Source organism: Mastigoproctus giganteus, chromosome 7 (assembly GCF_048544385.1).
Source record: "Mastigoproctus giganteus isolate SK-2022 chromosome 7, ASM4854438v1, whole genome shotgun sequence".
NCBI lineage: Eukaryota > Metazoa > Arthropoda > Arachnida > Uropygi > Thelyphonidae > Mastigoproctus > Mastigoproctus giganteus.
Genome location: NC_143581.1, coordinates 88,033,303 through 88,610,018, shown reverse-complemented (window position 1 = coordinate 88,610,018; position 576,716 = coordinate 88,033,303). Strand labels below are relative to the sequence as shown.

The 576,716-nt window shown below is 37.8% G+C and overlaps 3 protein-coding genes across 3 annotated transcripts; 1 reads left to right on the top strand and 2 right to left on the bottom strand.

The window, feature by feature from the left end:
- The first annotated feature begins 2,409 nt into the window (after positions 1 to 2,409).
- On the top strand, positions 2,410 to 263,735 carry LOC150083053 (uncharacterized). Its single transcript, XM_090378376.1, has 19 exons — positions 2,410 to 2,527; positions 15,467 to 15,630; positions 25,124 to 25,263; positions 44,358 to 44,426; positions 76,713 to 76,873; positions 101,174 to 101,278; positions 109,572 to 109,754; positions 123,768 to 123,869; positions 132,251 to 132,391; positions 137,956 to 138,052; positions 146,069 to 146,135; positions 150,689 to 150,772; positions 171,651 to 171,769; positions 193,045 to 193,249; positions 219,421 to 219,496; positions 228,692 to 228,839; positions 242,855 to 242,934; positions 263,504 to 263,625; positions 263,697 to 263,735. The coding sequence occupies exons 1-18, from the start codon at positions 2,427 to 2,429 to the stop codon at positions 263,622 to 263,624; spliced, it is 2,163 nt and encodes a 720-aa protein (XP_090234502.1). The 5' UTR covers positions 2,410 to 2,426; the 3' UTR covers position 263,625; positions 263,697 to 263,735.
- A 14,011-nt stretch (positions 263,736 to 277,746) lies between these two features.
- On the bottom strand, positions 277,747 to 278,286 carry LOC150083052 (uncharacterized). Its single transcript, XM_090378375.1, has one exon. The coding sequence runs from the start codon at positions 278,284 to 278,286 to the stop codon at positions 277,747 to 277,749; it is 540 nt and encodes a 179-aa protein (XP_090234501.1).
- A 15,362-nt stretch (positions 278,287 to 293,648) lies between these two features.
- Adsl (adenylosuccinate lyase) lies at positions 293,649 to 531,015 on the bottom strand. Its single transcript, XM_090376996.1, has 11 exons — positions 530,740 to 531,015; positions 519,001 to 519,204; positions 482,210 to 482,254; positions 451,121 to 451,200; positions 433,817 to 433,988; positions 417,475 to 417,521; positions 374,903 to 374,993; positions 360,983 to 361,200; positions 336,766 to 336,946; positions 320,701 to 320,877; positions 293,649 to 293,824 (listed from the first exon to the last, which is right to left on the bottom strand). Exons 1-11 carry the CDS (start codon positions 530,899 to 530,901, stop codon positions 293,738 to 293,740), a joined length of 1,464 nt encoding a protein of 487 aa, XP_090233122.1. The 5' UTR covers positions 530,902 to 531,015; the 3' UTR covers positions 293,649 to 293,737.
- Between the last annotated feature and the right edge of the window lie 45,701 nt (positions 531,016 to 576,716).

Genomic DNA, 576,716 nt, shown 5'->3' with positions numbered 1-576,716 from the left:
ACTCTTGCAGCCCGTCTGCACTGCTCAGAGAACTTCATATCTGCCTGCACAACCACCCCCAAGTCCCTTTCATTCTCTACCACTGTCAGTGTAGTACCACAGAGTTGATACGTTGCTCTGGGGTTGCTGTTTCCCATGTGTAGTACTTTACATTTGTCAATCTTAAACTTCATTTGCCACCTCTCAGCCCATCTGCTCAACCTTTCCAGATCCTGTTGCAGCAGCATAGTGTCAGTAGTGTCCTTGACAACCCTGCCAACCTTTGTATCGTCTGCAAACTTGGACATTAAGCCCGATATACCATCATCAATATCATTTATAAATACAGAAAACAATAATGGACCCAACACTGAGCCCTGAGGGACTCCACTAATAACATCAGTCCACGATGAGCAGTGTCCATTGATTACCACTCTCTGTCTTCTCCTCCTCAACCACCCCTTTATCCATAGCAGCAATTTGCCTCCAATGTCACACTGCTCCAATTTGTGTAGCAGTCTTCCATGTGCAACAGTATCAAAAGCCTTTCTAAGATCCAAGTATATAATATCAAAGTTATTCCCTGCATCCAGTTCTTTTGTGACTGCATCATAGTATCCAATCAAGTTGGTCAGGCAAGACTTCCCCTTAACAAAACCATGCTGTGTCTGAGCTATAACTGAAGTCTTGTCTAAATGATCCTGCAGTGCTTCTTTAACCAGTGCCTCCATTAATTTTCCTGGAACAGAAGTTAAGCTCACAGGTCTATAATTACTTGTGTCAGCCTTTGATCCTCCTTTGTGAATTGGGGTCACATTTGCACATTTCCAGTCTATGGGTACCTCCCCTGAGTCCAAGGAAGCTGTCATAATTATGGCTAAGGGTTTGCTTACTTCCTTTGCTGCCTCCTTTAATATAACTGGATAGATCCCATCCACCCCGGGTGCCTTTCTTGTGTTTATCTTCAACAGTTTCTCCTCCACTTTACTCCCAGTTATTTCAAGATTCTGTAGCTTACTGCCAGAGTTGAATACACCTCTGGCATTCCCCTCGCTGAATAACTGCTAATGTGTGAATGTCGATGCAAAATATTCATTTAGTTTGTTAGCTACCTGAGCAGGATCATCAACAGTTGACCCATCAATGTCAAGTGGGCCAATCTGATTCATCCCCTTCCTTCTAGAGTTTACGTAAGTAAAGAACTCTTTGCTGTTTTTCTTTGCATCCCTTGCCAAGGATTTCTCGTAATCTGCCTTCGCCTGCCTAACCTCCTTTGTAACTTGGTTGCATATGGTGCAAGGAAGCTTATGCTGCACCAGGCAAAAAAAAAAATTCTGAATTACCCAGCGAGAGAGAGAGAGAGGTAGAAGGGAATCACCAAAAAAGGGAAGAATGATGTTTGAGTGGACCGAGGTTCAAGCCCGTGCATGATAAATACGATTAATGATATATATATTTTTTATAATTAGAATTCGTTTAGTTTCTTAACCTGCTAATCACTTAACTCTTATATAAATTCTCTTCCTGTGACTTTCATGAGTTCCCATTCAGCAATGGCGTCTTGAGAACACTATAGTGTCTCATGAGGTGCAACTTATTTGTTTACTCTAGTGAAGTATGATTGTTTCAGCTATGGGCCAGGCCACTACATGATTTTACTCAAGAGATTTAAACCTTCTTAACATTTTGGTGGGAAGACTTTGATCTCATTCCAACAGCATTCTCCAGGTATCAACTTAATAAGAACATCAATGGTGATAGTTTTTTATTAGCTAGTTATTTAGTGAGTGAAATATAATAAAGGTTGAATAAAAAGAATCTGTCATAGTTACCTGAGAACAACCTCATCCACCTATGTCCATAAATTGCTTGTGTTTGATGTTTTGCTGGACGAAGAACCCTGGTTGCCAGAAGAAAAACCTTGCTGCCCTTGTCTACCCCAAATTAACTCTGCCATGGATATACAGAAAAGCCCATAAAAGTTCCTCACGTCGCGTTTTTCACCAGGTGTGTGTATGTGTAGGACTGCGATTATAACCCTGTGCTACCGCGAAGATGACCTCATCTGTATTGAAGGAACAATGTTATGACACTGAAAAAAAAACAAAAAAAAAAAAACACTGCAGTTAAAGTGTTGTCCCGAAGAATGCCAGCTGCTATAATTAATATATATATATATATATATATATATATTTATTTTTTTTTTTTTAATTGTCTTCGTTAATTTAAAAATTCCACTGAACACCGCCAAGATCTGAACCTAGTTTTTTTTTTAATTTACCTGGCAAAATCAGTGGCGTTAAAATCGCAATCATTATTCCTCTTTCGTCGGTTTAATTTTGATCACTGGTAGTAAAATACTACGGACAGAGTAATAAGATATTTTACTACTGTACTCATCTTGATATTCAGATTGTTGTTGACTTCTTTATAAAAGTTACTTTGTCATGTCTGTTTATTTGCTCTTCTTAGGCAATCGCAGACTCTTTTATCAGAGTTTAATTTCATTTAGAAATTTTGTTTTTCGAAGGAACAAGTACTTTGTTGTGTAGGTACAAAAACTAGAGACAGCTGTGATTTTTATGTTAATTTATTGACGGTGTGTTTATGACGCATTTTCTTAATCTGTTACGAATTTCTGTTCTTTTATTATGATTATCATCTGACGCCTTCGTCAGGTTATGAGATATCTGAAGAAGTATATAAAATTAGAAAGTCTTGTTCAATTGAGTTTGTTTGATCAAACACATGTATTAGACCGTCGCGTGATCTGTGTATACTGGTTGTGGAAGATATATTGCTATAGCCTTGATATAAATATTGAACTCGTTTTGTTCCAGTCAGAAAAAAGTTAGTGTTAGAAAAATTTGAATTGTAAGAGCATTTTGTCAGATGCCATTGTCTCTGGGGGTGTGAACAGATGACATTTTGACTAGTTCCATACTGTGAACATTCCCATAAAGCAGCCTTGCCAGACTCGGTGTGAGGCGTTTTAGTGAAAATATATATGCGAAATATAAATACAGCAAACTCCAGCACATTTTACAACAAAAATAAAAAATAAAAATAATAATTTTAAAATCCAGAAATATTAAGAATACAATCCAGCACTTGTGTTATAAATGTGATTGTTAACACATCGCGTTAATGTGCCGAAAAAATGTTTTAAACTTTAGTTTACAGTACCCCTTGACCAATGGCCGTTTTTATTTCTGGATCCCTCCTGAAGTCATGTAAAAACCTAACCTTTTCTCACTATACAAAAATGAAAGTGGATTAAAAACATGATCTCCTTTATAAGTGTTTTTTTACCTTCTAAATACAACTATTTTTTTCAGTTCACGTTCTATACACAACCGTCTGTTTGTCACATAGTTCGTCACCAAATTTCAGCCAAAAAATGTTCTCTTTATAAGATGCATGTAGGACTATTTTGCCCTGTAAATTGATTTCATAGCCAGTAAGATTTAAATTGCATAGATGATGGTCTTAATTGTCACAATAGAACAAACTTGCTTTTGTAATGAGTTGCTTTGGTATTGCCCTGCTTTCAAACAGAAACCCTCAGCAAATACAATATAGCCAAAATGTTAATTGGCCATTTTTTTAAAAGATAAGACTGACATGACAGCTGATTTTGAAACCATATGCCCCCTCAATTAGACAATAGGTGATCTGTAACAGTAACACACAAAAAAAAAACAGTTGCAAAGAAGTGCAAAGTGACTTGCCATGTGGTATATGAAATTGGAGATTTTACAGTTGTAATGCAGCCAAAGATCTCTTTTTCATCTGAGTGTTATCATGAAAGACCACTTGCACCGTGATGAAGGATTGGTTAATCTTAAAATAGACACAACAACTGGCACAGCAGCGTCATCTTATAAAGAAATGGCCAAATGTTTTGGTGTGGTCATCTGTTTAATTGTATTGTACTACCAGGGGAGCTCGTTAGAGGCAAGTTAGCATTAATAGAGGTATATGATGTAAAAAAGCAAGCTTATATAGCATCAGCCAAAAAAAAAAAAAGCCTACCTGTTTTACCCATCCATTCACTCCAAAAGTTTGTCTACTTCAGCCTTGAATTTATTTAATCTCTCAACTTCCACAATGACAGATGTTACAGCAATCAAATGCCCATTGGCTAAAGGCAAATTTCTGACCATCAATTCTACAACTGTCCTTAATTTGAATTTATGCCCCCTCTGGTGAGTAATCTGAGCAAGAGGAAGAATCCCATCAGCATTCAGCTTGCTCAAACCATTCAAGGCCTCAATCGGATAACCTTGCAGGTGCCTAGTTTGCAATTTGCAGAACGTATGCTTATCTTGGTAAGTAACAGCAACCCTTCCACTCACTAATCTCGTTGCCATTCTCTGTACTCCCAGCAGCTCTACACCTTCCTAAAATGAGGTCTCCAGACCAATATGCAGTACTCAAGATGTGGCCTGACCATTGCCTTTTACAGAAGGGATCAGCTTATTTCTGCTAGCAAAATTCCTATATATCATTGACAAGACACCATGAGCTACTCTTGCAGCATGTTTGAACTACACACAGAAAACTTCATATCTGACTGCACTGCTCAGAAAACTTCATATCTGACTGCACAATTACCCCACACCCCCCAGCTCTTTTTCAATTTGCACAATGCTGAGTGTAGTACATCACAGTTGATATGTTACTCTGGGGTAACTGTTACCCATATGAAGTACTTTGCATTTATCAAGCCCATCAGCCTCTCAGCCCATCTGCTCAACTTTTCTAGATCCTGTTGCAGTAGTTTACCATCCTTACTGTCATTAACAACCCTACCAACCTTTGTATCGTCTGCAAACTTGGACCTTAAGAGTGATATACCTTCATTGATAAATACAGAAAATCATAATGGGCCAACACGGCCTTCTGGGGGACACCACTAATAATGTTAGTCCATGAAGAGAAGTGTCCATTGATTACAACTCTCTGTTTTCCACTCAACCATCCTTTTATCCATTGTATCAATTTTCCCTTAATGCCATACTACTCCAATTTGTATGGCAGTCTTCCATGTGCAAGAGCATCAAAAGGTTTCCTAAAATCCAAGTATATGATATCAAAATTATTTTTTGCATCCAGTTCCTTTGTGACCACATCATAGTATCCAATCATATTGGTGAGACAAGACTTCCCCTTAGGAAACTCATGCTGTGTCAGAACTATAACTGCAGTCTTGTCTAGATGACCTTCAATGCTTCTTTAACTAGTGACTCCAATAATTTCCCCAGAACAGAAGTTAAACTAAGAGGTCTGTAATTACTCGTGTCACCTTTCAATCTCCCTATGTGAATTGGAGGATACATTTGCACATTTTAGGGTTGAATTTGAAAGTCTGCAATTCTGCCCAGACATGATAGGAGGGAGTATATGATGAGAGCTCTGTCGATCAATTCGGCCCTGGAAAGATTGTGCAAGGCTCAAGGGGTAGAATTTTTTTCAGCCCGGTCTGTACTTGTTAACAGGAGAGACTGCTTCTACAGGGATGGGATACACTTAAATAGAAAGGGTGCAAGAATGTTTGCTGATGCTATCGAGGCAGTGTTAGGTGGCTCAGAAAACTGCTAGATTGGGGGGATACAAGGACTAATAGATTAACAGTAGCCACTGGCAGAGTGATTCTTGCACTGCTTCTATTGGAATGAGCCGCAGCCTAGAAAATAAGATGCAGGATATTTCAGAGACTGTTGGGAATCATTGGGGTACAAGTAAACACATGGTTAAGGTAGCGAAGAAAAAGAACAGATACATGTATACTTGCATGTACACCAATGCTAGGAGTTTGGTAAATAAATTTGATGAATTTGAGGTATTGCTCAAAACATCAAAGGCAGATATTGTGGGGATTTCAGAGACGTGGTGTCACACATATATAAGGAATGTAGAACTGGAATTTGGGGAGTACAATGTCTACAGAAAGGATAGGAAGGGAGGAGGGGTTATGCTATTAGTTAAGAAATACATAAAATCCAAGGAAGTGAAGCCAGTCGACATTGCTGGACAGTGCAGTGTCAAGTCAGTTTGGTGTGACATTGGGAGATCAAACTTGAGAGTAGGAGTGTGCTATCGGCCTAATGACTCTGATGAGTATAATAAGAAACTGTACAGGGAAATAGTGGGCCAGTAAATCAGAGAGTCTTATAATGGGGGATTTTAATTTCCCAGATATTGACTGGAATTTGGGGGCTGGTCACTCACACACTAGCAAGGCTTTTGTGGATTTATTGGATGATTGTTTTCTACATCAGCATGTTCGGGAGGCAACTAGAGGGAGTAATACTCTTGATTTGATTATCAGTAGTGATTCTTCATGCATTAAGAATCTCCAGGTAAATGAACCACTAGGTGGCAGTGATCACAGTGTGCTGAAGTGGGATTTACTGAAAGAGGTAACTACCATTAGGGGTAAAGGGAAGGGTTATTGCTTTCGTAAAAGCGACTACGATGGACTGAGACAGTATTTAAATTCTATACATTGGGACCAACTGATGATGTTACCAACAGCAAATTCAAAATGGGAAGCATTCAAAGAACTTATCTTGGAAGCTACTAGGCTTTACATACCAACTAAGAAATATTGTTCAAGGTTTAGGCCTAAGTGGATGTCAGATGAACTAATGAGACATATGGCAGAGAAGAAAAATGCATGGGATAGATACAAGTTGATCTGTAACCAAGTTGCAAAGGAGGTTAGGCAGGCGAAGGCAGATTACGAGAAATCTTTGACAAGGGATGCAAAGAAAAACAGCAAAGAGTTCTTTACTTATGTAAACTCTAGAAGGAAGGGGATAAATCAGATTGGTCCACTTGATATCAATGGGTCAACTGTTGATGATCCTGCTCAGGTAGCTAACAAACTAAATGAATATTTTGCATTGACATTCACACATGAGGAGTTATTCAGCGAGGGGAATGCCAGAGGTGTATTCAACTCTGGCAGTAAGCTAGAGAATCTTGTAATAACTGAGAGTAAAGTGGAGGAGAAATTGTTGAAGATAAATACAAGAAAGACACCTGGGGTGGATGGGATCTATCCAGTTATATTAAACGAGGCAGCAAAGGAAGTAAGCAAATCCTTAGCTATAATTATGAGAGCTTCCTTGGACTCAGGGGAAGTACCAATGGATTGGAGATGTGAAAATGTGACCTCAATTCACAGAGGAGGATCAAAGGGCGACACAAGTAATTATAGACCTGTTAGTTTAACTTCTGTTCCAGGAAAATTAATGGAGGCACTGGTTAAAGAAGCACTGCAGGATCATCTAGACAAGACTTCAGTTATAGCTCAGACACAGCATGGTTTTGTTAAGGGGAAGTCTTGCCTGACCAATTTGATTGGATACTATGATGCAGTCACAAAAGAACTGGATGCAGGGAATAACTTTAATATTATATACTTGGATCTTAGAAAGGCTTTTGATACTGTTGCACATGGAAGACTGCTGCACAAATTGGAGCAGTGTGGCATTGGAGGCAAATTGCTGCTATAGATAAAGGGGTGGTTGAGAGGGAGAAGACAGAGAGTGGTAATCAATGGACACTGCTCATCGTGGACTAATGTTATTAGTGGAGTCCCTCAGGGTTCAGTATTGGGTCCATTATTGTTTTCTGTATTTATAAATGATATTGATGATGGTATATCAAGCTTAATGTCCAAGTTTGCAGACGACACGAAGGTTGGCAGGGTTGTCAAGGACACTACTGACACTATGCTACTGCAACAGGATCTGGAAAGGTTGAGCAGATGGGCTGAGAGGTGGCAAATGAAGTTTAATATTGACAAATGTAAAGTACTACATATGGGAAACAGCAAAACCAGAGCAATGTATCAACTCTGTGGTACTACACTGGCAGTGGTAGAGAATGAAAGGGACCTGGGGGTGGTTGTGCTGGCAGATATGAAGTTTTCTGTGCAGTGCAGACGGGCTGCAAGAGTAGCTCATGGTGTATTGTCGATGATATATAGGAATTTTTCTAGCAGGGATAAGGAGGTGATTATTCCATTGTATAAAGGAATGGTCAGGCCACACCTAGAATACTGTATACAGGTCTGGAGGCCTCATTTCAAGAAGGATGTAGAGATGTTGGAACGAGTACAGAGAAGGGCAACAAGATTAGTGAATGGGAACAAAGGGGTGCTCTTACGAAGAAAGGCTTAAGTTTCTAGCAGGGATAAGGAGGTGATTATTCCATTGTATAAAGGAATGGTCAGGCCACACCTAGAATACTGTATACAGGTCTGGAGGCCTCATTTCAAGAAGGATGTAGAGATGTTGGAACGAGTACAGAGAAGGGCAACAAGATTAGTGAATGGGAACAAAGGGGTGCTCTTACGAAGAAAGGCTTAAGTTTTGCAAATTACAGTGTCTGGAGACAAGGCACCAGCGAGGTGATCTGATAGAGGTGAATAAAGCCTTGAATGGTTTGAGCATGCTTAATGCTGATGGGATTCTTCCTCTTGCTCAGAATAATCACCTGAGAGGGCATAAATTCAAATTGAGGAAAGACAGATGTAGAATAGATGTGAGGAAATTTGCCTTTAGCCAGCAGGTGGTTGGTTGGTGGAACCGACTTCCATCCCTTGTTGTGGAAGTTGATAGCCTAAATAAGTTTAAGGCTCAGTTGGCCACGTATTTCGAACGAACAGAGTAGTGAAGTGGAAGTGGGTATTTTTTATTTATTTATTTTTTTTTTTTTTTGGCTGATGCTGCATAAGCTTGCTCTCTTGCATCAAATGCCTCTATTAATGCTAATGCTAAACTCCAGTCCGTGGGGACTTTCCCTAAGGGCTTCCTTATTTCATTTGCTGCCTCCTTTAATATAACTGGATAGATCCCATCCACCCCAGGTGCCTTCCTTATGTTTAACTTCAGTAATTTCTCCTGCACTGTGCTCTGAGTTATTACAAAATCATTTAACTCCCTATTAGAGTTTGATAAGCTTCTGGCCTCCACTATCCTATAGAATGCCTTGTATGAATTTGGATGAAAACACTCATTCAGTTTGTCAGCTATTTGAGCAGAATCATCAACATTCAATCCATGAATATCAAGTGGACCAATCTGATTCATCCTCTTCCTTTTAGAGCTTACATAAGTAAAGAAGTCTTTAATGTTTTTCTTTGCATCCTTTGCTAAAGATTTCTTGTATTTTCCATTGTGACTTGATTACAGACATATTTATATATGTACTGCAGGCATCTGTGTTTCCTGATAATTTATCATGCATCCCCTGCATTTTTCTTCTCTGCCATGAGTCTCATTAGTTCATCTGACCTAAACCTTGAACAGTATTTCCTAGTTGATATGACAAGTCTAGTAGCTTCCAAGATTCCTTGAATGCTTCCCATTTAGAATTTGGTGTTGTAACATCATTAGTTTGTTCCACTGTATATAAATTAAAAAATCTCTGAGATCACTTAGTCACTTTTAAGAAAGCAAAAACCCTTCCCTTTAGCCCCGATGGTAGTTACATCTTTGAGTAAATTCCACAGCAGTGGACTGTGATCAATGCCACTTAGTAGTTTTTTTATCTACAGATTCTTAATGCCGAATAATCACTGCTGATAATCAGATCAAGAGTATTATTCTTCTGGTCATTAGCATTAGTAAAGGCATATGAGGCAAGAAAACAAGCTTATGCAGCATCAGCCAAAAAAAAAAAAAAAAACCACTTCCATTTCGCCCCTCCATTCGTTCGAAATGCCTGTCCAGCTGAGCCTTAAATTTATTTAGGCTATCAACTTCCACAACAAGGGATGGAAGTCTGTTCTACCAACCAACACTACCCGCTGGCTAAAGGCATATTTCCGCCTTTATGCCCTCTCAGGTGATTATTCTGAGCAAGAGGAAGAATCCCATCGGCATTGAGCACGCTCAAACCATTCAAGGCTTTATACACCTCTATCAGATCACCTCACCGGTGCCTAGTCTCCAGACACTGTAATTTGCAAAACTTAAGCCTTTCTTTGTAAGAGCAACCCTTTGTTCCATTCACTAATCTTGTTGCCCTTCTCTGTACTCGTTCCAGCAGCTCTACATCCTTTTGGAAATGAGGCCTCCAGACCTGTATATAGTACTCAAGGTGTGGCCTGACCATTGCCTTATACAAGGGGATACTCACCTCCTTTTCTCTGCTAGAAAAATTCCTGTGTATCATTGACAAGACACCATGAGCTACTCTTGCAGACTGTCTGCACTGCTCAGAAAACTTCATATCTGCCTGCACAATTACCCCTAGGTCCTTTTCATTCTCTACCACCGTCAGTGTAGTACCACAGAGTTGATACAATCCTCTGAGGTTACTGCTTCCCATATGTAGCACTTTACATTTGTCAATGTTAAACTTCATTTGTCACCTCTCAGCCCATCTGCTCAACCTTTCCAGATCCTGTTGCAGCAGCATAGTGTCAGTAGTGTCCTTGACAACCCTGCCAACCTTCGTATCATCTGCAAACTTGGACATTAAGCTTGATATACCATCATCAATATCATTTATAAATACAGAAAACAATAATGGACCCAATACTGAACCCTGAGGGACTCCATTAATAACATTAGTCCACGATGAGCAGTGTCCATTGATTACCACTCTATCTTCTCCCCCTCAACCACCCCTTTATCCATAGCAGCAATTTGCCTCCAATGCCACACTGCTCCAATTTGTGCAACAGTCTTCCATGTGCAACAGTATCAAAAGCCTTTCTAAGATCCAAGTATATAATATTAAAGTTATTCCCTGCATCCAGTTCTTTTGTGACTGCATCATAGTATCCAATCAAATTGGTCAGGTAAGACTTCCCCTTAACAAAACCATGCTGTGTCCGAGCTATAACTGAAGTCTTGTCTAGATGATCCTGCAGTGCTTCTTTAACCAATGCCTCGATTAATTTTCCTGGAACAGAAGTTAAACTCACAGGTCTATAATTGTTTGTGTCAGCCTTTGATCCTCCTTTGTGAATTGGGGTCACATTTGCAGATCTCCAGTCCCTGGGTACCTCCCCCGAGTCCAAGGAAGCTCTCATAATTATGGCTAAGGATTTGCTTACTTCCTTTGCTGCCTCCATTAATATAACTGGATAGATCCCATCCACCCCAGGTGCCTTTCTTGTGTTTATCTTCAACAATACCTCCTCCACTTTACTCTCAGTTATTACAAGATTTTCTAACTTATTGCCAGAGTTGAATACACCTCTGGCATTCCCCTCGCTGAATAACTTCTCATGTGTGAATGTCGATGCAAAATATTCATTTAGTTTGTTAGCTACCTGAGCAGGATCATCAACAGTTGACCCATCGATATCAAGTGGACCAATCTGATTCATCCCCTTCCTTCTGGAGTTTACATAAGTAAAGAACTCTTTGCTGTTTTTCTTTGCATCCCTTGTCAAAGAGTTCTCGTAATCTGCCTTCGCCTGCCTAACCTCCTTTGTAACTTGGTTGCAGATCAACTTGTATCTATCATAGGCTTCTGTGTCACATGTTAATTTGTATGTATCCTATGCATTTTTCTTCTCTGCCATATGTCTCTTTAGTTCATCTGACATCCATTTAGGCCTAAACCTTGAACAATATTTCTTAGTTGGTATGTAAAGTCTAGTAGCTTCCAAGATAAGTTCTTTGAATGCTTCCCATTTTGAATTTGCTGTTGGTAACACATCAGTTGGTCCCACTGTTTAGAATTTAAATACTGTCTCAGTCCATTGTAGTTGCCTTTACGAAAGCAATAACCCTTCCCTTTAACCCTAATGGTAGTTACCTCTTTGAGTAAATCCCACTTCAGCACACTGTGATCACTGCCACCTAGTGGTTCATTTATCTGCAGATTCTTAATACATGAAGAATCACTACTGATAATCAAATCAAGAGTATTACTCCCTCTAGATGCCTCCGAAACATGCTGATGTAGAAAACAATCATCGAATAAATCTACAAAAGCCTTGCTAGTGTGTGAGTGACCAGCCCCCAAATTCCAGTCAATATCTGGGGAATTAAAATCCCCCATTATTAGAGTCTCTGATTTACTGGCCCACTCTATTTCCCTGTACTGTTTCTTATTATACTCATCAGAGTCATTAGGCCGATAGCATACTCCTACTCTCAATTTTGATCTCCCAATGCTTATGTCACACCAAACTGACTTGACACTGCACTGTCCAGCAATGTCGACTGGCTTCACTTCCTTGGATTTTATGTATTTCTTAATTAATAGCATAACCCCTCCTCCCTTCCTATCCTGTCTATCCTTTTTGTAGACATTGTACTCCCCAAATTCCAGTTCTGCATTCCTTATATCTGTGGGACACCATGTCTCTGAAATCCCAACAATATCTGCCTTTGATGTTTTGAGCAATACCTCCAATTCATCAAATTTATTTACTAAACTCCTAGCATTGGTGTACACGCAAGTATACATGCACCTGTTCTTTTTCTTAGCCACCCTAACACAACCCATGTGTTTACTCGTACTCCAATGATTCCCAGCAGTCTCTGAAATATCCTACATCTTATTTTCCAGGCTGCTGCTCATTCCAATAGAAGCAGTGCAAGAATCACTTTCACCTCTGCCAGTGTCTACTGTTAATCTATTAGTCCTTGTATCCCCCCAATCTAGCAGTTTCCTGACCCACCTAACACTGCCTCAATAACATCAGGAAACATTCTTGCACCCTTTCTATTTAAGTGTATCCCATCCCTGTAGAAGCAGTCTCTCCTGTTAACAAGTACAGACCAGGCTTAAAAAAATTCTACCCCTTGAGCCTTGCACAATCTTTTCAGGGCCGAATTGATCGACAGGGCTCTCATCATATACTCCCTCCTATCGTGTCTGGGCAGAATTGAAGACACTTTCAAATTCAAATTTCAAATAATATGTTGGGTATCTATGCCTTGTCTTTCCAGTGCCTGAAACATTGCCTTATGCTGTATGGAGTCAAATGCTTTTTCATAATCCACAAATGCCAGGCATAATGGTGTTTTATATTCATTTGCTTTCTCCATTAGCTGTGATATTACGTGAAGGTGATCCATAGTTGAGAATCCTCTCCTAATGCCAGCTTGCTGTTTCGGTTGATTCTCATCAAGTATTCTTTCTAATCTGTTAGTAATGAACCTTGTGAACAACTTGTAGATGTGGGATAAGCTAATTGGTCTCTAATTTCCAATTTCTGATTTATCTCCTTTCTTATGCAGCAAAACTATGATTGCATTATTACACTGCTTAGGCATCACACCTTTTCTAATGCACTTTGTGAAGAGCCTTGCCAGTTTTTGTGTTATGTCTCTTCCTCCCAGTTTTAACAACTCTACCGTAACTTCATCTTCCCCCGCGGCTTTCTGATTCTTCATTTTCTTCAGTGCATGTTCTATCTCATCAGGAAGAATAGCGGGTATGTCGTATGTGTTGCTAATTTGCAATCCATCTTCCCCACTGCTGGGGAAGCAATTTTTTCCTTGTCAGTGTTTACCTTGCTCTTCATTTTTCGCCTTCGGTTCATCGTAACAAGTGTTTCTTGACTAATTTTTTCTTCTTTGGATTTCTTTTTCCCTATAGGTTTCTTGGGCTTTATCAATTTCAGAAAGTTGTAATATTCCTCGTCGATATCTTGGTCCTGAGCAGTCTGCAGAAGCTCAAACTTGTTCTTAAGTTCCAGTACATACTGCTTTTTCTCCTCTTCTGTTATCTCAAAGACCTTCGTATTATTTACTCTAGTCAGTTTTTTCCTTTCATATATCTATATCAAGTGTACATCTTACCATTCTGTGATCACTTCCAACATTTACCTTATTCAGGACGGTAACATCATTCACAATATATCTGGTACCATTCACAATATATCTGGCATGGTGGTACGAAGGGTTTATTATACATATTTACCTCCACATCCATACAGGCATAAGAGATTCTCACATAAGAAATGCATACATATTACATAACATTGAAACTTAAGGTGCTCTCCATGTTATCCAGCCAGAATAGTTCTAGAACTGCTAACAGCAATTATATCACCAGCTGTGGCAAAAGTACACTGCTGCTCAGAGAGAGAGAGAACCTCTAGCAGGGTGCTTACAGAAGAAAGTTGACCAGGCCTATTGTCCGAATGTGGAATATGCCTTGATCTGCCCACTGGCTATGGATGCATAGAAACTAGTTTGACAAGCTCGACTTTTCGGTATATGGGACAGGTAGTTGGATGGGTTTTAACGGGTACGACTATGTTGCATATGGTAATCTCTTTAGCTCTTAATTCGCTTTTAGAAACAGCATTGTTGCCTAAATTGCTTGAAGACTAGAGGTATGAATAATGCGTACCCATTTGTCTCTTATAATCTATTCGTTATATGGAAAATTTTCTTTGTTCTACGGAAACTATTTTAAATGTAATTACCAAGAGAAATTAAAAAAAATTTGCTATAAAGAAGTTCGTTAAACATAGTGGCATAGTGTTTTGTGGAAGGCGCCACAAAACACTATGCCACTTGGTGCCACCTGGGGGGTTCCCACATCTGTGCCATGGTACTTTGTGAAGATGTATAGAATCTCTGTAAAAGCCAGAAAAGTTTAATGTCTGGTTTGTGTTAGAGTACTGTTATGTTCTATTGTTTTGTCTCTGGCTGCTTGCCTGCAGAGCCCCTAGTGGGACCCCACGTTGCCCACTGCCGCCACCACCACTGGGAGGTGAGCCAGACTGCCCATCATACTCTGTTCGTTAAACAGAGGTCCGACTGTACTTATTATTATTTATTATGATTTTACCAATTATCCAAAAAAAGAAAAGGCGTGCAGCCACAAATTTGCCAAGGGTGCCAAAACCCTAGCTACGCCTTTGGGCACATGGAATAAGTAACGACCATCCTGATCACCATGTCAGCACATGGTGATCAGGATGGTCATGGCATGGTGCCAAAGGTCCTATAGCAATATAGGATCTTTGGATATCTAGCAATAGGCCATGCCAGAGAACACTTACAAGGAGCTATAGAAAGTCACAATCCTGAATAGGATAGTTAGATTCCTCGACCAATAGTAATAATAGCCAGACATAACAACTGCACTGTGCACGTGGTATTAGTATTTATTATGGAGTGAGAACCCATCCATCAGGGAGAAATAATAATAACGATACTCTGCTAAGGAATGAATGGAGGGGTGAAATGGGAGCAGGTTTTTTTTTTTGGCTGATGCTACATAAGCTTGCTTCCTTGCATCGGATGCCTCTACTAATGCTAATGTATAAAAATACACCTGAACTAATTTGACATTATACATTATGTGGTAACTATCAAAATTGTATTGCTATCATGTTGCTTAGAATAATATTTCTTATTATCTATATAATATCAGTGTAAATACACCATAGTTTCTTATTATATAATTATATAATTGTTTTTTCATATTTCTTATTTCTTATTATATAATTGTTCCTTTTAATATGTTGTTATTTTTTAAATAGGATTCCGGAATTACCAGAAGAGTCTCCTGAACATAATCCATTGCTTAGATTGACTCAGTTCCCTCAGTTTTCAGAACTGAACAATAAAAAATGCATAAATGCCATTGGAAAACTTGTGATTGATTATGAGGTTGGAATTTCAGAACAGGAAGAAGCCCTAAAATGTAATTCAATACTTCTCTCTCCCCCCACCAGTATTTTACTTAGAATAATTTTACATTTTCAACTTTTTTCAGGTATCAAACAGTTGCAATTTTAAGTTTATAGTAGGGACTGATAAAAACTCATTTATTATGATTCCTAGTCAAATTGAGATGGAGTTGCCCAAAAAGCACTTGACATTACAATCAAAATTTATAATCTTTCCTTGCAGCACAGATATTATATTATCTTTCTATACATTAAAATAATTTTCCTCCTAGTGATATTTATTCAGCCAATGGGAGAAAAGAGATGTGGGTTACATGGTAATACATAACAAATACTAAAATATGTAACAAAAGCTTGTTTTACTGTGGTAAAACAAGCTTCTGTTTAAGCATGGTCATGCGCTACATTTATCTAAAATGACCAGACCACATGGTGCCATACTTGATTTCCATATGTAACATACTTATGTATTCATAGTAGAGGAAAAGACACACACAGTGTGCAAGCTTCTGTATTTTTTTTTTACTTCATCAAAAGAAGCGAGTGCAGTGAGCAGGGGGCGAAGACCCCTAGTAAATATTATTATAACTTGGTAATTAATATGTTAAACTTTTCTGACTAAGAAGATCTTATGTAGTGGTGTGAAATTACTGTAAGAAGCACTTTACCTTATAAACTATTTTTTGCATTTAATATTCAACTTGGAATATTACATACTGAATATAATATATCACTTAATCATCTTACTGCTTGGAATAATACAGGATATATATGCAGCAAGACAAAAGCAAGATATTGCAACCAAAATGACAGCTAAAAGGGGTTGTTGTGCTGTGTTTATTGGATATAGAAGTGGTTGATGGCGTTTGGCTTTGTGGAATTCATCTGTATGTGTGAAGTGGGTGGTGCCGGCCCACAGGTATATGGTGTCCCTAGGCCACTTGACTGATGGCACTCCCCATCACACTGATTCGAAGATTTTCATTTTTTAGAATGATTATTTTACCAATTTGCTCCAAGGTTTAGGACACGTTGGATCCCCCTAAACTTTGGTGCTCCTAGGACAGTGCCTACTCAGCCTTACCCTAAAACCGGCCTTGGAAATGGGTGATGTTACCTGTGGGTTCAGGTGTACCAAAAGGTTAGTTCCTGAAAATTTTACATAAAATACACTTTATTTACATTATTATTTAACTAACTAAAAATTAATTTGTTGAATGTTATTTAATGAAAATAAAATTATTTTAAGGACTCTGTGATTACATTTAGAATATAGATTTATAATTTCCAGTTTAGGACCTTATCAATGCCATATTTTAAAACAGAGTTCAGGAAATAACCAATCACAGTGCTTAGAAATAAAAATATAATAAATCTCATTTTTAAAGTAGCCTATGTAGTGGGAAAGGCTGCTGGTGCTTTAGCATTAGCATTAGTAGAGGCATACGATGCAAGAAGGCAAGCTTATGCAGCATCAGCCGAAAAAAAAAAACCCCTACCATTTCACTCCTCCATTCATTCCACAACAAAAGATAAAGATGGAAGTCTGTTTCAGCAACCAACTACCTGCTGGTTAAAGGCAAACTTCTGCACATCTGTCCTACAACTATCTTTCCTCAATTTGAATTTATGCCCTCTCAGGTGATTATTCTGAGCAAGAGGAAGAATCCCATCAGCATTGAGTATGCTCAAACCATTCAAGGCTTTATACACCTCAATCAGATCACCATGCAGGTGCCTAGTCTCCAGACACTGTAATATGCAAAACTTAAGCCTTTCTTCGTAAGAGCAACCCTTCGTTCCATTCACTAATCTTGTTTCCCTTCTCTGTACTCGTTCCAACAGCTCTACATCCTTCTTAAAATGAGGCCTGCAGACCTGTATACAGTACTCAAGGTGTGGCCTGATCATTGCCTTATACAAGGGGATAATCACCTCCTTATCCCTGCTAGAAAAATTCATGTATATCATTGACAAGACACCATGAGCTGCTCTTACAGACCATCTGCACTGCTCAGAAAACTTCATATCTGCCTGCACAATTACCCCCAGGTCCTTTTCATTCTCTACCATTGTAAGTGTAGTACCACAGAGTTGATATATTACTCTGGGGTTACTGCTTCCCATACGTAGTACTTTACATATGTCAATGTTAAACTTCATTTACCACCTCCCAGCCCATCTGTTCAACTTTTCTAGATCCTGTTGCAGCAGCGTACTGTGATTAGTGTCCTTAACAACCCTGCCAACCTTCGTATCATCTGCAAACTTGGACATTAAGCCTGATATACCATCATCAGTATCATTTATAAATACAGAAAACAGCAATGGACCCAACACTGAACACTGAGGGACTCCACTAATAACATTAGTCCATGAAGAGCAGCATCCATTGACTACCACTCTCTGTCTTCTCCCAATCAACCATCCCTTTATCCATAGCAGCAATTTGCCTCCAATGCCACACTGCTCCAATATGTGCAGCAGTTTTCCATGTGCAACAGTATCAAAGCCTTTCTAAGATCCAAATATATGATATCAAAGTTATTCCCTGCATCCAGTTCCTTTGTGACCACATCATAGTATCCAATCCAGTTGATCAGACAAGACTTCCCCTTGACAAACCCATGCTGTGTCTGAATTATTACTGCTGTCTTGTCTAAATTATCCTGCAGTGCTTCTTTAACCAGTGACTCCATTATTTTCCCTGGAACAGAAATCAAACTAACAGGTCTGTAATTATTTGTGTCATCTTTTGAACCCGCTTTGTGAATTAGAGATACATTTGCTCATCTCCAGTCCGTGGGGACTTCCCCAGTATGTTTTCATAATTATGGCTAAGGGCTTACTTACTTCCTTTGCTACGTCCTTTAATATAACTGGATAGATCCCATCCACCCTAGGTGCCTTTCTTATGTTTAATTTCAACAATTTCTCCTCCACTTTGCTCTCAGTTATTACAAAATCATTTAACTCCCTGTTAGAGTTTGATAAACATCTGGCCCCTCTCCTCCTTGAATTACTCCTCACGTGTGAACGTAGTTGCAAAATACTCATTTAGTTCGGCAGCTATCTGAGATTGATCATCTACAGTCAAACCATTGATATTAAGTGGACCGATCTGATTCATCCCCTTCCATTTAGAGTTTATATAAGTAAAGACGTCTTTACTGTTTTTCTTTGCATGCTTTGCCAAAAATTTTTCATAATCTGCCTTTGCTTGCCTAACCTCCCTTGTGACTTGATTACCAACTAGCTTGTATCCACCATAGGCTTCTGTGTCGTGTGAAAATTTACGTGCATCATTAGCATTAGCAGAGGCATATGATGCAAGAAAGCAAGCTTATTCAGCATCAGCCAAAAAAAAAAAAAAAAAAAAACCCACTCCCATTTCACCCCTCCGTTCGTTCGAAATACCTGTCCAGTTGAGCTTTAAATTTGTTTAGGCTATCAACTTCAACAACAAGTGATGGAAGTCGGTTCCACCAACCAACCACCCGCTGGCCAAAGGCAAATTTCCGCACATCTATCCGACATCCGTCCTTCCTCAATTTGAATTTATGCCCTCTGAGGTGATTATTCTGAGAAAGATGAAGAATCCCATTGGCATTGAGCATGCTCAAACCATTCAAAGCCTTATACACCTCTATCAGATCACCTCGCCGGTGCCTAGTCTCCAAACTCTGTAATTTGCAAAACTTAAGCCTTTCTTCGTAAGAGCAACCCTTTGTTCCATTTACTAATATTGTTGCCCTTCTCTGTACCCGTTCCAGCAGCTCTACATCCTTCTTGAAATGAGGCCTCCAGACCTGTATACAGTACTCAAGATGTGGCCTTACCATTGCCTTATACAAGGGAATAATCACCTCCTTATCCCTGCTAGAAAAATTCCTGTATATCATTGACAAGACACCATGAGCTACTCTTGCAGCTCGTCTGCACTGCTCAGAGAACTTCATATCTGCCTGCACAATTACCCCCAGGTCCTTTTCATTCTCCACCACTGTCAGTGTAGTACCGCAGAGTTGATACGTTGCTCTGGGGTTACTGTTTCCCATATGCAGCACTTTACATTTGTCGATGTTAAACCTCATTTGCCACCTCTCAGCCCATCTGTTCAACCTTTCCAGATCCTGTTGCAGCAGCATAGCGTCAGTATTGTCCTTAACGACCCTGCCAACCTTTGTATCATCTGCAAACTTGGACATTAAACTTGATATCCCATCATCAATATCATTCATAAACACCGAAAACAACAACGGACCCAACACTGAACCTTGAGGAACTCCACTAATAACATTAGTCCACGTTGAGCAGTGTCCATTGATTACCACTCTCTGTCTTCTGCCACTCAACCATCCCCTTATCCATAGCAGCAATTTGCCTCCAATGCCACACTGCTCCAATTTGTGCAGCAGTCTTCCATGTGCAACAGTATCAAAAGCCTTTCTAAGATCCAAATATATAATATCAAAGTTATTCCCTGCATCCAGTTCTTTTGTGACTACATATAGTATCCAATCAAATTGGTCAGGCAAGACCTGCCCTTAACAAAACCATGCTGCGTCTGAGCTATAACTGAATTCTTGTCTAGATGATCCTGCAGTGCTTCTTTAACCAGTGCCTCCATTAATTTACCTGGAACAGAAGTTAAACTAACAGGTCTATAATTACTTGTGTCAGCCTTTGATCCTCATTTGTGAATTGGGGTTACATTTGCACATCTCCAGTCTATGGGTACCTCCCCTGAGTCCAAAGAAGCTCTCATAATTATGGCTAGGGGTTTGCATACTTCCTTTGCTGCCTCCTTTAATATAACTGGATAGATCCCATCCACCCCAGGTGCCTTTTTTATGATTATCCTCAACAATCTCTCCTCCACTTTCCTCTCAGTTATTACAAAATCATCCAGCTCACTGCCAATGTTTACTTTACCTACATCATTCTCCTTCCTGAATAACTCCTCATGCGTGAATGTAGATGCAAAATACTCATTTAGATTGTTAGCCACCTGAGCAGGATCCTCAACTGTTGAACCATTAATATCCAGTGGACCAATCTGATTCATCCCTTTCCTTTTCGAGTTCAAGTATGTAAAGAACTCTTTTCTGTTTTTCTTTGCATCCTTTGCCAAGGATTTTTCATAGTCTGCCTTTGCCTGCCTAATCTCCTTTGTGACTTGGTTACAGACCAACTTATATCTATCATAGGCTTCCATGTCACCCATTAATTTGTATGTATCCCATGCATTTTTCTTCTTTGCCACATGCATTTTTCTTTTCCCATCCCATGCATTTTTCTTTTCTGTTATGTGTCTCATTAGTTCATCTGACATCCATTTGGGCCTAAACCTAGAGTATCTTTTAGTTGGAACAAAAAGCCTAGTAGCTTTCAAAATTACTTTCTTGAATGCTTCCCACTTAGAATTTCCTGTTGGTAACATCATCAGTTTGTCCCACTGTATAGAACTTAAAAAACTCTGAGACCACTGTAGTCATCATTACGAAAACAAAAACCCTTTCCTGTACCCCTGATGGTAGTTACATCTTTAAGTAAATCTCACATCAGTACCCTGTGATCACTGCCTCCTAGTGGTTGCTTTATCTGTAAATTCTTAATGCATGCATAGTCACTGCTGATAATCAGAGCATGTCATAGTATGCTTAAACTCAAAGACTTCTGATCAAGCCTGGAGAGAACTGTAATGACAATACAGTTGAAATGATTCAACATATTCTTATATCTTGTGTATAAGAATATGCTGGACCATTGTATAACAATAGATGCCAAAAACACTTCACAGATTTATTTTATGTATTTCAAATTTATCAAAAATCCCATTCTGGAAACTAAAAAAAAAAAAAAAAAAAAAAAAAGGTTTAGTAAGTTTAGAAATAAAAACATTTAAAAAAAAAACCACTTTTCTTTAAAATATAAGAGACCACCTAATTTTTTGTTAAAATCCATCACCTTTTCATACAACAAACTTATAGATATAGGTTCTCCTAAACTTCGTCTCTGTGTGAACCACAAATAAACGGCATCTTTGAGGGATGGGTCATTGGCTGTTCTTGCAGTTTTCTTTTTTTGCACCATCTGAATCAAGTTTCGATGCAAACTTTAAAATTTTTTCCTTTTTTGTTTTTAATATAAGTTATGGTTTACTTTCCAGTGTCATAAAATTTTGCTAATGAAGATCCGCTTTCTCCATTTGAAAATCTGTTTAAAATCTCAATCTTCGATTCAATTCTTAAAAATTTCTGCTTCCTTTTAAAAGATGAAGAAAACTACAGTACGGTAAAAGCTTTGTTCAGAATCTTTTTACTCTGTATCTCACTTGCTCGTATCACGTTAGTTGCAATTTCTGCATGCCATGTTCCTTGTTATCGATTGACGCTTATCTTTATAAACTGTTATAGATTTTACAACCAAAAAAAAAAAAAAAATGCCAGTGAACAGAAATATCAGATTACAAAGTGTGTTAAATAACATATTACAAAGCAAATGTATATATTTTAATGAAGCTATGTACGTAAGCGTAAATTTATTTTTATTTCACTAACTTGTGGATAATATTCTTTCAATTTTCACGTATCATTTAATTTTGTTAATTGGTAATAAAAAAAAAGGTAAATTTTTCTTTATATCTTCATTTTTATAGCTTGTGGATAACATTCCTGTGATTTTCGCTTATTAGAACTGCCATTTAATAGAATAAAAATTCAATTCGCAAATATTAACACAATGATCAGCTTTTAATGTAATTATTTTATGGCCAGCATAAAAAAAAATGCTGACTTACTTCTGATTATCTTTTCGATAATCCGAACAAGTTTCGAATTATCGATGTCTGAATTTTCGACACTCTGCTATATATATATATATATGAAATACAAAATAAAATAATAGGTTAAAACATGAAGTAGTAGTGGAAAAATAAATAATATATGACAAATGCACCTGAGCATGCAAAGAAAGCACAAGTTTATATATGGAAAGTTGAATTAATAATCAGTTAGCATAGCATTAGTAGAGGCATATGATGCAAGAAATCAATCTTATGTAACATAACCCCCCCCCCCCCCCCAAAAAAAAAAACTTATAGACCTCAATCAGATCACCTCGCAGGTGCCTAGTCTCCAGACACTGCAATTTGCAGAACTTAAGCCTTTCTTGGTAAGACCACCCCTTCGTTTTCCTCACCAATCTTGTCGCCCTTCTCTGTACTTGCTCAAGTAACTCTACATTCTTCCTAAAATGAGGCTTCCAGACCAGTAGGCAGTACTCAAAGCATCCTGACCATTGCCTTATACAAAGGGATAATCACCTCCTTTTCCCTACTAGCAAAATTCCTGTATATCATTGACAATTATTCCCTGGTCTTATCATGGAGTACCTATCACGGAGTGGAACCCCCCAATCAGGGAGAAATAATATGAGCAACAATAATAATAATGGTTTTGATGATGCATAAATTGACACGGCTGACTTAATTTTGTTTGAATATGTCATAATACCTTTTACACATCTGGTTTTAGGGTGAATTCCTGTATGATTGATAAATGAATGAATGAATATTTAATAAATGAATTTGAAATACTGTACAATATATAACTAAATAAATGAATTTGAAATATTTCTGTTTCTCTCTTAGGATTCACTACATTTTCATGGATGTACTGTGGTACGTGTGTATGTAAATATGTCACACACACACACACTGATATGATATATTTGGATTTCAGGAAAGCTTTTGTCACTGTTGTGCATGGAAGACTATTGTACAAATTGGAGCAGAATGGTATTAAGGGTAAGTTGCTACAATGGATAAAAGGATGGTTAAGTGGGAGAAGACAGAGGGCGGTAATCAGTGGGTACTGCTCTTTATGGACTAATGTTATTAGTGGAGTCCCACAGGGTTCGGTGTTGGGTCCACTGTTGTTTGTATATTTATCAATGATATTGATGAAGGTATATCAGGTTTAATGTCGAAATTTGCAGATGATACAAAGGTTGGCAGGGTTGTTAATGACAGCAATGACAGTGTGCTACTGCAACAGGATCTAGATAATTTGGACAGATGGGCTAAGAAGTGGCAACTGAAGTTTAACCTTGACAAATGCAAAGTACTGCATATGGGTAGAAGTAACCCCAGAGAAACGTACCAACTGTGTGGTACTACATTTAAGGTGGTAGAAAATGAAAAAGACCTGGGAGTAATTGTGCAGTCAGATATGAAGTTTTCTGAGCAATACAAACAGGCTGCCAGGGCAGGTCATGGGGTTTTGTCAATGATATATAGGAATTTTGCTAGCAGGGAAAAGGAGGTGATTGTCCCTCTGTATAAGGCAGTGGTCAGGCCATGCCTTGAGTACTGCATACAGGTCTGGAGGCCTCATTTTAGGAGGGATGTAGATTTGCTTGAGCAAGTACAGAGAAGGGTAACAAGATTGGTGAGGGGAATGAAGGGATCCTCTTACCAAGAGAGGTTTAAGTTCTGCAAATTGCAGTGGCTGGAGACTAGGCACCTGCGCGGTGATCTAATTGAGGTGTATAAGGCCTTGAATGGGTTGAGCACGCTGAATTCTGATGGGATCCTTCCACTTGTTCAGATTACGAACCTAAGGAGGCATAAATTCAAATTAAGAAAGGACAGATGCAGAATAGATGTGCGGGAATTTGCCTTTAGCCAGTGGGTGGTTAATTGCTGGAACAAACTTCCATCTGTCATTGTGGAAGTTGATAGGTTGAATAAATTTAAGGAGGAACTGGACAGGCATTTGGAGGGAATGGTGTGATTTTTTATTTTTTTTTTGGCTGATGATACATAAGCTCATACACTTGCTTTCTTGCATCACATGCCACTACTACTACTACACACACACACAGTATATTTAAAAAGCCAGGTGGCAAGGAGCAGCAGTGCAGAGCAGCACACGCTTCTTGATTAGACCGGGGTTCGAGCCCGACACTACCAAATATGGAGGATGCGGAAAGGTCAGGGAATGACCACCGCATATTCCTGGAGCAATATGGCTTTAGTTGCTAATGCTCCTAAAAACCAAAATAAGAAAAGTATATTTAAAAAACATGCCTTTCACACTTATTTAAAAATGTATCATTATAACATTTGAGCTTGAAACACTGTCCTAACCTCTGAGGGAATGCTGCATTAATTTTCTCTCTCTCTGGTGCAAAAATTGCAACTATTAAATTCTTGTAATACTGATATGCAGGTGGTGCTTCCAAAATTACCCATTATTGTTTCAGTAGCCTTATATATTATGTGTGTGAAACGAAGAGGAAATTTTCTCATTTCTCAGCTATATTTTCTTTGCTTCTCAGAAGAAAAAGAATAAGCAAATTTAGCCAGATGATGGATTGAGAAAAGTGTAACAGCGCTTTTTAAAAAAATGTTAAAAAACTAATTTGAATGTTTCATAACAGCAATATTTGATATACATAAAAAATTTTAATTATTTAAACAGTTTTATGTTTTATTTTTAGGTAAGAACCATGAAAAATCTTTTTCTTCAGTTGTTGATCCCTTGGAAAAGCTTTCAGTGCAACTTGATTGTGCTTGGAGTACATTAAGAAATCTTTTTGTTGTTAAGCATTCTAAAAGCATTGCTCATATTTATGAAACAGTAAGAGAAAATTTTTATATGGCAAAAACTAGATTTTTATTATGATGGTTAGGTACTTGCAATTTTCAAAATTTACATGTCTGATATCTGAATTTCAGGCACATTTAGGACTACATACACATATTAGCCAAAACATTAGAAACCTCTGTCACAGTATATATTGCACTAACATATTGTTGATGTCTTTCACAAAACTTTATTCTCTTGCAGTTGCAGACCTGTGAGTTGTTGGGCATGAAGTTTTATAATGGAAGGAAAATAAATGAATTTCAGAGAAATTTAATTGTGTCTGCATAGCTGTTCAGTACATCTGACACTTTTGACAAAATCCACCTCAAGCATTTCTGATGTCTGCCTCAAGATATCCCTTGTTCATCATTTCAGCAGTATAGACTTGTATGGAATATTCTCACAGGTTGGGCTTGCTATTCATTTTGCCTGAGAGATATATAAAGTGCCAATGAAAACTTCAGAATTATGGTTGGCAGATGTTAGAACATGAAGATGAAGCATCTTAGAGAGAATTTGTTGGATTTGTTTGAACATGATAGTCTTTTACAGATTTTTTACCTTTAAATACATCAGAATCAACAGCTGCTTAGCATTCTATATAACATTCATCCTAACACTTTTAAAACTGGCAGACATTACTGCAGTATATGCAGGTTTTCTTAGTATAGGGGTTGTCCAGTTGTGTACTGGAGTTTGGTTTCTAATAATGGTGGTACGTGTATGGCTGCTTTTTATTTGATTATGTAAATACTGGAGGTATTGATATTATTTCAATAATTTTGTTATATTTTAGAAATTTTTATAATTATAAAATATTGTTGCCTATGTTTTTGTATTCTAGAAGATTTACAATTTTTGGGTATCTTTTGTGGATTTACCTTGAGTTTTCTTTCCTACTGGATTTTAGGCACATTTTTGTTATTTTTATTTTGCATTTTTTGAATGCATGGATGCATATGTTTTGTTTATCAAAACTGGTTCTGCTCGTGGAGAGTATAACAGTTTTCTCTTTTCTCAATGGTAGTATACAGTTCTCTGAACTGTACCTGCTACTGTCATAAAAAAGAGAAAGTAAAAAAAAAAAAAAAAAAAAAAAGCTATGTGGTTTTGCTTAAGTTTGTCTTCTGTTATATCCTTCTCCAGTTTTCAGTTTTTCATCTGGCAGCTTTTACATCCCACCCCCTCCCAAATTTCCTGTTTATGAAAGTTAAAAAAAAACAAAACAAATGTAGATGTGGGGGAGGATGAATTATGGTTGCCCTATGAGTGGTGTATGCTTGCCATCTAAATCCAAAAAGGATATACAGTAAACCCTTGCTATTCACGGGGATTACGTTCCTGAGAAATGCCGCGAATATTGAGTTATGGCTCCCATAGTAATAAAGGGGTTCCGTTCCAAAGTATGACATATATAAGAAAAACTAGTCTAAAATTTTGTCCCTGTATGTATTATATGTACTTTCATAATATGACTATGTACATAGACAGTACATAGTGAAATGCAAGCATATGGCATCGAAATGAAAATAAGAAACAATTTAATATTAAATGTAATATTTATTAGAAATTTCAAACAAATCTTTCAAACCAGTGTTTTTGCTAGCTAAAAAACTTATCCCGCCAAGGCTATCACCAGTTTCGCTAAAGTGTTGATAAAGGAGTTTTGCCTTTTCACGAATGAAGAGTGAACTTAAGGGAATTTTATTTTGAATTCGGTCTTCTATCCACAGATTTAAAGCCTTTTCCATTTTTTCTAATTTAACTTCACGAGTTACAGAGCAAATTTTTGAAGCAATTAGCGCGTTTTCACGGACACTACGGCGGATTTTTTCTTCCGATTTTTTGATTGATCTTACCGTTGACTCATTGATTTTATAATGTTTTGCCACTGAGGAGACACTTTCACTATTAGAAATTTTGTCTAATAACTCAATTTTATTCACTAATGTCATCACCTTCTTTGATCTTTTCACATTTCCCTTGTTATATTATCCCCGGGGGCTCACATCTGGTGAGTATGGGCTTGGCACACCCTGGGTCCTGAGCTGGATATCATCATTCTTCTCTTTCTTGGTGATTCCCTTCTATTTTTGACTCTCTCTCTCTCTCTCTCTCTCTCTCACAGGGTTACTCGGGAACTTTTTTTTTTTTTTCCTGGTGCAGCATAAGCCTCAGGCTTCCTTGCATCATGTGGATATTAATAATAATAATAATAATAATAATATTCGTAGCCATATTTTTGTACGGGTTAGGAAGAACTTGCCCACAATAAAGTCACTTTCTTCCGTTAACACACTCGAAAAAAGTCTATTTTACCCTGCAAAACGGTAGATTTATCACTTTTGTAAGCATATCAATTTATAAATTGATAAATTCATTCAATTTATAAGCATATAAATTAAAAGCAAACGATGAAACCTTCCATGACAAGCGCATAACACATACTGAACAAGGATTAGCGAGAAACATCCACGATCGCAATTTTGTCACCCCTCTCCCCCCACCGACTGAGCACTGTTTTGACCGGGAAAGATAATTTTAGCCACGCCCATGTTTTTTTTTATGGCGGAAAATGTTCACGGTGCTTTAAAATTCACATTTTTTTAGGTTTCATTTTATATTAAATCAGCGACTGCGAATAGCGGGGGTTTACTGTATTTATCTGTGTGGTGTCTGTTAGGTGACAAATATTGTAAACTGAGCAAATCAAAATGAAAGTAGAAAATACTGCATCATTTTTAGAGAAAATTTCTCTGCCATCATCTTTATAGAATGGTCAAAGAGAAAACTGGATCTCCATTTGCAAAAAATGGTCAGCAGCCTTAAGATGGAGCTTATTTAGAAGACCTTTATGCCAAATATGACTAAAAGCCTTAAAAATGCCAAGAGCAACTGCTAGAGTATCACCAAACTTTTCCATTGAATTTGTCCACAGTTGAATAACATAAGCCAAAATATCACCAGTGGATTGACATTGATGAAATCCATATTGGCAATCATTGATCAGATGGAAAGTTTTGAGATTGTTTAGGAGTCGGAAGTTAATGGCTTTCTCTGTTACTTTGGAAATAGCAGAGGTACAGTGGGATGATAATTGGAATGGAATACAGTAAACCCCCGCTATTCGCGGTATCTGTATTCGCGGTTTCGCGTATTCGCGATCGCCGATTTACTATAAAATGAAACCTAAAAAATGTGAATTTTAAAGCGCCGTGAATATTTTCCGCCATAAAAAAAACATGGGCGTGGCTAAAATTATCTTTCCCGGTCAAAACAGCGCTCAGTGGGTGAGGGGAGAGGGGTGACAAAATCGCGAGCGTGAATGTTTCTCGCTAATCCTTGTTCAATATGTGTTATGCGCTTGTTATGGAAGGTTTCGTCGTTTGCTTTTAATTTATATGCTTATAAATTGAATAAATTTATCAATTTATAAATTGATATGCTTACAAAAATGATAAATCTACCGTTTTGCAGTGTAAAACAGACTTTTTCGAGTGTGTTAACGGAAGAAAGTGACTTTATTGTGGACAAGTTCTTTCTAACCCGTACAAAAATATGGCTACGAATAACAAGAGAAATGTGAAAATATCAAATAAGGTGATGACATTAGCGAATAAAATTGAGTTATTAGATAAAATTTCTAATGGTGAAAGTGTCTCCTCAGTGGCAAAACATTATAAAATCAATGAGTCAACGGTACGATCAATCAAGAAATCGGAAGAAAAAATCCGCCGTAGTGTCCGTGAAAACGCGCTAATTGCTTCAAAAATTTGCTCTGTAACTCGTGATGTTAAATTAGAAAAAATGGAAAAAGCTTTAAATCTGTGGATAGAAGACCGAACTCAAAATAAAATTCCGTTAAATTCGCTCATCATTCGTGAAAACGCAAAACTCCTTATCAACGCTTTAGCGAAACTGGTGATAGCACTGGCGGGATAGGTTTTTTAGCTAGCAAAGACGCTGGTTTGAAAGATTTGTTTGAAATTTCTAATAAATATTATATTTAATGTTAAATTGTTTCTTATTTTCATTTCGATGCCATATGCTTGCATTTCACTATGTACTGTCTATGTATATAGTCATATAATACATAGACAAAATTTTAGACTAGTTTTTCTTATATATTTCATACTTTGGAACGGAACCCCTTTATTACTATGGGAGCCATAACTCAGTATTCGCGTTTTCGGTATTCGCGGCATTTCTCAGGAACGTAACCCCCGCGAATAGCGGGGGTTTACTGTATTTTGTTACTGTTCATAGGAACTGGCTGGGTATGAGAAAATGTCTAAGCAGAAGGAAAAACACTAGTGGCATAAGAAAGTGTAAAAAGATGATACAGAACAGGGGCACACTCAGGCACACAAGTTTTCAGAACAAGTGGGGAAAGTTATCAGGACCTGGGGCTTTCTTGGCATCAAGATTGTTCAAATTTCTTTTGATATTCTTTTGATGGAAGACCACTGGAAGCATTGTGTGGAGTGCACTAGAAATTGTAAATGGTGGTTTACCAAGATTGCCAATACTAGAGTTAAAAGAAAAGTAGGATACTAGTAAGTCAGCTTTATCTTTAGCTGAAGAGGCCATAGAACCATAGGCTTCTGATTCACCCAATATTGATGAAGGTATATCAGGCTTAATGTCGATGTTTGCAGATGATACAAAGGTTGGCAGGGTTGTTAATGACAGTAATGGCAGTGTGCTACAGGGGCTCACATCTGGTGAGTATGGGCTTGGCACACCCAAGGTTCTGAGCTGGATATCATCCTTCTTCTTTTTCTTGGTGATTCCCTTCTTTCTACTCTCTCTCTCTCTCTCTCTCTCACGGGGTAATTCAGAAAATTTTTTTTTTTTTCGTTGGTGTAGCATAAGCCTCAGACTTCCTTGCACCATATGGCTAATGATACTAATAATAATAATAACAGGATCTAGATAATTTGGGCAGATGGGCTAAGAAGTGGCAACTGAAGTTTAACCTTGACAAATGCAAAGTACTGCATATGGGTAGAAGTAACCCCAGAGAAATGTACCAAATGTGTGGTATTACACTTAAGGTGATAGAAAATGAAAAAGATATGATATGAGGTTTTCTGAGCAATGCAGATAGGCTGCCAGGGCAGGTCATGGGGTTTTCTCAATGATATATAGGAATTTTGCTAGCAGGGAAAAGGAGGTGATTGTCTCTCTGTATAGGGCAATGGTTAGGCCACGCCTTTAGTACTGCGTACAGGTCTGGAGGCCTCATTTTAGGATGGATGTAGATTTGCTTGAGCATGGACAGAGAAGGGCAACAAGATTGGTGAGGGGAATGAAGGGATCCTCTTACCAAGAGAGGCTTAAATTCTGCAAATTGCAGGGGCTGGAAACTGCTAGGTGGGAAGGAGCAGCAGTGCGTAGCACACGCTTCTTGATTAGACCGGGGTTCGAGCCCGTCACCACCAAATACGGAAGATGCGGAAAGGTCAGGGAATGACCACCACATATCCCAGAGCAATATGGCCTTAGTTGCTAATGCTCCTAAAATCCAAATAACAAACAGCTGAAGACTAGGCACCTGTGCGGTGATCTGATTGAGGTGTATAAGGCCTTGAATGGGTTGAGCACGCTGAATTCTGATGGGATCTTTCCACTTGTTCAGATTACGAACCTAAGGGGGCATAAATTCAAATTAAGAAAAGACAGATGTAGAATAGATGTGCGGAAATTTGCGTTTAGCCAGCGGGTGGTTAATTGCTGGTACAAACGTCCATCTGTCGTTGTAGAAGTTGATAAGTTAAATAAATTTAAGGAGTTACTGGACAGGCATTTGGAGGGAATGATGTGATTTTTTTTTTTTTTTTTTTTTGTTGGCTGATGCCTCATAAGCTCATACACTTGCTTTCTTGTATCACATGTCACTACTACTACTACTATTTAATATTCTTGCAATGCATTTTTCTTCTGGCAATCCAGAATGTTCAATTATCATTCTCACAAGAAGCTGAACAGTAGCCTGTTCAAAATTCAGTTTGCATTGATTAATAACTGTTGTTCAATTGTTGTGAGTTTTAGTGTAGACAGAAAACGAACCTGTAGATTTAGATGTAAGCTGATTGCAATGTGTACATTCTTATCTTGAACAGCCTTAGTACATTTAATGGAAAAACCAAGGTTAGATAAAGGAGGAGATTTTATGGTGCAATGTGGAGTAAAGTATTTTGTGATTCCTTTCTACTTCTTTCTCTCTCAGGGTAACTTGGGAATTTTTTTTTTTTTTTTTGGCTGGTGCAGCATAGGCCTCGCGCTTCCTTGCACCATATGGCTAATAATAATAATAATAATAATAAAAAAAGAATAATTTCACTGACATGATCTGAGCTGATATTGACATCAAAAGCTTTAAAACAGTAATTCAGCAATTAATTACTGTTTTAAAGCTTAAAAGAAAAGTAAAAAAAAAAAGCTTAAAAGAAGAATAGAAATCTCATAGAGCATCCTGTAATTGCATTGTTATAATGCCAAACAAACATGGGGCTGAGAATGGCCACCGAGAAAGGTTCCACTAAAGAAGAGACCATTACCAGGTTTTGATCTGAGGTGCTTAGAGGATTACTCACCTTGACTATACGTTGAAAGGCTGTTTGTGTGAAAAAATCAAGAGTGTTGGGGGGGGGGGGTGTGTGTGTGTGTGTGTGTGTGTGTGTGTTTAGGATTGTCTGATATTCTGATAGGTAAATGAACAATCTGTTTGGTGCAGTTGCCTCAGCATCTCTCCCAGCTAAGTCCATGTGTAGCCAGCTGGGGTTGTGAATGTTAAAATCGCCCAGGAAAATTACCTCTGTTAGGAAAGTTGGACTGGAGAAAGTTGATTTTCAGAGATAGGAAGTGAGAATTCTAAATGATTATTGGAGTTCCAAGAACGATAGAGACATCAGATGAATTTGACAGAATGGTGTTGAGAGATTTTAAGCCAGAGAAGATTACAAATTACTAAATCTTTGATAGGGACTATCAGAGTGTACATAGCACAAGTACCACCTTTGAAGTGAATGGAACTGTACAGTGAATAATTAGGACAACTGAAATGAGCAGTGGTTGAGGCAACCAATAATTGGATTCTGTTAGGAAAAGTAAGTGGGGATTGGCAGACTGTGAGTGGAGATGGACATTATTGAGATTGGAACAGAGCTGAGACCATGGCTATTTGTGAAATGAATGAGGAAGAATTTGTGTGTAAGTGAGGGAAGAAGAAAGTTTGTAAGGAAAGTAATGGGAGGATGTGATTTTATTTAAAAAAATTTAAAAAAAAAGTGGAGTCTTGTCAAATATTATGTGGTGGATGAAAGTAGTTTCCCCCTCTCTACTAGGTTGGGAGGGGACCCTTCCTCCAAAAAAACTTAGGTCAATATTTTTGTCATTTTGGGACCAGCCTGACAAGACAACTTGAAAAGTTCTATAGTAACTTCAATACCCACTTTAAGTTTTCCATAGAGAAAAAAAACAATAACATCCTCCTATACTTTAGAATTGACATTGGTGACAACATAATTCTCTGTCTGTTCTAAACTGCCATTGCAGATGAACTCAACAGTTATTTTGCATCGATATCTACAAATGAAAAGCCTTTTATGGCAATGGGAAATTGTGGGAGCGAAGTTAAAAAATATGTAATTAATGATATTGAAATTTCGCAAGATTATTTAATGAAAAAACTTTCGAGCCTACAGACCAGTAAGGCTCCTGGAGTTGATGGAATATACCCTATAATCTTAAGAGAGGTGGCAGGCGAGTGCATTGAACCATTGAGGCTAATTATGCAAGCATCACTAGACTCTGGGGAGATTCCCTTGGATTGGAAAAGTTTAAATGTATCTCCCATACATAAGGGTGGCTCTAAAAGTGAAGTTGGAAATTATCGACCTGTCAGTCTGACTTCAGTAGTAGGGAAAATCATGGAGGCAATGATCAAGAGTGGAATTCAGGATCATTTGGATCAAATTGAAATTCTCAAGGATACTCAGCATGGTTTTGTAAAGGGAAAATCATGTTTAACAAATCTGGTTCGTTATTTCGAAAGGGTCACTCACGAGCTGGATTTAGGGAATAATTTCGACATTGTTTATTTAGATTTCAGCAAAGCTTTTGACTCAGTCCCACATGAGCGGTTGCTTTATAAGCTGGAACAGGTTGGAATCACTGGGAAAATCCTTAGATGGATAGAAGGATGGCTTCAGGGCAGGAGGCAGAGGGTTGTGATAAATGGCTATTCCTCAGATTGGGTTGATGTAAGAAGTGGGGTTCCCCAAGGATCAGTATTAGGACCACTGTTGTTTTTAATTTTCATAAACGACATTGATGAAGGGATAGAGGGCGTGATGTCTAAATTTGCAGATGATGTTAAAATTGGTAGAGTAGTTAATGATCACTGTCAAGCTGAGCTTCTTCAGAGAGACCTAGATAGACTTCAGGAATGGTCAGAAAAATGGCAACTGCGGAAGTCAGGTTTGTCAGTCGCAGTGGTGAACACAATAATAAAGTAGAAAGACAGAATATGAGAAGTAGTGAAGCGATCGGCACCAAAGAAGTTAACTATAATAACCAAGGCTACGTTAATTTTCATAAACGACATTGATGAAGGGATAGAGGGCGTGATGTCTAAATTTGCAGATGATGTTAAAATTGGTAGAGTAGTTAATGATCACTGTCAAGCTGAGCTTCTTCAGAGAGACATAGGTAGACTTCAGGAATGGTCAGAAAAATGGCAGCTATGCTTTAATCCAACAAAGTGTAAGGTATTACACCTGGGAAACAGTAATCCCAAAATAACTTATTCACTTGGTGGAGTTCAACTAAACCCAGTACTGGAGGAAAGGGACTTGGGTGTTACGATACGGTCAGACATGAAATTCTCTGAGCATTGTAATCAGGTTGCAAGGAAGGCCCATGGTGTCCTATCGATGATCTATCGAACTTTTGCAAGTAGAGATAGGGACGTGATAATCCCATTATATAAGGCTCATGTTAGACCACACTTGGAATACTGTGTTCAAGTATGGAGACCGCACCTAAAGAAAGACATCGAGCTTCTTGAAAGGGTGCAAAGAAGGGTAACTCGCCTGGTGAGATAGGCAAAAGGGCGTCCTTATGAAGAAAGACTTCGAATATGTGGGTTGCAGAGTTTGGAAACTAGACACCTTAGAGGAGATTTGATTGAGGTGTTTAAGACTCTGTGAGGCATCAGTAAAATGAATGAGGACAAAATTTTCAAGATTATAAATGATGCTGGAACTAGGGGACATAAATTCAAGTTACGGGGGGAAATGTTTAGATTGGACTGCAGGAAGTTTTATTTTAGTCAGCGAGTTATAAATTACTGGAATAAGTTGCCTTCATGGGTGGTAGAGGCCGACAGTTTGGGGAAATTCAAAGGTCATCTGGATAGTACTTTCGGGTAAGGGAAGCGCATAGGATGATAGATTTAATTTCCTTTTTTTTTTTTTTTTATTAATTATTATTATTTAGTTATTTATTTTATTTTATTTTTTTGCTTTTATCATTGTTTTCTGTTTTTTTTTTTTTTTTTTTTGGCTGGTGCAGCATAAGCCATAGGCTTTCTTACACCATGCGGCCGTTACTAATACTAAACTCTCACAGAAATCAATATGTCCATATCAAAAGCACATGGCATAAAACTCTTAGAACACTTAGAGTTGGTACCCCTGAAAACCTTAACATGAATTTGATTTTGATAATCAGAATCAACCCAGAAAGCAACAAATACCCCGAGAGGTTAATTAAGAGGATTAAATTTTCAGAATCTTCCCCAACACACACACACAATGCAGATCAGCTCCAATTTGTTTCTCATTCCATCTTTGTATAGCACAAACAGCTAACAGTAGCTAGAAAACAAATGTGAAAATATGATTCACTAGTAACAAAAACCTGAAGCAACTACTGTGCTCCTCTATTTCCCCCTCCCCAAATGAGAAATGTTGTCTACAAACTAGGTTATCAGTGCACAAAGTACTATGTAGGGCAAATGCTCTGAAACCTCCAAACAAGAATAAATGAACACCTTGCAACACCAGGAGAGGCAGCATCCTCTAAAGCAATATTGCTCATTACTCTATAATAGAGGATCACAGAGTATATACTGAAGTACTAAGAATAACCCACCATTCCATTTATAATGGAAAGAGACTTATTAGAAGCCTACTACATACAGAAAACTGCCAAAAAACATTCAGCTGAAAAATAGACAGAATTGCCTTCCTCCCTGCATGGATTGTCCTCTTCCACAACAACTCATGAACCTACAGGAATCCATCACTTCGACAAATAACATAGGAAGAAACCACTAAATGCAACTACAAGCATTCATGGCTTTATTTCTGGTGTAATATAAATAGAGAAAACTAGCTAATCTCATACTCTGAATTCAGTGGTGTAAGCAAACAGGTATTGAAGATACACGTGTTTAGTCATCCAGTTTTACCATTTATCCTATATACTACATCCAATTTACTGCTTACCCTGAGGTGCCTCCGTAGCCAGGTGGGAAGGAGCAGCAGCATGTAGCACACGCTTCTTGATTAGACCGGGGTTCGAGCCCATCACCACCAAATACAGAGGATGCGGAAAGGTCAAGGAATGACCACCGCATATCCCGGAGCAATATGGCCTTAGTTGCTAATGCTCCTAAAAACCAAATAACAAATAAATAACAGCTTACTCTGAATGCTACATTCAGTTTACTGCTTATCCTAAATGCTACATACAGTTTACTGTTTACGCTAAATACAATAAGTGACTTCTCCAGGGTACTATGCTTATTTAATTAAATTTCAGTTTATTATACTCTCTCAGTGCAGTATAGTGTGTGTCTTTTCCTAAGAATAGCTCTTCCTTCATTTTGCTTCATGTTCTTCGAATCTTTTATATTGAATTTTATCATGGTGTTAAGGAAGGTGCTAGGTGAAGATTACAGATCTGATTGTCAGGTGCCTCCATAGCCAGGTGGGCAGGAGCAGCAGTGCGTAGCACACACTTCTTAATTAGACTGGGGTTCAAGCCCGTGACCACCAAATACAGAGGGTGCGGAAAGGTCAGGGAATGACACCGCATATCCCCGGAGCAATATGGCCTTAGTTGCTAATGCTTCTAAAAACCAAATAACAAACAAACAACCTGATCATCACCATGAACCAGATAACATCACAGGGCTGATGGTGTAGGAACCCAGTGTTGGATTACGAAGAGAAAAAGAGCAAAGCTATTAAAAGTGAATGCAAGGGTTTTATATTCAAGGAAGGAGACTATTAAAGTTTAATACCCCACTTAGCCTCTGTCAGTTTGCCAGTTAAAGGAGGAAGAGAGTCATGTGGAATACTTTAAAAATGGCCACGGAAGCTACAAATTCATATACAGGCACTCCCTGGCTTATGTAGTACTCGACTTACGAAATTCGACTTTACATAGGTTTTTGCCAGTGGGTGCAAACTTAAAAAAATCATGGAAACGTATTTTACATCCTGTAGGAATAAATGGAGATATTGTGAAAATATTGTAATGTGAACCCAATAGCACATTTTTTTTTTGTTAATTCGTTCCAAGACCTTGGAAGTTGAAATTTTTGCTATATAACTAAGCTATTTATCTCTCTAAAAGGTCATTTTTATAATGGAAATTGCACTACACTTTCATTGTTATCATATGTTCCATTATAAGAATCAATTTTGAACGCCTTTGTGATTTAAGATCAACAGCGATCACAAAACATTTCTGGAGGTCACTACTATAAAACAATAAAAACAATTTGCCTTTCTGGTTTATTGGGCTTTTCTGTTAGTTCAATCTGTTATAAACAGATAGTAAACTCGATCTTATTGCATTTGCTATAATACCGATAACTGTGGGTTTTTACATTACGGTATTATGGTGAAATGAGTTCCCCTTGATTGAAATCTTCAGTCATATAAGAAACATAAATACATTTTCAGAATCTTCTCTTCGTTCCTATTTACTTATTACAATGGTGAAGGGAAAGGGACCAACAGAAAGTGCAAGTGCTGGCCATGCTAGGAAACGAAACAAAATCGATTTAGAAATGAAGATGAAGAAGAAGCCAGAACAAAGTTCGTCATCTATTGCATGGAATTAGGTTAGTTAGTTAGTTATTTGGTTTTTAGGAGCATTAGCAACTAAGGCCATATTGCTCCGGAATATGCGGTGGTCATTCCCTGACCTTTCCGCATCCTCCGTATTTGGTGGTGACAGGCTCGAACCCCGGTCTAATCTGGAATTAGGTCTTGCTGCTTCAACAGTGAATACTATTTTAAGGGACAATGCACGTATAAAAGAACATGTTAAAGGATCAATGCATTTAAGTTCAACAGTGATCACAAAACAGCGTTCAGGTGCTATATTGAAAATGGAGAGCTATTAATAATATGGATGGAAAATCATTTCCAGAAGCAAGTGCCCTGAGTCCAATGGCCATTCAAGCAAAAGCAACAAGTATTTATAAAATTATGGATAAGTACGGCGAACCTAAAGCCAAATTCATGGCAAGCAATGGTGGTTTAATAGGTTCAAGCATCGCACTGGTTTCCAAAACATTAAAATATGTGGTAAAGTTGCCAGTGCCGATTCTGCAGCTACAGAGAAATTTTATGATGTGTTGGAAAAAATGTCTTCTAAATCTTCACAGCCCTCAATTTCCACAGCGGTGTGCTTATCAGCTGGAGAGTTAATTCTGGCAATGATGCTCAAAAGGTAAAACTTGCTGTCCCCTCTCTTTTTGTAATTTTATAATTTTTAAATTTTTATAATTTTGTACACTTTTGTAATTTTCCCTGTGCATGAGATGAAAAAAATGAATAAATAATTCTATTTATATGTTCAAACATTTCTTTTTTGTTTCAATCAAATTCAGTGCGCATAGTTGCGAGTGCAGCATAAGCCTCAGACTTCCTTGCACCATATGGCTAATACAATACAATACAATTTTATTTATCAAGAGAATTCGTTTACAATAAATGAACTTGTTAAGAAAAGTAAATTTCTTGACAACAAGTTGTAATTCTTCCTTTACAACAGTTTTGTACAAATTTGTTATCTTACAGAAAAGACTACGAAGTCACTACACATGTATATTCCACACTGTAAACAGAGGTAGTTGTTTATCTGCATATCAATTCTAATCTACGGTGTCATTGAGTATCAAGAATTTTCTTATTAGGAATTTTAATTTGGAGACGGAGTCACTTCTCCTGAGCCTGAGAATCTCATGCACCTGAGATTCCCACATGTATCCAGGAGGATCACGGGAACCTAGTCTTCTTAAATACACACATTTACTCTCATTCTACCACTGCCAACTGAAGACGTGTAAAACGAAAGCCACTTGTTATGGTTATTGGCCTTTTGTTTCCAACCGTATAACTAAAATCGTTTCAAATTTCAACATTAACAACCAAGGACGAAGATGTGCACTTCTACTTCCTTGCGCACATTTTAATTCTGTTTTTAAATCCTAAATTATTCATGCTAACTTAAATTTAAAATTATCATCCAATTTATTCCAACATCAATGCAGATTATAAAAAGGTGAGTATCATAATAAATTAAATTAAGCTACGCTATTATATTGTGCCTCTTCTATTATGCATTGAAGAATGGAAGCAATGGAAACAACTGAAGGTTGTTTCTTTGTTAATTTTGACTTTGTACTTTATAGTTTTATTAAATAAAAAGGGTACAAGGAGCTTTTATTTTACAGTTTTATATAATTTTTATTTTGTTGTATGGAATAATAGCTGGATAAAATATAAAATAAATAGCATTACAGTGGTACCTTGGATTGCGAGTAACTTGGTCTATGAGTGTTTTGCAAGATGAGCAAAAATTTTTAATAAATTTTAACTTGATAAACGAGCGAGGTCTTGCAATACGAGTACAGTCAGTCCTCGTATAACATGTGTTTACACTACACGAATTCGATCATACACGATTTATAAATACGCGAACGATAGCTTATATAACACGAACCGAATTCGCTTATGCACGATTCGCCTTTGTGTTTACAAGAAATGGCAGTCGAACGCAGAATCACCCCAACACGATAGGAATGAAGAGGAGATTCTGAAAATGTATTTATGTTTTTTTTTTTTTTTTGTATCAGTGAAGGGGAAAAACATTTCGCCATAATAACGTAAAAACTCACACAATTCCAGCTATCGGTATAATCACAAATGCAATTAGATCGAGTTTACTACCAGTTTATAACAGATTCCACTAGCAGGAACGTAACTGGAAATTGTTTTTATTGTTTTATGGGTAACCCCTAGAAATGTGCTTTAGTAAAATGTGAGGTGTTAATAGTGTATCTCTGCCTTTACGGTGTTGTTTATTCAATTGCTACACGCGCGCAGATTTGTTTATGTGTATCAAGTGTGCCCCCTCATTTTGTAATAGTGCGAGCGATGAATCTGTTTAACAACAATACAATGTCATATTTCCGTGAAATCCTCAAGAGGAGGAAAGTGTCATTGGAGAGGTTCCTTATTAAAGTCGCACAAAAAGAAAGAGTCAACAGATAGCAGTGATTCCGTTAGTGACAGTGAAAGTCGTCCTACCATAAATCCGATTGCTTTATGTATATTAAATTTAAATATTAAAAATATGAAAAGGTATGTATTTTGTATTAATCATTTTTGCAGTATATGAATATTTTTGAGTTTTGGAACAAATCATCTGGGTTTCCATGATTTCTTACGGGAAAATTCGCTTTGATATACGAGTGCTTTGGATTACGAGCACGTTTCCGGAACGAATTATGCTCGCAAACCAAGGTACCACTGTATAGTCATACAAAAATTTTTGGATTAATTGAAGACATTATAAGAATTTTTAGATAAATATCCAGTAATCTGAAACTGCCATGATTTTGTGTTTTACGAATATTCTTAAAGAATGGTCATAATAATCTTCAGATTATCAGACTTTTATATATACTTATATAAAAGTCTTATACTTATACTTATATATAGACCCATATATAAATGAAAGCTTTTTTTTTTTTTGGATGCTACTTTCCAAGTAGCATCCAAAAAAAAAAAGAAAAAAAAAAAAGAGAAGGATATTTGGGCACTACTTGGAAAGTAAAGCCAGATTCAGTAACTTTTCAGTATATATTTTGTTGAAAATGTCCTTTCTTTTCGGGGTGCCAACTCAGATTCTGATCATTTTCTAGTGGGAGCCAGACAAGTATAAAATAGCCCTAGTAGCAAGAGGAAAGGCTGAGAAAAGTAAATGGTGGAATGTAGAGAAATTGAAAGATAGACTTGTTAAAATGAAGTACCAGGCAGAGTTGGCCCAAAGACTGCAGGAATAGGAAAACAGTGACAAGATTGAAGATGAATGGATTTGCATATAGGAAGCAATTCTGGATGCAGCATGCGTAACCTTGAGTGAGACCCTGAAGCTGAGAAATGAAGAATGGTATGATGACGAGTGCTGAGTAGCAGTAGAATTAAACAGATAAGCCAGGATGAAATGTTTGCAGCAGAATAGCAGAGCGAATAGTGACCATAACAAGGAAAAACGGATTGCCGCAGCTAGGATATGTAGAAAGAAAATGAGAGAAGCTTTGAGGAAGAAGGTCGACAAAATGGTGGAACATTACAACAAGAAGGAAAGTAGAAAGTTTCATAAGAAGATTAAAGAAAGTACACAGGAATTCGGATTAAAAGTTACTGTATGTAGAGATAGTGAAGGAAACTTGCTGACTGAGAGAAAGGGGGTTCTGTAATGGTGGAAAGAGTATTTTGAGAGCACCTTGACAGGAGGTAAGACTGAAACAAAACAGCTGTTGTACTATACGGTAGAGCCATGCATTGAAGACCCTAGCTTCGAAGAGATTTGAAAAGTTATTAAGTACTTAAAGAACTTTAAAGCACCAGGAGCTGATGGAATAATTGCAGAGTTGCTCAAGAATGGTGGAGTGACACTCCACCATTCTTAAGGCACACAATATGGAGAAGAATACATAATCTGATGCTGTTAATATGGTCTGAGGAAAAAATCCCAGATGAATGGACACTTGGAATTATACAGCCGATTCACAAGAAGGGTGATAAACTGCTTTGCTCTAACTATAGAAGTATTACATTGTTGAGCGTTACTTACAAGGTTTTGTCAGGAGTTATAACAGATGGCAGCATATTCAGAGAACATCATTGGAGAATATCAGTTTCGTTTCAGACCCAATCACTCAACAACCGACCAGATTTTCATCTTGAGGCAGATACAGGAAAAAGTCTTTGAGTACAATATACACTTATTTAACATGCTTGAATGTAGATTTCAAACATACTTTTGGTTTCCTCAAGAGAAAGGAATGATAAATGATCTCCTTCTCTTGGACATACCTGCAAAGATTGTTAGGCTCATAAAAGCAACTCTGGCTGGCTCTAAGGCAGTGGTAAGAATTGAAAAAGAGTCGATGACTCCAACATTTGACATTAACGCTGGTGTTAGACAAGGCGATGCACTCTCTACGTGTTATTTAACTTAGTTTTAGAGGCGGCTGTCAGAAAATTAGAAGTGACTGGATACATAGGCACAAACACAGTGCAAGTCTGTGCATATGCTGATGATGCCACTATTATCAGTAGGACTAAAGGAGCACTGGAGGAAACAGTGGCTAGGCTGGATAGTGAAGCACAAAGAAGACTAGGACTTAGGATAAATAAAGCAAAGACAAAATATGTGAAAGTCCGGAGAATAGCAGATAACATGGAAAATTTAAGAACCAGCAACTTCTTGTTTGAACATGTTCAAAATTTCGCCTATGTAGGCTCGCAGATAAACCAGTTGAATGTTATTACTAATGAAATTAAGTCCTGTAACCTGAGTGGAAAGCGTGGTTGGCACATTATGTAGCCTTGGTTGCTGTTGCGCCAGTAAACCCAAAATCAAATCGAATCAACCTGAGTGGAAACAGATGTTTCTATGCACATGAAAAACTAATGAAGTCCAGAATGTTGAATAGATGTTTAAAATTAAGAATATGCATAAGTCTCATTAGACCAGTTGTGACATATGGTTGTGAAGCTCTGACTTTAATGAGAAAAGATGAGCAGTTGTTGAGAGTGTTCGAGCATAGAGTTTGATGAACAGTTTTTGGGCCCATACAAAACGTTGATGGATCCTGGATGATCAGAATGAACTATTCTGAACTGAATGAACTTGACCAACTTATTCAGGGTGTGGACATCATCAGATTTGTGAAGAGCCAGAGACTTGCCTGGTTGGAACATGTTATTAGCATTAGCATTAGTAGAGGCATATGATGCAAGAAAGCAAGCTTATGCAGCATCAGCCAGAAAAAAAAAAAAAAAAACTTCCACTTCACCCCTCTGTTCTTTCAAAATACCTATCCAGCTGAGCCTTAAATTTATTTAGGCTATCAACTTCCACAACAAGGGATGGAAGTCTGTTCCACCAACCAACACCCGCTGGCTAAAGACTAATTTCCGCACATCTATCCTACATCTGTCTTTCCTCAATTTGAATGTATGCCCTCTCATGTGATTATTCTGAGCAAGAGGCAGAATCCCATCAGCATTGAGCATGCTCAAACCATTCAAGGCTTTATACACCTCTATCAGATCACCTCGCCGGTGCCTAGTCTCCAGACACTGTAATTTCCAAAACTTAAGCCTTTCTTCGGAAGAGCAACCCTGTGTTCCATTCACTAATCTTGTTGCCCTTCTCTGTACTCGTTCCAGCAGCTCTATATATCCTTCTTGAAATGAGGCCTCCAGACCTGTATACAGTACTCAAGGTGTGGCCTGACCATTGCCTTGTACAAGGGGATAATCACCTCCTTATCCCTGCTACAAAAATTCCTGTATATCATTGATAAGACACCATGAGCTACTCTTGCAGCCCATCTGCACTGCTCAGAGAACTTCATATCTGCCTGCACAATTACTCCTAGGTCCTTTTCATTCTCTACCACTGTCAGTGTAGTACCACAGAGTTGATACGCTGCTCTGGGGTTGCTGTTTCCCATATGTACTACTTTACATTTGTCAATGTTAAACTTCCTTTGCCACCTCTCAGCCCATCTGCTCAACCTTTCCAGATCTTGTTGTAGCAGCAGACTGCAGTAGTGTCCTTAACAACTCTGCCAACCTTTGTATCATCTGCAAACTTGGACATTAAGCTTGATATACTATCATCAATATTATTTATAAATACAGAAAACAATAATCGACCCAACACTGAACCCTGAGGGACTTCACTAATAACATTAGTCCACGATGAGCAGTGTCCATTGATTACCACTCTCTGCATCCATTATGAGAATGGATGACAGCAGAACAACTAAAAGTATATGAAATGGAAACCTACCTGTAGGAGGGCAAGAGGAAGACCACAGAAAAGATGGATGGATAATATAGAAGAGGACTTAAGGATCATGAGAATAAGAAGTTGGAGAAGTTTGACTTCTGGGAGGGCTTACTGGTGGAACATTGTTGAGAAGGCTAAGGCCCACCCTGGGTTATAATGGCAGAAGAAGAAGATTTTGTCGGAATCTTGGAAGGTTTTAAGAGCCGAATTCTGATTTTGTTGCATTCTCTTGAGTTCCCCCCCCCCCTACAAAAACATAAATATGGAACAGCCAACTGCAACATATTTAGATTATTCTTCTGAACCTTTGTACTGAATATGATGTCAATGGTTAACCCATTCCCCTTCTGCACCCTTTTCTTCCTTAAGAAATACTATTACACAAATTCCACTTCATGTTTACCATTCTCTTGAACATCATATATTGAAATTTTGGCAAACATTTTTTGAGTATGATAGAGAAGTTTTAAACGTGAGATACATTATTGCATAATCAAATGATTCTTGAAATATGCAGTGCATACATATCTGATTTGTGTTTTATTTACTTATCTGAGTTGAAAAATTTTTTCCTTGAAAACTGTACATATATTATTGTTTTGAAATACTATTTGATATGTGTGAATCATATTTTGTTAGAAAATGAGTGAGGCAGACATGAGGTTTCTTATTTTTTACAGCTTTATCCTCGTATGTTACAGGCAAGAGTCAAAAGATTTCAGAGTTCACCTATTTATCATGCATTTAAAGTGAGTATGTTGTACTCTTTTCTGCTACTAGAGTTTAAATTACGTGGTGTCCCAAATTTAAATAATCAGTTTATTTGCTAATATAATACAAAATAGCCCTTCTGGAAGAATGATGAATCCAAAATAGAGCCATCTGGGAGGAATGACCATAAATTCAAATTAAAGTTAACCACCAAGATACCCAAATGATTGAGAATTTAAATAGCATTTTCAAATTAAAACATTAATTTTTTTTGGTTATTAACCTTTTTTCGTGAGCAAGTAGATTTTTTTTCAAGGAATTTTGAAAATTCTTAAAAATGAAAACTTTGCCAATAAATATTAATTTGTTCTTATTTTGACTTGGTTGCCCATTATTAGAGTGAAATTATTTCAAAAATCAAATCAGGATTTAAAAAAATATTATCACAAAAATGGGAAAAAAATTTAAAAAATATTATCACAAAAAATGGGAAAAATTTTAAAAAATTACAAAAAATGGATAAGAATTTAAAAAATCATAAAAAATTCATTGTTTGCTCAAGTGATTAAAGATGGGTTGAAACCTGTCTGTAGTCACTAGAGCAAAGCTCCAGTAATCTGTCATGCAGTATGACTGATGTCTTTTGAGGTTATGATGGACATTGTGGCAAGATCCAACGTTCCTTACATTTCAAGGATGTAGGTGTAAAACTGTGTTCACAGGCCTACCACTAAATAGTCCCCCAGACTGAATATATTGGCAACTGTCTGTGGGGGAAAGCATCTGGATCAGTTATTGTATAATATAGCTACTTCTACTCTGCCAGCTGACTAGAGGGAACCCTGGTAATGTCTATGTGGGTGATGTTGAGGCCACAATACATTAAAGAGGTGGGTGCATATGCATCCACCTCCTTAATGTATTATGGCCTCATTCTTTCTGTGCATATGCCATATACAAAAATTTAATTAATTCATACCACATGTCCCCCTCCCCTACTTTTACTCTATATAATGGAAGCAATTACTTCCTGTAATATCTGCCATACTGGGCAGACAACTCTGCCATCCATCTGGGATCTGGTTGGAGTCTGATCAAGTAGATTGGAGCAGAATCACATAACTTACACAGAATTTGATTTCATTAATTCAGCGGGAATTAATTGATGATGCAGTGATATATGTCACAGAGTGTATTATCCATGCAGCCACAAATGCAATCCAAAAAACATCTTCCAGATTCCGCACACTCTCCATTGCTCTGATGGAATCAAGAATGTAAAGAATAAGGAAAAAAAATATATATATACAAAACCAGGCTCGGAATTTTTTCCACTGAACATCTTATAGCATTTAAACAAGCCCATTCCAAAGCATGATTTATATACCATCATGGTAAAAAAAAAAAATTAAAAAAAAAAAAAATCATGCTGGATCCTGTTAACTTTCTCCATTAACTAAGTGACCAGTGCCAAAATCATCTGGGATAAAATTTTGAAAATAAAGGGTAAATATATGTCAGTTACCTCATCAGTATTAGAGTATAATGAGTGTATAGTTGCAGGCCAAACTCACATTGCCAGTACTTTAGGAGAAGCATTTGCCAACATCTCTGCTGTAATATTGTATTCTCCAGAGTTCCTGATTCTCAAGAAGCAAGATGAGAAACAGACACTCAATTTTTCTTTACACAGTGCCTTTATACATTACCCCTTGAAGCCAATGGCTATTTTAACAAGACAGAGCGATTTTCAAAGAAATCAGGTCCACTTTGGACCATTTAACCTAAAATTATCTTTGGACCTAAAATTATCTGTGGATAATTTTAGTAGAGCAAGCACTATTTACTGAAAAGCACTTTTTACAAAAATGCTAAAATTATCTGTGGATAATTTTAGCATTTTTTTGTCATTCTTGAAACATGAGAGTTGTAGAATGACAGTTGTAACAAGTTATTGACAACCTTAGTTCCTGGTAATTGGATTCATGTTTTCCAAGGCTATTTTGCATTTTTGTCATAAATGGAATCTTAACCCTGACCTTGAACAAAATCCTATTCCAGTCATAGGAGGAACAAATTTCTGGAACTCATTTTTGATCAAAAGCTGACTTTTCTTCAAATTATTCTTCAGCTCAGGGAAAAATGTACAAGATGGCTAAACATGCTCAATGATATCTTCTTCAATTTGGCAGAGCAGATTTAAGCACATTATTACACCTGTACCAAGTACTTGTTCTAAACTTGATGTGGCTCCCAAATGCATATCTTTTTAGAAATTCTGTTCTTTGATGGTTTGATCCAATCCACCTTATAGATTGCCACTGGATTATATTACTTTTCCCCATCCAGTCTTTATGTGGAAGCCAGTGAACCACCACCACTGCCACTGATGCTTCAATGCCAGCAGTTGTCATTGAAATATGACATAAAAATAAAATCCTTGCCAGACCAACCCACATAGACATCTGTTTTTGTGCCGTGATGGGAAAATCTGTATAACATATGTAAAACTGCCATTGGTCCTTTGGTATCAGGATTCAAGAATTAACTCAAGGTATATGCTTTATGTGGGTTAATGTGTCGACATGAGATAGGCAGATCCTTGCCTTCTGAAATATGTAACTTCCATCTTGTGACTTCACTCTTAGGAATTTGCTGAAAGTTAAGACATCCCCATTTATCTATCAGCAACTCTCTGAAGCACATGGAGGTGCATATTCTGACTTCTTGCCAGCCAGTACGTACAGATGGCTCAAAGTCTAATGTATTTGTGGGATTTGCTTGTGTTTTCCTGTTGAAAGCTCACTGCAATAAGATTTCCCAAGAATGTAGTATATATGAGTAAACTGCATAGCTGGATGCAATAGAACTGGCTTCTGATCACATAAAATCTCATCAATACTAAAGGTGTGTGTTATATACCAAATCTCTAAGCATATTAAGGCTTTATCAGAGATGAGACACAACCCTAATCCAGTGTTGAATAGGGTATAGCAAATGCTACGTGCTCTTTCAGAGTCAGGCTTTGATATTCACTTTTGCTGGATCTCTAGCGATATTGAAATTACAGCCAATGACTTAGCTGATGCAGCAGCCAAATTAGTAATGCCACAGAATGATATCTGCTTCTTAGTCCCCTATACAAACTATAAGCATTTAATTCACAACAAATTGCTTTCACGATTTCAGGGACTTCGCATGGGCACAGCACAAATAAGCTATACAAAATCAAGCCTATAATTATACTTTGGCAGTCTAGTCAGTGCAGGGGTTGGCAGGAGGTAGGTGTTCTTGCCTGGATATTCTTAGGACATTGTTGTTTTCATACCTTCCCTGCTGAGGGCTGATGATCATTCTATGTGTAGATACTGTGACACCTTTTCAACAATAATATACGTTGTAATGAAATGTGCGTAATTGAGCTTTTGATAATTGACCTTTATACCCTCATTCAGATTTTATTGGGTGATGACATGTCAGATATTAAAGTTTTTATAAGTTATTATTTTATATATAAATCTATTTTTTTTATGTGAAAACCCCAAACACAAGAGGTATTAGAACCTATGGTACTTAGTACCGTGCTTGAGTTGGAGGTTGAGATGATGAAAGAAGATATTTGTTGACATTAGACTTGAACTTCTGTTGACTGTAATTTTCAGGAAATACGTATGAAGGAAGGTTGTTTCAGAAAACAGCAGTTGAATGAATAAACGAGGAAGATGAAAAGTTGGTTCTGTGAGTTTGAAGTTGGACAGTAAATGGATGTTGGCTGGTGACAGCACGTGGTCGGACAGTTTTGAAAGAGAGAGAGCGGGAATTATAGAAGCTAATTCAGAAGAACAGAGGCCATGGCAGTATCTGTAGAAAAAGCATGCAGCAGAAACAGTACGTCTATGAGACAGCGAGTGGAGAGACTCTGTTAGAGAGGAGTCATTAATTAACCTAACTGCCCTCTTCTGAATGGTATCTAGAAGCCCAACAGAGGTTTTGGGGGGGTACCGCCCCAGATGTCGGAACAATATTCCATGGTAGGGCAGATTTAGATGCAGAGGAAGCAATATTTTTAATGTGCTTGTGCCAAGAGAGATTAGATGTCAGGGTAATCCCCAAAAGAGATATATCAACTTGCCTAGAAATTGGAATGTCACCAAAGATAAGTGTAGGAGCAGAAGAACCCTTTTTGTGAGATATAAGACAAGACTGAGTTTTAGAAGGATTGAAATAAACTAAGTTGTCTTTGCCCCACTGGAGATCGGCATTTAAGGAATTGGTAACGGATATTCGAGAAGTTGAAACTGATTGAGCAGGGCAAGGTTTCTCAAAATGGAAAGTGGAGTGCAATGTGCTTTCATTGGCAAAACTATGGATAGGATTTCCAGTCAGTGGAAGAAGGTCATTAATATACAAGAGGAAAAGAGTCAGGGAAAGAACCTTGGGGGACACCAGCATTAGTGGAGAAGTTAGAAGACAGAGAGCCATCTACCATCATCCTCAGTGAGCGATCAGAGAGAAAACTGGATTTGCCAGTTTTCTCTCTGATCGCCAATCTGTTTGCCAATTACAAAAAGCAGTTGGCAAACCATAAGATGGAAGCTTGTTTAGAAGACCTCTATGCCAAATACGGTCAAAAGCCTTTGAGATGTCAAGAGCAACTGCTTGTGTTTCACTGAACTTTTTCACTGAATTTGTCCATAAATGGGCAACATAAGCCAGAATATCACCAGTGGATCGAAACTGGCAATGGTTGATCAGACGGAAGGTTTTTAGGTAGTTTAAAAAGAGTTGGTGGTTAATTGATTTCTCCATTACTTTAGAAAGAGTAGAAGTAATTGCAATGGGATGATAATTGGATGGGAGGGATTTGTCACCGTTTTCAGGAACTGACTGGATATGAGCAAATTTCAAGAAAAAGGAAAAACACCTTTGGAATAAGAAAGTGAAAAAAGGCAGCAAAAGAACAGGAGTAAGTTCAGGAGCACAGGTTTTGAGAACAATTGGAGAAATACCATCAGGACCTGGAGCTTTCTTAGCATAAAGATTTGTCAAAATCCTTCTGACATCCTTTTGACGGAAGGCTACAGGAGTCATTGAATGGAGTGTGTTGGAAATGGTAGGAGGTGTTTTACCAAGATCATTAATACATGAGTTGGAAGGAAAATGGGATGCTAGCAGGTCAGCTTTATCCTTGGCTGAAGTGACAACAGAATCATCTGGTTTTATTATTCGCTGTATGATTCCTTTCACTTTTGAGGTGAAAGGAATCATACAGCGAATAATTTGGGAAACTAAGATGAGCAGTAGTTGAATCAACTGATAACTGAAATTCTGTGAGAAAAAGTACATGGGGTTTGGCAGACTAAAAATGGAAATGGACATCGTTGAGATTAGAATTGAGACCACGTATATTTGTGAAATGAACTAGGAAGTGTTTGGGAGGTTTAGATCTTTTCGCAGATAAGCTTACTCTATTAGTTTGATATGGCGTACACATGGTAAGAATATACCCAGATCCTTGACATAACATGGCTTCGACAATGCCCCCCCATACACACTACTCGGACTCCCTCCAGTCACTATCATTATACATGATTCATCTCTAACAGTCTTTCCACTCACTATCATTATACATGATTCATCTCTAACAGTCTTTCCACTCACTGTCTCATAGACGTACTGTTTCTGCTGCATGCCTCTTCTACAGATATTTCCATGGGCACTGTTCTTCTGAATTAGCTTCTATAATTCACGCTTTCTCTTTCAAAACTGTCTGAACATGTGCTGCCACAAGCCAACATCCATTTACTGTCCAACTTCAAACTCACAGAACCAACTTTTCATCTTTCTCGTTTATTCATTCAACTGCCATTTTCTGGAACAACTTTCCTTCATACGTATTTCCTGAAAATTACAGTCTGCAGAAGTCCAGTGTCAACAAATATCTTCTTTCGTCTCCTCAAACCCAAGCACGGTACTAAGTACTATAGGTTCTAATATCTCTCGTGTAAAACCCCAAACATAAAAAAAAAAAAAAAAAAAAGATTATACACTACCGACTTGGAAGCCTGCTAAAGAGTGACCAATAGGTTTGGTCCAGTGTACTAACTAGCGGCCGGCTTGTGAACACCGTTTTTGAGCTGTACCCTCCAAATGTAAGGAAAATTTCATCTCACCATGATGTTCATCATAACCTCAAAAGTCATCAGTCATACTGCATGTGATTGGAAGAGATGGGGAAGAGTTGACCAGAACTTAGCTCTGGAGACTAAACATATGTTCCGCCACTTCAAGCCCTCAATAAGCAAAGTGGTGGTATTGCACCGGTTGATGAGAGTCATTTGTAATTTAATTTCTTATAACTGCTTTATATTATTATAGTAATATTATTCTATATTAATTAACTGTATTTTTTACATTATATTTTTTATTATACCATTTGACTTGGAGTATTGTGGCCTTTAGCTGCAAATGCTCTGTTAAAACACTAAACATCTAAAAAAATCACAAACTTTTTTCAGAAATTTGGTAATAATTCAGAAATTACAGCTGTGTAACTCTATATAGTCAACATTTTACTCAGTGATCTTATCCAGCTTCTTGAAGATTTCTAACAGATTAAAGGCAGTGCCCCAGAACTCCTCTAGTCATTAGCATTAGCAGAGGCATATGAAGCAAGAAAGCAAGCTTATGCAGCATCAGCCAAAAAAAAACAAAAAAAACTTCCACTTCACTCCTCCATTCGTTCAAAATACCTGTCAAGCTGAGCCTTAAATTTATTTAGACTATCAACTTCCACAACAAGGGATGGAAGTCTGTTCCGCCAACTAACTACCTGTTGGTTAAAGGCAAATTTCCGCACATCTGTCCTACCTCTGTCTTTCCTCAATTTGAATTTATGCCCTCTCAGGTGATTATTCTGAGCAAGAGGCAGAATCCCATCAGCATTGAGCATGCTCAAACCATTCAAGGCTTTATACACCTCTATCAGATCACCTCGCCGGTGCCTAGTCTCCAGACACTGTAATTTGCAAAACTTAAGCCTTTCTTCTTAAGAGGAACCCATTGTTCCATTCACTAATCTTGTTGCCCTTCTCTGTACTCGTTCCAGCATCTCTACATCCTTGTTGAAATGAGGCCTCCAGACCTGTATACAGTACTCAAGGTGTGGCCTGACCATTGCCTTATACAAGGAAATAATCACCTCCTTATCCCTACTAGAAAACGTCCTGTATATCATTGATAAGACACCATGAGCTACTCTTGCAACCCATCTGCACTGCTCAGAGAACTTCATATCTGCCTGCCCAATTACCCCCAGGTCCTTTTCATTCTCTACCACTGTCAGTGTAGTACCACAGAGTTGATACGTTGCTCTGGGGGTTTCTGTTTCCCATATGTAGTACTTTACATTAGTCAATGTTAAACTTCATTTGCCATCTGCTCAACCTTTCCAGATCCTGTTGCAGCAGTATAGTGTCAGTAGTGTCCTTAACAACCCTGCCAACCTTTGTATTGTCTGCAAACTTGAATATTAAGCTTGATATACCATCATCAATATTATTTATAAATACAGAAAACAATAATGGACCCAACACTGAACTCTGAGGGACTCCACTAATAACATTAGTCCACGATGAGCAGTGTCCATTGATTACCACTCTCTGTCTTCTCTCCCTCAACCACCCCTCTATCTATAGCAGCAATTTGCCTCCAATGCCACACTGCTCCAATTTGTGCAGCAGTCTTCCATGTGCAACAGTATCAAAAGCCTTTCTAAGATCCAGGCCCCGGGTGCCAAGCGTTATAGTGATCAAGCGATTCCCTGAGTGATTTCTAGAGCGTTTTTGTCAAAGCTACAGTTATATTCATTTGTAAAAGTTTTCTTACATTCCCATTATTATTTGTTAACTTAGTATTACGAATTGTAACTAAGTTACAGGAAGGAAATTCACCTTTCTTTTTTTCTCTTTAAACTAACGCATTAACCCTTATACCGCTTGGTCACTCTAGCGGCACTGCTCCTGCCTCCCCGTGGCGGGGCCGGTAACCTGGGAGAAGAAATCCACTCTCCCGGGGCTGAAAGGAGCAAAGATGGAAAACAGTTCTTTTCCACCTTTAGAGCCATCGAGCTCAAGACTAGAAAATGATACCGAAAATGACTACTCTCAACCAAAGAGGTTGAAAACAACCCCACAAGAGGAAATACCAGCATTCCTCATACTACACTCTCTATCAGAGTTGCCTCTGAGTAAACTGTCCCCATTCCTTGTCCAAAAATGCATCGAGTCTGCTGCAGGTTCACCAAAAACAGTAAAGCGGCTCCAGTCAGGGGATCTTCTTGTAGAGACCATGAAATCCCAGCATTCCGAAAAATTATTAAACATGACTACTTTTGGCGGACAACCAATAAAAGTTACTCCCCATACCACATTAAACTCCTCGAAGGGAGTAATTGCAGAATGGGACTTGTTAGCTGTATCAGAGGAGGAGATAGTTCAAGAGCTAAGTAAACAAAAAGTCATACAAGCAAGGAGAATTATGACTCGGAAAGATGGTGTTCTTGTTCCCACTAGGAGCATAATTCTTACTTTCAGCTCTCCCATCCTACCATCATCTGTTAAAGCAGGCTATCTCCATTGCCGTGTCTGTCCTTACATCCCAAACCCACTCAGGTGTTACAAGTGCCAAAGATATGGACACTCCCAAACAGCATGTTGAGGTGAGTCAGTATGTCCAATTTGTGGATCGAAGGAGCACAATCAAACTGAATGCACTGCTACGACTTCTGTTTGCCCAAACTGTAAGGGTGATCACCCAGCTTTTTCCAAAAGTTGCGAACTTTGGAAGCAAGGAAAAATAATCCAGAAATATAAAATTGAGAATAAAGTGACATATCCAGAGGTGAGAAGGCAAATACTAAAAACAGATACAAAACGTACATATGCAACGGCTGCTAAACAATTTCAGTCAACAGGAACACAAACAGATGTTGCCGTTCCCCCAAATATGTCTATCGCTAATTGGGCACGCTCCATGCTCTCTGCACCCAAACAGTGTCCTTCGCAACAAAAAATTGAACAAGCCAGTAATACCCCAATTACCATTCCAGCTAATGTAAACCCAACAGCAAAACAAAAAGTGACAGAAACCATGGTACTGAAACCACCAAATTTAACCAGAATGGATATTGACCAGCACAATGACCCAGAAGATGCCATATTAGAACTTCATGCGACTGATGAGATGGACGTAACACGTCCCTACTTTCCAGAGAAAGACAAAGGAAAATCGGATCGATGCAAACAAGTCACAACTAAAAAGCAGTCAGAAACAAAAACAACCAACAAAACCGCCTAATGGAAAGAATTCTTCAATGGAATTGTAGATGGTTTCATAGTACAAAAGATGATATATGTGATCTCATCCACCGTTATGATCCAGCAGGCGTATCCCTACAGGAAACTTATTTAAATTCACAAGTGTGTCCTACTATAAAAAATTACTCCATCTTTAGAAGAGATAGAAATATCGACTCTCCAGCCCGTGGAGGAGTGGCGGTTCTTATAAGAAACAACGTACCCTCCAAACATATTGCTCTTCAGACTCCTTTTGAAGTAGTGGCAGTGCGCATTGAAATTGGCATCACTCTTACAATAGCATCTATATACAGGCATACCTCGGTTAACGTTACCTCTGATAACGAAGCCTCGATATAACGAAGTCCGCAATTTCAAGCCCCATTTAACATAAAAAAATATTCCATTTTTGTTTAATCACCTGAAATCTAAACAAACTGAAGAAATTACGGAAACCTTTGGGGCTTCTCGTGGTTGGTTCGAGAAATTTAAAAAACGGGCCAGGATTCATAGTGTAAAATTAACAGGAGAAGCTGCAAGTGCAGATGTTGAAGCTGCAAATAAGTTTCCAGAAAAACTAAAGGAAATAATTAAACGTGAAAATTTTCCACCAAATTTGGTGTTCAATGTTGACGAAAGCGGTTTGTTCTGGAAACGGCTACCAACAAAAAGCTTCATTTCTATTGAAGAAAAATCAGCTGCTTGGTTCAAAACAGCCAAAGACAGTTTAACGTTACTCTTTGGATCAAATGCCTCTGGCGATTATAAATTAAAATTGTTATTAGTTTACCATTCAGAAAATCCCAGGGCATTAAAAGGTAACATAAAAATGAATTTACCTGTAATATGGAAAGCAAATAGAAAAGCGTGGGTTACCAAGGAGTTAACCCCTGGCATGGTGCCGTGAAGGGTATCGTATGGTCGTGGTACCTGCGTGTACCGGTGAACTGGTCGTGGTACCTGCGTGTACCGGTGAACTGTACAATAAAGATCTTATTTAATAAAGATCTTATTTATTTACTGATTGGTTTGTTAACCACTTTTGTCCTGGAGTAAAACAGTATTGTCAAAAAAACAAATTTGAAGAAAAAGCTCTTTTGTTGTTAAACAATGCTCCGGGACATCCTACTGATCTTAACACGTTGGACACATGCATTCCTGTCAAAGTTGTGTTTCTTCCAGCAAACACAACTTCCCTGATTCAACCATTGGATCAGGGAGTAATAGCATCATTTAAAGCTTATTATCTGCGTCGAACTTTAAGCAATTTAACTGAACTAGAGGATAAAGAGGAAATGACAGTTAAAACTTTTTGGAAAAACTACACCATTAAAAACGCAATAGAAAGCATTGATAGTTCTTGGAAAGAAGTCACTAAGAAATGCTTAAATGGAGTTTGGCGCAAAATATGGCCAGAAGTTGTACTAGAAGAAGAAAATAACATCCAAGAATTAGAAATGAAGTTATCCAGATGGCTCAATCAAATAGGTTTCGAAAATGTCGATGAAGAGGATGTTAGAAATTTATTGAATGCAGAAGATGATGGTTTTTCAGTGGAAGATTTAGAAAGCCTTGTTAGCAACGAAGACAAAGATAGTGAAGGCAAAGTTAAAGAAGTACCTGCCGAAAAAGTGTTAACAACCAAAGATTTAAAAAGGTGCTTAAATGATATTGAAAACGTTTTAAATTTTTTTAGTGAAAATGATCCTGACTTAGGAAGAAGTGTTATAGTTAAGCGATCAGTGTTAAATGCAATAACTCCGTATAGGCAATTGTTAAATGAAAGGGGAAAAAAGCATAAACAATCAACTTTAACCTCATATTTTAAAATGTGATTTCACTTTGTATGTAAGTTGACTGTTTATTTAATAAAACTTTTCTTTGTTCGAAAAAAAGCTTTTCATTTTCTTTAAGTAGGAACGTATCCCTATTCTGACCATGGTATTTTTACCTCTGAAAACGAAGTTTCGCTTAACGAAGTAATTTCTTGGAACGCATCCTATTCGTTAATCGAGGTATGCCTGTATATTCCTCCTAATTTCTCATTTTCTTCAGATGACCTAGAAAAACTAATAGAACAGCTACCGTCTCCTTTCTGCTTACTTGGAGACTTTAATGCTCATCATCCGATGTGGGGATCTCCAACAATTGACAAGAGAGGCAAGTTAATAGAATCCCTTCTGGACTCTTATCAACTTACCATTCTGAACACTGGTGAACCTATCTATATTCATTTTTCGACAGGATCCATGAGTGCAATAGACCTGTCAATCTGTTCTCCTTCCTTATATACTATTATGGAGTGGTCGGTTCTTGAAAATCCACTAAACAGTGATCACCTTCCGATTCTCTGCAAGCTGCAAACACGGGCAAACTCTCCTTCACTACGTCGCTCCACTTGGAAATTTCGTAGGGCACGCTGGTATGAATATGCAACCCACGTGCAGTTAGACAATAAAATAATTCAATCTCAACCCGTAGACAATGTCACAGAACATGTAACTAAACAAATATTACAAGCTGCTACCTCCGCAATACCAAAATCTTTCCCGGGGAAACGGAAACATAGTAATTACTGGTGGAATCAAGATTGCACACACACCAAACAGAACAAAAATAGAGCTTGGAACTTATTTCGTTAATTTCCCACAACTACCAATCTAATTAGCTTCAAAAGACTCAAAGCTCAGTTCCGCCAAATAAGACGAAAAGCAAAGAAAGATGCCTGGATTAACTTTTCCTCGAGCATAAACAAGGATACAGACAGTAGAATTATCTGGAGAAAAATACAAACACTAAATGGCAAATACATTCAGTCCCCAGCCACAATACTAAACTGGGAAGGGAAAGAGTTGTCATCCCCGGGAGAAATAGCAAATGCCTTAGCGGAATCATTCGCCAGTATATCAGCAATAGCCTCCTACAAACCAACCTTTCAGCGAATTAAAAAAACTGCAGAGCAGCATAAGATTAATTTTTCGACGAGAATTTCACATCCATATAACCAGCCATTCACATTAACAGAACTTTTTGGAGCGCTCAATAAAACATCAAATAGCGCTGCTGGTCCAGATGGGATCTACTATATAATGTTAAAACAACTGAACGACAGAGCAAAAAGATCATTGTTAAATTATTACAACCGAATATTCTTAGAAAATGCTTACCCAGTTTCCTGGTGTCACTCAATAGTTCTAGCCTTCCCAAAGCCCGGAAAGGATCGTACCTTTCCACATAACTATAGGCCAATTTCACTGACCAATTGTTTAGGCAAAGTCCTGGAAAAAATGGTTCACAGGCGGTTAATCTGGTTCCTGGAAACTAACAACTTGCTAAATAATAATCAGGACGGGTTTCGGAAAAACCGTTCCACCTTAGACGTAATGGTAAAAGCAGAGACAAATATACGTAATGCCTTCGTAAGGGGACAGCATCTGGTGATGATTAATCTAGATATTCAGAAAGCCTTTGATACCACCTGGCGGTATGGTGTTCTTAAAGATCTACACTCTTTTGGCTTGAGAGGTCATCTACCCCAATTTATACAAAGCTTCCTACGCCATAGAACTTTTCAGGTCAGATACATGAATAATTTATCCAAAACATTTGAACAAGAGGAAGGTGTACCACAGGGTTCCATTCTGAGTCCAACATTATTTGCAATAAGAATCACCAACATGACAAGGGATGTACCAAATACAGTACAATCGTACATGTTTGCCGATGACCTCATTATCTCTACTCAATCCCAGACTATGAACACCATCGAAAGGCAACTTCAAATTGCTATAGCTAGAATAGAATCATGGGCATTGCGGAATGGTTATTCCCTAGCAGAAAAGAAGTCCACTGCTATTCATTTCTGTAAAAAACGGAAACTACATCCGGATCCAGAAATATTTTTAAACAACAGCCTGATTCCAGTCACTAACAATTTCCGTCTGTTGGGGTTAAATCTAGATAATAAACTTAATTTTGCTTCCCATATGGTGTACCTCTGGAATACTTGTCTTAAAAAACTGAATATCCTAAGAGCTGTCTCCGCTATGTCCTGGGGTGCTGACAGAAGCTCTCTCCTACATCTTTATAGAGCTTTAATAAGATCGCGCTTGGATTATGGAGCACCTGTCTACGACGTAATAGAGAACTTTTCCTATACCAGGAAAAGTTCTCTATTACGTCTGAACACCATCCAGCATAGTGCCCTTAGAATAGCTGTTGGAGCCTTCAGAACATCTCCGGTTCACAGCCTGTATATTGAGGCAAACGAATCCCCTCTGCATCTCAGGAGAAAAATGTTATTGTTAAATTATGCAGCAAAGATTGGAAGTACTCCAGCCCACCCCAGCTGGCAGTATCTGTTTAATCCTCAACACACCCTGCTATATCACAATAAACCTAATGAAAACCGCCCTGCAGGAATTCGACTGCAAGAACTCATGATCAATTGGAAAATTAACTTTAAGAATATATTCCAAGACCTTGCTACTCCTGAACCTCCCTGGACTGAATTCATACCTCTCTGTGACAATTTCTTTTCAAGATGGGGAAAATCCTCCCTGGCAAATACCAACTTTCAACAGCTACATAAACTGCATTCTTTGGAAAACTCAGAGAAATTTCATATCTACACCGATGGCTCCAAAACAGATACGGCTGTTGGTGCAGCAGCAGTTTCCGCCACTATCTTAACAGCTGCCTCTCTTCCCACTGAATGCAGTATCTATACTGCAGAATTATTTGCAATAAAACTGGCTCTAGATAACATAAACAAATATCATATTAAACAATCTCTGATATATATACAGACTCTTTAAGTGCAATCAGTGCCTTTCAATCTACCTTTCCTCCCTCTCATCCTGTTCTTAAAGAGATCCGGTCTAAATTATTTTACCATCAAACAGCCAACTACAAGGTTATCTTCTGCTGGATTCCTGGTCATGTCGGCATCCAAGGTAATGATCGTGCGGATGAGGCTGCTAAACATCCCGACTCTGGATCTTACAGTCAACTGAAAGTTCCATACACAGACTACAAATCCATTATTAAAAAAACATGTTGGAAACAATGGTCTCACCTCTGGCAATCTCAAACCAATAATAAACTGTTCCAGATAAAAAAAGAGCCTCAACTGTGGACATCTAGTTTTAGAAGAAACAGGCGACAAGAAGTAATCCTGGCAAGGCTTCGCATCGGTCATTCACATCCAACTCATCTGCATTTGCTTTTGGGAGAGACTCCTCCTCAGTGCTTTTTTTGCCATTCACACCTAACAATAAAACATATTCTCATTGAATGTCCCCACCTTTCATCTGTCCGAAATTCCAGCTTCAGCTCTCCCTCCAACTTGCAGGAACCCTTAACCTTATCACATATTCTTGGTAAGGAAGCAAATTTCGAGGATCTGTTTAAGTATTTAAAACGCATAAACTTATATAACAGCATCTAATCATAAAATCAGTGATACCCAAACCATGAACAGGCGCAATATGGCCCAAGAGGCCCTTGTGCCAAAAAACCTCAAATACAACAACAAATCTAAGATCCAAGTATATGATATCAAAGTTATTCCCTGCATCCAGTTCTTTTGTGACTGCATCATAGTATCCAGTCAAATTGGTCAGGCAAGACTTCCCCTTAACAAAACCATGCTGTGTCTGAGCTATAACTGAGTCTTGTCTAGATGATCCTGCAGTGCTTCTTTAAGCAGTGCCTCCATTAATTTTCCTGGAACAGAAGTTAAACTCACAGGTCTATAATTACTTGTGTCTGCCTTTGATCCACCTTTGTGAATTGGGGTCATATTTGCACATCTCCAGTCTATGGGTACCTTCCCTGAGTCCAAGGAAGCTCTCATAATTATGGCTAAGGGTTTGCTTACTTCCTTTGCTGCCTCCTTTAATATAACTGGATAGATCCCATCCACGCCAGGTGCCTTTCTTGTGTTTATCTTCAACAGTTTCTCCTCCACTTTACTCTCAGTTATTACAAGATTATCTAGCTTACTGCCAGAGTTGAATACACCTCTGGCATTCCCCTTGCTGAATAACTCCTTATGTGTGAATGTCGATGCAAAATATTCATTTAGTTTGTTAGCTACCTGAGCAGGATCATCAACAGTTGAACCATCGATATCAAGTGGACCAATCTGATTTATCCCCTTCCTTCTATAGTTTACATAAGTAAAGAACTCTTTGCTGTTTTTGTTTGCATCCCTTGCCAAAGATTTGTCGTAATCTGCCTTCACCTGCCTAACTTCCTTTGTAACTTGGTTACAGATCAACTTGTATCTATCATAGGCTTCTGTGTCACGTGTTAATTTATATGTATCCCATGCATTTTTCTTCTCTGCAATGTGTCTCATTAGTTCATCTGACATCCATTTAGGCCTAAACCTTGAACAATATTTCTTAGTTGGTATGTAAAGTCTAGAGCTTCCAAGGTAAGTTCTTTGAATGCTTCCCATTTTGAATTTGCTGTTGGTAACATCATCAGTTGGTCCCACTGTATAGAATTTAAATACTGTCTCAGACCATCGTAGTCGTCTTTACGAAAGCAATTACCCTTCCCTTTAACCCTGATGGTAGTTACCTCTTTTAGGAAATCCCACTTCAGCACACTTCAGTTCTTCTATCTGCAGATTCTTAATGCATGAAGAATCACTACTGAACATTCTTGACCTCCAGAATTGTATACCTTTCTGTTAGGTTGCAGTCTTTCTTTTAAATTGCCATTGCTTGAGTCCCTCAGAGAGGAGGTTCTCTCTGAGATTCAATTCGCTATACTGCTCCTCCTGTTTACAGACCTTTATGGAGAGCAATGCTTATGCTATGCTAGTTACATCAAATTTCTAATTTCTGTCAATCCTGCAAGTGGTCATCCACTTTGTAACCAACAGAATAAATAGAAAGCTCAGAAACTGGCACGATACTTGCTAACCATTGACATTGCTAAATCAGTAAACAATTTCTCCTTCAAGAACAGCCTGTATAAACAAAGCCATTTCTCAATAACATTGACATTTCTGACATCACTATACACACAAGTCTGGGAATATTTGATCCCAAACTAAATTTTATGCTCAATTACAGGCCATTCATTGAAGAATCTACTTCATATGAGACCTAACATATTGCTAAAACATATTTAACAGGATTGTCCACTTATCCATTCAAAATCTACACTTCTATTTTTTATTTTTTTTATTTATTTTTTTTTTTTTTTTGCAAATGAGTACAAGTTTCTGAAATGTTTGAACTTCAAGTATTACTACCCCCTTTCCCCAAATTAGAACCAGTGTTAGCACATAGCCTCCAACCCAAGGTTTTACACCAAAATCAACATGAAAAGACTGTCACCCCTTTAAAAGTGATGATGGAGTCATATTAGTTTCCATAAACCTGACCTAACATCTGGGAATTATATCTCTGGAGGATCTTCCCCAACCACAACCTTAAAGCCTCATCATCTCTTAGGCCAAACCTAAATTGCTTCCATATTGTAGACAGATTGCTGCTTGATCAATGTATCAAAGTAGATCAAGGTCTAAAGCCTAAATATGGACCTAAAATGCTTTACTTGGAGCATTATCATGAAAAAATTTAAAAAAAGTTCATGTGCTCTCCCATTAACTTTAGCCATCTTGCCATTATGGTTTAAATCCATGTTAAATCTGAGCAAGATAGTGAATTAATTTATGCTTCTTTCACAAGTCTGTAGTCAACTCGTTGACTACAGACTTGTGAAAGGGTATTAACTCGATGACTACTCTGTAGTTAACGAGTTAATACTCTTAGTTGTCAAGCTGAGTGTCACACCCTTATTTTAGGAACATCACATTCCCCCCCCCCACTATATTGATGACAAGGAACTTGTTTGGATTGGCTTAACCATCAACACGCCATTAGTTTGTCTCTCTTTGTTTGCTTTAGTGTTTACTGTGCTGTCCTGCTTTTAATGCTCTTTTCTTTGAGTCCATGGTCAATCCTGTGAAATGTTATGAATTTTTTAATATCTGTAGCCTTTTGTTAAAATTCTCTCCCAGTTTATGTTTCCTTTCTTAAGATCTCGAGATGGAATAAACCAAAATATTACTAAACGTCTAGATTTTTCGTTTTGGGAAAGGGATGATAGTGAATAAACTCTAATAATCATTTATGGTGCAGTTTATTTCAGAATTAATTAAATAACCCAGCAGGGGTAGAACTGATCTGTGAGGTGCCTCTCTAAAATAGCTGTTGGTTAAAGATTAAATCTGAAATTTTTTAAACCTTCCAAAATATACACTTTTACTTCAGTAGTTTTTGAAATTAATTTTTACACTTTTCACAAGTCATTGTGCACAAAGATTTCTCATGTGCTGCACCACTTTTTTTTTTTTTTTTTTGCAGCTATTTTTCCTGAGCAGTGATGTTGAACCTGCAGGTGCTAATGCTATAAATGCCAGTGCTAGTCCTATAAATATCTACAGTTGTAAAATGATTGTTTTTAAAGAATTTGATATTATTTTTGTATAACAAACTCAAGAACACAAAATTCAATATTTATTCATGATAGGTAGCAACATGCATAATTTTAAAATTTTGCATGTTTTATGGCTCACCAGATTTGAAATAAATTTAAAAATGTGAGTGACTGATTGTAGATAACATATCGTCAATCCCATGCCAAAACCACGAATCTGCAAAAAGATAGTTTTGAGAAAACGCATTTAAAGATTCTTTGACTTTAGAAAAATCAATTTTTTAAGTTATTTAACTAAATGTTGTTTTATAAGTACCTTCCAAAGATGCTGTTTTTAATCCATATTGGTAATTTAAGATTGCCATTATGTAGGAGCTTAAAAAGCACTTTCTCAGTTTTGGCATTGTGAAGTTTGAAAGTTTGTCAGATTCATAAAGAATTGAAAAGGTGAACAAAAAAATTTTGAACACATTTTTGTTGGTCAGAAATGAATAATTTATTAATAAAACTAGGTTAGAATAACATATACAGGCAACCCCTGTATAACACGGTACTTCTACAACATGGTTTCGCTCTAACATGATTGATAAATTGCGGCAATCCTCACACAACACGATACTTATATAATACAATTTCGCTATAACACAGTTTGAGAATTTCAGGAAATTTTGCATAACACGGTATTATTGAGCTTTTGTGCTGGGAAAACCCTGCTATTATGTTAGATGTAATTTTCAATGTTCCATTCCTTTTTTGTGAATCCCTGCTGTTGATTCGCTAGTTGGTATCACCTTCATGGTATTTTTCTAAAGCACATTTCTGGAGGTCACTACTATAAAACAATTCACATTTTCCAGGTTATTGGTCTTTTCTGTTAGTGTAATAAATTAAAAACGGGTAGTAAACTCGATCTTCTTGCATTTGCGAGTACTGATAGCTGGAATTCTGTGGGTTTCACATTATTATGGTGAAATGTGTTTCGCCTTCCATGAAATAGTCAGTCATATAAAAAACATAAATAAATGTTCAGAAACTCATTACTCCGTATCTCACTTGTGCATATCGTATTTGTTACAACTTGTGCATGTCATGTTCTTTGTTATTAATTGCTTATCATTTTTACCATTTTAAATTTTACAGCTAAAAAAAAAAAAAGTTGGTGAACAGAAATATCAATTAGTATGTACATATTACAGTGCTTATTAATTAAGCTATGTATGTAAGCGTAAATTTATTTTTATATTGCTAAATGGAAAATATTTTTCCAATTTTCACGTATCATTTAAAGCGGGTCCACTGTATTTTGTTGGGAGAGCCCTGGGTTATTCTGCGCTATTCAACTTTTGCTTATTTGAGACCATAAAAAATTGTGACTTCGAAGCATGCAGTTCATGACTTTTAAAGAGACCAGAAGATACACGAAATCTAGATGCTGCAGAAGAGATGAAGTGGATGAAGCGATGAAAAGTAAGAAAATTAAATGAACATACATTATCTGACATATAAGTATCACAGTTTGTAAGGTAAGATGTTTATTCAGTTATTACTATTTAAGTTACTACTATTATAAAAATAAAGTTAAAATAAATTATGAATTTAATTGAATTATGAATATTGAATTTAATTGAATTATGAATATTGAATTAATATGAATTATGACTACTATAAAAATTAAGTTTCCGATAGTTATAAAAAAATGGCGTATTTTTGTTCGCTTTTGGAATGTAACTCTCCTTTTTGTACTGGTTCATAGTCCCTTATAACAAGATTTTGTGGGAACCAAACTACCGTGTTATACGAGGGTTACCTGTACATATAAATAAATGAAAAATATGTTAATAACATACAATTTGGTATAAATTAATTTTCAATATCTTCTTCATATTCAGATTCTTCATTTAAATCTGGTGCTTGTAATATCCCTTATTTCTATTGATGCTTTTAATTTTAAATAGAATTTGTGATGCTCCTTCAGTATTGTCAAATCTTGGCACATTTTCATTAAATCTTTAGGCTTTGCTTGAGATATACAGAGTTCCTCATTATAGACTTTGGAAGGGCGCCTCCGTAGCCAGGTGGGAAGGAGCAGCAGTGCGTAGCACACGCTTCTTGATTAGACCGGGGTTCGAGCCCGTCACCACCAAATACAGAGGATGTGGAAAGGTCAGGAATAACCACCGCATATTCCCGGAGCAATATGGCCTTAGTTGCTAATGCTCCTAAAAACCAAAAAAAACAAACAACATAGACTTTGGGAAGGTTAGGTTGCTCACTGCTGGATTTTCCTTTAGGTCTTTTTAGATTTATTGTTATAAATTCCTTTGTAGTTTGTTTTGTAAATTATTGTGACATGCTTGTACTGTCCTTTTTTTTGGAATTCAAGGCAGCAGAATTTTCTCCAAGGAATAGCACTTTTACGTTGTTTGGCAAAAAAAGTAAAATCACAAAAGTCATCGCATTGCATGATATTTACACAGAATGGTGTAGGTATCTTGCACCTCTAATTATTTTTGGCCCATCCCTCAGGGACATTCTCCAGTGGGGCAAAGACAACTTAGTTGATTTCAATCCTTCTAAAACTCAGTCTTGTCTTATATCTCGCGAAAAGGATTCTTCTTCTAATATATGCTTATCTTTGGTGACACTCCGATTTCTAGGCGAGTTGATATATCTTTTTTGGGGATTACCCTGACTTCTAATCTCTCTCTCTCTCTTGGCACAAGTACATTACAAATATTTCTTCCTCTGCATCTAAAAAACTTGGTTTTCTCTTTTGCTCTCAGTGTTACTTTTTTTCCAAACAGCTGTTCACTCAGTACACTCAGTACAAATCGCAAATCTTCTATACCATGGAATATTGTTCCCACATCTGGGGTGGTGCCCCTAAAACCTCTCTTAGGCTTCTAGATTCCATTCAGAAGAAGGCAGTTAGGTTAATTAATGACTCATCTCTAACAGAGTCTCTCTCCACTCACTGTCTCACAGACGTACTGTTTCTGCTGCATACCTTTTCTACAGATACATCCGTGGCCACTGTTCTTCTGAATTGGCTTCTATAATTCCCACTCTCTCTCTTTCAAAACAGTCCAAACACATGCCGCCACCAGCCAACATACATTTACTGTCCAACTCCCAAATCACAGAACCAACTTTTCATCTTCCTTGTTTTCTGGAACGACCTTCCTTCATATGTATTTCTTGAAAATTACGGTCTACAGAAGTTCAAGTCTAATGTCAACAAATATCTTCTCTCATCTTCTCAACCTCCAACCCAAGCATGGTATTAAGTACTATAGGTTCTAATACCTCTCATATGATGCCTCCTTAGCCAGGTGGGAAGGAGCAGCAGTGCATAGCACACGCTTCTTGATTAGATCGGGGTTCAAGCCCGTCACAACCAAATACGGAGGATGCGGAAATCAGGGAATGATCACCCCATATCCCGGAGCAATATAGCCTTAGTTGCTAATGCTCCTAAAAACCAAATAACTAACTAACTAACCTCTCATGTTTGGGGGTTTCATTAAAAAAAAAAAACATACATGGATACATACTTGCCCTTTCTCTTATTAGAGTCATACTTTTACTGCAGTAGCTCCTGAATTTTTTTTTTTTTTTTTTTTTTGACAGTTTTCACAGAGTAGAACACTTGCTGCTGGTCTCAAAACAATCCTCACTGGTTTACTCCTTCGAGGGAACAAGGTACTATTCACGTAATGGTATGGTGTGGCTTGTAGAAAGACCATGTCACAACCCCAGTCTTTATTCAAGGAAATGTAGTAGTAGTAGTAGTAGTAGTGGCATGTGATGCAAGAAAGCATGTCTATGAGCTTATGCAGCATCAGCCAAAAAAAAAAAAAATCACACCATTCCCTCCAAATGCCTGTCCAGTTCCTCCTTAAATTTATTCAACCTATCAACTTCCACAACGACAGATGGAAGTTTGTTCCAGCAATTAACCATCCACTGGTTAAGGCAAATTTCTGCACATCTATTCTACATCTGGCTTTTCTTAATTTGAATTTATGCCCCCTTAGGTTCGTAATCTGAACAAGTGGAAGGATCCCATCAGAATTCAGCGTTCTGAGCCCATTCAAGGCCTTATACACCTCAATCAGATCACCGCGCAGGTGCCTAGTTTCCAGCGACTGCAATTTGCAGAACTTAAGCCTCTCTTTTGTAAGAGGATCCCTTCATTCCCCTCACCAATCTTGTTGCCCTTCTCTGTACATGCTCAAGTAAATCTACATCCTTCCTAAAATGAGGCCTCCATGGTCTGACCATTGCTTTATACAGAAGGATAATCACCTCCTTTTCCCTGCTAGCAAAATTCCTATATATCATTGACAAAACGCCATGACCTTCCCTGGCAGCCTGTCTGCATTGCTCAGAAAACTTCATATCTTCCTGCACAATCACTCCCAGGTCTTTTTCATTTTCTACCACCATAAGTGTAGTACCATACAGTTGGTACGTTTCTCTGGGGTTACTTCTACCCATATGCAGTACTTTGCATTTGTCAAGGTTAAACTTCAGTTGCCACTTCTTAGCCCATCTGCCCAAATTATCTAGATCATGTTGCAGTAGCACACTACCATTACTGTCATTAACAACCCTGCCAACCTTTGTATCATCTGCAAACTTCAACATTAAGCCCGATATACCTTCATCAATATCATTGATAAATATACAAAACAAGAGTGGACCCAACACCGAACCCTGTGGGACCCCACTAATAACATTAGTCCATGAAGAGCAGCACCCATTGATTACCACCCTCTGTCTTCTCCTACTTAACCATCCTTTTATCCATTGTAACAACTTACCTTTAATACCATTCTGCTCCAATTTGTACAAGTCTTTCATGTGCAACAGTGTCAAAAGCTTTCCTGAAATCCAAATATATGATATCAAAATTATTTTTTGCATCCAGTTCCTTTGTAACCACATCATAATATCCTATCAAATTTGTCAGACTTTCCCTTAACAAACCCATGCTGTGTCTGAATTATTGCTGCAGTCTTGTCTAGATGATCCTGCAATGCATCTTTAACCAGTGACTTCATTATTTTACCTGGAACAGAAGTTAAACTAACTGGTCTGTAATTGCTCGTGTCACCCTTCAATCCCCCTTTGTGAATTTGGGATACATTTGCACATCTACAGTTCGTGGGAACCTCCCCCAAGTCCAAGGATGCTCTCATAATTATGGCTAAGGGTTTGCTTAGTTGCTTTGCTGCTTCCTTTAATATAACTGGATAGATCCCATCCACTCCAGGTGCTTTTCTTATGTTTAACTTCAACAATTTCTCCTCCACTTTGTTCTCAATTAGTACAAAATCATTAAGTATCCTGCTACAATTTGATAACCTTCTGCCATTTTCAAACCTTAATAATTCCTCATGTGTGAATGTAGATGCAAAATACTCATTCAGTTTGTTTGCTATCTGAGCAGGATTATCAACAGTCGAACCATCGATGTCAAGTGGACCAATCAGATTCATCCCCTTCCTTTCAGAGTTTATATAAGTAAAGAAATCCTTGCTGTTTTTCTTAGCATCTTTTGCCAAGGTTTTCTCGTAATCTGCCTTTGCCTGCCTAACCCTTCTTTGTGACCTGATTACAGACTAGCTTATATTTGCCATAGGCTTCTGAGTCACTTGATAATTTATATGCATCCCATGCATTTTCTTCTCTGTTACGAGTCTCATTAGTTCATTTGATAACCATTTAGGCCTAAACCTTGAACAATATTTCTTAATAGGTATGAAACGTTTAGTAGCTTCCACGAATAATTCCTTGAATGCTTCCCACTTAGAATTTACTGTTGGTAACATCGTCAGTTTATCCCACTGTACAGAATTTAAAAACTTTCTGAGACCACTGTACTCACTGTTACGGAAGCAAAAACCCTTTCCTTTACCCCTGATGGTAATTATATCTTTAAGTATATCCCACATCAGTACACTGTGATCACTGCCACCTAGTGGTTCCTTTATCTGCAAATTCTTAATACATGAATGATCACTTCTGATAACCAGATCAAGAGTATTACTCTCTCTGGTTGCCTCTTGAACATGCTGCTGCAGAAAACAATCATCCAATAAATCCACAAAAGTCTGACTAGTGTGTGAGTTGACCAACCGCAAGTTCCAGTCAATATCTGGGAAGTTAAAATCCCCCATAATAAGACATTCTGATTTACTGGCCCACTCTGTTTCTCTGTATAATTGTTCATTGTACTCCTTTGAGTCATTAGGCCTATAACACGCTCCTACTCTTATTTTTGCTTTCGCAGTGCGTATGTCACCAAACTGACTGTTCATCTATATCAGCTGGGTGCACTTCTTTTTATTTTATGTTTTTCTTAATTAACAGCACAACATCTCCTCCCTTTCTATCCTGTCTATCCTTTCTGTACACATTGTACTCCCCAAATTCCAGTTCTGCATTCCTTATATCTGTGTGACGCCACGTCTCTGCTATCCCAACAATATCCACCTTTGATGTCTTGACAAACACTTGAAATTCATCAAATTTATTTACTATACTTCTAGCATTGGTATACATGCTCCTATTCCCCCTAACACATCCCATATACCCACCTATTTCAGGATGACTGCCATCTGCCCCTAAAACCCCAACACCCCTCGCTCCAGGTCGCTACTTATTCTAATAGAAGTTGTGCAAGAATCACCTTCACCTCTGCCTATGGCTACTGTTAAACTATTAGTCCTTGTATCCCCCCCCCCCAAGCTATCAGTTTTCAGACCCACCTAACACTGCCTCGATAGCATCAGCAAATATTCTTGCACCCTTTCTATTTAAGTAATCCCATCCCTGTAGAAGCAGTCTCTCCTGTGAACAAGTACAGACCAGGCTGAAAAATATTCTATCCCTTGAGCCTTGCACAGTCTTTCCAGGGCCGATTTGATCGACAAGGCTGCATTGTCACTACAAGTGCCTATTTACATATGCTCAATGAGGCAGCTTTCCCCCAGCGTCTTGAACATGGATGGAAATTTCTGACATAGTTCTAGCAAGGTGGTGCTATTGCATATTACAGCTTTCATGTAAGAGAGAATTTCTGCACCAACAATTTCCATGTAAGAGAGAGTTTCTGCACCAACAGTTTCCTGGTAATTGAATAGGATGTTGAGGGCTGTAAAATAGCCAGCAAGAGGTCTGGATCTCACATCACTGGTTTTTTTTTTTCTTCTTCTTCTCCGTGGTACTTGAACTTATCTATGTAGAGAAAATTCAGTGTTAAACATTTGAATTACTCCAGACCTCATTCACCATGTGTTTGCTAATTGGGAATCTTATCTGGATTTGTGTCAGAAACAAGACACACTGAGCATGTTCTGTGAATAAAAGCATTTGTATTGCTATTTTTTATTTTTCCTTATGATTCCAGACTTATGGGACACCCTATATAAGATGGAAGCTTGTTTAGAAGAACATTATGCCAAACATGATCAAAAGCCTTAGAAATGTCAGGAGCAATTGCTTTGAGTTTCACAAAACATTTCCATTATATTTGTCCATAGATGGATAACCTAAGCCATTATATCACTAATGGATTGACATTGACATATTAGTGATCATCGATCAAATGGAAAGTTTTGAGATAGTTTAAGAGTTGGAAATTAATGGATCTTTCCATTACTTTGGAAAGAGTATAGGTAAGTTCAGTGGAATGATAATCGGAATGAATATTTCACCCTTAATTGTCACCCTTTTTAAGAAATGGCTGTATATGAAAAAATTTCCAAGAAGAAAGAAAAACATGAAATGAGAAAGTGTGAAAAGATGATACAGAACAGGAGTAATCTCTGGAGTACAGGTTTTGAAAACAAAAGGAGTAATGCCATCAGGAGCCAGAGCCTTCTTGGTATCAAGATTGTTCAAAATTCTAATGCCATCCTTTTGATGGAAGACCACTGGAGGGATTGAGTGGAATACACTGGGTATAGTAGAAGGTAGTTTACCAAGGTCAACACAAGAGTTAAAAGAAAAGTAGGATTTTAATAAGTTAGCTTTAGCTGAGAATGTAATAGAACTATCAGATTTTAAGAGAGTTCATAGTGTAAATGGACAAAAATTGTAGCTAGTAGTTCTGGCAAGAGACCAGAATGATCAACTACCATCCGGATAAGATGCAAGTTTTCTATGCTTAGCCTGTTCAAAATCTAGTTTGGATTGATTAATAACTGCTTTACAATTTTTGTGAGCTTTAGTGTAGGCCAGAGGTGAATCTGGAGATTTGGATACAACCCAATAAAGATATGCAGTAGTCTTATCTTGAGCAGCCATCCTCACATTTATTGGAAAACCAAGATTTAGATTAAGAATGAGATTTTGAATGTAAAGTGTGGAATAAACGATTTCATCCCTACAAGAATAATTTCACTGACACAATCTGAGCAAACATTATCATCAGAAGATTTAAAACAGTAATCCAATCAAGGAAGGGAAGTATAGAAATCAATAAAAATATGAAGTTCATCCCATTTTGCATTCTTGTAATGCCAAACAATGTAATGCTGAGAATAGCCACTAGAGAAGGGCTGTAATGGTAAAAAGACCATCATCAAGTCCTGATCTGAGATGCCTAGAGGACCACTCACCTCAGCTATATACTTTGAAGGGTTGTTTGTGAGAAAATGTTCAAGAGTGTTGGATGTGTGGTTAGGATTGTCTGATATTTTGGTAGGTAAACAAACAATCTCTGAGGTCAGTAGTAATTACAAAAGTGTCAGTATATTGACCAACTAGGCCTGTGCGACTAGACAAACTGAAGGCAAGCTGGAGTTGTGAAAACTAAAAAACCAAGGAAAATTACCTCACTGTTAGAAAAGTTAGGCTGGAGAGAGTCAAGTTTCAAATAAAGGAAGCAAAAGAATTCCAAGTGATTATTGGAGTTCAGAGAATGATAGAGGCAACAGGTGAATTTCACAGAATGTGGTATAGAGATCTTAAGCCAGAGATGATTGAAAACAGAAGATTATAAATTAGTGATTCTTTCCGGGGACATATGCACAGTCACCTTTGAAGTGAAAGGAATCATAAAGCAAATAATTAGGATAACTGAAATGAGCAGTAGTTGAGGCAAACTGATGATTGGGATTCTGTCAGAAAAAGTAAATGGGGCTTGACAGGTTGTAAGTAGTAAAGGATATCATTGAGATTGGAACTGAGACTGTATATTTGTGAAATGAATGAGGGTGCCTCCATAGCTGGGTGGGCAGGAGCAGCAGTGCATACATAGCACACGCTTCTTGATTAGACCGGGGTTCGAGCCCTTGACTACCAAATATGGAGGATGCAGAAAGGTCAGGGAATGACCACCACCGCATATCCCGGAGCAATATGGCCTTAGTTGCTAATGCTCCTAAAAACCAAATAACAACAAAACAAAATGAATTAGGAACTTTTTAGGAGGTTTAGATCTTTTCACAGATAAGTTTGTACTGTTAGTTTGACTGTTCATAATGGATTCTGTAAATAAAGTATGGAACTTTATATGAAATAATGAAATTTTTGATTATGGCATACACACAACAAGAATATGCCCAGCTCCTTGACATAATGTGGCCTTGACAATGTCCCCCCACCCCCCCCATACACACTACTTGCATTTCCACCAGTTACTAACTGGCATAGCAAAGGCAGCGAGATTATACACTAGCTGAACCAGATGCCTTCTAGATTGTTAGCAATGGGTTCAGTATGGCAGACTACCTAGCAGCCAGCAAAAACCGTTTTAGAGATGTATCCACAAAATGTGAGATGATTGGATCTTGGCATGATGCTCATCATAACATCAATAAACATTACTCATACTGAATGATGGAAGAGATGGAACAGGCAATTGCTGGAGCTTTGTTCTGGAGACTAAAATGCAGATTTAACCACTTCTAACCTCCAATATAGGCACAGTGGTGGAATTGTGCTGGTTGATGGGAGTCATTTACTACCTAGTATTGACTGGTGACACAGAAGGGTGGTATAGAGATCTTAAGCCAGAGAAGATCGAAATTTGTATGCACTCCTCTGTGTGGTGTGATTGTCACACCTCAGCCTCTGCTTCATTGGTTCACACCTGGAAAGCTGTCTCCAGTACACTAGTTGCAGTCTTTTGTGACTTTCACACAACAGATTTATCCAGAGTTACTGCCCTGGCACCATAAAGGTGCAACCATAGGATTTGGTTGTTACAGAACAATCAGACTTCACTGAAATTTGGTCCACTTGACTCACATTTTTTTTTTTTTTCTCACCTGAATATCAGTTCCATCAGGTCATTAGACTTTCATGTGGACTAAAACTTAAAGCAGGCCTTAGCTTGTCATTCTAGAAAGAATGTCCGTAATAAGTGTTGGGGACCAAGGATTTTGAGACATGATCAAATATCTTTACTCTTACTTCTAACCTTTCTGTGCATTAGCACAAAAAAAATATTATTTTTACTTTATTGAAAAAACTTGTTTTTTTTCCCTTTTACTGTGTTGCTTTTTTTCTTAATAGTTATTGAATTTTTACAAATCATAAATCTACTGTGCAGTGTGATATTCCTACATCTGGGAGTGATTTCCTCAGAACTTCCTAATTTCCTAGACTGTCCAAAATAGGTGTTAATTAATATATTTCAATTATAAACTGACTCCCCTGATATCATACAGACAGTCAGTTTCTGTTAGTTATCTTTCTTTTCTATAAATATTTCTACAAGCACTGTTCTGAATTAATATCTGTAATTCCACTTTTCTTTTTTTCAAACTAGTCCAAACTTGTGCCTCAGCTAATCAATATCAATCCATAGTCCAAACTTTTTTTTTTGTCCAAAGAACTTTACTCCTATTCTTTGGGAAAACCTTCTTTTTTATGCATTTCTGAAATTACAATCTACAGAAGTTCAAACCCATTGTCTACAAGAATTGTCTTTTCTCAATCATAAATTCATATACATGGTTGCTCAGGTACTGCAGGTTTTAAAACTGGGATCTGTCATGCTTATTTTTAGACAATTTTTCATCTGGCCTTATTTGTCATATTTGGGCTGAAATTTTTGAATTTAATATTATATTAAAATTTTACTAAGGATAGATTTTGATTTCTGAATTGAAGTTTTGCCTAATCATCTGCTTTTTTTTTTTTCAAAATGAGAAACTTATCTCGCATATTTTGTTTAGTCTAAAAACATCATCTGAATTGAGTAAAAACCATTTTATTCAAAGAAGAAAATAATAAAATAAAAATGATGTGAAATTATGTGAAAATGTGACACAAACTGCCAAACATCATATACCACTGTGTATTTTTTTATTTTATTTTTTTCTATTAGACACATTGATTTGCATTTAAAGTAAATCAGTGACTATTAATGAATCTATTCATCCCTTATGGATGAATAGATTCATTAATCAATTCCAGCAAGTCCTCATAGATTCATTAATCAATTCCAGCAAGTCCTCATAGATTCATTAATCAATTCCAATGAATCCTCATGGAATAACTCCGTTATTCCATGAGGACTCTTCAACACACACAAATATCCACACAGATAAAACTTGTGTATACTGTCTGTTATCCCAGTATCAATTTTACTATTGCATTTCAAACTGATTAATTATTTTAGAAATATTATATAATATATTAAAGAATAATAAAGGCTGATTACATGCCTTATTATTACTTTTAATTGCAGCAAACTGGGGTTTGAATGTTCAGTTAAAAAATGAATACAACTTACTATAATTTCACTTACTCAGCAACCAAACCTCATTGAACAATTTTGAACTTTGAGTGCTTTGCTTAATACCTTTTAGCACATAATGGAGTCATGAAACATAAATTTAAAATAGGTGGTAATAGAATGATAATAAAAATAGTGCAAGTACTAACCTCACAAAAAAGAAAACTAAAAGGAATATTATCAATTAAACATGTACTATATGTACATATAATGTACATAATATCTAATTGCTGCACATTGGTAGTAATGTTGACATTTTGCTGACTAAACTAAATTCTAGCTAATACTATACCAGAATTATTATATAAATCCTTGCGCATTAGCATTAGTAAAGACACATGATGCAAGAAAGCAAGCTTATATAGCATCAGCCATCCACTCGCTCCAAATATTTGTCTAGTACTGCCTTGAATCTATTTAAGCTATCAACTTCTACAATGACAGATAGAAGTTTGTTCCAGCAGTCAACCACCCGCCGGCTAAATGCAAACTTCCACACATCTATCCTACAACTGTCTTTGCTCAATTTGAATTTATCTCCTCTCAGGTGATTATTCTGAGCAAGAGGAAGAATTCCATCAGCATTGAGTATGCTCAAACCATTCAAGGCTCGCAGGTGCCTAGTCTTCAGACACTGTAATTTGCAAAACTTAAGCCTTTCTTTGAGCAACACTTTGTTCCATTCACTAATCTTGTTGCCCTTCTCTGTACTCATTCCAGCAGCTCTACATCCTTTTAAAATGAGGCCTTCAGACCTGTATACAGTACTCAAGGTGTGGCCTAACCATTGCCTTATACAAGGGGATAATGACATCCTTATCCCTGCTAGAAAGTATATACAAGATCATGATTATGTTGGCTAAATGAATTTTGCTAGTTTAAGCATATTCTCTGATGTTTATACCTTTCATTGTATACACACAAAAGTATGTACAGGGTGTCTCAAAAATATTGGTACAAACGTTTAGGGGAGGTAGGTAACATCTAAAGGAATGTGAATCGCATAGGAACCCATAACCAGAAACGTCACCGTAAGTCGGTACACAGCGCTGTTCGCCGACCGGGCTAGCTGGGTGGGTAAAGTGCTTGCCTGGCAACCCAAAGGTCGCGGGCTCGAATCCCGCCTCGGGCTTGGATCAAAGTACTGCAAAAATCTTGGGAGGTGCATTATGGCCACAGAAGCCGATGCGCCAACAACTACAAAAAAAAAACGGCGCTGTTCATCAGTTCGCGAGAGGGAAAATTTCTGGTTTACCCATTCAAGCAGTAGTCACCGCATGAAGAGCATGTATCGATATACAAACTGTGAGCTGACAGACATGCACCTAGTGTATGGATTAGCAGAGGGCAGTGGACGAGCTGCTTTATGGAGAACGCTTCCCAGACAGACATGTACCGGACCATCGTTTGTTTGCGCGTGGTCCAGAATAATCCTACTACCAGCACACATGCCGTTGTCTCTGCCTTAGGAGTGCCTCATTGCATTGTACAGAGTGTCTGGCACGACGATTCCTTACATTCTTTCATCTCCAAAGGGTTCAGTTACTGCTCCCCCAAGATCATCCTGCATGTGTGGCTTTTGTGCAGTTCTTTCTCCAAGAAAGTGTTCAAGACTTGAATTTTCCAGCCTATGTTTTGGTCACGGATGAGGCTTATTTCACTTGGGAAGGCTTATTCAATCAGCACAATGCTCATGTGTGGGCTCACGACAACCCACATGGTGTGCACCCCCATGCGGCACAACATCGCTTCTCAATAAATGTGTGGGCGGGTATGGTCGGTGACTGCTTAGTCGGCCCATACCTGTTACCATCCCGCATGAACACCGCTAAATATCGGATCTTCCTTGAACAAGTTCTACCAGGGTTACTTGACGATGTTCTAGCAAATGTGAGACACAACATTTGGTTTCAACATGATGGGGCGTCTGCCCATTATGGAAGGTGTGTTCAAGACCATTTGAACAGGCGTTTTGGGCATTGATGGATTGGCCATGGTGGACCCGTTGCCTGGCCCCCATGCTCACCTGATTTATCGAGCCTTGATTTATTTCTGTGGGGGGCCCTCAAATTTATCTTGTATGAATCGCCTGTGGAGACGGAAATGGATCTCGTGGTGAGAGTCGTCTGCACTGCTGTACTGTCAAAGAAACTCCAGGTGTGTTCGACCGTGTCCACCAATCCATGCTGCATTGGTGTCACGCATGCATCGCGTCTCATGGTGGAACCTTTGAGCATCTGTTGTAACATCATGAAATGCATCCATCTCATATTCCATTGTTAATATTATGTCAAATAAATGTTTGCCACTAATTACTGTCTTGTGTCATTTCTGCTTCTTATGCCTCTGCTACTACTTTCCAGTGATGTTTCCGGTTATGGGTTCCTATGCAATTCACATTCCTTTAGATGTTACCTACCTCCCCTAAACGTTTGTACCAATATTTTTGAGACACCCTGTATATGTATTGTTATTGAATTTGTTTAGTGTGTTATAAATTTTAATCAATAATTTATAAAGGAATAGATTGGGAGGTGATCTTGAATAATGTTAATATAGAATTATCTATGAATTAAAAGGACCAAAGTAGTAAAATGTGATTGTATTTAGTGAAAGTTAGTTTCTATCATTTCAGGTTAAAAAAAATGGCTTAATTTGAAATAATAGTGCTATATGAAACTGATTATTAATTAAATTATTAATCACTGAGTGTTTCTCTTAATACTTTATTTTGTGTTATACTTTAGGAGCTTAAAGCAAAAAAGGCAACATATTCAGAAGCAATGCAGCGTTTAATAGATAAACAGTTACTAGAAGCCAAGTTAAATGGAATTGAACTGACTGGCTATAAATTGGATCATCTGCATACAACATGGAGAAATATCACACAACATAAAAAATTATATAAGTATATATAAAATTCTTTATATTTCTTATAGTTGAATTATGTTTAATAAACATTTTATTGGGACTTTAGCCCTGTAGTTAGTAATGATTCTGCAGTGATGCTGTGAAACTCCATACCTGCCAACTTTTTATGAAGTATTCATAAAATTTACAAATAATGTCATTATGTGAGAAAGAATTAATAATACCACAGTAATATGTCATATGACAGATTTTTTTAAAATTGAAATACCAACACTTAAACAATTTGCTGATGTTTTGAAAATATACTTTCCAAAATAGAATAATAGCTCAAGATAGAAATTAATTACTTTAAATAATAGCTGAGTTACAATATCCAGTTAACTGAAGTTAGTAGCAGGTGCAATTAATAATGGCTGAATTACAATATGTAATGGCTGATTGTAGACCTGACAACAGGAAAAAAACATATTCCTGAAATGTTGCCAAATTGTCTGTGTTGGTATTGAGGTGTTTTCAATTTAATTGCAACTTTTGTTCAGCAGTCTTTTTTCGTGGATCAGTATCGAAAGTTTTTCTGAAATCTGAATGTATGATGTCAAAATTATTTTTTGCAACTGGTTCCTTTGTTACTCTGTCATAGTATCCATTAAAATTGGTCAGATAAAATTCATGCTCTGTGCTGTAACTGCAGTATAACACAAACTGTCTAGATGGTACTACATAACTTCTTTAACCACTAACTATTATTTTCTCTGGAAAAAGTCAAGCTTACATGTTGTAATTACTCACTTCATCCTCTGATCCTCTTTGTAAATTGGGGATACATTCTCACACCTCCGGTCCATGGTGACTTCCCTTGAATCCCTTGTTAACAGGAGAGACTGCTTCTACAGGGATGGGATACACTTAAATAGAAAGGGTGCAAGAATATTTGCTGATGCTATCAAGGCAATGTTAGGTGGGTCGGAAAACTGATAGCTTGGGGGGATACAAGGACTAATAGTTTAACAGTAACCGTAGGCAGAGGTGAAGGTGATTCTTGCACAACTTCTATTAGAATAAGTAGCAACCTGGAGCGTGAGGTGTTGGGGGTTTCAGGGACGGATGGCAGTCATCGTGGAACGGGTGGGTATATGGGATGTGTTAGGGTAACAAAGAATAGGAGTAGGAGCATGTATGCTTGCATGTATACCAATGCTAGAAGTATAGTAAATAAATTTGATGAATTTGAAGTGTTGGTCAAGACATAAAAGGCGGATATTGTTGGGATATCACAGACATGGTGTCACACTGATATAAGGAATGCCGAACTGGAATTTGGGGAATACAATATGTACAGAAAGGATAGACAGGATAGGAAGGGAGGAGGTGTTATGCTGTTAATTAAGAAAAACATAAAATCAAAAGAAGTGCATCCAGTTGATATAGATGAACAGTGCACTGTTGAGTCAGTTTGGTGTGACATAAGCACTGCGAAAGCAAAAAGAAGAGTAGGAGTGTGTTATAGGCCTAATGACTCGAATGAGTACAATGAACAATTGTACAGAGAAGTAGAGTGGGCTAGTAAATCGGAAAGTCTTATAATGGGGGATTTCAACTTCCCAGATATTGACTGGAACTTATGGGTTGGGCACTCACACACTAGTCAGACATTTGTGGATTTATTGGATGATTGTTTTCTACAGCAGCATGTTCGAGAGGCAACCAGAGAAAGTAATACTCTTGATCTGGTTATCAGCAGTGATCATTCATGTATTACGAATTTGCAGATAAAAGAACCACTAGGTGGCAGTGATCACAGTGTACTGACGTGGGATTTACTTAAAGATTTAATTACCATCATGGGGTAAAGGAAAGGGTTTTTGCTTCCGTAAAAGCGGGTACAGTGGTCTCCGACAGTTTTTAAATTCTGTACAGTGGAATCAACTGATGATGTTACCAACAGTAAATTCTAAGTGGGAAGCATTCAAGGAATTAATCGTGGATGCTACTAAACGTTTCATACCTATTAAGAAATATTGTTCAAGATTTAGGCCTAAATGGTTGTCAAATGAACTAATGAGACTCGTAACAGAGAAGAAAAATGCATGTGATGCATACAAATTAACAGGTGACACAGAAGCCTATGATAGCTACAAGTTGATCTGTAACCAAGTTACAAAGGAGGTTAGGCAGGTGAAAGCTGATTACAAGAAATCCTTGGCAAAAGATGCTAAGAAAAACAGCAAGGATTTCTTTACTTATATAAACTCTAAAAGGAAGGGGATGAATCTGATTGGTCCACTTGACATCGATGGTTCGACTATTGATGATCCTGCTCAGATAGCAAACAAACTGAATGAGTATTTTGCATCTACATTCACACGTGAGGAATTATTAAAGTTTGAAAATGGCAGAAGGTTATCAAATTGTAGCAGGATACTTAATGATTTTGTAATAACTGAGAGCAAAGTGGAAGAGAAATTGTTGAAGTTAAACATAAGAAAAGCACCTGGGGTGGATGGGATCTATCCAGTTATATTAAAGGAGGCGGCAAAGCAACTAAGCAAACCATTAGAGCATCCTTGGACTCAGGGGAGATTCCCACGGACTGGAGATGTGCAAATGTATCCCCAATTCACAAAGGGGGATCGAAGGGTGACACGGGTAATAATTACAGACCAGTTAGTTTAACTTCTGTTCCGGGTAAAATAATGGAGTCGCTGGTTAAAGATGCATTGCAGGATCATCTAGACAAGACTGCAGCAATAATTCAGACACAGCATGGGTTTGTTAAGGGAAAGTCTTGTCTGACATAATTTGATAGGATATTATGATGTGGTTACAAAGGAACTGGATGCAAAAAATAATTTTTATATCATATATTTGGATTTCAGGAAAGCTTTTGACACTGTTGCGCATGGAAGACTATTGTACAAATTGGAGCAGAATGGTATTAAGGGTAAGTTGCAACAATGGATAAAAGGATGGTTTAAGTGGGAGAAGACAGAGGGTAGTAATCAATGGGTGCTGCTCTTCTTGGACTAATGTTATTAGTGGAGTCCCACAGGGTTCGGTGTTGGGTCCACTGTTGTTTTGTATATTTATCAATGATATTGATGAAGGTATATCTGGCTTAATGTTGAAGTTTGCAGATGATACAAAGGTTGGCAGGGTTGTTAACGACAGTAATGGCAGTGTGCTACTGCAACAGGATCTAGATAATTTGGGCAAATGGGCTAAGAAGTGGCAACTGAAGTTTAACCTTGACAAATGCAAAGTACTGCGTATGGGTAGAAGTAACCCCAGAGAAACGTACCAACTGTGTGGTACTACACTTAAGGTGGTAGAAAATTAAAAAGACCTGGGAGTAATTGTGCAGGCAGATATGAAGTTTTCTGAGCAATGCAGACAGGCTGCCAGGGCAGGTCATGGGGTTTTGTCAATGATATATAGGAATTTTGCTAGCAGGGAAAAGGAGGTGATTATCCCTCTGTATAAGACAATGGTCAGGCCACGCCTTGAGTACTGCGTACAGGTCTGGAGGCCTCATTTTAGGAAGGATGTAGATTTACTTGAGCGTGTACAGAGAAGGGCAACAAGATTAGTGAGGGGAATGAAAGGATCCTCTTATCAAGAGAGGCTTAAGTTCTGCGAATTGCAGTGGCTGGAGACTAGGCACCTGCGCGGTGATCTGATTGAGGTGTATAAGGCCTTGAATGGATTCAGCATGCTGAATTCTGATGGGATCCTTCCACTTGTTCAGATTACGAACCTAAGGGGGCATAAATTCAAATTAAGAAAAGACAGATGTAGATTGGATGTGCGGAAATTTGCCTTTAGCCAGTGGGTGGTTAATTGCTGGAACAAACTTCCATCTGTCGTTGTGGAAGTTGATAGGTTGAATAAATTTAAGGAGGAACTGGACAGGCATTTGGAGGGAACGGTGTGATTTTTTTTGGCTGATGCTGCATAAGCTCATGCATTTGCTTTCTTGCATCACATGCCACTACTACTACTATCCCAGGATGCCCTCATAATAATGGCTAAAGATTTTCTTATCTCTTTTGCTGCCTCTCTTAATATAAGTGGATAGATCCAATCCACCCAAGGCATCTTATTCACATTTAGCACTAGCAACCTTTCTTCCATCCTTAAAACATTGCTTATGTGTGAATGTAGATGCAATTTACTATTCAGGTTGTTAGCAACCTGAGAAGAATCATCAGTTATGCCATTCATATCCAGAAAACCAACTTGATTCATCCCTTCCTAATTTGGAACACAACTCTTTCCTCCTCCCTTTTCCTCCCTGTCCTTTGTATTTGTGTTGTACTCCCTATATTTAAATTCTGCATCATCATTTATGTCTGAGTGGTACCCAGTGTCTGATAACTCCAATGCCTTCATTTGATGATTTAACCAGTACTTCACGTTCATCAAATTTGTTTACTCAACTCCTAGGATTGATGTACACACAATGCACCTGTCACAGCTCATGCACCTGTTTTTATCTTAATCCTTACTCTTGATACAACTCATGTATTTGCTTGTTTCATGAGGAGTCCCTCCCCAGAAGGCCTTATAATTCATGATATCTTGTTTTCTGTGCTGCTGCATGTCAAAATAGAAGCAATGCAAGAATCACTTAAACTTCTGCTATTAGTCTGTGTATCTCCCCAAGCTTGCAATTTTTTGACCTGTCTAGCCTACACTGTCTCAATAGCATCAACAAATATTCTTGCATCTTTTTTGTTTTACTTATCTGCTCTTGTAAAAAGAGGATTTCCTCTTAACAAGCACTGACTATGAAAATTTTTACTGCGTAAGTCTTGCACTGTCTCTCCAGGGCTGAATTTATGTCTGGCAGAACTGCGAATTGCAGACACTTTCAGATTTAATCCTAAATCGCAACTTTTTCTCAATATGGGCCAGTAAATCATTGTTCAGTAAATCCCCAGATTTGTCCTTCTCTTAGTATCATTAACCATCACCTGTTGTGCTTTTAAAAGATGAAAGCTGCTCTACAAAGTCATCAACTTCTGTCCCTGGCAGACATAGCCTGGTACTATTTCACCTATCCTTTTTACAAAATATAGTATTAGTAGTGGTAAATGATGCAAGAAAGAAAGAAAGCTTATACTCAACTACAAAAAAAAAAAAAAAAAAAAAAAGCAGCCAATGCTTTATATTTCACCTATCCATCCCTTCTAACACTGTTTAGCATTAGTAGAGGCATTTGATGCAAGAAAGCAAGCTTATGCAGCATCAGCCAAAAAAAAACAAAAAAAAAAAACAATTAAATAAAAAATAACCACTTCCACTTCACCCCTCTGTTCGTTCGAAATACCTGTCCAGCTGAGCCTTAAACTTATTTAGACTGTCAACTTCCACGACAAGGGTTCTCCCTTGTCGTGGAAGTCTAGTTCTCCCTTGAATTTATTCAAACTACCCATGTCTACTACACCAGATGGGAATTTGTTCTGACAATCGACCACTTTCTGGCTGAAAAAAAATTTCCTCACATTTACCTTGAAACCATCTTTCCACAGTTAGAATTTATGCACCCTTCTGTGGGTAGTTTGAAAAAGAGGAAAGATTCGTTCAGCATTCAGCTTGCTCAATCCACTCAAAAACTTAAATACTTCAGTTAGATCACCTCACAGAGCTATTCTTCAGATGCTCAACTTGCAGACCTGAACCCTTTTCTGGAATGAGTAACCTTTTGTTCCTCTCACTAATCTCATTTCTCTGCACCCATTCCAACAGATCCATGCCCTTTCTAAAATAGGCATCTGGACCTGTATGCTACTCAAGATGTGCCTGAATTGAAGCAAAAAAGAGAAACGAATGATTGTCTTATACAATGGAATAATCACTTCCTTATCCCTGCTGGCAAAATTCCTGTATATATATATATCATTGACAAAACCCCACAAACTGTCCTGACAGCCTAGCTGCACTGTTCAGAGAACTTCACACCTGACTGTACAGTTAATCCCCCCCTAGTTCTTTTTCATTCTACACTATCCTGAGAGTGGTGCCACACAATTAGTACATTAATCTAGGGTTACAGCTGCCCATATGGAGTACTCTGCATTTGTCCATATTAAACTGCAATTGCAGTCTCAGCCTAATTTTTCTAGATCTTGTTGCAGTAGTGTACCCTGATTACTGTGATTAACCATCCTGAAAACCTTTATAGCATCTACAGACTTTGACATTATGCTTGATATGCCTTCATCAATATCATTAATACATATAGAAAACAACAATGAGCCTAGTATTGAACCCTGGAGGATACTGCGAATAACATTAGTCAAGAAGAGCCCATTGATAACCACAACCTGTATCTGGTTCAACCATTCCTTTATCATAGCAGTAACTTGCCCATAATGCCCCACTGTTCTAATTTGTTTAGTAGTCTTTTATGTACAACAATATCAAAAGCTTTTCAGAAATCCAAGTATGTGATATTAAAATTATTTTTGCATCCGGTTTCTCTGTTACTATAGTTGATTCCGGTTATTTGGGACACATTGGGACTAGTGCATTTTGGCCCGATTAAGCGGCTGCCCCAATTATCCGAAGTTTCACGTAAATAGTTAAAAGTACAATGGACTCCCACTTTTCAATTGCTTCACTGTACAGTCAATAATGTTATGATGGACTCGCCACAGTCAAGTACCATTCACTATACGATGTGTAGCAAGTGTCGGTCATTGTGATCATGTTTGTGAATTGAATTTTAATTCTATTAAACATTGATTCTAATTAGCGAAAATAGGAGGAATATTATCCACAGGCTATAAAAGTAAAGATATATTAAGCACAAATTTACCCTTTATTACCTTACCAATTAAAAAATTAAATGATACACGAAATCGGAAGAATATATGGGATAATCGGAATAATTAATACGTACTGTAATATGTACATACTAACTAGTTGACATTTCTGTTCACTGACATTTGTAGGTGGGGGTTAAAATTTCAAACAGTAAAAAGATAAGCAATCAATAACAAAGAAGCAAGCTAAGGTAGATTAGTACACACAAATTGCAAGTAACATGATACGTGCAAGTGAGAATGGAGTAACAAGTTACAAAGCTTTAAAAATAGGAATGAAGAGAAGATTCTGAAAATTAATTTTTTTATATGATTTAAGATTCCATGGAAGTGTAAATACGTTTCACCAAAATAACCCACAGAATTCCAACTGTCGGTATTATCACAAATTCAATAAGATAGAGTTTACTATCCATTTATGATAGATTGCACTAACAGAAAAGCCCAATAAACAGGTGACTGCTAATTGTTTTTATTGTTTTATGGTTGTGACCTCCAGAAATCTGACCAAACCAACGTAGTACAATCGGAGACAATCGTAGGGTAATCTCCAGTGCTGCGGTCTCCTGCCCCAATTAAATGGCATGTTGTTCCAATTAAGCGAAATAAACCCTGTTTTTTAAGATTTGCCCCAAATAAACGGCTGCGCCGATTAACCGGAGGCCCAAATAACTGGTGACCTTGTCTAACTAATCTGATCAGATTAGTTAGACGAGGTCACCCATTCACAGGTCCATACTGTGACTGCAGTATAACTCCATTTGTGTATAGACAGTCCAGCATTATTTCTTTAACCAATGACTCCATTATTTTCCCTAAAACAGAAGTTAAGTTAACAGGTTTGTAATTACTCATATCACCTTTTGATCCCCCTTTGTGAATCGAGGTACATATTCATATCTCCAGTCCCCAGGGTCTGCCTCTGAATCTAAAGATGCTCTCATAATCATGGCTAAAGTTTTGGTTACTCTTTTGCCAACCCCTTTAATATAACTAGAATATTTCCCATCCACTTTAGGTTCCCTTTTTGCATTTAGCTTTAACAATTTCTCTTCCACTGACCTCTCAGTCATCACAAAATCTTTCAGCTCCATGTTAGAATTTGAGACACTTCCGGCATTCCTATCCCTAATAAATTCGTGATGTGTTAATGTAGATGCAAAATGCCTATTTGGTTTGTCAGCCACATGAGCAGGAGGTGCCACCGTAGCCAGGTGGGCAGGAGCAGCAGTGCGTAGCACACGCTTCTTGATTAGACCAAGGTTCGAGCCCGTGACCACCAAATACGGAGGATGCGGAAAGGTTAGGGAATGACCACCGCATATCCTCGGAGCAATATGGCCTTAGTTGCTAATGCTCCTAAAAATCAAATAACAATAACAACATGAGCAGGGTTAACAACAGTTAAATCATTCAAATCTATTGGACCAATGTGATTTATCCCCTTTCTTCTACCATTTACATAAGTAAAGAAGTATTGGCTGGTTTTTTTGCACTCTTTTCCCAAGACTTCTCTTAATTTACCTTAGCTTAACCTCCTTTATGACCTTATTGAGGCTAGTTTATCTCTTCTGTAGGTATCTGCATAATATGATAATTTATGTGTTGCATTCATTTTTCTTCTCTGCCACAAATCTCCTTAGACCTAAATGAATGTCCCCTCATGTGACATTCATTTAGGTCTAAGCCTTGAATTGTATCATAGTATCTTAGTTAGTTAATAAGGCTAATAGCTTTTACAATTACATCCCCGAATGCTTCCCATTTATATTATGCTGTTGGTAACTTCATCAGTTGGTCTGCATCGAATTTAAGAACTGGCTGAGACCATTGTAGCACCTTTACAAAGAAAAACCCCTTCCCTTGGCCTTGACAGTAATTACATCTTTAAGTAAATCCCACTGATGTGGGATTTACTTAAAGCACACTGATCACTGCCACTTAGTGGGCATATTATCTGCAGATTCTTAATGCATGAAGGGTCACTCATGATAATGAGATCAAGAGTATTTCCAGCATGCTGATGTAGGAAACTGTCATCCAAAAAATCCGCAAGCCTTGTGTCCGTATGTGTAACTAATCCATAAGGTTCAATCATTATCTGAAAAGTGAAAGTCGCTCATTATAAGGCATTCTGATCCCACTCTGTTTGTCTGTATAGTTGTTCATACACCTCTACCCTCATTTTTGTTTTTCCCAGACTGATGATTTTGTCACAGTAAACTGACTCAATATTGCACTGCCTCCATGTCCACTAGATGGACTGCCTTAGATTTTTGTGCTTCTTAACCATAAGAATACCCCACAACAAACTCACATAATGGCATCCCCAATGTATCATGTTCCTATATAGATAACTCTGCAAAAATAGTCAAAAAGTAGCACAAAGAATGTAACTGTAATTTGCAAGAGAGACACCAAAGGCTATCACTTTGGCTCAGGAGAGAAATCTCTTGAGAATTCCTCAGCTTTGAGCTTTTTGCTTTACTGCTTTGATTGAGGCATTATTATAGGCTAGATTTAATTTAATGTTACCATGCAATCTAAGAAATGAGTATAATTAGCAGATTTTGCTACTGACTTCCTAAATTCCTAGCTTAATACAAAAATGTTTCAACCTGTGTGATTAGTAGAGGCATACAATGCAAGACCGCAAGCCAAAAAGCATCAGCCAAAAAAAAAAAAAACAAAAAAACCCTTCCCATTTCACCCCTCCATTCGTTCCAAATTCCTGTCCAATCTCAGTCTTAAATTTATTTAGGCTATTAGCTTCCACAACAAACGATGGAAGCCTGTTCCACCAATCAATTATCCACTAGCTAAAGGCAAATTTCCGAACATCTATTCTACAACTATCTTTCTTCAATTTGAAACTGTGCCCCTTCAGGTTCTTAGTCTGAGCAAGAGGAAGAATCCCATCAGCATTCGTCTTGCGCAACCCATTCAAGGCCTTATACACCTCAATCACATCACCTCACAGGCGCCTACTCTCCAGGTGCTGCAATTTGCAGAACTTGTCTTTCTTGGTAAGAGCACCCCTTTGTTCCCTCACCAATATTGTTGCCCTTCTTTGTACTCGTTCTAGCAACTCTACATCCTTCCTAAAATGAGGCCTCCAGACCTGTACACATTGTACTCTAGGTGTGGCCTGACCATTGCCTTGTATAACAGGATAACCACCTCCCTGTCCCTGCTAGCAAAATTCCTATATATCATTGACAAGACTCCGTGAGCTGCTCTGGCAGCCTGTCTGCACTACTCAGTGAACTTCATATTTGACTGCACAATTACCCCCAGGTCTTTTTCGCTTTCTACTTCCTTGAGTGTAGTACCACACAGTTGGTACAATTTCTCTTCGATTATTGCTACCCATATGCAGTACTTTGCATTTCTCAGTGTTAAACTTCATTTGCCACTTCTCAGCCCATTTTCCCAACTTATCTAGATCCAGTTGGAGTAGCATACTGCCTTTACTGTCGTTAACAACCCTTAGTTGCTAATGCGCCAATAAAATCCAAACCAAACCAAATCGTTAACAACCCTGCCAACCTTTGTATCATCTGCAAACTTGGACATTAAACCTGATATACATTCATCAATATCATTGATAAATATACAAAACAACAATGGGCACACCACCGAACCCTGGGGAACTCCACTAATAACATTTGTCCACAAAGAGCAGCATCCATTGATTACCACTCACTGTCGTCTCCCACTCAACCATCCCTTTATCCATTGTAGCAACTTACCCTTAATGCCATACCTCTCTAATTTGTACAGCAGTCTTCCATGTGCCTCCTTTGTGAATTGGGGTCACATTTGCACATCTCCAGTCCATGGAGACCTTTCCTGAGTCCAAGGAAGCTCTCATAATTATGGATAAATGTTTGCATACTTCCTTTGCTGCCTCCTTTAATATAATTGGATAGATCCCGTCCACTGAGGTGCCTTCCTTGTGTTTAACTTCAACAATTTCTCCTCCACTTTGCTCTCAGTTATTACAAAATCCCTTAGCTCCCCATTAGCATTTGATAAACTTCTGACACTCCCCTCATTGAATAACTCCTCGTGTGAATGTAGATGCAAAATACTTATTCAGTTTATCAACTACATGAGCATGATCATCAATAGTCAACCCATCTATGTTAAATCCAATCTGATTCATCCCTTTCCTGCTAGAGTTTACATAAGTAAAGAACTATTTGCTGCTTTTCTTTGCATCCTTTTCCAAAGATTTCTCATAATCTGCCTTCACCTGCCTAACATGTGGAGGAAAAATTGTTGAAGTTAAACATAAGAAAAGCACCTGGGGTGGATGGGATCTATCCAGTTATATTAAAGGAGGCGGCAAAGCAACTAAGCAAACCATTATCCATAATTATGAGAGCATCCTTGGACTCAGGGGAGGTTCCCACAGACTGGAGATGTGCAAATGTATCCCCAATTCACAAAGGGGGATCGAAGGGTGAAACGACAAATTACAGACCAGTTAGTTTAACTTCTGTTCCAGGTAAAATAATGGAGTCACTGGTTAAAGATGCATTGCAGGATCATCTAGACAAGACTGCAGCAATAATTCAGACACAGCATGGGTTTGTTAAGGGAAAGTCTTGTCTGACAAATTTGATAGGACATTATGATGTGGTTACAAAGGAACTGGATGCAAAAAATTATTTTTATATCATATATTTGGATTTCAGGAAAGCTTCTGACACTGTTGCGCATGGAAGACTATTGTACAAATTGGAGCAGAATGGTATTAAGGGTAAGTTGCTACAATGGATAAAAGGATGGTTAAGTGGGAGAAGACAGAGGGTGATAATCAATGGGTGCTGCTCTTCGTGGACTAATGTTATTAGTGGAGTCCCACAGGGTTTGGTGTTAGGTCCACTGTTGTTTTGTATATTTATCAATGATATTGATGAAGGTATATCAGGCTTAATGTCGAAGTTTGCAGATGATACAAAGGTTGGCAGCGTTGTTAATGACTGTAATGGCAGTGTGCTACTGCAACAGGATCTAATTTGGGCAGATGGGCTAAGAAGTGACAACTGAAGTTTAACCTTGACAAATGCAAAGTACTCATATGGGTAGAAGTAACCCCAGAGAAATGTACCAACTGTGTGGTACACTTAAGGTGGTAGAAAATGAAAAAGACCTGGGAGTAATTGTGCAGTCAGATATGAAGTTTTCTGAGCAATGCAGACAGGCTGCCAGGGCAGGTCATGGGGTTTTGTCAATGATATATAGGAATTTTGCTAGCAGGGAGAAGGAGGAGGTGATTGTCCCTCTGTATAAGGCAATGGTCAGGCTACACCTTGAGTACTGCGTACAGGTCTGCAGGCCTCATTTTAGGAAGGATGTAGATTTACTTGAGCGTGTACAGAGAAGGGCAACAAGATTGGTGAGGGGAATGAAGGGATCCTCTTACCAAAAGAGGCTTAAGTTCTGCAAATTGCAGTGGCTGGAGACTAGGCACCTGCGTTGTGATCTGATTGAGGTGTATAAGGCCTTGAATGGATTCTGTACGCTGAATTCTGATGGGATCCTTCCACTTGTTCAGATTACGAACCTAAGGGGGCATAAATTCAAATTAAGAAAAGACAGATGTAGAATAGATGTGTGGAAATTTGCCTTGAGCCAGCGGGTGGTTAATTGCCTGAACAAACTTCCATCTGTCGTTGTGGAAGTTGATAGGTTGAATAAATTTAAGGAGGAACTGGACAGGTATTTGGAGGGAATGGTGTGATTTTTTTTTTTTTTTGGCTGATGCTGCTTAAGCTCATACACTTGCTTTCTTGCATCACATGCCACTACTACTACTACTACTACCTTTGTGACTTAATTACAGACTAGTTTATACCTGCCATAGGGTTCTGTGTCACCTGATACTTTATATGTATCCCATACATTTTTATTCTGTGCCACAGGCCTCATTAATTCATCTGATCTCCATTTAGGACTAAACCGTGAACAGTATTTCTTAGTTGGAATGAAAAGCCTAGTAGCCTCCAAAATTAAGTCCCTGAAGGCTTCCCATTTAGAATTCAACTTTGGTAACATCATCAGTTGATCCCACTGTACAGAATTTAAAAACTGTCTGAGACCTCTGTAGTCACCTTTACGAAAGCAAAAGCCCTTCCCTTTAACCTTGATGGTAGTTACATCTTTAAGTAAATCCCATGTCATCACACTGTGATTACTGTCACCTAGTGGTTCCTTTATCTGCAAATTCTTAATGCATGAATAATCTAATGAATGAATAAACTGCTGATAATCAGAACAAGTGTATTACTCCCTCTGGTTGCCTCTCGAACATGTTGCTTTAGAAAACAGTCATCCAATAAAGCCACGAGTGTTGCTAGTTTGCAAGTGACCAACCACAAGTTCCAGTCAATATCTGGAAAGTTAAAATTCCCCATTATAAGACATTCTGATTTACTGGCCCACTCTATTTCTCTGATTCATCTGGCCCACTGATTTACTGGCCCACTCTATTTCTCATCAGATTCATTAGGCCTAAAACACACACCTACTCTCATTTTTCCTTTCCCAGTGCTTATTTCACACCAAACAGACTCAACACTGCATTGTCCACCAATATCAATCAGATGCACTTCCTTAGATTTTGTGTTTCTTAAATAACAGCATTACCCTCCTCCCTTCTTGTCCTGTCTGTCCTTCCTGTACACATTGTACTCCCCAAATTCCAATTCTGCACTGCTTATATCTCTGTGACACCACGTCTCTGATATCCCAGCAGTATCTGCCGTTGATGTCTTGACTAGCACTTCAAGCTTATCAAATTTATTAACTATACTCCTAGCATTGGTGTACATGCAAGTATACATACACCTGTTCCTTCTCTTGGTTACCCTAACACAGCCCATGTATTTTTTTTTTTTTTTTTTTTTTTTATGAGAACCCCAAACACGAAAGGTATCAAAACCTATAGTACTTAGTACCGTGCATGGGTTGAAGGAGAAGTACGGGGAGAGGGGGGGATGCCGGAAACTTTGCTCTAGAGACTAAACATGGGTTTCACCACTTCAAGCCTCCAATAAGCAAAGTGGTGGTATTTCATCGGTTGATGAAAGTCATCTACCACCTGAAATTTTACTTGTTCCACTATGGACTGAGCCTTATACACTCAGTCAGATTTTATCCGACAATGACAACGTGTCTGCTATTTTTAGCTTTTTGAAAGCAATAAAGGTTTTTAATCGTATTTAAAATTTATATGTTATTGTTATTTATTTATGTTTTTTGTTTTTAGATCTGGACATGGTGGCCTAATTAATTAGGTCACTGAGATGTTAAATTTTTAGAAATTACCTGATCTTGGCACATTATAGCCTTAGTTGCTAATGCGCCAATAAAATCCAAACCAAACAAACAAAACAAAAGTTCCACTATGACTCCCAACGGTTCTGGAAATCTCCGTTACCTTGCTTTCCAGGCTGCTGCTCATTCTAATAGAAGAGTACAAGAATCAATTTTGCCTCTGCCTGCGGCCTCTGCTAACCTTTTAGTCTGTGTATCCCTTTCTTGGTGCAGTATAACCGTAGTCGTTTTTGCCCCAATAAAATCAAAATCAATCAATCAATCTGTATATCCCCCCAAGCTAGTAGTTTTCCGACCCACCTAACACTGCCTTGAATCAGCAAATCAAACAGAAAATAAAGAGTATAAAGAAAAAGATCGCAATGAAACTACAGAGAACAAAACAGAAGAGGAAATAAAGTTTGAAACTATTAACCAGATGCAAGACCTAATCAAACAAATTAAAGAATTAAAACTTTACCTAGAAGACTTTCTTCACAAGCAAACAAATAGAATAACATCTGCAACAAGACTACAGATAGTCAACTGCTGGACAGTCTTGGAGCAGAGAGTCATAGAGTTGAAAACAGAGTTTTAAAAACCAAAGTGGAAACTGTGACAGAAGAAAAAAATAATTATAAAGAGATCAACACATTAAGTTATGCCCAAGTAGCAAAGGAAAATAAAACAATGGCTACACAGCCGAAGGAGGTTAACAAGACAAAGCAAACATCCAGAAATAAAGAAACAAACATTGTCATACTAAAAGCAGTGTCTGACTCAGCCCACAAATCCAGGGAGGCTGTCAAAGAAACCGTGATGACACAACTAAAACCCTACTTAAAGGACTTAAAAATTAACAGTATGAGAAAAGTGAAACAAAATGGGATGCTACTGGAAGTAGCAAATAAAGAGGATTTAAAAAAGGTGTAGGTAATACCTGATAAAACAGAAAAGCCACAGGAAAAAAATATTCACATTTTGATGTACCAGAGGCAACATTAGAAAAAGACGTAATGATGGATATATACTATAAAAACTTCAGTAGCTTAATGACAATAGATGAATTTGCTGCTGAATTCCTTCTAAAAAGAGGAACCAAAAGCAAAAGAAATGGATTATTTAACATAATAGCAGAAATTACACCTAAAATATGGAAGGCACTGCAGGAACAACAGAGAATCTATGCTGGCTGGACCAGCCAGAGATTCATTGAACATTTCCCCATACAAAAGTGTTTTAAATGTCATAAGTATGGTCATACCGCCAGGGACTGCAGTCAAAAAGAATCTATCTGTGGTCACTGTGCAGTCACTGACTATGATTACAAAAGCTGCAAAAATAAGTCTCAGCAGTCAAAATGTGCTACTTGCAAGGCAGCAACGGCTGGCTGACTATGCACACAGCATCAGGGATGACAAATGCCCCTGCTATAAAAAAAATGGTAAAACTTATACAATCCAGGACCAATTATAGGCCAGATTGAAAACATAAACGTGACTAGGGTTCTAAATCTCGTCCAATTGAATGCTCAAAGAGAAAGAGCTGTTGTAGATCAGATCAAGCTCAAATTAGAAGAAAATGACATAGACATCTTAGTACTCCAAGAACCATACACACATATGAATATGGTTCAAGGATACCCAAGAAACTACAAAATCATAGAATGCACCTCGGGTGTCCCTTCTACACCAATAGTAGTTAAAAATACTGACCTTACAGTCACAAAGGTAGATCACCTCTGCTCCCCAACAGCAGTGTGTGCTCATATCACTAGTGCTGTGGGACAGTTCTATGTTATCTCACTTTATTCCAGACCTGGCAAAGATATAAATCCTACAATAGAATATTTACAGGCAGTCACAGACCTGCTACTTACAGCAAATATCATAGTGTGTGCTGATGTTAACTGCCTGTCAGCCTTATGGCCTAGCTGTACAGAAGACAGAGCAAGCACACACACAATGGTCAGGCATTGTCAGATTTTATAGCCACCTCACCCTTTCAAGTGATAAATCAACCTAATAACTTACCAACTTTTAGCAGTACCATATGGGAGAGTGACATTGATGTCACTCTTGCCACCAATTCAATAGCCTATAAAATTACAGACTAGTGTGTCCAGCCAGCGTGGACCACATCAGATCATAGAGCCATCACCTTCAAACTAAACAGGCAATTACAAATAACCCAACACTCTTTGTTGGATATCAAATGGTATAACCTCAAAAAGGCAAACTGGCAGATTTTCGCAGAACATACAGCAGCTGAGCTGCAAAAACAGGAAAATGAGTGGTCTAGATCAGGCAACTGTAGTCCGGACAAGCAAGCACTAACTGTGACAAACATTTTAACAAAACAGCAAACCTGTCTATTCCACGGAAAAAACCGAGAAAGCAGGCAGTCCCCTGGTCGTGCCCTGAACTGACTATATTCAGGAAAAGGGTGCACCAGGCGAGGAGAAATTTTCAAAGAGCCAGAACATCTTGGCCACAAAATGAGGTTGATACACTGAGAGATTCTTATAGAACTTTCAGTAATCAGTATACAGCCCTCATAACAGACAAGAAAAAGGAATGCTAGAGGCACTTGGTCCGAACTACTGGAAACAATAACCCTTGGGGAGTTGTTTACAGAATAGTGACCAACAAGCTGCCAAGAGGAGATGTCTTGGAAACTACTATCAAATCAGATGGAACCCCAACCCTGTGTTGGGCAGATTCTGTAAATAACATCCTAGACAGTATTATTCTGACCGAAAATGGGGAACTTTCCCCCACCCAGCTAGACATTATAAAAGAAAACACTGAATATGACAAAGCCAATATTGAACCTCTGTTTACTATACAAGACTAAGAAATAGCATTATCTTAAACCAAAAACAATAAATGCCCAGGATTTGACCTTTTAGAGGTTGAGATAATCAAAAAATTAGCAGAAATAGCACAAAATATGGAAAAAAGCTGTGTTAAGATTAATTCTCAAAAACCCTGAGAAACCACCTACTGATCCCAAATTATATAGACCAATAGCCCCACTCCCTGTACTAGGGAAAATATATGAAAGACTAATATATAGTAGATTAGCTCAGTACTACACGGAAGCAGGTTTACATTGCAACAATCAGTATGGTTTTAAGCAGGGCAACTCTACGGAGCATGCCATGCACCACCTACTGACAACAGTTAAAAACTCAGAGGAGAAATATATGCTGGCAATCTCCATTGACTTTGCTGGTGCATTTGACTCACTCTGGTGTCCTAGTGTGCTTATGAGACTCTGCCAGGCAAATGCTCCACAAAACCTCTATAAGGCAATAAAGAGCTAGCTTACAGACAGAAGTGTCCCAGTACGCACACGATTCCAGGAATTGACATGCCCTGTGAATAAAGGCTGCCTACAGGGTTTAATCCTTGGCCCTTTCTTCTGGAACATTGTTCTGGGCGAATTTCTGGCCTTGAATTTGGGCCCCTAGAAAGCCTGGCCTTTGCAGATGACATGATTTTTCTTGTAGCCCTCTAAATGCCGCCCTCTCTTGCAGCTGCAGGAGTGGGCACAAATGCACATGCTCAAAATATTGCCTGAAAGAACCAAACGAATACTTCTAAAAGGCAATTTGGACATAAGAAGATGTCCACAAATCAAAATTAACACAACTACTATAAAAATGGTAACAGAACTAAAATATCTTGAAGTGGTCTTTGATTCAAAATTAACTTTTTACCCCCATTTATTATTATTATTAGCCATATGGTACAAGGAAGCCTGAGGCTTATGCTGCACCAGCCAAAAAAAAAAAAAAAAAAAATCCCGAGTTACCCCGAGAGAGAGAGAGAGAGAGAGAGAGAGAGAAAGTACAAAGGAATCACCAAGAAAGAGAAGAATGATGATATCCAGCTCAGGACCCTAGGTGTGCCAAGCCCATACTCACCAGATGTGATCTACTTGGCGAAGAAAGTGAGAAAGTATGCAAGTATGATTACCAGGATCAGTCAAGCAGACAGGGGAGCTCAAAAGAAAGACCCTTGCAATCATATACCTTGCAATGTTCCTACCTGTTATCACCTATGGAGCTGCTGCATGGTTCACTCACTCGGCCGGCGCCTCCGTAGCCAGGTGGGAAGGAGCAGCAGTGCATAGCACACGCTTCTTGATTAGACCGGGGTTCGAGCCCGTCACCACCAAATACGGAGGATGCGGAAAGGTCCTTCAGGGAATGACCACCGCATATCCCGGAGCAATATGGCCTTAGTTGCTAATGCTCCTAAAAACCAAATAACAACAACTCACTCGGCCATAGTAAGAAATAGGAATAAATTAGAATTGATACAAAGGACAATACTACTCACTGTTACCAGAGCATGTCACATAGTAAGCACACCAGCACTGCAGCTGCTGACCAGAGCTCTCCCACTTTACCTGGAAGTAGCCAAAAGAGGCTTATATTATAGATTTTAAAAGGGCATACCTACAGAATTTCTATGGATAGCCCTTGATACAACCAACACCTTCAATGCTGAAAGAAAAAGAATAGCCACAATGATTCAAGAGCTGTGGCAAACAAAGTGGGAGCAGGAAACCAGAGGTCTGGTTACCAAAAGGTTTCTGCCATGGGCGGTAATTATTAGCCCAAAGCCACTTAAGTGGTATGCCCCTGGACTTTTTACAACATTTATATTGACAGGTCACAGCTCCCTAAAGATGAAACTAACCTTCTTAGGGCTGACTGATGACCAAACTGCACCTGTGGTGAGAGTGAAGACTGGGCACACATTCTATATGAATGTAAAATTTATTACATCCCCAGAACAGAGCTAATAGCACAGATTGGCCGTCCTTCCAGGGGAGGTAAGCATCTGTTCATCATAGAAGAGGAAAATTATAAAGTCTTTACATCTTTCACACAGAAAGTATTTGTGCAGAAATGTGCAGAACTATCCAAAGAATGGCAATTCAGCCCCCAGCAATTAAACAGTAATCAGTAATTAAAATTGCCCAAGTTTCTCACCATGCCCAGACGATGACTTAAAAACTGTCAGGATAGCAGTATTCTGCACCCCTACATGACAAAACTCCCCAGGACTACCCTGTGTAGGAACCTGGGGCCCCCACACAAAATAAGTAACTGTGTAGGGGAGGGAGATGTATAGGCAGAGAGGGAAGCAGATTAGCTGAAAAATATCAGTAAGCTAGTAGCAAGGGGATGCAATGTAGAATGAAAGAAGAAGAATGAATGAATGAGAATGAAAGACAGAATGAATAGGCTGGGCACTGAGTGAACTAGGAATTATGATAAAAGGGAATAAATGGCAGTTTTGGTGAAAGAAAGATGACTTAGCATGAGGGAAAGAGAGGGTGAATAGGAATGAATGGAAGAGCAATTGTAATTGGCCGAAAGAATACAAAGTTAAAAATAACTTACATTACTTTATATATACTAACAAACATTTACTAACAACACAAACACTATCACTGTATTCTCCCCTGGCCTGCAAAAAACTTGCAGCTTGGGCTGCACCACAACTGAAGAATAACAGTAAGTTTGAGGTGCCCAGAGAGGGCAGTGCAGAAATCAAGAGTTGAATAAATGAAATGAAAGCCAGAAGAAGGAATGAGAGTGTAAGTGTGTGAGAAAAAGAACACAAACCATAAATGCTACAGTCAAGTACACACTAACCCTAGTTTTAATTAGTATTTAAATTTACACTATACATCATTGCATCCCCCCCTGGTGTGTGAAAAAAGATGAATGAGTAAGAGTAAAAAAAAAAAATATATATATGAAACTTGGAAGAAAAAATAAATAAATAATATATATATATATATATATATATATATAAAAGAAAAAAGTATAAAAAAAAAAGAATGCAAGTAGAGTGAGAATGCAGATTATGAATGAAGTAAATGTGTCTCTCCCCCCCCCCCAGAGCAATATGGGCAGCTTGACTTTCCTGCCAGATTCTACACTACTTGGACATGATAACCATTGCTGCCAATATGCCATTGGTGATCTGAACTGAGTACTCTAACCCGGTTCCCTTTAAAACCCCATCCCCAGGCAGGGGAGGAAGGAGACAGGTCTCTGTCTCCTCTCCTCCCTGCCTTCCCCCCCCAACTTGAATTTTAACCTTTTCATGGCGCACCAATATAACCTAGCTGTTTTTGCACCAAAAAATCAAAATCAAATCAAATCAAACCTCCCCCCATACTTCGCCTGGTAAGGTTCGTCTCCACTGACCTCTTTGGGGATGCCTACTCTATCGTCCTTATTCTTCTGTTTTCCATCAGTCTTCAGTTTCCTCCCTCTTTCACTAAACTGACCGAGTACACCCCTTAACAATGCTGCCAAATTCTAATCAATGTTTAAATTCTGTCGCTTTCTTGTAAATCTCTTTTAGCCAAATTCTAGTGTACACCCCCCTCTTTGTTTTTTTTTTAGACCTTGCCACTGAAATCCTTGGAAATTAGGTGGTGGAGCCTGCCAGAGTACTTAAATAATCTACTGGGTGCCTGACCACCTCCTTGTGGTAAAGTGTGGGCAACGGTGGGTCCCAATAGGGTCCCAACGGCTAAATGGTCAGAGAAACAACAGAACAACGCGAAACAACAGACCACTCCCCACACACTTTTTAAATCTCTGGCCTCCACAGAGTTCTGTGTTACTCTCAAAGAATACAACGCAGAGATGGGGATTTGTAAGGCTATAAATGTGTCAAGTGTTGCGGTATTATCCTTACAAGATGCATATGCTACAGCAGCTAAAGCACAGTGATGCAGGTATTCTTTCATATACGCACTTCAGTTTCTGGCATGAATGACAGTGGATATCACTTGGCCATGGAATATCCTTTGGAGTGACGAAGCCCACTTCTGCTTAAGTGGACAAGGGAATATACACAACTGTCGCATTTGGGCAACAGAAAACGCTCCAGTTATCCAAGAGGTCCCGTTGCGTTCCTCAAAAGTGACAGTGTGGTGTGCATTTACGGCCACATTCATGATTAGGCCGTATTTTTGTGAACAGGTAACACCAACTGGACCCCGTACCTGTTCTGTCACTGGACAGCGATATTATGAAATGTTGGCAAATTTTGCAATACCAAAGCTGCAACGATGTGGGTGCCTTCAGGATACCATATTCATGCAAGATGGTGTGCCACCCCACATCCAGCGCCTCCGTAGCCAATTGGGAAGGAGCAGCAGTGCGTAGCACACGCTTCTTGATTAAACCGGGGTTCGAGCCCGTCACCACCAAATATGGAGGATGCGGAAAGGTCAGGGAATGACCACCGCATATCCTGGAGCAATATGGCCTTAGTTGTTAATGCTCCTAAAAACCAAACAACAAACACAACCCTACATCCACCGTTGTGTCCAAAGATTGCTAAGGCAGCACTTTGCAGATGAATGGGTCATCAGCCGTTGTTTCCAGACACCTTGATAGCACCTTCGTAGCCAGGTGGGCAGGAGCAGCAGTGCGTAGCACAGGCTTCTTGATTAGACAGGGGTTCGAGCCTGTGACCACCAAATATGGAGATGTGGAAAGATCACCGCATATCCCTGGAGCAATATAGCCTTAGTTGCTAATGCTCCTAAAAACCAAATAACAAACAAAACAAACCAGACACCTTGGCTACCCCAATCACCGGACCTCACCCCATGCAACTTCTGGTTGTGGGGTATTTTGAAGAACCAGGTGTATCAGGAAGGATGTCAAACTCTGGCAGATCTGAAGGACAGCATTAGACGTCATGTGCTGACTATTCCAGTTGAATTGTTACATTCTGCTGTAGAAAATGCTGTTCTTCGATTGGAACCTGTTGACCAAAATGGAGGACACACTGGACAATTGTAGTCCTGTTCAAGTGATTTGTATTGCCACACACCATATAGAGATAAATTTTGTAACTAATTTTTTTTTCCAATAAATGCTGAGTGCATCCTTTATTGTGTCTGTTGTTCAAATTTCTCTTCAGTACAAGCCATAGAACTCACTCCAGAACCCTCTACATAGGGATACTTGAATTTTAAAAACCCTGTTTTAAAAACTGGAGCAAATTTGAATTTCTGGTAAGATCCCTTGTTGGATCAGAAGTTGGCTAAAAGACCAGGGGCTCACATCTGGTATGGGCTTGGCACACCCAGGGTCCTGAGCTGGATATCATCATTCTTCTCTTTTTTTGATGATTCCATTCTACTTCTGACTCTTGTTTTCTCTCTCTCAGGGTAATTCAGATTTTTTTATTTTTTTTTATTTTTAGGCTGGTGCAGCATAAGCCTCAGGCTTCCTTGCACCCTATAGCTAATAATAATAATAATAACAAAAAAAGAGAGGAGATGGGAGGTAGTCATAAATGGAAGTTCTTCAGAATGGACCAACGTCCGAAGTGGAGTCACTGCTCATAGTTCAGTGCTCGAGTCCCCTCCTGCTTCTAATTTTCCTTACTGATGTTGATAAGGGAGTAGAAGGGAAAGCTGTCAAAGCTTGCTGATGACTTGAAATTAGGAGTAGTGGTTAGCAGCCACCATGAAAAAATGCAATTAAAGATCCAAGTCAAAACTATTTGGACCATTAATTTTTTGAATCTGCCATTTTTAAGACCACATTAAAAATATAGTCTTAAAAGTGACAAAGTTTAATGCTTCTAAATGGGAATTTTTGCACCTGGAGAGTAGAAATCCAGGAATTACTTATAAACTAGAATAACAGGAGTTAAAAATAGTTTAGGATGAAAGAGGCGTACAGATTATGATACAAATTATGTGAAGAGGTGGCTGGAAATCACAAGGTGTCCTGACTATGATTTATAGAATCTTTGCAAATAGGGAGTCACTGTTATAAGGTAGTGGCAAGACCATCATTAAGAATATTGCATTCAGGTCTGTAGGCCACATCTGTAAAAAGACAGATTTTAGAGAGGGTTCTAACAACAGACCAGATTGATGCGGGGGTACTAATCAGTGTCCATATGAAGAATGGCTTAGAAGGTGTAGTCTACAAATCTTGGTAACAATACATCTTGGGAGGGAATTTAACTGAGGTGTATAAGTTCTGAAGGGGGTCTATAAAATGGAGGAGAGAGTACATTCTCACTGGTTGTTTTTTTTTTTTTTTTAGGAGCATTAGCAACTAAGGCCATATTTCTCCAGGGATATGCGGTGGTCATTCCCTGACCTTTCCGCATCATACGTATTTGGTGGTCACGGGCTCGAACCCCGATCTACTCAAGAAGCGTGTGCTACGCACTGCTGCTGCTGCTGCTCCTGCCCACCTGGCTACGGAGGCGCCTTCTCACTGGTAGCAAAGATAAGAACCAGGAAGCACATATGTTGTAAAATCTTGGAATGCTTCAGAAGACTGGACCTCATGAAGTTTATCTTTGGATGGTGTATTATAGATTGTTGGAATAAATTACTTGCCAAGGTGACCGAGGTGAAGCATTTGGTAAAAATAAAAGCAGAGTTGAATGATAAATTTTTTAGCAACAAAGAATTAGTTTTTAAGTTTTATTTATTTTTTTATGGCAGATGCAGAAAAAGTCAGTTTCCTGGATTTGTTCAGCCATTCTATACTAATGCAGTGAAGTGGACTCACTCATTCTGATTAACTACAATTTAGTGATCACAGAAGTTGCATGCTTAAATATAAATTCAGTGGTAATTAAAAAGGAAAATAAAATCACAAAAACATTAAAAAAAAAACAAGAAAGTTTAACTTAAATCTGCTAAGCTAGCTTGAAAAGATTTGTTTATTTAGAAAACTAACATCTTTTTATATTAGGTTTCAAAAAAAATAACACACAGAGAAGATTTTTCAGTTTTTCTTTCAGGAAAAACTGAAAAAACCTAGCCAATTACTTTTTTGTTACAGGCCTTATGTACTGATTTAATATACTTATATGAAGAGGGGTTTGGAGAGTAGATGGTATTTTATTTAGCTTTGAACTTTAGTTTGGAAATGTAGCAGATGTTAATAAAAAGTTATAAAATTCAATTTTTAAATAAATTTATATTTAGTGATACATTTCTTATATTTGGTTTTCAATGGTTATAATTTTACATAGTTATAACTTCTATATTTCATTAATTTATTATGTAATTAAGGTTACATATCTTATATATGTTGTGTAATTTATAAATTATTATATATATATATATATATATATATATATTCTTTTTAATAGGTCAAAAATGGAGCACTCAGTAGGAGCATTTTATCATCAGATTATGAATCCTGAAGTTATAAGAAAATTTCCTGATGAAATAATTAGACTGATGGCTAAAGATCCGTGAGTGGAATTTTACCACTTTGATATCTTGCATCTTTAGACTAATTTAGTTTGCAGTGAAAGATGGGTTTTCTTTTACTTTTTAATCATAAGAAACTGTGCTATTTCTAATGTGGCTGTAAACTAATAAAAAGAATGAACAATATGTTTATTATTCAGTAACAAGCATTTGGGATATGTCAAAACAGTCCTGTGGACCAGGAGTAATAATAGTTATAGTAAGGCCCCGAGTGCCAAGCGAGTGATCATAGCGATATTTCCAAAGTGATTTGAAAGCATATTTTCTCTAAATGACAGATTGTAGAGATTGTTAAAACCCTCTTTATTTAAAGTTATTTAATTTTTGCCTTTTCTAAATAAAGAACTAAGCTTCGTATAAAGGAAGGAAAGACACCTTTCTCTTTTTTATATATATATATATATATATATATATATATATATATATATAACAAATTTCTCTAACAAACTAACCACTAATCTTGTATCGCTTGGTCACTGGTGGCACCGCTCCTGCCTCCACGTGGTGGGGCTGGTAGTCTGAGTATAAATCCAATACTCAGGGCGAAAAGGAGCAATTATGGATCCATTAATATCACCGACTGTAGAGCCTACATGCTCACATGAACTTGAGTCATCTCAAGCAAAAAGAATCAAAAAAAAATGATTCTTCACACGACCTACCTGCTTTTCTAATTTTACACTCTTTATCAACAAAACCTCTTAGTAGCTTATCGCCATTTCTTGTGCAGAAAAGCATAGAGGCTGTAGCAGGTACTCCCATAATTGTCAAACGCCTTCGCTCAGGAGACCTTCTTATAGAGACTTCCAATCCCAGTCATTCTAGACAACTCCTGAAGCAAACGACCTTCGGAGGCCTTCCCATTTCGGTTACCCCGCACAGAACGTTAAACACCTCAAAAGGAGTCATCTCGGAATGGGACCTCCTTAATGTTTCTGAGGAAGAAATTGCCGAAGAACTTAAAGCACAACGTGTTGTCGGTGCTAAGAGAATTATGACCAAACAAGATGGTGTCCTTACACCCACAAGAAATGTTATCCTTACCTTCAGCAGTCCGAATCTCCCAGAATCAGTAAAAGCTGGCGATCTTTCCTGTAAGATACGACCTTATATACCAAATCCACTTAGATGCTTTAAATGCCAGAAGTATGGTCATTCTCAAACAGCATGCCAAGGTAACACAATCTGTCTCCTGTGTGGCTCATCAGACCATTCCCAAACTGAATGTACAGCAGCAACACCAAAGTGTCCCAATTGCCAGGGTACTCACCCCGCATATTCTAGAACTTGCGAATTATGGAAAATGGGAAAGAAAATAATGAAGTACAAGGTAGAGAAAAATGTATCTTACCAAGAGGCACGTAAACAGATATTAAATGTGATGCCTGTCAAAACATATTCCAATGCAGTCAAAAACACTAAAGAATTTTCTACACAGACTTATATTACTATTCCTCCTAAATTATCTCTTACTCAATGGGCTAGATCCATCCTTGCGGATGGTGAGACACTGACAGCAACAAAGACAGAGTCCACCAAATGTTACTAATACAAAGCCATCCAAGCCACAACAAGACGTTCCCAACTCAGGCACATTATCAAAGGAGAAAGATGCTCATCGTGCACAAAATAAACCAACTGAACGAACTATGGAAATCGATGAGAAGTTAAATAATGAAGATCCTGTTCTCATGCTTCATGCTGATGATGAGATGGATATGACTCGCCCAGTCTTTTCAAAACGAGAGAAATATAAACAGGATCGAGGGAAAAACAAATGATCAGATCAATCCACCTAACCTAAGCCCAAGTAATGCAGAAAATTATTCAATGGAATTGTAGAGGACTAAGAAGCAATCTTGACGAATTAAAATACTTAATGTACCAGCATGATCCTGCATGTATTTGTCTACAGGAAACTTATTTATCATCAAATATACCCCATACTTCTCATGGTATACGCTATATAGATGTGACAGATGTTCTGAGTCTCCAGCAAGAGGAGGAGTAGCAATATTAGTTCGTAGTAATGTACCATCGAAACTCGTTCAGCTCTCCACTAATCTAGAAGCAGTAGCCATTCGTATTGTTCTTGGAATTAATCTCACTCTTATCTCCATTTATATTCCACCAAACATTTCATGTTCCATTGCAGAACTTGACAACTTACTTAATCAACTGCCCCAACCTGTATGCTTTCTAGGTGATCTAAATGCTCATCATCCTTTGTGGGGTTCCCCGAACATAGATCGTAGAGGGAGGATGATCGAAACTGTACTTGATAACCATCACTTAACACTACTGAATACCGGTGTGCATACTTATATCCACTTGCCTACATGTTCTATCTCTGCTCTGGATCTGTCCATATGTTCCTCATCAATTTATCTTAGTTTTGATTGGACAATATTAACTGACCTTCACAACAGTGATCACTTTCCTATAATTTGCAAAATACAGACGGATACAAACTATACATCTAACCAAAGAATTACGTGGAATTTTCACCGAGCTAACCGGGAGAAATTTTCGAAAACAGTGCAATTTGATAACCATTTGATTCTTACTGCACCTATTAATAATGCCACTAGACATGTAGAAGAACTACTTGGAGCTGCTGTCACCGCAATACCAAAAGTTAACCTTACGAAACAAAGGTATAATAGTTGGTGGACAAGGGATTGCTATCTTGCCAAAAGGAAACAAAACAAAGCTTGGAACATTTTTCGCCGAAATGCTACAATGGAGAACCTTATAAACTATAAACGGCTGAAAGCTGAAGCAAGCCGAATTCGTAGAAAAGCTAAACAGGATGCGTGGATTCGATTCAGTTCTACCATCTGCAGAAACACTGATCCCAGAATAATTTGGAGAAAGATCCGCATTCTCAGTGGAAAGTGTCAACAAACCAAAGTCCCAATCCTGTCCTGGAAAGGAATAGATATTTCTTCTCCAAGTGATATTTCAGAGGCTTTAGCAGAAACATTTGCAGTCACTTTAGGCTTTAGCAGAAACATTTGCAGTCACTTCATCATCTCAATCTTATGAAGACTCATTTAGACGCAAAAAAATGCCCGTGGAAAAATATAAAATTAACTTTGTTACAAAACAATCTTATTCTTGTAACGTTCCGTTCACTATGAATGAACTCAACCAAGCCCTCCAGAATTCTAGAAATTTCTGCTGGACCAGATGGCATTTTCTACATAATGCTTCGCCACCTAAACTCAAAATCTATACTACTGAAATTTTACAATAGTATCTTTGAGGAGAATGTTTACCCTGATACATGGCATCAGTCAGTTGTGGTAGCCATAGCGAAACCCGGTAAAGATGCTTCCTCCCCGAATAGTTATCATCCTATATCTTTGACCAGTAGGCCTCTGTAGCCGAGTGGGCAGGAGTGGGAGTGCAGTAGCACACGCTCTTTGAGTAGACTGGGGCTCAAGTCCCTGACTGCTGAATATGGTCAATCTGCCAACCCGCACTGGACCAGCGTGGTAGATTATGGTCCATTTCCCTCAGCATGAATTGTTGAGGAGGCTTCCATCCTGCAGTGGGTTGATAATAGCTGCACTCTACTCTAATCTCTCTCATCTTTGACCAGCTGTTTAGGAAAGATAATAGAAAAGATGGTTCACAAGAGCCTACTGTGGATTGTTGAAGATCAAGATGCTATATCATGCCATCAATTTGGTTTCCGCCGTAACAGGAGTACAACTGATGTCCACATCAAGGTTGAAGCTCACATTCGAAATGCTTTTCTTAAAAAACATCACATGGTAATGATAACTTTCGATATTACCAAAGCATTCGATACAACCTGGAGATATGGAATCCTCCAAGACGTATACAAACTTGGACTGAGAGGTAACCTGCCTAGAGTCATTCAGAATTTTCTTCCCCTCAGGACCTTTCAAGTAAGATTCCAGAATGAGCTGTCCAAAATTCACACACAAGAAGAAGGAGTACCTCAGGGATCGATTTTAAGTGCCACACTCTTTGCATTACATACCAGTAGCATTATAAGGGACATCCCAGCCACAGTAGAAGTTTATATGTATGCAGACGATCTTGCTGTTTCCTGTCAATCATCGAACATGGCTACCATTGATAGACAACTACAGATAGCAATAAACAAAATTGAAACTTGGACAGAAAGCAACGGCTATCAATTAACTGAGGGGAAAACAGCAGCAATACACTTCTGTAAATTACGATCGCTTCATTCGGAACCTGTATTAAAACTGAAAGGCAGAGAAATACCGATGACAGATTCCATAAGATTATTTGTTCTGAACTTAGACACCAAATTAAATTTCCGTAAACATGTAACCTATCTACGAACTACGTGCCTCCAGAAACTAAACATCCTTCGTGCAGTATCCTCAACATCTTGGGGTGCTGACAGACAGTCATTGCTGAATTTATATCGTTCTCTAATCCGGTCACGATTAGACTATGGAGCTATAGTATATGCATCAGCTAAAAACAGCATCTTACGGTCTGTGAACACCATTCAACACAGTGCCCTTCGATCAGCACTAGGCGTCTACAGAACCTAGCCAGTACAAAGCTTGTATACAGAAGCACACGATCCTCCCCTTTATCTTAGAAGACAACGCCTACTCTGGCAATATGCTGCCAAAATAAGAAGCTTTCCAACTCACCCCTGTTGGGTATACCTCAACCAACCTTTATGGCCAACACTTTATGAATCCAAGCCCAATGAATCCAGAACTGCTGGGATTCGTCTTCTAGAAGTAATAAAAAAAAGTGGAACCTCGATCTCAACAAAATTGCGGAAAGTGCAAATATGCCTTTACCTCCATGGAATAGACATCATATAAACATTGATCTTTACTTCGCTCAATGGCCAAAAAATACCATTCCACTATGTAATATCCGACAGTTGCATGCCAACTATACTTCACAACACACTGGGAAACTCGTAATCTATACGGATGGATCTAAGACCCAGTCACATGTAGGTGCAGCAGCCGTGTTCCGTTCGCATGTAATTTCAAAATCTCTTCCAGTTGAGTGCAGCATTCTATCTGCAGAACTGTATGCTATACAGCTTGCATTAAGTGAAATATGTCAACAGTCGATCCCTCTCTGTCTTAATATACTCGGATATTTCAGCCATACAGGGTAAACGACATTCTCGTCATCCTCTTCTACAAGAAATTGACTTTCTATTCAGCTGCTGTCAAAAGAAACACTCTGAAATAACTCTTTGCTGGATCCCAGGACACTGCAGAATAGAAGGAAATGAAAAAGCAGACATTGCAGCTAAGTCAGCATCAGAACTGCCAAACAGAACAAGGATAGTTCCACACACTGATTTTAGTCCAATCATTATTAGAGAAAGTGAAAATGAATGGGCCCAAATATGGAAAAATGAAGTCAACAATAAACTACAGGAAATAAAACCTAATCCAGAAATATGGAACTCCAGCATCAGAGAGAGTTGCAGAGAAGAAGTAATACTTGCCAGACTGAGAATTGGCCATACTCATCTTACTCATTTTCATCTATTGACAAACAAAAATCCCCCACTCTGTGTTCAATGTCAAGTCCAGCTTTCAGTAAAACACATTCTTTTGGTATGCCCTTGATTCAGAAATTCCAGATTCCTTTGTTTTCAGAGTTCATACAATAACCAGAATCCAGTTACCCTTCAACAGATCTTAGACAATAATGCGAATATACATGAATTGTTTAATTTTATTCGGCAAATCAGATTTGATAAACAAATCTGAAAAAAATGTTTGATTTACATTAAAAACTTGGAAAGACACATCTTGGCCATTGATGCCCTTGTGTCTTAAAACCATTAATCAACAACAACAACTGTTATAGTAATTTAAATAAATTATTTTTTTTATTGCATGCAGCTAAATACAATGAGAAATAACCACAGTGTATAGGGCTATGACTCTAACAAGTTTAGAGTAAACCTACATACAATAAGTGGTATTTTAATAAGTAAGATTTAATAAGTACTTTATAATAACAATGATAGCAATTATGATAATGGAAAGTTAGAGGAGGTATAAAATGATGTTTGTGCACGCTGTAATGATAAACAATGATGAAAAGTGTTCATCATTATATATCATTTCAGTGCACAGAATTCAGTATTCATTAAATGAACAATAAACAAATTGGAATGCTCAGCAGAGCCAACCAGATTGTATATCTAAGATTTTTCTACTCTATTTGTGGACTAAATCTGGTGTTGCACCAAATGTGCAGTCCTTACCCGTTGCCAAGCGATTTTCATAGAGCAACTTATAACTATGTAGACAATAGGCAGAATCAGTTCATTATTTGATCTAGGGAATCCTGGGGGAAGGTCTGTTTAACGTCATCACTAGAAATGGAAGTTAACACACATCTCTTCAAGTGTATTGCATTCACTCTTTCAGTTATTTATATTGGATATGGCAATGACTTGCCGTATCGACACTGTGATTCAGTGTCTATAGGTGTATTTGGGTTGCATATACATCCATCACTTTATTCCAGTACAGTAAACCCTTGATTTAGCTGATGTCAGAAATAATGGACAGCATCCATACAGGAACTTAGTGACATAATTGCCACAGTCGAATGGTATTTACCATCAGTAAATACCACCAGACTGTGGCATTTTCAAAATAAAGCAGAGTGTAAGGGAGCCATGATTTTCTTGACCATCACCTTCCCTGAGCATGTTAGAAATCAGTAGGAAATCATTCGAACCTTAAGCAAGAATTTGGCAGCTCTTTAGACTGAATGAGCTTTAGTCACAGTCTTAACTACCACTATACATGCAATGCACCTCCGTAGCCAGGTGGGAAGGAGCAGCAGTGCGTAGCACACGCTTCTTGATTAGACCGGGGTTCGAGCCGGTCACCACCAAATACGGAAGATGCGGAAAGGTCAGGGAATGACCACCACATATCCCGGAGAAATATGGCCTTAGTTGCTAATGCTCCTAAAAACCAAATAACAAACAACAAGCAATGCAGCAAAATTTTAAGTCATTCTCTCCAATAAGTGTAGTAAAATGCGGTATTACATTTAATGTTTTTTTATTTTGCAGTACTTTTTTCATAATATTCTTGTAACTTCAGTGACTATATATTTCTTTCACACTTAATGGACAGAACTTATCCCCATATAACTTGCTAAATTGAAGTTTTACTATTATTTGAATGGCTGGGAGTGATTATGCATTTGTGAACCTGTCAATGTTTAAGCCTATGTCATTTTTGGCAACAGTGCCAATTCCAAGGATTGTGATCACACACACACACCAGAAGTTTTGGAATGAAATGATACTAATTAACAGTTTGATGGGGCTTAAGCCTTCTACTGTTTATTTTGAGGGATAGCCTAGTTAGATCTATGTGTTCTGTAATCTGAGTTGTCTGTATTTGTGAAAGAATGTGATCAACTTCCAAAAAATATGTGTTTATATCCTGTGTGTGTGTGTTTTCTCTGGCTGGTTTACCAGTTGCTGGATGGAATATCTGTTCTGGGAGAAAAGGCAGATCATGAGATCTGCTACTGAGGCCAACTAATTTGGCCACAGACTGAAAAAAGCCCATAAACGCTCCTCGCTTTATCATTCATATCATTCTTTAATTAATGATATCAGAATGACTGGTAACAACCAAGTTGTTTTACTGAGGTGTAGTTGTTCCCTGGTTCCTTCCCACACACTTATATTTAGGGTCTCTAAAAATATGTGCATCAGGGGTTCCCAGGCTATCCTAAATCCTGCATTGGCAATTTAACTATAAGATTATAGATTGTCCTAATAATAATAATAATAAAATGTAATATAGCATATATTAGTATTTTTAAATTTAAAAACTTATTTGCTAGTATCTTTCATTATAACATTAAATTCCAGAACGTCAAAAAGCATTGGGATATTGAGGGTTTAGTGTCAAACAACGTTAACTACAAAATCATTTTGTAGTCAACATTTTTGTAATTAGCCAAGAAAAAGTCATTTGACATTTTCTTAGTTTAGCAGAAATGCTAAACTAACTTGTAAAGTATTTGAGAGACACAGCTGTGTGACATGATATGCATTGTTATTTGTATGTTATTTGTAAATGTTATTTGTAAAACTAAAGTTATCTCAAAAAAAAATGAAATTTTGTAGTTAATGTTGTTTGGCACTAAACCCTTGATATGGTAAAATATTTTGGGATTAGATAGCACCATGCTTTCAATAACAGTTTTCAGAGAGAATTATTTTTATTTTTATAGTACTAATCCTTCTGCTGGGCCATGGACTGTTACTTTGAATCCTTATATTTATTACCCATTTTTGGAATACTGTGATGACAGTTTATTACGATGGAATATTTGGTTTGCTTCTGTTACCAGAGCATCTGCACTTGATGGAGACGTCAATAACAGCATTGAAATTGAAGAACTACGATTCAACAGGTATAAAAAAAAAAAACACCCAAAATGTAATTGTTTGGTTGTATCATGCTCTGTCACATCACTTAGTAGCAGTTTTCTGTTTATATTTTTATGCACATAACTACCAACTCTCTTTTTTGACTCTTCTGATTACCATTTATATCATAATTTTTTCCTCATCTTTTTGCAAAAAAAAAAAAAACATAAAATTATGGATTTGCCATTAAATTCAAATTTTTTTAAATTTCAGCTTAATTAACCATAAAGTATATAGTTAATGAATTGGCCAAGAGGTCTGCAAGGCTATGTTGCATAAAATATGTGAAATATGCAAAACAATATTGTCTACAGGTTTAGCTTTTACTCTGTATGTTAGATATGTTGCGACATTAAACTTTTTTTTTTTTTTTTTTTTTTTTTTTTGGCAAAATTTGATTTCACACTCCAAAGAAATATGATATGGTGTTCAGAAGGCTTATTCTCAAGATTTTCCCTGTATAAAATTTGAAAAGATAACATGTTATCAGACATGGGCAAACAAATAAACATAAAAGCAATGTCCAATACATAGAAACAAATGCAAAAATAGATATTACATTTCAAAATGAAAATGATAGTGCTGTTTTTATAAAAAAAAGAAATAGGTTTTTATTAAAAAATAAATATTTGTCTCTATTTATCTTATTCTTACATTGACCCATTGGGCTCTTAATAGTTCATGTAATTGCACTAAGGGGGAAAAAATTTTTGTGATAAAATATTTATTCACAGTGGAATTATAGTTTTCTAAGAGTAAATAATGTTTACTTATTGCAGTTCTGTGATAAGTAAATGTATCCACTTATGTATGTATTGTATTAGCAGCACCTGAAATATTAGTTCATCTCTGCCTCATTTCACTGTGCAGATTCAGAGCTTTGTCAAAGGCCAGGCAAAAAGGGCAAACCAAGGACCAGAGCAAAGCCAGCCGCAAGGCGAAAACCAACTAGCTAGGAGGAAAAAAAAAAAAAAAAAACCATAGAATATACATAGTAACTAAGCAAGAATATTTGACTAATTAGTGTAAATAAATTTATCAGCAACAAACTATTTTGTCTAGACATAAATAATGAGCACAAAAGGTAATAATACATAATGGTAGAGCCCCAAGATTCAAGGACCATATAAATTTACAGTTCACATACCCAAATCATGTGTACATACACCAATGCAATATGTAGACAGCAAAAGGGCCAATTATCATAAATGTTAACAAGATTCAGTATCATCCAGAAGGGCATTATAAGATTAATTGGCCTCAGTTTTGTTTATACACTAAACTCTTAATATACAGCTGCATAAATATTGATCTTGTACCCGTTGTTGTTATTTGGTTTTTAGGAGCATTAGCAACTAAGGCCATATTGCTCTGGGGTCCGGGGTTCGAGAAGCATGTGCTACGCACTGCTGCTCCTGCCCACCTGGCTACGGAGGCGCCCTTGACCCATGGAACAAAACATGTTCCACATGCTTACATGGGGCTTGCATCTGGCAAGTATGGGCTTGGCACACCCAGGGTCCTGAGCTGGATATCATCATTCTTCTCTTCCTTGGTGATTCCCTTCTATTCTCTCTCTCTCTCTTTTAGGGTAACAGAATTTTTTTTTTTTTTTTTTGGCTGGTGCAGCAAAAGCCTCAGGCTTCCTTGCACCATATGGCTAATAATAATAATAATAATAATAATAATCCCATAAAAGTCCTCGGAATTTTGGAAGATGAACTATGAAAACCATTATTGAACAAAACACACACACGTATATTACATATAATACATATACAAGACTAAGTATATACACAGTCGTACGTGTAAATATATACAAGAGAGGGGGGAACATCTTGTGAGTAGGGGGCCACAGGATAGTTTGTGCACTATACTCTAAATAGATTACTGGGTCTATATAGATACATAATTTTTTTCCGTAGCAATGGAGCCAAGCTGCATATTTTACTGCATATTTTACTGCATATTTTATGGCAGGAAATTGTCCCTCCTCAGAAGATAGGGAGGGTGGTACAGAAGAACTCATACCAAGTGTAGTTGTTGTTGTTGTTGTTGCAGCCTGAGTTTACACAGTTTCAGGTGATGTACTGATTTCTGATGATGAAGTAGATGTAGCAGTGGTCGATGAAGCCATAGTTGTTGTAGGTACAGTTAAAGCTGTAGTTGTTGTTGAAGTGTCCATGGGAACCGAAGTTGCACTATTTAAGTCAGAAGTTAGAGATAGTCTTCTGGCAAAGACATCATGGGCAAACAATTGGAGGGCATGAAAAGCGTTAACGTTTTGAACTGAAAGAAACTCTTGACTGGGAGAGAAATTTTCAACTGACAGATAAACCATCTCTTATGTCGTTCTACAGTTGACACTTATAGAGGATGTGTTTCCAATTTTTAATTCTGCCACAAGCACAGAGATCAGTCTGGGATAACTAAATTTGTATAATTTCTCATTTAGTGGTCCATGTCCTGTTAATAAATAAGAAGTGCGCAGATTCATAGAGAACCAGGTTTTAATTTTCTTGCTTGACATGAAGGTAACTTCAGGAAAAAATTCTTTAGTGACAGTATCCAGAGATGTGGTGTCTTTGCCATATATTTAAAAGTTCATTCCAACACCTAGCTCTTTCATGCTTAACGTCTGTTTGAAGATCAGTGGTGATATTCGAAAATTCAATTGGAATTTCTGTCTCTTAATGTGAAGGCAGAGGCCTCTGTATATTAGGTATACATCCAAGGGCAATGTGCCAGTGAGTTACAGGCTCTGAAAAAAACTATAAGTGTTTGCTTTTTATTTACATAATTATTATTTTATATTGTACTTAATACGTAGTCTTATAGTTTTAATTACACTGGTTTTTTTTATTTATATAAACAGTTTTTGTAGATATACGTAATACTTTATAAAACCATTATTTCGTTCGAATATTGCAGGCATTGTTTTTGTATATAGTGATAGGGAGTTCAAATTTTTAATTGAGGTAGCTAGGTAGATCTAACGTAAAATTATAGAAACAGTAATACGCTTCACTGTTTCTATTAGATAGCGTAGTATTGACATTTAATTAATTTAATTTATTGATTTTATTAATTTAAAGTATCAATGGGCACAAAGTGGCAGGAGTGCTGTGACTCGGGGAAGAACTGAGGGGGGGGGGGCGATTCTCCAACGCATCACAGCCTAAAAAAATGTGCAGCTTGTGAAATGTTTGCCGAACTATCTGGAATGGAACATGATATTGCCATGGGGAATGTCTTTGTGTGTGCGTGATGTAAGGAGTGTAAGGAAATCAGGCGACAATTCAGCGTTGTTATGGGCCTATATGAGAGTTTGAAGGACAGGGTGGATGCCCTCGAAAGATCTAAATTGAGGGGCCCATCAGGCTCGCAGCTGCCCACATCAACGCCAGAGCTTGCACTTGGTCATCACGCAACACAGCGGCAACCCCCAAGGCAGAATGCGCTGGTCCCTCAGGAACTAGTAGTTGTTGGTGACTCTATTGTCAGGGAAACGGGAAACATCCTTTGTAAAAAGGATAGGTGGAACAGGACCAGGGTATGCCTGCCAGGGGCAAAGGTTGATGACGTTGTGCAGATATCATCTTTTAAGGGCACAAAAGGTGATATAGTTGTACACGTTGGCACTAATGATATCAAGAGTAGGAGACCGGCAGAATTACTTAACAAGTACAGGTCACTGATGAAAAACAAGCCATGAATTAGGGTTGAATTTGAAAGTGTCTGCAATTCTGCCCAGACAAGATAGGAGGGAGTATATGATGAGAGCCTTGTCGATCGATTCGACCCTGGAAAGACTGTGCAAGGCTCAAGGGATAGAATTTTTTTCAGCCTGGACTGTACTTGTTAACAGGAGAGACTGCTTCTACAAGGATGGGATACACTTAAATAGAAAGGGTGCAAGAATATTTGCTGTGCTATCGAGGCAGTGTTGGGTGGGTCGGAAAACTGATAGCTTGGGGGGATACAAGGACTAATAGTTTAACAGTAGCCGTAGGCAGAAGTGAAGGTGATTCTTGCACAACTTCTATTAGAATAAGTAGCGACTTGGAGCGTGGGGTGTTGGGGGTTTCAGGGACGGGTGGCGGTCATCGTGGAACGGGTGGGTATATGGGATGTGTTAGGGTAACAAAGAATAGGAGTAGGAGCATGTATGCTTGCATGTATACCAATGCTAGAAGTATAGTAAATAAATTTGATGAATTTGAAGTGTTGGTCAAGACATCAAAGGCGGATATTGTTGGGATATCAGAGACATGGTGTCACACTGATATAGGGAACGCCGAACTGGAATTTGGGGAGTACAGTGTGTACAGAAAGGATAGACAGCATAGGAAGGGAGGAGGTGTTATGCTGTTAATTAAAAAAAACATCAAATCAAAAAAAGTGCATCCAGTTGATATAGATGAACCAGTTGATATATAGTTGATATAGTGCACTGTTTAGTCAGTTTGGTGTGATATAAGCACTGCGAAAGCAAAAATAAGAGTAGGAGTGTGTTATAGGCCTCGAATGAGTACAATGAACAATTGTACAGAGAAATAGAGTGGGCTAGTAAATCGGAATGTCTTATAATGGGGGATTTCAACTTCCCAGATATTGACTGGAACTTGTGGGTTGGGCACTCACACACTAGTCAGACATTTGTGGATTTATTGGATGATTGTTTTCTGCAGCAGCATGTTCGAGAGGCAACCAGAGAAAGTAATACTCTTGATCTGGTTATCAGCAGTGATCATTCATGTATTACGAATTTGCAGATGAAAGAACCACTAGGTGGCAGTGATCACAGTGTACTGACGTGGGATTTACTTAAAGATTTAATTACCATCATGAGGTAAAGGAAAGGGTTTTTGCTTCTGTAAAGGCGAGTACAGTGGTCTCCGACAGTTTATAAATTCTGTACAGTGGAATCAACTGATGATGTTACCAACAGTAAATTCTAAGTGGGAAGCATTCAAGGAATTAATCGTGGATGATACTAAAAGTTTCATACCTATTAAGAAATATTGTTCAATGTTTAGGCCTAAATGGTTGTCAAATGAACTAATAAGACTCGTAACAGAGAAGAAAAATGCATGGGATGCATACAAATTAATACATGACACAGAAGCCTAAGATAGCTACAAGTTGATCTGTAACCAAGTTACAAAGGAGGTTAGGCAGGCGAAGGCAGATTACGAGAAATCCTTGGCAAAAGATGCTAAGAAAAACAGCAAGGATTTCTTTACTTATATAAACTCTAAAAGGAAGGGGATGAATCTGATTGGTCCACTTGACATCGATGGTTTGACTGTTGATGATCCTGCTCAGATAGCAAACAAACTGAATGAGTATTTTGCATCTACATTCACACGTGAGGAATTATTAAGGTTTGAAAATGGCAGAAGGTTATCAAATTGTAGCAGGATACTTAATGATTTTGTAATAACTGAGAGCAAAGTGGAAGAGAAACTGTTTAAGTTAAACGTAAGAAAAGCACCTGGGGTGGATGGGATCTATCCAGTTATATTAAAGGAGGCGGCAAAGCAACTAAGCAAACCATTAGCCATAATTATGAGAGCATCCTTGGACTCAGGGGAGGTTCCCACGGACTGGAGATGTGCAAATCTATCCCAAATTCACAAAGGGGGATCGAAGGGTGACACGGGTAATTACAGACCAGTCAGTTTAACTTCTGTTCCGGGTAAAATAATGGAGTCACTGGTTAAAGATGCATTGCAGGATCATCTAGACAAGACTGCAGCAATAATTCAGACACAGCATGGGTTTGTTAAGGGAAAGTCTTGTCTGACAAATTTGATAGGATATTATGATGTGGTTACAAAGGAACTGGATGCAAAAAATAATTTTGATATCATATATTTGGATTTCAGGAAAGCTTTTGACACTGTTCCGCATTTAAGACTATTGTACAAATTGGAGCAGAATGGTATTAAGGGTAAGTTGCTACAATGGATAAAAGGATGGTTAAGCGGGAGAAGACAGAGGGTGGTAATCAATGGGTGCTGCTCTTCTTGGACTAATGTTATTAGTGGAGTCCCACAGGGTTCTGTGTTGGGTCCCCTGTTGTTTTGTATATTTATCAATGATATTGATGAAGGTATATCAGGCTTAGTGTCGAAGTTTGCAGATGATACAAAGGTTGGCAGGGTTGTTAATGACAGTAATGGCAGTGTGCTACTGCAACAGGATCTAGATAATTTGGGCAGATGGGCTAAGAAGTGGCAACTGAAGTTTAACCTTGACAAATGCAAAGTACTGCTTATGGGTAGAAGTAACCCAGAGAAACGTACCAACTGTGTGGTACTACACTTAAGGTGGGAGATAATGAAAAAGACCTGGGAGTAATTGTGCAGACAGATATGAAGTTTTCTGAGCAATGCAGACAGGCTGCCAGGACAGGTCATGGGGTTTTGTCAATGATATATAGGAATTTTGCTAGCAGGGAAAAGGAGGTGATTATCCCTCTGTATAAGGCAATGGTCAGGCCACACCTTGAGTACTGCGTACAGGTCTGGAGGCCTCATTTTAGGAAGGATGTAGATTTACTTGAGTGTGTACAGAGAAGGGCAACAAGATTGGTGAGGGGAATGAAGGGATCCTCTTATCAAGAGAGGCTTAAGTTCTGCAAATTGCAGTGGCTGGAGACTAGGCACCTGCGCGGTGATCTGATTGAGGTGTATAAGGCCTTGAATGGGTTCAGCACGCTGAATTCTTATGGGATCCTTCCACTTGTTCAGATTACGAACTTAAGGGGGCATAAATTTAAATTAAGAAAAGACAGACGTAGATTGGATGTGTGGAAATTTGCCTTTAGCCAGCAGGTGGTTAATTGCTGGAACAAACTTCCATCTGTCGTTGTGGAAGTTGATAGGTTGAATAAATTTAAGGAGGAACTGGACAGGCATTTGGAGGGAACGGTGTGATTTTTTTTTGGCTGAGGCTGCATAAGCTCATACATTTGCTTTCTTGCATCACATGCTACTACCACTACTAAAGCCAGTGTAGATATGGTTCTGCATACTTTTAGCATACTAAAGAGCATTGTTCTCTAAACTAGCTAGTTTTGCTTGAATTTAACTATTTTTGCCCTGTGGAACTATGTGCCAGCGCCATATGTTGTCTGCATGATCTTACGTTGTCTGCATGGTCTGAAGTGAGAGACCCCGGTCAGTTCTAGAGACCTTCACGATGGGACCAGTAAAGTTTCTAATTTTAGCAGTTACATGATTAAGGTGTTAGTAAAATTTAATCGACAGTCCACAATCACATCCAAATATTTGGTTTCCGTGACAATTGGGAGTCGAACATTGTTAATTTTTACTTGTGCTGGGTGTTGAATATTTAATTTGGAGCCAAAAATTATCATTTTAGTCTTCGAAGCACTGATGGATAGTTTGTTGTCTAGAGTCCAACCGATCTGCAAGAACAGTGTTTGCAGAGACTTCGATATCTGCATGAGAGTGACCACTGATCAAAATAGTTATGTCATCGGCATAGGCAATTATTTTGGTGTTGTCAAAAGATCTGGAAATCCACCCCTGAAGGACAGTGTTCCAGATGAGGAGCTCCCAAGATAGACCCCTGGGGACACCCTCGATACACCTGCCTGGAGGCCTGACAGAATTTTGATTTCACAAGCAAATGCCGGTTGTTGAAGTAACTTCTGAAGAGAAGATAAAGTTGTTGAGGGCAGTAGCTGGTGCGGAAACGTTCAAGGGCACTTTCCCCATCAGAGGGAATCAAAAGCACCCTCAAAGTCGACACACTTTTTAAAAAGTCAACAAAAATAGTAAGAGTGTATTTAGATGTAAAATTTTCGATATGAGAGGTATATTCAACCAGGGCATCTTCACACAACCTGCCTGCTGTAAAACCATATTGATTGGATGACAGTAAATTCTGTGACTCTGGGATATTCATAAGGCACAAAGCCATGAGCTGTTCTAAGAGTTTCCCTAGATTTTCCAGAAGGGCGATAGGTCTGTAGAACTTTGGTTCCCAAACTGGTTTGTCAGGAGTTTTAATAAGTTTTAGTAATGCTGTTTTCCATATGTCTGGGAAGAGACCTCTTGACAGCATTTATTATAAAGATTAATCAGTTCTACTGGTCTTATTTTAATAATCCTTAAAACAAATAACTTTTCTACTAGGTCCAGACCTAGACATTTTTTAATATTGATTTTATTTGCGACAGTTTCAAGTTCCACAGAAGTAAATGGAGGTGTAGCTTCAGTAGATTAGCATTAGCATTAGTAGAGGCATATGATGCAAGAAAGCAAGCTTATACAGCATCAGCCAAAAAAAAAAAAAAAACAAAAAAAAACTTCCACTTCACCCCTCCGTTCGTGCGAAATATCTGTCCAGCTGAGCCTTAAATTTATTTAGGCTATCAACTTCCACAATAAGGGATGGAAGTCTGTTCCACCAACCAACTACCTGCTGGCTAAAGGCAAATATCCGCACATCTATCCTACATCTGTGTTTTCCTCAATTTGAATTTATGTCCTCTCAGGTGATTATTCTGAGCAACAGGCAAAATCCCATCAGCATTGAGCATGCTCAAACCATTCAAGGCTTTATACACCTCTATCATATCACCTTGCCGGTGCCTAGTCTCCAGACACTGTAATTTGCAAAACTTAAGCCTTTCTTCGTAAGAGCACCCCTTTGTTCCATTCACCAATCTTGTTGCCCTTCTCTGTACTCGTTCCAGCATCTGTACATCCTTCTTGAAATGAGGCCTCCAGACCTGTATACAGTACTCTAGGTGTGGCCTGACCATTGCCTTATACAAGAGAATAATCACCTCCTTATCTCTTCTAGAAAAATTCCTGTGTATCATTGACAAGACACCATGAGCTACTCTTGCAGACTGTCTGCACTGCTCAGAAAACTTCATATCTGCCTGCACAATTACTCCTAGGTCCTTTTCATTCTCTACCAATGTCAATGTAGTACCACAGAGTTGGTACACTGCTCTGGGGTTGCTGTTTCCCCATATGTAGTACTTTACATTTATCAATGTTAAACTTCATTTGCCACCTCTTAGCCCATCTGCTCAACCTTTCCAGATCCTGTTGCAGCAACATAGTGTCAGTAGTGTCCTTGACAACCCTGCCAACCTTCATATCGTCTGCAAACTTGGACATTAAGCTTGATATACCATCATCAATATCATTTATAAATACAGAAAACAATAATGGACCGAATACTGAATCCTGAGGGACTCCACTAATAACATTAGTCCACAATGAGCAGCATCCATTGATTACCACTCTGTCTTCTCACCCTCAACCATCCCTTTATCCATAGCAGCAATTTGACTCCAATGCCACACTGCTCCAATTTGTGCAGCAGTCTTCCATGTGCAACAGTATCAAAAGCCTTTCTAAGATCCAAATATATGATATCAAAGTTATTCCCTGCATCCAATTCTTTTGTGACTGCATCATAGTATCCAATCAAATTGGTCAGGCAAGAATTCCTCTTACAAAACCATTCTGTGTCCGAGCTATAACTGAAGTCTTGTCTAGATGATCCTGCAGTGCCTTCATTAATTTTCCTGGAACAGAAGTTAAACTCACAGGTCTATAATTACTTGTGTCAGCCTTTGATCCTCCTTTGTGAATTGGGGTCACATTTGCACATCTCCAGTCTATGGGTACCTCCCCTGAATCCAAGGAAGCTCTCATAATTATGGCTAAGGGTTTGCTTACTTCCTTTGCTGCCTCCTTTAATATAACTGGATAGAGCACATCCACCCCAGCTGCCTTTCTTGTGTTTATCTTCAACAATTTCTCCTCCACTTTACTCTCAGTTATTACAAGATTATCTAGCTTACTGCCAGAGTTGAATACACCTCTGGCATTCCCCTGGCTGAATAACTCCTCATGTGTGAATGTCGATGCAAAATATTCATTTAGTTTGTTAGCTACCTGAGCAGGATCATCAACAGTTGAACCATCAGTATCAAGTGGACCAATCTGATTCATCCCTTTCCTTCTAGAGTTTACATAAGTAAAGAACTCTTTGCTGTTTTTCTTTGCATCCTTTGCCAAAGATTTCTCTTAATCTGCCTTCACCTGCCTAACCTCCTTTGCAACTTGGTTACAGATCAACTTATATCTATCATAGGCTTCTGTGTCACATGTTAATTTATATGTATCCCATGCATTTTTCTTCTCTCCCATATGTCTCATTAGTTCATCTGACATCCATTTAGGCCTAAACCTTGCACAATATTTCTTAGTTGGTATGTAAAGTCTAGTAGCTTCCAAGATAAGTTCTTTGAATGCTTCCCATTTTGAATTTGCTGTTGGTAACATCATCAGTTGGTCTCACTGTATAGAATTTACATACTGTCTCAGACCATCATAGTCGCCTTTACGAAAGCAATAACCCCACTTCAGCACTGTGATCACTGCCACCTAGTGGTTCCTCTATCTGCAGATTCGTAATGCATGAAGAATCACTACTGATAATCAAATCAAGAGTATTACTCCCTCTAGTTGCCTCCCGAACATGCTGATGTAGAAAACAATCATCCAATAAATCCACAAAAGCCTTGCTAGTGTGTGAGTGACCAACCCACAAATTCCAGTCAGTATCTGGGAAATTAAAATCCCCCATTATAAGACTCTCTGATATACTGGCCCACTCTATTTCCCTGTACAGTTTCTTATTATACTCATCAGAGTCATCAGGCCTATAGCACACTGCTACTCTCAATTTTGATCTCCCAATGCTTATGTCACACCAAACCGACTCGACACTGCACTGTCCAGCAATGTCAACTGGCTTCACTTCCTTGGATTTTATGTATTTCTTAACTAATAGCATAACCCCTCCTCCCTTCCTATCCTGTCTATCCTTTCTGTAGACGTTGTACTCCCCAAATTCCAGTTCTGCATTCCTTATATCTGTGACACCACATCTCTGATATCCCAACAATATCCTCCTTTGATGCTTTGAGCAATACCTCAAATTCATCAAATATATTTTCCAAACTCCTAGCATTGGTGTACACGCAAGTATACATGCACCTGTTCTTTTTCTTAGCTACCCTAACACAACCCATGTGTTTACTTGAACCGCAGTCTCTGAAATATCCTGCATCTTGTTTTCCAGGCTTCTGCCCATTCCAATAGAAGCAGTGCAAGAATCACTTTCATCTCTGCCAGTGGCTACTGTTAATCTATTAGTCCTTGTATCCCCCCAAGCTAGCAGTTTTCCGACCCTCCTAACACTGCCGCGATAGCATCAGCAAATATTCTTGCACCTTTTCTCTTTAAGTGTATCCCATCCCTGTAGAAAAGCAGTCCCTTCTGTTAACAAGTACAGACCAGGCTGAAAAAAATTCTACCCCTTGAGCCTTGCACAATCTTTCCAGGGCCAAATTGATCGACAAGGCTCTCATCATATACTCCCTCCTATCGTGTCTGGGCAGAATTGCTGACACTTTAAAATTCAACCCTAATTCACGGCTTTTTTTCAACAGTGACCTGTACTTGTTAAGTAATTCTGCCGGTCTCCTACTCTTAATATCATTAGTGTACAACTATATCACCTTTTGTGCCCTTAAAAAATTATATCCGCTCTACGTCATCAACCTTTGCCCTTGGCAGACATACCCTGGTCCTGTTCCACCTATCGACCTAGATTAATATTCAGAATTTGCAGAACAAGCATTTGAGTGAGCCTGTGTGTCAGTTGAGGAGTCATCAATTGGGAATTATCTGTCCAAAATAGTGTTAACAGAGTCTGACCAGTCAGATGTCTCAACAGAATTGTTGACCACAGTACCAAAAATTTCTAAAGAAGATGTCTTGTTTCTTGAGATTTTGTAGAGAAGGCCCACGGGTTTGCATTACCAGAGCTGCGGATGAAATTCATTCAGGTCTCTCATTTTCAAGAAGCTATAGCTTTTATTTATCTTTTCTTAAGAGATGTATATAGCAAGTGAAAATGCTCCCCATCAGCAGAAGGCCAATGCCAATGCAATTGGTATCTTCATCGGGCCTGATGGACAGATTTCCTAAGCATTGTGAGTTCTTGGGACCACCACGAACAAGTTTTGAAATTGATCTTTTTTTTCCTTGAAGACTTGTATGAGGCTTTAATTATTACACATTGGATTGCAGTAGCACAGTTTCATTAGCAGAAAAGTCCTGAAAAATGTCTATCTTTCTCAGGAAAATTCGTGCAGATCGAAGTATCAAAGGATTGCTGTAATATTTTTTATTGAAAACCTAGTAACGTCTGGTTGAGGAGTATAATTTTCACTGGAAGTACTGGAGTGAGTTATGTAGAAAGAGATAACTCGGTGATTGCTTGTTGTTCAATTTGGGAAAAATTGTCCAGTCAGATATATTAGCACTGAAATTATAAGTAGTCAGTGTCACATCAATTTTTTGGTGACTCAGTGTCCTTTTATTTTCCATAATGATGATACTGTATGATGGGCAGTTATTGTGTAGTATCAGTGACATGTTTTTCATCTTAAAAAATAATAATGTACAAGATATTACAAAAATTGGGTTATGTGCATATAAATGTTTATAATTTAATATAATCATGCATCATTTTATTTTTAAATAATGAAATGTGGTAGGCCAGGAACTTTTCAAATACCGCTTCTATTTCCTCTTTTCTCTATTCACTAATAGAAAAATATAGAACTTGCAGTCTGATTTAACAATATTTGAAAAGAATCTTTGGTAGTTGTAATTCTAGATTCTAGTATTAATTCAGTAGAATTAATGCTAGAATTAGAATTACAACCATCAAAGTCTTTACAGTAAAATTTTGTAGAATTTTTATTTATTTATCTACAATCGAACTTGGTTATAACAAGCATCAAGGGACTGACAAAATTTCCCCATTACTCACTATATCAGTGGTGAGTTAAATCTATATCCTATTTTTTTTAATTCTCAATAACTTGATGAAAAGATAGATTCAAAAAACAAAAGAAATATTAGAGAGAAAAAAATAATATAAGTATATACCTACATATTATTTGTATTCATATGCTTGTATAAATTATAATGCACTTAATATTAAATAATTTGTCTGTAATTTTAAAACCATGCACTCAATACTAAACACAATTTATTTCTCCATAATTAATATCAATACTAATTAATAATAAACACAAAACATGTTTATTCTTCCGCAATGTTGATACTGTTGAAGAGGACAAAAAACTTTTTACACACTTCAATATTTTTTGCATCACATTCTAACCCGTGAATAATTTCGAATTTTTCGTGAATTAAGAGAGACTTTCTTTTGTTAGTAGACATGTTTCCGAAAGAAGGGTTTGTTTCTAACTGATTTTACTTTAAAATGATAGTAAAGTGATCTGCATACAAACAATTATTGTTTCCAAAATTCTTAGAAGTCCCAAAATAAATTTATGGTTCAGTGAATACAAGACAATCTGTAAATAGGGTAATGCGACCATAGAAGTTTCAAGCGAGATGCCAATGCACTGGTGTAAGCCCCAATCCCTGAAAGGACAAGGTTAGGACATAAACCAGCCTCTAATACAATGCGGGTGGTCATAAAAGCTAAGTCTTCTATTCCAAGAATTGGGTTTTTTGACTACCCGAGCAATTAAGAATGTTTGCATAGTTACCAAAATTTGTACTGTTATTTGTTGTTATTGTTGTTGTTGATATGGGGGTATGATGGCGCATAAGCTACTTTGGCTATAATGCACCTATAATGTTATTTGTACTGTTAATTTTGGTAACTTATAACAACCATGTAGTACGCTTGTTATAACAGTGAGAGATTGTATGTTAATACACGTAAATTAAAATCATTATGGCTTTTTGTTCATTACAGCCGTGATCTCATTATTTTTATGCCCATTATAACCAATTTGACTGTACTTATTATTATATTTTTTTGCTTATTATTCGATTTTGTGTTTGTAAATTTTCGTACTTCTCTTCACTTGTTCCTTTCAGGCATGACCAGGCCAAACTTCTAGGATATGAAAATTTTGCAGAAATGTCAATGGAAACAAAAATGGCTGGGAATTTAGGAAATGTACACGCAATGATAGCAACGTAAGTGTATTAGTTTGGTAGGTATATCTTCCTGCTCCCAACATAAGTAGATCATTTTATTCTCTATTTTACCTGGGATTGAATCTATACTGTGTGGCTGTCGAATTTAGAAGCTGTTCACGATAGGTTAGTTTTCAGAATAATTTTGAGTTTTGTTTTACTTAATTAAAATTAACATACTAAATATTGATTAATAAATAGTTTTATCATACATGTTAATCATGTAAGCTAGCATATTTTTGTATTTTGTTAAGTATTTATTAAGTTACAACTTAATATTTGTAGAGTGTTTGTTATTGGTAATTTTGGCTGAAACAGTAAGTTGTAGTAGTTAATTTTAGTGTTTTAAATTTAGTAGATAAATAGCTTTGAGAGGGCTAATCACATAGGTGACCTTATTTTTGTATTTAACAAAGATTTACAAACATTTATATCACCTAACATTTATAGAACATTTGTTACTAATTATTTTTGCAGGAAATAGGTTTTGTAATTAACAATATTCTTCTAGAACTTTACTTAGTATAACACACACACACACACACACACACACACACACACACACACACACACACACACACACACACACACACACACACACACACACACACATATAAAAAAGAGATAAATTAAAGAAAAAATCAGAAGAGCAAAGAAACAGATAAATAACATGGACAGAAGAGGAAAATGAAGATTGATGATGTACATTTCTTTATGCAGCCACTTATGCTTGTGATATTCTTCTTTCTTGTGTTTTTTTTTTTTTTTTTTTTTTTCATTTCCCTGCATGTAGTGTGCTAGTTGTTAGTTGCTTTGCTTTACACTACTCAAACTGCCCGTTATATATTTGGTTTTGTATTTCTGGTTATCCACTCTTGGTTTATATTTCTTAACCAGAAATATAAACCAAATTTTTGTGGTGAGTGCCTACTTTAATCAACTTAGTTTAATCTAATACTTTAATCTAATATACTCATATACTTAGTATATTAGATTTCAACAAGTTTTTCAAAGCACTAAAATTAAATTAGTTTTCTCACCATATTGCAAATTAAGCACTAATTTTAATAGGCTTAAAAATTATAATTATGCTATAAAAAATCTGATTTTTTTATTTTATTTTTTTTTATTGTGTGTAAATTGCAGTGCCAACATGTTAGTTCTGTTTCTTCTTATTATGCTATTATCCCACTTCTGGTATGAGTATACCAACATGATTGTAGGTTTGATAGTAATTCTGCCAAATTTAATTCATATATATGTGTTTCTAATTAACCCCGGGGGCTCACATCTGGTGAGTATGGGCTTGGCAAACCCAGGGTCCTGAGCTGGATATCATCATTCTTCTCTTTCTTGGTGATACCTTTTTCTCACTCTCTCTCTCTCTCTCTCTCTCTCTCTCTCTCTCTCTCTCTCTCTCTCTCTCTCTCTCTCTCTCTCTCTCTCTCACACACACACACACACACACACACAGGGGGCTAACTCGGGAATTTTTTTTTTGGCTAGTGCAGCATAAGCCTCAGGCTTCCTTGTACCATATGGCTAATAATAATAATAATAATAATCACCAACAGCCAAAATTGATAATTCCATAATAATACTCTACACACTCTGATTTTAAATTACAGAAATTGGATGCCTTTGAAGTAGCCCAGCATCCAATTTCTGTAATTTAAAATCAGTGAGTGTGTAGAGTATTATTATGGAATTATCAATTTTGGCACCTAATGGCATCTCCCTTCTCTCTGAAGTATATTATCTATCAAATGTGTTTAAAATAGCCATTTATTCACACTTGGTGATCTTATGTTCTTTCATATGCAATTTCTCCTTTCAGCTCAGCTCCACATTGGGCTTCACTATCTCTTTTTAACTTAGTAATGTCATATCATATGCTTTTAATTTTGACAGTTCAAAATAAAAGTATGCACCTTTCTCTATGGTGATTTTTTATTTTTTTTATATATTTTTTTCATTCTGTCTTTCATATTATAATTTTCTAACTTCTGTAGAAAGAATTGCAATAAAAGGAAGCAGTTTCATTCACATATTATTCGTAAAATAATAAGAGGAATTTACCTCAATATAGTATGTAGAACACTTCCGTGTGATACTCTCCAGAAATTAAAACGAAAAAATCGAAAACTTACATTGGAGTAAAAAATAAATAATTAAAAACCAATTTAACACAATTCAAATCAATTTAACACAATTACAAATCAATTTAACACAATTACAAATCAATTTAACGGAATTAAAAAGAATCTAACGAAAATATTCAAAACGATTTTCCTTCCTTGACAACGCTTTTCGACCGTATGTCATGTTCACAGGAATGAAAATTACCGAATAGGGTTGAACCTGAAACTTAAATAGTGATTATTTGTCTTTGCACATGCACGTAAAGGTCCATGCATCGGAGATCAAATATGGCCGCCGAACATTAACAGAATTCTCGTGTAATTTAATTTCTACAGTTTCTGCAATTAATAGTTGCATATAATTACGTTGAACGTTAAGTATTTTGGCCTCGTTAAATAAAAAAGTATGTTTTTCATTAATGGCATGAAAGGCTAATTCTGACGCTGCTGAACGAGAAGCACGAACTGAAGCTTCATGTTGATTTACATGAATATTCAAAGAAAATCGCGTCGAACCTTGATAAGATGAGTCGCAATCACTGCAAGAAATGTTGTATACCAGATCATTAATTTGTGTTGCGAACGCAGAAAGAACCGAGTGATTGTTCAGTATAGTGTGTAATTTCCGTATTGGCCTGGCTACAATTTTAAATTCGGTATCTTTAAAGAATCTGTTAAGCTGTTTGTGCCACTGTTCAACATCATCATCATCATCAGCCATTTTCAATCCACTGCAGGATGAAGGCCTCTCCAGCAACTTTCCAGTTCCTTCTGTTTTGATCACTGGCCATCCATTTACTACCCAAAAACTCATGAATTTCATCTATCCATCTCCGCCTTTATCTTCCAGGATTTTTTCTAGATCCTCTTGGGTACCATTCTGTTATTTTCTTAGTCCATCTGTCATTATGTCTTCGAGCTATGTGTCCTACCCAAGACCATTTTAGTTCTTTAGTTTTGATAAGAATGCCCTTTACTTGAGTTTGCTGCCTAATCCATGTGTTTCTCTTCTTATCTAACAGTCTGATTCCCAATATAATTCGTTCCATTCTTCGCTGTGTAGTTCTCAGCTTCTCTTCCATTCTTTTGGTGAGTGCCCAAGTTTCACTTCCATAAGTCATGGTGGGGAGTATACATTGATTCATTATTTTACGTTTCAGACAAACTGGGATATTGCTCTTCAGTATGTGACTATATTTCCTGAATGCTATCCATCCAAAATTTATTCTTCTCTTGACTTCCAGCCATTTATCATTATTACAGCTAATAACTTGTCCCAGATAAGTATATGACTCCACCTTTTCAATTACTGCTCCTTCAATCATTATTTCCCTTTCCGTGGCATACTTGTTCATCATTACTTTTGTTTTAGCCATATTCATCTTTAGTCCAAAATCCTTACTAACTGTGCATAACTGGTTAAGATTTTCCTCTAATTCTTTGGGATAGTGGCTTATAACCACAATGTCATCTGCAAATCGTGAATGGTTTAGGTACTCTCCGTTCACATTGTCTCCTTTCTGCGACCAGTCTAATCTTCTAAAAGCTTCCTCAAGGGCAGCAGTAAACAGCTTCGGAGATATTGTGTCTCCTTGTCGAACGCCTTTCTCGATTTTAAATTTGCTACTGTCTTTGTCTAGTCTAATAAAGGAGGTAGCACTCTCATATATTTTCTTCAAAATCATAATATATGGGGTATCTATGCCTTGTCTTTCCAGTATCTGAAACATTGCCTTATGCTGTATGGAGTCAAATGCCTTTTCATAATCCACAAATGCCAGGCATAATTGTGTTTTATATTCATTTGCTTTCTCCATTAGCTGTGATATTATGTGAAGGTGATCCATAGTTGAGAATCCTGTCCTAAAGCTAGCTTGCTCTTTCTGTTGATTCTCATCAAGTATTCTTTCTAATCTGTTAGTAATGACCCTTGTGAACAACTTGTAGATGTGGGATAACAAGCTAATTGGTCTATAATTTCCAATTTCTGATTTATCTCCTTTCTTATGCAGCAAAACTATGATTGCATTATTCCACAGCTTAGGCGTCACACCTTTTCTAATGCACTTTGTGAAGAGCCTTGCCAGTTTTTGTGTTATCTCTCTTCCTCCCAATTTTAACAACTCTACAGTAACTTCATCTTCCCCCGGGGCTTTCCAATTCTTCATTTTCTTCAATGCATGTTCTACCTCATCAGGAAGAATATCGGGTATGTCATATGTGTTGCTACTTTGCAATCCATCTTCCCCACTTCTGGCATCATTTCCTTGCTCCTTGTATAATTCTCTATAGTAGTCTTCTGCTATTTGAATTATGCCTTCTCTGCTGTTTATAAGTACACCATCGCTATTCTTCAGTTTCAGTATCATTTGTCTTTCTGTATTACTGCTCATGGCTGTTGATTTAAATCCTTTGTTTTCCCTTAATGCTTGTTCTACTTTTCTTGTGTTAAATCTTCTTATGTCCTCTCTGAGTCTCTTTCTAATGGCTTTGCATAACTCAGTGTACTCAATTTTCTCCCTGTCAGTGTTTTTCTTGCTCTTCATTTGTCATCTTCGGTTCATCATGACAAGTGTTTCTTGACTAATTTTTTCTTCTTTGGATTTCTGTTTCCCTATAGGTTTCTTGGGCTTTATCACTTTCAGAAAGTTGTAATATTCCTCATCGATATATTGGTCCTGAGCAGTCTGCAGAAGCTCAAACTTGTTCTTAAGTTCCAGTACGTACTGCTTTTTCTCCTCTTCTGTTATCTCAAAGACCTTTGTATTATTTACTCGAGTCAGTTTTTTCCTTTCCTTTCCTACATCTATATCAAGTGCACATCTTACCATTCTGTAATCACTTCCAACATTTACCTTATTCAGGATGGTAACATCATTCACAATATATCTTCTGTTAGTGAGGATGAAGTCAATTTCATTAGTTGTTAATCCATTTGGACTCTTCCATGTCCACTTGCTGTTCACCCTTTTCTTGAAAAAAGTGTTCATTACTGACAGTCCTTGAGATTCTGCAAATTCCACAAGTCTTTCACCTCTTTTATTTCTTTCACCAATTCCAAAATTTCCTATAGTTCCTCTTTCTGCGCTGTTTTGCCTTTTTCCGACCTTAGCATTGAAGTTCCCCATAATAATAGTGTAGTGGGTTTTCTGCTCATCTAGAAGACTCTCAATTTCGGTGGACATTTCTTCAACCTCTTCATCATCATGGCTCGATGTTGGTGCATAAATCATTATAATCTTTATCTTGTACCTCTTAGAAATCTTGAGTATTAGTCTTGACACCCTTGGTGATGTACTGTTCAACATATGGGACAGAAATAAAGTATTTTTTGATATTACTGTTGTTGATTGGTGTAGTATTTTGTATCCTATCCTTAGCCTGTACCCTAATTCAGTTTATTGTGGCAAGGGGATAACCCCTGTTTAAGAACCTGCTAGTTAATATTTGTATTTCTGAGCCCAAAGCAGATTCCGTCATTGAATATTTATAGGCATTTAGAAATTGATTAAAGATAATCAATCTTTTGTAGGTGAACGGATGATAGCTATTATAATGTAGAAGCATACCGGTGTTTGTAGGTTTTCGATAGATGCTAAATTGGATTTTATTCGAGTCCCGAGTAAGCGTGAAATTTAGAATGTTTAATGACTTTGTATCCATATCCTCCCTTTCCAATGTAAATTTGAGTCTAGAATGAATATTATTAAACGATTGTAAAATGTCTTGGATAGTACTACTATCAGTAATAACTAGAACATCGTCTAAATACCTCCCATAGTATATGATACAGGGTCGAAAAGGTGTCAAATGTATATGCTCAATCGTTGAGAGATAGATCTCTGACATTAAGCTGCTCAGGCTCAAACCCATTGGTAATCCAAAAATTTGTTTGTACACTTTGTCTCGAAAGGTGATATAGTTGGTCTGTTGGCCTCAACTAACAGTTTAATTAAGTGAAAAATTTCCTTAATAGGTAGCTTCGTATAGTTAATCGGTATTGAGTTTTTATTTAACATATCCCAAATAATATCCAATGTGTATTCAATGTTTACATTCATATATAATGAGGTAACATCTAGTGAGAATAAATTGTCATTGTCACCAAGTCTACAGTCTTTAAGATTATTAAATGTATCGTAGTTCTTAATCCCAAATTGTATTACCTTTCTAAAGGGTTTTATAGTGCTATATACATGTGTGGCTAAGGATGAAAATGCTGAGTTCCTGTAGGAAACAATAGGTCGAATAGGAAATCCAGTCTTGTGTAATTTTACCTGACCAAAAAGTGCAGGAATATTGTATGTTCTGGCCTTCAATTCCTGTAACTGGGCCATAGTAATGTAGTCTTTTTTCGATAAGTGGTTAACGTTTTATTGTATTGATTAACCATATTGGTAAACAGCACCGGGTCTACTTCAAGATAAGTGGAGGTATCTGAAACAACTGAATCTAACTTATTAATACAATCAGGTTTATCTAGTATTACCACTGTATCTCCTTTATCTGCCCTCTGAATAATAATGTCCTTATTTCCCCGAAGTTCTCATAATGCTGAACTGTCACGTGTATTCAATTTCGGAAGTCACGTTTCTTTTATGTTATTCACTACTTGGTTAACTTTTTGAATAAATAAATCTTTTTGTTGAACATTATGAAGTCCAAATTCAATATCAATTACGCATTGTTTTTTAGGTAGTTTTCAAGGTGGTAAATTATAATTTAGTCCTTTGGATAAAAGTGAAATCTGGTCCTGCAATAGCATACCCGAGGAAAGATTTGTAACCTGTTGATGTCGGTTCATTGAATACTGGGTGAGGGGGTGTTCGTGAACTAGCTGACGTATTTTGTGATACTACGTTGTGTGTCTGTCTGGGGGGGGGGGAGTTGTCACCCAACTCGTATGTACTTGGTCGCAAGCCTGCGACAATGTGTTAGAATTCGCATGAACATGTCTTGACCTGTCCGATAATGTTTGCAGTTTATTAACATGTCTGTTTTTTATTTATGAGGCCTGTGCTTCCCGTCGCAAATCTATGGAGGTCTTCAATACAGAGCAATCGTTCGGATGTAGATAAATTTTTAATTTATCACGAAGCTTCCTAACCTGGGAAAGATATTTTTGTTTATTAGAATATCGAGATTTTAAGGCAAGCTTAACAATATTGTACGATGTGGCCAGTGTTAGTTGTTTTATGGCTGAAATTTTTTGATTTAAATTAACCCTGGCAAACTTTGGAACGATGTTGATTTGAAGGCAATATTTTAGAAAAGAAATATCGTAACTTTGGGCCGAGTATCTTAGTGTTGATTTAATGTAATTTTGCATCAAGTCATTCAAAAAAATCCAGCATAATTGTGTGTATCGATAGGTTACACCTGGAGAGACAGGAAGTGAATGAAATAGTCAATAAGAGTTTAAAAAATGAATTAGATAGTATGAATCAGAGCTGTAATACTCAATATGTTCTACGTTGATATTAATATTTGTAAAATAATAAGAGGAGTTTACCTCAATATAGTACGTAGAACACTTCCGTGTGATACTCCAGAAATTAAAACAAAAAAATTGAAAACTTACATTAGAGTAAAAAATAAATAATTAAAAACCAATTTAACACAATTCAAATCAATTTAACACAATTACAAATCAATTTAATGCAATTAAAAAGAATCTAACGAAAATATTCAAAATGATTTTCCTTCCATAAAAAGAATCTAACGAAAATATTCAAAGCGATTTTCCTTCCTAAAGGAAGGAAAATCATTTTGAATATTTTTGTTAGATTCTTTTTAATTGCATTAAATTGATTTGTAATTGCATTAAATTGATTTGAATTGTGTTAAATTGGTTTTTAATTATTTATTTTTTACTCTAATGTAAGTTTTCGGTTTTTTCGTTTTAATTTCTGGAGAGTATCACACAGAAGTGTTCTACGTACTATAGGTTCTACATACTATACTATAAGTGTTCTACATACTTGAGGTGAACTCCTCTTATTATTTTACAAATATTAATATCAACGTGGAACGTATTGAGTATTACTGCTCTGATTCATACTATCTAATTTACATATTATGAAGCTTTATTCTGTTTATTAATTACTTTTATTTAATAAAAGTAAAAGATATTGCTCTAAAAGATTATATTTGCTAATGTTAATAATAAAGTTAATGTTATCTAGGAAAGTCAATCTTCTATTTTATATTAAGGAGATTATTTGTTGTAAATGTATTTAGACTGTCAATTGCTAGTAAACAAGCAGCAAAAAAGGAATTATCCATTCTTCAGGAATTTGCAAATCAATTTGGATTTAGTTCAAATTTGGAATTATGGGATATACCATATTGGGCACAAAGACAAAGAAACTGTTTATACAGGTAAGCTCTCACTCCACTATTTATCTTTGTGACTTGTTTTGGAATCATATTTTGAAATATTTACTTTGAAGTGAAACATCTGCAGTCGAAGCTCTATATAATGACTCTTCCAGGGGAATGAGAAAATGGTCGTTATATTGGAAGGGTGTTATATGAATTGTTCATAAAACAGCATTAGGTTAATAAGAAATTGGCTGGACCAACCACATTGGTCATTATAACGTGTGAGATGCTAAAAAAGATGGTCGCTATAAAGAGCTTTGACTGTACAACTAAATTGATGGACAGTCTGGTAATAAATGTTTTCTGAGTTTTGCCTGAAATTTTATTGTGAAAAGACTGCTACAGCTGTCACACAGATGTGACCATTTTGTAACTCTACTTTTATAGTTGTCAAAACCTGCATTTTGTAGCTAACAATAATAGCTTTATTGTTATAAGTAAGGGTGCCTCCATAGCCAGGTGGGCAGGAGCAGCAGTGTGTAGCACATGCTTCTTGATTAGACCGGGGTTCGAGCTCTTGACCACCAAATACGGAGGATGCGGAAAGGTCAGGGAATGACCACCGCATATTCCGGAGCAATATGGCCTTAGTTGCTAATGCTCCTAAAAAAAAAAAACCAAATAACAAATAAATAAGTTATACATAAGATAATTTTTAAAATTGCTGAACCCATATATTTGCAAATATCTCTGCTTATACTTTCAGAAACAACATATAATTCAGTTAGCATGTGGCAACACACATTTTTTTCATGTGAAGTCACTCACACAGTAAAACATCTCTGTTGCAGGGTTAAATAATGTCCACAATAAAGCATCTCTGTTAACGTTAAAAGTCTTTAACCCTGCAAGAGAGAGATGCTTTGTTGTGGAGTGATATTTCTAACAAAGCATAGTTCCACCTAAGGGGATATGCCAACAACCAAAACACACTAAAATTTGGGGAACAGAAAACCCACATGCAATATGAAGGGCTATTGCATTTCATGAAAGTCGATGTATATTGCACCATATTGCATTGCTGAATCGTTGACCATATTTTATTTAATAATGAACACCCAGTGATATCTGGAAATGTTTGGAAGGTTCGTAGACCAACCAAACTACATGGAATGTTGGAATGGGTATTTCCAACAAGATGGTGCAATAGCATACACATATGCAGACTGCAATCTGTGTTTGAAGATTGCATACATTGGACTCCCTCTTTACAATATTAATCCCTTCCACATACACCAACTTATCATGAAAATATTAGAAAATATTGTAATGTGAACCTAACAACACATTGATTTTTGGTAATTCATTCCAATATTCCCTATATGAAATGAAATTTCCCTATATAACTAAGCTATTTATCTCTCTAAAAGGTGATTTTTATAATGGAAATGGTACATATTGCTTAAAAAAATTATTAAAACTAATATATTGATTAAAGCACAACACAAAAAATCATTTCAACTAAAGAATGAAAATCACAGGGCCAACACATTTACAAACACTGCTATTGGCTGAGAGCAAGACCATGTGTCCTGTCAGAGATGGTCGTACACCCATCATAAAGTGAAACGTAAAGTTTCACTGGTTAGAAGAATTAGCTGCTTTATAGGATCATATTTCAGAAAACTATGCTACATTTCATTGTTATCATATGTTTAGTTATAAGAATCAATTTTGAATGCCTTTGTGATGTTTTTCTGAAGCACATTTCTGGAGGTCACAACATTAAAACAATAAAAACAATTTGCAGTTTCCGGTTTATTGGATTTTTCTGTTAGTGCAGTCTACTATAAATGATAATAAATTCTATCTTATTGCATTTGCAATAATACTGATAGCTGGAATTCTGTGGTTTTTACATTATTCTGGTGAGATGTGTTTTCCTTTCCATGAAATCTAGAAGAGAATGTTGTCATATCATAATCCTGAAAGTCAGGAAAAGAATGTTGCATATTATAATTGGCTTGTTTACAATTCTTCAGTTTCATTTTCTGCCTACGCTAAAGCCCACAACAATTGTAAAGCAGTTATTAATCAGTCCAAACTCGATTTTGAACAGGCTAAGAGTAGAAAACTTGCTTCTTGCCCTAATGGTAGCCGAGCATTCTGGTCTCTTGCCAAGCTATTGTCTGCAACTTTTGCGCATCTCTGCTTCCACCTCTGTCAAAACCAGATGGTTCTGTTGTCACTTCGGCCAAGGATAAAACTGACCTGCTAGCATCCCATTTTTCTTCCAATTCGTGTATTAATGATCTTGGTAAACCACCTCCCACCATTCCTAGCACGCTCCATTCAATGCCTCCTGCGGTCTCCTAAGGATCTAGTTCTTACGCTATACCGTGAGAACTAGCTCCTTAGCTAAATGCAAAAGATGTATGCCCAGGAAGTGGTTAAAACCTTCAAACTACTTATGTATCATGATTAAAACCCTACTATTCTTCTGCACAGCACATTACAATCATGATATTCGCCCAAAACCAATACAATAGCAGTACAAGCAGTGAGTCATAACTTGCAAAAATCACTAGTTAAATTTAAAAATAAGCTAATGAATGCTACTTAGCCTATTTAATATCTTTGTAAAACACAATTCATTAATTAATCAAGAATACTGTAAAAATATCAAAAATACTTCTGTTTGCAAGAGTTAGAAGGTTCACCTCTGCACCCACTGCACCACCCCATTAATAAATATAGAAAGCAAAATGGGATAATCATTGAACCCTGGGGAACTGCACTAATAACATTTGTCCACAAAGAGCAATACCCATTGATAACCACTATCTGTCGTGTTCCACTTAACCATCCCTTTATCTATAGCAGTAACTTGCCCTTAATTCCACATTGCTCCAGTTTGTACAGCAGTCTTTTATGTGCAACAGCATCAAAAGCCTTCCTGAAATCCAAGTATATGATATCAAAATTATTCTTTGCATCCAGTTCCTTGGTCACTGCATCATAGTAACCTATCAGATTGGTTAGACAAGACCATCCCTTGATAAATCCATGCTATGACTCCAGTATAATTGCATTCTGTCTGGATAGTCCTACTTTACTTCTTTAACCAGTGACTCTTATTTTTCTTCAAACAGATGTTAAGCTAACAGGTCTGTAATTACTTGTGTCACCTTTGATCCCCCCTTTTATGAATTAGAAATACATTCACACATATCTAGTCCATAAGAACATCTTTGAATCCAAGAATGTTCTCATAGTTATTGCTAAGAGTTTGTTTACCTCCTTTGCTGCCTCCCTTAATATGATTGAATGGATCCCATCCACCCCAGGTGCCATTTTTATGTTTTCAGCCTCAACAATTTCTTTTCCACTTTCCTCTCAGTTATCACAACGTCATTAGCTCCCTGTTAGAGTTTAATGAACTCCTGGCATCTCCTCCCCTAAAGAATTCCTCATGTGTAAATGTAGATTCAAAATACCTATTCAATTTGTCAGCAACCTGATCAGGGTCATCAACAGTTAACCTGTTGACATCAAGTGGCCCAATGTGATTCAACCCTTTCCTTCTACTGTTACTATAAGCATAGAAGTCTTTTATGATTTTCTTTTCATTCTTTGCTAGAGACTTCTCATAATCTGCCTTAGCTTGCCTGACTTCCTTTGTGATTTGATTACAGACTAATTTATATATACCATAGGCTTTTGTATCACCTGATAATTTACATGCATCCAACCTATTTTTCTTCTCTGCTACGGGTCTGAATAGTTCATCTGACATCCATTTAGGTCTAAGCCTTGAACAGTATTTCTTTGTTAGTATGAAAAGCCTAGTAGCTCCTATGATTACTTCTCTGAATGCTTCCATTTAGAATTTACTTTAGAAACATCATCAGTTGGTCTCACTGCATAGGATTTTAAAACTGTGTGAGACTGTTGTAATCACCCTTATGAAAGCAAAAGCCTTTTCCTTTACCCTTGACACTAGTTATGTCTTTAACTAAATTCCATATCAGTACACAGTGATTGCTGCCACCCAGTGGGTCTTTTACCTGCAGATTCTTATTCTTACATGGCTAAAATTTCTAATTAATTCTTGTACTTAGGGGCTAATTAACTCCCAAACTTATCTGTAATAGTATAGATGTCTTTGCAATTTCTACAATAAAACCCACCTTCTTCCTGGCTGGAAATCCTACAGGATATCCACAGGAGATATCCTACCAAAAGACTTCAGTCCTGATTCTATTTTCTCCCCTTTAACTTAATCCTTTAAGCAAAATTCCCTTTCAAACCACTTTCCAGACAAATTTTTGCTTTTGGATCAATATGCAGTAGTATCTCAGCACATTCAGTTGAAAAGTATCTCTTCAATTCATTTCCAAATTTATGAAACCACATGGCAGAAAAGAAAAAACTTCACTGCTTCTTCCTTGATATCCATACTGTTTTTGATTCAGTTGTTGTTGGTCCTCTGATGTAATCTGCTCCATCTTAGTATCCCTGCTGTTATTCAACACTTACTTTATGATTGCACTCTCGTCTTCTCTATCAAATATTTAATGTGCCTTTGAAACATAAGCTTAAGCCTGGTCCAAGGGAAAACCCTCTCAGCTTTGTTGCTCCTGACCATACTCTTTCTTTGAAGTCATTCCAACTTCACTTCTTATGCTAATGACATTTTTTTTACCAGCACCTTTCAGTAATGTCAGCCTTCTCAATCTATCATGTCTGACTTAACTGATTGATGATTTCTTTTGTTATATTTAATGCTTTGGTTTATTTATCAGTTCCTCATTTAGGCATTTGCATCAGTTCAAGTTTACTTCCTTTCTTGGTTCATTGTATAAAGCTTTGATCTAACATCCAAACAGTTTTTTTTGTTTAAAAAGTGGTTCTTTTTCTCATTCATAATCGAAACATCATATGGAAATACTTTTCCATCTATGTTCTGCCTCACGTCCTTTATGCCTCACTAATCTTTCATCTTGAAATCTGTCCTTCAGTCTGTCATGCTAAATCTGCTCTTCAGTTAAATATTTTGTAATCAGGTGGTTAAATGCTAAGTTTAAACTTCCTATTTTATCTCTGCATTAACTTCACAAACAAATTGAACTCATGCCTCTTACTGTTTGCTAGTAGTACCAACAGCCAAAATATCCTTTCCTCAATACCTTGGGACCTTCTTCAGGGGCAAATTCAACCCTAGACTAGCATTGCTGCTCTGACTCGCTAGTCTAAACTTTTCAGCATAAACAGATTTGATTTCTTGTTTGAGCATCTCTCTCATTTTGATCTTGACTCTGTCTGGCTTTATGAGTATACAGAAAAAGAATTAGACTCATATTAAAATTACAAAGTCTGCTAACTTTAGCAGACTGGTTGTGCATAGTTTTATCAAGCTGTTTTACATTTTTATTCTATTTTATTCTTTTATTAAAATCGCAGCACATATTTTATATGTTATTATTAGGTTTTTAGTTGATGAAAACCACCCTTTAATTTCTCTGTGCTGAGTTATTGCTCATACTTTGTTTGGTTGTCAGTAATTAATTTATATATATTTGCCTTATTAATGAGTTATTTTCTTTATTTTTATTTTTTAGTGTAGATGAATATGTATGTAGGCAGTATTTTCCTCTTCCAACAGTGTTAGAAGGACTTTTTAATTTGTGCAATAAACTCTTTGGCATATCATTCAAGGTAAGAGCTCAGTATTTTACTTTTTTTTTTTTTTTTTTTTACTTCCACCCTCGAAAGACTTTTTTTTACACCATGTAACAAATTTTCAAAAAGGTTCTTTCTTTTTGTTTATGAAAGTTATGCTGATTCCAAATATGACCATAGTTTTTGCATAGCATCAGTGTTTTGCTAGAAATTAAAGAAAATGAAATATGTGATATTACTATATTGATTTATTAATGATATTTAGCATCTGTTACACAGCAGATTGTTGTTTACAAGTAAACAACAATCTAAAAAAAATCACAAATTAAAAAGTGGAAATGCTACTCAGGTAAATAAATGAAAAAAAAAAAAAAAATCCTTAAAAATGTACATTTGAACAATTTTATCTTTTGTGGTTATTGTGATCATCCTGAACGAAGAACCAGATATAGTCAGCCATTACCGTTTCATTACACCTTGTTGGTACCCCCTTCCTACTAATGTATGGCTGGTGTAATCTGTCACTGTGCTTTTTTGAATAACGTTGCCCAGATTTGGTCTGAAAAAAATCCAAGTGAGAGTGCAAGTAATGTAACTTGACTTCCATTCTGCATCTCATATTTCTGTAATTTTTGGTAAACTTCTTAACTAGTTCTTTGTAATTTTCACTCTGTTACAAAGAAAGCATTCACTACAAGTGAATGGCTTTCTTGCCTGGCAACACTGTCAGCAATGTTGCCAAGCATTTCACTCAGCATCAGTTATTTTGTCTTCCATTCTTGTGAGGCCAACACATGCTTAACTTCTGGCCTAATAAATACACCACTTTTCACTTTTGCATCACAAATCAATTTTCAAAAAAACAGATTGCATATGCTTGAAGGTGTCACCTTGAAGTTCCACCTTAACAAATTGTTTGACCAGTCCTAGCTTTATGTGGAGTGTGGAAGCAATTCTTGGAACAGGGGGATTGTTTACATTACTTTGTGTTTGCCATGCTGTAACTTAATACTTGCAGACCATTCTGTTCTTCTGCTGACTACTGCACTTCTTCAATTGCTAATATTGGTGCTGATCACAAAAGTGGAGTCTTCATAGACAGTTATTAGCAATTTTTTCATAAACACTAATCAAATGAAAACAATAGCACAGAGATTTTGCAATAGTGTAAAAATGTTCATAGGTGAAAATTTAAAAACACAGGTATCTTGTGCTTGGAACCAGGCTGCTGTTCTTCATCAATTTAAGCTGATACTACAGGATGTCAAAAAAGTCAAAAACATTTAGTATATAGCTATTATGTTTTAAAGCTGATATTGTTAATGATCTGCAGAAAATTAAGAATGTCATAAAATAAAAGTGTGAAATATATAAATGAAAATAGACCAGAAAATAGTCTGTGATGTAAATCGAGAACTCTATTACCAAATTTAACACTGGAGCTTAATAGGAAAATTAGGAAAGTGCTTATATACAAGGGAAGATTTATATTGAACTTATGAGATTAAAGATATTAGCATTAGTAGAGGCATATGATACAAGAAAGCAAGCTTACACAGCATTACCCAAAAAAAAAAAAAAAAACCCATTCCATCCCATCCATTTGTTCCAAAAGGTTGTCCAATTCTTCCTTGAATTTATTTAAACTATTAACTTCCACAATGACAGATGAAAGTTTATTTCAGCAATCAATCAATCAATCAATCGCCTGCTGGCTAAAGGCAAATTTCTGCACATCTGTTCTACAACTGTCTTTCCTCAGTTTGAATTTATGTCCCCTCTGGCCTCCATAGCCAAGTGGTTGGGAGCGGGAGTGCAGTAGCACATGCTGTTTGAGTAGACCGGGGTTCAAACCCCTGACTGCTGAATACGGTCGATCTGCCAACCCGCACTGGACTAACGTGGCAGATTATGATCCATTTCCCTTAGCATGAATTGTTGAGGAGGCTTCCATCCTGCAGTGGATTGATAATGGCTGCAGTTTACAGGTGCATAATCTGAGCAAGAGGAAGAATTCCATCATTATTCAGCTTGCTCAAACCATTCAAGGCCTTATACACCTCAATCAGATCACCTCACAGTTGCCTATATTCCAGATGCTGCAATTTGAAGGACTGAAACCTTTCTTCGTAAGAATAACCCTTTGTTCCCCTCACCAATCTCATTGCCCTTCTCTGTACTCATTCCAGCAGCTGCTACATCCTTCCTAAAATGAGGCCTTCAGACCTGTATGCAGTACTCAAGGCCACTGCCTTTTACAAGGAGATAATCACCACCTTATCCCTGCTAGCAAAATTCCTGTATATCATTGACAAGACCCAATGACCTGCTCTGGCAGCCTGTCTGCCTGTCTGCACTGCTTAAAAACTTCATATCTCTCTTTCATTCTTCACTGTGTAGCTTTTCTAAATCCTGTTGAAGTAGCATACTGTCATTAACAACCCATCTGCTAATCTACCCATCTATCCTTCATATCGTCTGCAAACTTTGACATTAAGCCTGATATACCTTCATCAATATCATTAATAAATATAGAAAACAACAATGGGCCCAACACTGAACCCTGGGGGATTCCACTGATAACATTATTCCATGAAGAGTAGTGTCCATTGATTACCACTCTGTCTTCTCCCACTCAACCATCCTTTTATCCCTAACAGCAACTTGCCCCTAATGCCATACTGCTTCAATTTGTACAGTAGTGCAACAGTACCAAAAGCTTTCCTGAAATCCAAGTATATGATATCAAAATTATTTTTTGCATCTAGTTCCTTTGTGACCGCATCATAGTCTCCAGTCAAATTGGTTAGACAAGACCTCCTTAAGAAATTCATGCTTTGTCTGAACTATAATTGCAGTCTTCTCTAGATGATCCTGCAATACTTCTTTAACCAGTGGCTCCATTATTTTTTCCAGAATAGAAGTTAAACCTATCTGTAATTACTTTTGTCACCCTTAGATCCCTCTTTGTGAATTGGGGATACATTTGTACATCTCCAGTCTGTGGGGTACTCCCCTGAGTTCAAGGATGCTCTTATAATTATGGCTACGGGTTTGCTTACTTCCTTTGCTATCTCCTTTAATTTAACTGGGTAGCTGCAGTGGTGAGCTGTAGTGAGCTCGCGAGAGCCCATTGTTGAGATGATCATTTATTTTAAATGAAATCCTGAATGCAGTTATTGAGTATCCAGAGCTGAAACTATGGTGGGGTGAGCGGGCCCCTATTCTTAGCATTTTAATGATGCAATCGATTGGTTATGTATTTTAAAATTGCTTCACTTTTGATTTAATTACAGTTGGACCTTTGTTTAATGAACTTCTTCATAGAGAATTTTTTTGAATTCCCTTTGGTAATTACATTTAAAATAGTTTCCGTTGAACGAATAAATTTCCATGTAACGAACAGATTAGGAGAGAACTTTGTATGCATTGTTCTCACCTCTGGCCTTTAGGTAATTAGAAAGTGTGAATTAAGGGTGAAAGGAATTACTGTTTCACAATGTTAGTGGTGTCCGTAAAACCTATGCAATCACATACCAAGAAGTTGCGCTAGTCAGTATGCTTTCCATAGCTAGTCAGAGGATTAAGAATATTTCCAACACTGATTATAGCCTCTGGTCAAGCTATGTTGTGGTTCCCCTTTACTCCAAAAAACAGGCATATGTTTTTCAGAGAAGTGAGTGATCCATGCCTTCTAGTAAATTTCTCCTGTCTATGTTTACATGGTCACAGTAGCTGAATATCTGTGTGATTCTGACATTTTGTACTGTATTCAAAGAACTAGTGAGAGTAGCAACGTAGAGGGGGGGCCTGTTTGAGGCAACTAAGATATTATATAAACTTTATGAAGATGAAATGTTGGCAGATTTTGAAAATTTGTCATGTCTTTCACTGTGCAGAAAATGTTCTAAAATATAAAAAAAAAAAAAAAAATTATCACCAATCTACAAAAAAACCAGTGCGATTTAAGGATGGTTGCTAAATAACTTGATGCGGAAACTATAAAGATCAGTTGTGTGTTTGGGCCACGATGAGCAGCTTGTATCTTGTGGACAGCAATTGTAGGTTGGTGCCGACCGGGCTAGCTGGGTGGGTAAAATGCCTGCCTGGCAACCTAAAGGTCGCGGGTTCGAATCCCGCCTCGGGCTTGGATCAAAGTACTGGAAAAACCTTGAGAGGTGCATTATAGCCACAGAAGCTGATACGCCAACAACTACCAAAAAAAAAAAAAAAATTGTAGGTTGGAGGAATTATCCCGCTTTGTGCAAACATTTTGAATCAGAAGTTAAATATTCCGGATTATTAAATCGACTTTTAAATTTGAAATTTCTTAACCATTTAGCACTAATGATCAACATCCTGCAGGAGCTCTCTTACTTTTCAGAAGCTTTACAGAATGACAATGGTAAAAGCATATAAATTAATTATTCGAACTATCAATGCTATTGCTAATTTGAAAAATTTTGAAGGAAATTATGGAGCTAAAATTGAGAGCATGTCGAAGTGGAAAGAATTTGAAGGAATCAAAATCGAAAGTAAAAAAAAATTACCTCATGACAAGTTATTAAATAAATTTTTTTTTATCCTTAAAGGATAAGTTATTAATGCAACAGGGTGATTTTAAATGTAATAAAGAAAATAACAATACAATTGAAAGAAATTTTAAACATATACTACCCGAAATTGTGGAATGTGAAAGAACTTTCTTCTCAGTGGCAAGATGGTGAAAACCGAATAAGAAATTTAAGTTTTCTGATAAAATATGAAATAAAAATTAATGAAATTTTAGATTTTGTCGAAGACAGTTTATCTTTAAAATCGAATGAAATTCCCTTTTCAATTAAGAAAGCCAGAAAATATCTTTGAAACCATTGCGATTAGCAGTTTTGAAGCTGAGTGAGCTTTCAGTGTAATGAATAATATTATGACAATTAAACACGTTGCAAATTATGATGACCATACATCTAAATGGAAAACCATAGCTTCAATTTGATCCAGATCATTACGTCAAATCCTTCCTCTGTAATCATCACTCAGCTATTGAGCAAGGATTGACAGCAAATATTAATAAAGAAGTAAACTGTATATATCTTCAAAAAGGCCTCTAAGGTTGGGAGAATGATTCACATCACAAATTTAAACAAGTACACCAACCATTTAACTGAAATAGTTTAATACTGAAAAATAAACGATACGGTACTGTAAAATAATATTTACAAAAGTTGACTTATGAAATAAAATATGATACAGGTTAAAAGCAATAAAACAATGATTGAAAATAATATTTACAAAGACTGACTTATAAAATATTTTAAAATGCAATAAAATTAATACAGATTAATACAGATAATTAAAAGCAATAAAACAATGATTGTAGCTTTCGGGGGCATCCACCTCCTTTCTCAACAACAATGATGTTTAGGCAACACATCCTTAAGTAACAGGTTCACGGCACTACATGGCTGACCAGGCGCATGCTCAATATTTCTTTCATGTGAACCAGAACCGGAAGTGGCTCGGGAGCGTGGAAACACAAAGCGCTTGTCTCTTGCAAGGACCACAGCCTCCATAAGGGGTTGGAGCCAAACACCCCTGTCCCTATTCATACTACTATTTTCAGACGAGCCAATCCACAAACTCTCCAGCCACTTGCGGTCCCAGAACCTATGCACCTGGTCAAGGATGACAGCATTCACTGGGGAGACCTGGTGTTGTTTTTCCAAATAATGTTCAGCAATGGCGGACTTATTAAACTCTGCGGTCTGTATGGCTCGCATGTGTTCCCCCAGACGGTCTTATAGCCGTCTTGTCATCCGCACATCCTTGAATGGTGCTTTAATCCTGAATCCATGCGGAATAAGTCCAAGTTCCCTGCAACAATATCCGAATCTTAAGTGCTGCTGCCGCTTAATCTCTCCTATGCTGTGCTTTTGAAACTGCCAGATGTGTTGCAAAACTGCATGGCCATAAACACTGACAATATCATCGCCATAAACACAGATATTCTGCATGGATTCAGGATTAAAGCACCATTCAAGGATGTGTGAATGACGAGGATTATTGCGTGGTACCAGAAGAAGGTTTTGAACACTTGGATACAAAAATTATACGACAACTTGAGATGCAATAGGAGATTGATTGGTGTATCTTTAGGTAACATTAGTAGTAGATTATCCCTTTGCATTTAGTATGTGTTAGGAGGTTAGTTCAAGATAAGATTGGTAGGATTGCACATTTATATAAGCTGAGGCATATTAGCAAATTCAATACATTATTAGAAGAACAGGCAACTATGCATAGGGTTAATAATTCTAATTTTATTCAGAATTTAAGTGGCAAACCACTAACTAAAGAGCAAGAGGGGGTATTGGCTTTAGGACCTAAGTTCGCCTCGCTACCCCTAAACCTCCAATCACTGAGACAACTATGGGTATCGAGAGCACAATTAATAAATTGCCAGAGCCTATTGCTAATCGTATCCAGGTAAAGGCCGCTACCATAATGTATTAACTCATGTATTAATGATCTTGGTAAAACACCTCCCGCCATTCCTAACTCACTCACTCCATTTAATGCCTCCTGTGGTCTTCCGCCAAAAGGATGTCAGAAGGATTTTGATGAATCTTGATGCTAAGAAAGCTCCAGGTCCCGATGGTATTTCTCCACTTGTTCTCTATCCAGTTATATTAAAGGAGGCAGTAAAGGAAGTAAGCAAACCCTTAGCCATAATTTTGAGAGCTTCGTTGGACTCAGGGGAGGTAGTTGAATGTTGGAACAAGCTTCCATCTGTTTTAGTGGAGGTCAACAACTTAAATAAGTTCAAGGCTGAACTAGACAAACTTTTGGAGTGAATGGATTGGTGAAACGGGAAAGCTTTTTTTTTTTTTTTTTTCCTTTGGCTTTTGCTATATAAGCACTTGCTTTCTTGCATCATATTCCTCTTCTAATGCTAATGCTAAATAAATCAAGGAAGGACTGGATGTGTGAAGTGGGATTCTTTTTTTTTTTTTTGGCTGATGCTATATAAGCTTGCTTTCTTGCATCGCCATTGCTAATACTAACACCAATGCAATACCAGGCACCTCCGTAGCCAGGTGGGTAGGAGCAGTAGTGCGTAGCACACGCTTCTTGATTAGACCGGGGTTTGAGCCCGTGACCACCAAATATGGAGGATGTGGAAAGGGCTAGGAATGACCACCGCATATCCCTGGAGCAATATGGCCTTAGTTGCTAATGCTCCTAAAAACCAAATAACAAAACAAAAAAATACAATACCACATTCTGAAATTTGAGAATTAATCCAGTCTGATTACTTATTTCTGATATTTTCATTACTATAGCATGTACATATTTGCATTGACTTATTACTTCTTAAACGCAAATTGGAGGCCATTCCTTCATACCAAAACATCTGAATTGGATAGTGTTTTTATTTTCTAGTTCACCAGTAATCTTTATAAACATGATGACAAACAATTAGTATACTGAAAAAGTTCTTAATTTCCTAGTTGCACTATATTCAAATTATTTTATCACTTCAAAACCCTTTTGGAGCCAGAAGGGTTTAAAATCAAGAGGATTCTACCTTGTGACCCTCCATTATGCTTTGGTATTTGATAGAGATGATCAGAAGATCTAAATATATCAAGCCAGATGATCATTTCGAGGATTTCTACTTTTTCTCAGTGGTAATTCAGTGCCTACTGAGTAATGTTCTAAATTATATAAGTTCACTCTATACAACTTTTCTAAGTAATTCACTTATAGATAGTTTCCTTGCTTAAAGATTTTTCTTTTCAGATCTTAAATGTATTCTCATTTTGGGAGGTAAATTGTTACTGGGTTGGTAGGTGCTGCAGTGATGGTTTCCTATCAGAAGGCAAAAATCCTTGAGTAAAATTAGGAAATTATAACAATAGTCTTAATATTTGAAAGAACAGGCCAATTAATTTTCAGTGTGACCAATTTTTTTAACCCAATAGGTCCAAACATAAAAATTTGTAAGTATTTATTATCTTAATGAGATAATAAATTAACTTATTGGTATTATAGGACGCAACTGGTGAAACAGATGTCTGGGATGAAGATGTTAAATTTTATAAGATTTATGATGAAAAAGGTAAGATTTTAGACCTCTAATTCTTACTAGCATGGATGTAAACTTTTTAATTTTGTCAGCAATGTAATACACACATTGTCATTATCAAGTTAATGTATGATCATAGATGAAGCCTAGTTATATATATAATGACAATCATGAGTTTTCATGGTTGTTTTGGTTTGTCATTTAATTATAGGTGATGCTCAGTGATGATTTATTAACATTATTTTAGTTTTTGTGTCCGAGACAGTAAATTTGCACAGAGGATACCAATTTGAAAGCTGATTCATTTCTTTAAACTCACAGCAAACGTTTGTCACAAGGTGGTTGTTGTTGTTGTTATTTGGTTTTTAGGAGCATTAGTAACTAAGGCCATATTGCTCCAGGGATATGAGGTGGTCATTCCCTGACCTTTCCGCATCCTCTGTATTTGGTGGTCATGGGCTCAAACCCCGGTCTAAACAAAAAGCGTGTGCTATGCACTGCTGCTCCTGCCTACCTGGCTACGGAAGCGCCTTGTCACGAGGGCACATTAAGTTATCTGCATATATAACCATGGATTATTATCAGTATCCCTGTTACAACTAACCATTCAGGGACATATTCCATAATAATGACACTGGAAAAGCTTCCTGTAGATACCTTCTGGTAGCTAGCTTTCCTCCCCAGTCTGTGGTGTATGGTGGTCTTAATTTACACCGTTGTAGTGTTTAAAAATTTGTAGTCTTCAATGCAGTTAAGTTTCCTGAGGCTAATAAGAATACTCTTCCACCACAGTAGATCAAATGTTTCTGTTCCTTGGGCAGTCAGGACAGGAAGGATGCTTTTGTTTAAGATGCACAGAATCTAAAACAGTATGCCCAATTGACTTGGATTGCCAGTGTAATGTTCAGTCAGTATGATGTTATATAAACATCTCGAAAACAAAAATAAGAGTAGGCATATGTTATATGATAGAGATGAGTATAATGAACAAATTTACAAAGTGAGTGTGCTAATAAATCAGAATGTCCTATCATAGGCTATTTAACTTTCTCGGTATCAGTTGGAACGTGTGGATTGCTGACTCACTCAATAGACAAAATTTCTGAATTGACTGCTTTGTATACCACTTTACCATATTAGAAAGGGAACAAGAGAAAACAGAAAGAGTCATCAGATGAGAGCAACAATGCTTTCTTCTGGTAACTACTTAAATTAAGAATTTCAGGCTGAGAAGCCAGTTTTTGGGATCATAATGCATTGTATTTAAAGATATAACTATGATCAAGGGTAAAAGAAAGGAATTTTGCTTTTACAAAGTGGGTATAACAGGCTTAGACTTTTAAACCCTTTTCAGTAGGACCCACTGCTGCTAACAGATGTAAATGCCAAATGGGAAGTGTTCAGGGAAGTTATCATAAAAGCCACTAAATTTTTAATATTCATGGGATGATTATAAATTATCAGAGTGCGCAGAAGCCAGCTTCCAGTAATAAACTAGTCTACAAACAAGTTAATAAAAGGGAGGGGGTTATTTATGACTTTATTTAATGTTTGTAACTCCAATTGGTAACTCCTTTCTTCAATACAGCCATTCCCCGACTTACATAAGGGTTGCATTCTGCGGAACTCGATGTAAGTCTGAATTTTACATAAGTCAGAATTTCCCTAAATGCTTATGCAGCACTTGCAAATTTGATTGAAGCAAAAAAGAAATGTTCGACAAACATGTAAATAGAATTATTTATTCAATTTTTTTTATCTCGTGCAAAAATTACAAAAGTGTAACAAGATTACAAAAATTTCAAAAAGAGAGAGGAGACAGGCATAACGTCAGCAAGTTTTACCTTTCCAGCATCATTGCCAGAATTAACTCTCCAGCTGATAAGCACGCGGCTGTGGAAGTTGAGGGCTGCGGAGATTTAGAAAGGGTTTTTTTCCAATACATCACAAAATTTCTCTGCAACTGCAGAATTGGCACTGGCGACTTAACTGCATACTTTAATGTTTTGGAAACCAGAGCGATGCTTGAATCTATTAAACCACCTGTTGTTTTCCACGAACTTGGCTTGGAGATCGCCATACTTATCTTTAATATCTTTATAAATACTTCTTGCCTTTTTTGAATGGCCATTGGACTCAGGGACACTTGCTTCTGAATCTGATTTTCCATCCATATTATTAATAGCTTTTCCATCTTCAATATAACATCTGAACACTATTTTGTAATCACTGTTGATCTTAAATGCGTTAATCCTTAAACATGTTATTTTATACACACACTGTACCTTAAAATAGTATTACTGTTGAAGCAGCGAGACCTAATTCAGTGCAATTAGATGACAAACTGTCCTGCTTCATAATTCTTAATTAATCATCTTCATTTCTAAATCAATTTTGTTTCGTTTCCTAGCACTACCAGCACTTGCACTTTCCTTTGGTCCCTTTCTCTTCACCATCTTAATAAGTAAATAGGAATGAAGAGAAGATTCTGAAAATTTATTTAGTATTCCTGAAAGGGAATACTATTTCAAATAGTATGAAAGAGAATTCATTTCACAAAGAGAATAGTATGAAAGAGAATTCATTTCAAAATAGAATGAAAGGGAATTCATTTCACCATAACGTAAAAACCCACAGAATTCCAGTTATTGGTATTATTGCAAATGCAATAAGATCAAGTTTACTACCCGTTTATAATAGATTGCACTAACAGAAAAGCCCAACTGGAAAGTGCAAATTGTTTTGTGGTAGTGACCGCCAGATATGTGTCTATGTCTCCAATAGAAAAAATCACAAAGGTGTTCAAAATTGATTCTTATAATGGAACATATGATAACGATGAAAGTGTAGTGCAATTTCCATTATAAAAATGACTTTTTAGAGAGATAAATAGCTTAGTTATATAGCGAAAATTTCAACTTCCAAGGTCTTGGAATGAATTACCAAAAAAAAACCTATGTTATTGGGGTTCACATTACAATAGTTTCATGATACCTCCATTTATTCCTACGGAATGCAAAATACGTTTCCACAATTTTTTTAAGTTTGCACCAGCCAGCAAAAACTTACATAAAGTCGAATTTCCGTAAGTTGAGTATTACGTAAGCTGGGAGAAGTGGCTGTATTAAGAAAGTTAGGTTTAGGAGTGTTTAGTTTAAAAGGAATAAAGTCATAAAGGTCAAAATTATTTTATTGAAGAAATTTTTTTACCTGATTTGTTTATTATAAAACTGTCTTGTGTGTTTCATTTTAAAGTGACTTTATTAACTGTCAAACATTTATATGTATTAATATGAAATGTTTTTATTTTTTGAACTGATAATTTTGGTTTCGCTTTATATTGTTCATTATCCCACCCAAACGGTGTACAATAAAAGAGGAAAAAAGAAGGGGAGTTGACCATGGGGTCAAGGCTCATAAAAATCTGTTCCTCTGGTCTCTGAAATCAAGATATGACTGAAAAATATCACCAGCAAATTTTTTCTGTGTCGAATTAAAATCAACTTGTAATGCCGTATTTTAAATTAGCAATACTGTTTTCGTTAAGTAATCTCCTGTTTTATAAACCCTGTGGTCCTCAAAGTTGTAAATCCGAACCATTTTCCTATCTATAAAGTGATATAATGGGAGGATGGATCTCAAATTTTTTTTTTTCAGTACAGTGTAATACAATGATTATTTAATGCATACATTGTGCTTTATGTAAACCATAGAATATGCATATTGCAGTAAAAACAAAGTGCATCGTATTATGCAGTGATAGACAAAGTGATACAATTGTTGATAAACTTAAATTTCAAAATATTGCATTGATCTGGCTCAGAAAGTTTGTACCATATCTTGAAGTTTGTACCATATTTATTTATTTATTCATTTATTATTTGTTTATTTTAAAAATATTTTGGAAAATTTTCTGGTGGTAATAATAGTGTAATGTATCTTTTCAATAGATATCAGGAAAAGAATTTTTTTAAGCATATTACATTAATAATAAGATAAAAGAAAATATCATCATAGTAATTACCTAATGTAAATAAAAAATATTGTATTCTTATGTGTATGTTGTATGTTTTTTGTGAAACCCCAAACACGAATGGATTAGAACCTATAGTACTCCTACCATCTATGAGTTAACAGTGCGTGAGTATTTATTTTAAATGCTCATGCACTGAAAAAAACTATATATATATATATATATACACTTTAAATTCACAATATTATTCTTGTAGGTTACATGCAATTTTTGAAACAAAAGAGCTTGTGGTTCGCTTTGAATTTTTCAATTCAAATTTGGGGTTTCAAAAATCCTTGTTCATAAGATTGAAAGTTTGTAAAACAATTACTGTAGTATGATTTAGCCACAAAATGAGAACACTAGATTTTTCAAACTTAATTTGAGACAAAATTTAAATACTACACAGTATTATAGAACTAAATTGAAAATGTGCTTAGTTTAGTAAAAGTCCCATACAGGTTAATTCCACAATAGCATACAAAAAATGAAATTTAGTTTTAAGATATAAAATTCACCACCAAGTTTTAAGTAAATAAATAGTTTGTATTATTTAAACATTTGCCTTCCTTAGATAACTGTGTGGCATATTTTTATCTTGATCCCTACTGTAAACCTGATGAGAAACTGTATGGTGCATGGATGAATTCCTGTAGAAGTAAGTCCATTTATAATAGTTAAAAATATCATGTGTATATATTTTTTTAAAAAAATCATTCAAAAGGATGTATTTAAAATTTTTTTTACTTAAATTCAACAAAGGAAAGCTGAAGTTTTAATGCACACGCACACTGTATATATATAATTAGTCTATCAAAAATAATAAATCTGTTACCCTGTGTAACCAAAAAAAAAAAAAAAGTTTTTATTTAATTTTATGTTTTCGTATTTTGTGTGCCAAACCTGATGGTGTCATTGGATTTTCTCTAGTGTTAATATTTTGGTAGCAGTTCATTTTTCAATGTAACTTCTCTGAACTTCAATACACTTGTTCCATTTTGTTGGCAATGAGGAAATACCAGACAAATAAAATTCTTTGTCCTATCCATCAAGAAACGCAGAAACAGCAGACTTCAGTTCATTATCACCGAAACACAAAACAGTCATTGGAGTCCAGATCTGGTCTGTAAGGTGGATTAGTAAGTTCTGTAAATCAGTCTCTCAAAGCAGCAACAACAATGTGTGTGTGACCACTAGTGTGTTTTCCTGTTTTTCCATGGGATTTTTCCTTTACGACATCCCTTAGGTTGTACAACAGGGATGCGTGTGACTCCCCAGTGACTGTCTGCTTGTGTTCCAAGTAGTGAATGTATAAAATTCCCTCAGCATCCCAAAAAATGGTGGCCATAATCTTGCCAGCTGAAGGTTGTGTCTGAAATTTTTTTGGTGGTGTGTGAACCCCGGTGCTTCCATTGCATTCATTCTTGTTTGTCTCAGGATCCCAGTGATGAACCCAAGTTTCATCTCCCATAACAATTCTCGGCATGAAAATTTCAGGATCCTTTTCATAAAGTTCAAATTCTACTTACAACACCTTACTCTGAATTAGCATTAGTAGAGGCATGTAATACAAGAAAGCAAGCTTATGCAGCATCAGCCAAAAAAAAAAAAAAAAAACACTTCCCATTTCACCCATCCATTTTCTCCAAAAGTTTGTCCATTTCTTCCTTGAATTTATTTAAGCCATCAACTTCTACAACTGTCTTTCCTCAATTTAAATTTATCCCTCTTCAGGTGGCCCCGAGTGCCAAGCGAGTGATCATAGCGATATTTCCAAAGTGATTTGAAAGCGTTTTTTTCTCTAAGCGACAGATTGTAGAGATTGTTAAAACCCTCTTTATTTATAAAATTATTTAATTTTGGCTTTTTCTAAATAAAGAACTAAGCTTCATATCAAGGAAGGAAAGACCCTTTCTTTTATATTTATATATATATATAACCAATTTCTCTAACAGACTAACCACTAATCTCTTATCGCTTGGTCACTGGTGGCACCGCTCCTGCCTCCACGTGGCGGGGCTGGTAGTCTGAGTATTAATCCAATACTCAGGGCGAAAAGGAGCAAACATGGATCCATTAATATCACCGACTGTAGAGCCTACGTGCTCGCATGAACTTGAGTCATCTCAAGCAAAAAGAATCAAAAAAGATGATTCTTCACATGACCTACCTGCTTTTTTAATTGTACACTCGTTATCAACGAAACCTCTTAGTAGCTTATCGCCATTTCTTGTGCAGAAAAGCATAGAGGCTGTAGCAGGTACTCCCATAATTGTCAAACGCCTTCGCTCAGGAGACCTTCTTATAGAGACTTCCAATCCCAGTCATTCTAGACAACTCCTGAAGCAAACGACCTTCGGAGGCCTTCCCATTTCAGTTACCCCGCACAGAACTTTAAACACTTCAAAGGGAGTCATCTCGGAATGGGACCTCCTTAATGTTTCTGAGGAAGAAATTGCCGAAGAACTTAAAGCACAACGTGTTGTCGGTGCTAAGAGAATTATGACCAAACAAGATGGTGTCCTTACACCCACAAGAAATGTTATCCTTACCTTCAGCAGTCCGAATCTCCCAGAATCAGTAAAAGCTGGCGATCTTTCCTGTAAGATACGACCTTATATACCAAATCCACTTAGATGCTTTAAATGCCAGAAGTATGGTCATTCTCAAACAGCATGCCAAGGTAACACAATCTGTCTCCTGTGTGGCTCATCAGACCATTCCCAAACTGAATGTACAGCAGCAACACCAAAGTGTCCCAATTGCCAGGGTACTCACCCCGCATATTCTAGAACTTGCGAATTATGGAAAATGGGAAAGAAAATAATGAAGTACAAGGTAGAGAAAAATGTATCTTACCAAGAGGCACGTAAACAGATATTAAATGTGATGCCTGCCAAAACATATTCCAATGCAGTCAAAAACACTAAAGAATTTTCTACACAGACTTATATTATTATTCCTCCTAAATTATCTCTTATTCAATGGGCTAGATCCATCCTTGCAGATGATGAGACACTGACAGCAACAAAGACAAAGAGTCCATCAAATGTTACTAATACAAAGCCATCCAAGCCACAACAAGACGTTCCCAACTCAGGCACATTATTGAAGGAGAAAAATTCTCATCGTGCACAAAATAAACCAACTGAACGAACTATGGAAATCGATGAGAAGTTAAATAATGAAGATCCTGTTCTCATGCTTCATGCTGATGATGAGATGGATATTACTCAACCAGTCTTTTCAAAACGAGAGAAATATAAACAGGATCGAGGGAAAAACAAACGATCAGACCAATCCACCTAACCTAAACCCAAGTAATGCAGAAAATTATTCAATGGAATTGTAGAGGACTAAGAAGCAATCTTGACGAATTAAAATACTTAATGCACCAGCATGATCCTGCATGTATTTGTCTACAGGAAACTTATTTATCACCAAATTATACCCCATACTTCTCACGGTATACGCTATATAGACGTGACAGATGTTCTGAGTCTCCAGCAAGGGGAGGAGTAGCAATATTAGTTCGTAGTAACGTACCATCGAAACCCGTTCAGCTTTTCACTAATCTAGAAGCAATAGCCGTTCGTATTGTTCTTGGAATTAATCTCACTCTTATCTCCATTTATATTCCACAAAACGTTTCATGTTCCATTGCAGAACTTGACAACTTAATTAATCAACTGCCCCAACCTGTGTGCTTTCTAGGTGATCTAAATGCTCATCATCCTTTGTGGGGTTCTCCGATCATAGATCGTAGAGGGAGGATGATCGAAACTGTACGTGATAACCATCACTTAACACTACTGAATACCGGTGTGCATACTTATATCCACTTGCCTACGGGTTCTAGCTCTGCTTGATCTTTCCATATGTTCCTCGTCCATTTATCCTAGCTTTGATTGGACAGTATTGACTGACCTTCACAACAGTGATCACTTTCCTATAATTTGCAAAATACAGACGGATACAAACTATACATCTAACCAAAGAATTACGTGGAATTTTCACCGAGCTAACTGGGAGAAGTTTTTGAAAACAGTGCAATTTGATAACCATCTGATTCTTACTGCACCTATTAATAATGCCACTAGACATATAGTAGAAGAACTACTTGGAGCTGCTGTCAGCGCAATACCAAAAGTTAACCTTACAAAACAAAGGTATAATAGTTGGTGGACAAGGGATTGCTATCTTGCCAAAAGGAAACAAAACAAAGCTTGGAACAATTTTCGCCGAGATGCTACAATGGAGAACCTCATAAACTATAAACGGCTAAAAGCTGAAGCACGCCGCATTTGTAGAAAAGCTAAACAGGATGCGTGGATTCGATTCAGTTCTAGCATCTGCAGAAACACAGACCCCAGAATAATTTGGAGAAAGATCCGCATTCTCAGTGGAAAGTGTCAATAAACCAAAGCCCCAATCCTGTCCTGGAAAGGAATAGATATTTCTTCTCCAAGTGATATTTCAGAGGCTTTAGCAGAAACATTTGCAGTCACTTCATCATCTCAATCTTATGAAGACTCATTTAGACTCAAAAAAATGTCCGTGGAAAAATATAAAATTAACTTTGTAACAAAACAATCTTATTCTTATAACCTTCCATTCACTATGAATGAACTCAACCAAGCCCTCCAGAATTCTAGAAATTTCTGCTGGACCAGATGGCATTTTCTGCATAATGCTTCGCCACCTAAACTCAAACTCAAAATCTATACTACTGAAATTTTACAATAGAATCTTTGAGGAGAATGTTTACCCTGATACATGGCATCAGTCAGTTGTGGTAGCCATATCGAAACCCGGTAAAGATGCTTCCTCCCCCAATAGTTATCGTCCTATATCTTTGACCAGCTGTTTAGGAAAGATAATAGAAAAGATGGTTCACAAGAGACTTGTCTGGATTGTTGAAGATCAAGATGCTATATCATGCCATCAATTTGGTTTCCGCCATAACGAAGTACAACCGATGTCCACATCAAGGTTGAAGCTCACATTCGAAATGCTTTTCTTAAAAAACAGCACATGGTAATGATAATGATAACTTTCGATATTACCAAAGCATTTGATACAACCTGGAGATATGGAATCCTCCAAGACTTATACAAACTTGGACTGTGAGGTAACCTGCCAAGATTCATTGAGAATTTTCTTCACCTCAGGACCTTTCAAGTAAGATTCCAGAATGAGCTGTCCAAAATTCACACACAAGAAGAAGGAGTACCTCAGGGATCGATTTTAAGTGCCACACTCTTTGCATTACGTACCCGTAGCATTATAAGAGACATCCCAGCCATAGTAGAAGTTTATATGTATGCAGACGATCTTGCTATTTCCTGTCAATCATCCAACATGGCTACCATTGAAAGACAATTACAGATAGCAATAAAGAAAATTGAAACTTGGACAGAAAGCAACGGCTATCAATTAACCGAGGGGAAAACAGCAGCAATACACTTCTGTAAATTACGATCGCTTCAACCGGAACCTGTATTAAAACTGAAAGGCAGAGAAATACCAATGACAGATTCCATAAGATTATTGGGTCTGAACTTAGACACCAAATTAAATTTTCGTAAACATGTAACCTATCTACGAACTACGTGCCTCCAGAAACTAAACATCCTTCGTGCAGTATCCTCAACATCTTGGGGTGCTGACAGACAGTCATTGCTGAATTTATATTGTTCTCTAATCCGGTCACGATTAGACTATGGAGCTTTAGTATATGCATCAGCATATACATACCCTGGTCCTGTTCCACCTATCCCATTTTGGGATAGGTGGAACAGGACCAGGGTATGTCTGCCAGGGGCAAAGGTTGATGACGTTGTAGAGCAAATATCATCTTTTAAGGGCACAAAAAGTGATATAGTTGTACACGTTGGCACTAATAATATTAAGAGTAGGAGACCGGCAGAATTACTTAACAAGTACAGGTCACTGTTGAACAAAAGCCAAGAATTAGGGTTGAATTTGAAAGTGTCTGCAATTCTGCCCAGACACGATAGGAAGGAGTATATGATGAGAGCCTTGTCGATGAATTCGGCCCTGGAAAGATTGTGCAAGGCTCAAGGGGTAGAATTTTTTTCAGCCTGGACTGTACTTGTTAACAGGAGAGATTGCTTCTACAGGGATGGAATACACTTAAATAGAAAGGGTGCAAGAATATTTGCTGATGCTATCGAGGCAGTGTTAGGTGGGTCGGAAAACTGCTAGCTTGGGGGGAGACAAAGACCAATAGATTGACAGTAGCCACTGGCAGAGGTGAAAGAGATTCTTGCACTGCTTCTATTAGAATGAGCAGAAGCCTGAAAAACAAGATGCATGATATTTCAGAGACTGCTGGGAGCCATTGCGGTACAAGTAAACACATGGGTTGTGTTAGGGTAGCTAAGAATAGAAACAGGTGCAGGTATACTTGCGTGTACACCGATGCTAGGAGTTTAGTAAATAAATTTGATGAATATGAGGTATTGCTCAAAACATCGAAGGCAGATATTCTTGGGATATCAGAGACGTGGTGTCACACAGATATAAGGGATGCAGAACTGCAATTTGGGGAGTACAACGTCTACAGAAAGGATAGACAGGATAGGAAGGGAGGAGGGGTTATGATATTAGTTAAGAAACACATATAAACCAAGGAAGTGAAGCCAGTCGACATCGCTGGACAGTGCAGTGTTGAGTCACTTTGGTGTGACATAAACATTGGGAGTTCAAAATTGAGAGTAGGAGTGTGCTATAGGCCTAATGACTCTGATGAGTATAATAAGGAACTGTACAGGGAAATAGAGTGGGCCAGTAAATCAGAGTGTCTTATAATGTGAGATTTTAATTTCCCAGATATTGACTGGAATTTGGGGGCTGGTTACTCACATACTAGCAGGGCTTTTGTGGATTTATTGGATGATTGTTTTCTACATCAGCATGTTCGGGAGGCAACTAGAGGGAGTAATACTCTTGATTTGATTATCAGCAGTGATTCTTCATGCATTAAGAATCTGCAGATAAATGAACCACTAGGTGGCAGTGATCACAGTGTGCTGAAGTGGGATTTACTCAAAGAGGTAACTACCATTAGGGGTAAAGGGAAGGGTTATTGCTTCCGTAAAGGCGACTACGATGGACTGAGACAGTATTTAAATTCTATACAGTGGGACCAACTGATGATGTTACCAACAGCAAATTCAAAATCGGAAGCATTCAAAGAACTTATCTTGGAAGCTACTAGGCTTTACATACCAACTAAGAAATATCGTTCAAGGTTTAGGCCAAAATGGATGTCAGATGAACTAATGAGGCATATGGCAGAGAAGAAAAATGCATGGGATACATACAAATTAACACATGACACAGAAGCCTATGATAGATACAAGTTGATATGCAACCAAGTTACAAAGGAGGTTAGGCAGGCGAAGGCAGATTACGAGAAATCCTTGGCAAGGGATGCAAAGAAAAACAGCAAAGAGTTCTTTACTTATGTAAACTCTAGAAGGAAGGGGATGAATCAGATTGGTCCACTTGATATTGATGGGTCAAGTGTTGATGATCCTGCTCAGGTAGCTAACAAACTAAATGAATATTTTGCATCGACATTCACACATGAGGAGTTATTCAGCGAGGGGAATGCCAGAGGTGTATTCAACTCTAGCAGTAAGCTACAGAATCTTGAAATAACTGGGAGTAAAGTGGAGGAGAAACTGTTGAAGATAAACACAAGAAAGGCACCTGGGGTGGATGGGATCTATCCAGTTATATTAACGGAGGCAGCAAAGGAAGTAAGCAAACCCTTAGCCATAATTATGAGAGCTTCCTTGGACTCAGGGGAGGTACCCATAGACTGGAAATGTGCAAATGTGACCCCAATTCACAAAGGAGGATCAAAGGCTGACACAAGTAATTATAGACCTGTGAGCTTAACTTCTGTTCCAGGAAAATTAATGGAGGCACTGGTTAAAGAAGCACTGCAGGATCATTTAGACAAGACTTCAGTTATAGCTAAGACACAGCATGGTTTTGTTAAGGGGAAGTCTTGCCTGACCAACTTGATTGGATACTGTGATGCAGTCACAAAAGAACTGGATGCAGGGAATAACTTTGAATTATAGACCTGTGAGCTTAACTTCTGTTCCAGGAAAATTAATGGAGGCACTGGTTAAAGAAGCACTGCAGGATCATTTAGACAAGACTTCAGTTATAGCTAAGACACAGCATGGTTTTGTTAAGGGGAAGTCTTGCCTGACCAACTTGATTGGATACTGTGATGCAGTCACAAAAGAACTGGATGCAGGGAATAACTTTGATATTATATACTTGGATCTTAGAAAGGCTTTTGATACTGTTGCACATGGAAGACTGCTACACAAATTGGAGCAGTGTGACATTGGAGGCAAATTGCTGCTATGGATAAAGGGGTGGTTGAGGGGGAGAAGACAGAGAGTGGTAATCAATGGACACTGCTCATCTTGGACTGATGTTATTAGTGGAGTCCCTCAGGGCTCAGTGTTGGGTCCATTATTGTTTTCTGTATTTATAAATGATATTGATGATGGTATATCGGGCTTAATGTCCAAGTTTGCAGACGATACAAAGGTTGGCAGGGTTGCCAAGGACACTACTGACACTATGCTGCTGCAACAGGATCTGGAAAGGTTGAGCAGATGGGCTGAGAGGTGGAAAATGAAGTTTAACATTGACAAATGTAAAGTACTACACATGGGAAACAGCAACCCCAGAGCAACGTATCAACTCTGTGGTACTACACTGACAGTGGTAGAGAATGAAAGGGACTTGGGGGTGGTTGTGCAGGCAGATATGAAGTTCTCTGAGCAGTGCAGACGGGCTGCAAGTGTAGCTCATGGAGTATTGTCAATGATATACAGGAATTTTTCCAGCAGGGATAAGGAGGTGATTATTCCATTGTATAAGGCGATGGTCAGGCCACACCTAGAGTACTGTATACAGGTCTGGAGGCCTCATTTCAAGAAGGATGTAGAGCTGCTGGAACGAGTACAGAGAAGGGCAACAAGATTAGTGAATGGAACAAAGGGGTGCTCTTACGAAGAAAGGCTTAAGTTTTGCAAATTACAGTGTCTGGAGACTAGGCACCAGCGAGGTGATTTGATAGAGGTGTATAAAGCCTTGAATGGTTTAAGCATGCTCAATGCTGATGGGATTCTTCCTCTAGCTCAGAAAAATCACCTGAGAGGGCATAAATTCAAATTGAGGAAAGACAGATGTAGGATAGACGTGCAGAAATTTGCCTTTAGCCAGCGGGTGGTTGGTTGGTGGAACAGACTTCCATCCCTTGTGGTGGAGGTTGATAGCCTAAATAAGTTTAAGGCTCAGTTGGACAGGTATTTTGAACGAACAGAGGGGTGAAGTGGAAGTGGGTTTTTTTTTTTTTTTTTTTTTGGCTGATGCTGCATAAGCTTGCTTTCTTGCATCAAATGCCTCTACTAATGCTAATGCTAATGTATGCAGACGATCTTGCTATTTCCTGTCAATCATCCAACATGGCTACCATTGAAAGACAATTACAGATAGCAATAAAGAAAATTGAAACTTGGACAGAAAGCAACGGCTATCAATTAACCGAGGGGAAAACAGCAGCAATACACTTCTGTAAATTACGATCGCTTCATCCGGAACCTGTATTAAAACTGAAAGGCAGAGAAATACCGATGACAGATTCCATAAGATTATTGGGTCTGAACTTAGACACCAAATTAAATTTCCGTAAACACGTAACCTATCTACGAACTACGTGCCTCCAGAAACTAAACATCCTTCGTGCAGTATCCTCAACATCTTGGGGTGCTGACAGACAGTCATTGCTGAATTTATATCGTTCTCTAATCCGGTCACGATTAGACTATGGAGCTTTAGTATATGCATCAGCTAAAATCAGCATCTTACGGTCTCTGAACACCATTCAACACAGTGCCCTTCGATCAGCACTAGGCGCCTACAGATCCTCGCCAGTACAAAGTTTGTATATAGACACGATCCTCCCCTTTATCTTAGAAGACAACGATTACTCTGCCAATACGCTGCCAAAATAAGAAGCTTTCCAACTCACCCCTGTTGGGTATACCTCAACCAACCTTTATGGCCAACACTTTATGAATCCAAGCCTAATGAATCCAGACCTGCTGGGATTCGTCTTCAAGAAGTAATAAAAAAGTGGAAACTCGATCTCAACAAAATTGCGGAAAGTGCAAATATGCCTTTACCCCCACGGAATAGACATCATATAAACATTGATCTTTACTTCGCTCAGTGGCCAAAAAATACAATTCCACTATGTAATATCCGACAGTTGCATGCCAACTATACTTCACAACACACTGGGAAACTCGTAATCTATACGGATGGATCTAAGACCCAGTCACATGTAGGTGCAGCAGCTGTGTTCCCTTCTCACGTAATTTCAAAATCTCTTCCAGTTGAGTGCAGCATTCTATCTGCAGAATTGTATGCTATACAGCTTGCATTAAGTGAAATATGTCAACAGTCGTCCCTCTCTGTCTTAATATACTTGGACTCACTCAATGCTATTTCAGCTATACAGGGTAAACGACATTCTCGTCATCCTCTTCTACAAGAAATCGACTTTCTAATCAACCGCTGTCAAAAGAAACACTCTGAAATAACTCTTTGCTGGATCCCAGGACACTGCGGAATAGAAGGCAATGAAAAAGCAGACATTGCAGCTAAGTCAGCATCAGAGCTACCAAACAGAAGAAGGATAGTTCCACACACTGATTTTAGTCCAATCATTATTAGAGAAAGTGAAAATGAATGGGCCCAAATAGGGAAAAATCAAGTCAACAATAAATTACAGGAAATAAAACCTAATCCAAAAATATGGAACTCCAGCATCAGAAAGAATCGCAGAGAAGAAGTAATACTTGCCAGACTGAGAATTGGCCATACTCATCATACTCATTTTCATCTATTGACAAACAAAAATCCCCCACTCTGTTTTCAATGCCAAGTTCAACTTTCAGTAAAACACATTCTTTTGGTATGCCCTAGATTCAGGAATTCCAGATTCCTTTGTTTTCAGAGTTTATGCAATAACCAGAATCAAGTTACCCTTCAACAGATCTTAGACAACTCTGCGAATATAGAAGAATTATTTAATTTTATTCGGCAAATCAGATTTGATAAACAAATCTGAAAAGAATGTTTGATTTACATTAAAAACTTGGAAAGACACATCTTGGCCATTGATGCCCTTGTGTCTTAAAACCCTTAAACAACAACAACAACCCTCTTCAGGATCATAATCTGAGCAAGAGGAAGAACCCCATCAGCATTGAGCTTGCTCAACCATTCAGGGCCTTATACAGCTCACAGGTGCGTAGTCTCCAGATGCTGCAATTTGAAGAACTTAAGCCTTTTTTGTTAAGAGCATCCCTTTGTTCCCCTTACCAATCTTGTTCCCCTAATCTGTACTCATTCTAGCAACTATACGTTCTTCCTAAAATGAGGCCTCCAGACCTGTATGCAGTACCAAACATGTGGTCTGGCCATTGCCTTATACAAAGGGATAATCATCTCCTTATCCCTTCTAGCAAAATTCCTGTATATCATTGACATGACCAGCTGTGGCAGCTTGCCTGCACTGCTCAGAAAACTTCACAACTACTGCACTACCCTGAATGCAGTATTACACAGTTCTTACGATTCTCTGGGGTTGCTGCTACCCATATGTGGTACATTGCATTTGTCAATGTTAAACTTCAGTTGCCACTTCTCAGCCCATCTGCCCCCACTTTTCTAGATCCTGTTGCATTAGCATATTGTAACAGGATCTAGAAACAACCATCTGCAAATTTGGACATTAAGCTTAATATATCTTCATCACTATCATTGATAAATATAGAAAACAACAACAAAATATCATTAGCCCATGAAGAGCAGTGTTGATTACCACTGTCTGTCTTCTCCCACCCAACCATCCCTCTGTCCATTGTAGCAACTTGCGTTAATGCCACACTGTTCCAATTTGTACAGTAGTCTTCCATGTGCAGCAGTATCAAAAGATTTCCTTAAATCCAAATGTATGACATCAAAATTATTTTTTTCATCCAGTTCCTTTGTGACCACATCATAGTATCCAGTCAAATTGGTCAGACAAGACTTCCCCTTAACAAACCCATGCTGTATTTGAATTATTCGTGATCCTGCAATGCTTCCTTAACCAGTGTCACCATTGTTTTCCCCAGAACAGAAGTTAAACTAACAAGTCTGTAATTATTTGTGTCACCCTTTGATCCCTCCTTTGTGAATTGGGGCTACATTTGCACTTCACCAGTTCAGAGGGAATTCTCCTGAGTCCAAGGATGCTCTTATAATTATGACTAAGAGTTTGCTTACTTCCCTTGATGCCTACTTTAATATAACTAGATAGATCCCATCCACCTGAGGTACCTTTCGTATGTTTAACTTCAAAAATTTTTCCTCCACTTTGCTCTCCCTTATTACAAAATCATTTAGCTCCCTGTTAAAGTTTAATATGCTTTTGTCCTCCACTTCCCTACAGAACTCCTCATGTGTGAATGTAGATGCAAAATACTCATTCAGTTTATCAGCTGTCTGAGCAAGATCATCAACAATTGAACCATCGATATCAAGCAGACCAATCTGATTCATCCCCTTCTTTCTAGAGTTTATATAAGTAAAGAAGTCTCTGCTGTTTTTCTTTGCATCCTTTGCTAAAGATTTCTAGTAATCTGCCTTTGCTTGCCTAATCTCCTTTGTGACACGATTACAGACTAGCTTATATCTACCCCAGGTTTCTGTTGTTCCTGATAAATTATATGCATCCCATGCATTTTTCTTCTCTGCCATGAGTTTCATTAGTTCATCTCATATGCATAGTTGCCAGAAATCTGGGGACCCACCTTTCACTGACCTTAGTCATTCCCAAATGTTCATGGAGGATGGTTATAACTGTTACCTCAGATATGCCACATTCCTAGAGATTTGGGACACCTTTAAACATCTGTCATTCAGCACAAGGATTTCCACAGCTTGGCACATTTGTGGAGTGGTCACTATCACAGGCCTTCATGGACATGGATCTCTATCCCAATTGAATTGTTTTGACCAGAATTTCACCTGCACCTTCACGACGGTGGGACTGTTAGTAATCCTGGGTATAACCTCCATGCACAAGTACATGGTGGGTGACCACCCAGGTGTGAACCAACGTAAGAAGGGGTCGAGGTGTGGCGCCCACACCACATGGAGGAACGCCAACCCTCTATGTTACCAGGCAGTACTAGGTGGTAGATGACTCTCATCAACCGGTGAAATACCACCACTTTGCTTATTGGAGGCTTGAAGTGGTGGAACCCATGTTTAGTCTCTAGAGCTAAGTTCCGGTCAACCCTTCCCTATCTCTTCCATCATGCAGTATGATTGATGACTTTTGAGGTTATGATGAATGTCGTGGCAAGATCCAATATTCCTTACATTTCAAGGGTACAGCTTTAAAACGGTGTTCGCAGGCCGGCCGCTAGTTAGTACACCGGACGAACCTATTGGTAACTCTCTAGGAGGCTTCTGGATCAGCTGGTGTATAATCTTGCTACCTCTACTCTGCCAGATAGTGACTGGAGGGAGTCCGAGTAGTGTGTATGCAGGGAGCATTGTTGAGGCCACGTTATGTCAAGGATCTGGGTATATTCTTACCACATGTACGCCATATCCAAAAATTTCATTACTTCATACAGCATGTCCCATCCACTTTTTCTTACCATTGAATACACCATGAATTGTCAAACTAATAGAACAAGCTTATCTGCGAAAAGATCTAAACCTCCCAAGCACTTCCTAATTCATTTCACAAATATACGTGGTCTCAATTCTAATCTCAACGATGTCCATTTCCACTTTCAGTCTGCCAAATCACATGTACTTTTTCTGACAGAATCTCAGTTATCGGTTGATTCAACTACTGCTCATCTCATATGCCCAAATTATTCGCTGTATGATTCCTTTCGCCTCAAAGGTGGTACTTGTGCATACGTCCGTTCTGATATTCCCTGTCAGAGACTTGGCAATTTGGAATCTCCTCTCTTTGATCTTCTTTGGCTTAAAATCGCTCTACCTCATTGTGTCAAATTCATCTGTTGTCTCAACCGTTCTCCCAGCTCCACTAATCACGTGGAGCTCTTTGACTTCCTCTCTTTGCAACTTGACTTTCTTCAGTCCAACTTTCCTAACTGTGAGGTAATTTTCCTTGGTGATTTTAATGTTCACAACTCCAGCTGGCTTCCATTTTCTAGTCACACTGACCCACCGGGTCGAGATGCTGAGACTTTTGCAATTACTAATGACCTACAAGAATACCGGACAATCCTAATCATACAGCCAATACGCTTGATCTTTTTCTCACAAACAACCCTTATAAGTACACGGTCGAAGTGAGAGCTCCTTTAGGCACATCAGATCACAACTTGATGATTGTCTCTTCTCCAATGGAGCCTTTATCTCATGGCTATTCCCAACTTCGTGTTGTTTGGCATTACAAGAATGCAAAATGGGATGACCTGCGAGACTTCTTTTCTTCTTTTCCTTGGTCGGATTACTGTTTCAAAACTTCTGATGTCAACGTTTGCTCAGATCGTGTCAGTGAAATTATTCTTGCAGGAATGGAATCCTTTATCCCACACTCCACTTTAAAATCTCGTCCATTATCTAATCCTTGGTTTTCCAATAAATGTGCCAAGGCTGTTCAAGAGATGAATGTTGCATATTGTAATTGGCTTGTTTCTAATTCTTCAGTTTCATTTTCTGCCTACACCAAAGCTCGCAACAATTGTAAAGCAGTTATTAATCAGTCCAAACTAGAGTTTTAACAGGCTAAGAGTAGAAAACTTGCTTCTTGCCCTAATGGTAGCCGAGCATTCTGGTCTCTTGCCAAAGCTATTGGCTGCATCTTTTGCCCATCTCTGCTCCCACATCTGTCCAAACCAGATGGTTCTGTTGTCACTTCAGCCAAGGATAAAGCTGACCTGCTAGCATCCCATTTTTCTTCCAGCTCATATATTAATGATCTTGTAAAGTAAAACACCTCCCACCATTCCCAACACACTCCATTCAATGCCTCCTGTGGTCTTCAGTCAAAAGGATATCAGAAGGATTTTGATGAATCTTGATGCTAAGAAAGGTCCAGGTCCTGATGGTATTTCTCCACTTGTTCTCAAAACCTGTGCTCCTGAACTTACTCCTATTCTTTGCCGCCTTTTTTCACTTTCTTATTCCAAAGGTGTGTTTCCTTCTGCTTGGAAATTTGCTAATATCCAGCCAGTACCTAAAAAGGATGACAAATCCCTCCCATCCAATTATCGTCCCATTGCAATTACTTCTACTCTTTCTAAAGTAATGGAGAAATCAATTAACCGCCAACTCTTAAAGTACCTAGAAATCTTCCGTCTGATCAACGAACGCCAGTATGGATTCCGTCAGTGTCGATCCACTGGTGATATTCTGGCTTATGTTATCCATTTATGGACTAATTCGATGGAAAAGTTCGGTGAAACTCAAGTAGTTGCTCTTGACATCTCAAAGGCTTTTGATCGTGTTTGGCATAAAGGTCTTCTAAACAAGCTTCCAGCTTATAACTTCTCCACTAATGCCGGTGTCCCCCAAGGTTCAGTTCTTTCCCCCACTTTTTTCCTCTTGTATGTTAATGACCTTCTTCCATTGACTGGAAATCCTATCCATAATTTTGTCGATGATAGCACATTGCATCCCACTTTCCATTTTGAGAAACCTTGTCCTGCTCAATCAGCTTAAACTTCTCGAAAATCTGCTACCAATTCCTTAAATGCCTATCTTCAGGTAATTCTCCAGTGGGGCAAAGACAGCTTAGTTGATTTCAATCCTTCTAAAACTCAGTCTTGTCTTATATCTCGCAAAAAGGATTCTTCTGCTCCTATGCTTATCTTTAGTGACACTCTGATTTCTAGGCAAAATGATATATCTCTTTTGGGGATTACTCTGACTTCTAATCTCTCTTGGCACAAGCACATTACAAATATTGCTTCCTCTGCATATAAAAAACTTGGTTTTCTCTTTCGCTCTCGGCGTTACTTTTCTTCCAAACAGTTGCTCACTCTGTATAAATCGCAAATCCGCCCTCCATGGAATGTTGTTCCCACATCTGTGGTGGTGCCCCCAAAACCTCTCTCAGGCTTCTTGATTTCGTTCAGAAGAGGGCTGTTAGGTTAATTAATGATTCATCTCTATCAGAGTCTCTCCACTCGCTATCTCTACTGTTTCTGCTGCATGCCTCTTCTACAGATATTTCCATGGGTGCTGTTCTTCTGAATTGGCTTCTATAATTCCCGCTCTCTCTTTCAAAACAGTCCGAACACGTGCCGCCACCAGCCAACATCCATTTACTGTCCAACTTCAAACCCACAGAACGAACTTTTCATCTTCCTCGTTTATTCATTCAACTGCTGTTTTCTGGAACAACCTTCCTTCATATGTATTTCCAGAAAATTACAGTCTACAGAAGTTCAAGTCCAATGTCAGCAAATATCTTCTTTTGTCTTTTCAACCTCCAACCCAAGCACCATACTAAGTACTATAGGTTCTAATACCTCTCGTGTTTGGGGTTCACATAAAAAAAAAAAAAAAAAAAAAATTGAATTGTTTTGGCCAGAATTTCACCTGGTACTCTGAAGATTCTCTGTCCTTGCATACACAGTCATTATCCTTTCATGAATGGCCTTTGATCCATTCCATTCTTTGGAGAGAAACTTGATGACTGAACAATGTGCCATTTTCAGTGAATCCGCAATTTGATACATGTCTTCCTTCTTTCTATTACAGCAGCACAAGCTAAGCACATAGTGGGATCAAGTTGAGATATGTAGGAACATGATAAATCATGAATCATTGAAACATAACTATGAGAAGTACCTTAGGTAGATAATTTATTGATTGCCCCTGGTATATTACGTAAGTGCATACTGATACTATGATATATAAAAGACTGTAGTGTTGTATATGAATACTACAAAACCTTAAAAACCATATTATTTGGGGTCTAAAAACTGGGTGTGTCTTATACAGTGGTTGTAGATTTTTTTACTTGAATTTCCTGCTTTTTTACGCTTGTTGTCCTTGCACTCATTGTTTTGCACTTGTTACCGGTATATTAGGTTATGTTTTGCCACATTCTGCCCAGAAATGGCTCAGAAAATATTTTCGTACAGTGCTGAATTCAAGTTAAAAGTGATCCAGTTTGCAAAAGTGAATGGAAATCGTGCTGCTGAATGTAAGTTTGGTCCTCCTACTGAGAAAACAATCTGAGACTGGCTACGGGAAGAAGAAACCCTACTGAAAACGCCACGGCAGAAGACATTCCAGTCAATATCTGGGAAATTAAAATCCCCATTATAAGACTCTGAATTACTGGCCCAATCTATTTCCCTGTACAGTTTCTTATTATACTCATCAGAGCCATTAGGGCTATAGCACACTCCTACTCTCAATTTTGATCTCCCAATGCTTATGTCACAGCAAACTGACTCAACACTGCACTGTCCAGTGATGTCGACTGGCTGCACTTCCTTGGATTTTGTGTTTCTTAACTAATAGCATAACCCCTCCTCCCTTCCTATCCTGTCTATCCTTTCTGGGCACATCATACTTCCCAAATTCCAGTTCTGCATTCCTTATATCTGTGTGACACCACATCTCTGACATCCCAACAATATCTGCCTTTGATGTTTTGAGCAATACCTCAAATTCATCAAATTTATTTACCAAACTCCTAGCATTGGTGTACACGCAAATATACATGCAGCTGTTCCTATTCTTAGCTACTGTAACACAACCCATGTGTGTACTTGTACTGCAATGACTCCGAGCAGTCTCTGAAATCTTGTTTTCCAGGCTGCTGCTCATTCCAATAGAAGCAGTGCAAGAATCACTTTCATCTCTGAGAGTGGCTACTATTAATCTATTAGTCCTTCTATCCCATTAGTCGCTGTGCAAGCTAGTAGTTTTCTGACCCATCTAATACTGCCTCGATAGCATCAGCAAATATTTTTGCGCCCTTTCTATTTAAGTGTATCCCATCCCTGTAGAAGCAGTCTCTCCTGTTAACAAGCACAGACCAGGCTGAAAAAAATTCTACCCCTTGAGCCTTGCACAATCTTTCAAGGGTCGAATTTATCGACAAGGCTGTCATCATATACACCCTCCTATCGTGTCTGGACAGAATTGCAAACACTTTCAAATTCAACCCTAATTCATGGCTTTTCTCAACAGTGACCTGTACTTGTTAAGTAATTCCGCCGGTCTCCTACTCTTAATATCATTAGTGCCAACGTGTACAACAATATCACCTTTTGTGCCCTTAAAAGATCCATATCTTTCATCAAAATGAGGCCTCCAGATCTGTATACATGCTTAACCATTACTTTCAACAAAATAATGAACTTCTTATTCCTGCTGGCAGAATTTCTGTTGATCTTTGACAGAATGCCAGAGGAGTCCTAACAGACCATCTGCATTGCTCAATTGTTGAGAGATTTAGCATTTAATAAATGGTTTGTTGCACCAAAAAAAAAAAAAAAAAAAACAATTAACAGTGAAAATGTTATCAAAATGAAGTTTTTTTAATCACACACGAAAAAAAAAAAAAAAACAGCAGTTTCTGGCCTAAGATATGCAGAAATCACATTTCCGCATATCTTAGGCTTGAAACTGCTGTTTCTCAATTGCTTCTTATACAGTCAGTCCTCACATAACACGATAGTTGTGTTCCTAGAAAGCCTCGTGCAATGCAAAATTGTGCAGTATAAACAACAGGCCCTATGGGAAAAATAGGGTTAGGTGCCGGCCACCCAAGGTTGGACACACATTTGTACCAAAACATTACCAAACACAATAAATAATCGTAATAAAACACTTATACAGTTGAAAATGTAAAATTAATAATTTAATCATTTAAATTTAGATTCTTTCCTTGAGAAAGGGTTGAAGCAGCGAAATTATGGGGAAAGTGGCGGCAGGTTTTCATCATTATCGGAACTTGGAGGTGCAGGAGATGCCGATGAGGACGTTGGACAAAATGTGGTCATGCCAGAACTACAGGGCTGTGGCTCATTTTCTCTCTCTTTCTTGGGTGTTTTCATAAAAAAGACATATAGTTTTTGTTGTTTTGCAATCTTCCTTCTTTCACAAAGCAGCTGCTTATATGGCTCCAAAGCAGATCGAATTGTATGAAGTGCTCTTCTGCTTCTTTCTGCATTATAATCGTTATCTTCTAGCCATTGCATACTTTTCTCAAATTAATTTAAAACTGAAGGTAATTCTGAAGTAGAAAGCTGTTTTATGGTGGTATTCAGGCATTCAACTTTGTCGTCTTCCTCATATTCCACCTGCCCTCCAGCAACAAGTTGTTGCAGTTCTTGAGTTGAAAGTTCTTCATGAGACTGAAGCAACTCTTCTAAATCTTTTTCCTCCAATTCCTCAAAGCCAACCTGCTTTGCTAGGGCAACACGATGTGCTTTAAATTTAGGAAGCTTGTTTACAGGATCAAAGCCTTTAAAATTACGAATAAAAATCTGGTAAAAGAGGCCGCCAAACACCATGTAAGCATTCTTTTGTCACTTTGTTCCAAACCTCCACAATTATGTAAATTGCATTCTTTATGTTGAATTGTTTCCAGAAGTCTTTAATTGTTGGTGCATTTTCACCCTCTGTTTCTGCTATCAGCATCTTAAATGTGAGGTCTTGTGTAATAGTGCTTAAAAGCAGCAATTACTCCTTGGTCAAGTGGATAAGAGATGTTGTGTTCAGTGTTAAAAACAGGATTTTAATGTTTGGTGACAGTTCAGCAAGGGTTGGAGGGTGACTTGGTGCATTGTCCAAAATAATTAAAATCTTAAAATCCAAATTTTTCTTTTTGCAGTAGCTTTGAAACACATCCTCGACAATATGTAGTAGAAGGTCAATGAAGATCTGCTCTGTCATCCTCCCTCTTCTGCTGTTCCTAAAGTAAACACCCAGGGTAGTTCTTACGATCCCTTTTAATGCTTGTGGATTGGCTGTATGATAAACCACAACAGGCTTCAGTTTCAAGTCACCACTTGCATTTGCTCCTAACATAATGGTCAGTCTATCCTTAGCAGCCTTGAAGCCTGGAGCTCGTGCTTCCTCTCTTGAGATATATGTATGTGATGGCATTTTTTTCCAGTACAGTCTGGTTTTATCAAAGTTGAAAATTTGGTCCAGTGTATAGCCCTGTTCCTCAATTAGGTGTTTCAGTATCAGCGGAAATGCCTTTTCTGCTGCTCCATCTCCACTCGCAGCCTCACCTGATAATTTTACATTGTGGAAAACGTGGTTTCCTGAAATTATTGAATCAGCCACTACTGGCAGTAAAAGGGGGCACTTCTTGGGGTTTTCAGCTTTATTTCTGAGGTCTTCAGATATTGCCAATGCCTTTGCTTTTATTGTAAACAAATTTGTTCCTGTTCTCTTCTGTTTGATCTTCTATCAAAAGATAAAAGGTGTTCCATCTCTTCCAATTCTTTGTGTCTTGATCTAACTGATTTTGTTACGCTTTGTGTTATTCCTGTATGAAAGTTGCTTTTATTTTTTCTGCATTCTTTCTAATTGTTCTCAGCGTTCCCTCATTTAGGCCTATAGCACGCACAATATTGCTTATATTTTCATTCCGCTCAAAGCTTTTCACAATTTCATATTTTTCTTCTATCGATGTTGCTTTTCTTTTTCTCTCTGAAGTATTTTCACCAGAACACTTCCTTTTCACACTTTTTTCAAGTATTTTACTAATTTTTTTGAGAATAGAACTCATTTTTTCAAGTATAAAAAGAACAAAAATGAGGAGGCAAGCTTGATATACATAAATATAAATAGCAACCGAATAAACGACACATCACCTGTGTAGAAACTGAATAAACAATGCAGTAAAAACAGAAACACACTATTCTCACATATTACATGCTTACATTTTACTAAAGCACATTTCTGGAGGTCACTACCATAAAACAGTGTGCATTTTCTGGTTTATTGGGGGTTCCTACTAGTAAAGTTTCTGTGGGTTTCTACGTTATTATGTGAAATGTATTTCCCCTTCCAGGAACTCATTAAAACAAATAAATTTTCAGAATCTTCTCTTCTTTCCTACTGTGTTGTGTTCAGTTGGAGTGATTGCGCCGCATTCGACTACCATTTCTTGTAAACACAAAGGCAAATCGTGCATAAGCAAATTATGTTTGTGTTATATGCAACATTGTTCCCCTATTTATAAATCGTATATGATCCAATCCATGTAGTGGTAAACACGTGTTATACAAGACACACACACACAGCAATATTCTGAATATTGATCTGATACTTAATATTTAATTTTTCATTTTAATGATAAGAAGCCAAATTATTGTATAATGGTTTTGCTAGTTTTGTTTTATTTTAAGTTCTGTCTCTTTCTCTCTTTTTTTTATATTTTTTAATAGCTAAAAGCAATATTCTGAATATTGATCCAGTAGCATACTTAATATTTAACTTTCCAAGGCCTGTTATAGGAAGACCATCACTTCTTTCTTTCAAAGATGTGACTGTGCTGTTTGAAAAGGTAAGTTGAAAACAATGTTTTAACAAGAGCATTATTGAAAAGTACTGGAGACAAAAATGTATTGATTGGATAATTGAATTTCACGATGATATATTTTGTTTATATGAAATATATCATCATGATATATATGAAATTATTTGATATTTGTAAAATAATAAGAGAAGTTTACCTCAATATAGTACAAAAAACACTTCCATATGATACTCTCCAGAAATTAAAACGAAAAAATTGAAAAATTTACATTAGAGTAACAAATAATTAAAAAATAATTAAAAATCAATTTACTCTAATGTGAATTTTTCGATTTTTTTTCATTTTAATTTCTGGCGAGTATCATACGGAAGTGTTCTACGTACTATATTGAGGTAAACTTCTCTTATTATTTTACAAATATTGATATCAACGTAGAACGTATTGAGCATTATAGCTCTGGTTCATACTATCTAATTCATTTTTTAAACTCTTATTGAAATCATTTGATATACATGTATATGAAAATATTCATTTATTCGATATATATGAATATATTTGCATATTTTCATATGCGAATGATTGTGGAAAATACCATACACTTGCTACATACTGATATTTTCAATATCTTTGTGAGTTGCCTTACTTTTATACCACAATTTTCACTCATGATTACAAAAGCAGTGTTTATGGTTTCTGTGGCTAGAACAGTGGTTGGAGCTCCAGGACCGCCAATTTTTGTTATTGAATCATGTCCATATTTAAACATTCTAAACACTTAAGGCAAAGGGTTTGGTTATTTCCTGACCTATCACCATCAGATAATGTTGTCTCCTTTAATGTAACGATAGATCCCATCTACCCCAGGTGCCTTTCTAATGTTTAATTTCAGCAATTTCTCCTCCACTTTACTCTCAGTTATTACAAAATCATTTAGCTCCCTGTTAGAGGTTTGATAATCTTTTGGCCTCTACTTCCCCACACAATTCCTCATGTGTGAATGTAGATGCAAAATATTCATTCAGTTTGTCAGCTGCCTGAGCAGGATCATCAACAATCGAACCATCAATATCAAGTGGACCAATCTGATTCATCCACTTCCTTCTAGAGTTTACATAAGTAAAGAAGTCTTTGCTGTTTTTCCTTTGCATTCTTTGCCAAAGATTTCTCGCAATCTGCCTTCACTTGCCTAACTGCCTTTGCAACTTGATTACAGACTAGTTTATATCTACGATAGGCTTCTGTGTCGCTTGATAATTTATTTGCGTCCCATGCATTTTTCTTTTAATTTCATATGCTTCAGCTGATGGTTTGTTGAGATGTAAACATTATTTGTGAGCAGCATATTGTTTCTTGCATATCACATACATTGTTATGCAGGCTAAACTCAACAAGCATAAACTTGATCAACCGCTAAGGTTCACACTGTGTGCACGAGTCAACAGTGCAGTTGCTATGTGATGCAACTTGGTTTGGTTTTAAATTTTGTAGCTCAGCTAGAAATAGAAAGCAGTATGATAGTTCATAAAAAATTATGATCATTGTTCATTGAACAGCTGCTGTAATTCTCTCTCTCTCTCTCTCTCTCTCTGATCGGTATGTGTTAAATGCAATTATTTGTGTCACAATGATCGTTTCAATGATACACATGCCCTGAAAAATTTCACTGCTTAAAACTAGCTATTAATGTGAGGGAGCCACCAGTACCCCAATAGGTACTCCTTTCCATGGCCCTCATCCACATCCTCTTTGATCATGTCTGCCTTCAGTTACCTTCTGCCCACAAATCCCAGATCCTATTTACTGGTTTATAAAGTGGGAAATGTATATATACACATTTCTCACTTTATCCATTCTAGTAACTCCATTATCCACCAAAAGACCATCTCAATCTCTCCTTTTTTTATTTTATCCCTAATTGGTGGTGCAGCCCCTAGATTTCCTCTAATATACATTTCTCACTTTATCCATTCTGGTAACTCCATTGTCCACCTTAATATTCCCATTTCTGCCATATGCAACCTTTGTTTTTGTCTTTTTAAATGCCCAGCACTCTGAACTGTATAACATAGCTGGGCTTCATCACTGATTTATAAACTTCAGCCTGATTGGAACCCATCAGTCACATAACACCCCCACTTACCTGTCACCATTTCAATCATTGAACACAAATTCTGTTATCACATCCTCATCAATATCCCCCTCCTGTTACTTTATTGAACTTAGATATTTAAATGAATTCCCCTGCTTTATCTCCTACTCCCTTAGCCTTACTACCATTACTTGTCTCTTTCTTCTCTTAGTTGATCAATCAGTACTATATCATCAGCAAATATTGTTCACCTGAGTGTATCCCTTCCCTGAATATTCTCTGTCAGCTGTTCTAACATCGCTGCAAGAAGAAAGGACTTAGAACAGAACAGAACTCTGATGTAAACTTACCCTCATTAAAAACTCATTGGCCTCACCATAACTCCTTACTCTGCTAACCACATCCTCATACATACCTTTTGTATGAGGATGAATAATTTTGATATTACCTTGAATAATTTTGATATTATCTCAAGGTATTTCATCCATAACAATTTCCATGAACTTCTCTTGAAACATAATTCTTTTCCAGGCCAATAAAAACCAAGTGCAAATCTTTTCTCTTCTGTCTGTATTTTTCCATCAGGAACAAAATATTAATTCCATGGTTGCCTGGCATAAAGCCAAACTGGTTTCTTCTGATATTTACCTTGTCCCTTAACCTCTGCTCAATGATCTGCTTCAATTTGATTGTCCACTATTTCTTAAAGCAAGTCATCACTAAAAACGAAACTGTCTTTCTGGAAATCCAGACCAACCATTAAAACAAATAAAAAAAATATTAAAATCAAGAAGTAGAAAAGGTTAGTGCTCTATTATAAAACAGTCAGATTGGTAGGAGTAGAGACACAGTACTTTTTCTTAGGTGTAATGACACCGACAACCATAAGAACTGTACAAAGCAACAGCATTACTAGACTCCCAATATGTTAGAGCTCAACAACAAATTAGGGTGTTACGTCAATCGCTTAATCACTTCTGCTGCACTTAGATAAAAAAAAAAGTGATAACATAAGCAGGTGCTGATTACAATAAGTGTAATTTTTTCTATGTATTCATATACGTCTGATTGGAATTAAGTGATAACATTACTCCCAGGGGTGCACATCTGGTGAGTATGATGATATCGAGGGTCCTGAGCTGGATATCATCATTCTTCTCTTTCTTGGTGATTCCCTTTTACTTCTCTCTCTCTCAGGATAATTCTGAATTTTTTTTTTTGTTTTTTTTTTGCCCCGCCCAGCATAAGCCTCAGGCTTCCTTGCGCCATATGGCTAATAATAATAATAACATTATCTGTGATAACAGTAAGCAGCATTCACTGTATTGGAATAAGAAAACTTTGCTTCCATGCATCTGGCATTTCACCCTCACCAATAATTTTATTAAATAATTCTGCTAACCTATATGTTTCAATAACTTCCAAACCTTCCCTGGTACTCCATGTGTTCCTACAGCCTTACAGTACTTAATTTTAGACAAAACTACTTCTACCTCAGCATTCTGATGGGCTATTCAGGTGTAGGGTAGATGGCCTTGAATAAATAAATATGAGGGCCCATCAAGCTCTCAACTTCAGAGCTCACTCCTGTGCATCAGGTAACACAGAGGCAATCTCGAAGGCAGAATGCGCTCGTTCCATAGGAACTAGTTATTGTTGGTTACTCTATTGTTAGGGAGACGGAGAATATATTATGCAAAAAGGATAGGTAGAACAGAACCAGGGTATATCTGCAAAAATTGATCACATTGTAGAGCAGATATCATCTTTTAAGGGCACAAAAGGTGATATTTTTGTACACGTTGGCACTAATGGCCTTAACAGTAAGAGATCTGCAGATTTAATTAACAAGTACGGGTCAATGTTGTAAAAAAAGTCGCGAGTTAGGGTTGAATTTGAAAGTGTGTGCAATTCTGCAAACAAAAGTAATATTGTTACAGTGCAACATTGTTACTTTAAGTAAAACATGGGCTGTGTTAAGGTAACTAATAGGAATAGATGCATATATACTTGCATGTACACCAATCCTAGAAGTATAGTTAATAAATTTGATGAGTTTGAAGTGCTGGTCAAGATATCAAAGGGAGATATTGTTGGCATATCAGAGACATGGTGTCACACAAATATAAGCAGTGCAGAATTGGAATTTGGGGAGTACAGTGTGTAGAGAAAAGATGGACAGAACAGGAAGGGAGGAGGAATTATGCTGTTAGTTAAGAAACACATAAAATCTAAGGAAGTGCATCGAATTGACATTGGTCGACAATGCAATGTTGAGTCAGTGTGGTCTGATGTAAGCACTGGGGAAGGTAAAATGAGAGTACGTGTGAATTATAGGCCTAATGAATCTGATGAGTATAATGAGCAATTGTGCAGAGAAATAGAGTGTACCAGTAAATTAGAATGTCTTATAATGGGGGATTTTAACTTTCCAGATATTAACTGGTACTTGTGGATTGGTCACTTGCCCACTAGTAAGACTTTTCTGGATTTACTGGATGACTGTTTTCAACAGCCACATGTTCAAGAGGCAACCAGAGGGAGTAATACTCTTGATCTGATTATCAGCAGTGATTATTCATGCATTAAGAATTTGTAGATAAAGAAACCACTGGGTGAAAGTAATCAGAGTGTACTGATCTGGGATTTAATTAAAGATGTAACTACCATCAAGGGTAAAGGAAAGGGCTTTTGCTTTCAGAAAGGTGGCTACAGTGGTCTCAGACAGTTTTTAAATTCTATACAGTGGGATCAACTTACCAGCGGTGAATTCTAAATGGGAAGCCTTTAGGGAGTTAATCTTGGAGGCTACTAGGCTTTTCATACCAACTAAGAAATATTGTTCAAGATTTAGGTCTAAATGGATGTCAGATGAACTAATGAGGCTTGTGGCAGAGAAGAAAAATGTGTGTGATGCATATAAATTAGCAGGTGGCACAGAATCCTATAGTAGATATGCACTAGACTGTAATCAAGTCAGAAAGGAGGTTAGGCAAGCAAAGATTACGAGAAATCCTTGGCTGCAAAAAAGGAAAAAAGACTTCTTTACTTGTGTAAAGAAGAAACTGGATGAATCAGATTGGTTCACTTGATGTTGGTGGTTTGACTGTTGATGATCCTGCTCAGATAGCTGACAAACTGAATGAGTATTTTGCATCTACTTTCACATATGAGAAATTCTGTATGGTAGGACAGAAGCTTACTAAACTGTAACGGGGAGCTAAATGATTTTGTAATAACAGAGAGAAAAGTGAAGGAGAAATTGTTGAAGTTAAACTTAAAAAAGGTGCCTGGAGCAGATGGAATCTATCCAGTTATATTGAAGAGGAGGCAGTGAGGAAAGTAAGCAATCCCTTAACCATAATTATGAGAGCATCCTAAGATTCAGGGGAGGACCGCATGGACTGGAGATGTGCAAATGTATCCACAATTCACAAAAGGGGTTCAAAGGGTGATGCAAATAATTATAGACCTAGTTAGTTTAACTTCTGTTCAGGAGAAAATAATGGAGTCACTGGTTAAGGAAGTGATGCAAGATCACCTAGACGAGACTGCAGTAATAGTTCAGACCCAGTATGGGTTTGTTAAGGGGAAGTCTTGTCTCACTAATTTGATTGGGTACTATGATGTGGTCCCAAAGGAACTGGATACAAAAAATAATTTTGATATTATATACTTGGATTTCAAGAAAGCTTTTGATACTGTTGCACATGGAAGACTGCTGTACAAATTGGAGTGGTATGGCATTAGGAGCAAGTTGCTGCAATGGATAAAGGGATGGTTGAGTGCAAGACGGCAGAGAGTGGCAAAAATTGGACACTGCTCTACATGGACTGATGTTATTAGTGGAGTCCCCTTGGGTTCGGTGCTGGGCCCATTGTTCTTTTGTGTATTTATTAACAATGTCGATGAAGGTATATACGATTAATGTCCAAGTTTGCAGATGATACAAAAGTTGGCTGGGTTGTTAATGATAGTAAAGACAGTATGCTATTGCAACAGCATCTAGAAAAGTTAGGTAGTTGGGCTGAAATGTAGCAACTGAAGTTTAATATTGACAAATGCCAAGTACTGCATATGGATAGCAGTAACCCAAGAGAAACGTACCAGTTGTGTGGTACTACACAACTGGTACGGGAGCTGGAGAATGAAAAAGACCTGGGGGTTAATTGTGCCATTAGATATGAAAACTGGACAGATGGGATCTATCCAGTTTTCAAAGCAGTGCAGATGGGCTGCTAGGAGCAGGTCATAGAGTTTTGTCAATGATATATAGGAATTTTGGTAGCAGAGACAAGGAGGTGATTATACCTTTGTATAAGGCAATGGTCAAGATACAGCTTTAGTACTGCATACAGGTCAGGAGGCCTCATTTTAGGAGGGATGTAGAGCTGCTAGAATGAGTACAGAGAAGGGCAACAAGATTGGTGAGAGGAACAAAGGGGTTCTCTTACCAGGAGAGGCTTAAATTCTGTAAGTTGCAGCATCTGGAGACTAGACACCTACGAGGTGATCTGATTGAGGTGTACAACGCCTTGAATGGTTTGAGCATGCTCAATGCTGATGGGATACCTCCCTTGATGAGATTAAGAACCTGAGGAGAGATAGATTCAAATTGAGGAAACACAGTTGTAGAATATATATATGTGGAAGTTTGCCTTTAGCCAAAGGGTAGTTAATTGCTGGAACAGACTTCCATCTGTTGTTGTGGAAGTTGATAACTTAAATAAATTTAAGGCTGAACTAGAAAAACATTTGGAGTGACCGGATAGGTGAAATGGGAAGGGTTTTTTTTTGGCTGATGCTCTATAAGCTTGCTTTCTTGCATCATGCACCTCAACTAATGCTAATGATAAATAGAAAAACAGCAAAGAGTTCTTTACTTATGTAAACTCTACAAGTAAAGGGATAAAACAGATTGGTCCACTTAACATAGATGGTTTGACTATAGATGATCATGCTCAGGTAGCTGATAACCTGAATAAGCATTTTGCCTCTACATTCACACATGGGGAGTTATTCAAGAAGGGCAATCCCAGAAGTTTATGAAACTCTAACAAGGAGCTAAATGATTTTGTAATAATTGAGAACAAAGTGAAAGTGGAGGAGAAATTGTTGAAATTAAACATAAGAAAGGCACGTGCAGTGGATCGGATCTATCCAGTTATATTTTTAGGAGGCAGCAAGGGAAGTAAGCAAACCCTTAGCCATAATTATCAGAGCTTTCTTGGACTCGGGGAGGTCACCATGGACTGGAGGTGTGCAAACGTATCCTCAATTCACAAAGGGGTTTCAAAAGGTGACACAAGTAGCTATAGACCTGTTAGTTTAACTAGTGTTCTGGGGATAATAATGGATTCACTGGTTAAAGAAGCATTGCAGGATCATCTAGACAAAACTGCAGTAGCGGTTAAGACACAGCATGGTTTGTTAAAGGGATATCTTGTCTGACTAATTTGATTGGGTACTATGATGGGGTCACAAAGGAACTGGATGCAAAAAGTAATTTCATTATCATATACTTGAATTTCAAGAATGAAATTCAAGTATATGATAATGTTATACTCTCATAATGTTATAATGTTATACTATGATATGTTCAAGTATATCATATACTTGAATGAAATTCAAGTATATGATATACTGTTGCAAACTGAAGACTGCTGTAAAAATTGGAGTGGTATGGCATTAAGGGCAAGTTGCTATGGCACCTCTGTAGCCAGGTGGGCAGGAGCAGCAGTGCATAGCACACGCTTCTTGATTAGACTGGGGTTCGAGCCCGTGACCGCCAAATACGGATGATGCGGAAAGGTCAGGGAATGACCACCACATATCCTCAGAGCAATATGGCCTTATTTGCTAATGCTCCAAAAAATCAAATAACAACAACAGCAAGTTGTTACAATGGATGAAGGGATGATTGAGAGGGAGACGACAGAGTGGTAATCAATGGACACTGCTCTTCTTGGAATAATGTTATTAGTGGAGTTCCCCAGTGTTCGGTGCTGGGCCCATTGTTGTTTTGTGTATTCATCAATGATATTGATAAAGGTATATAAGGTTTAATGTCCAAGTTTGCAGATGATACAAAGGTTGGTAGGGTTGTTAACGACAGTAAAGACAGTATGCTACTGTAACTGGATCTAGATAAGTTGGGCATATGGGCTGAAAAGTGGCAATTGAAGTTTTAACATTGACAAATGCAAAGTACTGCATATGGGTAGCAGTAACCCAAGAGAAACATATCAGCTGTGTGGTACTGCACTCAGGGAAGTGGAGAGTGAAAAAGACCGGGTGGGGTAATTGTGCCATTGGATATGAAGTGCTCTGAGCAGTGCAGACAGGCTGCCAGAGCAGGTCATGAAGTCTTGGCAATGATATTTAGGAATTTTGCTAGCAGGGACAAGGCGTTGTAAAAGGCAATGGTCAGGCCACAACTCGAATACTGTGTACAGGTCTGGAGGCCTCATTTTTGGATGAGTGTAGAGTTTCTAGAACGAGTACAAAGAAGGGCAACAAAATTGGTGAGTGAACTAAGGGGTGCTCTTAACAAGATAGGCTTAAGTTCTGCAGTGCAGTGCCTGGAGACTAGGCACATGCTGATGGGATTATTTATTATTATTATTATTAGTAGTAGTATTAGCCATATGGTGCAAGGAAGCCTGAGGCTTATGCTGCATCAGGCAAAAAAAAATTGAGTAGCCTTAGAGAGAGAGAGAGAACAGTAGAAAGAAATCACCAAGAAAGAGAAGAATGATGATATCCAGTTCAGGACCCTGGGTATGCCAAGCCCATACTCACCAGATGTGAGCTCCTGGGACGATTCTTCCACTTGCTCAGATTAAGAACTTCAGGGGGCATAGATTCAAATTGAGGAAAGACAGTTGTAAAATAGATGTGTGGAAATTTGCCTTTAGCCATCAGGTATTTGATTGCTGGAAGAGACTTCCATGTTTTGTTGTGGAAGTTAATAGCGTAAATAAATTTAAGGATGAGCTGGGCAAGAATTTGTAGTGAACAGATGGGTGAAATGGTAGGGTTTTTTTTTTTTTGGCTGATCCTGCATTAGCTTTCTTTCTTGCATCATATGCCTCAACTAATGCTAATGCCTCATGAATTATTGTGATGCCTATCATTCCTATCTGTTTTGCGGCAACTACTGGTTCTCCTCAGAATTTTTCATTTAATAAATCCTTGAAATACCTATAATGTCATCATCCTCCTCCTCCTCCTCTCTTGTCAGAAATTGTCTATTCTTATCCTTAATAAACTCTGTAGATCCTATATCCCTTGTTTTATACTCTCTTGCCTCTGTCAGTTGGTAGAGTTGTTTTTCTCCTTCTCTAAAATCTAGCCTGCTATACATCCCATTGTATCTTTCAAATTTTGCCTTGCTCACATTTCTTTTGTCCTTCCTAACACTCTTGTACACTGCCAATCTGTCTCTTCTCTGCTCCTTTGCCATCTCTTCACATATACCGTGGATATGATCATGTCCCCAAAATGAATTATGAAAAAAAGAGGAGTGTGTTCAAAGAACTAGCAGTTTCTTATTGGAAACTGGAAAAAGTAAATACTATATATACTCGTATCTACTGTAAATTCTATTACCATATTTCCAAGAGGAAAAATTAGCTAAAAATTGGCTGTATAATTGCTTCAATGTATTCAGTATTCAGTTGCAGAGTAATTTTTGTAAACAACAGGACTTGTCAGAAACTAATTAATGTATACACCCAGTTTCTCTCTTAAGCTAAAGATGCAATAAAAGAGTATATGATTGGAAAGCTAATTACAAACAGATACCTATGGAGGAAATTACAACTACCATTCATCAAGTGCATTACATTAGTATTAGTAGAGGCATATGATGGAAGAAAGCAAGCTTATACAGCATCAGCCAAAAAAGAGAAAAAAAAAAACACCATTCCATTTCACCCATCCATATGCTCCAAAAGTTTGTCCACTTCTTACTTGAATTTATTTAAGCTATGAACTTCCATGATGAGAATAAAGAAATATGAAACCATGAAGAGAGATGCTAAGAGGATAGTTAACGAGGATAGAAGACTGTGGTTGGAAGAATGGAGTGAAACTCTACGACAAGATATCGACGGTAATAAAAAGATGCTGTTATGGTGTGGTGAGGAATAGAAGAAGAAATGGTGAACAGAGCAAATACTTGATGGATGAGAACCTAATAACCAAGGATGATGAGATAAGAGAAACATGGAAGAAGTATTTTGAAAATCTGTTTAACATGCAGGACAGCCAGCAAAAGGGAAAAGGCAGGTTGATCATAGAAGAGGGGATGAAAGAGAAGAGAGAGAGAGAGTGAGCAGACAGACCTGACATGGAATGATGTAGTGCAGGCATGAAAATACATCAAGACAGGTAAGTCTGATGGTGTGGATGAGATAAATGGAGAGATGCTGAAGGCAGGGATAGCGTGGACATATAGACTGTTCTGTAAGATCTGGGTTGAGAGACAGGTGCCGAAGGACTGGAAAGAAGGTTTGATCATCCCTTTGTTCCAGAAGGGGAACAGGAAAAAGTGTTCCGATTATAGAGGCATCACACTGACATCACATGTGAATAGGCTGTATGAAAGAGTGTTAGAGCGGAAGATAAGAGGAACGATTGAAAATAGGATGGCTTGAGGCCTGGCAGATCAATGGTGGATCTAATTTTCCGCATCAGGCAACTGATGGAAAAGTGTTATGAACACAATAAAGAATTATGGATGGCATTTTTGGATTTAGAGAAAGCATTTGATGCCATAAAGACAGAGAAAGTGTGGGAGGTTTGAGAAACTTGGGGATAGAGGAACATGTTATGGAGAGAATTGAGATTATGTGCGCCAATACAGTGAGCAAAGTAAGAACAATGATAGGGTTGATTGTTTGTTTGTTATTTGGTTTTTAGGAGCATTAGCAACTAAGGCCATATTGCTCCGGGGATATGTGGTGGTCATTCCCTGACCTTTCTGCATCCTCCATATTTGGTGGTCACAGGCTCGAACCCCAGTCTAATTAAGAAGCGTGTGCTATGCACTGATGCTCCTGCCCACCTGGCTACAGAGGCACTGATGGGGTTGATAGAGAGCTTCAAAATAACATCAGGTTTGAGGCAAGGAGGCATCCTGTCACCATTAATATTCATAGCTGTAATGAATGATGTGCAGTGTAGAGTGGTGGAACAACTTGGACAGGACCAGATGAAAGTCATGCTATTTGCAGATGACCTCTGCATATGGGGAGAGCGAAGTGAACAAGTGCAACAGCAAGTTGATATATGGGCTAGTATGGCCAATGAATTTGGACTGGTTTTCAGTCAGGAGAAGAGTGAAGTAATGGTTCTAAAGAGGAGTGGCGAGCTTGACGGATGGAAGGGAAAGAGCTAAAAATGATTAGCAACTTCAAGTATCTTGGAAGCACCATTACAAAGACTGGAGTGATAGACGAAGAAATAAGTAGAAGGACATAAGTGGGCGGAAATTTCTATAGGCAGAGGAGATCTGATCTGGAACAGGAACATACCACTGAAGTGTAAGAAGGCTATATATCAGGCCTATTACGTACCAATTCTGACATATGCATCTGAAACTTGGACTATGAGGAAAAAAGTATGAAAGCAGAATTCAGGGGGCAGAAATGAGATTTGTGAGGAGCATAGCCAGAAAGACAAGATGTGACAAAATCAGGAATGATGTGCTTAGGGAGAGAATTCAGGTTGAAAAACTCCAAAATAGGATTGAAAGGTCCCATTTGAAGTGGTTTGGACACATCAAGAGGATGAACGAGAGGCATTTGCCAAGAAGAATATTTGATTTACAATTAAGGGACATAAGACCAAGGGGGAGACCAAGAATGAGATGGCAAGACATTATAAAGACCGATGTCATTAAGAGAGAAGGAAACTGGAGAGAAGTACATGGACAGGGCATGGTGGCAAGGCTTCATACGTCGACCCGTGGAATAATGGAACAGTGACAGATGATGACGATGAACTTCCATAACCACAAGTGGAATTTTGTTCCAGCAATTAACCACTCACTGGCTAAAGGCAAATTTCCACACATCTACAACTGACTTTCTTCAATTTGAATTTATGCCCCTTCAGGTGAATAATCTTGGCAAGAGGAGGAATTGCATCAGCATTCAGCTTGATTAAACTGTTCAAAGCCTTAATGCCTGAATCAGGTCACCATGCAGGTGCCTAATATCAAAACACTGCAATTTGCAGTGTTTTGATATTAGCCTTCCTAAAATGAGGCCTCCAGACCTGTATGCAGTACTCAAGGTGTGGCCTGACCATTGCCTTATATCAAGGGATAATCGGCCGACCGGGCTAGTCGGGTGGATAAAGTGCCTGCCTGGCAACCCAAAGGTCGCGGGTTCGATTCCCGCCTCGGGCTTGGATCAATGTACTGCAAAAACCTTGGGAGGTGCATTATGGCCACAGAAGCCTATGCGCCAACAACTACCAAAAAAAAAAAGGGGGGGGGGGATATTCACCTTATCCCAGCTGCTCTGGCTGCCTGTTTGCACTGCTCAGAAAACTTCATTTCTGACTACACAATTACCCCCAGGCCCTTTTCATTCTCCACTACCCTGAGTTTAGTACCGCACAGTTGGTACATCACTCTGGGGTTACTGCTACCCATATGCAGCACTTTGCATTTGTTAATGTTAAACTTGAAGGTATATCCTGTTGCAGTAGCATAATGTCATTAACAACCTTGCCAACATTCCATCTTCTGCAAACTTAGACATTAAGCCTGATATACCTTCATCAATATCACTGATATACATAGAAAACAATGATGGGCTCAACACCAAAACTCTGGTAGACTCCACTAAGTGGAGTCTACCAGAGTTTTGGTAGACTCCACTAATGTTACATGAAGAGTAGTGTCCATTGTTTACCATTCTCTGTCTTCTCCCACTCAATCATCCCTTTACCCATAGCAGCAACTTGGCCTTAATGTCATACTGCCATAATTTGTACAGCAGTCTTTTATGTGCAACAGTATCAAAAGCTTTCCTGAAATCCAAGTATATGATATCAAAATTATTTTTTGCATCCAGTTCCTTTGTTACTGCATCGTAGTATCCAGTCAAATTGGTCAGACAAGATTTCCCCTTAACAAAACCCATGCTGTGTCTGAACTATAACTGCAGTCTTGTCTAAATAACAGGTCTGTAATTACAATAAAAATCTACAATTTCTTAATTGTGTTCTTATGTGTTCATACCTAAACCATACACGAAATATGTCACATTCTTTCCGTTATAACCATGATAGCTTTTGCTACATTTGCAGAAAAGTGATGTTAAAATTGCAGTGTAAGCCACTGTCACAACTTGTGAGAAAAGCCTATGAACTCTCTTTTGGTTGAAAGTTCAGAGATGAAGATAAAGTATGGCTGCCAGAGATTTTCTGTAGTTCATGTTCAAGAACATTAACAGTCTGGCTTAGAGGTAGCCATAAATCTATGCATGCCTTTTGCTATTTCAGTGATATGGCGGGAACCTCCAGACCACATAAACGATTTTTACTCTTGCATATTTTTGGTTTTTCTGGGAAATCCAAGGGTCTAATATCCCAACATACATTCTGCTCTAAGGCCAGTTCCTCATGATGATACCGTGCCAGTGCCACCAGAACCATATGGACTTGACTCTGATTCAGGATCAAAAAAGGAGTCTCCAGAAGATTCCCAACCCAGAACGAGTACAGATCCAAACTTTTCAACTCTTGATAATGCAAAGCTGCATCTAATCACTCAGGCAGAATTGAACAATTTGTTCAGAGATTTGGACCTCTCCAAAACTAAGGCTCAGTTACTAGGATCACAGCTTCAGCAGTGGAATCTTCTTGAAAAGGGTGCCAAGGTTTCTTTTTATTGGAAGAGGCAAACTAGCATAATGATTTATTACTCCATGGATGGTGTTTTGGTTTATTGTAACAATGTCCAGGAATTAATGAAAGAGTTGTATCTGGACTTGAACTAGCAGTGGAGGCTTTTCATTGATTCATCCAAGATCAGTTTGAAAGCAGTTTTACTCAATGGAAATAAGTATCCATCTGTACCATTTGCCCAAGCAATTCACACATGAAAGAAACATGAGAACCTATAGGGTCTTTTTCAAAAAATGTGCTATCAAGGATACAAATTGAATATCTATGTCAACCTAAAAATGATAGCTTTGCTGACTGGGTTGCAAAGTGGTTACACTAACTGCTGCTTTTTATGCGAGTGGAACACCCGAGTGAAGGATTGCCACTATAGAGTAAAAAAGTGGCCAGACCATTGAGAAGCTACACCAGGCCAGAAAAATGAAAAATGTAGCACATCCTGCTTCAGTGGATAAACTAAAAATTGCATATCAGCTAGGTTTGATAAATATATTTGTGAAAGCAATGGATACAAAAGGAGAAGGATTTTCCTGTTTGAAACAAGTTTCCTCAAATCAGTGAGGCCAAGATAAAAGAGTCAAGGTTTGTGGGTCCTCAAATCAAACTGCTATTCCAAAATGAAGAATTCACTAAAATATTAAATTCTACAGAAATAAGAGTCTGGAAGACATTCAAAAACATCTGCTGTAACTTTTTAGTCACTTAGAAATCACAAAATTACAGCAAAATTGTGGATGAGCTAATTTTAGTACAGAGCATTAAGATGCAATGTCCTTAGAGTTCTCATTTTAGACTTTTTTTCCTAAAAACTTGGGAGCAGTCTCTGATGAACACTGTGAAAGGTTTTACCAACGTATTTCTCACATGGAAAAAAGATACCAGGGAAATGGAGTCCAGATATGTTGACCAACTATTGTTGGAATCTTGTACTGGAGACACCAATGGATGATTATAAAAGGCAAAAAAATGAAAAAAATAATAAGTGTTTTGTCATTAGATAAGCATTTTTGTAAATGGAATAAGGTTATAGATCCATTATTCAATATTTAGTACTGTAAGGTTAACATTTTCTTAAAATATATTAGATAATTGAGAGCTATTAAGTGCTCGATAATTCCTAAATTCTATTATATTATAAATCAACAGGGATTACCTTTATTTTTGATATAGGAAGCTTCTTTTTTTAAGTTTTTAATAAATAATTAAAATTTTTAAAACATGCAATATGTTTTACATTTTATTTTAAAAAAGTAATAATAAATATTTTGCTGAAAATTTCAGAAAATCATTTTAGGCAGAAAATAGAAAAAACAGCCTCTTATTCTCTTCCTTTTTTTCAGTTTAAATGATTAAATATGGCCTGATTCTACACCTACATAAAGTGTAAATGCAGAATCAGGTTTTTTTTGTAGGTGTGCAATCAATTTCAACATACGTATTTTTGCTTATGTGTCATCATCATCAGCAGCCATTTTCAATCCACTGCAGGATGAAGGCCTCTCCAGCAACTTTCCAGTTCCTTCTGTTTTGTGTAATGGCCATCCATTTACTGCCCACGAACTCATGAATTTCATCTGTCCATCCCCCATTGTTGTCTTCCAGGTTTTCTTCTAGCTTCGATTGGGTACCATTCTGTTATTTTCTTATTTCATTTGTCATCATCATCCCTTCAAGCTATCTGTCCTGCCCAAGACCATTTTAGTTCTTTAGTTTTGATAAGAATGTCCTTAACTTGAGTTTGCTGCTTAATCCATGTGTTTCTCTTCTTATCTAAGTCTGATTCCTAATATAATTTGTTCCATTCTTCACTGTATAGTTCTCAGCTTCTCTTCCATTCTTTTGGTGAGTGCCCAAGTTTCACTTCCATAAGTCATGGTGGGGAATATACATTGGTTCATTATTTTACATTTCAGACAAATTGGGATATTGCTCCTCAGTATATAACTATATTTCCTGAATGCTATCCATCCAAAATTTATTCTTCTCTTGACTTCCAGCCATTTATAATTATTACAGCTAATGACTTATCCCAGCTAAGTTACCATTCTGTTATTTTCTTATTTCATTTGTCATCATGCCTTCAAGCTATCTGTCCTGCCCAAGACCATTTTAGTTCTTTAGTTTTGATAAGAATGTCCTTTACTTGAGTTTGCTGCCAAATCCATGTTTAAGACTGTTCTTCAGACTCTTCTTATTTAAGAGTCTGATTCCTAATAATTCGTTCCATTCTTCGCTGTGTTTTCAACTTCTCTTCCAATCTTTTGGTGAGTGCCCAAGTTTCACTTCCATAAGTCATGGTGGAGAGTATACATTGGTTCATTATTTTACATTTCAGACAAATTGGGATATTGCTCCTCAGTGACTATATTTCCTGAGTGCTATCCATCCAAAATTTATTGTTCTCTTGGCTTCCAGCCATTTATCATTATTACAGCTAATGACTTGTCCCAGATAAGTATATGAATCCACCATTTCAACTACTGCTCCTTCAATTATTATATCCCGTTCTGTGGCATAACTTTTTCATCATTACTTTTGTTTTAGCCATATTCATCTTTAGTCTGAAATCCTTACTAGCTCTGCATAACTGATTAAGATTTTCCTCTAATTTTTTGGGATCGTGGCTTATAATCACAATGTCATCTGCAAATCGTAAATGGTTTAGGTACTCTCCATTCACATTGACTCCTTTCTGCAACAAGTCTAATCTTCTGAAAGTTTCCTCAAGGGCAGCAGTAAACAACTTCGGAGACGGTTGTCTCCATGTCGAACTCCTTTCTCAGTTTTAAATTTTCTACTGTCTTTGTTTAGTCTAATAAAGGAGGTAGCATTCTCATATATTTTTTTTCAAAATCATAATGAATTAGGTATCTATGCCTTGTTTTTTCAGTGCCTGAAACTTTGCCTTATACTGTATGGAATCAAATGCCTTTTAATAATCCACAAATGCCAGGCATAATGGTGTTTTATATTCATTTGCTTTCTCCATTAGCTGTGATATTATGTGAAAGTGATCCATAGTTGAGGAATCCTGTCCTAAAGCCAGCTTGCTCTTTCTGTTGATTCTCATTGAGTATTCTTTCTAATCCATTAGTATTATGTATTATTATGTATATAAATTATTTAAAAAAAAAAAGAATACGACGTATAATATATATTTGATACTATTAGGTACTTCCATGCTTAGGTTCTCGCTGTATAGTGACCACCTTGAGAGAATATCGGGTTTCTTGTTCCTGTCTTCTTATAGTATCATATTACTTGCTTTTCTTTTTCACTATTTCAGTAAACATCTGCAGTTTAACCCTGAAAGATTTATTGTTGTTTCCACATAGTAGGAATGCAAAACAATATTCTCTCAAACAGTAATAAATCTTTAAAAAAAGCAAATGATTGGCATTCTGCCTAAACAGTGGCGTGGTACTGGACAAATGCCAATGCCTGGGTCACCTGACAGATTCTCACACTCAATATCTGTATGAGAAACTAAAAGAAAATCACTTCAGAAACTATTGCAGCAAAAGTTTGACTATACAGGCACTCCCCGACTTACATAAATTCAACTTTATGTAAGTTTTTGCTGGCCAGTGCAAACTGAAAAAAATATGGAAATGTATTTTGCATCCTGTAGGAATAAATGGAGGTACTGTGAAAAGATATCATAATGAACCTAATGACACATTTTTTTTTTTTTTTTTTTGGTAATTTGTTCCAAGACCTCAGAAGTTGAAATTTTCGCTATATAACTAAGCTATTTAACTCTCTCTAAAAGGTCATTTTTATAATTGAAATTGTATTAGTTTTATATAAATTTATGTCATATAAGCACAACACAAAAATCACTTTTAACTAAAGGATGCAAAAACAGAACACTCGGCCAACATGTTTACAAATACTACTGTTGGCTGAGAGGAAGGGCTACATGGTCCGGCTGGAGAATGCACTACACTTTTATCATTATCATATGTTCCGTTATAAGAATCAATTTTGAATGCCTGTGTGATATTTTTCTAATGCACATTTCTGGAGGTCACGACCATAAAACAATAAAAAAAATTTGCACTTTCCGGTCTATTGGGCTTTTCTGATAGTGAAATCTATTATAAATGGATAGTAAACTCAATGTTATTGCATTTGCGATTATACCGATTATTGTAATTGTGTGTGTTTTTATTTATTATGGTGAAATGGGTTCCCCCATTTGCTGAAATCTTCAATCATATAAAAAACATAAATTTTCAGAAACTTCTCTTCATTCCTATTTACTTATTACAATGATGAAGGGAAAGCGACCAATGGAAAGTGCAAGTGGTGGCAGTGCTAGAAAACAAAACAAAATTGATTTAGAAATGAAGATGAAAATGATTAAGAAATAAGATGCAGGATAAAGTTTGTCATCTATTGAATGGGAATTAGGTCTCACTGCTTCAACAGTGAATACTATTTTATAGGACAGTGCATGTATAAAAGAACATGTTAAAGGATCAATGCATTTAAGAACAACAGTGATCACAAAACAGCGTTCAGGTGCTATATCAAAGATGGAAAAGCTAGTAATAATATGGATGAAAAATCAGATTCAGTCTAATGACCATTCAAGCAAAAGCAAGAAGTGTTTATGAAGATATTAAGGATAAGTACAGTGAACCCCCAAGCCAAGTTCGTGGCAAGCAATGGGTGGTTTAATAGGTTCAAGCATCGCGCTGGTTTCCACAATGTTAAAGTAAAATTTTTGTAATTGCACACTTTTGTAATTTTTCCTGCACAAAAAAATTGAATAAATAATTATATTTACATGTTGTCGAACATGTTTTTTTTTTTTTTTTTTTTGCTTCAATCAAATTCAGCACACGTAGTTGCAAGTGCTGCCTAAATTTAGGTAAATTCTGACTTACATAAAATTTGACATAAGTAGAGTTCTGTGAAACACAACCCTTACATAAGTCAAGGAGTGGCTGTATTTAGTAAAGTAGAAAATTTTCTGAATTTTAGTCGATTAATAGTTAATGCAGGAATGTTATTTTCAAGGGTCAATCACCTGTCAGGTGACTTTCCATCACCTTTGATGATATATGAATAAAATTTTATAAACATTTGGTTTTATAAAATTTCTTGTCTTATTATGATAATATATGAATAATAATATTATTAATTAATGTAGATTAGTATATCTAATAAGTAAATACATAAGTCAGTGGCAGAGAAAAACAAAGAGAAGTATACTGTACACTGTAATAAGGCATTGCAACCAATAGTTGTGATGATCAATACAACTGATATTGATAATTGTTGTAAAGAAAAATTATCTACATTTGTATATTCAGAACATTTACATAGTTACTGTTCACCAATCCTAAAATGAGATCATTCATTCATTGTTTGCATTCTACAGTAAACAGTTAGCAACTGTTATGAACCAGTCCATACACCAGGTTGCAACAATAGATTCAGAGTTCATTCAAGTCATTGTTGTAGTACTGGAGTATAGCAAAATTGCAACAGTTTACCCAATAGTATTATTTTTACTGACTCTCTCAGTGCCCTTCTTGCTTTCAGAAACCAACAAAGCATCACAACTACCTGCTTGGTAATATTCAAAACTTGCTTGCTCATCTAGCTAAGAACACAAAAGTAGTAAAATTTTGTTGGGTTGCTAGCCATATTGGCATACCTGGCAATGAGTGTGCTGTATAGCCAAATCTGCTGTGGAACCAATTGATGATTCTTTCAAAATTCCTTTCACCAACTATAAAAGTGTTATAATAAAGCAAAGTATGAATTATTGGCAAACCATTTGACGAAACCAAGAAGAAACTCCTTCGGATTAAACCAGAACTCCAGTCTTGGCCATCTAGTTTCCGCTTTAACCGAAAGGAAGAAGTCACACTTAAAAGATTACGAATAGGACATATATATACACCTTACTCAATTTTATCTTCTTTCTTTCTTTCTTCCTTCCTTCCTTCCTCAGATCCGCCTTTTTGTCCAAACTGCCATGCTCAAATCACAGTCCAGCACCTCATAGTCTGCCCTCTCTATAATGGAGTACGGCAAACCACCTTCTTATCAAGCCATGCAGTCCTAATCGCACCTACTTTGCAACAAATATTAGACAACAGATCTGACATTAATGCAGTTTTCACTTTCCTAAAAAGAAAAAAATGCCAAGACAGAATATAATACTTAAATCTCACATAATGCACATATCTCACTTTTAATAACGCTTGTTATCTCCTAACATTGTTTGAGGCATAATGGCCTTTAGCTGCCATTGTACCATAAAACCACCACCACCAACAACAACAAATACTGTAGTATAGACACTAACACACAGTTAATGATCCATAAGGCTATCTTTCTTCAGTTAAGGTGGGGTGCCCTCTAAGTTGTCCTGCATGATAGCATTCGATGTGCATTGGATTGACAAATAGCTGAGATAGTGTTCCTATTGCAGTGATCATCTGCAGATTTTTTGAGACATACATCATGGTTTTGCACTAATGCCAGCATTTAGAACAGGCAAAATATAGCTGTTAAGCTTAGGCAGGAGTAATAGGGAATTTAATGTTGCAGACTTGTTTCTCTTTGCAGAGAAACAAGGGAGGGAGGGGATTTTCCGCCAATACATGTCCTGTATTGGCGGAAAGTAGAGATTATTTCAATCAGGAGCTTTACAGTGATAATGAGTCTTTGGGTCTCGGTGAGCACTGGAAAATGCTGAATTCCCAGGGATAAAACCAGTGCCATAGTTTCTGTGGTGGGAACTGAGATTTCCAGTTGGTCCACTTCAGCAGCCAGAACTTTTCACAAAAGATGGGATTAATTGTAAAGGGGCTGCAAATGTCCAGATTTCCACTGCATAGAGAAGAGGTGATTAGATTATGGTTCTGATGTGTGCTCCTAATTACTGTTTCAATTTACTATGTACTGGGGGGCACAATTCATCTAAGATGCTGAAATGTGATATTAGGTTGTTAAAATGTCAATGGAACTTAAGTTTTGGATCAGATGTTTTTTCCTAGGATATGTACAGGTTGAAAAATTTGGAATCAAAATGTTGTCTATGGTTGCAGCCATAGAGCAACCAGCAGTGATTATCTGAGAGGAAAAGAGGAAGATAACTATCAGTGTGTGTGTGTGTGTGTGTGTGTGTGTGTGTATATATATATATATTTCAATATAAAAATAGGGTAGTGCTAAGTTCTTGATATAAGAACTTCGAATATCAAATTTTTTTGTCTAAAAATAAGTAGCTAAAATTAATACTTTACTGGTTTCATTTAATTTGCAGTTTGGACATCTGTTGGAGCACTGCCTGTCTGTTGTTCCTTATAGTGAAATAGCTGGATTAAATAATGTTGAGTGGGATGCTGTAGAAATTTGTTCCAAATTTATGGTTCACTGGCTATATCATTATGAGACTGCTTCTTCACTTAGCAGCCATGTAGATACAAAACAACCACTCCCGATAGACATACATAAGAATTTATGTAATAGTAAGTTTCCATTCCTTTTTAAATAGTAAAAAATTTAATTTTTTAAACTTAATACTAGATATACTATTATATATTTTTATAATCTTTTTAAAATTTTATATACTTTTTTTGTGTAAATATTTTTTAATTTTTATTTCCATAATAATTTTATAATTACCAACAAACAGATTATCATTTTGTATTAATAATAATAATGGGCATGCTACTTTTTAATTATTACTGACTACCATTTTTCAAATAGTAAGAACAAACTATAAATTAACAGAAGCTTCAAACCTAAAATTGGCAAGATATTAGTATTATATTATTGTGGAATTAAGAAATAAAAATTTAAATTTAAAAACAACAAACTTGTTCCAAGTTCATGAGAATCTTCTGAAACTGATTTGCTGCAAACAATGTGTTCGAATGAGCTGATTGTGCCAATGAAAAAAAAAATATGGCTGACATTGTATAATGCTAACAATACAGTACTTTTGTAAGTACAAAGAAGACAGGCACCGTCCTACTATATTAGATGATGGGGATCCTGCATTTGGAATATTATATTCAGATGACAGCCAAAGCAAAACAAAAGAACAGAAAGATACCTAGAACTTCTAGAGATTATTGAAAGAAGAATAATCAGGTTGGTGAAGAGTGCTAATCAATGTATAAAGAATTTCATAGAGGATGCAGACAGCAGATGGTTGGCAACTAGATGTCTCAGAGGGGATTCATCATCATCGATATGATGATGAATGTACTTGTTAACAGGAGAGACTGCTTCTACAGGGATGGGATACACTTAAATAGAAAGAGTGCAAGAATACTTGCTGATGCTATCGAGGCAGTGTTAGGTGGGTTGGAAAACTGCTAGCTTGGGGGAATATAAAGACTAATAGATTAACAGTAGCCACCAGCAGAGGTGAAAGTGATTCTTGCAATGCTTCTATTGGAATGAGCAGAAGCCTGAAGGCCCCGGGTGCCAAGCGTTCTGTGACCAAGCGATTTCTTTGTGTATCTCAAAGCGTTATCTCTAAAGAGCCTTCAAGTGATAGATTATATTTTGTTTCAACAACTGTTTTCTTTATTTATTAATTAGTGTATCTCTTTTGCACTAGAAGAAGTAGGCAAAGGCCCAGAAAGGAAAGTTACCTTTCTGTTTTTTCTTTCTAATAGTACTAACTAACTAACTTAGCCGCTTGGTCACCTTGTGGCACTGCTCCTGCCTGCCCGTGGCGGGGCCGGAAATCTGGGTGGTAAAACCAACCCCCAGGGCCAAAAGGAGCAAAACATGGACTGTGACAATTTTCCACCGATTAGGACTGCAAATCCAAATTCATTGGATTTGCACATACCCGATAATGACTCATCCAATCCAAAGAGACTGAGGACGGATGCTCCCCGAATGGAAAATCCACGTTTTCTGATTCTGCATTCGCCAACTAACCAATCCTTGGGTAGTTTATCACCATTCCTCATTCAAAAATGTCTTGAGAGCGTAGCTGGCTCCCCTAAAATGGTACGACGACTGAAATCTGGCGACCTGCTTGTTGAGACCACCAACCCCAAACACTCTGAGTCTCTACTCAGACTCACCTCATTTGGTGGAGTTCCAGTTAAGGTGTCCCCACATGCCACACTTAATTCATCCAAAGGTGTTATTTCTGAATGGGACCTAATGAACGTATCAGAAGAAGAAATTGTTCAGGAACTGCAGGATCAGAAAGTCACACAGGCAAAACGAATTATGATGAAAAAAGATGGCGAACTCCTTCCAACTCGCAGCATAATTTTGACATTCAGCTCACCTAATTTACCTTCATCAGTAAAAGCAGGGTATTTGCATTGTCGCATTCGCCCATATATCCCGAACCCAATAAGATGTTACAAGTATCATAAATTTGGACACTCACAAACAGTCTGTCGAGGAGACCCCGTATGTCCTAACTGTGGTTCAAAAGCTCATTCCCAGGCTGACTGTAAAGCCCAGGCTCCGCTCTGCCCCAATTGTAAAGGTAACCATCCAGCCTTTTCTAAAAATTGTGAACAATGGAAATATCAGAAAAAAATCCAGAAATATAAAATAGAAAAGAAAGTTTCATTCCCAGAAGCAAGACAACTAATGACACTAGACGCACGTATGCTGAAGCCTCTAAAAAGTTTCATTCAGTATCAGTGCAGACTGATGCATCAATACCTCCAAATACCTCTATTTCAGAATGGGCTCGTTCCCTGCTCAGTTCTGTACCTCAACCTTCAAAGCAACAGATTTCTACTAGAGCTAACAATACACCAGTCACGATACCACCTTCTGCTGATGCAGATCCCGTAAGATCCGTCCAAGCAGATAACGCAGATTCTAATCGAAAACAGACATTTGACTCCTCCCTTATGGATACTAATGAAATTTCCAATCAAGATGATACCGAAACCATTCTGGAGATCCATCCAGAGGATGAAATAGACCAAAGACCAGTCTTCTCAAAAAGAGATAGGATTAAAATTGACCGTGCCAAACAGACTTCCAAAAAGCAGTCAGATTCAGTTCCTTCATCTAAATTGAAACAATGAACAACGTTGTCCAATGGAATTGTAGAGGCTTTAGGAGCAACATTGATGACATATACGACATAATTAAGCAGCATAAACCAGTGGGCATCTGCCTACAGGAGACATATCTGACTCCTCAGGTATCTCCCTTGATAAAAAACTATACTCTTTTCAGAAAAGATAGACCTATTGCAAATAATGCTCGTGGTGGAGTAGCCATACTCATAGATTCGCGAGTTCCATGCAGACGCATTTCTTTACAAACCTCTATAGAAGCCGTTGCTACCCGAATAGCAATTGGCATCACTCTGACTCTTGTTTCGATCTATCTACCACCCAATCATCCGTGTACTATTCACGAACTTGAAAATCTTATAATGCAGTTGCCAACCCCTTTCTGTTTATTGGGCGACTTCAATGGACACCATCCATTGTGGGGTTCTCCCAATGCAGATGGACGAGGGCAACTCATTGAAATGCTCATTGACAGACAAAACTTAACCATCCTAAATACTGGTTCACCAACTTACATCCATCTCCCAACAGGAACAGTGTCTGCAATAGATCTATCTATATGCTCTCCGATCCTCTCTCCTAATATTGAGTGGACAGCTCTAGATGATCCACTAAACAGTGACCACTACCCATTAATCTGTAAGATCCAAACATCACACTCTTCAACTGCAAAAAAACAAATAAAATGGAAATTTTCCAAGGCAGATTGGGCCAAGTATACCTCTCATGTTTCATTTGATAAACAGATCATTGAATCCTTCCCAATTGACACAGCCACTGATCATATCACCAAAGAAATTCTAGCAGCTGCATCTATTGCCATCCCACAATCACAATCAGACACCTACAGACCCATAAATTATTGGTGGAACGATGAATGTAAGAATGCCAAAAAAGAAAAAAACCGAGCGTGGAATATATTTCGCAAATACCCTACTACCAACAATCTTATAAATTATAAGAAACTAAGAGCCAAAGCCCGACACATCGGAAAGAAAGCTAAAAAAAAACTCTTGGATCCGATTTGCGACTTCAGTAAATAAAAATACTGATGTAAGAATAATATGGAAAAAAATAAGATAGCTAAATGGCAAATTTCCTCCATTATCCTCGCCAATATTCAACTGGAATGGACAGGAGCTCTCTACTCCTGTAGAAATTGCGAATACTCTAGGGACAGTATTCTCCCAGTTGTCTGCCTCGAACTCGTATGATCCGTCATTTCAGAAGATCAAAGCTTCAGCTGAAAAATCAAAACTTAACTTCAAAACCGCTGCTACTCTACCATACAATCAGACACTTACTATGATCGAACTTCAAAAAGCTATATATTCCTCAAAGAACAGTGCTGCTGGTCCAGATGGAGTATATTACATAATGCTTCAACACTTAGACAATAAATCACTATCCTTGCTGCTGACCTTTTACAACCGTATATTCATTGAACATTCATACCTCACTCGCTGGCATCACTCCTATGTACTGGCAATTCCCAAACCAGGGAAAGATCATTCTATCCCTCACAATTATAGACCCATCTCTCTTACCAGTTGCTTGAGTAAAACATTAGAAAAAATTATACACCGCCGATTAACATGGTATCTGGATTCAAAACATCTAATCTCTGATAACCAGTTTGGTTTCAGAAAAAATCGCTCATCCCTAGATCTTATGGTTAAAGCTGAAACAAATATCAGGAATGCATTTATTCGAAATGAACATCTTGTCATGGTCTGCCTTGACATAGAGAAGGCCTTTGACACCACCTGGCATTTTGGTATCTTAAAAGATCTTCATTCCCTTGACCTGAGAGGTCACTTACCATGCTACATACAAAACTTCCTTCAGTATAGATCTTTTCAAGTTCGCTATAGACAAGTCTTCTCGCAAATCTATATACAAGAGGAAGGAGTCCCACAGGGTTCAGTTCTCAGTGCTACTTTATTTGCATTGAGAATAAATCATATTACCAAATGTATTCCCAACACTGTGAACTCATACCCTATGCCGATGATCTCACTGTTTCCTGCAGTTCGCTGAATATGAAATTCATTGAAAGGCAACTACAGATCTCACTAAACAATATTGAACTATGGATGACACAGAATGGTTACAGACTATCTCATCAAAAATCTAGTGCCATTCACTTTTGTAACAAACGAGGGATGCATCCTGACCCAGAGCTACACCTGACAAATCATCCTATCTCAGTTATGAGTAGCATTCGTCTCCTCGGTCTAATTTTTGATAGGAAACTTAATTTTTTAGAACATATCAAATACCTCCGGACAACCTGCCAGAAAAAAAATGAACATTCTCAGAGTTCTTTCTTCTACAACATGGGGTGCTGACCGTTACACCTTACTTCACCTGTATAGAACTCTAATTAGATCTCGTCTTGATTATGGAGCCCTGGTGTATGACTCTGCTAGGGAGAGTGTGCTAGTACGGCTTGCTCCTGTTCAACATTCTGCCCTCAGGATTGCTACAGGTGCTTATAGAACATCGCCAGTACAAAGTCTCTGCAAAGTGAAGTTCCCATGAAGTTCCACTCTGCCTCAGAAGAAAGGTGTTACTTTTGAATTATGCCGCTAAAATTCAAATCGTGCCTACCCATCCAATTTGGACTATACTTAGTGATCCACAGTTTAAAATGTTCTACAGAAATAAACCCAGATCAGTCCAACCTACTGGCATCAGATTGCAGGCTCTATCTGAAAGCTGGAATGTGCACCTTGAAAAAATCCTCCAAGATCCAAACACTTCAGTTCCCCCATGGTCCTGGGTTAATCCATCCTGTGACAATTACTTCCTGAACTGGGGAAAAGGTTCCCTTACAAATATTAACGTGTGACAACTTCATACTTCTCACACACAAAATTATCCGCATTTCATGAAAATATACACAGATGGATCAAAGTCTGATAGTGGAGTAGGTGCTTCAGCAGTTTTCCCTTTTAACACCATCTTTGTATCTTTGCCTACTGAATGCAGCAGTTATACAGCTGAGTTATTCGCCATTAAACTTGCCCTAGAAAATATTGTTCATTGCTCCATTAAAAAAAGTATAATATATACCGACTCGCAGAGTACACTAGTAGCCCTACAAAACATCTCCTCACCAACCAATCCTTTAATAAAAACCATAAGAAGTAAGATGATTCTTATTCAGGAACGCCAGCAAGTAGTCATCTTCTGCTGGATCCCAGGAAACGAATGCGCAGACCATGCTGCAAAACATCCATCTAACCCATTATCTTCAGGCTTTTGCGTTCCATATGTTGATTACAGACCTATGATACGAAGGACATGTAAGGAACAATGGACACTTCTATGGCAAGCTCAAACGAGTAATAAGCTATTGGAAATAAAATCAGAACCACAGTTATGGACCTCTAGTTTTCGTACTAACAGAAAGGAAGAAGTCATCTTAACCAGAGCACGAATTGGCCACAGCCAGTTTACTCACCTATTTCTCCTCACAGGAAATGATCCTCCACAGTGTTTTCAATGCAACTGTCAGCTAACAATGAAGCGCATCCTTGTTGAATGCACTCTGTACAAACATGCTTGGCAATGTTCATTCAGCTTCCTTCCAAATCTAAAAGAACCTCTAAAACTCTCTCATATCATCGGCAACGATGCTAATCCCTTGGAGTTATTCTGTTTTCTTAAACGAATAAAACTATATGATCGTCTCTGACTGTTTCCATAACAGTCACCATTGATAACTTTCATATCACTGATAGGCGCAATATGGTCTAAGCAGCCCTTGCGCCAAAAATAACAATAACAACAACAACAACAACAAGAAGCCTGAAAAACAAGATACAGGATATTTCAAAGACTGCTGGGAGTCATTGCAGTACAAGTAAACACATGGGTTGTGTTAGGGTAGCTAAGAATAGAAACAGATGCATGTATACTTGCATGTACACCAATGCTAGGAGTTTAGTAAATAAATTTGATGAATTTGAGGTATTGCTCAAAACATTAAAGGCAGATATTGTTGGTGTCACACAGATATAAGGAATGCTGAACTGGAATTTGGGGAGTACAACGTCTACAGAAAGCATAGACAGGATAGGAAGGGAGGAGGGGTTATGCTATTAGTTAAGAAACACATAAAATCCAAGGAAGTGAAGCCAGTCGACATCAGTGGACATGCAGTATTGAGTCAGTTTTGTGTGACATAAGCATTGGGAGATCAAAATTGAGAGTCGGAGTGTGCTATAGGCCTAATGACTCTGATGAGTATACAAAGGGTACTAGGAAAGTTTTGCAATATGATGCAACAATGAATCACAGGAAGCTGCTTGTTGCTGCATGTTGAGACATGTTCATGCGTGCATAGTAGCCGCCGCGCCAAGTCGATGGGCTCAGTTATTCATTAGTAGTGAGAGTGTAAAGTGTTTGCGATGGCATCGTGGTCAAGAAATGAGATAAGGACAGTTTTGCGGTATAATTTCGTGCATGGTTTAACCATAGACCAGTGCTTAGAAGAAATGACTCTTGCACTAGATGATGATTGTCCACATCGTACAACGATATTCAGGTGGTATAGAGAATTCCAAAGGGGAAATTTCACTCTGGAGGATTCTGAGAGGCCGGGAAGGCCACGAACGTCAGTTACGGAGGAAAACGTTACTGCTGTGAGGAAAATGCTTGACGAAAACAGGCGAGTGACCTACCAACAGATAGAGGATACTTTGGGCCTAAATGCACCAGCAATTCGTTCGATTCTGCAAGATCATTTGCACGTGAAGAAACTTTGTTCTCTCTGGGAGCCGCATCAACTGACTGAAGAGCAGATGACACGACGTGTGACTTGGTGCCGGGAGATGTTAAAAAAGTTTGATAAGGGACAATCTCGGTATGTTTTTTTTTTTTTTTTTTTTTTTTTTTGATTTGGTAGTTGTTGGCGCATCGGCTTCTGTGGCCATATTGCACCTCCTAAGGTTTTTGCAGTACTTTGATCCAAGCCCGAGGCGGGAATCGAACCCGCGACCTTTGGGTTGCCGGGCAGGTACTTTACCCACTCGGCTAGCCCGGTCGGCTCTCGGTATGTGAACGACGTCGTGACAGGTGACGAGACTTGGCTGTACTATTACGATCTGCCGACCAAGGCTCAAAACAAAGTTTGGGTCTTTGATGATGACGACACACCCGTAATTGTCAGAAAATCCCGATCTGTAAAGAAGAAAATGATAGCTGTATTTTTCAAATCGAGTGGAATTGTGGAATGTGTCGTTTTGGACACGCAGAAGACAGTCACAGCTAAGTGGTATACTGAACAATGCCTGCCTAAAGTCATTGGATCTATGAAGAACCTGCGGCCAAAGTCAAGAATGGACACCTGATACCTCCATCACGATAATGCTGCAGCTCACCGCGCCAAAGCCTGCACCGAATATTTGACCACGACAGGACTGAAACTTCTCGAGCACCCTCCCTACAGTTCAGACCTTGCTCCCTGCGACTTTGCACTGTTCCCGCATGTGAAAATGAAGCTAAAAGGGAGGCGGTTTTCCAGTGATGAGGACCTTCTACGGGCTTGGGACAATGAGTGTGCTTTACTCCCTAGTGAAACTTGGCAGAACTGGTTTAAAGATTGGTTTCGGAGGATGGAGAGGTGTATTGAATGTAGAGGAAATTACTTTGAAAAAATTAAATAAACAAAGCTGTATTGTAAAACTTTCCTAGTTTTGCAATACAGCTTTGTTGTCGAACATGCTGATGTAGAAAACAATCTGATGATTGTTTTCTACATCAGCATGTTCGGGAGGAGGGAGTAATACTCTTGATTTGATTATCAGTAGTGATTCTTCATGCATTAAGAATCTGCAAATAAAGTAACCACTAGGTGGCAATGATCACAGTGTGCTGAAGTGGGATTTACTCAAAGAGGTAACTACCATTAGGGGTAAAGGGAAGGGTTATTGCTTTTGTGAAAGCGACTACGATGGACTGAGACAGTATTTAAATTCTATACAGTGGGACCAACTGATGATGTTACCAACAGCAAATTCAAAATGGCAAGCATTCAAAGAACTTATCTTGGAAGCTACTGGGCTTTACATACCAACTAAGAAATATTGTTCAAGGTTTAGGCCTAAATGGATGTCAGATGAACTAATGAGACATATGGCAGAGAAGAAAAATGCATGGGATACATACAAATTAACACGTGACACAGAAGCCTATGATAGATATAAGCAGGTCTGTAAACAAGTCACAAAGGAGGTTAGTCAGGCAAAGGCAGATTACGAGAAATCTTTGGCAAGGAATGTTAAGGAAAACAGCAAAGAGTTCTTTACTTATGTAAACTCTAGAAGGAAGGGGATGAATCAGATTGGTCCACTTGATATCGATGGGTCAGCTGTTGATGATCCTGCTCAGGTAGCTAACAAACTAAATGAATATTTTGCATCGACATTCACACATGAGGAGTTATTCAGCGAGGGGAATGCCAGAGGTGTATTCAACTCTGGCAGTAAGCTAGAGAATCTTGTAATAACTGAGAGTAAAGTGGAGGAGAAATTGTTGAAGATAAACACAAGAAATGCACCTGGGGTGGATGGGATCTATCCAGTTATATTAAAGGAGGCAGCAAAGGAAGTAAGCAAACCCTTAGCCAGAATTATGAGAGCTTCCTTGGACTCAGAGGAAGTACCCACAGACTGGAGATGTGCAAATGTGACCCCAATTCCCAAAGGAGGATCAAAGGCTGACACAAGTAATTATAGACCTGTGAGTTTAACTTCTGTTCCAGGAAAATTAATGGAGATACTGGTTAAAGAAGCACTGCAGGACCATCTAGACAAGACTTCAGTTATAGCTCGGATACAGCATGGTTTTGTTAAGGGAAAGTCTTGCCTGACCAATTTGATTGGATACTATGATGCAGTCACAAAAGAACTAGATGCAGGGAATAACTTTGATATTATATACTTGGATCTTAGAAAGGCTTTTGATACTGTTGCACATGGAAGACTGCTGCACAAATTTGAGCAGTGTGACATTGGAGGCAAATTGCTGCTATGGATAAAGGGGTGGTTGAGGGGGAGAAGACAGATAGTGGTAATCAATGGACACTGTTCATCATGGACTACTGTTATTACTGGAGTCCCTCAGGGTTCAGTGTTGGGTCCATTATTGTTTTCTGTATTTATAAATGATATTGATGATGGTATATGAAGCTTAATGTCCAGGTTTGCAGACAATACGAAGGTTGGCACGGTTGTCAAGGACACTACTGACACTATGCTTCTGCAACAGGATCTGGAAAGGTTGAGCAGATGGGCTGAGAGGTGGCTTGTTTGTTTGTTTGTTATTTGGTTTTTAGGAGCATTAGCAACTAAGGCCATATTGCTCCGGGATATGCGGTGGTCATTCCCTGACCTTTCCGCATCCTCCGTATTTGGTGGTGATGGGCTCGAACCCCGGTCTAATCAAGAAGCGTGTGCTACGCACTGCTGCTCCTTTCCACCTGGCTATGGAGGCGGCTGAGAGGTGGCAAATGAAGTTTAACATTGACAAATGTAAAGTACCACATATGGGAAACAGTAACCCCAGAGCAACGTATCAACTCTGTGTTACTACTCTGACAGTGGTAGAGAATTAAAGGGACCTGGGGTTGGTTGTGCAGGCAGATATGAAGTTCTCTGAGCAGTGCAGATGTGCTGCAAGAGTAGCTCATGGTGTACTGTCAATGATATATAGGAATTTTTCTAGCAGGGATACGGAGGTGATTATTCCCTTGTATAAGGCAATGGTCAGGCCACACCTAGAGTACTGTATACAGGTGTGGAGACTTCATTTCAAGAAGGATGTAGAGCTGCTGGAACGAGTACAGAGAAGGGCAACAAGATTAGCGAATGGAACAAAGGGGTGCTCTTACGAAGAAAGGCTTAAGTTTTGCAAATTACAGTGTCTGGAGACTAGGCACCTGCGAGGTGATCTGATAGAGGTGTATAAAGCCTTGAATGGTTTGAGCATGATCAATGCTGATGGGATTCTTCCTCTTGCTCAGAATAATCACCTGAGAGGGCATAAATTCAAATTGAGGAAAGATAGATGTAGGATAGACATGCAGAAATTTGCCTTTAGCCAGCGGGTGGTTGGTTGGTGGAACAGACTTCCATCTCTTGTCGTGGAAGTTGATAGCCTAAATAAGTTTAAGGCTCAGCTGGACAGGTATTTCGAATGAACAGAGGGGTGAAGTGGAAGTGGTTTTTTTTTTTTTTTTTGGCTGATGCTGCATAAGCTTGCTTTCTTGCATCAAATGCCTCTACTAATGCTAATATGAAGTGGACCAATCTGATTCATCCCCTTCCTTCTAAAGTTTACATAAAAAAAAAGAAGTCTTTGCTGTTTTTCTTTACATCCTTTGCCAAAGATTGATCATAATCTGCCTTCACTTGACTATCATAGTCTTCTGTGTTGCCTGATAATTTATATGTATCCCATGTATTTTTCTTCTCTGCCACGCATCTCATTAGTTCATCTGACATCCATTTAGGCCTAACCTATTTCTCAGTAGGAACAAAAAGCCTAGTTGCTTCCAAGATTACTTGGTTGAATGCTTCCCATTTAGAATTTGCTGTTGGTAGCATTATCAGTTGGTTCCATTGTATAGAATTAAAAATCCTATACTCATCTTTACGAAAGCAAAAACCCTTCCTTTACCCTTGATGGTAGTTACAACTTTATGTAAATCCCACATCAATACACTGTGATCACTGTCACCTAGTTCCTTTATCTGCAGATTCTTAATGCATGAATAAGCACTGCTGATAATCAAATCCAGAGTATTCTCTCAAATATGCTTCTGTAGAAAATAATTATCCAATAAATGCAAAAAAAGTATTGCTAGTGTGTGAGTGACCAACCCACAAGTTCTAGCCAATATCTGGGAAGTTAAAATTTTTCATTATAAGGCATTCTGATTTACTGGTGTACTCTATTTCTCTGTACAGTTGTTCATTGTACTCATCAGAGTCATTAGGTCTATAACACATTCCTACTCTCATTTATCCTTTCCCAGTGCTTATGTCACACCAAACTGACTCAACATTGTACAGTCCACCCAAGTCAACTGGTTGGACTGCCTTAGATTTTATGTTTCTTTACTGATGTACAGGTTAGTGCCAAGGCATTATTTAATTATATCTCATATTGTGAATACTTTCACAAGTTGCCATGATATTGTATTACCTTGAATAAGTAATGCTTCACCAATGGAGAAGACTATTGTTACTTATTCTCGTGGATACCTCAACCCAGATGGCGCCGTTTTGAAACTTCAAAAGTGAAAGTGTTAGTTAGTGAACCCCACAAAGTTATTTTCCATCCAAGTTAAATCAAGCAAACCTCTTAGCATTATCAAACCCACATATACTATCATGATGTCACAAAACCATATAGTGGTTTTTACAAAACCTTTGTAAAACTGGTGTACTCCAGGGGCTCACATCTGGCGAGTATGGGCTTGGCACAACCAGGGTCCTGAGCTGGATATCATCATTCTTCTCTTTCTTGGTGATTCCCTTCTACTTCTCTCTCTCTCTCTATGGGTAATTGAGAAATTTTTTTTTTTGGCTGGTGCAGCATAAGCCTCAGGCTTCCTTGCACCATATGGCTAATAATAAATAAAAATAATGGAGAATTGAAAAAATATTACTCTTAGTGATTGATGCCAGCAGCCACAACAGAGTTGTATGTCAGTAGAAATAAAGGAGTGAAATTATAGTTAACTGAATGGTCACCATGCAAGTGTGGATTTACTTACACTACTTGCTTGAATTTACACGTGCTACAAACCACTTGTATTTTCTGTCTTTTTATGTAAACTCTCTGACTGTGTAACCATCCAAATTATAAATATATATCCTTTTTTATTTATAGTTATTAAAAAAATTAATTCCATATGATAAATAAACATGGAACTTATAAGTTCCTAAGTACAGTGCAATGAATACGAAATAAATTCTTGATAATCTTGCATTAAGTTTATAATTTTTTTGGTTCCTTGTTGTGCATCAAACATCCCTATATATCTAAAAGCAGAAAGCAAAGAGTGATAATAAAAATTTTTAGTTGAAAAGTAAAGATTTTATGAGCAGTTATCTAGCACTACTAAATTACAATAAAAAATAATGTAGGAAAAGACAAAGCATCCCTATCACCACCACTGCCTGTTTTCATCCATCCATGCAGTCTGATTACAGTTATTTACCTGCTTGCCAATGAATACACACCCTTCCATCATTATGATACAGTTGAAACTTTTATTCATCAGACCAGGTGATTCTTTTCCATCGTCCAGGAGAGGTGCTCCTATGCCCACTTCAGGTTGGTGGTGTTGATGATGGTCACTAAATGGGCACAAAATGTCTGCAGTTCTGCCCAGACATGATAGAAGGGAATATATGATGAGCCTTATCATTCAATTCAGTCCTGGAGGGATTGTGCAAGGCTCATGGGGTAGAATTTTTCTCGGTGTGGTTTGTGCATGTTAACAGGAGACTGCTTCTACAGGGATGGGAAACACTTAAATAGAAAGGGTGCAAGAATATTTGCTGATGCTATCGAGACCTTGTTAAATGGGTCGGAAGCATAATAAGAGTAATAACAATTGTCACAGGCAGAGGTGAAAGTGATTCTTTCACTGCTTCAGAATGAGCAGCAGCCTGGAAAGCGAGATGCTGGGGATTTCCAGGATTGCTGGGAGTCATCATGGAACAAGTAAATACATGGGCTGTGTTAGGGTAACTAAGAGTAAGAACAGGTGCATTTATACTTGCATGTACACCATTATAGAAGTTCAGTAAATAAATTTGATGAATTTGAGGTTAGTCAAATTCATCAAATATCTACCTCTGGTCAAGTCACCAAAGGTAGATATTGTTGGGTTATCAGAGACATGATGTCACATAGATATAAGCGATGCAGAATTGGAATTTGGTGAGCACAGTGTGTACAGAAGGGATAGAAAGGGAGGAGGGGGTTATGCTGTTAGTTAACAAACACAAAATCTAAGGAAGAGCATTCCGTTTACATGGTTAGATAGTGCAATGTTGAGTCAGTTTGGTGTGACATAAAACACTGGGAAAGCAAAACAGAGAGTGGGAGTGTGTTGTAGGGCAAATGACTCTAATGAGTACAACAGACAATTGTACAGACAACTAGAATGGGCCAGTAAATTAGATTGTCTTATAATGGAGGATTTTAACTTCCCAGATATAGACTGGAACTTGTGGGTTGGTCACTTGCACACTAGCAAGACTTTTGTGGATTTATTGGATGATTGTTTTCTACAGCAGCATGTTCAAGAGGCAACTAGAGGAAGTAATACACTTGATCTGATTATCAGGTATTAAGAATCTGCAGATAAAGGAACCACTAGGTGGCAGTGATCATAGTGTACTGATGTTGGATTTACACAAAAATGTAACTACCATTGGGTAAATGGAAGGGTTTTTGCTTTCATAGAGATAACTTCAGTGGTCTAAGACAATTTTTTTAAATTCTATACAGTGGACTAACTGATGATGTTACCAACAGCAAATTCTAAATCGGAAGCATTCAAGCAAGTAATCTTGGAAGCTTCTAGGCTTTTTGTTTCAACTAAGAAATACTGTTCAAATTTTAGGCATAAATGGATGTCAGATGAATTAATGAGTCCCGTGGCGGAGAAGAAAAATGCATGGCATGCATATAAATTATCAGGAGACAGAGAAACATATGGTAAGCTAGTCTGTAATGAAGTCACAAGGGAGGTTAAGCAAGCGAAAGCAGATTACGAGAAATCATTGGCAAAAGATGAAAAGAAAAACAACAAAGACTTCTTTACTTATGTAAAGGCTAGAAGGAAGGGGATGAATCAGATTGGTCCACTTGACATTGATGGTTTGATTGTTGATGATTCTGCTCAGGTAGCTGACAAACTGAATGAGTATTTTGCATCGATATTCACACATGAGGAATTTTGTACGGAAATGGAGGCCAGAAACTTATCACTAACAGAGCTAAATGATTTTGTAATAACTGAAAGCAAAATGGAGGAGAAATTGTTGAAGTTAAACATAAAAAAGGTAACTGGAGTAGATCAGATCTATCCAGTTACATTAAAGGAAGTAAGCTAACACTTAGCCATGATTATGAGAGTATCCTTGGTCTCGGGGAGGTCTCCATCGACTCGAGATGTGCAAATATGTTCCCAATTTACAAAGGGGGAATCAAGGGGTGACACGAGTAATTACAAACCTGTTAGTTTAATATCTGTTCCGGGGAAAATAATGGAGTCGCTGATTAAAGAAGCACTGCAGGAATATCTAGACAAGACTGCAGTTGTAATTCAATACACAGCATTGATTTGTTAAGGGAAAGTCTTGTCTAACCAGTTTGATTGGTTACTATGATGTGGTCACAAAGGAACTGGATGCAGAAAATAATTTTGATATCATATACTTGGATTTTAGGAAAGGTTTTGATACTGTTGCACATAGAAGACTGCTGTACAAATTGGAGTAGTATGGCATTAAGGGCAAGCTGCTGCTATGGATAAAAGGATGGTTGAGTGCGATAAGACAGTGGTAATCAGTGAACACTGCACTTTGGGGACTCATGTTATTAGTGGAGTCTCCGGGGTTTCATGTTGGGCCCATTGTTGTTTTCTGTATTTATCAATGATGAATGTATATCAGGCTTAATGTTGCAGTTTGCAGACGATATGAAAGTTGGTAGGGTTGTTAATGACAGTACATTACTGCAACAGGATATAGAAAAGTTGAGCAGATGGGCTGAGAAGTGGCAACTGAAATTTAACATTGGCAAATGCAAAGTACTACATATGGGTTGCAGTAACCTCAGAGCAACATACCATCTGTGCAGTACTACACTCAGGGAGAGTGGAGAATGTAAACGATCTTGGTGATAATTGTGTAGTGAGATATATGTTGTGAGAAGCTTCTAGGCTTTTAGTTTCAACTAAGAAATACTGTTCAAATTTTAGGTTTACATTTTAGGCAGCAGTGCGTAGCACACGCTTCTTGATTAGACCGGGGTTCGAGCCCGTCACCACCAAATATGGAGGATGCGGAAAGGTCAGGGAATTACCACCGCATATCGCGGAGCAATATGGCCTTAGTTGCTAATGCTCCTAAGAAAAAAACAAAACAAACAAACAAACAAACATTTTAGGCATTAACCCCTGACTTGTAGCCGTGAAGGGAGTTGATATAGCAATGTGCTTTCTGTATATAATAAAGAGTTCTTCTTTCTGTATATTAAGTTTTCTGAGCATAGATAGGCTGCAAGAGTAGCTCATCGGGTCTTGTCAATGAAATACAGGAATTTTCCTAGCAAGGATAATTAGGTGATTATCCCCTTGTATAAGGCAGTGTTCAGGTCACACCTTGAGTACTGAATACACATCCGGACGCCTTATTTTAGGAAAGATGTAGAGCTGCTGGAACGAATACAGAGATGGATGAAATTGGTGAGTAGAACAAACTGTTGCTCCTACCAAGAAAGGCTTATGTTCTGAAAAATACAGTGTCTGGAAACTTAGGTGCCTGCAAGTTGATCTAATTGAAGTATATAAGGCTATGAATGGTTTGAGCAACCTGAGTGCTGAAGGGATTCTTTCTCTTGTTCAAATTACACATCTGAAGGGGCATAAATTCAAATTGGCAGAAAGGCAGTTGTAGAATAGATGTGCAGAAATTTTCCTTTAGCCAGCAGGTGGTTGTTTGCTGGAACAAACTTCTGTCTGTCGTTTTGGAAGTTGACCATTTAAATAAATTCAAAAAAAAATCTAGACAAACTTTTGGGGGCCAATGGATGGGTGAAATGGGAATGGTTTTTTTTTTTTTTTTGGCTGATGCCTTATAAACTTGATTTCTTGCATCGTATGCCTCTGCTAATGCTACTCGATATGCCTTTCCATGAGAGCATCCACTGGATGGTATTCTTAGAAACAGTCTGTGCACCTTGGTTGCAGTCCACTATTAACTGCTTTCTTGACTAGAGCAGCAAAGCAACTGGGTAAAAGCAGTTGGAGTGCTGTAACTCGGAGAAGAACTAAAGGGGTGATTCTCCTACAAATCATGGCCTGAAGAAATGTGCTGTTTGTGCAATGTTTGCAGATCAATCTGGAAGAGGATGTGCTATAGCCAAAGGGGATGTGCGTGTGCATGTGCGCATTCTCAGTGCAGAGACTGTGAAGAAATGAGGTGCCAACTCAGCATTTTGATGGCCGTTATGAGAGCCTGAAGAGTAGAGTGGATACTTTCGAAGGTATTAAAAGGGTGACTCCTCAAGGTATCAGCTACTCCACTCAACTCAATGCCTGAGCTCACTCTTGAGCATCAGGCAAAACAAAGGCAATCCCTGGGCAGGATGTGCTGGTCCCACAGGAGATAGCTATTGTTGCTGACTATGTCAGAGAAATTGACATAGTCAATTATACCGAAATTGAGAGTCTTCTAGATGAGCAGAAAACCCACTACACTATTATTATGGGGGACTTCAATGCTAAGGTTGGAAAAAGACAAAACAGTGCAGAAAGGGGAACTATAGGAAATTTTGGAATTGGTGAAAGACTTGTGGAATTTGCAGAATCTCAAGGACTGTCAGTAATGAACACTTATTTTCAAGAAAAGGGTGAACAGAAAGTGGACATGGAAGAGTCCAAATGGATTAACTACTAATGAAATCGACTTCACCCTCACTAACAGAAGATATATTGTGAATGATGTTACCGTCCTGAATAAGGTAAATGTTGGAAGTGATCACAGAATGGTAAGATGTACACTTGATATAGATGTAGGAAAGGAAAGGAAAAACTGACTTGAGTAAATAATACAAAGGTCTTTGAGATAACAGAAGAGGAGAAAAAGCAGTATGTACTGGAACTTAAGAACAAGTTTGAGCTTCTGCAGACTGGTGAGGACCAAGATATCGACAAGGAATATTACAACTTTCTGAGGTGCCTCCATAGCCAGGTGGGAAGGAGCAGCAGTGCGTAACACATGCTTCTTGATTAGACCGGGGTTCGAGCCCATCACCACCAAATACTGAGGATGCGGAAAGGTCAGGGATTGACCACCGCATATCCCGGAGCAATATGGCCTTAGTTGCTAATGCTCCTAAAAACCAAATAACATAACATAACAACTTTCTGAAAGTGATAAAGCCCAAGAAACCTACAGGGAAAAAGAAATCCAAAGAAGAAAAAATTAGTCAAGAAACACTTGTCATGATGAACCGAAGACGACAAATGAAAATCAAGAAAAACACTGACAGGGAGAAAATTGAGTATACTGATTTATGCAAAGCCATTAGAAATAGACTCAGAGAGGACATAAGAAGATTTAACACAAGAAAAGTAGAACAAGCATTAAGGGAAAACAAAGGATTTAAATCAGCAGACATGAGCAGTAATACAGAAAGACAAATGATACTGAAACTGAAGAATATCAATGGTGTACTTATAAACAGCAGAGAAGGCATAATTCAAATAGCAGAAGACTACTATAGAGAATTATACAAGGAGCAAGGAAATGATGCCAGAAGTGGGGAAGATGGATTGCAAAGTAGCAACACATATGACATACCCGATATTCTTCCTGATGAGGTAGAACATGCATTGAAGAAAATGAAGAATTGGAAAGCCCCGGGGGAAGATGAAGTTACTGTAGAGTTGTTAAAATTGGGAGGAAGAGACATAACACAAAAACTGGCAAGGCTCTTCACAAAGTGCATTAGAAAAGGTGGGACGCCTAAGCAGTGGAATAATGCAATCATAGTTTTGCTGCATAAGAAAGGAGATAAATCAGAAATTGGAAATTATAGACCAATTAGCTTGTTATCCCACATCTACAAGTTGTTCACAAGGGTCATTACTAACAGATTAGAAAGAATACTTGATGAGAATTAACCAAAAGAGCAAGCTGGCTTTAGGACAGGATTCTCAACTATGGATCACCTTCACGTAATATCACAGCTAATGGAGAAAGCAAATGAATATAAAACACCATTATGCCTGGCATTTGTGGATTATGAAAAGGCATTTGACTCCATACAGCATAAGGCAATGTTTCGGGCACTGGAAAGATAAGGCATAGATACACCATATATTATGATTTTGAAGAAAATATATGAGAGTGCTGCCTCCTTTATTAGACTAGACAAAGACAGTAGGAAATTTAAAATTGAGAAAGGAGTTTGACAAGGAGACACAATATCTCCGAAGCTGTTTACTGCTGCCCTTGAGGAAGCTTTCAGAAGATTAGACTGGTCGCAGAAAGGAGTCAATGTGAACAGAGAGTACCTAAACCATTTACGATTTGCAGATGATATTGTGGTCATAAGCCATGATCCCAAAGAATTAGAGGAAAATCTTAATCAGTTATGCACAGTTAGTAAGGATTTTGGACTAAAGATGAATATGGCTAAAACAAAAGTAATGATGAACACATATGCCACAGAAAGGGAAATAATGATTAAAGGAGCAGTAATTGAAAAGGTGGAGTCATATACTTATCTGGGACAAGTTATTAGCTGTAATAATGATAAATGGCTGGAAGTCAAGAGAAGAATAAATTTTGGATGGATAGCATTCAGGAATTATAGTCACATACTGAAGAGCAATATCCCAGTTTGTCTGAAACGTAAAATAATGAACCAATGTATACTCCCCACCATGACTTATGGAAGTGAAACTTGGGCACTCACCAAAAGAATGGAAGAGAAGCTGAGAACTACACAGCGAAGAATGGAACAAATTATATTGGGAATCAGACTGTTAGATAAAAAGAGAAACACATGGATTAGGCAACAAACTCAAGTAAAGGACATTCTTATCAAAACTAAAGAACTAAAATGGTCTTGGGCAGGACACATAGCTCGAAGACATGATGACAGATGGACTAAAAAAATAACAGAATGGTATCCAAGAGGAGCTAGAAGAAAACCTGGAAGACAAAGGTGGAGATGGATAGATGAAATTCATGAGTTTGTGGATAGTAAATGGATGGCCAGTGATCAAAACAGAAGGAACTGGAAAGTTGCTGGAGAGGCCTTCATCTTGCTTCATCTGGCTGATGATGTCAGAGAAACAGGAAATCTATTGTGCAAAAAGGAATAGGACCAGGGGCTGTGTCTCAGGGGTAAAAGTTGAAGATGTTGTAGAGGCCTGAATGCAAGTGACTTTATCCTGCACCAAGCTCAACGCGGTTTGTTCAATATTTTTACATCTCATCTTCATCCAACTACAGAGGTAGACCTGTTTAGCTTTGGATTTTGCATCCAGTGGTGGGTGGTTGTTATTGGGAGTGACACCATATGGTGCCACTCTGTCACAGCCATCACCTCAGCCTTTGGGGAGGTCAGTCCAATGAAGCAATATTTGTGATTTTTCTTTTCTTTTTTTTTTTTTTTTTCCTCCTCTCTTTCACAGTGGGGTTCAAACCTGGATCCATGATATTGGTGGCCTGGCTTCGTGACCACTGGCTAATCGCTCACCCTTTGTTTTTGTTATATTATTTCTCCCTTATGGGGAGGTTCCCCATAAGTACTGGTACTTATGGGGAACCAGTACATGACAAGTACTGGTACCAAGTGCATGGGGTGGTTATGTCTGACATTACTGTTGGTTGAGGAACTCTTACTATCCTACAGGTGCTCAGGATTGCGAATTTCTTGAATTTCTTGTATGTATTCTCTGTGTTCTATTACTACTAGACTGTTATGATATGCTGCTAACCACTGATGCCAGACCAGTGGTTAGCAGCATGATCAGGATGGTTGCTACCTGTTGTATATGCCACATCTCTTTGATTTTCTACCTTATGTCCATGTACTTCCTTAATTTTTCTTTGTAGGTTTTCTGGAGTTTTCCAGTGTTGGGCCCCAGTGGTGTGGTCCCATACAGCTTCTGGGTTGGGGTCTCTAGAATGGCCTGTGGTTCTTACTTTTAGTATGGTACACTTTCTTTGATCAATTGGTATTTTCCTCGCTAGCTTCTGATGGCTACTTGGACATGTCTATGAGTGTACTCCATCTGGGTGATCATCTTGCATCCTGTGGTGATGTGTTGGATCATTTCTGAGGCCAGGTGACATAGTCGACATGTGTTAATCTGACACTCCAGGCCCCTTGGTGATGTATTTTCTGTAGTTCCTGATGTTAATTACCTGGTCTTAGATTATAAGCATGAATTCTTCAGTCTCGGAGAAGAACATCATGCTTGTGAGCCATGCATTGGAAGCTATTTTATCTATGTGGTCTTGTTGGAGGTCATTGTAGTGTCTATCATGGAGTGTCTTCTTTGCCCATATTTCTAGCTGCATTTGTTCCATCTCCACATGCGGGGACTCCTCAGTTAGGTTGAGTGCGGTATGATGCTTGTCTGTCTTCCTTATGGCTTGGTAGAGTGCTGCTGTGTTTTCTGTAAGTAATCCTTCAGGTTAGCCATTCCTGTCGTCTGTTGCTTAATGAGGTTATCATGCCCTTTCCTCCTTCTTTCTGAGCTATTGTCAGTCTCTCCATGGCTGACTTTGGGTGATATTGGCAGCTCTTGGTCATTATCCTTTTCTTTCTCATAATATCTTTCAGCTTGATGTTAGTTCAGTCTATGATCCCAAAGGAGTATGTTAGCACTGGGACCGCATAGATGTTTAGGGCTTTAACTGTGTTATCTCTGTTCAGGTTTGCTTTGAGCATGCTTCTTGAGAAGGTATTCTTTGGTCTTTTCACTTTTAAACTTTTTCTTTTTCATTTCCTTCAATTTGCTGACATCTGTTGTTATTTGTTATTTGGTTTTTAGGAGCATTAGCAACTAAGGCCATATTGCTCCGGGGATATGCGGTGGTCATTCCCTGACCTTTCCACATCCTCCATATTTGGTTTGCTGACATCTGCCCTCAATTTGCCAGTCTTGTTTTCTAATCTGGCCTTCCATTTTGGTATTCTGCTTTGCCTTTTTTCTTTTTTTTTTAGCTTGTTTATTTCATATCCCAGCTTTTGTGTTAACACTGTGGCAGCACTGTATGTGATCTGGTTTGTTTCTTGCAGTGAGCAATGATGCATTAATTGCTTCTACAGCTCTGTCCAGGTCTTTAAGCCTTTGGGCAAGTTCTTGGCAGCTAGATTCAGTGCAGGCAATCTTTGATGTTCTTTCTGTCTTTCAGTCAGTGGTGACCTTGACGTGCTGATGAGTGTGGCAGTGGATTGAGTGGTCTTTCTTTGGGTATAGCTTCGGCTATTATTTGCTCTTCTGCTGCTGTTTTTGTTGGTACTACCTGTTTATTACTCAGCAATTCCTTCTCAATACCTTCATCTTAAATATTCCATTGAAGTTCCTCCAATTCTACATCAGTAAAGACTTTATTTCTCGATAAAAAGCAGTGTTAGTCTGCCAGTCTTTGTTCAGTAATATCTGAGTCCAGGTGCGTTTCTTAAAAATTTTGGTACATTCTTTTTTTTTTTGGTAACGACATTTCGTTGGATTTGCCCTGAAGTAATAGATCATTATTTGTTTGATTTTCTACAACTGTATATTTTCGACATTGTGGTTGGCCTTCATTGGCATTAGTTCTGCAGTCTCCAACCCTGGTTGATAGCTGGAGGTCCAGATTCCAGTACCCCCCTTTTCATTAGATGTCCAGGTACTCCAACATCTGATACAGTCCTTGTTGACATGGCGATGACTGATCCAGTATAGGATTTTTTTCTCATTTCACCATGTTGTTTGGTTTAGGCACTTTTGGTGGAGCCTCAACAAAATCCTTGGGAGACCCTACTTGTAGCTAAGCTACTGCCAGCATAGCCTCCTGCCTTTTGTTATAATCTCGGTGCACAAGTTCAGCAGCATGCCATCACCACAAAAAGATAGTGCCCTCAGTGAGATCATTATTATTATGGTGATGATGAGGGATACAATTATGCCACTCTGCATGGTTTTCAATGTTTGTAAACTAATAGCTGTTTTTAATTCAGTTTTTTTACACCGATTTCAGAAATATTCATTTTTTTTATCACTTACCATCTTTTCACAGATCATCTAAGTTGATGTCATAGGCTGTATGGTTGAATGTATTAAGTTAAGAGTAAATGCTGTGAATTTGTAAATAGATCTTTGCATGTTGGCAACACTGCCTTCAGTCATTTGTTTCTTGACATTGAGAACTCCATATAACAGTGTTTATCAGTGTGAGCTCAGTTTATTTTCATGTCAAACTTGTGTTGAAGGGTAAAATGTCTTCATGCAAGTGTTTGAATGATCCAAACTTATTTTGTTATATTTGTGGAAGTTATGTAGTCCCCAAGCAAAGACAAAATGTTACAGAATTTGTAAAAAATGTGTATTTTGCTTATTTTGGAGTGAAACTCTGTGACCAAGATAAACAGTGGGTTTCATAAAGTTGCCAACCTGTGTGGAAGCATTGAAATTATGGAAAAATGCTAAAAAGAAGGCTCTGCCATATGCAATTCCCATGATTTGGTGCGATCATACAAACTACTGTGATGACTGTTGCCTTTGCTTAGTTAATGTAGGGAGATACAATGCAAAAAGTAAAAAGGGCATCATGTATCTTAATATTTCATCTGCCATTAGACCAGTCTCACATAGAGATAAGCGCCTCTGTAGCCAGGTGGGAAGGAGCAGCAGTGCGTAGCACACGCTTCTTGATTAGACTGGGGTTCGAGCCCGTCACCACCAAATACGGAGGATGCGGAAAGGTCAGGGAATGACCGCCGCATATCCCGGAGCAATATGGCCTTAGTTGCTAATGCTCCTAAATAACAAACAAAAAACAAAAAAAAAAAAAAAAACATAGAGATAACCTGCTGATTCTGTGTATTGGAGAATGTAGCAACAGAGAGAGCTGAAAGTTAAGCTTCTAAAGATGAAACTGAAGTCTACACACCTGGAGACATTGAATTCAACCCTTTACTGTTTTCACAGCATAAACTTAATGATCTGGTAAGAGATTTAAATTTACCAAAGGAATCTGCAGAACTCCTTGGTTCTAGACTTAAGTCAAAAAACCTAGCACATGGGACTTTTTTTCTCATGGTACAGATACAGAGAACAAGAACTAGTGTCCTACTTTTCTGAGGATGATTCTATGGTTTTTTGCAGTAATATAAATGAATTAATGAATTATTTAGGGATTAGTTACAATCCTAAACAGTGGAGACTTTTTATTGACTCATCAAAGAGGAGTCCGAAAGGTGATGAAAATAAATATGGGTCAATTCCAGTAGCTTACTCTGTGTATTTGAAAGAAACATGAGAACTTGAAGAAGTCGTTGACAAATATTAAGTATCATCATTCTTCTCTCTCTCTCTCTCTCTCTCTCTCTCTCTCTCTCTCTCTCTGGGTAACTAGGGATTTTTTTTTTTTTTTTTTTGGCTGGTTTCCTTGCACCATATAGCTAATAATAATAATGATGAACTGTGCTGACCAACCAAGTTAGGCATGTTACTCGGACAACAATGTGTCTGCACAGAAATCCCTTGGTTTTTGTATGACTGGGACAGTCAGGCAAGGAGTAAGCACTTTTAATTGATGTCAAGGTCTAGCAAAAGAGGGACAGCTTGTTGCCTGAATAAAAGAATATAGTTTATAAACTACTGGTAGACCTCAAAACTGTCCAACCCTTGCATATCAGACTGGGTTTGTGAAAGCTTTACCTCAGGAAGGTAAAGCTTTCACAAACATTCAACTACCTTTGTAAATACAAAAGTAGTTTAGCTTTTACAACTAAATTCCCATTGGTCACTCAGGAGAAGCTAAAACAAGGTTTGTTGGACCTCAAATTTGCAACTGATGAGGGACTGAGATTTTGAGGAAACTATGAATAAAAGAGAAAAACAGGCATGGATTAGCTTCAAATCTGTTGTTGACAACTTCTTAGGGAACAGCAAGGATCCAGACTACAAGTATGTAGTTGAAAATATTTTGGCAAACTTCAGTAAGCTGGATTGCAACATGAGTGTCAAGGTACATTTTTTCTGCTCCCACATCAACTACTTTCAAGAAAATCTAGGAAGTGTTAGTAAGAGGTTTTACAAGACATTAAAAACATGCAGATGAGGTACCACGGGAGGTGGAATGTCAGCATGGTGGCTGAATATTGCTGGATGCTGAAGAGGGACTGTAAAGTAGAAGGATCTGCAAGAAAATCAAAGAAACAAAAATCTGACCCATCGTAGATCAATTTTGAAAATGAGAGGTGAGTGTTTAGTGGTATGTTTTTTCTACACTACCCTTTTTTGTTTGTTTGTTTTGTTATTTGGTTTTTAGGAGCATTAGCAACTAAGGCCATATTGCTCCAGGATATGCAGTGGTCATTCCCTAACCTTTCCGCATCCTCTGTATTTGGTGGTGACGGGCTCGAACCCCGGTCTAATCAAGAAGCGTGTGCTACGCACTGCTGCTCCTTCCTGCCCTTTTTAATAGTATTTTCAACATGTATTTAAATAAAAAAGTCTGGTAAAAGTAGCATTTTGTTATAAATTCAGTGCACAAGTTCTGCCAAAATTAATAGAAATTCGTGAAAAATCAAATTTTTTTTCTTGATTTTTGAAGAATCCTGATGTCATGAACAGAAGCCATTTTTGAAAATGATTCAGAAACACCCTTTTCTGAGAAAATGTCAGTGAATTTTTTTCAAAATGCAGAGTAGTGTTATTTACTTCAGCAATTTTTCTTCCACATTTTCTCAGTTATCAAAGAATAATTTAACTCCCAGTTATAACTTAGTTTACTTCTGGTATTCCCATATCCAAAATCTTCTTCAGGTAAATGTAGATGCAAAATATCTATTCAGGCCTGTGCCCACCAAATATGGAGGATGCGGAAAGGTCAGGGAATGACCACTGCATATCCCCCGAGCAATATGGCCTTAGTTGCTAATGCTCCTAAAAATCAAAATAACAAACAACATATTTATTTAGTTTGTCAGCAACTTAAATAGTTTTGCTATTCATGTATAGTGGCATTGAGGACTATTTTGTGTGTTTTGATGTTTAGGTGATTTTCCATCTGGACCATTTAGCTGAAATTTTTAAATTTGATTTTATGTTAACTGTTTTTTTTTTTTTTTTTTTTTTTCCCCCCCTTTCTTTCGTCAAGGGAAAGTTACAATCTGCACTGGGTTTAGCCAAGAATGTCATCAGTGTACTTTGGAATTGACAGTTTTTTTCTGGGTTTTTTTTTTTTTTTTTTTTTGTTATTTTCCTTCAAATAAAATCATTTAATGTTCATTTTAAAGTACACCAGTGACTTGTTTTCAACTAAACCAAGGGAAGGGGACAACTTTCCCATTGAGAAAAAGTAGATGATTAAGTAAAATTTAAATTTATAAACTGTAAAATCTAAATGGTGATACTTTCAAAAATTTCAGATAAAATATTACAAAAAAAGGTCCAGATGACAAATACCTTCAACCAAAAAATAAACAGGATAGACCCTAGTGTCTTTTATTTGATACACCCTGTATATAATCACACCACAGTTATAACTGCTTTATACATATTCATATAGATTTATATTTTTCATTTAATTAATTCATATTTTTAAACCTTTCTTGCTCATTTGATCCAGTCCGTTGTCACATGTCAGGATTCCATTTAACTAAAGAATTGTATTATAGTGCCGTTGACTTGGAATTGCATACAAAGTGAGTATTATTTGTGCTGAAACCTTTAAAATGAAATTTTTAAAAATAATTAGTCTTCTGAATTTTTTTTTTGTATATAGCATTTACATTATTGCAAAATAATTGTTCATATAGAGTATATAAGATGAAATGTTTGAAGCACTTACCTAAAAAAAAAAAAAAAAAAAAAAAACCATAAAGTTTGCTTGCACTTCCTTTTGGGTGTTCTTTCTTATGCCTGGATATAATCATTAATTTTGTTCCAGCAGGACCCTCCAGACTTGTTCAAATAATAAGGTACAGTGTGTTACTCAAAAATTTGGAAGGGCACAGCACTATGGCAAACAATATGATGAAAGCACTCATTTTAGTATTAGTGACAAATGTTGCAAGCAAGATTATACCGCATCAGCAAAGAAAAAACCTCTCCACATCATGTTTCCATTCCCTCTAACTACCCACTTCCACAACACCAGATGAAAGTTTGTTCCAATGCTCAGTTAATCTGTCTGAAAGAAAATTTTTGCACATCTATCATACAGCCATCCATTTTAAATTTAAAATTATTTTCCCTATATGTGTGTTGTCCAAGAAAGAATAAGAATGCCATCAGCCTTAATGCTGTTGTCCCCCAAGGTTCAGTACTTTCCCCCCACTCTTTTCCTCTTGTATATTATTGACCTTCTTCCGTTGACTGGAAATCCTATCCATAGTTTTGCTGATGATAGCACATTGCATTCCACTTTCCATTTTGAGAAACCTTGCCCTACTCGATCAATTTCAACTTCTCAAAGATCTGCTACCAATTCCTTAAGTGCCAATCTCCAGGTAATTCTCCAGTGCGGCAAAGACAACTTAGTTGATTTCAATTCTTCTAAAACTCAGTTTTGTCTTATACGTTGTAGAGCGGATATCATCTTTTAAGGGCACAAAAGGTGATATAGTTGTACACGTTGGCACTAATGATATTAAGAGTAGCAGACTGGTGGAATTACTTAACAAGTACAGGTCACTGTTGAAAAAAAGCCGTGAATTAGGGATGAATTTGAAAGTGTCTGCAATTCTACCCAAACACGATAGGAGGGAGTATATGATGAGAGCCCTGTCGATCAATTCGGCCCTGGAAAGATTCTGCAAGGCTCAAGGGGTAGAATTTTTTTCAACCTGGTCTGTACTTGTTAACAGGAGAGACTGCTTCTACAGGGATGGGATACACTTAAATAGAAAGGGTGCAAGAATGTTTGCTGATGCTATCGAGGCAGTGTTAGGTGGGTCGGAAAACTGCTAGATTGGGGGGATACAAGGACTAATAGATTAACAGTAGCCACTGGCAGAGGTGAAAGTGATTCTTGCACTGCTTCTATTGGAATGAGCAGCAGCCTGGAAAATAAGATGCAGGATATTTCAGAGACTGCTGGGAATCATTGGGGTACAAATAAACACATGGGTTGTGTTAGGGGAGCTAAGAAAAAGAACAGGTGCATGTATACTTGCGTGTACACCAATGCTAGGAGTTTGGTAAATAAATTTGATGAATTTGAGGTATTGCTCAAAACATCAAAGGTAGATATTGTTGGGATATCAGAGACGTGGTGTCACACAGATATAAGGAATGCAGAACTGGAATTTGGGGAGTACAATAGCTACAGAAAGGATAGACAGGATAGGAAGGGAGGAGGGGTTATGCTATTAGTTAAGAAATACATAAAATCCAAGGAAGTGAAGCCAGTCGACATTGCTGGACAATGCAGTGTCGAGTCAGTTTTGTGTGACATAATAAGCATTGGGAGATCAAAATTGAGAGTAGGAGTGTGCTATAGGCCTAATGACTCTGATGAGTATAATAAAAAACTGCACAGGGAAATAGAGTGGGCCAGTAAATCAGAGAGTCGTATAATGGGGGATTTTAATTTCCCAGATATTGACTGGAATTTGGGGGCTGGTCACTCACACACTAGCAAGGCTTTTGTGGATTTATTGGATGATTGTTTTCTACATTAGCATGTTCGGGAGGCAACTAGAGGGAGTAATACTCTTGATTTGATTATTAGTAGTGATTCTTCATGCATTAAGAATCTGCAGGTAAATGAACCACTAGGTGGCAGTGATCACAGTGTGCTGAACTGGGATTTACTCAAAGAGGTAACTACCATTAGGGGTAAAGGGAAGGGTTATTGCTTTCGTAAAGGCGACTACGATGGACTGAGACAGTATTTAAATTCTATACAGTGGGACCAACTGATGATGTTACCAACAGCAAATTCAAAATGGGAAGCATTCAAAGAACTTATCTTGGAAGCTACTAGGCTTTACGTACCAACTAAGAAATATTGTTCAAGGTTTAGGCCTAAGTGGATGTGAGATGAACTAATGAGACATATGAGCAGCATATGAGACTGCTGGGAATCATTGGGGTACAAATAAACACATGGGTTGTGTTAGGGGAGCTAAGAAAAAGAACAGGTGCATGTATACTTGCGTGTACACCAATGCTAGGAGTTTGGTAAATAAATTTGATGAATTTGAGGTATTGCTCAAAACATCAAAGGTAGATATTGTTGGGATATCAGAGACGTGGTGTCACACAGATATAAGGAATGCAGAACTGGAATTTGGGGAGTACAATAGCTACAGAAAGGATAGACAGGATAGGAAGGGAGGAGGGGTTATGCTATTAGTTAAGAAATACATAAAATCCAAGGAAGTGAAGCCAGTCGACATTGCTGGACAATGCAGTGTCGAGTCAGTTTTGTGTGACATAATAAGCATTGGGAGATCAAAATTGAGAGTAGGAGTGTGCTATAGGCCTAATGACTCTGATGAGTATAATAAAAAACTGCACAGGGAAATAGAGTGGGCCAGTAAATCAGAGAGTCGTATAATGGGGGATTTTAATTTCCCAGATATTGACTGGAATTTGGGGGCTGGTCACTCACACACTAGCAAGGCTTTTGTGGATTTATTGGATGATTGTTTTCTACATTAGCATGTTCGGGAGGCAACTAGAGGGAGTAATACTCTTGATTTGATTATCAGTAGTGATTCTTCATGCATTAAGAATCTGCAAATAAAGTAACCACTAGGTGGCAATGATCACAGTGTGCTGAACTGGGATTTACTCAAAGAGGTAACTACCATTAGGGGTAAAGGGAAGGGTTATTGCTTTCGTAAAGGCGACTACGATGGACTGAGACAGTATTTAAATTCTATACAGTGGGACCAACTGATGATGTTACCAACAGCAAATTCAAAATGGGAAGCATTCAAAGAACTTATCTTGGAAGCTACTAGGCTTTACATACCAACTAAGAAATATTGTTCAAGGTTTAGGCCTAAGTGGATGTGAGATGAACTAATGAGACATATGGCAGAGAAGAAAAATGCATGGGGTACATAAAAATTAACACGTGACACAGAAGCCTATGATAGATACAAGTTGATCTGTAACAAAGTTACAAAGGAGATTAGGCAGGCGAAGGCAGATTACGAGAAATCTTTGGCAAGGAATGCAAAGAAAAACAACAAAGAGTTCTTTACTTATGTAAACTCTAGAAGGAAGGGGATGAATCAGATTGGTCCACTTGATATCGATGGGTCAACTGTTGATGATCCTGCTCAGGTAGCTAACAAACTAAATTAATTTTTTTGCATCGACATTCACACATGAGGAGTTATTCAGTAAGGGGAATGCCAGAGATGTATTCAACTCTGGCAGTAAGCTAGAGAATCTTGTAATAACTGAGTAAAGTGGAGGAGAAATTGTTGAAGATAAATACAAGAAAGGCACCTGGGGTGGATGGGATCTATCCAGTTATATTAAAGGAGGCAGCAAAGGAAGTAAGCAAACCCTTAGCCATAATTATGAGAGCTTCCTTGGACTCAGGGGAAGTACCCATGGATTGAAGATGTGCAAATGTGACCCCAATTCACAAAGGAGGATCAAAGGGCGACACAAGTAATTATAGACCTGTTAGTTTAACTTCTGTTCCCAGAAAATTAATGGAGGCACTGGTTAAAGAAGCACTGGAGGATCATTTAGACAAGACTTCAGTTATAGCTCAGACACAGCATGGTTTTGTTAAGGGGAAGTCTTGCCTGACCAATTTGATTGGATACTATGATGCAGTCACAAAAGAACTGGATGCAGGGAATAACTTTGATATTATATACTTGAATCTTAGAAAGGCTTTTGATACTGTTGCACATGCAAGACCGCTGCATAAATTGGAGCAGTGTGGCATTGGAGGCAAATTGCTGCTATGGATAAAGTGGTGGTTGAGGTGGAGAAGACAGAGAGTGGTAATCAATGGACACTGCTCATCAGGACTAATGTTATTAGTGGAGTCCCTCAGGGTTCAGTATTGGGTCCATTATTGTTTTCTGTATTTATAAATGATATTGATGATGGTATATCGGGCTTAATGTCCAAGTTTGCAGACGATACAAAGGTTGGCAGGGTTGTCAAGGACACTACTGACACTATGCTACTGCAACAGGATCTGGAAAGGTTGAGCAGACGGGCTGAGAGGTGGCAAATGAAGTTTAACATTGACAAAGGTAAAGTACTACATATGGGAAACAGCAATCCCAGAGCAACGTATCAACTCTGTGGTATTACACTGACAGTGGTAGAGAATGAAAGGGACCTGGGGGTGGTTGTGCAGGCAGATATGAAGTTTTCTGAGCAGTGCAGATGGGCTACAAGAGTAGCTCATTGTGTATTGTCGATGATATATAGGAATTTTTCTAGCAGGGATAAGCAGGTGATTATTCTCTTGTATAAGGCAATGGTCAGGCCACACCTAGTGTACTGTATACAGGTCTGGAGGCCTCATTTCAAGAAGCATGTAGAGATGCTGGAACGAGTACAGAGAAGGGCAACAAGATTGGTGAATGGAACGAAGGGGTGCTCTTACGAAGAAAGGCTTAAGTTTTGCAAATTACAGTGTCTGGAGACTAGGCACCAGCGATGTGATCTGATAGAGGTGCATAAAGCCTTGAATGGTTTGAGCATGCTCAATGCTGATGGGATTCTTCCTCTTGCTCAGAATAATCACCTGAGAGGGCATAAATTCAAATTGAGGAAGGACAGATGTAGGATAGACGTGAGGAAATTTGCCTTTAGCCAGCGGGTGGTTGGTTGGTGGAACAGACTTCCATCCCTTGTCATGGAAGTTGATACCCTAAATAAGTTTAAGGCTCAGCTGGACAGGTATTTTGAACAAACAGAGGGGTGAAGTGGAAGTGGTTATTTTTTATTTATTTATTTTTTTTTTTTTTTTTTTGGCTGATGCTGCATAAGCTTGCTTTCTTGCATCAAATGCCTCTACTAATGCTAATGCTAATCTCACAAAAAGGATTCTTCTGCTCCTATGCTTATCTTTGGTGACACTCCAATTTCTAGGCAAAATTATATTTTTTCTTTTGGGGATTACCCTGACTTCTAATCTCTCTCTTGGCACAAGCACATTACAAGTATTGCTTCCTCTGCATCTAAAAAACTTGGTTTTCTCTTTCACTCTCGGTGTTACTTTTCTTCCAAACAGCTGTACACTCTATACAAATCGCAAATCCATGGAATATTGTTCCCACAACTGGGGTGGTGCCCCCAAAACCTCTCTCAGGCTTCTAGATTCCATTCAGAAGAGGGCAGTTAGGTTAATTAATGACTCCTCTCTAACACTCTCTCCACTCACTGTCTGACAAGGCATGGAGCAGAAACAGACATACTGTTTCTACTGCTTGCCTTTTCTACAGATACTTCCATGGGCACTGTTCTTCTGAATTGGCTTCTATAATTCCCACTCTCTCTCTCTCTTTCAAAACAGTCCGAACATGTGCCGCCACCAGCCAACATCCATTTACTGTCCAACTTCAAACTCACAGAACCAACTTTTCATCTTCCTCGTTTATTGATTCAGCTGCCGTTTTCTGGAACAACCTTCCTTCGTACGTATTTCCTGAAAATTAGTCTACAGAAGGTCAAGTCTAATGTCAACAAATATCTTCTTTCGTCTTCTCAACTTCCAACCCAAGCACAGTACTATATATTCTAATACTCTCATGGTTGGGGTTTTCATTAAAAAAAAAATCAATTTACACATTTAAACAAAGCTGGTGACTACATGCACAAGTAGTCACATGGTTGGGGTTTTCATTAAAAAAAATCAATTTACACATTTAAACAAAGCTGGTGACTACATGCACAAGTTGATATTGTTTAAATCAGTCTTCTCTTTTAGTAGTTCTCTCCATAGTAATAAATGTATACAACGTATTACTCCACTTTCACAGGAAGGCATGCAGCTTCTTTTTTAGGTCACAAATTAATAAGATGACAAGAACTGAATATTAGCATCAAGTGCTTAATCTCCTCCTTTAATACCTACTACTTCTCTTCTCTAACAACTACTCCAGCTTTTAGGCTTACCATAACAGGCATGTTATCAACACTAAATATCAGACAATTTTAAAAGTAATCGCACATGCAATTTCAGGTTATTCAGAAGAAGATGCCAAATGTTGTATCCTGAGAGTGATCATTCAGTGTTGGTTCGAAAGCAAGTTTTTCTTGATTTGATGATTTTTTTTTTTTTCCCGTTACGAGACACCACCACAACAGGAATAGCTTGAAATCACTTTTGATTACCATCTGAAGCAATCAGAAATGGTCCCTTTTTCAGAACTATCACTACCTCTTCTTTTCCTATCCATGTTATATCACTAACAATGCTTGTTGTTTTAATTCTTCCAATTCCCCCCCCCCCCCCATTTCTCTATCAATAAACCAATTTCTGAACTGAACTGAACTGCTCAGACAGCACAACTCAGAAGAAGATTATGTTCTATAAAGTATAAATGTTCTTGTTTATACTATGGCATGATCACCAGGTCACAGAAGTTTACAATAAATCATAAATACAATTGTTAATTGCATTTAGCAGTCATGAGCTTGAACCACAGTCCACTCAAAGAAGACAGGATAAGTACAGTATAACTGTACTCCTGACATAAGGAGTTATAGTCAACTTCAACTTCTCGAATATCCACTACCAATTACTTAATTGCTAATCTCCAGGTAATCCTCCAGTGGGGCAAAGACAACTTGGTTGATTTCAATCCTTCTAAAACTCAGTCCTGCCTTATATCTCACAAAAGGATTCTTCTGCTCCTGTGCTTATCTTTGGTGGCACTCCAATTTCTAGACAAAATGATATATCCCTTTTGGGGATTACCCTGACTTCTAATCTCTCTTGGCACAAGCACATTACAAATATTGCTTCCTCTGCATCTAAAAAACTTGGTTTTCTCTTTCGCTCTTGGTGTTACTTTTCTTCCAAACTCTGTACAAATCACAAATCTGCCCTACCATGGGATGTTGTTCCCACATCTGGGGCGGTGCTCCCAAAACCTCTCTCAGGCTTCTAGATTCCATTCAGAAGCGGGCAATTAGGTTAATTAATGACTCATCTCTAACAGATCTCTCCACTCGCTGTCTCATAAGGCCTACTGTTTCTGCTGCATGCCTTTTCTACAGATACTTCCATGGGCGCTGTTCTTCTGAATTGGCTTTTATAATTCCCGCTCTCTCTTACAAAACAGTTACAAAACTGTAACTTTTCATCTTTCTCATTTATTCATTCAACTGCCATTTTCTGGAACAACCTTCCTTCATACGCATTTCCTGAAAATTACAATCTACAGAAGTTCAAGTCCAATGTCAACAAATATCTTCTTTCGTCTTCTCAACCTCCAACCCAAGCATGGTACTAAGTACTATAGGTTCTAATACCTCTCGTGTTTGGGGTTCACATAAAAAAAAAAATCTCTTTGTATAAGGCAATGGTCAGGCCACACCTTGAGTACTGCTTACAGGTCTGGAGGCTTCATTTTAGGAAGGACGTAGAGTTGCTAAAACGAGTACAGAGAAGGGCAACAAGGCTGATGAGAGGAACAAGGGGTACTCATACAAAGAAAGGCTTAAGTTCTGTAAATTGCAGTGTCTGGAGCGTAGGCACCTGCAAGGCAATCTGATTGAGGTGTATAAGGCCTTGAATGTATTGAGCAGGCTCAATGCTATGGGATTCTTCCTCTTGCTCAGTTTACACACCTAAAGAGGCATAAACTGAAATTGAGGAAAGACAATTATCGAATAGATGTGCATAAATTTGCCTTTGGCAAGCAGGTAGTTGATTGCTGGAATAGACTTCCATCTGTTGTTGTGGAAGTTGATAGCTAAAATAAATTTAAGATTGAACTAGGCGAACATATAGAGTCACCAGATGGGAGAAATGGGAAGAGGTTTTTTTTTTTTTGCTGATGCTGTATAAGCTTGCCTTCTTGCATCATATGCCTCAACTAATGCTAATAAAATATAAAATCGTGTTATCAACTTAATCTTTCCTTAGTGTTAAGAATAGAAAAGCCTGGAAGAAAATGTGCAATGAAAACAATAGAAGAATGATAAAAACCTGAAACTGTAAAATCCAATAAAAATTAAAAAAGAAAAGAACAATAAATAAAAATTGTGAAATGAAATCTCAAAGTTGCCATGCATAGCAGTTCATACTGTAACTTCGTTTCCTGGTGATTAATGTGCATTTAAAATAGTACTGTATAAAAGTAATTTGTAGTACTACTTTATACATATTTTACATGATTAATGTCCACAATTATCTATCATTTTGGATTGCACTTCCTTCATTATTTCCTTGGGAAATCGGAAATTAATTTATGAATTTATAATATAAAAGGTACTTCTTGGAATGCATTTACTCCGTGAATTGAGAAATAACTATATATCAATTGACAGAAGAATGGAAAATTGGATAAATGTTAAGGAAAGAATTTGGTGACAATTCATTAATGAAATAGCTTGGCTGTATATGAGTGTAATATGCCATATTGTGTTTGTTACTTAAGCATTGTAATATTTAATTGGTGGAGTTTGTGGCTACCAGTTTCTGTTATTATATTTGATATTATGACTTGTTTAAATTCACCTTTATATAATTCGGTATATAAGCTGACTGATGTCCTTAGTTACATAACTAAAGAGTAAATTTAAATAAAGGAAGGAAATCCTCATGCTTTCTTTTATTGAAGATTATTAATTTCTTATAAAAGTTGGTAAGTTTCACACTTTACAAACAGTTATTTATAATATCAATTACTTTTTTGTGTTATTAATATATTTTTGTATTATTTGTATTTCAGAAGAGATTTCTGGCTAGATGTAATGAAAAACATTTGGGCAGAATACATGCCCTTTCAGTTGGATAAAAGAGATTCTCATCTGTGTAATTTTCCACTCATCTTTTGTGATGATTATTCAGCTTCTTACTACTCTTTCCAGTGGGGTGAGGTAAAAGCATTTTAATGCATCTCTTTATTGATATATAATTGACAAAGTAAAAGAAAGCATTTAAGATATATTGTTTGAGAACAGACATTCACATTAGTGATATATATTGGCCCTCTTGTGATTATCATATTTAGGCAGACTCTGATGAAGAAAAAAGTTTAACTGCTATATAGCTGCTCATTCAAGAAGCTACATAGCAAGACAATGTGCTTGTTCTACATCAGTGATAGCCAGTATTTTCCTGCAATATAGCATTTAGTATGTTAGAAATGTGTTTCATACCCCTAAAAGTGAATATAGAGCCACCTGCCACCAAAGGCAAATAGAATTTGAATGGGGAGAGACTACATACTACATTCTAATAAACATTCCATAACTCCCCCCCCCCCCAAAACTGATCTACGTCTGTTGCCATCTAATAATTTTACTAAACTGCATAAGGAATTTTTATGCTAAGAACTTTAAACACTAAAAGAATGAAAACAATTTTACATTTATAAATAAATTGAATATAGATTAAGGAACAAATCTTCATCCTTACAGAATTAATGTCATGAGGAACTTACTAGCACCACTGTCTACTAATGCTGGAAGAAAAAAAAAAGTGGTAAATATGAACTGTAGGTTCATATTACATTGCAATCCATATCATATTTTTTTGTGACAGAAAAACTGAAATTTAAAGTGTATATGTTTACTTCCATTTTGATTTTTTAAATCAGTTATATAATTTTTTTTTCCATATCAGGAGGCATACCACAAGTTGGCCACCCCTTTTCTTCATCATTTGTATGCATGAATTTATTTTTGTTTCACACTCCACTCATAGAAGTGTGGGCAGGGGGCGAATCCAAATGAAAATTAAAAAAAGGGAATACTCTTATCAATGCATTATATGAAGAAGAATGAATGAATATTAGATATTGGCAAGACATTACATCCTGAGTAGTTGTTTCATTTTAGAATTGAATCCATCATCTAATATTATTATTTTGAATTGTATTATTTCTAATACTACGTCTGGTAATATCCATTATTGGGCTGTTTTGGTAATGTTATGTTTATGCTAAAGTATTGTATTGAGTGGGCTGTTGATATCTATTTAATAGCTCTGGCAATATGTTAAACAGATATTGGGGGAAGGATGGGGGAAAGCAAACCTGTCTAATTCCTGCTTATACTCCTCTCACATGAATTTTTTTTATTTTTTTTTTATTATTATCACTTTTACATATTAGTTTATTTGACATATTAGTTTGACATTTTACATATTAGTTCAACAACGATCAGTGGTGGGGGGGGGAGAATCTCTTAGGTCATCTGCTGTTGAACCTCATATCGCATCTTCATTTGGGATATTGTTCTTGCATTTCCCATATTGTATTGTGATGTCAACTGTTGCACCTGAGCCTGTACAATGCAATACACCCTTTGCTTACCATAAACATTAACCTTGCATAAGCCTTTACAGTTCTGTCGGCTAAAGATGGTTTGACTCGTTCGACAGCATTCTTTGTACGCCTTGACCACAGTGGGCCATGAGCAACCAAAAAGACATGTTGCTTCCAATATGGAAGCACCTGCTGCACGAGCTCCCACAATCATGCCCTTTGAAACACCATGATATGGTTACTACTTCCTATAACTGCTACTTTATCATTTTGACTTGCACAACCAGATACAAATTACCGCTGTTCTAGCATATGAACCTATTCAGCTTTTTATACTGCAAACTATGCAGCATAGTACATTACAGTTGGGTGTTGTAATTCAGTGAATACCGAGTGTATACATTTATGTATGCACAAAGTTGGCTTTGCATTAAGCAACATACCCTTGTATTAGAAATGGACCTGTCCGTGATGCAGGTGAACAGAAGTTGGGAATGACTGATGTAAGATTGTAGTCCATGCGTGGTGATCATTTTTCAAGGAAGATTGGATCAGAATTGAGATCTTTCCAGCTTTGAACAGAGAATAATTATATGGGCAAGATGTGCAGAGGCTATTAAGTAGTTTAGAAAATGGGGGATGGGAGTTATAGCCCAAATGTACACTTTTACAAATGCAAAAAATCACCCCCCCCACTTTCATTTAAATTGGTTAATTTTCCTAAAATAAATTATAAAAATTGAAAAATTAAAATTATTTATATTTTTTGATAAAATAACATTGGTTTAAGTTTGTTTGTTTGTTTGTTATTTGGTTTTTAGGAGCATCAGCAACTAAGGCCATATTGCTCCGGGGATAATGCAGTGGTTATTCCCTGACCTTTCCGCATCCTCAGTATTTGGTGGTCACGGGCTCGAACCCCAGTCTAATCAAGAAGCGTGTGCTACACACTGCTGCTCCTGCCCACCTGGCTACGGAGGCACCTTAGGTTTAAGTAAAAAATGGCTAAAAAGTCTCCCTTTTTAATAAATTTATTTCTTTTTCAATTTTTTTTTAAACTATTTTCTATAATCAAAATCAAATACATCTTTAGTATTATTTTGTAATCATGGTAAATTAATTTTAGATCTTTAGGCTTGACTAACTTTTCTGGCATACAAATTTGAAATAAATTTCTTTCCTTTTCATAAACTTCTGCTAGGAGATGAATGCTGATGTCTGTTTTTTAATAGTTTTAAATTTATATACATTGTATTCAAAGTTTATTCTTAAATCAGTTCAGTACAATAATAGAACAAATACCAAACAACATCTTCACAACTGTCTATGCTGTTGATTTCAGCATTTCTTACCAAGCACAGCATATGAGGACAATAAAACGACAATTACAAGTAGCTATAAACAAAGTCATAAAATGGACAAAAAGAAATAGATATAGAATTTCAGTACAAAAGACCACATGTATAGAGTTCTACAGAAAAAGGAATCTCCACCCGGTTCCAGAACTCAGGTTGAAAAAACAGATAATCCCAGTTAAAAATAGTGTCCATTTCTTAGGACTTATTTTTGACATAAAATTGATGTTCTTAGAGCATATCAGTCACATAAGAGTCCACTGTCTGAAGAAAATGAATATTTTAAGAGTCCTATCCGCCATATCCTGGGGAGCAGATAGAACAATACTACTCTGTTTATATCGCCTACTCATTCGGTCTAAGTTAGACTACGGTGCCCCAGTCTATGACTTGGCAAGATATAGTGTCCTGAGATTTCTCGATCCAGTACATCACTATGTGCTTCGAATAGCTCTTGGAGCTTTCCATACCTCGCCTGTGCAGAGGATGTATGCTGAGGCCCAAAATCCTCTTTTAAAAATTAGAAGACATAACCAATTATGTTCTTATGGAGCTAAAATAAAATCCCTACAAGGTCCCCTCTTTACAGAAAACTCTTTTTACATCAGAATGGGAACAGCATTATCAACAACAACAAAGAATCAATAAACCTGCGAGCATAAGACTAAAAAACCTTCTCCACAGTAGAGATTTTAATCTAGATTTGATTACTCCACTGACGAAGCAGTATACGCCACCATGGATAACCATACAACTTCTCTTTTCACTTTTGGGACAAACAAGCATGTCCACATATCAACATCTGCACACTGCTTACAAGTCACAATTTTAGATCATTGCATCCTATATATCAGATGACTCAAAAACTGAATCTCAAGTGGAAGCAGCAGTTTATTCTTCAGATATCACATTGGCCCAAAGACTCAAAAGATTGCAGCATTTATACTGCAGAACTGCAACCCATTATGTTAGTCTTAAATCAAATTGAACTTTCAAGCTCTCAAAACAGCATCATTTTCACAGACTCCCTTAGTTCCATGATAGCTATACAAAATGTCAGTTCTAATAAACATCCACTCCAGCAAACAAATCCAATGCCATATATTAAAACTCATTGAACAAGGTCATAACATTAGACTTTGCTGGATCCCAAGTTGTGTTGGAATATATGGCAATGAACAAGCAGACAAAACTGCTAAAGAAGCCAACAGCAACATATCTGCATCCGAATACATTCCTTTCTCACTCTACAAACAAGTTATCCATCATAGCGGGACACATCACTGGCAGCAACAATGACAAGTTCTAACCAATAACAAATCACAAAATTAAAAGTTTACTCCAACCATGGAGATCCAGCATACAACAAAACAGACATGACAAAGTGATACTTGCAAGGTTAAGAATAGGACACATTCATTTCAGCCACTGCCATCTCTTGCAAGGAGAGGATCCTCCTCAATGTCCTACCTGCCACACACAACAAACAGTAGAACATGTACTAATTACTTGTCCAGCTTTTACAGCCAGATGTCGAAACTGCTTTAAGGAGTTAATAACTAAGCATCACCCCCTCACTCTCAACCATATTGGAAGACAGGCAAAATATAGCAAATGTTTTTCAGTTCCTCAAGGAAATAAACTTCTGTAATCAAATATGAACTCAGATATCTCTGCAGTAAGTTATAGATACTCTGTGACCCTTGGAAATCATTCCCAATAAAATATAAACATGAACAGAATTGCCGTATAAACCCCCTCCAGGTGCATTTTAGCCACAGTAGCTCTTGTGCCAAGAACACTCAAATCAAATTCTTAAATCAGTTATTTTTTTAGTAGGAAGGATTTGTAGCTTTGTATTAAGAATATCCGTCATTTAATAGTCAATTTTTTTCAAGCTATTTTATTTCATACATAGTTTTATACATGCTAGCAAAACTAACCTTTTATATTTTTCATTTATGAATTCATCACTTAATGAATGATTTAAAACAATATCACTCCAGTGTATTTTCATTTTATGTGTATTTATGAATCCTTCACTTAATGATTAGTACTTTGCTAACTGTTTCCAGTCTAATTTGTCTAATAGCTGCTCAATGATGTCTTCTGATAACTCTTGATATTTAGTTATAATTTGCATATCTAGTTCATCAGCGAATTCAAGAATAAAAGTACTAGTAATTGTTTAAAATTGAGTTACTTTTTTCATGTTTAATTTTTCTTTGAATTCCCTAATAAATTCCTCAAATAATCTTTGAAACACTGAAATAAATTCCCAATTTAGCTAGTCTGCATTTTTTAAATAAACTCTTCAGAGATAGCTTGATGTTTAGATATTAGATTGCAGTCAATCATATGAAATTCTGTTATAAAACTTTCTGAGAGTTTTTGTTCTTTCGAAATAATATTCTAATTGGGTTAATCCTTAAATTGTCTAGCCAACTAACTGTTCAGAGAGAATAGGATCTCTAGATACTTCATCCCATTTTACAGTATTAGGAAGCCGACCAGGCTAGCCGGATGGGTAAAGTGCCTGCCTGGCAACCCAAAGGTCACGGGTTCAATTCCCGCCTCGGGTTTGGATCAAAGTACTGCAAAAACCTTGGGAGGTGCATTATGGCCGCAGAAGCCTATGTGCCAACAACTACCAAAAAAAAAAAAAAAAAAAACATTAGGTTTAAAGGGATAGTCTTCATGAATTTTCATTTAATTATAAATTTTTTTTTTTAAATTAAATAACGACTGTCTTTTTATCCAGTAATTCTTCCTTTTCACATAAAATTAAACGGTATTAATTTGATAATTTTCATTGTTTTTTTAATTTCCACTGAAATAAAACTTCTATAGATTTGATGTTTACATAATCGGAGTGTTAACTGATGCCAATTTATGTATTAGCATTAGTAGAGACATATGACAAGAAAGCCAGCATCAGTCAAAAAAAAACATTCTCCCATTTCACTCATCCATTCATTGAATATATGTTCTTGAACTGAAAATAATCAATAATTACACCTTCATCACAAAACATATCTTTTATTCCTACAGCTAAAAAATTTCTATATAATCTTACATATTTATTTTTTTCATAATTTATTCTAAATTCTTCATATGGATATCTTTTCCTGATACCAAAACATGATTCTAAATTCAAATGATCGAAAATCATATTGTTTATTTTTGAAACATTATAAAAAACGTGAAAGTGTGATTTCTCTGTATTAGAAACTTACTAATTATTCCCATTATTATTCATTATATTAGATAAATATTGCCACACTCTCATAACAAGTTAACAGTTTCTCCTGATATAATATTTTTAAAAAATTTACTTTCTGTGGTTAATGAGGGTTTAACATGTGGAAGCCATAAAGGTAGCTTTCTAACTGAAATTTAAAATTAGTATCATTTTCTATAGTAATTAATATATTTTAATCTTAATTTATATCTAATTCAAATTTAATTTTAACTGCTGTGAAAGCATTTTTGACATCTCTGCAAAACTTTATTGAAGTAACCAAAAACATCCAGACTTACTTTTTTGTGTTAATTCTAGTTGTTTAGCATTAGCATTAGTTGAGCCATATTAGTTGAGGTCTGTGCTTGTTAATAGGATAGATTGCTCCTACAGGGATAGGATACACTTAAATAGAAAGAGTTCAAGAATATTTGCTGATGCTATTGAGGCAATATTAGGTGGGTCAGGAAACCGATAGCTTGGGGGGGATGCACAGACTAATAGATTAACAGTAGCCGGAGGCGGGGGTGGAAATGATTCTTGCACTGCTTCTATTGGAATGAGTAACAGCCTGGAAAGCAAGTTGCTGGGGATTTCAGGAAATGCTGGGAGTCATGAAACAAGTAAATACATGGGCTGTGTTAGAGTAACTAAGAGTAAGAACAGGTGCATGTATATTTGCATGCACACCAATGCTAGGAGTATAGTAAATAAATTTGATGAATTTGAAGTGCTGGTTAAGATATCCAAAGGTAGATATTCTCGGGATATCAGAGACATGAATGCAGAATTGGAATTTGGGGAGTACAGAAAGGATAGACAGGATAGGGAGGAGGGGTTATGCTGTTAGGTAAAAAAACAAAATCTAAGAAGTGCATCTAGTTGATATAGATGGATAGTGGAAGTTGAGTCAGTTTGGTGTACTAACTACTGGCCGGCCTGCGAATACCATTTTAGAGCTGTACTCTCGAAATGTAAGGAAGATTGGACCTCGCCATGATGTTCATCATAACCTCAAAAGTCATCAGTCATACTGCATGATGGAAGAGATGGAGAAGGGTTGACCGGAACATAGCTCTGGAGACTAAACATGGGTTCCACCACTTCAAGCCTCCAATAAATAAAGTGGTGGTATTTCACTGGTTGACGAGAGTCATCTACCACCTAGTGTTGCCTGGTAACACAGAGGGGTGGCATTCCTCCATGTGGTGTGGGCACCACACCACATGGAGGATTGGTAGAACAGTGGCAACCTTTGACAAGTCTATATAAAGAAGATGTTAGAAGTAGTGAGAAAAACCATATAGGCTTTTCACACTACTTCTAACACATTCTCACACTTTTCAGAGTTATAGAATTAAAAAAATACAAGTGATAACTTCACTAGTGTGTGAAACTGATTTATATTTAAATCCAGTTCGTGATCCAAAAGTTCTGAAAGCAGACAAATTGATGACCTCAAGAAAAAAGAACTAAATTGCAAGCTTCTGTTAAAAAACAGCCCTAAAACACCAAACAAGCTGATAATTATAGGTATGTTATCCTCATTAGTGCAGAAATTCTGTTCATATTTCTCTCTTCTGGCTTCAATAAAGCCAAACATTATGCCAACCTTTGAAAATCTGAACACAGCCCTTCTTTCCAACGTACTCACATCCACATACATAGGTCATTACTCGTAGTGATATACAGTCAGTCCTCGTATAACACGTGTTTACACTACACAAATTCGATCATACACGATTTATAAATAGGGGAACGATATCTTATATAACACGAACCGAATTTGCTTATGCATGATTCGCCTTTGTGTTTACAAGAAATGGCAGTCGAACGCAGAATCACCCCAACCGAACGCAACACGATAGGAATGAAGAGAAGATTCTGAAAATGTATTTATGTTTTTTATATCAGTGAAGGGGAAAAACATTTCGCCATAATAACGTAAAAACCCGCACAATTCCAGCTATCGGTATAATCACAAATGCAATTAGATAGAGTTTACTACCAGTTTATAACAGATTCCACTAGTAGAAACGCAACTGGAAATTGTTTTTGTTTTATGGTAGTAACCCCTAGAAATGTGCCTTAGTAAAATGTGAGGTGCTAATAGTGTATCTCTGCCTCTACGGTGTTGTTTATTCAGTTGCTACAGCTTTGTTTATATGTATCAATGGTGCCTCCTCGTTTTGTAATTGTGCTCTTTTTTATTCCCTAAAAATGAGTAAAATACTTAAAAGGTGTGAAAAGGAAGCGTCCTGGTGAAGACACTGCAGATTCAGAGAGAAAAAGAAAAGCAATATTGATAAACAGAGATGGACTGGGTCAAAAATTCTTATCTGGGAAAATTTATAGTGGCCTCATACTATGGTTTATGGCCAAAATCACACCGGCCCACCGGGGTTTCCCCGGTAAGGCTTATGGCCAGTCCGCCTCTGCCGATAGAGAAAAAGTATGAAATTGTGAAAAACTTTGAGTGAAATGAAAGACCATGTGATATTGCACGTGCTACAGCCCTAAATGAGGCAACGCCGAGAATTACAAAGAATACAGAGAAAATAAAAACAACTTCCATAGCAGGAACAACTCAAAGTGTAATTAAAATCCATTAGATTAAGACACAAATAATTGGAAGAGATGGAACGGCTGTCATCTGTTTGGATAGAAAATCAAACAAAAAACAAGTTTGCTTCCGATAGAAGCAAAAGCAGTAGCGATATTTTATTACATAATAGTCATAATAAAATACTTATGTATTTTATTACGATACTTTATTGTGTTTGGTAATGTTTTGGTTACAAATGTGTGTTCAATCTTGGGTGGTCGGCACCTAACCCTGTTTTTCCCATAGGGCCTGTTGTTTATATTGCACGAGGGTTTCTAGGAACACAACTATTGTGCTATACGAGGACTGACTGTATTGAAGAATGCTATGTAGAAATTTATCTACAAACAGTTTTCAAATCCTTCACTTGCATTTTGGAAGTTAATTACCATAGCATACTAAGCCAGAAGTGTGACATTTTGACATCTTGTTCTTATTCTGACATCTTGTTCAGTGATGTCTTATTCTGACATCTTGTTGAGTGAGGAAATATTTTATTGCAGCATGTGACTACATGGTACACAAGTTTCCATTGAAATATGATGTTCTTATAAATGCAGAGGTAGGACAAATTTCATCAAGTGACATTGCATTCTCTTCTGATTTTTAAATTTTTTAGGAAAAATTCCCCATTTTCCTTGATGTTATTAAAGATTGTACCTTTCTTGAAGGAATTGAAATACATTGATATGTAATAGAATATTCAACAGAAATCCATAGAAAAATGATAGCTAAGCTAATTTTTAAAAACATATTATACTGTTAAGTAATCCTTATGCTGTATTTTAATAAAAAATATGTACTTTGAGTGTGAAATTTAATTTCTAGTACAGTGTAGACTTTAAAATCCTCCTATTTTTTTGCCTGTTTTCTTCCTACTTACAAATGCCTCATCTCCAGCTTTTTGAAAGTCAAAAATTGGCAGCTATGGTGTTGGATTTATACTCATCCCCATTCCCCTCATCCCCTCCTTTAACCCTCCCTGCACACAGGTTCAGTGCCACCAATGGCCAAGTGATAAGAGGTTAGTGGCTGGTATGTTAATAAAATTAGTGATATACACAAAAGAAAGGTCTGTTTATTTCTTTTCAGAATGCTTCTTCACTTGGAAGTGCAAAATTAAATAATTGTGTAAATTAAAAGGCTATTATTCTACATGAACAACTGATTAGAAAGAAGATGCTTTGGGATCACTTGGAAAATTGCTATGATCATGCACTTAGAGTCCAGAGCTGTGTTAAGGATTTTAATCAACAGAATGCAAATGAGAAAATGCTGCCTCTGAGAGTTGGTGCTTAGATGCAGTTCCATTCCTGAACCACATTACAAATAAGTAGCATTATTATTCTCTCTCTCTCTCTCTCTCTCTGTCTGTATGATACCCTCCAGAAATTAAAACAGAAAAAACGAAAAAAATCGACAACTTACCGTTACATTAAAGTAAAATATAAATAATTAAATAATCAATTTAACACAATTCAAAATCAATTTAAAACAATTAAAAATCAAATTAACGCAATTAAAAGAATCTAACGAAAATATTCAAAACGATTTTCCTTCCTGAAGCAGACAACGCTTTTCGACCGTATGTCGTGATCACAGGAATGAAAATTACCGAATCGGGTAAAACCTGCAACTTAAATAGTGATTATATGTCTTCGCGCATGCGCGTAAAGGTCCACACATCGGAGATCAAATATGGCCGCCAAACATTAACAGAATTCTCGTTTAATTTAATTTCAACGGTATTCTGCAATTAATAGTCGCGTATAATTACGTTGAACATTAAGTATTTTGGCCTCGTTAAATAAAAAAGTGTTTTTCGTTAATGGCATGAAAGGCTAATTCTGACACTGCTGAACGAGAAGCACAAACTGAGGCTTCGTGTTGATTTACACGAATATTAAGAGAAAACCGCTTCGAACCTTGGTAAGACGAGTCGCAATCACCGCAAGAAATGTTGTATACCAGATCATTAATTTGTGTTGCAAACGCGGAAAGAACCAAGCGATTGTTCAGTATAGTGTGTAACTTCCATATATGCCTAGCTATAATTTTAAATTCGGTATCTTTAAAGAATCTGTTAAGCTGTTTGTGCCACTGTTCAACATATGGTACAGAAATAAAGTATTTTTTGATATTACTATTGTTGATTGGTGTAGTATTTTGTATCCTATCCTTAGCTTGTACCCTAATTCGATTTATTGTGGTAATGGAATAACTCCTGTTTAAGAATCTGCTAGTTAATATTTGTATTTCTGAGTCCAAAGCAGAATCCATCGTTGAATATTTATAGGCATTTAGAAATTGATTAAAGATAATCGATCTTTTGTAGGTGAACGGGTGATAGCTATTATAATGTAGAAGCATACCGGTGTTTGTGGGTTTTCGATAGATGCTAAATTGTATTTTATTCGAGTCCCGGGTAAGCGTGAAATTTAGAAAGTTTAATGACTTTGTATCCATATCCTCCCTTTCCAATGTAAATTTGAGTCTAGAATGAATATTATTAAACGATTGTAAAATGTCTTAGATGGTACTACTATCGGTAATAACTAGAACATCGTCTAAATACCTCCCATAGTATGTGATACAGGGACGAAAAGGTGTCAAATGTATCTGCTCAATCGTTGAGAGATAGCTCTCTGACATTAAGCCACTCAGGCTCAAACCCATTGGTAATCCAAAAATTTGTTTGTACACCTTGTCTCGAAAGGTGATGTAGAAAAATGATAGCTAAGCTAATTTTTAAAAACATATTATACTGTTAAGTAATCCTTATGCTGTATTTTAATAAAAAATATGTACTTTGAGTGTGAAATTTAATTTCTAGTACAGTGTAGACTTTACTCAACTAACAGTTTAATTAAGTGAAAAATTTCCTTAATAGGCAGCTTCGTATAATTAATTGGTGTCGAGTTTTTATTTAACATATCCCAAATAATATCCAATGTGTATTCAACGTTTACATTCGTATATAATGAGGTAACATCCAGTGAGAATAAATTGTCATTGTCGTCGAGTCTACAGTCTTTAAGATTATTAAATAATGTATCGTAGTTCTTAATCCCAAATTGTATAACATGTCTAAAAGGTTTTATAATGTTATATACATGTGTGGCTAAGGCTAAAAATGCCGAGTTCCTGTAGGAAACAATAGGTCGAATAGAAAATCCAGTCTTGTGTAATTTTACCTGACCAAAAAGTGCAGGAATATTGTATGTTCTGGATTTCAATTCCTTCAACTGAACCATAGTAATGTAGTCGTTTTTACGATACGCGGTTAACGTTTTATTGTATTGATTTACCAAATTGGTAAACAGTGCTGGGTCTACTTCACGATAAGTGGAGGTATCAGACACAACTGAATCTAACTTATTAATATAATCATGTTTATCTAGTATTACCACTGTATCTCCTTTATCTGCCCTCTGTATAATAATGTCCTTATTTTCCCGAAGTTCTCGTAAAGCTGAACTGTCATGTGTATTCAATTTAGGAAGTCGCATTTCTTTTATGTTATTCACTACTTGGTTAACTTGTTGAATAAATACATCTTTTTGTGGAACATTACGAAGTCCAAATTCAATATCAATTACGCATTGTTTTTTAGGCAGTTTTCGAGGTGGTAAATTATAATTTAATCCTTTGGATAAAAGTGAAATCTGGTCCTGCGATAGTGTACACGAGGAAAGATTTGTAACCTGTTGATATGTTGGTTCATTGGATACTGGGTGAGGGGGGTGTTCGTGAACTAGCTGACATATCCTGTGGTAGTACATTATGTGTCTGTGGGGGGGGATGTCACCCAACTCATATGAACTTGGTCGCAACCCCGCGACAATGTGTTAGAATTCGCATGAACGTGTCATGAACTATTCGATAATGTTTGCAACTTATTAACGTGTCTGTTTTTTATTTCTTAGGCCTGTGCTTCCCGTCGCAAATCTATGGAGGTCTTCAATACAGACCAATCGTTCGGATGTAGATAATTTTTTAATTTATCGCGAAGCTTTCTAACCTGGGAAAGGTATTTTTGTTTATTCGAATATCGAGATTTTAAGGCAAGCTTAACAATATTACACGATGTCACCAGTGTTAGTTGTTTTATGGCTGAAATTTTTTGATTTAAATTCACCCTGGCAAACTTTGGAATGATGTTGTTTTGAAGGCAATATTTTAGAAAAGAAATATGGTAACTTTGGGCCGAGTAATTTTGTACCAAGCCATTCAAAAAATCTCCCATAATTGTGTGTATCGATTGTATACTACTGGAGAGACAGGAAGTGAATGAAATAGTCAATAAGAGTTTAAAAATTAATTAGATAGTATGAATCAGAGCTGTAATACTCAATACGTTCTACATTGATAATAATATTAGTAAAATAATAAGAGGAGTTTACCTCAATATAGTACGTAGAACACTTCCATATGATACCCTCCAGAAATTAAAACGGAAAAAATGAAAAAATCGACAACTTACCAGTACATTAAAGTAAAATATAAATAATTAAATAATCAATTTAACACAATTCCTGTGATCGTGACATACGGTCGAAAAGCGTTGTCAGCTTCAGGAAGGAAAATCGTTTTGAATATTTACGTTAGATTCTTTTAATTGCGTTAATTTGATTTTTATTTGTTTTAAATTGATTTTGAATTGTGTTAAATTGATTATTTAATTATTTATATTTTACTTTAATGTACCGGTAATTTGTCGATTTTTTTCGTTTTTTCCGTTTTAATTTCTGGAGGGTATCATACGGAAGTGTTCTATGTACTATATTGAGGTAAACTCCTCTTATTATTTTACTAATATTATTATCAACGTAGAACATATTGAGTATTACAGCTCTGATTCATACTATCTAATATATATATATATATAGAGAGAGAGAGAGAGAGAGATTAAGAATGAAATCTGATATATGTTAGAAAGAGATGGTTGAACAGACAAGTGGATGAATATCAACTTGTTTGTTCAGCCCATTTCCATCATCATTGTGTCTGTTCCATAATTCCATAAACTTTTCATGTTTGATAAAATATGTTGTTCACTGTTAATACTGTTACTCACTCACTGAATAGATCACTTAAATTATTTCCAGATCAGGCATAATCTCATTTCTAATGCTGTTTCAACATTGTTGAACTCATGTCATTAGTATGCCTCTTGTCAGTTGACCAAATTAATGAGAGAGTTGACTGATAATTGCACCATTTTCTAAAAATTGTATATATATATTTGGCAGAAGTTTTATAAATTCATACAAAAATGTTAAAATAAAATCATTGCTTAAAAACATCTGGTGTTTACCATAACAGCCTCTTTTTTGTCAAAGAATTAAAGAAATACTGCATAAGTTTTTTTAGCAATTTTATTAAGAATAATATTGATATTTATGTGCATCTTATGATTTTAGATGGTAGCAGCAGATGTATTCAAGGCATTCATAGAAGCAGGAATAAATAATGAGGATAAAGTGAAAGTGGTTGGCAAGAGGTACTTTTATTGTACTTATATTACAAAATTTTGAAATATTTCAGTGCATTTTTTAAACTTCATTGGTTTGAATTAAAAAAAAAAAAAACAGGAGTTTTCTTAATTTTACAGAACTGACTGTAGGGTTTTCAGGGCTAGGTGAAAAACAATGTGCAAGGCCAGTGATTAGTATTTATAGTAATCTTTTCTATTCAAAAATATGAAATTATCAAAAATTTGACACTTTTTGAATATTTCTCTGAGTAGCCAACCATACGAGGGCAGAGAGGAAATAGGCTGGCCAGACTTAAAAAAAAAAAAAATCTGTTAACCTAGAAGTGGTAGAGTGCACCTGACAGGTGTCCATCAAAAATAACATCATCCCCCCCACATTAACAAAAATCTGAAAACTTTTTTACCTTCATAAATGTATTGAAAATTTTACCTCAGTGGTTATTGGAGCAGTCTTCTTAACAGTTTTTGTACAGAAATTGTATGCAAGAACTTGTCAAGCATTCTGCCACAATTTTTTCAATCATTTCACTTTTGCTGAAAGAGTGGTATATAGTATTAGATAAGTGTGGGGGGGGGGGGTGTTTTAAGTTCAGGAAATTGTTTTCCCTCTCTCACTAGTTCACTAAACGTCTACCATCTTGTCCTAGTTGTTTTTGAAAAATTTATTATTATTTTCATAGAGTGAAGATAATAACACAAAACCCAGTATTCTCCCAAGGTTTCCATCTCTGCTGTCGGGGAGGTATATACTCTACTATCTAACAAATTGGTTTGCCAATTAATGACATCTCCCAAATAAATTAAAACACTTAATAAAACTTGTCTATAAACAATAACTCTAAATTGTCTAAACAATGTAGAACACCGCAGGGCTCTCTACAAGTACATGTCTTACTAACAGCAAGGCCCAGCTTCTAGGTTTAAATTTCGGGCCATGACCAGTAGCAGTGCATTGAACCGTGCATTCCAAATATCAGCTAGGGCCTGATCTTATAATTAACTAAAGTCACGAGAGGCAAAAAAATAAATACTTTTCTCTCCTTTGTCAGAGATATTCCAACAAGTTTGTTATACATGAATCATCTCATCATTCAATCACTCTTAACCTGTATTAGTCAGAAGCCTTCACTGCCAAACCCACCAATCATACATGACCTGACTACCAACACCTGCTTAGATGCCCCTCTTACCCAGATATGTTAAACCTTTTAAAATTAACAAGTCAGCTGGTAATTTTCCAGATAAAATCTGAAGGACATTGTAAAAACTGTTGCCCTTCTAGGCATAACTAGGCATATCCTAGTTATGCCTAGAAGGGCAATCTGCTGAGCAGACAAAAGATGATTGACATTAACAACTCTTAGTGTTTAAAGATCTTTGACAAAATCAGTAACAAGGCAGTGAGTGCATACGTGCCAGGCTTGCTACTGACCTCTCACAATTCTTTAATATCAACTTTAACAAAACAATTTTCCAACAACCTGGGAAACAGCACTGCTCTAAACAAGGATATAATTGCAAAAATCTTTCTGGCTGAAGCCTCCACAAAATCGATACTGAGTTCTTCAAGCCTTCTTATAATTCACAAGATCTATAACCATAATCATTTCCTCCAAAGAGGTGGAAACCCGACACTTCATCAGTATATTAATATCAATTTGATTATCAAACCTTATAGACCTTTGCAGTTCATTGTCCTACTCCCAGTCAGCCACAGGGAACAACTCAGAGAGAGAGCATCACCCCAGTTGTCTGAGTCCGATCTTTCACCTTAACTTGGTACCCATCTGCTATTTTATTTTCTCAGTTATCAACCAGTAAACTGAAGACCAAGGATCCCTCTTCCCTGAATATTTACATAATTTCTCCAGGACTCAAGTCTTACATTTATTATTTCCAGATAAAATTACAATACTGCTGTCTCTTATGCAGATACACTAATTTATTGTCCTGAATAATTTATATAAAACCTTGGTGTCTTGATCACTGAAATTGTTTTCTTGCTTGTCTCAACTTTTATTTTAATCACTCAGTCCACCATGCTAGTTGTGTCAATGCAGTGCCTTCTTCATAGAAGACCAGCGCTTCCATAGCCAGGTGGGCAGGAGCAGCAGTGCGTAGCACACGCTTCTTGATTAGACCGGGGTTCAAGCCCGTGACCACCAAATACGGAGGATGCAGAAAGGTCAGGGAATGACCACCGCATATCCTTGGAGCAATATGGCCTTAGTTGCTAATGCTCCTAAAAACCAAATAACAACAACATATAAGACCATGACACAGCTTCCAATATGTTATAACACACTTTCTCTACTGAAGATTTACTATACCAGTTCAATTTACACATTACCTTACCATTATCATTATTTCTTACTACTTGGTTAAACACATTCCATTAGTTTTAACCATATAAGCCAACTTCATAAACATTCATTTATAGCTGTACTACATGCAAAATATGCAATGCAACTGTGATCACCATTAACATTAGCATTAGTAAAGGCACATGATGCAAGAAAGCAAGCTTATATAGCCAAAAAAAAAAAAAAAAAAAAACCTCATTTCACCCATCCACTCACTCCAAATGTTTGTCTAGTTCTGCCTTAAATCTATTTAAGCTTTCAACTTCTACAACGACAGAAGGAAGTTTCTTCCAGCAATCAACCACCCTGGCTAAAGGCAAACTTCTGCACATCTATTCTACAACTGTCTTTCCTCAATTTGAATTTATGTCCTCTCAGGCAATTATTCTGAGCAAGAGGAAGAATCCCATCAACATTGAGCATGCTCGTAACATTCAAGACCTTGTACACCTCAATCAGATCATCTCGTAGGTGCCTAGTCTCCAGACACTGTAATTTGCAAAACTTTAGCCTTTCTTCGTAAGAGCAACCCTTTATTCCATTCACTAATCTTGTTGCCCTTCTCTGTACTCATTCCAGCAGCTCTATATCCTGTATACAGTACTCAAGGCCTAAATACAGTACTCCAGACCTGTATACAGTGCTCAAGGTGTGGCCTGACCATTGCCTTATACAAGGGAATAATTACCTCCTTATCCCTGCTAGAAAGGTTCCTGTATATCATTGACAAGACATCATGAGCTACTCTTGCAGACCATCTGCACTGCTTAGAAAATTTCATACTTGCCTGCACAATTACCCCCAGGTCCTTTCATTCTCTACCACTGTCAGTGTAGTTCCACACAGTTGATACATTTGTCAATGTTAAACTTCAGTTGCCACCTCTTAGCCCATCTGGTCAACATTTCTAGATCCTGTTGCAGTGCTGTACTGTCATTAGTGTCATTAACAACCCTGCCGACCTTCATATCATCTGCAAACTTGGACATTAAGGTTTCCTTAATAAATACAGAAAACAACAATGGACCATATACCAAGCATTCTTCACGTTCCAGTATCTTACATACTGTAAGGTTGATTCAGAAACTATTGTTGCATCAATTTAAGGAGTCTAGGAAAGTTCACCGCCAGCAATTTACCACCATCAGTTTATTGCATAAACAGGTGCCTCCGTAGCCAGGTGGGAAGGAGCAGCAGTGCGTAGCACACGCTCCTTGATTAGACCGGGGTTCGACCCGGCACCACCAAATACAGAGGATGCGGAAAGGTTATGGAATGACCACCGCATATTCCCGGAGCAATATGGCCTTAGTTGCTAATGCTCCTAAAAACCAAAGCAACAACATTGCATAAACAATTTACCGGCGTGTCAGTTTATCACATTTTACCGTCTAGAAGCAATGAGATGTGTTTGGTCAAATCATAAAAAGTTATTTTTTATTTAAATTTTTGCCTTAAGCTACAATTAGCATATTTTTGGAATTCTATGAACTATGAGAGAACAGTACGGAAATAAAAAAAACACATGTATGGAAATATGTAATTTAATAGGTAGATTATGAATTTTAATAGTTACATGTATCACAAAAATAGTACAAAATCCATTATTTGAACACTATAACAATTGGTTAATTTTAAACTAAACTAATTATAACATTAGGTATGTCATAGTACACTGCAAAAATTCAAAATGAATGTTTATGCATTCTTCAAAATCAGTCACATTGGAATAATTAATTACTAAGAAACTGTAATATTTACAATGCAGTAGGTACATTATTAATAAGAAATATTATGTGCTATACCTCTTAGATAATCAACAATATCATCCTGTTCATCATATGCATTAACAAGCCTTTTAATTCGTTCATCACAATCGTGATGATACTTTTTTTTTTGGTTGCCAGATCACTTCCACTTAAATATTGTTCAGTGTGCATTTCGTTAATACTTTGTTCTTTTTTAATGCAATCGATGGGCAAAGGATGGTCAGAGTAAAAACTGTGGGTAATCAAACCATTATTTAACAGGATTGTGTAAAAATCTTAATTGAAAATCAGTAATTTGAATTTATAGCCCTTAGATCTGAAATCATTTATAACAGTGAAAATTTCACCCTCATTCATTCTCTTGGTTGAGGTGAGTCTTGAACACTTCAACCAAGTTCCCCTCCTCCGCCTCCCCCATTGTGCCCAAGCTCCAAGTCCACTTTTAGGTGCGGTGTCACAAATGCCATGAGATCATGACTTCCCTATCCCTACAAGTAAATGTTTGATAAATTATTGATAGAACACCATGACCCCACCACCTGCCTGCACTGCTTGGATAACTTTATGTTAACCACATAACTCCCAATTCTCTTTCTTCCTCTACTGCAATAGTTTCAACCTTTTTTTTAATAACGGTGCCAAGTAATTTATTTTATTTTGTGGCACCCCTACTCAATTTTCTTTCTGTTATTCTCTCTCTCTGTCTCTCTCTCTCTCTACACACACACACACACACACACACATGAGGGGTTTCCGAAAAGTAAGGAAACACATTTTTTCTCTCTATGATGTTTAATAATACAAAGTTGAAATTACACACCAAGAAATAAGGGAACAGGCACTACTTCTCCACAAAGTGTCCAGTTTTATTGATGCACTCGTCCCAATGATGGATCAGTTTATCAAAAATTGATAATTAAATTTGATGAATTTGAGGTATTGCTCAAAACATCAAAGGCAGATATTGTTGGGATATCAGAGACATGGTGTCACACAGATATAAGGAATGCTGAACTGGAAATTGGGGAGTACAACGTCTACAGAAAGGATAGACAGGATAGGAAGGGAGGAGGGGTTATGCTATTAGTTAAGAAACACATAAAATCCAAGGAAGTGAAGCCAGTCGACATCGCTGGACAGTGCAGTGTTGAGTCAGTTTGGTGCGACATAAGCATTGGGAGATCAAAATTGAGAGTAGGGTGTGCTATAGGCCTAATGACTCTGATGAGTAAAATAAGAAACTGCAGGGAAATAGAGTGGACCAGTAAATCAGGGAGTCTTATAATGGAGGATTTTAATTTCCAGATATTGACTGGAATTTGTGGGTTGGTCACTCACATACCAGCAAGGCTTTTGTGGATTTATTGGATGATTGTTTTCTACATCCGCATGTTCGAGAGGCAACTAGAGGGAGTAATACTCTTGATCTGATTATCAGTAGTGATTCTTCATGCATTAAGAATCTGCAGATAGAGGAACCACTAGGTGGCAGTGAACACAGTGTGCTAAATTGGGATTTACTCAAAGAGGTAACTACCATCAGGGGTAAAGGCGACTACGATGGTCTGAGACAGTATTTAAATTCTATACAGTGGAACCAACTGATGATGTTACCAACAGCAAATTCAAATTGGGAAGCATTCAAAGAACTTATCTTGGAATCAGTAAATCAGGGAGTCTTATAATGAGGGATTTTAATTTCCCAGATATTGACTGGAATTTGTGGGTTGGTCACTCACATACTAGCAAGGCTTTTGTGGATTTATTGGATGATTGTTTTCTACTAGGCTTTACATTCCAACTAAGAAATATTGTTCAAGGTTTAGGCCTAAATGGATGTCAGATGAACTAATCAGACATATGGCAGAGACGAAAAATGCATGGGATACATAAAATTTAATGGGTGACATGGAAACCTATGATAGATATAAGCTAGCCTGTAACCAAGTCACAAAGGAGATTAGGCAGGCAAAGGCAGATTATGAGAAATCCTTGGCAAAGGATGCAAAGAAAAACAGAAAAGAGTTCTTTACCTATGTAAATTCTAGAAGGAAAGGGATGAAGCAGATTAGCCCACTGGATATTGATGGATCAACAGTTGAGGATCTGCTCAGGTGGCTAACAAACTAAACTAGTATTTTGCATATACATTCCCACATGAGGAGTTATTCAGGAACGTGAATGCCAGAGGTGAAGTAAACTCTGGCAGTGAGCTAGATGATTTTGTAATAACTGAGAGGAAAGTGGAGAAATTGAAGAGGATAAACACAAAAAAAGGCACCCAGGATGGATGGGATCTATCCAGTTATATTAAAGGAGGCAGCAAAGGAAGTAAGCAAATCCTTAGCCATAATTATAAGAGCTTCTTTGGACTCAGGGGAGGTACCCATAGACTGGAGATGTGCAAATGTGATCCCAATTCACAAAGGAGGATCAAAGGCTGACACAAGTAATTATGGACCTGTGAGTTTAACTTCTGTTCCATGAAAATTAATGCAGGCACTGGTTAAAGAAGCACTGCAGGATCATCTAGACAACACTTCGGTTATAGCTCGGACACAGCATGGTTTTGTTAAGGGAAAGTCTTGCCTGACCAATTTGATTGGATACTATGATGCAGTCACAAAAGAACTGGATGTAGGGAATAACTTTGATATTATATATTTGGATCTTAGAAAGGCTTTTGATACTGTTGCACATGGAAGACTGCTGCACGAATTGGAGCAGTGTGGCATTGGAGGCAAATTGCTGCTATGGATAAAGGGATGGTTGAGGGGGAGAAGACAGAGAGTGGTAATCAATGGACACTGCTCATCATGGACTAATGTTATTAGTGGAGTCTCTCAGGGTTCAGTGTTGGGTCAATTATTGTTTTCTGTATTTATAAATGATATTGATGATGGTATATCAAGCTTAATGTCCAAGTTTGCAGACAATACAAAGGTTGGCAGGGTTGTTAAGGACACTATTGACGCTATGCTGATGCAACAGGATCTGGAAAGGTTGAGCAGATGGGCTGAGAGGTGGCAAATGAAGTTTAACATTGACAAATGTAAAGTTCTACATATGTGAAACAGTAACCCCAGAGCAACGTATCAACTCTGTGGTACTACACTGACAGTGGTAGAGAATGAAAAGGACCTGGGGGTAATTGTGTTGGCAGATATGAAGTTCTCTGAACAGTGCAGACGGGCTGCAAGTATAGCTCATGGTGTCTTGTCAATGATATACAGGAATTTTTCTAGCAGGGATAAGGAGGTGATTATTTCCTTGTATAAGGCAGTGGTCAGGCCACACCTTAAGTACTGTATACAGGTCTGGAGGCCTCATTTCAAGAAGCATGTAGAGCTGCCGCAACGAGTACAGAGAAGGGCAACAAGATTAGTGAATGGAACAAAGGGGTGCTCTTACGAAGAAAGGCTTAAGGTTTGGCCCTCTGAAAAAACACCTTTCAGGAAAGCATTTCACCACGGACGTAAAAATTCATCAGGCAGTGCGATGTTGGTTACTGCGTGTGGGTACGGACTTCTTCAGTACTAGTATTAGCATTAGTAGAGGCATATGATGCAAGAAAGCAAGATTATGCAGCATCAGCCAAAAAAAAAACACTCCCATTTCACCCCTCCATTCATTCGAAATACCTGTCCAGCTGAGCCTTAAACTTATTTAGGCTATCAACTTCCATAACAAGGGATAGAAATCTGTTCCACCAACCAACTACCCGCTGGCTAAAGGCAAATTTCTGCACATCTATCCTACATCTGTCTTTCCTCAATTTGAATTTATGCCCTCTCAGGTGATTATTCTGAGCAAGAGGAAGAATCCCAACGGCATTGAGCATTCTCAAACCATTCAAGGATTTACACTTCTATCAGATCACCTCGCCGGTGCCTAGTCTCCAGACACTGTAATTTACAAAACTTAACTCCGCAACTCCACACACCACTCGTGAGTGGTTGCACTGTAATTGTTGGGAATGTGACAGAATTTCCCAACAATTACAGTGCAACCACTCACGAGTGGTGTGTGGAGTTGCGGTTTCGTGCAACAAAATCACTCTGCTTTTCAGTAGTCTTGGTTGTTTGCGTTGAATGTTGGCTTTCAGTTTTTCCAACGTTGCACAGTAAAGCTGTGCATTGATTGTTCCTCCCTTTGGCAAGAAATCCACCAACAGGATGCCTTGGTGATCCCAGAACACTATGGCCATGACTTTTCGGTTTTGAATTTTTTGCGCACAGGAGATTGTGGATGTTTCCAGGTCATAGAGTCTTGTTTGCTGTATGGGGTAAAGTAATGAGTCCACCTTTTGTCTGCTGTGACCAAGCGAGGGAGAAAATCCTCTCCTTCATCGCTGTATCGCAATAGGTTCTCCAGACACATCCCCATGCATTTTGCTTTGTCCTCCTCTGACAATTGCTGGGGCACCCAGCAGCAGCACACCTTTCAAAAGCCAAGGACATTGAGAACAATCAACTTACTCGCGTTCACTATTTGTGCAATTTCATTTGCCTGTTTTCAAGAACAATGCCCTTAATGCACGAAATGTTGTCTTCTTTCTTCCTTGATGAAGGCCTGCCCGCCTGATGTCAATCTTCAGTGTCAACAAGGCCAGCTTTAAATTCATTGCATCAAAAACACACTTGCTTCTTTGTCATCAACTATACACAGCAACCAGTTCACGGTGAATGTCACTTGGTGAAGACCCTTTTTCTTGCAAAAAGCGAATAACTTCACAAACACCTGTTTTGGACCACTCTCGCACAGTAACCACCATTTTGCAACTGGAATCTGCTTTGAGGTGACAGTACGCAATACTGCACTGGCAGTCTTTTTGAAAGTTATTAACGGGTCTATCTGTCCACCACATGTTACCTTACTTTTTGGAAACCCCTCGTGTATATATATAAAATATTATTAGTATAAAATACAGTAAGTATATGTTTATGCATAGAAATAAACTAATGAAAATACGAAGACACAAAAATTATGAAAGACTCTGCAATGTTATCTCCACCTTGGTCATTTCTTCAAAAAAAATTCATTTGGTTTACTTTTCTATCGTTGCAATTATTTTTTCCGGTCCTTTTCTTCCCCCCTTCGTTCACAACATATATCGCTCCCAGGGTACACCGTATTTTCATTAGTTTATTTCTATGCATAAACATATACTTACTGTATTTTATACTAATAATATTTTATACAGGCATACCTCGGTTAACGTTACCTCTGATAACGAAGCTTCGATATAACGAAGTCCGCAATTTCAAGCCCCATTTAACATAAAAAATATTCCAGTTTAATCACCTGAAATCTAAACAAACTGAAGAAATTACGGAAACCTTTGGGGCTTCTCGTGGTTGGTTCGAGAAATTTAAAAAACGGGCCAGGATTCATAGTGTAAAATTAACAGGAGAAGTTTCCAGAAAAACTAAAGGAAATAATTGAACGTGAAAAATTTCCACCAAATTTGGTGTTCAATGTTGACGAAAGCGGTTTGTTCTGGAAACGGCTACCAACAAAAAGCTTCATTTCTATTGAAGAAAAATCAGCTGCTGGGTTCAAAGCAGCCAAAGACCGTTTAACGTTACTCTTTGGATCAAATGCCTCTGGCGATTATAAATTAAAATTGTTATTAGTTTACCATTCAGAAAATCCGAGGGCGTTAAAAGGTAACATAAAAATGAATTTACCTGTAATATGGAAAGCAAATAGAAAAGCGTGGGTTACCAAGGAGTTATTTACTGATTGGTTTGTTAACCACTTTTGTCCTGAAGTAAAACGGTATTGTCAAAAAAACAACTTTGAAGAAAAAGCTCTTTTGTTGTTAGACAATGCTCCGGGACATCCTACTGATCTTAACACGTTGGACACATGCATTCCTGTCAAAGTTGTGTTTCTTCCAGCAAACACAACTTCCCTGATTCAACCATTGGATCAGGGAGTAATAGCATCATTTAAAGCTTATTATCTGCGTCGAACATTAAGCAGTTTAACTGAACTAGAGGATAAAGAGGAAATGACAGTTAAAACTTTTTGGAAAAACTACACCATTAAAAATGCAATTGAAAACATTGATAGTTCTTGGAAAGAAGTCACTAAGAAATGCTTACATGGAGTTTGGCGCAAAAAATGGCCAGCAGTTGTACTAGAAGAAGAAAATAACATCCAAGAAATTAGAAATGAAGTTATCCAGATGGCTCAATCAATAGGTTTCGAAAATGTCGATGAAGAGGATGGTAGAAATTTATTGAATGCAGAAGATGATAGTTTTTCAGTGGAAGATTTAGAAAACCTTGTTAGCAACGAAGACAAAGATAATGAATACGAAGTTAAAGAAGTTCCTGCTGAAAAAGTGTTAACAAACAAAGATTTAAAAGGTGCTTAAATGACATTGAAAACGTTTTAAATTTTTTTAGTGAAAATGATCCTGATTTAGGAAGAAGTTTTATTGTTAAGCGATCAGTGTTAAATGCAATAACTCCATATAGGCAATTGTTAAATGAAAGAGAAAAAAAGCATAAGCAATCAATTTTAGACTCGTATTTTAAAATGTGATTTCACTTTGTGTGTAAGTTGACTGTTTATTTAATAAAACTTTTCTTTGTTCGAAAAAAAAGCTTTTCATTTTCTTTACGTAGGAACGTATCCCTATTCTGGCCATAGTATTTTTACCTCTGAAAACGAAGTTTCGCTTAACAAAGTAATTTCGTGGAACGCATCCTATTCGTTATTCGAGGTATGCCTGTATATACATTATGGCTGTAGGGTACTTTTGCGATAGCAGTGACCCTGATCCATAATTCATGTTATTGTAATTCTGTCTTATCTAATCTTATTCTTAATTTTCTTCCCCCCTATAGCATATAACTTTTCTACTGCATTATTCTTGATGATTATATATATATATATATATATATATATATTTCAGCCCAAAATAATGCAAATCACCTCATTAACATATGCATTCTGCAGAAATAATACACACATACAGATATGGATTACACCCAGTGATCATTAAAATAATGATTATCACTTATCTTTTGCTGCCTCCCTCCTTATTTATCCAAAATTACTGGGTATATGCCATCAACTCAGGCACCTTGTTCACCTTTACCCTCAAAAGTTTTTCTAATAAATAATAATCTGAAATTTTAATATTACTAATTTCATGCTTTCCAGCTTCACTTGCAAAGGATCTCTTCAGTTCAACTGCAGCATCAGATGGGCTATCTAAAACTTACTTCCATCCATTACACAAGGGTTCAGTCTGACTTGGTCTCTCCTTTGTCTTCATATATGTGAAGAAGAAGCCTTTGCTCTCATAGCCAATGATTTCTCATAATCTGCTTTTGCCAGCTTAACCTTTTTTTTTTTTTTTTTTTTTTGGTACTATTAGAGATCAAACAGTAGGTATTATAGAACTCAGTAATATCATACTCTTCACCTTTACATGCCTTCTTTGTTTGCTCTGTTACAATAACTCATTATTTATGCATTTTGTAATCCTTGTTGTGTTGTATTTCCTTAATGATCACTTACATGCATTTAAGGCTTTTGTGACTATATATTTAAAGGTGGTGGTTGTTTTTAAACTAGTGACACAAAAACTACTAAAACCATGTTATAGGTATTAAAATTGCCCATGAAACATATTTGATTTTTAAAATCTATTTCTTAGTCATATTTATGTATTAATTTAAGACGCATTGGCAACTAGTACATAATGGGGGTTCATTCCTGAGCAGATATAAATGAGTGACTATGGCCAATACATAGACAAGAACAACTTCTTCCTTTCTGTTTGTGCATAAACAACATGTCCATTACTTAAGAACAGGTTTATATGAAATAATTTGTTTATCCTTTTCAGTTGTTTTCTTTCCAAATTTTCTGCCATTGTTCTCTTAACTCATTGAAGAGGCTTCTGGAGTCAGGAACTCTATAATTCATCTGTGATGTTATTAAAAAACACTGACTCTTATTTATAAAATGCCTTTATTATAATAAAATAGCTGTAGCTTTCAGCAACAGCGGCCACCTTCATCAGCAATAATGGTTACAGGTTGTCCGACAATTTATATAACACATACGTCTCAGCAGGTCCGCGACACGAACTATGGCATCTGCGCAGTCTCTTAACTGTTTGTTTAATGAAAAGTTTATGATCTGTATATGGTATTTGTGGGAAGAAATGGAGTTTATCTCTTGCTGTAGAATGTGCATGTTCATTTCTTATAATTCCATGGTGCCCTGGAATCTAGCAGAATCTGACTTCCTGTTATTTCCCCTTGAGTTGTGTTAAGAAGCTTAAGATTTTATTGATCAGTGGGTTATGTTGGAGGCTAGCACTGAATTGCACTTAGAGAATCAACATATATTAAACTTTATTGAAAAAGTGAAGGTCGGCACTTTCCAGAGCTAAGAGGATGGCATGTAGCTAGCTCTGCAGCTAAAAAGTGTGTGTAACCTTGGTAAACTACTGCTGAACCTACTTTGGTATCTATCTTTGAACCATCAGCATACACTTGGGTGTAATAAGAGAGATGAGCTGAGTGAGCTGCATGTACAGTGCCCACTTCGAAGGACATTCGTTCCTTCGTAGTTGTTAAAAGTATTCATTTATATCTATTATAAATGTTTTCCTTAGTGAATTTTCTAAAGATATGTCTGGTAGTATATTGTCTAAGCTTAGACATAGAGATATTGACACATTGTCATAGAGATATTGACACATTGGGTCATTTTGGAGACTTATTTTTGCAGCTTAATTCAAAAGGATTTCTCAGTGAAAAGCAAGTGGAGGTTTGTGTGCTTCTATATATAAGCTATGAACAGGTGATGTACAATAGGCCTCAATTGAAATTCTTATACTATTATGTTGGATAGGATTGAGTCATCTGAGAACCCTGTATCTAGCTGATCCATAGATAGGAGTGCCATTATCTAGTCTTGTCTAATTACAGCTTGATAAAGTTGTTTAATTGAGGGTGTTTTTAGCATATGACAACTTTGACCATATTGGACCTAACTGTTATTGTTATGTATCAAAAAATGTCCAAATATAGTAGACATTTTTTGTCACAACGTCTACTCTGTGTGGCTGAAATATCCTGCTAATTTTCAGAAAAGAAAAAAGTTGATCAGTATTACAGTTTTCACCTAAATTAGCATTAGTAGAGGCATACGATACAAGAAAGCAAGCTTATTCAGCATCAGCTTAAAAAAAAATAAAATAAATAAACCTTCCCATTTCACCAAAAGTTTATCCAGTTCTTGAATTTATTTAAACTATCAACTTTCACAATGACAAATGGAAGTTTGTTCCAGCAATCAACTACCCACTGGCTAAAGGGGAATTTCCACACATCTATTCTACAACTGTCTTTGCACAATTGGAATTTATGCCCCCTCAGGTGAGCAAGAGGAAGAATTCCATCAGCATTGAGCTTGCTCAAAGTCAGATAACCTTGCAAGTGCCTAGTCTCCAGATGCTGCAATATGCAGAACTTAAGCCTTTCTTGTTAATAGCACCCCTTTCTTCCCCTCACCAACCTTGTTGCCAGGGCCAGGCCGTGCTGTGCTATGATACAGAAAGGCGGTCACATCGGGCGGCACTGTAAGGGGGGGGGGGCATAAGCAGCGAAATCAAAATACTATTTGAACCATTCAATAATTAAAAATCTTTACGCAACGCTTTTCTATATTGGTCTATGTTATTCAGATATTGATGTATATGATTTATCACATGCCTCTGCCTAAGTGCTTTCGGTACCCTTTGATTTCTGGTGCAGGTGCATTGTTGGCGAGTGCTCGCCGAAAGACTTTTGATCTGACAGCGCGAAGCTATTATTTTTGTTTGTAATATACCGGGCAAGCACTCCTAAAAGTTGAGGTGGCAATTATCACAAAAGACAATTGCACGTGTTACGTGTTGATAGTTCTGCTTTGAGTTTACAATTATTGACAATATTTGATTTTAATGTTAGTTTGTCTCGAGAAGTGGCAAGTGGCTGTGCTGTGTTTAAATCAGATATATAATATATCTGTATCAGTATAATATTTTTGCATTTATACTAATTCAGTTTTTGTGTTTAAAAAGTAGATCAGGTAAGAGAATTATTGTTTTTTACAGCAATTGTAGAATTATTATCATGAAAATGATTATGTTATGACAATAGGGACTCGAATTAAAAAGTAGCATTTGCATGGACTGGGTATATCTCAGGTGCGGAACGTGTGCCTGTGTGTGTATGATAGATAGAGAATTATTTAGGTAATATTGGGCTACTTTTGCGTTCTGTGTGTGATAGAGAGAGTTGCTTAGGAGAAATATTTGCATTTGCCTACTTTTGCATTCGTTATTTATTGCTTTATTTTTACCAAATATATTCGTTATCTATTTATTATGTTCTGTTACCTACAAATCTTACTAGCTTTGCAACTCATTTCTATTGTTATTTTATCTACCCTATTTTAATAGCATGGTAAGCATCATCATATATAATCATTTTCAATGACCCCCCCCCCCCCCGTTGCATCTTTGCGAAGGACTGAATTTTTATTTAATATTTTTATTATAGTATGGAACAGAAAAGGAAAAAATTGTCTGGAAGTCAATATAAAAAGAAACGCTTAAAGAAAGAAGAATAAGGAAGAAAGCTAAGCTATGTTATGAAGGAATTCTTGGTACAAAAGTCCTGTTTAGATGAGCCGGCCACATCCACAGCTTTGGATTTGGCAAATAAAAACGCAGTGCCGCCCCAATCACTTCCAGAAGAAGTTGTTGAAGAGAGCCAAAAAATAACACAATCAGAAGTTCATCATGAGCTGGGTAGCAGTGGCAGCCAGCAGATATTAAACGAAATTCCTTCTGATCCTGCATTATGGAATGCTTTCTGCATGTCATCTGAAACTCGTCAAATACTGGTTGAGAGGGGTCCACGTCAAATTAAAGAATTCGAGTTTCCTATTAATAAAGGAAGACGTAGATTTTACGTAGATTTTCGCCCTCGCATTATTGAAAGTGTTGAGCAATGGTGAAGTTGTTGAGAGAAGTTGGTTGATTTACTGTTACAAATGATGCTGTTTTTTGCTTTTGTTGTATGTTATTTGATAATTCGTCTGCTATTAGTGACTGGCCCAAAAAAGGCTATTCTGACTTGGGAAATCTTATGAGAGCTCTCACAATGCACGAAAAGTCTGTAAATCACAGAAATGCTTTTAGAGCATGGAAAGAATTGGACATTCGATTAAAGCAGGAAAAAACTATTGACGCTGAATATCAACTAATTATGAAATGGAAATTCAGCATTGGAGAGGAGTTCTAAAAAGAATTATGTCAATAATTAGACTATTGGCCTCACAATGCTTAGCTTTTCGTGGAACAACTGAACATTTGTTTCAGCCTAATAATGGAAACTTCCTAAAGTTGGTAGAATTGCTTTCTGAGTTTTATCCAGTTATGGAAGAAAATATCAGTGATTCAACTGGAGAGGGTTTGACAGAACTTATTCTGACACATTTGGAAAAGTTAGGTTTTGGCTTAGAGGCTATGACAACGGAGCTAATATGAAAGGAGTAAGAAAGGGTGTACAAAATAGAATACTTGAAAAATATCCAAGGGCGTTTTATGTGCCCTGCGCATGTCATTCTGTAAACCTAGTTGTGAATGCTGCAGCGTCTTCTTCTACAGAAGCAACAACTTTTTTTTTCTATTGTACAAGAACTTTACACTTTTTTCTGGTTCTACAAAGCATCGGGAAGTGCTAAAAAAATATGTTTCACAATTAACTCTAAAACCATTGAGTGCTACCAGGTGATCAAGCAGAGTAGATGCGTTAAAACCTTTACGATTTCAACTTTGCAAAATCTATGATGCATTATTTCAAATAATAGAAGACGTCAACAGAGATGCAGAAACTAAAGTTAAAGCAAGAGGGGTTAGCAAAAAATATTAAAAATTACAAGTTTATATGCGGTGTAATTCTTTGGCATGATATTTTATTTGAAATAAATTCAGTCTCGAAGCTATTGCAATCAGTAACTATAAATTTGTCAGATTGGGTAAGGATGTTATCAGAAACCATACAAAAAGTGAAAAGTTATAGACAGTCTGGATATGATCAGATGAAAATTGCTGCTAATGAGATTGCAGTACAGAATTTCCTGCCAAAACTGAAGTTAGATCCAGAAGGAAAAAGCGTCAATTTGACTATGAAGAAGCTGTCGATGAACCCTTAACAGAGGAGAATAAATTTAAAATAAACTTTTTCAATTATATATTCTGGACATTACCCTTAATTCTCTGAATGAACGATTCACGCTTCTGGAAACCCATAGCAAAAATTTTCAGTTTTTATATAACATTTTAAAACTCAAGGAATAGATGACAAAACGCTAGAAAATTATTGTACCAGTCTGCAGTCAATACTTTCGGTCGAAAATGAATCAGATATAAATGCAAATGATCTTCAAGAAGAATTACATGATGTATCCCGAATGCTACCATATTCTACAAAACCTTTGGATGTTTTAAATTATTTGTGCCAAAATAACTTAATTACTTTGTATCCGAATACTGTTGTAGCTCTGATAATTTTATTAACACTCCCTGTCTCTGTAACTAGTGGGGAAAGAAGTTTTTCCAAATTAAAATTAATAAAACACTACTTAAGAAGTTCAATAAGCCAAACAAAACTTAGAAATCTGTCAATTTCTACTGAATCTACATTGGCTGCCACTCTAGACTACGCATCCCTAATTAACGAATTTGCTAAAGTTAAAGTTAGAAGGGTAAAACTGTAGTAGATTGTTGTAGTTGATATCATTATTTTAATGTAGTTTATATTTTCGAAATAAAAATAGTATTCGTACATTTTGTGCAGCTTTTTTTTAATCACAATTGAAGGTTATTTTAAAGAAAAACATTTAAGGGGTGGCATTTCGAAGACTTGCATCATACTGAGAAAATCTACTGCACGGCCCTGCTTGTTGCCCTTCTCTGTATTCATTCTAGCAACTCTATATCCTTCCTAAAATGAGGTATCCAGACCTGTATCCAGTACTCAAGGTGTGGCCTGACCACTGCCTTATCCAAAGGGATAATCACCTCCTTTTTCCCTGCTAGCAAATTCCTGTATATTATTGACATAACCTGCTCTGGCAGCCTGTCTGCACTGCTTAGAAAAATGTTGTATAGTAGACTCTTGTTGGGGATAGATGGTAAAAGAAAAATCAGATAATCGATTTCCCTGTGTTAATCCGAAAAATGTTCAGCAACCCACATAAAAAATATGGCAATAGATGAAAAACTTTACCACACACTACTTGCTTGTACGATGCTTCCCTTTATTTTTTACGATGTCTCGTATAGTTTGGTCACCATCATTATAATGGTTCATTAAGATTTAATGGATGCACCATTTTCAGCTTTTGAATAATTTCAAGTTTTTCTTCAATTGAAAGCACAACTCGTTTGCATTTATCCATCATTTTTGTGACTTCTAAACAAAAAAAAAATATATATATATATATATATTTACTATAAAAAAAAATTTTTCGACATCACTGAAAAATAAAACAAATTTGTCTTTTTGTGGCGCAACTTAACACAACAATCCATGCGCCACACTAAAACAAACTAAAACTGGTTTTTTTTTTTTTTTGGTTTTTTTTTTAGTGGTGGGTGTGAATACAAGCAGTGGTTGTGGGATAGTACATACATTAATCTCCCAATCACAATTTATAATGCCGCTTCTTGTCGACTATTTACGCTGCTTGTGTACGACTTGCAAAACATCTTTTGTATCACTGCAAACTTGAACATTAAGCCTGATATACCTTCATCAGTATCATTGATAAATATACAAAAAAAAAAAAAAAAAAAAAAAATCAACCACATCATAAAATTCTATTTATTACTTGAATTTTATGATCCGATTGATTTTTATTTATTTTTTTATTTGGAGTCTTGAAGTGTCCCAGTTAATCCAATTCCAGTAAATTGAGAGTCTGCTGTATTACCCTAAGTACTGCACATTTGGTACATTACTCTGGGGTTACTGTTACCCTAAGCAGTATTTTTCATTTGTCAATGTTAAACTTCAGTTTCCACTTCTTTCCTAGATCCTGTTACAGTAGCATACTGTCATTAACAACATTGCCAACATTTGTATCATCTGCAAACTTGACGCTGCTCATTGATAAATATACAAAACGAGAATGAGCCCAACACGGAACCCTGGGGAACTCAACTAATAACATTAGTCCACTCTCCGTGGACTAATGTTATTACTCTCTGCCTTCTCCCACTCAGCCATCCCTTTATCCATTGTAGCAACTTGCCATTACTGCCATACTGCTCCAATTTGTACAGTAGTCTTCCATGTGACAATAGTATCCTGAAATCCAAGTATATGATATCAAAACTATTTATATCATATACTTCCCTTGAAGTCTTGTATGACCAATTTGATTGGTCATACAAGACTTCCCCTTAACAAACCCATGCTCTGTCTGAATTGTTATTGCTGTCTTGTCTAGATGATCCTGCAATGCTTCTTTAACCAGTTACTCCAATATTTTCCCCAGAACAGAAGTTAAACTAACATGTCTATAATTACTTGTGTCACCCTTTGATATCTCTTTGTAAATTGGGGATATATTTACACATCTAGTCTTTGGGGACCTCCATAGAGTCCAAGGATGCTCTCATAATTACAGCTAAAAGTTTGCTTTCCTCGTTTCCTTTAATATAACTGGATAGATCTCCTCCACTTTGCTCTCAGTTATTACAAAATGATTTAGCTCCCTGTTAGAGATAAGCTTCTGGCCTCAGTTTCCATACAGATTCCTCACGTAGATGCAAAATACACATTCAGTTTGTTAGCTACCTGAGCAGGATCATCAGCAGTCAAACCATCGATATCAATTGGACTGATCTGATTCTCCCCTTCCTTCTAGAGTTTACATAAGTAAAGAAGTCTTGTTTTTCTTTGCATCCTTCGCCAAAGATTTCTCATAATCTGTCTTCGCTTGCCTGACTTGATTACAAACTAGCTTATATCTACCATAGATTTCTGTGTCGCCTGATAATTTAAATGCATCCCATGCATTTTTCTTCTCTGGTTTGGTTTTTTTTTAGGAGCATTAGCAACTAAGGCCATATTGCTCTGGGGATATGTGGTGGTCATTCCCTGACCTTTCCGCATCCTCCGTATTTGGTGGTCACGGGCTCGAACCCCGGTCTAATCAAGAAGCGTGTGCTACGCACTGCTGCTCCTGCCCACCTGGCTACGGAGACACCTTCTCTGCACAAGTCTCATTAGTTCATCTGGCATCCATCTAGGCCTAACCCTTGAACAGTACTTCTTAGTTGAAACAAAAAGCCTGGTAGCTTCCAAGATTACCTCGTTGAATGCTTCACATTTAGAATTTATAAACTGTCTGAGACCACTGTAGTCACCTTTACGAAAGCAAAAACTTGTTTCAGCAATCAACTCGCTGGCTAAAATAAAACTTTTTGTAATCTAATCTAAACCTCTGTAATTTGAATTTTATGGCCCCAAGTTCTGGAATTCTTTATAACAGTGAAAATTCTATCTTCACTCATTTTGCTAATCCCTCTCGGTGCCTTATAAACTTCAAGCAGGTCTCCTCTAAGGTGCCTAGTTGGCAAGGATGAATGGTCATCTTTTTGCTGATCTTACCATTCAAGTTGCTCATCTTTGGACCCTTTCAAGAAGCTCATTGTCTTTTTTTCAGATGAGGTCTCTGTACTTGATCACATTATTCCAAATCCTGTTTATGTTAATATACATTAAGTTATAATTAACTTAATTATTATGTATATAAATATATTAAAAATTTTTAAATCAAAAAATTCAAAATTAATTTCAAATCTGGCACACTTCATAGCATGCAAAATTTGAAACTACATATCTTGCTTCCTGCAGTGTAACAGCCATCTTCGGATAGAATATCGGGTTTCATTTTCCTGTCTTTACTATGTGAAAGCAATAAATATTTCAGACACATCTAGGCTAAGACAGTAGATATTTATTGAACCAGTAGGAGAAGGAAAACAAATAAGCTGAAACTAAACAGACACTCATCCAGTACCATGCCACTCTTCAAGCAAAAAACTAAATAGTTGTTCTTGGGTATTTACCATAAAAGATAATTTATAATAATTACCTTTTTGAATTTAGGTTTTTTAAATTTAAGAAATGATTCTGAAGTTTGTCATCATTTGCCAAACTAGCAAACAATGTTATGTAATATTCTGGTTATTGGTGAATGTTTTTTTATTATACATTTTAATATAATTAAAATGTCCATTGTTAGGTGGTATTGCAAGTCAAATTATTTAATTTTATTATAAAGCAGATACAGTGTAATGGTAACCTTTTCTTATCCCTCTCCATCCTTTCATGTCTTCTTTAGGTTCCTTCATACATTTTTGAATTTAGGTGGTGGGTGTCATTCTTCTGAAGCATTCAGGAGATTCAGGGGTCGAGATCCCACACCTGATGCTCTGCTAGAGGTATATAATCTTAAACTGTGACCTGTCAGAGATTCAGGGGTCGAGATCCCAAACCTGATGCTCTGCTAGAGGTATATAATCTTAAACTGTGACCTGTCAGTAAACCAGCATGGAGTAACAGATATGAATGGAATGATGTAAGCACATTGTGAATAAATATTTTTTCAATGGACCGTATGCATTTTATCTTAAATTTCTAACTGACTTCAGTATTATTTGTCATATTATTAACCACCACTCTTATAAATTACATACAACATAATTTTATATGCATTGAACATTTGTTTCTCAAATGGGAATGGGAGGAAAAATTATTTTTGCAACTTAAAAAAAAATATATATATATCTCATATGAATCAAGTATAAAAGCATTTTTTTTTATAATATATGCTGCCCAATTATTTTTGTCATTCATCATTGTTTGCATGATTTAGAAGAAATGGATATGTTAAATGCTAACTGATTACTAATTTTTAAAAATTTTATGTATTCTCAGTGTCATTTTTCTGCTTTTGAAATTTTATTTTCTGCAGAAACAAAATTAAATAATAATAATGATAATGCCATGATCAAAAAACATAGCTTTACTTCTTGTTGTATGTCTCTGACAAATTACAGCTGATCCACCACCACCACTTACTTCTGCAAACTACAGTCACTGGATCCTGAGCCAAAGATAAATAACGTGCCAGTTCCTCTTGCCCACATTGTCTATTTTCTTGGCCCGATACTAGATAGGAAACTGGGCTTTCAAGCACATGTGGCTTATCTTTGAACCATCTGCTTGAAGAAATTGAACATCCTCCAGTGTATATTATCCATGTCATGGGCCACTGATCGAAATACCCTCATCCATCTTTATAGAGCTCTCATCAGGTCTCACTTGGACTATGGTTCTCCAGTGTATGACTCTGCAAGTAAAAGTACTTTAGAACAATTAAACACCATCCAGCACAGTGCTCAGAGTCACTCTAGGAGTTTTCCAAACATTCCCAGTTCAGAGCCTTTACATCGAAGCCCATGAACCTCTCTTACATCTTCGCAGAAAAACATTACTTCTGCTGTATACTGCAAAAATCCAGTCTTCCCTCTCACCCTAGTTGGAGATATCTGTACAATACCAAATGGGAGTCATTTTACAATAGTAAACCAAATGAAAACCAACCTACTCCACTTAGATTTAAGGAACTGGTTCAATCATGGAATATAGAAATTAGTAATATATTTCAGGACATGACACCACCAGATCCACCTTGGACAAAATGAGGGTATGTATTGCACAAATATCGGTGCAATATATGATGACTATTTTCAACAGTGGGGAAAGAACACCTTGTCTCCTTCCAATATCACACAGTTATGTACAATTTAGTATCTTTCTAACTCAAAAGGCATGTGAAATCTGTACAGATGGATCAAAAACTGAGACCTAAGTAGGTGCTGTGGCAATCTTCTCGTCATTCACCACTTCTATCTCATTACCAGTAGAATGCAGTATCTTCACAGCTATGCTAAAAACTTAGCTCTGGATCACATTATTGAACTTTTAATTCCATCTGCTTTAATATACAGCCAAAGGCCTTGCATAACGTGAGTTCGATTAACAGGTTTTTCAGTTACTGCTATTTGAAAAAATTATACCCCTTTTCACTTTGCATGATGCAAATTTCCAGTTAATGCATTTTTTTTTTTTTTTTTTTTAATGTGATAGTTGAAAAAGATTTTAATCACACGTTAAGCTTACTGCATGTCGGACAGGAAATAAACAAACGTTTGCCTGCTGCCTGCCTCAGTGTGTTCCATCAACCATCAGAAGAAGACGTGTTACTTGTTTGTCTCCCGCTAATAAAGTCAATGCAGACTTGTATTTAAAAATTCAAATTTATTGATAAAGGTTGTTACAATAGTTGGTAAATAATCTGGAGAAGTTATCCAGGAAACAAGCTTACCAAATAAAACCAGATCCAAAGCTGTGGCTTTCCAGCTTCCAGAAAATCACATGAAGAAGTAATTCTAGGAAGGCTAAGAATTGGGCATACTCGCCTCACACAACTGTCTATTAATGAATGACAGCACTCCTCAATGCACATTATGTAATGTGCAACTGACTATTCATCATTTATTAGTGGATTGTCCTCACCTCCTCAATATCCACTCAAACAGCTTAAAATCATGTGCATTCTAAATTACTTGCAGTCATCACTAACCCTATTGCAGATTCTTGGAGATGATTCTAATAAAACAGATCTGGTTACCTTTCTAAATAACAGGAATATACCATAAAATATAACAGGTATTACAAAAAAGTTAGTATTTCCTATTAACCATTAGAAAGACACAATATCGCCCTAGCAACCTATGTGTCTTTAAATTTCATCACAACAACAACAGTATTACAGCTTGTTACACGACCTGTCAACTTCAACTGTCGACAGCACATTACTCTTTCCTCCATCAGAAGAGACAACACCATCGTCGTGCTTCCTGCTGACAAGGGACGTGGCACTGTCATATTAGACCAGTCGGAGTATCTGGAGAAAGCCCTCTTCCTCTTACAGGACTGCAATGTTAACAAGCCTATGACTGATCCACTTATCAAGGTCTTGGAATGCATTGAATCAAACTTCAAGGAACGCATGGTTCAAATCTGGGAAGATTCCTGCTTCGACTCTGTGGCTATTACATGCCACAGGCTGTCAACTTCTGCAGTTTTATGGCCTACCTAAGGTTCACAAGCCAGGCATTCCTCTCTGGCCTATTGTGTCCTGCCACAACATGCCCATATATGAGCTGTCTAAGTACATCATGCGACTCCTTACACCTCTATGGATACCCTTACACCTACAATGGATAAAAGGATGATTGAGTGGGAGAAGACAGAGGGTGGTAATCAATGGGTGCTGCTCTTCGTGGACTAATGTTATTAGTGAAGTCCCACAGGGTTTGGTGTTGGGTCCACTGTTGTTTTGTATATTTATCAATGATATTGATGAAGGTATATCAGGCTTAGTGTCGAAGATTACAGATGATACAAAGGTTGGCAGGGTTGTTAATGACAGTAATGGCAGTGTGCTACTGCAACAGGATCTAGAAAATTTGGGCAGATGGGCTAAGAAGTGAAAACTGAAGTTTAACCTTGACAAATGCAAAGTACTGCATATGGGTAGCAGTAACCCCCAGAGAAACGTACCAACTGTGTGGTACTACACTTAAGGTGTTAGAAAATGAAAAAGACCTGGGAGTAATTGTGCAGTCAGATATGAAGTTTTCTGAGCAATGCAGACAGGCTGCCAGGGCAGGTCATGGGGTTTTGTCAATGATATATAGGAATTTTGCTAGCAGGTAAAAGGAGGTGATTGTCCCTCTGTATAAGGCAATGGTTAGGCCATGCCTTGAGTACTGCGTGCAGGTCTGGAGGCCTCATTTTAGGAAGGATGTAGATTTGCTTGAACGTGTACAGAGAAGGGCAACAAGATTGGTGAGGGGAATGAAGGAATCCTCTTACCAGGAGAGGCTTAAGTTCTGCAAATTGCAGTGGTTGGAGACTAGGCACCTGCATGGTGATCTGATTGAGGTGTATAAGGCCTTGAATGGGTTAAGCATGCTGATTTCTGATGGGATCCTTCCACTTGTTCAGATTACGAACCTAATGGGGCATAAGTTCAAATTAAGAAAAGACAGATGTAGAATAGATGTGCGGAAATTTGCCCTTAGCCAGCAGGTGGATAATTTCTGGAACAAACCTCCATCTGTCGTGGAAGTGGATAGGTTAAGTAAATTTAAGGAGAAACTGGGCAGGAATTTGGAGGGAATGGTGTGTTTTTTTTTTTTTGTTTTTTTTTTTGGCTGATGCTGCATAAGCTCATACACTTTCTTTCTTGCATCACATGCCACAACTACTATTACTACCTAGGAATTTCATATTTCTAACCCTTTTTTGCACTGGTATGTTACATTAATGACTAGCATCACAAATAGAAATATAAACAAAAGATATTTATTAATAGTTACGGCAAAGCCAGAAGCACTCAATTTGCTTCAGTTTATCATTGTAAATGGAAAATAAAATGAAAAGTTCACCAGGTGCAAACTAATATTTAGTTGAACCGCCTATGGCTCTGATGACAGCAGCACACTGTCGAGGCATTGACAAGACCAATTTCTGAAGATAATCAACTGATAGTTCGTAGTTCCAAACATGAATTATGGCTTCCTGAAATTCACGAAGGGTGTTTGGTTTCTTTCTGGCAACTGCAGATTCCACACAATGCCAACAGTTCTCTATAGCATTCAGGTCCGGCCTGTATCCTGGCCAGCTATGAGTTGTAATGGATCATTCTTCCAACCATTTTTTCACCTATAACAAATGTAAACACATTACTGTCAAACCTGTAATGCAGAAATGAAGCTAAAGTAACTACAGAAGTGCCTACTTATGCATTTTGCCTGATGACAAGGAGCAGAGTCATCCTGAAAGATGGATGCAGTTACTTGGCAGGTTGAAATGGTCTCTAACGGTTGGCAGCAATTTGCCTCCAAATATAGCATTAGCATTAGCATTAGTAGAGGCATATGATGCAAGAAAGCAAGCTTATTCAGCATCAGCCAAAAAAAAAAAAAAAAAAACCCACTACTCCCATTTCACCCCTCCGTTCGTTCGAAATACCTGTCCAGCTGAGCCTTAAATTTATTTAGGCTATCAACTTCAACAACAAGCGATGGGAGTCTATTCCACAAACCAACTGCCCGCTGGCTAAAGGCAAATTTCCGCACATCTATCCGACATCCGTCCTTCCTCAATTTGAATTTATGCCCTCTCAGGTGATTATTCTGAGCAAGAGGAAGAATCCCATCGGCATTGAGCATGCTCAAGCCATTCAAAGCCTTATACACCTCTATCAGATCACCTCGCCGATGCCTAGTCTCCAGGCTCTGTAATTTGCAAAACTTAAGCCTTTCTTCGTAAGAGCAACCCTTTGTTCCATTCACTAATCTTGTTGCCCTTCTCTGTACTCGTTCGAGCAGCTCTACATCCTTCTTGAAATGAGGCCTCCAGACCTGTATACAGTACTCAAGGTGTGGCCTGACCAATGCCTTATACAAGGGAATAATCACATCCTTATCCCTGCTAGAAAAATTCCTGTATATCATTGACAAGACACCATGAGCTACTCTTGCAGCTCGTCTGCACTGCTCAGAGAACTTCATATCTGCCTGCACAATTACCCCCAGGTCCTTTTCATTCTCTACCACTGTCAGCGTAGTACCACAGAGTTGATACGTTGATCTGGGGTTACTGTTTCCCATATGTAGTACTTTACATTTGTCAATGTTAAACTTCATTTGCCACCTCTCAGCCCATCTGCTCAACCTTTCCAGATCCTGTTCCAGATCCTGTTACTATCCTGTTGCATAGTATCAGTAGTGTCCTTAACAACCCTGCCAACCTTGGTATCGTCTGCAAACTTGGACATTAAGCCTGATACACCATCATCAATATCATTTATAAATACAGAAAACAACAATGGACCCAACACTGAACCCTGAGGAACTCCACTAATAACATTAGTCCACGTTGAGCAGTGTCCATTGATTACCACTCTCTGTCTTCTGCCACTCAACCATCCCCTTATCCATAGCAGCAATTTGCCTCCAATGCCACACTTCTCCAATTTGTGCAGCAGTCTTCCATGCGCAACAGTATCAAAAGCCTTTCTAAGATCCAAATATATAATATCAAAGTTATTCCCTGCATCCAGTTCTTTTGTGACTACATCATAGTATCCAATCAAATTGGTCAGACAAGACCTGCCCTTAACAAACCCATGCTGTGTCTGAGCTATAACTGAATTCTTGTCCAGATGATCCTGCAGTGCTTCTTTAACCAGTGCCTCCATTAATTTTCCTGGAACCGAAGTTAAACTAACAGGTCTATAATTACTTGTGTCAGCCTTTGATCCTCCTTTGTGAATTGGGGTTACATTTGCACATCTCCAGTCCATGGGTACCTCCCCTGAGTCCAAAGAAGCTCTCATAATTATGGCTAGGGGTTTGCTTACTTCCTTTGCTGCCTCCTTTAATATAACTGGATAGATCCCATCCACCCCTGGTGCCTTTTTTATGTTTATCCTCAGCAATTTCTCCTCCACTTTCCTCTCAGTTATTAGAAAATAATCTAGCTCACTGCCAATGTTTACTTCACCTACGACATTCCCCTTCCTGAATAACTCCTCATGTGTGAATGTAGATGCAAAATACTCATTTAGATTGTTAGCCACCTGAGCAGGATCCTGAACTGTTGAACCATCAACATCCAGTGGACCAATCTGATTCATCCCTTTCCTTCTTGAGTTTAAATAGGTAAAGAACTCTTTTCTGTTTTTCTTTGCGTCCTTTGCCAAGGATTTCTCATAATCTGCCTTTGCCTGCCTAATCTCCTTTGTGACTTGGTTACAGACCAACTTATATCTATCATAGGCTTCCATGTCACCCATTAATTTGTATGTATCCCATGCATTTTTCTTCTCTGCCATATGTCTCATTAGTTCATCTGACAACCATTTAGGCCTGAACCTTGAACAATATTTCTTGGTTGGTATGTAAAGCCTGGTAGCTTCCAAGATTAGTTCCTTGAATGCTTCCCATTTTGAATTTGCTGTTGGTAACATCATCAGTTGGTCCCACTGTATAGAATTTAAATACTGTCTCAGACCATCATAGTCGCCTTTACGAAAGCAAAAACCCTTCCCTTTGCCTCTGATGGTAGTTACCTCCTTGAGTAAATCCCACTTCAGCACACTGTGATCACTGCCACCCAGTGGTTCCTTTATCTGCAGATTCCTAATGCATGAAGAATCACTAGTGATAATCAGATCAAGAGTATTACTCCCTCTAGTTGCCTCCCGAACATGCTGGTGTAGAAAACAATCATCCAATAAATCCACAAAAGCCCTGCTAGTGTGTGAGTGACCAACCCACAAATTCCAGTCAATATCTGGGAAATTAAAATCCCCCATTATAAGACTCTCTGATTTACTGGCCCATTCTATTTCCCTGTACAGTATCTTATTATACTCATCAGAGTCATTAGGCCTATAGCACACTCCTACTCTCAATTTTGATTTACCTATGCTTATGTCACACCAAACTGACTCGACACTGCCCTGTCCATCAATGTCGACTGGCTTCACTTCCTTGGATTTTATGTGTTTTTTAACTAATAGCATAACCCCTCCTCCCCTCCTGTCATGTCTATCCTTTCTATACACATTGTACTCCCCAAATTCCAGTTCTGCATTCCTTATATCTGTGTGACACCACGTCTCTGATATCCCAACAATATCTGCCTTTGATGTTTTGAGCAATACCTCAAATTCATCAAATTTATTTACTAAACTCCTAGCATTGGTGTACACGCAAGTATACCTGCACTTGTTTCTATTCTTAGCTACCCTAACACAACCCATGTGTTTACTTGTATCACAATGACTTCCAGCAGTCTCTGAAATATCCTGCATCTTGTTTTTCAGGCTTCTGCTCATTCCAATAGAAGCAGTGCAAGAATCTCTTTCACCTCTGCCAGTGGCTACTGTTAATCCATTAGTCTTTGTCTCCCCCCAAGCTAGCAGTTTTCCGACCCACCTAACACTGCCTCGATGGACCCATATAGCCAGGTATCCATTGGCATTTACAGAACCTTTTATAAACTGCAGGTGACCTACTCCATGATACGAAATGCACACCCATATCATTTGGCTAGTAGGGAATTTCACTGTAGAAACCATACAGTCTGGATGATATTCTTCACAACGGCATTTATCTCCCATCAGAGCCATGCAGGTTGAATTTCTTCTTATCCGAGAAAATAACTGACTTCCACTGCCTGTTTGACATGGTCCTTACACCAAATTAATTGGGCCTTTTTCATTTTGTGTGTGAGGAGTGGTTTCTTCTTAGGACAACAGGCTACAAGATCATTTTTGAAGAGGCATTTTCTGACTGTTACTTCACTTGCTACCACTTCTATATGTTCTTCCCATTCTATTTTCAGCTCAGACGATGAAGCTTTATGGTTTTTAAGGTATAAGCGTTTCAAAACACTGTCCTGTTTTGGCATAGAGACTAATTTGTGTCCCGTCCTTTTTTTCCTATCAGCAGAACCAGTATTCTTGAGTTTGGAAAGACATCTACTCACTGTCAACTGATTACAAGACACACTATAAGCAATATGATGGGAAGAACATCCTTCCTCGTGTAAAACAGCAATAGTACTCTTTCTTCGTGGCATCAACTGCACGTAACTCACCATTCTGACAAGCGAGGAATGACTGCAACTCTTGCAGAGTGTGGTTATGTAGCTGAAAGTAACCGCTGATGCAATATTACGTTATTGCCTACGCGTGTCAATTTTATCTGATGCAATCAGTAAGAAATATTGCCATACAAATACATCATTCGGATGACAATTACAATTTTAAGGGGTGATGCACTTTCTTTGAACACCAATGTGTGTATATATATATAACCAACAATAGTTTTAGCATTAGTAAAGACACATGATGCAAGAAAGCAAGTTTATATAGGATCAGCCAAAAAAAAAAAACACACACCCTTCTCATTTCACCCATCCACTCACTCCAAATGGTTGTCTAATCTAATTCTTCCTTGAATCTATTTAAGTTATTAACTTCTACAACGACAGATGGAAGTTTGTTCCAGCAATCAACCAGGTGCCTCCGTAGCCAGGTGGGAAGGAGCAACAGTGCATAGCACACTCTTCTTGATTAGACCAGGGTTCGAGCCCGTCACCACCAAATACGGAGGATGCGGAAAGGTCAGGGAATGACCACCGCATATCCTGGAGCAATATGGCCTTAGTTGCTAATGCTCCTAAAATCCAAATAACAAACAACAGCAATCAACCACCAGCTGGCTATAGGCAAACTTCCACACATGTATCCTACAACTGTCTTTCCTCAATTTCAATTTATGCCCTCCGAGGCAATTATTCTGAGCAAGAGGAAGAATCCCATCAGCATTTAGCATGCTCAAACCATTCAAGGCTTTATACACCTCAATCAGATCACCTCGCACCTGCGAGGTGATCTGATTGATCTGACTGACTGAATTTGCAAAACTTAAGCCTTGCTTCATAAGAGCAACCCTTTGTTCCATTCACAAATCTCGTTGCCCTTCTCTGCACTGGATCCAGCAACTCTACATCCTTCCTAAAATGTGGCCTCCAGACCTATATACAGCATTTAAGGTGTGGCCTGACCACTGCCTTATACAAAGGGATAATCACCTCCTTATCCACTGACCGGACTAGCCGGGAGGGAAAAATGCCTGCCTGGCAACCCAAAGGTCGCGGGTTTGAATCCTGCCTCAGACCTGGGTCAGAGTAGAAAAACGCAAAAAAAAACCCTCCTGATCCCTACTAGAAAAATTCCAGTGTATTAGTGATAAGACACCATGAGCTACTCTTGCAGACCATCTTCACTGCTCAGAAAACTTCATATCTGTCTGCACAATTACCCCCAGGTCCTTTTCATTCTCTACCACTGTCAGTGTAGTACCACACAGTTGATATGTTACTCTGAGGTTACTACTTCCCATATGTAAATGGGTTACTACTTCCCATTTGATTGAGGTGTTTAAGGCTCTGAGAGGCATCAGTAAAATGAATGAGGACGAAATTTTCAAGATTATAAATGATGCTAGAACTAAGGGACATAAATTTAAGTTAATGTTTAGATTGGACTGCAGGAAGTTTTATTTTAGCCAGTGAGTTATAAATTACTGGAATAAGTTGCCTTCATGGGTGGTAGAGGCCAACACTTTGGGGAAATTCAAAGGTCATCTGGATAGTACTTTCGGGTAAGGGAAACACATAGGATGATAGGTTTAATTTCCTTTTTTTTTATTAATTATTATTTTTTTTTTTTGTTTTTATCATTGTTATGTTCATTTTTTTTTTTTTTTTTTTTTTTTGGCTGGTGCAGCATAAGCCATAGGCTTTCGTGCACCATGCGGCCATTACTAATACTAAATGTAGTACTTTACATATGTCAATGTTAAACTTCAGTTGCCACATCTTAACCCATCTCCTCAACTTTTCTAGATCCTGTTGCAGCAGCGTACTGACATTAGGCCTAAAAAAACATCATCAATATCATAAATAAATATATAAAACAATAATGGACCCAAAAATGAACCATGAGGGACTCCACTAATAACATTAGTTCACCAAGAAGTGTCCATTGATTACCACTCCTTGTCTTCTCCAACTCAAGCATAGCAGGAATTTGCTATGCTCACTGCTCCAATTTGTGCAGCAGTCTTCCATGTGCAACAGTATCAAAAGCCTTTCTAAGATCCAAATATATAATATCAAAGTTATTTCCTACATCCAGTTCCTTTTTGACCACATCATAGTATCTAATCAAATTGGTCAGACAAGACTTCCCCTTAACAAAACCATGCTGTGTCCGAGCTATAACAAGTCTTGTCTAGATGATCCTGCAGTACTTCTTTAACAAGTGCCTCCATTAATTTTCTTGGAACAGAAGTTAAACTAACAGGTCTGTCACCCTTTGATCCTCCTTTGTGAATTGGGGTCATATTTGCATATCTCCAGGCCATGGGGTACCTCCTCTGAGTCCAAGGAAGCTATAATAATTATGGCTAAGGGTTTGCTTACTTCCTTTGCTGCCTCCTTTAATATAACTGGATAGATCCCATCCACCCCAGGTGCCTTTCTTATGTTTATCTTCAACGTTTTCTCCTCCACTTTGTTCTCAGTTATTACAAAATCATCTAGGTCACTGCAGGAGTTTAATTCACCTCTGGTGTTACCCTCCCTGAATAACTGCTTGTGTGTGAATGTAGATATAAAATATTCATTTAGTTTGTTAGCTACCTGAGCAGGATCATCAAAAGTTTAACCATAGATATCCACTGGACCAATCTGATTCATCCCCTTCTAGAGTTTACATAAATAAAGAACTCTTTGCTGTTTTTCTTTGCATCCTTTGCGAAAGATTTCTCATAATCTGCCTTTGCCTGCCTAACCTCCTTTGTGACTTGGTTACAGAGCAGCTTATATCTATCATAGACTTCCGTGTCACCCATTAATTTGTATATATCCCATGCATTTTTATTCTCTACCACATGTCTCATTAGTTCATCTGACATCCATTTAGGCCTAAACCTTGAACAGTATTTCTTGGTTAGTATGAAAAGCCTAGTAGCTTCCAAGATTAATTCTTGGAATTTCCTATTGGTAACATCATCAGTTGGTCCAACCGTATAGAATTTAAATACTATCTCAGACCTCCGTAGTCGCCTTTATGAAAGCAAAAACCCTTCCCTTTACCTCTGATGGTAGTTACCTCTTTGAATAAATCCTACTTCAGCACACTGTGATCACTGCCACCCAGTGGTTCCTTTATCTGCAGATTCTTAATGCATGAAGAAACACTAATGATAATCAGATCAAGAGTATTACTCCTTCTAGTTGCCCTCCCAAAAATGCTGCTGTAGAAAACAGTCATCCAATAAATCCACAAAAGCCTTGCTAGTGTGTGTGTGTGTGTGTGTGACCAACCCACAAATTGCAGTCAATATATGGGAAACTAAAATCCCCCGTTATAAGACTCTCTGATTTAGTGGCCCATTCCATTTCCCTCTACAGTTGTTTATTATACTCAGAGTCATTAGACCTATAACACACTCTTACTTTCACTTTTGAATTCCCAGTACTTATGCCACAACAAACTGACTCGACACTGCACTGTCCAGCCATGTCGACTGGCTGTGTTTCTTAATTAATAGCATAACCCCTCCTCCCTTCCTATCCTTTCTGTACACATTGTACTCCCCAAATTTCACTTCTGCATTCCTTACATCTGTGTGACACGACTCTGATATCCCAACAATATCTGCCTTTGATGTTTTGACCAACACTTCAAATTCATCAAATTTATTTACCAACTCTAGCATTGGTGTACAAGCAAGTATACATGCACCTGTTCCTATTCTTAGCTACCCTAACACAGCCCATGTGTTTACTTGTGCCACAATGACTTCCAGCAGCCAATCACTTTTGCCAGTGGCTATTGTTAATCTATTAGTCCATGTATCCCCCACAAGTTAGCAGTTTCCGACCCACCTCTAACAGTGCCTTGATAGCATCAGCAAATATTCTTGCACTATTTCTATTTAATTGTAGCCATCCTTGTAGAAGCAATCTCTCCTGTTAACAAGCACAGAGCAGGCTGAGAAAAATTCTACTTCTTGAGCCTTGCACAATCTCTCCAGGGCGAAATTGATCAACAAGGCTCTCATTAGCATTAGTAAAGGCATACAATGCAAGAAACTTATGCAGCGTATGACCATTGCCTTGTATAATGTGCGATATCAGCCAAAACTAAAAAAAAAAAAAAAAAAAAAAAAAAAGTTCCAATTTCACCCCTCCATTTGTTCTAAATGCCTGTCCAGCTCAGCCTTAAATTTATTTACGTTATTAGCTTCCACAACAAAAGATGGAGGCCTCTTCTACCAATCAACTACCCGCTGGCTAAAGGCAAATTTCCGCACATCTATTCTACAACTATCTTTCCTCGATTTGAAACTGTGCCCCTCAGGTTCTTAGTCTGAACAAGAGGAAGAATCCCATCAGCATTCTGCTTGCTCAACCTATTCAAGGTCTTATACACCTCAATCAGATCACCCCGCAGGTGCCTACTCTCCAGTCGCTGCAATTTGCAGAAGTTGAGCCTTTCTTGGTAAGAGCACCCCTTTGTTCCCCTCACCAATCTTGTTGCCGTTCTTTGTATTCATTCTAGCAACTCTACATCCTTCCTAAAATGAGGTCTCCAAACTTGTACACAGTACTTTAGGTGTGGCCTGACCATTGCCTTGTATAATGCAATAATTACCTCCCTGTCCCTGCTAGCAAAATTCCTATATATATCATTGACAAGACTCCATGACCTGCCCTGGCAGCCCCTCTGGACTGCTCAGCGAACTTCATATTTGACTGCACAGTTACCCCCAGGTCTTTTTCACTTTCCACTGAGTGTAGTACCACAGAGTTGGTACATTTATCTTCAGTTATCGCTACCCATAGGCAGTACTTTGCATTTGTCAATGTTAAACTTCAGTTGCCACTTCTTAGCCCACTTTCCCAACTTATCTAGATCCAGTTGGAGTAGCATACTGTCTTTAGTGTCGTTATCAACTCTGCCACCTTGGACATTAAACCCGATATACCTTCATCAATATTATTGATAAATATACAAAACAACAATGGACCCAACACCGAACCCTGGGGAACTCCACTAACAACATTTGATTATATGATATCAAAATTATTTTTAGCATTCCGTTCCTTTGTGACCACATCATAGTATCCAATCAGATTGGTCAGACAAACTATTAACTATTTCAGCTTAAAAAAGAACCTCAATTGTGGACTTCTAGTTTCAGGAAAAGCAGGCGAGAAGAAGTAATTTTGGCAAGACTCCGTATTGGTCACTCTTATACATCTCAGCTGTTCTTGCTTATGGGAGAAAACCCACCTCAATGTCCCTTCTGTCAGAATGCCCTAAATACTCAAGTAAACGGAAATCCAGTTTTTATTCTCTATTCAATTTGTAGGAACCTTTAACTTTACTACTCATATTTATGAGTAGTAAAGTTAAAGGCAATAATGCAAATTTTGAAGCTGTTTAGATACTTGAAAAGCATAAATATGTATAGTTTAGTTTTGTGGTATCGCTAACTTGGATGACCTTGTTGCAAATATCTATGCCAGCTAATATGTCGTACCACACAGCTGACATTAACGCACTGGGAAAATATGTCACATATAATAAAACTCCATGTACTTCATTTCTTGTTTTGGCCGTCAAATTTAATTCTAGAAGGTCTTCCAGTGCTAATTTAATGCCAGGCAAATGAGCTGCAAAAAGCTTTACACATTCAACACGATCTGACCACCTTGTTTCAGACATACCATGAAGAGAACAACCAATACGGTTTTGTAGTAATTCCCACCACTTAGAACTGGAACTGAACAGGTGGTACACAGTTTGAATTGTTCCGAAAAAAGGTTAATGCTTCAGGTATGCAATCAGCAGCATCATTTCCACATAAGTTGAGTGTGTGACAACCGCAAGGTTGAAAAAATTGCTGTTGAGCATTGTTCTTGTATTTTTGCTTGTGCACCGTTGTATTTTCCAGCCATATTTGCCCTATTATCGTAGGCTTGAGCTCTACAGTCACTGAGAGGAATAGCATATTCTTTCAACGTACCAGTTATCAACTGAGCAATTTCTTCCCCTCTTTTGTTGCTCAAGTTTGAGAAAGATTTCTCAAACTTGAAAAATCTTTCTTGACTCTCATACTGCATCTCTTTTAAAAGTACGTATTTCAAAAGAAATGTTGTTTGTTCAATATGGGTGGAATCTAGTGTGGCATCTACTATTACTGCAAAGTACTTTGCAGATTGCCTCTCCAGCAAAAGGTGGTGTTTCGCAAGATTTGAGCATTCTGCAATAAATTCATTTTGTGAGTCAGGGGACAGATAATGAACTTGAAGCCACTCACTCCTTTTCTGTAACTCCTCTACACTTAGCACATGTTCCTGAAGGATGGGGTCCCACCTGGAGAGCAGTTCCATGAGTCCTAAAAAGTGTCCATTTGTTTGAATCACTAATTCGATGGGATGAACCAGTAAACGCCAGACCACATTCTCCCAAGAAGAGTACATCAATGATGCATTTTAAAAGATTGTATCACATCACAGCTTCAGTTTTGAGTGACGCTTCTAAGATGGTGTCAACTCTTGTCCCTGACATCAGGTGCCTTTCTAGTTCTCGCCAAGCTAGGTAACATTCTCTGTGACTATTGCCTTTTTCATATTTTGGGATCCTGTAGGAAAGTTTCCCCCACTTCCCGTTAGAATCCCAGCCTTCAGCAGATACAGTGCAGATTTAGACGCAGAAATGCTAGTCTTGAGACTATTGACTATCTTGTGTCAAAATAATCGACATGAAAAGCAATATAAAGCTTGTTTCTGTTGACTTCAGACAAGCCAGTCTCTTACATGTAGTGCTTTGAAATTTCAGTATGCTTTTTGGGAAAACTTGATCGCAGGTGTATTTTGGGAATGTTTTAGGCAGAGGGATGTGACCATTTGTAACATACTTTTCTATTTCCTTTTGAGATGGAAACTCGGTTGTGATACTTATTATTATTAGCATTAGCCATATGCTGTACCAGCCAAAAAAAAAAAAAAAATTTCTGAATTACCCTGAGAGAGAGAGAGAAGTAGAAGGGAATCACCAAGAAAGAGAAGAATGATGATATCCAGCTCAGGACCCTGGGTGTGCCAGGCCCATACTCAACAGATGTGAACCCCTGAGGCTATACGTCCAATGTATGATTACTCCTCTCGTTTTCCAAATTCACTTTCACATGCGCCCGTATGTCTGTTTCTTTCTGTTTTCCATTTTCATTTTCTGCATCTGCATCTTCATCAAAATCCTGTACATGATTACCCAAATCAACTGCTCCTTGTTTTGGGGATGAGGTTTCCAACAGTTTCTTCTTGCTTCAATTCTATAGGTGAGTTCAATGAAAAATATTTCGAAGCCGCACTTAATCCAAATTGAAAGAGCATTTGTTAAACCCTTTTTCATTTTCCTCTCGTTCTTTCTTGTCTTTTCTTGGCCCCTGATTTGTGAGAATACATTTTGGAGAGATGATTTGTAATTTTATATCTGAAAAAAGGGGGGGAAAAAAGAAGACATAGTAGTAGTAGTACTGCAATAATTAACGTGACGTACATGTTCATTTAAGAGAACATGCTACTATAGCTAAGTTCAAGCAATGTCAACATCCAGCAGCCAATGATAAAGGCCATTATGATTTTTAATATTGTATATTAATATACATTTTACTTTTTCGTGATTCACATACAAATTGCATACCTACTTAAATTTCTTTGTAGCATAAAATCATTGGCTTATCAGAACGTACAATATGTGAGGCCTGATCTTTTGAATATGCTTAGCCAAGCTGGCCATCATAGTTATCATCATTAGGCTATAAACGTTCTATAGATAACCTATGAACTGTGTTGCAATAATGTGTAATATAGGTTACAGTAAATACTTTGGCTCTCGGACCCCCTTTTTGACCCCAGACACGATGTACTCCCTGGATCCCCCCCCCCCCCCCCATCACTATTACTTTAAGGCAGTGGTTTTCAACCAGGGTGCCGCAACAACATTCTTGGGGGTGCCATGTAATATGAGTTTAAGTTACTTAAAGTTATTATTATTATTATTTTTTTTTTTTGAAATTTATATATTTATTTCATTATAAAAAGGGTGCAATATAAAGGATACAGTACAATAGCCATTGTTGTTGTTGGTATTGAGCTTAACGACACAAGGGCTACTGAGGCCAAATTGTGTCTTTTCATTGTTTATTTACAGGCAACATATAGCCATGTATGTTAAATTATATGCTTCCTGTACAGGTCAATAGATTTTAGGTATATCAAAAGTTCTATGTTTGCATCATTTCCTATGAAGTGAGGTAAATCATGAGAGAGATTGAAAAGTGTTAGAGCAGATGGTTGAATGTAAGGGACAATCAACCAGAAAATGATGGAAATTGATCTTGTCAATGCCTCGACGGTGTGCTGCTGTCATCAGGGCCAGAGGTGGTTCAATTAAATATTAGTTTGCATCTGGTGAACTTTTCATTTTGTTTTCCATTTAAAATGATAAACTGAAGCAAATTGAGGGCTTCTGATAACATTTCAGCCATAATTGTAGTTTTTACCAAAACTGCAAATGCTCATTTTGGAATATTTTGAGAGCACCCATCAAATATTATTTAGCTTTGTCTTAACTATTAATCTTTTGTTTATATTTCTATTTGTGGTGCTAGTCATTAATGTAACATACCATTGTGAAAAAGGGTTAGAAATGTGAAATTCCTAGGTGATGCACTTTCTTTGAACACCATGTAAAAAATAAAAAAGTACTAAATATAATAATAAGATAACCATTTATAAAATAGTTTATTATTTACACATTTAATATAATGTTTTTGCAATACACGTGTATAGTGATATTCAGGCACCTCTTAGTTAAAACTAAAAATAACAGGTAGATTAGCATTAGGCACCTTTTTTGTGAATGTCTGACAAAAAATGCTGGTTACGCCATGGTTCGATTTTACAAAGAAAATATTCCAATAGAAATATTTTCTGTAAATTTTGTTAGAAATAATATACTTACATAAAACATGCTGCAATTTACCCTAAAAATAATTGCAATAAAACTAACTTTTCTTCTATTAAATGCACATTGCACTATTATCAGTTTTACACCAGTTTTTCAGTTTCTATTGTGGCTTCCGAAAGATGAATTTTCTTGATTTTCTGTTAGTAGATACAATGCACATTGAAGAAAGGAAGTGTGATCTTTTTGTTTTCCAAAAACAATTCCTTATAGTTCTCTCGGTTATATTTCTTATGCCAAGAAACAGTTGCATTTTTCCCTCCTGTATCACACTCGTGAGTGATGGGGCCTTTGCGTTACTCACTGCTCCATGTCCATGCAACTTATAATTCCCTTTAGCCAGCGGTGGGGAACACACGTGGGATATTCAAACAAATTCAGTGATGCGATCTATAATCAAGGTCAATGCCTGATTGTTTTATCTCAGGAATAATTATAAAATGCATATGTGAACGTACATTTTTGCTTTGTGCATTAATAGTTTTTTACGAATTTTAAAGTTGGGATATCAAAGAAAACACTTCTGTTTATGCATATTGAGAGTTTCAATTTTGTAGATAATTATAGAAATTAACTAATTTCTATTCCAACTCATTTCTAATTTCATGGTAATTTTCGCCCCAGCAGACTAACAATGCTTGAAAATGGGATGGGATTGGCAGGGTGTTTGTTGCAAATATTTCTGTAAAATTGCTAGCTGAGATAATCACTACACAGGCTGCTGCGCAGCAAAGGTTGAGGAAAAGGAAGCACAAAGGGTGCCGAAATAAGTGCTCCTGGCTGGATTTTCCATGCCACCATATACAAGCTTTTCGCCCAAATGCCACTCTACAGGCCCCAAGTGCCAAGCGATTCTGTGATCAAGTGACTTTACTCTGAATTAGCACTCTTTCTTGAAGTAGAAATCGTTTCCTTATTTAAAGCATTTATTAACACACAATTAAATAATCCATAGTACAGAAAGCAACTTTACTAGATTAAGAAGGAAAACAACCTTCTCTCTCCCTTTTATTTTTGTTATATATTAATCACTAACCTCCTAGTGCTTGGTCACAGGGTGGCACTGCTCCTGCCTCCACGTGGCGGGGCCGGTAACCTGGAAGGGAAAAGCTCTCCCTTCCAGGGCGAAATGGAGCGAACTGACTCCAATACCCAGGAATCCACTGGGTCAATGGACCCGAATAGAACTGACCCAAGATATGAGAAATCTAGTTCTTTCGGAGACACCTCTAAGGCAATCAGAAAAGGCGATACAAATGACTGTCTCCACAAAGAGATTAAAAACAGACGTTAAAGTTTTAATTTCCCCAACATACATTATTATACATTCAAATACTGAGAAAGCGGTAGGGCAATTATCACCCTTTCTCATACAAAAGACTCTTGAGAGTTATGTTGGCCCACCAAAACAAGTTAAAAGACTAAAATCAGGCGACATATTGGTAGAAACAGCCAATGCTAAACACTCCGAAAAATTATTACAAATGACAACCTTTGCAGGAATACCAGTAACGGTATCCCCACACAATACATTAAATACCTCAAAAGGTGTCATCACGGAATGGGACCTTCTAAATGTGCCCGAAGAGGAAATTCAAATCGAGCTTCAGGAACAAGGAGTCATTAGTGTTAAAAGAATTACAATTAAAAAAGAAGGGATAATCACCCCCACCAGGAATCTGATACTCACTTTCAACACACCTAAAGCACCCAGATCAGTAAAAGCTGGATATCTACACTGCAATATAAGACCGTACATCCCGAACCCTCTCCGTTGTTTCAACTGTCAGAAGTTTGGTCACTCGCAGACAGTATGTAGAGGAAAATTAACATGTGCAAACTGTGGTTCGCAAGAACATGCCACTTCTACTTGCACAGCTGGAAACCATAAATGTGTAAATTGTAAAGGGGAACATACTGCATATTCAAGGGAGTGTGAAATTTGGAAGAAGGAAAAAATGATACAAAAATACAAAGCAGAAAATGGAGTTTCATATCAGGAAGCTAAAAAGGCGATTACAATAAATATAGCAAACAAACCTTCTTATGCGCAGATTACCACAACCAAAAAGGCTCCGGAAATTAAATTACCCATTTCAAAATGTTGTGGCACACAAACGGATGTCACAATCCCCCCAGGAGAATCCATCTCAGAATGGGTTCGTGAGTTTTACAAACCATCTCCATCACAAAAACAAGAAAAGATTATCAATACTCCGTTATCTTTCCCACCAGATAATTCAGAAAATGTAAGGCGAAAAGGAAACAAAGAAAAGATAGGTAATACAGGAAAAAAGATTGCAGAACAAATGGATACAGATGCAAGAAACCAAGGAGAGGAACCAATTCTTGAAATCTTCACTGAAGAAGAAATGGATACGGGTAGACCATATTTTTCAAAGAAAGACAAAACCAAGGTAGACAAAGTTAAATCAGCCCCAAGGAAGCAATCCGAGGGAACATCTAACCTCAAATGACAGGTACAATTATCCAATGGAACTGTCGAGGTTTTCGCTCAAACACTAATGATGTTATAGACCTCATCACCCAGTACCACCCACTAAGTATCTGCCTACAAGAAACCTATTTAAAACCACAGGACAATAGTATAATCAAAAATTATATCATATATAGAAAGGATCGCATAACGAATGGAACAACGAGAGGAGGAGTTGCAATATTAGTTAACAGACATGTACCTTCCCAAACAATACCATTGAACACACCATTAGAAGCAGTTGCAGTCCGTCTAGCAATAGGCTTCAACATTACCATAGCCTCAATATACCTACCCCCTAATCAAGAATTCCAATTTAAGGATTTCAAAGAGCTGATCACTCAACTACCATCTCCATTCTGTATCTTAGGTGACCTAAATGGACATCACCCACTATGGGGCGATCCCAAAATAGACCAAAAGGGTAAGCAAATAGAAAAATTAGTTGTCGATAACAACCTAATGATTTTAAATGACGGCACACACACATATTTCCACCTTCCATCAAAAAGCAGTTCTGCAATAGACTTATCAATCTGCTCTCCAACGCTGTTCCCTATGACTAAATGGAGCGTGCACGAGTCTCCATTGAGCAGTGACCACTACCCCATTATTTTGAAAATCATGAAGAAAACGCCATGTCAAGCCAGTAGGCACCCCAGATGGAAAATATATGATGCAGATTGGGAAACATTCAGGTTACTAGCCAAGTTAGACTGCAACATTATTAAACGAGAATCAGTACAAACATCAGTAGCCTATGTTACTGATAGTATGCTTCAAGCTGCGGAAAAGACAATACCTAAAACATCTTCTAACATTAGAATATATCCAAAACCATGGTGGAACAAAGAGTGCTGGGAAGCTAAAAAAGAGAGAAATAGAGCCTGGAACCTCTTTCGCAAAAATCCAACAACAGACAATCTGATACAATTCAAGAGAGCCAGAGCTAAGGTCAGGAAAGTACAAACTTGGACGAAATCTGCTTGGACGAAATTTGCATCCACTATAACTATTTCCACACCAGCTACACTTATCTGGAAAAAGATCAGAAGGATGTCAAACAGTTCTCAATTAAACCCCTCACCATTGCTAAGTTGGAAGGGACAGTTGGTTACAAATACCTTAGATATAGTCAATGTGCTTGGTGAAAATTTTTCGAATACATCTGCTAATTGTGCATACCTCACTGCCTTCGAAACGTACAAGAAAGAGGCCGAAAAAATAAAACTAAACTTTTCTAGCAATCAGTGTGAACAATACAACTTGCCGCTCACTGTAGCAGAACTAAAACAAGCTTTGCTACAGGTGAAACACAGTGCCGTCGGTCCTGACGAAATCCACTATGCAATGATACAACAATTAGATGAACAGTCCCAATTAGCCCTGTTAGATCTATACAACAAAATATACCTTGAAAATTCTTTCCCAAACAAATGGCACCACGCAATAATACTAGCTCTCCCAAAACAGGGAAAAGATCTATCAGACCCACAGAACTATCGTCCCATAGCTTTGACTAGCTGCTTAGGCAAGATCTTAGAGAAAATGATCAACAGTAGACTAACATGGTATCTAGAAAATAATGGTCTTCTCAACTCAGAACAATTTGGCTTTAGAAAAAAAAATCGCTGTACCTTGGATGTACTTATACAACTGGAAAATCAAGTAAGAAATGCTTTTCTCAGGAAACAACACCAAGTCATGGTTAATTTTGATATCCAAAAGGCATATGATACCACGTGGCGATATGGTATACTTAAAAGGTTACATCAACTTGGCCTTAGAGGACATCTACCCCTCTACATACATAACTTCCTTAAGAATCGGACCTTCCAAGTTCGAATGAACAATACACTTTCTAATATATATTATCAAGAAGAAGGGGTCCCTCAAGGATCTGTACTTAGTGCCACACTTTTTGCAATCCACTTCAGCACAATAATAGAACAAATCCCAAACAATATTTTTACAACTGTTTATGCTGATGATTTCAGCATTTCTTATCAAGCGCAGCATATGAGAACAATAGAACGGCAATTGCAAGTAGCCATTAACAGAGTCATAAAATGGACAGAAAGAAATGGATATAGAATATCGGTACAAAAGACTGCATGTATACATTTCTGCAGAAAAAGGAATCTCCATCCTGACCCAGAACTCAGGCTGAAAGAACAGATCATCCCAGTTAAAAATAGTGTCCGTTTCTTAGGATTAGTTTTTGACAAAAAACTGACTTTCCTAGAGCATATCAGTCACATAAGAGTCCACTGTTTGAAGAAAATGAACATCTTGAAGGTCCTATCCGCTATATCCTGGGGAGCAGACAGGACAATCCTACTACGTTTATATCGCCTTCTCATTCGGTCTAAGCTAGACTATGGTGCCCCAGTCTATGACTCGGCAAGACCTAGTGCCCTGAGATGGCTCGACCCGGTACATCACTGCGCACTCCGTTTAGCCCTTGGAGCTTTCCGCACCTCACCCGTGCAGAGCCTGTACGCTGAAGCTCAAGAACCTCCTCTGCAAATCAGAAGACAAAATCAATTACTCACTTACGCAGCTAAAATAAAATCCTTACCAGAGCACCCTCTACAGAAAACTCTTTTTACTTCTGAATGGGAACAACATTATCAGCAACAACAAAGAATCAATAAACCTGTGAATGTGAGATTAAAAAACCTTCTTCTCAGTAGAGAGCTTAACCTGGATAACATAATTCCACTGACGAAGCAGTCTACCCCACCATGGATAATCCGACAACCTTTATGCGACTTTTCCTTCCACATTTGGGGAAAACAAACCCTTTCTCATATAAACCATCAACAGCTGCACGCTGCTTATAAGGCACAATTTTCAGATCATTGTTTTCTATATACAGATGGATCCAAAACTGATTCTCATGTGGGAGCGGCAGTTTACTTTTCTGACATCACATTGGCTCAAAAACTCCCAAAAGACTGTAGCATTTATACTGCAGAATTGCAAGCCATTATGCTAGCATTAAACGAAATCGACCATTCGAGTTTTCAAAACAGCATAATTTTTACTGCCTCCCGTAGTTCCATGATGGCAATACAAAATATCAGTTCTAACAAACATCCACTACAACAGCAGATTCAATACAAAATATCAAAACTCCTTGAACAACATCGTAACATTAGATTTTGCTGGATCCCAAGCCATGTCGGAATACATGGTAACGAACAAGCAGACAGAGCTGCTAAAGAAACCAAGAACAATATTTCTGCATCAGAATATATCTCTTTCTCTGACTACAAACACGTTATTGATCGCAGTGGGAAAAATTACTGGCAGCAGCAATGGCAAGTACTTACCACTAACAAATTGCATCAGATTAAAAGATTACTCCAGCCATGGAAATCCAGCATTCAGAAAAATAGGCGCGATGAAGTGATACTTGCTAGGTTAAGGATAGGACACACGTATTTCAGTCACTCTTATCTTTTGCGAGGAGAAGATCCCCCCCCATGCCTATCTGTCACACACAACAAACAGTAGAACACGTACTGATTACTTGTCCAGCTTTTGCAGATGATCGCCGAAACTCCTTCAAAGAGCTAAACAAACATCACCCTCTCACTCTCAAAACCATACTGGAAGACAGAAAAAATATAGCAGATGTTTTTCAGTTCCTCAAGAAAATAAATTACTATAATCAAATATAAAACTAAATATTATCTATTACTCTTGGAAATTATTAGCAGCAATATACCAATTAGAACAAAACCGATAAATTAAATCTTACAGGCGCATTTTAGCCACAGTAGCTCTTGCGCCAAGAACTCTTAAATCAAATCAAATCAATCAAGCCACTCTACAGTTTATAGTCATTATTGGTTTAACAACTGGCTCGCAAAATTCTTGAAAATTTAACAACTGGCTCTAGCACACCACTGGTTATAGGCATAATGAATGTAATGAGTATAACGAACTATGCAGACAGATAGATAGAGTGGGCTAATAAATCAGAATATCTTATAATGAGGGTTTTTAAATTTCTAGGTATTGGTTAGGGCTCACATCTGGTTAGTATGGGCTTGGAAAAGCCAGAGTCCTGAGCTGGATATCATCATTCTTCTCTTTCTTGGTGATTCCATGACTATTTTGAAAGAGAGAGTCATATTTTGACACTCACTCTCTCAGAGTAACTAGGGAATTTTTTTTTTTTTTTAGCTGGTGCAGCATAAGCCTCAGGCTTCCTTGCACCATATATCTACATCAGCATGTTCGGGAGGCAACTAGAGGGAGTAATACTCTTGATCTGATTATCAGTAGTGATTCTTCATGCATTAAGAATGTGCAGATAAAGGAACCACTAGATGGCAATGATCACAGTGTGCTGAAGTGGGATTTTCTCAGAGGTAACTACCATCGGGGTAAAGGAAAGGGTTTTTGCTTTTGTAAAGGCGACTACGATGGTCTGAGACAGTATTTAAATTCTATACAGTGGGACCAACTGATGATGTTACCAACAGCAAATTCAACATGGGAAGCATTCAAAGAATTAATCTTGGAAGCTACTAGGCTTTACATACCAACTAAGAAATATTGTTCAAGGTTTTGGCCTAAATGGATGTCAGATGAACTAATGAGACATATGGCAGAGAAAAAAAATGCATGGGATACATACAAATTAATGGGTGATGTGGAAGCCGATGATAGATATAAGCTGGTCTGTAACCAAGTCACAAAGGAGATTAGGTAGGCAAAGGCAGATTATGAGAAATCTTTGGCAAAGGATGCAAACAAAAACAAAAGAGTTCTTTACCTATGTAAACTCAAGAAGGAAAGGGATGAATCAGATTGGTCCACTGGATATTGATGGTTCAACAGTTGAAGATCCTGCTCAGGTGGCTAACAAACTAAACAAGTACTTTGCATCTACATCCACACATGAGGAGTTATTCAGGAAGGGGAATGACATAGATGAAGTAAACACTGGCAGTGGCCTAGATGATTTTGTAATAACTGAGAGGAAAGTGGAGGAGAAATTGTTGAGGATAAACATAAAAAAAGGCACCTGGGGTGGATGAGATCTATCCAGTTATATTAAAGGAGGCAGCAGAGGAAGTAAGCAAACCCTTAGCCATAGAGCTTCTTTGGACTCGGGGGAGGTAACCATAGACTGTAGATGTGCAAATGTAACCCCAATTCACAAAGGAGGATCAAGGGCTGACACAAGTAATTATAGACCTGTGAGTTTAACTTCTGTTCCAGGAAAATTAATGGAGACACTGGTTAAAGCACTGCTGGACAAGGCTTTAGTTATAGCTCACACACAGCATGGTTTTGTTAAGGGAAAGTATTGCCTGACCAATATGATTGGATACTATGATGTAGTCACAAAAGAACTGGATGCAGGGAATAACTTTGATATTATATATTTGGATCTTAGAAAGGCCTTTAATACTATTGTACATGGAAGACTGCTGCACAAATTGGAGCAGTGTAGCATTGGAGGCAAACTGCTGCTATGGATAAAGGGACGGTTGAGTGGCAGAAGAGAGAGAGTGGTAATAATGGACACTGCTCAATGTGGACTAATGTTATTAGTGGAGTTCCTCAAGGTATAGTGTTGGGTCCATTGTTTGGGGGGGGGGGGTAAATGGGATTGGTTTTTTTTTTTTTTTTTTTGACTGATGCTGTATAAGCTTGTTTTCTTGCATCATATGCTTCTACTAATGCTAATATCTGCTACCAATTCCTTAAATGCCGATCTCCAGGTAATTCTCCAGTGGGGCAAAGACAACTTAGTTGATTTCAATCCTTTTAAAACTCAGTCTTGTCTTATATTTCGCAAAAAAGGATTCTTCTGCTCCTGTGCTTACCTTTGGTGACACCCCGATTTCTAGCCAAATTGATATATCTCTTTTGGGGATTGCTCTGACTTCTAATCTCTCTTGGCACAAGCATATTACAAATATTGCTTTCTCTGCATCTAAAAAACTTGGTTTTCTCTCGGCATTACTTTTCTTCCAAACAGCTGTTCACTCTGTACAAATCTCAAATCCACCCTGCCATGGAATAATGTTCCCACATCTGGGGCGGTGCCCCCAAACCCTTTCTCAGGCATCTAGATTCCATTCAGAAGAGGGCAATTAAGTTAATTAATGACTCCTCTCTAACAGAGTCTCTCTCTCCACTCGCTGTCTCATAGACATGCTGTTTCTGCTGCATGCCTTTTGTTATTATTATTTGGTTTTTAGGAGCATTAGCAACTAAGGCCATATTGCTCCAGGGATATGCAGTGGTCATTCCCTGACCTTTCCACATCCTCCGTATTTGGTGGGCAGGGGCTCGAAGCATGCCTTTTCTATAGATAATTCCACGGGCACTATTCTTCTGAATTGGCTTCTATTATTCCTGCTCTCTCTTTCAAAACAGTCCAAACACGTGCTGCCACCAGCCAACATCCATTTGCTGTCCAACTTCAAACTCACAGAACCAACTTTTCATCTTCCTCGTTTATTCATTCAATTGCTGTTTTCTGGAACAACCTTCCTTCGTACATATTTCCTGAAAATTACAGTCTACAGAAGTTCAAGTCTAATGTCAAAAAATATCTTTCATCTTCTCAACCTCCAAGCCAAGCACAGTACTATAGGTTCTAATACCTCTCGTGTTTGGGGTTTTCATAAAAAAATAAAATAAAATAAAATAAAATAAAATAATAAAAAATACGAGTTTGCAACATTGGCAAAAAGCTGCTTCAAATCGACATTCGCGTCTGTATGTATTATTATTTTTATAACAGATAAAGGTATGTTTACATTGCTGTAAATTTGAATAATCTGAAGTTTTCTCTATAGAACATAATGCATCTATCATTTGGATTGAGTCTTCCATTCCCACCTTCTTTTTCTTCTAATGGTGCAGAGGGTTCATTGTTCATTCATAATAATATATGTGCACGTGGACTTCCTTGATTTGAAATTCAATGCATTTAAAAAAATTCGCAACATAATATTTCTCAAAAGGATTAGAGATTTTTGATTTTAAAATTTTGAGTATACTGTCAATTTTAAAATTGACCACATGTATTTCTTAAATGCAAGATAGAAGAGAAATTTATGAATAATTACAATCCTTGGATTTTAGGAGTGCTGAAGTCTAATTCGGATTTACAATTCATCATAGAAGAATATTCATGTGCAGCATATGTAGTTAAATGTATGAATATAACTAACAGAGGAATAAGCAACCTGCAAAGAAAAATTATAGATACAAGAAGAATATCCTGATATGGATTTAACTGATCTAACACAAGCATTAAGTGTAGATATGTATTGAATTCTGTGGAGATATGTTCACAAGAAGCAGCTTGGTATTTATTATTATACCTAATGTTTGTGTCTTCAAGAGCGATTGAATACGTGCCAATGATATGGCCACAAGAGGGTCAGAAATTACGTAAATCAAAAGCTGAATTGGATGAACAACAAGTTGTTTGGATATATGGAAAGATAGTATTTTTGATAAATATGAAAAACGGGACGAAACATTAAAAGATATAACTCTTGCACAATTTATTGCTCATTATCAAAAAGGAAATGGGGGATGGGTGAAAAGACAATTTCCTAAAATAATTTGGTATCGTTATTATAATACAGCATGTCTTCATGAACATATATGCAAAATGGTAACTTTACACCTAATTTTAGTTTCATAATGACTTCCTGCAGTAAAGTCGTTTTTAACTGCTGCCGCTGTGACACTATCAGTCTCAGAGTAGAGCGGCAGCAACTCATTATGTAAAAAGTGCAGCCATTATCAACCCACTGCAGGGTGGAAGCCTCCTCAACAATTCATGCTGAGGGAAATGGACCATAATCTGCCACGCTGGTCCAGTGCGGGTTGGCAGATCGACCGTATTCAGCAGTCAGGGGCTTGAACCCCGGTCTACTCAAAGAGCGTGTGCTACTGCACTCCCGCTCCTGCCCACTCGGCTACATGTACCTGGTACATAATTTTTCAGTTGATTTTCATCAAGTATTCTTTCTAATCAGTTAGTAACAACCCTTGTGAACAACTTACAGATGTGGGAAAGCAAGCTAATTGGTCTATAATTTCCAATTTATCTCCTTTCTTATGCAGCAAAATTATGATTGCATTATTCCACCCTTAGGCATCATGCCTTTTCTAATGTATTTTGTGAAGAGTCTTGCCAGTTTCTGTGTCATTTCTATTCCTCCCAATTTTAACAACTCTACAGTAACTTCATCTTTGCCTGGGGCTTTCTGATTCTTCATTTTCTTCAATGCATGTTCTACCTCATGAGGAAGGATATTGGATATGTTGTCTGTGTTGCTAATTTGTGATCCATCTTCCTCACTGCCATTATCATTCCCTTGCTCCTTATATAATTCTTTATAGTAGTTTTTAATTATATAAGGATAAAAGGAATGATACCAGCAGTGGAAAAGATGGATCAGGGCACATTCTATCCACTTCTGATCCAGCTGTTTGTTTGTTTGTTTGGTTTTTTAGGAGCATTAGCAACTAAGGCCATATTGCTCCGGGAATATGCGGTGTTCATTCCCTGACCTTTCCACATCCTCCGTATTTGGTGTGACGGGCTAGAACCCCGGTCTAATCAAGAAGCGTGTGCTACGCACTGTTGCTCCTTCCCACCTGGCTACGGAGGCGCCTCTCTGATCCAGCAAAAGCATTGTTTGTACTCAGGAAGCTTGTGATAAAAAGCATGAACACACCACTCTCTCTCCTATCTTCCCTATCCTTCTTAAATACATTGTGCATACCACAGTGAAACTCATCATCCCCAATTTCCAGGTGACACCACATTTCTTTTAGACCTATTATGTCACAATTAGTTGGCTTAACTAGGAGTTCAGAGTCATCCATTTTATTGACAACACTCCCGATATTACTGTAGACACAGTTAAGGATAAGTATTCTTCTACACTACCCTGGCAACACCCCTTGAAGTTATTTAGTCTTGTTTCCTTAGCTTTTATCTTCCAGCTCATTTAAAACATTACCACCATAAAACCATCTTGCCAACATCAACTTTTACAGCAGCAAACAAAAAATTCTTGAGATGTGTGAAAGCATTACTTTGGCCCATATCATCAGATAAATACATGTCTATATTACCTTTCTCCTCTCTAACTAGCAGTTTCCCTGAACCCTTGCAGCATCCTTGTTCAAATGAATAGTCTCTAGAATCTGAAAATACATTGAAAAAAATCATCCCCCCCCCCCAAAAAAAAGCCTTGCAGAGTCGCTCTGTGTCAATCCACAAGGCTTTCATCATATAATCTTTCATACCATGCCTGGGCAGAATTTCGGACACACATATTCTGACCTAACTTGCAACATTTGTTTTTAGCATGGTCCTATATTTAGCCAGTAAGTCATATGTTCATTTAATATCATTATACAACAAGAATAATACTCTCTTTACCCCCCATCTGACAATCTGTTGGTAACATCATTAATTGTTTTTCCTAGCAAACACACCAAAGTTATAATCCACTTATTTTTATTGCAAAAAATATTACCCATTTCCGTGACAATAGACTCCCAATAAAACGAGAGCAGCATGAACTTGACTTCTGTTCTCATACCAGAATCACTTGGCAGATACATAAGTCCCTGCTGAACTCCCAGTTACATTTGTTTCTACAGCGAGCACTCATTTCTTTAGTGACTCAAATTCTTCTAGTAATGCACCAAGTTTTAATTTGTGATCAGTACAAAATATTGTAGAAATTAATTTCACCAAATTACTGAAATAAAACTTAAAATAAGATTAAAGAAATTATAGAAATCAAATTTTATACAAAAAATAATCCCCTTCCAGATCCACTGGATCTGGAAGGGGATTATCCACTGAAGCCAACTTAGAACATGTCTGCTCTCTTCACCTCCTACAAAAGAATATTGGGTGATAGATAACTCAGCCAGATGACAGATAACATAAATATGCCAGAGTGGTGTTAATGGCAACAAAGCTTTTACTGTAATTAATAATGATAAATAAATTATGATCGTTCTGTTCTTTATAATGGTGAAGCAATTACTGCAGTAATAGTAAGAACGTACCACAGAATGTCTAATTACAATCTGTGTATAACTTCTAATTGGAAATAAATAGATATTTAGTTCTCATAGAGGTATAAGTGCTTTATTTCAATACTAACTGTAATCTTTCCCTTCATACAGTAAGTGGGGAATGGGGGATTTAACTGAGTTCCATATTTTTCTTTATAACCAGATAGATATACTTTTATTTATAATATAATACAAATATATTATTTCTATTAGTTTCTTTAAATATTTATAATTGCTTCTCCACTTAATTGATCATTAAAAGGTTGCAATGCAGGTTTCACTTCTGTCTTCAGAAATTCTTCTACCTATCAACATAAGGAGGAAAAAAATTATCAGAATAAATTATATTCATGATAAGATTATTTAAAACATTTAAATTGCTTAATCTGACAGGTGCATAGTCATATTTAGTCTCCACTTAATTGATCATTATAACCAGATAGATAGTATATCTATCTGGTTATAATGATAATAATGAAGGAATTTATTCCAATGCAAAGCATGCAATTTTGTAAGGCTGGTGACAATGCATCAGTATAAAAACATTTCCAATGCAAAGCATGCTTGAATTCTGAGCATGGCTAGATAATATTAAAGTTCTATTGACACCCTAAGCATGTAACAAATATGCTCTGGGTGTCAACAGTACTCTCAGATGCCCAAAAATATAGCTTTCTTTAAATTAAGTTGAATTAACAATTTTTACAGTTATGGCATAGGAATATGTCTTTTGTTGTTTGGGGAATTTTACATTTTTTTTACCTCCTATATAGAAGTCATGACAACAATAATAACAAAGAAAGAAAGAAGGAATTTATTAATGATTTGATTATATTTGAACAGACAACTCCAATGTTTAGTTACTTTGTCATAGGATCTATGGGAAGATCTGACTCAAAATTTTGTTTTGACTAGTATTCGTTTATGATTCCCCATTCAACTCAAGTTTTTTATTTCTGCAAGATGCATTCTATTAAATAAATTACCAATACAGTCAAAATCCTGTATCAAAGAAAATGATGCAGAACTGAACCAGAAATTATACAGCTTTGCCCAAAAAGAATGAAATACTCAATTGCTCTCTTCAACCAGAAGTTACAAGTCCAATTTGTTTCCATTCCACATCATAAGACTTGCTCCCTCTTTTGATGCCCTAATATTTAAAAATAGAATCCATAAAATTAAAAAAACAGCCAAGCTTACCTTCAAAAGATTTTTATACAGCCACTACCCTGACTTACATTCCATGGAACGCTATGTAAGATGAATTTTATGTAAGTTGGAATTTCCCTAAAAGCTTATGCAGCACTTGTAACTATGTGCAATGCATTTGATTGAAGCAAAAAAGAAATGTTCAATGAACATGTAAATAGAATTATTTATTAAACCACCCATTGCTTTCCCCTAACTTGGCTTGGGGTTCACTGTACTTATCCTTAATATTTTCATAAATACTTCTTGCTTTTGCTTGAATAATCATTAGCCTTACACTCGGGGGCACTTGCTTCTGAATCTGGCACCTCCGTGGGCAGGAGCAGCAGTGTGCGTAGCACACGCTTCTTGATTAGACCGGGGTTCAAGCCCGTGAGCCACCAAATATGGAGGATGCAGAAAGGTCAGGGAATGACCACCGCATATCCCTGGAGCAATATGGCCTTAGTTGCTAATGTTCCTAAGAACCAAAATAAACTAACAACAAGCTTCTGAATCTGATTTTTCATCCATATTATTAATAGCCTTTCCATCTTCAATATAGCACCATGCGGGATCCTTTAACATATTCTTTTATACATGCACTGTCCTTTAAAATAGTATTCACTGTTGAAGCAGCAAGACCTAATTCCTGTGCAATAGATGACAAACTTTGTCTTGCTTCTTACTTTTTAATCATTTTCATCCTCATTTCTAAATCAATTTTGTTTTGTTTCCTAGCATTGCCACCACTTACACTTTCTGTTGGTCGCTTTCCCTTCATCATTGTAATAAGTAAATAGGAATGAAGAGAAGATTTCAGTGAAGGGGAAACACATTTCACCATAATAACATAAAAACCCACAATTCCAGTTATCAGTATTATTGCAAATACAATAAGATCAAGTTTACTACTCATTTATAATATATTTCACTAACAGAAAAGCCCAATAATTCAAGCTCTCCATAATAGAGGTGACCAAGATATAACACCCCAAACTTAAATTATTACATGTTTAGATGTGTATATAAATTCAAGAAGCACATTAACAGTCTTTATAAGAAACTTGAGTGGAAAAACAAATAAGCTTGTTATGGGCAAAATCTTTAATTCACTGATTGGAACATGGACCAGCCATTCACCCAGCAGTAGAAGATTTCTGAATCATTTTAATAGCTTATTTCTCTCAAGGTGTTCATAGAAAATACAAGAGAGACAAATTATCCTCAACTTGATACTAATCACATGCCAATTTCTGACTTAAAAAGCTGGAAATCAGGTAAGCAGGAAATTTTTCAGAAAAGTCAGGAATTCTATGCAAAGACAGGTGGAAAACAGATATTCCAGAAATTGCACGAGGTTTTTACACACTGCACTAAAGATTAAATTACAAGATCAAATATATATATTTGATATTAAACTATAGAAATAGGATTGTTTAGTATGCTTCCTATGATTTCTCTTTCTATAAATTTCTATTTGAATTTTTTTTAGCCATCAACTGATTATGATTGCTTCAAGATAGGGTTGTATATTTTTCCCTCTTTAAAAATGTTCAGTCAAGATTCTGTTTATAATTGTCCTGCTTGACTGTTAAGAGCTGCCTCCCCCTTACCTAGCTAAATATTCTCTCATACACAACATTGCTATGAGTAACTGTTAGAATGTCAAGCATGGCTTGGGATAATTTCTTTTTCGTGCTTCTTTATGTACTTATCAGTTCCACAATAAGGCTCACTGTACATTACCTCTTTCTACTTTCGTAATTTCTCAAACTGAAACTGACAAAATTGCTGCTACAACACATACATATTTTTTAAATTTCATTTATTTCTTTAATGAGGCCAAAAATTTCAAATTTAAAAATTATGCACTGCCAACGGATAAAATATGTGCTACTTTGGCATCATTCAGAACATTTTTCAATAGGAACTTGTGCACCATATAGTGCACGATTTTCCACTGAACAAAGAACAGAATCTTCTATTGTAGACTGGAACCAATCTTGGCAGAAGAAATGAATAATGATGAAGTATTAATATGAAGTAATGATGAAGTAATATATAATGATGAATTATTCTTCTGGTTTAGACTGCTATGGTAATCAACTTCCAAAATGAAAGTGGAAGATTTAAAACCTGTTCATATAATAGAATACCACGTAACATTCTTCAATATCTAGGAGTAATGACCTTACACAGTATTAGATGACTCTCATCAACCAGTGCAATACCACCACTTTGCTTATTGGAGGCTTGAAGTGGTGGAACCCATGTTTAGTCTCCAGAGCTAAGTTCCAGTCAACTCTTCCTCATCTCTTCCATCATAGAGTACGACTGATGACTTTTGGGATTATGATGAACATCATGGTGAGATTAAATCTTTCTTGCATTTTGAGGGTACAGCTCTAATATGGTGTTTGCAGGCCGGCTGCTAGTTAGTACACCAGACTGAACCTATTGGTAACTCTTTAGGAAGCTTCCGGATCAGCTAATGTATAATCTTGCTACCTCTACTCTGCCAGATAGTGACCGGAGGTAGTCTAAGTAGTGTGTATGCGGGGGGATATTGTCGAGGCCACGTTATGTCAAGGATCTGGGTATATTCTTACCATGTGTACGCCTTTTCCAAAAATTTCATTACTTCATATAGCATGTTCTCTCCCCCCCCCCCACTTTTTCTTACTATTGAATACACCATGAATTGTCAAACTAATAGAGTAAGCTTATCTGCGAAAAGATCTAAACCTCACAAACACTTCCTAGTTCATTTCACATCACATATATATGTGGTCTCAATTCTAATCTCAACAATGTCCATTTCCACATGCACTCTGCCAAACCCCATGTACTTTTTCTGACAGAATCTGTTATCGATTGATTCAACTACTGCTCATCTCAGTTGCCTAAATTATTCACTGTGTGGTACTTGTGCATATGTCCGTTCCTATATTCCCTGTCAGAGACTTGGTAATTTGGAATCTCCTCGTTTCGATCTTCTCTGGCTTAAAATCTCTCTACTTCATTGTGTCAAATTCATCTGTTGACGCTACCGTTCTCCCAACTCCACTAATCACTTGGAGCTCTTCAACTTACTCTCTTTGCAACTTGACTTTCTCCAGTCCAACTATTAAGAGTGAGATAATTTTCCTTGGTGATTTTAATGTTCACAACTCTAGCTGGCTTCCGTTTTCTAGTCACAATGACCCAGCTGGTCGAGATGCTGAAGCTTTTGCAATTACTAATGACCATGCACATGTTGTTCATTTACTTACAAGAATACCAGACAATCCTAACCATACAGCCAACACGCTTGATCAGCGGCATGTTATCCTATGGGTAAAAAAGGCAATCACCTGGGGCCCCCATCAACAGGGGTCCACAAAGTCCCCAAATCAATATTCTATAAATTGATTTTTGTAGTAAAAAAATCGGAAATTAAATTTCGGTCCCATATCTGGGGACCCTAGAATGCAGGTGTGACTCAGGCATATGACAACATATGAAATATAAACACCTTGGTGCAGGGCAGAGCGCATTGCCGTGTACAGACCAGCCCTATGCAACGACCCTATCCCGTAATGTATTTTTTTTGGGACCTTAAGAGTCTCATTCCACCCCCCTATTCTGCTGACGAGGGCTGAAGGACTTCCAGCAGCAAAATCAGCACAGTAGTAAATATCTACTACTTATCAACAGTAACTAGAGCAAATGTATAACTGAATTTTATTGTTTTTATTTCAAAATAGAAACCATCTCCATGAAACGGGCCATTATATTTGTCGATCTTAAAATCCTATATCACATTACACAGTTAGAAGAATAAAATTCGGTTACATTTGCTCCGGTTATTGTTGATAAGTATTAGATATCATTTACTACCGCACTGATTTCGCCGCTGGAGATCCTTTGGCCCAAATGGGATTTTAAGATTGACAGCTATAACGGTCCATGTCATCCCTGTGGTACAGACAGTACATATGGCTGATATCAACATAGTGTGTGCTAACAAGTGTATTGTGTATTATTGTATTAACGATAAGTGTATAAGTTACAAACGTTGTTTAATAAATAAAGAGAAAATTCTAGTATTTTGTTTGTTTTGTTGTTAAAATATTTATTTTATACTAATTCTAACACAATTTGGTGCGGGCTCTTTCCCGCAATAATGTACAATTAATTTAAACAAACTTTCTTTCATTTTAATTTTCTGTAATTGGGGTAGAATACTAGATTTCTATTTTACATTGTACATTCAAATATTATTTTACTTAATTATGAAAAACAATTAGATGAATAAAGTAAAAAATAATAAATTATACAATATACGAATTAGATAGTATGAATCAGAGCTGTACTATATTGAGGTAAACTCCTCTTATTATTTTACTAACAATATACGAATATAAAAATAATATTTTAGGGCGATGAAAAGAACGTATGAATCTGGGTTTCAAAAAAGAAAGAAGCAGAAAATTAGAGAGGTGGAATTAAAAAAGAAACAAACCTCATTACAGGATTTTGTAGCAATAAAAAATCGAGAAGATGACAGCAGCAAAACAGAAGAAAATAGGATAGAAAATGAACCCTCCAACTCTACAGTATCAGCCGGCGTTATTATTGATCAAATTGAAAACAATACCACAAATGCAACTGTTTACAATATTAATGATAATAACGATAAAAATATGAATGCAATACATACAAATAATATCAAACATACACTAAAGATATTGCTTTATGACCAAACCCCATCACAAATAATTTTATTGAGTTTTGCCTTCGCGAAAAACTGCAAAATTTTGGAAACATTAAAAATTCAAATTGAAATTTTAATTGTGATGGAAAAATCATTACAAGAAAATTAAACGAACCCCATTTCTATTTAAGTAGAGCTAATGGTACCACAGAAAAAAGAGAGTGGTTAATATTTTCAGAAACCACACAATCTGTGTGTGTACTGTTTTATTTGGAAATTGTTTTCAGTTAAATCAAAAAAATTATTAATTATTGGATGTAATGATTAGAAACATTGTTGATATTTCAGAAATGCATGATGAGTCTAAAGAACATAAGGAAAATATGTGTGTGTGTACATAAAGTGCTTGAAAAGTGTAGGAAGAATTGATTTAGAGTTGATAAACGCTTATGTAAAACAAACAAATTGGCGTGAGGTTCTAAAAAGAGTTGTTGCGACAGTGAACTGTTAGCTTCATTAGAGTTGGGATTTCGAGGGCATGATAGTAGTGCAGGAAATTTTATGAGTTGCTTATAATGCTTAGCTAATTTTGATATGTTTTTGAAAACTCACTTAAAAACTTATGGTTAATGTGGTAAACGACAGGTGAATTATCTTTCTAATACTATGTGTGACAAATTCATACATTTAATGGCTGCTAACATAAGAAATACAATTATTAATGAAATCAAACAGGCTAAATACTTTTCACTTATTGTTAACTCTACTCCTGACTTAAGTCACACAGATCAATTATCATTTATTATGTGATATTTAGATAAAGAAAATAAAATTCAGGAACGTTTCTTGTCTTTCCTACATATTGAAAAGCATGATGCTAACTACTTGGAAAATATTATAACTTCAAAATTAAGGAATATGATTTAGATATCCAAAACTGTAGAGGACAATCTTACGACAATGCAGCCAACATGTCCGGGATATACAACGGGTTACAAGCGAAGATTAAGAGCCATAGTAAAACTGCATTTTATGTCCCTTGTGCGGCTCATAGCCTAAATTTAGTGGGAAATTCCACTGCAGAAGCTTGTCTATTTCTTCGATTTTATTCAAATTTATTTGTATTTTTCTCTTCTACAAAGAGATCGGATATTTTAATGAAAGCAACTACAAAAGGAAATGTAACATTAAAAAAAAAATGTTCTACAAGATGGTATTTGTAATAAATGAATATATATGCATGAGATAACAATTATACAGGTGTTTCGACTGTGCATGGATATGTTGGGTGACTGAATTTACCCTGATGGCAAAGAGTGAAGAACTAATCATAGAACCCTAGAGAACTCCTCCTTCGTGTACATATGTTTGTGAGAAAGCAGAATGAAAGCATATCCAAAAGGATCTGTCACTTAAAAAGTTCCAGATAAATTTTGGAAGGTGACCCCAAAGGGTAGATTCATACAAATTATGAAGATTCCCATATCGTCAAGGTGTCAAAAGCTTTTTCAACGTCAAGAGGTATCATCACTAACTGTTCTTTCGTAAGAAATGCAATTTGAATGTTTGCTTCAAGCGTTGACATAGCTCTTCAAAAGCTGTACTGATTTCAACTTAAAATGTTTTCAGTCTGTAGAAATGATGTCAACCTAGCATTAATTATTTTTTCCCAATGTTTTTTTCTAAACAACTAGTTAATGTGATAAGCTGGTAATTTGTTGGATCAGTATGGTCCTTTCTTGACTTAAGAATGCTAACACAACAAAATAGCACCAGCTAGCAGTCTTCACTGAAGATTCTATTAAACAATTGTAGAGGAGGCAATTAGGGATTCTTCACTCAAATGATCAATCATGAAATAATAAATTCCATCAGGGACTGTGGTGCTATTCTTTGATTGTGCAAGTGCTGTAATTCAGTAATGGTGAGAGGTACATTATATGGAAGTTTGAATGTAGTATTAAAATTCAAATTTTGAATGTAGTATTAAAATTTTAGTGCCGCCCCCTCCTTCTGTCTGTCTTTCAGTCTAGATCATAAAGCAGAGACAGAAGGAGGGACCTCAAAATTTTGTCTTATATGTAAAAAACATATGAAAGTGATTGAAAAAAAGTTTCATATTAACTTAAATAGAAATTATTTATTTTACAAGTGCCATTCTATTTGTGAAGTAATGATACAATATATTTCGTGTTTGCTTATGAGCTACCACTCAAAGGAGTGTGAAAATGCATTCTATGCCTCATTTTCTCTGAATCAGGTCCAGGGGTGAATTTAAAAATATTTCTATTTTCCATGTCTTGGAATTATTACATGGAAACTGTTCCATGTAATATAGTCTCAGGGCCAAATGGCCCTGCTGCTCCCCTCCCCCATCTGGGCCTGGATGCATGTATGTGCTTTTTTTTTAACACATTAAATTGTGCTTTTCAAAAAAGTTTTCAGTTAACTGCCCTCTCTAATCAAGTTGGAAGGAAATGAATATGGGAGGGGCAATGCCTACTGCCTCCTTTATGCATTTCCATGAGTATCTAAATCAACAAGAGTATATGAATGATTGAGCAGATGGATATAAAAAATAAAATTGTTATTATATCCCAGGGGTGGGCACGCATGAGGTCAATGAGAGCCGCATTCCGGTTTTTCATATATTATAAAGAGCCACGCCATAGTTACATAGTATTAAATACACAAATTCAAATTTAATTTAATTTAATTTAATTAATATGATTACATATTCTACACGTCTTAAGTGTATACATATATAAGAAAATATAATTAAGAGAAAGAAAATACAAAATAATTATTTCAAAATTTTAATAATAAAAATGCATTAATTAAAAGTATATAACATTTAACGAAGACCTTTGGTCAAATTTTTGAAATTTGGCGTTGTTGTTATTATTTAGGAGAATTAGCAACTAAGGCCATATTGCTCCGGAGATAGGCTGTGGTTATTCACTGAACTTCCCACATCCTCAGTATTTGGTGGTGACAGGCTCGAACCCCGGTCTAATCAAGAAGCGTGTACTACGCACTGCTGCTCCTGCCCACCTGGCTATGGAGGCGCCGACATTTGGCGTAAAATTTGTTAAAGCTGTTCGCAACAATTCAGTGAGATGATGATTGGTCAACTGTGAACGATATTTCAACTTCACGAACTTCATTGTGGAATACAAAGATTCACAGCAATATGTTGTACCAAAAATTGAAATTAGACCGCTGCAGTTTTCTTTAAATGTGGATATTTTGATTCTGGCAAGAGTTTCCAAAATTCAATTATAGAAGTAGATTTGTGCTGCATTTGCAATGCCTGATCCTCTTTCATCTCTAATAACTCCAATTCCCCAGCCACTTTTTCAACAAGTATTATTTCAGAAATTGGAAATCCATCTTCAATAATATCACAAATAAATGGGTTCACAAAATATGCAAATGTGATTTCAAATCTTCAAACCTATGTTTGAAATCTGCTTGCAATTCTTCCAATTTTTCTTTGTATTCGTCTAACTTTTCTTCTTTGATATTAATTATATTTGCTTTTACTCGTGGAAAATGATTAAATATTTTGTTCTTAAGATCGTACACAAAAAGCCGAAGTTTAGCTTCAAAACTAAATACAGTTTGTGACAAATCAATAATAATTTTTTCCTTTCCTTGTAAAGCCAAATTAAGTGTTTGCAAATGTTCTATAATGTCTGTAAGGAACATTAAGTCAGAAAGCCAAGTTTCATTTTCTAATTCTGGGTATTTTTTTTTTTTTTGTAAATGTTATGATGGGATTTAGGAGTTCCACAAAACCGCCCAAAACATTGTAAGTTGACAGCCATCTTACAACACACCATAGGGATAAATCATTGGGCAATTCATCTGTTTCGTCATTCACTCGCAACTCTTCTAAAAAGTTCTTAAATTGACAATGTGTTTTGGCATTTTTTCAAACTAAATTCACAATTTGCAAAACAATGTTCCACACAATTCCGTATTTGAAGTACTTCGCTATGAGATGCTCACGGTGAATTATGCAGTGAAGAGGTAAGAAACATGGAATTTTAGGATCGTTATTTAAAAGACCAATGAGACCTTGGTTTTACCCTATCATTGCAGGCGCTCCGTCAGTCGCAACACTTACAAGTTTATCACGAGGCAATTCAAACCTGTTCATCACTTCATCAAGCGCATTTCTAACATCTATACCACGAGTTGTTTCGATAAGAGCTACTAGGTCTAACATTTACGTCTGCAGATACATAGCGGACAAAAACGGCCAATTATGGAACGTCCTGAATGTCTGTAGACTCGTCGAGAGCTAAACTAAATGCCGTACAATTTTTCAAATCACACATCAAACTATTTTCAACATTTTTACTAATTGCACCAATACAACGCTCAGTTGTACGGCGTTACATAGGAACCTGTGCGATCAATTTATGCAGTTTTGTATTATCTGGATCCAAAACTTTAACCACTTCTTCCAAGTTTCTTTCAATAAATTCTCCTTCTCCATATGGACGTTTTGCGCGAGCAATATTCCAAGCTATCAAAAAACTAGCTTCGTTTGCTCTGTCATCTTCGTGACTAAAATAAGACAAGAGTCCTTGTTGCTTATGAAGACCAGATTGCAAGGACTTAAGTTTCTCTGTTCGCAATTTTGAATTGAGTGGATATTGAGTTGAAAAGTGGGGATGACTTCCTTCGTAATGTCGACGTAAATTACTTACTTTGTAGTTTGCAATTGTAACTTTACAAATAAGACACAATGACTTTCCATTATTGTCAATAAAAGCAAAATTTTCTACCCATTCTTCTTGAAAGTTTCTATTTTCTTGTTCGTATTTTCGTTTTTTGATATTTTCTGAGGTCATGTTATCAAAAAATTTAAATAAATTTAATTCCAAAGTTTGAAATTGAAACTCTTATGGGAGGTTTGGTCACATTTTCTACCCACTCCCGGTGTTGTGTTGCGCAAGTCCGCTGATGGTGCCAGCAGTGTAAATGAGCGCAGATTTATTTATAATCAAAATAAAAATAGCAAAATATCTAGACATAAAAAAAAAAATAAACATAACATAAAATCCGTATAACAAAATATTAGTTACTTAGTTAATTTAACAAGATTCATTGAAAAAAGTTCTGAAATAATAATAAAAAAAAACAGATTTAAATTTTCAGTGGGAGCCGCACTTAACTCAACGAAGAGCCGCATGCGGCTCTGAGAGCCGCATTTGCCCACCGTTGTTATATCCTGACCATAACTTGAGTTGAAACTGATTTTGAAAATATTTGTAGAGGCATAGGTCTAGAGGTTGTTCTGGAGTTTACTCCTCTACGAGCTACATTAAAGACACTCATATCTTTTATATATATTATGTGATGTTTTATTTTAATAGATATTTGAGAGGTCAAATTTCTTTATTTTTTTGTAGACAAAGAACAACAGGCTTATATCCACACTTAAGCCATATACATCATCTAAGCTCACTTGACTTTTTTTTTAACATGTTAAATTGTGCATTTCAAAAAAGTTTCAGTTAACTGTCCTCTCTAATCAAGTTGGAAGGAAATGCATTAGTTCAGTTCCACTGAACTAATGTGTGCATTGTTTGCGTTTACCAGATTTGTCTGTTTGCTTACAGGAAGTAGTTTTTTTGTGTCTGTCCACTTTTTCTTTTTCCCTTTTTAGAAATAGGGGTTTGACAGTACCCACATCCTCTTCTGTGTGAATTTTAAGAACTAGAGCATGAATCCTTGTGTGTCTTTTGATCAATATCCATATAGTATCAGTACAGGAACTCAGACTTACGTAATACTCAACTTCCGGAAATTCGACTTTATGTAAGTTTTTGCCAGCCAGTGCAAACTTAAAAAAATCGTGGAAACATATTTTGCATCCTGTAGAATAAATTGGTTTCACATTACGATATCATGAAAATATCATAATGTGAAACCAATAACACATTGGGTTTTTTTTTTGTAATTCGTTCCAAGTCCTTGGAAGTTGAAAATTTCACTATATTACTAAGCTATTTATCCCTTTAAAAGGTCACATTTATAATGGAAGTTGCACTATCCTTTCATCGTTATCATAAGTCCCGTTATAAGAATCAATTTTGAACATCTTTGTGATATTTTTCTAAAGCACATTTCTGGAGGTCATGACCATAAAACAATAAAAACAATTTGCACTTTTGGTTTATTGGGCTTTTCTGTTAGCGCATATAATTATGAACGAGTAATAAACTCGATCTTGATGCATTTGTAATAATACTGATAACTGCAATTGTGTGGATTTTTATGCTATTATGGTGAAATGCGTTCCCCTTCACTGAATTCTTCAACCATATAAAAAACAAATTTTCAGAAACTTCTCTTCATTCCTATTTAGGTATTACAATGATGAAGGAAAAGGGACCAACAGAAAGTGGAAGTGCCAGGAATCGAAACAAAATTGAGAAAATGATTAAGTACGAAGCAGGGCAAAGTTCGTCATCTACTGCAATAGAATTAGGTCTCGCTACTTCAACAGTGAATAATATTTTAAAGGACATGTCAAAGGATCAATGTACTTGAGATCAAAGTGATCACTAAACAGCATTCAGGTGCTATGTCAAAGATGGAACAGCTGTTAATAATATGGATGGAAAATCAGATTCAGAAGCGAATGCCCCGAGTCTAATGACCATTCAAGCAAAAGCAACAAGTATTTATAAAGATATTAAGGATAAGTATGGTGAACCCAAACCCAAGTTTGTAGCAAGCATAACGCTGGTTTAATAGGTTCAAGCATCACGCTGGTTTCCACAACTTTAAAGTATGCGTGAAGTTGGCAGTGCCGATTCTGCAGCTGCAGAGAAATTTTGTGATGTGTTGAAAAAAATTATTGAAGGCGGCAGCTATTGAACCCAGAAAATTTTTAATGTTGACGAGATTGCTCTGTGTTGGAAAAAAATGCAGGATCGAACATACGTTGTCAAAGAGGCTACAATACAATACCAGGTTTCAAGGCATCAAAAGATAGGACCACACTCTTGCTTGGGGCTAATATGCAGCAAGAGATTACAGATTAAAACCACTGCTGGTGTACCATTCTGGAAATCCTCTTGCATTTAAGGGCATAAATAAAGCCACCCTAAGCGTGCATTTACTATCGAACCAGAGAGCAGGGATAACAATATCTCTCTTTGAGGATTGGTTTAAATGCTGCTTCATTCCCGAGGTTAAAAAATATTGTAAAGACAACAACGTTCCTTTCAAGATTTTGCTTCTATTAGATAATGCTCCTGGACCATCCTACGCATCTAGATGATTTCAATTCAAACGTGAGAGTCATATTTCTACTGCAAAACACAACTTCACTATCCAACCTACGGATCAGGGTGTTATTTCAAATTTAAAAGCATATCGCACAACAGGAATTTAAAAGCATATTGCAAAAAAACATATTTACGTGCAACATTTGCTCAGGCATTGTCCAGTAGACAACAAGAAAAATTTTACGTTAAGAGACTTTTGGAAATCTTACAGTATTTCTCACACCATCTTAAACATTAATAAAGTCTAGATTGAAATTACTAAAAAAAATTTTTGTGATGCATGGAAGAAAATATGCTCACGGCACGTAAAAGGTTTTGAAGGATTTGAAAAAGACGAATCATATGAAGAAGTTACAGATGAGATTGTAAAGGTTGCAGAGCTACTTCAGTTGGAGGATGATGCCAAAAATGTGGAGGAGTTAATAGAGGAAGAAGAGAAGGAATTATCTAACGATGAACTTATTGACTTGCAGGCAGCGATAGTGAAAAAAGAAAATGCTGACAAAGCTCAAGATGAACCAAATGAGGAGCTGAGATGCTTCATCACCAGAGTGATGGCAATGGCATTTCATGAAATTGCAATCGTGAGGTTTGAAAAGATGGATCCTGACAGCGAAGGATTCTTAAAAGTTAGAGGGATGAATGATATGCTTGCTTGCTACAAAGATATCTACGATGGGAAAAAAAAAAAAAAGCCACCGTCCATTAACATGTTCTTTCGTAAAGTCGAGCAGCCAACCCCTTCTAAATCTCCACAGCCCTCAACCTCCGCAGCAGCGTACTTATCAGCTGAAGACATCAATTCTGGTAATGATGCTCAAGAGGTAAAACTTACTGATGTTATGCCTGTCTCCTCTCTTTTTTTGTAATTTTATAATTTTGAAATTTTTTTAAATTGTACGCTTTTGTAATTTTTCCTGCACATGAGGTAAAAAACTGAATAAACACAATAAATAATTCTATTTACATATTTGTTGAACATTTCTCTTTTGATTCAATCAATTCAGCAAGCAGAGTTGCAAGTGCTGCACAAGCATGGGGGAAATTCCGATTTACGTGGTGTCCCACAGAACGCAACCCTTGTATAAGTCGGGGAGTTCCTGTACTGGATTTGTGCTTATCTCTTTCAGAGCTTTTCTGTGTTTGTTCTATTGGCTACTGTATGTTTTTTTTTTTTTTTATCTGACAGGTGCTGTTAGTGATGTATTTACCAAATGAGGCACTTCTGGGCAGATTACGTTAATCTTAAAGAGGAAAGGACTGATCTTGCTCAGTAAGATATTGAAATGCTTGGGGAACTGAACAATCGGACTGTATTGTTATGGAGTGTTACTTTTGGACTGCAGAAGCATAGGAGGCCAATTTGATAGACACTGAAAACACTTGCTCTGTTTCCTGTTAAGGCACCTTACCAGGAAACTGAGAAACCACATTTTGATTTTTTTTTTTTTTTCCCCCTCTTCTACTGGATGCATTATGTCATATGATTACCCCGACAATTTGGAGCATTGCATTTCAGTAATGCAGTCTGTATGAACATGTGCTTTCAAACCACAGTAAGCACAGGTTTGAGATTGACAAAATTTTTAGCACTTAAAGCACTGGACTTGTATGTGCAAATTTGATATCCAGTTTTTATGGTTGATGCCAAATTTGGTTTTTTTTTTTTTTTTTTTTTTTGTAAAATTGATTGAGTAGAAGTAAAAATGATTGTCTAGATAGTGGTATCTCTTTAATGTATCTGAGGAAGAGGCTGTTCTTGAACAGTCTCTTCCTCAGATACATTAAGGAGATACCACTCTGCTATTACCCCTTTAGGGTGGCATGCATGGTAACCTTTGTGGAAATTCCACTAAATGTTGACATTTTTAAGTCTTTCTAAGGTATTTACACTCAGTCATCGCTACTAGAAATTCTCCAGACTTTAGTCTTTGAATCATTTTTGGGGAGTCAGAAATATTTAAGACATTTTTGAATTAAAAATCTAGAGAGTTTACTCAATGGATGGTCTACCAAGAATGCAGTATTAGAAAGAGAAGCGGGCCTTCAGTTCCTTCTTTGTTTCTGCCTCTTTGCATTAGATGCATTTATTTCATCTCTTTTCAGTGGATCTGAATCTTTGGATTCAGATTCACTGAAATGAGATCCATTTATTAAAATTATTCAAGTCAAGTTATTAAAATTAATGGAGAGAGAGAGAGAGAGAGAGAGAGAGAGTATATCTGAAATATTTTAATACTACAGAACTTTATAAAAATAAATTAATTTAGTGTATTTATATGTGGCATTAATGCTATTTCTGTTTTATACAATTAGTCATTATATGCACATGAAATTTGATATTAAGTATAATTTTTTCATTAATGCATATTACGGGAATTACGTGATATTAACTAAACTGTTCAGTTGCAATTACAGGTGGATTAAGTCTATTTGGTGCTAACTAACACTAGGTGTGCCTAAATGCAAAACTTCGTGGCATATTTACTTATGTTTAATCTAATATTAAAAACTAAAACTAATGTTAATACTAATATTATCATTATCAATTCATTACTCTACATAGACATTCCTCTGTTACCCCGCAGGGGCTTTCAGCAGGGAAATAACCAAACGATATGAATGACTTATGCGTACCCATTTCTATTGTCCCAATAACAGTTCACTAATTACAATACATTTTAAGGCCATTTTTTTTTTATTTTTTAAATCTGAAATTGCATCTGAAAATCAATATAGATTAAATTTATCATTAAAATAGATAATAGCCACAAACTGGGACTGGAACCCAAAGTCCTACGGGTATGCATCAGATAAAACAATACTTATACTTACTAAGCTAAGACCAAAGAACTCACTTGCAATGGTAGGCAAGAAAAGAGGAAGTTCGTAATTACTGCCAAGTATGCATTGCAATTGAAAGTGACACCTAGCATTATAATGGGTCAGTTATTGACCAATTACATATGAAATATTACTAATTAAGTACATAAATAAATAAGTGCAAACACACACACACACACACAAAGAAAAGAAAGATGGATTTCCTTTCTGGGTTCTTACTTGAAACCTGTAGGTACAGAACCATCTGAAGTAAAACTAAAGAGAAAATAGCACCATAAAAGAAATAGAACTACAGTAAACCCCCGCTATTTGCGGGGATTACGTTCCTGAGAAATGTCGCGAATACTGAGTTATGGCTCCCATAGTAATAAAGGGGTTCCGTTCCAAAGTATGAAATATATAAGAAAAACTAGTCTAAAATTTTGTCTATATGTGTATTATATGTACCTTCATAATATGACTATGTACATAGATAGTACATAGTTAAATGCAAGCATATGGCATCGAAATGAAAATAAGAAACAATTTAATATTAAATGTAATATTAGAAATTTCAAACAAATCTTTCAAACCACCGCCTTTGCTAGCAAAAAACTTATCCCGCCAGTGCTATCACCAGTTTCGCTAGAGTGTTGATAAAGGAGTTTTGCCTTTTCACGAATTATGAGTGAACTTAACGGAATTTTATTTTGAGTTTGGTCTTCTATCCACAGATTTAAAGCCTTTTCCATTATTTCTAATTTAACATCACAAGTTACAGAGCAAATTTTTGAAGCAATTGGCATGTTTTCACAGACACTACGGCGGATTTTTTCTTCCGATTTTTTGATTGATCGTACCGTTGACTCATTGATTTTATAATGTTTTGCCATTGAGGAGACACTTTCACCATTAGAAATTTTGTGTAATAACTCAATTTTATTCACTAATGTCATCACCTTTTTGATATTTTCACATTTCTCTTGTTATTCGTAGCCATATTTTTGTACGAGTTAGAAAGAACTTGTCCACAATAAAGTCACAAAAATGGCAACATAACACTGGCTGCCATGATACTCAAAAAAGTCTGTTTTACACTGCAAAACGGCAGATTTATCACTTTTGTAAGCATATAAATTGATAAATTTATTCAATTTATAAGCATATAAATTAAAGGCAAACGACGAAACCTTCTATGACAAGCGCATAACACATACTGAACAAGGATTAGCGAGAAACATCCACGCTCGTGATTTTGTCACCCCTCTCCCCCCCACCCACTGAGTGCTGTTTTGACCAGGAAAGATAATTTTAGCCACGCCCATGTTTTTTTATGGCAAAAAATATTCACGGTGCTTTAAAATTCACATTTTTTTAGGTTTCATTTTATATTAAATCAGCGATCGCGAATAGCGGGGGTTTACTGTATATTGCTTGGGAAGGGCAGACTATATCACACAGAGAAAATCACTTGACACTCAGGGCCATCATCATGAAATGCAAAATATCTGTTTTTCCATTTCTTTCTGTGCACTGTTGTTAATGTTATTTGCTTGCAAATGTCTGATTACATTGCACTTTTTAAAATCACCTCTATATACAGTGCACAAAGTAAACATTACCTTATTCAGATTTTACAATCTGTGGAAAATTTTGCTTAAGTGCATTGTGTATATAACCCAAAGGTCGCGGGTTCGAATCCCGCCTCGGGCTTGGATCAAAGTACTGCAAAAACCTTGGGAGGTGCATTATGGCCACAGAAGCCGATGCGCCAACTACCAAAAAAAAAAAAAAAAAAAAAAAAAAATTGTGTATATAATTCTGAAATTTTACATCATATTTATTTAGTGCCTTAATAAAGGCGTGATTAATTTTGAACTACACAATTACTAAACATAACAGCAAACAATGGTATTATCACACATACCACTTTTGCATAGACTACCATGACAATAAAACAAATCAGAATTTTTTTTAAAATTTGACTTAATATAGTTTTATTATTTTTTTGTGAAAAGACAAAGAAAAACTAAGTTTTTCCAAAAAGATGGAGAACTTTGTCACCAACTACAATATATTGAGACAGAAGAATCAAATCAGTATCTGAAAATTATACTGAAAAAAAAAAAAAAAAAAAGCCCGAGTTCCCAAGTTGTTAATAACACAATGTATTTATCACATTAAGTGCAAACAGCGTATATTTTTAACAATCTACTGAAAATATTTTATTCTTTGTAAAAACTCTATCATTTATTTATACTTTGGTCAGCATGTAAAAGAATTAAAGTTATGTGCAAAATTTAAGGACCAGTCAGGTTTTCACCTGTAACTTCTCATAGGAGTGGCCTGGATATGGGAAAAGCATACCAAAGGAACTTGTGAGGTACAGAAATGATGAAGGAAACAACACCGACACAACAACAATGGAAACAAAACGGTACAGAGGGACTTTATTCAAAAATGGCAACATAACACTGGCTGCCATGATACAGCTGCATCACTGCCAAAGATGGAACAAAGGGAGGAAGTGGTCCTCAGTAGAGATATGGCCACCCCTAATATCGATGCAGGCTTTTCGCCACCTGTCCATACTTAAAACAATGTTGTTGATAAATTCTTGTCGTAACATCATCCATTCCTCTGTCAGCACCATCTTCAGCGGGTGAAAATTTTCTGGTGGGTGTGGACGTGCCACTAGGCATCTCCCCCAGAGCATCCCATATGTGTTCGATGGGATTTTGATCGACGGAACAGGCAGGCCGATCCATACGAACAATGTCCTCACTTTCCAAAAGCATATCAATAGCTGCAGTGCGATGGGGTGTGCCGTTATCATCCACAAACACGAACTCGGGGCCAATGGCACCTGAGAACAGATGCACATGGGAAAGGAATTTTTTTTTTTTCCCCGTTAGTTGGCGCATTGGCTTCTGTGGCCATAATGCACCTCCCAAAGTTTTTGCATTTTACTCTGATCCAAGTCCAAGGCGGGATTTGAACCCAAGACCATATTAAAGTGGCGCTGCTGATTGATGTTTTAGAAATTGATGATTATGCTCTAGTTGTTATTTTAAGGTAACGTTTGCATTATAAACTGAAAGAAGGCTTTTCCTATAGCTAGGTGGACGCTATCTAACTTCCTGTGCAATTTTTGTCTATTTTATCAGGTATTTCCTATACATATTATAAAGTTTGTCTCATTAGGCTTAGCATTCTGCTGACCGTATGCTAATACGTTATGTCATGGGCTGTTACATCATAAACACAGAGATTAGGCTTAGCGTGTTGACTACTTGCTACTGCTTAAACTCTGATAGCAAATGCTCATTAACACCAGTTATTGAATCCGTTGATATTAGTGAATCACTACCACATCCCGCTTAGACTGTCTCGCCACTCGCTCATCCACAGTGAACTCGCCAATTCGTATCTGCTCAAAATGGTGGATAAATCGAGGAAATTGGTTGTAAACACAACCCTGCCAGTGACCGACAACCCTAAAATAGCAGAGCAACACGAAGAACATGAGGTATCTCAAACTGAACCCCCCATTAAGAAGAACAAAAAACCAATCAATACCAAATTTGATCTGGAAACCAGGTCAAAATCTCAAAACAGAGGGACCGTGGAAACCCTCCCCCCTCTCCCAAACAGAGTACACAGACATGAGACAACCTGACCTCCCCTTGACCCCAACATGCCTGAGGGGACAGTTATCCAACAATCGCTACAGCTCAAAGTAGCACTGGAGAACTTGCTCAAAGAGCCAACTAACAGAGTTACAACACTTCTTAGGGCAGAAATCGTCACCCTATGGAATAAACTGGATTTGCTGCTTATCCAGACTCACCTGGAAAGCAAAAAGGCAACTGACTTTTCGCTTTCTGACAAATTAGAAGGCTACACTGACTGTGGAGTAAAACAAATGCAACAGCGCGACTCCACATATGCCCATGCGCTGAGGAAGCCACCCCCAGACTTTATTCCCGAATCTCAGGAGTTGGGCTACCAGACAAACACTTCAGGTGCCAACCTACGGACTACACTGAAGAAAATGCTATCACCCAGACCTAACCTAGTGGTACTTAAACCCCTTACCAATGAAGGTCGTATGTCCAGTGAGGTCAAGAAGACAGTCATGGACTCCTTGACAGATGACTTAAAGAACACTAAAATCAAGTCAATTCGCAAAACGTGAAATATAGGCGTAATTATAGAGACAGCCACAAAAGAGGATGCTGAACTGATTGTTAAGAACCCTAAAATACCATCTCTGGGACTCCTGGCCGAGCCCCCTAGACAAAAGGGGCCTTGTATACTGGTACTAGACGTAGACAAGGAAACAAGAACTCCCAGATGAAGAACTGACTTCTAACATAATTCCTAAATTCCAAACAAAAACCAGAGCTGGGCACACCATTAACTGGGTCTTTGAGCTATCAGCCAAGGCCTGGAAGATCCTCTCCCAGCAAACAAGAATTTACATCAACTGGGGCAGTCACCACTTTAGGGAGCATGTAGCCATCCCCAAATGTTTCAGGGAGCTGCCATTTTGGCCACACCACGCACACGTGCAGGCAAAATCTGCCCACCTGTGGCCACTGTGTGGAAATGGGGCATGAGTATGCTACATGCCCAAAAAAAGTCTCAACCTCCCACATGTGCCAATTGCAAGGCCCTAAAGGTGCCAGCTGACCATTCACTCAGTGACAGCAGTTGCCCAGTTTCACAATCGTCATTCGCAATCCCGAACTGACTGTCACCAAAATCACTGGCTGTGTGCGCCCATGTAATTTCACCACTGGGGCAATTCTACTTAGTTTCGATATACTGTTGACCGGGGGAAGATATTCTTCCTGCCACCCGATATCTACAGACCATCCAGCTACAAATGTCAAATGCAAAACTCATTACAGGGGCTGATGTTGACTGCAGGTTCCCAGCCTGGCACAGCCGAAATCAAAATCACAGAGGAAATAGAAATGGCCAATGTCTTGAGGACTACCTGTCTAACAGCAACCTGGTCATTCTAAACAAACCTCGCTGCCTGCCAACTTTCTCCAGTACCCTGTGGGAAGCTACCATAGATGTCACCTTAGCCTCAAGCTCCATTGCTCAGCACCTTGCTTCCTGGACAGTCTGTGAGGACTGGACCACCTCTGACCACAGGGTACTAACCTTCCAACTACACCGTTCACTAGTCACTCAACCAACCAACCGAACTCAACAAAGAAGATATACCCTGAATAAGGCTGACTGGAACCCTTTTAAGGAGGAATTGACCAGTGCAGCCAGCCACTTCAATCCTAGAGGCCTCAGCCCAGACCAGCATCAACGTGCAATTACACAGCTCGTCACTAATGCTGCAAACAAGGCTATCAAAAAGAAGAGATTCACACCTGGTGCTGTCCCCTGGTGGTCACCAGAACCCCAGGCTCTTAGACGCAAAGTCATTTACCGACGAAAACGCTATCAACGTGCAAGAAGATGGCCTCCAGAAGAAACAGAGGCTTTACTGCAGCAATATCGAGTGACCAGAAACCAGTACACCACAACAATAAAACAGAGGAAAAGGCATTCATGGGAAACCCTGGTAAGCACTGAAGGGAACGCCGATCCCTGGGGGATTGTGTGCAAAGTTACCACTAACAAGCTCCCCCAGAGGTGAGGTCGTATCAACCACAAAATTACCAAACGGACTCTACACAAGATCGTGACAAGACACTATCAATAATATTCTAGATGCTACTTTATTCCAGCAGCCTGTTAAACCACACACAACGGAACAGCTACGGCTCTGCACGGAAAATGAAACATATCGCACAACTGCAATTGAAGAACCCTTCACCCCAACTGAGCTCAACTTAGCTGCATCTAGAATCAGAAACAAGAAGGCTCCGGGCAGAGACATGCTCGGTCCAGAAAGCCATTGAACTTATTCCCACTACCATACTCAACCTGTTAAACCACTGTCTCCACCAAGGATTCTTTCCCACACAGTGGAGGACTGCAACTGTTAGACTTATATTGAAGAATGCAACCAAACCACTTGATCTGCCACAATCTTACCGGACCATTGCACTGCTGCCAGTCTTCAGCAAACTTCTCGAATGGATGATCTCCCATAGAATAGAAGCCCACTACAATGACGCTGGTCTCTCCTCGCCTAACCAGTACGGTTTCCGGAAAGGACACTCCACGGTAGATGCACTGGAAACAATCATTGAAACTGCTACCAACTGCAACTCCAAATACTTTCTATTAATCTCCTTCGACTTTGCTGGTGCCTTTGATTCCCTCTGGTGGCCCAGCGTCCTGGGCAGGATCTGGAGTGTGCAAGCCCCAGAAAACTTATATAGAGGCATCAAGACCTGTCTGCTCCCCACTGCAGTGTCTCCAGACCAGTCTTCAGGGGATTCACTTAGGGATCTGTACTGGGGCCTCTCCTCTGGAATCTGGTGCTGGATGATTTCTTGAACACCAAACTCAACAATGTACAGACCCAGGCCTATGCAGATAACCTGGTCATGCTCTTTTCTGCCAATAACAGAGCTCAACTAGAAGCAACTGCCAACCAGGCCATCTCCACCCTTCAAGCTTGGGCAGAGCATAACAACCTAAAGATCTCCTACTAAAAGGTACCCTTGATTTGAGAAGACCACCCCAAATCAAAGTCAATGGTGTTACAGTAAAACTAAAAACAGAACTTAAATATCTAGTTTTGATCTTAGACAAAAACCTTTCCTTCACTCCTCATCTAGACCATCAGGATTAAGATTAGGAAGTATGCTGCCCAAGTCTCAAGAGTTGCCCGGAAGGACTGGGGCTTAAAGAAGAGAATGCTGTCCCTTCTCTATAAGGCAGTTTTCATCCCGGTTATCACCTATGCCTCTGGAGTCTGGTACAAGAAGGCCAATACAGTAGTAAACAGATCGTGCCTAGGAACTATCCAGCACTCTCTTCTCCTTCTGTCCTCGACTGCCTGTCGCACTGTCAGCACCCATGCGTTCCAGGTCCTCACTGGACCTGGAGATTGTTCGTCATGGGTTGCTCTACCAAAGGAAGAGCAGTTACCTGTGCAGGTTTCACCACTGACCCAGCAAATAATAGAAACGCTGAAAAGAAGAGACTTAATGAACATCTAACAGACATCTGGCAAGAAAGATGACAGACCTCAACTAAAGGCACTGTCACCAAAAGATTTCTCCCAGATTTCAGGGCCTCCTACCCCCTCACACCTGTCTGGTTTTCACCGGGACTCTATGCTACCTACCTCCTCACTGGACATGGCTCTTTGCAGAAAAAACTACATGACTTCAGAATTTCAGACTCACCCCGCTGCCACTGTGTAGAGGATCAGATGTGGGAGCACCTTGCCCACAGCTGTGAAATCTACGAGGACTTCAGGAGGATCCTAATAACGAAACTACGCTTCGACTACCAAAATCAAGAACACCTCACCCTACAGAATGAAGAAACTTACCAAGCCTTGACTCAATTTGCAATGGACCTATTTACCAGGCAGAAAGCACTACCACCACCTTAGTATCCAAATCAATAGGTCATAACAACCGTGATTTCCAATTGTTGCTGAGCATCATTGAGCCGTGGATGCTAACGCCTTGGACCAACTTACACAAGACTTGACCAACAAACCATCCGGAGTACAGAACCCAACTTGATCCCTCACATCTCAAGTAGTCAACTGGTCTCCCCACTTGGTTGGGACAATACTAGCAGTGCAATTAAAGACAGGGTCCACACATACCTTGACAAATTCCTCATCATTGATTCCTGGACCAACTTCTCCTGACCGGACGTGACACATCTCATCAAGAAGAGACTTACCATCGATCCCTGGACTTGGCCATCATATCTTGGACTCCCAGTTTTGACTACCCCACTATTCGTTATCATGGACTACTGAACCAGCAGTCCCATCCACCATAGCAGCACTCACACTGCTGGATTTCCACCCAGTTGTCGGCTCCAACTGACTGGCCGTGCTAGCTGTACGTACCTATCCTGCACTTGTGGGGTCTCTCTCTCTCTCTCTCTCTCTCTCTCTCTCTCTCTCTCTCTCTCTCTCTCCCCCTTTTCCCCCGGGATTCTTTCTTCTGTTTCCTACCAACCGTCCTTGACAAGGATTAGTGAGAAACATCCACGCTCGTGATTTTGTCACCCCTCTCCCCCCCACCCACTGAGTGCTGTTTTGACCGGGAAAGATAATTTTAGCCATGCCCGTTTTTTTATGGCGGAAAATATTCGCGGCGCTTTAAAATTCACATTTTTTTAGGTTTCATTTTATATTAAATCGGCAATCGCGAATAGCAGGGGTTTACTGTGTGTATATATATATATATATATATATATGTGTGTGTGTGTGTGTGTAAATATATATATATGCCCCACAGGTGTAAATCTAAATACATCAAAATTATTGCCCAACCTATTTGGCCCTAGAACAAGTTATCAGCGAACAACCTACGCTCTGTTAAAATTACAACCATTGCTCAAGAAACAGCGATCATCTCATTCTCAAATCTGGTCCTGCCACCTACTTTCCCAGGAAAGTAGGTGGCAGGACCCGCCAGAGTACTCTAGCATCAGTGGTACACCCAGTCAGCCTCCTCATGGCACGGTGTGATAACATCGGGTCCTAGGGGCTCGGTGGCTAACAGACCGGAGGAACAAAGGTCACAACACAATATACAGCACATGACCCCCCCCCCCCACACACACTTCAAATCTCTGGCCCCGATACAATGTTGTTGTTGTTATTTGGCTTTTAGGAGCATTAACAACTAAGGCCATACTGCTCCGGGAATATGCGGTGATCATTCCCTGACCTTTCCGCATCCTCCATATTTGGTGGTGATGGGCTCGAACCCTGGTCTAATCAAGAAGCGTGTGCTATGCACTGCTGTTCCTTCCCACCTGGCTATGGAGGCGCCTCTGATACAATGTACACCCGCAGAGATGGGAGAAATCCCAGGAGCCGTTAGACACTAACATACCTTACACCCTTGGGTTGCCAGGCAGGCACTTTATCCACCTGGATAGCCCGGTCGGCTTGGGGAAGGATTACCTCAGTACAGTAGTGTGCACCAGTTACAGTACCGCCCTCCAGTATCTGGAGTTGTGTACGTCCATCCAAGATAATGTCTTCCCAGACGAGAACACCTCAACCACCATATTGATCCCTTTTGGTGATGTTTGCAGGGTGATACCGTGTGCCAACCTCTCGCCAGATTAGCTGACGTCCAGAATTGCTGCTGAGACTGAATCTACTCTCATCAGTAAAGAGTACCTTAAGTAAAGATTTTGTGGTTGTAACCTTTACAAATAGTGTTGGTCCTTAAGTTTTGCACACCAGTGTATAATGTACCCAGTCCCTGACCTCAGACAGTTCTCCCAATACCAACAATTTCATTGTTATTTGCACAGGCTTCTACAAAGTGAGTAAACACCTTCAGATGGCCAGATGATTATTATGCATTGTGCTTAATCCAGCACTGAATGGTAAAACCTTTACAGCTGACTCCCTAGTATGGGTCTTGAGAACTAAAAAAATCTTTACAACAGACTTCCTAAGTACAGAACACGAACCTGTCACAGGTGCATTGCTTTAAATTTCTTTATAAAATCTCTCCTCTGCCATCAATTAAGTGGAATATAGTTCACAAGGTATGCATATATGAAAACTGGTATAATGTTATCTGTGCACAACACACCTCCATGTACACCTTTATACAAATTCTGGTCTCTGAAATCTCATGCACATGTCTAACAAAGTCCATACAAATTTTCAACTCTGCAAATCATCTATTTGGAGAGTTGAAAAGTACACAAATATATAAATTTTAAACTTCCTGGGGAAAGAATTTAAATATATATAGTCTACACAAAAATTTGGAGAAAAGTAAGTAGCTAGTAAAACACTGGACTTCCCAGAGTTTTAAAAACTGCTCATACAGTGTGGCATTGAACCAATAAGAGGAGTTATCTAAGGGGATTTGGGAACCAACAAGAGATCAAAAATAGTTTTCCAGCTGCTTAATTCTTCTCTCCAGGATGTCTCATGTTCAATAAGATAGAGATTAGGAGACTAACTAGGGGACAGAACATATCTTGGAGTTTGCTGTCATGTTCTTTAAACCAATCAAGAACTCTTTTTAGATCAGTAGATCATAGCATTGTCTTATTGGAAGATCCCATGACTGCTATAGACGGATGTCATATAAGATGCACAGTCAGATAAAGCAACTAGGTACATATGGAAGTCACATGAATACAAAAGAAATACTGTGCATTGGCTTTCCCAACAAACAGCAATCCAAATCATTACATGAGCCACATCTAAAACCATAGAAATACATTCTGGATACACTTCCATGCAGTTTCCCCACGTTTTGGCCCCAAGATCAAAATGGATTACATAAATATTGATTTCTGATTTGTTGGACGAGATAACTTTATTCTTCTTCTGGTCAGCAACCAAAATTTGTGCTGCAGACATCACTGCAGATAGGATTCCCTAGTTATTTGCAAGATGAGAGGCTTCCAAACAGGTACACTATGGTGAATTCCCTGTAGCGTACTTGTTTCTGACAACATTCTAGTCAAAACTTGTTTCAGATCCTCTGCTGAATTCCGTGGTCAGAACATCTGCCATAACTTTGCCTAGTTTAGTGGTATTTCGTGTCAGACATAGACAGTCTTTGTCATCAAGCTGTCTTTTAACCAAACAAAGTTGTTTGGTTAAAAGTTAAAAGGTTAAAAGTTGTTTGGTTAAAAGACAAGCTTGTCTTTTAACCAAACAAGTTACAAAGTTGTGCTTGTAGTTGCACATTTGTCCTTTCTGTTTCCACATAAGGGTTTCCTTAGAAGCTGTCTTCACTGATGCAGTGGCTAAATTCACTGCAGCCTGTAGAACTGTCCTCAATACAAGATCCCCATAAATTAAAACTCTTTGGAAATCATTGCATGCATGACTATATATATATATATATATATATATGCCCTGAGTGCTGTTTGCCATAAAAATATATGATTTGCATCACCGATCTCTCTCTCTCTCTCTCTCACACACACACACACCACCGATTCTCCATTTTTTCTTTTGTCTAGGCACCAACTTTTTCTTTTTTTTTACCTGTGATGATGCTCTGCCAGTAAAGGTCTTTGGATTTAGCAAAGAGTTTAACTGATCTTTAATGGGTTCAAAGAATGAAGATGACCTAATCCTTTCTACCAAATCATTGTCGCCACCTTCTCCTTTTACAACAACTGCAGCTTGATGGGACAAGACACGTATCTGTTCATGGCATTCCTATAAGAAAAATAAAATAAAATTACAGAAACACACATACAATGTCAGACTTAAAACTGTTACTTTTATTTAATTCCACTGTAAATGTTATTCTTTGTTTATAATGCTATTCTTGTACAGTGCAATGAAAATAAAGCATCGTGTTTTTGTATTTTGAGAAGGATGTGCATTTGTTGAAATGGGTACAATCTAAACTACAAAATTAGTTGGGGCACAACAGAATACTCTGACTAAGAAAGATTTGAGTTTCCTTTATTTTATCTGTAAATTTCAGGATCTAGAAACTTATAGAAGTGTTCAAGGCTTTAAATGGGTTGAATAAACTAAATGACAAAAGCATCCTTACTGTTTCATGGATTGTCATTCAAATGTATCCGTACTGGTTCATGAGAACCAGTAAGGATACTTTTGGCCATCCTTTTTCAATATTTTTCTGCAACCATTCTTTACCAATATCAATTTATGCCCTTTTAGGTCATAAACTGATATTGGAAAGGGATGGCTACAGGTTATTTGTGCAGAAATTTGCTTTCAGCTGAGGAAATTGATTATTGGAATAAACTTCCACCTGGTGTTATGGAAGTGGGCAATCTGAATAAATTTAAGAAGACTGAAAAATTATTGGAAGAGATAAGCAAATAAGTAGGTAGTGTCCCCTCCTCTTTTGGCTACTTCTGTATAAGCTTGTTTCCTTACATCATTCTGCAAATACTAAAACAATAAAATCCATTACAACAATTATGGATTTAATGGAAATTTTACTATAATGAAAATATTTCCAGATCCTAGTTGATTTCTTTCATTAATGCTTTCTATGGCTCAGTTCAACAAAATAGTTACGGAAAAAAAAAAAAAAAAAATTCTGTACAACAAATTATTGTCACAGTTGACCCATGCCTAATATATACTGGTTTTTACACACACCGGTGAAATACCACCACTTTGCTTATTGGAGGCTTGAAGTGGTGAAACCCATGTTTAGTCTCTAGTGCAAAGTTTCCGGCACCCCCTTCCCCCCATACTTCTCCTTCAAACCCATGCATGGTACTAAGTACTATAGGTTTTGATACCTTTCGTGTTTGGGGTTTTCATAAAAAAAAAAAACACACACACACATTATTGGAATATTATGAATGGTACATACGACGAGCATTTGAAATGTATTGTCGACATATAGTTCCTATAATCCCAGACTCAAGAAATTCAGATGGCATGTTAAGCCTTCTCTACATAGTCACACCCACAGTTTTGCATTTTTCCCATCTATGTTTCAACTTGAAAATCCCCTCCTTGTATAGAAGTCTGTATTTTCCCCATCAAACCACTCAGTCACTGCCTGTTTCAGATGTTCACTGTCCATAAAATGTGTTCCACAAAGATGCTGTTTCAATTTTCCAAACAAATAAATGTCAGATGGAGCCATATCAGGTGGATGCAGCAAAGACTCAATCTTCAGTTTGGCCACTGTTGTTTCTGTCCGTTCACATCCATTATCATCCAGCATTAGCACTTATTAGGACAGCATTCCTCATTGCTGCTGCTTGGTGTTTGCTTGTGACTTGGTTAATAGAACCATGTAATACCTCCCCATCACAGTTTTACCCTTTTCGAGGAAATCAATTTGCAGTACTCCTGGACAATCCCAGAAGACTGTCAACAGACTCTTCCCAGCTGAGGCTTGCACTTTAAACTTTTTTTTAGCGTGAGTGACCCAGCATGTTTCCACTGCATGATGGCAACTTTAGATTCAGAATCAAAGCAGCAAACCTAACATTCATCAGCAATAATAATTCAGACAAGAAAAACTCTCTTCATTCGGAGTGGAATGCTCCAAAAGAGACCTGGTGATGTTCACCCTTGCCTCATTAATGACTTTGCAGCCAAAAGGGCTAGAAATATTTTGTAATTATATAAACAATGTTTGTGCAATAACTGCTTTAATAATATGTAAATGTGTGTGATTATTAGTTTCTATTATTATTTATTCATGTTCCTATTATTATGAGATGACTGCAATTGTTAAACAATATTGTTGATTAATGTATTAAATATTATTTGTATTTAAAATTTTTGTTTGGTGTAATATAAAATTATTTAATTATTTCTTAGTTACTGTAAGATTTGAAAATATAAAAAATTAAATCACTATTACAAAAACACCCCAATAAGTTTTGCACAGGACCCCAGGGCCCCACGACTCAAGGAATACTTTAGGCTCAAGGTATGTCTGCCAGGGGTAGATGAGGTAGAGCAACCATTCATCTTTTACAGCCACAAAAGGTGATACTGTTGTACACTTTAGCATTTATCACATTAAGAGTAGTAGATCAAGGGTTTAATTAACAAGTACACATCAATGTTCAGAAAAGTCGCAAGTTAGGTTTGAAATTGAAAGTGTCTGCAATCCTGCCCAAACACGATAGCAGGGAGTACATGAGAGCTTTGTCAAGCAATTCAGCTCTGGAAAGACTGCAGGGCTCTTGGCTTAGAATTTTTCTTAGCGTGGTATGTACTTGTTAACAGGATATACTGTGTCTTCAGCAGAAGTTTCCAAAAGTCTGGGACATGCTTCCTCCCTTGGGCCTTGTTTTTATGAAGCATTTTTATGATGAAATATGGGTAAACCATCCTACTAAACATTTATTTCTGTTATGCATATTATATTTCTGTTTAATTATATTATATTCTCATTTTATTTCTTTGAGATTATATGTACTGAAGTATATATTATTTATAAAATTAGGTATATCCATAGCTAAATTTTATGTCAAATTGTTTATTTGCACTTGTTCTGAAACTTGGGGGTGGGGGTGCAAGTGAAATTTATGAAAAATCTGAACAATGCTCAAGGTATAAAAGTCTGGGAACCTCTATTCTGCAGGGATGGAATACAGTAAACCCCCGCTATTCGCGGGGGTTACGTTCCTGAGAAATGCCCCGAATACCGAAAACGTGAATACTGTGTTATGGCTCCCATAGTAATAAAGGGGTTCCGTTCCAAAGTATGAAATATATAAGAAAAACTAGTCTAAAATTTTATCTATGTATGTATTATATGTACCTTCGTAATATGACTATGTACATAGACAGCACATTGTGAAATGCAAGCATATGGCATCGAAATGAAAATAAGAAAATTTAATATTAAATTTAATATTTATTAGAAATTTCAAACCAGCGCCTTTGCTAGCTAAAAAACTTATCCCACCAGTGCTATCACCAGTTTCGCTAAAGCGTTGATAAAGGAGTTTTGCCTTTTCACGAATGATGAGTGAACTTAACAGAATTTTATTTTGAGTTTGGTCTTCTAGCCACAGATTTAAAGCCTTTTCCATTTTTTTAAATTTAACATCACAAGTTACAGAGCAAATTTTTGAAGCAATTAGCGCATTTTCATGGACACTACAGCAGATTTTTTCTTCCGATTCTTGATTGATTGTACCGTTGACTCATTGATTTTATTCGTAGCCATATTTTTGTACGGGTTAGAAAGAACTTGTCCACAATAAAGTCACTTTCTTCCGTTAACAAACTCGAAAAAGTCTGTTTTACACTGCAGAATGGTAATTTATCATTTTTGTAAGCATATAAATTAAAAGCAAACGATGAAACGTTCCATGACAAGCACATAACACATACTGAACAAGGATTAGCGAGAAACATCCACGCTCGCGATTTTGTTACCCCCTCTCTCCCCACCCAGTGAGCGCTGTTTTGACTGTGAAAGATAATTTTAGCCATGCCCGTGTTTTTTTATGGCGAAAAATATTCACGGCGCTTTAAAATCCACATTTTTTTAGGTTTCATTTTATATTAAATCGGTGATCGCGAATACGCGAAACCGCGAATAGCGGGGGTTTACTGTACACTTAAATAGAAGGAGTACAAAAATATTTTCTAATGCTATCGAGGCAGTGTAGGTCAAAAAACTGCTAGCCTGGTAAAAAGGGGGGGGGGAGGAATACACTGATAGTTTAACTGTAGCCACAGGCAGAGGTGAAAGCGATTCTTGAATTAGAAAGTGCAGCAGCCAGAAAGTAAAGTGTTGACGATTTCAAGACCTGCTCAAGAACAAGCAAATGCATGTGTTGTGTTGGGATTATTAAGAGTAAAACCTGTTGTAGTCAAGGTTTTTTGTAAAAGACAAACTTCTGGAAAACTAAGGAATTCCCCCCCCCCACTAGGAAGCTACCCGGGAATTTTTTTGAAAATCCAGCATGGGATAATAGCCTCCTTACCCCAGCAGGGATAAGGAGGCTATTATCCCATTGTGTAAGGCAAAGTTATGCCACATATTCAGTACAGTCAGTCCTCGTATAGCACGATAGTTGTGTTTCTAGAAACCCTCGTGCAATGCAAAATCGTGCAATATAAACAACAGGCCCTATGGGAAAAATAGGGTTAGGTGCCGACAACACAAGATTGAACACACATTTGTAACCAAAACATTACCAAACACAATAAATAATCGTAATAAAATACATAATTATTTTATTACGACTATTACGTAATAAAATATTGCTAATGCTTTCGTAAGCAAACTTGTTTTTTGTTTGATTTTTCTATTCAAACAGATGACAGCCATTCCATCTCTTCCAATTCTTTGTATCTTAATCTAATGGATTTTAATTACACTTTGAGTTGGTCCTGCTATAAAAGTTGTTATTTTCTCTGCATTTTTTTGTAATTCTTGGCATTGCCTCATTTAGGTCTGTAGCACGTGCAATACAAAGGGTACTAGGAAAGTTTTGCAATACAGCTTTGTTTATTTAATTTTTTCAAAGTAATTCCCTCTACATTCAATACACCTCTCCATCCTCCGAAACCAATCTTTAAACCAGTTCTGCCAAGTATCACTAGGGAGTAAAGCACACTCGTTGTCCCAAGCCCCTAGAAGGTCCTCATCACTGGAAAACCGCCTCCCTTTTAGCTTCATTTTCACATGCGGGAACAGTGCAAAGTCGCAGGGAGCAAGGTCTGGTCTGTAGGGAGGGTGCTCGAGAAGTTTCAGTCCTGTCGTGGTCAAATATTCGGTGCAGGCTTTGGCGCGGTGAGCTGCAGCATTATTGTGATGGAGGTACCAGGTGTCCATTCTTGACTTTGGCCGCAGGTTCTTCATAGATCCAATGACTTTAGGCAGGCATTGTTCAGTATACCACTTAGCTGTGACTGTCTTCTGCGTGTCCAAAACGACACGTTCCACAATTCCACTCGATTTGAAAAATACAGCTATCATTTTCTTCTTTACAGATCGGGATTTTCTGACAATTACGGGTGTGTCGTCATCATCAAAGACCCAAACTTTGTTTTGAGCCTTGGTCGGCAGATCGTAATAGTACAGCCAAGTCTCGTCACCTGTCACGATGTTGTTCACATACCGAGATTGTCCCTTATCAAACTTTTTTAACATCTCCCGGCACCAAGTCACACGTCGTGTCATCTGCTCTTCAGTCAGCTGATGCGGCACCCAGAGAGAACAAAGTTTCTTCACGTGCAAATGATCTTGCAGAATCGAAAGAATTGCTGGTGCATTTAAGCCCAAAATATCCTCTATCTGTTGGTAGGTCACTCGCCTGTTTTCGTCAAGCATTTTCCTCACAGCAGTAACGTTTTCCTCTGTAACTGACGTTCGTGGCCTTCCCGGCCTCTCAGAATCCTCCAGAGTGAAATTTCCCCTTTGGAATTCTCTATACCACCTGAATATCGTTGTACGATGTGGACAATCATCATCTAGTGCAAGAGTCATTTCTTCTAAGCACTGGTCTATGGTTAAACCACGCACGAAATTATACCGCAAAACTGTCCTTATCTCATTTCGTGACCACGGTGCCATCGCAAGCACTTTACACTCTCACTACTAATGAATAACTGAGCCCATCAACTTGGTGCGGCGGCTACTATGCACGTATGAACATGTCTCAACATGCAGCAACAAGCAGCTTCCTGTGATTCATTGTTGCGTCATATTGCAAAACTTTCCTAGTACCCTTTGTATAACATGGTCTTTCATTTCGCTCAAAGCATTCCACAATTTCATATTTTTTCTATATCGACAGAGGCGGACTGGCCATAAGCCTTACCGGGGAAACCCCGGTGGGCCGGAGGCTGGTGTGATTTTGGCCATAAACACTAGTATGAGGTCACTACAAATTTTCCCGGGTAAGAATTTTTGACCCAGTCCGCCTCTGTTTATCGATATTGCTTTTATTTTTCTCTCTGAATCTACAGTGTCTTCACCAGGACGCTTCATATTCACACCTTTTAAGTATTTTACTCATTTTTAGAGAATAAAGCACAATTACAAAACGAGGAGGCACGCTTGATACACATAAAGCTGCGCACGTGCAGCAACTGAATAAACAACACTGTAAGGGCAGAGATTAACACCTCACATTTCACTAAAGCACATTTCTAGGAGATACTACCATAAAACAATAAAAACAATTTCCAGTTGCGTTTCTGCTAGTGGAATCTGTTATAAACTGGTAGTAAAGTCGATCTAATTGTATTTGCGATTATACCGATAGCTGTAATTGTGTTGGTTTTTACGTTATTATGGTGAAATGTGTTTCTCCTTCACTGATATAAAAAACATAAATACGTACATATTCAGAATCTTCTCTTCATTCCTATCGCGTTGCGTTCGGTTGGGGTGATTCTGCGCTCGACTGCCATTTCTTGTAAACACAAAGCCAAATCGTGCATAAGCGAATTCGGTTCATGTTATATATGATATCGTTCCCCTATTTATAAATCGTGTATGATCGAATTCGTGTAATGTAAACACATGTTATACGAGGACTGACTGTACTGCATACAGGTCTGGAAGCGTCATTTTTGGTAGTATGTGGATCTGCTGGAATGAATAATGAGAAGACCAACAAGATGGTTGGTGACGGAGCAAAATGGTGCTGTTACCAGGAAAGCCTTCAGTTTTGCAAATTGTAGCATTTGGAGACTTAGCGCTTGCAAGGAAATTTGATTGAAGTTGTTCAAGGTATTAAATACATTGAGTAAGCACAATGTTAATGGAATCCTTCCTCTTGCTCAGACTGCAGACATTGAGGAGGCATAAATCCAAATTGAGGAAGGATGGATGCATGTAAATTTGCTTTCAGCCAGAGGGTGATGGATTTTTGGAACACACTCCCTCTGGTGTTATTGAGGTGGGCAGTTTGAATAAATTCAAAGAGGAAAAGAAAGAATTAGACAAACTGTTAGAAGGGGCAGACAGGTGAAATGGGAAGTGTGGTTTTTTTTTTTGCCAATGCTTTATAAAGCTTGTTTCTTCCATCATTTGCCACTACTTCTACTATTAATAACACTAGATCCAAGTGTGCTTTGATCCCTTTGCATAATAAATTTCTATTGACAGATTTTTTTTCTTACCCACCCATCACACTATTAAACAAATATGATTTGATCTCTCCCTCCCTATTTCTACAAAACAAGAATTATCGCACAACAATTACTTCTGATATTCTCTCTAGTGTTACATCTAACTGATGTCCTCCTTAGTCCACTGCTTACGTAGGCTTGCAGAAACAATTTGGGATAATTTTGGCAAAGTTAATAAAGTTGTTTCTTGTGTAAAAAAGATCTTTGTAAAAGCAGCAACACACATAGCTATTTAGAGATATGTACCTGGCCTTCCTCATCCACCAAGAGCCCATTTTGATCAGATAGAGAACATGGTTACATGCAACATTGTTTTATGCCAAAAACTTTGATTATATTAAAAAAATAAAAAGCTCAGGAAGTTCTTTCTAATTCTTTGGTTATTTTATTATAAAATATTCACTCTACTGAAAATTCAAGAAATTTCCATTCCCTGTAAGAAATGCAGACCATACCATTAAGACTAACTATTAATATGGTGGAGTTTTGTATTCTGACTGAAAACGCAGGAGAAAAGATGGCTGTTACAAAATAATAGGTTCATTTAACTCCCTTCTCCCCTTTTTTTTTTTTTTTTTTAAATTGCAATGTGTGCATAATTCTTACTGATAAAACAATAGCTTACTGTGCAACATAACAGTAATAGTTTGCTGTGCAACACATAAGATCTTCCCATTTTTCACAAGGTTTGACACAGTTGTTATTTTTTTTTTTATTTTATTGCATGCAAAGACAGACAGCTTTGCATTTCAGTTTCTGTGAAGAATTAAAGCATCACAGTTGATACAGAAAATATTTTGCAGATATTGTGCATGAAATTAAAAACCTTTTCTTTTTTTCTTTTTTTTAAGCATTCCCCCCCCCCTTTTTTTTTAAGTATACTGTCATATCTTCTTGACTTTGTATCTCTTCTGGTAACAACACTTCAAGAAATATGAAAGTGCTAATATTGTTTTTCTCATCATTTCTAACCTCCTCTTTAAACAGATTTGAGTACAGTTGCCACTGTTCTACCAGTCAAGTTACACATTTAACCAAAGAGAACCAATGTGTATTCATGTTTCCAAATGTTTTTTAATTCAGGTGTTATGTATCACTTCTATTTAAATCTATCTTTCATATTTAGCATTTCTTTCTAGATTGTAGTAAATTTCCACAAAGTATTCATCCACTTTCATAAGGAAGGAATGCAGACCCCTTTTCAGCACACAAATTAATAAGATGACAAGAACAACCTAATATCCTCATTTAATACCCTTGCTACTCGTTTTTAGGCCTACTACAACAGTGCATCATCAAAACTAAGTGCCAGACAGATTTTTGAAGGAATCTTACATGCTTTAAGTTGTTCAAACGTCCAATGAGTGGTGAGTCACAAGAGCTAACATTAAAGAATCCGATTTTTTTGCCATCCAGTTGGACAAGTCAACTGACATCACTGGAAAAGCTCAACTCCTAGCATTCAGCAGGTTTGTTTGTAATGGAGATTTTGAACAAATTTTATTATTCCAACCACTTCCAGAATAACAAAAAGCCAAGACATTCTTGATGTTGTCGACAGTTCTCATTATTTGTCATGGAAATCATGCATCAGCATCTGCACAGAGGTGCTCCCTCTATGTCAGGAAGTCTGAAAGGATTCGTCGCACTGGCCAAGCAAAAGAACCCTGGCATTGTTTTTACACACTGTTTCCTGAACAGAGATGCCCTCATCTCAAAATCAGTGGTACCTGAGCTCCAAAAAGTACTGCATGAGACAATCAAAATGGTTAAATATGTCAAAAGTAGGCCATTAAAATCGAGGGTTTTTTTCAGCACTGTGTGGAAGTGCCTGCCATGGAAGTGAGGTGGCTATTTTGAAGGTGGCTGTTTTCAAGGTTCTATGAATTGAGGGAACAGCTTATATTTTTTTTACATCTGAAGAGTTTGAGCTGACTGACCTGCTTAGTGATAAGACCTGGTGCAATAAAGTCATCTCCCAAGCCTTGAACACTCTTAACAAGAAAATGCAGGAAAATAATAAAAATATTCTTTTAAAGAATGAAAAAAATCAAATTAAAAGAATGAATACTTGTACTGACAAAATTAACTCTTTTAAGGAAAAATTAACATTGTGGAGAGCCAGAATCAAAAAAGAGAACAAAGTTGAAATGTTTGATCTGATAAAAAGTTGCAGACTGAACAAAAATCTTGTTGATTTAATTCTACAAAGTTTGTCACTGCTGAGTAAAAACATTGAAAAGTATTTCCCATCACGATGTATCTTCCTTGGCCTGGGTAAGAGAGAGATCTATTTGTGTTAAGTACATTTGAATTGAATCAGCAGAATTAACTATTGCAGAAGAAGATGAGCTGACAGAAATAAGAAATGACAGAGGACTGAAACTAAAGCACTCATCAACAGATATGGCCTCTTCTGGTTGTCTGAAAAGAAAAATTAGTACCCCATTATCACAAAGAAGGTGATTGAAGCACTCCTTCCTTTCTCTACATCATATCTGTGTGAGGCTGGCTTTTCTGCTATGTACGTGATGAAAAGCAAGAACAGGTTGCGGCTTCAAACATTGGCAGAGGACTTGAGAGTATGCTTGTCAACAATCCGACCTTGGACAAGAGACATCATGAGACATCACCAAGCACAGGTTTCCCATTGATATTTTTATATAAATGATATTTTAATAATTTTAATGATTTTTTTTTTTTACAAATGACATCTTTTTCAATGATATCTCATTTCAATAATTGGAATAATAACATATATGAACATAAATTTTAAACATAAATCTATTGAAATCCAGATAAATATTATTTTTAAAAATAACACTGATTAGAATTTTACTACTGAATTTTTAAACACATCCTTAATACTAGTTTTTTTAATGATAAAATCTCTCCTTAAAAAAACGGATGGTGTGCCATGACAATTTTAGCACCTTGTTCAGTGTACTGCAAGTTGAAAAAGGTTGAAAATCACTGCTGTAGATGATAACAAAGGCAGAGTGGTTAATGACAGCGATCAAAACATACTACTGCAACAAAACATAGAAAATTTACGCAGATGTTGTTGTTGTTGTTGTTATTTGGTTTTTAGGAGCATTAGCAACTAAGGCCATATTGCTCCGGGATATGCAGTGGTCATTCCCTGACCTTTCCGCATCCTCCGTATTTGGTGGTGACGGGCTCGAACCCCGGTCTAATCAAGAAGTGTGTACTACGCACTGCTGCACCTTCCCACCTGGCTAGGAGGCGCCAATTACGCAGATGGTCTGAGAAGTAGAAACTGAGGTTTTACAACTGATAAATGCAACTGCGTCACAGTTAGTGCTTTTTTTGGAAAAAAAAAAATAGGTGCCGGTACTCATTCTTTGCTATCAGGAAAAACTGAAAATTAAAAGGATATGAAAAGTACTTTAAAATTTTTTTTTCCTGATATTGTTACTTTAGTAGTAATGTTTTTGGAATAAGAACAACAAATTTAGTATATTAACACAGTTTATTAAGCATAAATTTATTATTCAAGGATATAAAATAATAAGTAAAATAAGTAAATAAATCGGTCTTTACAGTAACTGAAAAAAAGTTTCTAGTACCCCGACCTGGCCAAAACTGAGGAACTAATGAAAATGTTGTTTATTTGAGTCTTTCCAGTTGTTGTGAATGACAAGCGTGGGAAAAGCGACCCCGACTTCTTCCTGGAGAAGCAACTGGCAAGTGAGGGCTATGCAAGACTCCGCACAGGAGCCTTCCCACCACCCCCTTTAACACTGGCTCTCTAAGTACCTCCTTGTCAGGACAACTCCAGCTTTGAAAATTGTTAAAAAATACTTCTTGTCGCAAAATTTATAAATGACCTTTATAGAATTATTAACTAATTATTTAGCAACCTTTTTGTCACCAAAAGGAGAGTTACTTAGTACAAAGAATCGAAGTGCAATAAAAAAATTGTTTTTTTAATTTTAACACAAAAAGTAAATGATAAATTTCAACTGGAATAGTTTTCCCTTCATAAGCATCGAATAATGTATAGCTAATGTGATTTTTAAATTTTTAGCTCCATTAGTGACAGAAATAGATGGGGGAAACGGCAATTACTCACATTTTCCTGTCTGGCACCGCCATTTTTAATTTAAAAAATATTTTAAACCTACTCATTGAGCTCTTTCCAATGGTGTATGATAAGCTATAGGTTGTCGACAACATTTTTGTCCCCCCTCATCGCTCAGACAAATTTTTGTCAACAACAAACAATATGGCATTATGTTGGCCCACATGATGAACAAACACATGCAAAATTCCAAGTCAATAAGTTGAGTGGTTCCAGAGATACGATGCTGTGATGGACGGACGGACAGACAGACAACCGAGTGACATAAGGGTCCTTCGCTGAACTATGAATCCTAAAAATAATAAGCAAAAATAAATAACAAGTAAAAATAATTTCATAATAAAGTTTTTGTAGAATATTCCAAATTTTTATTAAGTTTTCATCCGACACCCTATGCAGACTTCTTTTCTTACTGTTTGTGCCTGTTGATGAATGGCATTTCCGAAGTAGCCACCAATCAACATATTTGCTGGATCGAAGCGGGTCAGCAGTGGGCCTACAATTTTAAGAAACAGTAGTGAAGAAACTGTTTTTGTCATCAACGAAGCTCTGGTTGGGCTGACAATCAGATTCATTTGTGAAAATCCTCGTTCACATTCACTCGATGAAATTGGTATTGTACTCAGAGCGTCCATCAAATGCTTCAATTCTTCCAAAACCATCTTTTCAATTAGGTATCCCCGAAATCCACAAATTGTATCTCTTTCATTTAACTGTAATTTTCTAATTGAATTTTCTAACTTTATTTTCACCAAATGCCAACAATTCATGTTTAGAAGGATTAATACCTTCATTGTCCTTGTTTTCCTTCTCTCGTCATCGGTATTGTCACTAGTTCTTAAAAATTTTTTATTTATTTTTTTTGAAACTGTCCAAAATGTCAGTGTCATTTTGGATATTCAGGTATTGTGACCATATAAACAGAGATAGGGAAAAAAGTCGGAGTAAAAGAAAATCACTTTCTCCTAATTCTCAAACGGGGCGCTTACAGTTGATTCACAGTGGTGTCCAACCTACGGCCCGCCCAGAAAGTGAACTAAAACAGCATTTTAAATTTTTTGTTAATTATCAAAAAATTCTCATTAAATGTTTTGTTCAGTAAATGTAATTGTGTATTGTACTTAATAAAATTTTTGAATATTTTCAATTTTACTTTTACAAGCAACAAGATATGGAAAATGTAACACTAAAGAAATCTAACTTTGAATTGTTTTGAATATGGCCCCTGTACTAGAAAAGTTTGGACACCACCGCAGTAGAAGGTGGACCAGAGCCCATTGGGAATACTCCTTGATCTGCTCAGTGTTGACCAGCACGACTTCCCAGTATGTGGGACAGGTGGTCGGATAGGTTTTACCAGGTACCACTAAGTTGTAGAATGGTAATCCCTTTACCTCTCTTAATTTGCGCAGCAGCACTAATTGCCTAAATTGCCTGAAGGCGAGAAATGCGAACAGTGCGTACCGAGTTAATTCTCTCCTAATCCGTTCGCTATATGAAAATTTTCTTCACTCAACGAAAAATATTTTAAATGTAACTTCCCAGGAGAATTCAAAATAATTTGCTATAAAAGGACTTTGTTAAACAGAGGTCCCACTGAGTAATATAAAATTATAAAAATGGTTATACAGTTTTATATAGAAAATATCTTCACAATAGGCAGTGAAAAATGCAAATTTAGGTAAATAATCTTAAATTTATTTGAATGGTAGTTGAAGTGCACTGCATCCAAATGTCACACGTCACTGTTAATAAAGGTGCCGGTACGCCGTACCGTTGCATACCATCCCAAAAAAAGCACTGGTCATAGTAATCCCAAAACAACATACCAAATGGGTAGTACCCAACCCATTGTGGTGGGAGAACAAAAAAAAACCTAGGGATAATTGTACAGCCCAACATGAAGTTTGTTGGGCAGTGCAGACAGACCGTTAGGACAGCTCAACGGGTTTTGTCAATGATATACAGGAATTTTGCCATCAGAACAAAGGGATGATTACCCCATTGTATTAGGCAATGGTTAGTACTCAAAGTATGAAATCTTGAGTACTACACAAAAGTCTGGAAGACTTGTTTTAGGAAGGATGTGAATCTTTCGGAATAGGCGCAAATAAATACAATAAGACTTCAGTTTCGTAAATTGTCTGGAAACCAGATATCTACAAAGAGACCTGATTGAAATGTTTAAGGCTCTAAATCAGTGGTTCCCAAACTTTCTCAGGTCACCGCCCACTTGGTTCCATAAATGCGTCCTGCATCTCCAATGCCCCCCCCCCAAGTCCTAACTTTACATTTAGTAAAAGTTCATTTTTCTGTAAATTTTTAATGCGAGAGATGGGCTTGATGACATAATACTAGTTTCTCAATGTCCAGTTTAAAGCTGCTTAGAATGAGTCTTAAATCACCATGTTCAGTAATCTGGAGTTGATTTCTTTGCTCAGAAATAAGTTGGATGACTACACTAAAACCATGTTCTACTAAATATGAAGTTTGGAAATGCAATAATGCAATAATTCTTAACCAGTGCCCATAGTGCCAGATAGTGATCAGAAATTTTCTTCTGTAACCAAAACTTGATAAGATTTCTTAAAACTTCGGTTTCAGCTCAATATCATTTTGTAACTCAATTAGTTCTTCCTCTAATATCCCAACTTCCTCAATATCTAAAAATGCGTTCATTACCCAATCTGGAATTTCTATCAAAAGAAGATCCTTAAATTGTTCAGACATATCTTTATGCAGCATATCCAAATGGTCACAAAAGATTTGCAGATCATCATCCTGTATCCCACCAATTTTTTATAGCTCAGACAGAGAGGGAAATTGATATAGCTCATGACGGCCTATATTGTGCTTGAATAATGTTAACTTTGAAATAAAAGTGGATATTACAGATTTGGCCTTAATAAGGTTGATATCATTTCCTTCCAACTGTAAATTCATTTCACTGAACTTTGCAAATAGTTCAGACAAATATGTAATGCCATACCTGATATCTTTAAGTTTATCACTGAGAAAAGCATCTTTCTCTTCAAAAAACTCCACAGTCAAACCAGTCACTGATGGAGCTCCATTCGTCGCAAGAGCAAGTATGTTAGCAAGTGGAATTTTCTTGTCTTTAAAGAACTACTCAACAACGCGAAATATTGACTCACCTTTAGTATCTGTTTCTAACTGCCTTGCAAAGAACAACAACCCTTGAACTAAACTTTCATCTTTTATAAAGCGCATATATGCTAGAAGCAAAGATTCATTGCCTGGCAAAGTTGACTCACCTAAGCAGCTCAGCACACTTGGGAAGGTCAGGCCACGAATTCCCCCCTGCTGCCCCCATTGCTTCTTTGCATCCCCCCTAGGTAAAACCACCACCCACTTTGAGAACCACTGCTCTAAATGATTAAATGGGTTAAATACTGGTGATGTTCTTACTCTTTCTCTAATGGCATACATAACAGAACTAAATTTAATACTGACAAGAGTGGTTGAAGGATAGATGTAAGAAAATTTGTTTTCAGTCAGAGAAACAACTTTCATCTAGTGTTGCAGAAATGAACAGTCTGAATAAATTTAAAGAAGGACAACACACTGTTAGAAGGGACTGCAAATAATCCAGTTCACTGAGGAAAACCCTCCACTCGAAACCAATTTCATCTCTAACAAAGTTTCCCCAACCTAGTTGGTCTCTTGCTAGAATAGATTATGAAAATGCAGTTTAATCAGATGTGGCTCCCCCTCCCCAAGTGGTTAAAAATTTTCAAACTGTTTTCTGCATTTTATCTTAATATTCAATATTTGTCTGGTTAATAAATATTTGTAAATGCATATATATTGTTTTATTTAGTTTCTCCCTGTTTTAAGTCAATTTTGGTGTTTTTAGGGTATGAAATGGGCTTCCAGGAACAGAACTTCCATTTATACTATTGCATCTATAAGAAATAAGGTTCAACTTAATGTCTCTCTTTGAACCAATTTGGAATGTGAGCATAGGGGCTGCACGTATTTTATGTTATGTTTGTTCAACCACAACCTGTCAATTTTGACATTACTCTTATATTTCATCAGTCATAACATTAGATACCATTTTTATTTCATTGTCCTTTTTTAATATATTTAATTATATTCTCCAAAAATTATTAGCAGTAATTATGAATCATAGTTATTTTTAAACTACATGCATGTAGTTTGAATTGTAAAATAATGAATTTTAATTAAACTAAAAAAAGTCAGAGTTAAAAGCAAAATTCATCTGCAGTAACATAAATTTATCAATGAGGAATTCAGATTACTATAATGAAAGTTTTGTCTAGATCAGTTCTTTAATTTTAAAAAGACTGAAATAGATTTTCTTTGTATAGTCACTAATATCACATATTTAGTTTTCTTACCTGTCTATTGCTGCCAGCCTTTACCATTGCCATTATCACATTTTCTGAAGCCATAAATGGGAGTTCCTGATTCAAGTGACGCTCAATAACTTTCGGATAGACAATAAGTCCTTCAGCTATATTCTGAAATGTAGTTAAAACTGTGTCTGCTGTTAGGAAAGCTTCTGATAAACAGATTCTTCTGTAAAGTGAATAAAAAGGGAAATCAAGAACCACACTATTTTAAGAATGTGACATGGTGAACTTCTGACAAACCTTATTTTTCATTTGTGAATTGAAAAAAATTAAGATTTAGCTTATATTTTCAAAATTTATTGCCTGACTTAATAAAACTAACACAGTGCCATGACTTTATTACTTTTTTAACAGAACTAAGTCTGCTCAGACACTTCTCCCAGCAAAACAGGTTATTTATGCCATTGTAATAAGTTTCCATCTTGTGATGTAACTAGGTCTTTGGTGGCTGACAAAAAGGGAAATAGGGTGCTAAGCAAGATAAGTCAAGATTTCCAAACTTCAAATTACTTAGAAACAAAGCATAGTACTTCAAATTACATTTTTCATGGGTTCAGAAAATATAAATATGAAGATTAACAGTATATTGAAATATCAAGTGCAAGATCTGGTAATAAATGAAAGAACATGATAGGGTGAACTTCTGACAAACCTTTAGTGGTATTTGTGTTCATATGCTGGTCAATATGACCAGCATAAGAACACAAATACCACTCTTCATACAGTCAGTTTGGTGCTTTTTGTCACCTCATTAGTGAGACTGAAAGACTTAAAAACAATTCCTTTTTATATTTAGTAGGGACACACCCATTTAATCCACATAGAACAGAAATTTCAACTGACATTAAAAAATCAATGTAAAATATATAAAAAAAAAAAAAAAAAAACCCCACACTGAAGAAATTTTGTTTTTTTTTATTATTATTAGCAGGTTTTTGCACTTGGTATTTTAACATACTGTTTGTCTATGCAAGTTTTCAGACAACAATGCACTCAGTGCAGAAGGTTCACTCCTTCAGATAACCTTGATCTTATCTACATAGTGTGGAATTTAACTTTTCCAGTGACATTTTAGGAAGGAAGTGGAGCTGTTGGAAAGGGTGCAAAGAACAGCAACGAGATTAGTCAGCACACAAAAGGGTACTCTTACCATAAAAGACTTCAGTTGTACAAACTGCAGTGCCTGAAAAATAGGCACCTGAGAGGAGTTCCAATTGGAGTGTTTAAAGGCTTTAAATGGATTGAGTAAACTAAATGCTGACAGCATTCTTACTCTTTCTCAGCCAACACAAAGGGCATAAAACCTAACATAAATACTTTTCTATTTATTAAAACAAACAGCAATCAATAACAAATTTAAAACAGCTCTATTTGCCTACATTGAGGCCTAGATTTTGTTACAATGAGACTTGTACCTTTCAATGTTGAAATCCCATAGATTAAGATTTTAAAGTATAAGTAACTATAAATATATAGCAACTCTAAACTCCCAAACTGCACTGATTTTTAATATATATTTTGTAACCTTTCATTACTCTATATATTAGCATTAGTAGAGACACATGATGCAAGAAAGCCAGCTTAACCAGCTTATACAGCATCAGCCAAAAAAAAAAAAAACCCTGCCCATTTCACTGATCCATTCATTCCATATGTTTGTCTGGTTCTGTCTTGAATTTATTTAAGCTTTCGACTTCCACAACAACAGATGGAAGTTTGTTCCAGCAATCAACTATCCGCTGGCTAAAGGCAAACTTCTGCACACCTATTCTACAACTGTCTTTCCTCAGTTTGAATCTATGCCTCAGGTTTTTTAATGTGAGCAAGAAAAAGAATCCCATCAGCATCGAGCCTGCTCAATCCATTCAAGGCCTTAATCAGCTTGAATGGATTGAGCAGACTCAATGCTGATGGGATTCTGATGGGATATTTTCCACTTATCTTATTCTTAATTTAAGAAAAAAAAAAAAAAGGCATTCTTAATTCATAAACTGTAATGTGTTTTGTAGAAATTAAATAAAATTAATAATTGCTAATTTTTTTGTTTAGTGTATTAACTCAACATTTTTCCCATGGTGTTTTGACTAAGCATTTTATTATGAGGTGTTTTAAAATCAAGCAACCTTTTAACATGTTATAGGAAGAAAAAGTGAATAGAAGATTGACTTGCACTATCATAGTAACCCGAACACCCACCGAGTACAACAGCTTTCAGACCATGATTCAAGACAAATTAGCAGTTAATTTATTTTAATTTTCTTTCTGAGGAGACTTGGTCTTAATTTAGGCAGGCAAATTTTTCATAAAATTTACTGGTGTCGCAACTTTAGTTTGTATGCAATTCTATATCATAAATTATAGTAAAGAATTTTTTAAAGTGCATGACTGTACTGTAGCCTTTTTTTGACATGCTATGGGAGGAAAATAGTGAATGGATGACTGATAAGGCTGACTTGTACAATCACAGCAGATGTTGGTCTTTATCACAACATCACACTCTCTATCCCTTCAATGTCATTTACGAAAATCAAAAACAACAGTGGTCCCAAAAGAGATCATTGGGAGACCCCACTTCTAATGTTAAGAGCAACCATTATTACCTTATGCAATAGCCTCTCATCCAGAACAAAGTCAAATGCTTTGCTAAAATTCAAATAGACAATGTCAAGTCATTTCATACATACAGCTAATGAATGGCTGTCAGAGTAGCAACCCAAGTTAGTTAAATGATTTTCCCTTTAGCCTTGTGTTAGATGTGTGGGGTTAATTCGATGCTGACAATATTTCAGCAATTTGTGCTTCATCTTCTCTGTCTACACAGCTGAAACTCTTAATACCAGTTAGTGAAAATGGCTTCTTTAATTTCTCTGCACAAAATTACAGAAATGTCTGTTAATTGTCATACAGTTAGGAAAAAATAATAATTCAGTTAAACCTATGTGCAAATGTTGATTGACATACAAAGGGTTATTGATTTTAAGTTCACTTTACTGATGCATGCTTCCCTCCAATTTAGCATTAGCAGAGGCATATGATGCAAGAAAGCAAGCTTATTCAGCATCAGCCAAAAAAAAAAAAAAAAAAAACACCACTCCCATTTCACCCCTCCGTTCGCTCGAAATACCTGTCCAGTTGAGCCTTAAATTTGTTTAGGCTATCAACTTCAACAACAAGTGATGGAAGTCGGTTCCACCAACCAACCACCCGCTGGCCAAAGGCAAATTTGCGCACATCTATCCGACATCCGTCCTTCCTCAATTTGAATTTATGCCCTCTCAGGTGATTATTCTGAGCAAGATGAAGAATCCCATTGGCATTGAGCATGCTCAAACCATTCAAAGCCTTATACACCTCTATCAGATCACCTCGCCGGTGCCTAGTCTCCAGACTCTGTAATTTGCAAAACTTAAGCCTTTCTTCGTAAGAGCCACCCTTTGTTCCATTCACTAATCTTGTTACCCTTCTCTGTACTCGTTCCAGCAGCTCTACATTCTTCTTGAAATGAGGCCTCCAGACCTGTATACAGTACTCAAGATGTGGCCTAATCATTGCCTTATACAAGGGAATAATCACCTCCTTATCCCTGCTAGAAAAATTCCTGTATATCATTGACAAGACACCATGAGCTACTCTTGCAGCTCGTCTGCACTGCTCAGAGAACTTCATATCTGCCTGCACAATTACCCCCAGGTCCTTTTCATTCTCCACCACTGTCAGTGTAGTACCGCAGAGTTGATACGTTGCTCTGGGGTTACTGTTTCCCATATGTAGTACTTTACATTTGTCAATGTTAAACTTCATTTGCCACCTCTCAGCCCATCTGTTCAACCTTTCCAGATCCTGTTGCAGCAGCGTAGCGTCAGTGGTGTCCTTAAAAACCCTGCCAACCTTTGTATCATCTGCAAATTTGGACATTAAACTTGATATCCCATCATCAATATCATTCATAAACACCGAAAACAACAACGGACCCAACACTGAACCCTGAGGAACTCCACTAATAACATTAGTCCACGTTGAGCAGTATCCATTGATTACCACTCTCTGTCTTCTGCCACTCAACCATCCCCTTATCCATAGCAGCAATTTGCCTCCAATGCCACACTGCTCCAATTTGTGCAGCAGTCTTCCATGTGCAACAGTATCAAAAGCCTTTCTAAGATCCAAATATATAATATCAAAGTTATTCCCTGCATCCAGTTCTTTTGTGACTACATCATAGTATCCAATCAAATTGGTCAGGCAAGACCTGCCCTTAACAAAACCATGCTGCGTCTGAGCTATAACTGAATTCTTGTCTAGATGATCCTGCAGTGCTTCTTTAACCAGTGCCTCCATTAATTTACCTGGAACAGAAGTTAAACTAACAGGTCTATAATTACTTGTGTCAGCCTTTGATCCTCCTTTGTGAATTGGGGTTACATTTGCACATCTCCAGTCTATGGGTACCTCCCCTGAGTCCAAAGAAGCTGTCATAATTATGGCTAGGGGTTTGCTTACCTCCTTTGCTGCCTCCTTTAATATAACTGGTGCTTTAATATAACTCCTTTAATATAACTTTAATATAACCCATCCACCCCAGGTGCCTTTTTTATGTTTATCCTCAACAATCTCTCCTCCACTTTCCTCTCAGTTATTACAAAATCATCCAGCTCACTGCCAATGTTTACTTTACCTACATCATTCTCCTTCCTGAATAACTCCTCATGCGTGAATGTAGATGCAAAATACTCATTTAGATTGTTAGCCACCTGAGCAGGATCCTCAACTGTTGAACCATCAATATCCAGTGGACCAATCTGATTCATCCCTTTCCTTCTTGAGTTTAAATAGGTAAAGAACTCTTTTCTGTTTTTCTTTGCATCCTTTGCCAAGGATTTTTCTTAGTCTGCCTTTGCCTGCCTAATCTCCTTTGTGACTTGGTTACAGACCAACTTATATCTATCATAGGCTTCCATCTCACCCATTAATTTGTATGTATCCCATGCATTTTTCTTCTCTGCCACATGTCTTATTAGTTCATCTGACAACCATTTAGGCCTAAACCTTGAACAATATTTCTTAGTTGGTATGTAAAGCCTGGTAGCCTCCAAGATTAGTTCCTTGAATGCTTCCCATTTTGAGTTTGCTGTTGGTAACATCATCAGTTGGTCCCACTGTATAGAATTTAAATACTGTCTCAGACCATCATAGTCGCCTTTACGAAAACAAAAACCCTTCCCTTTACCTCTGATGGTAGTTACCTCCTTGAGTAAATCCGACTTCAACACACTGTGATCACTGCCACCTAGTGGTTCATTTATCTGCAGATTCTTAATGCATGAAGAATCACTACTGATAATCAGATCAAGAGTATTGCTCCCTCTTGTTGCCTCACGAACATGCTGATGTAAAAAACAATCATCCAATAAATCCACAAAAGCCTTGCTAGCGTGCGAGTGACCAACTCACAAATTCCAGTCAATATCTGGGAAATTAAAATCCCTCATTATAAGACTCTGATTTACTGGCCCACTCTATTTCCCTGTACAATAGCTTATTATACTCATCAGAGTCATTTGGCCTATAGCACACTCCTACTCTCAATTTTGATTTCCCTATGCTTATGTCACACCAAACTGACTCGACACTGCCTTGTCCATCGATGTCGACTGGCTTCACTTCCTTGGACTTTATGTGTTTCTTAACTAATAGCATAACCCCTCCTCCCCTCCTGTCCTGTCTATCCTTTCTATACACATTGTATTCCCCAAATTCCAGTTCCGCATTCCTTATATCTGTGTGACACCACGTCTCTGATATCCCAACGATATCTGCCTTTGATGTTTTGAGCAATACCTCAAATTCATCAAATTTATTTACCAAACTCCTAGCATTGGTGTACACGCAGGTATACATGCACCTGTTTCTATTCTTGGCTACCCCAACACAACCCATGTGTTTACTTGTACCGCAATGACTCCCAGCAGTCTCTGAAATATCATGCATCTTGTTTTTCAGGCTTCTGCTCATTCCAATAGAAGCAGTGCAAGAATCACTTCCACCTCTGCCAGTGGCTACTGTTAATCTATTAGTCCTTGTATCCCCCCCAACTAGCAGTTTTCCGACCCACCTAACTCTGCCTCGACAGCATCAGCAAAAATTCTTGCACCCTTTCTATTTAAGTGTATCCCATCCCTGTAGAAGCAATCTCTCCTGTTAACAAGTACAGACCAGGCTGAAAAATATTCTACCCCTTGAGCCATGCACAATCCCTCCAGGGCCGAATTGATCGACAAGGCTCTCATCATATACTCCCTCCTATCGTGTCTGGGCAGAATTGCAGACACTTTCAAATTCAACCCTAATTCACGGCTTTTTTTCAACAGTGACCTGTATTTGCTAAGTAATTCCGCCGGTCTCCTACTCTTAATATCATTAGTAATCAGTAACACTCTCCAGCTTCGTGACATTGATGCATCATCAGGAATCAAACTGTTTACATATGCTTACCATTTCATGCAGCAAACACTCCTGTTAGTGACATGCTCTTGTCAAATCAAAACATAAGTTGACAGGTGCTGTTTTTAAACTTACATTCATTTGTTGACAGGTATAAAGGGGCTATTTAAGTTTCAAAAATTGATTAAAAGTATATATTTTTAATATAGAACATGGATTTTTCTCAGTTGTGTTCAGAAAAGATTAAAAATATAGGTGGCATCCAAAAAAACATAAGAGTTTTGAATTATTTTTGTTGAATTTTCAACTTTTCATATGATGGCTGATAGGTTAAAAATAATGCTGTGTTTCCTACATAATTCCAATCACTTTTGTAGGTGATCATAGTTAAACCAATGATTCAGTTCTGTTCCAGATGATGGAGTGTAACACCACATAGTTGGTGTATTTCTCTGGGGTTACTGCTACCCATATGTAGTAATTTGCATTTGTCAATGTTAAACTTCAGTTGCCACTTTTCAGCCCATCTACCCAACTTTTCCAGATCCTGTTGCAGCACCATACTATCATTGTTGCTATCAACAACCCTGCCAACCTTTGTAACATCTGCAAACTTTGACATTAAGTTTGATATACCTTCATCAATATCATTTATAAATATAAAAAACAACAATGGGCCCAACACCTAACCCTGAGGGACACCACTAATAACATTAGTCCACATAGAGCATTACCCATTGATCGCCACTCTCTTTCTTCTCCCACTCAACCTTCCTTTTATCCATTATAGCAACTTGCCCTTAATGCCATACTGCTCCAGTTTGTACAACAGTCTTATTTTTTGCATCCAGTTCCTTTGTGACCACATCATAGTATATAATCAAATTGGTCAGACAAGACTTCCCCTTGACAAATCCATTCTGTGTCTGAATTATTGCTGTAGTCTTGTCTAAATGATCCTGCAATGCTTCTTTAATCAGTGACTCCATTATTTTCCCTGGAACAGAAGTCAAACTAACAGATCTGTAATTACTTGTGCCACCCTTTGATCCCCCTTTGTGAATTGGAGATACATTTGCACACCTCCAGTCCATGGGCACCTTCCCTGAGTCCAAGGAAGCCCTCATAATTGTGGCTAAGGGTTTGCTTACTTCCTTTGCTGCCTCCTTTAATATAACTGGATAGATCCCATCCACTCCAGGTGCCTTTCTTATGTTCAACTTCAACAGTTTCTCCTTCACTTTGCTCTCAGTTATATAAAATCATTTAACTAACTGTTAGAGTTTGATAAACATCTGGCTCTCTCCTCCTCCTTGAATAACTCCTCATGTGTGAATGTAGATGCAAAATACTCATTTAGTTCGGGAGCTATCTGAGAATGATCATCTACAGTCAAACCATTGATATCGAGTGGACCAATCTGATTCATCCCTTTCCTTTTAGAGTTTATATAAGTAAAAAAGTGTTTGCTGTTTTTCTTTGTATCCTTTGCCAAAGATTTTTCATAATCTGTCTTCACTTGCCCAACCTCCCTTGTGACTTGATTGCAGACTAGCTTGTATCTACCATAGGCTTCTGTGTCGCCTGACAATTTATGTGCATCCCATGCATATTTCTTCTCTGCTACGAGTCTCATTAGTTCAACTGACATCGATTTGGGCCTAAACCTAGAGCAGTATTTTAGTTGGAACAAAAAGTCTAGCCGCTTCCAAAATTACTTCTTTGAATGCTTCCCATTTAGAATTTGATGATAGTAACATCACCAGTTGGTCCCAATGTATAGAACCTAAAAGATCTCTAAGACCACCGTAGTCGCCTTTACGAAAGCAAAAACCCTTCCCTTTACTCCTGATGATAGTTACATCTTTAAGTAAATCCCACATCGGTACACTGTGATCACTGCTACCTAGTAGTTCCTTTATCTGCAAATTCTTTAGACGTGAATAATCACTGCTGATAATCAGATCAAGAGCATTACTCCCTCTGGTTGCCCCTCAAACATGTTGCTATAGAAAACAATCCTCCAATAAATCTGCAAAAGTCTTGCTAGCGTGCAAGTGACCAACCCATAAGTTCCAGTCAGTATCTAGAAAGTAAAATCTCCCATTACTAGACATTCTGACTACAGCGCACTATTTCTCTGCACAATTGTTCATTGTACTCATCAGAGCCATTAGGCCTATACACTCCTACTCTCATTTTCCCTTTCCCAGTGTTTATGTCACACCAAACTGACTGAATATTGCACTGTCCACCCATGTCAACTGGATGCACTTCCTTACATTTTATGGTTCTTAACTAACAGCATAATCCCTCCTCCCTTCCTACCACTTATATCTATGTGACACCATGTCTCTGATATCCCAACAATATCAGCATTTGATAGCCCACTCTATTTCTTGATCAGCACTTCAAATTCATCAAATTTATTTACTATACTTCTAGCATTGGTGTACATGCAAGCATGCATGCACGCACCTGTTCTTACTCTTAGTTAGAACAGGTGCATGCCTGTTCTTAATACAGCCCATGAATTTACTTGTTCCACGATGACTTCCAGCAGTTCTTGAAATCCCCATCAACTTGCTCTCTAGGCTGCTGCTCATTCCAATAGAAGTAGTGCAAGTATCACTTTAGCCTCTGCCTGCAGCTACTGTTAATCTTTTAGTCTGTGAATTCCCCCAAGCTAGCAGTTTTCCGACCCACCTAACACTGCCTGGAGAGAATCTGCAAATATTCTTGCATCGTTTCTATTTAAGTGTATCCCTTCCTTGTACAAGCAATCCCCTGTTAACAATCACTGACCACACGGAAAAAAATTCTACCCCCACGAGCCTTACACAATCTCTCCAGTGCCCAATCGATTGAAAGGCTCTCATCATATATTCCCTCCTATCGTGTCTGGGCAGAATTATAGACACTTTCAAATTTAACCCCAACTCGTGACTTTTTTAAGCATTGAGCAGATTAAAGCAGATTTAAGTAAATCTTATATTGAACAATTAGACTTTACACCAGCCGGTATTCAAATAAACAAATTTCAATCCTGCAACTAAAACACTTTATTTACAATTTTAAAAAATTCAAGCTTATAAAATGAAATGAAATAAAATAAAATATATAGTAGTCTAAAACTGATGTGATTTAATTTACAATAAAATAAAAATATATATATAAAATAAAATATGATGATAAAAGCGATAAAAACAGTTAATAAAATACCGTAACAACTGCAGATTTCGGAGACAGTGGTCTCCTTTCTTAACAGCATATTTCTGCTATGTGGCCTTAAATAGCAGATCCATGGCACTCGTCACATGGTTCCTCGGGAATATGGCTGGAATTTCCCATTTATGCACCGGCACCGGAAATGGCTCGGGAGCATGCTAGCTGAAACCATTCATCTCGCCCAAGAACAACGGTTTCAAAGAGGGGATGTAAGCATATACCCTGGTCCCTATTAATGGAATTGCTAGCTGCCTCAATACGTAAACTCTCAAGCCATTTACGGTCCCAGAACCTCTGTGCATGATCCGTGATGACAGCATCCTCCGGGGAGATTTGATGTTGCTTCTCCCAGAAGTGTTCTGCCATGGCAGACTTCGCATAGTTTGCGGACTTTATTGCATTCATATGCTCCCCCAGACGGTCTTTCAGTCATCGCCCCCGTCTCACCTACATAACACACCCCACAATCCGGGCATTTAATTTCGTATACCACCCCACTGTTGGCTTCTTTCGTTATGGGGTCTTTGACACAAGATATCACTGTGTACAACTTCCGTCCCGGGAGTTGCACACAGCGTTATCTGGCACCCCCAAATTATTCGTGAAATGTGGTCTGAAAGGCCCGAATAGTAGGGAATGTATGCAGTGCTCACAGGGGCGAACGGCTCAGTACGGGTGGACTCCGCTCCTCCAATAATTCTGTCCAATACCCTCTGGGGGTAGCCGCATTTCTTGAGGTCTGCGGTGACATGAATAATTTCGTTATCTCTGTCCTCGGAGGTGCTACAGTGGGACCACACCCTATCTACTAAAGCCTTGACAACACTACCCTTGTGTTGGCTGGATTGTGCCGAGGTATAATGAGTATATTGACCTCGGCACATGGGCTTTCTAAACACCTCGGTCTTGAGCCTACAACCATCCCTAATAACCAACACGTCAAGGAATGGTAGGGTTCCCTCTGCTTCCACCTCAGAAGTAAATTTAATAAAAGGGGGAGAACCTTTTAAGTACATCAAGTATCTGATCTTCCCTCCCCTTTTGTATAATGGTGAATGTGTCATCAACAAATCTTTTCCATTTATGCATGGAAAATTCCAAACCCTCAAAAATTCTAACTTCCAACTCTTCCAAAGCTAAGTTAGCCACTATGGCACTAATGGGGGGAACCCATGTCTGTGCCATGAACCTGCTGCTTATACATGACATCTTGGAAAAACCTGGTGGTACTGGATAAACAAAACTCCCACACCCTCACAAATATCATTAACACTAAGAGGAGACCTAGTACCTAGTACATAAAAAAACATCCTTTTCTAATGCCATTCTAACACATTGGACTCCGAATTTAATAGGGATGCAAGTGAACAATGATGTAACATCAAACTTAAACTTAAACTTATTTAGGCTATCAACCTCCACTACAAGGGATGGAAGTCTGTTCCACCAACCAACCACCCGCTGGCTAAAGGCAAATTTCCGCACACCTAGCCTACATCTGTCTTTCTTCAATTTGAATTTATGCCCTCTCAGGTAATTATTCTGAGCTAGAGGAAGAGTCCCATCATCATTGAGCATGCTCAAACCATTCAAGGCTTTATACACCTCTATCAGATCACCTCGCTGGTGCCTAGTCTCCAGACACTGTAATTTGCAAAACTTAAGCCTTTCTTCGCTAGAGCACCCCTTTGTTCCATTCACTAATCTTGTTGCCCTTCTCTGTACTCGTTCCAGCAGCTCTACATCCTTCTTGAAATAAGCCTCCAGACCTGTATACAGTACTCTAGGTGTGGCCTGACCATTGCCTTATACACGGGAATAATCACCTCCTTATCTCTGCTGGAAAAATTCCTGTATATCATTGACAACACTCCATGAGCTACTCTTGCAGCCCGTCTGCACTGCTCAGAGAACTTATATCTGCCTGCACAACCACCGTCAGTGTAGTACCACAGAGTTGATACGTTGCTCTGGGGATGTTGTTTCCCATGTGTAGTACCTTACATTTGTCAATGTTAAACTTCATTTGCCACCTCTCAGCCCATCTGCTCAACCTTTCCAGATCCTGTTGCAGCAGCATAGTGTCAATAGTGTCCTTGACAACCCTGCCAACCTTTGTATCGTCTGCAAACTTGGACATTAAGCTTGATATACCATCATCAATATCATTTATAAATACAGAAAACAATAATGGACCCAACACTGAGCCCTGAGGGACTCCACTAATAACATTAGTCCACTGATTACCACTCTCTGTCTTCTCCCCCTCAACCACCCCTTTATCCATAGCAGCAATTTGCCTCCAATGTCACACTGCTCCAATTTGTGTAGCAGTCTTCCATGTGCAACAGTATCAAAAGCCTTTCTAAGATCCAAGTATATAATATCAAAGCTATTCCCTGCATCCAGTTCTTTTGTGACTGCATCATAGTATCCAATCAAATTGGTCAGGCAAGACTTCCCCTTAACAAAGCCATGCTGTGTCCGAGCTATAACTGAAGTCTTGTCTAAATGATCCTGCACTGCTTCTTTAACCAGTGCCTCCATTAATTTTCCTGGAACAGAAGTTAAGCTCACAGGTCTATAATTACTTGTGTCAGCCTTTGATCCTCCCTTGTGAATTAGGGTCACATTTGCACATTTCCAGTCTATGGGTACCTCCCCTGAGTCCAAGGAAGCTCTCATAATTATAGCTAAGGGTTTGCTTACTTCCTTTGCTGCCTCCTTTAATATAACTGGATAGATCCCATCCACCCCGGATGCCTTTCTTGTGTTCATCTTCAACAGTTTCTCCTCCACTTTACTCCCAGTTATTTCAAGATTCTGTAGCTTACTGCTAGAGTTGAATACACCTCTGGCATTCCCCTTGCTGAATAACTCATGTGTGAATGTCGATGCAAAATATTCATTTAGTTTGTTAGCTACCTGAGCAGGATCATCAACAGTTGACCCATCAATATCAAGTGGACCAATCTGATTCATCCCCTTCCTTCTAGAGTTTACATAAGTAAAGAACTATTTGCTGTTTTTCTTTGCATCCCTTGCCAAGGATTTCTCGTAATCTGCCTTCGCCTGCCTAACCTCCTTTGTAACTTGGTTGCATATCAACTTGTATCTATCATAGGCTTCTGTGTCATGTGTTAATTTGTAAGTATCCCATGATTTTTCTTCTCTGCCATATGCCTCATTAGTTCACCTGACATCCATTTTGGCCTAAACCTTGAACAATATTTCTTAGTTGGTATGTAAAGCCTAGTAGCTTCCAAGATAAGTTCTTTGAATGCTTCCCATTTTGAATTTGCTGTTGGTAACATCATCAGTTGGTCCCACTGTATAGAATTTAAATACTGTCTCAGTCCATCGTAGTCGCCTTTACGGAAGCAATAACCCTTCCCTTTACCCCTAATGGTAGTTACCTCTTTGAGTAAATCCCACTTCAGCACACTGTGATCACTGCCACCTAGTGGTTCATTTATCTGCAGATTCTTAATGCATGAAGAATCACTGCTGATAATGAAATCAAGAGTATTACTCCCTCTAGTTGCCTCCCGAACATGCTGATGTAGAAAACAATCATCCAATAAATCCACAAAAGCCCTGCTAGTGTGTGAGTGACCAGCCCCCAAATTCCAGTCAATATCTGGGAAATTAAAATCTCCCATTATACGACTCTCTGATTTACTGGCCCACTCTATTTCCATGTACAGTTTCTTATTATACTGATCAGAGTCATTAGGCCTATAGCACACTCCTACTCTCAATTTTGATCTCCCAATGCTTATGTCACACCAAACTGACTCAACACTGCACTGTCCAGCGATGTCGACTGGCTTCACTTCCTTGGTTTTTATGTGTTTCTTAACTAATAGCATAACCCCTCCCCCCTTCCTATCCCACTATCCTTTCTGTAGACGTTGTACTCCCCAAATTCCAGTTCTGCATCCCTTATATCTGTGTGACACCACGTCTCTGATATCCCAACAATATCTGCCTTTGATGTTTTGAGCAATACCTCAAATTCATCAAATTTATTTACTAAACTCCTAGCATTGGTGTACACACGAGTATATCTGCACCTTTTTCTATTCTTAGCTACCGTAACACAACCCATGTGTTTACTTGTACTGCAATGGCTCCCAGCAGTCTCTGAAATATCATGCATCTTGTTTTTCAGGCTTCTGCTCATTCTAATAGAAGCAGTGCAAGAATCTCTTTCACCTCTGCCAGTGGCTATTGTCAATCTATTGGTCTTTGTCTCCCCCCAAGCTAGCAGTTTTCCGACCCACCTAACACTGCCTCGATAGCATCAGCAAATATTCTTGCACCCTTTCTATTTAAGTGTAACCCATCCCGGTAGAAGCAATCTCTCCTGTTAACAAGTACAGACCAGGCTGAAAAAAAATTCTACCCCTTGAGCCTTGCACAATCTTTCCAGGGCCGAATTGATCGACAAGGCTGTCATCATATACTCCTTCCTATCGTGTCTAGGCAGAATTGCAGACACTTTCAAATTCAACCCTAATTCTCGGCTTTTGTTCAACAGTGACCTGTACTTGTTAAGTAAAGAAAATCATAAGAAATCATAATTTCGTCTTCTCGTACAGTCTGTCCTTTTATAAAATCCACAAACTCTTTGCTATTCTTCATAACAAAGTTGGAAAGTCCTACTACGGGTGCGATCAACTTGGCTAGGTACCTTGATAGAGCATACGCGGGACTATTTACAAATGATACAATTGGCCTGAGTGGTATGCCCACTTTATGTATTGTGGGGAGCCCATAGAATCTGGGTAAGCAGCTTTGAGGGAACTTAAACAAGATGACGAAATCATAGTCTTACCCGCGGACAAGGGTAGAGCTACAGTTATTTTAGGCAAGGAGCAATATTTTAATAAAACTTTGGAATTATTGCAAGATACCACTACGTATAAAGTCGTCCATAGAAATCCGTTGGTTAGTTTGGAGCGACAAGTGAATAACCTTATACAGCGTTGGCACAAGTCAGGATGGATATCCAAGGAGGTATATTGGTCATTACATGCTGCTGGATGCCGATTACCCAGATTCTACGGGCTCCCCAAGATACATAAAGTGGGCGTACCACTTTATGTATCTTGGGGATGTTTTGTTAAGTACTAGGTCTCCTCTTAGTGTTAATGATATTTGTGAGGGTGTGGAGTTTTGTTTATCCAGTACCACCATGGTTTTCCAAGATGTCATGTATAAGCAGGTCCATGGCACAGCCATGGGTTTCCCCCATTAGTGCCATAGCGGCTAACTTAGCTTTGGAAGAGTTGGAAGTTAGAATTTTTGAGGGTTTGGAATTTCCCATGCATAAATGGAAAAGATTTGTTGATGACATATTCACCATTATACAAAAGGGGAGGGAGGATCAGATGTTACGTTATTTTGGTTTTTAGGAGCATTAGCAACTAAGGCCATATTGCTCGGGGAATATGCGGTGGTCATTCCCTGACCTTTCCGCATCCTCCGTATTTGGTGGTGATGGGCTCAAACCCCAGTCTAATCAAGAAGCGTGTGCTACGCACTGCTGCTCCTTCCCACCTGGCTACGGAGACGCCGGAGGATCAGATACTTGATGTACTTAATAGCTTCTCCCCTTTTATTAAATTTACTTCTGAGGTGGAAGCAGAGGGAACCCTACCATTCCTTGACGTGTTGGTTATTAGGGATGGTTGTAGGCTCAAGACCGAGGTGTTTAGAAAGCCCATGTGCCGAGATCAATATACTCATTATACCTCGGCACAAGCCAGCCAACACAAGGGTAGTGTTGTCAAGGCTTTAGTATATAGTGTGTGGTCCCACTGTAGCACCTCCGAGGACAGAGATAACAAAATTATTCATGTCACCGCAGACCTCAAGAAATGCGGCTACCCCCAGAGGTTATTGGAGGAACGGAGTCCACCCATACTGAGCCGTTCGCCCCTGTGAGCACTGCATACATTCCCTACTATCTGGGCCTTTCAGACCACATTGCACGAATAATTCGGGGGTGCCAGATACGCTGTGTGCAACTCCCAGGACGGAGGTTGTACACAGTGATATCTTGTGCCAAAGACCCCATAACGAAAGAAGCCAACAGTGGGGTGGTAAAAAAGTAAAGTGCAGCAATTATCAACCACTGCAGGATGGATGCCTCCTCAACAATTCATGCTGAGGGAAATGGACCATAATCTGCCACGCTGGTCCAGTGCGGGTTGGCAGATCGACCGTATTCAGCAGTCAGGGGCTTGAACCCCGGTCTACTCAAAGAACGTGTGCTACTGCACTCCCGCTCCTGCCCACTCGGCTATGGTGGGGTGGTATACGAAATTAAATGCCCGGATTGTGGGGTGTGTTATGTAGGTGAGACGGGTTGACGACTGAAAAACCGTCTGGAGGAGCATATGAATGCAATAAAGTCTGCAAACTATAGGAAGTCTGCTGTGGCAGAGCACTTCTGGGAGAAGCAACATCAAATGCCCCCGGAGGATGCTGTCATCATGGATTATGCACAGGGGTTCTGGGACCGTAAATGGCTTGAGAGTTTACATATTGGGGCAGCTAGCAATTCCATTAATAGAGACAAGGGTGTACGCTCACATCCCCTCTTTGAAACCGTTGTTCTTGGGCGAGATGAACGGTTTCAGCTAGCGTGCTCCCGAGCCATTTCTGGTTCCGGTGCATAAATGGGAAATTCCAGCCATATTCCTGAGGAACCATGTGACGAGTGCTGTGGATCTGCCACACAGCAGAAATATGCTGTTGAGAAAGGAGACCGCTGTCTCCAAAAGCTACAGTTGTTACGGTATTTTATTAACTGTTTTTTATCGCTTTTATCATCATATTTTATTTTATATATTTTTTTTATTTTATTGTAAATTAAATCACATCAGTTTTAGACTGCTATATATTTTATTTTATTTCATTTCATTTCATACGCTTGTATTTTATTTTATTGTAAATAAAGTGTTTTAGTTGCAGGATTGAAATTTGTTTATTTGAATACTGGCTGGTGTAAAGTCTAATTGTTCAATATGAATTGTCCCAGCCTTGTAGGCCTATTTGGAGATATCCTTAAGTAAATCTGCAGGTCTCTTATTCTTAAGGTCATTAATGCCAACGTGTACAGCAATGTCACCTTTTGTGCCCTTAAAAGATGATATCTCCTCTACTCATCAATTTTCGCTCCTGGCACACATACCCTGGTTCTGTTCCACCTATCCTTTTTGCATAATATATTCCCCTTCTCCCTGACAATAGAGTCACTGACAATAACTAGCTTCTGTGTGACCAGTGCATTCTGCCTTGGAGATTGCCGCTGTGTTGCCTGATGCACAGGAATGAGCTCTGCCGTTAAGTTGGGCAGCTGAGAGCCTGATGGGCCCCTCATATTAATTTCCTCGAGGACATCTGCCCTACACCTCGAACTCTCATAGATGCCCATCAGAATGCTTAGTTGGTGCCTGATTTCTTCAGTCTCTGCACCTAGCACACACAAATACTCCTTGTGTGTGTGTGTGTGTGTGTGTGTGTGCTAGGTCATGTACTGTTTTAGATAGGTCGACAAACATTTCACATATTTTTTTAAACTGTGATGCTTTGGAGAATTGCCCCTTCTGTTCTCCCCTAAGCCACAGCACTTCCCCTAATCTGTGCATGTTGCTTTGCTGCTGTAGTCTGGGTCACGATTCCATTTAAGTATAATTTAATTAACAATTATTTAATAAGATTAATAAATTTTACTGATTAATTGATAATACTATACTAAGCTAACAGATTTCTAATATAGTGCTAATTATTTCGCTATCTAGTTTTATGTTAAAGCTTAAGCTATCAAGTTTGGGATGCACATTACACTATTCCATATTGTATAACAATGGCGCAAGTTATGAACAGCAAAATCCAAATAAACCAAGGGACTGGACTAGAACTATACAGCTACTTATAGGAAATAATCTTGTCCAACACATGGATATCCTCGTTGATGCTAAACAAAATCCCAGCTGTAACGCAAATAGCCCATAGTTCAATCAGTCTGCTGATATCTTTTTTTTTTTTTTTTTTTGATTTGGTAGTTGTTGCCGCATCGGCTTCTGTGGCCATATTGCACCTACTTTACCCACTCGGCTAGCCCAGTCGGCCTGCTGATATCAAGCAGTTGTCCATTTCACATGCCTTTCCTTTTACAGCACTCATTTATTGAATGCAAATGAATAGATGCAAAGCTGCATTAAGGCACAACACTTGCAGTTCATTTTGATTCAAGCTTGCATTCAAACAGCAAACATGTTATAAAAAAAACATAAAAAAATACATATATAAAAGTAAGAAAAATAATAAAAAGTAGAGCAGATAAATAAAATATAGTAAAACAAACTATATAGTAAAAAAAATATAGTAAAAATAATGTATAGGTATAATTATGTATAATGTACATTGCTAACTGCGATATCATTTTCAAACCAAAACCAAAATAGATTACAAACGTAATATAATTAATTTTATTTAACATAATTAATTATACATATAACCACTTAGGTTACGTAACATAAATAATTAGTAAAAACAAATAATTAATACATAACTTGATACGAAAGTTATATAAAGGGATTTCGCAGATAACACTCGTTACTGAAACGTAAATATTTCGTAGATAACACTCGTTACTGAAACGTAAATATTCCGTAGATAACACTCGTTACTGAAACATAAATATAGCGTTATAACTGTGTTTGGATACAAGTTTAGGATTTAATTTTGTACAGAAATTGAAATTTTATTGAAAGTAAATCTAAATCATGACTCAAACCAGAGCAGCAAAGCAAAGGGCTCAAGCTAATGGGAATGCTGTGGCCCAGGGGAGAACTGAGGGGGGCAGTTGTCCTCTGAATCACAGCCTTGTAAGATGCACTATTTGCTTGATGTTTGCGGAGCAGTCAAGTATGGGACATGATACTGCCATGGGGGATGTCTTTGTGTGTGTGCGATGCAAGGAGTGTAAGGAGATAAGGCGACAACTCAGCGTTGTTATGGGCCTATATGAGAGCTTGAAGGATAGGGTGGATGCCCTCGAAGGATTACAAGTGAGGGGCCCATCAAGCTCTCAGCTGCCCACACCAATGCCAGAGCTTGCACTTGGTCATCGCGGAACACAGCGGCAACCCCCAAGGCAGAATGCGCTGGTCCCAAAGGAACTAGTAGTTGTTGGTGACTCTATTGTCAGGGAAACGGGAAACATGCTTTGTAAAAAGGATAGGTGGAATAGGACCAGGGTATGTCTGCCAGGGGCAAAAGTTGATGACGTTGTAGAGCGGATATCATCTTTTAAGGGCACAAAAGGTGATATAGTTGTACACGTTGGCACTAATGACATTAAGAGTAGGAGACCGGCGGAATTACTTGACAAGTACAGGTCACTGATGAAAAAAAGCCGTGAATTAGGGTTGAAATTGAAAGTGTCTGCAATTCTGCCCAGACACGATAGGAGGGAGTATATGATGAGAGCCCTGTCAATCAATTCGGCCCTGGAAAGATTGTGCAGGGCTCAAGGGGTAGAATTTTTTTCAGCCTGGTCTGTACTTGTTAACAGGAGAGACTGCTTCTACAGGGATGGGATACACTTAAATAGAAAGGGTGCAAGAATGTTTGCTGATGCTATCGAGGCAATGTTAGGTGGGTCGGAAAACTGCTAGATTGGGGGGATACAAGGACTAATAGATTAACAGTAGCCACTGGCAGAGGTGAAAGTGATTCTTGCACTGCTTCTATTGGAATGAGCCGCAGCCTGGAAAATAAGATGCAGGATATTTCAGAGACTGCTGGGAATCATTGGGGTACAAGTAAACACATGGGTTGTGTTAGGGTAGCTAAGAAAAAGAACAGGTGCATGTATACTTGTGTGTACACCAATGCTAGGAGTTTAGTAAATAAATTTGATGAATTTGAGGTATTGCTCAAAACATCAAAGGCAGATATTGTGGGGATTTCAGAGACGTGGTGTCACACAGATATAAGAAATGCAGAACTGGAATTTGGGGAGTACAATGTGTACAGAAAGGATAGACAGGATAGGAAGGGAGGAGGGGTTATGCTATTAATTAAGAAACACATAAAATCCAAGGAAGTGAAGCCAGTCGACATCGCTGGACAGTGCAGTGTCGAGTCAGTTTGGTGTGACATAAGCATTGGGAGATCAAAATTGAGAGTAGGAGTGTGCTATAGGCCTAATGACTCTGATGAGTATAATAAGAAACTGTTCGGAGAAATAGAGTGGGCCAGTAAATCAGAGAGTCTTATAATGGGGGATTTTAATTTCCCAGATATTGACTGGAATTTGGGGGCTGGTCACTCACACAGTAGCAAGGCTTTTGTGGATTTATTGGATGATTGTTTTCTACATCAGCATGTTCGGGAGGCAACTAGAGGGAGTAATACTCTTGATTTGATTATCAGTAGTGATTCTTCATGCATTCAGAATCTGCAGATAAATGAACCACTTGGTGGCAGTGATCACAGTGTGCTGAAGTGGGAGTTACTCAAAGAGGTAACTACCATTAGGGGTAAAGGGAAGGGGTATTGCTTTCGTAAAGGCGACTACAATGGACTGAGACAGTATTTAAATTCTATACAGTGGGATCAACTGATGATATTGCCAACAGCAAATTCAAAATGGGAAGCATTCAAAGAACTTATCGTGGAAGCTACTAGGCTTTACATACCAACTAAGAAATATTGTTCAAGGTTTAGGCCTAAATGGTTGTCAGATGAACTAATGAGGCATATGGCAGAGAAGAAAAATGCATGGGATACATACAAATTAACACGTGACACGGATGCCTATGATAGATACAAGTTGATCTGTAACCAAGTTACAAAGGAGGTTAGGCAGGCGAAGGCAGATTACGAGAGATCCTTGGCAAGGGATGCGAAGAAAAACAGCAAAGAGTTCTTTACTTATGTAAACTCTAGAAGGAAGGGGATGAATCAGATTGGTCCACTTGAGATCGATGGGTCAACTGTTGATGACCCTGCTCGGGTAGCTAACAAACTAAATGAATATTTTGCATCGACATTCACACATGAGGAGTTATTCAGCGAGGGGAATGCCAGAGGTGTATTCAACTCTAGCAGTAAGCTAGAGAATCTTGTAATAACTGAGAGCAAAGTGGAGGAGAAATTGTTGAAGATAAACACAAGAAAGGCACCTGGGGTGGATGGGATCTATCCAGTTATATTAAAGGAGGCAGCAAAGGAGGTAAGCAAACCCTTAGCCATAATTATGAGAGCTTCCTTGGACTCAGGGGAGGTACCCATTGACTGGAGATGTGCAAATGTGACCCCAATTCACAAAGGGGGATCAAAGGCTGACACAAGTAATTATAGACCTGTGAGTTTAACTTCTGTTCCCGGAAAATTAATGGAGGCACTGGTGAAAGAAGCACTGCAGGATCATCTAGACAAGACTTCAGTTATAGCTAGGACACAGCATGGTTTTGTTAAGGGGAAGTCTTGCCTGACCAATTTGATTGGATACTATGATGCAGTCACAAAAGAACTGGATGCAGGGAATAACTTTGATATTATATACTTGGATCTTAGAAAGGCTTTTGATACTGTTGCACATGGAAGACTGCTGCACAAATTGGAGCAGTGTGGCATTGGAGGCAAGTTGCTGCTATGGATAAAGGGGTGGTTGAGGGGGAGAAGACAGAGAGTGGTAATCAATGGACACTGCTCATCGTGGACTAATGTTATTAGTGGAGTCCCTCAGGGTTCAGTATTGGGGCCTTTATTGTTTTCTGTATTTATAAATGATATTGATGATGGTATATCAGGCTTAATGTCCAAGTTTGCAGACGATACAAAGGTTGGCAGGGTTGTCAAGGACACTACTGACACTATGCTGCTGCAACAGGATTTGGAAAGGTTGAGCAGATGGGCTTCGAGGTGGCAAATGAAGTTTAACATTGACAAATGTAAAGTACTACATATGGGAAACAGCAACCCCAGAGCAACGTATCAACTCTGTGGTACTACACTGACAGTGGTAGAGAATGAAAGGGACCTGGGGGTGGTGGTGCAGGCAGATATGAAGTTCTCTGAGCAGTGCAGACGAGCTGCAAGAGTAGCTCATGGTGTATTGTCAATGATATATAGAAATTTTTCTAGCAGGGATAAGGAGGTGATTATTCCCTTGTATAAGGCAATGGTCAGGCCACACCTAGAGTACTGTATACAGGCCTGGAGGCCTCATTTCAGGAAGGATGTAGAGCTGCTGGAACGAGTACAGAGAAGGGCAACTAGATTGGTGAATGGGACAAAGGGGTTCTCTTACGAAGAAAGGCTTAAGTTTTGCAAATTACAGTGTCTGGAAACTAGGCACCAGCGGGGTGATCTGATAGAGGTGTACAAAGCCTTGAATGGTTTGAGCATGCTCAATGCTGATGGGATTCTTCCTCTAGCTCAGAAAAATCACCTGAGAGGGCATAAATTCAAATTGAGGAAAGACAGATGTAGGATAGATGTGCGGAAATTTGCCTTTAGCCAGCGGGTGGTTGGTGGGTGGAACAGACTTCCATCCCTTGTCGTGGAAGTTGATAGCCTAAATAAGTTTAAGGCTCAGCTGGACAGGTATTTCGAACGAACAGAGGGGTGAAGTGGAAGTGGTTATTTTTATTTATTTATGTTACTTTTTTTTTTTTTTTTTTTTTTTTTTGGCTGATGCTGCATAAGCTTGCTTTCTTGCATCAAATGCCTCTACTAATGCTAATGCTAATGCTAATGCTAACCATATGCTGCTTTGAAGTATCATGCATTTTTTATTGGATATGGCACTGTGTTTAACCCTTTGCAGTCCATTGTCATGTCCAGCACACCCATCAGCATTTCTGATTACGGAATTTGTTTTCCGAATCTGGAAAACGGAATTTGTTTTCCAGCTGTAATAGTGCAATTATTGTACTACCATCTATTTATATTTCACATAAACAATCTGAAAAGCTAAGTCCATGTTAACTGATGTTTATATTCAATTATTAAGTGTATGCAGCACTGTTTTTGTTTGTTTTTTTTTAAGTCAGATGTTGTGGCACTGAGAATGTTGGCATCTCCATTTGTGAAATTTGTTTTCCTGCTGTACTGACCCAATTATTGTACTGCCATTTATTTATACTTCATATAAACAATCTGAAAAACTAAATCGAAAAATTAAGGGGTTGTTTATTGATGTTTATATTCAATAACAGCAGGTGGCATTTTCTTTTCAGTGTTGAAGCCACAACATAACTTATGCTCTGCATTAAAGTATTTAGACATATCAAGATCTAGTTAAAGGGCCTTTCTGATATCTAAATTGAGAAATTGTTAGACCTTCCTGAAGAAATTAAGGGGGGAAGGAAGCTTTTACAAATAAGAGTTGTTTTATTTTTTGTCACATTTTTTTAGAAAAATGCAGTTTTTAAAAAATGTAAAATAGCTTCAAAATTAACAAAATCATCCAACATCACACTCTGTACTTTTCCTGGTCGAATTCATTGTAACAAAAGAGACATATCTGTATTGTTTAATGGTATACTAATACCTCTTTTTAGTTTTATGGCCCTGTGGCCGCTCAGTTATATTGCTATAAACTTTATTATGCGGTAGCACAGTTGGACCCTTCTATACTTCCGGTGAACAGGTGCTTCTGTGAAAGACAATGTGTTTACAAGCTGTCTTTAGCCTTTAAATGTACATTTTTGGGGTTAGTTTCAATTTGTAAGATCTAGTGGTAGGTTGTGGTGTTTTAAAGTTCCATTTTGGTCTTGTGAAAAATTGTGAAATGGAGTGAAAACACAGTGTGTGCATTAATTCGCCAAACAGTTTTTGCTGTGTTTGTGAAAAATTTACAGTGATGTCGCAACTTAATCAATCACAGACAAGGTGAAACGAGCTTATTATTTTTATTTTGGTTGTCACGTGGGTGATTGGGATAAAAGGTGGGTGCTGCATATGTGCAATGTAAATCTGACTGAATGGATGAAGGACAACAATTCTAAAATGCCTTTTGGTGTTCTGATGCTCTGGCGAAAACCAACAAGTCACCTCGAACATTATTTCTGCCTCACAAATACTAAGGTGCTTTCAAGGAAAAATAGAGTTAAAATAAAATACCCCAACCTTCCATCCACAATTAGACCAGTGCCACACGCAGGAACTCCCTATTCTTAGTTGACCTTTTCAAAAAATTTGACATTAGCAATTTCTTATCCTTGGCCTACGTAAAATTTTATTTTATTTTGCTAATTGAAGTGGAAAGAAGGCAAATCAAACTACATATATGCGAAAATGTGCCTTAAGATAACCCTTTTACAAATCTCATCCTTCTGGAAAAATTTCAGTCTTCTAAAAAAATAGGCTACTATAGCAATTTACCTGTCATTAATCTTTGGTCAATTCAGCTATAGTAAAATTACAATTTCAGTTCACAGACATCTGCAATTATTTGAGGAATAAATCAAAATAGCATAATTCAATTTTCTGAGATTTATACCTGTTAGCACTATCATCTAAAGTTCTCTCCATCCACTGGACAGCTGCAGTATGCAAGGCATTAGATACTAGTGTCATTAAATGACGAGCTAGTGAACAACATCTTTCACTTCTCATTGGATTTCGTTTGTATGGCATGGCACTTGAACCAATTTGCATTTTTTCAAATGGCTCTTCTACTTCTTTCATACTGGACAGAAGTCTAATATCTGTACATATCTATTAAATTAAGATATAAAGTCACAAATTTTATATTCCTTTTAATTACTTAAAATAACTTAATTCAAAAGAGAGAATTTACATAATGAATATAATGATTACTTTTGCATAAGGGTCAAAAAACTTCATTAATTCAAAAGTTTTCAAACCTCTTAAGCTATGATGAGTTTCAGTTAGATTGGCAATGTTACTATCAACTACCTGCTGGCTGAAGTCAAACTTCTGCACATCTGTTGTTGTTTGTTGGATTTATGGTGCAAGGGCTACTAAGGCCATAATGCACCTATTACAATCTTATTTGGTACATGATTGTTATATTACAAAAAAGGCTTCAGATCAGATGATATATTTGTTTATCATTCCGAGGAAGTTAAAACATCATTAATATCTTGTCGCTCTCTGAGAATTGTAAGGTAAGTTTATTAGAGGAATATAGATGTGAAGAGAAAGCTGTTTGTCGTTCTCTCAAGTATAATGGGCATTCAACGATAAGGTGGTTTACTGTGAGTTGAGTTTGACAGTTGCTGCATAGTGGAGGGTCATCCTGAGTGAGTAAATAATTGAGTTAGGTGGGTATGTCCTATTTGCAATCTGGCAAGTACTACTTCTTCCTTTCTATTGCCTCTTAGGCTTGATAGCCACTGCTTGTGATAGTTTTTAATCTGAAAGAGCTTATTGCTTTTTTGTCTCTGCCAAATCGAGAGCCATTTTTTTCTAACAGTGCTATGTATGATGTGCTTGAAATCTGTGTAAGGTATCTGCTTGTCTGATATTACGTTATTGGCGTTCTTGGCAGCAAAATCCGCTTGTTCGTTTCCTATGATTCCAGAATGCCCAGGTATCCAGCAAAAAATTTATTTTTGCCTGTTTGCAAGAAGCTGCACTAACTTGATTTGAATTTGGTATAGTAATGGGTGACTGGAAGGAAATTTACATTGAAGAGCAGATACGGCACTTAAGGAAGCGGTGTAGATAATGGTTTGAGGATATAAGGACTGTTTTACATTGTCTAGAGCATAGGTTCCCAAACTTTTTCGGGCCACTGCCCACTTTGCAAAACAAATTTTGTAACTCCCCCCCATTAAAACAGTTTTCCGCGTTCAAGCCGTTTGATATTTTCAACGTAAATAGCAACTAATGATACATTACTGCTTATGCCGTTAAATTATTGAAAAAGTAGTGGCCAACATGTGTTTCATCTTGAACACAGTTATTGCTATTCTGATTTTGATGAAACATAGCCCATATGTAAAGATTGTAAAGTGTATGCTCGAATAACATTATGCACAGTTTCATACAATGGTTTAAATATGAAAATTCGGAATGCATATTAGGAGATTGTATTACATTAGTAAGAATCTTATTGTAATAATTAAAACACCATCAAATGTATTAGAAAATTGTTTATTTCAAACTTACAAAGAAAAAATAAATTAATGTGAAGGATGAGCCTGATGCATTTTTAAAAGTTTGTTAATATCGGGTTCAACTTTCATTAAAAACAGTCGTAAATCGCCACGCTCAGTTATATGCAATCGGTTCCTTTTCTTAGATAGTAAATTCGCTACAGCACTAAACCCACACTCAGCCAAATAAGATGGAAATGCAATTAAAAATTTCTGCACTATTTCCCATAATCCAGGGTACAGTGTCGGTATTGATTTCTGAAGCCAGAACACTTGGTATCCACTTTTGAATTTTATTTTTAGTTCTTTGTTTGTTGTGAGTTACTCTTCTAAATTTGATGATCCTGCTGTGTTTACAAAGGATCTAAAAACCAATTTGGTATATTCATGTTTAGAATATCCTTGAATCGCTCATTAAAATCAGCATGGAGAACCTCCAAGTGTTGGCAGTATGTAAGTAAATCTTCCCTTTTTGAGAGACACTGCTGATAAATTTGAAAAGTGGCTATATTTCCTTCGGCCTAGATTCCACTTGAACAGAAGAAGTTTCCCCACAAAAGCGGCAATAACGTTTTTGTTTTAATTAAATTCCATTCTTCACCTTGTAATTGTAGACTGACTTCATTAAATATTTTATAGAGGTCTATCAAATAAGCGATGTCATTTTTGGATGTAATCAGGTTGGCCTGAAATCCGCCGTCTCTGTTTTCTAGAAACTCTAGTACTGAATCAAACAAATTGTAAAATCAATTCAGACAAATACCTTTTGAAAGCCAACGAACTTCTGTGTGAAGCAACAAACGATTGAAATTGTCATCGTTTTCACTACAAAGTTGGCTAAACAATCTGTCACTCAATGAATGCTTCTAATCTTGTTGACTGCTCTAATAACGTAATGGAGCGACGTATGCAGGCGTTCACTTAAATTTTTCGCAACCAAATGTTGACGATGAAGAACACAATGTATAGCGAGTATATTTGGTACTGCTTGTTTCAAATGCGCTATGAAACCCTTGTGGCGCCCTGTCATTGCTGGAGCACCATCAGTAGCAGCAGACAAAATATTACGAATAGGAATGTCTTTCTCTTGAAAAAATTTATTCATGGCATTAAATATAGATTCTCCCTTTGTATCCGCTTCCAAATTTTTAGCAAATAATTCTTGACACACTTTTTCTTCTTTTATGAATCGTACGTATGATAAGAGTAGTGCTTCATTATTTGGAAGAGTTGATTCATCGAGTTGAATGGAAAATTGGCATGTCTTCAACTAATCACACAATGATTTTTCAATGTCTTCAGCCATTTCATCGATTCTTCTTTGCACTGAATTATTGCTCAAAGGAATTTTCCTGATGATATCTGACGCTGGCTTATGAAGCACAGTGTTTATTATTTCTTTTACTGCTGGCAAGATTAATTCCTCACCAATTGTGTGTGGTTTTCCCACTTTTGCGATTAATAATGAAATATTATAAGAAGATTGTAATCCGTCATTATCTTGTTTAGTGGACGACGCAAAAAGTTTTGATATAGTTGAACGTTTAAAATATTTTTCTTCTGGTACTTGAAAATAGGACAAATCTTTATCCTTTTCGTCAGCATGCATTTTAGTCAAATGCTCTTGTAGCCTAGAAGGCTTCATTTGAAAATACTTTTTGGCAAATCAAGCACATAGGTAATAATTGGTTCGTAGGAGAGTAAATAAAGCCATATTTCAAATACTCAATACTGTACTGTCGACATTTCTTCTTAGATTCAGACATAATGAAGTAATAAAATTTGCAACAATATTCACAAAATAAAAGATTTAATTTACACTTTGTATGACTCCACTTATCTATCACACTTTCGACTGATGATTGTAATGAAACTTATTCCTAAACAGCAAAAATGTATGGTAAAGTGCAACCATTATCAACCCACTGCAGGATGGAAGCCTCCTCAACAATTCATGCTGAGGGAAATGGACCATTATATGCCACACTGGTCCAGTGCAGGCTGGCAGATCGACCGTATTCAGCCGTCAGGGGCTTGAACCCCGGTCTACTCAAAGAGCATGTGCTACTGCACTTCCGCATATCAATTTATGAATTATTACATTGGCAAAACGGCCTTGGAAGCTTTGAAGATGAAATGCGCTACGGCATAAGTTTAAAATTTGCGTCTAATTTGTCTCAAACGAATCAACAGACGTGGAGATATGATTGACTGGTCACGCTTACGTCATTAGCATTACCAAGGTGATCCACGGAGAAAATAAAACTGTAAACAATTTTCGTATAAAACAAACAGTTGAGCATCATTACTTGCGAAAAGTATTTTGCATTGTCACTCTGTCAACATTTTGCTTTTACTGATTTTCGTAATTGTTGTACGAAAGGGTGGGCAGGTACACTGGTATTGCAAGTGAAGCGTTACTTATTCGAGGCAGTGCAATACATGGGCACTCATTCTGAAGGATGAGAAGATATGGTATATCTACACCAATATTATATAGTAATGTTTATTATGTACTTGTACATAGTAAAAAATGGATGAAGAAACTGAAAAGTAGAAAATTATTTTATTAGACATTTTTTATTATAATGTTACACAAACGTTTATTGAAGTTACATTATTTTTGAGTAGTAAGAATAAAGAATGAATCCAGAGTTTTGTGGGGTTTTTTTTTTTTTTTTTTCAGATAAAATTGTGTTGTAGCATTTAGTTGTATCTTTAACTTCGCGCTTAACATTTGTTGCATGATCATGAAGATCATTCTCACAAAAAATATTCAAGTGCTTGGTCAATTTTCTCAAGGGAAAAATCTTTAATTTTCAAATCCTCATAACTGCAGAGACTCGGATACTGAGGACCCCCTGTACTTGAATTTCAAGAAAGCTTTTGACACTGTTGTGCATTGAAGACTACTGTACAAATTGGAGCAGTATGGTTTTAAGGGTAAGTAGCTACAATGGATGAAAAGGTAGTTGAGTGTGAGAAGACAAAGAGTGATAATCAATGGTCGCTGCTCTTCGTGGACTAATGTTATTAATGGAGTCCCCCAGGGTTCGGTGTTGGGCCCTGTTGTTGTTTTTGGTATTTAACAATGATATTGATGAAGGTATATCAGGCTTAATGTCGAAGTTTGCAGATGACACAAAGATTTCCAGGGTTGTTAATGACAGTAATGGCAGTGTGCTACTGCAACAGGATCTAGAAAATTTGGGCAGATGGGTTGAGAAGTGGCAACTAAAGTTTAACACTGACAAATGCAAAGTACTGCATATGGGTAGAAGTAACCACAGAGAAAAGTACCAACTGTGTGGTAGAAAATGAAAAAGATCTGGGAGTAATTGTGCAGTCAGATATGAAGTTTTCTGGGCAATGAGGACAGGCTGCCAGAGCAGGTCATGGGGTATTGTCAATAATATACAGGAATTTTGCTATAAGGAAAAAGGAGGTGATTATTCCTTTGTATAAGGCAATGGCCAGGCCATGCCTTAAATACTGCCTACAGGTCTGGAAGTCTCATTTTAGGAAGGATGTAGAATTTCTTGAGTGTGTACAGAGAAGGGCACAAGATTGGTGAGGGGAGCAAAGGGATTCTCTTACAAAGAAAGGCTTAAGTTCTGCAAACTGCAGCAGCTGGAGACTAGGCACATGTGAGGTGATCTGATTGAGGTGTATACGACCTTGAATGGGTTGAGCATACTAAATTCTGATGGGATTCTCCCGCAACTCAGATTATGAACCTGAGGGGGCATGAATTCGAATTGAGGAAAGACAGTTGTAGAATAGATGTGTGGAAATTTGCCTTTGGCCAGCGAGTGGTTAATTGGTGGGAAAAACTCCCATCTGCCATTGTGGAAATTGATAGCTTAAATAAATTCAAGGAAAAACTGGACTTTAAGAGGGAATGGATGTGTGAAATTGATTTTTTTTTTTTTTTTTTTTTTTTTTTCTTCTCTTTGGCTGTGCTACATAAGCTCATGCACTTGCTTTCTTGCATCACATCCCTCCATTACTACTACTACTACTTTATGGTTCTCCAAGAATGCATTTTATATGTTAACAAAGTGTTAGGTGTGGAATAATATGGCAAACGATACACACTTAGAATTTTATTATTTTCACTCAAACTTAAATCTCTACATTTTTGCAATATTTCTATTCTAAGAAGAAAAAAAATCACAGTTCAATTCTTGACGGACATCAATCGCAAACTAAACTCAGTTCTATTCACAGAAAGCAGACAGTGAATACAGTACTACACATACACATTGTGAGATCACGTGATCACTTGTGGGGAAACTTCGGATGATGTTTGGATAATGTAATTAAACACCAATAACTTGTTGTATACAGATATAAACCTTCAGAATAGTGGGTTAGATTGCTCCTTTCCCCAACTATACAGCCCAATAGCAAAAGCATAATTTTCTCGATTGTTCACTTGCTTTTGTTTACAGACACTCTCCTGCTTTTCATGAAGGCTGCATTTGGCAGGAATTAGAAGTTAAAAGGTACTGCTTTCAAGCAATAAGAGATGAGTTTATAAATATTATTTGTATGGTCAGGGTCATAAATAATTAACAAATTTCTGACTTAGACAAAATTCAATTTAGATAGATAGATAGACAATTACAGTAGTTGTTTCAGGGATTATGTTATAGTGTGCCAGGGATGTGAAACTGCTGACTGGTTGTTGTAGGATTTTGGGCACAGCAGCAACTTAGACCATATTATGCCATTTATAATGTTTCTAAACTGTAAGTATTCTTTGGTTGATTTGCTTTTTGCTGGGTGAGAAAACTGATTTTCTGGGAGGAAAAACCATGCTGCCCTCACCTAAGACTGATTAACTCAGCCATGTTGTGACAAGGACCCATAACAATTCCTTGCATCACTGATGGAATTCAAACTCAAGTCTTTTTCACACAGTGTGGGGAGGATGGTGAATTGTGCTACCCATGAGGACGTAAATAAGGTATACCCTTGTGGGTAGTACAGCTGGTATTAGCATTAGCATTAGTAGAGGCATATGATGCAAGAAAGAAAGCTTATTCAGCATCAGCCAAAAAAAAAACACAACCACTACTCCCATTTCACCCCTCAATTCGTTCGAAATACCTGTCCAGCTGAGCCTTAAATTTGTTTAGGCTATCAACTTCAACAACAAGCGATGGAAGTCTATTCCACAAACCAACTGCCTGCTGGCTAAAGGCGAATTTCCGCACATCTATCCGACATCCGTCCTTCCTCAATTTGAATTTATGCCCTCTCAGGTGATTATTCTGAGCAAGAGGAAGAATCCCATCGGCATTGAGCATGCTCAAGCCATTCAAAGCCTTGTACACCTCTATCAGATCACCTCGGCGATGCCTAGTCTCCAGGCTCTGTAATTTGCAAAACTTAAGCCTTTCTTCGTAAGAGCAACCCTTTGTTCCATTCACTAATCTTGTTGCCCTTCTCTGTACTCGTTCCAGCAGCTCTACATCCTTCTTGAAATGAGGCCTCCAGACCTGTATACAGTACTCAAGGTGTGGCCTGACCAATGCCTTATACAAGGGAATAATCACATCCCTGTCCCTGCTAGAAAAATTCCTGTATATCATTGACAAGACACCATGAGCTACTCTTGCAGCTCGTCTGCACTGCTCAGAGAACTTCATATCTGCCTGCACAATTACCCCCAGGTCCTTTTCATTCTCTACCACTGTCAGCGTAGTACCACAGAGTTGATACGTTGATCTGGGGTTACTGTTTCCCATATGTAGTACTTTACATTTGTCAATGTTAAACTTCATTTGCCACCTCTCAGCCCATCTGCTCAACCTTTCCAGATCCTGTTGCAGCAGCATAGTATCAGTAGTGTCCTTAACAACCCTGCCAACCTTTGTATCGTCTGCAAACTTGGACATTAAGCCTGATACACCATCATCAATATCATTTATAAATACAGAAAACAACAATGGACCCAACACTGAACCCTGAGGAACTCCACTAATAACATTAGTCCACGTTGAGCAGTGTCCATTGATTACCACTCTCTGTCTTCTGCCACTCAACCATCCTTTTATCCATAGCAGCAATTTGCCTCGAATGCCACACTTCTCCAATTTGTGCAGCAGTCTTCCATGCGCAACAGTATCAAAAGCCTTTCTAAGATCCAAATATATAATATCAAAGTTATTCCCTGCATCCAGTTCTTTTGTGACTACATCATAGTATCCAATCAAATTGGTCAGACAAGACCTGCCCTTAACAAACCCATGCTGTGTCTGGGCTATAACTGAATTCTTGTCCAGATGATCCTGCAGTGCTTCTTTAACCAGTGCCTCCATTAATTTTCCTGGAACCGAAGTTAAACTAACAGGTCTATAATTACTTGTGTCAGCCTTTGATCCTCCTTTGTGAATTGGGGTTACATTTGCACATCTCCAGTCCATGGGTACCTCCCCTGAGTCCAAAGAAGCTCTCATAATTATGGCTAGGGGTTTGCTTACTTCCTTTGCTGCCTCCTTTAATATAACTGGATAGATCCCATCCACCCCGGGTGCCTTTTTTATGTTTATCCTCAACAATTTCTCCTCCACTTTCCTCTCAGTTATTAGAAAATCATCTAGCTCACTGCCAATGTTTACTTCACCTACAACATTCCCCTTCCTGAATAACTCCTCATGTGTGAATGTAGATGCAAAATACTCGTTTAGATTGTTAGCCACCTGAGCTGGATCCTCAACTGTTGAACCATCAACATCCAGTGGACCAATCTGATTCATCCCTTTCCTTTTTGAGTTTAAATAGGTAAAGAACTCTTTTCTGTTTTTCTTTGCATCCTTTGCCAAGGATTTCTCATAATCTGCCTTTGCCTGCCTAATCTCCTTTGTGACTTGGTTACAGACCAACTTATATCTATCATAGGCTTCCACGTCACCCATTAATTTGTATGTATCCCATGCATTTTTCTTCTCTGCCATATGTCTCATTAGTTCATCTGACAACCATTTACGCCTGAACCTTGAACAATATTTCTTGGTTGGTATGTAAAGCCTGGTAGCTTCCAAGATTAGTTCCTTGAATGCTTCCCATTTTGAATTTGCTGTTGGTAACATCATCAGTTGGTCCCACTGTATAGAATTTAAATACTGTCTCAGACCATCATAGTCGCCTTTACGAAAGCAAAAACCCTTCCCTTTTCCTCTGATGGTAGTTACCTCCTTGAGTAAATCCCACTTCAGCACACTGTGATCACTGCCACCCAGTGGTTCATTTATCTGCAGATTCCTAATGCATGAAGAATCACTACTGATAATCAGATCAAGAGTATTACTCCCTCTAGTTGCCTCCCGAACAAACAATCATCCAATAAATCCACAAAAGCCTTGCTAGTGTGTGAGTGACCAACCCACAAATTCCAGTCAATATCTGGGAAATTAAAATCCCCCATTATAAGACTCTCTGATTTACTGGCCCATTCTATTTCCCTGTACAGTATCTTATTATACTCATCAGAGTCATTAGGCCTATAGCACACTCCTACTCTCAATTTTGATTTACCTATGCTTATGTCACACCAAACTGACTCAACACTGCACTGTCCAGCGATGTCAACTGGCTTCACTTCCTTGGATTTTATGTGTTTTTTAACTAATAGCATAACCCCTCCTCCCTTCCTATCCTGTCTATCCTTTCTGTAGACGTTGTACTCCCCAAATTCCAGTTCTGCATTCCTTATATCTGTGTGACACCACGTCTCTGATATCCCAACAATATCTGCCTTTGATGTTTTGAGTAATACCTCAAATTCATCAAATTTATTTACTAAACTCCTAGCATTAGTGTACACGCAAGTATACATGCACCTGTTTCTATTCTTAGCTACCCTAACACAACCCATGCGTTTACTTGTACCGCAATGACTTCCAGCAGTCTCTGAAATATCCTGCATCTTGTTTTTCAGGCTTCTGCTCATTCCAATAGAAGCAGTGCAAGAATCTCTTTCACCTCTGCCAGTGGCTACTGTTAATCCATTAGTCTTTGTCTCCCCCCAAGCTAGCAGTTTTCCGACCCACCTAACACTGCCTCGATAGCATCAGCAAATATTCTTGCACCCTTTCTATTTAAGTGTATCCCATCCCTGTAGAAGCAATCTCTCCTGTTAACAAGTACAGTCCAGGCTGAAAAAAATTCTACCCCTTCAGCCTTGCACAATCTTTCCAGGGCCGAATTGATCGACAAGGCTCTCATCATATACTCCCTCCTATCGTGTCTGGGCAGAATTGCAGACACTTTCAAATTTAACCCTACTTCACGGCTTTTTTTCAACAGTGACCTGTACTTGTTAAGTAATTCCACTGGTCTCCTACTCTTAATATCATTAGTGCCAACGTGTACAACTATATCACCTTTTGTGCCCTTAAAAGATGATATCTGCTCTACAACGTCATCAACCTTTGCCCCTGGCAGACATACCCTGGTCCTGTTCCACCTATCCTTTTTACAAAGCATGTTCCCCGTTTCCCTGACAATTGAGTCACCAACAACTACTAGTTCCTGTTGGACCAGCGCATTCTGCCTTGGGGGCTGCCTCTGTGTTGCAAGATGACCAAGTCCAAGCTCTGGTGTTGATGTGGGCAGCTGAGAGCTTGATGGGCCCCTCAATTTATTTCCTTCGAGGGCATCCACCCTGTCCTTCAAGGTCTCATATAGGCCCATAACAACGCCGAGTTGTCGCCTAATTTCCTTGCACTCCTTGCATCGTGCACACACAAAGACATCCCCCATGGCAGTATCATGTCCCGTACCCGATTGCTCCGCAAACATCAAGCAAACAGTGCATCTTAAAAGGCCGTGATTCAGGGGGCAACCGTCCCCCTCAGTTCTCCCCTGAGTCACAGCACTCCCATTAGCTTGAGCCTTTTGCTTTGCTGCTCTGGTCAGAGTCATGATTTCGATTTAAATGTCAATAAAATTACAATTTCAGAACAAAATTAAAACCTTAAACTTGTATCTTAACACAGTTATAACGCTATATTTATTTTTCGGTATCGAGTGTTATCTACGAGTTCCCTTTATATAATTTCCGTATCAAGTATGTATTAATTATTTGTTACGTTTGTACTCTAAGTCGTTATATATATATAGTTAAAAGTACAATTTAATTGACAATGAAGTTTAACAAGATTAATAGATGTACTGATTAATTGACAATATTATATTATGCACTATACTATACAAAGCTAATGCTATCGAATTCCGGATATGCTGTATCGTGCTTCAGTAACGAGTGTTATCTACGAAATCCCTTTATATAACTTCTGTATCAAGTTATGTATTAATTATTTATTTTTACTAATTATTTATGTTCCGTAACCTAAGTGGTTATATGTATAGTTAAAATTACAATTTAATTGCCAATGAAGTTCGACAAGATTAATAGATTTTACTGATTAATTTTCACGTAACAATGGCGGCCGTTTATGAACGGTAAACACGTGGATTTGATACCCTTTCCGATACTAAGTAATACCTACAAAATCTCTATCTAAGTTATTTTAACTTTAAGTACCGTAAATAGGAATATAAAGCTACTCTAGAAATAAGTTAATATGTCAATTTAAACTAATAAAGCAGAAAATAAATCAGAAAAAACTTCTCTATTCCAAGAGCGGCAGAAAGGCACGTCCGCACAGGAAACCCTCGACCTCAGACTCCAGTATACATAACATCAGAATGTATTGGGCAAAGGGTATCAACATGGAATGCACTATCATCAAATGTATGTTAACCGAGCGTTAGTTGTATATCTAATTATGCTATTAAAAGTACAGCGCAATTACATGATACCATTATGAGATAGAATTAAGAAATCACAAACAGCTTTTTTCATTAGATAGTGTTTCCTTGTAGATGTATAGCCTCATTAATTTTATATCGGATTATTTGAAATGTGATGTGTTTCAAAATGTATATACAATCACTCTACTTATAACAGAGTTTCATTACAACAACCACGTCATAAGTCGATTTGGACGCAAGCCTGTTTTTTATGTACATAACAAATTTATGATTTTTTTTTTATTTGATTGTTTGTTTGTTTGTTTGTTATGTATAAATCTGTTTTGCAGCACATATAATTTCTGATCACCCATTGTCTAGGAGTTTTGTTGTCATTTGATCAGATATTTCATGTTATATGCATTAAATAAATTTCCAGAGATCTTGATAAGAATTAATACACTTTGAATTAATATTTTGTCTCAGTCTGTTGCTGGGCGTCAAAGCAGAAGGATGGTTCTCCAATTTTTTTTTTTTTTTTTTTTTTTTTGTCCCTGTAGGCATGATTTATGTACATAGGTAGATGGGTTTATGAATGCAGATACATAAAATTAACTGTTAGAAAAAATGCAACTTACTTGGAAATTTATGACTTTGGGCAATTTCGTGGGCTATCTGTGTGGATGCTCCCTTTAATACCACTACATGCATAGGTAGCTGAAGTAGTCATATGGCAGCATCACAGCTGTGTAAAAAATATTTTTTTCTGGAAACGACCATTGTAAGCCAAGGAGGGACTGTATGAAAGAGTGAATGCTGGTTAACGTTATCTCTGGTTATTGTTATCAGCTGCTTATTATAATCAAAAATGAAAATCCACAACCATTTTTATTATAATGTAAATTCTGCCACTGACAAATTATAAAAATTATGTTATTGTAATATATCTGCAGGAGAAAAGTTTAATGCTGAAAGAAATCCATGATGTTGTACGTACTTTAAGTAAATCTCCTCCACATACGTTATATTATTGTTTTTTTATTGTTTGTATTTTCTGTTTGGGCAGCACCTAGATTCCTAGAACCTAAAGTCATCTCCGCCTCGTTGCCTGTTCATTTTTCCAGACTCTGTTAAGGTTAGGCCATATGTGTGCAGTGTATACAAAAAAAAAAAAAATCCCACACAAGAAAATCCAGTTTTTTTTTTTTTTTTTTGATTTGGTAGTTGTTGGCGCATCGGCTGCTGTGGCCATATTGCACCTCCCAAGGTTTTTTTTTTGCAGTACTTTGATCCAAGCCCGAGGCGGGAATCGAACCCGCGACCTGTGGGTTGCCGGGCAGGTACTTTACCCACTCGGCTAGCCCGGTCGGCAGAAAATCCAGTGCCAGATGAAGACACAGGAAGAGAAAGGGAGAGAATGCCATCATATGTCATAGTCAAAAAATGGACAGCAGAATTCAACCAAAGAAGAAAGGGATTTAAAGTTGATCCTTGCAGCAGGCAGCTAACAACAGCCGACTACCAAGAAAACATTAATGCAATACATGATATAGTGATGGCAGACTGGCAATTATCAAACCATAAAATAATGCGGGCTACAGCATCCCATATAAATGGGTGCAAAACATTCTGACAAAGGAACTGGGGTTATCAAGGGATAGTAAAAGACAGGTTCCACAGCTTCTGATACCTGATCAAAAAAATGGTCAACGCAACATTTCCTTAAAAATTACTGCTGTAGTATAATGCAGGTTCAATAATATTCAACAAGATCTATAACCAAGGATACAACAATATCATCCTGCATTCTGAATCAGGGCAGTAATCAAAATAATGGAAATATTCCAGTTCATCCCTCCAAAGGAGGAGAGGGAAGCAGTTTCACTGGCTGGAAATGAGATGGTGGTTCCAAAGAGATTCCAAAGGGATTAACAATGGTGAATAATAATAATAATTGTCCCAAAGGTCCAACTTTAATAGAGTAGCACCTGCTTACACATCAGCAATCACAATGATTGAAATACTCAGTATGGTGGGTACCAAGTGCTGTCGTAGCCACCTGATTTTTCAGATCTGTTCACGTCAGCACCCCCCCCCCCACACAAAATTTAAATTTCACTTGGCTGAACAAAAATTCTAAACAAATAAAGAGGTTACACCAACCCTGGAAGAATTTTTCTCATTTCATGATATCACACTTTATACATCACTGGAATAAGTGTGTACAGCTCTGAGAAGACTATACTGAGAAATAATACACAACCACTAGCATCATTATACTGCTTCACTGTTTAATATGATAAGTAGCATATGAAATGAAAAATAATTCCATTGCCTCATTGTTCAATACAACAAGTAGTATCCACTACCTCACTGTTTAATACAATTATACAAAAAAAAATTAAAAAGGTAAAAAAGTTTTTATTTTTCTTGATACTGAATCATACATGCAACAATAAACCACACTTTATGAATAATTATCACACTTCAGAAACATATTTATTTCAGATTAAATCTAAAGTGGTACTTACTTTGTGCATGGAGGCTCCTAAACCAGCTACAGCAGAAAGAATGTCGACATCAACTTTGCGGCTATATGTTTGCCCACAAACTATGTAGGACCTATATATATATACATACATATATATATATATCTATACATATATACACACACACACAAAAACATATATACATACACATGCACTCATATATACAGAAACATGCACGCACATGTTTCTGTATATATGATATACAGAAACATGTGCGTATATGTTTTGCTAAACATATACGCATATACAAACAGCTTTTTGCTAAACTAGTGCTCTCATAGTCATTGGCAGATCTTAACAGAAAATGTGCATTATCTCAAAAACAGTTCATTTGCAGCCCAATGTTCAATGGGACTTTCTTGCTAATTTTAGTTTTTACTTTTCCCCTTTAAATTATTGACCATTTTTGGACAACACACACACACATATATATATATATATATATATATAATAATTTATTTATTCAGATTTTATTACAATTCTACTTGAAAGAGAAGACAGAGAGAGAACATTTTAGTAATTCCAATTACTAAAATTGCTTAATTTTGGGAACATGTCGTTTGAAAGAAAAGTCTCATTGAGTTCATTCAAGAAATGAAGAAGTAAATGAGGAAGCAGTAAATTGCCATCGTTTTACATACAAGATTTTACAATTAAATCCAAGAGTAAGTCCATTACATGCATGTCAAAGCATAAAGGATCATGATGCAACACACTATGGCATGTAGCTATGTTACAATTGTAGTGCTTTTCGAAGCACTGTCATTAATTTAAAATGATGGAACAAATACAGTAGAACCCTATTAAGAAGTTTTCCAAGTGAGTAAAGTTTGGAACTTCTTACAATGGGAAAAACTTCTTAGAAGGGAAAATGACCTAAGGGTATGAAATATTAACTACACAAATAAAAATGAAAAGATAGACATAAGTTAAAGACGATTTTTAAGTACTATTTCAGAATTTATAAATATTTTACTCTGCCTATGGGAAACATTTTTAAACTGAGGATTTCTAAATGCTTAACATTCTGTTCATTAAACACTTATTCAAGTAACCCCATGAGCTCACATCTGGTGAGTATGGGCATGGCACACCTAGGGTCCTGAGCTGGATATCATCATTCTTCTCTTTCTTGGTGATTCCCTTCTCTCTCTCTCTCTCTCACAGGGTAATTCGGGAATTTTTTTTTTTTTGGCTGGTGCAGCATAAGCCTCAAGCTGCCTTGCACCATATGGCTAATAATAATAATATGCATTAGCATTAGTAGAGGTATACGATGCAAGAAAGCAAGCTTATGTAGCATCAGCCAAAAAAAAAAAAAAAGAAAGAAAAACACCCTCCCATTTCACCCCTCCATTCGTTCCATATGCCTGTCCAGCTCAGCCTTAAATTTATTCAACCTATCAACTTCCACAACAAAAGATGGAAGTCTGTTCCACCAATCAATCACCCACTGCCTAAAGGCAAATTTCCACACATCTATTCTACAACAGTCTTTCCTCAACTTAATCTATGCCCCCTCAGGTTCTTAATCTGAGCAAGAGGAAAAATCCCATCAGAATTCAGCTTGCTCAACCCATTCAAGGTCTTATACACCTCAATCAGATAACCTCGCAGGTGCCTAGCAGAACTTAAGCAGGTGCTTAAGTTCTGCAAACTGCAGATGCTGCAGTTTACAGAACTTAAGCCTTTCTTCGTAAGAGCACCCCTTTGTTCCCCTCACCAATCTTGTTGCCCTTCTTTTGCATTCATTCTAGCAACTCTACATCCTTCCTAAAATGAGGCCTCAGGACCTGTACACAGTACTCTAGGTGTGGCTTGACCATTGCCTTGTATAACAGGATAATCACCTCCCTGTCCCTACTAACAAAATTTCTATATATCATTGACAAGACTCCATGACCAGCCCTGGTAGCCCATATGCACTGCTCAGCAAACTTCATATTTGACTGCACAATTATCCCCAGGTCTATTTTACTTTCTACTTCCCTGAGTATAGTACCACACAGTTGGTACGTTTCTCTTCGGTTACTGCTACCCATACGCAGTACTTTGCATTTGTCAATATTAAACTTCTGTTGCCACTTCTCAGCCCATTTGCCCAACTTGACTAGATCCAGTTGGAGTAGCATACTGTCTTTGTTGTCATTAACAACCCTACTAACCTTTGAATCATCTGCCAACTTGGACATTAATCCTGATATACTTTCATCAATATAATTGATAAATACAGACAACAACAATGGGCCCAGCACTGAACCCTGGGGAACTCCACTAATAACATTTGTCAATGAAGAGCAGTGTCCATTGATTACCACTCTGTCGTCTCCCACTCAACCATCCCTTTATCCATTGTAGCAACTTACCCTTAATGCCATACCTCTCCAATTTGTACAGTAATCTTCCATGTGCAGCAGTATCAAAAGCTTTCCTGAAATCCATGTATATGATATCAAAATTATTTTTGACATTCAATTCCTTTGTGACCACATAGTATCCAATCAGATTGATCAGACAAGACCTCCCTTTAACAAGCCAATGCTCTGTCTGAATTATTACTGGTCTTGTCTAGATGATTCTGCAATGCATCTTTACCTAGCGACTTCATTATTTTCCCTGGAATAGAAGTTAAACGAACTGGTCTGGTCTGGTCTGTAATTACTCGTCACCCTTTGTGAACTGGAAATGCATTTGCACATCTCCAGTCCATGGGGACTTCCCCCGAGTCCAAGGATGCGCTCATAATTATGGCTAAGGGTTTGCTTACTTCCTTTGCCGCTGCCTCTAATATAACTAGATAGATCCTATCAACCCTAGGTGCCTTCCTTAGTTTAACTTCAACAATTTCTCCTCCACTTTGCTCTCAATTATTACAAAATCACTTAGCTCCCTGTTAGTTTGATAAACTTCTGGCATTCCCCTCATTGAATAACTCCTCATGTATGAATGTAGATGCAAAATACTCATTCAGTTTATCAGCTACCTGAGTGCGATCAACAGTGAACTCATCTATGTTCGGTGGTCCAGTCCGATTCATCCCTTACCTTCTAAAGTTTACATAAGTAAAGAACTCTTGGCTGTTTTTCTTTGCATCCTTGGTCAAGGATTTCTCGTAATCTGCCTTCACCTGCCCAATCTCCTTTTTGACTTTATTACACACAAGCATATCTACCATAGGCTTCTGTGTCACCTGATAATTTATATGCATCTGATACATTTTTCTTCTCTGCCTCATTAATTCATCTGACATCCATTTAGGCCTGAACCTTGAACATTATTTCTTAGTTGGAGTGAAAAGCCTAGTTGCCTCCAAGATTAAGTCCCCGAAGGCTTCCCATTTAGAATTCAATGTTGGTAGCGTCATAAGTTGATCCCACTGTACAGAATTTAAAAACTGTCTGAGACTCCTGTAGTCACCTTTATCCTTGATGGCAGTTACATCTTTAAGTAATTCCCATATCAGTACATTGTGATTACTGTCACCCAGTGGTTCCTTTATTTGCAAATTCTTAATGCATGAATAATCGCTGCTGATAATCAGATCAAGAGTATTATTCCCTCTGGTTGCCTCTCGAAGTTGCTGCTGTAGAAAACAGTCATCCAATAAATCCAAAAAAGTCTTGCTAGTGTGCGAGTGACCAAACCACAAGTTCCAGTCAATATCTGGAAAGTTAAAATCCCCCATTATAAGACATTCTGATTTACTGGTGCACTCTATTTCTCTGCAAAATTGCTCATTATACTCATCAGATGCATTAGGCCAATAAAACACACACCTACTCTCATTTTTCCTTTCCCAATGGTTATTTCACACAAAACTGACCCAACATTGCACTGTCCACCAATGTCAAACTGGTGCACTTCCTTAGATTTTGTGTTACTTGGCAGCATAACTTCTCCTCCCTTCCTGTCCTGTCCTGTCTATCCCTGTACACATTGTACTCCCCAAATTCCAATTTTGCACTGCTTATATCTGTGTGACACATCTCTGATATCCCAACAATATCTGCCTTTGATGTCTTGACTAGCACTTCAAGCTCATCAAATTTATTACTATACTCTTAGCATTGGTGTACATGCAAGTATATATATGCACCTGTTTGTACTCTTTATGTAGTTATTTGTTCCACCATGACTCCTGGAAATCTCCATTGCCTTGCTTTCCATGCTGTTGCTCATTCCAATAGAAGCAGTGCAAGAATCACTTTTGCCTCTGCTTGTGGCCACTGTTAACCTTTTAGTCTGTGTGCCTTGATAGCATCAGCAAATATTCTTGCACCCTTTCTATTTAAGTGTACCCCATCCCTGTAGAAGCAGTCTCTCCTGTCAACAAGCACAGACCAGGCTGAAAAAAATTCTACCCCTTGAGCCTTGCACAGTCTCTACAGGGCCGAATTGATTGATAAAGCTCTCATCATATACTCCCTCCTATCATGTCTGGGCAGAATTGCAGACACTTTCACATTCAACCCTGACTTTTTTTCAACCTTGATCTGTACTTAGAGTAAATCTGCAGATCTCTTACTCTTAATGTCATTAGTTCCAACGTTTACAACAATATCACCTTTTGTGCCCTTAAAAGATATCTCCTTTACAACATCATCAATTTTTTCCCCTGGCAGACATACCCTGGTCCTGTTCCATTTATCCTTCTGCATAGTATATTCCATGTCTCCTTGACAATAGAGTCACCAACAATAACTAGTTCCTTTGGGACCAGTGCATTCTGTCTTGGAGATTGCCTCTATGTTGCATGCACAGGAGTCAGCCCTGCCGTTGAGCTGAGCAGCTGAGAGCTTGATGGGCCCCTCGTATTAATTTCTTCGAGGGCATTTACCCTATACCTCAAGCTCTCATAGATGCCCATCAGAACGCTGAGTTAGCGCCTTAATTTCTTGACGCTCTAGGTATCTAGCATACACAAAGACATCCTTCTTGGCTAGATCATATCCCGTTTTAGAAAGTTCAGCGAACATTTCACATTTTGCGCACTTTTTGAGACTGTGATGCATTGGAGAATCACCCCCTTCATTTCTCCACTGAGTCACAGCATCTCACTAGTCTGTGATTTTTGCTTCACAGTTCTAGTCTGGGTCATGATATTTCCGTTTAAATACAGTTTAATTAACAATGGAATTTAATAAGATTAATAAATATTTTTGATTAATTGATAATACTATACTAAGCTAACAGATTCCTAATACAGTGCTTCATATTACATTATCTTGTTTTACGTAATACCTTACGCTAACAGTTTGAGATATATACGTTGCGCTATTTCTTATCAATTACAATATGGCAGCTAGTTCAACAGTATTGGCACAATACTGGGAGTCATAACTTCCAAAAATAAATAGTTAAATTCAAAATAAAAACCTAATGAACACTACTAAACCTATTTAATATGTTTGCAAAACACAATGTAGTATGTTAATTAATTAAGAATACGTAGAAGTATCAAAATACTTATCCCTTTGCAGAAGCCAAAAATCCACCAACTGTTCTCTTCCATGACAGAGCGCCCTCTCAATACATATACACCTTAAAAGGTCACAATTCCAATTAGACACAGTAATATTCCACTAAGTACAGTAATTCAGAACCATCAGAACTTAACAGCAAACGCTTTACACGGTCAGCGCTATCCAATTATGGATATCAACAAAAATAACTGCAATATGTTACTTCCATTATGTCAAAATGTTTATATCGTTTAATATTTTTTAATATAAAAATAAAGAATTTCTATATTTAAAAAATGGATTAAGTGGGAAATATTATAATAAACACTGTATCTCTTTATCACATACTTTTTATGCAGGAAAACTTTTTACATGGGAAACTTCTTACGCAGGAAAACAATATTTTCAACTCTACATATTGTAATTTATACAATATATATTACAATATATAGAATTGAAATTGGGAATTAAGAAACCAAATCTAGTACATAGGAAAACTTCTTATGCAGGAATTTCTTATCTGGGTTCTACTGTGTTAAATTTTGTTTCAGCTTATGGAAAATTAACTGAAACCTATGAATTTAAGAAAACATGTGTATGAATAAAGATGATCCTGCTTGCATGTTTTTAACTTGTTGACAAGATTTCAGAATAAGCTTAAGGATAAATGTTATGTTACTAATCAGTATACTGTGCACCCCCCCCCCCACCAGTGGCCATTGGTGCTTGCTGGCACTCCACTGGTAGAAGGCTATACATCACTGAGGTGGGCAAAAGCACTGAAATAGCCATCTGCTAGTTAGTTAGTTATTTGGTTTTTAGGAGCATTAGCAACTAAGGCCATATTGCTCCGGGATATGCGGTGGTCATTCCCTGACCTTTCCGCATCCTCCGTATTTGGTGGTGACGGGCTCGAACCCCGGTCTAATCTAGAAGCGTGTGCTACGCACTGCTGCTCCTTCTCACCTGGCTACGGAGGCGCCTGAAATAGCCATCTGCGTCAGGAAAGAGGGTGAGGAGTGGCACCGCACATTAACAAGTAATATTATACTTCTCTAAAAGAGAAATATTACTTATTAGTAGAGCAACATAAGAAAACTCATTGTGATAGTTTAACAATTTTAAGAGATCAATGCCTTTTCATAAAACTTTGCATATTTCGTTACCTGTGTTATATATGCATCATACCAAAGCTACTATTTTATTTTATCTACTGTATTATTTACAGTCAGGTTCAGAGTTCTGTTAGTTCATATTCATAAAGAGGAACATGCCTACATAATATAAAGACTGAAAAAAGAGAGAAGGCAGTCATCTGTATAAACTGCAATAAACACAAAATACCATTCTTGGTACATTGGGTCTATATATTCTTCTAGATAGTCAATATGCACAAGAATATATAGACGCAAACTATAGTCAATGAGTCATAGTTTTATAACCTACGTTTTTATCTCGCCAAACAGAATAATTTTTAAAATTACTACTAGTCAAATTAAGCAGAGTAAAAACCAGTCGGTTTCAAGGCATAATCATGTACACCCAACATTATAAAAGTAATGAAGCAGAAAGTGCTTCAAGATCTATCAGTTTGAATAGTAAATATTTGTTATTCTTTATTGATAGTCCTAATTACAATAAATTTAATATATATTTTTTTTCTTATTGTGTGAAATGCTGCCATCAAGTTTAATATCAGTTTAGTATCAGTATATGGTTGATATAACCCAAGAAAAATCAAATGATATAGTTAATGCACCTCTAACTTTTGAAAAGTGGATTTTGTAATTTTCATTTAAAAAAAAAAAAAAAAAAAGATTTTTTTGAATTAAGTTTAATTACATTTCACTGCCAAATATAAATAAATTTCATAAAGATATACCCAGAGAATTTAACAGTACAGTAAGACTTTAAAAATTACCAAATTCATGATTTTTCTATCGGGATGTCTGCCAGGGGCAAAGGTTGATGACGTTGTAGAGTGCATATCATCTTTTAAGGGCACAAAAGGTGATATAATTGTACACATTGGCACTAATGATATTAAGAGTAGGAGACCGGCGGAATTATTTAACAAGTACAGGTCACTATTGAAAAAAAAGCCATGAATTAGGGTTGATTTTTAAAGTGTCTGTAATTCTGCCCAGACACGACAGGTGGGAGTATATGATGAGAGCCTTGTCGATCAATTCAGCCCTGGAAAGATTGTGCAAGGCTCAAGGGGTAGAATTTTTTTCAGCCTGGTCTGTACTTGTTAACAGGAGAGACTGCTTCTACAGGAATGGGATACACTTAAATAGAAAGGGTGCAAGAATATTTGCTGGTGCTATCGAGGCAGTGTTAGGCAAGTTGAAAACTGCTAGCTTGGGGGGATACAAGGACTAATAGATTAACAATAGCCACTGGCAGAGGTGAAAGTGATTCTTGCATTGCATCTATTGGAATGAGGAGCAGCCTGGAAAAAAAGATGCAGGATATTTCAGAGACTGCTGAGAGTCATTGCGGTACAAGTAAACACATGGGTTGTGTTAGGGTAGCTAAGAATAGGAACAGGTGCATGTACTTGTGTGTACACCAATGCTAGGAGTTTGGTAAAAAAATTTGACGAATTTGAGGTATTGCTCAAAACATCAAACGCACATTGTTGGGATATTAGAGACATGGTGACACACAGATATAAGTAATGCAGAACTAAAATTTGGGGAGTACAATGTGTACAGAAAGGACAGACAGGACAGGACAGGAAGGGAAGAGGGGTTATGCTATTAGTTAAGAATCACATAAAATCCAAAGAAGTGAAGCCAGTCCACATCGATGGACAGTGTCGAGTCAGTTTGGTGTGACATGAGCATTGGGAGATCAAAATTGAGAGTAGGAGTGTGCTATAGGCCTAATGACTCTGATGAATATAATAAATTATACAGGGAAATACAGTGGGCCAGTAAATCAGAGAGTCTTATAATGGGGGAATTTTAATTTTGCAGATATTGGAATTTGTGGGTTGGTCACACACACTAGCAAGACTTTTGTGGATTTATTGGATGATTGTTTTTCTACAGCAGCATGTTCGGGAAGCAACTAGAGGGAGTAATACTCTTGATCTGATGATCAGTAGTGATTCTTCATGCATTCAGAATCTGCAGATAAAGGAACCACTAGGTGGCAGTGATCACAGTGTGCCGAAGTGGGATTTACTCAAACAGGTAACTACCATCAGGGGTAAAGGCGACTATGATGGTCTGAGAGAGTATTTCAATTCTATACAGTGGGACCAACTGATGATGTTACCAACAGCAAATTCAAAATGAGAAGCATTCAAAGAACTTATCTTGGAAGCTACTAAGCTTTACATACCAACTAAGAAATATTGGTCTATCGGGATGTCAAGGTTTAGGCCTAAATGGATGTCAGATGAACTAATGAGACATATGGCAGAGAAGAAAAATGCATCGGATACATATAAATTAATGGGTAACATGAAAGCCTATGATATATATAGTAATAGTAGTAGTAGTGGCATGTGATGCAAGAAAGCAAGTGTATGAGCTTATACAGCATCAGCCAAAAAAAAAAAATATCACACCATTCCCTCCAAATGCCTGTCCAGTTCCTCCTTAAATTTATTCAACCTATCAACTTCCACAACAACAGATGGAAGTTTGTTCCAGCAATTAACCAACCACTGGCTAAAGGCAAATTTCCACACATCTACTCTACATCTGTCTTTTCTTAATTTGAATTTATGCCCCCTTAGGTTCGTAATCTGAACAAGTGGAAGGATCTCATCAGAATTCAGCGTGCTGAACCCATTCAAGGCCTCATACACCTCAATAAGATCTCTGCACAGGTGCCTAGTCTCCAGCCACTGCAATTTGCAGAACGAAAGCCTCTCTTGGTAAGAGGATCCCTTCATTCCCCTCACCAATCTTGTTGCCCTTCTCTGTACACGTTCAAGCAAATCTACTTCCTTCCTAAAATGAGGCTTCCAGACCTGTACACAGTACTCAAGGTGTGGCCTGACCATTGCCTTATACAGAGGGACAATCACCTCCTTTTTCCTGCTAGCAAAATTCCTATATATATCATTGACAAAACCACACGACCTGCCCTGGCAGCTTGTCTGCATTGCTCAAAAAACATCATATAAGCTGGTCTGTAACCAAGCACAAAGGAGATTAGGCAGGCAAAGGCAGATTATGAGAAATCTTTGACAAATGATCCAAAGAAAAAACAGAAGAGAGTTCTTTACCTATGTAAACTCTAGAAGGAAAGGGATGAATCAGATTGGTCCACTGGATACTGACGGTTCAACAGTTCAGGATCCTGCTCAGGTGGCTAACAAACTAAACGAGTATTTTGCATCTACATTCACACATGAGGAGTTATTCAGGAAGGGGAATGCCAGAGGTGAAGTAAACTGTAGCAGTGAGCTAGATGATTTGTAATAACTGAGAGGAAAGTGGAGGAGAAATTGTTGAGGATAAACATAAAAAAGGCACCCAGGGTGGATGGGATCTATCCAGTTATATTAAAGGAGGCAACAAAGGAAGTAAGCAAACCCTTAGCCATAATTATGAGAGTTTCTTTGGACTCAGGGGAAGTACCCATAGACTGGAGATGTGCAAATGTGACCCCAATTCACAAAGGAGGATGAAAGGCTGACACAAGTAATTATAGACCTGGGAGTTGAACTTCTGTTCCAGGAAAATTAATGGAGGCACTGCAGTATCATCTAGACAAGACTTCAGTTATAGCTTGGACACAGCATAGTTTTGTTAAGGGAAAGTTTTGCCTGACCAATTTAATTGGATACTCTGATGCAGTCACAAAAGAACTGGATGCAGGGAATAACTTTAATATTATATACTTGGATCTTAGAAAGGCTTTTGATACTATTGCACATGGAAGACTGCTGCACAAATTGGAGGCAAATTGCTGCTATGGATAAAGGGATGGTTGAGTGGGAGAAGACAGGGAGTGGTAATCAATCGACACTGCTCATTGTGGACTAATGTTATTAGCGGAGTTCCCGAGGGTCCATTGTTGTTTTCTGTATTTATAAATGATATTGATGATGGTATATCAAGCTTAATGTCCAAGTTTGCAGATGATACGAAGGTTGGCAGGGTTGTTAAGGGCACTACTGATGCTATGCTGCTGCTGCAACAGGATCTGGAAAGATTGAGCAGATGGGCTTAGAGGTGGAAAATGAAGTTTAACATTGACAAATGTAAAGTACTACATATGAGAAACAGTAACCCCAGAGCAACGTATCAACACTGTGGTACTACACTGACAGTGGTTGAGATTGAAAAGGACCTCGGGGTAACTGTGCAGGCAGATATGAAGTTCTCTGAGCAGTACAGACGAGCTGTAAGAATAGCTCATGGTGTCTTGTCAATGATATACAGGAATTTTTCTAGCAGGGATAAGGAGGTGATTATTCCTTTGTATAAGGCAATGGTCAGGTCACACCTTGAGTACTGTATACAGGTCTGGAGGCCTCATTTCAAGAAGAATGTAGAGCTGCTGGAACGAGTACAGAGAAGGGCAACAAGATTAGTGAATGGAACAAAGGGTTGCTCTTACGAAGAAAGGCTTAAGTTTTGCAAATTACAGTGTCTGGAGACTGGTCACCGGTGAGGCGATCTGATAGAGGTGTTTAAAGCCTTGAATGGTTTGAGCATGCTCAATGCCGATGGGATTCTTCCTATTGCTCAGAATAATCACTTGAGAGGGCATAAATTCAAATTGAGGAAAGACAGATGTAGGATAGATGTGTGGAAATTTGCCTTTAGCCAGGGGGTAGTTGGTTGGTGGAACAGACTTCCATCCCTTGTTGTGGAAGTTGATAGCCTAAATAAGTTTAAGGCTTAGCTAGACAGGTATCTCGAACGAACGGAGGGGTGAAATGGGAGTGGGTTTTTTTTTTTTTTTTTTTTTTTGGCTGATGCTGAATAAGCTTGCTTTCTTGCATCATATGCTTCTACTAATGCTAATGTCTGTCTAGATTGTGAGTTAGGCCAGTGGGCTCCAAACTTTTTTGTTTGCGCACCCTTATTTTACTTAAAAGAACTAGCACACACCCCAGAATAAAAAAAAATTAATATATATTTTTTTATTTATAAATCATTTATACGGAAGTCACTATATCTAAAATCACATATAATTTTAAGACCTGAAATAAAAAAATACAAAACAAAATTAAGTTGAAGTTCAAGTACAAAATGCATGTACTTGAACGTGCATGATCGATGGCATGATCAAATAAAGCCACGCAATCAAACAAAGCCACATACCAAAGTATTAAAAAAAACATTTTTATTTTTAGTTTCAAAAAACTAAAGTTTTCATGATTAATAAATATTGATTTATTGCAGATTATCTCGCACCCCCCCCCCATGTATCATCTCATGCACCCCACTTTAAGACCACCGAGTTAGATAACCACTAATTATTACTGCTGCAAATATTTCTCTCTTGATTTGTGTATATCAATGGACTTTGGGTCTACAGCTGGATCTCAAGAGCATTTTAAAAAGTTTTTAGTTTTTGTTTTTTTTTCACCTAGATCAGTGCTTCTCAAGGTGGGCGATATCGCCCCGTGGGGGGGGGCATTTGAATTATCCATGGGGTGTTAGGCATGAAAGGGGGCTACAGGGTGGCAATAGACATGAAAGGGGGCAACAGGGTGGCGATAGACATGACAGGGGGCAGATGGAACACCATCAATGATTGGCCATTATAAGGGTTTTATGGCTTGTTTAAAAAATGCTGTGCCAAATATTATTACTGTTCATTGTGTCATTCAACGTCAGCATTTAGTTGCAAAAAAACTTGGTGATCAACTGCACAATTTTCTACAAACTGTTATTACTGCTATAAACAAAATTAAAGCACATTCTTTGAATGATCGTATATTTCGAAAGCTTTGTGATCAAAACAGTGAAGATTTGGAATGATTGCTACTTCACTCCGAGGTTCGGTGGCTGTCAAAAGGCAACTGTCTCAACAGATTTTATGAACTCTTTGATACTGTTGTCGAGTTTTTTGAAGATAGGAACGACCTTAGTAATGACCTCAAGAAAATGAAAACTGATATTGCTTATCTTGCAGATTTATTTACTAGATTCAACTCAATGAACTTACATTTACAAGGACAAGATGTAACTCTTAAGGCGAAAACTCAAATTTCAGCATTTATTTCAAAATTAAAGCATTTCATGTGCAACGTAAGATGACGTGAATCATATAAATTTTCAAATCTGTTGGAAATAGAGAAAAAAGAAAAAATAGCTGATGAAACTAACTTTTTGTAATCATCTAGAAATGCTGCACAGAGATATGCAAAAAAAAAAAAAAAAAAAAAAAATTTTTGGCTTTTGTTTTATTTTGGTATTTCAACATACGGTTGGTGAAAAACACTTAAAATTATAGCATGAATATACCCAATCCAGAGGCCTATTTGAAGAAATGCAGGAAAGGTTCGAAGATCTCCTTAATTTTAAAATTCCAGATTGGGTTATAAATCCTTTTTTAAATAATGACGATGGTGAACGTTCTGTAGAAGAATTGATTGAGTTACAAAATGAAGTTGAACTGAAGCCAAAATTTCAAAATTCATATTTGGAATTTTGGTTACAAAAGAAAATCCCTGACCATTATCCTGCATTGTGGGGAATTGTAAAAAAATTACTTATTTCTTTTCCAACATCATATCTAGTCGAAACCGGTTTCAGTGCTGTATATCAATTGCTGACAAAACAAAGAAATTGTCTGGATGTTGTTAAACATGGCGATTTATGACTTCTACTTACAGATATTAAACCTAATATTGATAAGCTAATAAATCTCCACCAAGCTCATCCATCACATTAAATATTAAAATATAATTAACTATTTCCATTAATATCATGACTTATTTATGTAATTAACTTTAATTTTTATGACTTAATTCAAGTGACTATAACTGGCTTTATTTATGTAGTTGTAATTTTTTTACGAAGAAGGAATAAAGTGCAGTAAATAGTTTTCTTTATAATTCACACTGCATTTACATTTTTGGAGGCAAACAGACAAATATTCATTTCAGTTATTTAGCTTCACTTTATATTTTTGGGCTAAAAAAAAAAACCCTGGCGAGGGTTTTTTTTAGGAAGCGGTGATCCAAAAAAAAGTTTGAGAAGCACTTCTATGAAAAATTATTAAAATGACAAGCTTGACTACCATAAAACAATAAAAATAATTTGCACTTTCCGGTTTATTGGGCTTTTCTGTTAGTGCATCTAATTATAAACGGGTAGTAAACTCGATCTTACTGCATTTGCAATAATACCATCTTCTTCAATTCTGTGGGTTTTTACATTATTATGACTTCTATTTTTACACTATTATGAAATGTGCATCCCCTTCATTGAAATCTTCAATCATATAAAAAAAAAACAAATAAATTTTAAGAATCTTCTCTTTTTTCCTATTTTTTTGCTTGTTACTCCGTATCTCACTTGTGCAATTTGTGCATGCCATGATCAATAATTTTTTGAATTATTGATTGCTTATTATTTTTTTTGTTTGTTTTAAATTTTACAATCCTAATAAAAAAAAAAAAAAAAAAAAAAAAAAAAATGGATTAAAAAAATTAACGTAAGTCCGAAGCTGTGTATGTCAGGGACTTACTGTATCGAAAAATGTTCAGCAACCTACGTAAAAAGTATGGCGATAGATAAAAAACGAAAAAAATTTACCACATACTACTCGCGTGTCCAATACAATGCTTCCCTTTATTTTTTTTTTACAATGTCCATTTTAACCAGTCCTAGTCTGCCCTGTTTTAAGCCTACTTTTAATCCCTCACTAAAAAGTTGTCTCCCCTGAAGAAAACTAATAATTTCCATAATTTCTACTCAATTTACAAAATTGAAACTCTCAATATACATAAACATAAGTATATTCTTTGATTTCCTACCTTAAGCACTCAGCAAAAACTATTAATTCACTCTAAAACATCAAAAATATACGATCACATTTCAATTTATTAAATTTTGATGTCAGCAAAACAAGATCCAAGCTTTGAAAATAAAACGCGTTACAGAATTAGTTCAAAAATTCGCGCCTCAGCTCGACGTCTCTGGCTAAAACGAATCGACACATGCGGAGAGATAACTGACTGGTCAAGCTTACATCATTAGCGTTACCAAGGTGATCCAAGGAGAAAATAAAACTGTAAACAACTTTCATGGAAAACAAACAGTTGAACATCATTACTTGTGAAAACTATTTTGCATGGCTCTCTCACAACAGTTTGCTTTACTGCTTTTCATAACTGTTGTACGAAAGGATTGCAATCATTGTTTTTTGAAAAACAAAAATATCGCATTTCCTTTCTTCAATATGTATTGTATCTACTTACAAAAAGCCAAGGAAATTCATCTATTGGAAACGGAAAAAAAAAACTCGTAAAACTGGCCACTACAATGCACATTTCATAAAAAAAAAAAGTTTGCTTTATTGTAATTGTTTTTAGAGGACTAAATCTGAACAACAGTTTCATGGATGTATATTTGATCTTACGTAATTTCAAGAAAATATTTCTATTCATAGCTGCGTTATAAACTTCGAAAACTGATGTCCAAGGAACTTCACATGCAACTCACCTGGTGTGCAAACGAAAAAAAAAAAAAAAAAGTGAAAATAATCCATTACTCGTAGTGACGGATTGGGAAATTGTAAGTACAGTAAACCCCCGGTATTCGCGGGGGTAACGTTCCTGAGAAATGCCGCGAATACTGAGTTATGGCTCCCATAGTAATAAAGGGGTTCCGTTCCAAAGTATGAAATATATAAGAAAAACTAGTCAAAAATTTTGTCTATGTATGTATTATATATACCTTCATAATATGACTATGTATATAGATAGTACATAGTGAAATGCAAGCATATGGCTAATACAGATACTGCGAATAGCGGGGGTTTACTGTAAATGTTATTGAATACTTCAATATTTCCTTGATATGCATTTGACACAATCAAAAAATTTCAAGAGAAAAATTGAATTTTCGTTATCACACAACGTCCGAAAAATTCACCATAAAATGTCATGTGTTTCAATGCTTGAATTGCATTCTGACTTTGTTACAGCTGCAACTGTAATAAAGTCACTTCTCTTGCACTGACAGAGTAGCTGTTCACCGAATGAAGAAAAACAGGGTTCATTTTCCTGAAATTTCCAATTCCAATTCCCTTCTTTCACTTGAAGGGGAAAAAACTCCTTAGGGGAGGGAGTCCACCCTTTCTAGTCCGACCCTAGGAAAAGAGAGAGAGAAATAAAAATACCCTTTTGGTGGGGAGAAGGCCAAAAGATTGTCAAGGTCCAGAGCGCTAACTTTCATTTATTTTATTTATTATTATTATTATTATTTAAAATTTATTATTATTATTTATTTATTTTATTATTATTTTTTTTTTTCTTGTGTTGTTCTAGCAATCCATCCTGGATTGGGGATTCCCTGGGGCGGGATAGTCCTCCTCTTTTCTCCTTCCCTCTCTTCATCTTATACAAGTTTTTCTTTCCTCCCTGGGAAACTCGTTCCTCAGTGATGAGGGCATGCAGATAGTAGGGGAGGCCTTACCCTCCTGCTAGGGACAAGTACCTGGAGGCAGTCGTCCCGGTTATCACTGCTTCCAGGTAGCCAAAATAACATCACAATACAGAACACACACGCACATAAGCTTACAAACACAGTTTCTTTCCTGTCACTTTCTCCCATGCAGGATGAAAAACTTTTTTTCCCTCTCTCTCTCTTGCCTTCCTTTTCATTTGTCTTCATCCAACATGGGATATTCCTATGCAGGATGATTTTTTTTTTTTTTTTTTGTTTGTTTTTCACAACACACACTGGCCTTACCTTGACAGTACGTAAAAACTGAACAGAGCAATGAGGCGAAGATGAACTTTTGTTCTAGGAGCTGCCCATACAAAAACACAAAATGAATAAAGAAAATAAATAAAAAAAAACAGCATTGCAGCTCTAAGTCAGCTTCATCCTAGGATGCCAAAACTTCAATTGTTTTAGAGAACAATATTTTGCATTTTTACTTTTTAACATTATTTTGCATTATAGCTCTGTTACAATATTTTGCTTTGTTTCTTTACATTATTGCTGTAGCCAACAATATGGTATCATTGCGTATCGTTGGCTACAGCATGCATGGTATCATTGGTGTGCACGACGTTTCATCACAGATGCTGAAGTTCTAATTAGTCAAGTTCATCCCAAGATGCGGAAGTACTAATAAGTCGGTTTTGGTCTGGTGCGAATTTGAGAAAAAATCCACAATAATCCTTCTGGAAATATTTGCGAGTGAATTGCATTATACATTTCAAACATTGCTGTATAGCTTGTCCTTGAATGCAAATGACTTCCTTTGAGTGATCGCCCTTGTACAGATGTTTTATTGCGGACACTTCCTTCCAGTCAGTAAAATCATCAGTAGTCATCCTTTATTGTTCCTAAAGTAATTCGTTATGTTGGGGGAAACAGTTTTTGCTCCTAATTGATGTAGCACTTTCGAATTTCGCAAAGTGGATTATTTGAACACAACATACATTAGAAGGTCGGTAAAAGAGTTGATAATTGGTGGGCAGCATTCCTACAGACAAATTTTCTGTTTATATTCTGGGATGACCACACGGTCAGAGATCCCGAAATAGAGAGAATACAAGAAACAGCACCGCATTTAGCAGTCACCGACTCATCTGCCAAAAATCACAGCAAAACAAGAGAAAGTGATGAGGAGAAAATCTATTTTTTAGCGGGGTTTATCTTTTTATTGCAGCTCAGAACAGCATTATGGCCGTTTATAATGAATTTATTCAGCTTTTGTACTAAAACAGAATTTATCCCTTTGTGATGACATCAAAGTGTAACAAGCAAATATCTTCTAACAATACTTTTTGAGCAGCCTTTAGTCCTAATCTGTTAGCTTTGTATTGTTAGAAATATTGCAGTTTTGTGAATAACACACATTTCAAGAAACAACCCGTTATTCATAGCGGATGATTTTTTTTTCTTTCCTTTGATGCACCAGTTTTGAAGTTTATAACGCAACTACAAATAGAAATATTTTCTCGAAATTTCGTTAGATCAAACCCCGGAAACTGCTGTTCCGATATTGTTTACTAAAAACAATTACAATAAAGCAAACTTTTTTTTTTATCAAATGCGCATTGCAGTGCTATCAGTTTTACACCAGTTTTTCCCATTTCCAACAGATGAATTTCCTTGATTTTCTGTTCGTAGGAGCAATACACGTTGAAGAAAGAAATACGATCTGTTCGCCTTTCAAAAACAGTTGTTGCTACTGTTTCGTTTATTGCTTCTTATGTCAACTAACAGAAGCTCGCAGTTGTCTTGTTTATTTTCTTAGCGTAAGTAGCCACATGGAGACGTCATTTGGCCCTCTCTCGATGTAGCTGTATCTAGGAAGTGTGACGTAACCACCGGCTTCTTTTTCACACCTCGCTCCACGAAAACAATTTCACTCTGTAAACAGAAACTCCCACTCCAAAACAAAAAAAAACGAATCAAGTATCGTGTTTCATAAGCCATAGGTTAATTAGGGTGGGGTTAGAAAAATAACAGAAAAGGGACTAAAAAAATGCACACTTGATGTCACATTTTTGTCATTTGCTTGAAATTCAATACAAGGTTTTGAAAATTGAAGTGGGAAAATTCAAGAAAACAGTTCTGGCTCCAATTATAGCGAGTTTCAGCTCTGTAATTAGAGTAAAAATTATAGAATTAACTTGCGTTGGTTTGGTCACCAGCATTATAATGGTTCGTTAAAGATTTAATGGATGCACCATTTTCAAACTTTTCAATACTTTCAAGTTTTTGTTTAACTGAAAGTGCAACTCTTTTGCATTTACCCATCATTTTCGCGATTTCTAGACAAAAAAAATATTTACTATAAAAAAAAAATTTTCAACATCCCTTACTAAAATAACAAAAATTTTTGTTTTTACTGAAGCCCTGTACTCATGGATTACATTTCATTTCATGATGTTTGTTTGTAGATCTGGTTTCTCCATAATTGAGCTCATTCATCTTTGCTCACTGTTTCAAAACTACCATCACAAGCTGCTCAAGCCTGATCTGTTATTTCCTTGCCTAGAATTCTGAGTATAAAGGGATCCAGTAATGACATTACTATGGAATGTTTTCAACAGCGAGTGATAAGTGTGCAAATTTCCTGAAGGAAAAGATGAGGGATACATTCACCATGCATAGTTGAAAATTCAAGTTTTGCATAAAATATTCTGTATTCAACTGGGATTTTGCTACTGTATATGACTGAAATACACTGAGTGATCACTGCATTATGACGACCCCTATGAAAACTGAATGTGACCCAATGACCACGTGAGGTACGAGTTAGTTGACCTACGTAGCATAGATAAGGTGTCAGTGGTTCGGTAGGTAGTAAAATTCCGAGGTGATGGGTAAAAGGAAGGATTTATCGGACTTTGATAAAGAACAGATTGTGGGAAGTCAATGAGCTGGTGCCTCGATTTCCCAAATGGCTGAACTGGTGGGGTGTTTGAGAGCCGCCGTAGTTAAAGTGTACTAGGACTGGCGTCAAAATGGTCAAATAAAGGCCAGATGGCAAAACTGCAAAGGGCAGCAAAAGGTTGATATTAGAGGTGAGCGCTGAATCCGACGACTCGTACAGGTGAACAGGCGCAGCACTGTTGAAGAGTTGACTACCCAATACAACATGGGCCAACCTGGAACAATATATGGCATGACCATGCGTCACACACTCGCACGTATGGGCTATACCAGCAGACGACCCCTACAGCATCCTCTCCTAACCAAGGTTCATCGGTGTAAAAGATTCACCTGGTGCAAAGGGCATGCAAGTTGGACATTAGAAGACTGGAAGAAGGTGTGCTGATTGGATGAGTTACGTTATTTACTCCACACCGTGGATGGTCGTGTACGGATTTGGCATCAACAACAACATGAGGCTCTTGATCCATCATGCATGGTATCAAAAGTGCAGGCCAGTGGAGGCGGTTGTATGGTGTGTGGTGTGGGGCATGTTTCACTGGCAGCAACTTGGACTCCTGGTGCACGTGGAACAACGTATCAGTGGTTTAGTTTAGTTATTTGGTTTTTAGGAGCATTAGCAACTAAGGCCATATTGCTCCGCGATATGCAGTTTTCCTTCCCTGACCTTTCCGTATTTGGTGGTGACGGGCTCGAACCCCGGTCTACATCAAGAAGCGTGTGCTACGCACTGCTGCTCCTTCCCACCTGGCTACGGAGGCACCTGTATCAGTGGTCTCCACTATCGTCAACTGCTTGCTGACTGTGTATACCCCACTATGTTACACTTTATCCAGAATGGCAATGGTGTCTTCCAAGATGACAATGTGCCAAGCCATCGGGCACTTGTTGCGCAGGAAGTTTAGGGAACACAGTTCTGACTTCCAGCATATCGATTGGCCTCCGAACTCCCCCCCCCATATCAATCCCATAGAGCACTTGTGGGACACTATGGAAAAGCATATGAGGCATCTGGATCCACCAATCACCTCCATATCTGCATTGCTAGCCGCATTACACACAGCTTGGTTGATCATACCTCTCAAACACTTCTGACATCTTCTTGAATCAATGCCACGTCGGATAGCTGCTGTACTAAGAAAAAAAGGGGGGACACACAAAGTATTAGGTAGGTGGTCATAATTCAGTGATCACTCAGTGTATAGTTGCAGGACACACATGTCAGTGGGTCAGTACAGCTAATAAGTTTCCTTAGAACAGCTAATGTGTTCTCAACATGAACAATGTGTAGATGTTGAATATTAACTAAGATGAACTAATGAGACTTGTAGTAGAGAAGAAAAATGCATATAAATTATCAGGCAATACAGAAGCCTATGGCAGATATAAGCTAGTCTGCAATCAAGTCACAAAGGAGGTTAGGCAAGCAAAGGCAGATTACGAAAAATCTTTGGCAAAGGATGGAAAGTAAAACAGCAAAGACTTCTTTACTTATATAAGGAACTAGTAGTTGTTGGTGACTCTATTGTCAGGGAAACGGGGAACATGCTTTGTAAAAAAGATAGGTGGAACACGACCAGGGACAAAGGTTGATGACGTTGTAGAGCGAATATCATCTTTTAAGGGCACAAAAGGTGATATAGTTGTACACGTTGGCACTAATGATATTAGGTGTAGGAGACCAGCGGAATTACTTAACAAGTACAGGTCACTGTTGAAAAAAAGCCATGAAGTAGGGGGGGGGTTGAATTTGAAAGTGTCTGCAATTCTGCCCAGACACAATAGGAGGGAGTATATGATGAGAGCCTTGTCGAACAATTCGGCCCTGGAAAGATTGTGCAAGGCTCAAGGGGTAGAATTTTTTTCAGCCTGGACTGTACTTGTTAACAGGAGAGATTGCTTCTACAGGGATGGGATACACTTAAATAGAAAGGGTGCAAGAATATTTGCTGATACTATCGAGGCAGTGTTAGGTGGGTCGGAAAACTGCTAGCTTGGGGGGAGACAAAGAATAATAGATTAACAGTAGCCACTGGCAGAGGTGAAAGAGATTCTTGCACTGCTTCTATTGGAATGAGCAGAAGCCTGAAAAACAAGATGCAGAATATTTCAGAAACTGCTGGAAGTCATTGCGGTACAAGTAAACACATGGGTTGTGTTAGGGTAGCTAAGAATAGAAACAGGTGCATGTATACTCGCATGTACACCAATGCTAGGAGTTTAGTAAATAAATTTGATGAATTTGAGGTATTGCTCAAAACATCAAAGACAGATATTGTTGGGATATCAGAGACGTGGTGTCACACAGATATATGAAATGCAGAACTGGAATTTGGGGAGTACAACGTCTACAGAAAGGATAGACAGGATAGGAAGGGAGGAGGGGTTATGCTTTTAGTTAAGAAACACACAAAATCCAAGGAAGTGAAGCCAGTCGACATCGATGGACAGGGCAGTGTCGAGTAAGTTTGGTGTGATATAAGCATAGGTAAATCAAAATTGAGAGTAGGAGTGTGCTATAGGCCTAATGACTCTAATGAGTATAATAAGATACTGTACAGGGAAATAGAATGGGCCAGTAAATCAGTCTTATAATGGGGGATTTTAATTTCCCAGATATTGACTGGAATTTGTGGGTTGGTCACTCACACACTAGCAAGGCTTTTGTGGATTTATTGGATGATTGTTTTCTAAACCAGCATGTTCGGGAGGCAAAGAGGGAGAAATACTCTTGATCAGATTATCAGTAGTGATTCTTCATGCATTAAGAATCTGCAGATAAAGGAAACACTAGGTGGCAGTGATCACAGTGTGCTGAAGTGGGATTTACTCAAGGAGATAACTACCATCAGAGGAAGGGAAGGGTTTTTGCTTTCGTAAAGGCGACTATGATGGTCTGAGACAGTATTTAAATTCTGTACAGTGGGACCAACTGATAAGGTTATCAACAGGAAATTCAAAATGGGAAGCATTCAAGGAACTAATCTTGGAAGCTACCAGGCTTTACATACCAACAAAGAAATATTGGTCAAGGTTCAGGCCTAAATGGTTGTCAGATGAACTAATGAGACATATGGCAGAGAAGAAAAATGCATGGGATACATACAAATTAATGGTTGACATGGAAGCCTATGATAGATATAAGTTGGTCTGTAACCAAGTCACAAAGGAGATTAGGCAGGCAAAGGCAGATTATGAGAAATCCTTGGCAAAGGATGCAAAGAAAAACGGAAAAGAGTTCTTTACCTATTTAAACTCAAGAAGGAAAGGGATGAATCAGATTGGTCCACTGGATGTTGATGGTTCAACAGTTGAGGATCCTGCTCAGGTGGCTAACAATCTAAACGAGTATTTTGCATCTACATTCACACATGAGGAGTTATTCAGGAAGGGGAATGTCGTAGGTGAAGTAAACATTGGCAGTGAGCTAGATGATTTTCTCATAACTGAGAGGAAAGTGGACGAGAAATTGTTGAGGATAAACATAAAAAAGGCACCCGGGTGGATGGGATCTATCGAGTTATATATTTAAGGAGGCAGCAAAGGAAGTAAGCAAACCCCTAGCCATAATTATGAGAGTTTCTTTGGACTCAGGTTAGGTACCCATAGACTGGAGATGTGCAAATGTAACCCCAATTCACAAAGGAGGATCAAAGGCTGACAAAAGTAATTATAGGCCTGTTAGTTTAACTTCGGTTCCAGGAAAATTAATGGAGGCACTGGTTAAAGAAGCACTGCAGGATCATCTAGACAAGAATTCAGTTATAGCTCAGACACAGCATGGTTTTGTTAAGGGCAGGTCTTGTCTGACCAATTTGATCGGATACTATGATGTAGTCACAAAAGAACTGGATGCAGGGAATAACTTTGATATTATATATTTGGATCTTAGAAAGGCTTTTGATACTGTTGCGCATGGAAGACTGCTGCACAAATTGGAGCAGTGTGGCATTGGAGGCAAATTGTTGCTATGGATAAAGGGATGGTTGAGTGGCAGAAGACAGGGAGTGGTAATCAATGGACACTGCTCGATGTGGACTAATGTTATTGGTGGAGTTCCTCAGGGTTCAGTGTTGGGTCCATTGTTGTTTTCTGTATTTATAAATGATATTGATGATGGTATATCAAGCTTAATGTCCAAGTTTGCAGACGATACAAAGGTTAGCAGGGTTGTTAAGGACACTACTGATGCTATGCTGCTGCAACAGGATCTGGAAAGGTTGAGCAGATGGGCTGAGAGGTGGCAAATGAAGTTTAACATTGACAAATGTAAAGTACTACATATGGGAAACAGTAACTCCAGATCAACATATCAACTCTGTGGTACTACGCTGACAGTGGTAGAGAATGAAAAGGACCTGGGGGTAATTGTGCAGGCAGATATGAAATTCTGTGCGCAGTGCAGACGAGCTGCAAGAGTAGCTCATGGTGTCTTGTCAATGATATACAGGAATTTTTCTAGCAGGGATAGGGATGTGATTATTCCCTTGTATAAGGCATTGGTCAGCCCACACCTTGAGTACTGTATACAGGTCTGGAGGCCTCATTTCAAGAAGGATGTAGAGCTGCTGGAACGAGTACAGAGAAGGGCAACAAGATTAGTGAATGGAACAAAGGCTTAAGTTTTGCAAATTACAGAGTCTGGAGACTAGGCATCAGCGAGGTGATCTGATAGAGGTGTATAAGGCTTTGAATGGCTTGACCATGCTCAATGCCAATGGGATTCTTCCTCTTGCTCAGAATAATCACCTGAGAGGGCATAAATTCAAATTGAGGAAGGACGGATGTCGGATAGATGTGCGGAAATTTGCCTTTAGCCAGTGGGCAGTTGGTTTGTGGAATAGACTTCCATCGCTTATTGAAGTTGATAGCCTAAACAAATTTAAGGCTCAGCTGGACAGGTATTTCGAACGAACGGAGGGGTGAAATGGGAGTAGTGGTTGTGTGTTTTTTTTGTTTTTTTTTTGGCTGATGCTGAATAAGCTTGCTTTCTTGCATCATATGCCTCTACTAATGCTAATAAACTTTAGACGGAAGAGGATAAATCAGGTTGGTACACTTGATATCGATGGTTTGACTGTTGATGATCCTGCTCAGATAGCTGACAAACTGAATGAGTATTTATTTCTACATTCACATGAGGAATTCTGTAGGGAAGTGGAGAACAGAAGCTTATTAAACTCTAACAGGGAGCTAAATGATTTTGTAATAACTGAGAGCAAATTGAAGGAGAAATTGTTGAAGATAAACATAAGAAAGGCACCTGAGGTGGATTGGATCTAGTAGTAGTAGAGGCATGTGATGCAAGAAAGTAAGCTTATGTAGCATCAGCCAAAAAAATTCACACATCCATTCCCTCTAAAAGTTTGTCCACTCTCTCCTCCTCCAATTTATTTAAGCTATCAACGTGCACAACAACAGATGGATGTTTGTTCCAGCAATCAACTACCTGCTGGCTAAAGGCAAATTTCAGCATATCTATTCTACAACTGTTTTATGTCCTGTCAGGTTCGTAATCTGAGCAAGAGGAAGAATCCCATCAGAATCGAGCCTATTCAACCCATTCAAAGCCTTATACACCTCAATTAGATCACCTCGCAAGTGCCTAGCTCTCCAGATAATGCAATTTGCAGAACTTAAGGCTTTCTTGGTGAGAGGACCTCTTTGTTTCCCTCACCAGTCTTGTAGCCCAGTCTTCAAGCAACTCTACATACAGTCAGTCCTCGTATAGCACGATAGTTGTGTTCCTAGAAACCCTCATGCAATGCAAAATCGTGCAATATAAACAACAGGCCCTATGGGGAAAAATAGGGTTAGGTGCCAACCACCCAAGATTGAACACACATTTGTAACCAATACATTACCAAACACAATAAATAATCGTAATAAAATACGTAATTATTTTATTATGACTATTACGTAATAAAATATTGCTAATGCTTTTGCTTCTATCGTAAGCAAACTTGTTCCTTGTTGATTTTCTATCCAAACAGATGACAGCCGTTCTATCTCTTCCAATTCTTTGCGTTTTAATCTAATGGATTTTAATTACACTTTGAGTTCTTCCTGCTATAAAAGTTGTTTTTATTTTCTCTGCATTCTTTGTAATTCTCGGCGTTGCCTCATTTAGGCCTATAGCACGTGCAATATCACATAGTCTTTCATTTCACTCAAAGCGTTTCACAATTTCATATTTTTTCTCTATCGACAGAGCCTTACCGGAGAAACCCCGGTAGGCCAGAGGCCAGTGTGATTTTGGCCATAATCCATAGTATGAGGCCACTATAAATTTTCCCGGGTAAGAATTTTTGACCCAGTCCGCCTCTGTTTATCGATATTGCTTTTCTTTTTCTCTCTGAATCTGCAGTGTCTTCACCAGGACACGTCCTTTTCACACCTTTTAAGTATTTTACTCATTTTTAGGGAATAAAGCACAATTACAAAAAGAGGAGGCACGCTTGATACACATAAATAAAGCTGCGCACGTGTAGCAACTGAATAAACAACACCGTAAAGGCAGAGATACACTATTAACACCTCACATTTTACTAAAGCACATTTCTGGGGGTTACTACCATAAAACAATAAAAACAATTTCCAGTTGCGTTCCTGCTAGTGGAATCTGTTGTAAACTGGTAGTAAACTCAATCTAATTGCATTTGCGATTATACTGATAGCTGGAATTGTTGGTTTTTACGTTATTATTGTGAAATGTGTTTCCCCTTCACTGATATAAAAAACATTTTCAGAATCTTCTCTTCATTCCCATCATGTTGCATTCGGTTTGGGTGATTCTGCGTTCGAATGCCATTTCTTGTAAACACAGAGGCGAATCGTGCAGAAGCGAATTCGTATTCAGAATTTAAAACAAATACACCAACCGATTAACTATAATGGTTTAATACTGAAAATTATAAAATGTACCAAACGATACTACACTGTAAAATAATATATGCAAAAAACTGATTTACAAAATAAAATATGCGATGAAACTTTAATATACAATAAAATATGAATGAAATATTTAAAATACAATAAAATTAAAAGCGATAAAACATTGACTGAAGCTTTCGGAGGCTTCCGCCTCCTTTCTCAACAACAATGATGTTTAAGCAACACATCCTTAAGTAACAGGCTCACAGCACACGTAGTTGACCAGGCGCATGCTCAATATTTCTTCCATACGATGCAGAACCGGAAGTGGCTCGGGAGCGTGGAAATATAAAACGCTCATCTTTTGCCAGGACCACGGCTTCCAGTAGGGGGTGAAATCGAACACCCCTGTCCCTATTCATACTATTGTTCTCAGATGAGCCTATCCACAAACTCTCTAGCCACTTACGGTCCCAGAACCTATGCGCCCGGTCAAGGATGACAGCATTCACAGGGGAGACCTGATGATGTTTCTCCCAATAATGCTCAGCAATGGTGGACTTATTGAACTCTGCGGTCTGTATAGCTCACATGTGCTCCCCCAGACGGTCTTTTAGTTGCCATCCTCTCTCCCCCACATAACATTCCCTACAATCCGGGCATTTGATCTCATATACGACCCCACTACTGGAATCCCCAGGAATGGGGTCTTTGACCTGTGACAACACTGTGTGCAACCTCCGGCCTGGAAGTTGCACACAGCGTGCCTGAAAGTCATGTAGCATTCTTAAATTCGATCTGACAAGCCCGGATAGTAGGGAATATAAACTGTGGCGACTGGAACAGACGGTGTTCCATGATTAGGCTCACGCCTCTATTATATTTATCAATGACCCTCTGGGGGTAACCGCATTTCATAAGATCCGCCCTAACTTGCCCAATTTCTCTCTCTCTCTCTCTCTCTCTCTCTCTCCCCTCAGAGGTACTACAATGTGTCCTAACCCTACCCAAAAGTGCCCTGGCCACACTGTTTTTATGCTGCACAGTCTGTGCTGACCTATAATGGGTATACTGGCTCCTACACATGGGCTTCCTAAACACTGTAGTACTAAGCCTGGAGCCTTCTCTACTCACCATTACGTCCAGGAATGGGAGGGAACCATTCACTTCTACCTCTGAGGTGAACTGTATAAAAGGAGAGAAATCATTGAGAAAGCTAACTACATCCTCTTCTCTCCCCTTTTGCACCAAAGTGAACGTGTCATCCATGTATCTCTTCCACTTGCACATAGGGAACTCCAAACTTGTAAAAACCCTATTCTCTAACTCTTCCATTGCCAGGTTTGCGACAATAGCGCTAATAGGAGAACCCATAGCCATGCCGTGAACCTGTTTGTACATCACTCCTTTATATAGCAAAGTCGTACTCGAAAGACATAATTCTACGCCACAGCATATATCCTCCACACTTAGGTGCAATCTAGTACTTAGGGTATCATCTCTTTGTAGTGCCACCTTTACACATTCCACCCCATGGGCTATGGGTATACAAGTAAATAATGACACCACATAGCGACACCATTATTTCATTCTCCCCTACATTTTGACTTTTAACGAAGTTCACAAAATCCACACTGTCTTTAACAACAAACATGGACCGTCCCACTATAGGAGAAATCAGCTGCGCCAGGAATTTTGACAAAGCATAGGTAGGGCTCCCAATAAAAGAAACAATGGGTCGTAAAGGGACCCCCACCTTATGTGTTTTCAGCAGCCCATAAAACCGGGGCAGCTGACACCCCGTTGCATGCATAGACCAGTACTTTTCTTTAGAAATCTTACCCGTTTTTAACCAGAGCTGTAAAATCTTATTAACATGTTGTTCTAAACCGGCTAGAGGATTTCTGCGGATGATCTTGTATGTATTGTCATCCTATAATAAGTCTACGGCTTTTTTATGATAATCATCACTGTTTAATACTACTGTGGATCTACCCTTATCTGCCGGAAGAACCACAATATCTTCATCCTGCTTAAGTTCCTATAACGCTGCTTTCATTTGATTACGTGTGAGATTAGAGGTAGCCTTTCTGGCCTGACATAGGATGGCTGAGGCCTTTACCCGGATACGATTAGCAATGGGTTCTGGCAATTTACGAATTGCCCTCTCGATACCCATAGCTGTCTCAGTGATCGGAGGTTTAGGGGGTAACAAGGCAAACTTAGGTCCTAAAGCCAATACCCCTTTCTTGCTCTGTAGTTAAAGGTTTACCACTCAGATTCTGAATAAAATTAGATTTATTAACCCTATACATATTTGCCTGTTCTTCCAATAATGTATTGAATTTGCTAATGTGCCTCATCTTATATAAATGTGCAATCCTACCAACCCTATTATGAACTAACGTCCTGACACGTGTTAAATGTAAAGGGGATAGTCTACTACTAATGTTACCTAGAGATACACCAATCAATCTCCTATTGCATCTTAAGTCATCATGCAATTTCTGTATCCAAGTGTTCAACACCTTCTTCTGATACCACGTAATAATCCTCATCATTCGCACATCCTCAAACGGTGCTTTAATCCTAAATCCATGCGGAATGAGTCCATGTTCCCTACAACGATACGCAAATGTTAGGTGTTGTTGCTGCTTAACCTCTCCTATGCTGCACTTCTGATATGTATTACTCTCCCAACCTTAGAGGCCTTTTTGAAGATATAAGCGAATTCGGTTCTTGTTATATAACGTATCGTTCCCCTATTTATAAATCGTGTATGATCGAATTCGTGTAATGTAAACACGTGTTATACAAGGACTAACTATACTTCCTAAAATGAGGTATGCACAGCTGTATGCAGTATTCAAGGCATGGCCTGACCATTGCCTTATACAAAGGGATAATCACCTCCTTTTCCCTACTAACAAAATTCCTGTATATTATTGACAACACCCCATGGCCTGCTCTGGCAGCATGTCTGCACTGCTCAGAAAACTTCAATCTGGCTGCATAGTTACTGCCAAGTCTTTTTCATTTTCTACTACCCTAAGTGTATGTACCACACACAGTTGGTAAGTTTCTCTGGGGTTACTTCTACCCATATGCAGTACTTTGCATTTGTCAATGTTAAACTTCAGTTATATTGAAGGTGGCGGCAAAAGAAGTAAGCAAATCCTTAGCCACAATTATGAGAGCATCCTTGAATTCAGTGGTGGTCCCCACAGACTAGTGACGTGCAAATACATTATTACACATCTGTTAGTTCAACTTCTGTTCTGTGGAAAATAATGGAGTTACAGGTTAAAAGAACCATTGCGGGATCATCAAGACAAGACTGCAGTCATAGGTGAGACACAGCATGGGTTTAAGGGGAAGTCTTGTCTGACCAATTTGATTGGATACTATGATATGGTCACAAAGGAACTGGATGCAAAAACTAATTTTGATATCATATACTTGGATTTCAGGAAAGCCTTTGATACTGTTGCACATGGAAGACTACTGTACAAATTGGAGCAGTATGGCATTAACACATTCGCTGCCGATCACGCGCCAACGTGTGATGTCGGCGCAGTATTGAAGAGCCGATCACGTGTTGGCGTGGGATGTGGCATCATTACCCAGTAGCCAATCACGCGCGGGCGTGGGATTCGTTTGACGTTAATATGAAGTTCTCAACTTTGGTTGGCATTGTGTTTCTGCTGTGTATAGTTGTTTCGGCATGAAGTAAAGGATGTAAACTATATGTAGTTGTATGTGGTGTTGAACATTTTGTTACGTGACGTGCAGAAAAACCTTGTAATATAAGTTGTGTAGATGATAGTTTAGCAGGCCCATCGCGCCCAAAAAGAAGAAAAGTGGAATATAAAAAAATCCCTTACAGATGAAGAAATTGCAAAAATGTTGGAAGAGTTATCTGACGTATATCCCAGTGACGTCAGTTACGACAATGATGAAGGTTTTATCGCTCCAAAGAATGCTTCGGATTCGGAAAGTGTAGATGAAGAAGATATTGTGGAAGAGGCTACACTTCCACAGCAGGATTCTGGTGAGTTGGAAAACATCATGTGGGAAAATGACGTAATCGATGAAACAATTTCGTTTCACAAAATCCGAGTCTTTGCTGCAACCCGTGTCAGGTGATAATCCTATAGATTACTTTCATCATTTATTGACCAACAATATCTTGGATGAAATAATTACACAAATAAATGTTTATGCTAGTGAAATACTTCTTCCCCGAGAAAATAAAGAACATTCTCGAATAAATGCATGGAAGGAGACCACTAGAGATGAAATGCTGGTATTTTTTGGATTGATTTTACATATGGGAACCATTCAACTGAACCGCATACAAGATTATTGGAAAACAGCTAAGCTGTTCGGATTACATGTGTTCGCAGATAACATGAGCAAGAATCGTTCCTTATTATTACTGCGGGCCTTGCATTTTGCAAAAAATCCAGAAAAGAAAGAGGTATGTCCATGGTATCGCCTATATAAAATTTGAAAAATGGTGAATCTGTTCAATGCATGAATGTCGGAAATATATTATCCAGGACGTGAGGTTAGCTTAGATGAGTCTATGATATTGTGATGTGGAAGGCTTGTTTTTCGACAGTACATTCAAAACAAACAAACACCATAAGTATGGCATCAAGTTATATAGTTATATACATCAAGTTACAACGCCTAATGGCATGGTTATGAAATTTCAAGTATATACCGGTATGTTGGATGATTCTGGTGGAAAAGGACATGCACAAAAAGTCGTCATGAACTTACTTGATGGGATGTTAGATGTCAAGCATAGCATATTTATGGACAATTATTACAATAGCTATGAACTCGCTAAGTGTCTCACTGACAGATAAACCCATTGTACTGGGACAATCAGAAGTAATAGGAAAACATTTCCAAAAGAGGTTCGAGAAAAAAAGCTGAAGAAAGGGGAAACTTTATCAAGGTGTGCCTATGGTGGTTTTTTTTTTTTTTTTTTTGGGTAGTTGTTGGCGCATCGGCTTCCGTGGCCATAATGCACCTCCCAAGGTTTTGCAGTACTTTGATCCAAGCCTGAGGTGGGATTCAAACCCGCAACCTTTGGGTTGCCAGGCAGGCAATTTACCCACCCGGCTAGCCCGGTCGGCGCCAGTGGTGTAATGATTGCTAAGTGGAAGGACAGAAGAGATGTCAGTTACATATCTACAGAATACCAAAATGATATGGTGGAAATGCAGAACAAACGAGGCAAACTGAAATCAAAACAATTGCCTATAATTGAGTATAATAGGTTTATGTCAGGCATTGACAAGCAAGATCAAATGCTTGCCTATTATCCTTGCGAAAGGAAAACCATTAGGTGACCTACAAAAATATTTATGCATATTTTGCAACTAATGATCAATGCACACCATATCTATAATAAATATTCACATAACAAGATGCAACTTTATGACTTCTGTTTATCAGTGAGCAGATCTTTATTGAAACAGCCATCTGATCTCCCTCATACTGTGCATGATGTACCTGAACTGGAACATGTGCTCAAACCGCGGGAAGAAAGAAAAGGTGGAAAGATATTGAGGAAGTAATGCAAACGTTGCTATTCCGAAGGGAAACATAAGGATACAATCTATATCTGCAGTGTTCGTGAAGGATCACCCGGCTATTGCTTAGACTGTGCAAACATTACTAACATTCTTACACATAATATTTCTTAATGTTACCATGTTTTTTGTTTTATTATTTACATACTATATTATTATGTTTTTGTGTCATGTGCCAGCATGTGATGCGGTATTTAAAGCCAAATTTGACCTCCAGTGCCTGTCACGTGTTGGAGCGTGAATCTCAAAATCTTTGAATCTCAGAATCTTTGGAAACTGCTTATACGACACTGGAATATTGATATGGTATACCTAACAATCCCTTATTACCAATTTTGAAGCCTTTTCATTATGGAAACACAGTCGGCATCTGGTGACAGTCTCCTCCTTCTATGCCGCGCTATTGACGATAGCATGCTGACTCATGACCGGCAGCGAACATGTTAATGGAAAGTTGCTGCAATGGATAAAAGGATGGTTGAGTGGAGAAGTCAGAGAGTAGTAATCAATGGACACTACTCTTCGCGGACTAATGTTATTAGTTAAGTATCCCATGGTTCGCTATTGGGCCCATTGTTGTTTTGTATATTTATCAATGATACTGATGAAGGTACAAAGGGTACTAGGAAAGTTTTGCAATATGACGCAACAATGAATCACAGGAAGCTGCTTGTTGCTGCATGTTGAGACATGTTCATACGTGCATAGTAGCCGCCGCGCCAAGTCGATGGGCTCAGTTATTCATTAGTAGTGAGAGTGTAAAGTGCTTGCGATGGCATCGTGGTCACGAAATGAGATAAGGACAGTTTTGCGGTATAATTTCGTGCATGGTTTAACCATAGACCAGTGCTTAGAAGAAATGACTCTTGCACTAGATGATGATTGTCCACATCGTACAACGATATTCAGGTGGTATAGAGAATTCCAAAGGGGAAATTTCACTCTGGAGGATTCTGAGAGGCCGGGAAGGCCACGAACGTCAGTTACGGAGGAAAACGTTACTGCTGTGAGGAAAATGCTTGACGAAAACAGGCGAGTGACCTACCAACAGATAGAGGATACTTTAGGCCTAAATGCACCAGCAATTCGTTCGATTCTGCAAGATCATTTGCACGTGAAGAAACTTTGTTCTCTCTGGGTGCCGCATCAACTGACTGAAGAGCAGATGACACGACGTGTGACTTGGTACCGGGAGATGTTAAAAAAGTTTGATAAGGGACAATCTCGGTATGTGAACAACATCGTGACAGGTGACGAGACTTGGCTGTACTATTACGATCTGCCGACCAAGGCTCAAAACAAAGTTTGGGTCTTTTATGATGACGACACACCCGTAATTGTCAGAAAATCCACATCTGTAAAGAAGAAAATGATAGCTGTATTTTTCAAATCGAGTGGAATTGTGGAACGTGTTGTTTTGGACACGCAGAAGACAGTCACAGCTAAGTGGTATACTGAACAATGCCTGCCTAAAGTCATTGGATCTATGAAGAACCTGCGGCCAAAGTCAAGAATGGACACCTGGTACCTCCATCACGATAATGTTCCAGCTCACCGCGCCAAAGCCTGCACCGAATATTTGACCACGACAGGACTGAAACTTCTCGAGCACCCTCCCTACAGTACAGACCTTGCTCCCTGCGACTTTGCACTGTTCCCACATGTGAAAATGAAGCTAAAAGGGAGGCGGTTTTCCAGTGATGAGGACCTTCTACGGGCTTGGGACAACGAGTGTGCTTTACTCCCTAGTGAAACTTGGCAGAACTGGTTTAAAGATTGGTTTCGGAGGATGGAGAGGCATATTGAATGTAGAGGAAATTACTTTGAAAAAATTAAATAAACAAAGCTGTATTGCAAAACTTTCCTAGTACCCTTTGTATATCGGGCTTAATGTCCAAGTTTGAAGATGACACAATGGTTGGCAGGGTTGTTAATGACAGTATGCTACTGCAATAGAATTTATAAAAGTTGAGCAGATGGCTGAAAAGTGGCAACTGAAGTTTAACATTGACAAATGCAAAGTACTACATATGGGGAAAAGTAACCCCAAAGAAATGTAAGAACTGTGTGCCACTACACTCAGGGTAATGGAGAATGAAATAGACCTGGGGGTAATTGTGCAGTCAGATATGAAGTTTTCTGAGTAATGCAAACAGGCTTCCAGAGCAGGCCATGGGGTCTTGACAATGATTACAGGAATTTTGCTAAAATTCTGAGTGCTGCATACAGGTCTGGAGGCCTCATTTTAGGAGGGATGTAGAGTTGTTAGAACAAGTACAGAGAAGGCAACAAGACTGTCGAGGGGAACAAAGTGGTGCGCTTACCAGGAAAGGCTTAATTTCTGAAAATTGCAGCGTCTGGAGATTTGGCACCTGCAGGGTGATCTGACTTGAATAGTTTGAGTAGGCTCAATGGCGTATAGTGTGTTTGCATCTAATGGCACCAGGGATTCTCCCCTTTTCCGTGTTGCTTTCATTGTAGGTAAAACAGTTCACTGTAAAGGCCAGAGATTTAAAAGTGTATGGGTTTTGTAAGTGTAGTGTTATGCATCATTGTTTCTCTAGCCATTTAGCCTCTAGATTCATAATGATTCATGGCCAAAATTCATAAAATGGGTGTACCACTTAGACCCATAGTCTCATTTATAGGCAGTCCCACATATGCATTATCTGGTTTCTTAGCCAAATTATTATCTCCATTAGTAGGACTTTCTGAATTTAGTATTAAGGACAGCAAAGACTTTGTGCATTTTATTAGAAGCCAACGCATAGAAGAGAATGAAATTATGATATCTTTCGACATGAAACCTCTATTTACATGTATTCCGATTGACCATGGAGTGCGTTGTGCCCACATGGCCTTACGGAGAGATACCACTCTAAATACTAGAACACAATTAAATTTAGAGGATATTGAGAAAGGTATAGAATTATGCCTCTCAAGCACCACTATGGTGTTTGATAATACTATGTATCAGCAGGTTAACGGTACAGCCATGGGCTCCCCCATTAGCGCAATTATAGCTAATTTAACTATGGAGGAGCTCGAGGCTAGAATATTTAATGTTAGTGTTCTCCCTATGCACCCCTGGAAAGGATACATAGATGATACGTTTTCAATTATTCGAAAGGGGAGTGAAGATCAGGTGTTGAATATTTTAAATGGCTTCTTCCCATTCATACAATTTACCTTGGAGGCAGAAGAAGGAGTTTTGCCGTTCCTAGATGTGTTGGTCTGTAGGAAAGACCAAAAACTAAAGACTAAGGTCTATAGGAAATCGATGTGTAAAGGTCAATATTTGCACTACAATTCAGCTCAAGCCAACCATCATAGGAACAGTGTGGTTAGAACATTAGTTGACAGAGCAAAATCACACTGTAGTACCTCAAGGATAGGAAGGTAGAGTATGAATGCGTCACGACGGATCTTACAAAATGTGGCTACCCCCAGAGGATTATAGAAAAATATATTAAAGGAAATCAGAGGAGAGGCGAATCTTTTACGCCAGTTCCACTGCATACATTCCCTACTATCCGGGTCTAACCGATCATGTAACTAGAATACTAAGATATTATCAGACGTGTTGTGTGCAGCTTCCGGGGCGGGGGCGGCACACAATCGTGTCACAAGTAAAGGACCCCATTCAAAAAGAGAATGCAAGTGGGGTCGTATATAGTATTAGATGCACGGATTGTGGGGAGTGTTATGTAGGGGAAACAAAACGCCATCTCAAAGATCGTCTGGGGGAGCACACTAAGGCAATAAGAAATGTGGAGTATGGTAAGTTCGCCGTGGCCGAGCATTTTTAGAAGCAGCACCAGATCTCCCCAGACTATGCTATCGTCACCGATCAGGCGCATAAGTTCTGGGACCGCAAGTGGCTCGAGAGTTTGCGGATCTGTTCCACAGTGAACATTAATAGAGATAGAGGAACGCAGATCCATCCCCTCTTTGAGGCTACTATCCTCAGAAGGGATGAACGGTTCCATGTGACCCACTCTCGAGCCACTTCCGATTCCATAACACAAGAGAACGGAACACGTGGGAATGAAACACATGATGAGTACTGTGAACCTGCTGGTATTTAAAGACGCACCGCAGAACAAAGAAAATACCGCTGAAGAAGAAGAAGGCTGTTGTTGTTTGTTATTTGGTTTTTAGGAGCATTAGCCATATTGCTCCGGGATATGCGGTGGTCATTCCCTGACCTTTCCGCATCCTCCGTATTTGGTGGTGACGGGCTCGAACCCCGGTCTAATCAAGAAGCGTGTGCTACGCACTGCTGCTCCTTCCCACCTGGCTACAGAAGCGCCTAGGAAGAAGGCAGGAGCCTTCGAAAGCTATGGTTTTATCACTTTTAATTTAGTATATTTTAACGTATTTTATTGTTTTTAACCCAGTATATTTTAATGTATATTTTATATGTATATTTCATATATTTTAGTTGTAAAGTTAAATATAATTTATTGTAAATACAGGCAAATATAATTTATTATAAATACATAGATATCAAGATTCCAGTTTTTGTTTTGTTTTATTTCTACATAAGGTTGATGAAAAACAAAAAAAAACATTTAAAACTACAATATGAATATACCCAACCTCAGAGGCCTGTTTGAAGAAATGAAGGCAGATTGTTTCCAAAAAAACAGAAGTAGAAGGGATAAATGACGAAAAGTTAGTTCGGCAAGTTTGGAGTTGGACTGGTTGCAGCATGTGTTTGGACTGGCTTGGAAGGGAGTAGAATAATTATGGATGCCAATTCAGTAGAACAGTGCCCATGGAAGTATCTATACAGAAGGGATGTAGAGAAACTGAACATCTATATGACTGAGTGGAGAGACTTTGTAAGAGATATCGTTAATTAACCCCTGACCTATTTTTATTAATTAACCTCTTCTGAATGGTGTCTAAAATCTTACGAGAGGTTTTGGGATCACTATCCCCAGATGTGGGAACAATATTCCATGGTAGGACATTCAGGTTTGTACAAAGTGAGCACTTGTTTAGAAGAAATGTAATGCAAAGAGCAAATAAGAAAACCCAGTTTTTTGGATATGGAGGAAGCGATATTTGTGATGTGCTTACGCCAAGAGAGATTAGAAGTCAGGATAATCTCTAATAGAGATATGTGATCTTGTTTAGAAATCTGAGTGTCATCGAAGATAAGCATAAGAGCAGTAGACTCGTGTTTGCAAGAAATAAGATGGGAATGAGTTTTTGAGGAATTAAAGTTCCTTTGCCCCGCTAAAGAATTACGTGGAGATTGTCATTAACAACTTGGTGGAAAACATTTTAGAAGTTGAAACTATCTATGCAGGAAAAGTTTTCTCAAATTTGAAGGTGGAATGCAATATACTATGATCTGCAAAACTATGGGGACTGGATTCCAGTCAGTGAAAGAAGGTCATTGATATACAAGAGGAAAAGAGTGGGAGAAAGAAGTAAACCATGGGGAACACCAGCATTAGTTGTGATCTGAAGTGCCTAGAGCACCCCTAACACTGACTGCACATTTTGAAGGGTTGTTTGTGAGAAAAAAGATCAAGAGTATTGGGTTAGGATTTTCTGGTATTCTGGAAGGTAAATGAACAAGCTGAGTGAGGTCATTATTGCAAAATCCTCATCCAGCTAGGTTCATGCAATTTGAAACTGAAGCCAACTGGAGTTGTGAACATTAAAATCAAAGAAAATTACTTCACTGTTTGGAAAATTAGATTGAAGAATGGCAAGCTTCACAGAAAGGAAGTCAAAGTAATTAGTGGGGCTGGGAAAATGATAGATGCAACATGTGAATTTGACAGAATGGGATGGAGATTTTAAGCCGGAAGAAACTGCAAATTAGGAAATCTCTGACAAAATATTAGGGCAGACGTGCACAAGTATAATCTTTGAAGCAAAAGGAATAAAAAGTTAATAAATCAGGATTCTGCCAGAAAATGTAAGTGGAGCTTGGCAAACTATGTGGAAATGAACATCAAAATCACAAGTATAGAGACTGACATGTAGTTATATTATTGTGAAAGCCCCTGCAAAAAAAAGTCATGCATATCAAATAACAGTGGATGACAGTAAAGAATTAACTATCTAGGAAGAGACAATTAAAGAAGAACAACATGAATGAAGATCTAGTAACCTCAATAACAGCAATAGCTAATGCACAAAAGTTGGGAAATGAAACAGCAACAATTCCCTGAATAATAACCCATTTCTGTGGGGGTGGGAGGAGAACTGGATGTGTGGAGGAATCTGAAATGAATTAAGTTTATCTCATATTCATCCACTTAGAAAATTGTGCCAAATTCAAGGCCTGTCTTACATTTGCAACTAGCTTAAAATCCAGCAAGTACAGTAACTACAATATGATTTTCTCTTCAGAAAAAAAAAAAAAAAAAAGTAAGTGTGTGTTCAAAGGGATTGACTATGCCATTCCCGGAAGATCCACAGTCACCAATTTAACATCCATAACCAGCACCATTCTCAGAGCACTAGAAGCTAAAGCAGAACTTGCCGTCATGTACGTCGACCTGGAAGCTGCCTTCAACTCAATCAGCATTCCCTCGCTCGTTCACCTCCTGGAAAATTACTTCCATATAAAAGGTGACGTGTTGTGGTTTATCACAACGCTGCTATCAGACAGAATCATTGTTCTTACAGCGGATCAAGATATAATCTCAAGAAAAATCACTGCGGGAGTTTCCCAAGGTGGAGTCTTCTCCAGAGCATTGTTTACTGCAGTCATTATTCTGTTTGTGCAAGAGAGAGAAGACATAATCTGCTATGCTGACGATATTAAGCTACACACCTAGATTAACCCCGGGGAACATATCTCAAAAATTAATGAAAAGATCAATCGAAAGCTACACGACTTAGGCTCCTATCTCCATCAATTTGGACTACTTATTAATCCTACAAAATCAGCCCAAATTGTCTTTTCTTTGAAGCACCAACCCACTGAAGTCCAAGCTTCTCTAGATGGCATTCTCCTTCCAGTGGTAAATATACATACGGACTTGGGAGTCATCTTCGATTGCAAACTGACCTTCAAGCCCCACATTGACAAGCTCATAACAAAATTCTGCAAAATGCAGTGGATTACCAAACAACAACTACTCCACATTAAGGATCTGAATGTGACTCGGCAGTACATATACACCTCTGTATACTCCATCATGTTATACGCCTCAGAAATATGGGTATCTGCAGCCCCCACAAATATCAAGCATGTGTACTCCTCTGAATACTGGCTCCTTCATTGGATCACACATAAACATCATCGTCAACCCCAGCAAAGAACAACTGCGATGGAAACTGCACTGAACTTTGCCCGACTGCCAAACCTTATAATGGAAAGATGCCTCACATTAACTGCCAAAATGACCACTGGAATAATCTTGGAGCCAAACGTATGGGAACTGTTCAGCTGGAGAATCCCTCAACCTGGACTGAGGTCAGCTCCAACACTTATAGCCAACCATAACAGACTAGCCCTTAGCGACCGCTTTCTCCCCAAGCAGATGCCTATCACAGTCCAAGCAATCGAAGGTGATCTCCACAAATTTGTCAAGGATCGCAAATACCAGAGAGAGATCCTTGATGACCTAAACTCAACAAAGGCAAACCGCACACTAATGTCGCAGTATAATAAATTTAAAAAAGGATGTCTGTATAATATTGTATATAATGTCAAAAATACTGTATAATATTTTTATGAATATATTGTGAATAATTTAACTGAAACTTATTATATTGTTGGCACTGGGGGATGAACCTGAATTTCAATGTGGGCCCCGTCCTCAAGACCTTTGTCCACCAGCCAATGTGAAGCCCCTGACATTCCTGCTGTGAAGGATACATTGTATACATCCTTTTGTACACAATAAAGATTATATTTATTTATTTATTATTATTTGCATAAGTAATTTTTTAAAAATAAACATATATTTGTTTGAAAATACTTGCCTGTCTTTGCTCAAGCTGCAAAGATAGAGCTAGTAAGTATATATTTTGTAATGATTTATCTAAATGTATGTAGTTTCCATAAGCAGTCCATGTCTGGCTATACAGTTAATGGGAGGCAAAGTTAGGAAAGTACTTAGGATAGCAATAGACACTCCTGCCCTCATATTGCACTAATAGCTCAGAATGTTGAAGAAATTTCGGGGAAGGACAGTGAAAAGAATATGATTGAAGAAAATACAGTAGGTGCTCAGGTAATCCAGGGGCACAATTTCCCATCCATATTAGTAACGGCCCAATCTTTTATGACTTTGCTAATTTTGGAAGGAGATGTCTTAATATCTCTGTATATCCGAAGTGTTATGTTAATGTCTGCACTAATGCTTAAATTAACCCTAAAACTATTAACTATTATAATTAGAAATTATATCAACCAATTAACATTAAGAACTCAATATTAAAAGTTAAAAATTATTTAAAAATTAATTTAGAAGATAACTTGGTAGATATAGGTAAAACAGTATCTCTTCAGGATGCCACACTATTTCAGTAAATTGTACTGAAATAGTCCATATATGCCACCATTAATGTTTCAATAGTTTCCTGTACATATAATTTTGTGGTGGGGCCAAAATTTTTTAAAGAAAGGAATTTATCTAACGTACAGGGAACTGTGGCATCTAACGTTAAGTTACCTGTACTTTTAAGCTGTTGATTGCTGCTAGTTGGGGAAAAAAAAAAAATAATAAAAATTATATAAAGTTGCTGTTAGGACTTACCGACCCACCACATGGCAGCCAGAACCAAAAAGTGAGAATGATTGTTTGAATTTTCCGCCCTAGTTGTGGGCATTGGTGGCGACCTCTTACAGTCCAAAACAAACCAATGTGATGAAGGCAAACTATTGTAATGCTCGCAGGAAAAAAAAAAACAGCTAATGTGGCTAAAATAATACTAAGATGAAACTAAATTATCCTATGATATATGCCAATCATAAAGCTGCCCTCCCGGGCGTTCTCTTTACACGCTACAGAGAGTGAACAGCTCATGTACGCAGAAATTAAATTTATTTACAAAAATATATAAACTATATGCAAAATGGTTCTGTCGATGTTTGCTATACTTCCTCTATTGTATAATTTTCTAATAAAATTCCTGAATCTGTCAGGAATTTTATTCTTAGTAAGCTTGTCTTTTAAAGTTCCAAGTGCTTCAAATTTAAGTTTACTGTTATTGCAAAGTTTATTGTTTACTGTTAAGAATAATCTTATTATTCTTATTATTCTTATTGCTTGTAAGGTTATTATGTTTCTTTGTATTTTAATTGGTATGTTTGAACTCCAATGGCTAAGGTGCATTATTTCAAAATTGTACCCTTCTCTTTTAACGTAAATTCCTATTTCTATTAGGTTATTCGCCTTGATATTTATATTTAGGTCTAGAAATGTAACCTTTGTGTTGTCTGTGTTCGTTTTTGTTAAGGTTAGATCATTGGGATAGATATCCTTTTTGCTCTCTTCTAAGTTGCTGTCAAAGGAAATCATTTCATCGATGTATCTGTATGTTTTAATTTGGTTTTTATTCTTTTTGTTGTATTCCTTTTCGTAATGATGTAGAAAAAGGTTTGCTGCCATTACTGAGAATTTGGATCCCACTGGGATGCTTATCACTTATTTATATATGTATTTGCCATCGTGTATGTAGTTGTTGAATAGGCAGAAATCTGTATATACTGCCCATTAGCTATCATTTATTATTAATTTTTCTTCATGATCTCTAAAGTATGTGTCCAGTACTCTTTTGAATTTGTCTAATAGTATGGCAGTGACTAGGTTGGAGAAGTCATGTGAATCTATTTTGGTTGTCTAATGATGTTCTTTGATATAATGTATCACTTCGGCATTACTATTTATTATCCAAGTTTCTTTTATGTTCATGTATATTTGTTTTAGTATTTTTTTGAACTTATTGGCTATGATATTGGTGTAGCAATTTCTTCCGCTGGTAATAAATCTGAAACTAACTGGTGTGTTTTATGGAATTTGGGTATTATATATAGGAATGGTAAATTAGTATTGTCTATTCTTGCTTTTAATTTTTTGTGTACTATTTATTATCCAAGTTTCTTTTATGTTCATGTATATTTGTTTTAGTATTTTTTTGAACTTATTGGCTATGATATTGGTGTAGCAATTTCTTCCGCTGGTAATAAATCTGAAACTAACTGGTGTGTTTTATGGAATTTGGGTATTATATATAGGAATGGTAAATTAGTATTGTCTATTCTTGCTTTTAATTTTTTGTGTAATGCCAGTATCTTGTTCACTATGCTTCTCATGTTGTTACTGATTTTCTTGTATGTGTTGCTTTTAGTAATTTCATTTTTCAGTGCCTCAGCATAGAATTTTTTTTACATATAATGGCAAAGTTATTGGTGGCTTTATCTATGCTCGTAATTATTAATTTATTTTATAATTCTTTTTAATTTTGCCTATTTATGTTTGCATAATTCTCTATTGCTGTTTGTTCTAAGTTTTTTATATGGTTTGTGCTGACATCCGGTACTCTTCTAATCCAACCATTGAATTCTTTGACCAGTTTTTCATATTTAATGGATAGTTTGTAACTGAATTGTAATAGGCCACAGTATTTTCTTACTTTATTCCAATTATTCTTGTAGTTGGGTTTAAATTTAAATTTCATAAGGTTCCTTAAATCTTTACCTTCTATTATTTCTAAATTTGTTAGAAATAATAGAAGATAAAGCCTGTTAGAACATACTACTATATTTTTTTCAATCATATTCGTTTCACTGTCCTTCCCCTAAAATTCTTCAACACTGTATTATCAGTGCAATACGAGGGCAAGAATGTCTATTGCTATCCTAAGTACTTTCCTAACTTCACCTCCCATTAGCTGTATAGCCAGACATGGACTGCTTATGAAAACTATATACATTTAGATAAATCAATACAAAAATAAAAAAATAATATATATATATATATATATATATATATATATAAACTGATTCGACAAGGCAATTGTGCTTATTTAGTAATCTAAATATATCCTAAACTTACTTTTCAAATCCTGCCATTCTGGTAACTAATGAATCCAACTTCTTAACCTGTAATGACATGAAACAAAAGTTTTTTGGTCAACTAAGCACTTATATATTTTCCAGAGCAATTAGGCAAAAATCAACAAATATTGCAACAAGTATATTTAGAGAAAACACCTCAGGCATGAGAAAAATAAAAAAATTTAATGTATGTGAAATAGCAATAGCCTCATTTGTGCATGCATGTGAGATGCAAACAATGTCTTTAAAAAATGCAATCTATATTATGAAGCAGGCAAACCATGAGATGCCCGTCTTGCACTGCTCACGGATACAGTATTATGATAAAGAGCTATGTGATATAAAGTCTCTACTCTATAAAATGCAAACTGAAAAAACAAGTAAAAAATAATGAATACATATTCAACTTGCTATGTCGAGATCTGGGATACATTGGCAATTTTGTAATATTAGTAAGTTTGTGATAATTTTTTTAAGTTCTGTGATAAAATAACTAATGGTCAAATCACTAACAACTGTTGGCTAACAGAGGCCAGTATATCTGCTGATTCTAAAAATAAACATCTTGTTGGGCTAACTATTTACTGGTAATAAGGAAAAAGTCTTAGTGGTGATCGAACCTCCCTTTACTCAGGAAGAACTGACTCTTGCAACTGCCAAGATTAGGAACCGCAAGATGCCTGGACTGGACTTACTAGAGCCCAAAATAATAAAGTGGTAGAATACAACCCAGATCGCATACTAAAACTGTTTAACCACTGCCTACACAATGGCCGCTTCCCATTTGCCGGGAAAGAAGCCAAAGTACACCTCATCCTGATAAACCCGAACAAGCCACGGGACCAGGCAAACTCATACAGGTCCGTAGCACTTCTCTCAGTTTTTAGTAAACTTTTTTGAGCATCTACTGCGTAACAGAATAGTTGTCCACTATAGCAATGCAGGCCTACAATTACCAAACCAATTTTGATTTAAAAAGGGCTGATCCACTGTGGATGCACTGGAAAGCATCATCTCTGCTGCCAGAAACTCCAACAAAAAATATTTTCTGATGATCTCAATCCATTTTGCTGGGGCATTTGACTCACTTTTGTGGCCAAACATACGTGGCAGACTCCACATGGGGAAGGGAGTTTGACCAGAAATGTTCTGCAATTGCAAAGTCAGTGTCACCAAGGTGAATTGCTCTCCCCTATGTAGCAACTGCCACAATCTTTGCAAGTTACAGGGTATACCCCTCCGCTACGCAAAAGAGGAGCAACTGGAGTTTTAATGTTAGAAACCAAGGAACCTGGTTTCTAACATTAAAACCAGGGAACGTAAGCTCCTACCAGGTAGTTGTACACATTTTATGCGATATTCCTGGAGGATTTTTGAAATCTGGTTCAACATGCCCAGATAGTAGGGAATATAGGCGGTAGGGCATATCATCACGTGGTGATGATGGTCTTGGGCAGATTGCAAGCTCTTGTGCTTGTAGCAAGCACTTGTCTAATATGTGGGTTGGATAATCACAATTGACCAGGTCAGTTTTTACACTGGAAATCTTGGTGTGTCTAGCTTCCTCTGAGCTGGAATGGCTCCAAGCTAGGGAGAATAGAGTGTGGGCAGTGCTGTTGAGATGGCTAGGGGCGTGGGCTGATCTGTAGTTAGTAAACTGCCTGCACCACAATGGTTTATGGTATATGGAGGTCTCCAAGCGTGGGCCCACATGCTTTACCAGAACATCTAAGAATGGAAGGGACCCATCTACTTCTAATTCTAAAGTGAATTGGATGAATACTGGTAATCAAGAATTCAGGTACTCCAGTAGTGTTGTCTCCAAACCACGTGGGATGACAGTGAAGATGTCATCGACGTATCTGCACAAAACTGTAAAGGGTACAGGCGGGTTCAGGAATATCTGTTCCTCCAATTCCTCCATGGCAGTGTTGGCCACGACAGAGCTAACAGAGGCACCCATAGCAGTACTGTGCACCTGCTTGTACAGGGAATCCCCGAAGGTAATGACGCTGCCTGACAAGCATATGTTGAGGGCAGTACAGATGTCCTCTGTGGATAGCGATGTTCTGCTCAGTAGATCTGAGTCATTCTCCAGAAGTCGCTTGGTGCAGTTTATGGCCTGTTGGACTGGAATTGATGTAAACAGGGACACAACATTGAATGACACCATAATCTCGCTGTCAGAGATTGAAAGTTCTTTAATTAGGTGAATGAACTCACTGCTGTTAGTGACAGCATGGGCCATATTTCCCACTAGAGGTGTAAGACGTCGTGAAATGTACTTAGACAGCCCATATGTAGGCATGTTGCAGCAGAACACAATGGGCCGGAGAGGAACGCCTGGCTTGTGAATCTTAGATAAGTCATAGAACTGTGGTAGTCGGCAGCCCGTGGCTTGCAGTAGCCACCGAGTCGATGTCGAAATTTCCCAGATTTGAACCATGTGAAAGAATAAACTTGCTTTGACAATGTTAGATGATTGTTGTAATGATTAACTAAGATTCATTTGCTGGGCCTTTAATTCAGATTTAAGCACAGCCAAATTAGGTTTTTTCAATTCTTTATTGAATTTCACATACTCCGCCATGGTTCATTTCATGATGTCTTTTAACACAGCAACTGTCTCTCTGCAAGTCAAACATGTTAATCAGGAGTTCTGTACTATGAAGAAGTAATCATCTTCCCAATGGTTGCTGAATTGTCTGTTTTCTTCTGAAACTCTTATTTTTTTTTAAAATTCATTCTGAAAGGACAAAATTAAATCTATTAATTAATATTTTATAGATATATTTAATGACAACAAGTGAATCTGCACTACTTACTTATTTAAACTTTTTCCACTAGAAATACTTTTCTAAAAAACGTTTTATTCCTTTCGAGACATCCAGTCTTCTCTCCACCTGTACCTATTAAGAAGCTCACTCAACTAGTGTGAGAAGATAAGAATACTGTTTGGGACCACGTTCTCCCTCCCTGGTGTTTTTATGATGTAATGTGGTTCAAAGAAGGGAAGCAGTGGTGGGATTCGAGGAAGTACAGCTGGTCTAGTATTATACAGGGTTATTCAAAATGAAGTCCGGGATTTCAAACAATTCCTGTACAGACATGAGCAGACATAGGAAGAAAGAAATATTTCCAGAATGCAAGTATAGTAATAAAATTTTTTTTACATACCTCATAAATGTTCAATATGAGAGTCTTTAGTGATCCGGCAGACATCAACTCGGAAAAGGAATTCTTCCCAAACACGGCTTAGTAAGTCAGGAGTGATGCTGTCAATGGTTTTGGTGATGCGATCTTTCAGTTCTGGTATAGTCGCAGGTAAGGGAGGCACAAAAACGTTATCCTTTACAAAACCCCACAGGAAGAAATCGCATGACGTTAAGGTCAGGAGACAAAGGCGGCCAGGATTCGATCTGCTGATCTGCAGCACTCCCACATCCGATCCATCGCTGCAGTAAATGGCAGTTTAAAAAATTCCGGACTATGTGATGGAAGTGACATAGGGCACCACCTTGCTGTAGGATGAAGTTTGCACTATCGTCCTGTAGTTGGGGTAGAAGCCATAAGCGTAATAAATCCAGATAAATCTCCCCAGTTACAATCTTTTCACAAAAGAAAAATGGACCTTAACTTTCCTTTGAGATATGACACAAAAGACATTTACTTTTGGAGAATCCCGCTCGTGTTCCACATGTGTATGCAGATTTGATATCCCCCAAAATCGCACATTCTGCTTATTCACTTTCCCCAACAAATGGAAGGTCGATTCATCAGAAAAAAAATCACTCTGTCAGCAAACGTGTCATCTTGTTCCATGCGGCAGTGCAGTGCAGAAGTTACTCCTCGCGCACAGATCATCTGGTTTCAAAGACTGCAACAGGGTTAGACGATATGGTTTCATTAGTAATCGCTTCCGCAAAACACGCCAAACTGTAGTTTGTGGGATGTGAAGTTCTTTGCTTGCCCTCGCAATGGATTTCCTTGGGCTCCTTAGAAAAGTTTCCCTAATGCATTCCACATTAGCATCTGATATGGGCAAGCGACCGGGACTTTTTCCCTTGCACAGACATCCTGTCTCGTTAAACTGCATATACCATCGTTTAATTGTCTTGTCCGTCGGCGAATCTTTCTTAAATTTTTTCCGAAAGTGGCGTTGCACAACGGTAACAGATTTATTTACATGAAACTCCAACACAGTAAAAGTTTTCTCATAACATTCCGAAGCCATGTTGCAACAGAGCAGAACTAGCGTCACAGGCAAACAAATGACTGGACGGCGGTATGCGTCCAACGCCATCTGGTGGTTAGCCGTGCAGCATACCGAACATCACGAGCGTGGGAATGAAACTCGAGATATTATGCGTTCTTTCGAGATGGCTACAAATGATTATGACACATGCGCTTTCCAAAAAAAAAATTCTGAAACCCCGGACTTCATTTTGAATAACCCTGTATTTCTCATTATTTATTGTGCCTAGTGCAATAGTGAATGATTTCCCATTGATGTAGTTAGTAGCATAAAAATCATCTGGCAGGTCGCTAAAAATAATGTTGCGGGCCTCATGCGGCCCACAGGTTGGCCAGGCCTGCTCTAGAGGATGGAGAACATCAGGATCAACAAACCAAGCTTCTTTTATACTCTAGTTAAAAGAATTTCCGAAACAGTGGAATAAAATGAAGACAGTACTGAGATGAAATTATTAACACTACCTCTGCATCTTCACATATGCATGCATGATAAAACTGAAGAAAGTAAAGATGAATCAGAAATTCTTTTGAAAAAGCAAAAACTAGTTTGCCATCAATAAAAAAAATTGCAATCCCTACCAAAAAAAAAAAAAAAAAATGTAGTTCAAAAAGATCTCAATTATCAAACAAGATGAGATTATTTGAAGAGGAAGAAATCTGAGGGAAATATATGAAATATCAACACCTCCTCACCATTCTTCCAACAAGTATCAATTCAGGATGGGCTTTTCTGACATATTAAAAATTTGCAAAAAATAATAATTCTTCTTCTAATATTTGCACAAATTCACTCACAGCCTGCTCTGCAATGAGCCTATTGATGCACTATTTTCTAAGATATCATTTTTTTTAAGCAAAGGTATGAAATAAAATAACTTTTGTATTTTTTTCCCACTGTTTGGTTTTTTAAATAATTATTTTTTAATAATTACATATGATTATAACACCAATAAGCAAGTTAATTTCTATCAGAATAAAAATTTACATTTATTTTTTTTGTTATAATGTTACATCATATAACTTTCCATGTTTATATATTTTTAAAGGTGATATAGTTGTACACGTTGGCACTAAAGATATTAAGAGTAGGAGACCAGCGGAATTACTTAACAAGTACAGGTCACTGATGAAAAAAAGCCGTGAATTAGGGTTGAATTTGAAAGTGTCTGCAATTCTGCCCAGACACGATAGGAGGGAGTATATGATCAGAGCCCTGCCAATCAATTCGGCCCTGGAAAGATTGTGCAAGGCTCAAGGGGTAGAATTTTTTTCAGTCTGGTCTGTACTTGTTAACAGGAGAGACTGCTTCTACAGGGATGGGATACACTTATATAGAAAGGGTGCAAGAATGTTTGCTGATGCTATCGAGGCAGTGTTAGGTGGGTCTGAAAACTGCTAGATTGGGGGGATACCAAGGACTAATAGATTAACAGTAGCCACTGGCAGAGGAGAAAGTGATTCTTGCACTGCTTCTATTGGAATGAGCAGCAGCCTGGAAAATAAGATGGGCATCATGGGGGTACAAGTAAACACATGGGTTGTGTTAGGGTGGCTAAGAGGAAGAGCAGGTGCATGTATACTTGCGTGTACACCAATGCTAGGAGTTTATTAAATTTGATGAATTTGAGTTACTGCTCAAAACATCAAAGGCAGATATTGTTGGGATTTCAGAGACATGCTATCACACAGATATAAGGAATGCAGAACTGGAATTTGGGGAATAAAATGTCTACAGAAAGGATAGACAGGATAGGAAGGGAGGAGGGGTTATGTTATTAGTCAAGAAACACATAAAATCCAAGGAAATGAAGCCAGTCGACATCGCTGGACAGTGCAGTGTCGAGTCAGTTTGGTGTGACATAAGCATTGGGAGATCAAAATTGAGAGTAGGAGTGTGCTATAGGCCTAATGACTCTGATGAGTATAATAAGAAACTGTACAGAGAAATAGAGTGGGCCAGTAAATCAGAGAGTCTTATAATGGGAGATTTTAATTTCCCAGATATTGACTGGAATTTGGGGGCTGGTCACTCACACACTAGCAAGGCTTTTGTGGATTTATTGGATGATTGTTTTCTACATCAGCATGTTCGGGAGGCAACTAGGAGTAATACTTTTGATTTGATTATCAGTAGTGATTCTTCATGCATTAAGAACCTGCAGATAAATGAACCACTAGGTGGCAGTGATCACAGTGTTCTGAAGTGGGAGTTACTCAAAGAGGTAACTACCATTAGGGGTAAAGGGAAGGGGTATTGCTTTCGTAAAGGAGACTACGATAGACTGAGACAGTATTTAAATTCGATACAGTGGGATCAACTGATGATGTTACCAACAGCAAATTCAAAATGGGAAGCATTCAAAGAACTTATCTTGCAAGCTACTAGGCTTTACATACCAACTAAGAAATATTGTTCAAGGTTTAGGCCTAAATGGATGTCAGATGAACTAATGAGGCATATGGCAGAGAAGAAAAATGCATGGGATACATACAAATTAATACGTGACACAGAAGCCTATGATAGATACAAGTTGAGCAAGTTACAAAGGAGGTTAGGCAGGCGAAGGCAGATTACGAGAGATCCTTGGCAAGGGATGCGAAGAAAAACAGTAAAGAGTTCTTTACTTATGTAAACTCTAGAAGGAAGGGGATGAATCAGATTGGTCCACTTGATATCGATGGGTCAACTGTTGATGACCCTGCTCAGGTAGCTAACAAACTAAATGAATATTTTGCATTGACATTCACACATGAGGAGTTATTCAGGAAGGGGAATGCCAGAGGTGAAGTAAACTGTAGCAGTGAGCTAGATGATTTGTAATAACTGAGAGGAAAGTGGAGGAGAAATTGTTGAGGATAAACACAAGAAAGGCACCTGGGGTGGATGGGATCTATCCAGTTATATTAAAGGAGGCAGCAAAGGAAGTAAGCAAACCCTTAGCCATAATTATGAGAGCTTCCTTGGACTCAGGGGTGGTGCCCATGGACTGGAGATGTGCAAATGTGACCCCAATTCACAAGGGAGGATCAAAGGCTGACACAAGTAAATTATAGACCTGTGAGTTTAACTTCTGTTCCCGGAGGCACTGCAGGATCATCTAGACAAGACTTCAGTTATTGCTCGGACACAGCATGGTTTTGTTAAGGGGAAGTCTTGCCTGACCAATTTGATTGGATACTATGATGCAGTCACAAAAGAACTGGATGCAGGGAATACCTTTGATATTATATACTTGGATCTTAGAAAGGCTTTTGATACTGTTGCACATGGAAGACTGTTGCACAAATTGGAGCAGTGTGGCATTGGAGGCAAATTGCTGCTATGGATAAAGGGGTGGTTGAGGGGGAGAAGACAGAGTGGTAATCAATGGACACTGCCCAACGTGGACTAATGTTATTAGTGGAGTCCCTCAGGGTTCAGTATTGGGTCCTTTATTGTTTTCTGTATTTATAAATGATATTGATGATGGTATATCAAGCTTAATGTCCAAGTTTGCAGACGATACGAAGGTTGGCAGGGTTGTCAAGGACACTACTGACACTATGCTGCTGCAACAGGATCTGGAAAGGTTGAGCAGATGGGCTGAGAGGTGGCAAATGAAGTTTAACATTGACAAATGTAAAGTACTACACATGGGAAACAGCAACCCCAGAGCAACGTATCAACTCTGTGGTACTACACTGACAGTGGTAGAGAATGAAAGGGACCTGGGGGTGGTTGTGCAGGCAGATGTGAAGTTCTCTGAGCAGTGCAGACGGGCTGCAAGAGTAGCTCATGGTGTATTGTCAATGATATATAGGAATTTTTCTAGCAGGGATAAGGAGATGATTATTCCCTTGTATAAGGCAATGGTCAGGCCACACGTAGAGTACTGTATACAGGCCTGGAGGCCTCATTTCAAGAAGGATGTAGAGCTGCTGGAACGAGAACAGAGAAGGGCAACAAGATTAGTGAATGGAACAAAGGGGTGCTCTTACGAAGAAAGGCTTAAGTTTTGCAAATTACAGTGTCTGGAGACTAGGCACCAGCGAGGTGATCTGATAGAGGTGTACAAAGCCTTGAATGGTTTGAGCATGCTCAATGCTGATGGGATTCTTCCTCTTGCTCAGAATAATCACCTGAGAGGGCATAAGTTCAAATTGAGGAAAGACAGATGTTGGATAGATGTGCGGAAATTTGCCAGCGGGTGGTTGGTGGGTGGAACAGACTTCCATCCCTTGTCGTGGAAGTTGATAGCCTAAATAAGTTTAAGGCTCAGCTGGACAGGTATTTCGAACGAACAGAGGGGTGAAGTGGAAGTGGTTATTTTTTATTTATTTATTTTACTTTTATTTTTTTTTGGCTGATGTTGCATAAGCTTGCTTTCTTGCATCAAACGCCTCTACTAATGCTAATGCTAACCCAAAACATATTTCATTTCATACTTTTTCTATTTTCAATCCAATTTTTATATAAAATACCGATATTAAGCGAAAAAACCCATCAAAATACCAGTTTTTTCATTTAGCTGTAGTATTGCAATCAGCACATCGGTTAGGTTAGGTTATGTTTTTGATATTTTTGGTACATCAGAACAAGGGCTATTATGCACGAAGACAAGGTTATAGAAGTTAAAAATAAATTCTGGTTAACCTTTAAAAGAGGTTACCTTGTGAAATGATTATATAAGTACAAGAGTAAAAAGCAATATAAGTAAAATAAATATTTAATCAATACGTTGTAAGAAGTTAAAAACAGCTAACATTTTGTCGGGTAAAATCTGACAGAGCTTATAAGGCAAAGTTGCAAATCAAAAAAGCTGGTGAAGTTGTTCTGTAATGGAATTTACTTTGATGGATAAAAAGCATAATACTTAATGATCCTTGAAGCATACTCCCACCTCTTAGCAAAAGGGACAGGAGGGTGTGGATCTGACATGAAATTTGTAATACTAATTTGCTAAAAAGTTTTTAATAAAAACAGGGAAGTGTCTTCTAAGACCGAGGCTATATATGTTTTAAAATGCCAAATCTCCAAGTTGCATCATACTTTTTCCATATCAAAAAACACTGACACAAGATGTTCTTGTTTTAGGAAAGCATCCTGGATGGGTGTTTCCAGTCTAAATGGTCCAGAGTGGACCTGTTTTTGCGGAAGCAACATTACATGCTGGGGAGGAGGTGATTTGATTCTAAATGCCACATAAGCCAAGCAATGATCATTCCCTCCAGGATTTTGTACAAACAGAGCAACAGGTCAATAGTCAGGAATTTTAGGATCCTTTCCTGGCTTAGCAAAAGCAAGAACAGCTTCCTTGTTCCAAGCATCTGGAAACCGCTCTCCAGTAAAAATTCTGTTATATAGAAAGAGCAGGTAATCCAGTTTATGATGAATGCCATCTGGTCGAACAGCATTCACCTTTGAAAGGGTTGGAGCTCCTTTTAGCTCCTATATGGTGAATGGCTCATTGTAGGAATAAATGCCCTCTCTGATGTGAAATTAAGGGTCTGTATTTTATTTTTATGTTTAAGGAGCAGAAACTTGGGGGAATAGAATGATATAGTGCAGTGACGCCATCCTATTCCACAAGAGCATTTGCTATTCCAGTTGGTTCTACAATATGCATCCATAGTATAGCCTAGGATCAATGAAGGGTGGGATGCATATTTTCCCTTCATTTTTGGATTTTATCCCAGACCACCTTGTTGGATTCTTCATGTTGTGTACAGATGAAAACAACTAGTATTATTCAGGCAAGCTTGTTAGTTATAGTTGTTTTTAGCTATTGTTGGTGTTTGAACGCATTTATGCACAGTACAATTGTTACAGCATTAGAGGTAGTGATCCTACTATTACTGACAATATTGAAATTACAGATTTCAATATTGCAACACTTCAAAATTCCAAAAATTGGGATAAATTTGTTGATCAAAATAGCTGGATACATGTTATTTGTGAGGGGAAATGTCAATTTCAGCTTAGATTAAACATATACTTACAGCTTAGATTAAACATATACATACAGCTTAGATTAAACATAAACATTAACATTATAAGAGTACTTTTATTTTTGTGTGTGTGTGTGTGTGTGTGTGTGCGCGCGCGCGCGACTGTTTTCCCGCCAAAACAGAAAAACATTGCATCTTGTGTTTTAATAGGCCTACAACTATAAAGTATACTCTAAATTACTCCCTGGATATAAGGAACATTATTAATAACAGCAAAATTGACTGGCAAAGACCAAAACAAGGGAAAACACTGCAAAATCAAAAAATATCGATTGCGATCCTGACTTGAAGGACCTGCCTAATTGTGGGGGTTGGGGGTTGGGGTTTTTTTTTTTTTTAGGAGCATTAGCAACTAAGGCCATATTGCTCCGGGATATGCAGTGGTCATTCCCTTGACCTTTCCGCATCCTCCGTATTTGGTGGTGACGGGCTCGAACCCCGGTCTAATCAAGAAGCGTGTGCTACGCACTACTGCTCCTTCCCACCCGGCTACGGAGGCGCCCCTAATTGTGGGATAGAGATGCTAAACAATGAAGAAATTACAAACAAAGACTTTGAATCTTGCCACCTTAGTGTAAAAAGGGCTAGAAAAGGCAAAAACCAGGTAGAAAATACAAATCAAAAGGAGAATGATAATTTAGAGCCATAGGTAACAAAAACAGAGGAGAGGAAATTTCAGCTTATAAATCAAACAGAGGATCCCATAAGACAAATTAAAGAAATGAAACTGTTCCTAGAAGAGTTTCCTTATAAACAGACAAATAGGATTACATCTGCAACAAGATTGCTGATAGTGAACTGCTGGTCTGTTTTGGAACATAGAGTGGTGGAACTTATATAAAAAACAAAGTACTGAAAGCAAAAGTAGAAACAGTGACTGGAGAGAAGAATAATTAAAAAGAAATAAATACTTTGACTTATGCCCACAAAAACAGATTCATCACAAACTAAACAAGCAACAATAAGACTAAGGAAATACCAAAGGCAAAAGAAACAAACATAATAATTATAAAAGCTAAGCCTGACTCTACATACAAATCCAGCGAAGCAGTCAGGGATACTGTCATGACATAATTAAAATCTCATTTGAAAGAAATAAAAGTGAACAACATGAGAAAAATAAAAGATAATGGAGTTTTAATTGAAGTAACAAATAAAGAGGATGTTAAAAAGATTGAAACCAACCCAGAGGTAGTAAAATTGGAACTGCAAACAGAAAAGACAAGGGGCGGGAACCCCAAAATCATTATATTTGATATCACAGAGATTCCTGATAACTCTGGAAAGATAACTCTTCTTAACATTCCTGATAACTCTGTAAAGAGATCTTATGTTGGATTTCTACAACAAAAACTTTATCAATATAAAAAAGTGAAAAAGACCTGGGGGAATTTGACTGCACAATTACCCCCAGGTCTTTTTCACTTTCCACTTCCCTGAGTGTAGTACCACAGAGTTGGTACATTTCTCTTCAGTTATCGCTATCCATATGCAGTACTTTGCATTTGTCAATGTTAAACTTCAGTTGCCACTTTTCAGCCCATTTTCCCAACTTATCTAGATCCAGTTGGAGTAGCATACTGTCATTAACAACCCTGCCAACCTTTGTATCATCTGCAAACTTGGACATTAAACCTAATATACCTTCATCAGTATCATTGATAAATATACAAAACAACAATGGGCCCAACACCTAACCCTGGGGAACTCCACTAACAACATTTGTCCAAGAAGAGCAGTGTCCATTGATTACCACTCTCTGTTGTCTCCCAATCAACCATCCCTTTATCCATTGTAGCAACTTACCCTTAATGCCATACCTCTCCAATTTGTACAGCAGTCTTCCAGTATCAAAAGCTTTCCTGAAATCCAAGTATATGATATCAAAATTATTTTTGGCATTCACTTCCTTTGTGACCACATCATAGTATCCAATCAAATTGGTCAGACAAGATCTCCCTTTAACAAACCCATGCTCTGTCCGAATTATTACTGCAGTGCATCTTTGGACTTGAGGTGTTCGCTGAGTAGTGCAGACGGGCTGCCAGGGCAGGTCATGTAGCCTTGTCAGTGATATATATAGGAATTTTGCTAGCAGGGACAGGGAGGTGATTATCCCGTTATACAAGGCAATGGTCAGGCTACACCTAGAGTACTATGTACAGGCCTCCAGACCTGTACCATGTACAGGTCTGGAGGCCTCGTTTTAGGAAGGATGTAGAGTTGCTAGAATGAGTACAAAGAAGAAGAACAAAAAGATTGATGAGGGGAACAAAGGGGTTCTCTTACCAAGAAAGGCTTAAGTTCTGCAAATTACAGCGCCTAGAGAGAGTAGGCACCTGCGAGGTGATCTGATTGAGGTGTATAAGGACTTGAATGGGTCGAGCAAGCTGAATGCTGATGAGATTCTTCCTCTTGCTCAGACTAAGAACCTGAGGGGACACAGCTTAAAATTGAGGAAAGATAGTTGTAGAATAGATGTGCGGAAATTTGTTGTAGAATAAAAGTTGTAGAATAGATGTGCGGAAATTTGTTGTAGAATAAAAGTTGTAGAATAGATGTGCGGACCAGGCTAGGATTAAATGCACAAGGATTTCCAGAATGGTACACAAGCAGTGGTATTAATCTGTAATCTCCCACTGCATTAGCTCCAAGCAAGGGCGTGGCCCTATCTTTTGAAGCCTTGAAATCTCGCACTGTCTTTTCCTCTTTGACAATGTATGTTCGATCACGCATTTTTTTCCAATACAGAGTAGTCTCGTCAACATTAAAAAGTTGCTGCATTGAATTGCTGCCTTCATCATTAATTTTTTCCAACACATCACAAAATTTCTCTGCAGCTGCAGAATCGGCACTGGCGACCTCACCGCATACTTTAACGTTGTGGAAAACCGGTTCGGGTTCGCTATACTTATCCTTAATTTCTTTATAAATACTTGTTGCTTTTGCTTGAATGGTCATTAGGCTCAGAGGCACTTGCTTCTGAATCTGATTTTCCATCCATATTATTAACAGCTGTTCCATCTTCGATATAGCACCTAAACTCTGTTTTGTGATCACTACTGATCTTAAGTACATTGATCCTTTGACATGTTCTTTTATACGCACACTGTCCTTTAAAATAGTATTCATTGTTGATGCAGCGAGACCTAATTCCCTTGCAACAGGCGGCAAACTTTGTCCTGCTTCGCACTTCTTAATCATTTTCATCTTCATTTCTAAATCAATTTTGTTTCGTTTCCTAGCACTGCCAGCACTTGCACTTTCCATTGGGCCCTTTCTCTTCATCATTGTAATAAGTAAATAGGAATTTAGAGAAGTTTCTGAAAATTTGTTTTTTATAGGATTGAAGATTTCAGTGAAGGGGAACTCATTTCACCATAATACCATAAAAAGCCACAGAATTCCAGTTATCAGGATTATCGCGAATGCAATAAGATCAAGTTTACTACCCATTTATAATAGATTGTGCTAACAGAAAAGCCCAATAAACTGGAAAGTGCAAATTGTTTTTGTTTTTTGGTCGTGACCTCTAGAAACGTGCTTTAGAAAAATATTACAAAGGTGTTCAAAATTGATTTTTATAACAGAACATATGATAACAATGAAAGTGTAGTGCACTTTCCATTATAAAAATGACCTTTTAGAGAGTTAAATAGGTTTGTTATATAGCAAAAATTTCAACTTCGGAGGTCTTGGAATGAATTACCAAAAAAATCTGTGTTATTGGGTTCACATTACAATATTTTCACGATACCTCCATTTATCCCTATAGATGCAAAATACATTTCCATATTTTTTTCAGTTTGCACCAGCTGGCAAAAACTTACGTAAAGTCGAATTTGCGTAAGTAGAGTATTACCTAAGTCAGGGAGTACCTGTAATTTGTGCCAAAATAGCATAGCTAACCAGGTTAGTTAAACATGATTTTTCCTTAACAGAACCATATTGTGTATCCCTCAAAATGTTATTTTTTATCTAAATGTCCCTGGATTACTCTTAAATATTTCCTACAAGGTTTTTCCTACCACTGAAGTCTGTAATTACTGACTTCACTCTTAGAACCACATTTATGTATTGGTGATAGATTGGCACTTCTACAATCCAAACAAATCTCTCCCAAGTCCAATAATGTCCTCATAATTAACTCAATGGGTCAATGCAGTCTGACTGCCTTCCTTAAAATTAAGGGGTATATCCCATCAACTACAGGAGCTTTACTTGACTTTAGGCTTAAAAGTTTTTCTAATAAACAAGTGGAAAGCTCTGTGAAGTAAGGCTTCTTGTTTACATGCTCAACCGTTGCTCCAAAATATTCTGAAGGCATGATCAAAATTGGTGCTAATATATTTTTAAACTGTATAGTATCACCTAGATGAGTGAGGTTACACAATTTGAAATGGAAGTTTTACTTCCATACACAACTTTGCTGTTCATTAGACAAAAAATATTATTCACAATTTAGCATACGCTTACCTGAGACCACCTGCCAGCTGATGAGAAGCCAGTAAGCTTCGAAAAAAGCTGTTCTGGTGTTTCAGATTTTTACATGTACAGCAGATTCACCAATTCAAGAGATACTATACAATTTAAAAGATAGTAGTAACTTAGGCAGAACTATGGATAACACAATTTGTCTCTCAGTTGAATACAATTCTAAGCCTTGGAGAACTCAGTCCTTAGTGTGAGCAGAAAGTTTCTCCACAATCAAAATCAAATGCATACGAATTTTGATTTTTTTGGAAGAAACAGTTTCCAAGCCCAAAGCAATTGTTTTGAAGGGGATAACTTTTAAGGTACCAAATATTTTGTTATATTTATTTTATTGCAATAGTCTTATTATTTAATAGCCACACCTCGCATATCCAATAATTTAACATACTGCAGAGTCCTGTGGATTATCAGACTTTTCTTGTATATAAGTATAACGTTCATGTTTTACTTTTTGTCAAATCTCAATATACTTGATGCTTGTTTGTTCCATGCCTAATTTTTCATGTAAATATAAAATAATATGAAAAGATATGACACTCCTGGATCCTCCTAAACCAGGGGAACCATAAAACTATCTGAAAAACTGTCTTTGATTGCTTCAATTAACTAGTTCCTTTTAAGTCCAATTTGCTACATTCAAACCAGTATACTTACGCTCTTTACTGTACTGTGTACCCTTTATTTTCAAATAAAAGGAGCACTCATCTAATGTTTCACTTTATCTTCAGTCCAGGACACTGTGTGTGTGTGTGAAACCCACAAGGCTGGGAAACACTGGCAGCAGTTACGTATTACATTAATACCCTGATTTTTTTCTGCCCATAGAGTAGGGTTTTAAGGCTAAACAATATTATCTAGTTTATCCTCTTAAATCACACATATATTTTTTTAAATTTAACCTTTTTTTAATAATAAATTTACACAATGTGTCTAGCAATTTAACACTCTGTACCATGAAAATTATTCACTGTTGGGGTTCTGTTGGGTTTCTTAAGTAACATAATAGAAAAAAATATTTTTTTTTTGATGCACAGGTTGGTAGGAAAGCCAACGGCTAACACAAGCTTCGGTGCAAAGTGCATGACAGCACTCCCTTGTTTTTGTATACGTGTTTGTGTCCACATGTAGATGTGAAAGTTAAAAACCAACAAATCAATTCTAACATATAAAAAATCAATGAGATAAAAATTAATAAAATAAAACATTTTTATTATTTTAAGCTTTTAGTTGTCTTTTGTCTATTATTAAAAATGAATTTTAAAATATGTTATATTAAAGTCTTGGCTGGACCCCCTTGAAGAATTGTGGACCTAGGTACTGTATGGGGGAGACAAAGAGGGCCCAAGTACTGGGCCCCTTGTTCCCCCTCTCATCAGGCCTGCAGGTTGGAGCATTAACAGTTTGACAAAGTCCTCACTATTTATCCATAATTGACAAATAACAATGTTTTGTTTTTCTTAAGTAGCATAATAACACCATATGAATAAAGCTTATAACACAGTTAAAAGCAAATGTTAACATTTTTCTGTCCCAACTAACAAACAAGAAATTTAAACTAATGTTATAAAGTAAAGAAATCTTAATAACATTCCTTAAAGCCGTACCTTTTCTTCATCCCCTTCAAAAAGCTGAAGAAAACTAGCTTGGGTACCTGTGGTTCCCTTCACTCCTCTAAACTTCAGATCCCCTCTTGCCCTCTGAAAGTTACGAAGATCAGTCAACAGATCAGAAATCCAGAGACAGGCTCGCTTTCCAACGGTAGTCGGTTGAGCTGGCCTAAAATAATTAATCTTAATTAAAATCAAAGTATTAAAATTTGCTTATGGCAAGATAGGAATATAATACTAAGAAATTACTGCCCTTCAACCTCTGCATCCTGCCTAAAATTTACAAAAAAATTTTCCTGAAGCAATCTTGAATTAGTACTGCACTTGAATTAGAACTGCACAAATATCTTTTTACGACAAATATTCATACTTGTCCTCCCTATAAACTTTTTATGCATTTATTTATTATTTTAATAATAATTCAAAAATCTTGCAAATATCATGTGTTTTTGACACTTTACCACTTCTTTTTCTTTGGTCACTAAAAACACTCATTACTTTTAAAGAATAAAAAAAATTTAATAATTATATGTAAATTTTCCAAAAAGTGTTGGTAACAAAATAGAAACGTGAAACAATCTCAGCCAAATTTAAGTTTATGGAGGCATTAATTGCATGAAATTTGGAATTTCTCCAACACAACAGATTAAGCAAATTATTTACCAAAAAAAAAACCCACTTTGAATTTAATGTAATTCAATGAAAAAAATAAAATAAAAATTTCTATTAATCCTGCCTGTGTATGTAATGAATATTATAAACATGAAATAATAACATAAAATAATTCATATCCTTTTTTTCCAAGGTTCTTGGGACAATCAATAGAACAAAAACTGATGAGGGATCAGCTAATTTACTGTTTGTAGCCACAAACTCTACCAGAATTTCTCTTATTTTCCAATATAATACTTACATACGTGAGTAGTGGTAAACTTTCAGAAGCTTTGAACAGTGAAAATTAGTATAAAAAATAGTGCAACTGTGATGAAAATCAGTGATTCACTACACAACAAATTGCACTTTACTGGATACAGTGAAGTAAAATGACATCCCATATTCTCACCCATCAGCTTACACAAGGTGAATTTTCAGAGAGAGAGAGAGAAAAATAAAAAACATCCTCCCAAAAGTAGTAACTGCTACAAAAGTAACTACTAATCCCCAACCAGGGAGTCACCAGAATTAAATATTTTCTTACAGTGCCTATTAATGACACGATACTACTTCCAGGTTAAAAGCTGTTATCAATAAACTCAATTAAGTTATTTAGCATGGGTAATGCATCTCCCTCAGGATTTTTTGACATTTTACTAATTCATAAATTACTAAATGTAAAATATTTTATGTCAAAATTTCAGTACATAAAAAATTACATTTTTTCAACAAAGTTTAGTACAATTTATATGCATAAATTATACAATATTTCTAGCTTGTAAAAAAAAAAAATTAAAATTAAAAGTATTATTAAGTTCTCTGTTCTCTTTTTGTGTACTTGTAAATCTGTAAAACTTTCTGTTGGGATGTGACACTTTGATAGTATAAATTATATTCCATAACAGGTTTCTTATAACCAACTTTTCTTCTGTTTATGTTAATTTGAGACCCTCAGATTAACAAGAGGTGCTAAAGAGAATTTCCATTTATCAACTTCCAAAATTTGAAATCTTTGTATATCAAAATCCACTTATCTCATCTACAACAAGGGTTTGTTAAGGAAAAGTCTTGTCTGACAAATTTTATTGGATACTATGATATGGTTACAAAGGAACTGGATGCAAAAAATAATTTTGATATCATATACTTGGATTTCAGGAAAGCTTTTGACACTGTTGTGCATGGAAGGTTCTGTACAAACTGGAGCAATATGGCATTAAGGGAAAGTTGCTACAATGGATAAAGATGGTTGAGTGGGAGAAGACAGAGAGTGGTAATCAATGGATGCTGTCGTGGACTAGTGTTATTATTAGTGGAGTCCCCCACGGTTTGGTGTTGGGCCCACTGTTGTATTGTATATTTATCACATCTGGTGGGTATGGGCTTGGCACACCCAGGGTCCTGAGCTGGATATCATCATTCTTCTCTTTCTTGGTGATTCCCTTTTACTTCTGACACTCACTCTCTCTCTCTCTCTCTCTCTCTCTCTCGGGGTAATTCAGATTTTTTTTTTTTTTTTTTTTGTGGCTGGTGCCGCATAAGCCTCAGGCTTTCTTGCACCATATGGTTAATAATACTGATGAAGGTATATCAGGCTTAACATCCAAGTTTGCAGATGATACTAAGGTTGGCAAGGTTGTTAATGATAGTAATGGCAGTGTGCTACCGCAAGAGGATCTACAAAAGTTGGGCAGATGGGCGGAGAAGTGGCAACTGAAGTTTAACACTGGCAAATGCAAAGTACTGCACATGAGTAGAAGTAACCAACTGTGTGGTACTACACTTAGGGTGGTAGAAAATGAAAAAGATCTGGGAGTAATTGTGCAGTCAGATATAAAGTTTTCTGAGCAGGGCAGACAGGCTGCCAGAGCAGGTCATGGGGTGTTGTCAATGATATACAGGAATTTTGCTAGTAGGGAAAAGGAGGTGATTATCCCTTTGTATAAGGCAGTGGTCAGGCCATGCCTTGAGTACTGCGTACATGTCTGGAGGCCTCATTTTAGAAAAATGTAGAGTTGCTTGAGTGAGTACAGAGAAGAGCTACAAGATTGGTGAGGGGAACAAAGGGGTTCTTACAAGAAAGGCTAAGTTCTGCAAATTGCAGTGTCTGGAGACTAGGCACCTGTGAGGTGATCTGATTGAGGTGTATAAGGCCTTGAATGGGTTGAGCAGGCTCGATTCTGATGGGATTCTTCCTCAGATTATCTCAGATTTTCCTCAGAATTTCCTCAGATAATCAGAGGGGCATAAATTCAAATTGAGAAAAGACAGTTTTAGAATAGGTATGTGGAAATTTGCCTTAGCCAGCAGACGTCCATTTGTCATTGTAGTTGATAGTTTAAATAAATTCGAGGAGGAACTAGACAAATTTTTAGAGGGAATGGATGTGCGAAATGTTTTTTATTTTTTTGGCTCATGCTATATAAGTTTGCTTTCTTGCATCGCATGCCTCTACTACTACTAATATAATATGCAAAGTCATGGCTTTTGAGGTTATGCCAGATGTAACTTGTGAAATCCACTGTTCCTACTTATCTGTATTATTTTATTCTTAATTATTCTTTTACCCCATCTGCTCTTGGTAAAAGTTTTGAAATGAGAAACTCAGACACAATGAAATTACCAAAGTGATTAATAGCATTTAAAAAATAAAATAAAGAGGACGAAACAATAAACAGAAGTGGAAATACTGCGTGGTATTTTTCGCTAGCACTACAATAGCATCTGAAAACAGGAATAAAAGAAAAGGTGTTTTAAATTTTCATTTATTCTGATTTTTTTTTTTTTTTTTTTTGTGATTGATGTAGAACAACTTTCCCAGTCACAGGCAAGTATTTCACAACCATCAGGACATCAACTGCTCTAAAATCAATACAAAAAGAGTCTGAATCATAATTTTTGGTTTATGATATAGGCAAGCAATTGGCAAGTTTAAGTTATGACACAAGCCAGTTTTCTGAACAGTACAGACACTGTCTTAAAGAGCAACTTTGAAACATTCATCAAGAATAAAACTCTCCTCTCCTTTAATGCATGGCTGTTTTACTTAAATGTTTTACTAGCATATTACACAGTTATATGACACATTATTAAAAAGGCAAAAGTAACAAATACATAATAAATAAAGCATGTGAGAAAAGTTGGTTCTGCAGGTTTTTCATGTATGCATTACACATTAGTGTAATGCATACAATACAGACCAATTCCTTAAATGCTAATCGCTAGATAATTCTCCAGTAGGGCAAAGATAACTTAGTTGATTTCAATCTTTCTAAAACTCAGTCCTGTCCTGTCCTGTCTTATATCTCACAAAAATTCTTCTGCTCCTACTTATCTCTGATGACACTCAGATTTCTATGCAAAATCACATATCTTTATTAGGGACTATCCTGACTTTACTCTCTCTTGGCATAAGTACACATCACAAATATTAGTCCCTCTAAATCTAAAAAACTGGGTTTTCCCTTTCAATCTTGTTGTTACTTTTCTTCCAAACAGCTGCTCACTCTGTACAAATCGCAAATCTGCCTTACCATGAAATATTTTTCCACAACTGGGGCAGTGTCCCCCAAAATCTCTCTCAGGCTTCTAGACTCCATTCAAAAGAAGGGAATTGGGTTAATTAATGACCCATCTCTAACGGTCCCCACTCTGTCTCATAGATTTCTGCTGCATGCCTTTTCTGTAGATACTTCCATGGGCACTGTTTTTCTGAATATGCTTCTAATTCCTGAAATCAGACAGTAAAAGGATGCTGACTGGTTTCAAGCACATTTTCAGACTAGTTAGTCCAAACACATGCCACAACCAGTCAGCATCCTTTTACTGTCCAACTTCAAACTCACAAAACCAACTTTTCTTCTTCCTTATTTATTCCTTCAACTTTCATTTTCTGAAACAACCTCCCTTCATATTTCCTAAAAATTACAATCTACAGAAATTAAAATCTAATTTCAACAAGCATCTTCTTTCATCTTTTCAGTCTTCAACCTATGCATGGTACTAAGTACTATAGGTTCAAATACCTCTCGCGCTTGAAAAAAAAGAAAAAAAAAAATTAATAACACCCTCCCTTAATTTAGAAAGCAACAAAAGTTGAAGTTTAGAAAGACGTGAATTAATACCGACACTGCAAGTTATCACATATATTTTTATACAAATAAGCCTTGTTGCTCATCTTTTAAAAACTCAAGAATTTGTCTATCTTCATTGGTTAAAGCAGTTCAGGTAATTCATCAAGAATTGTTTCCCAATTTACTCTGAATTTTCGGAAAGTAAACTTTCAAGATGGCCAATTTCTTATAGTAAATATTTAGAACTTCAATTTTGAGGCATTGCAGTACAGCATTAACCAGGCAACAAAAAATGACTATAACCATGTACACATATAGCAACAATTAAGAGCCAAAGGAAATTCTCTTACATATCAGAGTCTTACTGTACGCACTGTGTATGGTATATATGCAAGCAGATCTGCTATAGCTGGGCATTAGGGCTTACAATACCGAGATTCTGGGATCCTGAATACAGGGATCCCAGTCATTTTTTTCGGGTATTCAAATCCTGGTATTGATACAAAAATACCAGTTTTTCAGTACTAATTTAAAAAAAAAATTATCCATGATTTATTCACATAAAAGTTATAAAATCAATGACAATAAATCATTAATACTGCTGAATTTGCAAATGAGGGATTGTTATAAACCGTACAAATGCAACGGAAACCTGAAAATGTCGTGAAACTGTAAGCCATAAAATCTTACAAATATACACTGGTGTGCAAAACTTAAGGACCAACACTATTTCTAAGGGTTACAACCACAAAATCAAACAAAACAGCCTGTGGTGATTTCCATAATTGTGGCCATTCAGTAGAAAGCTGGTGCACATGCAAAAATTTGAATCATGATGAGAGGGCTCACATAAACAGATAAAATCAGCAGTTCAGCAGGTATGTGCAAATTACCAAACGGTGAGCACGATTGTTACAGATGTTCGATTGGTTTCATACAGTGCTACAGACAACGAAATGGCCAGTAGACAACATCTGGATGACTTTACCCGGGGTCGAATAATTGGGAAGCTCGGGAAGGTCGAAGTGCGAGGAGTGTGGCTGCAAAGTTCGGTATCGCCCATAGCATCATCTCACATGCATGGTCGGTCTTCAGAACGACAGGTACAGCTATTCAAGGACCAGTGGTGGTCGTCCACAAAAAACAACGCCCAATGATGACCGCTATATACTCCTACAGGCCAAGTGAGACCGACACCAGACAGTGGGATCCATTGCAAACCAGCTGCACAGGACACAGGATATTGTGGTTTATTGTATGCCGTGTTGTATTGTATGATGGCCAGTATGCCGTGTCCCTTTAGCACCTGCCCATCGGAGACACCATTTACAGTGGTGCATCGAACACAAGGACTGGACAGCAGCGCAATGGGGTAAGGTACTCTTTACTGATGAGAGTAGATTCAGTCAGCAGCAATTCTGGATGTCAGCTAATCTGGCGAGAGGTTGGCACACAGTATCACCCCGCAAACATCACTGAGAGGGATCAATATGGCAGTCAAGGTGTTCTCATCTGGGAAGGCGTTACCTTGGATGGATGTACACAACTCCAGATCTGGAAGGTGGTACTGTAACCGGTGCACGCTACTGTACTGAGGTAATCCTTCCCCACGTGCGTCTGTTCTGAGGTGACATTGGCCCCGAGTTCGTGCTTGTGGATGATAACGCCACACCCCATCGCACTGCAGATGTTGATATGCTTTTGGAAAGTGAGGACATTGTTTGTATGGATTCGCCTGCCCGATCTAAATCCCATCGAACACATATGGGACACGCTGCGGAGAAGCCTAGCGGCACGTCCACACCCACCAGAAAATGTTCCTCTGTCAACACCAGCTAAAGATGGTGCTGACAGAGGAATGGATGATGTTACTGCAAGAACTTATGGTACATTGTTTAACATTGTTTTAAGTATGGAGAGGTGGTGCAAAACCTGCATCGACATTAAGGGATGGCCATATCTCCTACTGAGAACCACCTCTTCCCTTTGTTCCATCTTTGGCAGTGATGCATCTGTGTCCCTCTGTACCGTTTTGTTTCCGTTGTTGTGTTGGTGTTGTTTCTTTCATCATTTCTGTACCTCTCGAGGTTCCTTTGGTATGCTTTCCCATATCCAGGCCACTCCTATGAGAAGCTACAGGTGAAAACCTGACTGATCCTTAAGTTTTGCACACCTCTTATGTCTCTTAGTAAGCGCAGTGTGTATGGAAGTAAAGCACTTAAGGAATAACGAAAACTTAAAATGGAAATGGAAATATTTCCATTAGTGGGAGTAGGCCTGGTAGTGCAATTAAAGAATATGATGAACAGTGGTAAGGCAGGTGCAGAAGGGTTAAAATTAAAAGCGTCTGAAGAATAGTTTAATCCCTCTGTTACACTGCCACTTGACGATGTGACACTCAGTGCCTTTTGTGAAAGGGTGTTGGTATGGAGCAGTTCAATGGTATTGTGAACAGGTGATCTTGAGGTAAAAGATGAAAGTGTTTCGTTGTGTGGGAAAAATATTCTATGTTTCCCAACAAAGGAAGAAGAGTGAGTTTAAAGAATAACACTGTGATTGGGTCAGGTTTAAATTAGATAGGGGGAGATAGGTAAATGCGTGCAAACCCCGCTGGGGTTTGCACATAAGCTTGCATATAAAAAGTAGTACAATGGGTGATTGTAACTTGCAATCAATTCAATAAATAAATAAATGAGAAGGAAATAAGTAAGGTGCTTGCACCAAAAGAGGGGTTTGTGGTGTTGCTTGGAGGGGCTGCAGACTTCCAGTGGTAGCTCTGGGAGTATCCAGCTATACTGTGAAGGGTTCCGCCAGCATGTTCCTGTACTAGAAGTTAATCCGGAAGTTGAATAACAAGCCAGTCAGATAGTGCCTTGGCTTCTACTACTGCTGCTGTGGTAATTTCCTTCAGTATTAAGAGAGAACTGTCCCCGAAATCCCGAAATAAGACAGTACTGGAAGAGCTATACTGCAGAGATGCAGAGTTCAAGAGAGAGAGAGAGATTACCGCACTCCATGGAAGGAACCCGCACAAAGGAATCCCACCATAAAAGAGAAGGAAGGTAAGTCCTCTGAACTGGGTTGTATTGGAAATGGTACTTAGATAAAGTGGGAGATTATTTTAGACTAAGGTTGAAGTTGAAGAAACACGAGAAATAATGAAATGTCAGTACTGAGTTGGTTTACTGGTTGAAGTTGTAAAGAAAATTGATATTGCTAAATTAAGAGAGACTACATGGAACTGTTAGTATTAAGTTAGCAACTTATGTATTGCTGTTTTGAAGAGAATTGATATTGGTGATTAAGAGAAATATGAGGATGTGATTAAGATTAAATTAGTTTAGCTTTTGAAGCTGTAGAGAGAGTTGAGATTGTTAATTGAGAGAAATTTTATGGAAATGATAACATATATTAACAGATTAAATGAGAAAAATGAATAGATTAGATGAAAATGAACACCAGTTATGTATTGCAAGTAGTTTTGTATGATAAATGACTTTTGTTTATATTTGTGCCATTGCTCTTGAGAAACTGACAGCTCACATATAATATATATATGATATACAATATATATACTTGTGTGTGGGGGAGGAATATCCCTCAGCTCCTGGAAATTCTCATTTTTTAATGCAGTCAGGTAGCTTGTGGAGCTTAGTGCTTGAGGGGGATTTGTTTGTTTGTTATTTGGTTTTTAGGAACATTAGCAACTAAGGCCATTTTGCTCCGGGGATATGCAGTGGTCATTCCATGACCTTTCCGCATCCCCCGTATTTGGTGGTCACTGGCTCGAACCCCGGTCTAATCAAGAAGCGTGTGCTACTCACTGCTGCTCCTGCCCACCTGGCTATGGAGGCACTGCTTGAGGGGGAGCTGCTGTACAAAAATCATAACAATGGCCACTGACGGCAATACTAAGATACAGGGAAATAAAAATTAATAAATAAATATATATCCCCCCCCCCCAACAACTTAGATTTGATTTCCTCACCATGCTTAACCGTCAGTCCCTTTCTTTTGTTAATACAGATATAGTGCCATAAAAAGTCAAAAAGGAAATATTTTTTATTTTTGATAAAAAGGAAATAAGATTTTTCAAAGATAAGGGAATAAAGCGGGGGGGGGGGGTAAACTCAACTCATCTACGACTATCTCAGTACAAAGCAACAACCAGCACAGAATCCAAAAGGACAGTTTTCTGCCGCTAATTAAATATGTACCAAAATTAGATCCAGTTTAAACAATAACACTATTGAGTTTCTTAAGAGCTCACTTTATTCAGACAGGTAGTGTGGATGCTTATTTTTATGTTTTTAGAATAATTGTATGTTTAATAATTTTTGATAGAATATTTATTATTGTAATAAAAGTTTTAATTGTATGTTTAATAATTTTTGATAGAATATTTATTATTGTAATAAAAGTTTGATTTAAAATGTGAATTCAAGTAATTACTTGTTTTTTTTCCTTACTTTATTGCACCTAACTGTCATCAAAATTTATTGCAAAAAATGTTTTTTTTTGGAATACCGGTATTAATACCAGTATCCTGGTTTCATAAATTAAAAATACCAAAATACTGGTATTAAGATTTTGACCAGTATTGTGATCCCTACTGGGGCATAGCACCACAGGAGATGCCTTTGTAAGTGCAAGATGCAGAAAAAGTGAAGAAATTAAATGAGAAATTTGGCATTTCATTGGATGAATCTGAATGTCTGAAAAAAAAAAAAAAAAAGAGTTGTCAATATAATTAAATAGAATTAAATCAGGGGACTTATCAAGTATTCGTCTGTCAAACGTTCCTGTATCTGGCCCTAATTTATCTGGCTGCAGGGCATAATCACAAGCAGAATGTACTGGTCCAACAGGAGATAGTTATTCTTGGAGACTATAGAAGAGAGGGAAAGGAATTTTTTATGTAATAAGGATTAGTGGAATAAGACCAAGGTGTCTTCCAGGAGCAAAAGTTAAGGATGTTGTAAACAGTTATCCTTTAAAGGCACAAAAGGTGATATTATTGCATACAATGGTATAATATCATTATTAATTTTAATTATTAATCTCATTTTAATAATATTAAAATTTTATTTTTCATTTTTAAAAAAATTTAGAATATTTTTCATTCTTAATATCATTAGATATTAAGAATAGGCAAGCTGAGGATTTACTTAATGTAGTTAGGGCAATGCTCATTGTAAGTTAGGATTAAATTTGAAAGCATCTCAAATTTTGTCCAGAAATGATAGCAGAAAATACATGATGACAAACTTGTTGATCGATTCAGCCCTGGAGAGACTGTGCAAGGCTCATGGGATAGAATTTCTCTCAGCATACACTTTAAATACAAGGGAGCATCAGCAAAAATATCTGCTGATGATCCCAAGGCACTGTTGGCTGGGCAGAAAAACTGCTAATGGGGGGGGGGGATACATAGACTAATACCTTAAAGGTAGACACAAATGGAGGCAAAACTGATTCTTGCAGGGCTTCTAATGGAACATGCAACAGCCTCAAAAGCAGTGTGAGGCATTACAAGGCCTGCAGGAGTTCACAATTAAAAGATGTAAAAGATTACCTAAAAACACAAACAGGCACATATTTACTTGCTTATGCACTAATGTTGTAGCATTAAATATAATTTATTGCATTTAAAGTACAGTGGATTCCGGTTATTTGGGCCACCGGTTAATCGGGGCAGCCGTTTATTTGGGGCAAATCTTAAAAAACAAAAACCAATCGAGAAAATAGCCAGGGTTTACTTCGCTTAATTGGGACAAAATGCCGTTTAATCGGGGCAGGAGACCTCACCACTGGAGATTACCCTACGATTGTCTCCGACCGTACCGCGTAGTTCGGTCGGATTTTTGGAGGTCACAACCATAAAACAATAAAAACAATTAGCAGTCACCTGTTTATTGGGCTTTTCTGTTAGTGCAATCTATCATAAACGGACAGTAAACTCGATCTTATTGAATTTGCGATAATACCGGCAGCTGGAATTCTGTGGGTTATTATGGTAAAATGTGTTTACACTTCCATGGAATCTTCAATCATATAAAAAAAATAATTTTCAGAATCTTCTCTTCATTCCTATTTTTAAAGCTTCCTAATTTGTTACTCCGTTCTCACTTGCGCGTGTTGTGTTACTTGCAATTTGTGTGTGCCGTGTTCTTTGTTATTGATTGCTTATCTTTTTATTGTTTTAAATTTCAGTCCCCACCAACAAATGTCAGTGAACAGAAATGTCAACTAGTTTAGTTAGTATGTACATATTACAGTACGTATTAATTATTCCGATTATCACGTATCATTTAATTTTTTAATTGGTAAGGTAATAAAGGGTAAATTTGTGCTTAATATATCTTTACTTTTATAGCCTGTGGATAATATTCCTCCTATTTTCGCTAATTAGAATCGCTGTTTAATAGAATTAAAATTCAATTCACAAACGTGATCATAATGACCGGCGCTTACTGCACATCGTACAGTGAACGGTACTTTACTATTTTGAGTTCGTCGTAACGTGATTTGATTGTACAGTGAACTAATTGTAAAGGGGGGGGTAAATTGTATTTTTAACTATTTACATGAAACTTCGGATAATTGGGGCAGCCGCTTAATCGGGCCAAAATGCACAGTCCCGATGTGTCCCAAATAACCGGAATCGACTGTATTGGTTATCATCAAATGCTGCATAGGTAACATCAAATACTGCATAAGCAATAGTGAAACATGGTGTCACTCTGGTAATGAGATGCAGAATTTGAATATGGTAATTATACTTTGCATAAAAATGACAGATATGGCAGGATGGGAGAGGCACTAAGTTAATACTTAGTGTCCATAGAGCCTCCATTCATAACTTTCCACCATTGTTATAGTATATTAGATTGATACAGAACAGCGTAACAAATATCCCGAACTTGATAGCGTAAAGTATAACGTAAAACTGCATAGCGTAACATGTAGCACTGTATTAGGAAACTGTTAGCTTAGTATAGTATTATCAATTAATCAATAAAATTTATTAATCTTATTAAATTTCATTGTTAAATAAACTGTAACAGAATCATGACCCAGACTAGAGCAGCAAAGAAACATGCACAGATTAAGGGGAATGCTGTCGCTCAGGGGAGAATCGAAGGGGACAATTCTCCAACGCATCACAGTCAAATTTTTGTGGACCTATCTAGAACAGTACATGATCTAGCCAATAAGGATGTCTGCGTGTGCTATGTGCAGACTGTGAAGAAATTAGGTGCCAACTAAGCGTTCTGATGGGTGTCTCTGAGAGTTTAAGGTGTACGGTAGATGCGCTCAAAGAAATTAATATGAAGGGCCCATCAAGCTCTCAACTGCCCAACTCAATGCCAGAGCTCACTCCTGTGCATCAGACAACACAGTAGCAATCTCCAAAGCAGAATGACTGGTCCCACTGGAGCTAGTTATTGTCAGCAACTCTATTGTCAGGGAGAAGGGGAATATATTATGCAAAAAGGATAGGTGGAACAGGACCAGGGTATGTCTGCCATGAGCAAAAATTGATGATGTTGTAGGGGAGATATCATCTTTTAAGGACACAAAAGGTGACACTGCTATACACGTTGGCATTAATGACCTTAAGAATAAGAGACCTGCAGATTTACTTAACAAGTACAGGTAATGCTTAAAAAAGTCACGAGTTGGGGTAAAATTTGAAAGTGTCTACAATTCTGCCCAGACACGATAGGAGGGAATATATGATGAGAACCTTTCAATCGATTGGGCACTGGAGAGATTGTGTAAGGCTCGTGGGGATAGAATTTTTTTCAGTGTAGTCAGTGATTGTTAACAGGAGACTGCTTGTACAGGGAAGGGATACACTTCAATAGAAAGGATGCAAGAATATTTGCTGATGCTGTCCAGGCAGTATTAGGTGGGTTGGAAAACTGCTAGCTTGGGGGGTTTCACTGACTAAAAGATTAACAGTAGCCGCATGCAGAGCCAAAAGTGATTCTTGCATTGTTCTATTGAAATGAGTAGCAGCCTAGAAAGCAAGTTGCTGGGGATTTCAAGAGCTGCTGGGAGTCACCACGGAACAAGTAAATACATGGGCTGTGTCAGGGTAACTGAGAGTAAAACAGGCGCATGTATACCACTGCTAGAAGTATAGTAAATAAATTTGATGAATTTGAAGTGCTGATCAAGACATCATCAGAGGCAGATATTGTTGGGATATCAGAGACATGGTGTCATGCCAATATAAGCAGTGTAGAATTGGAATTTAGGGAGTACGTGTACAGAAAGGATAGACAGGGTAGGAAGGGAGGAGGGGCTATGCTGCCAGTTAAGTAACACAAAATCTAAGGAAGTGCACCAGTCTGACATTGGTGGACAGTGACTTCAGTGAGTTGGGTCAGTTTTGTGTGAAATAACCACTGGAAAAGGAAAAATGAGAGTAGGAGTGTGTATAGGCCTAATGACGCTGATTAAGACAACGAACAATTATACAGAGAAGTAGAGTGGGCTAGTAAATCAGAATGTCTTGTAATGGGAGATTTTAACTTTCCAGATATTGACTGGAACTTGTGGGTTGGTCACACACACGCTAGCAAGACTTGTGGATTTATTGGATGATTGTTTTCTGCAGCAGCAGCATGTTCAAGAGGCAACTAGAGAGGGTAATACTCTTGATCTGATTATCAGAAGTGATTATTCATGCATTAGGAATTTGCAGATAAAGGAACCACCAGGTGGCAGTGATCACAGTGTACTGATGTGGGATTTACTTAAAGATGTAACTACCATCAAGGGTAAAGGGAAGAGTTTTTGCTTTCATAAAGGTGACTAGAGTAGTCTCAGACAGTTTTTAAATTCTATACAGTGAAATCAACTAATGATGTTACCAAATGGTGAATTCTAAATGGGAAGCCTTCAGGGACTTAATCTTGGAGGCTACTAGGCTTTTCATACCAACTAAGAAATACTGTTCAAGGTTCAGGTCTAAATGGACGTCAAATGAATTAATAAGGTTCGTGGCAGAGAAGAAAAATGTACAGGATGCATATAAATTATCAGGTGACACAGAAGCCTATGGCAGATATAAGCTTGTCTGTAATCAAGTCACAAAGGAGGTCAGGCAGGCGAAGGCAGATTACGAGAATTCTTTGGAAAAGGATGCAAAGAAAAATAGCAAGGATTTCTTTAATTATATAAACTCTGGAAGGAAGAGGATGCATCAGATTGGTCCACTTAATATTGATAGTTCGATTGTTATTGATTCTGCTCAGATAGGTAACAAACTGAATGAGTATTTTGCATCTACATTCACACATCAGGAATTCTGTAGGGAACTGGAGGACAGAAGATTATTAAACTCTAACAGGGAGCTAAATGATTTTGTAATAACGGAGAGCAAAATGGAAGAGGAATTATTGAAATTAAACATAAAAAAGGCACCCAGGTCGGATGGAATCTATCCAGTTATATTAAAGGAGGCAGTACATATACATACAAACAAATATACAAACAAGTGATAAATGGCAAATCTATTATCCCAGTGATATTCTTCTCTCTCTCTCTCTCACATTGTTAATATAATCCTTTCAATTTGAATTAATTTTCTTGACATACTACTTTCCAATTTTTGTGTTTTTATATATTTCCTTTCTACCTTTTTTATATATTTTTCTTTTTATGAAATTTAAGCCATCTAAATACATTCAGTACAATTCCATTCGTATCAAATAATCAGTAGGTATTCAGTTTATAGTTTTTCAAATAAAGAAGGAAATTAGTATAGTAATAGTATTCCCCATATAGTGCAAGGAAGTCAAAGACATTTGCTGCACTGACAAAAAAAAAAAAAAAAAATCACCAGGTAGATAAGAAAATGCAAATTATATGCTTCCATCTCTACACAGGTAACTATCCAGTTGACCTATGAATTTATTCAAACTATCAGCTGCAAACCTCACATATCCCCCTTCAGGCAAAAAAAAAAAAAAAAACAGTAATACACATACTACCACCAGTTGAAAGCACTACTCTGTACTGAGGCCGCAATAGGTGAGTGGTCAGGAGCAGGAGTGCAGTAGCTTTGAGTAGACTGGGCTTCAAGGCCCTGACTGCTAAATACGGTCAATCTGCCAACCCAATTTAATCACTGTAATGGTTCATTTCCTTCAACATGAATTGTTGAGGAGGCTTCCATCCTGCAGTGGATTGATAATGGCTGCTGCTTACCTTACCTTACTCTGTACTGTTGCATAGAACAGATTTTGGTAAAGAAGAAAGTCTTTCTCAGATATAAAGGAAGCGCTATACAAACATGGGATCCTTGGTAATGGACTGAGTTTACTGGAACCACCGGATTTATTTCAGAAATGGCAATGCCATAATCAAGCACCAGATTTCAGCTTTGTATAGCTCGGTAAATTTCCCTTATATCCAAAGAGTTTGAAGCTGACCACAAGTAGCTCTTAAAAATCGAACATTAGATTTAAGGGATATAGATCTACCTTTAAGCATAATACTAACTGGATTATATGCCAAATGGATTAGTCAAGCTTTTGATACTGTTGCACATGGAAGACTACTATACAAGTTGGAGCAGTATAGCATTAAGGGCAAGTTGCTACAATGGATAAAAGGGTGGTTGTGTGGGAGAAGACAGAGTGGTAATCAATGGACACTGCTCTTATTAGTGAAGTTCTTCAGGGGGTCCATGTTAGGCCCATTATTGTTTTCTGTCATCAATTTCTTCATCAATGATATTGATGAAGGTATATCAGACTTAAAATCTGATATACCTTCATCAATACCAACCTTTGTATTGTCTCCATGTCTGCAGACAATACAAAGGTTGGTAGGGTTGTTAATGACAGTAAAAACGGTACACTACTGCAACAGGTTCTAGAAAAGTTGAGCAGATGGGCTGAGAAGTGGCAACTGATATTTGACATTGACTTACTGCAAAGTACTGCATATGGGTAGCAATAACCCAAGAGAAATATACCAACTGTATGGTGCTACACTCGGAGAAGTGGGGAATAAAAAATACCTGGGGTAATTGTGCAGTCAGATATGAAGTTCTCTGAGCACTGCAGATTGGCTGCCAGAGTAGGCCATGGAGTGTTGTCAATGATATATAGGAATTTTGCCAGCAGACAAGGAGGCGACCATCCCCTTGTATAAAGCAATGGTTAGGCAACACCTTGAGTACTTGTTTGTTATTTGGGTTTTAGGAGCATTAGCAACTAAGGCCATATTGCTCCGAAGATACGCGGTGGTCATTCCCTGACCTTTCCGCACGCTCCGTATTTAGAACTCACGGGCTCGAACCCCGGTCTAACCAAGAAGTGTGTGCTACGCACCACTGCTCCTACCCACCTGGCTACGGAGGCGCCACCTTGAGTACTGCTTACAGATCTGTAGGCCTCATTTTAGGAAGGATGTAGATTTGCTAGAATGAGTACAAAGAAAGGCAACAAGATTGGCGACAGGAACAATGGGGGGCTCTTACCAAGAAAGGCTTAAGTTCTGCAAGTTTCAGCATCTGGAGACTAGGTTGTTGTTGTTGTTATTTGATTTTTAGGAGCATTAGCAACTAAGGCCATATTGCTGCGGGGATATGTGGTGGTCATTCCCTGACCTTTCCGCATCCTCCGTATTTGGTGGTCACAGGCTCGATCCCTGGTCTAATCAAGAAGTGTGTGCTACGCACTGCTGCTCCTGCCCACCTGGCTACGGAGGCACCCCCTGGAGACTAGGCACCTGCAAGGTGATCTGATTGAGGTGTACAAGGCCTTGAATGGTTTGAGCAGGCTCAATGCTGATAGAATTCTTCCTCTTGTTCAAATTACGAACTTGAGGGGATATAGATGAGGAGGGGGCGGACGTTTGCCTTCAGCCAGCAGGTAGTTGATTTCTGGAACAGATTTCCATCTTTTATTGTTGTTGTGAAAGTTGATAGCTTACATAAATTTAAGGCTGAACTAGACCAACATTTGGAGTGACCGGATAGGTGAAATGAGAATTTTTTTTTTTTTTTTTTTTTTTGGCTGATGTAGTCACTCCAAATGTTGGTCTAGTTAGTTACACCTTTGAGTAAATCACACATCAGTACACTGTAATGACTGCTATCTAGTGGTTCCTTTATCTTCAGATTCTTAATGCATGAATAATCACTGCTGATAATCAGATCAAGATTATCACTCCCTCTGGCTGCCTCTCGAACATGCTGCTGTAGAAAACAATCATAAAATAAATCCACAAAAGTCTTGCTGGTGTTTGTTTGTTTGTTATTTGGTTTTTAGGAGCATTAGCAACTAAGGCCATATTGCTCCGGAGATATGCGGTGGTCATTCCCTGACCTCTCCGCATCCTCCGTATTTGGTGGTCAAGGGCTCGAACCCCGGTCTAATCAAGAAGTGTATGCTACACACTGCCGCTCCTGCCCACCTGGCTACGGAGGCGCCTCTTGCTGGTGTGCAAGTGACTGTATTAACTTTACTTATAATGTGGTGGAGTATTAAACTAACAAAATTTTAAATTTTATATCGTAAAATTGTAATAATTTCTTTCTATTACTTACTGAAAATGAGTATATCCAAGGGTTGGAAGTGATTTATATGTCTCCGCAAATCTTGCTAGACGATGAACACAACGAGCTAACTGAAATTAAATATTTTTTTTTTAAGAAAATTATTTTTGCCAGCTAAAGCAGTTAAAAAAATTATTCATAAGATTAATATTTTTTTATATTAATATGATAAGTGTAATTTTCTGACCTGATTTGTTTTAATTTTTTACATTAAAATCAGGTAGAAATTTTTTTTTTTAATTTGTTTATTTTTTTTAATTTTCTGAAAAATCCAATGCAGTAATTTCCAACCACTTAATCCAGATAACTGCAGTTGAGGCACAACGTCCCAGACTGGTTACCACAGGATTAATCATTTATCAGTTTAGGAATTTCTGTTTTTAGATAAATAAATCACATAGTCTAAGCATGAAATATCAAAGTTCAAATAAGCATAACCAAGAGCTCCAAAAATCCATTTACTAATGAGTAAATTTTGATCAGTTGAGAGTAGTTTTTCATTTCATCCACCTACTACAAATTTAAATATTAATAAACTTTCAAGCTCCATTTAAGCTTTACAATAGAAGAAACCTATTACACCAGAAGTAAAATGAATGTAATAACATTTCCATTTTCACTTCACAAAATAACATGTTAGTTTAAAAATTATCACATTCAATTTGATTTTCAAGGCAGTTCTGAAGTCATTCCATGCCCATGCCTCACCAGAGAGGGAAAAAAAAGGGTGGGGGGGACAAGGTGTCTCCTCTCTACCATGGTAGGGTTGGAAAGGAATCGAGTCAGGTGCTCGATTCTGATCCCCAATGAGGCTTGATGGCAGCGAAGCTGCATGGTTCAGGTCCGTGTGGACCAACTTGTGCCTCTTTTCGAACCTTGCGTAGACTGGACTGCTATTGTGTAATTACAGGCTTAATGTGATGTAGTTTATTTGTGACCTGTCCGTGCCACAAATTTTGCCACTGGGAATGTAATTTGGAGCATATTATTTGCCTGTAGTCTGTATAGGGGACTGACAGGCAATGATTATCCAGGGAAATAGCTGATTTGGCAGCGGTATCAGCTAATTCGTTTCCCTGGATCCCAATGTGGCTTGGGATCCAGCAAAAGTGAAAGTCAAATTCTAATTCCACAAAAGAAAAAAGGATCTGCCAGATCCGGGACAGGATCGGATGAGGGTTATACCTCATTGATAATAAAGCCTGTAACACACTTGATGAGTCACTATATATCACATACCTTTGGAAATCGCTATTTTTAATGTGATCAAGGGCTGTTTCTATTGCATGCAACTCTGTAGTATAAATGCTAGTTTCTTGTGGGATCTTACTGGATAATGTTTTGTGAGGAAACACAACAGCAGATCCCACATAACGTTCTGACTTTGATCCATCTGTATAGACTGTCAGAAAGTCAGAATACTGTTTTCTATGTGATGCAAAGAGTTGCTGATAGACAGATGGCTGCATAGTAATCTTCTCCTAGATCTTAAGGGAGAAGTTGCAAGTTGGAAGATGGGCAAGTCAGGGTGGAAGGAATTGCCTTGGTGACTGGGCAACATTCTCTACCATCATGTTTAGTTCATTTAACAGTCTTTGGATGAGAATACCAAAAGGTTCGTTGGCAGTCTGATGGGTGTTGTAGAGGTTTTCCCAACGTGGCTCAAAAACGGATGCCCACGCAGGATGATCCTGCAGGGATTTCAATTTAAAGGCATACTGTAAAGACTATGTCAAAGAGATAGAGATGGTTCATTTGCTTCAATGTAAAGGCTTTGGACAGGAGATGTGAGAACTGCTCCGGTGGCTGTCCAAATGGCGTGATGATGGACTGGATCTAACCACTGAAGTACACTATCTCTAGCAGAACCATAAACTGAGACCCATAATCAAGTTTGGAATGGACAAGGGCTCGGTAGAGACGAAGAAGGGTATAATGATCTGCACCCCACGAAGTTGACGAAAGGGCACAAAGGGTGTTAAGCCTCTTAGCACATCTTGTCCTAAGCTGACGAACATGTTGTAGAAATGTCGGCTCCTTGTCAAAAATAAGTCCAAAGAATTTGACTTCTGCTACAACTGAGATGTTGATTTGCCCAAGCTTTAATTCTGGGTCAAGATGAAGATTACGTTTGAGACAGAAGTGTACACAAACAGTTTTCTGCGATGAAAATCTGAACCCATTAGCCAATGATCAAGATGTAAGGTGATCAATGGTATTTTGAAGTTGCCTTTCAATGACCCTCATATTGCACGAATGACAAAATAAAAAAAAAAAATCGTCAACGTAGAGGGCATTGTTTACTGTAGGTGGAAGTTGTTCTGTAACAGAGTTTATTTTGATTGCAAAAAGCGTGACACTTAGAACAAATCCTTGTGGGACTCCCTCCTCCTGACAAAATACTCGAGAGTGTGTGGATCCTAAATGGACTTGAAATTGGCGATTCAAAAGAAAATTTTTAATAAAAAGAGGTAGGTTACCCCTAAGACCAAAGTTAAAGAGGTCTTTTGATATGCCAAATTGCCAGGCTGTGTCATAGGCTTTTTCAATATCAAAGAAAACTGCTACCAGATGCTTAGATTTAATAAAAGCATCACGAATATGTTTCAAGTCAGATTAAATGATCCAAAGTGGCTCTGTTTCATCGGAAGCCACACTATGTCCTGGAGAGCAGACCATTTGTTTCTAAATACCATATAAGGCGAGGATTAACCATTCTTTCCAGGATCTTGCAAACAGCTTGTCAGAGCAATAGGACAATAGTTACTTGGATTTCTAGGATCCTTTCCTGGTTTTGGAAAGGCAAGAACAAAAGGCAATATTGCCTTTTGCCAGGAATCCGGAAATTGTTTATTAAGAAAAATTCTATTAAATGAAATTAGGTGATCCGTAGATTATGATGAGAGGCGTTTTATCATTTCGTAATGGATGTCATCTGGCCCAACAGCACTTGCACACGTGAGAAATAGTGTGAATTTAACTCTCCCTGTGTAAAGGGCTTGTTATATGGTTCAAGCCCTTTTGAAGAGAAGTTTAATGGATATTTCTCTTTCAGGGCCGAAAACTGTGGGGGAATGATGTTATTGCAGAGGTTTCTACAAGTTTCCCCTAGAGTGTTTGCAACTGCAGTTCGATCTGAAACTGAACATCCATTGTCCTCGAGGATCACTGAAGGGCTTGGTGGATATTTCCCCTTCATTTTCCGGATTTTATCCCAGATTTATTTGAGCTAGCCGCCTGAGTTATGAATCATGTAAAACGGATCCAAGATTTGCTTTGGCTCTGACTTATTATTATTATTGTTGTTGCTCTTATATTATTTCTCCCCGATTGGGGCTTTCCACTCCTTGACGGATACTGCTACCAAGTACACAGGGTGGTTGTAATGTCTGGTGTTACTGTCGGTCGAGGAAATCTCTGACTATCCTACAGGTGTTCAGGATTGCGACTTTCTGGAGTTCCTTGTAGGTGTTCTCTGGGAGACCTATTGCTGCTAGGCCGCTATGTAGAGCCTTTGGTACCATACCGGTGGTTAACACGATGATTGGGATGGTTGATACTTCTTGCATATGCCACATCTCCTTGATCTCGTGTCTCAGGTTCGTGTACTTCCTAATTTTTTCCTCATTGGTTTTCTGGACATTGCTAGTGTTCGACACCGCTATGTCAATCAGGTAGGTAGCCTTTTCCATCTTGTCCACCTACCATTTCTGCAATAACATCATTCCGGGATGGTCTTATCCGTTATTATGGCGTGATCCCAGTACAGCTTGTGGGTTCGGGTCTCTAGTACTGCCTGGGGTTCGTACCTGTAGTATGATACACTTTCTTTGGTCAACTGGTATTTCCTCGCTAGCTTCTGATGTATTATCCTGGCTACCTGGTCATGTCTATGAGTGTACTCAGTCTGGGTGATCACCTTGCACCCCGTGGTGATGTGTTGGATCGTTTCTTAGGCCAGGTGGCATCGTCGACATGTGTCATCTGACATTCCGGGCTCCTTTGAGATGTATTTTCGGTAATACTCCAGAACACGGTGCCCCTTTGACAATTACGTCGAGAAGAAGAGGGGGAAAGCAGTGACGTACGGTTCGTAATTCCGCCCACTCACTGCGTTCCCCCTCTTCTTCTCGACAACTGCACGTGGTGAATATCACGCGACATAACAGTATGGCGGAACCGAAAAATAACGAAATTATCGGCAACAGTAATTTTTTCGGAGCAGCAGCCAAAATAATTGCAAATTAAACACACTAATTTCGTTCTTTAAAACGAAAAAAAAATAATGAGACGCAGCAAACGACCAATTTTCGACAAATAACTGGCGAAGTCCCACAAAAAGGTACCCTACCATTTTTAATTAAACACAAACGAAAGACAATTAAAAACGTGATTCCCAATTGAAAAACGTTCTTCAAAACGGAAAAAAAAAAAAAATGAGACGCAGCAAACGACCAATTTTCGACAAATAACTGGCGAAGTCTCGCAAAAAGGTACCCTACCATTTTTAATTAAACACAAACGAAAGACAATTAAAAACATAATTCCCAATATACATTTTTTTTTTTCGTCCAACGACTGGTTTTTGCTTGAATCCTTCCCGAAGTCGCATGAAAACAACCTTTTCTGGCTAAACAGAAACAAAAGTCAATTAACACGTGCAAGGAACAATAAAATTGCTCTTTGCATAAGCACAAAACGGCAACATAGAATTTTTTTTTTTTTTAAAAAAAACGCAACGGACACAATACTACGTTAATAATACGTGAAAATAACACAGAAATACAAGACAAACTAAACTCACCTCACAGCAGCAAAAAACAAAGAAACAGTTTACCAGCAGGATGGAACGGGATAATGACAAAATGAAAACCACGAGGCAATAACCATAAAAGCAAGAAGTAACAGCTCAGCACCGTACGCACTAAAAACCAACATTCAAAAGAAAGAATACGCAACGAATTTCGCATTTAGCGCTCCAGTGACGTCGTGTCACGTGACATCCACGTGAAACGAAGAGGGGACGCAGTCAGTAGGCGGGATCAAAACCTGTCAATCACTGCTTTCCCCCATTCTGACAGCCAATTACAAGGGGGCACCGTATATTGGAGTATGGCCGTATTTTCTATAGTTTCTGGTGTTGATTACCTGGTCTTGGATGGCCAGCATGAATCCTTCAGTCTCGGGGAAGAGCATCCCACTTGTGAGCCATGCATTGGAAGCAATGGTGCCGATGTGATCTTGATGGACGTCATTGTAGTGTCGTCTTTACTCATCTTTCTAACTTCGTTTCTTTTACTGTCTGGGTGGGAGCGGTTTCCTCGATTAGGCTGAGTGGGGTATACCACTTATCTATCTTCCTTGTGGCCTGATGGAGTGGTGCTGTGTAGTTCTCGAAGTAATCCTTCGGGTTAACTATTGCTGTTTTCTGTTGTTCTATCAGGCCCCTTCCTCCCTCTTTCCGAGGTATTGTTATTCTCTCCACTGCTGACTTCGGGTGGTGTTGGTGACTCTTAGTCATCATTGTCCTTCTCTTTCGCATGATATCTTCTAGCTCGGTGTTAGTCCAATCTATGAACCCAAATGTGTATGTTAGTACTGGAGTTGCATAGGTGTTTATGGCTTTAACTGTATATTCCCTCCATTCAATTTTGCTTTCAGCAGGCTTCTGAGTCTCTGATGATATTTTTCGGTCAGGCACTTCTTGATTTTCTTGTACTCTTAACTACTCAGCCTGCATCAATCCCTCCCTAGGTATATGTAGGTCTCTCCTTCTGTCATAGCTTCAATCTTCATACCAGTCAGCAGCTGGTAGTTTCGGCCAACTAATTTTCCCTGGTGCAGTGTGTGGGTCTTGCATTTTTCTAGACAAAATTCCATCCTGACGTCCTTGCTGAATTCTTTGGTGATTCGGAGTAGTTCTGGAGTTGCTTCTCGGTTGCTGCGTAGAGATCGATGTCATCCACGCACATCAGGTGGGTGAGGGTGTACAGGTTCTTTCTTCCTTCTTTGAGGATATATCCATACTTGCTGCTGCTGTTGAGCATGGTGGATAGCGGGTTGAGTGCTAGATAGAACCGTAGTGGGCTCACAGCATCTCCCTGAAAGATTCCTCTTCTAATGGGATTGGCCTGGTTGTGATGTTCTCGACCTTAATGGTGGTACTCCATTTTGCCATTGTTGCTCCTAGGAAGTTTGTCACTATCGGATTGACCTTGTAGATCTTCAGGGTCACTATTAGTCAGCTATGAGGTACGGAGTCGAAGGCCTTGCATTAATCGATGTAGGCCGTATATAGGTTGCAGCACTTCTTGTAGGCTTGCCCCATAACTGTGGCATCTATGGTTAATTGCTCTTTGCATCCTTTGCTCCTCCGCTTGCATCCTTTCTGCTGTTTGGCCATTATGTTCTGACTCTCTAAGTGGTCTGATATCTTCTTAGTTATGCAGCTGGTCAGAATCTTGTACATCGTTGGGAGGCATGTGATTGGCCTGTATTTCGCCAGGTTTCTTGTATCTTCATCTTTAGGCTTCAGATATGCGACTCCTTCAGTGAGAAACTTCGGGACTGTCTCCGGGTTGCTTATCATTCGAGTGAACTGCTCTGCTAGGTGCTTGTGTGTGCAGGTGAGCTTCTTGTACCAGTAGTTGTGGATGTTATCAATTCCCGGGGTTCGCCAGTTGTGAGTGTTCCTGATCGACTGTTTTACTTCTTCTTCTCGAATCTCCCATTCTCTCATCTCTTGTATATCCTTCGTTTTCTTCCGTTCTACTTCTATCCAGGGTGCTCTGCTGTTATGTCTTACTTCACTGCTCCAGATAGTTCCCCAGAACTCTTTGATCGTCTTCTTCTCGGGTGGTCCGTTTCCTGCTTTCTCATGTTCACCCAGTTTCCTGTAGAAGGTTCTTTGGTCCTCATCGAAGATTCGGTTGTTAATTTTCCTCTGGGAGCTCTCTTTGTATCAGTTTAGTCTCTTGCTGAGTGCGAGGAGGTTCTGCTTCAGTGTGTCCAAGTATTCTCCTATTCTCTGATTTCTAGTCTCATGTTTGCTGTGGACACTGTCTCTCTTGAGGATGCTCTTCACCTTTCCAATCAATTTCTTACTTCTATTACCCTTTTGGTACTGGGTCAACTGACCTATCTTGACTCTTAATTCTTCTATCTTCTGCTGAAGTCTTCTTTCCCCAGCTGGCGGTTCCTTCTGTTTTCAGTTCTTCTGCTGCTGGTCTCTCGTTTCTTTTCCATTAATCCTAGTGGCTGCTATGGCAGCACAGTATATGGCTGTGTGGATAGCCTCCAGTGTTGCACCATTGTTGTCAAGGTAATGTGGCATTATATGCCAATTGAGGTGGTCTGTTAGATTTTATTTGACACAGGATTTTATTTGGCCTCTGCTTAGGTATCACATGGGTTCTTGTGGGGTCCATTCCTTCGAATTCTGTTAGGGTATCATCCACTCGTCTTTATTCTGGATAGCATGATGTCGTCTCTTTCCACTTCAGCTATTTTGGGTTGTACTTCCTCCTCTGGTTCCATATTGACCATATTCTTTGTGCTTTGTAGCAGATCACTGACATCCTGCTTGATTTTTTTCCAAGATGGCAGGAGCTATTGTCCAGTGGTTCTTCGTGACGATGGTCCTTCTTTGATCTGTTAATCGCTGTTCAGTGACCTGAATATCTGGGTATCATTCCAACCACTTGGTATATAGTCATGATTTGTACATTGTCATATCGGTCTCTAGCCTGGTTATTTCATAGTATGCTCGCATGATGTATTCATTTCAATGCTCCACTTTGTGCATTGGTGTTTTCTTCCTTCCTTTCTAGCGCAGCTGCGCAGGAAACACTTCCAGTTGGTGGAGCTGGATGGTTTTGCCCTTCTCTTGTGGGTAGCCTTACGGGGGACACCACTTGCTCTACTGTCTTGCTCGGGAGACAGTCTCCAACTTTTCGAACCGACCCCTCTGCCTAAGGCCTGAATGCGAGTGACTTTATCCTGCGCCACACTTGATGCAGAATGAATAATATTTATTTGCGACATCATCCATCTATGGAGTTGGACTTGTTTAGCTTCGGCTTATGTCCAGTGGTTTATTTATTTATTTATTTTAGTTCTCGCGAGTGACACCAGATGGTGCCACTATCAACCTCAGCCGTCACTCCGACTTTGGGGAAGGTAAGTCCAATGGGGTAATTTTCGCATTTTTTTTTTTTTTTTATATTATCATTATATCAGTCTTCCAGCGTAATAGAGCCACGTTCACTTCCACCTATGTGGGATTCGAGCCCAGGTCCATCAGGCTGGTGGTCCAGTGTCTTAACCACTGGGCCATCATGCTCCGCTTATTATTATTATTATTAGTCATATGGTGCAAGGAAGCCTGAGGTTTATGCTGCACCAGCAAAAAAAAAAAAATTCCGAGTTACCCTGAGAGTGAGAGTGAGAGAGAAGTAGAAAGGAATCACCAAGAAAGAGAAGAATGATGATTGTTGGGTGCGCTTTCGGACATAACACGTGCATGTTTAAATGCTATATTAAATTTTCAGTTGTGGGATATCGGCGGAATATCCCCAAAGCTTTGTTTTGTGCTTTTTTAGTGCTGTGCATTCTGAATTCCACCAAGGTTTGGGAAATAGTGGGAACTGGCTGGATGTTTTTGGGAATTGCAATTTCAGCTGCATGGACAATCGTTTCTGTGACATACATGACCGCATCATTGATGGGCTCCTGACTGACTGTAGTGATGTAAAGATTTGCCAGATATTGAAAGGCATTCCAGTCAGCCTGATCAATCTTCCACCACGGCAAACTAAATGGCAGACACAGTCTACCACTAGTTAGGGTGATTATCACGGGGAAGTGATCGCTTTCATATGGGTTTTCATCTACCTCCCAAGTAAGTGAAGGAAGGAGAGAAGAGGAGCATATAGAAAGATCAATGGCAGAGAATGTACGGGTAGGCATGTGAAAGAAGGTGTTTGTTTCCACATTTAGGAGGGAGAGATCATTGTTAGTGAGCATATGTTCTGACTCATCCCCTTCCATTGATGTTAGCACTACCCCACAGAGTGTTATGTCCATTGAAATCCCCAAGAATTAAGCAGGGGGGAGGCAATTGTATTATAAGATCATCAAGGTGTTTCTGGGGGATGTCAACCCCAGGTGACAAATAAACAGAGCAGACAGTTAATAAGAACCCCACTGTAAGGCGAACTGCTACAGCCTCAACGCTAGTTATAAGTTTCAAAGGCTGAAATGGGATCTGGTTGCCCATGAGGATTGCAACTCCTCCATGAGCAGGACCATCCACAATTCTATCCTTACGAATGATGGTAATGTTATGCACGGCAGGGTCATCATTTGCCTTTAAATAAGTCTCCTGTATGCAAAAGAAAGCTGGTTTGTGCTTTTGCAGGAGTGCCTTGATGTCATCAGTATTTTGCCGGAACCAAGGCAATTCCACTGTAGAAATTTAGCCATTATTTGGGCTTGGTGGTCCATCAGGTGGCTTCCAAGGTGATGAGAGCTTAATTTTGTCAGTCTTGGATTTATCTTTCCTTGGGAAGAATGAACGCTGTCCTGTGTCCATTTCTTCCTCCGCAAAGAGTTCCAAGACTGGCTCATCATGTACCTCCTTGGTTTCGAAATCCATTATTTCTTGCCCTGAAGTGGGTAGTTCAGGTTTCTGTGATGTTAATTTGGTGTTTACTGTTGGTAATGATGGAGCATTGGGAGGTACCGATATTGGAGTAGCAGCTAACTGCGATTTTTGGGTGAGCTTTAGTGAACTCAATAAATAGCAAGCAATGGAGTGAACGAGTCCCTTGGGGGAACATTCATATTAGTTTGTATCCCGATGATTTTTTTTTTTTTTTTAATGTAAACCTCAAACACAAGAGGTATTAGAACCTATAGTACTTGGTACCGTGCTTGGGTTGGAGGTTGAGAAGACAAAAGAAGATATTTGTTGACATTGGACTTTAATCCTATAGACTGTAATTTTCAGGAAATACGTATGAAGGAAGGTTGTTCCAGAAAATGACAGTTGAATGAATAAATGAAGAAGATGAAAATTTGGTTCTGTGAGTCTGAAGTTGGACAGTAAATGGATGTTGGCTGGTGGCGGCACGTGTTCGGACTGTTTTGAAAGAGAGAGTGGGCATTACAGAAGCCAATTCAGAAGAACAGCACCCATGGAAATATCTGTAGAAGAGGCATGCAGCAGAAACAGTATGAGATAGCGAGTGGAGAGACTCTGGTAGAGACGAATCATTAATTAACCTAACAGCCCTCTTCTGAACGAAATCAAGAAGCCTGAGAGAGGTTTTGGGGGCACCACCCCCAGATGTGGGAACAATATTCCATGGTAGGGCGAATTTGTGATTTGTACAGAGTGAACAGCTGTTTGGAAGAAAATTAAAGGAGAGAGCGAAAAAGAAAACCAAGTTTTTTAGATGCAGAGGAAGCAATATTTGTAATGTGCTTGTGCCAAGAGATATTAGAAGTTAGGGTAATCCCCAAAAGAGATATATCATTTTGCCTAGAAATCAGAGTGTCACCAAAGATAAGCATAAGAGCAGAAGAAGAATCCTTTTTGCGAGATATAAGACAAGTTTTAGAACGATTGAAATCAACTAAGTTGTCTTCGTCCCACTGGAGAATTACCTCGAGATCAGCATTTAAAGAATTGGTAGCAGATATTCGAGAAGTTGTATTCCACATTGCATTCCACTTTCCATTTTCTCAAAATGGAAAGTGGAATGGAATGTGCTATCATCAATATCCAGTCATGGAAGGTCATTAATATACAAGAGGAAAAGAGTGGGGGAAAGAACTTGGGGACACCAGCATTAGTGGAGAAGTTAGAAGACAGAGAGCCATCTACCATCACCCTCAGTGAGTGATCAGAGAGAAAACTGGATAACCAATTACAAAAAACAGTTGGCAAACCATAAGATGGAAGCTTGTTTAGAAGACCTTTATGCCAAATACGATCAAAAGCCTTTGAGATGTCAAGAGCAACTGCTTGGGTTTCACCAAACTTTTCCATTGAATTTGTCCATAAATGGGTAATATAAGCCAGAATATCACCAGTGGATCGACACTGATGGAATCCATACTGGCGATTGTTGATCAGACAGGTTTCTAGGTAGTTTAAGTCTTGGCAGTTAATTGATTTCTCCATTACTTTAAAAGAGTAAAGTAATTGCAATGGGACGATAATTGGATGGGAGGGATTTGTCACCCTTTTTAGGAACTGGCTGGATATGAGCAAATTTTCAAGCAGAAGGAAAAATGCCTTTGGAATAAGAAAGTGAAAAAAGGCAGCAAAGAACAGGAGTAAATTCAGGAGCACAGGTTCTGAGAACAAGTGGAGAAATACCATCGGAACCTGGAGCTTTCTTAGCCTCAAGATTCATCAAATTCCTTTTGACGGAAGACCACAGGAGGCATTGAATGGAACGTTTGGGAATGGTGGGAGGTGTTTTACAAAGATCATTAATACATGAGTTGGAAGAAAAATGGGATGCTAGCAGGTCAGCTTCATCCTTGGCTGAAGTGACAACAGAACCATCTGGTTTGGACAGAGGTGGGAGCAGAGGTGGGCAAAAGTTGCGGTCAATAGCTTTGGCAAGAGACCAGAATGCTCGGCTACCATTAGGGCAAGAAGCACGTTTTCTACTCTTAGCCTGTTCAAACTCTAGTTTGGACTGATCAATAATTGATTTACAATTGTTGCGAGCTTTGGTGTAGGCAGAAAATGAAACCAATGAATTAGAAATAAGCCAATTACGATATGCAACATTCTTCTCTTGAACAGCCTTGGCACATTTATTGGAAAACCAAGGTTTAGATAAAGGATGAGATTTTAAAGTGGAGTGTGGAATAAAGGATTCCATTCCTGCAAGAATAATTTCACTGACACGATCTGAGCAAACGTTGACATCAGAAGTTTTGAAACAGTAATCCGACCAAGTGAAAGAAGAAAAGAAATCTCGCAGGTCATCCCATTTTGCATTCTTGTAATGCCAAACAATATGAGGTTGGGAATAGCCATGAGATAAAGGCTCCATTGGAGAAGAGAAAATCACCAAGTTGTGATCTGAGGTGCCTAAAGGACCTCTCACTTCGACCGTGTACTTAGAAGTGTTGTTTGTGAGAAAAAGATCAAGCGTGTTGGCTGTATGGTTAGGATTGTTCGGTATCCTTGTAGGTAAATGAACAATCTGTGCAAGGTCATTAGAAATTGCAAAAGCCTCAGCATCTCGACCAGCTGTCGGTGTGACTAGAAAACGGAAGCCAGCTGGAGTTGTGAACATTAAAATCAACAAGGAAAATTACCTCACTGTTAGGAAAGTTGGACTGGAGAAAGTCAAGTTGCAAAGAGAGGAAGTCAAAGAGCTCCAAGTGAGGAGTGGAGTTGGAAGAACGGTAGAGACAACAGATGAATTTGACACAATGAGGTAGAGAGATTTTGAGCCAGAGAAGATTGAAAAGAGGAGATTCCAAATTACCAAGTCTCTGACAGGGAATATCGGAAAGGACATATGCACAAATACCACCTTTGAAGCAAAAGGAATCATACAGTGAATAATTTGGGCAACTGAGATGAGCAGTAGTTGAATCAACTGATAACTGAGATTCTGTCAGAAAAAGTACATGGGGTTTGGCAGACTGCAAGTGGAAATGTGCATCGTTGAGATTAGAATTGAGACCACGTATAGCTGTGAAAGGAATAAAGAAGTGATGCTCTTACCAGAAACTTTCTGGGTGTATGAAGGCTTCCCGCTATTTATTGGCTGGATGTTTTCTGGCCTCTGGGTAGGAGATGTTCAGCTCCATTTTTAATTTTTGAATCTCTTTTCCGTCCTTCCACCGCTAGCATGCTCAAAAGTATGCAGGATACTCTCCTTGGCAGTTAGTACAATTAGGCTTAGGAGCTAGACATTCCTTGTTCTCGTGATCTTTAGCACCACATTGAGCACAGGCAGGGTTACCACAGCAAGCTGTTTGTGAGTGGCCATACTTTTGACATCTAAAACACCTCAGTAGGTTTGGCACATTCATCCTCATGGGGCAGTTTAAATAGCCTGCCTTGATGGCACTTGGAGGCCATGGGGTGTTGAATGTAAGGATAAGAACTCAGGTAGGGACGAGATTCCCATCCTTTCGCATGGATATTCGCTTGACAGCTGTCACTCCTTGTTCTTTTAATTCAGAGCAGATCTCTTCTTCAGAAACGTGAAGATCCCACTCTGATATGGCACCTCATGATGAGTTCAGAGTTTTGTGTGGGGTTATGATGATGGGTATTCCCCCTATAGATGTAGCTTTCAAAATTTTTTAAGAATGCATTGTATTTGATGTACTTCAACTAAAATATCTCCAGAACGCAGTCATTTTACGGATTTAGGCGATCATGCCATCTGTTCTAATCCTTTCTGGATAAAGCAGGGTGACATTTTCCCAATTGACTGCTCTCCGGTGGAATGGAGAATAAGGAAAAGAGGTGTCACAAATGGTGTTTTATCCTCAGTTCTGGCTCTTTTAGAATTGGTGTCATTATCATCTGATGATTGATTAAGCAGGGGGGCCCTCTAATCCTACTGGGGCCCCAGAAGAAGTAGGATTTATATTACTAATAGCAGCAAGATAAAAATTTCTGATGCCCTAAGTACCCCATCCACCACGGAGCCCTATGAGGGGATGCCCACTCGTGAACTAGCAGGTACTGCATACACAAATGAGACGTCAAGTTCGCTTAGGAGCACCATACCCACGTGTCCAATAAGCTTTGATCCCGTCACAGGACCAAAGGGAGGGGGACTTATTGGAACGAAGTTGACCCTAGCAGTAAGAACCATCCACTGAGTGATCCCAGTCAGGCCGGTCCAGGATCACCCGTTTTGTTGAAGCAGGGGGCCGAAGCAGTGTACAAAGGCTGGGGCCCCTTCAACCACCAGAATCCCCCTTTCCGAGTTTCCATGGGTCCACGGCATATGGCTGCACCCGCTGGATTCCAATGATGTAACCCTGGAACCAAGGCGTTAGATCCCAGTGATGCTAATCTGGAAGGCCAGCAGCATCACTGGGAGGTCCCCTCACCACATACAGGTGCCCACATCGAGGGGACCTGTACGTGGTGAGGTATATGATTCATGATAATCATCATGAAATATGTTTACACATCGTAATGTCAGAGGAACAAAAAATACAGGCGAACCTCTACTTACAAATGTTTAAGAAACAAACATTTTGCATTTACAAACATCAATGGACTAATACATTGCAACCTGCAATTCATTTAATGAACACAGAACCCTCATGCTTATGAACATTTTGTGAAGCGCGATGGAAAATGTTTAATCCAGTAATTCCCCCTTCTGTATCGCAGTGAATATTCTTCAGTTCCTGTACATATTCCACATGTTATTGTTGTGTGCATTTACAAATAACGTTCTATTTTTTATTTCCTTTGAAATATGGAAAACAAGCATAAACATAGTGATTGTGAAAGGCATAAAAGTGGCAAAAAATTGTTTATTGATTTCAACAGAAACTAAAATGGACATAATTAAGCAATCTGAATTGCTTGCTTCAACTGGTCATGTTTATAGCCTCAATTGTTCTACTATTGCAACAATTTTAAAAGACAAACAAAAAATTTGTGATTATACTCTCAATACAGGCTCTGTTCAGTCTGTGGTTATTCCTAAAAAAAAAACAAAATATCATCACTGAAGGAATGGAACACTAACAATTTGGACTCATAATCAAAATAGAAAAAACCACACTTGATTACTGAATTGATTCAAGGTAAAGCTAAAAATCATTCAAGACATTAAAATGTGCTAGGAGAAACAGCTTAGGAGAAATTTAAGGCTAACGCTGGGTGAATTTCTAGATTCAAGAAAAGGATAAATATGAAAACACTTTCATCAAGTCTGCAAGTGCTGATTATGATGCAGCCAAAGAATTTCCTATGACTTTATCAAACATTATCAAAGGCTACCGTTCTTATCAAATTTTCAATTTTAACAAGAACGGCCTTTTCTGGAAAAAAATGCCATCATGGACTTTTATTACAACTGAGGAGACAAAAGTTCCAGGTTGCCTAACCCCGCCACTTGGTGGGAATACTTCAGGAAACTTTAAACTAAGGCCATTTGTAGTTTACCACTCTGAAAACCCAAGGATTTTCAGTTATTTGGAGTTCTAATAAAAAAGCTGGGCAACATTTTCACTATTTCATGAGTGGTTTAAAAATCACTTTGATCCAGCTACCAAAAAATATTGCAAGGAGAATAATTTGGCATTTAGAGTTCTGATGCTCCTTGATAATGCCAGGTCATCCTACAAAATTAACTGACTTAAATCCAAATGTAAAAGTGGTATTCTGGCCTCTCAATACCACTGGCTTATGCAACTGCTACTATCATTTGGTTTTGGTTGCAAACTACCATTTGGTTGCAACTGCAACCTACGTACTAAACGGCAATCGCTTCAACCGCTTCTATTTATGTCGTACAATTAACAAAGCTGTAGCAGCTATCAATGCACAAAATGAAACCTTAACCATGAAACACTTTTGGGAAGGATACAATATTTTAGAACCAGTCAAAAACATTGACCATTGCTAAAAAGAAATAAAATCAACAACATACTACTGTTGGAGAAAACTGTGACCATAGTTTGTTTCTGGTTCATAGGATTCTGAAAAACCTGAAAAGCAAATCACCCTGCAATTTGCAGAAATGGGATTGAGGTTGGGTTTGGAAATGAATGCTTCAGATGTAGAAGAGTTAACTGTCTCATTCAGTTGAACTGACAAATGATGAGCTAATGGAAATGCAGAAGGAACTCAGAAGAAGATGATGATGAAGACATCGAAAATAATATGAACCCTCCCACAAAGGTTTTGACAATCAAACTTCTTGCAGATTCTTTAAATTAAAATGAGGTGGCATTAAATGTACTACAGGATAATAACCCAAATGCTGAAACAAGTTCTAAAGTCTGCAAAGGCATTAATAGAGGTTTGTCCTGCTACAAACAAATGTATGAAGAAATGAAAAAAAAAGTGTTCTGTGCAAACTTTCGCTTAAGAAGAAATCAAGAAAGTAGAGAAGAATCCTAGCCTTACTGGATCTGATAATCCGGGGCCCAGTTCTGTGCAGTAGTATGTATGTATTAAAAAAATTCTCTTTTTAGAATAAATTTAATTCTTTTCAAATTAAGTATTTTTACAATGAACGTTTTTAGAATAAATTAATTCTTTTTGAATTATGCATTTTTACTATCTTTGTATAAAGTTAATTTATTCAGAAATGCATTAACAAATTTAACAAATATTCAACTTACACATTTCAAAGAACGCATTATGTTCATAACTTGGAGTTCACCTGTAATTACATATAAATATGTAATACATTGTATACAAGCATATGTACAAAGGGTACTAGGAAAGTTTTGCAATACAGCTTTGTTTATTTAATTTTTTCAAAGTAATTCCCTCTACATTCAATACACCTCTCCATCCTCCGAAACCAATCTTTAAACCAGTTCTGCCAAGTTTCACTAGGGAGTAAAGCACACTCGTTGTCCCAAGCCCGTAGAAGGTCCTCATCACTGGAAAACCGCCTCCCTTTTAGCTTCATTTTCACATGCGGGAACAGTGCAAAGTCGCAGGGAGCAAGGTCTGGTCTGTAGGGAGGGTGCTCGAGAAGTTTCAGTCCTGTCGTGGTCAAATATTCGGTGCAGGCTTTGGCGCGGTGAGCTGGAGCATTATCGTGATGGAGGTACCAGGTATCCATTCTTGACTTTGGCCGCAGGTTCTTCATAGATCCAATGACTTTAGGCAGGCATTGTTCAGTATACCACTTAGCTGTGACTGTCTTCTGCGTGTCCAAAACAACACGTTCCACAATTCCACTCGATTTGAAAAATACAGCTATCATTTTCTTCTTTACAGATTGGGATTTTCTGACAATTACGGGTGTGTCGTCATCATCAAAGACCCAAACTTTGTTTTGAGCCTTGGTCGGCAGATCGTAATAGTACAGCCAAGTCTCGTCACCTGTCACGATGTTGTTCACATACCGAGATTGTCCCTTATCAAACTTTTTTAACATCTCCCGGCACCAAGTCACACGTCGTGTCATCTACTCTTCAGTCAGTTGATGCGGCACCCAGAGAGAACAAAGTTTCTTCACGTGCAAATGATCTTGCAGAATCGAACGAATTGCTGGTGCATTTAGGCCCAAAGTATCCTCTATCTGTTGGTAGGTCACTCGCCTGTTTTCGTCAAGCATTTTCCTCACAGCAGTAACGTTTTCCTCCGTAACTGACGTTCGTGGCCTTCCCAGCCTCTCAGAATCCTCCAGAGTGAAATTTCCCCTTTGGAATTCTCTATACCACCTGAATATCGTTGTACGATGTGGACAATCATCATCTAGTGCAAGAGTCATTTCTTCTAAGCACTGGTCTATGGTTAAACCATGCACGAAATTATACCGCAAAACTGTCCTAATCTAATTTCGTGACCACGATGCCATCGCAAGCACTTTACACTCTCACTACTAATGAATAACTGAGCCCATCGACTTGGCGCGGCGGCTACTATGCACGTATGAACATGTCTCAACATGCAGCAACAAGCAGCTTCCTGTGATTCATTGTTGCGTCATATTGCAAAACTTTCCTAGTACCCTTTGTATATAATTACATTATGCACATGCACACAGTGAGCTCCTGATTTACATCTGATCTACCAACTTTTGACCTTACAAACAAAATTTTGACACCAGACATTCAATGTACTCATATCTCAATCATACTAACTTTTATGCCAATTCATAAAGCATTAGTTTTTGAAAGTAAACTGGCAAAGAAAGAAATATTTTTGGCTTTCATATATTTTATTAACAATTTAACATAAACTATACACGCAACTGAATACAGTACACATGCATGCATGCATGCATGCACACACACACCAAAAAAGTATCTGAACACACCCTTTTCATAGTCCATTGGATCTTTCCAGATAAACAAATAACTGAATAAATTATATGGCAGACATATGAGCAACACATAGGCTCATACTGAAAACATTCCATAAAGTACTGAAATAAAGGTGATGGAGTTACTAATGGATATCAGAACTGATTGGAGAGAACAGAAGATTGACAGGGGATCAAATGGTTATGTTGAAAATGGTACTGGGATCAAATGGTTATATTGAAAATGGACATGAGTAATATGGTTTGTTTGTTTCGGGATTTATTAGGCACATCGGCAACTATGGCCATAGTGGACCAGAGTAATATGGAGAAAATAGAAAGAAGTAGAGGGATGAGACAACACCCTGTCAATATGCACTGCTTATTCATCAACTTGGCCAACCAAAATGAACAGAGATAGAAGGGTGAAATGAAGGGTTAAAAAAGAGAGAATTCAATGAGTTTAGAGTTGGATAGTGACAATGACTGGTTGGTGTACATATTTAGACTGGTTTAAAAGAGAGCATTAGAAATACAGATACTAATTGGAAAGAATAATGTCAATGGAAGCATCTATGAAAAGGCAAAAAGCAGAAACAGAACATTATGTACTGCCTTCTTTTGAAGAGAATCTATGAGTTTGAGAGGGGTTTTTAGGGTGCCATCACAGACGCAGTAGCAATATTTATATTTATAAGAAAAGAAACACTTAGAGACAAAAAAAGAAACCAGTTTTTTTATTTTATTTTTTTTTTTTTTATACAGAGGAAGCTATATATTTTTTATACAGAGGAAGCTATGCAAAAGAGAGATTAGTAGTCAGGGTAATCACCAATACAGATATGTGATATTTTCTGGAAATCTAAGCATTGTTGAAGATAAGCACAGGAGCACAAGACTTTTTTGTGAGAACAGAGAAAACTCAGTTTTAGGATCGAAGTTGACTAAATTTTCCTTCAACCCACTGGAGAATTACTTGCAGATCAGAATTTAAGGAATTGGTAGTGGATATTCAAGAAGTTGAAGCTGTTTTTGCAGGGAAAAGTTTCACAAACTGAAAGGTGCAATGTGTGCACCTTTCAGATGAAAATTCCATCCATATCAGCAAAGATATGGATGGAATTTTCAGTCACTGCCTAGGAAATTGGCAGTGGCGATTTAAAAAAAAGCAAGTTATCAATTAATTCTGATATCAAGTCATCACTGATGTATATTTCTGAAAGACAGGACTCATAAATTGAGACACTCAAATCTATTCAGTATCTGAGTCACTACTTGATTCTTCTTCCTTCAAAGTAAGTTCGCCATTCAAGGTTGTTAAGGTAGCAGAGGTTGTCATTATTAGGTACTGGTTGAATAGTAAATAACAGATTCAAGTTTTCTTTAAAATATTTTTTCAGATATATGAGCTTGTAGATATGCACACACTCTCTTCCTCCCTCCCCCAACCCCCATACCCCATCACTCCAATTGAAGGACATGGCTCCTGAAGTTTGTCACAGGCTATCTTGTTCTTTATAAGATAGCCCTTGCCAAATCTCACTTAATTTTTTTAACAGAATCTCAGTTACTGACTTCCTCAGCCTGTACCCACCTTTCCTAATGACTTTGAAATTGTTTTATAAAATAACAATATTCTGTTTAGGTTTTACCATCAACTGTCCGGGAATGATGTATCCCTCCAGTGACAGCATTTGGTCTTAGGCTCTTTAGAAATAACTACTTTTGTCCACACAGTCAACATGAAGTAATTAAAATAATTTTTAATCAGACTACATCAAACATTATGTGAATCCATTATTCATTAAAGTCTCAAAGGCACTGCTGTGACCAGTTTAGTAAATTTGGTTCCATTATCAGACAGCAAGTAGTTGCCAATGGCAAAACTGAGCAATGAATGAACAGAATCTAAACAAGCAGCCAAGCATCAGTTCGGAAGAAAACTTCTGATTATAAACATAACTCAAGTCATGTGTATATTAAACCTCTATTAACATGTCCACTGCCTCTGACACATTAGCATTAAATGGCACTAAGTGATGTGCCATTACGTATATATATATATATATATATATAAGTGTTCAAAAGGAACCTAAGCACTATGCTAAAATGCATGTGGCAGTCATTCTTTAAGAGTCAATAAATGAGTGCTGTAAAAGTAAAGGCAAATGAAATTAACAACTGCTGAATACTGGCATGCATACTGATTGAACTCTTTGCTGTTTGCAGTAACAATTGGTTTTTGTTTATAGACTTGGCACACAGTTTTATTTGTAACTCAGTCCAAAAGTGTTCACTTTTAGCTATGAATTACAGAAATTTTCTTTTCAATCATTATTTATATTGATCAACGTTCCAAAATTTGCAACATATTGGATAAGCCCTCTCAAATATAAGCAGCAATAAGTAGACTGTGTGAGCTTAATGCTATAATATATAAAGAAACAAGATACTTTTTTTTTACCCTTTTTTTTAAATAACAGATGTCCTTAGACAGTTGACAGTTAAACGTAAGAATGGCACTATTTCATAAAATTACAGCAAGCTCATGATTTTATGGACTAATGAGAGGAAGCAGGTGGGGTGTCAGGTATTGCCCAAATGTCCATTAAATCAATAAAAAATAAAAGTTGAAAGTTTTTCCCAGAGACCATTTGTACCCACGTAATTAAAAAAAAAAAAAAAATTAAACAGTTATTCTGTATATGTATTAGAAACACTAAAACAAAGTTAAAAATAAAAAAAAGTTTTGGTTTATCTTGACTTTATTAATTGATACATATAATAGATAGCAAGAGATAATTTCTGGACTATGTTAGGCTTACTAAGAGTGCACACGCTTGCAAACTAATGCTATAAGTATAGTAAAAACTTAATGAATTTGAAGTCATCAAATGCAGACATTGTAGCTATATCAGGAGCACTGAGCGACAAGGACATAGGGATGAGGAAATGCAATATGGCAAGTACAATGTGTACGGTAATGACAGAGAGGACGGGAAGGTTGAGTCATGCATTTGATTAAGAACATAGGATCAAAGGTAATGCACTCAGTCGAGGTAAGTGACCAGTGTAATGTTGAATCAATCTGGTGTGACATAAGCACTAGGAAAACAAAAATGAGAATGGGAGTATGTTATAGGCCAAGTGACTATAATCACTACAACAAAGAACTATACAGACAATACAGACAAAAAAAACGTAGGTGGTAGATGACTTTCATCAACCGGTGAAATACCACCACTTTGCTTATTGGAGGCTTGAAGTGGTGAAACCCATGTTTAGTCTCTAGAGCAAAGTTTCCGGCATCCCCCCCCCCCATACTTCTCCTTCAACCCATGCACGGTACTAAGTACTATAGGTTTTGATACCTTTCGTGTTTGGGGTTTTCATAAAAAAAAAAAAAAAAAAATGGAATGGACCAGTAAATCAGAATAATATAATGGGGATTTTAATTCTCCAGATGTTGAATGGAACTTGTGGCCTGGTCACTCAGGCATTAACAGAGCATTTCTGGATGTACTGGATTACTCTTTTCTGCACCAACAGGTTAGAGAGGCAATGAGAGAAAGCAATGCTGTTGATTTTATTATCAGCAGTGACTCTTCATGCATTAAGAATCTTTATAGGCAGCAGTGATCATAATATACTGATGGAGTTATGTTTGTTTTTTTGTTATTTGGTTTTTAGGAGCATTAGCAACTAAGGCCATATTGCTCCGGACTGATGGGGAATTTACTTAAAGATATAACTAATATCAAGGATAAAAGGAAGAGATTTTGCCCCTTTTTTTTTTTTTTTGAAAGATGACTACAACGGTCTCAGACAGTTTAAATTCTTTTCAGTGAGACAAGTTGACAATGTTAGCAACTGCAAATTCTATATGAGGAATACAGAATTTGCAGTTGCTAACATAGTCAACTAGGCTAAACTTTCTACTGATGAGTAGTGGCAGACAAGAAAAACTGATGGGAGACTATTATAAATTATTAGGGAATACAGGAACTGAGGGAGTTAGGCAGGCTAAGGAAGATTATGAGAAATCTTTCGCTAAGAATACAAAAGAAAGTAGCAAAGAATTGTTTGCTTATGCACTAGAAAAAAGGGATAAACCACATTAGTCAAATACATATGAATGGCATGACTATTGATCATCCTAATTAAAATTGACTGAATAAATATTTTGCAATAAATATTTACTGAATAAATAATTTGCAACTACATCCTCACATGAAGAAGTTTTCAGGGATGGGAATACCAGAAGTACAGAAGATGTGTAAATGTCTCCACAATTCACAGAGGAGTATCAAAGGTTGTAGTGAGTGATTATAAACCATTAAGTTTGACTTTTGTTCCAGGAAAAATAATGGAGTAATTAATAACAAATAATATAGATGGAGTAAATAAATGGAATAAATAAATAATATACAACCATCTAGGCAGGAGTTAATGGCAATATGTATTTGTTAAGGGGCAATCTTGTCTGACCAATATGACTGGATATTATAACACAGACAAAGGAAAAGGAACTTGATGCAAAAATAATTTTGAATCACATACTTAGATTTCAGAAAAGCTGTTGATACTGTTCCACATTAAAAAGTTCTGTACAAATTGGAGCAGTATGGAATTAGGGACAAGTTATTGCTATGGATAAATGAATTGTTGAGTGGCAAAAAGAGAAGTTGGTTATTAATGGGCACTACTCTTTGTGGTCTAATGTTTATAGCTGAGACATACGGAGTTCTGTATTGGGGGTTCCTAACTGTTTTCAAAATTTGCAGGTGATATAAAAGTTGACAGGGTGGTTAATAACAAGGAATCAAGGCATACTATTGCAACAAGACCTAGAAAAATTAGGTAGATGGCAATTAACAAATGTAAGGTACTGCATATAGGTGACAGCAATCTCAGGATAACATTTAGGTGACACAACAATCAAGCTGGTGGAAAGTGAAAGAGATTGAGGAGTAATTGTACAGTCCAACATGAAGCTTTCCAAGCAGTGTAGAATGGCTGCCGGGCTTGCTCATGGAGTTCTGTCAAAAATATAAAGGAATTTTTCTTGCAGGTACAAGGAGTTGATTGTCCCGTTATATAAGGCAACGGTTAGCCTGCATCTTGAGTAGTGCATACAGGTCTGGAATCATCATTTTTAGGATGAGGAACTGTGAAACAGATACAGAGAAGAGCAACAAGGTTACAAAGATATTATCGCTACCATAAAAGAACTCAGTTTTACAAATTGTAGTACTTGGGAAAAACCAGGCATCTGTGAGGAAACCTGTTTGTGATTACAGGCACTCCTCGACTTACGTACTTAATCAGTTTTTTTTCATGTACACAAGTCCGTTTTGTACCTAAGTCCAACTTCAGTCTTGCAGATACAAAATACATGTACAGCACAGCACAGCACAGTGCAATGCAATGCAATGCAATGAGATTATAACCCCCGACAAACTTCATCATGTACAGCATTTCATGATTTGTAACTGAGTTAAATGAAGCTGAAAAAACATACAATGAATAATAATGTAGAGTACAGTATTTATTCAAAACTAATTTAATCTAAATATGATATATAATTTAATTTAATCTACGATCATATCAATTTACAACGGACTCTCCAAAATAAAATACCATTCACTATATGATATGTAGTAAGCGCTGGTCATTTGTAAATCACATTTGCGAACTGAATTTTAATTGTATTAAACTGCTATTCTAATAAGTGAAAATAGGAGGAATGAAAATGTTATCCACAGGCTATAAAAGTAAAGATATAGAGCATAAATTTACATTTTACATTTAACAAAATTAAATGATGCATGAAAATCGGAAGAATATTTCCCACAGGTTAGCAAAATAAAAACAAATTTACACTTACATGACAGCTTAATTAATAGTGTAACTAATTGATATTTCTGTTCACTGACTTTTTTTTTTTTTGGGTCGTAAAATTTAAAACAATAAGAAAATAAGCAATCGATAACAGAACATGTCAAGCACAAATTGCAACTAACACAATACGTGTAAGTTGGATACGGAGTAACAACTTTATGAAGCTCAAAAAATAGGAATGAAGAGAAGATTCTGAAAATTTATGTTTTTTATACAATTGATTTCAGTGAAGGGGAAGCAAATTACACCATAATAACATAAAATTGCACAGAATTCCAGCTATCAGTATCATCACAAATGCAATAAGATCAAGTTTACTACCTGTTTTTAATAGATTGCACTAACAGAAAAGTCCAATAAACTGGAAACTGCTAATTGTTTTTATTGTTTTATGGTAATGACCTCCAGAAATCTGCTTTAGAAAAATATCGTGAAGGCGTTCAAAATTAATTCTTATAACCAAACATAACAGCTTTGTGCTTTGTACATACCTGCAAGTTGTACGTAAGTCGTTTTTTACATAAGCAGAGGAGTGCCTGTACTCACTTAACCCTTTGATACCCCTTTGTCAATTGGGGCCACATTCACAATCTCGAATACACAGAGACTTCCCCTGAATCCAAGGATGCTCTCAAAATTATAGCTCTAAGTTTGCTTACTTCTTTTGCTGCCACCCTTAATAAAATTGAATAGATCCTATTGCCCCATGTGCCTTATTTACTTTTAGCTTCAACAATTTCTCTTCCACTTTCCTCTCAGTTATCACAAAATCATTTAGCTTCCTGTTAGAATGTTATATACTTCTAGCATCCCCATTTCTAAAAAATTACTCGTGCGTGAATGTGGCTGAAAAATATCTATTCAGTATGTCAACAACCTCAGCAGTACCATCAACATTCATATCTAGTGGACCAATGTGATTCATCCCTTTCCTTCTCATGTTTACATAAGCAAAGACATCTGCTACTTTTCTATGGTCTAGCTCTAGGCATAGCCATTTGTGTCCAAAAACATATAGACAGAAATGAAATTCTCAGAAAAGGAATTTACAGATATTCCCAGGAAAAGGTTACAGTAACTGGTGTCTATGTGTAGAAGAAGGGACACCTTGGTGGAGTTGGAACAAATATGTAAATTTTTGATGCTGTGATTGGTGAGGGAAGGAATCATAACCTTCCAAACAAAAAAGTTAGGGGATTTTTGGAAAGAGAAAATCAGTGTGCTCCAAGTACCATGGTAGAATACTTTAGTGAGGTGCCACAGATGCCATTAACCAACACAGGAACAAAGAAAACAACTTAGAACAAAGTTGAATTGTGAGAAGAAATTTAAGTAATACTTCTGCTTATCATAAGCATTGCCAGTACTGAAAGCAGATTTTTCATTCTTACTGGTATTAATTTACTTTTTTTTTATTTAGCCTCAACAATGCTGTAGCAATTGCAGGCAATCGCACAATGCTGTAGCAATAAAAATAAAAGTAACCAATTAGAGTTCCATGATAATAATTTTCAGGAAAAAAAACATAATAGTCCTCCAATGTAAGCGACAACTAATGGGGAGAGGTCAATTTCATTTTACAAACTACAGAACAACTGGATTTGGGGGGGGGGGGGACTGTCACCATGCTACCTTAGTTCCTGCAACTGCAAGGCCAGCCCTGTTCCCACCAAATAATTTTTGAAAATAAACCACCACATATTAAACATGTTATTAATTTGTTCTTAATAATTCTAAAATTTTATAAGTATTAAGAAAACAATGTTTCTCCAACAGTACGGTCATCATCAATGAAATGGTAACTCAGTCCCTTTTACAGCTCATACAGAAAAAAGCCAGACATAATCCCCTTATGCAATGACATGCACTCTGCTGGCTAGAGATAGGTAGGTACCATAGCTTGAAAAATACTGTAATAATTCATTCACTTTCAATAATATTTTAAATGAACAATTTTTATTTTTGGAAATGATTCATTTTTGATGTTGTTTTAGCAGCATAGTACATAGGTAAATTGAGAAATGGAAATTAGTGAGAAAATAATCACTTCAACCTGCATAGAGTGTTTTATCTTAAAGGGTAGCAGATTATTCTCAGATATTTCACAGTACTTCCTGTACCCCACTTCTTCAGTGACTATAAAAACAGCAGAACAGGCAATTAGTAACTTAATAGAGAGGTGTTACTTTAACCATTTCTTACTTTTAATATTTAAGATTCTTTACTGTTTCTGAATTTGAACTATTAGTTTAATTAATAGTTAACTATTAAATTTAATATAATAGAGGATAACAATAATCTCAAACTAAGGTAATTTTAAAGTGATTTTTTAAAATAAGATATCCTTAAGGTTATAGAAATTAAAATAAAAGTGGAAAGATGTTTTTTCAAGGATAATATCTCCTGGAGCCAATAACAAGTTAGGTTTATCTTAGAAAAAATTATAGGGTATTAAGTAGAGGATAAGGAATTAGATGTTATTAACCTGGTTACCAGGGTGTCTAGAATTACATTAGGGATTAGCCATTTGCTGATCCCTAATGTAACTAATGTAAAATAGCTGCCAGATTAGCCTGGCAGCTATTTTACTGTATGGGAGGATCAAGGGTTATTTAAAAGCTTAAATCACCTTCGGTGCAGGGTTCTTCCTTCAAGTTATATTTTTATTTTTGAAATTATATTTTATTTCTGAACTTATACTGTTATTTTTATTTTTGTGTCTTATCTTCTAATACTCTATTTTTAAAAATAAGAATTTGGTTGTTATATATCCGCATGCCATTATATTAAGTAATATTGTTGGTTATACCAATAACAAAGGCTTATTGGTAAAGCCTATGTTTGCATTACCTGTCAGTAGTTAAAACAAGTGTTTTTAAAATCCCACTGGTGATCCTCACTCCAGGTGTGAAAAGCAGGATCCAATTTTATTATTTGATCATGACTGTGTGACTTGTGTTCTTTTATTCTTTTAAATAATCTTCCACCAGTTCATCTAATATAACATTTTTTTGCAATCTTTTTATTTTTAATTTGTAAATTTTAATCTTTATTTTTAATTGTTAATTTTTAATTGATGAGTGATTTGTGTTGAGAGCTTTTGTCAATGGAGAAGCAGGGGAGGATGTTTCAATAATAATTTTTATGGTGTTAGTTTATGAATCTGGTGTACAATCCACGTATTTTAGCTATACTTTTAATCTATTACTAATTTAGGGAATGTAGGGATGGTGATGTATTTTTTTTTCTTTACCTTCTGATTTGTCAGATGAGCATATAGGAGATTTTTTTTTGTTGTTTTAATAGTTTTCTTTACGAGTTTTGGTGGGTAACTGTTTCTAATTTATTTCTATTTAGAAATACTTAATATTTATAAATATTTGGAAATTCTATCGATTTCTTCCTTGGGTGTATTATCTTTGCAGGCAAAGATAATAGCCAGGCTCTAAGGATAAAACTTTTAAGGACACCCATTTTTGCATTCATGAGGTGATTAGAATTGTTTTTGGGATAGTTCCAGTGTTTGTGGGTTTTCTGTATATTCCTATCAAGAGGGAGTTATTGTATTTCATTAAATAGAGATCTAAAGAAACTGTATAATTCTTCTAATCCATGGGGCCAAATGATAAGTATGTCAACATATCTTTCACAGTATATGGGTTTGAGAGGGAAATTATCTAAAGTTTCTTCAAATGTGTTTGTGAAAATTTCCACAAGGAGAGAGAAGGGGTTGCCCATACTCAGCCCAACTTTTTGTTTGTACAGGGTATTGGAAAATCTGAAGTAGCCTTCCCCAGAAGAAAGGTCAATCAGGTCAGAATGTCTTCTGTATCACAAATGTATATGACGATTATGGTGTAATAAGGACAGCATTTCAGCCATGCAAGTAATCCATTTATTTTTTTTATGTTACTGTCCAAAGTGGTTCTGCTGTTTAATGATTAGCACTGTCTATCACATTAAACTTAATAAATAACTATTAATTAAACTAATAGTACAAATTTGGAAATGAAACAATAAAAAATCTTAAATATTAAAAAGTAAGAAAAGGTGAATCTTTGAAGAATAGATAAACTTCCTTTTATTTACTGACTTCTCAGAAATGCATAATTAAAGTAACAAATCTGTGTAATTAAGTTACCAGAATTGCCTGTTCTACAGTTTTTACAGTCACTGAAGAAGTGATACAGAAAGTAAGTACCAAGAAATGCCTGAGAATAATATGCATCCCATTTAAGAAATATTAAAGACAGATTACACTCTATGCAGGTTTAATTTAAGTACAGCAGAACTTCCTATTATGAACTGCTATTTAAAGAATTTCTCTATATTATGAATTTTTTCGAAAACATTGCACATTGAAACGAAATTAAGTGTAAAATTAACCCCATATAGTGAAGTGTTAGTCTCTCTATAACAAATTTTTAAAAAAATTAGCAAAAACATTTTTGAAGATTTTCAAGCATTTACTGCTAAACAGCAGCTCAAATGTATGGCCTCCTTCCCTCTAAAATTTCTCATTAGCATCTGGAATTAATCATCCTTTTAGTTTTTATTCTTTAAACGTTTACTTGTGGTCATTGATGCCCACAGGAGGGTCTTTTTTCATTTTTGTTACATTTATAAAACCAAATGGGTTTTCTTAAAAGTGGTCATGAACTTTGCAATAAATAGGGTAGGTTTGTAAACTGATGTTGGCTAAGGGGAAAATGAAATTCGCTGCGGGTAAATCTTTAGCGCACTGCTGCGGCAGCAATAAACAGAATGCTTCGATAGTCAGTTTTCAGTAATGGCTACTGAGTGACATTCGCTTCTCACCTCAACCGTACCGTGTAACCTTCTTGTCAATCATTATATGATAGGTTTTGTATATGTCCATTCTCATCTAACTGTAGATGATTTTCATGATTTTTTTTTTTTTATTTCATTCTTTTAGAACAATTTGTCATCAATCACATAGGCTATATGCTCTAGTTCTGTTTTGTTTTTTTTCTGAAAAGTAACATACAGCATACAATTAACATAAATTTTCTTTCGTGTACTGTATATATGAATGAAAGCAGAATAAAAGAAATTCACAAAGTTGTATTTTTTCCAAAGTGATTGATAGTAAAGGTCACCTGATACTGTTGAATTGACAAGTGAATGTCATTGAGTAGGTGGTACTAACAATTGATTTTATGGCCAGCGCAGCAAAGTTTGCAGTGGCTACATGGTGTATGTATCGGCAAGAGCTGCAGTCAAGTAATTTTTACAGTTGTGGAAATAATGTTGAAGAGAAAGTGTTTAAGTATTAATGATAAAGTCAAGATTCTTCATGATATTGACCAGGGTTTTAAGAAAAAAGATATTAGGGAGAAATATAGCATACCTGCAATCAGTTTATCTACAATTTTAAAAAATCAAGAATCAATTTTAAATGCAACTGAAGGAGGAGTAGACAAGAAGCAAATTAAGTTGTGTATTTATGAAGATGTTGATAAAGCTGTTCTGAAATGGGTGCAAATGAAATTGAAATGATATATGAAAAGAATATACCAATATCAGGTCCAATAATTAAGCAACAAGCTCTGAAATTTGCAGTCTCCTGGACATACAGAATTTAATGCGAGCACTGGGTGGTTAGATAAATTTAAGAAGCACCACAGAATTGTGGAAAAGGTTATTTGTGGAGAAAGTATTAATGTAAAAGAAGAAGATTGCAATGGTTGGAGGAATAACACCTTAAAGATTTTGGAAGAATATGAACCTAAGGATGTTTTTAATGCTGACGAAATGGGTTTATTCTTTAAACGTTTACCTAATAGAACACTTGCTTTTAAGGATGATAAATGTTTTGGCAGAAAGCAAAGAAAGAATCACTGTGCTAGTTAGAGCCAATATGACAGAAAGTGAAAAATTAAGACTTTTAGTCATCGGAAAATCAAAAAACCTAAGATGTTTTAGAGGCACAAAATCTTTGGAAGTTGACTACACCTTTAATAAAAAAAAAAAAAAAAAAAAAAAAGCATGAGTGACAAGTAATATTTTGTTGTTGTTGCCACCAAACATAATGTTAAAACTCCAGCCAATGGACCAAGGCATTATTAAAAATTTTAAATTTCATTATCGAACGAGAATAAGAATGAAGATTGCCAATGCGTTACAAGAAAATAGAAACTTGAAGGTTACAATTAACCTTAGAGATTGCATCTCTGAACTGGCAAAAGTTTGGATAAACGATGTCACTGGATACACCATTCAAAATTATTTTTCAAAAGTGAGATTTGCATTGAATACAGAAGTCGAATGACAACCAGGGAACAAGATGAACTGCCCCTTTCACAACCGAAAAACTTTTGGACATTATTAAAATTGTCAGGAAACATTGAAAATGAAACAACACTCGATGGTTATGTTTGAAGATCAAGATCTGGCTACAACAGAACGTACAAATGAAGATGAAATACTGCTGAACAGTGTTAGATGCAACCATGATCACAAAGAAATTAACGATGACGCTGAACATGCATCAGAACAACCTGTAGAAAAGCCAACTCACGAAGAAATGATTTACGCTTTTAAAACGGTTCGTCTGGGTCTACAGTTTTGTGAAAATGTTCCTGATAATGTTTTTAATGCTCTGAATAAATGTGAGGTTTTCTTTGAGAATCAGACAATTTTTAATTGTACTGTGGATACGAAAATTACAGATTTTTTTTAATTTGTGATACTTACCGGCAAAAATTATGTAAACGTAATTAAAATAAGTATGTTTTGAAATAAAATACATTAAGAAATAAATGTTGTTGTTATTTGGTTTTTAGGAGCATTGACAACTAAGGCCATATTGCTCCGGGAATATGCGGTGGTCATTCCCTGACCTTTCCGCATCCTCCGTATTTGGTGGTGACAGGCTCGAACCCCGGTCTAATCAAGAAGCATGTGCTACGCACTGCTGCTCCTTCCCACCTGGCTATGGAGGCGCCAGAAATAAATGTACATTCATTTTCATTTTCTAATTAGATAACAATTTCCAATAAAAAAGATATTCTCCGTATAATGAAATTTCTCTGTAACGAATTTTTTCACTGGATTTATCGAATTCATCATAGGGAAGTTTGAGTGTACTTATTTTCTCACTAATTTCCATTTCTTGGATTCATTTTTCTTAAAAATTTAAATGTTGCCTTACCTTAGGAAGCAGTATATCAAATCCATCCCTCAGCTGTATTAAATCCTGTAAGAAACAAGATATTAACAAACAATACAATCAAGAGCAAAAATATTTTATCTAAAATACAATCACTGGACTGTCAAAGTATATAACAGGTATTTACTAATTTAACATCTATTAGGTTCAATCAAGAAGTACTGTTATTGCTGAGGGACCTCTAACAATTGAGATACATTCCCTATCCAATTTGGAAGAATCAAATCTAAAGGAAACTTGAAGAGCTCCATAAAAGAATAAAGGTTTGTAGTATCTATCTTGTAAGCTGCTCTGGCCCTTTGTGGCTGTCACAGAGTATAATCAGAAAACTATATGCTAAAATATCATTTTACTAGGTGAAATAAATGTTTACAATTATAGGTAGGTTAAATAGAATAAAATTAATCAATCAATTCTTAACCCAGCAGCCATGCTACCAACTGTAATCAACATGGTTGTGCAGCACCTCACAGGTGCCCAACTTTTTATTTCTGGAAAAAGTTACTGAGTTTTTTTGTATTCTGCATAAGTAAACTAATGCTTGATCTTTTATTAATGGATTGCAATTACTTAAATGTGATTTTTTTTTAATGAAAAATTTGAAGGCATTGTTTTTTTTTCCTTACATGTTATTTTCAATGCAACAAAAATTACTAGTTTTGCTGAAAATAAAAATAAAAAAATTTACAGTCATAAAATATAAACACATCACTTCCATTTCCCACTTCACAGAACCATAAGAGTTGTAAAAAAACTGTTTCATAAGTGCACGTACCAATATATTTTGTCAAATAATGGAATAAACAAATAATACTAATCAAAACAAGAAACTATTTTACATCAATAGGAATAATAATCAGAAGTATCTAATTTCTGTACCAGACACAACAGCCAAGTTGCTAGTTTCCATCTCAGTAATATATTGCTTACATTGTTAGCAAGCCTCTAGACTAGTTGTTCCCAACCGGTGTGCCACAACCCTTTTCAAGTGTGCTGCAAGATTAGGAAAAATTACATTGAGTTCTATGGCAATCGCTATTTCAATGTGCTGTTAATATTCGCCTTTTAACTTAAAGTGTGACTCAAGTGACAAAAGATTGGGAACCACTGCTCTAGACTAACAAATAAATGGTTCAATTATATTAATCACCCTTGAACCATGTGAAATTAATAATGCCAAAACTATAACACATTACACATAACTACTACTGTGATGTAAAGTGGCAACTGAGAACAAATTTATCAGTTGTGTTTGAATACTTTTAAAATAAAAAAATTTACAGTCATAAAATATAAACACTTCACTTCCATTTCCCACTTCACAGATGCAGCATATGCTTACCTGTTTTACTAAAAATAATAAATGCCACAACAGTATATCATTAAAGCAAAAGTTATCAATATGGTCATAATAAAACACCTGACAAAAATGTGCTGTAATTGTTCAGTTAACCATATGTTTTGAATTTTTAGCATCAATTTAATTAATGCTAAAAATTCAGCAATAAAGGTTTAATTAATATAAGATCAATAATAACTTAAGATAATAACTTAACTATAATAACTTGACTTCAAGATTGGGTTCGAGAGTAGCCTGTGCAGCCGCAGCTATTTTGTAGCTCCTGGAGAAGAGAAGTTTTTTCTGATTTATTTTCTGTTTTATTAGCTAAAATTGGCATATTTACTTATTTTCTAGAGTAGTTTTATATTCATAGTTACGATACTTAAAGTTTAACTTGATAGAGATTTTGTGGGTATTACTTAGTATCGGTAACGGTATCAAATCCACGCAATGTTACAAATTGCAGCTCCGTTGAACGAGAGGTTTTTAACCGTATTTAGACAATTTATTAACCAATTGTTATATCAAATTATTATCTATAAGTAGCGATAGACCTAGTCAGGATCCTTAGTTTATTCTAAATTGAGACAGCGAGATTTGGAAGTTAATCAATACTTAAGAGTCCGTAGAAGTACCGTTCGTAATTACCGCCATTGTAACAAGATACAGCATATCCGGAATTCGATAGCATTGGCTTAGTATAGTATAGTGCATAATATAATATTGTCAATTAATCAGTAAATCTATTAATCTTGTTAAACTTAATTGTCAATTAAATTGTACTTTTAACTATATATATATATATAACGATTTAGAGTACAAACGTAACAAATAATTAATACATAACTTGATACGGAAGTTATATAAAGGGAACTCGTAGATAACACTCGATACTGAAAAATAAATATAGCGTTATAACTGTGTTAGGATACAAGTTTAAGGTTTTAATTTTGTTCTGAAATTGTAATTTTATTGACATTAAATCGAAATCATGACTCAAACCAGAGCAGCAAAGCAAAAGGCTCAAGCTAATGGGAGTGCTATGGCTCAGAGGAGAATTGAGGGGGGCAGTTGCCCTCTGAATCACAGCCTTTTAAGATGCACTGTTTGCTTGATGTTTGCGGAGCAATCGGGTACGGGACATGATCCTGCCATGGGGGATGTCTTTGTGTGTGTACAATGCAAGCAGTGCAAGGAAATTAGGCGACAACTCAGCGTTGTTATGGGCCTATATGAGACCTTGAAGGACAGGGTGGATGCCCTCGAAGGAAATAAATTGAGGGGCCCATCAAGCTCTCAGCTGCCCACATCAACGCCAGAGCTTGCACTTGGTCATCTTGCAACACAGAGGCAGCCCCCAAGGCAGAATGCGCTGGTCCCACAAGAACTAGTAGTTGTTGGTGACTCTATTGGCAGGGAAACGGGGAACATGCTTTGTAAAAAGGATAGGTGGAACACGACCAGGGGCAAAGGTTGATGACGTTGTAGAGCGGATATCATCTTTTAAGGGCACAAAACGTGATATAGTTGTACACGTTGGCACTAATGATATTAAGAATAGGGGACCAGCGGAATTGCTTAACAAGTACAGGTCACTGTTGAAAAAAAAAGCCGTGAAGTAGGGTTGAATTTGAAAGTATCTGCAATTCTGCCCAGACACGATAGGAGGGAGTATATGATGAGAGCCTTATCGATCAATTCGGCCCTGGAAAGATTGTGCAAGGCTCAAGGAGTAGAATTTTTTTCAGCCTGGACTGTACTTGTTAACAGGAGAGATTGCTTCTACAGGGATGGGATACACTTAAATAGAAAGGGTGCAAGAATATTTGCTGATGCTATCGAGGCAGTGTTAGGTGGGTCGGAAAACTGCTAGCTTGGGGGGAGACAAAGACAAATAGATTAACAGTAGCCACTGGCAGAGGTGAAAGAGATTCTTGCACTGCTTCTATTGGAATGAGCAGAAGCCTGAAAAACAATATGCAGGATATTTCAGAGACTGCTGGAAGTCATTGCGGTACAAGTAAACACATGGGTTGTGTTAGGGTAGCTAAGAATAGAAACAGGTGCATGTATACTTGCGTATACACCAATGCTAGGAGTTTAGTAAATAAATTTGATGAATTTGAGGTTTTGCTCAAAACATCGAAGGCAGATATTGTTGGGATATCAGAGACATGGTGACACACAGATATAAGGAATGCAGAACTGGAATTTGGGGAGTACAACGTCTACAGAAAGGATAGACAGGATAGGAAGGGAGGAGGGGTTATGCTATTAGTTAAAAAACACAAAATCCAAGGAAGTGAAGCCAGTCGACATCGATGGACAGGGCAGTGTCGAGTCAGTTTGGTGTGACATAGGCATGGGTAAATAAATTGAGAGTAGGAGTGTGCTATAGGCCTAATGACTCTGATGAGTATAATAAGATACTGTACAGGGAAATAGAATGGGCCAGTAAATCAGAGAGTCTTATAATGGGGGATTTTAATTTCCCAGATATTGACTGCAATTTGTTGGTTGGTCACTCACACACTAGCAAGGCTTTTGTGGATTTATTGGATGATTGTTTTCTACACCAGCATGTTCGGGAGGCAACGAGAGGGAGTAATACTCTTGATCTGATTATCAGTAGTGATTCTTCATGCATTAAGATCTGCAGATAAAGGAACCACTAGGTGGCAGTGATCACAGTGTGCTGAAGTGGGATTTACTCAACGAGGTAACTACCATCAGAGGTAAAGGGAAGGGTTTTTGCTTTCGTAAAGGTGACTATGATGGGCTGAGACAGTATTTAAATTCTATACAGTGGGACCAACTGATGATGTTACCAACAGCAAATTCAAAATGGGAAGCATTCAAGGAACTAATCTTGGAAACTACCAGGCTTTACATACCAACCAAGAAATATTGTTCAAGGTTCAGGCCTAAATGGTTGTCAGATGAACTAATGAGACATATGGCAGAGAAGAAAAATGCATGGGATACATACAAATTAATGGGTGACATGGAAGCCTATGATAGATATAAGTTGGTCCGTAACCAAGTCACAAAGGAGATTAGGCAGGCAAAGGCAGATTATGAGAAATCCTTGGCAAAGGATGCAAAGAAAAACAGAAAAGAGTTCTTTACCTATTTAAACTCAAGAAGGAAAGGGATGAATCATGATGATGATTGGTCCACTGGATGTTGATGGTTCAACAGTTGAGGATCCTGCTCAGGTGGCTAACAATCTAAACGAGTATTTTGCATCTACATTCACACATGAGGAGTTATTCAGGAAGGGGAATGTCGTAGGTGAAGTAAATATTGGCAGTGAGCTAGATGATTTTCTAATAACTGAGAGGAAAGTGGAGGAGAAATTGTTGAGGATAAACATAAAAAAAGGCACCTGGGGTCAATGGGATCTATCCAGTTATATTAAAGGAGGCAGCAAAGGAAGTAAGCAAACGCCTGGCCATAATTATGAGCTTCTTTGGACTTAGGGGAGGTACCCATAGACTGGAGATGTGCAAATGTAACCCCAATTCACAAAGGAGGATCAAAGGCTGACACAAGTAATTATAGACCTGTTAGTTTAACTTCAGTTCCAGGAAAATTAATGGAGGCACTGGTTAAAGAAGCACTGCAGGATCATCTGGACAAGAATTCAGTTATAGCTCAGACACAGCATGGTTTTGTTAAGGGCAGGTCTTGTCTGACCAATTTGATTGGATACTATGATGTAGTCACAAAAGAACTGGATGCAGGGAATAACTTTGATATTATATATTTGGATCTTAGAAAGGCTTTTGATACTGTTGCGCATGGAAGTCTGCTGCACAAATTGGAGCAGTGTGGCATTGGAGGCAAATTGCTGCTATGGATAAAGGGATGGTTGAGTGGCAGAAGACAGAGAGTGGTAATCAATGGACACTGCTCAACGTGGACTAATGTTATTAGTGGAGTTCCTCAGGGTTCAGTGTTGGGTCCATTGTTGTTTTCTGTATTTATAAATGATATAGATGATGGTATATCAAGTTTAATGTCCAAGTTTGCAGACGGTACAAAGGTTGGCAGGGGTTGTTAAGGACACTACTGATGCTATGCTGCTGCAACAGGATCTGGAAAGGTTGAGCAGATGGGCTGAGAGGTGGCATATGAAGTTTAACATTGACAAATGTAAAGTAAAGTACTATATATAGGAAACAGTAACCCCAGATCAACGTATCAACTCTGTGGTACTACGCTGACAGTGGTAGAGAATGAAAAGGACCTGGGGGTAATTGTGCAGGCAGATATGAAGTTCTCAGAGCAGTACAGACGAGCTGCAAGAGTAGCTCATGGTGTCTTGTCAATGATATACAGGAATTTTTCTAGCAGGGATAGGGATGTGATTATTCCCTTGTATAAGGCATTGGTCAGGCCACACCTTGAGTACTGTATACAGGTCTGGAGGCCTCATTTCAAGAAGGATGTAGAGCTGCTGGAACGAGTACAGAGAAGGGCAACAAGATTAGTGAATGGAACAAAGGGTTGCTCTTACAAAGAAAGGCTTAAGTTTTGCAAATTACAGAGTCTGGAGACTAGGCATCGGCGAGGTGATCTGATAGAGGTGTATAAGGCTTTGAATGGCTTGAGCATGCTCAATGCCGATGGGATTCTTCCTCATGCTCAGAATAATCACCTGAGAGGGCATAAATTCAAATTGAGGAAGGACGGATGTCGGATAGATGTGCGCAAATTTGCCTTTAGCCAGCGGGCAGTTGGTTTGTGGAATAGACTTCCATCACTTGTTGTTGAAGTTGATAGCCTAAACAAATTTAAGGCTCAGCTGGACAGGTATTTTGAACGAATGGAGGGGTGAAATGGGAGTAGTGGTTGTGCTTTTTTTTTTTTTTTTTTTTGGCTGATGCTGAATAAGCTTGCTTTCTTGCATCATATGCCTCTACTAATGCTAATATTATTAAAAATTAATATCAATAAATATTTAATAATTACCAAAAAAGAAATTTCTAATCAATAATTTTAATAATTTTTAATTATATTTTGATTAATAATTTCTAATCAATGTTAAATAATTATAGATCACTGTTAATGATCTATTGTTAGTTCATTATGAACTAACAATAGATTATCTTAGACTATCTTAGAGCAGTTGTACGGGATGACAGTTATTAAAGACCAATAAGAAACAGAGAGAGAGAGAGAGAGAGACATCATTAATGGCATACAAGTTGATAAATAAACTGATCATTGGCACAACACTGGTGGCAAATTAACCATAACTGTTTGTACAGTAAATTAAAGGAACAGATATTAATTTGGCAAACTATGAAATTAGTTTCACAGCATGCACACTTTCTATCATGCATTCAGAAGGCCATAATAAATTTATTTATAGCAGTTGAAAGTGTGATTGCTGCAAAAGCAAGCTGCCAACTTACTTAAGGCCCCCAAAGCCAAGTGGTTAAGCCAAGTGTTATGTACATCAAGAATGGTGTCGAATATGCCTATGATGACGATTTAATTTATTTCCACATTTGTATCTACGCTTATTGTTATTGAAGAAATGACTTAAACACCAGCCACTGCATTTACAATTTATTCCATCTCAGTCATTTCTTCAATAACAATAAGCGTAGATACAAACGTGGAAATAAATTAAATCGTCATCATAGGCATATTCAGCACAATTTTCGTAATATTATTAGTTCCTGGGACAACACCATTCTTGATGTACATAACATTTCTCTTTTTCCCTTTAATATCAAAAACTCTATACTAAAAGCCTTAACTATATTTATTAGCAATTTTAAGCGTAAAAATATTCAACTTAAAGCATATTATTTTATATATCTCTCTCTTTAGATTAGGTCGCATCACTACATACAGTAATGAATACTGTACTATTAAATTTACTCATAAAATTCCTTGGCATCATTTACTTAATAATCAATAATTTTCTCCCATTTTATAACAATTTTAAGTTCGAGATTCATCACTGCTTCAGCTATGAATCTCGTATTGGATTCAAAATTTATAATTAAAAAACTTTAGCTACTAATTTAGGTAACTTATAAGCTTCAGATCTTCCATGTCATTGTAATAATCCCATATATACTCCTTACATTGATCAGCATCATAGACATTATTTTTACTGGCAACCTGGACATTATTAACAACATTCCAATAAAGTCTGCCATGGAAAAAGGATTTAAATTCAGACCCGCCCATAAGGCCAACCTCAATAATATATATAAAGATTTATATCTTAATATCTTAAACTTTTGCAATAAGCTGGCTTATAAATATAAAATACCCCACGAACCTTTTTATAATTGGATAAACGTTATATATCAAAACATTAAAAAAATTATTTCTAAGACTTACTACCTTTACAATAATTCACATATCAGGTACTCTAATCTGAAAAAAAGCCATCTTAGATTTACAACAAAAATTTATTATCACCCCTGTAGATAAAGCTTCTAATAACTTTGCAATCTTTTGCAAGCAGTTTTATTATATCACCCTCAAAAAGGAAGTAGAAAGCAGTTCCACCTTTCTACGCTGTAATCTCGGCATTAATACAATCATCAAAAAAATCATAGCCTTGCATAAAAAATTACATACCAAAATTCGCAATTCTACTTTGCCTTTTTTGTATATGATAGCCAAATTCCATAAATATCCAGTTGGCTTTAGATTCATTACTAGTACCAAAAAAAGTGGCTGTTATCACAACCAGGTAAACAATTTTTCAAATTATTAACTACCATTCTTATTAATATTCCTTCCACTTGGACCATCAACAATAACCACAGTATCATTAAAATTTTCAATTCCAATTCCAGCATATTTAGTATTGAAACTTATGACTTCAATTTATTTACTTCCTTACCACATCATTTGATTGTCAATGTACTTAATCAATTGTTTCTTAAATACAAAAACATTATACCATCAGATGAGGTTACTTGGAATAACTATATCAACCTTTGTATTCTAAATAATTATATTTACAACGGTAAATACACTTATAAACAATCTATAGGAGTTCCCATGGGTTCACAAATTTCTAGTATAGTATCCAATTTATTTCTTCATTATTACGAAGATCTATATATTCATAACAATCCGAACCTTAATTTTTTTTGCATTCTGCTATGTTGATGAAATTCTTATTCTCAATATTCATTTTGAAAATATTGCAAAATCCATATATCCCACTGAACTCACTCTTAATAAAGAAAATATTGGTAACCAACATGCAAATTTTCTTGATTTAAGTATTACTTTAAACAGTCCCCCTCTTCGTCATAATTTAGAATTATTCGACAAAAGAAGCAAATTTAATTTTAATATTATTTATTTAACGAATTGGAATTCTAACACTTCTATTAAGGTTCATAAAAACATAATCTACACATAAATTATCCGTCTTGCTAATATTAGCAGCAATCAATCACTTTTCGTTAGTGCTTTAAATAATCTGTATACCAAACTTCGCATTAATGACATTCCAATTAATTTTTTAAATTTTATTATAAAAAATCTCTCTGATTTTATTAAACAAAAATTAGGTTTCACCATGTTCCACCTTGATTAGGGTTAATTTGATAGTTGTATAGTTATATATTCGAATGGTGGCATTTCCACTGCTTGGAAAGTGATTACACCTTATGACTCCTATTAGAACGACATTCATGTTATTTCACTCTCTAAGTTTTTCTTTTCATTTTTTAATTTGTTCTATTTTATTAATATTACAAGTAATTACTTATGATCAATCTTACTTTCTCTATTTTACTTTGACTACAGAGGGCGTCTATAGTTCTTCTCCTATAGCAACTCCATCGTCGTTGTCATAGTTCTCCCTCTGTTTACATTCCATTCTTATTAATCATGTTCGCATAATTGTATCTTCATTTCTTGATTTTATTATATTCCACCCAATTTGTTGCTGCCAAATATTATAGGTATTTAATTTTTCTTCTTTTCATTAGTCTTTTTCCCAATATTTTATATCATATACATCTATCACTCAAAATATACACTACAAGCTAGCAGTATTAATTTCCACTTCTACTAACACTCTCACAGCCAAGGCCCTCTTCTATAAGGTTTGGTACTTACACACCCGGCTTGCCTAGTATCCTTTAAACTCTTTTCCTTCTCTTTACATCTTTCTACTCTTCTTTCTTCCGTCCATTGAACTATTAGTGCAATATGAGGGTGATTCGGACATTCTCACTTTTCTTATTCTCTCTATCTTCGCCTCTATATTTTTAATTTCGTTTCCCTCCCTTACCCTGCATTACTTCCTTTTTCTATACCGCTACCTTGTTATTTTTTTTTTTACATGCTTTTAACTTACATACTTCCGACTTAATTTAAGCACACTGCGTTGGGGCTACCTTACTCATGTTTCTGGAGATCAATTTTTTTTTTTTTTTTTTCCATATCTATTTTATTTTTATTTTAATAGCTTTTCCATCAACATGAGTTTGCATAGAAACAGTGTTTGGTACATGATCAGGTGTAGCCCCCTGATGAAATACCTGATCTATGTACCAATTTTTTAAATTTTTAATTTAGTTTCTAATTTTAATAATTATTTTTATCTCTATTACCATCCTCTCTTTTTCTTTTTAAGCTTTTGTACATATGATTAGTCTGTTAATTCAGCATTAATTCAGCCTTAATTCTACTTGATTTTTTTTTTTTTTCCCCTAGGTTCTTAACATTCTTTCTCTCTTATTTTCTTCAACTAGGCCTGGCATTTTGTGGTTAATAACTTCTCCATCTATATTTTCTTCTATTTCATTTTATTTGTAATACTTATATATAGATATTTTTTTTTTTTTTTTTTATTAAAATGTGAACAGTAGATACATTTTCAACAACAACTACTGTATTTACATTCTATGTACAAAGCAAAAAAGAAAGATAAAGAAAAACTTTTTAGAAAGAAATACAAAGGTTTCAATATTTTAATTTCAGGAAATAAGAAAAAAAAAACACAGTTTCTTGGGGTTGGGTCGTTCTCCTGTTAAGTGTCACATGTTGAAGGTGATGGACTGTTCAGTGATGGTGAAGAGGTGACCGCCACTGTTCCATTCGCTGTTAAGATGATCCACAGTTTCTGGTCTTTTGCAGTGGAATTCGAGTAGAAGTCTGCTCTGCAACTTCCTCCATAGGCTCCACTTCAGATGTTGCGCCGATGTGTCGACAGGTGGCACGTCGTCACTGCTTCTTGTGTGCTTCAAGTAGTAGAATATATCTATCTATATTTTTTTTTTTTTTTTTTTTACATTTTTAACAACAACTACTGTATTTACATTCTATGTACAAAGCAAAAAAGAAAGATAAAGAAAATTTTTTAGAAAGAAATACAAAGGTTTCAATATTTTAATTTCAGGAAATAAGAAAAAACAGTTTCTTGGGGTTGGGTCGTTCTCATGTTAAGTGTCACACGTTGAAGGTGATGGACTGTTCAGTGATGGTGAAGAGGTGACCGCCACTGTTCCATTCACTGTTAAGATGATCCACAGTTTCTGGTCTTTTGCAGTGGAATTCGGTTAGGAGTCTGCTCTGCAACTTCCTCCGTAGGCTCCACTTCAGATGTTGCGCCGATGTGTCGACAGGTGGCACGTCGTCACTGCTTCTTGTGTGCTTCAAGTAGAAGCTGTAAATGACGGCCTTGGCCGCAATAAATAGGAAGTTGCAGGTGGTGTGTGCTGTCTGCTCAGAGTGAAGTAGGTACCAGTAGTCCTCCGGAGTGTGGGCGTGGTTGCAGGCAAGCTTTGCTGCATCCAAAGCGTATTTGACGAGTTCCTTGTTCACAGGGCATGCCAGGTATATGTGTTCCAGGGTACCTGGGGTGGCGCAGAAGAGGCAGTAGTTTGAGGAGCGTAACCCGAAGATTTGTAGCTTGACTGGGGTGGGAAGGATGTTGTGCCACAGTCTCCACTGGATGTCTGCGTCCGATTTGGAACATTTCGTCCTGTACGGAAGGTTCCACTGAAAGTTTGATGGTGGCTTGTGGTGAGTGGAGAGGGGTGCAGGGACAGCTTGGCAGGTGGATGACTGGAAAATCGTGGTTGCATGGCGAGACATGATTAGCTGATAGACTTTTTTGGAGGGTGCAGGAGACAGAGGTACCGTGTCTTCTGGTGATGTGATGACGAAGGTTGGTGTAAGCGAGGATCCAGTGACATTTCCAATCCCTTTAGTTGTAGTGATGTCTGGAAGAGCTTGTGTGATCGCTGATTTTAGATGTATGTGTTGCTGCTTTGCATTAATGGTTTTAATGGGCAAATCTTCTGATCCTTTCCATTCAAGGCTTGGTGTCAGGAGGTCGCCTATGGTTCTTATTCCTGCCCAGTTCCACGTAGGGAAGAAGAGAATATCATCATTTGCAGGGTCTATTATTCTTTTATTGTAGAAGAGCGGTTCTGAAAGTATTCCGGGAAGGGATGTTCTCTCAAGATTATGGTGAAGGTTTAGCTTTTTCCAGCGGTATAGTGCGTCTTTATAAAACGGCGGTAGTTTGAGTGGTACTGGTGCCATGTCCATTCTCAATATTGTTGAAAGGGATAGTCCTCTAGTGGCTGTGGCTAGTAGTTTATCCGTAGTGTTGGATTGTGCGTATTTTGTTTGCAGCGTCTTAAGAAGAAAGGTGATCCGGAATGCTGTGATTTTGTCGTCTAAAGAGACCAACCCTTGACCCCCGTGAGTAAGTGGTTGGCTAAGTTTGGAGCAGGACATCCAGTTGGTTTTGTTCCAAAGGAAGCTTCGGATAGATGCCTGGATTTGGTGGAGGAAGTCAGCAGGTGGAGTGAGAATTTTGAAGGTGTGCCAGAGAACGCTTGCCGCCATATGATTGACCACAAGCACTCTCCCTCTCAGCGAAGATGTGGCGCACACGCTTCTCCATCTTCCGAGTACTTTGTTGAAACGACTCAGCAATTCGGGCCAGTTCTTCTGGGAGAAAAGGAGGGTATTGCCGAGGTACACACCTAGGTATTTCTGTCCCTCGCTGGACCATGTGCCTTGGATGGGGGAGTCGGTTCTAGTTTTCCAGTTGCCAGCCCACAGGCCGCTGGTCTTACAGTGGTTGAGTTTTGCGCCTGATGCTTGAGCATAAAGATCATGAGCCTTTTGAATGACTTCAAATTCACTCTCGTGTCGTATTGCAATTGTGATGTCATCTGCGTATGCTGAGTAGATTATATTTAGGTGGGGTTCTGGTAGCAGCGTTCGTCGGGATTGTATATTGGTGGCAATTTTATTAAGGAATGGTTCTATGGCAATTGCATAGAGTTGTCCAGAGAGTGGGCAGCCTTGTTTTATCCCTCTGGAATATGGAAAGTGGCAGGTGAGCTGGTTGTTGAGTTTCAGGCAGAATTTGGCTTCCTTATATAGCAGATGGATTGTTCCGATGATGTAAGGTCCATATCCAAAGGCTTTCAAGGTTTGAAATAGGTAGCTGTGTTCAACGCTGTCGAATGCCTTTTCCTGGTCAAGGCTAATTAGTGCTAGGAATTCTCTTTGGCTGTTTGCAGTGGAGAGGAGGTCTCGGATCAGATGTAGATTGTCGTGAATCGATCTTCCAGGTACTGAATATGTTTGCTGGTGATCGATGATATCAGGGAGAGTGGCTTTTAATCTATTGGCGATGGCTTTGGAAATGATTTTACAGTCGTGTTCATTAAGGAAATCGGGCGCCAGTTTTGTAAATTGGCGCGATTTCCTTTCTTGGGAATCAGTCGAGCGACAGAGGTGGTGACCGAAGCTGGTAGTCCATGGAACTGAGCTTCTTCAAGCATTTCAAAGAGTAGCATTCCGAGTTGATCCCAAAACGTTTGGAAGAATTCAGAAGTCAGTCCGTCCAGACCTGGTGATTTATTTTTGGAAAGGGCTTTGCATGCTGCTGTTAGTTCTTGCAGGGTGATTTGTTTCTCCATGCTGCAATGGGCCGTATGGGAGATTTTTTTAAGTCCTGAAAGGATTTCCTCCGTTGCCTTTGTAGAGGTTTCTTGAGAACTGTAAATTTCTCTATAAAATCTTGTTACTTCAGAGAAGATTTCCTCTGGGTCTTCAGTGATGTTTCCGTTTTGCAGCTGAATGGCAGTGATGGTGGTTGATTTCTGATGTCTGCTTTCTAATGAGAAAAAGTATTTGGTCGGGGCATCAGACAGATTTATGTGGGTGTATCTTGATCGGAGCAGGGCGCCTTTTGCAGAGTGTTCTAAGTGAGTTTGTATGGCTTGTAGTGTTGACTGGTAGGTCAGACTTTCAGATGGGAGATTTTTCAGCCTTTGCTCAAGTTGATAGAGGTTATTACGCTTTTGTTGACTTTTCTGATGGCTGTAGGTTTGCGAGAATGATTTCAGTTTACTTTTAAATCTAGGCCACCACGTGTTCATGGGCTCCAATCTGTCTTTGGATTGGGCAAGGTTGGATATCAGGTCTTGCAGCTTAGAGATGTATTCCTTGTCTTGAAGAAGGCTATTGTTGAACATCCAATAAGCACCTCCACTTTTGTAGTGATAGGGTGAGAAAGAGAGCTGTAATTTGATAAAGGAGTGATCTGAGATATAAGATGGCAAATGTGTGATGCTTCTGACCCCCTGGTCAAGGTGTGTTTTGGGATGTAGTATCTGTCCAGTCGGGCTTGGTAAGGTAGTCTTTCTGATGCTGTATTCGCTGATCTCCAGGTGTAGGACTTTTCTTCTGGGTGCTGGTGTCTAAATACGTCGACCAATTCATTGTTGTTTATCAAGGCCTGCAGGTTATTGATTAATGTTGTGCGGTGCTCAGTGCATCGTGCTCTGTCCATTTTTGGGTCAAGAGTGCAGTTGAAGTCGCCAGCAAGAATGATATGTTCTTGATCTATGGTAGAGAGGTGGCTTTGTATGAAGTTGGTTATTTGGATAGCGAGTCTGTCCTGCTGTGGCATGTAGATGTTAAAAAGGTGCAGGGTTTCCTTCTGGGGTGTATCCAGGAGGGCGTAAATTGCGTATCCAGCGATCTCTGCTATCACATTGAGCTTGCAGGCTGACCTTTGATGAAGGCCGACACTCACTCCTGCCCCATGATGTTGTTGTGTTGGAGAATGATGAAATACATATGGCCAATCTGCCCATTTCAAGGATGGCCTTGTGTCTGTTTTAATATTTGTTTCTTGTAGGAAGAGTAGGTCGGCATGATGTCGTTGGACCTGGTGAAGGATCAGCTTATTGCGCGATGCAGAGGAGCATCCTCTTGCATTAAGTGATAGCATGCTAAGAGTCAGCATTATCTGCAGGGATAAAGATAAGGGTTTTGCAAGTTTTGGGGCGGTTAACATCCTGATTGATGATATTGCTGTTCAAGCCCGTTAATCAAGTAGTACAGGCGTTTGGATCTATTCACATCTGTTCTGTCTTTCTTTCCTTTTAGTTTGGAACGCAGACCCGTAAGTTGTGAGATCAGCTCGGGTATGTTAGAGGTGAACTTCAGAGCTGTCACCAGCTTCTGTGGAGAGCTGCGTACTTCCCGTAGAAGGGATCGTAGTTTCTCCACAGTTAAAGGACCTTTAGTGTAGGGAAAATCGGTTTCCTCGTCCTCTGAAGCACTTGAATCGTGAGAATCACAGTTGGTCTCTTCTTCAGTGCCCAGAAATTCGGGTTCTTCTTCATTTGGATCGTCAGTGGTTTGTAGCTGTTTATTTATTTCCATACTTGGTGGTATGATGGACTAATTTGAGATCTGACCGTTTATCTTCTGTGGTGTTCTGTATTTATTTTCGTCTCCCCTGTTGTTTTTGTTAGCGGTTTGCTCTTTTCCTGCCGCCGTGTGCGTTGTCTTCTTCTGTTTTGTGGCTTTGGACGTGGTCTGCCTTGGGGGTTGCTTTTGAGATAAAACTCTTCTTTCGGTTGGTCGGTCTCCTGAAGAGATTGCGTCCTGGTCTTCTGTCGTTTTTGAATTTTCTTTTTCTAAAGAGTTTGTTGTGGGGAGCATCTCAGACTGTTTGACAGTTTCTTCAGCATCACCATTTTCTCCAACAGTCAGCTCGCTTTGTGCATCTGGCCTGAGCCAGGTTGGTGTCGCCTGAATTTCGGTATTACTTTCAGAAGAGTTAGAGATATGCGGGCAGTTTTTCCTGATGTGACCCTCTTCGTGGCAGAAGAAACATTGTGAGGAAATGGAGGTATAGAAGGTGTAAGTTATTCCGTTTAGATCGGTGTTGATGAGTTTTGGGATGTTTGCTGCGTCATTGTTGGCGAAGTGCATAAGTGCTTGCCTGCGGAAGCTTTTTATATGCGAAAATTCCGGTTTCGTGGTTGCTGCAGAGAGTGTGCGTATTTTCCCTGTAACTGATCCGTATTTGGATAAAATCCCTCTCAGAAATTGATGAGGGATTTCAGGTGGGACGTTTGAAATTGTGACTTTCGTTGGTGCTAAGGCAATTGGGGCCGCTTCTAGGTGATGAAGACCGATGTCTATTCCATTTTGCAGGATAGTTTGCGCCCGTGAGGGGTGGCTGAAATACACCTGCACAGTTCCCGCCACACGGGATGCATGAGTAATATTTTTCGGTGGTACTTTCTCCGCGATCGCTGTAAGATACTGTTCTAAGGGAGTGTTTTCCTTGGTAGCAAAAATTACTATTCCATTTTCCCGGGAAGTAATAGCGGTTGCTTCATTTGTAAGAGCGTTGTTCGACCGCGTATGTACTATTGTTGGTCGCGAGAGAGAGGTTTTTGCTGGCGTCAAGCATAATCCATTAGATACGGTATTAGCATAAGTATTAACCGTTACTGACCTTTTGGACCTTGAAGTATTCACCTGTTGTCGCATGGTGTGGTTTCCAGTGTCTTGGTCACTGCTGGCAGTAGCTGTAGGTTCCGTTGCTGTGGTTGTTTGACCTTCGCTGGCCATAGCTGGAGGCAATAGATGGGGTGTGGAATAAGCCGCTATTGGAATGTCCAGCTTTCCATGGCTGAAGTTAAAAAATTATATTCTAACCTAACTGAAACTCCGCTAAATCTACACACAAAAAAATTATTATTACTCGAAAGCTCTTCCGAAGAGGAATCGAAATATATAAGTCTTGACTGAGGGTTCTCGCAGACAAACGTTGAAAGGGGCAAAAGGGCGGGAGCTCAAAAGCACGTGTCCGATCGGCGTAGATAGATAGATAGATAGATAGATAGATATTTTTTTTTTTTTTTTTATTAAAACGTGAACAGTAGATACATTTTTAACAACAACTACTGATGACATTTTTAACAACTACTACTGACCTTTGATGAAGGCCGACACTCACTCCTGCCCCATGATGTTGTTGTGTTGGAGAATGATGAAATACATATGGCCAATCTGCCCATTTCAAGGATGGCCTTGTGTCTGTTTTAATATTTGTTTCTTGTAGGAAGAGTAGGTCGGCATGATGTCGTTGGACCTGGTGAAGGATCAGCTTATTGCGCGATGCAGAGGAGCATCCTCTTGCATTAAGTGATAGCATGCTAAGAGTCAGCATTATCTGCAGGGATAAAGATAAGGGTTTTGCAAGTTTTGGGGCGGTTAACATCCTGATTGATGATATTGCTGTTCAAGCCCGTTAATCAAGTAGTACAGGCGTTTGGATCTATTCACATCTGCTCTGTCTTTCTTTCCTTTTAGTTTGGAACGCAGACCCGTAAGTTGTGAGATCAGCTCGGGTATGTTAGAGGTGAACTTCAGAGCTGTCGCCAGCTTCTGTGGCGAGCCGCGTACTTCCCGTAGAAAGGATCGTAGTTTCTCCACAGTTAAAGGACCTTTAGTGTAGGGAAAATCGGTTTCCTCGTCCTCTGAAGCACTTGAATCGTGAGAATCACAGTTGGTCTCTTCTTCAGTGCCCAGAAATTCGGGTTCTTCTTCATTTGGATCGTCAGTAGTTTGTAGCTGTTTATTTATTTCCATACTCGGTGGTATGATGGACTTATTTGAGATCTGGCCGTTTATCTTCTGTGGTGTTCTGTATTTATTTTCATCGCCCCTGTTGTTTTTGTTTGCGGTTTGCTCTTTTCTTGCCGCCGTGTGTGTTGTCTTCTTCTGTTTTGTGGCTTTGGACGTGGTCTGCCTTGGGGGTTGCTTTTGAGATAAAACTCTTGTTTCGGTTGGTCGGTCTCCTGAAGAGATTGCGTCCTGGTCTTCTATGGTCTTTGAATTTTCTTTTTCTGAAGAGTTTGTTGTGGGGAGCATCTCAGACTGTTTGACAGTTTCTTCAGCATCCCCACTATCTCCAACAGTCAGCTCGCTTTGTGCATCTGGCCTGACCCAGGTTGGTGCCGCCTGAATTTCGGTGTTACTTTCAGAAGAGTTAGAGATATGCGGGCAGTTTTTCCTGATGTGACCCTCTTCGTGGCAGAAGAAACATTGAGGAAATGGACGTATAGAAGGTGTAAATTATTCCGTTTAGATCGGTGTTGATGAGTTTTGGGATGTTTGCTGCGTCATTGTTGGCGAAGTGCATAAGTGCTTGCCTGCGGAAGCTTTTTATATGCGAAAATTCCGGTTTCGTGGTTGCTGCAGAGAGTGTGCGTATTTTCCCGGTAACTGATCCGTATTTGGATAAAATCCCTCTCAGAAATTGATGAGGGATTTCAGGTGGGACGTTTGAGATTGTAACTTTCGTTGGTGCTAAGGCAATTGGCGCCGCTTCTAGGTGATGAAGACCGATGTCTATTCCATTTTGCAGGATAGTTTGCGCCCATGAGGGGTGGCTGAAATACACCTGCACAGTTCCCGCCACACGGGATGCGTGGGTAATATTTTTCGGTGGTACTTTCTCCGCGATCGCTGTAAGGTACTGCTCTAGGAGAGTGTTTTCCTTGGTAGCGAAAATTACTATTCCATTTTCCCGGGAAGTAATAGCGGTTGCTACATTTGTAAGAACGTTGTTCGACCGCATGTGTACTACTGTTGGTCGCGAGAGAGGGGTTTTTGCTGTCGTCAAGCATGATCCACTAGATACGGTATTAGCATAAGTATTAACAGTTGCTGGCGTTTTGGACCTTGAGGTATTCACCCGTTGTCGCAGGATGTGGCTTCCGATGGCTTGGTCACTGCTGGCAGTAGCAGTAGGTTCCGTTGCTGTGGTTGTTTGACCTTCGCTGGCCATAGCTGGAGGCAATAGATGGGATGGGTGGGGGGTGGAATAAGCCGTTACTGGAATGTCCAGCTTTCCATGGCTAAAGTTAAAAATTAAAAATCTATCCTAAGTCAAACTCCACTAATTCTAGACACACAAATTTATTATTACTCGAAAGTTCTTTCGAAGAGGAATCGAAACATGTAAGTCTTGACTAGCGGTTCTCGCAGACAAAAGTCAAAAGGACAAATGGGGCAGGAGCTCAAAAGCACGTGTCCGATCCGTGTATAGAGCACATACTGTTCTTGGGCCCACAGATATCCTGATTGTCAGCTCTGGATGTCTTCTTATTATTTTAGCCAAGATGCACAAAGGGCTTCTACTTACAAACACTAATGAAAGTGAATACACGTGACTAATAAGCAGGCGATCAACTCAATTCGTATCGATGTGAATGTAATGTACAGCGAGGCAGTCAAGTAACGGCAAGTTTCTTTTTAATCCTTAACTTAAAGTGCCTGATATATACATAAGCAATATAGCTGTCATCACTAAGATAGATAGATAGATAGATAGATAGATAGATAATTTCAATAATTACGTATCATATAAGACTTGAATTCTCCGTCATATCGCTTGCAAACCTATTGCTGACATTTTCAATAAATTTCTTCTTTACCGCTTCCTCTTCTAGTTTCTTCCTGTGCATACTAATCATACATAAACGTGATAAGCAAGTTTCTAAGACAGTGGACCATTGCATTGTTTTAACTATGCTCAAGGTGCTGAAACTTCTTTCAATGGTACAGGTCGTAACAGGTAATGTCATACCAATAGTTATTGCCGAATTAATAGAAGGGAAATAGTCGCAATGTTCCAAAACTTCTGGTAAAGTTTGGGGAATATCAATCAATGAACCAAAAACAGGAACACGTGTTTTATTGCTGCAATAGATGAAACAAGTGTTCTATGGTTACCCTGCCGAGTAACCGGCCAATCCGGAATAAAATTTTAAGGCAGACAAAGCGTCCCATGGTTGAGGGTGTAAGGTTACATATCTCAATCACTTTTACGATTATAATTTGTGGAATTTTTTACTCGATTCCAAGGAGGGCCAAGTGCCCCGTTTGCCCCCTCTGCGGACGCCCATGGCTGGGGGCCTATTTCATCCTTAATCCGCCTCTGTTCTCAGCTATAAGAAAATCATTTTCTAAATCTTCTTCAAAATCTGAAGAAGAGGATGAAGTGTGGAATTCATTTCGCTTCAGCTTTCCCCAAAGAGAACAACACACATATAACGTAGTGTGGTAGTAATGTGTCTCCTACAACCGACTTCGCAGTTTATACTGAAGAGTGTGTTTACCGTCACGTGGCACCGGGGTGTCCCTTCTCCGAGTGACACAATGTGAGGTGACAATCACTGCGTGCCCTTGAAAACATAAATAAATTGTTTTAGTTAGTGTCCAAGCAGATTTTCGTTCTAGTTGTCGTGCTCAGTTTTCGTTTTACCGCCATTGCTGTCGTCAAACTTCAGTGCTATTTCTAGTGTCAGTAGATATTTTTGTTCTGCAGTGTTTGGAAGTGGATTATTCATTTTGTTTTAGTAGTTTCTTATTAAAATTATTTTAGTTTGTTTTGTTATTTGGTTTTAAGGAGCATTAGCAACTAAGGCCATATTGCTTCAGGGATATGCGGTGGTCATTCCCTGACCTTTCCGCATCCTCTGTATTTGGTGGTCACAGGCTGAAATCCCGGTCTAATCAAGAAGCGTGTGCTATGCACTGCTGCTCTTGCCCACCTGGCTACGGAGGCGCCTGAATTATTTTATTAAGAGTTCGAGTTGTGTTGAAATAATTTCTTACAGAAAACCCCTAATGATCATGTATGACGCAAAAAAGAGGTTGTCAATATTCAATAGAATATTTAAATTTCAGGTTTGTGCCTTCTCCCAGTAATGAAACAAAACCAATGTGTCTTTTATGTGAGAAAGCATTTAGTAATGATGCTATGAAACCTTCAAAAATGAAAGAACATTTAAAAAAAACAGCATGATATAAACATAATGATAATTTTTAAATCGTATAACGCTTAAGCCCTTTATAAAATCACCTGCAGTACCAGCAGCCAGTGGTGGACTACAAGCATCGTATGATATTGCTCTCCTAACTGCAAAGAAAGGAAAACCACATACTCTTGGTGAAGAAATAATTCTACCCTTTATAAAAATAGCAATAGAGTCAGTTATGAAAAAGGATGCTAATCCAGTTTTAAGGAGTATTCCACTTAGTAATAATACAGTGCAATGGAGGATTGCTGAGATGGCAAATAATGTCCAAACAACAGTAAATTCAGAGCTGAAAGAGGTTATGTTTGCTATGCAATTAGACGAGTCAACATACGGAAGTATAAATATTTTAATCTAATTTGTACGGTATTACAGTACGAGTAAAAAAAGCAGTAACTGATGAATTTCTTTTTGCCAAATCTTTAAAAACTGATTCCAAAAGTGAAATCATTTTTAGATGTGTGCAAGAGTATTTTTAAAAGTACGACATTCCCTTTAGTAATATAACTGCAATTGCAATGGATGGGGCTCTGTACTTACCAACCTATGGTTAGTAAGTATAGACGATTTTTAGCTTTAGCTAAAAAAGAAAATCCTAAAATACAAACAGTATATTGGGTTTTACACAGACAACACCTTGTTGCAAAAAACATAAGTGAAGAATTGCATGCTGCTTTGCAAATTTGTATTAAGGTAATAAATAAAATAAAAGCAAACGCTCTTAACAGCCGAATGTTTGCTATGCTATGTGAAAAAAATTATGAAAATTTCAACCAATTGCTCCTTCATACAGAAGTAAGATGGTTGTCAAAAGGTAACTGTTTGCAAAGGCTTGTAGAACTTTATAACTCAGTGGTGGAATTTCTGTCCAAGCACGATCAATCATTTGCTGATAAATTTAGTCAGTGTAAAAACCAGTCGTACAATTATTTTGGGATTTTAAGAACAGTTAATGCTCTTTCAAAACTTCACTGTGTTGTAAAAATTGGCTTCTTTCCAAATATGTCATCTTTAGAACAAGCAAGAAGCCGAAGGAAATTTTTCAGATTCCAACATATTTATTTATGTAGCTCACCTCGAACGCTTAAAAGAGGATTTTAAAAATAGATTCAAGGATCTCGAAGATATGAAAGTTCCAGAATGGATTATGTCTCTATTTCATGCAGAGGGTGACAGGGACAATTTGGATCTGGAAGATGGACCTAGAAGCTAAATCACTGCACTCAAAAGAAAGTTTCGGGGGATTTTGGACAGGTAAAAATATTACTGAAAAACTAACCCAAACTGTATAAAACTGTCGAGCCTTTATTATTGACCTTACCAAGTTCATATATGATAGAAGCCAGATTTAGCCACGCTAACAGTATTTTGACTAAAGCAGAGAAATCGACTAGATCTCGAAAATAATGGTGATCTAAGATTAAAACTAACAAATCATGAAACCAATATTTCCTCGATTCTAAAAGCACATCAATCAATGTGCTGAATTAGACATGCAGTAAGTGTTGGTGTTCATTAATTTTTTTTTTTAATATGCATTGCAAATCATAATTGGATACATTTTCTAAAAAAATTGTTTATAAAATATATTAACTTGAAGCTTATTGCTCTTGGGGGTCTATGTTATTACTGAGGGGTCTCTGACCAAAAAGTTTGGGAAACCCTGGTCTAGATGGTCCTGAATTACTTCTTTAACTAATGACTCCATAATATTCCCCAGAACAAAAGTCAAGTTAATAGGTCTGTAATTACTCATGTTGCCCTTTGATTCTACTTCAGGAACTGAGGGATCAAAGTAAATAATCAAGGCTAAAGATCTGCTTATCTTTTTTGCTGCATCTCTTAACATAACTGGGCAGATACCATCCATCCTGTGTACCTTTTTTTACATTTAGCTTCAATTTCTTTTCCACACCCCTCTTAATTATCACAAAATCATTCAATTCCCTATTAATTTTTGATATACTTCTGACATCCTCATCTTAAAAAATTCCTCACGTGTGAATGTAGATACAAAACACCTATTCAGTTTATTAATAACCAGAGCAAGACCATCAACAGTTAAATAATTCGTATCTCATGGACCAATGTGATTCATCCCTTCATTCTAGGGTTTACATAAAGAAAGGTGCAAGAAACAAAGTGTTTCTTGCATCCTTCTTTGTTGCCTCTCTTTGAATTCTTTGCCAGAGACTTGTCATAATCTGTATTAGTATTAGCTTGCCTAACATCCATTTTGACCTGATTACAGACTAGTTTATATCTATACTGTAGGCTTCCTGTTTCATCTCATAATTTATATGCATCCCATACATTTTTATTCTCTGTCACGAGTCACATCAGTTCGTCTGATATCCATTTAGCTCTAAGCCATGAACAGTATTTCTTGGTTGGTATAAAAAACCTAGTAGCTTCTACAATAACATCCCTGAATGTTTCCCATTTAGAATTCACTATTGGTAACTTCATCAGTTGGCCCCTCTGCACAAGTTTAAAAACTTGTCTCAGACTCTGTAATCACATTTACAAAAGCAAAAAGGTCCTTTGCTTGACAATAGTCGCATCTTTAAGTAAATCCCACATCAATACACTGATCACTGATGAAATACCTGAGTTTCTAGAGATTCTTTTGTCTGCAGATTCTTAATGAATTAAAAGTCTCTGCTGATAATCAGATAAAGGGAATTGGCTTCTCTCATCGCCTTTCTATCGTGCTGACGCAGAATACAATCATCCAATAAATCCATAAAAGTCTTATTACTGTGATCAATACCTGGAAAGTTAAAATCCCTTATCACTGCCATTAGGCCTATAGCACACTTCTACTCTTGTGAGATTTATTTTTGATATACTTTTAGCACTTTTAATGAGTCTATTTCACTGATTATATATGCCATTATTTTTATTTCTTTTATCTATATCTGCTATTATTTTAATTTGTACATTCTACAGTTAATAAACTTCATTACAAGTCAGTTCGCAGCTGCAAGAATTTAAACAATGCAAGTTACTCCTGTACTGCATATGGATAGTAGTAACCCCAGAGTAACATACCAAATGAGCGGCACTACACTCAGGGTAGTGGAGAATGAAAAAAACCTAGGGGTAATTGTGCAGTCAGATATGACTGCAAAATTACAGCAGTCACACAGGCAGTGCAGCTCATTGGGTCTTGTCAATGACACAGGAATTTTGCTAGCAGAGATAAGGATGTGATTATCCCTTGGTATAAGACAATAGTCAGGCCAGACCTTTAGTACTGCATACAGGTCTGGAGGCCTCATTTTAGGAAAGGTATAGAGCTGCCGGAACGAGTACAAAGAAGAGAAGGGCTACAAGATTGGTGAGGGGAATGAAGGGGTCCTCTTATCAAGAAAGGCTCAAGTTTTGTAAATTGCATTATCTGGAGACTAGGCACCTATGAGGTGATCTGATTGAGGTGTATAAGGCCTTGAACGGTTTGAGCAAGCCCAATGCTGATGGGATTCTTCCTCTTGCTCAGATTATGGGGACATAAATTCAAATTTAAGACATAAATTCAAATTGAGGAAAGACAGTTGAAGAACAGATGTGTGGAATTTTGCCTTTAGCTAGCGGGTAGTTGATTGCTGGAACAAACTTCCATCTGTCATTGTAAAAGTTGATAGCTTAAATAAATTCAAGGACGAACTGGACAAATGTTTGGAGCAAATGAATAGGTGAAATTGGAAGGTTTTTCTTTTTTTTTTTGGCTGATGCTGTATAAAGCTTGCTTTATTGCATCATATGCCTCTACTAAAATTCCTTTTATTCTAGCATTAACTTCTTGCTAGAATAAAATCAGTTAAGTAGTAATGTTTCTTGCTAAGATAAAATCAGTTAATCAGTAATGTTTAGAATCAGTTAATGCCAGAATAAAAGGAATTTTAATCTAAAATAAAATTTCTTTTATTCTAACAATATCTGATTCTAAACATTATTAACTGACAATTTTTTAAACAAAACCTACAAAACAAACCAAGTAGATTTGAACGGCATTTCAATAATATTATAATTTGAAAATAAATGGGCAAAATATTCTTCTATGCCTTAATTGACACAATGTGCCCAACAACTCATGTATATAGCTTTTTAAAAATGATGGATAAGGACAGTACACTCATTTTCCCATACTTTTGCTTCAACCTGTATAGTGAGGTTGCAAACAATTACAAAACAAAACCCATTGCACTTTTTTTTTATTTCCTCATTTATCTAATTGTAAATACTGTATCCGAATTCAATTTGAAACTATCAGAACCACAGCAATCAGTAAAGCTGGAACACTCTTAGACTCACAGCATGGAGCATCCTATCAATGATTTATCAACATTTGTTTGTAGAAAGGGGAAGGTCATAATCTCACTGTACAAAGCAATTGTAAAACCATACTTGAATAATTTTTTCTTTCTGAAAATACCAAACAAGAGATATAAGAACCTACAGTATTTAGTACCATCAGTGGGTTGGAGGTTGAGAAGATGAAGGAAGATATTTGTTGACATTAGACTTGAACTTCTGTAGATTGCATTTTTCAGGAAACGTGTATGAAGGAAAATTGTTCCAGAAAACAGAAGTTGAATGAATAAATGAGGAAGAAGAAAAGTTGGTTCTGTGAGTTTGAAGTTGGACAGTAAAAGGATGTTGACTGGTTGCGGCACATGGACTGTTTGAAAGAGAGATCGGGAATTACAGAAGCCAATCCAGAAGAATAGTACCCATGGAAGTATTTATAGAAAGGGCATGCAGCAGAAACAGAACGTCTATGAGAATAATGTGTCCAAGTATGGACACTGCACTCAAAAATCACTGTCAGCTCTTGGAAAGGTTCAAAGACAAGCAACCAACTTGGTGAATTCTGCAAAAGAGCAACAGCATGAGGAAAGATTGAGTATGTGGGCTACTGGGCTTGGCAACCATGCACTTTAGACAGGAATTGATTGAGGTTTACATAACTTGGACAGGGGATAGTAAATTGAACGAAAGCAAAATTTTCACTGTTATAAATGATTCCATATCATAAGGAGATACAAATGATTGATTTGAATTTAATAAGGTTCCAATTTAACAGTCAGTAAATTCCCTTCCCAGTGGTATCCTTTTTTATTTATATCACTTGTTTTCAATTTTTCTGTCAAAAGAAGCAACTTATAATTACATATATATAAATCTACATCTGGATTTCACCAAGTACACAAGTAATAAAAGCACACATGAAACTCTTATCCATTACATTACTTGTTATTTTTGTGCCTACAATACCCTGATTTATAATGCTAATTAGTAATCTGCACAAATGCATCAATTACCATAAACTTGATTCTCGGTTGATATATGTATTCAAATGATATATGTATTTTTGTAGATATACAAACAAGGCCAATATCACAAACATATAAATGTATAACAGATCAGGAGTACGGTTAATAAAATGAACAAATCTGAACTACCAGCTAGGTACATAAACTGATATAATAAGGTTAATCAAGACTTGGTGTCATTCTGATATAGGAGATTATGAGTTTCATTTTAGAAAATACAATGTGCATAGGAAGGAGACAGGAATTTGGGGGAACATGCTTCTGATAAAAATGCAGCCTGAATGTAGTAAGATTGTATCCTTATACAGAGCAGTTCCAGAAGAGCATAGAATCTGTGTAGTGTGAGATACCTAGTGGTGGGGGACACTACAGACATGGCAGTGATGTGTTATGACGTCTTTATATGAAACTCAAACAGGCAATGTCAACGAAATAAGCAAACTCATACACCAAACATTAAGTTCAATTTTTACTGTAAACAAAATTTTGATACAAAAATAAAATGTAATATATCTATTTACAATAAAATAAAACTGATATAATCTACCATAAAATATGAAATAAAACTACTAAAATCGATACAATAAAACCTGCGCATAATTAAAAGCGTTAAAACCTGAAGCTTTCGGAAGCGTCAGTCCTTCCTCAACAGTATCAAAACTTCTTGCAACACCTCCTTAAATAGCAGGCTCACGGTGCTTCCACATGTGGTTCAGTCAGCACACGGTCTGAACTGGAAATGGAAATAGCTCGGAAGCGTGTCAAACGGAACTGTTCATCCGTACTCAGAACAACAGTTTCAAAGAGGGGATGTATACACATGCCTCTGTCCCTATTAATAGTATTGTTATCGGATGAACAGATTCGCAAGCTCTCTAGCCATTTATGGTCCCAGAACCCACGCGCCCGGTCAACGATAACCGCATCCTCTGGGGAGATCCGATGCTTCTGCTCCCAAAAATGCTCGGTCACAGCAGACTTACCATAATCCGTGACTTTTATAGCATTTAGGTGCTCCCCAAGACAATCCTTGAACCACCGCCTTGTTTCACCTACATAACATTCCCCACAATCCGGGCATTTTATCATATATACGACTCCACTGCTAAGATGACACTGCTTAGACCTCTTAGACCACAATGGGTCTAATGGGTCTTAGACCCACTGTATCATTTATAGGAAGCCCTACACATCTCTTCTGGGTTCTTGGCTAAGTTGATTTCCCCTATAGCAGGTCGTTCCAGCTATGTCATTAAGGATAGTAAAGAATTTGTGAACTTTGTGAAAGACCAAATTGTAGATGAGAATGAGATCGTGATTTCCTTTGACGTTGTGTCCCTTTTTATATGCATTCCTATTATGCATGGAGTACATTGTGTGAGAATAATGTCTCTTTCGGTAGCAGGTCACTTTTAAAGGTAGAAGATATATGTTCTGGTGTGGGACTGTGTCTGGCCAGCACCACTATGGTGTTCCAAGGAACTATGTATAAGCCGGTTCACGGTGCAGCCATTGGTTCACCCATTAGTGCTCTCGTGGCCAATTTGGCCATGGAAGAATTAGAAAAAAATATTTAGTGGGTGTCAGTTTCCCATGAGGAAATGGAAGAGATGTGTAGATGATACTTTTACAGTTATTCTGAAGAGGAGAGAGGAGGATGCACTTAATTGGCTTAATAGCTTCTCCCAATTCATTCAGTTTACCTCAGAGGTAGAAACAGGTGGTACCCTCCCATTTTTGGATGTACTGGTTTCTAGGATAGGCCTTAGGCTTAAAACTTCAGTGTTCAAAAAACCTATGTGTAGAGGCCAATACACCATTATAGCTCAGCACAAGCTAGACAACATATGAATAGTGTGGTTAAGGCACTATTAGATAGGGCAGGGTCGAAGTGTACTGCCTCTGGGGATAAAGAATGTGAAATTAGACCAGTCACAGCAGACCTTAAGAAATGCGGATACCCCCAGAGGATTTTGGACAGATATAGTAGAGGGGTTATGTCCAACCGTAGGGAATAGGGAACCATTTGTACCTGTGGCCACAGCAAACATTCCTTACTATCCACTTACATGCCTTACTGCTATTTAAGGAGGTGTTGCAAGAAGTTTTGATACTGTTGAGGAAGGAAGCCAAAGCTTCAGAAAGCTACAGGTTTTAACACTTGTAATTACGCACAGGTTTTATTGTAACAATTTTAGTAGTTTTATTTCATATTTTATGGTAGATTATATCAGTTTTATTTTATTTAAAACTTCAAAATTTTGTTTACAGTAAAAATTGAACTTAATGGTTGGTGTATGAGTTTGCTTATTTCGTTGACATGAGTTTTCCCAACCTCGGAGGCCTTTTTCAGGATATTCTCAAACAGGCAAGCATGTCTGAATGACTTGTTATGGGAAAAATAATTTATCACTCACTGAATAGAAAAATCTTGGACTGGAACTCACCCTGTGTAAATTCTCTAAGCCAACTAGACTTATTTATTTCAACATATCACAGAGAGGAAACATTAGCATATCATGCTAAGGTGACAATGATAAATGAGATTTCAGCAGTGTCAAGAATAAGTCAGAATTTTAACTGAAGTTAAGAAAGGGAATTACAGTTAATTGAGAAGGTTCTTGAACTCAACCAACTGGAATGAAATATATAAGAATATCATACCACGTAACGGTAGTGCAGAGGAATAGTAGGGTTTTAATTGTGATAAATAAGGAGCTCAAAAATTCTAATCACTTGTGTTGGACATATATCTTTGTCTTTAGCTAAGGAATTTTTACTTTTTAGCAAGGATATAACTAATTTAACATTGCAATCATTACAGTATAGTGTAACATAAATCTCAAACTTGATAGCATTAGGTATAACGTAAAACTAGATAGCACAATACTTATCACTGCATTTAGGAATCTATTAGCTTGGTGTAGTATTGTTTATTAATCTTATTAATTTTCATTGTTAATCAATTAAATTGTATTTAAACGGAAATCATGTCCCAGACTGGAGCAGCAAAGCAATGGGCACAAAGTACATGGTCTAGCCAAAAAAGGATGCCTTTGTGTGTGTGTGTGTGTGCGCGCGCGCGCGTGCTAAGTGCATAAGGAGCATAAAGAAATTAGGCACCAAGTCAGCATTCTGATGAGTGCCTATAACATGTCTACTATATCTGTCCAATATCAAAGGACCTTAGCAGTTGACAGTTTGAAGAGTAGGGTAGATGCCCTCAAAAAAATTGAAATGGGGAACTCATCATCAAGCTCTTAGCTGCCCAACTCAATGCCAGAGCTCACTCTTGTGCATCAAACAACACAGTGGCAACTTTCAAGGCAGAATGCACTAGTCCCACAGGAGCTAGTTATTGGCGGTGACTACTGTCCGGGAAAAGGGATATATGTTATGCAAGAAGGATAAGTAGATTAGGACCAGGGTATGTCTGCCAGGGGCAAAAGTAGGTGACATTGTAGAGCAGATATCATCTTATAAGGAAAGAAAAAGCGACATTGTGGTACACATTGGCACTAATGATATTAAGAGTAAGAGATCTGAGGACTTACTTAACAAGTACAGGGCAATGTTGGGAAAAAGACATGAGTTAGGACTGAATTTGAAAGTGTCTGCAATTCTGCCCAGACACGATAGGAGGGAGTATATGTTGGGAGCTTTGTCAATCAATTCAGCCCTGAAGAGAATGTGCAAGACTCAAGGGGTAGAATTTGTTTCAGCGTGGTCTGTGCGTGTTAACAGGAGAGTATGTTCTTATAGGTATGGGATACACTAGAATAGAAGGGGGTGCAAGAATATATGTTGATGCTATCGATATAGTGATAGGTGGGTCAGAAGATGTCTAGCTTAGGGGGGATACACACACTAATAGTTTAACTAGTTGTTGGGTTTTAGGAGCATCGGCAACTGAAGGCCATGTTGCTCCGTGTATATATTGTCTGTAAATTGCATGTGTTCTGTGGTCGATTTTCTGTTCACTGGAAAAAAAACCCCGAGTTCCTGAGCAAAAACACAATGCTACCCTCGCCTGAGACCAGCTAACTCAGCCACATATTCCGAAGCACTGTAAGATATGTGATATTACAAAAGATGAGCTAATAAAAAAAAACTACTGACCTTGAGTGTGAGTAAAGATCCAGGTATAGATGGTATTTACCCTCTCATGTTGAAATAGGCTCTAAAGCAAGCATGTCAAACTCGTTTTGCACCACAGGCCATATAAGCTATTTTACATTGTGGATGAGGGCCACATGCCTTCAATACTCAAAAAATAAACAAAATACGATTTTTAGAATTACTGTATTTAGTATATAGATAATCTGTTTTGTATCCTACATTAGTTTTTAAATTAAAAATACTTTATAATATTTAATAAAAAATAAACAATTAAACCACAATTTATTATTATATTTTTTAGAGGATACTTGGCATCGTTTTCCACAAAGCAGCCTTGGATCACATTAGTAAATGCCTATACCAACGGTTCATTTTATATTTCAATTCTCTCAGCGTGTTACAGGCTTTAATAACTGTGAGATATAATTCTCATCCAGTTCTGTCTAGCATTCAGCAGAAGATTCACTTCCTCCATGAACGTGAATATGATATCCGCTTCTGCTGGATTCCTAGCCACGTTGGGATTAGGGGAAATGATTTGGCTGACACCGCAGCCAAATCAGCAATTCCCAATAATAATCGCTGCTGTCGCAGGCAAATAATACAAGAGAAGATACACTCCCAATGGCAAGATTTGTGGAATAGACAGACTGCAAATAAATTATATCGTATAAAGCCTGTAACTGAACCTTGGCAGTCTAGTCTGAGCAGGAATCGTAAGGAGGAAGTTGTTCTTGCCCGGACCCGCATAGGACATAGTCATTTGACTCATTCGTTTTTGCTGAGGGCTGATGACCCTCCTATGTGCGAGTCCTGTGGCACAATTTTAACTATCAGACACATTTTAGTTGACTGTCCAGATTTCAGCAATATCCGTTTTACCGCTTTTAATCATCTGACTGAGCCGTATACACTCAGTCAGATTTTATCCGACAATGACAATGTGTCTGCTGTTTTTAGCTTTTTTAAATCAATAAAGGTTTTTACTTGTATTTAAAATTTATATGTTATTGTTATTTCTTTATTGATTTATTTTTTTTATATATATTTGTTATTATATATCTGGACATGGTGGCCTAACTAATTAGGTCAACTGAGAGATTAAATTTTTATATATTACCTGGTCTTGGTGCATTATAGCCTTAGTTGCTAATGTGCCAATAAAATCCAAACCAAACCACAAAGCAGATCATCAAAATTTGGTTGAATATCATGAGCTGATGTAATCTTTAAGATAAAAGATTACATCATGAGCTGATGTAATCTTTAAGATTGATGATAGATGGTGATTGGTTAATCTTGATCTTTCTGGAGTTTTGTTATTTTTCATCGAAGAAAACAGCTGCTCGCATAAGCATGTGCTCCCAAACATAGCCAGTATATTCGTAGCAAAATATAACATTTTTGGAAATCAATCTAAAGGTAAATAAGTGTAAAAGTCTAGAATTCCAACTTCCGTATATTTTTACTTTAGCAAAGAGTCACATTGGATTTCAATTAATTCCATTTGTAAGCTCTCATCAATAATTTCAATATCAATAGACATAGGCGAAGTAAAATGACAAAACTGTAATTCGCAGTTTTTGAAATCAGAAAATCTTCTATCGAACTCCATTTCTAACAACTTAATTTGGCGTGTATATTCTGTAAATTTTAAGTCGGGTGATTTTAACAACAGAGATTGGCAACTTTTAAAATGAGATAAGTTTTCTTTTTCTATTTGTTTGCGCCAAAGTAATAATTTTTCTTTGAAAACATTAATATTATCAAATAACATTGTAACAATGTGATGTTTTCCTTGAAGTTTAAGATTAAGTTGGTTAAGATGACTTGTAATGTCAACTGAGAAGGCCAGATCCTTTATCAATTGTACATCTTTTAATTCAATACATTCGTAATTCTTTGTTTCCAAGAACATTACGATTTCATCCAGCAGCTTGAAGAATTGTTTTAAGACTGACTCAAAATCATAGAACTTCTGTATAATAGGGTAGATCAGCGTGTTCAATTTCTATGCCTTCCAGAAATGAAACAAATTGTTGACGATTAAGTCCACACGCTCGAATAAAATTTATAATTTTGGAGACTTTTTTTAACAGATGTCCGATATTTAAAACCTTGGAACATAATACTTGCCAACCGGGCTAGCCGGGTGGGTAAAGTGCCTGCCTGGCAACCCAAAGGTCGCAGGTTCGAATCCCGCCTTGGGCTTGGATCAAAGTACTGCAAAAACCTTGGGCGGTGCATTATGGCCACAGAAACTGATGTGCCAACAACTACCAAAAAAAAAAAAAAAAAAACACATAATACTTGATGAATAATGCAACGAAAATGTTCGAAATGATTATTACCATGTTGTTCACATATTTCTTTTAGCTTTGCAATGACACCCTTAGTAATACTCATCATGGCAGGTACGCCATCAGTTGCAAGACAAACCAACTTGTTGAATGGTAATTTATATTTATTCAGAATTTCCATGAGTGCACCAAAAATATCAGCTCCAGTGGTCGTCTCATGCAATAGGAATAATTTCTAAAAGCTCTTCACTTACTTTCAAGTTCACATCACACCCACAAAAAAAAAAAATGGCCAGTTGAGAAATATCTCGAATGTCTGTACTTTCATCAATTGCAATAGAATAAGCTTCAAATGAGGATATCATTGAATTCAGCTGATTTCTTAAATTCTCAGCTATTTCATCGATCTGTGTTTCTAATTAAGCTTACACTTTTGAAGCTTTTTACTTTTGGACACAACACTTCCACTACTTTAATTAAACACACGCTAATAAAATCTCCTTCTGTAAAAGGTTTTGATTTGCTTGCGATTAAATGTGATAACAAGTAACTAGCTTTTACAGCTGCTATATTTATCTCAGAAGGTTTGGTAAAAAGTTTTGCTGTTTTTTAAAAATTGACTTCAATTCTAACAACTTACTTTCATGATGTTTCTCAACATATTTATCATAGATTTCTTTAAGATGTGTATCATAATGTCTCCTGATATTGTATTCTTTGCAGGCTGAAATAGATTTACTACATATTAAGTGTACTATTTTGCTCTTTTTCTGGTAATAGTCTAGCTCCCATTTCTCTTGGAAGTTATGGTGTTCTTCGATTGTTCTTTTCTTACTCATACTGGTATTAGGGGTTGACATAATGTTTATTATTATGTGTCTTTTTAATTTAATACAAATAAAACACAAAATTAACTGCACACAGTTAAAAATATAATTCACAAATATACAACTGAGTAAACACTTTGCGGTCTGTAGTACTCAAAGCTGTAGGCAGAGGCTTAAAAATGAAACATTATGTCCTATCTTTTATCTCTTTTTCGAGCACTGAATTGAAAATTGCTTAAATGTAAACGAAATAAATTATGTGAAAATAAAAATAAACTTGATTAGTATTATTTCAATTTCTTCTAATAAAAAAAAAAAAAAAGATTTTCAAGAAATCTTGGCAGGCTGCAGCCTTTTTGTTGGAGGGCCGCATTTTTGACATGCCTGCTGTAAAGGAATGTCCCAAACCTCTAAGGTTAATTATGAGGTTTTCATTATATTCGGGAGTAAATCCCCTAAACCGAAGATGTATCAACGTCTTGCCAATACATCACTAAGTATCAAATGATTAACTATAGACCAGTTGGTTTAACCTCGGTGGCAGGGAAGATCGTAGCAGTCTATGGCCAAATATGCATTTGCAAGGTCATCTTCAGAAGCATATCCTAAATCAGTGTTTCTCAAAGGGTGTACCGCGTCACATTAGTGTGCCGCAAAATTTTCCAAGTGTGCCGCGAAATTTAGAAATTTCTTCTTCTGTGACTACGTAGGTGTGCCGCGAAAATTTTCTTCTTTGGAAAATGTGCCACGAGAGTAAAAAGATTGAGAAACACTGTCCTAAATGGATCTCTCAACATAGATTTGAAAGGGAAAAATTGTTTGCACAACCTGATAAAATATTACAATAAATTTTGTTTGATCAACCCAATAAATTATTAGCCCTCACAACATCAAATCAGCAATGAACACACATTTGTACAGATATAATAATGGTATGAAATGGCCTAAGTCACTGATGCGCCTAAAATCCAATAACATGGGAAGTTGCTGTACAACCTGGAGTTTACTGGGAACACAGGCAAGATCCTGAGATGGATTGAGAGTGGCTGAAAAGCAGCGGGTTTGTTAAAAATGATCATTCTTCCAAATAAGCGAGTAATAAAAGTGGATCCCTCAGGGCCACATTTGTTTCCAATCTTCTTAAATGATGCAAACAAGGGTATAAAGGATATGATGTTTAAATCTGCAAATGATGTAAGGGGGAAAGGTGGTTAACAATGCAAATTGCAGTGATCTTCAAAATGATTTGGACAGGCTTCTCGAATAGTCAGAGAAATGGCAATTACATTTTAATGCTACCAAATATAAGGTTCTACATTTCAGAAATAGTATTAATATTGGCCATATGGTGCAAGGAAGCCTAAAGCTTATGCTGCACCAGCCAAAAAAATAAATAAATAAAAATAAAAACTAATAAAATTATATAAAATAAATATAGACAACCTTATGCATTTCCCTCCTCCCATAGTTAACTATCCAGCTGACCTTTGAATCTCCCCAAATTGTCAGCTTCTACCAACCCATGTAGGCAACTTATTCCAGTAATTTATAACTCACTGGCTAAAATAAAACTTCCTGCAATCCAGTCTAAACATCTCCCCCTGTAACTTGAATTAATGACTCCTAGTTCTAGAATCATTTATAACCTTGAAAATTTCATGCTCATTCATTTTACACTGTCTCTTGAGCCTTAAACACCTCAATCAAGTCACCTCTAAGGTGCCTAGTTTCCAAGTTGTACAACGAACATATTCAAAGTCTTTCCTCAAAATGACTTTTGCTGATCTCACCAGGCGAGATACACATCTTTTGACCCTTTCAATAAGCTTGATGTCTTTTTTTAGGTGCAATCTCCAGTATTCCAAGTGGGGTCTAACAATAGCCTTACACGAGGTGCTACCCAAAAGTTCAAGAAATGTATTTATAAAATAAATTAGACTACCATGGGTCTTATTCGCCACCATCACCTTCAAAGTAGTCCCCTTGAGAGGGTAAACACTGATCCCAGCGCTCTCCCGTGATTTGAATGCATCCTGAAAGTCCTTCTTCGTCATAGTGTTCAGCATCACCTGCAATTCAGTTTGGATATTCTCTACACTGTCAAATCTTCGACCCTTCAGCTTGATTTTCATTCTTGGGAAGAGGAAGAAGTCGTAGGGGGGCTAAGTCTGGCAAATAAAGTGGGATCAGGGATGATTGTTGTTGTTGCTGGATGCCAAAAACTGTGCCACAGCGAGAGATGTGTGGGCCGGCATGTTGTCATGATGAAGGACCCAGTTCTTTGTGTGCCACTTCTCTGGACATTTCCTCCTGAAGGCTTCCCTTAACTGCCTCAGGATGTTGCAGTAGAACTTTGTGTCGATGGTCTGGCCAGGAGGGACAAATTTCTTATGGATAATCCCATCATTGTCCAAAAAAAAAACAGATCAGCACTTCACCCTTACTTGTTGGCCTTTCTTTGGTTGGGGCAAAGATGGGCTCTTCCACTGGGATAATTGTTGCTTGGTTTCTGGGTCATACCCATATACCCAACTCTCGTCACCAGTGACAATCGTAGAAAGGAAGTTTTGATCATTCCTGGTCCATTCTTGAAGTTCTCTGCTAACTTCCATGCAATGCTGCTTTTGGTCTTCACTCAGTAACCATGGCATGAACTTGATCGCAATTCTTCTCATGTTCAACTCGTCTGACAAAATCCACTGACACGTGCCTTATGACAGTCCTACAATGCCACAAGTGTCTTGGATGGTCTTCACAGATTGCCGCCCGAACTTTTGCGACATTTTCCTGGGTGGTGCTCGATGATGGACGTCCATAACAATCGTCATCATCAACTGACATTTGACCGTTTTTAAAATGGTTAAACTAGTAGTAGGTCTGCATCTGTCCTAAAGCATTGTCACCAAAAGTTTGTTTCAACATCTTATGGGTTTCTGCTGCTGTATCATTAAGAAGGAAACAAAACTTGATGCAAGCACATTGCTCTCTCACATCAGCCACTCCAATAATCACAAACTACACAAAACACACCACCAAAGAACTGCACATAAATATTCAATGACTCTATCCAGCCAGATGCCACGTGACACACTGATTCACAAAGGAAGCATGCATGTTGCCTAATGCCACAAGTCCGAACTAGACAGTTCCCACACAACATTCAAATTTCAGGAACATTTTGGTAGCACCTCATGTATATATATGTATGTATATGTATATATATATATGTATGTATATGTATATATATATATGTATGTATATGTATATATATATGTGCAGGAATTAATTTAGAATAAATTTTATTTTAAAACTTAATCCAACCAAACAAATCGTACTGAATTCACCTTCTCTTTGTATATATTACAAAACCAAAAATCCAGGCCCAAAGATTGATTTTAACATATAAATCTGAAATGCAACATATAAATCTGAAAAGGGATGATGGGAATCACAATGTAGGAACTGGCCAGAAACAAAGCAGTAGATATAAATTATTACAAATTATTTCTGAGTAAACTGACATTTGGAGAAGGAAATTCTCACTAATAACCAGAGCATTAATAAACCGCAAAGTTGAAGTATGGAGTATTTTGTTTTAATAGTTTATAATTATACTAATTTAAACTTTAAAAAAATTGTACTACTTCATTCCAGCATACTCAAATATAAAGTTTACATACAGTGTTATCGCCAACATAGCAAGATGTGGCACCAAGATGAATAATCGGAGCTGCATTAGGACACATCATGGCGAACACATGCACATGAGCCATAACATCATGACGAGTGAGTTTCTCCTCTTCGGCAGCAGCTTGAAAGTCTATGTGATTAATGTTTAGCTCCATTTCTTCAATCTGATCATCTGTAATATTGAGACCTAGAGACTAAAAAATTTTAATTTTAATAAAATTGCTTTAACTATAATAGTTTACAAAAATTATGCAAAAATCACAAGCAGCAGTCTTTGGTGTCTTGGTCATTATGAAATTATACCAATAACAAATTGGTAGAACTAATATAAAACTTCAATAACTATATTTATTTATTTTTAACATAAGAAATTTATGCACTGTGATTTTTATTTACCATAATTATCGATATTCAGGAGTTGGCAGTCACAGTGATAAAATGCTTCTATCAGCACTCCTGATTTTTAATAGCTTTAAAGCTTGGTTAAAGAATTACAGTAATGACTTAATTGTTAAACTTTCATAAGGAAGCAAGGAAAATGCTGATGGGATTCTTCCTCTTGCTCAGATTACGAACCTGAGAGACATAAACCTAAATTGAGGAAAGACAGTTGTAGAATAGATGTGCAGAAATTTGCCCTTAGCCAGCAGGTAGTTGATTGCTGGAACAAACTTCCATCTGTCATTGTGGAAGTTGATAGCTTAAATAAATTTAAGGAAGAAATGGACAAAATTTTGGAGTGAATAGATGGGTGAAATGGGAAGTTTTTTTTTTTGGCCGATAGTACAATCTGATGGTATAATCTGGTACAAATCTGGTACAAAATTTTTGCTCAGTAAAATCACTCATTTTAAAACATGACATAACACATAAAACTTAATTCAATCTGCCCTAATTCTGAATGAATGCACAAATAGGTAATTTGTGTGATACCATGTCTAGATGAATCATCAAACATCTTGCAATCAGTCAAATTCAAAACACAAATTCAGCCCCTGAAATTTCTGATCATGCCTTGTACTAATAGCAAAACTTAAGTATCTATTTATAATTTTTTTTTTTTTTTTTGTGTGTGTGTGTGTCCAATTTGGGTCCTTTGATTTTTTTATCCAAATTAGGCACACAAAAAAACAAAAAAAAATGCAATATGACATCCATCATTACATCTGCAAGTAATATTAAAATGTTTCCACTGCTATTTCCAATAAAGCAAGACTTTTGTTTGGATGACTGTTTTCTACAGAAGCATGTTACAGGAGGCAACAAGAAGAAGCAGCATTCTTTATCTGGTTATTAAGTAAATCTTCATGCATTAGGAAACTGCAGGTAAAAGAACCATTGAATACCAGTGATCACAGTGTACTGATGTGGAATTTACTTCAAGACAACTATCAAGGATAAAGGGAAAGGCTGACTAAGGGTGACTACAGTAGTCCCAGAAAGTTTTTAAATTCTATGCAGTGGGACAATTGATTTACCAACAGTGAATTCTAAATGGAAAGCATTCAAGGAAGTAATAATAGAAGCTACTAGGCTTTTCATAAGAACTAAGACATACTGTTCAAGAATTAGACTTGAACCAATGTCAGATGAACTGATGAGACTTGTGGCAGAGAAGAAAAAAATGTATGGATGGATATAAACTAGTCTATAATCAAGTCATAAAGTAAGTTAGGCAAGCTAAGGCAGATTACAAGATGTCTCTGGTAAAGAATGTATAGAATAGCAGCAAAGACTTCTATTCTTATACTAACAGCAGAAGGAAAGGGCTCAATCACATTGAAGCACTTGATGTCAATGGTGAACTGCTGATGACCATGTTCAGGATCGCCGTTATTTGGGTAATTTGCATCTACACACTGAATTAGTATTTTGCATTTACAAACTGAATAGGTATTTTGCATCTGAAATCTCCTGGACCTCTGGGTCCAGGAGATGCCAGAAATTTATCAAATTCTAACAGGAAAGTAAACTATTTTGTGATAACTGAGAAGAAACTGGAAGAGAAATTATTGAATCCAGATATAAAAAAGGCACCTGTGAAGGATGGGATCTATCCAATTATATTACAGAAGGAAGCAAAAAAAGATAACCAAAACCTTAGAAATAACTAAGAGTATCTTTGGATTCAGAAGAGGTCCCTGTGGACTGGAGATGTGCAAATGTATCTTCAATCATAACAGGGGAACAAAAAGTAGCATGATCAATTACAGCCGTGCTAGCTTAACTTCTGTTCTGGGAAAAATAATGGAGTCACTGGTTAAAGAAGTAATGCAGTTATACTGCAGTCACAACATGGATTTGTTAAGGAGCAGTCTTGTCTCACCAAACTGATTGGTACTATGACAGTAACAAAGGACCTGAATGCAAAAAATAATTCTGATATCATATATTGTACTTGGATTTTGGGAGGGCTTTTGATACTGATGTACATAAAAAATTGCTGTACAAACTGGAGCAATGTGGCATTAAGGGCAAGGTACATGTCCCAAAGACAGAGTGGTTATCAGTGGGCACCGCTCTTCTTGGACTGTTATTAGTGAAATTCCTCCAAGGTTTATGCTGGATCCATTGTTGTTTTCTTTATTTATTAATTATATTGATAAAGGTATATCAGGCTTAATGTCTAAGTTTGCAGATGATAAAAAGGGTTGGCAGGATGGTAAATAGCAATAATCAGGATAAGCTATTGCAACAAGATCTAGAAAAATTAAGTAGGTGGGCTAGAAAATGACAGCTGAATTTTTAAATTGACAAAAGGAAGGAATCCCAGATTAACATACCAAGTGTGTGATACTACACTCAAGGTAGTGGAAAATGAAAGACTTGGCGATAATTTTGTCACATATGCAGTTCTCTGAGCAGTGCAGACGTGCCAGAACACTCATGGAGTTTTGTATGATAATATACAGGAATTTTGCTAGCCAGGATAAGGAGATGATTATCCCATTGTGCAAGGCCCTAGTGGAGATGAGGGAAACCCCTGGTGCCATCAGACAACTAACACACTGTACAAGGCCCTATGCTCAACCTTTTCCTCCTCCTGTATACACTTTGCTTTATAACAAGTGCCTGTGACAAATCACCTAATCCTAACATCAAGGAATGTAAAACCCTGAAATGCACTTTCCAGAAGCATCCCTGCATTCCATTGGGGCCATCTCAATGCAAGATAACAGGAACATGATAATACAATGACAAACTTAATCGCCTCTAATATAAATGCAACCTATGAGAGGACTGCCGCACACAAGAGCCCACACATTGACAATATTGTGCCATCACCAAGAGCTAGACAAAATACCATTCCAAGAGCAAGAAAAGTGAAACGTGACAAACTAGGGCTGAACTGGACCAACACATGACCATGACTGTAGCAACTGGCTACCACCAAGCCATTAGGCAGCCCAAGGCTGGACATCTAGCTCAGCCTGCTTTCACTCCTTTCCCTGGCAGGGAGGTGACATACTGCTGTCTCCTCCCCCTCCTGCCACCACCCACTTTTACTCCTGGTGGGGCATGGTTGATAGATGAAGACCCCCCCTTTCTTCTGTTTTCCTATCCCCCAGTCTTCCACCTCACCTCCCAACACTTTCTCCTTACACAGTGTATTGCCTCACGAGTCCAAATTTAAATAACATAAAAATTCCTGCCTGACCTTTTAGGCTCTTAGAACTTATCATTTTAGCATACAACCCAATCCAGTGTTTCTAATAACTACTTACTAAAAACCAACCGCAAACATTTTATCTTTATTTTATTTTATTTAGGTCCTAGCCACCAAAATCTCAGGAAAAAGTGACAGGACCTGCCAGAGTAATATATTGACAACTGGTACACTGGGCTCTTCTCCCCACGGCAAAGTATGGAAGCGATGGGTCCCACTAGAGGCCCAGCAGTTAATAAACCAAACAAACAATGGGCACAGCATGCTACACAACACATGATCCACACACTTTTAAAGCTCTGGCTTTGACAGCGTACTGTCCTCAATACAATGAACATGTGCGGAGATGGGAAAGTCCCTGGTGCTGTTAGACCCGAAAATACTTCATATGGGGCATGGATGGGATGAGGAAAAGTTTCAGTCCATTGTTTCTACTTTTTAAGAAATAATTAGTATTGATTTATTGTTTCCTTGTGAAAGTTAGTTTATTTTTGATCCACAGTGCTTTTATCAGAAAAAAGGCCTGTGTGCTCTGGATTCATATTAATAATAATAAATTATTGTGCCATTGAGCAAAAATGGCAAGAAATGACAGGTTGCAGTAATAAAAAAAAAAATTTCAAAAAAATACATTTAATGTTAAGTAAAAATACGTTGATGTTCACACGAACAAAAACAAAGCACAGTGTTTTTGTGAGTGACATGGGCTATGAGATTTAAATAAAAATAGTTTATTTTATTTAATTCTTTGTAGTTATTCAACCCATCATCAATCATGTCAAGTGCCAAAAAGAAAAAGTGTCGACAGTATCTGGCTTATGGTTTTATGAAAGCCCATTCGACTAAAGATAGCCCATGTGTCTTATGTGTAATAATTCTTTTTCAAATGAGGCCATAAAACCATCAAGAATTTTAGATCACTTAAAAAGGAAACATCCTGATAAAGTTTAAAAAAAAAAAAAGCCGTGAATTAGGGTTGAAAGTGTCTACAATTCTGCCCAGACATGATAGGAGGGAGTACATGATGAGAGCCCTGTCAATCAATTCGGCCATGGAAAGATTGTGCAAGGTTCAAGGGGTAGAATTTTTTTCAGCCTGGTCTGTACTTGTTAACAGGAGAGACTGCTTCTACAGGGATAGGATACACTTAAATAGAAAGGGTGCAAAAATGTTTGCTGATGCTATCGAGGCAGTGTTAGGTGGGTCGGAAAACTGCGAGATTGGGGGGATACCAAGGACTAATAGATTAACAGTAGCCACTGGCAGAGGTGAAAGTGATTCTTGAACTGCTGCTATTGGAATGAGCAGATGCTTGGAAATTAAGATGCAGGATATTTCAGAGACTGCTGGGAGTCATTGGGATACAAGTAAACACATGGGTTGTGTTAGGGTAGCTAAGAAAAAGAACAGGTGCATGTATACTTGCATGTACACCAATGCTAGGAGTTTGGTAAATAAATTTGATGAATTTGAGGTATTGCTAAAAGCATCAAAGGCGGATATTGTTGGTATATCAGAGATGTGGTGTCACACAGATATAAGTAATGCAGAATTTGAATTTGGGGACAATGTCTACAGAAAGGATAGACAGGATAGGAAGGGAGGAGGGGTTATGCTATTAGTTAAGAAACACAAAATCCAAGGAAGTGAAGCTAGTCGACATCGCTGGACAGTGCAGTGTCAAGTCAGTTTGGTGTGACATAAGCATTGGGAGATCAAAATTGAGTAGGAGTGTGCTATAGGCCTAATGACTCTCATGAGTATAATAAGAAACTGTACAGTTAAACAGAGTGGGCCAATAAATCAGAGAGTCTTATAATGGGGGATTTTAATTTCCCAGATATATGCTGGAATTTGTGGGTTGGTCACTCACACACTAGCAAGGTTTTGTGGATTTATTGGATGATTGTTTTCTAAATCAGCATGTTCGGGAAGCAACTAGAGGGAGCAATACTCTTGATTTGATTATCAGTAGTGATTCTTCATGCATTAAGAATCTGCAGATACAGGAACAACTAGGTGGCAGTGATCACAGTTTGCTGAAGTGGGATTTAATCAAGGAGGTAACTACCATGAGGGGTAAAGGGAAGGGTTATTGCTTTCGTAAAGGCGACTACGATGGTCTGAGACAGTATTTAAATTCTATACAGTGGGACCAACCGGTGATGTTACCAACAGCAAACTCAAAATGGGAAGCATTCAAAGAACTTATCTTGGAAGCTACTAGGCTTTACATACCAACTAAGAAATATTGTTCAAGGTTCAGGCCTAAATGGATGTCAGATGAACTAATGAGATATATGGCAGAGAAGAAAAATGCATGGGATACATATAAATTAACATGTGACACAGAAGCCTATGACAGATATAAGTTGATCTGTAACCAAGTTAGAAAGGAGGTTAGGCAGCGAGGGCAGATTACGAGAGATCCTTGGCAAGGGATGCGAAGAGAAACAGCAAAGAGTTCTTTATTTATGTAAATTCCAGAAGGAAGGGGATGAATCAAATTGGTCCACTTGATATCGATGGTTCAACTGTTCATGATCCTGCTCAGGTAGCTAACAAACTAAATCAATATTTTGCATCTACATTCACACATGAGGAGTTATTCAGGAAGGGAAATGCCATAGATGAAGTAAATACTGGCAGTGAGCTAGATGATATTGTAATAATTGAGAGTAAAGTGGAGGAGAAATTGTTGAATATAAATACAAGAAAGGCACCTGGGACGGATGGGATCTATCCAATTATATTAAAGGAGGCAGCAAAGAAATTAAGCAATCTGTTAGCCATAATTATGAGAGCTTCCTTGGACTCAGGGGAGGTACCCACAGACTGGAGATGTGCAAATGTAACCCGAATTCACAAAGGAGGATCAAAGGCTGATACAAGTAATTATAGACCTGTAAATTTAACTTCTGTTCCAGGAAAATTAATGGAAGCACTGGTTAAAGAAGCACTGCAGGATCATCTTGACAAGAATTCAGTTATAGCTCAGACACAGCATGGTTTTGTTAAGGGAAGGTCTTGCCTGACCAATTTGATTGGATACTATGATGTAGTCACAAAAGAATTCGATGCAGGGAATAACTTTGATATTATATATTTGGATCTTAGAAAGGCTTTTGATACTGTTGCACATGGAAGACTGCTGCACAAATTGGAGCAGTGTGGCATTGGTGGCAAATTGTTGCTATGGATAAAGGGATGGTTGAGTGGCAGAAGACAGAGTGGTAATTAATGGACACTGCTCATCATGGACTAATGTTATTCGTGGAGTTCCTCAGGGTTCAGTGTTGGGTCCATTGTTGTTTTCTGTATTTATAAATAATATTGATGATGGTATATCAAGCTTAATGTCCAAGTTTGCAGACGATACAAAGGTTGGCAGGGTTAAGGACTCTACTGGTGCTATGCTGCTGCAACAGGATCTGGAAAGGTTCAGCAGATGGGCTGAGAGGTGGCAAATGAAGTTTAACATTGACAAATGTAAAGTACTACATATGGGAAAAAGTAATCCCAGAGCAACGTATCAACTCTGTGGTACTACACTGACAGTGGTAGAGAATGAAAAGGACCTGGGGGTAATTGTGCAGGCAGATATAAAGTTCACTGAGCAGTGCAGATGGGATGCAAGAGTAGCTCATGGTATCTTATCAATGTTATACAGGAATTTTACTAGCAGGGATAGGGAGGTGATTATTCCCTTGTATAAGGCAATGGTCAGGCTGCACCTTGAGTACTGTATACAGGTCTGGAGGCCTCATTTCAAGAAGGATGTAGAGCTGCTGGAACGAGTACAGAAAAGGCAACAAGGTTAGTGATCGGAACGAAGGGTTGCTCTTACGAAGAAAGGCTTAAGTTTTGCAAATTACAGTGTCTGGAGACTAGGCACCAGCGAGGTGATCTGATAGAGGTGTACAAAGCCTTGAATGGTTTGAGCATGCTCAATGCTGATGGGATACTGGCTCTTGCTCAGAATAATTACCTGAGAAGGCATAAATTCAAATTGAGGAAAGACAGATGTAGGATAGAAGTGCGGAAATTTACCTTTAGCCAGCGGGTAGTTGGTTGGTGGAACACACTTCCATCCCTTGTTGTGGAAGTTGATAGCCTAAATAAATTTAAGGCTCAGCTGGACAGGTATTTCGAACGAACGGAGGGTTGAAGTGGAAGGGTTTTTTTTTTTTTGGTTTTTTTTTGGCTGATGCTGCATAAGCTTGCTTTCTTGCATCATATGCCTCTACTAATGCTAAGTTGGTAAACATATCAAATATTTTAAAAATTTACTTTTAAAACAGAATTTTGAGCAACATAACACTGTTACTTCCTTATTTAAGATGAACACAAACACAAATGACAATGGAATGATTGAGTCTTATAAAATTGCAGAAACCATTGCAAAAACTGGTAGCGCCATATAATCACTGAGACAGTTATGCGACCTGCAATAGAGAGTGTAATTTCAACAGTGATGCATCAAAATCCTTCCAGTATTTTAAAAGCATTGCCATTGAGCCACAATTCAATTCGAAGACAAACCAATGAGAGGTCCTTAAACATTGAAGAGCAGCTAATTGACAAACTAAAAACGAGAAAATTTTCTATTCAGATTGATGAATCCACAACGCCCATCTAATGGCAAGCCGTTATTTCGATGATGATTGTGAATTTCAAGGAGAGATCTTGTTTGTAAAATATACAGAAATCCATTTTTGCTGTTGTAAAAAGGTTTGATGAAAAACAAGTACCATTGGAAAATTTGGTATCCTGTGCCACTAATGGTGGTACCTCCATGGCTGGAAGACAAAGATTTTATAGCCTACCTAAAGGAAATATTGCAGTTCTTGCAATACACTGCATTGTTCACCGACAGTATCTGGTTGCAAAAAATATTAGTCCAGTTCTTTATGAATCTCTAGACTAATAGAGATTCGTCCAAAGATTCATAAAGGATGAATGAATTCATCCAGATTCATTCGCCCTTTATAAATAAAGGATGAAAATAGCTGATAAACTGAATGAGTATTTTGCATCTACATTCACACGAGAAGTTATTCAATGAGGGAGTGCCAGAAGTTTATCAAACGTTAACAGGGAGCAAAGTGATTTTGTAATAACTGAAAGCAAAGTGGAGGAGAAATTGTTGAAGTTAATAAGGAAGGCATCTGGGGTGGACAGGATCTATCCATTTATATTAAAGGAGGCAGCTAAGGAAGTAAGCAAACCCTTAGCATAATTATGAGAGCTTCCTTGGACTCAGGGGAGGTTCCCATGGACTGGAGGGGTGCAAATGTATCACCAATTCACAAAGGGGGTTCAAAAGGTGACACAAGTAACTACAGACCTGTTAGTTTAAATTGTGTTCCAGGGAAAATAATAGAATAACTGGTTAAAGAAGCATTGCAGGATCATCTAGACAAGACTTCAGTAATAGTTAAGACACAGCATGGGTTTGTTCAAGGGAGGTCTTGTCTGACCAATCTGATTGGATACTATGATGTAGTCACAAAGGAACTGAATGGCAAAAATAATTTTGATATCATATACTTGGATTTCAGAAAAGCTTTTGATACTGCAAGATTGCTGTACAAATTGGAGAGGTATGGCATTAAGGGTAAGTTGCTACAATGGATAAAGGGATGGTTGAGTGAGAGCCGACAGAGAGTGGTAATCAATGGACACTGCTCTTTGTGGACAAATGGTATTAGTGGAGTTCCCCAGGGTTCAGTGCTGGGCCCATTGTTGTTATCTGTATTTATCAATGATATTGATGAAAGTATATCAGGATTAATGTCCAAGTTGGCAGATGATTCAAAGGTTAGCAGGGTTGTTAACGACAGCAAAGACAGTATGCTACTCCAACTGGATCTAGATAAGTTGGTTGAGAAGTGGCAACTGAAGTTTAACATTAACAAATGCAAAGTACTGCATATGAGTAGCAGTAACCGAAGAGAAACGTAACAACTGTGTGGTACTACACTCGGGGAAGTGGAAAGTGAAAAAGACCTGGGAGTAATTGTGCAGTCAAATATGAAGTTTGCTGAGAGTGCAGACGGGCTGCCAGAGCAGGTCATGGAGTCTTGTCAATGATATATAGGAAATTTGCTAGCAGGGACAGGGAGGTGATTATCCCGTTATACAAGGCAATGATCAGGCCACATCTAGAGTATTGTGTACAGGTCTGGAGGCTTAATTTGAGGAAGGATGAAGAGTTGCTAGAATGAGTACAAGGGCAACAAGATTGGTGAGTGGAACAAAGGGGTGCTCTTACCAAGAAAGGCTTAAGTTCTACAAATTGCAGCGCCTGGAGAGTAGGCACCTGCAAGGTGATCTGATTGAGGTGTACAAGGCCTTGAATGGGTTGAGCAAGCTGAATGCTGATGGTATTCTTCCTCTTGCTCAGACTAAGAACCTGAGGGGGGCACAGTTTCAAATTGAGGAAAGATAGTTGTAGAATAGATGTGGGGAAATTTTCCTTTAGCCAGCAGGTAGTTGATTGGTGGAACAGGCTTCCATCTTTTGTTGTGGAAGCTAATAGCCTAAATTAATTTAAGGCTGTGCTGGACAGGCGTTTGGAATGAATGGAGGGGTGAAATAGGAGATTTTTTTGGCTGATGCTGCATAAGCTTGCTTTCTTGCATCGTATGCCTCTACTAATGCTAATGGATTTTTTTTTTTTGGGTAGTTGTTGGCGCATCGGCTTCTGTGACCATAATGCACCTCCCAAGGTTTTTGCAGTACTTTGATCCAAGCCCGAGGCGGGAATTGAACCCGCGACCTTTGGGTTGCCGGGTAGGCACTTTACCCACCCAGCTAGCCCGGTCGGCGAGCTAATGGATAGAGCAAGCACAATGCTGATGGCATTCATCCTCTTGCTCAGACTACACACAAGACAGACAAATTTAAACTGAGGACAGATGTGCAGAATTTTGTCTTCAGCCAGCAGGTTGTTAACTGTTGAAACATATTTCTCTGTTGTTGTGGAAGTGGACTGTTTGAATAAATTCAAGAAACAAACTACTAGTTTTTTTTTTTTGGCTGATGCTTTATAAGATTGCTTTCTTACATCATTTCCCACTAGTAATACTAATACTAAATGATAATGTTGGTGAATTTTGACATGTTAAGACAAACATTAGGTATTATCATTATAACATTGTGAAATCTTTCACATCAACTACTTGCCTTCCTCTTATACTTACTTTGAATAATTAACAATTCTGCTGTAAAGAAGTCTACTGTTACTTATTTCCAGTGGGGAGTACCACCATCTAAAAGTCACCGATTAAAAACTATTCGGCCTCTCATCGGTGAGTGGGTGGATCAATAAATGACGATTCAATAAAACCACTTACATCCTTCAAAACAAAAGATGCAATTATTACCATTTGTGTAGCAAACTCTCCCAAGGGCTCACATCTGGTGAGTATGGGCTTGGCACACACACCCAGGGTCCTGAGCTGGATATCATCATTCTTCTCTTTCTTGGTAATTCCGTTGTAATTCTGACTCTTGCTCGCTGGCACTCTCTTTCAGGGTAATTTAGAATTTTTTTTTTTTTTTTTTTTGGCTGGTTCAGCATAAGCCTCAAGCTTACTTGCACCATACGGATAATAATAATAATAATAAACAGCTAAAGGGAGTTACCAGTTCCTTCTGGTTTTCCACCTCCTCGGGGGAAGTGCAAAACTTATCAGCTACTTTGTGGGGAGGTCTTACCTTTTAACGAAACTACTATATTTATTTTATATATCGAACAATTACTGGTCATTTTTCAATTTTTTTTTCTATTTTATTATTATTATTAAATTTAAACACTGCATTTAAAAAAACGTTGCATTTAAACATTGCCTACTACTCAAATTTCATTATTAAAGTCTAACATATTTATTAAACTATAAATAAGTTAGATTTTGTACCACTCTCCAACCGCCCGCAACATATTTATTTCCTTCCATAATCTTCCAGAAATCAGTAATTTCGCAGAAGAGTCATAAGGTATGCACTCTCCTACTGATGTCGATAGTCCTACTAATCAAAATTAGGAAAGTTGACTCACCTTTTCTGCTTTGGCAAGATATACCCACAATTTTCTCCACGTTGAAAACTTTTTCTGATCACTAAAATTGTACGACATTTCTGCACTAACATATCTCGATGTTAAAGGAGACTGGTAGCGGATATGTGCCTCAGAAGTTGAAAATTTGTTTTCTGCCATCATTTCAGCGTTATTACGAAGGAATCCAAAAAGAAGGGAAAACGAGGGGGGGAAACAGGTACAACCACGATAAGAGTAAGAAGATATAACAACTTGACCTTTCGTAAACACGCGGCAACGAACAGTGTTGCCAACTCTTAATAATACTGTACTTCCCGCTACCTACATGCTCAAAATCCGCTATTTTTAACACTTAACCCGCCAAATTTTTAAATTTTCATTTGGGTTAAATCCAATTAATGAGAGCCATAAAAAAATTTAAGACCTTACATTATGTCCAGAAAAAAACCTCCAAATTACATATCAAATACAGTTTATTATGAGAAAGAAGTCAAAAATAACAACTACCGTTTAACGGAGTTGATGAATTTATGCAGTGGCAATATTAATCACTTGATTTCTTGGTTGGCGAAAAATCACATTTTGCAAAGTACAGCTTTTGGTGAAGTTTGAAAACTTGAAATGCGGCTAACAAAAAGTAAATGTAAAACTGATATGTTTATGTGGGGTTGTAAGAAACCTTGCCGTAAAACAAAGAGTATTAGACATAAATCATTTTTTGATGATAGTACATTAGCGTTATCTCAAAATTTATTATTTCTATGCTTCTGGTCCTAAGATTAGTCTCAAGATCGCATTGAACTTGATTTAAATATCAATAAAAAAAACACTGTTGTTGGAAAATGGAAAGATCTGAGGGAGATCTGCATGATATCAATAATTGATTAATATTAAGGTTAACTAGAGGGATTTCAGAAAATGGAACATCTATCGAAGTTGAAATTGATGATTCAGCATTTGTCAAAAGAAAATATATAATAACCCCAGAGACTCACATCTGGTGAATACGGCCTTGGGATACCCAAGGTCCTGAGCTGAATATCATCATTGTTCTTCTTTTTCTTGGTGATTCTCTCTCTCTCTCAATAATGAATTTGAGGTTTAGCTCAAAACATCAAAGGCAGATATTGTTGGGATATCAGAGACGTGGTGTCACACAGATATAAGGAATGCAGAACTGGAATTTGGGGAGTACAACGTCTACAGAAAGGATAGACAGGATAGGAAGGGAGGAGGGGTTATGCTATTAGTTAAGAAACACATAAAATCCAAGGAAGTGAAACCAAGTCACCATCGTTGGACAGTGCAGTGTCGAGTCAGTTTGTGTGACATAACCATAGGGAAATCAAAATTGAGAGTAGAAATGTGCTACAGACCTATGACTCTGATGAGTATAATAACATACTGTACAGGGAAATAGAGTGGGCCAGTAAATCAGAGAGTTTAATAATGCGGGATTTTAATTACCCAGATATTGACTGCGATTTGTGGGTTGGTCACTCACACACTAGCAAGGTTTTTGTGGATTTATTGGATGATTGTTTTCTAAATCAGCATGTTCGGGAGGCAACTAGAGGGAGTAATACTCTTGATCTGATCATCAGTAGTGATTCTTCATGCATTAAGAATCTGCAGATAAACGAACCACTACGTGGCAATGATCACAGTGTGCTCAAGTGGGATTTACTCAAAGAGGTAACTACCATCAGGGGTAAAGGGAAGGGTTTTTGCTTTCGTAAAGGCGACTACGATGATCTGAGACAGTATTTAAATTCTATACAGTGGGACCAACTGATGATGTTACCAAAAGCAAATTCAAAATGGGAAGCATTCAAAGAACGTATCTTGAAAGCTACCAGACTTTACATACCAACTATGAAATATTGTTCAAGGTTTAGGCCTAAATGGATGTCAGATGAACTAATGAGACATATGGCAGAGAAGAAAATGCATGGGATACATACAAATTAATGGGTGACATGGAAACCTATGATAGATATAAGGTGGTCTATAACCAAGTCACAAAGGAGATTAGGCAGGAAAAGGCAGATTATGAGAAATGCTTGGCAAAGGATGCAAAGAAAAACAGAAAAGAGTTCTTTACCTGTGTAAACTCAAGAAGGAAAGGGATGAATCAGGATGATGGTCCACTGGATATTGATGGTTCAACAGTTGAGGATCCTGCTCAGGTGGCTAAAAAACTAAACGAGTATTTTGCATCTACATACACACATGAGGAGTTATTCAGGAAGGGGAATGTCAGAGGTGAAGTAAACACTAGCAGTGAGCTAGATGATTTAGTAATAACTGAGAAGAAAGTGGCGGAGAAATTGCTGAGGATAAACATAAAAAAGGCACCCGGTGTGGATGGGATCTATCCAATTATATTAAAGGACGGAGCAAAGGAAGTAAGTAAACCTTTAGCCATAATTATGGGAGCTTCTTTGGACTCAGGGGAGGTACCCATACACTTGGAGATATGCAAATGTAACCCCAATTCACAAAGGAGGATCAAAGGCTGACACAAGTAATTATAGACCTGTGAGTTTAACTTCTGTTCCAGGAAAATTAAGGGAGGCACTGGTTAAAGAAGCACTGCAGGATCATCTAGACAAGACTTCAGTTCTAGCTCGGACCCAGAATGGTTTTGTTAAGGGAAAGTCTTGCCTGACAAATCTGATTGGATACTATGATGTAGTCAAAAAAGAACTGAATGCAGGGAATAACTTTGATATTATAAATTTGTATCTTAGAAAGACTTTTGATACTGTGGCACATGAAACACTACTGCGCAAATTAGAGCAGTGTGGCATTGGAGGCAAATTGCTACTATGGACAAAGTGATGGCTTATGGGGAGAAGACAGAGAGTGGTAATCAATGGACACTGCTCAACATGGACAAATGTTATTAGTGGAGTTCCTCGGTGTTCAGTGTTGGGGCCATTGTTCTTTTCTGTATTTATAAATGATATTGATGATGGTACATCAAGCTTAGTATCCAAATTTGCAGACGATACGAAGGTTGTCAGGGTTATTAAGGACACTACTGATGCTATACTGCTGCAACAGGATCTGGAAAGGTTGAGCAGATGGGCTGAGAGGTGACAAATGAAGTATAACATTGACAAATGTAAAATACTACAATCTCCTTTGTCACAGGTATTTTTCACAGGAAACAGGGGCAAACACTAACAAAATCGAGGGAACATGGAGTGCTATTAAACGGCGACTGTAGCAAAGTAAATGATCAGTTCGACTCCTACCTACCGAGGAGACGAGGGGGAACGCAGTGAATGGGCGGAGTCACAACCCGTCAATCATTGCTTTCCCCCTCCTCTCCTCGCTGCCATTTTGAAAGGGGTACTCGTTTCTGAATCTCTACCATTTAATGAAATGTAAAAAAAACAAAAATAATAATAATAATAAAGCTAATTAATAACTGATTCTAAACTTATTGCATTAATTATTATCAATAGTGTATTGATATTAAGCGAAGTCATAGTTTATCGAATAATTAAATGTACATTTACAAAGTACTCTTAAACTTTTATCTCAGTCACTACTGGTTTATGTATATTGTCTGTTAGATGTATTGCTGCTAAGCTGTTACGTAGTTGTCACATTTCTCTTGTCATTTAGAAGATATATGTAATACAACATTAATTCACATAATATATATGTAAAACAGTATAATCACACATATATGTAAAACAGTATAATCACACATATATGTAATACAGTCTTAATTCACATTTCTCTTGCTATTAAGAAGAAATATACAGGGTGTCTCAAAAATATTGGTACAAACGTTTAGGGGAGGTAGATAACATCTAAAGGAATGTGAATCGCATAGGAACCCATAACCGGAAACGTCACCGTAAGTCAGTAGATGGCGCTGTTCATCAGTTTGCGAGAGGAAAAATTTCTGGTTTACTCATTCAAGCAGTAGTCGCCGCACGAAGAACATGCATCGATATACGAACTGTGAGCTGGCAGACATGCACCTAGTGTATGGATTAGCAGAGGGGCAATGGACGAGCCGCTCAACGAATTTATGGAGAATGCTTCCCAGACAGACATGTACCAGACCACCATTTGTTTGCACATGTGAATCAAAATTTGTGCAATTATGGGTCATTTAGAGGTAACAGGAGTAGTGCGGGCAGACCACGTTCGACGTGAACTCCCACCATGGAAGAAAGTGTGTTGATTGCCGTCCTGAATAATCCTACTAGCAGCACGCGTGCCGTGGCCTCTGCCTTAGGAGTGTCTCGTTGCAGTGTACAGCGTGTCTGGCACGACAATTCCTTACACCCTTTTCATCTCCAAACGATTCAGTTACTGCTTCCCCAAGATCATCCTGCATGTGTGGCTTTTGCGCAGTGGTTTCTCCAAGAAAGTATTCAAGACTTGAATTTTCCAGCCTATGTTTTGTTCACGGATGAGGCTTATTTCACTCGGGAAGGCTTGTTCAATCAGCACAATGCTCGTGTGGGCTCAGGACAGCCCACACGGTGTGCGCCCCATGCGGCACAACATCGCTTCGCAATAAATGTGTGGGCAGGTGACTGCTTAGTCGCCCATACCTATTACCATCCCGCATGAACTCTGCCAAATATCGGATCTTTCTTAAACAAGTTCTACCAGGGTTACTTGACGGTGTTCCAGCAAATGTGAGACGCAACATTTGGTTTCAACATGACGGGGCGCCTGCCCATTATGGAAGGTGTGTTCGTGACCATTTGAACAGGCGTTTTGGGCGTCGATGGATTGGCCGTGGTGGACCCGTTGCCTGGCCCCCACGCTTACCTGATTTATCGAGCCTGGATTTCTTTTTTTGGGGGGGCCATCAAATCTATCGTGTATGAATCGCCTGTGGAGACGGAAATGGATCTCGTGGTGAGACTCGTCTGCAGTGCTGCTACTGTGAAAGAAACTCCAGGTGTGTTCGACCGTGTCCGCCAATCCATGCTGTGTCGGTGACACGCATGCATCGCGTCTCATGGTGGAACCTTCGAGCATATTAGCATTAGCATTAGCATTAATAGAGGCATATGATGCAAGAAAGCAAGCTTATTCAGCATCAGCCAAAAAAACAACCACTACTCCCATTTCACCCCTACGTTCGTTCGAAATACCTGTCCAGCTGAGCCTTAAATTTGTTTAGGCTATCAACTTCAACAACAAGCGATGGGAGTCTATTCCACAAACCAACTGCCCGCTGGCTAAAGGCAAATTTCCGCACATCTATCCGACATCCGTCCTTCCTCAATTTGAATTTATGCCCTCTCAGGTGATTATTCTGAGCAAGAGGAAGAATCCCATCGGCATTGAGCATGCTCAAGCCATTCAAAGCCTTATACACCTCTATCAGATCACCTCGCCGATGCCTAGTCTCCAGACTCTGTAATTTGCAAAACTTGAGCCTTTCTTCGTAAGAGCAACCCTTTGTTCCATTCACTAATCTTGTTGCCCTTCTCTGTACTCGTTCCAGCAGCTCTACATCCTTCTTGAAATGAGGCCTCCAGACCTGTATACAGTACTCAAGGTGTGGCCTGACCAATGCCTTATACAAGGGAATAATCACATCCTTATCCCTGCTAGAAAAATTCCTGTATATCATTGACAAGACACCATGAGCTACTCTTGCAGCTCGTCTGCACTGCTCAGAGAACTTCATATCTGCCTGCACAATTACCCCCAGGTCCTTTTCATTCTCTACCACTGTCAGCGTAGTACCACAGAGTTGATACGTTGATCTGGGGTTACTGTTTCCCATATGTACTACTTTACATTTGTCAATGTTAAACTTCATTTGCCACCTCTCAGCCCATCTGCTCAACCTTTCCAGATCCTGTTGCAGCAGCATAGTATCAGTAGTGTCCTTAGCAACCCTGCCAACCTTGGTATCGTCTGCAAACTTGGACATTAAGCCTGATACACCATCATCAATATCATTTATAAATACAGAAAACAACAATGGACCCAACACTGAACCCTGAGGAACTCCACTAATAACATTAGTCCACGTTGAGCAGTGTCCATTGATTACCACTCTCTGTCTTCTGCCACTCAACCATCCCTTTATCCATAGCAGCAATTTGCCTCCAATGCCACACTTCTCCAATTTGTGCAGCAGTCTTCCATGCGCAACAGTATCAAAAGCCTTTCTAAGATCCAAATATATAATATCAAAGTTATTCCCTGCATCCAGTTCTTTTGTGACTACATCATAGTATCCAATCAAATTGATCAGACAAGACCTGCCCTTAACAAAACCATGCTGTGTCTGAGCTATAACTGAATTCTTGTCCAGATGATCCTGCAGTGCTTCTTTAACCAGTGCCTCCATTAATTTTCCTGGAACCGAAGTTAAACTAACAGGTCTATAATTACTTGTGTCAGCCTTTGATCCTCCTTTGTGAATTGGGGTTACATTTGCACATCTCCAGTCCATGGGTACCTCCCCTGAGTCCAAAGAAGCTCTCATAATTATGGCTAGGGGTTTGCTTACTTCCTTTGCTGCCTCCTTTAATATAACTGGATAGATCCCATCCACCCCGGGTGCCTTTTTTATGTTTATCCTCAACAATTTCTCCTCCACTTTCCCTCAGTTATTAGAAAATCATCTAGCTCACTGCCAATATTTACTTCACCTACGACATTCCCCTTCCTGAATAACTCCTCATGTGTGAATGTAGATGCAAAATACTCGTTTAGATTGTTAGCCACCTGAGCTGGATCCTCAACTGTTGAATCATCAACATATGTTGTAACGTCATGAAATGCATCCAGCTCGTACTCCATTGTTAATACTGTATTATGTCAAATAAATGTTTGCTACTAATTACTGTCTTGTGTCATTTCTGCTTCTTGTGCCTCTGCTACTACTTTCCCGTGACGTTTCCGGTTATGGGTTCCTTTGCGATTAGATCAGGGGTGGGAAACGTTTTTCTTCAGCGGGCCGAATGAAATTTTCGTATCATGATGCGGAACAGATTGAACGATTTAAAAAAAAAATCAGAACCTAAAAATGTCATATTACTTGAATTACCAAATTATTAATGCATTTTAAAAAAATAATAAATACAATATTTAAATAGGAGTCGATTATAGATAGGTACAGATAAGAACTACAATTCGGAATAAACATTTTTATTGTTATGATTACAAAGTAAATGCAGAAAACAAAAACTTTAATGTGAGGGATTACATTTGGAATGTTCCTGATTTATGATTTCATCAAAATTGGGATTCAATTCACTGGTAGCTATTCGTAGAACTGCTCCTAAATTTTCATCCGTTATTCTTGATCTAATTTTGCTCTTTGTATTTTTCATTAAAGAAAATGTAGTTTCGCATAGGTATGTCGATCCAAAGAATGCCAAATATTTCTGCGCATTATCCAGAATATTTTTAAACATTTCTGGATTTAACGAGGCATAAAAGTCCGTTATTGTTTTTTCAGCAAATTGATTCTTTAATATTAAATTTGATTGTAAATTTATCAGTTCCAACTGGATACGAAGTGGCGCATCATTGACATTAAAATTAAATGGTAGGCTTACTAAAGATAGATCTTTAGAAATTTTCTGAAAATCATCAAATCTTCTTGTAAATTCATTAAATAAGTCACTTATTATAGCCTCATATTTATTAAAATCAGCACATTTCAAGTTTTTTTCTCTTTTTTGTAAGATTGGAAAGTGAGTTAACTGTTTATTTTGGAATTGTTGCGAAAATCACTTGAGTTTTCTCGTAAAAGATGTGACATTTGTATACATATCAAAAATAAATAGTCCTTTCCCTTGTAATCATAAATTTAATTCATTTTTATGCGAAACCATATCAACGGAGAAGAAAAAGTCGTTCAGCCATTGTTCATCTTTTAATTCACAAAATTCGTTCAGCTTGTCCTTAGCATTTAAGAAGCTTACAATTTCATCCAACAAATCATGAAATCGTTTTAACACTTTTGCAAGACTAAGCCATCTTATGTCCGTATGGTAAGGAATATCAGTAAAATCACATTCAATTTCTTTCAAAAATGTTATGAATTGCCGGTGGTTTAAAGCTCTTCCACGAATAAAATTAACTACTTTCGTTACAACCGATATAACATGCTTCAGTTTTAGAACTCTTTTGCAAAGGGTTTCTTGATGAATTATACAATGTAAGAAAATTATTTCTTTTTTCCTGGAATACGCTTTATTTCGTCGCTTATTCTTTTTAATAATCCAATGTTTTTTCCTGTCAAACTAGGACACCCATCGGTTGTGATGTTGACAATTTTGTCCCACTTTATATTATGTTTTTGCAAAGATTCTTGAAGAGCTATAAAATAATCTTCGCCAGTCGTTGTGTCTTTCATAGGATATGCAGAAAGTAATTCCTCCGTAATTTCAAATCTATGATTTATACCTCGAATAAAGATTAAAAGTTGACTCGTATCGGTAATGTTACATGACTCATCTACAGCCAGTGCATGGTAAGTACAATCTTGCAATTTTAATTTTAATTGATCGCATAAATTACTCGAAATATTATCAATTCGTCTCACAAGAGTTCTTCGCGACAGAGAAATCTTTTCAAACGTTAGTTTTTTATCTGGGCATAATAATTCAGCAATATCTATCAAACATTCCTTCACAAATTCCACGTCAGAAAATGATTTACATTTTTTTGCAACCTTATGTGCAACAATTTAACTGGCTTTTGTCAGAGCTGTATCTGTATTTGACAAAATTTTCAAAGTATTTTGTTGCTTACGCAAACCACATTTTAAATTTTCTGCTTCAATTTTCATTTGTTCCGGTGAAAATAGCTTATATTTTACGAAATGTTTCGTTGAAAAATGCCTTTTTAGATTATATTCTTTAAAAACGGAAATCGTTTCGTTACAGACCAAACAAACAGCTTTATCGTCTATATTTGCAATTAAATATTTGAATGTCCAATTATCATTGAAAATGCGGCATTCGGCATCAATTTTTCTTTTTTTTAATTTGCTCATTTTATGGGCTATAAATTATAATAAATTAAAAATTGTAATAATTAGAAAAGGCATAAACTGACTTATAAAATACCTTGCACCAATATTATTTTTTCATATTTTAGCATTAAATTAGATCACACACCAACCATAAGAGTAAGTATTTACTGTAACTAAAATATTTACATATTAAAATAAAATAAAATAAATAAATATTTACAAAAACTGCTATTATATTAAATTAAATTATATACATATAAAACATTAAAACTGTGATAAAATACACTAAAATAAACCGGGATAAAAACGATAAAAAATCTCTGGAGCTTTCGGAGGCATCCGCCTCCTTCTTCAGCAGTAACAAAACTTCCTGCAGCACGTCCATATATAACAGGCTCACGGTACCTATACACGTGGTGCAGTCGGCGCATGGTCTGAACTGGAAGCGGAAATAGCACGGGAACGTGTTAAGCAAAACCGTTCATCCGTACTTAGGATGATAGTTTCAAACAGAGGATGCATACGCATACCTCTGTCCCTATTCATAATATTGTGGTCGGATGAACAGATTCGTAGGCTCTCGAGCCATTTACGGTTCCAGAACCCATGCGCTCGATCCACGATAACCGCATCCTGTTATTATTTTTTCAATAAGAAGTCAAACCCAAAGGAACTTCGTTCGATCGATGCTACAATAATAATTAGGAAATAATACTCTTTGACGCTGCGTAGAATCACCTGGTTAACTGCGTACTGCTTACTGCTGTACGCTGCACTGGCGCCATTCCCGATTGAACCGAATTAAGCCGAACGTTTACGGTTTACGGCGAGTGTAGTCAGGTATGGATTTTCTATATTTATGCATTTACGGAGGGGGCCGGATTCAACATCGTCGCGGGCCGGCTGTTGCCCACCCCTGCTTTAGATGTTAACTACCTACCCTAAACGTTTGTACCAATATTTTTGAGACATCCTGTATAATGCAACATTCCTACAGTGTCATCATATACCATGTAAAGTGTGAACCTTTTATTCCACTCAGTGCAAGTTTATGTATGTGTTCTCTACGAGATCTGTTGCTGCTAGGCTGTTATGTAAGTGTCACATTTCTGTTGCCATTAAGAAGATATATATATATAATGCAACATTCCCGCAGTGTCATCACCATAGTGTCCACAGTGTATGTATTCTCTGGGAGATGTAATGCTGCTTGGCTATATGATATCAAAATTATTTTGATATCATATACTTGGATTTCAGGAAAGCTTTGATACTGCTGCACATGGAAGACTACTGTACAAATTGGAGTAGTATTGTATTAAGGGCAAGTTGCTACTATGAATAAAAGGATGATTTTGAGTGGGAGAAGACGGAGTGTTATTCAATGGATGCTGCTCTTTGTGGACTAATATTATTAGTGGAGTCCCCCAGGGATCTGTGTTGGGACCACTGTTGTTTTTTTTATTTATCAATGATATTCATGAAGGTATATCAGGCTTAATGTCCAAGTATGCAGATGATACAAAGGTTGGCAGGGTTGTTAATGACAGTAATGCCAGTGTGCTAATGCAACGGGATCTAGAAAAATTAAGCAGACGGGCTGAGAAGTGACAACTGAAGTTTAACATTAAAAAATGCAAAGTACTGCATTTGGGGTAGTAATAACCCCAGAGAAACATACCAGCTGTGTGGTAGTACACTTTGGGGTGGTAGAAACTGAAAAAGACCTGGGAGTCATTGTGCAGTCAGATATGAAGTTTTCTGAGCAGTGCAGATGGGCTGCCAGGACAGGTCATTGGGTATTGTCAGTGATATTCAGGAATTTTGCTAGCATGGATAAGGAGGTGATTATCTTCTTGTATAAGGCAATAGCCAGACCACACCTTGAGTACTGCATACATGTCTGGAGGTCTCATTTCAGGAAGGATGTAGACTTGCTTGAGCAAGTATAGAGAAGGGCAGCAACATTGGTGAGGAGAACGAAGTGGTGCTCTTACCAAGAAGGGCTTAAGTTCTGCAAACTGCAGCATCTGGAGACTAGACACCTGCAAGGTGATCTGATTGAGATGTATAATGGATTGAACAGGCCCAAAACCCATGTGACTCACTCCTTTTTGTTGTTGTTGTTTTAGTGGGCTCTCCCTGCCTGTAGCCTTGGCTACCTCAGGGTTCGCCCAAGCAGCGCTTCACCCTCGCTACTGCCCGGCATGCCTCCTCGTGACGCCGGATGGTAAACTAGAGGTTTCTGTGTGAAAACACAGGCCCCTAGGCTAAGAGGCCAGATGAACAACACAACCGACATAACCCACACTAACACTACACAAACAATCACTAACCTACATTAATCCGGCCTTTTCAGAGTTTGTATTCATCACATTGGTAGACGTAGAGTTGGGGGAAACCCTCAGAACCACATTACAATATACACCATACACTATGTCCGGCCATTATGTTCTTGCTCTTAAAGTGGTCAGATATCTTCTTGGTTATGCAGCTGGTCATGATCTTGTACATTGTTGGGAGACAGGTGGTAGGCACAGTCTGGACTGTGCATATAAGTCTTTAGTCTTCCTTTTAATTTTATGACTTGAATCAACATGCTTTTTTATATATTACAGGACAGTTCATTTGATAGTGCTATTATTTCAATTTACAGAAGAATTTGAAATAATAGTAATTATAGTGTCGTGTTTGTCTTTTTTTTTGTCGTAATGATAACTCAAATAAATAGTGATCTGAATGAAAGGAAGAAATTAAAGACCAGCAATAAAACAGTCAAAATTTAGTCACAGATAATGTCTTCCAAATTTTTCATTCATTCCAGATTATTTGTATTTTTGTGTAGTGCACTAAAAAAAAAAAAAAAAAGTGGCTGTAGTTAACAGCCAAATGATGCACAGTTCATTTCATAGGATGGCAGACATAAAATAATAAATAAATAATGGAAAAGAATTAAATAAAAATTAAAACCAAAATCAAAAGGAGTTAAATTCATTAAATAGAAACCGAAACCAATAGTGTTCATTAGTTCAAGTGACCAGACGTACAATTATGGAGTTAAATAAGATCAAATAAGTAATAATTTAAAATAATGGCCAGACATTGGCAGGTGAGAAGGAAATTAATGAGTCATGTGCCAGTTGCAATAAACATTAATAAATAAAGAAGTTTGTATACACACTGGTGGGTTTCAGTACAGTGCAACAGGTGCACTGGGCTTACTGTACTGAAACCTATTATTACTAGGCCGCCGTAGCCTAGTGGTCAGGCGCGCGGGTGCATAAATACACGTGCCTTGAGTGACCGGGGTTCAAGCCCGTGACTACTGAATACGGTGCTGTTTCTTGTATTCTGTCTATCTTGTGAACTCCTCTGACCGTTTGGTCGTCCCGGAGTATAAACAGAAAATTTATTTATTTTATTTACTCACCTGAACTCAGCAGTGTGTAAGTAAAATTCTTTATTTATTAATCTTTATTGCAATGGGCACAAATGACTCATATTAATCTCCTCCTATGCTGCATTTTAGCCATTATATTATTAAAACCATTCAAAATATTTAGAAACAGTTATTAAAATATTATATATCATAATAATTATATATGTGAAAAAACAACAAAATTACCATGCTTATACTTCATAAATTAAAGTATAACAATATATAAAAAATTGGGGGGGGCGTGTAGAAAAAAAAAGTAGAGGGATTTGAACACAGAAAGAAAAAACGGTTTTTTTTAATGTTACCACACGACAATTATAATAACTTGTTTCAGATTATTCGATATCCCTATTTTTATGTTAATATTTCATTATTCTTCCGCACTTTCATAGTGCTCTTTTTTTGTCTATCAAAAATAATTAATTATGAATATTCTATATTAATATTCGGTGAATCGATATATTTATTATCCGTTGCAATTACAAAATTATAGAAAGTGTTCCACGAACTCTTGTTCCGGCTTGTTGCTTAGGTCCGATTTTGGTGGCGCCACTTTCTATGCGTTTTAATATGTAACCGGAATTAACATTATTGTCTATGGGAGTTGACACTCTGTATCTTATTACTCTGTGCATCTTACTACTCCGTAGTTCACAGACGTTCCCAGCTCCGAAACCATACTCTGTAACACAGAGTAGTAACATACTTCTCTGTACTTCAAAGCTGTACTCTGAAACCCACTTAAAATTCTGGAGTCTGCTAACGAGGCTACTAGTGACGGTCGTGTTCAAAGCCGCTAAGTGGATTTTTCTTATTTATTGATTTGAAATTATTGTTTTTCTAAAACGTTTGATTTAAATTTAGTAGTATAACATTATTTTGTGATTTTTTGATTAATTTGGTGTATTTATTCTTTACTTGGCCTTCTAAAGTATCGGTAAGGGTTTCCACGTGTTCCTAACTACCGCTACCGTTAGTAACTTTCTCGCCATTGTGATACGATAGTTATATACCGTACTAGATAGCGTTAGTTGAACTTCGTTAGCAGTTAAATTGTACGTTTAAATAAATACATATAACGACTTAGATTACAAACGTAATATAATTAATAACATAACATAATTAATTAATAAATTAATAGAATCATGACTCAGACCAGAGCAGCAAAGCAAAAGGCTCAAGCTAATGGAAGTGCTGTGGCTCAGAGCAGAACTGAGGGGGGCAGTTGTCCTCTGACTCACAGCCTTATAAAATGCACTGTTTGCTTGATGTTTGCAGAGCAATCGGGTACGGGACATGATACTGCCAAGGTGGATGTCTTTGTGTGTGCGCGATGCAAGGAGTGTATCGATATCAGGCAACAACTCGGCGTTCTTGTGGGCCTATATGAGAGCTTGAAGGACAGGGTGGATGCCCTCGAAGAAACTAAATTGAGGGGCCCATCAAGCTCTCAGCTGCCCACATCAACACCAGAGCTTGCACTTGGGCATCGCGTGACACAGAGACAACCCCTAAAGCAGAATGCGCTGGTCCCGAAGGAACTAGTAGTTGTTGGTGACTCTATTGTCAGGGAAACGGGGAACATGCTTTGTAAAAAAGATAGGTGGAACAGGACCAGGGTATGTCTGCCAGGGGCAAAGGTTGATGACGTTGTAGAGCGAATATCATCTTTTAAGGGCACAAAAGGTGATATAGTTGTACACGTTGGCACTAATAATATTAAGAGTAGGAGACCGGCAGAATTACTTAACAAGTACAGGTCACTGTTGAACAAAAGCCGAGAATTAGGGTTGAATTTGAAAGTGTCTGCAATTCTGCCCAGACACGATAGGAGGGAGTATATGATGAGAGCCTTGTCGATCAATTCGGCCCTGGAAAGATTGTGCAAGGCTCAAGGGGTAGAATTTTTTTCAGCCTGGACTGTACTTGTTAACAGGAGAGATTGCTTCTACAGGGATGGGATACACTTAAATAGAAAGGGTGCAAGAATATTTGCTGATGCTATCGAGGCAATGTTAGGTGGGTCGGAAAACTGCTAGCTTGGGGGGAGACAAAGACCAATAGATTGACAGTAGCCACTGGCAGAGGTGAAAGAGATTCTTGCACTGCTTCTATTAGAATGAGCAGAAGCCTGAAAAACAAGATGCATGGTATTTCAGAGACTGCTGGGAGCCACTGCGGTACAAGTAAACACATGGGTTGTGTAAGGGTAGCTAAGAATAGAAACGTGTACACCAATGCTAGGAGTTTAGTAAATAAATTTGATGAATTTGAGGTATTGCTCAAAACATCGAAGGCAGATATTGTTGGGATATCAGAGACGTGGTGTCACACAGATATAAGGAATGCAGAACTGCAATTTGGGGAGTACAACGTCTACAGAAAGGATAGGAAGGGGGGAGGGGTTATGCTATTAGTTAAGAAACACATAAAAACCAAGGAAGTGAAGCCAGTCGACATCGCTGGACAGTGCAGTGTGGAGTCAGTTTGGTGTGACATAAACATTGGGAGATCAAAATTGAGAGTAGGAGTGTGCTATAGGCCTAATGACTCTGATGAGTATAATAAGGAACTGTACAGGGAAATAGAGTGGGCCAGTAAATCAGAGTGTCTTATAATGGGAGATTTTAATTTCCCAGATATTGACTGGAATTTGGGGGCTGGTTACTCACACACTAGCAGGGCTTTTGTGGATTTATTGGATGATTGTTTTCTACATCAGCATGGGTACCTCCCCTGAGGTACCCATGCTGATGTTCGGGAGGCAACTAGAGGGAGTAATACTCTTGATTTGATTATCAGCAGTGATTCTTCATGCATTAAGAATCTGCAGATAAATGAACCACTAGGTGGCAGTGATCCCACTTCAGCACAGTGTGCTGAAGTGGGATTTACTCAAAGAGGTAACTACCATTAGGGGTAAAGGGAAGGGTTATTGCTTCCGTAAAGGCGACTACGATGGACTGAGACAGTATTTAAATTCTATACAGTGGGACCAACTGATGATGTTACCAACAGCAAATTCAAAATGGGAAGCATTCAAAGAACTTATCTTGGAAGCTACTAGGCTTTACATACCAACTAAGAAATATTGTTCAAGGTTTAGGCCAAAATGGATGTCAGATGAACTAATGAGGCATATGGCAGAGAAGAAAAATGCATGGGATACATACAAATTAACACACGACACAGAAGCCTATGATAGATACAACTTGATATGCAACCAAGTTACAAAGGAGGTTAGGCAGGCGAAGGCAGATTACGAGAAATCCTTGGCAAGGGATGCAAAGAAAAACAGCAAAGAGTTCTTTACTTATGTAAACTCTAGAAGGAAGGGGATGAATCAGATTGGTCCACTTGATATCGATGGGTCAAGTGTTGATGATCCTGCTCAGGTAGCTAACAAACTAAATGAATATTTTGCATCGACATTCACACATGAGGAGTTATTCAGCGAGGGGAATGCCAGAGGTGTATTCAACTCTAGCAGTAAGCTACAGAATCTTGAAATAACTGGGAGTAAAGTGGAGGAGAAACTGTGGAAGATAAACACAAGAAAGGCACCTGGGGTGGATGGGATCTATCCAGTTATATTAAAGGAGGCAGCAAAGGAAGTAAGCAAACCCTTAGCCATAATTATGAGAGCTTCCTGGGACTCAGGGGAAGTACCCATAGGCTGGAAATGTGCAAATGTGACCCCAATTCACAAAGGAGGTTCAAAGGCTGACAGAAGTAATTATAGACCTGTGAGCTTAACTTCTGTTCCAGGAAAATTAAAAACAAGAAAGGCACCTGGGGTGGATGGGATCTATCCAGTTATATTAAAGGAGGCAGCAAAGGAAGTAAGCAAACCCTTAGCCATAATTATGAGAGCTTCCTTGGACTCAGGGGAGGTACCCATAGGCTGGAAATGTGCAAATGTGACCCCAATTCACAAAGGAGGTTCAAAGGCTGACAGAAGTAATTATAGACCTGTGAGCTTAACTTCTGTTCCAGGAAAATTAATGGAGGCACTGGTTAAAGAAGCACTGCAGGATCATTTAGACAAGACTTCAGTTATAGCTCAGACACAGCATGGTTTTGTTAAGGGGAAGTCTTGCCTGACCAACTTGATTGGATACTATGATGCAGTCACAAAAGAACTGGATGCAGGGAATAACTTTGATATTATATACTTAGATCTTAGAAAGGCTTTTGATACTGTTGCACATGGAAGACTGCTACACAAATTGGAGCAGTGTGACATTGGAGGCAAATTGCTGCTATGGATAAAGGGGTGGTTGAGGGGGAGAAGACAGAGAGTGGTAATCAATGGACACTGCTCATCGTGGACTGATGTTATTAGTGGAGTCCCTCAGGGCTCAGTGTTGGGTCCATTATTGTTTTCTGTATTTATAAATGATATTGATGATGGTATATCGGGCTTAATGTCCAAGTTTGCAGACGATAAAAGGTTGGCAGGGTTGTCAAGGACACTACTGACACTATGCTGCTGCAACAGGATCTGGAAAGGTTGAGCAGATGGGCTGAGAGGTGGCAAATGAAGTTTAACATTGACAAATGTAAAGTACTACACATGGGAAACAGCAACCCCAGAGCAACGTATCAACTCTGTGGTACTACACTGACAGTGGTAGAGAATGAAAGGGACTTGGGGGTGGTTGTGCAGGCAGATATGAAGTTCTCTGAGCAGTGCAGACGGGCTGCAAGAGTAGCTCATGGAGTATTGTCAATGATATACAGGAATTTTTCCAGCAGGGATAAAGAGGTGATTATTCCATTGTATAAGGCGATGGTCAGGCCACACCTAGAGTACTGTATACAGGTCTGCAGGCCTAATTTCAAGAAGGATGTAGAGCTGCTGGAACGAGTACAGAGAAGGGCAACAAGATTAGTGAATGGAACAAAGGGGTGCTCTTACGAAGACAGGCTTAAGTTTTGCAAATTACAGTGTCTGGAGACTAGGCACCAGCGAGGTGATCTGATAGAGGTGTATAAAGCCTTGAATGGTTTAAGCATGCTCAATGCTGATGGGATTCTTCCTCTAGCTGAGAAAAATCACCTGAGAGGGCATAAATTCAAATTGAGGAAAGACAGATGTAGGATAGACGTGCGGAAATTTGCCTTTAGCCAGCGGGTGGTTGGTTGGTGGAAGAGACTTCCATCCCTTGTGGTGGAGGTTGATAGCCTAAATAAGTTTAAGGCTCAGCTGGACAGGTATTTTGAACGAACAGAGGGGTGAAGTGGAAGTGTTTTTTTTTTTTTTTTTTGGCTGATGCTGCATAAGCTTGCTTTCTTGCATCAAATGCCTCTACTAATGCTAATGCTAATTCTTCATAAATTTCACGCCCCACCCCTAAGTTCCAGAACAACAGCAAAGAAACAGATTCAACATAAAATTTTGTTATGAATAAATTAATATGTATACTTCAATACATTTAAACTCAAAGAAATAAGGTCCTAATATTAAAAATTAAATAAATAACGCTTCGTATCTGGATTAATAGAGTAGTTCTTCGAGAGTTATTAATACTGTATATGAATTTGTACATATTTTGTTAAATAAGGGCTTTGAAATCAACAAGCCCCAAAAAGTATGCCCCGGGGGAGCACGCTACACAGTTTGGAAACGCCTGGTTTAGGCTTTTTATCATTTGGACCCTTTTTTATTGTCATATTTCTGCGATATATTTTAATTTGACCTTAAATTGCACTAAAATACACTTCTAAACAAAAATTAACAGAACACTAGGCAAGCGTGGTATAACTCGTGCAGCTTGCGATGAAGCTGGACAAAAATTAGTATGGTGGTGTAGCGTAGAATAACAAGGAAATGAGGAGACAGCAAGAAACTTCGGACAGATATAAATGACATTATAGACTTTGTATAAAAATTACCAAAAAAGTCACATTACATAAATCGATAAAATATGCTCGAAAATATAATCACATCAAATCAATACGGCGCTTGATCCTCTCCAGCGACTAAACAGGATTGAGTTCTTTGACAGCGATGAACCTGATTGACATAACGGTGTCTATAGGATTCTGTGGTAACAAATCCCATTCTTCCACCAGCGCAAAACCTTAGCTGACCGAGGAGTTGGATTGCAGGGTGCCAGGCGGCGCCCATGGGCGTCTCACACATGTTCGATCAGAATTTCGTATAGTGATCATGCTGGCCACAGCAGTCGTTGGATATCTTCAGTTTAAAGATATTTCTCCACCACTTAAGCTCTGTGTATAGTTGTTTTTGTTGTAGGGTTTTGCGAGCATCAGCGACTAAGGCTATATTGTTCCATGTATATTATCTGTAAATTGTGGGGTTCTGAGATCCGTTGTCTGTTTGCTAGACGAAAAACCTGAGTTTCCAGGAGAAAAACCACTACCCTCGTCCGAGGCCGACTAACTCAGCCACGTTGTGAAAAAGGCCCATAAAAATTCCTCCATCATCGACGGGTCTCGAACTAGGGTTTTTCCCACTGGTGTAGAGAGGACGGAGATCCTACCAACTGTGCTGCCCACGAGGTCTCTGTGCAATGGCGTTGTCCTGCATGAAAGGAAAAGACCAACTGTACCTCTAGAAAGTCGCAAATAGCGTTCAAGGATCTGTTTTCTGCACCTCTGCAGAGTTTCAGTGCTCCTATCAAAAACACGAAGAGAGCCGCTGATCATTATTCTGCCTCACAGGAGTACACCGCTTCCACCGTAAGAAACGTAGTACCACGGATGGTACCACATTTCTCGTTGTCGCCAGATGAAATGACATCTAGAATCTGTTTTAGACTAAAACGGAATTCATCAGAGAACAACTGTACCCCATTTGTCAGAGTTCCAAGTAACGTGTTCATAGCACCAGTTTTGACGAGTTTTCTAATGTTTGGGGTTAATGTGATACAAAACAACCGTTTCTTTGCGTAGAGTCACTTTAATTGAGGCTTCTTAAGTCGGATTGAAAATGTTTTAAAACTGTGGCTGCAGCAACCTCAAGGGACAGTTGATGACAGGACATCGCAGGGGACTGTGGGGGGTGGAAAACAAAGATGATTGTTTATATATTTAGTTATTGTTTTATTGTTCTTATTTTTATTTCGTTTTGTTCCCTATTATGTGTTTGTCCACTTTATTCTTATTTCCCCCACTTACGCATCTGACTTTACTTCCTAGGAGAATTCCAGATTCGTGGGAACTTCTCTATTATATATAATTCCCTTTGGAAAGGCTGAGTGTTCAGGAATAACAGAAGCACATAACAATAAACAACAAAATTTATTTACATATGTATATACAACATAATATACAATTGAATAAAAAAACATGTAATATGCATACAAGGTTAAGTCAAGGATACCTTGCATATATTATTCTTATATTAACAATCAATATGCTATTTTCATCATTATACTCTGTGTTCTCGCCATTCTGTTACAATACACTGAAGACCAATCTTAACTTTCCTAAAGTCTCTATTTGTTATTAGTCTTTCAGTTGGACCAACAATTCTTCATTAATACAAACACTATATTCAATTACCTAAATTACCTATCCTTAAAACTCAATTACCTATCCTTAAAACATAATCAAAACTTCTCATAGGATTCAATTATCTGTCCTTAAAACATTCAAAAGTTTTTTATATAGTTCAATTATCCTTCTAACATATTATAATCATCTGAACAACAATTTAATCTATTACTTATCTTTCGTTTCTCTTGCATTTTACAATAACCTTTTTGAATTAATTAAACTCTGTTAGTATGTATATAATTTACTTAAGAGATAATTTATCTATCAATTTACTTCTAGTGCTATCTCTGTTTTTCATTAATTAATCACTATACTGTTTCACTAACAGTCCTTGTTAACTTACAATACTTACTATTATATTTTTTTCTTTCCTTTGCTTTCCGGGGCAGTTTCAAACTTACATTTTTGGCTCACTGAGGATCTCCTTCATCTGCTTTCACCTGAATTTGCTACAGATAATTATTTTTTTAGGAACTCTTGGCTGCATGGGACTGGCGTTCTTTCTCCACCTTATTCGGGCTACCATCCATTCGCTTCTTCCTTCCTTCTCATAGAGCTACTAATTTCGCATTTTCGCTCCTTTCTCTCGAGCTACTGATTCTGCGGATTTCGCTCCCTTTCTCTCCACCTTATTAAAACCTATCACAAGGAAAACTCATAGGGCATCTCACACTAACTCCTTCTCCACTCCACTTTATTAAAACTTATCACAAGGAAAAACTCATAGGGTGCTACCCTCGTTTTTCCGCTCCACCTATTAAGAACTTTTTTAAGAAGAAAACTTCCCAAGGCGCTACCCTTCTCTTTTCCCACCAAGACCAAACACTCAACTGTTAACTGACACATATTTCCTACCACAACAGAACTCTCAACTGTCCATGTTACTAACTCATTTTACTTATCCCGACGAAAATCTTGACTGCTGTGTCCGCTGACTATTTCATTTTCCCTAGCACCAACAAAAAACTCAACTTAAAATCCCACTAACCCATTTTCCTAAACACCCACAAGATCTCAACTTTGGTTCTGTCCATCTCATTTTCCCAAGCACCAACAAGAATCTCAACTTCGTCTCCCTCCTAACTCATTTCCATAAACACCCACATAACTCAACTCGGGGATCTGTGTCTCCTCACATTTTCTAACACACTAAAAAACTCAACTGTCTGTCCTAACTCATTTTCCCAAACGCCGACGAGAATCTAAACTTTGTCTCCCCTTAACTCATTTCCATAAAAACCCACATAACTCAACTCGGGGATCTGTGTCTCTCCCCCTGTTCACTCACTTTTTGTTCATCTCAATTTCTGTACCGCCTACATATGTCAAATCCGCCCTAGTTTTTAGTTTAACCAATCTTACTCATTTTATCAACTTTCTCTCTCTTCTTATTTCCCCATTTTATTTTCTCAAGCTGATTCCTTGTTGCTCGATCTAACTTCTTATTTTAAGAAGTTTGTAAAATTTCTCAGGCTGTCTGTACCTTTGAAGTCAGCCGCTTATAGTTATACTTTAGCAGACTAATTTCCCACGATCTATAAAACTTGCCATCACTGCCAGCCAGACAGACTTAAATCTACTTCCCAGCATTTGTTCCGTTTTCACTATCCTGTCTTTTGTACAGGTGTCACCGATTAAAGAAATGTCCCGACAGCACATGGTCGACCGCGCTATTGTTTTCCAGAGTTAACACTTTCTACTAATAGCCGTTGCTACTGGTTTCTATTGTTCTGGTTTGCCTGTGTGAGCTGGGAGTGAGTTTACTCAGGTTGCTAATAGCTTTTCAGTTACCGCTCCCCTTGTATAGACGTTGTCTAATTTAATCCCTTGGCTGTAAGGTTCGCTTCCCCATATTGCCATATTATAAGTTTTACTTTAAATAAATCTCACTTTTCTATATAATAATATATTTGTAAGATTTTACATCTTACAAGGCCATCTTGCTGTTAGAGTCAGATAGCGGTCTGTTCCGGTTGACGTAGCCCTCGGGCTACCTTGGTCAGCTCTTATTTCTTATTGTAATGTTTCCTATCTTCTGAAACTGCTTCCATAGTGCCGAGACGATACTGAGTGGAGACTGCATGACACATTAAGCCAACGTGCTACTTCCGCCTACGACTGCCTGGCTTCAAGTAGTCCAACGATCCCCATCTAAAAGAATCATCTAAACGACGATGACTTGATATCCAGTGTAGGTACAGGAGATATCATTATCTGAGCTGTACGATGCGATATGGTCGCAACCAGTGTTTTTTTTTTTTTATAGGCAAGAATAATCTGCATAATGTGGTAGATTGATTTCTATCAGACATTCAGAATTTGCCTGCCAGGTGCCTATTATATCAACTATTCGCCTTCGGTGACACTGTTCACAAAAAATATTCATGAAAAACATTTCATTCTGTTAATTTTGTCGAGCAGTGTATTACTATGTACATTGAGTGGACAGAAATCGTGGGATACCTACCTACCTAGCAGTGGCCTCCTGTGCCCATTTAGGTTGAGTGTGCTTTTATTTTAGGGGGGGGGGGGTATGCAACCCGCGCTACAAAATTCACGCGTTAATTTGAACGTACGATTGCGTTTTTATAGACGTGTGAAAGTTTTAAGAGTGCATAGAGCAGCAGCGCTCTTCTTAATTGGTCCAATGCAATGAATAGTAGAATAATTTTGAATACTTCAATTTACTAACTAATATAATTTTAACTATACGATTCATAATTATGGATAACATAAAGTTCCCCGTCAAATAAATAATAGCTAATGTGTCATGTGCGCCGTTTATGTGAGAAGCACAGAGGGTTTATGCTTTGTGGTGAGAAGATTATTATTATTGTTATTATTATTACTAGCCATATGGTGCAAGGAAGCCTGAGGCTTATGCTGCACCAGCTAAAAGAAAATTTCCGAGTTACCCTGAGAGAGACAGAAGTAGAAGAGAATCACCAAGAAAGAGACGAATGATGATATCCAGCTCAGGATCCTGGTTGTGCCAAGCCTATACTCACCAGATGTGAGCCCCTGGTGTCATTAGAATATCATTGGCATATACTAGAATGGGGCATGAAATATCTGTAATCTGTTACTACTTTTAAATACAACCATATAATACGTAAATAAATCTGAAAAAGTAATCACTTGGGAAAATATTTTTTTCCGGATTGAATCAAAGAAAGGCTTAAAAAACACTTTATACACCAGTTCCAAACACTTTTGAGCTTTATACACAACCTCAAAGGTATAAAAAAAAATTATACACCAGTTTCAATCTCCTATTTTGCCTTAGGAATGGTGTTAGTACATCATCATAAAATGAAGGTCTTTTCTTCAGTTCCACCAACAATGTCTTTTCAAACCTTTCCTGCGTTTGTGTTCCTCTATAACACGTATGTATTCTCTCCATAGCCGAAAAAGAACGCTCGACTGTAGAACTCGGAATCCTCATGATAAGGTCCGCTAATTTATAAATTTCCTTGAATGCAACCTGAAGCTGATTTTCTTGCATGAATTTTAATAGGTGATGCACTGTTTTCCTCGCAAAGTCATCAAAATAAAAGAGTACATTTAGTTTATTTTTCAAGCGAACGTAGTCAAAAACTGATTCGTAGAAATCCTATAATTTTTCTAGAATACCATAAAGAAAAGTTTTCACATACTGATCATATCTTTCGCTACAAAGGAGTTGAAGAAATTCAAGTTTCAAAAGTGAAGAGTATCTTTCTTCCATCACCAGGCACATGCAGTCGACTGTTCCCTGCTATAATCGAAGGGGCGTGCTCTTCTCCAGATCCTTTTCGTCTTTTAGGCTTCGGATTTTCCTTTGCAGAAACCCAAATATTATCAAATCCAGGTTCTTTGTCATTCCTAAGCTGTTTCATAGTATCATGCGCATTTTCACAACAGTACAATATGTCATAGGATGAAATTTGCAGTATATTCCAAACAGAACATAAAAAATTTCTAGCAGCAAAACTGTTTGAAAATCTTGCAAGAAATATAAAAAACCACGGGTTTTGATTACAGCATCCACGTTCCATTCCCCAGAATCCTCCACGATGTGTTCAAAAAATACAATAAGTTGAATTCTGTAATGTTTTACTGTGTTTGTTAAACTGGAAGTAAAGTTCCATCCGGTTGGTGCGACGGACGGTAATTAGCAACAAAATCTTACAAAGCATGTACTCTTTTCGATGATTTAAAAAAATATGCTGCCAGTCCAGTGATAGTTTGGAAAAACAATCTACATTCCTTGATATTCGAGAGGCTTTGCTTCCGAACTAAGGTCAAAACGTGGACGTAGCAATGCGTAAATATTGCTAAAGGATAGGCCTCAATAACTTTACAACTCATTAATATGCTCACTCATGACACAAGCACCATCATAAGTTTGGCCTTAATATTAAATTCCTCAACTCTGTTCACAACAAAGGAAGCTCTTGTTTAGCCAAAGAACATACAGCATCAATTGATCTTTTTAAAATGTCTATTTTCCTTTACGTGTTCATTCGAACAACTAATTTCAGTTTTTCTTTGACTATCAATGAAGAGTGTCAATTTTTTGTTTTCCAAACACCTTAAGATTTAAAAATGACCGAACATGTTAGCATTAGCATTAGTTTAGGCATATGATGCAAGAAACCAAGCTTATACAGCATCAGCCAAAATAAAAAAAAAATCCTTCCCATGTGGTTGAGAGCGCTCATGCCTTTGCGCTGCTGCGGCTAAATGATTGAGATCGGAATACCCATACTTACTCCAAACACCTTTCTCTTTGGAAAATAATAAACAGGGCCAACAAAAAAAAGTCTTTACTGCACTTCACAACCAGTTAACCATTTTACTCTACCGTATTGTAAAACAGAGAAATGTCTCATGTACTCAGTTTTTACATTTTTGTGCTTGCACAGTAAATTTTGAAGAGGAGGACAAAGCTTACCTTCTTCGACTATGTTCATACAATCCGCAAAATCTCTGGCAGAAAACGAGACATTCAGTACATCGTCAACACTGTTTCCCATTGTAAATATGGGCAAAAAAAGCTATAAATTATATCGAAAAAAAATTATAAATATAAATATATATTAAAAAATTGTGTAAATAGATATCATAAACACGTCGGTTCACACTTTATGCATGGAAAACAGACGAAAGTCAGAAAACAAAAACAGCAACTGTCTGGGTGCTGCTGTCTTAACGCACACCCTTCCACGCCTTCTGGACGGCTTAACACCACCGTAAGACAAAGAATTTGACGTGCTGCGCCATCTATACGTCTATTTAGAGGGCTCAAAGGTGTCCGTATTTGTGACGGCACACCCGGGCTGTTAACGACGCTATTAAGGCGAATGTGATACGATGTTTGCGCCCAGAAACTTCTCCTCTTCGTGAAAAATTGCACATTGGATTTAATTTTAGGAATCACGCGAAGGCAGTAAACAATTAGGAGTCTTTAACAGAGAAAAATGATAAAATATAATATCGGTGACACTGCAATTCAATGGGTGTGCACCGCACACCCTGAATATACTCTTCTGCTACCTAGTAACTGGTAGGCGGCCCACCTTTCCCCCGATAAAGGCGGTCACACAGCGAGGCATTGAGTCCACTAGTTCACGAAAGCTTTCCACAGGTATTTCCATCCACGCTTGCTGCACAGTTGTCCATAATTCAGTCGCATTCCTAGGAGGTGGAGGATCCAAAGCGCGAACAGACATTCCCACAGCATCCCAAAGATGAACCACGTTCTACTCACCACAGCTCTGTGGGGAAGCACATTGTCCTGCTGAAAGAGTCCATTGCCCTATTGGTATACGATGATCATGAAGGATGCAGATGGTCTGCAAGGATGGGCATGTAACCTGAACCATTCAGAGATGCATCTAGACGTACCAGTGGTCCCAAAGTGTGCCAGTTGAATACGCCCAAGACCATTACCGACCTACCACTTGCGTGAACAGTTCCTTGTTGACATGACCAGTGCATAGCTTCGTGCGGTTTCGCCAGATACGCACCCTCCCGTATTAACTGGAAACAGGACTCGTCGGACCAGAAGACCTGTCTCAGGTGCAATATAGCCGAAGTTGCTCTTGCGCCATTAAACCCCAAACAACAACAAGACCTGTCTCCAAAGATCCAAGGTTCAGTGCCGATGTTCTTTCGCCCAGTTGAGGCGTATAGTCCTGCATCGTGGTGTTACCAGTGGGACTCTGATGGGTCGGCGGCTCCCATAACCTATTGCGGCTAAGGATCGCCTGATGGTCTTGGTGGACACGTTTCTGGCACCTCCCTCGTTGAAGTCGGCAGTGATTTGCGCCACTGTCGCTGTCCGGCTGCGAGACAGAAGTCAACAGCCACGTTCATCCACCACCTTTATACACCCACAGCGCTGTACACGAAGAGATGTTATCCCAGAAATGGCGTGTTGACATGTTCCTGATACTGTTGAACGGAGATAGCAATTTCTGACCGCCTCCGCGATAGTGATCCGTGCGTCGAGCACCGCTATCATCTCCCTTTCAAATTAGTTAACGCGGGAAGTTTACCCATAGTGACAGCGAATTACCACCTACGTGAATGCAGTGTACGTGAATACGTTTCAAGCAGTGGGTTCGTCCACTAGCGAGAGGGGTGACAGCATCGCGCTGCCCAGGGACCAGGTATCCTATTAATTCTGTCCTTTCTGTGTATTTAGTATTAATATCTATATGGCAACATTTAGTAATATATTACTAACTCATCATGCAGATCAGTTAATTTGTGCCATATTTTTGAATTTGAAGTTAAAATTGGACTGAATATTGCCATATGTTTAATATTACCCGTTAATGAAATTTATAAGGCAGTACTTAGTAATATATTATTGAGTATTGCCATATAGATTTTACTTTTTCTTTTTTTTTAATTAAATTTTGCATAATGGAGTTTTTTTTTTTTTTTTTTTTCTCAATGGGAAAGTTGTTACCTTTTCTAAAATTTAAATTTTCCATAATCAACTGTTTGTTTGTTGTCTCATGGGGAAAGTGTTCTGCGTCCTAAGCTTAATCAAAGAGTCATCGTGTACTGTACTTCCAAACCGAAGGCAAACTGAGGTTAACAGAAGTCTCCAAATGTCTGTGTATAAAAATGTGGTTCATTCGGGGGATTTTAACTGTTTATCCATGCATAAACTCCTCGGAATGAACCACCAATACCCGAAAATTATTTCTCGCCGGAATTGTCCCCGAATTTTTTTATATGTTTCTGGAAATGTGACTAAGAACAATTGCAATTCATCAGTTACTTGAGGCTACTTTTTCCACGATGGATTCTAACAAAATTCTTAAAAGACAATGTTTCAGTGAGCCACTCCGAAGAGTAGGATTTTTCATTAGTTATTCTATGTTAAGTTTCCGGCAAACACAACATGCAAATTTTCCATAAACGCACTACAGATATAATCTTATGCAATCTGGTACTCCTAAGAAGGATCTCATTAGGCAGGCAAAAGATAGTGCTGTAGTGTCGGAAATACAGTATTTATAAAGGGATCACACCACAGAAATCAGTGTTATTTTATTAACGCAAAACTTGTTCTCTCAAGGTACTCAGTTCCGCACTATTAGTTCGAATTCGCACTATCTGGTTGTTTTTAAAAACCCCTGCAACTTGAGACAAATCTCACATCTAGCAAGTCAAGTGTTCCCAGGTAGGTCACGTGTTCTCGTTGACATATATAATGCCACACACGATCTGCATTCATATCTGCTGTTTGATTTTTGTCAGGATACTGACGATAGACTGAGACTGCGCACACATGTGCTGCCAAACGAAGGATCTACTGTCGTTTATGTACCCAAATGGCTGGACGTCTAAAATGCAATGCTAACTTTATAAAGTATCTGTCGGAAGTTTGACCAAAGCAGGCCACTGCTATTTTGAAAGAATCAAACCCAATCCAAATTAATTCACTGTGAGATCTGCAAAAACGTAATCAGAGGCAACATTCCTTATAGCGTAAAAAACGCCTGCTTAGAACATTAGCTGATAAAAAAAATAGCCTTTAAAACAAGGCAGAAATTAATCCATCAGCAAGGAGGCGCTTTGTTTCCTCTGTTAGCAAGCGTCATCACACCACTCATCACAAGTTTCATCAGAAGATGAGCGAATCTTTCCGCAAATTCCTGCTTGTAGCGGCAGCACCAGAACAAAAACAACTGGTATCTTTAGAGGAGCAAATGTCGGCTATCTTAAAAAGGCAAGATTTACCGTCAGAGTCTAAAGTTAAAATGTATCTTCAGATTCTGCAGTCTTATTTAGGTTTGAAAACTAATGTGGAAAAAAGAGTAGATTCTATGGCAGCAACCGACAGCGAGGTCACCATACCAAGCTCCGTCGCGTCGTTACCCAGCATTCCCTCTGAAGCACAACAGCCTGAGGGTAGATTGGAGAAACATCGCAAGCTAGTCAATCGAAGTTATATGGCTTTGATTTCTCCTCGACGTTTGAGGAACCAACACAAATGGATATCGTTATGGTGAGTAATTTTTATTTTATTTTATTTATTTATTTATTTCAATAAAACACACTTTTTAAAAAATAAATTTATTTTGGAACTAAATGTTGAATGTCATCTATTGTGGCTATTACATCATTTGCCCACAAATCTTTACAATAACATTTTTACAATCTTTTGCATAGAAATGCCTCTACATCTGAGTTAGGAAAAAAATAGTGTAGTCCATTTCTTGCTCTTATTGCTAAGGAATGCTGCAATGTCCGGTGGTGGCAGTCTTGCGAAACTGTTGAAATATTGGCTTTCGTTTTTCCCCAGGTAAATACACAGCCAATGTCTGCCTGGCATGTGTGCCAAGTTGGTATTGATGAGTAGGGCTGGTTTTCTCTGTATTCTTGAGGGTATTTTGTCTCTTGCAGACACCGATCAAAAGTTGTCTCGATTCACTGTCTGCTTCTAAAACTTTCAGGGTCAGTTCAGTGTTCATAGTCTATGAGAACTGCATGGTCTTTAGTTACAGAAAGAATGTTTTTGAATTCGGCATACAAGATCACTGTTATGTTTTCGGGAAGAGGTTCTGCAAATTTCGTTTCAAGGCGAACACAGCCTCGACGTGTTGAGCTTATATGTTCAGCTACTGCATTTTGATCTGGGGTTAAATCAAAGGCATAAAGCATGTTGCCTTCTGTATAATCCAAGAGGGATATGTCGTTTCCACAGTCTGAATTCCACTTGTTTAGGGATGTAAAAAGCGATAGGTAGGATCTGGTATAATGTCCGTTCTTATAATCGGGTGTGAGCGGTATGGAAGAATACTGGACCCCGTCAGTCGTAAATAGCACAGGTTGTAGTGGGTAAAATTAAATGGGTTGGTTTTGAAGGAGCCATTGAAACTATCACTGGACACAATACCAACGATTAGACAGGCAGGGATCTGACCTAGATATATAGTCTCTGGTTGAATCAGACATACCTTTGGGAAGTGAGAAGTAACATTAACTCTGTTAATGGGGTAAACAAGTGGGTGCTTTTCAAGAACACTCATGTGAGCTAACTGTATGTTGGGATTAAGTTTAACTTTACGCACAAAAAGACAAGCTTCTTGTATGTGCACCTTCGCCGTATTGTCGAGAGATAGCAGACAGAACTCAGGCGAGCCATTATCAAACGGAGTGATATGTTAATAATATATTTGGCCTGGTGGCACAAATCTAGGCTGAGACGGCCCAGAAGTTCCAGTTTTGGTTTTCAAAAAGAACTTCATACGCTGATTTATACCGCTGTCGGGTTGAGAAAATATTTGTGGTACATCGCAAACATTGTCTTTTACGAACAGTTCTGTGAGTTGGGATCTTTTAGCTCCTCGGTCAAAGTTCAAAATCGTTTCTAAATAAGCTCTAGAGGCATAGGTGTCACTGCTCGGATTGATGAGTTTATCTTGAACAAAAAGATCAACATGATTAAACATGGAGTGGAAAAAGTTGTTGACAACACCCACACCCGATTGCAGTTCTTTACCATCGCTTTGGGTTAACTGCACTTTGAGTCATAAATAAGTTTTTCCCAGGTCCAGATATTCTTCCAAAGTTCACGGAACGGAAAACTCTATAGGCCCCGGTGTGTCCACAGTTGCTAAAGGCAAGAAAGTGACGTAGGAAGACCGTTTGACGCAAAGATTAGTAGCAGGCTGTGTGAACAAATCTAATTCTGACATCACATCTGCATCATTGAAAGATGTCCTGATATTTTTTTTCGGCGTTTGCCTCCATTCTGACTATGGACTTTTTGTTTTATGGCCTGTCCCACTTCGGAAGCTCGATTTATAAATGATCGTTTCACGGGTGCTCCCAAAATGACATCATCGATCATATTATGACCTGCGGGCAGCGCTTGGTGACCGATGAACTTAGCCACAGGCTTCAGAAGAGGAGAGAGAAATGTAAATGCAAAACAGAATATGCTGCCTAACCCTTGACCTCTCTGGATCGCTGCACCTGTAAAGTAGGGACTTCCCCCGGTGTAGTATTCCACGTAAGCGTTCATTGGGGTCGAAAATGCAGCTTAATTAGTTTTCCCTCCTCTGAATGGAAATATCTGACCGCTATCTGTGCGAATTTGAATAGTCACGGAATGAATGCTTGAGAGAAGCACGGGGTAATAATCCAAATGCGCAAATTTGCCTGTTCCCGAACGGTACTACTCGCAAAAGAGGTGCTTTGGTATTCCCACGATCTGATCTTCGATCACATTATTATAAACGAAGTAAGAACCGACACCCCTATTTATATCGCACGGCAATCTCGAGCTCACAGTTCCTTCGAAATCATTGAGCAGCTCGCCTAGTCCTGTCTCGTGGAAACGAAGACACACACATCGCTTTCTATTTCGAAAGAGACAAAGCCATGGGTATTTACACTCCCCCTTAATTTCGGGGCAATTTCTGTCATAACCTGTAGGATTTTGGAGACGCTACTGTAATTACCATAAGGAATTTTATACTCGCAAACATCCTGAGTCGAAGGTCCTATGAACACAAGCCTCCTATCAACGCTGTTAGTCGTTATTGGGGGTAACATAATTTTACCTTTATGTATCCACTTTACAGTGTGCTCGCCTTTGAAAGTTCTATATTTGTCAACATCGCTCCTGGCTTTAGCTTTAGGGATCAGTCCTAGAATTTCGGCAGTTCGGAAAGCCATACACAACTCACTACCATTCTAAACGTTAATTGTGGATCTCACCCTGAATTCTGTCTCTACTACTTTAAGCTCTAAATTGGCATTAGGACTACACATATGGTAAATCAATTTAGTCGAATTTTCGTACTCGCCATCCAACATGTAAACCAGTATTCCTGGCTGGTGGTTCTTTCTGCAGAGTTGAAAAACTCAGCCGAGCTTTCGGAAATATTGTTCCAAGACTTAGGAACATGTATTTCAGCCAGTGCAACCTCCCACCTGCCATTGAGAGCTATAGCATTGGGTAAGACAATAGTAAAATTAGACTGTGTATTCTGGGGATGGAAATCCTTGCACGTGTTACTTGGTAGGGTTAAGAACATCTTTAGCCGAAACCCAACTGTTGTAGGACACTGGATATCCTAACGACTTAACACGTAATTGACGCTCTCCACCCACATGTTCCTTAAGTACTTTTTTAATAAGATAGACGTCGACAGGTTGTGTGTCGTGGATGTTAACAAGTTGTAGTTGTTGCTCATAAAAGGTGCCTTGAATTGTTTCACCTGCCTTGTCTTTGACTCTGTACACAACTGGTTATCTTCGTTTCAATACTTGGGATATAGTAAAAATCTCATGACTCCAACTACCTCAGAATCCTTTGCGGAAAGATGAGAACCTGTGCTTTGAACGACACGATCCCCTAGTTTAAATTTAGGAATCTGTTCTTTGGGTTTTTTCAAGTACAATTTCCTGTAGACGTCTTCATTATGCAAAGTGACATCGGCTGGTGGCATCCCTATGGTTCGATTATAAATAGCTACAATGTCGGGAAGAACGTGGAAATTTTTTCTTTCAGAGTTCAGATGAAACGTTCAGCTATGGCAGCCTTTTTTTCCGACCTAGTAGTATAGGAATTAATGTTAAGAGACAAATAATGCTTTTACATCTTTATTGGTAAATTCTTTGCCTTGATCGCTGTTAACACTGAATGGCATTTCTTCCTTGAAAATTGATTTGAACACCTTTACCATTTGCTTTGATGTTTTATTTCTAAGTGTTCTCACCCAGGCATATCTTGAAAAGGCATCTATACAAACGAGCAAATAACACACTCCATTATCTTTAGACAGATTGGAACTTCTGGTAAGTCACACTGAAACATATGGTGTAGTCCTGGAACTATTATCTGGTTTCTAGGAAAATTAACTCTTTGAGGTTTGTGTCTCACATAAGCAGGCTGAGATGCCAAGTACTCTTTCACGACACGCCTGGGTAGTTTTGTATGTTTTTGTAATGCATTAACACCACTGAAACTTCCCACAACACGAGGATCATTGTAATCTTTTAACATTTTTTTTGTTCTTTTCCAGACGGAGATGCCTTACAAGCCACTCAGGAGTATTGGTGCCGCTTATAATTATTTCTCTCTGCGTCTTATGTGAGCTGCTGATGTTACTGTCAGAAGAAGTGGGGTTGACAACCAACATTGACGGTTTTGCTGTCGGGGAAAACAACACAGTAACACCACATTGTAATCTTGTGTGTGTGTGTGTGTGTGTATATATATATATATTTTTTTTTTTTTTTTGTCAATAAAAAATATCTACTTGTAAAATAATGTGTATGCCTTTTTTTTTCTTAGACATTAGAAAAATAAGTTTTAATTTATTCCATTAATCAATAACCTTAAACTTTGGGAAGTTACTTTTAGAAATGAAATGGCTTTAAATTTCAAATATATAGAGTAAAAAAAATTCAAGTTGTAGATTGCACCAACAGATGGTGTCATCGTTCACTGTGTCGGTAAATAAATAAATATACTTAAATAGGGATACAAATATTATCAAGCATTGGAAAAAAAAATTTTACATTCCAGAATAAGAAGGAAAAACATTGGAAAATAAAAATCTTTACTTTTCAGCTTTTCAAAGACAAAGTGTGTGTCTCTAAATATTGGGAGGTAAAATTCAACTTACAGAAAGAACAGACAGCTGGAGCCACCATACATATCTATGGGTAAAAATATACATTTAACCATCAAAACACAAAATTAAATAAAATCCTTAATTTCAGATTCTCACTTTTCAACTTACAGATAGGACCAACAGATGGAGCCTCCATATTTAGTTAGTGGGTAAAATATATATACAGGGTGTTTCAGTTAAACGTTTCAGAACTTCTAAGAGGGATAGGGTACATCCTGACAACTCGAAATCATATAGCAATGTGGGGTCGGAAATGCTTTCCTGAAGCGGTATTGTACACAGAAGTTGTCATGCTACGTCGTGCAGCACAGATTCGATTTTCGGTCAATGAATGGGCCGGTATTATGGGAGATCACCTCATCGGACCTTACCTGTTACCGTGTCGTCTAACCGGACCTATCTACTTGATCTTTCTGCAGCAAGTATTGCCACAACTTTTGAGAGATGAACAGATTTCTGCATCGACGCAACAGACAATGTGGTTCCAACAGGATGGAGCCCCTGCCCATTATAGCGGAGATGTTCGTAACTACCTGGATGTCACATTTGGTCAACAGTGGATCGGACGTGGTGGTCCCGTGCGTTGGCCTGCTCGGTCACCCGACCTATCATGTCTTGATTTTTATTTCTGGGATCATATGAAATCGCTAGTTTATGACACCCCTGTTGACAATGCTGAGGAGCTGGTTGCAAGAATCGCAGTAGCTGCCGAAGAAATTCGAAATTCGCCTGGAGTATTCCAGAATGTTCGGATGTCCATGCGTCGGAGATGTGAGGCGTGCATTGTAGCCCGCGGAAGAAACTTCGAACACTTACTTTAATCCATGTACCTTTTGCTTCTTTTCATGTATTATTAAAACGATTTCTCACTTACGGTTTCTTTTCTTATGGTGCTTCTGTGTACAACACCGCTTCAGGAAAGCATTTCCGACCCCACATTCCTATATGATTTCGAGTTGTCAGGATGTACCCTACCCCTCTTAGAAGTTCTGAAACGTTTAACTGAAACACCCTGTATATACATTTAGCCATCAAAGCACATAAAATGAAATAAAATATCCTTAATTTCAGATTCTCACTTTTCAACTTACAGAAAGAACCGAATGATGGCACCACCCTATCGGGCAAAATATACATTTAATCATCAAAAATACATAAAATTAAAAGTGCGCTCGTTCATACCCCCTCAACCAATCAGCGCTCTCTTTCATATCCTCAGCCAATCAGAACAACGCTCATTCATATCAGTCTTGTAGGGGGCCCCCAATGATGCTCGCTTGAAAACCAACACTGCAAAACAGACGACTTCTAGGGCAGCGACCAACCGGAAAACCACCTGCAAATTCAAAGCCAAGGTTTGTTTGTATCCCAGTCTCGAAAAGGGAACCCCCACCGACGCTCGTTCGTACTGTCTCGAAGGGGAAACCCACAATTCAATGCAAAATACAGATCTCTTGACGTCACACACACTCTTAACTATAATGGGCACATTTATACATACTTTTATAAGTGAAAGGGTAGCCGTGGGGATAAGCACTAGACCACCAGTAACGATGACATGAGCTCGAGCCCCGGGAAAATAAAATAGAGAAATATGTGGCGCCATCTAGGGTACAAAATAAGAACTAAAAATTTTTCCCCTCCCCCCTCGACGCTTGCTCAAAAACCAGCGCCGCAACTAACCGGAAACAGCGGGCAAATTCATAGAGCCGAAGTTAGTTTATATCCCCTGGTATATCAAAAGTTCTATATTTGCATCATTTCCTATGAAGTGAGGTAAATCATGAGAGAGAGATTGAAAAGTGTTAGAGCAGACGGCTGAATGTAAGGGACAATCAACCAGAAAATGATGGAAATTGATCTTGTCAATGCCTCGACGGTGTGCTGCTGTCATCAGGGCCAGAGATGGTTCAACTAAATATTAGTTTGCAGCTGGTGAATTTTTCACTGATTTTCCATTTAAAATGATAAGCTGAACCAAACTGAGGGCTTCTGATAACATTTCAGCCATAAATGTAGTTTTTACCAAAACTGTTGTATAAAGGTTGCAAATGCTCATTTTGGAATATTTTGTGAGTACCCTTCAAATATTACTTAGATTTGCCTTAACTATTAATAATTATCTTTTGTTTATATTTCTATTTATGGTGCTAGTCATTAATGTAACATACCATCGCGAAAAAGGGTTAGAAATGTGAAATTCCTAGGTGATGCACTTTCTTTGAACACCATGTAACAAATAAAAAAAAGTACTAAACATAATAAGATAACCATTTATAAAATAGTTTATTTTTTACACATTTAATATAATGTTTTTGCAATACACATGTATAGAGATATTGAGGCACCTCTTAATTAAAACCAAAAGTAACAGGTAGATTAGCATTAGGCAATTGGCACCATTTTTGTGAATGTCTGACAAAAAATGCTGGTTACGCCATGGTTTGATTTTACAAAGAAAATATTCCAATAGAAATATTTTCTGCAAATTTTGTTAGAAGAAATAATATACTTATATAAAACATGCAATTTTCGCTAAAAATAATTGCAATAAAACAAACTTTTCTTCTATTAAATGCACATTGCACTGTTATCAGTTTTACACCAGTGTTTCAGTTTCTGTTGTGGCTTCCGAAAGATGAATTTCCTTGATTTTCTGTTAGTAGATACAATGCACATTGAAGAAAGGAAGTGTGATCTTTTTGTTTTCCACAAACAATTGGTTATAGTTCTCTCGGTCATATTTCTTATGCCAAGAAAAAGTTGCATTTTTTTGCCCCCTGTATCACACTCGTGAGTGATGGGGCCTTTGCGTCACTTTGCAACTGCTCCATGTTCATGCAACTTATAATTCTCTTTAGCCAGTAGTGGGATATTCAGATTCAGTGATGCGATCTATAATCAAGGTCAATACCTGATTGTTTTATCTCAGGAATAATTAGAAAATGCATATGAATAATTAGAAAATGCACATTTTTGCTTTGTGCGTTAATAGATTTTATGAATTTTAAAGTTGGGATATCAAAGAAAACATTTCTGTTTATGCATATTTAGAGTTTCAATTTTGTAGATAATTATAGAAATTAACTAATTTCATGGTAATTTTCACCCCAGGAGACTAACAATGCTTGAAAACGGGATGGGATGGCAGGGTGTTTGTTGCAAATATTTCTGTAAAATTGCTAGTTGAGATAATCCCTGTATTGTGTGGTCAGATGAAATAAGTGCTCCTGGCCGGATTTTCCATGTCACCATATACAAGCTTTTCGCCCAAATGCCGCTAGCCATTGTGGGTTGAAGTGCATGCTGCTCTACAGTTTATAGTTATTATTAGTTTAACAACTGGCTCGAAAAATTCTTGAAAATTTAACAACCGGCTCTAGCACACCACTGGTTATAGGCGTAATGAATGTAATGAGTATAACGAAATGCAGACAGATAGAGTGGGCTAATAAATCAGAATATCTTATAATGAGGGATTTTAAATTTCTAAGTATTGGTTAGGGCTTACATCTGGTTAGTATGAGCTTGGAAAACCCAGAGTCCTGAGCTGGATATCATCATTCCTCTCTTTCTTGGTGATTACTTTCTACCTCTCTCTCTCTGGGTAACTTTTTTTGGATGGTGCACAGCATAAGCCTGAGGCTTTCTTGTACCATATGGCTAATAATAACTTGTGGGTTGGTCAATGACCCACTTGAAAGACTTTTGGGGATTTATTGATTGTTTTCTACTGTGGCATGCTGCATGGGCAACAAGAGAAACAATGCTCTTGATCTGAAATTTTTCATGCATTAAAAAGCTGCTGGTAAAAGTCCCACTGGGAGTTGGTGATCAGTGTACTGATGTGAAATTTACTTAGACATAACTAGTGTCAAGGATAAAGGGAAGGTTTTTTTGATTTTGCAAGGTTGACTACAAGTGGTCTCAGGTAGTTTTAAAATTCTATGCAGTGAAACAAACTGATGTTACCAATAGCAAATTCTAAATTGGAAACACTCAGGGAAGTAATTTAGAAGCTACTAGGCTTTATATATTGATAATATAATAATAAATCAGGAATAATGTTTAAAGCTTAGACCTATACGATGTCAGATGAACTGATGAGACTTGTGGCAGAGAAGAAAATGCATGGGATGCATATATAAATTACCAGGCGATACAGCAGTGTACAGTAGATATAAACTACTTTGCAAACAAGCCACAGAAAAGGTTGGGCAAACTAAGACAGATTTATGAGAATTCCTTGACAATGGACACAAAGAAAAGCAGCAAATACTTTTTTTTACTTATGTAAACACTAGTGGGGTATGAATCACTTTGATCTGGTAGAGATCAAATTTTTAAGCTATAGTGCTTGAAGAAAGTTGATGAACATGCTCAGTTTGTAGACAAACTGAACACTTATTTTGATAAATGAGGAATTTTTTAGAAATGGGTATGCCAGATGTGTATCAATTTCTAACAGAGTGCTGACCGATGCTGTGATAAGTGAGAGGAAAGTAGAAGAGAAATTATTTAAGATAAACATAAAAAAGGCAACTGCAGTGGATGGTATGTATTCACTTATATTAGAGGAGGCTGAATTGAGGTAACCAAACCTTTAGTTATAAATGATGAGAGCATTCTTGGATTCAGGGGTAGTCTTTATGGCCTGGAGATATGCAAATGCATCTACAATTCACAAATGGAGATAAAAGGGTCAGATCAATAATTACAGATCTGTTATCACTCTAATGCATTAAGGGCTTATGCCTCAAGCTGTGAAAGAGTTAGACTATGTATATCTTAGTGCACTTCCATCATTTATACGTAGCCGATTATAGATTAGCAAATTTGCAATAGCGGCATCGTTTAGGTTACATCTCATATTGGGAATACCTTCACGACGAGTTGCCATGACATTGCACTACTTGTCGAGGCATTAAAATGGTTAACTCTAAGATGGGGTGCAATCTCATGGCTTTCAAACTGTTCAATGTACTGAGTGACTCTAACCAGAGATGGTGGTGAAAGTGTCGTGATTGGTCTAATATTTCATAGTCACGTTTTGGATTGAGATCGTGGTGGGTAGTCCAAAAGTGCTCTGTGACTGCAGACTTGTCGGTCTCAGCGAGGCGAATTGCTCTGTCATGCTCTGTAAGACGGTCTTGATGTCGTCTTGATGTCTCGCCTATGTAGCAACTGTCAGTCTCTGCAGGTTATGTGGTATACTACATTGCTGCGTAAGAGAGGTGTGACAAGTCTTTACACTGGAGACAAGAGGACGTAGACATCTGCATGGCAACTGTACGCACTTTCTGCGGTATTCCTTGAGTATTTTTGAGATACGTCCTGACACACCAGGTTAGTAGGGAACATAGGAAGTCGGTGTATTGTCCTGGTTTGGGGTTCTTCTGTGGACTGTGTGCTCCTGTGCTTGCAATACGCACCTGTCTAGCACGCGAGTTGGATAGCCACAGCTGATTAAGTCCGTCCTCACATGAGAAATATCGCTGCATCTAGTTGCATCAGTACTGGAATAGCTCCAAGCTCTGGAGAATAGTGCGGGCAGTGCTATTGAGGTGACTGGGTGCATGGCCGGATCTGTAGTTTGTAAACTGTCTGCACCACATAGGTTTACGGTATACCGAGTCTCCAGACGTGGGCCTACACGGTGTACTAGGATATCCAGGAATGGGAGTGTCCCGTTAACCTCTAGAGTAAACTGTATAAACTCAGACTGGGAATTGAGATATTCTAGTAATCCTGTCTCAGAGTCACGTGGGATGCCGGTGAAAATATCATCAACGTATCTGCACCATGTTGTAATAGGCACAGGTGGGTTCAGGAATATCCGTACTTCCAAATCTTCCATGGCAATGTTGGCTTCAATGGAGCTGACAGGGGCACCCATAGCAGTGTCATGTACTTGCTGGTATACAGAATTCTTGAAGGTTAAGATGCTGCTTGACAAGCATAGGTTGCAGCCTGTCCTGGCTGAGAGGTTTAAGTCATTCTCACGGAGCCTACTGGTGCAGTATACGACCTGACCTGTTGGACAGGGATTGATGTAAATAGTGATACTATTCAAAAGATGCCATAATACAGCTGTCAGGAATTGAGAGACCTTTAATGAGGCGGATGAATGTGCCGCTATTTTTGACGGTATGTGTGGTATTTCCTACATGAGGTGAGAGGAGGCGCGCATTATACTTGGACAGCTCATGTCGGTGCATTTCAGCAGGACACTATAGGTCTGAAAGGAACACCTGGCTTATGAATTTTTGGGAATCTGTAAAACTGCGGTAGTTGGCACCCAGTGGCATGAAGTCGCTGGGTTGCAGCGAAGATTTTCTTTCCTCTAAACCATGTGTGGACGAGCTTATTGAACCGTGCCTCTAGATGTTTTAAGACCTTAATGGGTGGATTTGGCAAAGGTTCATATACGTTTTGGTCTAGTAGGTGAGCCAGGGCTTTCTTTCTGTAGGCTGACTGGTCTAATACGACAGTCTGGAATGCTGCGGAGAATAGCGGCTGTTCTAAAACTGATTTTGTTAGCAGTTTCTTCTGGGAGGTTGGTAATACTGGCTTCTACCCCCGTAGCGAGCTGTGATAGGAGGTTTAGATGGTACGACTGCGAACTTCATACCGGTGGATAAGACATTGAGCTGCTCCATGGTTGTTTGCTGCTCAGGTTTAGGAAGAAGGAAGTCGTGTCAGATGAACATGTGCTTGCTCTGAAGGTGTTGGCCTCTCTAAGTTAATAAATATACGTTGTTGACGTAAGTGGTAAGTATCAGAGATGTGGGTAGCTCGGTGACAGTGGTATGCACGAGGTTGGTAAATATGACAGGTGAGATCTTACCTTGTAGTTCTTGTAAGAGTTTGAATTTATTCTAGTCAGCGTTTCGGATTTCTTAGTCGAGATGGGTTATCCACAATTTCGAGGTTTGCAGACTGAAGTTAAGGCAGGCATTTAACAACTCAGCATGTTCCATGCGAGAGTTGTTAAATGGGGCTCTATAGCGGAACCCTTCAGGGATGATGCATTTGCTTTTGTACTTATGTGCAAAGTGTAGATGCTGCGGGCTATTGAAATGAAGGACTTCTGTAACTGCACACAATCACTGTAAACGTGCCCATAAAGAGAGCATATGACAAATGGGCCTGGAGTACTGGAGTCCATGGTGAAATGAATAATGTATTCATCCAGTAAATCATAAATTACATGAGCTTTCAAGACATTCCTATCTCTTTATCAAATAATTTAATTTAAACATAATGGATACAGTTATGCATGCAATGAGGCAAGTGAAGGCACGTTATTCATTAAAGTGGTTTCTATTGGTTGACTCTAAGATGGGGTGCCATCTCATGCCTTTTCAGCAGTTTATGGCTTTCAAACTGTTCAATATATTGAGTCACTCTAACCAGAAATGGCGAAAGTGTCGTGATTGGTCTAATATTTCGTAGTCATGTTTTGGATTGAGATCGTGGTAGTCCAAAAGTGCTCTGCAACTGCAGACTGGTCAGTCTCCGAGGCGGATTGCTCTGTCATTCTACATCAATAAGCTTGTCCACACTTGGTTTAGAAGAAAGAAAATCACGGCTCCAACTCAACGACTTCATGCCACCGGATGCCAACTACCGCAGTTTTACGGATTACCAAAAATCCATAAGCCAGGTTTTCCTCTCAGACCTATAGTGATCTGCTGCAATGCACCGACGTATCAGCTGTCCAAGTATAGTGCGTGCCTCCTCCCACCTCTTGTAGGAAATACCACACACCGTCAAAAATAGCGGCAAATTCATCTGCCTCATTAAAGATCTCAATTCCTGACAGCTCCGTTATGGCATCTTTTGATGTAGTATCACTATGTACATCAATCCCTGTCCACTACACCAGGAGGCTCCTTGAGAACGACTTAAACCTTTCAGCCAGGACATACCTTTGACCGATGACATCTGCACCGCCATTAACCTATGCTTGTCGAGCAGCATCTTCACCTTCAAGGATTCTGTATACCAGCAAGTACATGGCACTGCTATGGGTGCCCCTGTCAACTCCGTAATAGCCAACATCGCCATGGTTTTTATTATTCGGTTTATTTAGGAGCATTAGCAACTAAGGCCATAATGCTCCGGGATATGCGGTAGTCATTCTCTGACCTTTCCACATACCCCCTGTATTTGGTGGTGACGGGCTCAAACCCCGGTCTAATGAAGAAGTGTGTGCTACGCACTGCTGCTCCTTACCATCTGGCTACGGAGGCGCTCACATCGCCATGGAAGATTTGGAAGTACGGATATTCGTGAACCCACCTGTGCCTATTACAAGATGGCGCAGATACGTTGACGTTATTTTCACCGTCATCCCATGTGGCTCTGAGACAGCATTACTAGAATACCTCAATTCCCTGTCTGAGTTTTTTTTTTTTTTTTTTTTTTTTGGTAGTTGTTGGCACATAGGCTTCTGTGGCCATAATGCACCTCCCAAAATTTTTGCAGTACTTTGATCCAAGCCCGAGGCGGGAATCAAACCCGCGACCTTTGGGTTGCCAGGCAAGCACTTTACCCACCTGGCTAGCCCGGTCGGCGTCTGAGTTCATACAGTTTACTCTAAAGTTAGAGGTTAACCAGACTCCCATTCCTGGATGTCCTAGTACAATGCATAGGCCTGTGTCTGGAGACCTCGATATACCATAAACCTATGTGGTGCAGACAGTTTACAAACTACAGATCTGGCCATACACCCAGTCACCTCAACAGCACTGCCCGCACTCTATTCTCCAGAGCTTGGAGCCATTCCACCACTGATGCAAGTAAATGCAGTGAGATTTCTCGTGTGAGGACGGACTTAATCAACTGTGGCTATCCAACTCGCGTGCTAGACAGGTGCCTATTGCAAGCACAGGAGCACACAGTCCACCCAAGAACCCCGAACCAGGACAATACACCGACCACCTACGTTCCCTACTATCCAGGTGTGTCAGGACGGCCCTCAAAAATACTCAAGGAATACTGCATAAAATGCGTACAGTTGCCATGCAGAAGTCTACGTTTTCTTGTCTCCAGTGTAAAAACTCCTGTCACTCCTCTCTTACACAGCAATGCAATATACCGCATAACCTACAGAGACTGTGACAGCTGCTACATAGGCGAGACATCAAAACTGCCTTACAGAGCAATCCCCCTCGCTGAGACCGACCAAGAACACTTTTGGACTACCCACCACGATCTCAATCCAAAACGTGACTACGAAATTTTAAACCAATCATGACACTTTTGCCACCATCACTGGTTAGAGTCACTCAATATATTGAACAGTTCGAAAGCCATAAGCTATTGCGAAGGCATGAGATTGTACCCCATCTTAGAGTCAACCATTTTATGCCTCGACAAACTGGAGTAAAACAGCGCAAGTCCGTGCAGCAACAATAGCCTTCACTCGCCTCATTGCACACATAACTGTATCCATTATGGTTATATAATTTGATAAAGTGACACAAATGTCTCAAAAGCTCATGTAATTTTTGTTAAATAAATATATGATTTACTGGATAAATACATTATTCATTTCTTCATGACTATTTTGAAAGAGTGTCATATTTTGAGTCTCTCTCTCTCTCTCTCTCTCTCTCTCAGGTAATTTTTTTTAGCTAGTGCAGCATAAGCCTCAGGCTTCCTTGCACCATATAGCTAATAATAATAAAAATAATAACTAGGTGTTGTTTCCTGACAAAGGCATTGCAGATATGAGATTCAGCTTTGATCAGCACACCTAGGGTTGATCTATTTTTTTGTAAGCCATATTGATGATCTGGCAGGAAATTCTGTGACTCCAGGATGAGAGCCTATTAAGAACCATCCATTTTAAAATTTTACCCAAGCAGCTCGTGAGAGATATAGATCTATAATTTTGAACCAGGGTAGGATCTTTTCCTGGTTTCGGTATGGCAATAATAAAAGAATTGTGCCAGGAAGAAGGATAAGCATTTTCATAGAAAATCTGATTGTAGAAGATCAACAAAGTAAGCAAGTCCTTTTCAGGTAAATGCTTTAGCATAATGTAATGAATACCATCTGGGCCTGCGGCACTATTGGCTGATCTATTTAATGATTCTTTGATTTCTGTCAATGTAAAAGGTTGGTTGTACGGGAAGGAGCACAGTGTGAAGAAGTTGGTTTTATGCCGTTCTGCAGCCGCTTTGATATTTTGGAAGGTGGATGCATAGGAAGGAGAAGCAGAGATTGTGGCAAATGATTCTGCTAGTGCATTAACAACTTCTTCAGGAGTAGACACGACACGTCTTGCAGAATGTTTCCAGTGAAGTATTGGAGAGGGCAGCAGAGCAAATTTGCCATTTAGAGCCTGTATCTTTCTTCAGTTGAGTCAGGTGTGGGGATCTTTGTTGACGGTTGAGGCAAAGGCAATCCATGAATCACGTTTGCTTTCCGTCTAATTTGCCTTGCTTTAGCTTTAAGTCTCTTAAAAGTGATTAAGTTAGTTGTGATAGGATACTTTCAGAAATTATTCCGCCAGTGATTCCAGTGAATGCGATATGCCTTGGATTTTGGAATCGATCCATCGGATGCATGCTGTCAGAATCTGATTGGTTATGTATGCAGTTACATCATTAATGGGTTGTTTTTGAACATAAAGTATGTCTAGATATATTTGCGCAGAATAGCCATCCCAGTTCGCCTTTATAAACTTTCAAGTGGATCGTTGTTGTGGATTTACAGTTATCCCTGTTTTTAATGTGCAAATAATTGGAAAATAATTGCTATTAAAGGGATTGGTTAACACCGACCACGTCATGATTGGAAAAATGGACGGCGAGCGAATTGACAAGTCAATTACAGAAGTGGATCCTGTAGGTAGGTGGAAGCTTGTGAGAGATCCAGAGTTTAGTAAATTTAGATCATTGTTATTCAAAAACTCCTCAATCATTTGCCTCTTGTGTCCATTGTAGTGGATCCCCACAATGAATGGTGGCCATTAAAATCACCAAAAAGGCAAATTAGTGTTGGGTGTTGTGTGAGGTGATTGTCCAGTTCTGAATGAGGAAATGGCAGAGATGGTGGAATGTAAATCAAAACAAAGGTAACTGAATTACCAACTTCAATACGAGCTGCCACAGCTTCTAGGGAGACTTAACTGGATGAGCCTTGAAGGAATGTTTGAATTAATAAGAATAGCTACTCCTCCACGTGCAGGAAATTCTGATCTTCTATCTTGTCTGTACATGATATAATTTAAAAATTTTGGTGAGATCTGAGGTGACAGGAATGTTTCCTGTAGGCACATGCCTGGGATTAAATTGGGTGATTAAATCCTTCAAGTCCTCTGAAGTTCCATTGTATGTTTTGCATTATTTGGGTTTAGTTGAGGAAGATTCATCTGACTATTTTTTTTTGGAGCATTTCTTCTGGTCTTTTTTTCGGAATATAGGGCTTCCAGTATCCATTGTGTCATTGGCATGAAGTTCCAGGATGGGTTCCTTCCTCATAATCTTGGTGTTTATCCACTTCCATACTGTTAGTGTTTTCGTGCTTTGGTTTTCTTAGTCTTTAACAGTTTTCAATTTTTCTGCCACTCAAGACCGTTGGAGTACTGATTGGAGTGTTAGTGGCTTCATTGATTTTAGTTTTAGGAGTGTCGTTTCTAGGAGTTGATTTAACCCCGTTTGCAAGAGAAGTGCTGGGCGGAATTGACACATCTGTTTGAACAGATGCGTCAATTCAAAACGAGCCAACTTTTACTGTGGATGGCAGTTCTCGAGTGCTAAATGTTAAGATGATGGGACTAATAGAAACAAGATTTCTATCTTTTTTTTCATTATTCGTTTGGCACTGATCACTTTTTGACTGCTAAGCCCTTCAACTAGTTCTTCCTCAGAGATTGTAGGTCCCACTCTCTGTTAACACTTTTAGATGACTTTAAGGTGTTGTGGGGAATGACAGATACTGGCAACCCACCAAACTTCTTTGTTTTTAGCAGCCATTCAGAATGTTTAGAGGAAGCTGTTTCAATCAGGTCTCCCGATTGCAGTCGTTTCACCATTTTTGGTAATCCAGCATTGGATTCTAAATATCTTTGAATTAGAAATGGTGATAGCTTGCCTACAGGCTGTGTGGCTAGCATTAGCATTAGCATTAGCATTAGTAGAGGCATTTGATGCAAGAAAGCAAGCTTATGCAGCATCAGCCAAAAAAAAAAAAAAAAACCACTTCCACTTCACCCCTCTGTTCGTTCAAAATACCTGTCCAGCTGAGCCTTAAACTTATTTAGGCTATCAACCTCTACCACAAGGGATGGAAGTCTGTTCCACCAACCAACCACTCGCTGGCTAAAGGCAAATTTCCGCACGTCTATCCTACATCTGTCTTTCCTCAATTTGAATTTATGCCCTCTCAGGTGATTATTCTGAGCTACAGGAAGAATCCCATCAGCATTGAGCATGCTTAAACCATTCAAGGCTTTATACACCTCTATCAGATCACCTCGCTGGTGCCTAGTCTCCAGACACTGTAATTTGCAAAACTTAAGCCTTTCTTCGTAAGAGCACCCCTTTGTTCCATTCACTAATCTTGTTGCCCTTCTCTGTACTCGTTCCAGCAGCTCTACATCCTTCTTGAAATGAGGCCTCCAGACCTGTATACAGTACTCTAGGTGTGGCCTGACCATCGCCTTATACAATGGAATAATCACCTCCTTATCCCTGCTGGAAAAATTCCTGTATATCATTGACAATACTCCATGAGCTACTCTTGCAGCCCGTCTGCACTGCTCAGGGAACTTCATATCTGCCTGCACAACCACCCCCAAGTCCCTTTCATTCTCTACCACTGTCAGTGTTGTACCATAGAGTTGATA

Coding starts and splice junctions, on each gene's coding strand:
- LOC150083053 (XM_090378376.1), top strand. CDS start 2,427: ATGTCTGTTTATTTGCTCTTCTTAGGCAATCGCAGACTCTTTTATCAG. Junction 123,870..132,250: donor GTACACGCAATGATAGCAAC/GTAAGTGTATTA, acceptor AAATGTATTTAG/ACTGTCAATTGCTAGTAAAC. Junction 242,935..263,503: donor GTGAAAGTGGTTGGCAAGAG/GTACTTTTATTG, acceptor TGTCTTCTTTAG/GTTCCTTCATACATTTTTGA.
- LOC150083052 (XM_090378375.1), bottom strand. CDS start 278,286: ATGGAACTGCTCTCCAGGTGGGACCCCATCCTTCAGGAACATGTGCTA.
- Adsl (XM_090376996.1), bottom strand. CDS start 530,901: ATGATGGCAGAAAACAAATTTTCAACTTCTGAGGCACATATCCGCTAC. Junction 451,201..482,209: donor TTGATATACTGCTTCCTAAG/GTAAGGCAACAT, acceptor ATTTAATTTCAG/TTAGCTCGTTGTGTTCATCG. Junction 361,201..374,902: donor TAGGAGCCTCCATGCACAAA/GTAAGTACCACT, acceptor TTAATTTAATAG/ATATGTACAGATATTAGACT.